Below are 576716 nucleotides of genomic sequence, written 5' to 3' on the forward strand. Positions count from 1 at the left end.
ACATTTTAAGGTCCCACCATCTTAAAACATGGTCTCAATTATGATACTTTTAACAGTTTCCCGCATTTCAACCCGGAAAGCAAGGTCCAATTCGCTCTGTCTTCGACAATCTCATCAGCAGCATTGCTTTCCCCTTTGTACTTCAGCGCTAAATCTTTCCACCCTGTTTTGGGTCTACCTGTAGGTCTCCCACCGGGGAGGTCAAGCAGTAGTGCCAAATTTCCGACGTAGTCAGATAGCATCCTTTCCTCCTCTTTCTCCTTACATCCAATGATGCAACGAAAAAAAACTTGAGATGGGTCAAGGACAGATCTGTTCACTTCAGATAATATTCGAGTAGATTGTATATTAATTTGTAAACGATTGTTTTTATTTTCTTGTGAACGGTGCAAACAATAGAGATAATTACGTTAGAATCAAACAAGAAGAATATTAACAAAATTAATTAATATATAATTAGCGAGTTGAAAATTCGTGATTTGAAAGAATTTAAGTCAATTGGGTGTCTATTTACTCGTTATTTTTGTTATAATATCTCTCATTCAGACTCAATCATCAGAATCTTCATAAACTGAATTTCTTTCCTATATCTCCTTGGGGCAGATGATGTGACTTTATCTTTTGCTGTTTAAGAAGTATCAATTACACTGTATATTCAGGGGGTTTCATTCTCCTCATAGTATCTGCGCACTGGTTTCGCAGAATCACCCAGATCATGACTTTTTGGACCCCGCACTGAGTATGCGGGACTGTCGTAATCACCCTGACTTCCCGGAACTCTTTCTCAAATGTCCAATCTCCGCCCGACAAAGAACCCTGTAGAGGTGTGAGGGATTACCGCGGTAAATACTAATACAACCAAACGCGCGGCTCACTCCTAGGATGCTCGTCATGCGTACAAGAAATGCACCGCCTCACGGAGCACATTCTTGTAGGGCTTAGCCGACCAAAAACCGTTATACCCAGGAGCCCTCTTCTTCGATGTCGCAAAAGCATTCGACAAAGTCTGGCACAACGGTTTGATTTTCAAACTATTCAACATGGGCGTGCCGGACAGTCTCGTGCTCATCATACGGGACTTCTTGTCGAACCGCTTTTATCGATATCGAGTAGAGGGAACCCATTTCTCACCGCAACCACTTACGGCTGGATTCCCGCAAGGCTCCGTTCTCTCTCCGCTCCTATTTAATTTATTTATTGACGATATTCCCCGGCCGCCGCCGACCCAGCTAGCCTTATTTGCTGACGACACAACTGCTTACTACTCAAGTAGAAACAAGTACCTATTCGCGAGTAAACTCCAGAGCGCAGCGCTGACCCTCGGACAGTGGTTCCGAAAATTGCGCATAGACACCAACCCAGCGAAAAGCACAGCGGTGTTATTTTAAAGGGGAAACTCACCGCTTATTTCCTCCCGCATTAGGAGGAGAAATATAACACGCTCGATCACCCTCTTCAGCCAACCTATAGGTACCCCGGGCCAGGAAGGTCAAGTACCTGGGAGTCACCCTGGATGCATCCATGACATTCCGCCCGCATATAAAAAGAGTCAGCGACCGTGTCGCATTTATTCTCGACAGACTCTATCCCATGATCTGTAAGCGGAGTAAAATGTCCCTTTGGAACAAGGTGACACTTTACAAAACTTGCATAAGGCCCATCATAAGGCACGCGAGTGGTGTTCGCTCACGCGGCCCGTACCCACATAAACACCCTCCAATCCCTATAATCACGCTTTTGCAGGTTAGCCGTCGGGGCTCCGTGGTTCGTGAGGAACGTTGACCTACACGACGACCTGGGCCTCGAATCAGTTCGGAAATACATGAAGTCAGCGTCGGAACGGTACTTCGATAAGGCTATGCGTCATGATAATCGTCTTATCGTTGCCGCCGCTGACTACTCCCCGAATCCTGATCATGCAGGAGCCTTACTGGTGGTGGGACCTCTTGTGAGTCCGCACGGGTAGGTACCACCACACTGCCTATTTCTGCCGTGAAACAGTAATGCGTTTCGGTTTGAAGGGTGGGGCAGCCGTTATAATAATACTGAAACCTTAGAACTTATATCTCAAGGTGGGTGGCGCATTTACGTTGTAGATGTCTATGGGCTCCAGTAACCACTTATCACCAGGTGGGCTGTGAGCTCGTCCACCCAACTAAGCAATAAAAAAAAGCCAGTCACCGTCGACGCCCTAGCCACGTCCTTACGGATCCATCAGATCCAAATAACCTTTGCATCAGACGTCTTCAGCTCTAACACTAGGAGCAGGCTTAGGGACCCCAGTAATCGTACTCGTCGAACTCGACAAAGAGGTCGATGTGCAAGCTAACCCATTCATCAGCCCGCTGAGTTTCTCGGCGGATCTTCTCAGCGGGTCGCGATTCCGATCCGGTAGTAGGTTCATTCGCGAAATAATTGCTCTTGAGTTGTTAGGTCTCCTTCGGAGGCGCTCGGGCAGTTGTTAGCAAATCCCACCCCTCCTGGACGAGCCTTTGCTCGCCCACCTGTCCTGGTGAAATTGGAAAGACCTCCGGGCCACCAGTAATCTTTCAATCATAAAAAAAGGATGCTCGCACCGCAGATTCAGCGAGGCAAATCGACGATCTGACGTCGGCAGTCACGGCCAGAAACATCATGTCTTGTCTAAACGCGATACATCGCCATTCTGTCCTTCATTGCTCTTGATGTCGATACCGCTTTAATCGCTTCTCCGAATTTGAAAATATCCTTCAATCGGAGCTGTATTCTCTAGTATTAAATAACAATTTGTTACAAGTCGTTCTAATTCAGGCGCGGATGCGATTATAAAAGAATTTCGTTATTTCCTTATGGAATTATGAAGTAACTAGTTGCACCCGTCCGCTTCGCTGGGCATTTTAAAATTAACATTAATATATTTTCTCACCTCCACAAAGATTTTCATCATTAACGCCCCCGCAACTGGTGTAGGGAGTCCAACGCTCATATAAATATTAGCTTATCCATTAAGAGCATGTATTTTTTACATGGATACCGAGTTTCAAGTTAATCAGTAGTGATAACGGAACATCCGTAATAACCACTGTAGATTTATATATTAGTACTAGCTGACCCGGCAAACATTGTTTTGCCATATATGAAATTTCTAGGGAATTTCTAGTGTAGAAAAAAAAAACTAACTTATTGTAAGTGTGTAAGGATGTGGTAAATGAGTGAAAAAGGTATGTAGTGCTGTGAACGATGAGGGAATATATAATAAAAATAACAAAACCTCATTATAACAAAAAAAATGTCCAAATAAAATAAAAATATGTTAGAGGGGGACAATCCTAATCACTTAGGGGTATGAAAAATAGATAGTAGCCGATTCTCAGGCTTACTGAATATGCATAAAAAATTTCATGAGAATCGGTCAAGCGGTTTTGGAGGAGTATGGGAACGAACATTGTGACACGAGAATTTTATATATTAGATAGACATTGCTAAATCTGTATGTTTTCCTCACACAACCTTATCTCTGCTATTTGACATCTCTGCTAGTTTGTCATAACATAGGTGGCAGAATTGTAACTACTTTTACGGTTTCATTTTACTTTTTTTCCGACATATCGAATACTTTATATTTTTCGTGGTGACGTTAGTTGATAACGTTGTGAAAACTTGCAAAAAAAATTATGTTTTACAGCGCCATCTGTTGATGCAACAGAACATTACGTCCATATGAAATTTTTGGTCAGTTGCTTTTTACTAGTAAAATACATAGATTTCTAAAATAAAAAAAATACAGAAAAGAACAGAGAGATGGCGGTAAAAGAAAAATCATAATATTGATGCTTTATATAAATAAATAGAGAAGAAGATACGTTATAAATTAGTTTTTGAACAATAATTGAAAATTTACCGTATACACCAGGATTTCGATTCGTTTTATGTATGACATTTTCCTTTTTTTTTAAGAAAACAATAAATGAGTATTTATTTTCAAGAAAACACTTTATTTAGAAACAAAAAAAAAGTTTTACCACCGTTTTATCTTTGCCTATTTAAATATATAAAATAACCAGAAGTACACCTGGTTTCAAATTTGATACTAATCTTGGCCGAAAAACTTACTTAGTTGTTACTTTGTGTACTTACTTACTTACTACTTAGTTGTTTTTTTTTATTTACGTAGGTTAACATTATCTTAGCTTTCAGTGAGAAAACAAAAAACTTATAGGAACTGAATGAAATAATGGTCCGTTTCGTAACGTAGGGAAGTCCGTTTCTACACAGGGAAGCTGTTGTGATGGGTTTGATGGGACTGTCCTAATCCCATAAATACGCTCCCAATTCGCATAATTACTGGTGGTAGGACCTCTTGAGAGTCCGCGCGGGCAGGTACCACCACCCTGCCTATTTCTGCCGTGAATCAGTAATGCGTTTCGGCTTGAAGGGTGGGATAGCCGTTGTCACTATACCTATTAACACCAGGTGGGCTGGAAGCTCGTCAACACATCTAAGCTATAATAAAAACATTCCCGTAATATTTATATTGGTCATTTTGAGATGATAGCGTAGGGGAAGTTTTAAACGCGTACAAACATGATAATTCTTCTTTTAGTTTATCATTCAAAGTTTTTTCTTTTATTGTGAATATTTCTATTTATTTAAAAAAAAGAAAATATTTGAGAAAAAACAAAAAAAAAAAAAAGCCCGCTGAGTTTGTTTCGCCGGTTCTTCTCAGGACTGTGGCTTTTTTTGGAACCGGTGGTAGAGTTAACATTGTTATTTGTATTTTGACATTCAACAAGTGTGTCATACTGACATCTAAGTTGAAATAAATGATTTTGAATTTGAATTTGAATTAATTGGGGAGTAGCAGCGGAGTGGTCGAGTGACAAATAGTCTGGTGTCGGAAGCCGCGGGGCAGCAGACGACTGACAAATATGTTTACCCTTTGCCAGCCCTGTATACGGGATGATGTGAAGTAAAAATAAGGTCATGATAAAAAAAAAATATGTGTGGTGGCGTGCGACACCGGATAAGAACATTAAGAACGAAGTTCCTAAATATAAAAATATTAATTTTAACTTTTATTCGAGGTATAAAGAAAATAATTATTCGCGTATACATTTTATTTTATATTATGATATTTTTATTGAAATATGAATTGAATGAAAATAATCGCAAGGGTTAACCGCTTCGCAGTGCAATGGAGTAGTTTTTTTTTTTTTTTTTTATGATTGAACGATTACTGGTGGCCCGGAGGCCTTTCCAGTTTCACCAGGACACGTGGGCGAGCAAAGGCTCAGCCAGGAGAGGTGGGATTTGCTAACAGCTACCCGAGCGCCTCCGAAGGAGACCTAACAGCTCAAGAGTAGCTGCTTCGCGAATGAATCTACTACCGGATCGGAATCGCGACCCGCTGAGAAGATCCGGCGAGAAACTCAGCGAGCTGATTCATAGGTTAGGTTGCACGGCGAACTCTTTGTCGAGTTCGACGAGTACGGTTACCGAGGTCCCTAAGCCTGCTCCTAGTGTTAGAGCTGAAGGCGTCTAATGCAAAGGTTATTGGATCTGATGGATCCGTAAGGACGTGTCTAGGGCGTCGACGGTGACTGGCTCCTGCGTGATCAGGATTAGGGGAGTAGTCAGCGGCGGCAACGATAAGGCGATTATCATGACGCATAGCCTTATCGAAGTATCGTTCCGACGCTGACTTCATGTATTTCTGGATAGATTCGAGGCCCAGGTCGTCGTGTAGGTCAACGTTCCTCACAAACCACGGAGCTCCGACGGCTAACCTGCAAAAGCGGGATTGTAAAGATTGGAGGGTGTCTATGTGTGTGCGGACCGCGTGAGCGAACACCACACTCGCGTAAGTCATGACGGGCCTAATGCAAGTTTTGTAAAGTGTCACCTTGTTCCGAAGGGACATTTTACTCCGCTTACAGATCATGGGGTAGAGTCTACCGAGAATAAACGCGGCACGGTCACGGACTGATTTTATATGCGGGCGGAATGTCATCGATGCATCCAGGGTAACGCCCAGGTACTTGACCTTCCTGGCCCAGGGTATGGGTTATCTAAAGAGAGTAATCGGGGGTGTCAGATTCCTCCTCCTAATCCGGGAGGAAATCCGTGTGGAGCTTCCCCTCTGAAATAGCACCGCAGTACTTTTCGCTGGTTTGATGTCTATGCGCCATTTTCGGAACCACTGTCCTAGGGCTAGGGCTGCGCTCTGAAGCTTCTTCGCGATTAGGGACTTGTTTCTACTGGAATAGTAAACAGTCGTATCGTCGGCGAATAAAGCTAAATGGGTCGGCGGCGACCAGGGAATATCGTTAACGAATAAGCTAAATAGGAGGGGTGAGAGGACAGAGCCTTGCGGGACTCCAGCTGTGAGAGATCGTGGGGAGGAGCGGGTTCCCTCGACTCGATATCGAAAAGAGCGGTTCGACAAGAAGTCCCGTATGATGAGCACGAGACTATCCGGCACGCCCATGTTGAATAGTTTGAAAATCAAACCATTGTGCCAGACTTTGTCGAACGCTTTTGCGACGTCGAAGAAGAGAGCTCCCGTGTATAACGGTTTTGGTCGATTAAGCCCCACAAGAATGTGCTCCGTGAGGCGGTGCACCTCTTGAACGCATGAGTGATTTGTACGGAATCCGAATTGTTCATCGATGAGAATGCCCTTGGATGAGACGAAGTCTCTAAGGCGTTTGTAGAGCAGACGCTCATACAGTTTGCCTAGAGACATGAGGAGGCTAATCGGGCGGTAGCTCGTCGGATGATTTTTTGGTTTACCGGGTTTATGTATGCCGATAACGTCCGCTTCTTTCCACACCGCGGGAAAGATACAGTTCGCCATAGCGGCATTGAAAATAGATGCCAACATCACGATGAGTTGGACGGGTAGAAGTTTAATAACGCGGTTGGATATACCGTCGGAACCGGGAGCCTTGTGAGGACGTAGGTCTTTGATCAAGTCTTTAACTTCCATCGGGGTGACGGGTGGTAACGCATCCGAGGGTGGCAAGGAGACTCTGCGTTCTACCTCACTGTCTACTAATTCTACATGAACAGGGTCCACGGATTGAGTGCTGGGCGTGCACTGGATTTGCAATGTATCGGCCAGCAGCTCTGCTTTTTCGTCATCATCGAACGCCGCGAGTCGGCCTGAGGGGCCTACGAGGGGGGGCATAGTTACTACCGTATCCGATTTGAGAGTACGAGCTAAGCGGTAGTAAGACCTTTGGGAGGGCGCGAGTCCTTCTAAGAAATCAGACCATCTGGCATCTCGGACTTCGGTGATGCGAGACTTTACGTCGCGTTGTAAGGCACGCATTCGAATACGATTTCCGCGGTAGGATACCTGTCGTGGGCGCGTATCGAGGCGTTCTTAGCTCTAAGGAGCTCCCTAATATCGTCGGGCAACCCGAAGCGGTAAAGGAAGTCCTCCGCTACAACTTGTTTCGATGACCTATCTAATGTCGAGGTGATGTGTGACGTTAAGATGTCTATGGCTTCAGCGGTATCCTGAGGAGACGGGGTAGAGTCCGAGCTAAACGGGAGCGATGGTGGATCAGATTCAGCCAGGCTAATGCCCAGTGTGTGCCAATCCACCACAGTCCTCGCGACAGGAACGGAATCGGGAGCGCGTCCGAGCTTCATAACGACGGGACGGTGGTCTGAATCTAACTCTGAAACGACTTCGATCGAATGTAAGCGCAGAGTTACGTTTTTTAATAACGCTATGTCGAGTATATCCGGGCGATGTGCGATATTTAGCGGGTAGTGAGTCGGGGTTAGCGGAGCGACGATATCGAAGGCGAGATCATCGACTAACGCGTCAAGCCGCCTGCCATTCGGGGTTGTGGTGTGTGAGTTCCACCTGATGTGTTTACAATTTAGGTCGCCCGCCAGAATGACAGAGCTCCCCATGCCGAGCAGCGCCTCGATATCACTTAGAACGATCTTATCCGGTGGAAGATAAACGGACGCGATAACGATCGGCGCGTGTCCCGTCAGTGAGATTCGGCACACTGATGCTTCGATATTAGCGAGCGCGGGAGGATCGAGCGGGACGCAATGCAGGGCTCTTCTATAGTAAATGACGGTACCACCACCACGAGCAGAGAGCCTGTCGTTCCTGACCATGTTATAGTTCGCGATTTTAGGGTCACGGCGCGCGGGCTTAAGTAGGGTCTCCTGCACTAAAAAGATATCAATTTGATGGTCACGCAAAAAGTCAGAAACCTGATCACGTTGATTTGCGAGACCGTAAGCGTTAAAAAATCCTATCGTTACGGATAGGGGCTTTACTCTACTTATATACGCCATTGATTACCGGCGGAGTGAGGGGAGGACGTACGTATTTAATGACGCGTATACGTCGGCGTATTCTTGCACAACGGCGATAAAGTGTTGTGCGGTGGAGGCAGCGCGAATGGCGTCGCCCAAAGCGTTAACGCGCTCAAAGTTGATCGACTGAAAGAAGTCGATCGCTAAAGCGAGATTGTCGGACGCGGTCGGAGGGCAAGTCGCGGGAGAGGGACGAGTCGCGGGGGCGGGACGAATCGCGGAGGAGGGAGTTGTAGCCGTGTTCATGTACGGCAGCGGTTTCGCCCAGGCCGAGACACTGGGCACCGGCGCCGGAACGTACGCTGGCTTAGCCTGCGACACAGAGGGTGCCGAGGCATTGATGTCTGGGCCGGAAGCTCGGAGGCGGTTTTGGCGGGCGACGCGGCGATTTATTTTAGGGGCTCGGGGGCAACCACGGTAATTCGCGGGGTGACCCTGTGTTCGACACAGGACGCAGCTAGGCGGTTCCGTCGCGGTTTTTTGGTCGCGAGCGCAGAGGGCCGTGGCGTGATCGCCCAAACACTTAACACATCGGGGGCGCACGTGACAGTTACGGGAAGAGTGCCCGTACAATTGACAGTTATGGCACTGGCTAGGAGTGCCTTTTTTATGGGGGGCTTCGACGGCGATACCGGAGAGCCTACAGACGGTCTGTGTGTTGAAGATTTTCTTACCCTCGGGGGTAGGCTGGAGGGTGACTAGAACCATATTATATGGCTCCCTACCGCGACCGGTGTGCATACGGTGCACAGAACTCACTGGAAAGCCCTGTTCTAACAGATCGGCCTTGACGAGCTCTACATCTAACTCTTTAGGGATTCCGCGTATTACAACACGGAGTTCGCGCTCCTCCTGGAGCGTATAAGTATGGAAACTTATACGTTCCTTACGGAGGTAAGAAGAGAGGGCCCTATGGTCGTCGGGTGTTTGAACCTTAATTTGAATGCCGTTCGCGAGGTTACGGGCATTCGTGAAATTTATATTTTTGGCCTTAAGGGCCAGGCAAACTCGATCCCAAGCTGCCTTATCCTGAAGGATAACCGGGGGAGGGGTCTGGGTTTTAATTTGTGCCACCGGACGTGGCGACGGAGTGGTACGGGCTGGGGGCGCAACGGGAGTCTGAGGGCGGGGGCGCGACGCGTTCACGGCTTTGCTAATTTTAGCGGCCGCGGGAGCTCGAGACTCCGCGGCACGCTTCTTACCCTTCTGTACCAGGGTGAATCCATCCGTCGATGAGGCGGGGGCGACGTCGACCTCCATGTCCGAGTCAGAGTCGGAGCACGAGGAGGCGGGTGCAGGCGACCTACGAGCAAGTGTAGGTGTTTTAGAGGGCGCGACGGAGGCTGCGGATGATCGCTCAGCTGAAACGATGGTCACGGCGGACGACGCAGCAGCTTTACTCGCCAGTATAGGCAACACGGGAGCGGCAGGCACGACAGAGGCTGCGGTGCTCAATGCAGAAGCTTTGCACGCAGGTACAGGCGACGCAGGAGCAGCGAGCGCGGCGGAGTCCTCGAGAGGGCTCGCAGTGTGATTGGCCTTGAAGGCCAGAAACTCTGAGGCGAGCTGTGGGTGGCGAAGTCGGAGGAATTCCGCGAATACAGCGTCCATGATCGCTGAGTACCCAGGTGGGGCGGCCCCGGGTCTTGAAAACACTCGCCTTGCGGCGAGGCCCCAACTTCTCGGACCTGAGCGGTTCTATTGAACACAGGTGGCAATGCGGCGCGATTACTACAGGACAAAGAAAAAGCACAACAAAACAGAAATTACAAAAAGAAACAAAACAAATAAATACTTGCAGGAAAACACTTTGTCGGCAAATGTTCCACGAACACAAAAATAACTAAAACAAAACAAATAAAAGCTTCCAGGAAACACACTTGGTCGGCAGATGAATCACGAACACAGGCCGCGCGAACAATGGCCGGGCTAACAAAAGCCGGGCGAACAAAGACCGGGCGATCGAGTGGTCGATGAGCACGTCCGCACGTGACGGGTGCCTCTATCGGAATGCAATGGAGTAGTCTCGCCTTGGGGAAAACCTCTATCAACTGTGTAACATCTCGTCACCGCGATTCAGGAATTGTTGAATTTACGTGCAGTGACATCTATTGATAATAAACTAAATAGAAAAAAATATTACGTTACGAACGTTTTTCCCGGTTAGGGTACCCCTCCGCATCGTCCCATAAGGAACTTTGTTCCTAAAAAAATGTTTTACTAATTTATTGCACGCAATGAAATACAATTTAAAGACATTTAAATGCGGGGTGAACGAAATCGCGGCTGTTCCGAGAGCGTCTTTGCGTTACATTGCGGCTTCAGAAAACTAGTGTGCATTTTTGATTTGAAGTGTTTTATTTTATTTTATTAAGGCGATGCAGTATGATATTTATTATCGTTTCCTATACCGAAACAATCTCTGAACACCCTATGGAGTACGGTCTTTATCGAATTATGTGAGGATGCAAATATCAGTGAATCTTGTTTGACCGGGCAGGTGAACCTAGAAATTTTGTTCATTAGGACGAGGCTAGTAATTTTATTTTAGTAATTTGAGAATATCCTTGATATACCTGAATTGTTGTAGTAAATACATAGGTATCTTACTACTAGACAGTGTTGTATTAGACAAAATAAACATAACTATAATACACATTAGAGAATCATAAACATTAAAATAGCAACATAGTGCAGGTTTGGCAGCGATAGGCAGCGGCTTGGCTCTGCCCCTGGCATTGCTGAAGTCCATGGGCGACGGTAACCACTCACCATCAGGTGGGCCGTATGCTCGTCTGCCTACAAGGGCAATAAAAAAAAAAAAAAAAAAAAAAGGTTTTACTAATTAATAACTCTCACGCGCTTAATTTGGTGATGAGCGAATCAGAGGCTAGTTGAACATATCGTCCAACATAAGGTTAGTGATTATTGATGCTCATGGAAAATAGTAACGCCTGAGACAGATCTGGGCTGCTACTCGCCGGCTAGAAATTATTTGAAGTCATATTTCAAGATCTGAAACATCACGAGGGGAACTCATTCCGGAAATCCATTTCTGGAACTTGGTTAAAAAGTACTTCAAACGTACTATGGACGGGCGCAGTAGTATCAGGGAGGGTCGATAGTCTCTGTTTTGACGGTGAATGATGTGATGGTACATTGAAAATTATAGGTTCACCTTAAATTATCTTAGATCACTTATTAAAGTTTTTAAAGGCAGGTTTTCTTTAAGTCTGGTTCTTGTCCAGCGGGGTGTCCGAGACACCAGCGGCACCGCCTAGGGACGTCGTAGAGTATTGACTATCGCTTCGATGACTCGTCGGCTGAGTGTCCTAAAGGTGGCGCCACGAGTTTGGTTGTGGTATTGACTGCAGCAATCTGTCTGGGTTCGGCGGAGGCGGCAGTCGGTTATCGGGTTAGAGAGTGCTACGGGAGTCCTTGGGTAGACATGGCCCTAAAAACATCCTTGGGTCCGTGGTCTGCCCCAACCTCTCCAGACCGTTGAATCCCACGTATGAGGTTCCCCGTATGAGGTTCGGGCCCATGCCCAAAAAATATTTTCCTTTAAGTATCAACAAACAACTGTAAAGTTCTCAACTAATCTCCAAAATCACGCGCAAAGTCCATTAACAAATAACCTAATTAGTTTCGTGTTATATAATATATGCATTTCTTTGGCTGAGGTCAACAGCTCACCTGGTGTACAATGAGTGAATGTCATTCACCTTGAAACATGAGATCGTAGCCACAAACTTATTGTACAAAGGCTCTATGGTCCTTTAAACTAGAATGCATGATGGCTTCACGATAGAAATAAGCAAGATGGTTGTATCTATTCGTGCGGGCACACAAATCAACTTACCACCAGTAAATGTCGCTTTTCGATCGCAATACGCAGGAATTATACTCATATAATATTGCTGATTATTCTCCAGTGAATCGCTCGGTCATCTAATACCTACGGAACTGATGGATTGGTGATATTTTAAGCCGACATGAAAGATGCAAAAATGTTCATGATAGCCAATAAAAACTAAATGATTTTAAACTTTAAAAAGTCCACTTAAGACTCACTCATCCTTTAAAAAAAAGAAACTGTTTTTACATTATAAAACGAACAAAAAGTATAGGTATATTTCCGTGTGCGCGTATTACGCGAACTCAGTTTATTTTAAACAAAGGGATCGCAATAAAAGTGTCCGGAACTAGAGGGTCGCTTTTCATTACGATGCGTGTTCAACGTCAAACATATATGTTTGAGACCGGTCGGAATTAGGAACGAATCAATTAATTAAAACACCTTAGGTCCTTTGGGCATCCCATTTGACATTAATGATAATAATTTGTTATTTTTAGGCAGACAACATCTAATAGGCTAATGTGATCAAAGGAAGCATCATCTAAATCACAAATTATTTTTAATCCAATAGGCTTTTAAAGGCGCTTTGAAATAGTTATATATCACCGATCTTAATACAGCTTCACAATGAGAACGATTGGCAAAGAAACCGAGGATAGGTTTTGTCTTTTACGATATTAGTATCGCAATCAACCTATAAGGCCCGAGATTTAAGTCGCAATTGAGTTGTATAACGGTTTTCTCTTAGATTCGCAGTAAAAATAACACTTTTGTTGTATTTAACCCTAGTTATAGCTCTTTAAGTTACAAATTCCCCATTAAACCCTGTATAGTTCTTATACTGCAACCAACCAACCACCTAATTTCTGATCTAATTCTCGGTTTCTATTTTTAAATAATTTATTTTTCATTATTAAATCAAGTGTTTGGATTCAGTAAGCTATAAATTGATCGATGGCTATGAACTAATGATGATAAAGTAGCTTTGCATCATCGTCCTGTCGAAAAGTAGATCTCTTAATAATTTAATTTAAGTAACACAAAATCGTATGCGATCATGATTTTGTTAATTTTACAATCCCTAATCCCGATCCATAGAGCTCACCATGTTTGATATTGGTACTTTGATTCTTATATGTCTAGGACACATTATTAGTTATCTTACATCAGCATAGGACTTTTTGTTGACCTTAAAGATCACCCCTGATATTATCGAAGGATAGCTGTGTCGTTTCTTATTTTCATGTTTGCATGAGAACCTGGAGGTATGTGGCAAAATTGATCTCTTGCACTCTGCATAGATGACATAATTGTTATTTCAGGCAGATTTCAGGAAAGTCTTCGAAGTTTTGTCTCATGGACTTGCCTATACGTTTGGTGAAAGTTGAGAACATATTGAGGTAACTGTCAGTACGTAGGCAAAATTATAAGTTTCTTTAAATTATGCATTTCCATCTTTCATAATACATCCCTGTTATAATTCTCCACACACTCCCTTCAGCGTCTAGAAGTGTCCTTTACCTTCCTCAAGTCCTGACTTCAAAAACTCGCGGTGCTTACTGCAAATTAATCTGCTACCTATCAAACAGAACTAGGATACCTTATCTCTATAGTTATTAAGTTAAAAATCGCTCAAATCTCTAAAATCATGAATTTTTTTTATGCGCATGCGTACAAGCAACGGCGGCCATTTGCAGCATAACACACACAAGCGTAAAATCGTGTACATGTTTCACGCACACTTTGAGCTAAATGTATCAAATTTTCTGCGAGTATGTATGTATTTGTTGGTGCTCTTGTGTGTTTGTTCACGTTGGATGCTGAGTAAAGTCCCGTTCATACTGTTGCCTGATCGAGTACAATGTATTGTTTGTTTAATTCCGAATGCTCTCTGCAGATTAAAAGGCTTTGATAAAGTCAGCGTTCATAATGGGATCTCATGTAGTTTGCATGCAGCGACTGCAGGTTATTATTGGGTTGATTGACGTCGATTCGCGAATTGTTCATTTCGTTATTCACGTTCGCTGTGTTCAAGCGAGGGTTAATTGGGATAGCTGATTGTGTTCTATTATTTGATCGACATGTTGACGTCACGAAAAGAATGCTCATAATTTGTTAAAATTATTTTTGAAGGCAGGGTCACATTTCTCATTAAAAAATAAACAACTTTCCTTTTCACAAACACAAGATTTTGTGATTTAAAAAATTATCGTTTCTTTTTTGCGCGCACAAAAAAATATGTCGAGGAACCTTTGAGAATAGCCGACCCTTCGTGATTAAAACTTCGGGATCACAAAATTTGCACGTGCGTAACTAAATTGTTAGTTAAACAAAAAAAGGTGTAAACGAATCCGAGCGTCAGCGCCCAAATTGGGGCTTTTAAACATTTACAAGGAAAATCTTCGATATGAACACGGCTGTAGTGACCTGACCTGGCTTCGCGGGAGCAGAGATTCAGTAACAAGCGTGCCGCCAACGCGTGTACCCGTGGCCGGAATCCACAAAAGCATCCGTCTCACTCCGGCCTATACAAAACGCAGGCTGTGCGAGAGTAAAGTAAGACTGCTACCGGTGGATTGCCGGGTTAAAGAATCTTAGAGTGATCTTCTAATTAACATACCTTTTAGGTTATGCGGCTCGTGCATTTTGAAATTTGGCAGGTTAGTGCAAATTTTTATGGATGATAATCGTAAATGTTTAGTTGAAAATTAATTCGGAAAGATATAATCAAACTTTTTATCACCTCTATAAACAAATAACAATCTTATGTATGCAAAAATAGACCAAGAACATTGTTACCCTTTTAAATAAATTATAAAATACGATAAAAATGCAATTAAAATTGAGCTAAATTTAAAAACTGGTTAGTGTAAATACAGCTAAACGTTTTTTCAGTCTTCGATTCAGTATAGTTAGACTCGAATTCATCTATGGGAACAGTTGTTGATTTTTTTTTTATGTTTGCAAATCTACATGGCTGGAGATAAAATTATGCTGTAATTTCATCTCGTCTCCAGCATCGTACAATCTTCCATTAAGTTTACGAATGCTAATAACATCTTTGATCTCGCTTCTGTTACAGCTGGTTTTTATTTCTTTGTGGAAATTTAGATCACTTTTTTTCGTTCTTAAATTTTTTCTTTTTCCTTACTTTTCTACTTAGGAATAATAAATAGTGCGGTGCTTTAATGTGTTTCAAGAAAAAGCTCTTTTTTTGTATACGTTTTTGTTTTGGTCCATGACAATATTATATTAATTGTAAAATATCTTTTACTGCTTATAGAATTACTATACATATACCGAAAGTTTGTGTCAAATTATATTGACATCTGAAGTAATCAGAAGTACACACTTAATAAAATATTTAGAATATATTTGTGAGCTAAGTCACGGCTCATTTGAACTTAAGTTGTTACCGGAGCTTAAGTTGTTAAGATGTTACCGGAGCCGATTATCATTACCGCGTAAACGTCATCACTCATCTTGAGACATGCCTAAGTCTCAGTTTTATAGTCAGTTTATCCCACTCTTCAAACTGGAACACATGACTTCTCACCGCACCTAATTTCTCAAAACGGCAGAGAGGATTCGCGTTGAATATGCGCTTCGTTAACCACCTTATATCAGGTGGGTTATAAGATCGCTTATACATCTATGAAATCTCTATATATAAAAATGAATTGCTGTTCGTTAGTCTCGCTAAAACTCGAGAACGGCTGAACCGATTTGGCTAATTTTGGCCTTGAATTATTTGTAAAAGTCCAGAGAAGGTTTAAAAGGTAGATAAATATGAAAATGCTCGGAACTAAATAAAAATCCCCCGTCGGAAGGACTCCTTTTGTTTGTTTTAAATTTATTTTATATAAAAGTTTAGGTCTTTTATTTATCGATTGAGGTACTACGAAGTCTGCCGGCTCAGCTAGTAACAAATAAAAACCTATTAAGCTGCCTGAGTGTTGAAATTCAATCAAAGATACCTGATGATCGAAATCTATGGAGATTAGGATTGCAACCTCGGATAATTGGATGCCATTCTGCTTATTTAGGCCGTAAAGTAATCATTCGATCTGCTTTGAAAGTTGGGAACAATTATTGATACATCAATTTATATTTTAATGACGGCAAGGGAACATGCATACGTCTATAACTTCCAGTTAACACTAAACATCAAATAGACCGCTAACTTATTGTCAGTTGTTTTTTTGTTTTTTTTTATTAATCGCAATACTAAAATGATTAACTTAATACGTTTATTTTTAGTAGAGGTCCCGCAGTAGTCGAAATTCGACTATAATTAATTGGAATTGTAAGTTTGTACACTATTATGATTGTATTTTATACTTCTATAATCACAAATTTCGCCAAGACTACACTATAAAAAATATTAACAAAGACAAACAATATTTAATCTATTCTCAATTTGACAGCAGATGTCAAGAACAAAAGTTTGACAATAAATAGTATGCATGCGTGTGTGCGTCAAATACATGGTATGTAGTGTGTGTAATGTTTTCTTTATTGATTTCCTTTTATGCATTATTTAAAAAAAAAAATTAACATTTTGTACTTCTTTTCTATATTCTCTATAAGTGTGGAAAATTTCATAATCCTCCGTCCGCGCAATTTTCGTAAAAAGGGATACAAAGTTTTTGCTTCACGTAATAATATATAGATATGTATCTTACAAGAGATTACTTGCATTTCTAACGTTAAAGGAAAATATACGTATTTCATTTAAAATAATGAGTGCTTTTTTATTTGTCACATATTTTGTGTCAAAAGGAAACGCGAGGAAAACTCTAAATTCACTTTAATTACGTCACCATCCTCGTGTAAAGCTCAAATTATTATGCTTCGTAATTACGGTTGTTACACAAGGAGACTTTCAAGCTAACGAGTGAGCTTTAGAAATTGCTTTCAACTGCTTTTCTTTAACAAAACTGAATTATAAATTAAATAATTTAACTATATTTTACCTACGTGCCGTAATTGTGTTAATTATTTAATTATTTTTCATTTTATATTCTGGGTAGTTTTGTATTTAACCGACTTCAAAGAAGAAGAGTTTCTCAATTCCACTGTATGTTTTTTTTATGTTTGTTACCTCATAACTTTTGACTGGGTGAATCGATTTTGATGATTCTTTTTTTATTAGAAAGCTGACGCTTCCCGTGTGGTCCCATTTCAATTTAGTCCAGTTCTGATAATAGTATGCATGAGAAAACCATATAACTCTTAAATTTGCATTAAGTACGTGCGCAACAAATAGATGAATAACTCAATATCACGTCAACCGATTCCGATGATTATTGTTTTTAGTGTATATTAATTTGTTTTGGAATATTTTGTTGTTTCTATTTGAAGTCAGCTTTTGTTAAATTTTTTACTAAATTATTTTGATTAAACTAGTTTGATAAAATACAATGGTATAATTGTGTATTTTCTGAGTATCCTGTTGACAGTTTCATTATCACCTTAAGAATAAACAAATTAACAAAAACGGTTTTAAATTAGAAAACATTTAATTTTCTTCAGATTTCTAAATAATAATCTCTCTCATAAATTATCGCTCACGTCGAACGTAATAAAGAAGGTATTTCATCATCTGCCCTATCGTGTTACTTATGATTACGAAACATCACAACGGATTCCCAGAAATATGTATAAAGACTCATCTCTTAGAACAGATCGTGTTACAACATCCCTTTACGTGTAACAAAAGTGAATCCTTTCTCTATTGTATGCCTATTTTTGAGGATACCAAACTATAGATTATCTCACCTGTATGCTCCCACGGATTGTAGGGCGGTTCACATTACGCGATGGAACAATTTTAACTCTATCATAAATTTTCAAGATAAACATTTGAGAATATACCGTATGTATTTATTGGAACAAAGTTCCTTATGAGACGATGTGGAGAGGTACCCTAACGGGGAAAAAACGTCCGTAACGTAAGATTTTTATTTAGTTTTTTATTTTTATTTTAGAGGTACGACTTAACTTTGTAATAACGTACAAAAATAACATATTATATTTTTTTTATCATTTATTGACCGCGATCTCAGAGCGTTCGTTTGCGCAATACACTAACTCTTATGAAAGCAACCGTGAATGAAGTGTACCACAATAATTTCGCACGTTACCAGATGACCGTGAGTTGTTGTGAAACCTCCAGTTTTAGTTTCTTTATACCTCAAATAGAACTTAAAATTAATATTTTTATAATAAGGAACTTCTTTTCTATCCGGTGTCCCACGACACCACACATTTTTTTTCTCTCTACAACATCTACAACTTTTTTTCTCTCTACGACATCTACAACGTAAATACGCCACCCACCTTGAGATATAAATTCTAAGGTCTCAATATAGTTACAACGGGTGCCCCACCTTTCAAACCGAAACGCATTACTGCTTCACGGCAGAAATAGGCGGGATGGTGGCACCTACCCGTGCGGACAAGAGATCCTACCACCAGTAGGTTAACACAAAATGCATAAGAGCGGGAATCCGAAGAAAACTAAAATATTTATATTAACAGTATTTTAATCTATAGACGGGTGAATGAACCCACTCCCATCTAGTGCTTAGTGGCTACCAAAACTCATTCAAAATTGTGAATGCCGCCTTCCACCTCGAGACATGAGCACTTTGTAAAGTAAAACGGCCGTCTCACCGTGCATACCAAAAAAGCTTTATTCCTTCGCGGCAGAAATACGTAGATGCGGGCTTACAATCCATCCCTACTGAATTCTGAATATAAATACGGTCTATGATATAAATTAATTTTCACTTTGATGTATGCATCGGAATAAATTTGATACGATTATATTGTTGCGACGAAACAAATTACGCACAACTACAACAATGTTGATTTTTTTTAAGTAATTGAAAATTTTATTTACTCTGTGACGGTAGCTGTCATAGACTAGGAGAGATCCGGTAAGGCCTAAATTCCGCTAATGACATTTGCAAGGTAAGTTTTTGTGTTAATGTTTTTTTCATTCATTTCGTCGCCTTTATCATTGCGTGGTTCACGGAAGTCAATAGTTCTAGGGGTATAGCTATACCGCTGCCTACCGCGTAAGTCATTTGTGAAAACATTTTAAATAATATTTTTTTAGAAAAAACGAGATGTTTTAAATCACCGGTGGTATAGTCGATTCACTCGCTACGGGTACCCGGGAATCCAACACAACATAATTTCATGTGAAACATTTAATTTCGCTGAAAACGTTTATATTGTATATACTGCATTAAGCATTACGCAAATTAAAATATACGTTTCACTAAGCTTTGCAATTATCGTAGCTCGTAGAACGTATACGACGTAGCAGTGTGCTACGCTATCGTGCCTACGACGAAATGCACGAATTAAATATTATTAAATTCATTATTTTCTCATGTTTATTTTAGAAAACGTCGGCTTTTATTTATGAATATTGTCTTCTATCGTTTACGACATTTTTGTTTCACAATCTAAGGGAACGAAATCACTAGTTATATTAAGATTATAAAAAAGATCCAACTTTGGCCTCCTTTACAAAAAAATTTAGGCCACGGGCTTTGTGCAATCATAAATGGACCTCAAAAAATTGAAAGCCTCAAACTTGTTACGTTATTACTTTTATTTAATTTTTTTTTACTTACTTTCGTGTATATTATATGTATGTACTAGTAAAACCCGGTCTACATTTTGCTGGGCATATTGTTATACACACATAAATTTTTAGAAACTACTCAAGCGCTATCTATCGTTCATTGATCATACTATATTGTAGCCTTGGTACTATTCTGACTTATAAGCTTATTACATTGTGAATTTTTATCAAAATCCGTCCACTAGATTTTACATGTAATAATAAAAAAACATCGATTCATCCTCACAAGCTTTTGCATTAAAATATTAGTATAAGTCACTGAAATTATTTTATATTTTTATAAAGTTTATGTTTTACAATTTCTCTCTCTTTGTGTTATTGAAATGCATATGTGAAAAGATATGAATAAGTAAGGAGACCAGTAGAGAAATGCAGAATTCAATAGTACGTGACTGTTATGTACTTACCGATTTTCCATCCGTCAATTCAAATAAATCGAACTCACACAAAAAGCTCATAGTATTAAAACAAATTTCGACAACTTCATGTCGCGTCCCTGTCTACGATCTAATACAATTTATTAGACTGAAGAAATCCAATTTTAAAAACATTATTAAGTACCATTACTCCAAAAATCGCATTATCATTTTTTTAAATAATATATCGAGTATTCACAGGCTTGGGATAGGCATAATTTAATTCTGTCGTGCCCGTTCCGATATTCATAATTTCATTTGCGTTAAGGTCGCGAATCTCTTCGTGTTCTGAGTTACAATTCGAAATGGGACAGCCCTAACTGTATGATTATTGGAACGATTTTACTGGTGGTATAGCGAATAGTAATACTTTTTTTTCGGGTAGAGGCGAACTTCATACATAGTGTCCGCGGTAGGAGCTCAGTATAGTAACCCTGGCTGTCTCAGTGGTATAGTAATTATTGCCCCTGACCGCTGGACCCGATGGTCGTAGGTTCGATTCCCACATCGGGAAAATATTTGATAAACAAGTTTGTTACATGTATTTTCTATTGCGCTTGTAGGCAGATGGACATACGGTCCATCTGATGGTGAGTGATTACCGTCGCCGATGGACGTCAACAATGCCACGGGCAGAGTTAACCTGCTGTCTACCGTAAAGTAATCTCCACAAGCTTCGTTTTAAGAATGACTTATGAGTCTCTGGTTCCTATGAAGTCGTCGTGGCCTAAAGAATAAGACATCCAGTGCATTAGTCTCTAGCGATGCATCGGTGTTCGAATCTCATAGGCAGGTACCAATTTTTCTAAAGAAATACGTACTTAACAAATGTTCACGATTGGCTTCCATAGTGCTAGAAGAAAGTCGTGTAGTAAAAATCAAACCCACAAAATTATAATTTGCGTAATTACTGGCAGTAAGACGTCTTGTGAGTCCGCACGGGTAGGTACTACCACCCCGCCTATTTTTGCCGTGAAGCAGTAATGCGTTTCGGTTTGAAGGGTGGGGTAGCCGTTGTATTGAACTGAGACCTTAAAACCCATGTCTCAAGGTGGGTAGTGGCATTTATATACAGATTGTAAGTTTACGTGTGATTAAGCCATTCAAGCAATAAAAAAATTGACAAATAATATAAAATAGATTATCTTGACAGTGTGCATAACCCTTATGAATAGCCCCACCCACATTAACGAATGAGGTCAAAATACATGTAATACATTTCAATGACCCTAACACAGAAATAATCTGAAACAGTGATCGCGATTATTTTAGAATACAATTATGAACACATTGTCAAAATGTTCTTGTTATGATAATTATAAATTACTGTTCCGTTTTAATCTTGCTTTTATAATTTTATAATTTTCAACCATTTGTATTTGAAAGTATTAAGTAGCAGTAATATTAGGTAAACCGTATTCTGGACAGTTCTCGTGGTAAGGCATTATTAAAATCCTGTTCGTTGGTATACGAATATCGTGATACATAGAGTCTCATTTCAAAATATAAATGAATAGTTTATAGTCGTAATTATATCTATCCGTAAATTCGGTTAAAACAGAAAAAAATATGCAAAATCAGATCGGGTCTTGTTTATTCATAAAAGTAACTTAAACTGTGAAATTGAGTTAATCCTTATTTCATTATTAAGGTGTTACAATGAAAGTTTGAAATGAGAAATGTCAAATTTTGAAACCAATGGGCAATATTTATTTCTCTCTCGGCAGTATATTGCCTCTGTCCTTTCAAATCACGGCCGTAAATAATTAGACCCATCAAACTATCCCCGATTCAAGCAGTCGCCTTTATTATTTAAGCCCAGCTCTTGTTAGCGAATGCATAATTGATCCCCGCAGCTCACAAGTGGTAGACCTGTCTGGGGTTCGCCAATTGCCGATTTCAAACAGTCAAACGAATGTCGACCTTAATTCTGAAGTGGCAAGGCTTTTGTTTTTGCAAGTAGAATTTGGCAGGAGTCCAGGCTAGACAAATAGGCGACATTCCGAAGGGATTGACGCGAAAAAGAAAAAAAGGGTATTTTTTTCATAGCGTCTGGGTTCTCTCCAATTCTACCCGTCCGTTGAACTTAGGTTCTTTTTTTTGTTACGACATAAATGATTGGGACTGTTTCAATTTGTACTTTGTTTACTGTAATACGTCACAGGGCTTAGGGTCTTCGTCTGTTTGGAACTAGGATTACATTGTACTTCTTTTCCATGTTTGTTACAAAGTAATATAACAAATACAACAGGAAAAAATGTAAGAAGTATTTAGAGTATATTAAACAAACAATATAATAGAGATTTAGGCTTCTTATCTGATGGTGTGTGAAAGCATTGATGTTGTCACGTCTATGGGCTCCAATAACCCCTTAACACCAGGTGGGCCATGAGCTCGTTTACTGGTCTACAACAAACAACTAAATAAACCACAGCAATAAAAAATAAGATTATTAAGAAAACACGAAAAATAAAAAATAAAAAAAGGAAGGGGTTGAGTTGGAATTTCGTGTATAAGATAGATTATATCTATTCTATTGAATTTTTTATTTGATATTCTTATTTTATTGCTTTGTTAGTAACGCATAAATAACTTTTTTTTTCTTTTTTTATAATAGACAAAATAGTTTTCTTTTGATTGTTGATTAACTTTGAATTTCATAGTTCGATTTTATAAGCTTACCTTATCTTCCGGTTAGGCGTCCTTCCAGCAAACGCTCCAAGCATAAAATACACTTACATATCTATATGTATTATGTACAACAAAAACCTTCACCAACACTCTTTGTAGAGCCAATTAAAATGAGAATAGATTTATTGCTAGTACCTCTAATAGTTCTAACAGATTATTTCAAATAATTTATATGTTTCGCGAACAAAAAATCTTTATTATTAAAACTAAATATTTTCTGAGATATTATATTTCAGCTTCTGAAACATGAAGCTAGAAAAACTCTGTTATATTTCTATTTTAAATTACAAGTGAAATCTTAATTGGCTATTTGTTCTATAAATCTGTGTAAATTGGAAGTAAACAATTCAAATTTCTTTGTTTTTCTATTTAGAAAGAAAAAAAAGAAATAAACCGTAAAAAGATCGGTACAAAGTTTCAACTCAATCTAATAAAAGGCGCGTGAACGTCTAAGACAGGAACAAACAAAGCCACAAATATTCAATTTTGTACTTTAGATGAGTTGGTATGGATATTGAGCCAACAGCCCAATATTCAAAATCAAATCAACATGTTTTCTTGTCATGAACGTTTTATCTCAGCTTTGGTTGAAAATTATATCTATTAGTGATAAGAGAGCCGGTTATAAATTTTAATGCTGTTTTATTCATGGTTTAATAATAAACGTACTAAGTACTAAGGCCGCACAGAAAATCCCAGATTTGTCCCCATTCTACCCCTAACCCCTATTCGCCCAAAATTTATGGTAATTAAAAAAACCTATCCAAGCGACAGTTGAACTCAATAGACTCTATCTGCTGTTCGGATAACTTACAAATCGTACCCAAGGAAGGCACAAATCACTCAGCCCCATAGAATATTCGGACCTCTAATTAGCGGCGAAGCCTCCATTGTGTATTCAAGCTAACCAATGAACCTGCCAAGATTTATGTTGGACGCCTGATACATCCGTAATTAGGACCGGTAGTTTCTTCGGTGCACGCGATCAGCTTGAAGCAAGCGGTGGTATATAGTAGAGTAGATAGATCTATTAATTAAAATCCGTGACCAAAAGTTTTCGAGGTTTTTCAAAGCAGAGCTTTCGTTTTCAAAGATAACAACTAATTTAACTGGTTCAAGAGGGTATTTTGAACTCACCTTTTTGGTAGCACCAATTTACGTAGTTCGGCTGAGAAGCAGTGTACAATAAAATTGAGATTCTGATTTCCCGGCTCAAGTGACTATGTAAATGTTGTGATGTATTTATTCAAATCATGTTAATGTATTTATCCATGAATAGCAAAAATGGTTTTTGTAATCAGTGCCATTGAGTAGAGTTTCAGTTAGAGGTAAGCTACAGACGTTAATACATTGTATTTATCGATTCTCAATCTCCGATTCTGTTATCGGTTTTTTATCTATATATTAATACGTGAAGCAAAAACTTTGTATCCCTTTTTACGAAAATTGCGCGGACGGAGGAGTATGAAATTTTCCACACTTATAGAAGATATAGAGGAGAAGTGCACAATGCTAATATTTTTTTTAAATAATGCATAAAAGATACATTAAATCCACAAACAAAACATTACACACACTACATACCATGTATTTGATGCACACACGCATGCATAGGTACTATTTATTGTCAAACTTTTGTTCTTGGCGTCTGTTTTCAAATTGAGAATAGATTAAATATTGTTTGTCTTTGTTAATATTTTTATAGTGTAGTCTTGGCGAAATTTGTGATTATAGAAGTGTAAAATAGAATCATAATAGTGTACAAACTTACAATTCCAATTAATTATAGTCGAATTTCGACTACTGCGGGACCTCTACTTTAAATACATATAGGCAAAGAGAATACAGCCGAGTACCGTTTTCTTCGCTGTTTGTTAACCGTTTTTAGGTTTTGTTTTGTTTAACTTAACTAAAGAACGAGCTCTAGTAATAATAAAATAATCAAAACTTAAAGCATCTAGTACATTTTTAATTATTCCTATAAAACTCTGAAATTATTTTTGGTCGAACAAATACAAATAATGGTTAGTCTTTCAAATGGTAACTGAATTTGTTATTTTAAAAAGCGGGAGCCAACTATGCCCCTTACCCTCAATATTAGGTTAAGCCGAAGGCTTTTTAATAAAAAATCATACCATTTCAATTTATCTCTTAACCTAGTACAAACAAACATTTTAAATATATAAGTAGTCAAGTTTGGATGTTACGACCCTTAAATAATAGCAAGTTTTTTCTCTCAATAGTGACTCTTCTTTTTCTCCACCTTATCCCACTAGGTGGGGTCGGCACAGCTATTTTTTCTCTTCCATTCTCTTCTATCAGCCGTCATCTCAACACTCACTCTTCTCTCTCTCAGATCGTCATTCACACACTCCATACATGTCTTCTTCGGTCGACTTCTTCCCCTTCTACCTTGCACTACCATTTCCATACATCTCCTAGTCACATGCATCTTCTCTCTACGCATCACATGTCCATACCACGCTAACCGTCTGACCCAAAAACGTCTGGAAGCTTATTGTGAATAACTAGATGTACTTTTTTGGGCCGACAACTGTAGGCTAAAGTTGCTAAATACTCCTATATAGCGGTCAGTTAGGTCAGATAAGATTAAGGTTAAAAGATAAGGAAGTTAGGATAAAGGTTGACAGCACTGTTTGTTTGCCAAGTAAAATATCCTCCAGTAGCCCAAAAGTTTTACTGTAAATACCTAATTTCTCTTTTTGTTCGAATCGTATTTATTGTACTCAGCTATGATCCATAGGCGAAAAATTAAGTAAATATCTGAAAACCAACAAACTAAAAATATACATAGATATAATCGACCATGACCCATAAAGCGGTAAAAAGAACAGGATTCAATGAATAAAGAAAATATTCGAATGTATATTTTTGTATTTAGTCTCTTGTTTACAGTAAAAAACTTCTCAGTGAGCAAAGCAATTATGAAAATTCTCAAGGATAAAGCTCCCCCCGCACCGATAAATCTTAGTGACGAGTTTTTAAAAGAACGTCAGAGCGTTGATAAACGGCTGGGCTGCAGAGACGGCCGGGTAAGGCCTTTTGCAGACTAATCGCAAACACGTTGCGGTTGTGGCGTTCGTATCTTTAAGTTTCTTTAGTTTTTGCAAACATGAAGTAGGTATCACAAATGCACTTTTTATATTCGTTGACTACTGAAACCTTGAAGAACGTTTTAATAAAGTCCATCAACGCATTTAAATTTCAATTGCATTTATTTTCCTAATAGATCTTCATTAGTTCATTAGTTCCTTCATTAAATCCATTAAGCGTGTTTTATTGACAAAATTATTCCTTTATTTGGTTAGATGGATAGACGAGCTCACGGCCCGCCTGATTGTTATGTAATGGTTACCGGAGCCCATAAACAAGAACAGCGCAAATGCTCCCACCACTCACCTAGAGACTTGAGTTCTAAGTTTCACAGTACAACGGCTATCCTACTATTCAAACCGAAATGTATTACTGCTTCACGATAAAAGTAGGTGGGGTGGTGGTACCTACTGGTGTGGGATCACAAGACGTACTAACACTACCAGTTGTGCAAATTATAACTTTTGTGGATTTGATTTTCGTTAAAAGATATTATTGCTTGACCGTAGTATTCATTCGTGGGCGTTTGTTAAGAACGTACATATTCCATTAAAATTTGGTACGTGTCTGTGAGATTCAAACACCGCACCAGTAGCATCGTTTGATACGAATTAACCGGGCGCCTTATTCATCATACTACGATGACTTTTTACATAATTATTAGCATTATAAAAAAATTGCATGTTATCGAAAGAAAAAAACCATATGTGATTTCAAAAATCTCGAACTATCGCCCAAGGATATCATGAAAACGCAAAACTTCTGCCTAACGTCTATAACCGAGCAGTCGCCATAACCTTCCTTCTGTTTACGCCCTAATCAAGTTTTCCTGGATAAGAGAGTCCCGGCTTAATTTTACTCCTAGCTTGTTTTACGACTTTGAAATTTATGGAGTGGAACATTCATAACTTTATGCGAATGTGAAGGGAATCCCTGTCTTATTTCGTTTAGGTAATGGAAGATTTATGTTTCGTTTATATTTCATTAATTTCAAGATGTACTTGATTTTTTAAGCATCTTAAATTCTTCGATCTTAAGTATCAATTAAGTATCAAAGTAAGATCAAAGTATCAAAGTAAGATCTTAAGTATCAAATCAGTTGACTAGTACCGTCGATCTTCATGATCAATTATACCCTAAATGGGATATATATATAATTATACCTTAGAACTTATATCTCAAGGTGTGTGGCGCATTTACATTGTAGATGTCTATGGGTTCCAGTAACCACTTAACACCAGGTGGGCTGTGAGCTCGTCCACACACATAGGCAATAAAAAAATAAAAAAAAGACAATGCACAGTGTGAACTGGCGGGTCTAACGCTATGGCCATAAACCTCAATGCTTTGAAAAGAACTTCCTTATCGAGCGAATGATTATAGTTGAGCAACAAAGCTATTTAATTAAATTCGTTCCTTGCTGAAAGCTTTTTCACTTCTAATTGTACACAAAATACTATATGAGAATTTTAACTCTTTGGTTGTTATCTACTCTTATATGTATTTGATATTAATAGCTTTCAAGCTTTAACAAGCAAGACTCTCAAGTGTAAATACACTGTCGTCTAGCTTAGCTGTGATTGGATCTCTTCATGTTATTATAACAAAATAGGCCTATTTTAGTATACCAAATTTCAGTCTTCATTTAATATTCAAAGGGAATTAATTCGTATTAAGATTATCTTTATCAGAAAAAAAAAATCATCTACAATTAAATACTGGTAGAAATTCTGGAAAATTCTATCCGAACCGAAGAATATCTCTGCACATAAAAGTTTAAATTGCTGATAGTGGTGTTTGAATTTGAAATTGCGCTCAGAAATTTCAGTAGCCAGGAAGCGAACGGCTTTGTTACACAATTGCTTGATGTCGAAAGGTCCTTGTTATTTGCTTTAAAAGTAACATAAAATATTATAGACTAGCTGACCCGGCAGATTTCGTAGTACCTCAATCAATAAACCTAAACTTTTGTATGAAACTTAAAACAAACAAAAGGAATTCCTCCGACGGGGGGGGGGGACACATCAAAGGAAAAACAAAATTGTTATTTTTATTTAATTCCGAGAATTTTCATAGTTATTTACCTTTTAAACTACTGTGAGGTTTATAAATAATTTATTCGTAGCTTTTAATCCTTTTCTGGACTTCTACGAATAATTCAAGACCAAAATTAGCCAAATCGGTCAAGCCGTTCTCGAGCTCTAGCGAGACTAACAGCAATTCATTTTTATATAATATATAATATAGTTTTTGTCAATGAAGATGTGTAGATGAAACTAAAATAGCGGATACCAATATGTATACGGATGTATATCTATGTACGGCTGATGAGAAGGAATGTGCAAGTATAATTTCAAGTGGCCATTGAATAATCAAATCGGCTTTTGGTATCAAAACGGTGGGTTTGACTCATTTGCACGCTCACTATTTTAAACTCGAAACTAAATTATAGCTTTATTTGTCTCATTATACCAATGAGAATATATCAAAAATTAAGCAGAGCAAAATCTCTAATAAAAAATTAATTATGTAGCATCTGTATTCCTTTTTGAGTGTCATGTAAGAACAGATGAACCGATATGGCGATTTGCGTTCGTAATTGTCGGCACAAGGTGTAAGAATGAAATTTTTCTTTTGGAAAGTACACGGTAAAGTTTTGGACTAGTAATAGATAAATTAAGTAACAAAGTAAATAAGACTTATGTCTTATTTAATTGATCCAATGAAAATAGTCTTATTAAAATACTTTCTATTAATTTAACTTGTATCTACTTATTATTTAAGTATCTACTTATCTACTTATTATTTATTATTTCCTAGTTTGGAGCCAGATGACCACGTTCGTTTTTTTCCTCATTGTTATTTGAATATTTATCCATATAGCGAAATTTTAAACTAAATTTTCACTAGCTTCAAGACGTCCTATTAACTTAAGGGTGTGCTATTAAAGACTGATGACATTGTTATACTTTTATTCCTTTGGCCAGACTCAACTACTTAAAAAAGTATTGAATTTTTTTGTTTTTTTTTTTATGACTAACTACTTATATAATGATTTTATTGTTTCTAGGAACTGCTGTGATGTGAGCTGAGTATCGATCGCCAAGATTGAGACATGTGATCGTTGAAACTAAAAAGTGACGTCACGATGTGCTCCTGGGCCGTGGCAGTCCTCATCGTCCTCTTCGCCGTGGGTGAGTTCATTTTAATCAGTGTCCCCTAGTCCATAAGCACTAATAGGGTGTGCATATTTGGGGTTGTTATGACCTTATGCGGGCATACTGGCTTACTGATGGTAGGACCTAGGATGGTAGGCACAAAAATAAATATCCGTATTTCTAGTTAGTGTAAGTAAGAACAATGCAAAATATTTTAACACCATTATTACTGGTTGTAGGACCTCTTGTGAGTCCGTACGGGTAGGTACCACCACCCTACCTATTTCTGCCGTGAAGCAGTAATGCGTTTCGTTTTGAAGGGCTGGGTAGCCGTTGTAACTGGGACTTTAGAATTTAAATCTCAAGTCGGGTGGCTCATTTACGTTGCAGATGTCTATGGGCCCCAGTAACACTTAACACCAGGTGTGCTGTGAACTAGTCCACCCATCTAAGCAGTAAAAAAAAAATACCAGTGAAACCCATCGTAGAATTTAATCCGTTGTTTTAAATCGAATCCTCTTTGGGGATAAACAGATAATAAATAAACTGACTGTAATCTGTTACGTTTTCAATGCACGCGTAGACGAATCATTCAGAAATGTAATCGCAATTCGGGTCATTGTTGGTTTAGGTTATTCGTTAAAAGCTGCGAACCATAAGCTTTCGCAAGCTTTGTGGACGTTCGTGAACGTATTTGATATTTGTATATAATTTGGCTTAAGGTGAGATTGGTAATCGGTTTCAACGTGACTTATCCAAAGTCGTCATCTCCTATTGGGTGAGACAGCAGATGTAGTCAGATTCACCACAGTTTTAACAAAGACGTCCCTATCAATGGCTTCCATGATGAAGGCATACCCACGAAATAAAAAATTAAAAGCGCAAAATTCACAAATTTTATTTAATTCCTTATGATGATTCCTTACATTTTGCAGCGAAGCAACCATGTATTTCAAGGATTTTTTTATTAGTCTTTAAATTATAATCTAGAAGTCGACACCAAGAATAAGAAAATACACGCGAATCGGTCGGTAACAATCCAAGAAAATGTTTAAATGATAAAGCTCGGCATTCATTTTTTGGCGTTAGACAGCGGCTTGGCTCTGTCCATAATATTGCTAATGTCTCTGAGCAGTGGTAACCACTCACTCACTCACTCAATTGTAAATACTATGAAAATATTTGGGAGGTTTTATAAATAAACTAGCTGGGTACAGCTACGCTTCACTGGGCATTTAAAATTAATATTATTATTTCTCACCCCCACAAAGATTCTCATCATTAACGCCCCCGCACTGGCACTGGTACTGATCTAGGAAGTCCAACACTCATATAAATATTAGCCTATCCATTAAGTACATGTATTTTCTATATGATACCAAGTTTCAAGTCAATCGGATGCATAGTTCAGTAGTTATAACGAAACATCCGTAAAACTACTGCAGATATCGCACATACGATGCGCTAACGTCACTTATGAAAATTATGTAATTTTTCAGGAGAAACGTTGAAAAATCCAACATCTTATTATATATAGTTCTGCTAGACTAAAGAAATAAAAACGATAATACCTACTTAAACTAAAACTTCAAAATTCATTAGTAAAAGTAAACATCTCACTGATAGCTATTAAAAAATGTATTGTCTCATACTCAGTTCAGTTTTAACAAAAACTGCATAAGTGACTTTATAGCACCGTATGTGCGATAATATATTAGTATAGATGATAGGGACCAGGGAGAGATGGTGGGACATCGTAAGATACCTCAAATCTGCTCCTTCCCAGAGTGAAAGTGAAACGGTTAAGAAGAATAAAATAATATAAGTGCACAATTTTATTTACCTCGAGATGCCGCACAATTCTTTTTTCCTATCATCCGTCTATGACACTAGTGAGTTCAACTTACTCGTATGTATGTACGGTTCATACAGCCCCACCTCTTTCTGTAGCGATAGGTCAATCCAACGTCCCGATTTAAATTCTTATTCCAGTGCAGTTGACTTTTAGATTTGCTCAATTATGCGTTCGGCGTGAAATTCACATCATACTCAGCCACAATAGTGTGGCTACCCTAACCTACAGATATAAACCTATGTTTTATAAATGAAATTTCGTTAGGGCTGTCAATAAAAATAAACACGAGTTTTCACGTAACATTAAAGAAATATTAGAGCCTTATACATCAGAAAATGTTTGCCACCGTCCACAAAAAATGAAATGGAATTCTCAATATTTGCATTATGGGTGTCCTAACCTTCCATCAGGCAGAATTTGGTATATGGTGCTTGCTGGCTTACAATGATCCTTTTCACGATAAATATGAATGCTTATGTAGAAACGGAACGGAGCGGTATGGATGGATGACAGATATGGCGCATGACTGAGTGAGAGAGATAGCGGATCTCGTGTTAGCAAGTAAGAAAGACGGCGAATGAATGCTGAACACATAGTTTTATTTTTTAAGTGGGAGGGGTTTATTTGCCGGACGCGACAGCAGCAGACGCGGTCTGACTCTGAAGACGTAAGATGTTTATATTTTAATTACATAGATTAAAAAGGACGTAATAAAAATGGCCCAACCTGAATAGAAAACCCCACATTTATATTTATTTATGTCCGAATGTAGTCTTCAAGGTTTCGTCCGCCATCGCTGGCCCATAAAAAAATGCACATTCCGTAATTACGTAAAGCTTCTCACACACGTCTGTCAAGCAGAGAGCAATTTACATTTTAATTGACAGTCCGTCGCACGAGCTTTGAAAAATCACCTCAGAGCCTTTGAGCTCAGCGTAGATTGCACTCAAAGCCGACCGGATCTAAATATCCATTATATGAGGCCTTAAAAAAATACTTTGACGAAATTTTAATTAAAACAATATTTTAATTTTAATTTCAAGATCTATACGGAACTTTTGTTGAATGGTATTAAGACATTTTAACATATTGGTCCTTGTCACGGTGTTAAGTCACTTGTGTTGCTCGATTTGGTGATTTTTTTTATAATTTATTTATTTTTATTTATTTATTTATTTATTAAGTTGCACCAACAAAGTGATCATCGATACAAAACATTGAACAATTGACAAAGTTCATGGCAGATGTCACCTCAATTATAGGTGCAATCGACAGTGCATTAACAACAAAAATAAATAAAACTACATAACTAAGATTTGATTACGAATACATTTGATTGATAGCTTAAGATCAATTTATATTTAATTGGGAAATGATCCGCGACAGATTTTTCTACAATAATAAGTATACACAACAACAACCTCATATAAAATCTTTTCTTGTGAGAGCATCATCGGAATGAGTTTTAATATGACGCAGCTTCTGAAGAGCGTGCGATAAAATCTCATTTTCCGTTTACACGCCCACACCTTATTGTCTACCTGGAAAATGTATACGCTTTTTTTCCTTCTCGCTAAATAGCAATTAAATCATATTTGAAAAGTTTCCAAAGGCTTATTTCTGAGTACTTATATTTTTATACGTGTCATTATGTAAAAATCAAATCTGCAAAATTATAATTTGCGTAATTACTAGTGGTAGGACCTCTTGTGAGTCAGTACGGGTCAATACCACCATCCTGCTTATTTCGACCGTGAAGCAGTAGTGCGTTTCGGTTTGAAGGGTGGGGCAGCCGTTGTAACTATACTGAACCTTAGAACTTATATCTCAAGGTGGGCATCTAGATCGTAGATGTTTATGGGTTTCGGTAACCACTTAACACCAGGCGAGTTGCGAGCCCGTCATTCCATATAAGCAATAAATAAAAAAATCATACAAAAATGCTACTATGCCGATGACGTATAATAACCATTTATTATTATTATTAAATATTTATTTTCAGTAAAGAAACCATACATTTTGTTAGCAAGAATTACTTATAACCTGAGTTAGTATCTAAAAAACACACATTACTATCTGACTATTGAGTCTTTCTCAAGTGCCTGCTGCAAAGGCTATTAATTAGCATCTTACTCGATATGGTGTTCAGAAGATATGATATTGTTTGAACTCGTCTCATTTATATATTTCGCACCGGCTTGGCTCTGCCCCTGGCATTGCTGAAGTCTATGGGTGATGGTAACCACTCACCATCAGGTGGGCCGTGTGCTCGTCTGCCTACAAGGGCAATAAAAAAAATACATATGTAAAGAAAAACTTTTATTATTTAAAACTCTGTAGTTTTTAGAAAGGATTTTTCTTTAGTCTGTCATTGATTAAAAAGAAAGTAATTTTTTGTATAGCTATTTACTATAAATTTTTTTATATTCATTTTAAAAGAGATTAATTGCTTTAAATGTCCTTTTCTTATTATATAACAGAAAACGCAATTAAGTTTTTTTTTGTTTATTCATTCTGTAGTATCATTATAATATGTATTATTACTGAATTAGAACAATTATAAGTTCAGGCTAGAGTTCCCAATTACGACTTAGACGTCATGTCTTAATTCTATATTCACGTTTTGATTACTACGAGCCCTTGTAACACTTAGCATCAAGTGGACAGTAAGCGCGTTCAATGGTTACGCAATATCTAACTAAAATATCTATATTTCAATAGTAAACATGATCATATCTAATATTTAAACAGAATTAATAATGAATAGAATAAGAATAAGACAGATAAAAAGACCAAATATTTGGACCTGGCGCACGAGGTGACCGATATGTGGAGGGTGGTATCTACAGAAATAATCCCGGTAGTTGTATAGGTGAATAGTTTGGTCCCTAAAAGCCTCTCAAAACATCTCGAGAGGCTTGGTCTCAACAAAAAGTCAGTGGTGGCCCAAATGCAAAAAGCAGTCTTGCTCGACAATGCCCGTATAGTTCGCCGGTTTCTCACCCAATGGTCCCTAACGCTCCGGCCGATTGTTGCCCACCTCTTCGGAGCGTGTCCTGCCGTCTTCCCAGGCGAGGCAGTGTTTAATACATAACTATATAATAGAATAAATAATAAAAAATAAATTTTAAGGAAATATTATAATAAAATGATAATTTTATTATTTCGACGGAGACACAAGTTGCTCAGAATGGATCATCGTGTCAAAATTGCCTTTGAACATAAATCGATGGAAGCTTTCCTAGAAATAGTAGCATGTGAACTTTAGGGAAGGTTCGCGTGTATTCCAAAGCGCGGGGTGAAGGTTTGCGACGCCGAAGTTGAACGGAAGCTGTGAAACATGACAAACTATAAATAAGTAGCTATTTTAAATGAAAATCAAAGTGAAATTTAGCACGGCATAGCTTAGCAGTCTTCCTTTTTTTGTTTAATTTTTTTTTGGAACGAAGTTCCTTATGCGACGATGCGGAGGGGTACCCTAACCGGGAAAAAACGTCCGTAACGTAAGATTTTTTATTATTTATGTATAGTCTACGTGATGACGGTTATTATTATTATTCATATAAATAGCTATTTCTTTGTATATTATTATTATATATTTTTTATAAATCATTGTGAATAAAATAAAGTTGATAACTTTGTTAAGTAGTTTTTATTTATTTTTATCAACAAAAAAATCTTAATAAAAAATGTATACCCGAATAATTATTTTCTTTATACCTCGAATAGAACTTAAAATTAATATTTTTATAATAAGGAACTTCGTTCCTATCCGGTGTCCCACGACACCACACATCTTTTTTTTTATTTATAGCTTAGATGTGTAGACGAGCTCACAGCCCACCTGGTCTTAAGTGGTCGCTGGAGCCCATAGACATCTACAACGTAAATGCGCCGCCTACCTTGAGATATAAGTTCTAAGGTCTCAAGTATAGTTACAACGGCTGCCCCACCCTTCAAACCCAAACGCATTACAGCTTCACGGCAGAAATAGGCGGGGTGGTGGTACCTACCCGTGCGGACTCACAAGAGGACCTACCACCAGTAAGCAAATCTTGTTCATGTCTGTAGGTAGATAGAAGCATAAATTGGGATTGGGGATAAATTTATATGTGCATAGGCTCCGTGAATCATTTTTACAACAGATAAAATGAGTTTACCCGTCTATTTCCAACAAAAAGAAAACCATTACATAATTCGCTCATATTAAGGACGTGGCGTAAAATTAATGTTTAGTTTAAGTAACACAATAAACTCCTGCAGTGGTCTTAATATTGCAACATTAAAATAATACAGCGTCGGAATGACCTCAATACATAAAGCCCTCTTGAATAAATTCCGGGAAGGTTCAACGCAAATCGATGCTGCTCCAATCGAAAATCAACCTTAAAGAACTAGGACATAAGGAAACCAATTGTATGTTCGGTATTCCTGTTTGACTTGCACACAAAACGCATTAGCATATAAACAAGAAGCAACTTTGTGTCTTTCGTTTAATGAAACCTTTCGAGAATTTGAGGTCGTTTATTAAAATTCGCGTCTTGGTAAAGCCTCAAACGCGTGAAATATGAAACTTTTTTTTTTGCCTAGATTGGTGGATGATCTCACAGCCCACCTGGTGTTAAGTGGTTACTGGAGTCCATAGACATCTACGGCGTAAATGCGCCACTACCTTGAGATATAAGTTCTAAGGTCTCAAGTACAGTTAAAGCGGCTGCTTCACCCTTCACACCGAAACGTATTACTGCGGTGGTGGTACCTACCCGCGCGGACTCACAAGAGGTCCTACTCGTACCACTAGCAAGAAATACTTATCAGAATACAGCGTGAAATACTTATCTTTATTAAGCAGAAAAAATGCAGGAGATTTAGGGTCATCGCGCAAATATCGGCTCGGTAGCTCACCAGCAATGCCTCATTGAACGGATAATAAATAGCCATTACGATACTGAATGGATTTTTTTTTGCTATGTAGAGCTTCATAGGTAAAATATTAAAAATCTCGAGTTAAGGCTATTTCGAATAATTGCCGCATGGTGCATGCCTTAAAATGATGTTAGACTTTAAAAGATTTTCACAATTTATATATTAATACGTGAAGCAAAAACTTCGTACCCCTTTTTACGAAAATTGCGCGGACGGAGGAGTATTAAATTTCCTACAATTATACAGAATATTGAGAAGGAGTGCAGAATGCTAATGTTTTTTTTAAATAATGCTTAAAAATACATTAAATCAATTAAAATAACATTACACACACTACCATGTATTTTACACAACACATACATATAAATGTACTCTTTGCTTATTGTTAATAGTCAAACTGTTGTTATTGTTAGTCTATGGTCATATTAAGAATAGATTAATATTTTTTAGACTCTTTTTGGCGGGAACGCGAGGAGTGAAGTTGTGTGATTTGTTTTATTTTGTCTATTTAGTGTTTCTTCAGGTTTAAATGCGTAATAACGGTGGTTTATTAACTGATTAATAAATGTGGGAAAATGAATCAAAGCCGCTGGACGTATCTTCTCGGGATCCTCCAAAAAGTCTACTCAAAAAATCTCAGTAAATGACCAACCACCATTTTACTGACATTATACTCCATCCCATATCATCTCATCTCATTTCATTTCATTCCATTTCTTTTTTATTTCATTTCATTTTATGTCATGTTTCATATTAATTAACTTGATTTCATTTTATAATATCATTTTTCGTTTATAAAAAATATAGAAAATATTAGGCTGTATGGTATGATACCTTTGCCTTTCCAGTTGAAAAAATAAAACTACTACTACTACTTAATATCTTTTGTCTTTATTATTACTTATCTATAGTGTAGTTTTGGCGAAATCTGTGATTATGTTAGAAGTATATTAGTGTTTGACAATAAAACCATGCTAACGATTAAACTTAGAATTTCAATTAGTTATAATCGTACTTCGACTAGGCACTGCGGGACCACTAGTGTTTAATCAATGTCTTTATCTAGAATATTTTTCGACTTGATGGATAGTTTAGAAGAATGGAAATTTAGTACTTGCTTAAATTGTCTACTGTATTCGATCGTAACTTTAAAAAATAACTAATTAATCTCGCTTAATAAAGAATTAATCCGCTTTGTGCAAATTTTAATTGGGAGCTAATACACGAGTGAAAGCGCTTAAAGAATTAACTTGATTTGCGAGGGAACTTGGCGTGGCACCACACATAATTATATCCAACACAAGAGTAATCTTCTGAAATCCGCTTAAGGTTTTATTATAAATAATTAATAATTCTGGTTCGAATATTAATTAGCAGATACTATATTGCGAATCTTGCCACTTCTCTCTGGCGACTCTTATTCAATTCTCTAAGCTCAGACGCATTCTTTCCTACCGAAATCCACCAATTTCCATGTAACTTTATTGGTGGTCAAACATTTTTAGATCCGCATGAGTGATTACAACAGTCTCAAATATTTTTGTCGAGAATTATTAATTTTATGCAATCCGGCTTGTAGAGTGAGATGGCCGATTTAAAACTATTGCGACTACAGCTCGACGTGTTGGTCAATGCAGTGTCCACCTACTCTATAGAAATCACCATACGAAGTCGAAATCTCAATTGTGTCAGAAAGTGGCTGTCCCATCGTTTAAAAAAATAGTGGAATAGCTTTATAGTGGTACCTACCGGACCTTAATATCACTCGTAGTACACGGATCAGCTAAACGATTATGAGCCGTATGTACGCAGAGAAATCGGCACTGCAGAGTTGTCGAGCACACGGCTCAATGTGTACGTGCGTGCGTGCGTGCGTGCGTGCGCGTGTGTGTGTGTGTGTGTGAGTGTGTATCAAAGACAGGAATGCACCAGTGCGCTAAATTCAAGGGAACTTCATGCTGAGGATTTCGGAGTTTCTGCTACAAAATCATCTCTCAAAAAAAAACGATGTACTTTCTTTGGATCACACATTCACAACTCTGTAATATCATATGCTATACTAATATCTAAATCTACAGTAGTTTTTACGAATGTTCCTTTATAACTACTGGACCGTGCATCCGATTGACTTGAAACTTGGTATCCATTTATACTAATATATAAATCTACAGTGGTTTTTACGGATGTTCCGTTATAACTACTGGACCATGCATCCGATTGACTTGAAACTTGGTATCCGTGTAGAAAATACATGTACTTAATGGATAGGTTTATATTTATATGAGTGTTGGACTCCCTAATAATAATTACCATAAATAATAATGTTAATTTTAAATGCACATCGAAGCGGGCGAGTACGGCTAGTCTTCAATAAGCTTCGAGCTAAATATAAAAGTGTTGAATGTGTTACATGTGTTAAATTCAAATTTCAAACTTATCGATTCGAAAACATAGTCGAACTTTCCTTGGGCTGTACACGTTGCTAATATATATGCAAATTATGTATCTAAAGTGACTTCCGCGGACCTTTTATGTAAATTTCATAATATTAAGCGTAGTATAAATCCTCGTGGATTCAGCGTATGCTATTTATTATATTGGTTTAGTTTGTTACGATGAACAAAATTATGAAAGTTCATGATAACTTAGATCAAACGCAGCTTAACAAAAGATCGGTATGATTCAAAATCGTCCCTTTTAGTTTTAGTTCTTTGGAACATAGTCTCCCTATCCCCTCCGACAATATAAGATTATTTTTTTATTGCTTAAATGGGTGGACGGTATCACAGCCCACCTGGTGTTAAGTGTTTACTGGAGCCCATACACATCTACGACGTAAATGCGCCATCCACCTTAAGATATGAGTTCTAAGGTTTCAGTATAGTTACAACGGCTGCCCCACCCTTCAAGCCGAAACGCATTACTGCTTCACTTCACTTCACGGCAGAAATAGGCGGGGTGGTGGTATCTACCATTCGTGCGGACTCACAAGAGGTCCTACCACCAGTAAAAATACTTGAAATATCGCTACTATTCACGCTGAGTATTTTTTGTAAATTACGTAGAAAAAAGACGTTAAGTGCACCTCATTTCGTAGCGATCTTATCCAAGTATACTTGTAAGGTTCACACATTGGAAATCAGCGAAATTGTCTTAAAAGAAAAAAGTCACAAATATATCAGCCCGTACACGCCCTCCGTAGAAACCCGTTAGCGACACCACGTCCGCGCTGTCACCATATTTTCCCGCTCAAAATGATAAATGACACTCGAAATATACCGGTTACTCGGTTTTTTTTTCTGTGAGATTCACGCGAAAGTCTTTTAGTCATAAAAATAAAAGATTATGTCTCCATTCGTTCTTGTCGGCGCCTTCCTTCCGTGTCGGTTTTCATTGCGAATCTGCTTTTATGGTTATCACGTTATAGATTAATTAATAGAGACGCAGGTACGTGCTTTGGGTTGTTTGATTTGTTTTTTCGGGACGCGAATACAACATTGCTACGTTTAATGAGAATTTATACGTATACAAATGTTTACGGACTAGTAAATTTATTACAAGTTTTCACACATGATTACAATGTTTTTATGACTAACTATGGACATTAGCTAAAATATTGTTACAACAAAATTTATATTCTACATACATTGTCGCGAAGTTTACATGAACGCCAATAAACAATCCAATTGAGATTTCGATCTCATATCTCAAGCTGAGTGGCGACATTTACTTTTTTTTTCTACCTAAGCTGGCGGTCTAGAGAGACCATATCAGCGTCACCGGTCTAAGATATTCACGTTAGGATGTCAACGGACTTCGGTGACATGGTGGGCTTTTTCTCCCATCTATGCCATAAAAAAACAATATTTACTATCGAGAGTGCTCGGAGGAATTATTTGAGATGATAACTTATTTTTTCATGATTGAAGTATTACTGGTGGCACGGAGGCCTTTTCAGTTTCACCAGTAACCACTTAACGTCAGGTGGGCTGTGAGCTCGTCCACCCATATAAGCAATAAAAAAAATAAAAAAACTTTGGCCGCGTTTCAATATGTATATATATAATTTTTGCCATCATTTGGCTTTTCTATAAATTTCTCTCCACAAACTTTCTTGATACGTCTTTAACGTGGTTAGACAGGAGATGGTACTCGTGTTGTCATAATGATAAAGTAATTATCCTGATAATGACGAAACTAATGGACAGCCAATTTAAGTGACTGATGGTGTATATAAATGATGACTACATTTTTATTTTACAACGAAACCTGAATATCATTTATAGCTTGTACTTACCTTTTTATTGAGTTTTGATGTAAAGAGATATCAGATTAAATTGGAAAAGGTTTGTAAAGTCAATCAAAAAACAACTTTAATTTCTTTTTCGGCATTGAAATCGCTGCTTCTTCATACAAATAAAACAATCCATAATTCTTCATGTAAATTAAGATAGTAAATTATTTATTGACGACCTTTCTGTACATACACAAAAAATGCGTTTTATATATTAGTGAGGCACTAGTTTATAAGTCAAAATATCGCGGAATCGTTTTTTTTTTAGAACAATGGATATTCAACACAAAAAAGCTACGAAATGAAAAATCATTTTCAATTCATTCGAATTCGACCCGAACCGAACTTTGTTTTAAAAGGTACAGTCAACAAAACATTCGACATATACGTCATTGAGTTTTTAAAAACCGAACGTAAAAGTGTTGAAAAACAATGGCAAAAACATTCTCGGTCCTCTAACCGCGTTGCGTAATTCGAAACTTTTGTGCTTCAGTGTACTTTTTTTTTTTTTAAATTACACTACACAATACAACGAGCGTTGGTTATTGTTCTGAATATAAGCTGTTTATTTAATTGTTCACAATCCTATGTTACTCCTTAAGAATTTCTCTACTATTTAATTAAAATCGTACTACCTTGCACAATAATATGGCTCCTACGATACAACTGTACAAGTTGCTACTTATTTTGTATTTACTTGCATATTTTTAGTATTTATTTGGGATGATATGGACATGTGATAAGACGAAATGAAAATGAGGTTGGTAAGAGAGCGTTAACTATGAATGTGGAAGGATATAGAGGAAAAGGTAGACTTAAGAAGAAATGGATGGATTGTGTGGAAGACGATATGGGTAAGAGGGGAGTGAGCGAAGAAATGGTATATGATAGAAGAGTATGGAAGGAGAAAATATGTTGCGCCGACCCCAGGTGACTGGGAGAAGGGCAGGATAATGATGATAATGATGATTTGTATTTAATCGTATGTAAGTCTATCTTATATTGTATTTATTTTTCACATGTGTATATAAGTATATATTTTTATGTAAGTTTATTAAGATATAGCACCGTTCAGTTTGCTTATTCCTCTCCCTGCAAGGTTGCTGGAAGAGATCGCTTTCAACGATAAGACCGCCAATATATGTCACCGTCTATTATTTGCTTCATATTCTTACTCTGTACATGCGGACTCACCAATGCTTAAGGTAGGTAGTAAAAGAAGATAATTAAGAAAATAATATAAGATTATAATCTAGTATAACGAACGTATGATTGTGAAATAGCAAGCCCATGAGTAGACCGAAAATCTCTTAATACTATTCCTATATTAGACCATATCTTCTCTCCGCTAAGTTTTCAATATAATTGTTTTGAAAAATTCATGAAATCAAAGTGACCTTTTGTAGTAAAGCCTTTACAAGAAGCAGAACAAACTTTTAATTATGTTATAAACGGGGTTGCATTCCCGAGGGCGCTACTGCGACTTTTGATTAACATAAAGTTTCTTGGTCGCATGTTTCAGTCTAACTTTTATTTAGATTTTGTTCTAAATAAAAATAAAAAACTATAATATTTTTTATAAATCTATATATTAATATGTGACGGAGGAGTATGAAATTTCCCACACTTATAGAGAATATAGAGAAGGAGTGCAGAATGTTCATCTTTTTTTTAATTATGCGTAAAAAATACATTTAATCAATGAAAAAAACATTACACACACAACTATATATTTGACACAACACACATATATATCTATACTTAGTCTGGCCATAAATACTGTTACAATTAAAAATATAAAAAAATTAAACAAAGTATCAAAAGCTTATTCGAAGTGGTCTCCATTGGCTGCAATACAGTCCTTTAAACGTTGAGGCCAGTTATCAATAGAAGCACGCACTCTTTCCATGGGAAAAATTTTCACTGCCAATCGTACGGATTGTTTTAGGGACTCCAAATTATCATGGCGTTTAGATCAAGCCGTACTCTCTAAAACTGACCATAAATCATAATCCAGCGGATTAAGATCGGGACTAGACGACGGCCAGTCTTCAGCTCTGATGAAGTCCGAAACGTTCGCTTCCAACCAAGACTGCGTAGACCGAGCTTTATGACCTGACGCCGAGTCTTGCTGGAAGGACCATTCTTGATTATTGAACATGGTGTTGTTAAGGGGCTTTACTACCAATGGTAGTGTATCAAGAATGGTATCTTGATACACTTGTGCCGATGTTTTGATACCTTTTTCACAAAAGTATGGCTCAGTCACTCCTTCATAGCCAACACCCCACCAAACCATCACTGAAGTCGGATAGTGCCCACGTTGCACTCTATCGACTAATTGGAAAGCTTCCTTAGACCTTTGAGCATAAAAACGGTCATTTTGTTTGTTAAAATGTTGCTCAATTGTAAAAAAATTCTCATCCGTAAACAACATTTTTCTATGTCCCTTTGCGTACCGCTTCAGTAGTTGTTTCGATTTTACCACCCTATTCTCTTTTCAATTATCAGTTAAGAAATGACCAGTACGTCTCTTATAGGCTGCAAGTCCATATCTTCTTCAGTCGACCTCTTCCCCCTCTACCTTATACTGCCATTTCCATACATCTCCTAGTCACATACATCTTCTCTCTACGCATCACATGTCCATACCACGCTAACCGTCTGCTCTTTAATTTGTTGATTACCGGGGCTACTTACACACTTCCTCTGATATATACAATATACAGAATGCCTAGAATATACAATACCACCAAATAAATGACAGCTAGCGTTCGCAGTACGCTGGTACTTAGTGAACGTTGCTTCCTATTCTCTAAATTTAGCCGCCTTTGACGTCGCCTACGCGAAAAGATGGAGATTTTATTCTAGATCACGCAGCTAACTTTTTAATACATCTACTTTATATTAAAATGTGACTCACACATTCCTCTTCCCCTAAAAGGGAAGATATATAAGACTTTAATAAGGCCTGCCGTCTTGTATAGATCAGCTTGTTGGACCTCTAAAGTGGCGGATGAAAGGCGATTGCATACAGCAGATATGCGAATGTTGCGATGGATGTGTGGAATAACGAGAATGGATAGAATACGGAATGAATATGTTAGAGGAAGTCTGAAAGTGGTACCTGTGACAGAGAAGCTGAGAAGTGTGCGTTTGGGATGGTATAGACATGTGCACGAAATGAAAAAGAGGTTGGTAAGAAAATGTTAACTATGAATGTGGAAGGATATAGAGGAAGAGGTAGATCTAAGAAGAAATGGATGGATTGCGTGAAAGATGATATGGGTAAGAGGGGAGTGACCGAAGAAATAGTATATGATAGAAGAGTATGGAAGGAGAAAACATGTTGCGCTGACCCCAGGTAACTGGGAAAAGGGCAGGATAATGATGACTTTATATTAAAATGTCATTTTACATGTCAATTTACTGGTGATAGGACCTCTTGTAAGTCCACGCGGGTAGGTACCATCACCTTGCCTATTTCTGCCGTGAAGCAGTAATGCGTTTCGGTATGAAGGGTGGGGCAGCCGTTACTCGAGACCTTAGAACTTATATCTCAGGGTGGGTGGCACATTTGCGTTGTGGATGTTTATGGGCTCCAGTAACCACTTAACACCAGGCGGGCTGTGAGCTCGTCCATCTATCTAAGCAATAAAAAATAATTAAAAAGTTAAAAAATAATACATACAGCTTACAACGCTATGATAATTCAAATTATCATCATAAATATCATCATAGTTATTGTCGACACATACTGCTACTTTCATTAAATCCATGCACGTTAGAATACATAAAACCATATAATTACATTTGAGTAGGTATCCAAATAATAATTTTTCATTCAACAGCACGATATAACAAACGATAAATTTGTTTGTTGAATACAAATGAAATTCAGCCGACATCGCGAACTGAGTTTTCGTAACAAAGGGACATTGTCCACTATTGTACGTATAGAAACGCGGGCTTAACGAATGGGTGTTCTGTAATGTCATTTTGAAAAACATGAAAACTGACTTAAATAGACATGATATTGAACTGAATTTAAGCTTTAGAGTTTGGCGAGTAAACTAACACCGGTCACCGTCCGCGAATTAGCCCATAGACACAGCCCGCTGAGTTTCTCGCCGGATCTTCTCAGTGGGTCGCGTTTCCGATCCGGTGGTAGATTCTGCGAAGCACTGCTCTTGCTAGGGTCAGTGTTAGCAACACTCCGGCTTGAGCCCCGTGAGCTTACCCACAAACGTTAGGGTGAAGCTGAAATAGCCTCTCAAGGCTATCAGCATAGGTACGAAAAAAAAAAGAATAAACTAATCTATTGACACAGCCCATTGAGTTTCTTGCCGGATCTTCTCAATGGTTTGAGTTTCCGATCCGGTGGTATATTTTTTTTTTATTGCTTAGATGACTGGACGAGCTCACAGCCCACCTGGTGGTTAAGTGATTACCGGAGCCCATACACGTCTACAACGTAAATGCGCCACCCACCTTGAGATACAAGTTTTAAGGTCTCAGTATAGTTACAACGGTTGCCACACCCTTCAAACCGAAATGCATTACTGCTTCACTGCCAAAATAGGCGGGGTGGTAGTACCTACCCGTGCGGACTCACAAGAGGTCCTACTACCAGTACTTCTACGAAGCACTGCTCTTGCTAGGGCTAGTGTTAGCAACGCCTCCAGGTTGGAGCCCCGAGAGCTCATCTACTTGTTAGGTTTTGCTGGCATAGCCTCTCAAGGCTATCAGCTTAGGTAGGAAAAAAAACTGAATTTCGAATAGCAGCAAAATCAGCGTTGCGTCGTTTAGGACTGTTGAGGAGTTTTGGTGTCCGTTCAGTGTGTTTCTATTGAGAGATGCGTTTATACCAGCGCTCGAATTTCATGGATAGGTAAAGAAACAGGTACTTAAAACGCGCTTACGAATAACTACCGCTATAAAAAAAATTATAATGATGGGCAAAGTGGACGGAAAGAGACGTGCTGGGCGAAGAAAGAAGTCATGGCTCCGGAATATCCGAGAGTGGACCGGTATTGCCTTCGTCGAACAGCTGTTCCGACTGGCCGCTGATAGAGATGAATACACGAAGCCAACGGCCAACCTTCAGGATTGAAGAGGCACTGGAAGAAGAAGAAGAATAAAAAAAACATCACAGCATCATACTCGCAAAAGTTAGAAATCTTATACCTTTAAACGAGCAAATATTGTATATATATAATCTGAATCTCGGAAACGGCTCCAACGGTTTTCATAAAATTTAGTATACACTCCTGTATTTCGGGGGCGATAAATCGATCTAGCTACGATTTATTTTCAGAAAATGTTGTTTTATTCGTGTTTTCCTTTATCGATAATCAACTTTATGACTCTTCCCGACATATTCTATTGGTGAATAATAATACTATTTTTACTGCTTTAAAGACAACAAGATGGCGTTACAAAAAAAAAGCCATCTAGTTTACGTGATTGATATATTTCGTAACTATCGTTTAAAATTTGGAAGAGCCTAAACAACAAATAATTGAAGAATCCGCTGTTTTGCACATAAAGTTTTATGAGTGCTTGATATCATTACATCAACAACTGCTTGAAGATGTCACTAGAAAGAAAAATAGCTCCAAATACGTCTTTGATATTCAAAACAACGACTTACGTCTTTCTACAAAGAACATTTACTATTGTTTGAAGTGTTTGAATTTCGAGTACTGTAATTTATGTTGGTTCGTAGGTTGGTGGAATGCACTAACAGAGGTTTTTTTGTGAGAAAAATATTTATGTCCTAAAGTGGCGTCGGATGACAAAAATTTTAGTGGTTAGGAAGCGCGCGGCGTTCGTTGGTTTGGTAACAGCACTGACTTCGTTCGCCTCAGGTCATCGGTCCGAGGCCCCCTCACCTCTCGTTGAACCCCGCGCACTCCCTCTTACAAATCTTGTTAATTTAAAACTAAGCTAAAACTTTTGTTAACTTGTCCTAACAAAACAAATTCACCATACAAACAAACATACACCAAATATACTAATCACAGCTCCAAATTTATATTTAACGCATCGCTAACAAGTACAATTTGGCTATGACATAATTTTTCGAACTGAAATTTCAGTTTCCGCCTTAGAAAAGCTTTCCTTTGTTTTTAAATTAAAATCAGGGTTTAATTTTACGTAAATAGGTTTTAATCTTATTTCAAGCTAGCGACCCGCCCTCGCTTCGCTTCGGAACCTGTAATTTATTATTGATTTCTCCACTATTTAATGGATGTTATTATACATATAAACTTCTTCTTCAATCACTCTATCTATTAAAAAAACCGCATCAAAATCCGTTGCGTAGTTTTGAAGATTTAAGCATAAACAGGGATATAGGGACAGAGAAAGCGACTTTGTTTTATACTATGTAGTGATTAATCATCACATAAATGCCGTAACCCGATCGAGGTGTGAGGTTAAAGTTTTAATTGCATATCAGATGTCGAGCAGCATCCAACCGGAATCCATGACTTCTTCTCTGAAAAATAGCCAGGAATGCGTTACTTGCCAATAGACTCACAATATGCCCTAACACTTACAATTCCTGGAAATACATATATTCGTACGTATTTTCATAATAAGCTTAACCCTTGTTACCACAATACTCGTTTGTTTTTTAAGAGCACGCAGCACGAATATCATTTCATACCTTAAGATATAAATTTGGAGTCAATTGAAGTCTATTTCTTTGGATCCGAGACTACCACAACTAAAACACCTGTAAGAATCTTTTGGCGATTTAGTAACTGACTACCATATCTATGTACACAGTCTTCAACCTATACTAAGTCGAAAAATAAAAGGAGTAATGACAGATGACATTGCCAAAAAAAAGGATGAAGAAAATTTATATGTAAAGGACTTTCATAAAAACTGATTGATATTTAAAATAAAAGACAATATATAGATGAGCATGTTTCGTTAATGAGACCCTATATGAAAGGTCTTTATTGGTCACCCCAACGTGATCTGAGCCCGCAACATTTTAATGTTGTTTAATGAAACTTAGAGTGTGTTTCTATTGTCAGTGCCAATAGAAACGGGGTACTTTACACACGTGAACATTTATACCACAAACCACGAACCACGACTATGAGAAGTCTGCTCCTCCAGATCCAACTGATAAAAGGTCAAGTGTCAACTTTACAACACTCCAAAAGCTCTTTAAAAGTTTTAGAACATTTGCCTTCATTACAATTAAAATTTCAATCGTCCCAAGCTAAGATATTCTTGCATATTTTGTGTACCACTGGTATGGGTATCACTAGTATCCAAAATACCTAATAAATGTATCTGGTATCATACCAGAACCACCTATGAGTCGAAATTAAGTCTACGCAAACAAAATAGAACACATTTGTTACTTTGACCATGTACCTGAAGATAGCTGGCCGTTGTAATGACCACGGTAACCCTTTGGCATCCGGTGTATAGTGAAATAAAACATCTAACAGACAAACAAGATCATCTCTTCAGTTTTCGGTTAATCATTAAGCCTCCTTCAAAAGGGCCTTGAGATTTTAAAAGCCACAATGATTTATATTTTTTATTGTGCAATATTCTACTCTAAACTGAAACTTGGAACTCATGTCTTAAGGTGGATGACAGCATTTACGTTTTTGTTGTCTATGGACTCTGGTGACTAAACACCAAATGAGATGTAAACTCGTCCTATTATTTAAAGAATAAAAAAACCGAAAGCAACTTTCATACGAGGCTTGAAAAGAATTTGATTTTTTAGTGCCGCATCTCTATAGCATGACCTCAAAATCAATACCTTTCGCTCCTTTGATGAGCGTTGGCTATTTAAATCACCTTTCTGATCAACAAAGAAGGTACTTGCGCTTTCAAGTGTGTCGGGTCTTTGTACCTTAAAGCTTCTTAAATTAGAGTTTTCGAGAATGACAAAACTCAACATAGCGTAAATAATAGTTTAGAACGTGTAACACTCACAGCAAGTATGTATGTAGTTGTATTTACTTCGTATGTGTGTTCGTTGTATGTATCACGGAACAATGACCAATGGAGCAGTCCTCAAACATTTATATTTTATAGGTTTTTCTTTGCTCTATAGAATTTAAAAAAAAAAACAGAATTAAGTACGTTGTGGTTATCTGTAGATGAAGCCAACATAGATCGGTCCATTGTGACATTTGAATAACCCCAAATTCAGATTTGGTTCCCGATCATTTTCAATGTATTTGGCTAATTTAATGTAATTTTAAAGCTTCTATATCTATATCTAGATTTTACGGTACTAACATAGGGCCTTTAACTGTGGAACTTTTCGCCTGAATTTGAGAAAAGGAAAGAAAATTTAAATCAAATGCTAGTTGAAGATGTAGCGGACTAAACTTAAAGTCGATAGTGTGGGATTGCATAATATCATCATAATACGGGATGACGTTAATCACAAATCACGCTTAACCGGAAAGCTGCAACGTATTCCGGTTTAAACCAGTTTAACTCCGGTTTGAAATTCAAATCGCGTGCCGTACGCCCAAAACCGCTTGTCTGCCTGTCATTTTAACAATGTTATCAACGCTCAACTCTATCTGTATAATTAGCTGTATACATGGAACTGTTTGAATTTGGAACGAAATCTTGGAGACATAAGGTCCGGTTTCCACAATATCGACTATTTTAAATGTAATTGCCCTTTAGTTTCCAGATTTGCTCATGAAAGACACTGGACAAATATCACCGATATCCAATACAAGTATTTCTCGTTGTTGTTTAATTTATTGCTTAGATGGGTGGACGAGCTCACAGCCCACTTGGTGTTAAGTGGTCACTGGAGCCCATAGACACCTACAACGTAAATGCGCCACCCACCTTGAGATATAAGTTCTAAGGTCTCAAGTATAGTTACAACGGCTGCCCCGCCCTTCAAACCGAAACCCATTACTGCTTCACGGCAGAAATAGGCAGGGTGTTGGTACCTACCCGTGCGGACTCACATTAGGTCCTACCACTAGTAATAAATTTCCTCATAAATTCGATATATCTTTTGAATCTAGGTGGTGAAGGCCAGGAGCACGGGCCAGTGTTCCTGATGGAGCCTCCATCGAAACTGCTGTTCTCGAACACTACCGGAGCAAGGGTCTCGTGCGCTGCCCACGGCTTTCCATCACCGCAGATAGCTTGGCAGCTGCCTGATGGCACTCAGATGGACGACGTGCCAGGTTTAAGGTCAGTCGTGATATTTAAATCTATACAATCTATACTAATATATAAATCTACAGTGGTTTTTACGGATGTTCCGTTATAATTACTTAACCATGCATCCGATTGACTTGAAACTTGATATACATGTAGAAAATATATGTACTTAATGGATAGGCTAATATTTATATGGGTGTTGGACTCCCCACACCAGTTGCGGGGGCGTTAATGTTGAGAATCTTTGTGGGGGTGAGAAATAATAATGTTAGTTTTAAATGCCCAGCGAAGCGGACGGATACATCTAGTAATTTTATAAGAATTTCAAAATGGAAATTAATAGACTATTAATCATCACCTGGATATTGAAATTTAATTTCCTTTGTGACAGCTATCTCGATTTTATGTTTCTATATTTTCCGCTATTGCTAGTATCTGCGTTCATTAAAATGAAGAACATACAACTTGATCTTTATAAGGCCTGTTTCAAATCTATCAACAGTACAGCTGAAGTAAATGTAATTTGATTTCTAGTTTTTTTTTGTCAACATTCTTACAACCTTTGCAGATCTAAGATTCGATGAATACACAATTTTAGTTATTTATATAAATATTTTTGCAACTATAATTATAGAGTTAACTTTTTTGTGTAAGTACGAAGTTGGGCACCTTTATAGAATTTAAATTGTTTATTAAGTCAATATTCACAAAAAAAAAAAAATATGGTTTTGATTTTATTACTAAATAATATTTACATGAATGTTGCATTAAATCTTATACACATATCAGTAAATTAAAATAAATTAAGGGTTAAACTTAAAAATAGAATCAATCTGTTTTCTCAAACGTGTCAAAAGAAGTGTAACGTTTTTTTATTTTTTTTATTACTTAGATGGGTGGATGAGCTCACAGCCCACCTGGTGTTAAGTGATTACTGGAGCCCATAGACATCTACAACGTAAATGCGCCGCCCACCTTGAGATATAAGTTCTAAGGTCTCAGTAAAGTTACAACGGCTGCCCCGCCCTCCAAACCGAAACGCATTACTGCTTCACGGCAGAAATAGGCAGGGTGGTGGTAATCATTGCGAAAATATAGTTTTTTGATTTAGTCATAAGCTTCACTTTGAATTATCACTATACGTGTTTCAAAATAAGTAAACATTCAGAATTTTGTAATTCTATATGATAAATTAGTTATTACAGTATTATGCACAATACAAATAAATGGTGAATCGGATCTCTGAATACCAATGTGTTTAATTTAAATATGGCGCTAACGCATATACAAACACACTTTTGTATTTGATAAAAAAAATATATTGCTTCGGTGGATGGATGAGCTCACGGCCTAACTGGTGTTAGGTAGTTATCAGGGCCCATGGACATCAAATCAAACCCACAAAATTGTAATTTGCGTAAATACTGGTGGTAGGACATCTTGTGAGTCGGCACGGGTAAGTACCCTAGCCCTGCCTATTTTTGCCGTGAAGCAGTAATGATTTGAAGGGTGGGGCTGCCAAAATCTGAGACCTTACAACTCATGTCTCGAGGTGGGTGGCGACATTAACGTTGTTAAATAGCTACAGAGGCCCGTGTTTTAACACCATATATATCGTGGGACAGTATCTCCAGTTATAGCATTTTATTTTATATTAATTTGCGTGTGAGCTCCAAAATTGTTCACAGGAAAAGCTTACATAATAATTTTATTTCTGCAAACCGTACTAAACAAAGAAATAACAAAATATATTTTCTGCTGTCATCTTTATTATACGTACGTACGAGTAAATGTATTCCCAAACACGTATCACACATGTCACAGTTTTATTATGTAAAGGATGGATCAACACCTGATACCGTAAATTCAGAATATTCCAGAGAATTTTGTTTGTTCCATTACGAAGAATCGTCAAAGGCGTGAATTTCTCAACACGAATTGTTTTCTGCGAATCTGTTTGCGTGTTATATATCTATAATTGTTTATAAGCGCGCAAACTAGATGAATTTTTTTTCCTACTATACATTATATTGGTGAACGAGTTCTCGACCCATCTAATGTTAAGTGAAGCCTATAGACCATTCCATGAGAACATGACCTAGTAAACCCGTGATCTCTCATCGTAATAAGCATTCGTGGATAGAATTTGAAATATACAGAAGCAAAAAACAAACGGAGCTCAACAATCTATAATATGTATGTTTGGATGTTTGTTAGTGAATCACACAACAACTTTTTTTTTATAGAAAAACATTTTAAATCTAGGCAAGATTTAAAATGTTTTTCTATGAAAAAAAAGGTTTATAGTCTGGGTTAAAGCATATGTGGTGGTGCAAGACTGGCGGTGAGACGTCTTGTAAGTCCGCACGGGTAGATACCATGCCCTGCCTAATTCTGCCATGAAGCAGTAATGTGTTTCGGTTTGAAGGGTAGGGCAGCCCCTGTACTGTAAAAACTGAGAGCTTAGAACTCATATCTCAAGCTAGATGCCATTTACGTTGTTGTCTATGGGTTCCGGTAACTACTTAACACCAGATGGGCCGTGAGCTCATCCACGTCTCGTCCCGCCTAAGCAATACAAAAAATAAATATTTACTGCGTATTACCTTAGAGTATTGGATATCGGATACCTCAAAATGTTTGTACCTAGCCTCTGTATTTGAATACGGATATTGCGTCGAGTAAACCAGGCGTGTCAGGTTTTAAGACTATGAAGACATCCATATTTCATGAAACTATATGTAAAATAATACCAAGAATCATCGAGTAATTCTGATAGGATGATTTTAAAAATAAGAAGAGTAGTAAGAAGATTGTAAATTTCTTGCGCTCGAGCTAGTAATGTGCAGTGACTATGCATAAGTGGTCCAGACAACCATGGGTTCGGTTGTCCGTATATATTAGTACTTTTGGGTAAGATATTTGATATTAGGCTTCTAAGCGACGATTGTTTTAAGGATTTTTTTTATTGCCCTTGTATGCAGACGAGCACCCGGCCCACCTGATGGTCAGTGGTTACTGTCAGTGGTTACTGTCGCCCGTGGACTTCAGCAATGCCAGGGGCAAATCCAAGTCGCTGCGTACCGCAATTCCAGGTCATAGTTTATGTAATATCGTAAAAAACGAATCAAATTTCATCGTACCTTAGTTCTCACTGACTTGGTGGTGAAGTAGTTAGCGATCGTGTCTGTTGTGCTAAGGGCCGTGGTTTCAATTCAATCGGACAAACATTCGTATTATTATGAACAGGTTTGTTTGCTCTATGTCTGGGTTTTCATTATCTATAAATGTATATGTATATTTAAATGTATATAGTATGTATCTTATAACACACCTTATAACACAGAAAATCCTAATTTGGGACCGGATGACCGTGCGTGATTTGTTCCGGGTTATTTTGTTAATTAGGCTTGACGAACTGATCGAAATACTCTTTAATATTTTATATGGCGTTAATCCTGGCCCGGCTCGGCTTTGTCAATTAAAGTAATGCCCTTCGCAATCCACAAAAGAATTTTAAAATGTAATAACGTCTTTAAATGAATTTATTTAATTTGAATAAATTAGTTTTTTTCTGTAACGCGAAGCGGAGTTTTTCGTTTTTACAAAAGTTAATTAGACCTTCGGCCGTTTCTTGTTATTTTTTGAGTGAAATTATCAAGAGTATGGTTATTATAAAGGTTTGTTCTCTTCTCTTCGAACCAGCAGGTCATTACAAAGTCATTATAAAACCAAGAGACTGGTCGATAGATTTATGGCCATTAGAAAAGGTGGGAATATATTGCTATCTTTTTCATTTCTCTACCGCTATAAACTAGGTGAGCCGTAAGTTAAACCGTCTAGATTTAAAAAATACTGCTTCTCATGAATTTGGAAGTCAAAATATTAAAAATATAAATCACATAGATATGCACATATACCAATATTTACTAAACTATTTAATTGTCCAAAGATAATCGTGTAATGCTTTATCATAAATTTTATCACAAATAGGAAGTACCTACTCTAAAAACGCATAAAATGGTTTTATTTTTATTTAGACAGGAAAATTTAAGAGCGTTTTATTTTTAGAACTGTCTGGAAGTCTTCAATTATAATATAAATATATATTAATTAAATTTTCAAGCAAAATAAAGATGCTTTTATTATTGTAGATGAATTCAAAATAACCACAAACTAATTTCCAAGTTTAAGTTCTTGGTGTCCAAAGACATCAAAATCTCTCTATTCTAGTCCACCTATTTTTCGATAGATTTATTTTCCTTGGATTTTCCTCTTTACCTTTTTCGATAGATTGTGTTCTATTTTTGAGTAATTGCATACATGTATATGAATGTATAGAATAATAGAGACATCAGGCTTGAATATGAGTATGTTAAAACAATGGCCGGTGCGTTTACAAAATCAAAATTTATATTAAGAATTTCGTAAACATTTTCTTTGGCATTTTACTTTCGTCGAGCCATTCCTCATCAGGCTCGTATTTTAGCTCTTTCTAAAACAAATTAAGTTTCTTTTGAACGTTTAATAGAAGCGCCGACTTCATTTTTTGGCGGTTTTTTTTTTGTGAACGTGAAAGAAGAATTGACTTTCCGATGTTTGGTTTCTCCGTTTTTTAATGACGTAGTCTGGAATTTTTTTTGTTGTTTTATTTCACTACTTTACAAAACAGATCAGTGAACACTAGCTTTGCTGATGATGAAAATTTTACGGCTTCCCATATTTGGTGTACTATACCGCTAAATAAGAAATAACCTGTAGTACTGGTAATAATTGGTTTTCTTTTTGACTGTATTTTTTTGTAAAAGCATTTCGTATTTAAGAATCGAATAAAAATAAGAATTCATTTCGGGCTTTTTTTTTGTAAAATTTAAGTAATGAAAAGAATAATTTAAGAAGCTCCATAATGTAACAGAAATGAACTTTGAAAATGGGTGTTAAGTTCTTACTGAAGTCTATAGATATCATGCGGTGATTGATCTCCCCCACTGCCTTGAGATGTGAGGTTTGAGTCTGAAATGTTTTGTATAAATGTGATTGCGTTGAGACAAAAGTGCTGGCTTATACGTAGTATATTCAGACACTAGTAATTGCGAAAATTTATATTTATTTTTAGTCAACGATCCTCAATTATGTTACGAAATCCGTCCCTGTGTCACCTTACTTAATTATAATGATGGAGAGGCGTATTGTAAACTTGTACAGCTTACAACATATCAGGGCTACATTAATAATTTTAAACTAGAGACCAGACGCCAATAACAATGTTAATAAATTACTAGTAAAATACCAACCATTAGTCTTATGAACGCCCTTCTGAATACGATTTATATATTTAAGTTGTAGCAACAGATATTTGTCTTAATTTCAAATTTAATTTCAATTTACTGGTGGTAGGACCTCTTGTGAGTCCGCACGGGTAGGTACCACGGCCATGCCTATTTTTGCCGTGAAGCAGTAATGCGTTTCGGTTTGAAGGGTGGGGCAGCCGTTGTAACTATACTGAGACTTTGGAACTTAAGGTGGGTGGCGCGTTTACGTTGTAGATGTCTATGGGATCCATTAACTACTTAACACCAGGTGGGCTGTGAGATCGTTCACCCATCCAAGCAATAAATAAATAAATGTTATGCCCAGCATGTAAAGTAAGCAATACCATTCGCCCATGATTTTGCTATTCGGAGTTACGGATAATTTCCCTCACCCCGAACTCCGAATAAGTTCGGAGCGAGAAACTTCAACTAAATCACTCACCGTTCCAAGGTGCGCCAACAAGGCTTCCTATAATTGGTCTGTACAATCCAATTATCGCTGACACATGACGTCATACCCTTTCTAGATGTTTCTATACGTTTATATGTATGGAACTAGGGAACCTGATCAAAGCATTTTCTCGGAAAACTAGACCAGATCGATAGCGCTCTCTATATTTGGCTTTTGCTGACCTGTGTTTTACTGGTTTGTGTGCCGACTGCATACAGATATTTAGGTCTCAGTCGCAAGGCAAATTTTTCATACTTTTGCTCTTTGAAATATCTACAAAAAGGACCAGTTGCTTATTGCAAAAACAAATGTTTCATGTTTTCATTTATCACGGACTAAAGTCACAGTATGCTAATTTAATTGATATTACTTGTATTAGGTCAATAGCTTTGTGTCGGGTCACGATTTTGATAGGATAGACTGCTCCATTACCATATTTTGCAACGCATTATTTCACTATACTAAAGTAATAACAAGATGACAGTAGAACATAATTACGGCTATTTTTAGAAGCTATGCAATCGCGGACACCTCTTGTTATCTACCGCACTCATATTACCACCGGTCGTAAAGGTATCATTATTTATTGCTCAATTACTAACAAAATTTAAGTTTTCGATGGAACTTTCTCATGTCTCATATCGCAGGTCTTGGGAACCGCTGTTTATCGAGACCAATCAACGATTGCCTGAACACGATGCCTTCAATTGGGTTGGGGGTGGAACGGTCAATGGCCCTGTGCGGAGAGTTCAAATTCATCGCGTGCTATCGTATTCAAAGCCATCCGAGGTTATCATAAACATCTCTTGAGGTTACATTCGATTAAGATACGATTGCTAGGGCACTAGGGAGCTGAATGGGAGATTAGTCGAAAGTGGGATAATATTATGCGGGTGCGATGTGAGCACTCGATTCATAGTCTCGGGATCTGCCTTTCGGAGGCGCTGTCGTGCCTTCGTTGCCTCCTTCTTTACCGACGACCAATGATAGTGGACGATGCTGAAATTCTGCGGGTGCATTATTTTGGAGATAACAGGGCCTGATAAGGACCGCTCTTCTTTTTGTGGAAACCCGTTGTTGTCAAACCGTAGGCCGGGATAGGATTCTCACTCGAACCCTAAAATCCTAAGTGCATTCAGTCCTGTCCGTATGGCGCCTAGCGAGGAATGTCGGTCTTCTATGGACTCTTGTCACCATTTTACATGACTTGTACTTTTACTTTACTTGACTTGCCGTTGTAACTATACTTGAGACCTTAGAACTTATATCTCAAAGTGGGTGGCACATTTACGTTGTAGATGTCTATGGGCTCCAGTAACCACTTAACACCAGGTGGGCTGTGAGCTCATCCACCCATATAAGCAATAAAAATCAACTACGCAAAAAACTGCACAAATTGAAAACCTTAGTCAAGTAAGCCCTTAATAAATAGTAAAGGGGCTTAGGTCAGCAGGAATTCAATAATGCGTCACTTTACACAAACAGCTTGTATTTATTTCCACTTTTCTTACAGAGTAATTTACAATGATCGTGCTTACACTTTCAACTCTCTGTCGAGAATGAATGCTACCTCGGTGTGCTTGAATATATATTGTCTGATCGCCCCACCACAACGGAGTGGTGGTGCGATCGACGTCACTAGACGAGTGAAGTCAACCGAATCAATTGAACAATTATTTAAAATTATTATTAAGTTAAAATAAATTCAGTTAATTATATCTGAGATACTATTATCTATTTCCAGAAGTAATTAGATTAGTTTTAAACATCTTTATCGAGATTTAATAGAATACGATCAACATCATCGGATATGCGTAGCAACTAAGCCTACACGACAGCAGACTTTATTATAATTTATGTGATATTTATGTGAACTTGTATTATGTATTTATAAATACCTAACAGCTCGGCCATCCTACTATAAGCGAGTCCCGTCGCTTTTTTTGTTTTGCTACGTGAGATTTAAATAATAAAAACATAATCCGTGAAATTCCTCTTACAATTAATTTCAACAATAGTATTTGTTTCATAATGTTAACAAAAAAATGTATATTTTATATAAATAATTACCTTAAAACACGCAGTATCAAATCATATATAATATTAGTTTTACTTACAAGTTCAGAATTATTAGCTTAGACTGAGTGAAAACACATCTATGATATTAATTTTCTGTTTCGCGTTCCTCGTCTATCTCGGAATCGTTTTTATCGGAACAGTCTGATTCAAAATTTCTTTCAAAATTCATCCATGGTTGTATTTTATCAATGGCTACGATAGCTTCGTATCGTCGGCCGTGCTTACGAGTCAGAGGTGTGTCTTCAATTAAAAACCTATCATTGTTGAGCATTTTTACTACACGATAAGGACCTTGATATTTTATAACCAATTTCTGTGATTTACCATCGTGAGGCATTTGCCTTGCCACTCGTACTAGGTCTCCCTCTTTATATTGGGTTGGTCTTTTCCTATGTTTGTTATAATTGTCTGCGTCTCTTACTTGTTGTTTTTTTATTTTTTCTCCTGCTTCCTGTCTCACCTCATCCAACTCGTCTACCGGAATCCTATTAAGTGTTTCATTAATGACTTCGCTCAACTTACCTTCGGTCCTGCTGATAATGTTGAAACCGAATAGTAATTCGGAGGGACTTTTTTGTGTTGTCTTGTGTTTTGTAGTGTTGATTCCAACTTGTATGTCTAAAATGTGTTCATCCCAGGACCTATCGTCACTACCGTGATTAGACGTAGACAGCGCATCTAAAATTGTCCTATTGAATCGTTCAACTTGTCCGTTGGACCTAGGAGTAGCAACGGCATTTTGAATATGTTTTATACCGTATGATCCAATGAAGTCCTGGAATGTCTTACTTGTGAAGCTAGTGCCCCTATCTGTAATTAATCTAGTTGGGACTCCAAAATAGCTTACATGCCTCTTCATTACTTGTACTGAGGTAAAAGACTTCGTGTTCCGAACCGGGTTTATATTCACATATTTTGTGAATCCGTCAACGATTACCAATAAGTAGCAGTTACCTGTCTTGCTCTTGACGAAGGGTCCGAGGTGATCCACATGAACGGTGTGGAAGGGTATAGTTACCTTTTCAATAGGATGTAACTCGCCTTCATGCTTTCCACCTGGAGCTTTATGGTGCGCACATTCTAGACATGATGTGACATACTTTTTTACAAATCTGCGCATTTTTGGAAACCAATAATGATCTCTTATGCGTTGAAGGGTTTTTTCGAATCCCCAATGACCAAGGTCATCATGATTCATTTTTAGAACCTGCCACCTTACACCTTGAGGTACTAGCCATTTCATCTCTTCTCCTACGATACGATAAACTTTATCGTTTTTGAGTTTATAATTTTTGTGTATGTCTATGGCTTCCGTAACGACCGGGTCCGCTAAGCTTTGTTTAATCCTCCTTACCTCTTCATCAGCAGCTTGCACAGTCGCAATCCAATCATGGTCATGAATCGGTGCCTGTACTTGTTCTTTTACAGGCAAGACATCCAAAATGTGCGCTCCATCTTCGTCATTACCTACAGTATTCCTGCTAAGTGCGTCTACATGGGCCATCCGTGCGCCAGGACGGTACTCTATCGTGCAGTCGTATTCCTGTAGTTGAACCCACCAGCGTGATATACGAGGTATCAAATCTCTCTTGACTAACGTAGACCTAAGTGCATTGCAGTCAGTCAAAATCTTAAATGGTATACCTAAAAGATATACTCTGAATCGATTCAAAGATGCGATCACCGCGAGGGTTTCTAATTCATATGAATGCATCTTACGTTCGTCACTTGTGGTTTTCCGGCTAAAATACGAGACTGGCTGTATCACTCCATTTGAGTTTCGCTGAAGAAGAATACCTGCAAGACCTTCTTTGCAAGCGTCGGTATGCAGTTCTATTTCCGCCCTAGGGTCATACAGAGCAAGTATGGGTCTGCTTGTAAGTAACTCCTTTATCCTTTCGAATGCTTGTTCTTGCTCCTCGTTCCAGGCCCATCCCGCATCCTTTTTTAATAAGTCTGTTAGGGGAGCAGTGATGATAGCGTATCCCTGTATAAATCGTCTAAAGAAACCGGACAGTCCAAGAAATTGGCGTACCTCGTGTTGATTCGTGGGTCGTGGAAACTTGGAGACTGCTTCACCTTTTCGACTCCCAGGTCGAATACCACCAGCGCTGACTTCAAATCCGAGGAAGTCTACAGTGTCGAGGAAGAAATGGCACTTACTTAACTTTAAAGTCAACCCACCTTCTTTCAGTAGTTGTAGTACTTCCTCTAATCTCAGCAACCCTTCCTCGAAGTCTTTTGACGGGATTAGGATATCATCCATGTATACAATGGCATATTTAATTTTAGCTTCCTTCAATATTTTGTTTATCGTCCTTTGAAATACTGAAGGTGCATTAACAAGACCGAAAGGCATGCGGTTAAACTCAAACTGACCATCAGGTGTTACGAAAGCCGTCTTGGGTCGAGACTCTTCCGATATGGGGATCTGATAGTAGCCAGATGCCAAATCCAAAGAAGTAAATAAAGTGTTACCCGCCAGCAAGTCCAGCTGATCTTCCACTCGTGGCATCGGGTAATGATCCTTTTTGGTTTTTCTGTTCAGAGCTCTGTAGTCGACACATAAGCGTTTATCACCTGTTTTCTTCTGCACCATGATGATAGGACTCGCATAGGGTGATGACGACTCCTTTATTATATTGCTGTCTAACATTTCCTGGATCATGCTACTCACCAACAGTCTTTCGGTGTACGACATACGGTACGGGCGATACACAATAGGTTCGTCATCTATTAATTCTATGGTCATCTCAGTAATCGTTGTAAACCCTAAATCATGCAAGCTATTTGAGAAACGGTCACCATACCTTTCCAGCACACCCTTTAGTTGTTGCCGCTGATTCGTATCTAATTTCGGGTTACAATTTACGGAAATGTTCATTACAGAATCGTCAAATACGACGCTAAAGGAGTTTTTTATCTCGTCGACTGGAACTTGCTTTCGTTCCAAGGATCGCGTGAGCAGTGTACCCTTAGTAATACTCAATGCTTTTAACGCAATATTATAAATCAGAATTGCACCATGACCGTTCTTGATGTTGTAGCAGCCAGGAAGTAAATAATACTCGGCGCCTTCGGGGCCGTGAAGCGTACCTTTAACATCCACCTCACAGTTTATCAACTGTGCGTCTGTAAAGACTTGTACTGCCTGTGTTGCGGAACAGGGAATTTTATAGTCTTGTGAGGCTACTAGGTTTATTTTATTTGGAGGCATTCTATGAATATTGATAGAATCCGGAGTTTTAATAATAAGAATGTCTGGTTTCTCCGTAAACGAGTGCCCGAGGAGAACGGGATGTACCAACACATAATCATCCACGACGTATAAATTAATTGTTTCTGCTACACCTTGAACCTCTACAGTGGCAATGACTATTCCTAATGGTTTTACCATGCTGGCTCCTATACCTCTAAGCGTCGGTAAATTATCTCGATTAATCATTGTTAAACCTAAAGATCTTGCGTCACTTGTTCTTATAAGTGAACATTGGCTGCCCAGATCCACATGGCACGTAATCACAGACCCGTTCACCTTAATATCCATGACATACTTATTTATTCCAGTATTTTCGCACGTTACCTCCGATACCTGTTTATGCTTTGGATCATTAGCTGATGTTAAATCTTTACCGGTTTCAATTGAAAACCTTCCCGTATTTTTGTAGCAGTTAGATGTGAGATGACCGACTTTATTACATGTAGTACATTTGGCAAGGGGCTTTTCACACTTAGTACTACGGTGACCTATCTCGTTGCAATTGTGGCATTTCACCGATTCCACTGTTTTTCCACATCTGAAACTAGGATGACCAATTTCGTTGCAACTAAAGCACCTAATTGTAGGGTTATTTGTTCTCGAAGAATCCGCTCGATTGGTATTGATTCCGAACCTACCTCTGCGTATGATATCTTGATTATCTCTGCTCTGTCCTATTTTAACAGTTTTGAAATATTTAAGCACCTGTTTGGGGTCACGGAATTGAGCTGCTTGAGCTCCAACTTTTACTGCGCGATCTTCTACCCCATACAGAAGACAATCTACGGCTCTAGATGCAGAAGAACTGCAAGTATTCCGCCTCCTCCTCCTTGGCTCACTAGACTCGTCTCTAGTCCGCGATTGTCTGCTTCTAATGAGTGGCCGAGATAGTGACTCTTCCGCATCACTCGATATCGACCGACGTCGTGACTGTGCTTTAGCTCGCGACACCCCTTTCTTGAAATATTGCCGTTTACGTACATTGAGTGAAGTTCCATGATCCTCATCGGTTGTGTTCCTTTCTTGGTCCGTGTTCTCACTTATTTTTCGATATCGTAACCTCAACCCACCACCTTGGGATTTCTTTCTTTTACATAACCCCTCATCCTGGGTTATGTATTTTGAAATCGACCCTCCACCTAGGGTGTCATTCGTTACGCTCAACCCTCCACCTAGGGTATTTGAGCCTGACCTTCCACCATATTTTGAAATCGACCCTCCACCTAGGGTGTCATTCATTCCGCTCAACCCTCCACCTAGGGTATTTGAGCCTGACCTTCCACCATATTTTGAAATCGACCCTCCACCTAGGGTGTCATTCATTCCGCTCAACCCTCCACCTAGGGTATCCTCACTCGAGCCTGACCCTCCACCTAGGGTATTTCCATCGTCTCTTTCCATCTCTCCTGAAACTTTCGGTTACCACTATTAGAGCTGCGTCACCACTAGAGTTGTGTCAATTGTGATTTATTACCATACTAATATTGAGACAGTGATAAAATCTAGCGGCCCACCCTTGCTCCGCATGATGATTAAAGTGTGGCGTACATAAACATATAAATCTTCACAATTAATCACTGTATATTGGCGGAAACCACAATTGTTCAGTAGTTTTTACCATGAACAAAAAAAACCTTGTTCTATAATATGTAATAACAGTGTAAGTATCAATGGCCACTGTATATAATGGTAGACTACCGACTCCTGCTTTTATTGCGTGAAAATAAATTAACTATCCGTCCCCCATCAAATCAAATGCATAAAAAAATCTGATTTAATTTTATACCATTTTTATGGTAAATTTTACCTTTAGATCGTTTTTATTCATACTCCGCAAAATAGGAGAGAAAAAATTTAATAAAATAACAGTAATCAGTAATAATTTTCTCCTAAAACTAGGAGCCCATAATCAAATAAAACATGGAATCTACATCAAACTATGGTAGCATGGTAATAATCCACTCCTTCAAAATGAATTATGAAATTTTCAATCATTTGGTCAGGATACTAAATTGCCTTATTTAATGTACACGATAATTAAAGGAAAAGAAAAAAAAATCACATAACATTATAACAAATAGTTCAAATAGTATTTCGTTACTTACGTTTTTCCGGGTTTGTAGGCGTGACAAGAAAATAAGCAATTTTCTCGTTGATCCCACTTCTGACCTAAAGGGGCTTAGGTCAGCAGGAATTCAATAATGCGTCACTTTACACAAACAGCTTGTATTTATTTCCACTTTTCTTACAGAGTAATTTACAATGATCGTGCTTACACTTTCAACTCTCTGTCGAGAATGAATGCTACCTCGGTGTGCTTGAATATATATTGTCTGATCGCCCCACCACAACGGAGTGGTGGTGCGATCGACGTCACTAGACGAGTGAAGTCAACCGAGTCAATTGAACAATTATTTAAAATTATTATTAAGTTAAAATAAATTCAGTTAATTATATCTGAGATACTATTATCTATTTCCAGAAGTAATTAGATTAGTTTTAAACATCTTTATCGAGATTTAATAGAATACGATCAACATCATCGGATATGCGTAGCAACTAAGCCTACACGACAGCAGACTTTATTATAATTTATGTGATATTTATGTGAACTTGTATTATGTATTTATAAATACCTAACAATAGCTTAGTACGCCGAAATCATGGAATCATGTCAGAGTTCACTGTTGTTGATTCATACGCCAAGTTCACTTTGACTTGATAAGGCTTCATCTGTAACTCGAAACACTAACTACAATCTTGAATAACTTATCAATAATTCACGTTAAGATATCATTTTGATGCGTACATCTGTTTGAGTGAAAACATAACAGCTGGTGAGTGAAGAACAAGCTAGAATCAACAAACCTTGAAAGTAAATGAAATCTAATTTAATTTTCGAGTTTGCGAGACCTATCCTTAATAATACGCGTGGCGGAAAAGGATTTTTGTTGTTTGTCATTAAGGTAGAAAATACTAAGAAGGCTATTTATATCTACATTATAAACACTTTTATTGAAGATGTTTTCCAACGATTTTCACAGATAAATCGCTAATTAAGTTAGTTTAAATTAAGAACCCATAAAACAAAAGTGATTATTTACTTCGGTGTTATTTACACGTTTTTCGGTCAAATTAGAGAGTTAATAATTACGGCAACTTGATGAGCGCTGCTTGTCTTGGTTTCAGGAATGTTCAATCCAGTTAAGACTAGAAAAGCGTTTTGTTTTTGTAAATAGATTTCCTTTGTTTTCAATGGCAGAAATAGGCTAGACGATGGTACAACTCCATGCGAAATCATCGTAAAGATGTATTTTTTATTTCTTTGATGGGTGGACGAGCTCACAGCCCTCCAGTCCTAGTGTTAAGTGGCTACCGGAGCCCATACACATCGACAATGCAAATGCGCCACCTTGAGATATAAGTTCTAAAGTCTCAGTATAGTTACAACGGCTGCCCCACCCTTCAAACCGAAACGCATTACTGCTTCACGGCAGAAATAGGCGGGGTGGTGGTACCTACCCGTGCGGACTCACAAGAGGTCCTACCACCAGTGAATATAATAATATGCATAGTTGCGAATCGCAGATTTGAAAAGTAGGACAGTCATTTTACAATTTTCGGCATCAGGTCTCTAGGTGAGTAGTAACAGTAATAATTACGTCGTAATGTCAATATGACTCGAAATAATAGAATGTTCTCGAAACGCTTCGAACCGCCAGACCTGGAAGCGCATTGCCTAGTGGGCGGTCGTTGGGAGCATGGGCGACCTAACAGGTCCTTCTATACGTACAGCGTCAGCGCAACCACGACCACTCTGACAGGAATGTCCGACTGAGAAGGAGAATGTCAATAGGCCCGATAACATCAAGTCGAACTTCAGCTTATCCACTAATATATTGAAGACGAAAGCTATTTTCGGGAGGGTCCACGATATTCAGAGGCAGCTTTAAGCATACGAGTACAAACTTATTATACGCGTCAATAGAAAATGAGTGTTATTAATATAGTTAGACTAACGTACGTGATTCTTTTTAATACTCTTTTATTAGCTTCAGACGTTTGTATGTTTGTAACGAAATCTTTGAACATGATTTTGACCCCCTTCAAAATGTCGGATTAATTTGAAATTTGGTATACTTATTAAAGACCGATGACAATTAAATAATAATAAAAAAATTGAAAAAAATAATAGAAAAAATTGGAATTCAACTAAAAAATGAAAAATAAATAATAGTTTTAAAAAAAATAACAAAATACGCTTTTATAGAAAATCTTTTTCAGGATATTATCAAAATAACCCTTCTACTCATATCTGTTTATAAAATATTTATAACTACTGATACCATGCACCCCACGCTTTTTTTACAATAAAAACATTTTTTTTTATACTATTTTATTAAAATTTATTTTCTGTTTTTTAGTTGGATTTTCTATAAAAGCGTATTTTTTTAACTATTATTTATTATTAAATGATTCCGATGCGGTCTCAATGCGTAAACAAACAATTAACAGGACCGCCGTTTTTAACGTAATTATTATGGGAATTGCAGCCGCAGACTTATTAAATTCACCGCACTCTAATTAAGCTCCCGAAAGCTAGCGGAACGTGAATTTTTACGTTTCAACTGAAAAAAGGCTTTCACGGCTTTAGCGGGGCGCTTGTTAATTTTAGAATTTATATTATGTCATATAAAATAGAGCAACGCTCTAGGAAATTATATTTGATCTTGGGCGGTTGCTATTGATTGATTTTGATCTCACGGATAAGAAAGACATCCGGTGTGTTCGTGAAGTTTTGTTTGGGTTAATTTCTTACAAAAAAAAAAAATTCAGTACAATATATTTTTTTATTGCTTAGATGGGTGGATGAGCTCACAGCCCACCTGGTGTTAAGTTGTTACTGGAGCCCATAGACATCTACAACGTAAATGCGCCACCCACCTCAAGATATAAGTTCTAAGGTCTCAGTATAGTTACAACGGCTGCCCCTTCGAACCGAAACGCATTACTGCTTCACGGCGGAAATAGGCGGGGTGGTGGTACCTACCCGTGCGGACTCCCCAGAGGTCCTACCACCTGTGATTACGCAAATTATAATTTTGCGGGTTTGATTTTCATTACACGATGTTATTCCTTCACCGTGGAAGTCAATCGTGAACATTTGATGAGTACGTATTTCATTAGAAAAATTGGTACCCGCCTGCGGGATTCGAACACCGGTGCATCGCTACATACGAATGCACCGGACGTCTTATCCTTTAGGCCACGACGACTTCCTATCCTCCTCCCCGACAAATCGGCAATTTCCTACTTTAACCCCTAATATTAAATATTTTCAACATCATTAAAATACATTTTTACTAATATGCCTAATTTGGAGTAAAGTGAGCGTTTTTATCTATTTTCATTATCATCATTCATTTATCTACTTTATTATTGTTTTGTGGAGTTTTCATTAAATTCGAGAACAGTTTTGAATGATCTTATTTTCCGAACTTGAATTCATTTGCTCGGCTACATGTTGTTGGATGCGAGAGATTATGTTTTGGTTTGTTTTATAGTATTTTGAATGTGTAGTCGAAACATCCATTACGAGATGGAAATTGAAAACATTTTTTGTTATTTTAATATTGTTCTGTGATTTAATAATTGAAATTATATTCTGTTCCGTAATTAATTAACATTCAAGGTCTGATTCTTATCAAACAGAGCAAAATTTAAATAAGAGAAAAAATCATCTATATCAAAGCTATTTAGACCGAAGTCCGTAGCATCTTAGGGACTGAGGAGCACAATGTTTAAGAATGGTCGTCGTAGTGCTTTGTTTACCTAATCTTTGGTAGCCTAAGGGACTATTACGATTATGCGCGGACGGGAGTTGTAGAATGATCTAGACTAGAAACATATTTGATAAAGAAGTACCTTTTTTGCCAAATAATAAATTGAGCATTTTTTTTCATTGTGGCATGTATTAGAGGAACCTTTCAAAATGTGCATTGAGACGTGGTGTATATTTTTGAAGAGTTTCATCAGCTATGGGGTAACTAAAATGCCTTAGATATAATCATTTTGAAATAATAAAGGCATCAAACAATAGCAACGTTTCTTAAAACGGTTAATTTTAAAAAGACAATCTCATTTTCAATGTAATTATTGAGGACTTTTTTTTTCTTTACGCGAAGGGGGTTTTCGCACAGTTTCGGGTCGATAATATTTACGTAACGACGTGCCTATGTTTATAACTGGCATCAACAGTTAGCATGATCTGGATAATTTGCTAATTTATTTCGTAATCAGCAAGAAACCGCTATATAAGTATTAAAATTTTTACATGTACATTTAGGTACCCAAGCTCTTAAGCTTCAATTTTTTGATCAGCGTATTTGGGAAGTCCAGTCAATCAAGCTCCGTAGCAATGCCGTCGAGACGTGAAGTCTAAGTTTTAATTGAATCGGAATAACTGGCTACTCGCATTCTCCTCGACAGTAACTCGAACCAAATATCGGATTGCTTGTGAGCATGACTGAACAGTTGCATACACAATTTGTGTATACCGTGTAATGTCAGGTATCCGACGTAGCCTCGAGGTGGTATTGTTCCACAATAATGTCTTGTTTTGTTTCTACTATATGAATATTCACGAGCAGGTTTATCTGTGCCGGCGGCTGTGTAGTTTTAGTGGTGATTTACGAAAATGATCCTTACGTATTGTGCTGCATTCGTAGTAATGTACTGTTTTAGTCGTTACCATAAAGACTATATTGCTGTTCTCTTCGGCTTCGCTAATCCTTGCTAGCAGTTGTGTTTTTTGTTTAAATTATACATACAGTCCAATATATTATATACCAGCTATATTCTGAGGAATTTCTGCTGATCAATAACTACATTTAGCTTAGTATTTCATGTATTTTGAAGACGTCATGGCATAAAGTATGTGACGTCCGCTATATTCGTATAGACATTATATACTTTTTCTTATTCTTTATTTTGATTTTGATTGAAGGGTGGGGCAGCCGTCGTTACTATACTTGAGACCTTAGAACTTGTATCTCAAGGTGGGTGGCGCATTTACGTTGTGGATGTCTATGGGCTCCAGTAACCACTTAACATCAGGTGGGCTGTGAGCTCGTCCACCCATCTAAGCAATAAAAAAAAAAAAAAAAAAAAAAATGATTTGCATCCTTATTCTTTATAATCTATATTTTTTTTGTGTAGTCATGTAAGTGTACACACATGCGTTATCATATTAAAAAAGAGCAAACCCTGAGTTACCGAGTCCTCTCAATGGTGAAACTGCAATCGGTGGTGAATTTACGACGATCTCAAAGTACCTGTGAAGGAATTATTGAATAAAAATCCCTCTGATTTTGATTTATTCATTGAGTACCATATGGCCCAACCATAATATCAGTTCTCAGTATTTTCGCAGATTTTCTAATTTAACTTTAATTTCCTGAGTAACTATACTGAGACCTTAGAACTTATATCTCAAGGTGGGTGGCGCATTTACGTTGTAGATGTCTATGGGCTCCAGTAACCACTTAACACCAGGTGGGCTGTGAGCTCGTCCACCAATCTAAGCAATAAAAAAAAAAAAAAAAAAAAAAAAAAAATCCCTGATTTTTCTTAAATAAAATAAAATATTGTGGACTACTAAGATGGACACAATTGTGCTCTCTATATCACTCCTCTCTTATCCTCTCTCTCTCGCTCTCCTTTTTATCATCACATCTCCCGCAACCGGATTAGAGTATATCCGTACTATCTGGAACCGCAGCGCTTATCGACAGTGCGTGTCCAGAGATAATTTCTGTCACATAACTATCCAGCCTTACAATGAACTTCCTTCCACGGTCTTTTCCGAGCGCTACGACACGTCTTTCTTCAAGGGAGGCTTGTGGAGAATACTCAATAGTAGACAGCAACTTCGCTGTGTGCTGACATTGCTGACGTCCATGAGCAACGGTAACCATTTACCATCATGTGGGCCGTATGCTCGGCTGCTTACGCAGGCAATAAATGGAGATTGCCATAAAATTATAATGTCTTTAAGTTCTATATCATGAAGCCGTTTTGTCAATAAACCTTCTCAGGTTTCGAGTTCTGTTTTCTTTGGACTCTGGGTGCTGTATAACATTAGAAGAGTCGTGTGTTAGTTCAAAATGAATTTAGAAATGGTAGTAGGTTTACTGGTGGTAGGACCTTTTGTGAGTCCGCACAGGTAGGCACCACCACCCCGCTTATTTCTGCCGTGAAGCAGTAATGCGTTTCGGTTTGAAGGGTGGGGCAGCCGCTATAACTATACTGAGACCTTAGAACTTATATCTCAAGGTGGGTATCGTATTTACGTTGTAGATGTTTATGGGCTCCAGTAACCACTTAACACCAGGTGGGCTGTGAGCTCGTCCACCCATCGAAGCAATAAAAAAATATTCAAAATGAATGTAGGAGAGAGTATGCACTTTTTGGGGGAATAGCTAAAATGACCTTATTATTTTCTCGGTGAGACTTAAACCAACTGTAAGAGAGCTATACATTATTGAGCAGTCTGATTAATTATGCTACAAAATTAATTACCTATCCAAGTTTCGAGACGGCAGCCTCTCAATTTTGCCGAAGGGTTATTTATATTAATAAAGTGAACGGTTTTATTCGATATTCGTTTTTTTTGGTTCTTTTTATTTCTCTCTATTAAACTAGATTGGCGGATAAGATCATGACCAATCTGATTGATGTTGAACTGTTATTGAAATTCATAAATATCACAACACGAATTAGGATTAGGTTTCAATTCTATTAAAAAACTGCACCTTCTTTTCGGAACAGTCGAGTGTTTCACGCCAGAAATAGGGATGATGATGTTTGTTGTTTGCTTTGTTTCTAGTGGATCTACACGTAGGTAACGTGTAGATCCACTAGAAACAAAGCAAATTAAAATGCTTAGACGTTTGGCTGTCACCAAGAACTAATCAATGAAAAGAATTTTAATAGGAATATCGAAATATTAATTTTGAATTGTTATAGAATTTTGAATTATATGAATAATAACACCTTAGACTCTTCGTGGTAACCATGTGTGGCGGGTAGCCATCATACAACGCAAGATATTTGACAGATGCTTGAATCTCGCTTACGACATTTTCAAGATAAGTTCGCATATATACAAGTTCCGAACAACAACATTTGGACCGTCGGTCTACCGAGCAATATCACCCGCTCGGTGGAAGATCTTCCCTTTGTCGTCTATACCTACAACTTGTGACCTGCGACGAGATGTGAACACGCAACCTTCTGATTCATCATCAGCGCATCAAGAACTTCGGCTACCACAATCCCCGCATTCTCGCAGATAAAAGCAAGTCATCGACAGTCGTCCCACAGCAAGCTAGCATCGCAGCCTCAACAGGACCATCGCAGCCGACTCACCGCGCTTCCTGGTCCTACGGAACGCACCTACACTGCTTCATCACGCAGCATTCAAGCTCAGTCTCAACTCACCGCAGACTTCGAGCAGCAATGGCGACAATCACGCAGCATTTCAAGCTCAGTTTCGACTCACCGCAAACTTCGAGCATCACTGGCACTTGCAAGCTAATCTCAGCACGGACAACGCTAACTAAATGACACGACCTCCGGTCTCGGAGGGGAGTGATGTGGCGGGTAGCCATCATACAACGCAAGATATTTGACAGATGCTTGAATCTCGCTTACGACATTTTCAAGATAAGTTCGCATATACCTATACAAGTTCCGAACAACAACATTTGGACCGTCAGTCTACCGAGTAAATATCACCCGCTCGGTGGAAGATCTTCCCTTTCGTCGTTAAGCCTTCCCCAAACATGGTAACCGACATAGCTCAAAGGATTGCGACGTTGAAGTGGCAGCGGGCAGGGCATATTACTCGTAGAACTGATGGCCGTTAGGGCCAGAAAGTTCTTGAGTGGCGACCGCGTACCGGAAGACGTAGCGTGGGTAGGTCTCCCAAGATGGACCGACGATCCATTGAGATTCGCGGGGCTCCGCTGGATGCAGGCAGCACAGGATGGCGAGTCTTTGTGGCGAGGCTGGGCGGAGGCCTATGTTCAACAGTGGACGTCTGTGGGCTGCTAAGAAGAAGAAGAAGCTTGTTCGTGGCTACAAAAACTGTAAAGGAAATAATGAAACAACAACAAAAAACTTGAGAAAATCTTTTCTTTTAAATTGTTCCTACAACTTTATTGAAACCGATGAAAACACAATTATAGTCGTGATATTTAATAATAATTGTGACAATTTTGATACGATCCGCATACTTCATAGTATAGTTGGCGACATCGAGTCGATGCATTATGATGTGAGCATAAAACGCGTCAAAAAGGATCGAGTCGGTCTCTCAATCCATCCATAGCTTGCTTAATTCGTTTATGTCTAGCCAGCCCAAACACGAGTTAAAGAGAACGCTCAACTCGAGTTGAGTTGACCGCAGCTCGAATTAACTAGAGTTGATCTACCGCTACCTATGATTGCTTTGCGGCCGGAATAAGAATAAATAGAATATAATGCGTCTGTCTCTGTTGTTCAGAATGTATGCTACACCTTTCTAATATGTCATTTTTAGGTTTACTTATTTTGTATTTTTATCGCTGAAGTGATGACATACTTTTCTATTTTAATATGTTCCTTATATATTCTTATTTATCCTTGTCGATAACCCCATTCTCACGGATCGTTTGGAACCTCTGGGTCTGCGGAGGGACTTCGGTTCCCTCTGTATTTTGTACCGTGTATTCCATGGGGAGTGCTCTGAGGAATTGCTTGAGATGATACCACCATCTCGTTTTTACCATCGCACTGCCCGCCACCGGAGTAAAGTTCATCCATACTACCTGGAGCCATTGCGTTCATCTACAGTACGCTTCCAGAGATCTTTTTTGCCACGTACCATCCGGCTTTGGAATGAGCTCCCCTCCACGGTGTTTCCCGAGCGACATGTCCTTCTTCAAACGAGGCTTGTGGAGAGTACTTAACGATAGACAGCGGCTTGGCTCTGCCCCTGGCATTGCTGAGGTCCATGGGCGACGGTAACCACCCACCATTAGGTGGGCCGTATGCTCGTCTGCCTACACGGGCAATAAAAAAAATTACTTTTGCTACATTTGAATAGTGTGCTGTCGATAATTTTTGGATAATTTAAGTAGCACTAAAAACATTTTACAGTAAATTAGATAGATTTAATCGTAAAAGTATGTACTTTTGAATTATATCTACGACAAAGAAATCCCATTGGATATTTTAATTGTAGTCTTTGTCAAATCTGAAGATGGCTTTCTTAATAAATCCAGAGAGTTCAATTTGTCAATCCATCTTGATCGAACCTACATTAAATGGCTACCACTGCCTATTTTAATAATTCACTAAATATCACTTTAACCAAATTGGTTCCGCTACTGCGGGGACAAGAAGACTTATTGAAATATTGATTTCTTAGTTTATCTAGTATATTTTGTTCCCATATTTGTTATTTCTATTTGTTTGACTAAGTCTCAGCTAAATTCGAAGCTAATTTACTTGTATCCTTGACTAATATTTTTTTCATTTTGGCTTTGTGAAGTGCTCTGAGAGTAAATAAATTTAGATGATCTGTCGTCGTTATGCCACCACCCAATAATACCAAATAAGAATCATATCTATACAGTACTTATTATTGATTATCATGAGTGACGATGACACTAACTAGTAGGCGATTGGGTTCAGATCCAACTCAAAAAATAATACGTAGGATAAATGAAACATGACATATAGTAGATAAATATAACACTTATGTATATATTACTAGTGACTACTAACTATATTAAACTTATATAAATATATAGTATTATTAGAAATCAGAAGTGAAAGAGGTTTTTTAAAAATAAGAAAATGACACTCTAAGGATGATTCATTAGAACGAAAAACAATCACGACAATTAGGAATTAATTAATCACGACACCACAATAATTAGCACTAGATTACACGTCCGTTGCATCCGAGCACCCGCAGCCAAGTGACCGACGATCTAAACCGGCCGGCTAGCCTGGCGCGATGACGTGACTCTCGCCCCACCACCTGACGTCACTGAGTAGAGGGGCCGGGTAGTGACAAATTCTCTAACAGTATATAACATTTTTGAAGTCGTCGTGGCCTAAAGGATAAGACGTCCGGTTCATTCGTATCTAGCGATGCATCGCTACGGCTTTCGAATTCCGCAGGCAAGTACATATTTTTCTAATGAAGTACATACTTAACAAATGTGCACGATTGACTTCGACGGTGAAGGAATAAGATCGTGTAATAAAAATCAAAAATTAAAGCCCGCAAAATTATAATTTGCGCAATTACTGGTGGTAGGACGTCTTGTGCCGCACGGCTGGTACACCACCCTGCCCGTTTCTGCCGTGAAGCAGAAATGCGTTTTAGTTTGAAGGGTGGAGCACCCGTTGTACTGTAAAACTGAGACCTTAAAACTCATGTCTCGAGGTGGGTGGCGGCATTTACGTTGTAGATGTCTATGGGCTCCGGTAACCATTTAACACTAGGTGAGGCGTGATCTCGTCCACCCATTGAAAAAAAAAATGAAATTAAAAAAAAACACTTATGTAGAGCAGAGGAGCTTGCGATAGCTCATCGAATAAGTCTGGGCTTAGCGAGAGGCAGATAAAATTTAAACAAGGATAAATAAAATACAGAGAGAACTTGTATCAAGAGCTCCATGAAAATTGAATATAATTAAATAAATCCAGTCCAAAAATCTGTGTAAGAGTCTCATCAAAGCGTTACTCTCCTAAAGTATAGGTCGCGACGTGCTAGCGATGACGGCCCGACATCCTTTGAGCAATGACCCGGGATAATTTACCAAGAGACTGTCCGTGGTCCAATTTGTAAGCGGTGTTTCGAAAAAGAAAGACCAAAAAAAAACGCTCTTTACGTGTCGAGCTCGAGTTGTAATTGAAAAAAAAAACTACGAATTCTTCGTGTTTTAATTTTCCAAAAGACACTGGCGAGAGTCGCTCAATATTAACCGTAAAGAAACGAAATTCTAAGATATATAAGTAGACAATGTAATAAGATATTTGTATCAGCTATTGACAAAACCTTGTTGAAAACTACTACACTGCATTTAGCGCAAATCAGTCCAGTGTGGAACGTATTCACTAAACAGAGTCGATTCTCTTATGACTCGAACCACACGTAAAGCCGTAGAAAACGCAGCGTAGGATATGATTCTAACGATAATTATTGTTTTTATTTACGTGACACTGGGAGATTTCTGCGTGGATTCGTTTTGATACAAAATAAGTTTGACTTATAGCTTGGCTTATATGTAGCTTCGAGGTGAGATAAAATATCTCTGAATGTGCCTATAGAGAGACTTGGTATAAAAATGATTTGGCTTTGTGTGACTGATGGGAGATATACGGTGTGTCTATTTATTTATATTGTCACCATCATATTTCTCTTTAGTTATCACTTTGTTATCATTATTCATAGTTTTTTAAGTGGTTCAGTTCGATTTTGTTACGGCGATCAAGGGAAGTGTTCTATAATTTCTCTAAAAATAGTAGGCTTACATTTATTTTATCTTTATGTAGACCGGTTACCTCAATATGAGTTTGAAACCAAATGCCAGAGAGGGATCGTCGAAAATGACCTTGCAAATAACTTTACAGTATCCTCGCGATAGGAATAATCAGTAGGGTTTATTTTGTGTATTTTATTTAGCGTATCTTAGTGGCAGACGTTATATTATTACATGAGGGATGATGTAGTAGAATAAAGGAATACTTCCTCAAGTGTTTCACAATTCATTTTATTTTTTGTCCATACTATGAAGCATTTAAAATGTGACGTTTTCTTGACAACCATCTTACATTTACGTCATAAGTACACAGATTAAACTAAACTATTCCGAAACATACATATACACGTATTATTGTCAGTTGAATTTCAGCAGCTACACAAGACCGTGACGTCATTGTCGCCGCTAACCTTTAGTCATGAGATAAAATGATATAGAAACCGCTTTTTCGCTCTTCAGACAAAAATGTGGGACCGTTTCACTACAAAGTAAATATATAATAATAGTGATAAGTGAAATGAAAAAAAATATATCGAGAAGCTTGTTGTTCAGGCTGGGTCAATGGTAAAAGATCTCGTGGACGAATCCCTATGCGCTGGACTGATCAGATGGAAATACTTACCAAAACCCCATTCAACGAGTGCGTGCGCCAAGCCTTAGTTCGCGAACTATAGAAAACAGGTGTCAAGGCTTTAATATACAAGGATTTCACATGACCACGATTGCTCTGACAAGAGTAACCGATTATGATGATGATTTCCTCATGAATTCGATATATTTTTTGCATCTAGGTGGCGAGGGCCAGGAGCACGGGCCGCTGTTCCTGATGGAGCTTCCGTCAAAGCTGCTGCTGCATTGTATGATGATGAGTGTTATGTGTAAATAACCATCCAATGATTCAAATATTTTATTCGCAGGAATATGTAGTATGGTTTGGTTTGAAGCCAAATCAAAGTTGATAGATAGTTCTCTTCTAATTACGTAAAACACTATAAGGAAATTCTATAAAGTTTTGTGCATTATCAAACCAAGCGCCACAGTGTGAAGGTGCAGGGACTCGATAAAGGTGAAAATGGGAGACAAAGCCCATTTCCCGAAGCCCTTCATCCCTTCGAAATTACATTACCAGCTTTGATGGAGAAGTGAATAACAAAAATTTACGTTGAGTGCCGAAGGAGAACTCTGGTACGGATTGAGTTTCGCTGAGATTAATTAGAGGTTTGAGATTTTTTTTACTGAAATTTAAAATTCTATTAGTATTAGCTAGGTGAATGTCAACTTCGAGCACTTCTTCAAAGCAGAACGCGTTGGATTCCTGCACTTATTTGAATTCATTTTTTATTGTTTAGACTAGCTTACCCAGCAGACTTCGTATTGCCTCAGTCTATAAATAAAAGACCTAAACTTTTGTATAATGAAACTTAAAACAAACAAAAGGAATCCGTTCGACGTGTCCCCCATCAAAGGGAAAACAAAATTGTTACTATTATTTAATTCCGAACATTTTCATATTTATCTACCTTTTAAACCTTCTCTGGACTTCCACAAATGATTCAAGATCAAAATTAGAAAAATCGGTCCAGCCGTTCTCGAGTTTTAGCGAGACTAACGAACAGAAATTCATTTTTATATTGTTACTTATATGGTAGGGCGAAGACGTTTAAAAAGTTACGGAAGCTCATAGACATCAACAATGTAAACTCCGCGATCCACCTTGAGAACTAAAATGTATTAGTATTTCACGGCAGAAATAGGCACGGCGGTCTTCTGCCACCAGTAATAACATTAGGTATTGTTTTATGGGTTTTATTTTTATTACATGATGTTACTCGTTTATCGTGAAGGTAATTAACGAACACGTGCTTAACAAATATTTAATATAGTTTATTTAATTTTAAGATGTTTAATTTTTATAAACGCAATTAATTTCAGTGCTTTTTTAATTATTTTTTTTGAAACGAAATTATAATTTAATATTAAAAATAAATGAATTAATATTAAAATAAATAAAATATTCATTAGAAATTTTGATACTCGTCCACTAGAATTGAATAGCAGCATAATCGCATGAATAATAAATCATTTGTCTCTTTTAGTTTTTACCCTGAGTACGTCCCAGATGCAGGCTTACAAGGGCCCTAATAAACTTTTGTTGTTGGCTTACAATTCCATCCGCGGCCCGCCCTAGGTTTTAACGAGACAAAACTTTACGTCCTCGTTTAAATAGTAACTGCCGTTTTACGGCTTATATTAATGGAATCATTATTATTAAGTCTGAGGAAGCCACTCCTCTCTGATATTACTGGAAAGGGTAAAGGCACTTAATTAAAAAAATATATAAAATATTTCGACAAATAATTAAAGATTTTGACTTTTATAAATAAGATTATTAATCAAGTACATTTATGATAAATCTCTATATTAATACGCGAAGCAAAAATTTTGTACCCCTTTTTACAAAAATTGCGCAGACGGAGGAGTATGAAATTTTCCACACTTATAAAGAATAAAGAGAAGGAGTGCAGAATTTAAATATTTTTTTGAAGTTTGCTTAATAAATACATTAAATCAATACATAAAAACATTACATACACTATAATGTATTTGACACACACACACACACACACGCATGCGTGCTATTTGTTTATTGTCAACCTTTTCTTATTGCTTATAATCTGTGCTCAAATTAAGAATAGATTAAATATTGTTTGTCTTTATTAATATTTGTCTCTAAAGTGTAGTCTTGGTGAAATCTGTGATTATAGGAATATAAATCTTTGATAATAGAATCATAATAGTGTACAAGCCTATAATCTCAATTAATTATAGTCGAATTTCGACTACCAGTGGATCACTAGTATTAATAATAATTCATGACAATGTATTCTTGGGATATGTTCTGTAAGTTTTAACCAGAGCTACTTTTAATAAGATTAAATAGAGAACGAAGTGACAGTTTCAGACGAACGAAATGAAAATACCTAAGCATTTTTTTGCATTTTCCATTATTCATTGTAGTTGGGTGTACAACATCACAACGTGGATGTCACAACCCAGTTTGATGGACTCAAATGAAAGCAAAATAAAGTTGACTAATGCCTCATCCTAACTAATATCAATAAACAAATAGACAAATTTACAAATATTTAATGATGGTGATAAACGAGAAAAATGTTAAGACTGTAATGCATTGCAGAGAGAAAATTTTCTTTCGATATTTAAGTGAGGAATCGTCATTCCACGGACCAGATGCCACTTACACCTGTCGAGGTCATTACCGGATATGATCCATCAGGGCTCCCGCTACCGTTACTTTGGCTACGTACCGTCTTCGTTCAATCTCCGTTTTTACATTATTTCATTTACGATAGATTTTTTTAAGGGATTTTATGACCTGGTAACTAAGGCCTTTAGGTCAAGTCTTATTTTAATTTACATTTATATTTTTATGAAAAATGATAAAATGGAGCGAAATGAAACGAAATAATATGAAGATGACCAACTTGAGACATCAATCAACTGGGATGAAACCAAATGAAATGAGATGAGATGATATGGGATGAAATATAATCTCAGTAAAATGGTGATCATTTACTGAATTTTTATCAGTTGGCTTTTTGGAGGATCCCGAGAAGCTACATCCAGCGGCTTTGTTTCATTTTCCCACATTTGTGCACTTTCACAGATATTAAACAGTTAATAAACCACCGTTATTACACATTTAAATGAAGAAACACTATATAGACAAAATAAAACAAATCACACAACTTCACATCTCGCGTTCCCGCCAATAAGTTCATTTACGATTGACAAGTAGTAAGTACCACAGCTCTTGTAGCTTAGACGGAACATTAAAATAAATAATCGATACTTTATTAACAAAAAAAAAAAAAAATGTCGGTATTCGTAATCATTGCGAGTAATTAAAACAGTTTCGCAATTAAAATACACAGTATTAGGAAACCGAAAGTGCTTGAGTGAAAACAATAAGTACAACTAAAATTTTAAATAAGAATCTTAGGGCCCACCTGGCGAGTGGTTACCATCGCTCATGGACTTCAGCAATGCCAGGGGCAGAGCCAAGCCGCTGCCTACAGCTTAATACTCTACACAAGCCTCGTTTGAAGAAGGATATGTCATAGCGCTCGGGAAACACCGTGGAAAGGAGCTCATTCCAAAGCCGGATGGTACGTGGCAAAAAAGATCTCTGGAAACGCGCTGTGGATGAATGGAGTGGCTCCAGGTAAAATTAATTATAATAATAATAATATTGATAATTAATAATACATTATTATTAAAGTGTCTTGGTCATATATTGACCCCCGATTTCAGCGATGCCGTTGATATTGAACGAGTAAGGAGCCCGTTGTCGGTGAGGCCGAATATTTTGGCTCATAGGTTTGCACATTGCTCACTATAAAGTAAAAATTACTCTCTTTCGGTCCTACTGTACGACTTTTTACACTTGCAACCTTTGGGCCGGATATGGACAGCCGTCGTACAGTTCCTTCCATATTCAATATAACAACGCGTTGCCGGTGGGGCTACCCCACTTTGGTAGCGCGTCAGGGATGTTCGCAGATGCACGAGTTAATTGTTTTACACAACCATGAGTGAAATATGGACATCTCCGGTGTGCAGGATGTTGGGTGGTTATTTTTTTGGTTTTTTGTTTCTCCTACCTATTTGCTGGTAGCCTAAGAGGCTATTCGACATATGTTCGGACGGGTAGGTGAGCTCACGCGCTCAATTCGAGAGAATTTGCTAACACTAACCCTAGCAAGAGCATGACCCACTGACCCACTGAGAAGATCCGGCGAGAAACTCAGTGGGCGAGGTTGGATCTAATAGTATTTATTCTAGATATGATCGCAAGTCGTCTGAACTGCATATACGTGAATCTCTGCAGTGCTATTTCTCATGGGGTACCACGGCAGTGAGTCCGCGAAGCGAAGTCTCTATCTTCATATTTGCATGTTTAATGAAGTCATTTTGTAAATATGATATAGTTTTTTTAAGTTGTACTAACATCCATGAGTCTTCATCAGTCTGAATTCAATAGATGCTTCGTACATAAAGAACTATTTATTATAAATGCAATTGACAGGTCTTTAGATTAATCACAGCAGACACAGAGAATCCATTATTGCACATTTTATTTGCACACCCTCCTTTTTGTCGTGTGTTCGTTAAGACGTTAAGGATTTCACGAATGTTATTAAATAAAAATATACTCGCGACAAGTATTCAATAATTGGCGTTAAATTTTTTTTGTAAGATTGAATACGTGTACTTTTTTCTTGTGTGGGTAGGCGAGCAATACACACGCAAATTTTTCGCCCCTGCTAATATTAATTAGATTAAAATTATAAAAAGGATAAATTAGTGATTGTTTAATGCTGTAATTGTGTCTTAATCTTACCTATTCTCGCTGTTTAGTGTTTTACAACTTTTAGCAACAATAAAACACACTTGTTTTGGCCATAAACTTTACTTGCACACATCATGGATCTGAAACTTGTAAATAGTCTAGAAAGCCTTGAGAAGCTTTTCCAAACACGTATGAACGACTATGACCTGAAGCTGCAGAAGGCATCTACCGGAGCTGTTCCAGCACATGTCGATATTTCAACTTTATCGCGTGAGTTTAATGATTTTAAAGCTTTTGTGTGGCAAACACTTTCTCAGATGAAGACCCAGATTGAGCTTCTCAGCCTCGGGTTGGATAGGCATGAGACCATGATGAGAAGAAAAGTTCTACTTCTACATGGTTTTCCTGAAAATAAAAATGAAAAATTGCACAAATCTATTGTTGAAGTTTTCACTAGAAACATGAAACTCCCTGAAATTTGCATAGAACATATAAACAATCGTCATCGGCTCGGCAATTCTCAGGATAAAGTCAGACCTGTCCTAGTGCGTTTCTGCAGCATGGAGCATCGCAATGTTGTATGGGATAATAAAACCAATCTGAAAGGCTCTGGAATCACTGTCTCTGAATTCCTCACCAAAACGAGACACAAGATCTTCACTGCTGCCCGACAACATTTTAGCGTCGGTAACTGCTGGTCAGTGGAAGGAAAAATTGTCATTCTAATACCTGACAAAACTCGTCATAAAATTGAGTGTAAGTCCGAACTGGACGCCTTAACATCCCGATACCCTGCTGCTGCGGCCATCCATAATTCTCCACGGACCAATGATGACCGCGAGACTGCCAAATCTCAGCCAAAAGTTACCAAATCAAGTCGGCGCCGCGTTTAGGCACCTATATCGGCGCTTTTTAAAATGCTTTGCTGGACTTCCACACAGCACATCTTAAAATAAATTAATATGTAGTGTGCAATGGTAGTTTGAAACACTATGAAGGTATCTACTTTATTACGTACAAAGTTTTATTAAAAATAAAAATAAGAATTGTCATACATGCATGTGTTTTAAATTGTCGGTAGTCGGTGATAATAATATGTTTCATGTATTCTAATTTTTCTTTATATGCTTATATTTATATTGTAATTATATAGTTACTGTTTGGTTGGTTTATGTATCACGGATCAAATACTAGTTAATGTCGAGAGAAATTGTTTTCTGAATAATGTTTACATTATTTGACATCGACTTGACATTGACATTTTGCTTTCAACTAAACTGTCTTTTGCGTTTTGCTCTTGCTGTTAGTTGACAAAACATACTTTGTGATTTGCGTTTTATTCGTGTTCTTTGCCAAAAAATCTGTGTGGTGCTGTGTGGTCATAAAATTTTTTTTTTTTTTAAAACATTTCCTTTTACTATGTACTTTATAATTTATGTACTTTTTTTTTTTTTTAAATGCTAATTTCTTTTGTGTCTAGCAAGCATATAATTTAAGTTGTCTTTAATTTTTCTCTGTTCAATCTCTGCCACTAAACCAGCGAGTTGGTAAGGTAATCCACTGGGTAATTGATAAATTTTTTTTTTTTTTTTTTTTAATTTAAGTTTCACTTTGGATCTTCTGCATATACACATACATGTCTTAATTGTGCACGTCTGAAATCTATTAACATATCAATGTATGAAACTGATGATTTACTTGATCTCAATGATAGTTTCTTTTCGTGTACCTCTTCATCTGATAGTTTTGTCAGTGTGAATAGTAGCTCTTCCACAGTTCTGACCCTACATGATCGGATCGCCCAATGTTTTTCTACTTATTCCAATAATCTTAATATAGCCCACATTAATGCTCAAAGTGTTCCTAGTCATTATACTGACCTTCTGTCCTCATTTAGCAACTCTCCGCTTGACGTCATACTTATTACTGAATCTTTTTTAAAACCCTCTCTTCCTTCTTCATTTTTTTCACTCCCTGGATTCGTACTGATCAGAAATTACCGAACCGAGAAGGGGGGCGGTGGCGTGGCTATCTACCTGTGTGCTGAAATTCCATTTAAGGTTATAAATGCGTCACCCTCTCCTTATTCCGAATCCGCTGAATTTCTTTTTCTTGAGATCTCCATATTTCACTCTAAACTCCTACTTGGTGTTTTCTATAGCCCTAACCTCAATATTGATTATTTCAATTCTCTTGATTCTGTCTTGCTCGAACTCTGCTCAAATTACAATCATGTAATCATTATGGGAGACTTCAACACTTGCCTCATCAAAAACAACTACCGATCTCGTCAACTTCTATCTTTACTGTCTTCTTTTAACCCTCAGGTCTTACCATCTTCTGCTACTCATTTTTCTCCTAATTGTACTCCTTCTTTACTTGATCTCATGATAGTATCTTCTCCTGATAATGTTATCACTCATGGTCAACTCTCCGCTTCCTTTTCTTATCATGACTTGATTTATCTCTCCTATCGTGTTCGACCCCCTAAACGTAATTCACAATTTCTCCTACTTCGCAATTACAAGGGTATTGATCTGGGAGCGTTGCGACGGGATGTAAATAATACCGACTGGTCGTGTATTCTTGAACACCATAACATTAACGACATGGTCAATTCTTTTAATTATAAGGTAATCAGTTTGTTTGATCAGCATGCCCCCGTCCGTCGAGTTCGAATTAAACATAAACCTGCACCGTGGTTAACGCCGGATATTAAAACTCTGATGGCTCGCAGGGACAAAGCCAAAAGAAGATACAAACGTTGCCCCACTGAACACAGCCTGGCCATGTACAAAGCACTGCGCAACCGGTGCAACCGTTTGTGCAGAGATGCTAAAAGACTTTACTTTCACAAATCACTTGAAAATCGCAGCCCTGCTCATACTTGGAGATTCCTTAAATCTGTCGGCATTGGCAAAACTCCCGTCTCTTCTGTCAAGGATACTGACTTGTGCGCCCTCAATAAGCATTTTTCTCTCCCTCCTGTGTCACTCAGTGATTCGTCAAAGACGGCCACGTTGCTTAAGATTTCTAGTCTATCCGTACCCCGGATCCCTATATTTGACTTAAGTCCATTCTCGGTTGCTGATGTCCGTAATTCCTTTTTCTCCATCTCATCCATGGCTGTTGGAATTGATAACGTATGCTCTAAAATGATTGCCCTAATTCTTCCAACGGTAGCACCTATACTTACCCATATTTTCAATTTTTCCTTTACCTCTAGCAACTTTCCTGATTCTTGGAAACAAGCCTACGTTGTTCCTATCCCAAAAAGCCCCAATCCTATTTTGCCATCTCAGTTCCGGCCTATATCTATACTTCCTTTTCTTTCCAAAGTCCTTGAGCACATTGTCCACCGTCAGCTGTCGTCTTTTCTCCTCTCCCACAATCTTCTTAGCTCCTTCCAATCTGGTTTTCGCAAGGGCCACAGCACGGTTACAGCTCTTCTAAAAGTGACCGATGACATTCGCTGGGCCATGGAAAACAAACAACTAACTTTATTAGTGTTGTTAGATTTCAGCAGCGCTTTTAACTCTGTTGACTTCGATGTTCTGCTCGAAATACTCAAATCAAACAATATCTCCTCGTCTGCTATTAACTGGTTTGATAGTTACCTTCGGGGGCGCTCGCAATGTGTCCGTCTTGACGAGACTTTCTCGGATTGGCAGAACGTCAGTGCGGGCGTTCCCCAAGGTGGTGTTCTTTCTCCTCTTCTGTTTTCTGTGTTTATAAACTCTGTCACTAGGCTTATATCTTCTAAATTCCACCTCTACGCAGACGATCTCCAGCTATATCGCCACTTCTCAGAGCCTGAAGTTGAATCGGCTATTGCTGCGATGAACAGTGATCTGAAGTCTATCAGTGAATGGGCAAAAGCCTACGGTCTGCACATTAATCCGGGAAAATCACAGGCTATCATTATAGGGGGTAAACAATTGCGCAGTAGACTCAGCGATCCTATACTCCTCCCAATTTATTTGGATGGGACTCAAATAACTCTAACCGATTCAGTTAAAAACCTGGGTGTTATTGTAGATCGACATCTTTCGTGGAGTTCTCACGTTGCTGAGATTAGTAGGAAGGTGCACTTTGCCTTGCACTCGTTGAGATGTCTGGCTTCTTACCTCAGCATACAAAAATATCTCTCGTCCAAGCTCTCATTCTACCCATAATTGATTACGCCGATGCCTGCTACTTGGATGCCACTGAGGAGCTCTCAAACAAGCTTGAGAGGATGCATAATCTATGTATCCGTTTTATATACAATCTCAGAAAATTCGATCATGTTTCTCATTTTCGCAAAGAACTTAAATGGCTCCCTATACGCCTTCGTAGGAATACTCGAATATTATGTCTCCTATTCAATATCCTACATAAGCCCACTTCTCCCTTATATTTACGTGAGCGATTCTCTTTCATTCGTTCTCCTGATGCTCCCTGCAGGTCCAACCAACGTTCTGTTTTGTTATTCCCTTCCCACAAAACCAATTTCTATTCTCACTCCTTTACGGTGCACGCGGTCAGACTGTGGAATTCGTTGCCGGCTGACATCCGAGTTTGCAAGTCTGTTTCTGTTTTTAAATACAAGGTCAAACAATTTTATCTCTCATCAACCGAATGATCATGGTTCTATACTCTTCGCATATACGAGTGTTACTGTGTTACTTATAATATTTGCTATGTGTATGTGCTATAATTCTCATGTTGTATTTGTTATTTTAGTTATGTGTTATTTGTTCTACACACACTTATCACTTTTTATTATTATTCTCATTATCCTCTCGCAGGTCTGCTGGAAGAGATTTCTCAAAGAAATAAGCAGTGCCTTTGTACATAATTTTCCTATTACTCTGTACTGTGTCTTGTTTTCTGTGTGTACATAAATAAATAAATAAAAAAATAAATAAAATACGTTATGAAAAATAAATTGAAAAGATTAAACACCTAAAATATCTAGTATCAAAATATTAATTAATTTAGACCATTGAACGAACCTTGAATTTCTATAGAAACTCAAAAGTAGTACAAGAGTCCGACACTATCGTCTAAATAAAAACTTTATTACAATAGCTTGAAGCCTCAAATCGTTTTGACCAAAGACTGTCATTTACTCTCCGAATAGGAATGATAGAGAATACAAATGCGATAATACGAATCTCAAGTCGGAAACCTCATTTAATAACTTACAAAGTTAATCAATATGAGACCAACAAAGTGGTGGGCGCAAATCTGTGTCACACATCCAATTATATGAGTATTAGATGACAAAGCAAGCTAACATACCATTGATTAAATATCTGCTGACGCAAATCAATAAGCATTTGATATTGAGGGATTAAGCGTATGTTATGTATGTGATTATGTATAACGGTAGGCAGCGGCTTGGCTCTGCCCCTGGCATTGCTGAAGTCCATGGGCGACGGTAACCACTCACCATCAGGTGGACCGTACGCTCGTCTGCCTACAAAGGCAATAAAAAATAATAATAATAGTATCTTTAGGTTTGGCAGTTGGTCTGAATTGGTTTCTTTCTGCTAGCTATTCTGACAATTATTAGTCCTTTATGTATGAAAAGAAACGAAAAAAATATATGGAAATATACAATGAAGGATATTCAAATATCGACAAATAACACATACGTCGTCCATGACCACAGAGATTGTGAAAAAATAACGCCATATTTAATCTTAAAAGTAGTTTCTTGTCTATGATTTGCGAAAATATTATATCAAAGGATTTTTTTTGTATATTTTCACGGGGGCCAGCTTACGGCAAACATGATATCGACATCAGAATATCCCATTAAAGTTGACATGCTTTCAACAGATATTTTCATATTTATCAATAATAAATAAATATTATTATAACAAGCCAGCAGGACTGATGTAAAAAGGCAATTTGGTAAAAATATGTCATTGAAGTTAGAACTGGGTGTACTAATATCCTTTGCAATATTGAACCGTTTCCCTAGGGAAATAATCTTACAGTTACGAATTCAATGACGACACGATATGTTAAGGGAACAAGGTGCTTCAAGAAAATTCTAAAAGGATAAAATATTATTTTATTCTACACGAACGTTTTTGGTAATATTCGTGGTACATATATTCTGCTGTTACTATCTGAAACTTGTAGCCTCGTAAATGGTTTAATTATCTCGCCTATAGTTAATTTACAAATTACATAGAAACATGAAAGTATATATGTTTATCGTAGACTAACACGCAATAATAACTGAACAGATTTTGTTTGAAAATTCGAAGCTAGATTGAAAACTTTTCTAAATTCATAGGGTTCTATTTACCTTGGTAAATGACCTGATGTTTTACGTATCAATAGAGCTACAAAAGGATTGGTAGTTTATGGAACAGAGAGCGAAATATGCAACTTTTTATCCCGAGAAAATGCAACGCATTTCATAATATAAAAATTACGAATGAAGCGCAGGTAAATCCCACGTTTCGCTGTATACAGATAAACCTTCTATAACACGGTAGATACGTTTTTACAAAGTCCCGTGTTATGCAAAATCTTGTTATATGACACTTTTTTTTTTCTCCCTATTCTAGTAACCTAGAGGGGTTATCCTAGATTCCCCGAGCTAGTAGGTGAGCTCACGGGCCTCAAACTGGGAGTGTTGCTAACAAGAGCAGTGCTTCACAGAACCTACCACCGGATCGAAAATACGACCCACTGAGAAGATCTGGCGAGAAACTCAGTGGGCTGTGTCTATGAGTTCATATGACACTAGAAGCCAGTACAAAACTGAATGAAACATCCTAACTATGCCTGTATCTATTTTTTTACCTAACATAAAAAATAAGCAGTAAAACTTCGATTATTACCATATATTGTGTGTGTTCACAGTGCATAATGTAATTCTAAATGATGATAAACAAAAAGTTCTAGAAGTATCGAGCGAAGAGAGTTTCAGGGAATTTTTCTTTTCGTGTTAGAGTGTAACCGGGTTATGGGAGCGTTACCTGTGTGTAAATAATCAATTAATGCTTGTTCCGCATTCAAGGCCTCCGCTAAAATTTTTACCTACGTCAGCAGTACCGAATACACAGACACTCGATCCGAGAACAAGATACCGAAAGCCAATTAACTTGAACAAAGATACACCGGTCGGGCACCGAAATCGGAACCCTCTTAGTAGTCAGAATCGCTATCTTTTTTCTTCTACCTATGCTGATAGCCTTGAGAGGCTATTTCAGCTTCACCTTAACATGTAGGTGAGCTCACGGGGCTCAAACCGGAAGTGTTGCTAACACTGGTCCTAGCAAGAGCAGTGCTTCGCAGAATCTACTACCGGAGCTAACTATCACTGTAGCTACAAATGCACATCACCTATTATTTATATATTTTTTTTAACTTCCCTTTTCCTTCCGGTGCGGAAAATAATTGTCTCGTTAATTTAAACATGGAACGTCGTTTTACGTCCATTAATGTACAAATATTCATTGCTAGGGCGACAATATTCATCTATAATGCAAAGATTAATTTTAATTTTATTATTGCACTGGATGGATCGATAAACTTACGATTTACCTAGTATTTCATCATTATCGGAATCCTTAGGTAGTGTAACGTGGATATTACCTACTTACCTGGCAATATCAGGTCTTCAACTATCATAATCCTAAACATCCTATCCTGCCTATTTCTGTCGTGAAGCAGTAATGCGTTTCGGTTTGAAGGGCGGGGCATCCGTTGTGCTGTAAAAACTGAAACCTTAGAGGTAACCGCTTAGTATCAGGTGGGCCGTAAGCACGTCCACCATCTAAGCAATAAAAATAAAATCGATTTAAATTTCGAATCAATTTAGGTTTTGAATGAAGACAGACTAACTTACGGCCGTAATAGCTTGAATCTGGGCGTATTTCTGTCGCCCAAGAATTATACGCTTCAGTTTGAAAAGTCAAAACACCGTTATGTAATACAATAGAGACTTTGATAGAGAACTCGCCCAAAGTAATTGTGTTTTTTGTTATTGCAACTAAAGTTATTCTGTTTTTTTTGGTGGACGAGCTGACGGTCCGTTTAGATCACTTAGTGGTGGTTCCTGGAGCTCTTAGACATCAACAACATAAATACGCTCCATACGTCTTGGGAAATTTGTTCTAAGCGTCATTTTTACAGTACAACGGCTGTTTCACCCTCTAACCGAAACGCTTAGCGGCAGTGATGCACGAGTGATGCAACGCTAGTCGCTTTATCTTCCATCTCCTAATTCTGCCTATTACAAATGATGTCATATACCTCTTGGTCTATACGGTTCTAATAAAAACATCCTAATATTAAAATCGGTATTCGGACACGGCTGCAGTAAGTGTCTTGGTAGTATGTATGCATGTAGACTGCTACTTACATCAGACCACGGAATTGGTACTTTTGAACTCAAACCTTTACAAATAGAATATTATGTATATTATAGATAACAAAAATATATATTTTATGCTATATCAACATAATATGTTCCCTTATTAGAATCCTAAATTTAGAGATAAAAGAAATAATTATAGCATCTGTATACAAAAATCATTAAACATTCAATATGCACGAACGTTCAGATGGAAAAGGAATAACTAAAGAAAAATGTTATAGTTGCTGATGCTCTCTGAAGTTTCACCTGCAAAATAAAATCATATTAGAACTATCCTTTCAAATAAACAATTCATGGCGACATTACCGCGCATCATTACCGGTTGGGAGCCGGGAAACTGCAAAAGGAAGTCCTTTGACATCGGGAACGGCTCTTGTAAATAAAAAATATACTTTTAATGTCTCATAGTGAGAACTTTGTCAGGGCTCTGAGGATCCTGGAGCACTTTAATGCTGTTTGCTTTACTAATTATGAGTACGACGTTTGGTTTGTGTGTTCTCTTGCATTTAATTTTCTCTAACTAAAATGCTCTCTGACGTGAAAATTTCAGGGCTCTGGTGTTTAAAGCATTAATGTTTGGCAAAAGGTTATAGATTTTTAAAATCTATGTACAAGAAGTTATAGACATAGCACAGCGAATTAGTAAGCTGAAGTGGCAATGGGCTGGCCATATTAGCCGGACAACCAATAACCGTTGGGGTCAACGCGTTCTTGGGTGGAGACCGCGAATTGGAAAACGCAGTGCAGGACGCCCTCAGGCTCGGTGGAGTGATGCTCTGTGTAGGGTGGCTGGCAGGAGCTGGATGAGAGAAACCAAGGATCATGCTCAGTGGTGAATAATTGAAGAGGCCTATGTCCAGTAGTGGACTGCTATAGGCTGATGATGATGAAAATCAATATACACTTTATGGGTGAAGATTTTTCTCTTGCTTAATCTTTGGTACCCTAAGAGGCTATACAAACGTACGGTAGGTGAGCTCTCAAGGCTCAACCTGACAGATCTTGGTAAAACTAGCCCTGACAAGAACAATGCTTCACTGAATCTACCACAGGATTGGAATCATGATCCACTGAAAAGATCTGGTGAGTAACTCAGCAGGTTGTGCCTCAATGTTAGGTTGCACGTCAAAGGCATTCGACGAGTTCGACGAGAACGGTGCTTGAAGTAACTAATAGGACTGGGAGTGGATGGGAAGGATCCGATAAGGAGGGGTAGGTAATACAAACATAGTTCTAATACCCTTACCGACGGATAATTACTAGGTACAGTTAGTGACCACCATGACAATTATTATCGACTTCTATTGCTGCAAATGTACAGACGAGCTTACAGCTTACCTTGTAATTAATGGTTACTAAAGTCTACAGACAACACAAAATGCTAACCGTTGGACATGCTGGTATTATATTCGAAGAATGCTGAATGCCCTAATAATATAGCATAATACGAAACTCCCATTGTATACATTATTTCAAATACAATCAAAGACACCCATGATAAGCTTCCAAGCCGATCATTCACAGGGATAAAATATTAAAATTGACATTCCTCTCAAATTCCCTCCCTGAAGACATCCTCTCAAACAACACGTCCCTTATTACATTTACCTTAATATAACTCTGTTCACCCTGAAATTATTCAATTTACCCCCTTATTATTCGATTCGTTTTCACCTACCAATCTCTGTAGGGGATGCGACGGATTTTAATTCCGTTTTCAAATGAGATTATTATATCTGAATTATAATTATTTTAATTCAGAAACCACTTTCGCGATGAAAGAATAACTTCATTAAATAAAAATCAAATCCGAAAATTTACATTTTTTCGTAAATACTGGTAGTATCATGCGAGCTTGATTTATTTATTCATATGCGGATATCTTAAGGTAGCTCCACCTCTCAATGGACATCTAGTAATCCCATACATATGACCACGTGAATGCCGATATTCACTTTAAAATATGAGGTGAACATCTTGTATAGCTTAATGTTTGTCCGAATCTTCAAGCGGAAATGCGCCGCGGCAGAAATAGGTAGAATTATAGTTAACGTTTGTCCGAATCTTCAAATGGAAAAGATTCATTCCGCCACGGTAGAAATAGGTAGAATTATAGTACCTACCATGCAAACTAAAATAAACCCTATCGCCAGTATACAAGTCTTGTTTTTGATAACATCATCGTCACAATGCCGGTCACGTAAAGAGCTATGAAGTGATTAGAAATGATAAAAATCTAGAGCAGGTGAAAAATATTCAACATAGAAAAGATCTTGATTCAGAGATTATACAGATTTTACTAACACAAGAGCGTATTGTGAATTTGTGTGAATTGGTTCAGTTCGGCATATTTCAGCAAAACAATTTATACCGTAATTTCAATGTAACTGAGACTTTATTGGTTTATTTCAGGTAGTGATACAATTTACGTTGTGATATTACATAAAAGCCACATGAGAAAACTAATAAAGTGTGATTTTTTTTTAGCTTTGCTCACTGAAAATATAAATTTTAGTGTTAATGTCTATGATAATAAAATGGAAATCGTAGAAACAGAAGCGGATTAATTAAAAGAAACATAAAAAGAAGAAACATAAATAGTCCATACAACAACTCATACCAAAGCTCTATGCAGCACAATAAGAGATTGCATGCTGTACTGACCCCTCAAAATGTGGGATAAGGTCAAGAAGAACATAATTTATTAGATACGAGGCCGTCTTATCTTTATTAGAAGAGTAAAGGCTGACGGTAAAAAATGGTTAAAGCGGTGAGCTCTGAAGTCCATAGGAGATGGAAATACCTGGAGCTCATCGATACCTCCCATTGAATGAGGGCCTCACTGATATTACAGAAACTAAAAAACAGTCACACAAAACTTAAAAGTCGCATTATACGATTGATGCAAAATTTCTCAGGACTTCACAATTATTTTAATAAACTGTATAATCTTAGAGTTTTCTAGAAGATTTAAACCGATAATCTAATTTCGAATGCCTGTTTCTCTTTCCTCGAATCCGATTTATAAAGAATGAACAGTGGAGTGGATTATATTGTGTTCTTCTTCCGCCGACGCAGAAGTTATTAAGGCAATTACGGGACCGTACTAGGCTTCGTATTTCATATTAAAAAGTTGTATTAAAATTAAAAGTTTCTTGTGCTAAAAACTGTTATACGCCGGAATTTCTGGGTGCGGTTTTTATAGGGTACGAGAATTTTATAATGTTTTTCTGGTTCATTTCATTCCATTATACAAGGTGGGTGGCGCGTCTACGTTGTAGATGTCTATGGGCTCCAGTAACCACTTAACGCCAGATGGGCTGTGAGCTCGTCCACCCATCTAAGCAATAAAAAATAAATAAATAAAATCTGAATTTTGATTTTGCTCCAGAAGCAATGAAGCCTGACTGGCTTTCTTGATATATAATTAAATATAAATTTACGGTTTAATCTTGAATTTTTTACTATCATTTTATTGTTATTTTTGACATTTAGATTACTTGACTCTGATGATAATAAAAAAGGATAAAATGTCGCAACCAACACGTGATATGGGAGGCCCACTGAGTTTCTCGCCGGATCTACTCAGTGGGTCGCGTTTCCGATCCGGTGGTAGATTCTGCGAAGCACTGCTCTTGCTAGGGCCAGTGTTAGCAACACGCCCGGTTTGAGCCCCGTGAGCTGTTGATTCATTAGGCATTATAATTTGACTGAGTAAACTAATTTGTCTCGTTTTTATTTATTTATTTATTGCTTAGATGGATGGACGAGCTCACAGCCCACCTGGTGTTAAGTGGTTACTGGAGCCTATAGACATCTACGACGTAAATGCGCCACCCACCTCGAGATATAAGTTCTAAGGTCTCAGTATAGTTACAACGGCTATCCCACCCTTCGAACCGAAACGCATTACTGCTTCACAGCGGAAATAGGCGGGGTAGTGGTACCTACCCGTGCGGACTCACAAGAGGTCCTACCACCAGTGAGAACGACATTACCCAACGACGTCCGTTATAAGAAGACTAAGCATTATAAGCCTGCTTTGCTGTCTCTATATCGACGCTTGAAAGGCAAACGTCACTAAGCGACAATAACTGCTTTGTACATAAATGATAGGCAATAACCACATTCGATGCGCAAAAAATATATATTTCTAGGTCTATTAAAATCATTTCAATCCAATACAGCTAGATTTGTTAAAATAGATTTTTTTTCAGGTATTTCAACTTTAAATTAGTCTACTGTAAAGTTCACGAATTGTCGCTTAGTCACGTTTGCCTTTCAAGCGTCGATATAACTAGTCAGGTCATAAGTATTGTCACACAGTAAAAACTTTTCTTTTAGAATGCTGGCCACAAAAAAGTTTATTGAATTCGAATTTCGAATTGTTCATGAAAATAAAAATGTATACTTTTAGAATTTTACTCATTTTTAAATATGGAGTGGACGCTTAAAGAAGACCGTGTTGCAGTTATTGCGTTGCATCGTTGCGGTTACGCGCAAATTCAAATTTTTAACATACTGAAAAATTTGAATATAACCAAAAGATTCGTTTATCGTACCATCAAACGATACAATGAAGACTCTAGTGTAGATGACAGGTCAAGAAGTGGTCGCCCTCGGTCTGTTAGGACTCCAGCAGTGATAAAAGCTGTGAAGGCGTGAATTCAAAGAAATCCCAAACGTAAGCAGAAACTGTTGGCCCTTCAGATGGGGTTAAGCAGAACCACGGTGAAAAGGGTGTTAAATGAAGACTTAGGGCTTCGGGCATATCGAAGAAAAACAGGACATCGTTTGAATGCTCGTCTAATGGACCTGAGACTGAAGAGATGCCGCGCTTTGTTGAAGCGGTACGCGGGAAAAAAATATCGGGAAATTCTTTTTTCGGATGAAAAAATTTTTACCGTAGAAGAGAGCTACAACAAACAAAATGATAAGGTGTACGCACACAGTGGTGAAGAAGCGAGCAACCGTATTCCGCGTGTCCAACGAGGTCATTTTCCATCCTCGCTCATGGTATGGTTGGGAGTTTCTTATTGGGGCTTAACAGAGGTACATTTTTGTGAGAAAGGTGTAAAAACGAATGCAGTTGTGTATCAAAATACAGTCCTGACGAACCTTGTGGAACCTGTTTCTCATACCATGTTCAATAACAGGCACTGGGTATCCCAACAAGATTCGGCGCCAGCTCATAGAGCGAGGAGCACACAAGACTGGCTGGCGGCGCGTGAAATCGACTTCATCCGGCACGAAGACTGGCCCTCCTCCAGTCCAGATTTGAATCCGTTAGATTACAAGATATGGCAACACTTGGAGGAAAAGGCGTGCTCAAAGCCTCATCCCAATTTGGAGTCACTCAAGACATCCTTGATTAAGGCAGCCGCCGATATTGACATGGACCTCGTTCGTGCTGCGATAGACGACTGGCCGCGCAGATTGAAGGCCTGTATTCAAAATCACGGAGGTCATTTTGAATAAACTTTATTGTCATAAGAATCTATGTTTTGTTAAGTTCATTTTGGTGTATGAATGGTTACATAATGAATAAACTTGTTTCAATTATTTTACATTAAACATGTGACAGAATTTATGACCTGACTAGGTATATATTTAGGTAAAATTAATTTTAATTATATCTAGGACTCGTGAAATTCAAAGAGAATACTTTCTAAATTATAAAATTTTCTTGATTCCTTAATACTTTACTCAACATTATTAGATTATACTTCTAATAAACATTATTTCATTTCACCAACGCGACCGAACTGTGTAATACTAATACTGGGGTTAGGGTAAAAAAATACAATTAACTAATGAAGTAAAAATAAACTATCGCCACCCTCACAGTTCAATCGCATTTTCAGATAATTTTGGTAGACGTCTAACAGAAGCCACTAAGCTAGTGTAATTTCGACTCATCGTTGCTTTCCAAGAAAATTATTGAAGAAAAAAGTAATAATAGCCTTAACCTTTCAGTCGCGAAGCAATTATTATGCGATTTATTCGTTTGTATTACGATTGAATTGAATTGAACTTCCCGGCTTTTTTCTTGGTGAAAAATCATCAAATTACGTAATTGAAAATTAACGGCATTTTCTTACGTTTATTCCGAGTTCTTTTCGATTTGCCAATGAGACGTCCGGCGGTGAACGTAGGCAATGAACACAAGGTAAAATTGAGTACGATTTAAAAAAATGTTGAAGTGAGTAATGTAAGAAAATTGCAAGAATGAATTTTATTTCGTTAATATTTTAAAATATTGTTTTTTTTTATGATTAAGAGTTTACTGGTGGCCCTGAGGCCTTTCCAGTTTCACAAGGACAGGTTGGCGAACAAGGGGTCAGCCAGATGGGGCGGGATTTGCTAACAGCTACCCGAACGCCTCGATGGAAGACCTAACAACTCAAGAGTAGCTTAAAATATTGTCAAAACTCCTACAAAAACATTGTTCCTTTTTAGTACTGTACCTCTTTTATTAAAGGTAATATAGTGAAAATACAATTAGTAGAAACATACTAAACACATTCAAGCTGAAATTGAATTAAATTAAATTTTGAATCAATTTTACTGAGTTTATCCTTAAGTAAAGGTTTGGGTTAACAATTCGACTCTAGCAGTGGAAGCTTCACCTTTATCAAGCTCATAAAAGTTTAAGGGTCAGCCCCGCTTTGATACGTCCTCTGGTAGCTATTTGTGTTCTTTAATAGTTTTCCTCGGAGGTTCTCCGAAAAGCCTTTTATCCATTTGACAGAGGAGAAAATGAGATTAGGAACTTAAATCAAGGTAACGATTGTGTTCTGTAATTAGAAAATGGTTGTATAATAAAAAATCAATAGCGGTATCTTATTTTTTCTTTGCTTCCGCAGTAATGCGTTGAAGTAATGGCTTGAAGGGTAGGGCAGCCGTTGTACTGTAAAAACTGAGCCCTTAGAACTCATGTCTCGGGGTGGGTGGCCGCATTTACCTTGTAGATGTCTATGGGCTCCGGTGACCACTTAACACCAGGTAGGTAGGTGAAACGCGAGCGCATCCACCCAAGGAATTGAAAAATTTAAAAAAGCAATGGAAGCAATTTAAAAAAAGCAATTGAAAAAAGTTAAGCACACGATGGACTGCCCACTCTTTATAAAACGCAGACTTCAGAAAGCTTAGATACCTCCTCAACAGCTTTTCTACAGATTTGTATGTCGCATCGATTTCTAACTTGTCTATGCAAATATATTCACGTCGTCACGAACGGAAACTATATTTAATTAACCCAGGCAAACTTATGGCAGGGTGATTAAAATTTATTGTCACAATACTATTTGTCATGTTTCAAATACTTCACAGTTTCTGTGATCACGCAAAACTAAAACGTTATTCGACGTTGACATTTGAATTTTGTGTGAAATACATAGATAGGTTTCATACTTCAGTGGTGAAATACCGTCCATTTTTTTACATAAAAGATATTTTTAGACATGTAGTACGTTTCGTTTCACACGGTACGAATAGTATTTTTAGGACTGGCAATTTCTTAGAGTTGAATTTACGTCTTCACAATAAGGAAAACTGTACTGTATCCGAAACGTCGGAAATCAATATAATGATAACGAAAAACGCGACATAAACCATAGAAATGTTGAGCTGTTTTTTTTTCTGGTTGCTTTTACTAAAAGTTTTTTACTGGTGAAAGGACGTGCTGTGAGTCCGCATGGGTAGGTACCACCACTCTGCCTATTTCTGCCGTGAAGCAGTCTTGCGATTCGGTGTGAAGGGTGGGGCAGCCGCTGTAACTGTACTGAGACGTTAGAAATTAAATCTCAAGGTAAAAAAAAAATATGTGGTGTCGTGGGACACCGGATAGAAACGAAGTTCCTTATTATAAAAATATTAATTTTAAGTTCTATTCGAGGTATAAAGAAAATATGTACATACATACATGTTTTATTATGATTTTTTTATTGATAATAAAAAACTACTTTACAAAGTTATCAACTTTATTTTATTTACATTGATTTATAAAAAATATATAATAAAAAAATATGTTATTTTTTGTAACTTATTACAAAGTCAAGTCGTACACTGTGTGCATTATTAATAAAAATCTTACGTTACGGACGTTTTTTCCCGGTTAGGGTACCCCTCTGCATCGTCCCATAAGAAACTTCGTTCCAAAAAGAAATTTATTTTAATTAAGATTCAAATTTGTTCACAGGCAATTCCTCGATAATGGAACGTTGGTTTTCCTGCCGTTCGCAGCAGTGAACTACAGGCAGGACGTGCACGCGACGGTATACAGGTGCAGGGCTCACAACGCGCACGGCACGATCATTTCACGGGATATGAGGACTCAGGCTGGTGAGTACATATTATGACTATAACAAAAACTATTAACTTTTCTCACCTTTTTCAACTTTTTAACGTTTCTCATTTCTCCTGTAGATGGCAGTAATATATTAACTATCCTATATTTTATTTTTAATGAAGGATTTTGTAAATTTTTAGAAACCACAAATTGATACAATTTTATTAATTTACTATAAACAAATAAATACTGGTATGCTTTATTAGTTTTTTATTTTCTGTGTTTAGTTAAACAATAATTAAATGCCTTAACTTTGACAAAATATAAGTTTAGGGGCATCCACTACAAGATGTCGCTAGTTTCCATACAAAAAAATAATCTTAAAATATCGCAGTCTCAGGGCCCGGCACGTAGTGGACATATCGTTGAGGGCGCATTTCGACCCGCCGCCGTTTTGAAGGTTCATAATTTTACTTGCCGCAGCCAAGGTGTTAAGTGATTTTGACTCTGTTAAAAAATGTCGTGCATTGTAGTAATTTTACTTTTGTTTCATTGGTTAGACGAGTGATCGATCTACCACCCGCTTTGAAATGTGAATTTTAAGTTTCAGTTCTATAGTACAAGATATTATGAATAATTTAGATATTAGCATCAACGCCATGGCCTGAACACTGTCTGCCTTGATACTTTAGTTTAAAATTTTATTTTAGTTGGAATCAAAGTATTTGTTCTTGATACTTCTACAGAGGGTGGCTCACATATCATACAACTTGAATTAAAAATTGAATTAGGGCAAGAACCAGAGTAATTAGGCTGGAAAATATGATATCATATTTCCACTGAAGCGTGAACCGGGGAGTATCCGATTCAATGCGCACCCTAAAAGCGTAAAATTTTATTCTACTTACTATCAAATTTTCCGTCTTACATTGTATCCTGACCGTCACACATTTACTGAAAGGTACAATAATTAACAAAATTCTTCAGTGCTACGTTGTAGTCGATTTTCGTAGGTAGGCTAAGTCGTAGATGATATTCGTAGCTCCGTAGCTTGTCTTACCGGATTCAGTAATAGCATTTTCCGCAGTTAATTCGCTAATATTTACTCCATTCTCACGTTCTAACGCGTTTGTTTCTTGGGTAATATTACTTTTACGATTACTGGGAACTTTATCCCCTGCCTTGTCCGTTTTATGAAAAAGCCATTTTGTTATTGATATCGTTAAAATACGGTGCGACATGGTACAGGTTTTGATCTAAAAGTAATCCGAGCCTAAAATATATGTTTGAATTATATTTAAAATGTCTGCCCCTTTACAGAAATAATAATTCACTAGACAACGAGCAATAATTGAAAAGTTTTAAGCTAATGTATATATTTGAATCAAGCCAATGCTAACGTTATTTCTAGACAAAAAGTCAAACATATTTAATTGAAAAGACTGAAAATTTCAATCATAGATAGTAAAAAAGTGGTCAATGTCCATTGGATTTTACCAAATGATTCATTAGCTTAGATTTAAAATGATAAGACATGATCAATAGAATTTAAATCTATATGAATCAATTGTTGACGATCAATCTCAGACTTAAGTAGTTCTTTAAATCTTCGGCTTCAGATAACACTATATTTGCCTTTAATAACAAATTTGTGATATAATCATCGAGACACACCTAGTTACTCTTAATCTCTTCCAGCGTAAAATTAATCTTGACACGAGAAAAGATTCTAAAAGTATCATTCGTCGGCAGTCCTTAACAATCTCGAATCACATTTATATACTAAGTTAAAGCGACGCTTCTTGCTCATTGAGATAAAAACTTTTTTTTTTATCTGTCCGCTCTTTACGCTTCGTTAGGCAATTGAATACGCGAGAGAAAACGCAGCTAACTGATATCGAAGAATAGTTTTGATGCTTCCATTCGCGTTCGTTACGTATTCAAAAGTTCTTTCATTTGAAATTATAAGTATCTTGCATAGGAATGTTCTCGAAGGATGTGATGGTTTGAAAAGTAGCGCTGTCCTTTTAATATTCCCTCTAAAATATTTTCCTTTATTTGACTTTGTGTTAAGAAATAAAATACATATACACCTACTTTCAAACCTCTTTATTCAGTCCTTTATTGTGTGGCTTGTGATGTGATGTGTACTATGTAAAAGCTTGTAATGTCGGCTTCTTCGAACCACCAGCCACTACTTCCATGATATCTATCATTACTTCTTATCTTTTCCACCCTTTCCCCTAGTATCTTTTAAGCCATATACCATCCGGCCTATTTGTGCCCGAATATATTTTCTGACCGGTAAGCTCATTCACACGTCGAGAGCAATAAAAAATAATCAAAAAACGAAAGATGACCTTTAATCCACTGGAATGTTACAAATGAGGCAGTGATATCCCTATCGCAGTAAATAAAGCGGACTAAAACACGTAAAATCTAGGGATGTCGTGATTTATATTTTCTATTTTATATAATGAATCCTAGAAGTCGGTTAATCATCATAAGGCAACACAAAAACATTTATTTGCGGCTCTCGCAGAATTTCTCGTCATATTTCAACCACATAATATATAACGTATATATAACGTATTTCTTAATTTGTTCCATAAACGCACCATTTCGGCCACTTTCGTAACTAAATTACACCTGTTTATCGTTCAGTATGACAGTTACCGTCCACTCGGGACCTATTTGTTTGACGCGAGACTTTTAGAATGTAACGTAGAAGTGTAGGGGAATTTTATTTGTTTGTTTGGATGTTTAATATTAACTAAATATTTAACTTTTCCTGATTAATAAAATATACGTTTTTTATGAACACGTGAATCATCATATGAGATGATTACGATATGAGATTTGATTTTACCTAGTACACAGACGAGCGTACGGGTCACCTGGTGGTGAGTGGTTACCATCGCCCGTGGACCTCAGCAATGCCAGAGGCAGAGCCAAGCCGCTGCCTACCTTTTCTATTTATAATAGGATTGTGTAAGGATTGTCCCATTTTAAACCGGAACGCTTTACACAAAAATACTTACATATTGATTGACTGACTCGATGGTGCAGTAGTTAAAGGCCCTGACTATTGCACCAAGGGTCGTAGGTTCGATTCCTAGATCGGGCAAACATTGTGTAATGAACAGGTTTGTCTCTTTTTCTGGGTGTTTATTATCTATATATATATATATATATGTCAGCACACGTCAGGGATGGCTGAGCGGTAGGTTCCATCATCACTCGTATTTGATTGAACTCAGTTTATAAAAAGTCAATAAAACCTTTTAAATAATAATTATTGAAACTCAACACACACAACTTTCACAATGACAGGATAAACCGACAGTTTCGTTGCACATACCGACAGACCGACTGACTGACTGACTGACTGTCAGAGACTCACTGACTGAGACGGACGGAATGACAGTCTGACACGGAATGTCACGACTCTGTCCACGTACCGCCATTTTATACTGTGGCGTTACGGAGTCTACCCTTCATTTTGTGATATTTATCAAAACAACATTTCATCATTTAAAATAATAATCAAAACCACCGTCATATTATTACTAAAAGTCGTTATCCACGACAACTGCAAGTCGTTATCCACGACATATATATATATTAAAACATATATTAAGTATGTTTATCAGTTTCCAGTAAGCACATCACCGGGGATCCTAAATTGGGGCCGGATGATCATGCGTGATTCGTTCCCAGTTATTGAATGATAAATAAATTAAATGAAAGAAAAGTGACAAAACACTTATTGGATAATTCAAAGCTAAACAAAAAAACAGTTCAATGTGTTTAGTCACGGTCTTTTTTTAATTAGTCAATATTTAATTTCGTTCACTGCAAACGTAAAAGTCTGTAAAAGTGCGGATAATGAGTCGAAATTCATTCGCTTTCAGCTTTATTTATTCACAAACGTGCTGCTTCTCGCTAACATTTAGCTATTTATAAGGAAGGCTATCCGTGAAATAGAAACAGGACTATATACTTAATGTCTATCTTTTTTTTATTGATCAGATGGATGGACGAGCTGGATAATAAGTGGTTACTGGAGCCCATAGACATCTACATGTAAATGCGCCACCCATCTTGAGATATAAGTTCTAAGGCCTCAGTATAGTTACAACGGCTGCCCCACTCTTCAAACCGAAACGGATTACTGCTTCACGGCAGAAATAGCGGGGCGGTGGTACCCACCCGTGCGGACTCACAAGAGGCCCTATCACTAGTAATTACGCAATATATAATTTTGCGGGTTTGATTTTTACTACACGATGTTATACTTTCACCGTGGAAGTCAATCGTGAACATTTGTTGAGTACGTATTTCATTTTAAAAAATTGGTACCCGCCTGAGATTCGAACACCGGTGCATCGCTCAACACGAATGCACCGGACTTCTTATCCTTTAGGCCACGATGACTTCGTAAATAACATCATGTGCATTGTAAAATAAGTAGCCTATTGGCAATATTTTAACGGCCGTCTGGTGTAGTGGTAAGTGACATGGTCACTACACAAGGGGTCGCTTGTTCGAATCCCGCCAATGGAAGATATTTGTATGATAAATATAAATGTCTTTTCCAGGGTTATGGATGTATATTAAATATATGTATGTGTATAATAAAAATCTTACATTTATATCCGTTATCTGGTACCTGTAACACAAGTTCTTTACGAACTTATCACGGGACCAGTTAACGTGGCGTGATTGTTAGTAAATATTTATTTATTTAATATTTAAATATTTAATTTCATCACGGACTGGCTTGCCAACGTAAGCTAATCCTAATATAGCTTCACCTTACACTGTATATATTTAATTTAAGGAAAGCCTCGAAAATCTTCAAGAATAAAGTAGTGTCTGAACTCGTGGAAGAGGCACAAAGGCTGTCAAGTGCTCTTCAAGTTGGGCACGTGGTCCCTAGAGCCGGGAGTTCTGTTACCGACGCCTCAAGTTTGCCCAAACAAATAGCTGTCTTGAGATTATTTTGTTTTCAGTCCCCAAAGGCACATCGATATTTCAAAGAATACAGTCCTTGAAAGAAAAAAAGAAGAAAAAAACGCTCAATTCGTTTAACCTTTGTAGCTGACTAATAGAATAATTCTTGTATTGTAGAGAGAGTTCTTTATTGAACAATCAACTGAGGAAATTCGAATACATTAAATCACAGAACACATTAAATAACACATTAATATTTTTACTTACTTATAGCGACTATCTCTAAAGAAATTAGTAATAAATCCTATATATTTATTTAGCACTTGGCTTTATCTATTAATCTCGCCAGTCTACGCTCAGGACAAGTACCATGACATGGGGTAAATTGGGATTCTGGGGTAAATTGGGACAAACCTGCGGAATATTCTCAAAGTACCTGTAGCACGGAATCTACCTAATTTTCTTCATGGTAATATTTATCAACGTATAGAAGAAAAACCAAGTTAACTATGGAAGTACTAAATATGAGTTAAGTTGGTCCCAAAAATTCATCAAATTAAATTGAAAATAGTGGTTGAAAAGTGCGTTTTAAAACAGCTTAAAGAACTTTTTAAAAAAGTAATATTATCGTTATTTTTTCAATAAGATCACAGTTTATATAAGTTTTTAATACACCTGGAAATACCAAAACAAACGGTAAGTTGCAATATTTTTATTTTAAATACAATATTTCGACAAAATAAAAAATGTATATTTTTTCCTTTCTTTTTGGGGAAAATTGGGACGTATGTGGGGTAATTTGGAACGAGACTGGAAAAATTAGGGACGAGAAAACACAAACTTGGAACGCCAAAAGACAAAATAGGGATGGCTTGTTAGGGTTGTCACTGATATCTTATAATAGATTTTTTAGCCTATACTATCACTCAATTGCGTGATGTAAAGAAGGTTAATGTGTTTATCAGTTAGTTTATGTAAGTATTATAGATAAAAGAAAAGTATATATATAATTACTTTTTTTTCGCGACATTTACCTTGTAATATCTGCCCGGTCGTATGTCCTATACAGCAATAAAAAGAAATTAAATTAAAAAGAACTCAAATGAATCAAAACTTTTGTTATTTCAGAATCTATTCACGTGTCGTTGTTGATTAAATAAAATTGTATTATTGCATTTCCAGTCCTTTTGTTTTCTATTTTTTATTCTATTTTATGATTTTGTTTCAGAGTTGTGATTTTTAAGGAAATTAAATAATAATTTTCTAAAATATAACATGGACATACTTTTTTTGATTATTGTATTGTTGATTATCATTCACGTCACATCGCTCCGGAATAGAATCCAGCTTAATTTACACTATGTTGTGTATTGTGCTTAAATTATGGATTGTATTCATCATTTCGGTCCATATAAATAATTGTATGGCATCTACCTACCTACCTATTATATATCACAGTACTGCGAGCTGACAACCCTTACAAATATCCCAATTTAACCCTTACCCGTGTCGGGTAATTGGGACGGTCATTATTTTACCGATTATTTCTTTAAAATGAATAATTAAAATAATGTAACGGTTTTTATCACCTAGGTACGTTCAAGACTCAACTTATTTCTTTAGTTGAGCGGTGACTATTTAATTGGAACTATTTTAATATTCAATCTGAAGGTCGATTTTGTCCCTATTTACCCCATTTTGCGGTAATAAGTCAGCTTGTGGAAATTATGTTATATTTTATTTTTAATCCGACAATAACACATAATTTAATGAAAATTTTGAAATATATAAATAAGGCGCCAAAGTCGTCTTTTTTTTAAGGGATTTTATGATCTGGTAACTAAGACCTTTAAGTCATGTCTTATTTTAATTTATATTCGTATTTTTATGAAAAATTATAATATGAAGTGAAATTAAATGAAATGAACATGATTAATTTCAGACATTAATTAACTGGGATGAAATTAAATGAAATGAGATGATATGGGATGAAAAATAATCTCAGTAAAATGGTGATCATACTGAGACTTTTTTAATGGACTTTTTGGAGGATCCCGAGATATTACGTCCGGGGCTTTGTTTAATTTTCCCACAGTGTGCACTTTCACAAATATTAAACAGTTAATAAACAACCGTTATTATACATTTAAGCCTGAAGAAACACTAAATAGACAAAATAAAACAAATCATACAACTTCACTGCTCGCGTTCCCGCCAAAAAGTCAGTGAGTGAAAAATGCACAGATAATATAAAAAATTAGCATATGCGTTTCTTTCCTGTTTATAATTATCTTGATGATAACGTATTAGAAAAAGTTTTTTACAATTGTAATCTTAGCTTTAGTACTACTTCAGTATTTTTTTATTTAATTCAAAACTATTTTTACGGCTTAATCTCTTGTTTTTTACTGTCATTCCATTATTTTCGATGCAACCGAAGAAAACGCTAAAGCAAATCAATAAAGACATTACGCAGACTAAGCGCACGAAAACAAAAACGGAATAACATTATTTATTTAATACAGTGTGCGAAGAGCGACAAATTAGCATAATAAACACACAGAGGTAGTATTGAGCTCGATAATGGCGATTGATTTATGTTGTTTTCTACCTATTTATCTTGTGATTAATACTTTAAATGTGGGCAGAGTAAATTTGCTTTATAGCTGTTTACAGACTCATACTTTTGTATCAAATATTTGACTGTAGCCTTGATTGACGAACTGTAAGTGAGTTTATTCTCAATAAGTTTTAAGAAAATTTTAAGCAATTACCGTAAAGTACTAAAAATGTAGGAAGCTGTAAATTGAAAGGATAAAGGTGCGCTTACACGCCCTAAAAGTATTATAGCTTTAAATATATAAGATTTAGATAGCTAATGGATATTTATTTTATATCTATTAGCAGATCTTTCGGCATAATAATATCCATATGTATTGTAGATGTCTATGGGCTCCAGTAACCACTTAACACCAGGTGGGCTGCGAGCTCGTCCACTCACATAAGCAATAAAAAAAAAAAAGTCCTTATAGTATGTATCTGTTAGATACGAGGGATACGCGAGTGAAACACTTGCCTGCTATTAACACACTGTCCTATATTTGTTGAAGTACCTCGGAGGCGTAGGCAGCACCTGGTGTTAAGTGGCAGAAATAGGCAGGGTCGTGGTACCCATCGCGCGGACTCACAAAAGGTCCTGTCACCAGTAAAAATAAGATTCTTAAAAGAAGATTTCTTAATAAGAAGATGTTGCTGACACGTGTTTGAAATTTTTCCAAACTTATTTTGTGACATACAATTCTATACCTTCATCGCAGAAGCTGTTCGTAAACGTATTTCAAGATTTATTATTTAAAAAGGCTTTGAACTAAGAAAATATTCGTGTTAAAACTAGAAATTTAAAAATGTATGGCGGCGATTTTAAATCCTTGTTGAATAACGAGGGAATCCGATCGCATTGGTTCCGCCAATATCTCAATCTGGACAACCTTATTTGTCTAGCTGCAGTAGCATTCACCGATTCGATTTATTAGCCGGTTTTGTATTAATTTGTTCGGTTTATTTTTGAACACAATTGTATGTAAATGTTAGTATTGAATATTAAAACTAAGCGTATAATAAAAAACTTTTTTCTCTGCACAAGCAAACATTATTACAGGCAGAAATACATTGTCTGTTCCATATAAAATATTTCAATATGAATAGCCATCTATTATTATACATACACATAGGGCTTGTTTCAAAAGCTCTCGAAGCCAAACAGTTAATAATATACTTTACCCAACCATAAATATTTTTAATTTGCAAATCTAAGTTGTATTTTAATATTTAAGGAATACACAACCTATCTATACATATAAATAAAATTGGAGTATCAGTTTGTAATATTGAAATAACCGCTTTTTACTACATGTCTATGAATATATAAATTATATTATTATATATATATATATATATTACATATATTAATTTTTTTTTGTCTGTCTGTCTGTTTGTTCCGATTAATCTCTGGAAGGGCTGGACCGATTTTGACGGGACTTTCACTGATAGGTAGTTGATGATATAAGGAGTAACTTAAGCTACTTTTTTAGACTAGCTTCGCCCCGTGGCGTCACCCTCGGTGTGATAATGATCGCGGGACTCGTCAATAATAAATTACAGCTTCCTAAGCGAAGCGGGGGGGGTCGCTAGTCTTAAATAAAAATCCTCAACGAATGCAGTATTTTTTTATTTTTTATTGCTTAGCTGGGTGGATGAGCTCACAGCCCACCTGGTGTTAAGTGGTTACTCGAGCCCATAGACGTATACAACGTAAATGCGCCACCCACCTTGAGATATAAGTTCTAAGGTCTCAAGTATAGTTACAACGGCTGCCCCACCCTTCAAACCGAAACGCATTACTGCTTCACAGCAGAAATAGGCAGGGCGGTGGTACCTACCCGCGCGAACTCACAACAGGTCCTACCACCAGTAATTACGCAAATTATAATTTTACGGGTTTCATTTTTATTACACGATGTTATTCCTTCACCGTGGAAGTCAATCGTGAACATTTGTTGAGTACGTATTTCATTAGAAAAATTGGTACCCGCCTGCGGGATTCGAACACCGATGCATCGCTTCAACACGAATGCACCGAACGTCTTATCCTTTAGGCCACGATGACTTTAGATGTGAGTGAAAAACCAGGGATTCTGTTAATTTTTATGACACGTCCATTTAATTTACGCCAAAAAAATATTAAAAGGGAGCTTTGAGCACATTGAAGTTATTTGTTTTCCTTGTACATAGATAGCTCAAGCTCAGGCCCACCAGATATTAAGCAGTTAACCAATGAATATCAATCACAACGCGAATTCTGTCCAGGTGTTAAGCGGTTACTGGAGCCCATAGACATCTACAACGTAAATGCGCCACACGCCTTGAGATATAGTTCTAAGGTCTCAGTATAGTCACAACGGCTGCCCCACCCTTCAAACCGAAACGCATTACTGCTTCACGGCAGAAATAGGCGGGGCGGTGGTACCTATCCGTGCGGACTCACAAGAGGTCCTACCACCAGTAATTACGCAAATTATAATTTTGCGGGTTTCATTTTTATTACACGATGTTATTCCTTTACCGTGGAAGTCAATCGTGAACATTTGTTGAGTACGTATTTCATTAGAAAAATTGGTACCCGCCTGCGGGATTCGAACACCGGTGCATCGCTTCAACACGAATGCACCGAACGTCTTATCCGTTAGGCCACGACGACCACCAAGGTGAAGGAATATTTTCGATTTTTGTTTTTCATTAATTCAATATAAGAGATGCACTCTTACTTCAATAACACACCATTTATAATTTATATTACAAACATTCGCTTCCTTAAAAAGTTCTGAGGTAACCAAACATATAAAAAAAATACAGTCCAATTGAAAACTTCCTTCTTTTTGAAGTCGGTTAAAAAAGGACACGGTCCGTACCGAGAGCTTGCTTTCAAAGCAAGTTGAAAATAAAATCTAATTGAACCAAATGTGAGTCTTTGACCTCCTGTGCCGAAAGCGCGTGTGTTGATTTACACAATTTGTAAATTCCTTACAGTAAAAACTAGCGACCCGCCCTCGCTTCGCTTCGGAAGCTGTAATTTATTATTGATTTCTCCACTATTTAATGGATGTTATTATACATATACCTAAACCTTCCTCTTCAATCACTCTATCTATTAAAACCGCATCAAAATCCGTTGCGTAAAACCATCCAGCCAAACGGTCCCAAATTATAATTTCAAAGATGTCTTACCTAGACACTTTTTATATTAGTATTTTTTTTTATTAAAACATCTGAGCAACTGATGTTAATTGAACCGTGTTAAAACGAAAAGAAATGGAATGAAGGTGACATCCATAAGTCGGAGTTAGTCATCGAATAATTGAAATATTATTAGAAGTTATTTTTTTGCAATACCATCTTGAATTTTAATTGTGTGTCTGTACGTACACTGGTTTTAAGACCTCTTGTGAGTCCGCACGGGTAGGTACAACCACCCTGCCTATTTCAGCCGTGAAGCGGTAATTGCGTTTCGGTTTGAAGGGTGAGGCAGCCGTTGTAACTATACTGAGACCTTAGAACCCGTATATCAAGTTGGGTGACGCATTTACGTTGTAGATGTCTATGGGCCCCGGTAACCACTAAAAACCAAGTGGACTGTGAGCTCGTCTACTCATCTAGGCAATAAATAATAAAAAAAACATACACTGAAAACTGATAATTTATTGTCTCGTTGATTTTTGGTTCTTTCTCAGAACTACGATTAATCTTTAAATTAAAATTGAACAGAATTCTCAGTGGTAGCTGACGACTTGGATCTACCTCTAGCATTGCTTTTTCTAGATTAATTGGATTAACAAGCTTCTAGTTCACATGTTATTAGTAATTCTCAGAACAGCTATGCGAGAATTAGATAGTGTTTTTAAAATAACTTTTCTTTTCAAATAAATATATAAGTAACATTATTGTTTCTTCTTTAAAATCTTTGAAAACCATGGGTAGAACTGTGGTAAATAGTCGTTATCTTTTGAATTATAAAGGTTCTTTGAACTTCAAGGACAAAACAATCTATGAGGTAATGAGTGGTCCGAATGCATTAATTAAAATAAAGTTGACACAACACAGACACGAAAAGTGTTACACCTCATTGCATTTCATGAAATTATAGAGAACTTTCTTAGATTTTTAAGTTTATTCTTTCGTATTTCGTAATACATTCATGCATATTAAGCACAGACTGCTTGAAATGTGAGATTGAACTTTCATAATGTGTATTGTTTCAATAATATGGTCTCCGCAAAAAGAATATAATTAATAACATTACATAACATGAGACATACAACGGATCGTTTATTTATTGTGAAAGAATTATTCACTGAAACAAAAACAGAATAAGTAAAAACGAAACAGAAATCCGCATAGAACTAAAATTGAAAGTGACCGAATTAAAAATAATAAGTAAAAGGCGAAACACGAGCTGTTTGAAGTGTGTGAAGTAGAGCGTAGGATAATCGTTCAATTACATTAGAAGACTAAAACGCCCGAGTGCTCCATCAACACCGATCGGTTTCCTTTTTTTTTTTTTTTCGTGCCGGGGCCGAACCTCCTACGAGGTCCCCGCGCCTAGGGGGCGCGCAGTGTATGTGGGACTGGTGCGCGACTACAAGACCGCGGGCCCAAGGAATTTTAGGGCCCTACCGCACTAAACGACTCCCCTGCAGGCTTACACCTCTCTGTCCGTGGTCAGAACCCGGTCAGAGTAGGGGGGTTCCCGCGGTCAACACTACAACAGACACGCGGCGCCACCCCGAGGATGCCCGACGTGTTGTCCCGTCCTCCTGGTGCCATCGCCAGGAGCGATTAATGTTAAAATTACAAAAATGAGGGACGACATAAAAGGAACTACTATAGTTGTTGCAAAGCATACATAATACACATAAATTATAGATAAGCAACTCAAGCACTCAACAAAAATGTTTACGGGCGTCGGCCACTAGATGGCTTCGCTTCAATTAGTTTCTGATAAAATTTTATTAATAAATTTTAATCTATTTGTTTATAAACAAATAAATACTTGTATGATTTATTAATTTTTTATTTTCTGTGCTTAGTTATACAATAATTAAAATTTTAACAACGTATAAGTTTAGAGGCATCCGCTACAAGATGTCGCTAGTTTCCATACAAACAAATATTTGTCTTAAATTATCGCCGTTTCAGGGCCCTGGTTGCAAAGTACGACTGCGCGCTGCCCTTAGTTGTGTGAGTGACCTATCTGTATACGCGTCAATGTAGGCGTGAGAGCACGTACGGTTAGCAAACAATATAATATATATTATGAATATGGTATATGGTATACTAGTTATACTACGAATAGATTATGGAGAAGCAAACGTCGATTTTGACAACTAAGGTCTACAGCTGACCTTCGAACTCATGTATCTGAAAATAAATTTTATTATTGCTGGGGGTGGGACGTTTTGTAAGCCGACACGGGTAGGTGGCATCGCCCCGTCTTTTGCTGCTACAAAGCAGTCTAGCTCAGAAGACGCTCTACCAGAATATAGTATTATACAATTGAGACTTCGAACCCCCGCCTCTACGTGGGTGCAGGCTTTCACTTTGTCAATGTCTAGGGGCTCCTAACACCTCAACACTAGATTAAAGCAATAAAAAAACAGACCTTTCGAAGCGTCCCATTGATTACGAAACGTAAACGCTTAAATAAGTTTCCAATTTCCTAATTCAATTAATTGCTCAACTTGATTCAAACAAAGCCTTCGGTGGAAGCTAGTTACAAAACCGGACCGGACCACGGGTCGTTACAGTTATACGAAACTTTGCTTTGTAATTAATTTTGGTTGAACGAGTGCATGCGGGGTCGTTTTTGGAGAGCTTTTACTTTTAATAGAGCTTTTGATTTTCTGATTAAGTTTCTTTAAGTTTTAATTTTAGGATATTAAAATAGCTTTGGTCTTCTTTTTGCTTTATACTGTACGCTAAATGAGGAGCACCCTGAGCAATTGCTTTTTAGTGCCTTCATAGATGCACTCTTCTAATAATAATCACGGTCGATCATGGACGACAACAGTCCCAGGGGCACAGCTCAAGATTAATTTCCAATGCAATAATGGTGATATAACGCAATAATCATTTAGTTCTTTCCATCACACCATCAGCCAGTGGTGCAATTGTCTTTTCTTCGTGAAATCATTACAATCATACATCCCCATAGAGCATTTTTGTTACGAGCTTTTATTAAGTTTCTGTAAAAAAAAAGGTTATTTACATTAAACATTAACTAGTAGGTTAAATTAGTAAGTTAAAGTTCTTGTAACCTTTTCATGGTTGAAAGAAATAAACTTAATTGAAACTTTGCAAAGAGCTGATACCAAAGTTGGAGAAAAAAATTGTTTTAATTAAGAAATAAAAATAGCAATCTAGCTATCTGAATCGAAAGGTGTGACAGCGGCTACTCCAACGCAATTGGAACTTCAATCATTTGTCTTAAGGTAGATATTTCTATTCAGGGTGTGGTATCTAATTTGACAATCTCTTACATGTGGAGCGTGGAATTGACTCTTCCTACTGTCTACCTATGATATAAATAAAAACTATCAATGTGACGAAAAATTTTTTGTAATTTTTATAGTCTATTATTTTATGTATTTTAATCATCAATCATACGAAATGGATCTCAAGTACAAACACTTGGTTGAAAAATTGGATATTCAAGAAAAACAAATAGATTACTTAGAGAGAGAAAACAAAAGGAGAAATTTAGTTTTTTTCGGGATAGAAGAAGAAGAGAGAAGTTACTTCCAGCTTTATACAAAAGTAACTTACATCATAACGATGAACATGAAGTTATCTTGTGAGAAATACGATATAGAGAACATTAAACGTATCGGTAAGAAAGGAAACAAAGTTAGGCCCGTTATAGTAACCCTTACAACACTAGGAAAAAAGATAGAGATCCTGAAGAATAAAAAATCTCTAGCAAGCACGTCATATTATATACAAGAAGAGTATCCCAAAAAAGTTTTGGAGACAAGAAAATCTTTGAAAGTTACAGTGGAAGAACTCAGACAGGAAGGAAAGGCTGCAATCATTAAATACGATAAGTTAATAATTTTAGAGGATAAACTACCAAAACAACATCAACAGTCCAAAAAGAGAATGCTCACACCGTCTCCAGTTACTCAAAATAACACAAAATATAAAAAAAATAGAGAGCAGAATAAGATAAGCAGGTCAGATATAGCTAGTTTCTTCGTTCCACAAACCGACAAGGAGAAGCCCTCTCAGGTAAGCGATTCTAGAAATCATTAGCAACGAGCCCTGCCCTCTTTGACTCTCCCAATCCGGCCAGTCACCGTGGGAGCAGTAGACTGCAACCCTCCAGCTAACTTAAAAGAAAAAAATACATCTCTCAACATTGGCACATTCAACGTTAGATCATTAAGATCAGAACATAGATATGTAGAATTGATATACTCGCTACAGAAAATAAAAATAGACGTATTAGGCTTGGCAGAAGTCAGGAGAATGGGATGCAATATTGAAGAACACGAAGATTATATCTTCTGCTACAAAGGAGAAACGCCAGGCTTGTATGGTGTGGGCTTCTTAGTTAAGAAAGAGCATAAAAACAAGATACTAAGCTTCTCAGGCCTGTCCGAACGCGTGGCTATGCTGCAGATTAAATGTAACAATACGACACTGTCAATAATACAAGCCTACGCCCCTACAGAGAGAGCACCAGAGGAGGATATCAACCTATTCTACGAAACTCTAGAAACAGCGCTAAGCCAGGCAGGCAGACATGTTCTTCTTATCGGCGACTTTAACGCTCAGGTAGGTCAGACAAGCACGAACGATAGTATAGTCATGGGAAAATTCGGATACGGAAAACGAAGCGAGAGAGGGGAAAGGCTTGTGCAATATGCCTTGGAAAACAAACTATCGATCATGAATACATTTTTTAAAGCCAGGAAAAATCGTAAATGGACATGGCTGTCTCCCGATGAAAATACTAAAAATCAAGTAGATTTTATTCTATCGAACGAACCAAAAAAGATAAGGAAGTTAGATGTTCTCAACGCCTTAGGATTTAGATCAGACCATCGCCTAGTCAGAGTTACATACATGCTGAAAAAAGAAAAGGAAAGCAGAACAACATTTAAATCACAACCTAAGCCCCTCAAAACAGAAGAAGATATTAGCTGCTATTTGCAGAACTTAAAAGAAAACATACAAGAATTGAACACACAAAACGACGAACACGACGTACAAACATACTACAATACATTAGAAAATGTTATTAATAAGAGCATGCCATCAAAAAAGAAGGAGCCAAAAGTAGATACTGTTGGAAAAATTCTCAGTAAACATACACTGGATATGCTCAGAAAACGAACAGAACTAGTACAAAAAAAACCAAAAACTGAGGAAATGAAAAAGGAATTAAGTACTTTGTATAAATCAACAAGCAAGGCCATAAAAAAAGATTACCAAAATCATAGAAATAGAATAATAGAGGAGAACCTACATAAATTTAGAAGTTCCAAGAGAGCATACAAACAGCTAACAACACACAAAAACTGGATCCAAACCCTAAAAACAAGCACCAAAGAGACCAAAACTAGAGACAGTGTAATAAATTGTGCTACAGAATTTTTTAAAGTACTATATGGCAGGAAAGTTGACATCTCTTCGAGTTCAATTGCTTATTATTCTAGTAAGGATTGCAAGTATTGTAAAATCGCTTCGGAGAAGGTTGATATAGCACCAATAAGCGGCAAGGAAATTATCAAACACATTAAAAAGATGAAGCAAGACAAAAGCCCAGGACCCGATGGTTTACAAAATGAGGCTATAAAGACTGGTTCTACTTTGTTAGTTCACCCTCTTACTTACTTGTTTAACAAAGTACTCGATACTGGGGAAGTGCCAGAACAGTGGAAAAGATCCGATATAATCTTACTGCTCAAAAAGGGAGATCCAAATGACATAGGCAACTACAGGCCTATTAGCCTCCTTTCGAGTATGTACAAGCTATTCACATCAATTTTACAAAGCAGAATGACTCCAAAAATTGATGAACACCAGCCAATCGAACAAGCAGGTTTCCGTTCGGGTTTTTCCACAATAGATCATATACATGTTATACAACAAGTTATAGAGAAATATAAAGAGTTCAATAGACCACTGTACATAGCTTTCATCGACTATGCTAAAGCCTTCGATACAATCGTACATAATTTCATATGGAAAGCCCTAGATAAATGTCACGTTCATGATAATAACATAAAAATATTAAAAAACATCTATGATGGAAGTATCAGCAGAGTCAAACTGGAAAAACGGGGAGAGGACATAAAAATCTGCCGAGGAGTAAGACAGGGTGATCCTTTGTCACCTAAGCTGTTTATAGCAGTACTACAGCTTATCTTTGAAAATGTACACTGGCCATCGAACGGAATCAAAGTAAATGGGAAGCGACTTACACATTTGAGATTTGCTGATGATATCGTTCTCTTCGCTGAAACAAACGAAAAACTCGAAAAAATGATAAATATTTTAAGCGAGGAAAGCGAAAAAGTCGGTCTCAAAATGAACCAAGACAAAACCAAAGTAATGACAAACAGTAGTACTGATAGAATCAGCTTGTATGGAAAACCGTTAGAGTACGTAAACAGCTATATATATCTCGGAAAATTAATTTCATTTAAAGACAACAACGATGAAGAAGAAGTCGAACGCCGAATCAATATAACTTGGAGAAAATTCTGGAGCTTAAAGGAAATTCTAAAAGGGTCCTTCCCTCTTCACCTGAAAAAGACTGTGATGGATACCTGTATTCTTCCGACTCTCTTATATGGGTGCCAAACATGGACTTACAACACAAAAATAAAAACAAAATTAGCGACTTGTCAGAAAGCGATGGAAAGAAGCATATTGAATATAAGAAAAATACAAAGGATAAGAAGCGAATACATTAGAGAAAAAACAAAGCTGATAGATGCTCTCAGGTACGCTCTGACACAAAAGTGGCGCTGGGCAGGACATCTTGCGAGATATACGGATAAAAGATGGACATTAGAAATTACAACATGGGAAGGACCAGCGGGCAAAAGAAGAAGAGGACGACCAAGAAGCAGATGGATCGACGAAATAATAGCAGCAACTGGAAAAGAATGGAGAAACAAAGCCAAGGATAGGGAAGAGTGGAGAAAGCTGGAGGAGGCCTATACCCGAATGGGGTTCCAAGCACAAGTTTATATTTAATTTTGTAATTTTTATTTGATAAGGTGTTTTTTTTCTTTTTTTCTTTTTTTCTATTTGTGTTTTGGAAATAAAATGGGCTTATTATTATTATTATAATCATCAATCTAAGAAAAACGACTCCAGATGAAATCAGAGTTCTGCGTTAGCTTTTATTCACTTAGACCTAATAAAACTAACCTAACTTTGTGAAGAATTTTACATGCGAAGTTTCCCAAATTCTTTTAAGCAAACCTTTTCTTGACAATCGTGAGCACAGAGAAAAGTAAAAAGTAACCAAGTCCGTAGATCCTTTCTCAATTGATGAAGATTTTTAAACGCAATAACAAATTAATTATTTAACAGATTGCTATTTAACGAATTCTTTCCACGGTTTTAATTTTAGTGAGAATATAGGTGAGCACCCTATATTTATTTGTTGTGTGCAACCATAATTTAAATATGATAAAACACTTAGTAGACAATAAGAAACTCCAACAGAACTATTCCAATAGACAAATTGAACTCTTCCCTTCTACGGCACAACGCACAAATTGGCGATACAGAATAATGACGTGGAGCCTTTTCCAATAAATCTGTAAATCCTGACAGCACTCCGGTAATAGACCCTCGGAAATTCGATAACCATTTCAGGATTAGTTACTTAATCCTGACGATTATTGTGGAATATTATATTCAAATCCCTTAAAGGTAATTAAAATTTGATATAATATGACAGATCATAATGTAAGTATAAAAAAAACTTTTCTACTGGTTATAGGAGCTCTTGTGAGTCCGCGCGGGTATGTGCCACCACCCTGCCTATTTCTGCCGTGAAGCAGTAATGCGTTTCGGTTTGAAGGGTGGGGCAGCCGTTGTAACTATACTTGAGACCTTAGAACTTATGTCTCAAGGTGGGTGGCGCATTTACGTTGTAGATGTCTATGGGCTCCAGTAACCACTTAACACCAGGTGGGCTGTGAGCTCGTCCACCCATAAAAGTAATAAAAATAAATAAAAAGACTTTATTGTTTAACATGAATTTTAAAATTGTAACGTTAAAACTTTAACCGGAATCCTTCTTGTGTAATTTTCTCATTGTTTTTCTTAGTTTTTATTGAAAAGACATTATTGTTGTGAAATACAATTGAAATATAAAATACGATATTTTTAGATTTATGTCTAACTCGCGACCCACCCTCGCTTCGCTTCGGAAACATTAAATTTTATTATTGATAGCTGAGTCCCGTGATATAACCCGCGGCTATTGTAGTACCGCGGGTAACGCCGCGAGGGGAAGCTATTCTAAATAAATAGCTTAAATTACTCCTTATATCATCAGCTACATATCAGTGAAAGTCCCGTCAAAATCAGTCCAGCCGTTCCAGAGATTAGCCGGAACAAACAGACAGACAGACAGACAGACGGACAGACAAAAACTGTAAAAAATGTTATTTTGGTGTATGTACCGTATATATAGGTATATTCATATGCATGTAGTAAAAAGCGGCTATTTCAATATTACAAATAGACGCACCAATTTTATTTATATGTATAGATAATATGGTATTTACATCTTTTAACTTATACGAATATGTAATATAAAAAAAAGCTCAAAGTGTATTACGTCAAACATTTTCCTTTTGGAAACGTTACCGATATTATTCAAATCATAAAATCAAATCACCGGCAATATATCGTATCGTATAATAGAAAAAAGTTCTCATGTCACATTAATGTACAATTGAAAAGGCAAAATATGAATCATGAGGTTAAGCTTTATATAATCTTCTATATATATAAAAATGAATTGCTGTTCGTTAGTCTCGCTAAAACTCAAGAACGGCTGGACCGATTTGGCTAATTTTAGTCTTGAATTATTTGTGGAAGTCCAGGGAAGGTTTAAAAAGTGAGAAAATATAAAAAAGCTCGGAATTATATAAAAACAAACAATTTTGTTTTTCCTTTGGTGTGTCCCCCGTCGGACGATTCCTTTGTTTGTTCTAAGTTTATTTTATACAAAAGTTTAGGTCTTTTACTTCTCGATTCAGGCACTACGAAGTCTGCCGGGTCAGTTAGTATTCAATAAAATCCATTATAGTTAATATCGAATAAAGATTTTATTATTTACTTTTCTTGCGCTGAGAGAAACGTTGTTTTAATGGAGTTGTTCTCTAAGCTTAAAGTTTTACAGCTTTTTCCATTTCAAACTTATTTAAGACACACTACGATGCCATTGATACCAATTCAATTACGAATATTTTATACGCAGTGGTGTGGCAAGATTGGCAAGTTCACGTGACGTCCACGTCAGCAGAGGCGGGAGGCCCGGCACTCCTCACCTGCACCACTCCAGGCCCGATGAAGGATCACGCGTCGGTAGCCGCCTGGTACAGAGACGACGAAGTTCTGCCATCTTCAGATCACCTTTGTAAGTTTATTGGCAATAAATTACACAGAAACAGGTGGGCCTATTTCTGCCATGAAGAAGGGTGGAGCAGTCGCTGTACTGTAAAAACTGAGATGTTGAAATTCATGTCTCAAAAGTTATTTATTTATTTATTTTTTATTGCATCGATGCGTGGACTAGCTCACAGTCCACCTGGTGTTAAGCGGTTACTGGAGCCCATGGACATCTACAACGCAAATGCCGCCACCTACCTTGAGATATAAGTTCTAAGGTCTCAAGTATAGTTAAAACGGCTGCTCCACCCTTCAAATCGAAACGCATTACTGTTTACAGCAGAAATAGGGATGGCATTTACGTTGTAGATGTTCATGGGCTCTGGTAATTATTTGACACTAGATGGGCCGTGAACTCCTCCACCCATCTAAGCAATAACAAAAAAAGGTTAATATTTTACTGTTTGGGCGTATTAAGTCCGCACGGACAGATATCAGAATCTAGTCTGTTTCTGTCACAAGAGTATAGTGAGACTGTTGCTATACAATACAACTGAGACTCTAACCTTATATTTCAAGGCGGATGACACAAAGAACAGCTGCAAATAACGCTTATTTGAAATTTTAAACGAATGCTCAATCATTTAATTAATTTCAAATGATCCAACTAATAAGTCTTTTGTAGTATTTAAATAATAGTAATAATAATAATAATTGCCCCTCATAATAACATACCGTCAACATAAATTTTCCTTACTACACGCTGCATTCACTTGTTTTAGGCCCGTGGATGTGGTTCAGACTAACCAAAGTGCTAAGAAAAGATTACCTTTCCCAAAAAAAAATATAATAATTTATTTATTTCTCTCTTAAAGGCATAGTACAAATACAAATAGAAATTAATCTTATAATTTATTTTGTAAGCCTTTGAAAGAGCTAAAGTCTGTACATACTAGGTTCAAAGACCTGTATTACTGATCTCCAAGCTCCCTCCTTCTTAAGACAGATTAGGTTAGGTTAAGTCGTGAATAGATGCTGCGTACAAGTGTTGAGAGATCATTAGGTGTTTTCATGTATACTAATATTATAAAGCTGAAGAGTTTGTTTGTTTGGACGCGCTAATCTCAGGAACTACTGGTCCGATTTGAAAAAATATTTCAGTCATAGCTATCCCATTCATTGAGGAAGGCTATATGCTATATAACATCACGCTAAGACCAATACAAGCGGAGCACCAATAAATAATGTTACAAAATCGGGGTTATTTTTACCTTTTGAGAGCTTCTGCAGCGCAGGAGCGGTTAGAGTTTCGCTAAAATAATGTATGACAGAATTGTTCCCCTATAAAAGATCTAAAAAAGGTCCGAGACAGCATATGTCTATATGTTAAGGTTGGCTCACTATAATGTTTTTTATGCTTACCAAATTTGTTCTAAAACAAAGCATTATTTATGAACTATTACACGCGACCGGAATCGCGAGCTAAAGTTAGTAATTTAATAAAGTTATTAACATAAAGTGTTATTCTAAGTATTCCGTTGATTCGTCTCGTCGATCAAGTCGTGCTTACAGCCGGTCCCACGCTGCTCGTGGATGAAGGTTGGAAGATGATAGTGCGTTCCGTCCGCTTGGAAGACTCCCGAGCCAAATATTCCTGTTCAGTTCTGGACTCGCTGACGGGAGAACGAAAACGGAGTAACCCTATCAATATTGAAGTATCTCGTGAGTATCTAGTTTTTTCACCCTCAGACACAGCCCACTGAGTTTCTCGCTGGATCTTCTCAGTGTGTCGAGTTTCCAATGCGGTGATAGATTCTGGGAAGCACGGCTCTTGCTAGGGTTCGTGTTAGCAACGCCGTCAGGTTTGAGCCCCGTGAGCTCACCTACTAGTTAAGGTTACGCTGAAATAGCCTCTCAAGGCTCTCAGCTTAGGAAGGACAAAAAAATAGTTTTATTTTGGTATACAGAAAGATAAACGCTGGACTTTTAATTGACAAAAACGCAGAGCAATAAGTTTCGTTTTTCAAAAAACACACTGGTAGAGAGCAAGCCTGTGATAATTCAAGGTAGGTAGTGCTGTCCTATGACGTGAAACAGTCGTACCTCTCAGTCTCAATGTCATTGTCATCAAACTTCAAAAAGCTGCATTCACATCGTAATGTTCACGGGCCCCGATAACACATAACGCTACGAGGACAATTAGTTGTTAGAACAGAAAATTATAATAAAATCTCTCTTGTTACCATCGCATTACGACTTATGGCCTACTCGATATCAATAAGTGGTCAGTGACGCATAACGAAAAAAAAAATTAAAAATAATAATAAAAAAGCCCTTTATTCCATGCAATAAAATTTCTTTTTAGTATATTAAAAAAATGCGACCAGGGTGACGTGCATCTTTGACATCAAAATTTCCGGATTGAAAACGCTCACCAAATTTGTGCTACTCTCACAGGCACTGCACTAGGTCCATAAACATGGTTTTTTTTTTTTGCGGCTTGCGTTGCCTTTTTACCTTTTTTGTAGTAAAATTTTAAAATGTATCGAATTTATTCATTAGATTCACCAATCTTGACAGTACGAAAAACAGATAAAAATCACACAATTTCCTAATTTGAATTTGGAATTATCTTCTTTAAAATTTAAACTTTTAATGATACCAAAACCAGCCAAATACAAATAATATAGCCAAAAAGATTTTATTACAACGTCATAAATATACTATAATGCGAAAAGATTTTTCCCAAACCTATTAATTATGTTATATGCATAGACCCCTCTCAGGTGAAGGCCTCCTCCAAAGATTTCCATTTTGTTTTGTCTCATAGAAGAAAAAGTTACTCATAGAAACAAGTAATTCCAATTCCATACAGTCAAGCCCGTATCTAGATAATAAAAGAAAAAGTTAAAAACTATCAAATTCATTTTTTTCTACAGCAGTCACCGTGTCTTCAGCTCCTCGCGCCGTTTCGCATGGTCAGTGGGAAGCCAGCGTGCGAAGGGGCGGCGACGTAGTCCTACCGTGTATGGTGCATGCGAACCCGCCACCAACGATCACGTAAGTATTTTTCTATTAGAGTAAAGAGGCAAACCAGCATAAAGTGCACTCTGTATGAAGCGGCCGAAGCGTTGAGTGGTTGGGTGGACGAGCCCACAGCCCACCTGGTGCTAATTGGTTGCTGGAGCCCATAGACATCTACAACGTAAATGCGCCACCCACCTTGAGATATAAGTTCTAAGGTCTCAGTATAGTTGTTACAACGGCTGCCCTACCCTTCAAAGCAAACGCATTTCTGCTTCACGGCAAAAATAGGCAAGGTGGTGGTACTTACCCGCGCGGACTCACAAGAGGTCCTACCACCAGTAATAAGGCAAGTAATGGCAAGGCGTTATTTATAATCTATAAAATTTGAATGGCCATGCCGTATATACACCAATCACTAGAAACCTTATCATTCAAGTATCCGTGCAAAGATCTCACTAAATTTATGAACCGAAAATAAACACGAGATAAAAACAAATTTGAAAATATTCAAACCCACAGGGCTTACGCAAAGCTGATTAATTTACTGTATTATAATGAACATACCCCGTTAAATAACACCAACGCGTACCAAAAACAATGTAATATATTAGGTTGTTTTCCTAACAAACATAACATAATGTTTGTTTTATAGAGTGTTCTATTTTTGTTAGGGGAGAAGTTTCGATTTGTGTTTTTTCTCATGTGTTAGTGTTGAGTTTCTCATATCATGTTTTGGAGTGTTCAAGGGAATATTCTTGTGTTTTTTGTTTTTCAATTAATTAGAAAAAACGGCACTTTTATAATTTTAAGTAATCAGTGCGATTTGTTTGATTAGATTTTTGTTTCGTGGGGTCATTATGTCAATGAAATTATTTAAATTATTTAAGAGAGCATTTAAGGATGGACTGCACTGGCATTATGATACCTATTAGCCCTGGTGATCATTTCATGTCAAGCCATGAGCTCATCTTCATCTATAATAATAACAAAAAACATATACATATTTCAGTGCATATTTCGAATCTGCTCTGTTCAAAGCACGAGAAAACCTAAGGATTCTTTAATAATTGCAGATGCAAAATAATTATGAATAGAATTTCACAATAGGCTTACTAAAATTGCCATGAAATTACTGAGTATCTTAATTCCAAACATTTCAATGGATATACAAAACGAATTAATTATTTATTGTAGGCTTTAGTGATAGTACGTGACATGTCTATTAATGCTTAGTTTACACAGCACACACTCAAACGCCAGACTCAAGGCATACAAGCAAATCCATGTGATGGTGGTAATTGGTCATTAAAATCAGCAATACCAGGGACAAAGGCAATCCGCTATCGCTTATACTATACCGAATCTACTCATAAGTCCTTCGCTCAAACATTGTTCTTTGTGCCGTAAAATCTCCGGTTCACTGTGCTTGATATCATCAAAAGGTCAATATATCGATTTCGAGCCTTTCTTAGATGTGCCGAGTTTAATAGTACTAACTCATTGATCCGAAGTTATCTCGTCTGTTCGACTAATTGGGTACTATCTGATAGACAGACGGGGATTTAGGTTCGGGATGTGTAAAACTGGAACGCAGCAAAACGTGACTATCAAACAAGTAATTCTAGAATCACATAGAATATTATATATGGTATATAGATTTGAATATAGAGAACATGTACTGAAATGAATGATAATTACGGCAAAGAAAAAATTCTAATAATCTAAAACCTCAAGGGGCTACTGGTTTAACTGGTAGCTGAACTTACAGAGCTCAGTCTGAGAGATTTTGCTAAGATTACGCATAGCAGTCTGTTAGCTATTTCAAAGGATAAAAAAACATCAGAGGGGAAGAAATAATTGTGGAAAAAAATATTTTTGATCTTGATCTATCTGGGCTAGATTGGCACTTTTAAATCTTTATAAATTTTCTACAGATTCGGAATGAGATTTCACTAATCCATAGAATCTGCAAGAATCTCAGGACTTGCTCTGTAATAAAGGAAAATATATCATTGCTTTCAACCTTTAGGACAATGAGAAGATGTTGTGAAAATAGAGATAATAATGAAAAATAATAGGAAGTAACTCAAAATAATTATAGAAAAGTAATAAAAAAAAGTATTTAAAAAAATCTCAAAATATTATTAAGGTATTTAAACATACTCGTATACCTGTACAACAACAACAAACAAACAAACATTGAAACAAAATTACATAATAAAATTCATCATACATTTTTGTGCTATTTTGTAATTATGTAACCTAATGTTAATTCCTTTAGAGATCGCAATACAATTTTATATTGAAATTCTTTACACGTGACAAGTTTCAATTAAACTTTATGGAATTAACAAACCACCGACAAAATCCCAAAACCGTCCCTGTTTAATGGAGCTAATGTAAGTGCGTTAGGGCCGACCAAATGTTACCCCTGAGTGTTGTTGGGGCAACCATGAAATGTGGGCATATGCGTGTTCAAGGAAAAAAACTTAAGACAGTCAATTCGATGCTACGACGGACTTTTGTTTCAAATAGGGTTGCCTCTGCAGACTCGTTTTGATTGAACTATTCTTTGGGTCTCGTGATGAAGGAACTAGGTCAAATAAATCGTTGTGTTGCTTATGTGAATTCAGTTCGCTCGTTATTGGCAGTTGTTGTTACGGTACAAACTAATTTAATTTTAAAACTATGAAGCTATGAGATTAGAACTATGAAATTAGAAACCAGGTAGGCAGCGGCTTGAGGTAGGCAGCGGCTTGGCTCTGCCCCTGGCATTTCTGAAGTCCATGGGCGACGGTAACCACTCACCATCAGGTGGGCCGTGTGCTTGTCTGCCTACAAGGGGAATAAAAAAACCAGAACTAGAATTAGCCATAAACAAAACATAAAACAGAATTAGGTTTTCAGAAAAACCTTGGTGTTCCTTAGTGATCAATATTTTTTATTTATTTCACGAATATTAACTGTATCTCTTTATATAGGCATGACGATGATCATCGTAATCATCAATTCTTCTTCTTCTTCTTCGTCGCTTCCTCATTACTGAGGGTCGTAACCACCTTGGTCTAGTTTTAGCACCAGCTTCCTCCAATGTTGCCTGCATTCGGCCTGCTTAATGGCGCCCGGGACGCTGGTGTTTGTGGCCTCCTTGACAATGACCGTCCACCTGGTTGGCAATATTCCTCGACTTATATTAATAAAATTAATCATCAATACAAACAATAAAACAATAGAAACCAATGTTGAAACAGCACGAACAAAAATAAAATATGAAAAGGCCTTAACTAAAGAAGAGGAATAAAATGAAAATCAACGATTTTTAGAATTATTTTCTCTCAGTCTATCTATTCGCGCCCATCCTCGTAAAGACTGAATGAATATTAATGTAATTTTCATTGGTAGTCCAGGCTTAATTTGTTTCATTAAAACTAGATGGTACCAAAAAAAAACCGACCGAATGGAATTGAATTTGAATCTTATAAAATATAAATTACTTATTTTAATAATAAATTATTAATCTTTTTACATAATAATACATTGAAACTTTAAGGCTATTCGTACTTTTTTTTTTGGGGTGATGGATGGACGAGCTCCCTTCCCACCTGGTGTTAGTTGGTTACCGGTACCCATATACATCTCAACGCAAATGTCGCCACCCACCTTGATATTTGAGTTCTAAGGTCTCAGTATAGTTACAACGGCTGCTCCACCCTTCAAACTGAAACGCATTACTGCTTCGCGGCAGATATAGGCATAGTGTTGACCGTGGTAAGCCCCCTACCTCATCCGGGTTCTGGCCTCGGAGGGGATCGGACGTCGGGTGTAAGAGTGCAGGGGAGTCGTTTAGTGGGTGGGGCCTAAAATCCTTGGGCCGGCAATCTGCTTTCAACATCTGCAGATCATTGAGTCTCACATACCCCGCGCGCCCCTTATGCGCGGGGACCTCGCAGGAGGTTCGGGCCCGGCCCGAAAAAAAAAAAAAGGGTGGTGCAGTGCGGAGTCACAAGAGATCCACCACCAGTAAAAAAATATTATTTGTCGCGATATAAAGTACACTTAGCACGAGCGAAGCTACCGGCGGATAGATATTATTATTCACTAACAAAGATATTAAATGCACGTGTGTATATTGTTAGTAACATAATATCTTTGTTAGTAACATAGTAATGGCATCCTTTGAGATGAAACGTCCGTGACAGAAGCCGAAACGTTTTGTGGTGCACTGTACTTGCATGGTACAGACGCGAACGAAATAATCGTACGCTTCATTTCATGAACGATCATATATTTCCCGGTAATTCGAGCACTCGTTATGGAGTTAAATGGAAACCTCGAAACCGCAGACTAATGTTAGCGGAGCTGTATGACTAGCATACTCCATTTGAAAATGCGCACACACTATACCAAAATACAATAGTAGTTAAATTAATTTATCAGTTCAAACTATGACAAAATATTCACTGGTGATAGGACCTCTTGTGAGTCCGCACGGGAAGGTACCACCATCTGGCCTATTTCTGCCGTGAAACAGTAATACGTTTCGGTTTGAAGGGTGGGGCAGCCGCTGTAACTATACTTGAGACCTTAGAACTTATATCTCAAAGTGGATAGTGCATTTACGTTGTAGATGTCTATGGGCTCCAGTAACCACTTAACACCAGGTGGGCTGTGAGCTCGTCCACTCATCTAAGCAAAAAAAATATATATGAATGACTCTTTTAAACAATTTAAATTTTTTTTTCCTACTATGCTGATTGCCTTGAGAGGCTATTTCAGCTTCACCCTAACCTTTGGAGGTGAGCTCATGGGGCTCAAACCGGAGAGTTGCTAACACTGTTCCTAGCAAGAGCATGCTTCGCAGAATCTACCACCGGATCGGAAACGCGACCCACTGAGGAGATCCGGCGAGAAACTCAGTGGGCTGTGTCTATGGGTTAGTTCGCTCGTCGAGCCCTTCGTCGCAAGCGACGGGTTCGACGAAGACGGTGACCGGCAATTTAATTGTTCACCGCTTATTTGTAATTTTATTACTCCCGCCAGTAAGTAACTTGTTAGCGATTTGCAAAAAATATCACTGATTTCATTCACTTCCTAAAAACACACTTAACTTATAACATTGTTCTGTATCTGTAAGCAACCTCATTAATATGATAACAAGTAAACAGAAAAGATCATAACTGATGCAGTGCTGCCAAACTATTTTTAGGATGAAATTTTAATGTAATTGCAATTGGTACTCAACCAGTTCTAAGTGGCAGTTGCATAGGAATCAATACCTTAAATTAAAGTATACAAATAGTTTAATTACAACACAAAAACAGAACACGTTGCAACGCTTCCAGTTACATCATTTGTAATCATCTGCAAATGTCAGTTAAAAAAAAAAAGAATAATTTTGGGGACAATGTCCGCCAGTGTAACATTGTAATAAGCAAAAACAAGTCGAAACTGTTGTGACAAATGAAGAGACATTCATTCTGTATATCACTCGGTTGGTGTGTGTTTTTACACTCTCCCATTTTCTAACTTAGGAATGACATGGATGGAATTACTTTACCAAATTACGATATTCTACTAATTGAGCTTGACACGTGCGGTCAAAGTTTCATTTGTATTATATAACAGCTGTCATAGTATCTATATATATTAATACGTGAAGCAAAAACTTTGTATCCATTTTACGGAAAATTGCGCGGACGGAGGATTATGAGACTTACCACACTTATAGAAAATATAGAGAAGGAGTGCAGAATGTTAAAATTGTTTTTATTTATGCATTAATAATACATGTGCTCTGAGGAATATACCGGCATCTCGTTTTTACCATCGCACCGCCCGCCACCGGAGTAGAGTTCATCCATACTACCTGGAGCCACTGCGGTCATCCACAGTGCGTTTCCAGAGGTCTTTTTTGCCACGTACCATCCGGCTATGGAATGAGCTCCCCTCCACGGTGTTTCCCGAGCGCTATGACATGTCCTTCTTCAAACGAGGCTTGTGGAGAGTATTAAGCGGTAGGCAGCGGCTTGGCTCTGCCCCTGGCATTGCTGAAGTCCATGGGCGACGGTAACCACTCACCATCACGTGGGCCGTATGAGTCTGCCTACAAGGGAAAAAAAAACATATCAATAAAAAAAACATTACGCACACTACCATGTAGTTGACACACACACGCATTAACTTTTTGTTTATTGTCAAACTTTTCTTATTGTTTAAAGTATGTGGTCAAATTGAGAATAGATTAATAGTGTTTGTATTTATGTATATAAATCTGTCAGTATAGAAGTTTAATGGTCTTGGACAATAGAGCCATGATAATGTACAAAGTTATAATTTCAGTTAATTATATTCGAATTTCGACTACTGCGGGACCACTAGTTGCATTACAATGGCATGCATTAGAAATCGCGGCAGATGTGGGAAATTACCAAAAAAAAGGGAAATAATAAAAATTGCTACGTAAACTACACTCAAATTACAAGTCGGGAACACAATTAACCGTAGAAGCGGAATGCTACACCGGAATTCGCCGTTTCAATTTATCTAATTAATAACCAGTCGACGCGTCAATGACCTCAGCCCAGCCCTTGGCGTACCCACTTCGCGTAACCACGTTTTATGACCACGTTTTATTCCACCATTCAATTAGTCGCAGGGCTCTCGTGTTTGTGGCCGCGAGACTTGTATATATAATAGTAAACGGTGTCATTACTTACGACAATCATCGAGCATCGAGTATTTGTTTCGCTGGTGTAATCTATACTCCTATACTAATATTATAAAGAGGAAAGATTTGTTTTTTTGTTTGTATTGAATATGCTTCGAAACTACTGAACCGATTTGAAAAATTCTTTCACTGTTTGGAAGCTACATTATTCCCGAGTAACATAGGCTGTTACAATCTTTTTTGAAAAAAATTAGAGATCCTTACTAAAACTCCGATAATGTTACCCAAGATGTAAAAAAATTACCTAACATAATAATATTCTTTACATCGCGTGCCCTGCGAAAACTATTGATGATAGAATAAAATAATGTTTTGCGACTTTGAAGAACAGATTATTACTTACATAAAGAGTTGCGACAGCATATGTCTACCTATTGTAGTTATGCCGCAATAAGTGTTCTTTTATTTTAAAAAATAAAACAACGTCAAATATCGTTGAAATTTTTGTTAAAGTCCCGAGCGGTGACGGAGCGGGCCGCTAGTAATTAATATAATAGTAATTTCGCTGAATCTCATATTCTGCTAATGCTAAAACTACATAAAAGCCTGAATTCAGTATTATAAGTTTGTACCTTACCGTATTTGGATGACGTAGGTGAAGATTCGTAATTCAGTTTAATTCAGCATAGTTAAATTTAAAAAGATTTTAAATGCGAGCTTATAAGGCTAATAATACAAGACGATTATAAAACTAACCTTGCAAATTTTCTTTCGGATACTTACTGCCGCTCTAAACAGACGAGCACACGACTCACCTCATGGTGAGTGTTTACCGTCGCTCATGGACATCAGCAATACCAAGGTTACGGCTAAGTCACTGCCTACCGTTAAATACTGTCCACAAGAAAATGGGAAAAAGTAGACAGCGCGGTAGCAAGTAAGGATGGAATATTTATTCGTCTGTCTTTTAAGCTATTGCATAGCTTTTATCGCGGGCCTTGAGCGGGGCGACCGAATCATGAAATTCCGTAACGAAAAAAACCTAAACCCCCTGACTCTGCCTACCATGTAGCTCGCGTTCAACACATTCACACGTTGTGTTTGTGAATAAGCGCGTGGCGTGACGTCACACTGCATGCGCATCATGAAAAGTCTGCCCATCTCTCTCTCGCGCGGTCTAGCTTATGAGTGTGAAGGGGACAGTTAAGGTTTTGCTTTTATTAATGTTTAATATAACGTGGTCTTGTTTTATTATTGTTTTAATATTAATTATTTTAAAATTGATAAAAAATGCTATGCAATAGCTTTACCGCGGCAGTTCCCAAGTGCCACACGTTTGTTTTTTTACTTCAATTTAAATACACTGACTTTAAACTATTAGAAACCGTATCAACTTGTATCGTATACAAAATTATCCATCCAGATTCAATACGTAAAATGGTAAATATGGAATAAATTTTAATACTTTTGCAAAACTAGTATGTATATAATAGGTAAAGTGGAGGATTAATGTAATTTCATTTTTCAATTCGCTTGACGTTTCGGCTATTTGCACAAAACGGGTTCGTAATATCCTCCCGTTCTTGTATTGTTTGTCAAAGTAAACCTTTAGTTGTAAACTCGCAAAGGCCTGTTATCCAAGTTAGACCACATTCTCTTTCAATCCAATATCAGTGTAATAAGCTAACGTAGAAGGATTATTTTTGCTTGGATAACAAAAGTGTGACGTCAATACAAGCTCAAAGTGTACACGTGTAACTTATTAGGGAAGTTAGGCTGGTTTCGAATTAACTTCATTGTAACGCGATTTCAGTCCCAAGACAAAACAAACATTATGTGATCACAGTATATATGGCATACAGATGTCTTGATTTCTATGTGACGCAGATATTGGTTCATTCAATAATTAATATAGCTTTTACTGGTTGTATAGTAAGCTCGGATGGGTAGGTAGATCTTATAATTTTGCCTATTTTTTGCAGTTATATATTGTGCAATTGAACATATATGTATATGTCGCAGAATGGGCCCATATGTTTGTTTTAGTGGGCGTAGGTAGTCGTGCCAAGAGATTACGCAGCACGAAATGATCACAGTTCCGAGACGTCTTCACTCTTGCTAAGTCAAGTAACAAATGTGTTTCGATTCCACTCGAGCGATGACGTCTCGACTTTGCCGAAGCACACCATGCGTGAGCCGATGTTTGACGAGTAGTCGCGGCTCGCATCCACTAGATGGCGCGCTTTCACTTCGTTTGTTGTATCCGGATGCGACATTTATTGAAACTTTGACATTATATCTCCGTCTGTGTAGTTATTGTTATCTCTATGACTTCGATTTTCACATAGCACCAAGCTGGCGGTAAGCTTACAAACTATTCTAAAAAAAAGTAATAGAACAATTAACAACTTGTACATAACGATACTTGTTCAACATTACTATTTACTATACTTTTTCTTGATTGCAAATTTTGCAAGAATTTTTCTATTGCTACAGATATGTTGGAAATTTTCAAATCCAAATCGGAATATGTTAATTCTTTTATTCGCTGAGCTGGGAGTGTGAGTTCTGTTAATTACTAACACTGTGGCAAGTTTTATCAGGGATCCCTAACATTTATGAGGGTGGTCCATTAGCAAAACTCACATTCGTCTTCGTTACGTGTGTTCGTAAGTTTAACCTAACGTTGCTTGCAAACAATGATTTGTGTTAGATTTAATTATAATACAAAATTAAACTAAAGTCTGACAAGCTAATGCCAACTATGAACCCTCACTGTACCTCATTACAGCACAAGTTATCATTTAAAAAAATACATTCAACAATATTCTAGTATATTCTTAATAGTTTTATAATAATAATAATATATAGCCATGATGAAGAAGCTCCGAAAAAAGCTGCCTTATTTGCAATATTTGTAGATATTTATTTTGTCACTATTTTTAAGCATTAGAAAGACGTCAATCAAATATCTTGGAGGCACTATTATAAATATATATACCGTCTTTCGTTATGAGATGTCTAAATTATATTGAAATAATGACCAACCTACTATTTAAAATATAGGACACGATTTTGGCATCGTGGAAATAGGTAAAATTAAGAATTAACAGAATGATTTTCATTCGATCGGAATTTTGGATTTTTTTTTTATGATGTGTTCTATAACAATATGAAAGCGAATAAGATTATCAACAAATACCATAGAGTCAATATTAATTTTAACAGTCCAATGTTCCATTTACGGGATTTATTATTACATTGTTTTTGTATTGCCAATAAATTTTGAAATTCTATGAATTCAGTAATCCGAAATATGTAGCAATAAATGATACTAGGTTTATTAACACGCTGTAATAGCATCTGTTTATGACCGCTTAACGCGCATAGAAGGCAATTACCCGACTAATTGTATGAACACAACGCGCAGTAAAATTTTATTAAGCCACACTTAGGTATATTTTATTGGTAATGCCTACTACTAGGGTGTGGTTTAATTTTGAGACTCAGATATAAGGTTTTTTACTTGTACTTACGCTGTAGATCACAAAGTACCGTCGTTGTGTTGTGGGAGCCTGATAGGAACGTCTGTAAGCGTGGCCCGTCCTCGCCAGAAGCAATGTGGAAGGCTTTATGCAAAATGTGGAGCAATATATCACAAGACACCCTCAAAAAAAATGCTTTTTTTTATTACTTAGATGGGTGGACGAGCTCACAGCCCACCTGATGCCGTATGGCAAGACTTGTAAAAAAATTCATAGTATGTAAAGCATACATTTTTGAAGGAAAATCAGTTTATCTAACTATAGTCTTTTTTAGCATGGATTGTTAATATTGCTTTACGCTTTTTAAAGTAGTTTGATAGTTTAATTAAACATTTATTATAATATTTTATTATAGTTTTATTTCATTTTTATACTATAATTAAGGTGGTCTTAAGCTTTTGGCCGGCACTGTAAATTAATAACTCATAATATATGCACATGTAATAATAATACGTTTATTTAATTTTACCTCGCATTCGTATGTTCCTTCACATCACTTTTTGCTTCGTTTTAGATAGGTTGTTGCACTTCATTTGAACTTTCCCGTTGACGCACTCCATTGTGCTTATATACGCCAAACGGCTACGAAATTTTGTCGAACTTTTGAAAAGTTTCCGTCTACGATTTAGTAGTTTCGATCATTAATGCTGTCTACTTTCTACTAGATGGCGTTATTGGGCTTCGAGTAATTTATAACAAATGTAACGATATGATTATACAAAATTGTCGTTTGATGTCAGCGGATGATGGAAATAACGACACACAGTATATTTAATAAACTGTTTTAATATATTTTCAATGAGTTTCATATATATTTGAAATTTTATAGGAATTAATAAATAAATAAAAAATTGATACCAAATACAAATTTTCCATACATAAGTAAGTTCAAAGAGCTTACAAATTTTAAAAATATGGAATACGAAATCTTATTATGAGTCTTTTTCACTGGAGTAGTTGATTTAAGTATCTAAAGAGACATGAAAATATTTGATATCTTACTTGCCAAATCTCAAGAATTAGTCTGTAATAAACGCCAAAATTGATTATGTGTTCATTGGCATTATGGAGACCCGAGATAACTGCTTCGCAATAAAACACACTTTTTCAGTAACGGGAAGCAACTCACTACGACAAATTCAAGTACATATTATATTTTTTTTGAAGTCGTCCTGACCTGAAGAATAAGATTTCCGGTGCATTCGTGTTGAGCGATGCACCGGTGTTCGAATCCCAGGTGGATACCAATTTTTCTAATGAAATACGTACTCAACACACACACTGTGTAGGAATAACATCGTGTAATAAAAATCATACCCTCAAAATTATAATTTGCGTAATTACTGTTGGTAGAACCTCTACTGAGTCCGCGCGGGTAGGTACCACCGCCCTGCCTATTTCTGCCGTGAAGCAGTAATGCGTTTCGGTCTGGAGGGATGGCAAGGCAGCTGTTGTAACTATACTGAGATCTTAGAACTTATGTCAAGGTGGGTGGCGCATTTACGTTGTAGGGCTAATAATTACCAACATAATTTATGATTACATTATTTAAATACAAAGAAAGGTTAATTAGAAAAGGATAACAACAGTGGTTCGAGGATCGCTTAGGCAAAAACACATTAACAAGAGTATATTTACTGCCAAGGACTGTGTCATCTCAATTTCCCGTCACAGCACCTATTACGTGGGGCAATGTCTCCATGCAAGCGATAAGCGGGTAAAATATTAGTGTGATTGAAATATCTCTTAATTTTTTATGTTTTAAGTTTTTATGTATCTAAAAATAAAGTAAGCAATATTAGAATACTATTCTTCGGGGACTTTCATTTCATAGGTAAAACGAATTGGAGCATTTAGATTTTGATGTCTATGAGCTGCTCTGATTCGAAACTAGATAAAAGGTCACTTTGCTGGTAGAAAATTGTCGTTAGGACCGAAAAGTTCTCGAGCAGCGACCGCGTACTGGAAAGCGCAACGTGGGTAGACTTCCCACGAGGTGCCATCCGGGAGTCGTGGGAATTGCGGCTACGGTGGCGAACCTTGGGGGTGCCTTTGGTCCGCAGTGGACGTCTGTGGATTGAAGTGATTTATTGTACACTATAATAAACATTAAATACAAATGTACAATATATTGATATAACTAAATAGTTAAAAGTAAACACAAATGAAAAAAAAAAGTCTGAAGTCGTCGTGGCCTAAAGGATAAGACATCCGGTGCATTCGTATCTAGCGATGCAACGGTGGTGTTCGAATCCCGCAGGCGGGTACCAATTTTTCTAATGAAATACGTACTTAAATGTTCACGATTGTCTTCCACGGTGAAGGAATAACATCGTGTAATAAAATCAAACCCGCAAAATTATAATTTGCGTAATTACTGGTGGTACGACCTCTTGTGAATCCGCACGGGTAGGTACCACCACCCCATCTATTTCTGCCGTGAAGCAGCAATGCGTTTCGGTTTAAAGGGTGGGGTAGCCCTTGTAACTATACTGAAACCTTAGAACTTATATCTCAAGGTGGGTGGCGCATTTACGTTGTAGATGTCTATCGACTCCAGTGACCACTTAACACCAGGTAGGCTGTGAGTTCGTCCACCCATCAAAAGCAATAAGAAAAGTAGACAGGCCATCATTACGTAAGGCTTGCGTGTTATTCAGTTAATGAGCCATTTTCGGTACTGTACTGATTGTTTCTCGCTTCCCGCTCGCAGCGTGTCCCCGGCTCGCTGCAGTTCAGCAATAACCGGGCCATTTGTCATGTGTCAGCCGACGCAGAGATGTCCTGTTAATGGATCTACGAGGGTACAGTCTCGCGTACTGGAAACGTGTTTACGGTTCTGATTGATCGACGTTTCAAAGGAAGGAAGGGAGCTTTTTTTAGCGAATCAAACGTTATTACATTTTGCAAGATTGGATGATATTTTTTCTTTTTTTTTTTAGTGTGTATCACACGAAACGGCTCGAAAGAGCTCTCTCGACTAGCCTGGTATACCGGAGTGAATCAAATCATGATGAATACCGCGTTTAGACACGAGTCGAAAGTTTCAATGTTATTGATTTATTACTACTTTTATATTATTTTATTATATTAAGTATTCCCTTTTTTATTATAGTATGCGATTTCAAGGACAGTACCTATGCGTTGCTTTTATGTTTAAAATTTGAGGTGGTATGCTATTTGATCACACGAAAGCAATAAACATTACAAAGTAAGCCTCTCGTCAACTCGCGCGTATTCGTTGGAACGACTAATTAAGTTTATAAATCGATATTTTTAAAACTTTTATTGACTTTTAGTGAAAGCTAAATACATATTATGGTATTCGCTGCAAAGTCTTAAACCAGCAAACTAAGCGTATGCTTTTATAGGGTAAATTACCTTTAAGTTTTTTGTGTTGTTGATTAAGCTTGATTGAATAGGCTCCACTTCTTAGCCATTATAGTTTGAACAATGTAGCTTCGTGTAAGATTTAAAAGGACTTTTCGTTTATGACAATCTGCCTTTATTTTTACAAAATCGATTTTTTTTATTGAATTAAAATTTTGTGTGTTTTTTCACAGTCTTAATCTGCAAACAGCATAATTTTGCTATTAAATGTTCGTTGTCGCGACTATTTTCTTTGTTATATAATTCAACGAAAAATAAATTTATTATTAGGAAGGAATTACTTTATATTTTTCTTATATAATAATATAATGTATTTTTATTGTTTATCACAGCCACCCGACAAAAGTCTTATTATTTATGCATATAGCTATATATTATTATTTTCAAATGAGTTATGTAAATTATAAAGTAATATAAAATGTCAACACTACACATAAAATAAACTATGATATTAATAAACGTGTGGAAAGTTCCAGAAACTCAAAGTACTTACGTACACTGCGGTTGTTAGTTAAGAAGTTTTAAGTAGTGCCGTGCCAACTGTATTATTGTCATTTCTTGTTGCCCTCGTATGTTGGTACAAGGCGTAAAATGAAGCGATAAATTATTTTTACGTAGTAAGTATCATGAGCCCGCACGAGTTGGTACTACCGTCCAATCTGAAATAAACATGCATTCGAGCTTGAAGTGTAGGACAGGCGTTGTATCAATTTGATAAATTATCTGTTATCTATAGGTTTTAACATTATATTGTGATCAAAAGGTGAAAATTAAAATAGTTGCTAAAATAACGGTGAGCCAAGAACATACAAATACACTCCACGTTACGTCGTTATTACTGAAAAAAAAGTGCGTGCGTACAAAGTACACATGTCAGAAGTGAAACTTTTTTGGCGAACTAATTTATAAGTCTTGTTTATATTTATACAAATCTAAAACTTTAGATTTCCGAGGCTTAGAGGAAGGGAAAAAGGAAGATATGTTCCCGCCAAAAGTCTGTCAAATGTCAATCTCAAACCTCATTATGTTTAGATTTCTAAATTGTAAATGACTAATATTTTGCCAATCGAATTAACTAATTTAATTGCATGCTATTTGATTAATGTTCCAAGTTCTTTTCATTTCATTTCAATTCCTATTAACATTTTTCACAAAAAAAATATAAAATATTAGGCTGTATGGTATGATACATTTGCCTTTCCAGTTGGAAAAATACAACAACTACTACTACTGACATTTGACAAGTACTTAATTTCAATAGTAGTTTGATGTCACTTCCGTTGCATACCTGCGTGACGTTTTGTAAAAATTTTACCCTCATGCGCCTAAAGAAGTTTCACTTCAATAAACCTGAAAACGTAGCAGTATTGAAGCTCCCAAAATGACACGCCCGATCTATTAGAAACAAAAGCGGTAGATTAAAAAAAAAAATATGGTTTTTTTTAAGGGACACATACATATAGCAAAATAAACTAATTAAAACGTCTCAAAGACTAAACGCTAGTCGCCTATGAAACACGCCAGCTCTCCGCCAATGGACTGGAAAATGTCGAGATGGAAACTCGTCGATAAAATTGCGAGCAAATGCTTACAGTACGCGATCTCTGAAGTGTGTTTATAGACTTTCTTCAACTTGAACGCTCCATATGAAATGTAGTTAACTTCGATTTTCCGAGCTGACGAGTGGTTTACTGAAATGTTTTAACAATCTTAATACATATTACCAGAAATGTGTGTATGTGATTTAGTTTTTTATTTATTTAATAAAGAGTGAACTACTTGACATACATATGTATGTATGTATTTCATGCATGCATACCTAAGTATGTATGTTTACCTAGATGATTTACTTTTTGCTGCTCAAATACCAATCGGGCGACGAGAGAGCAGTATCGGTTTGAAGGGTGAGGCAGCCGTTGTAGCTATACTTGAAACCTTAGAACTTATATCTCAAGGTGGGTGGCACATTTACGTTGTAGATGTGTATGGGCTACAGTAACCACTTAACACCAGGTGAGCTGAAAATTAATACTTCACTTAAACTAGGCCAAAAAGCTCGTCTACGTATACAGTGGAATTGGAACGTCCGCCCCCCACCACCGTGAAAGCTGAGGTTGAATTATTGATTGCATCCGCTACCGGCTGTCCGAAACCGGAAGGTATGATTTCGTCACGCCAGAATCAGGTCCGGACAGGATCCCAAAGAAATTTTTACAGTTTACGCGCCCAAAGGAGACGTTTGGCAAACAGTCAAGCTTTAAACCCTTTTTATTTATTGCTTAGATAGGTGGACGAGTTCACAGCCCACCTAGTGTTAAGTGGTTACTGGAGCCCATAGACATTGACGACGTAAATGCGCCACCCACCTTGAGATGTAAGTTCTAAGGTATTTTTAGTTACAACGGCTGCCCCACCCTTCAAGCCGAAACGCATTACTACTTCACGGCAGAAATAGCCCCCGTGAATAAAACAGGACGCCATTTGTATCCTTAAAAACCGCTTAAATTATATTAAGAATAGCTGACCCGGCAGACTACGTAGTGCCTCAATCGATAAATAAACGACTTAAACTTTTATATAAAATAAACTTAAAACAAACAAAAGGAACCCGTCCGACGGGGGACACATCAAACGGAAAACAAAATTGTTATTTTTGTTTAATTCCGTGCATTTTCATATTTATCTACCTTTTAAACCTTCTCTGGACTTCCACAAATAATTCAAGGCCAAAATTATCTAAATCGGTCCAGCCGTTCTCGAGTTTTAGTGAGACTAATGATCAGCAATTCCTTTTATATATATATATGTAATATGTCAGATGGTACTGGAGTAAATAACGCAAATTTGATTTATCTAAAAATAGAAAAGTTTATTGTTATTATAAAATTAAACACTAAAAACATTTAAACATTGTGAATCTATTCACCTAAAAATAGAAAAATCGACAATTAAAGGTTTTTTACTTCCAATATTTCATAAATCACTTCACGGTCAAGATCAAATTCTCTGAGTGTGTCAGTGCCAATGTCATTCTTATATATAATCTTACTCTATGGCCACGTACACAACATGCAGTCTACAAGCTTACATATATATATATATATAGATTGCCAAAATGATATTTGAGAATTTTTTAAATATATTTACGTTAGAAACGCAAAAAACCAAGAGAGATGTATGTGGCGTCATAAAAAATACTACCCCGCTTTATTTCGGAAGCCGCGCCGGAGTCATTGTACGGAATCGGCTAGCGGAACGCATAAATCACACGTTTTTACATCCTTTTGTACTGCAAATTGTACTAAGAGGCTAATGGTATACCTATGGACTGCAGGAATGGGAAAAAATCGGGTGAATTTAGTACAGAGAGCATTTCAGGGAGCATTTTATTGCTGCGCTCCAACTTGTACTAGGAAGTTCAAACCTCAAATGCAATAAAACAAAGGAAGCTTTCAACACCACAAAAGCTCGTTTTAGAAAAACACGTCATGATATTTTTACTCTTTTGCAAAAACTAGTGGCAGTAGTCGAAATTCGACTTTAATCAATTGAACTTTTATGTTTAATCATTATTATGGTTCTATTGTCAAATAATATTATACTTATATAATACCTATATAATCATAGATTTCGCCAAAACTACACTATACATAAATAATAATATTCATTTATTCTCAATTTGACCACACTTAAAACACTAACAAAAGTTTGACAATTGACAATAAACAAAGAGTATATTTATACTTATATATCTGTGTGTGTGTGTGTGTCAAATACATGGCAGTGTGTGTAATGTTTTCTTTATTGATTTAATGTATCTTTTATGCATTATTTAAAAAAAATATTATCATTGTGCACTTCTTCTCTGTATTCGCTATAAGTGTGGAAAATTTCATACTCCTCCGTCCTCGCAATTTTCGTAAAAAGGGATACAAAGTTTTTGCTTCACGTATTAATTAGGTAGATAAAATAACACATTAACAACCTATTAAGCTTTCGTTGCCTACTTCGTAAAACTTCTGTTCATGTCAGCTGAATGTCTTAAATTGTACTTCATAAAATTATCATTACAGTAATTCAGTACAGTAATTAGAGGTATTCACATGTCACACGACTAGTCTAGGAGACAATGTAGATCCAATGCAATCTGGCCTTCGATCTGACCACACACGTTTTAGTGTTTATGAACATTAGCAATGCCTTTTTTTTTTAATATCAGACGAATCGTAAACTCTACAGCCATAAAAACTTTATGGCATCAGTACTTTGATCCGTCCATTTGCTGAAAAAATTAAAATTTCCCCATCACGGTATCAATTCGAAGCTCTTATCAATAATGAATTAATCGATGGCTCGCCAGCAAACTTTTTCATCCCTGATCAAGATGGATGGTTTTATTGGCGCTTTTACTATCATCACGAGCTTAATGTGTTAAGTGAACGATCGTAAAGCTCTTGCGAAAATGATGAGCGATAATAATAGGTTTTATGGTGTTGTCAAATTTTGTTTGTATGTAGAGAGAGAGAGAGAGAGAGTATTCTTTATTGTGCACCAAAAAACAAATAAACAGTGCGATACATTAAACACAAAAAAGTACAATTGGCGGTCTTATCGCTAAGAGCGATCTCTTCCAGACAACCATCAGGTGGACAAGAATCATTTGGAAACGAACTACGCGCGGTGTACCATTCCAGTGAAATACATATACGTATATGTACACATACATATACACATACATACACACATACATATCTCCTGTACTTGTATAATAAAATGTTTAATTCTTAAAAGAAGGTAGATGGTATGCCATAGCGTATCTTAAGTACCTGGGTGATGGGAGAGATGTGCTCCGCACTAAACGCTTCACTTTCCCCCCTTTGCCTTTTCATGAGTTCTGTCTCATGCGAGGTTTGGATGCTGGTTGTTGAGCGACAGGAGGTTTTAGTCGGTTCAACTCCGACATGCCCTGCCCTCCATCCCCAGTGGAGGGCGGAAGTCCGGTGATTTCCTCCTGACAAAAAAAAAGAAAAAAAAGTACCTGCGAGATTTGACAGTAATTGTCCGTGTTAGGGATTTTTGGGAGTTTTTTTTTTCTGCTAAGAAAATAAATAAATAAATAAAAAACAAATGAATAGATTGGTACATTAAAGCAAACCACAAATTACCGACAGAAATTGATAAAAACAAAACACTAAGTCGAGTGTGGGTTACGCAATAAAGACAAGGCAACAAGTAAATCGTTGTTAAATAATTATAGTAAAATAGAAACATTTTTCAAAGATGATACAAATTATTCAACTTTAATTTAATTGTTGATGTAAATGATGGAAAAATAATGAGATGAACTTTGAAAAACTAAAGAGAACAAAATGTTGTTGAGAGAATGATTTAATAATTAATTAATGGAACGTGTCGTAAGATTTTTTGTTTAGATTTGAACAGAGCGTATCCAATAATACCAATGTCACTGTTTTCCTTATTACGTACGAGTCAAGCAAAGGGATCGAAAAGAGTTGGGGATGTAGAAGAAGTGTTTGCGTGTGTTACTTTTGTTGTAGCTGATATGAAACAGGGATCAAGGGTTCCGGAGAAGACAGACAGAATGGAAATTTTATTAAAAAAATATACAAATAAATTTAATAAGCCTTGCCCCAAAAACGTTTGCAACTCAAACACACAGTTGAGATACAATAGACGAATCTTAAATTTCTTATCTTTGAAATATACATTTTTTTTTTATTGCTTAGTTGGGTGGACGAGCTCATAGCCCACCTGGTGCTAAGTGGTTACTGGAGCCCATAGACATCTACAACGTAAATGCGCCGCCCACCTTGAGATATAAGTTCTGAGGTCTCAAGTATAGTTACAACGGCTGCCCCACCCTTCAAACCGAAACGCATTACTACTTCAAGGCAGAAATAGGCAGGATGGTGGTACCCACCTGCGCGGACTCACAAGAGGTCCTACCACCAGTATGTAAACCACCATAACGTAAAATAATGTTATGCCAACAGTGTTTTGGTTTAGCGAAATGAGATTCTCCGAATTTAACCAAAGTATTCGACTCTATTCTGTTTTATAGTCTCCTTCAAGGCTTCAGCACGCGAGACATTCTCCCGAGACACGGTCGGTCGTTTTCCATTACGGAACTGTGTATTCGTAAAGGATGAGATGTTAGCTTTTGACATAGAAAACAAATTGATGCATTTTGATTATCAAGGGAAAGTATATATTATGTACATATATTTATTCGGTATCTCAAAATACAACTAATGTATAAATAATTGATATAACAGGTTTGTAAAATGAACATTCGCGTTTATTCTATTTTTATTATAATTTAAATTACAACTTGCCATGCACGGGGCTAAAAGACTGGAACGGAAGAGAGAATTGCCAAGAGCAAATCTTAAAATTAGCAACTTACTTAATGTATAAATAAAATACAGGCTTGTATATTGAATATTTGCGTTTATTCTAATTTTATTATAATTTAAATTACAACTTGCTATGCACGAGGCTAAAATTTTCTTTTGAGAATAATATCGAGCAAGATCGAGGGACTGCTGATCAATAGCCTTTGCAGTAGGTACCTGGAAGGAGAAAAAAAAATGTAATGGTATAAAATGTATATAATGATAGTTATATGTTAGATTTTTTAAGTTACTAACATAGATTATAAGTAATTATTACTAACAAAATGTTATAGTTTTAAAAAAAAAACAAATAAAGTATTAATAATAATAATAATAATAAAAGGGTGGAACGGAAGAGAGGGTTGCCAAGCACCAAACTTAAAATTAGCAACTTAGAACTTAGGTGTTACCATTACAATATCATTCTAATGTTCATATTTTAATTGAACACTTAAGACTTAGGTGCTACCATTACAATAAAATTCTAATGTTCATATTTTGATTGAACAACTAAGAAGCTTATAAAAATAATAACTTTGTTATAAAAACATAAGCATCGGCACCGAATCGTCGACCAGCTTTAAAATCATGCTGCAGCTTGGGGGTTGTAATGCCAGTCCAATTTTCAGCTAGAACTGTCTGGCCCGATGACTCAAGCACTAGTGGTGATAGTATTCAAAGTCGCAGTGGCCTAAAAGATAAGACGCCCGGTGAATTCGTATCGGGCCATGCGACTGTACCGGTGTTCGAATGGCAAGCACCAATTTGGTGATGAAATACGTACTTAACAAAATATAATTAGCGTAATCACTGATGAAAAAAACGCAAAAAAAACAGTGAAAATATAATGGTGCTCTCAGCTGTATTATAGACATGCCCAAACTAAATGGTTGGATGGATTTGCTTAAATATTTACTATTATAATTATGAAAAAAAAAGAAGTACAAATAACATTTACTTATTACAAAAAGTATTAGTCTACTGCTGGTCTTTGTAAGTCCCAAAAACCTATATAACCTATATATATATTATAACAATACATGTATGGAAAACTACATATTTCTTTTCGATACGCTCTCAATATTGAATTTCTTCTAAACGCAATTTTCTCAAAGACAGAACTAAGTCGATACGAGCGGTTTATTTTTATTCCCAGAGCTTATTAAATATTTTCTTTTATGTGTTAGCAAGGGATCGGTCTACGTGTTATTGGCGATGCCTCTAAAAGAACAATACAGGGAATTCCTTTATGTTGACACAAATGATGCTGGTTTCGTATTTAGAGTTTGTAACAATATGTTCATAATGTGTTTTAGATACTTTTAAATTTGGTGCGTCATCGTGAAACTTAGAGTGTGTTACTCTTTTTTATTTTTTATTATTACACTAGACGGATAAGCTTCATCTGGGTGATGGAAGGCCGGCTATCCTCAACCCACGCTGGTTCTGACCCAGCGGGGTATTCCGTAGGATAGACCATTCTAACTGGCGCCATCTAGGCGGGCTTCGGATAGCCTGCCGACCGAGAGGGCTGGTGGTCGTGGCGCCGACGACCGCCAGTCCGGCGTCCCGAGGGGGAGGGTGATGGGAGAGATCTGCTCCGCACTAAGCGCTTCACTTTCCCCCTTTGCCTTTTCATGAGTTTTGTCTCATGCGAGGTTTGGACGTTGGATGTTGAGCGACAGGAGGTTTTAGTCGGTTCGACTCCAACATGCCCCGCCCTCCATCCCCAGTGAAGGGCGGAAGTCCGGCGATTTCCTCCTGACAAAAAAAAAAGAAGAAGACGGATAAGCTTAATTACTGCCCGTCTGGTATGAAATATTTACCCTCTACAACGTGAAGGTCATTACCCACTTTGTAGCATAACATCAGTCTCCATTTTATTATATAAGGGCCGTTTCACCATTGATACTGGTCACGTCATTTCGGATCCTCCCGATCCAGTAACGGTGCTTTTAGATACCTCAAACCCCAGCGTTCTTGTCGAACCCATCGCTTGTGAGGAAGTTTTCGGCGAGTAAACTAACCTATAGACACAGCCCACTGAGTTACTCGCCAGATCTTCTCAGTGGGTCACGTTTCCGATCCGGTAGTAGATTCTGCGATACACTGCTCTTGCTAATGACAGTGTTAGCAACGCCCCTAGGTTAGAGCCCCGAGAGCTCACCCACTCACTCAATTACGCTTGGCATAGCCTCTCAAGGCAACCTTAGGTAGGAAAAACAAAAAAAAAACTGGTACTCATGGCTGCTTGGTAGGAACAGAAGTAGTAAATGTGATTCCTCTTTTTACAGCACAACACGTCCTGCCACCAACACCAGCTAATACATTAATATTATAATGATACTAGGTATGTCCCGTGTTCTCATAGTAGACCGGTTACATATTATTTCGATATAGTGATTTGTTTTTGTTTAATTTACAATCACGATTGAATAAATCTGATTTAATCAGTTGTTTGATATGTCCTTTTAATTTCAGTCGTTTTTTTGTAAAGTAAACCAAATTAATCGGTTGATTTTGTTTATGCCTTTCCGATAAGTACACAAAAGTTACGAAAGTAAAATTGTGCTTCAAAAAAGGGAAATTGAGTCTAAAACGGGGATATCGTCTCTCAACTAGATAGAATACGATGGTATCTAGGCCCTGGGTTCCGTCTACTTTCCTATGTCAATTATTATGATGTATTTCTACATATATTTTATTAACTATACCATTTATACCAGTTCATCATTAGCTAATAGAGACTCACTGCTGGATTTAAGCTTCCCCTACATTTGCCGGTACAAGCGTTATAACCAGCTCCCCCAATAAAGAGGACTGCACGATTAGCGTCATGAGCTAGCCACGTACCATCCGGCTTTGGAATGAACTCCACGGTGCTTTCCGAGCGCTATGACATGTCCTTCTTCAAACGAGGCTTGCGGAGAGTACTTAATGGTAGGCAGCGGCTTGGCTCTGCCCCTGGAATTACTGACGTCCATGAGCGACGGTGACCACTTACCATCAAGTGGGCCGTAGGCTCGTCTGCCTACAAAGACAATAAAAAAAACGATAAAATAAAAAATAAGAGGTTCGAACCAAAGCGATTTAACCCAAAGGATTGCCAACCTAAAAAGGCAGTGGGCAGTGCACAATGCTCAAAGTAACGACGACTAATTTTTAAATCCTCATAACTCATAGCACACAAGTTTTACATTTAGTAATTGCGAACTTGTTTCTGTGAAAACGATTATGTCGAATAGATAAATCTTTTCCCGCTACAATCTCGTGATATGGACTGCTTCATTGGTGCCCGTAGGCCGCATCCATTGCGGAGCGCTGAGTGATGCCCCCTGGGGCTCGAGATAACGCTGACTACGATATCTCTGTATTGATCTGTGGGTTGAACATACAAATCATCGCCATACATCACGTTGCTGCGGTACTGTGATTTCTGAACGATTTAAACCTAGAACGAAATGATAATTATTTAAATCATTTCTCGGTGCTTATCCAACGAACATTCGCAAAAAAGCCTAAACCTAAGTTCATATTGCAGAGACGTCCTCCAATACTGAGGTGTGTAGTGAACATCCCAAGCAGATATCAATGTGCTTAGTGCGAGTTTTTTAACGCTCTTTTTTATTTATTGCTTAGATAGTTGGACGAGTTCACAGCCCACCTGGTGTTAAGTAGTTAATGGAGTCCATAGACATCTACAACGTAAATGCCACCAACCAACTTGAGATATAAGTTTTAAGGTCTCAGTATAGTTACAACGGCTGCCCCACCCTTCAAACCGAAACGCATTACTGCTTCACGGCAGAAATAGACGGGGTAGCGGTACCTACCCGAGCGGACTCACAAGAGGCCCTACCATCAGTAAATTGTTTTATTGTTAAGCCTAAGATAATGAAAGTACAAAAATAAAAGATAATTAATTTTCCCTTTAAAATAAACATTAAACACTGATCATATTAAGAACTCCATCAACACTGGGCGCCGGCTTAATATTTAAAAGCTCGTGACTTCACAAATAATATTCCGTTCACATCCTCAATGTTTGCGTATAGCGGCTTACAAAGCTTCCTGAAACTTTCAACTCACTCATCTGAAAACACGTTTTCACGAACCGGGCGTACTCTTTACATTTCTTTCCCCCCTTTTGTACTCAAAGCACGTCGATTCAGCTAAGTGATGTTTGAACAAACGCGAAGTGTAAGTAGGAATTTATTTAAAATGATACATTGTTTGTATGTAACTGCCCAAAACAGATTTATTAAATTATTTATTATTCATTAATATTTAGCAAATATGAACTTTTGCATGTGACTAGGAGATGTATGGAAATTGTAGTGCAAGGTAGAGGGGGAAGAGTTTGACCGAAGAAGACATGGATGGAGTGTGTGAATGACGATATGAGAGAGAGAGGAGTGAGTGTTGAGTTTACCGTTGATAGAAGAGAATGGAAGAGAAAAATCAGCTATGCCGACCCCACCTAGTGGGATAAGGTGATGAAAAAGGATAGAGAAGATCAACTTATGACTCGCCTACGCGTACCATGATCACTGTTGAACACAATATCACATCAGCTTAATTTTTTTATTGCATAGTATACAAGAAAGTGATATGCATACGGCATATTACATTTTCTTTATTACAATGTTATTGCACGATGCTATTTCTCTATCGTGTAAGTCGTTGATAACCAGCTTATGTATTTCTCTATAAAAATCGGTACATACCTGTCTAGTGAATTTAAACACCGGCATAGTAGTATTGCTGGATATCAATATATCGGTATTACTCTTTAGGACATAAGGACCTCAAAAAATAAAGTCGCATTTGCACTAGAGATAGGACTTGCTATGAACTCCTACGGGTAAATCATCATGTCTGTTAGTACAACGAAGCAGTGTATTATAGTTTTAAGGTTGGGAATGTTTTTCTACAAAAGAAAAGTTATCATTAAAATTTCCGTGAGACATCCATCCAATTTAAAACAGCGAAAACCGTATCTTCATGTGAGATCTTACGGCCAAAAGTGATAAAAAGAAACGTTCATATTAAAGAATTTTAATAAGAAACTTCTCCGGCCGCGTTTCAATTCAAACATTGGATTAATCCGGTCTTCTCTTTACGGGTAACAACTTTACCTAACTCGAGAAGTGTATTCTCTCACACTAAGACGCAAACTTTTTAGGCTTTGTAACTTGACACCGGTGGGAATAAAAACCTTTGTAATAAAGAACAGTTCAATAAAAAGTTTTCTTTGAACAAGTCTGTTTTTTACTATTCATAGAAAACTACGGCCAGTCGTAAAACGGTCACAGTTTGCTGGGAGACCTAAAGTTCATGTCCAAATCGACGTGTAGAGTAGACATTAGAGAAGTTCAGCGTTTGGTAATATGATAATTACCAAAGCATGTTGCTGATAACTTTATTTCTGTAATCTGACGAAGCATGTTGCGGATAATAACATGTACTTTTAGGTTAGGAATATTGTGTTATTTTTTTTTATAATTGAATTAATAAAATTTAAAAAAATTACCAAATCGATTGAGGCCAGAGGATTGACTGGGTACTATTGATCTAAAATTCTTGAAGTAGATGTCGTTGTACCATCGCACAGCATAATATCCGAAAACATTTTATATCTACTGACTGGAACCAGCCCCTTCATTGGTAGTAAGTTATAGAGATGCCTCTTACCATACGGCTCCGAAATTAACTCCCATCGATGATGTTTTCTGAGAGATAACTGTTTCTCAGAGTGTTAGCAGAGTCATCTAATTGATAATATTTATTTATATATATTTTATATGTATATTTTTATGTACATATATGTATTTATTTAAGTACGAGTATTTGTATCTATAAGTATTATGTATGTTATAATAATATATACACATATGTTTAGGTAATATCACTACCACACTACACCTACCAAGGTTCATCTCTGCACTGCAATGCTCGGAATTAAATAAAAATAACAATTTTGTTTTAAGTTTTTTTTATACAAAAGTTTGGGTATTTTTTTTTATCGACTGAGGCACAACGAAGTCTGCCGGGTCAGCTAGTAATAAATAAAATACTATGTAATTGCAAATTTTTTTTATTGCCCTTGTAGACAGACGAGCATAACGCCCACCTGATGGTGAGTGGTTACCGTCGCCCATGGACTTCTGCAATGCCAGGGGCAGAGCCAAGCCGCTGCCTACGACCCCAATATCCCCAAATTTAATTTTAATTTACGTCACTTTGCTTCAAACTGTGATTGAGATTTATTATGTTTTTCGAAGCTACGGCCAAACGAATCTTCTCCCAATTAATTATAATTGATTAAATTAAGTGCTCTTAACCACTCGGAAGTACTTCAATTTCAACGTAACAAATAAAGTTTCACTTTTGTAATTGTACACTCTTAAACGACGCTGTTAATTAGATCGACACTCGATACTTTAATTGCGCTTCAAGCCGCTTATAATTTATAAACAATTACAGATAACAATGGAGGTAAGTAATCATTTTACAAAACATTTAAAGATATAATTAAAACTACCTTTACAAAAAATAAGATGCCCGACGTAAACGTATCGAGCGATCCAAATGTGCAAGTAATAATCAAGCCCGTAAAAATTTTGTTAATAGTAATTACTAAGCAATTCAAACGTAAACCTCAAGCCTCAAAGTGGGTGACGGCATACAAGTGATGATGTCTATGGACTCCGGTAAGCATTAACACCAGGGGGTCATGAGTTCGTTCACCCGTTTATGTATAGAAAACGAAATTCAATTGTTACACCACTTAACCTGGAACGTGTATCAACTTAGCAACAGAAAAAGGTAGGATAATCACTCAATAGTGGTGCCTCACAACACCTCTATCTACACTCAGTATTAGGAGACTACTATTTACTCAGTAAATTTACTTTACTTCTAATCACTCTCTATCTTTAAAAATATCTTGACTCTCAGAGGTAAACTATCCAAAGAAAGATCGACTACTGTTTAATCAGTAAATTTACTTTACTTCTAATCACTCTCTATCTTTAAAAATATCTCGACTCTCAGAAGTACCTAAACTACCCAAAGGAAGACTTCGTCCAAACCAGATTTCACGATTAATAATCCAAATAAACATTAACAAAACACCACAAGATTTACTCAAAGAAGAATTGTGGGGCGCTTACAACTACAAAGGTGAGCGTTTGCTTTCTTTTTGTTTGTCGCTAATGACCGGCGGAGAGCCGTGCCGTTGCTTAGCAACCGAACCCGCGGGATTCCTACGGCTATTCAATGCAAATACGCTGTATGAAAAATATTTCGTACGTACTTTAATTCGTAAGGTTGTTTGCGCACATGTCAATATCACCGTGTTATTTTTTTAAGGGATTTTATGACCTGGTAACTAAGACCTTTAAGTCATGTTTTATCGTTTTTTATTTACCTCAAACTTATGGTAATCATTAAATAGTATTAGGACTTTTTGGCGGGAACGCGAGGAGTCAATTTGTGTGATTTGTTTTATTTTGTCTAATTAGTGTTTCTTCAGTTTAAATGTGTAATAACGCTGGTTTATTAACTGTTTAATATCTGTGAAAGTGCACAAATGTGGAAAAATGAAACAAAGCCGCTGAACGTAATTTCTCGGGATCCTCCAAAAAGCCCACTGAAAAGTTTCAGTAAATGACCACCATTTTACTGAGATTATAATTCATCCCATATCATCTCATCTCATTTCATTTCATTTCACAATATCATTATTCAAATAAAAAAAGTTTTCATTAAAATTAAAAAAAGACTTGACAAAGGTCTTAGTTACCAGGTAATAAAATCCCTTAAAAATGCTATTAGCAATTAATTCTAAGTTTATGTTGTGGTATCCTTGGACTTACGTAACTCTTTAACGTCAAGAGAAAAAGTCAATTATAATAACAAACACACTAAGAAATCATAGTAATGTGACGTTAAGAATTCGGTAGCTGAAGGAAGGAGTTCATTCAATAGTTCCCCTCTTTTTTTTTTCAAACTCCAGGAACCGGATATATGGAGTGTGCTCGAATCATAATAGTCGTTTCAGGGACAGCTATTCATACGAAATTGGTTTACTTTCTTGGGGGGAGCCGCGTATTGTAAACTAGCGACCCGCCCTCGCTTCGCTTCGGAAACTGTAATTTATTATTGATTTCTCCACTATTTAATGGATGTTATTATACATATGAATATTTCTCTTCAATCACTCTATCTATTAAAAAAAAGCGCGTGAAAATCCGTCGCGTAGTTTTAAAGATTTAAGCATACATAGGGACAGAGAAAGCGACTTTGTTTATACTATGTAGTGATGAACAAGCAACGTTCGAGGGAGACAAAATTTGCCTTAGAGACATTCGGCGAGTGGAGATTTTTTTCTATTTGTAATGCTAAGGCCAATGCCAATACTAAGCTACATCGCATTAATGGTATGCATTAAGCCGTCGTGGCTTCAAGGAAAAGGTCCCCGACGCACTTGTATCGAATGATAGTCCAAATTCGCGTAGGCATCAATTTTTTTAAAGAAAATCCATGCCTAAAACGGCATTGTGTTAACGAACAACTTTCTTCGATGTAAGAATATCATGTAATCAAATGTCGAACCCATAAAATTTAATAATTTACGTAATTACTGAGATATGCCCTTGTGAGTCCGCGCGTTGGTAGGTGCTACCACTCTGCATATTTTCTGCCGTGAAGTAGTAATGCGTTTCAGTTTGAATGGTGGGGCAGCCGTTGTAACTATATTGAGACCTTAGAACTCATATCTCAAGGTGGGTTGCGGCATTTACGTTATAAATGTCTAAGGGCTCCGGTAACCACTTAACATCAGGTGGCCTGTGAGCTCGTCCACCCGTCTATACAATAAATAAATAAAATAAAAATTGAGGTTGTGATCTCATTTCTCAAAGTTGGTGGCACTGTCCACTCTCAAACTTATTTAAATTGATTTTACTTAATTAATATTTAATTTCCTCTTTAGTACCAGATATTTAGTTCTGGTACGTTTCTGAAAAGAAAAACCTCAGCTATTTTAACGGAACAAAGATTGATCAGTCATCACACGTTAAATCTGTCGATACAGGTGGTACCGAGAGACAGGTGGTGGCGTTCTGCGGGAAATACGAGACGGTGAAGGCAACGGTCGCTACAGCAAAACACATGACGCGCTGTCAATAAGGAGAACAGAGGTAAGAGGTAACAGTGAAACAAACAGAGGTGACATTGTTAATTTATACGAAGGTAAATTAACGTATGAGAGACCTATTTCTCAATGCTCACTGTTGCTTATGGGCAGTAGAATGGTGCAGTTAAATGCAGTTAATCCTACCGATCCATTTCACACCTAATCGTGAAGAATATGATGAAAGAACCTTAGAGTGGGAGCTATTACCAAAACCAAATGGTTAATATTATTGCTGGACGAGTTGGACTCGTTAGCCATGCTATATTAAAAATGACATAATAAGATCTTCCCAAACAATTCTTGAGAACACTCCTGACAGAACATACTGTACACAGACATAATGAGAGTTCCTTCGTTCAGCCAGTGTACCCAAAATAAACATATCCTGAAATTTATTGTTATTAGTTTAGACGACCAAATGACCCCAAATGAACGTTACCAGAATTTTAAGTACCAATATGGGAAAAGCTATCAATATCTCAATGGGACTGAGATATTTACTAATAGAGGTAGAGGGGGAAGAGGCCGACCAAAGAATACATGGATGGAGTGTGTGAATGACGATATGAGAGAGAGAGAGGAGTGAGTGTTGAGATGACGGCTGATAGAAGAGAATGGAAGAAAAAAATTAGCTGTGCCGACCCCACCTAATGGGATAAAGTGGAGAAAAAAAAAGAAGATATTTACTAATAACCTTCAAATGCGTGATTGCTGAATGATGAAAGAAAACACTCTGCCACCAGAACTTTGTTCATTGTTTCAAACCATTTTTTCCCCCACCCTTTTCGCTGATAGCCTTGAGAGGCTATTTCAGCTAACCTTAACACTAGTAGGTGAATTTACGGGCTAAGCCTGAGAGAGTTTGATAACACTAACCCTAGCAAGAGCAGTGCTTCGCAAAATCTACCACCGAATCGGAATCGCGACTCACTGAGAAGATCCGGCGAGAAACTCATTGAGCAAATGAAATAGACTATGATATCATTAGCCAAGCGACTCTAAAGAAAAAATTCAATATTAAAAAAAAATTGAAAAAAAACCCATTGATTTTTAATAAATTTGAATTAAAAATAGTGTAAGAAAAAATGATTTTACTGTAAAAAAGCGTGGGGTGCATGGTATAAGTAGCTATTTATATTTATTTTATGAACAGATATGAGTAGAAGGGTTATTTTGATAATATCCTGAAAAGCACCCCAGTTAGTTTTTTTAAACTATTATTTATTTTCCGTTTTTTTGTTGAATTAAATTTTTTTAAATTTTTTTTAAATATTGAATTTTCATCGGTCCTTAATAAGTATATCCAAATTTCGAGTTAATCCAACGTTTTGAAGAAGGTCAAAATCATGTTCAAAGATTCCGTTACATACATACGTATGTATCGAAGTCTGAAGCTAATAAAAGCGTATTAAAAAAGAGGTTATTAATTTTATATTCGTTTGCAGATTGCGGACGGCGGTCGATGGGCGTGCAGAGCAGCCAACTCCCATGGCCACATCACGTTGCGACTTCATTTGGCTGTCCACGCGCATCTAACGGCTCACGCGCAACCTCACACCCAGGTCAGCACAATTAGATTGATTTTACTAGACCTCCAATGTTGTTCCAGGAATAATTCGGATAGATATTAAAAACGATGGTATAGCAACCATATTCTCTCGTTTAGGGCTTTTGACTTCCGCACCAGTCAAAGCTTTCTCCGTCCATTATTTCACAGATTAAATGAAGAGAGAAGAAAAAAGAAACAAAACTTTACCGAGCCTAACAAGTAGTTCTTTCATGATCTAAAAGTCAATTGTACTCACCTTTAGAGTAAATGTTAAATGTATTACCAGTTGCTAATTACTAAGAGCCCGTTGCTGATATAACATTTTTGACGACATGGGATAAATCAATTATGGACGTTTTCTCAATTACCAGAGTAGGTTGGAAAATAAATAAACTAAGAACATTCACTTTCAGGTGTACAAATATACATCTGAAAGTGAATGTTTGTACACGTGCAATTTTTCCCTTATACTTTTAATTTATATTCATATTAATTGATTTGGTTACAACTGCTTTGGGGAGTGCTCTGAGGAATTGTTTGAGATGATCTCTTCATCTCCTTTTTATCATCGCACCGCCCGCCATCGGAGCAGAGTTCACCCATATTATCTGGAACCGCTGCGTTCATCGACAGTGCGTTTCCATAGGTCTTTTTTGTCATGTACCATCCGGCTATGGAATGAGCTCCCCTCCTCGGTGTTTCCCGAGCGCTATGACATGTCCTTCTTCAAAAGAGGCTTGTGGAGAGTATTAAGCGGTAGGCAGCGGCTTGGCTCTGCCCCTGGCATTGCTGAAGTCCATGGGCGACGGTAACCATTCACCATCAGGTGGGCATCGTCTGTCTACAAGGGCAATAAAAAAAAAGCAACTCATCTTCTTTCTTTACTGTCAATACTTTATGCACTTAGCTATGTGATTACGTCACATAGTTCTTGGAACTCTAACTTAAGAATGGAGGCGTTGAGCAGGGAAGCATGTCAGTCGTTTGATAGATAGCTGTCGGCGACGACAACGTATGTCAGTAACATTCAGGAAGTACCACAAAAGACATTCGTTCTAAAGCGTTCGACATTAATTAATTAACACTATTTAATGAAGTTCTCAATTTCCTTTTCCTCGGTGCGTAATTGAAAAAATACATACATACCCGAACACCGTCAATTTTAGGGGTAATTTAATTCACTTATTGGAACGGTCACAGGAAATTACGATGAATGTGTTCTATAAATGGAGTATATGTAATTTTTTGCTTATTAAATGTTTGATTCAGGTAAACGTTTTCTGGAATGCCATCGCTTTAGCAAATTCTCAATTCGTCATTTGCTCAAAGAGAACTTTTCCTCTTGGTCGCGGTCTTTTTTCACAAGCGAAATTGAAAAATTAATTAGATCGCCGTCCATAAAATATGAATTTCATGTTTGTGTAGCACATTTTTTTTTCGGATATAGCTCACGGCGATAAAACTTTAAGGTTACTATAGTATTACTTAACTATCCCCGGTGACTGCTTACAAGCAAACAAATTTTAATGTTTTTTTTTTATTGCTTAGATAGTGGACGAGCTCAAAGCCCACCTGGTGTTAAGTGAATACTGGAGCCCATAGTCATCTACTATAATACATTTGAGATATAAGTTCTAAGGTATCAGTATAGTTACAACGGCTGCACCGCCCTTCAAACCGAAACGCATTACTATTTCACGGCAGAAATAGGCAGGGTGGTGGTACCTACCCGTGCTGATTCACAAGAAGCCCTATCACTAGTACTTAAGCAAATTATAATTTTGCGGATTTGATTTGATGTTATTCCTTGATCGTGGAAGTCAATCGTGAAAATTTATTAAGTTTTTTTTTTTTTTATTGCTTATATGGGTGGACGAGCTCACAGCCCACCTGGTGTTAAGTGGTTACTGGAGCCCATAGACACATACAACGTAAATGGGCCACCCACCTTGAGATATAAGTTCTAAGGTCTCAGTATAGTTACATCGGCTACCCCACCCTTCAAACCGAAACGCATTACTGCTTCACGGCAGAAATAGGCGGGGTGGTGGTACCTACCCATGCGGACTCACAAGAGGTCCTACCACCAGTGATTACGCAAATTATAATTTTGCGGGTTTTCAGTTTTATTACACGATGTTATTCCTTCACCGTGGAAGTCAATCGTGCACATTTGTTGAGTGCGTATTTCATTAGAAAAATTGGTACCCGATTCGAACATCGGTGCATCGATACACACGAATGCACCGGACGTCTTATCCTTTAGGCCACGACGACTTCAAACACAAGACACGCTTTTCCCACAACAATTATTTTATATTATACAAACAAACTATCATAGTTTAATTAAAATCCAAAATCCTGATGTGGATCTAAATTCAAAGCAAGCATTTAAGCGTCTGTCATTTGGATCAGAGATGTGGGGAGCTGTTTGAAATGAGTGCGAGTGACGTCATCGGTTGGATTTAATGCATCCTGAGGTTTCAGAGCATTGGTCTCAACATTTCAACGATAAATGCATTGAAACTTACTCGTTAACAAAATATTTACGCTTTATATATAGGGGTTAACCTGACCACCTGAATTATAATTAATCCAAGTTTTAACAAGTTTTAATGTTATAAGTGTTAACGTGGTTGATGTCTATTGGCTCCGGTATTCGCTTAAAATCAGATGGACTGTAAGTTCGACCGCCCGTATATAAGCAATAAAAAAAATTACTTCTATTTTTATTATTTAAAAAGTTATATCCAAATATCCTTACCTGAATTATAATTTAATTAATCCAAGTTTTTCTAAGGATAAATGGTCTGATAATGTAATTGGATCAGGCTTTCAGCGAAAGGGCTTTAGTTAAATTTCGCGGAGACTTAGGCAAACTTCATGATTGAATTACATGAAAACATGGTGATTTATACAATACGAATTTTAGTTCAAGTCACGAGAATTAATCTATAGGTACATATTTAGTGACTGACTGAATTCATTCGTGAAATGCCGATTAAATGGATTTCGACGCTCAGAATTATTTAAAAATAGCCTTCCTAACTACAACATTGATTAATTCTACAATCATATTAACAAAATATTTGTTAGTATGTATATTATTTAGTAAAATTTATTTGAAAGAGGTATGGAAATTAAGATGCGGTAGGCAGCGGCTTGACTCTGCCCCTGGCGTTGCTGAAGTCCATGGGCGACGGTAACCAATCACCATCAGGTGGGCCGTATGCTCATCTGCCTATAAGGGCAATAGAAAAAAAACCCAATTTTTTTTTTATTCAGTCACGGATATCAAAGCAATCTTGCATTACAGTTCGAATACGGCAGTCGTAACTGTAAAGCAATTACTACTTTCATGCAATTATTACTATAGATAACATAAAAAAAAAATCGGTCGAAAAAAAAACAGCCCTTATAGACAGAAACAAAAAACATTAAAAATAACAATGCCCAAAGCAATTCCAGACTATTCGACACAAGCTTTTCTATCAACAAGCTTTCTCCAAGGTTGAAGCATTTTTCTGATCTCCTAAAAAATATACACTCTCCACGGACCTCTGTAAATATTGTAGTTGGACCTTCGGAGGAGGGGATCTAAACTGTCTTGCGAGATTAACCTCGCTTTCTCAATTAAATATTTAACTGTTCTGTCCATACGAGAAAATCAGGTTCCCAAAATAAATTAGATATTTCAGTTGAGAATTTACTTGTTTTATTTACTCTCGTGCAAAGTGGTTTATATTTAAGGATACTTTCTTTTTAAATTTGAAGGATATTCTTCTGGATTTAGAATTCATACAGATACAGATGTACTGATACTGATACGGAGACCTTAGAACTTATATCTCAAGGTGGGTGGCGCATTTCCGTTGTAGATGTCCATAGACTCCAGTTACCACTTAACAACCAGGTGGGCTGTGAGCTCGTCGAACTAAACGAAAAAAAAAAAAAAAACAATATGTATTTCATCATCTTTCTTTTGCCCTTCTCCCAGTCACCTGGGGTTGGCGCAACATGCTTTCTCCTTCCATACTCGTCTATCATATACCATTTCTTCGCTCATTCCCATCTTAAACATATCGTCTTTCACGCAATCCATCCATTTCTTCTTAGGTTTACCTCTTCCTCTCCTCGTGTATGTGTTTTGTAATAATTCACTAATATGAAGATTGCGTATACTTTTTTTGCTTAAACGAAGCTCACTGTCTACCTTGTGGTTAATGAGCCTATAAGCATCAACAACGTAATTGCTGCTACCAAGCTTGAGACATGAGTTCTAAGTCTCGGTTTCATAGTACAATGGCTGCTCCATCCTTTAAGACGAAACGCATTACTGCTTCACTGCATAAATAGGTGGAATGGTGGTACCTATCCGTGCGGACTCACAAAACTCCCTATCATCAGTAGGATGCGGACTTACAAAACGCCCTGTTGAACGGTAATTTCCACTGGTGGTAGGACCCTTTGTGAGTCCGCACGGGTAGGTACCACCACCCCGCCTATTTCTGCCGTGAAGCAGTAATGCGTTTCGGTTTGAAGGGTGGGGCAGCCGTTGTAACTATACTGAGACCTTAGAACTTATCTCAGGGTGGGTGGCGCATTTACGTTGTGGATGTCTATGGGCTTCAGGAACCACTTAACACCAGGTGGGCTGTGAGCTCGTCCACCCATATAAGCAATAAAAATAAAATAAAAAATCCTGTAATGACTAACGTGATACAATTAAAAATAGTAACAATTGTAATAAAGAAAGGATGCAAAGTAAAATAATCAGGAGTATAGTCAATAGACGTGTGTAGTCAACGTGCTAATGTGTCAGCGCAGCAGTACATCTGTGATTAATAAAGAAGTGCACATGGGTGATTTCAATACAGTTACTGTGCAAAATACAGCACGGTCCAAAAAAACATTGGTGCCCAAAACGGCGCACAATCGGACGGCGCCATCCAAAACTACCAACAGCATTAACAATAAAAATATAATCTCGTTTCCTCAAATATAATGCTTAATCGAAGCCGCCAAAAAATATTTATTGGCTCGAATATTACGCAATTTCGTTGAACGTTAATACGAATTTGTCCTGCGCCGCGGCGCCGTCATATTAAAACGAATAACAGTGAAATAAAACGGAGAAGCGAAAAGGTCGCGGGAACCCTTCCTGATTGTTTCAGATTGGAAGGGATGAGGCAAACATTTGTAAGGGACTTCGATTGTTAGTGGACGCCCTTTTAGGCGAGCAATTGCAAATCAGATTGTTTGAAACAAGGACGAGATCTAACGAGATGTGCCATTTCATTTTTGATTCGGTCAGTGGACGCTGACTCGTCAATTGAGAAATCGAATAATCCGATATGTTTGGGCAAAAACCGTAAATCTTGATCATTTTTTGAAATTCATATTTCATACTGCCGCAATAAGGTAGACTCAGTGGTGCTCGCAGTATATAAATATTCCATGGGAATGCCATCACCGACTGAAAACCAAAGTATGAGATCAAAGTTTTTGTATCACGGCTACCCAGAGCTCTGGGTCCGAACGCATGACTGCTTCGCGATTATAATGAGCTGATTAGTGCAAAGGATATTATAATACGGAGAACCAAACTATAACACCAAAAAAAATTGATACAGGAACAAAACTGTTTCACAGATTCTCAATCGCTTTTCTTTTCTTTTTAATACAAAAGGCTATTAAATCACAACGTGGTTTAGTTTCGGTTAACTTTGGCCGATATCTGTCAAGCATCAACGCGCCTTGGGAACATGGCGTTACACCAAAATCCTCCTACGCTCTTAATCCAAGAGTTTACGAGACATAGCTTGAAGAGAGTCAGGGGACAATGCCGGGCCATAGTGAACTTGGAATCGTGACGATGGAATAGGTATTAGTAGATTAGTGGACTGGTAATTAGTGGATGAGGTTGAAAATCAGTGTCAATCGATGATGAGGAAGTTGTAGCTTTTTAATGATTTTCAAAGAGATTTTGAACCTAAAGCAACTGAAGTAAAAATCTGAGTTGAAATAAGTTACGGTTTGTGCTAGTACCCCGATGCTATCTCTTCCGAAGATTGTCACTACGAAATATTTGACGTTGCAAATACCGTGCTAATCAAAGCCCATATTCAATAAAGCCCAAATTATCTCACACTGTAGGTGATATTTAAAAAAAACAATAAAAAGACTCGTCTTCTTTTCGTAAAACTATAAATTTCACATAAAGATGTTTTTGTAAAGAGTTCAAACACAATAAACCTTACACACAGAATTGATACGTTTATTTTTGTATAGCAGCTACGAATGGGGAATCGTAAAGTAAAATAAATGTCGCTACATTCGATACCGCGACCGCAAACATTGCGCGCTACGATTGTTACAGGCTCGTACTCAGTTATTGAGGTCGAAACGAATTAACCTCAGAGTATTTGTTTGGAATCGAATAATCTACATGTAGGATCGGGGCAATAAATGAGAACGGAACATTCTTTTTTTTTTTTTCATATTGTTACGCGCTGGGGTTCGGGATAAATAAAAATTCTACCGACGTACAAATCAAAACTCTATTTAACACTTAGAACAATCACAGAACACTTTACAACTCGTAATTCACTTCATTCGCTTCGCTTCAGGTGATCCGTTCGCTGTTTCACTTCGAGTAGTTCCAATTGCTAACTAGCTTCGTGACATCTCTGCAACGCTTTTATAGAATACGATATCCCTAGAACTATCGAGAATATTCCTCACAATTCGAGTATTTTCAATACGCGTTTCCTGCATTCGACAATAGATGGCGTTGTGCTTCTCGAGCATTATTGACTTTACTGGTTCTTTTGATATTCGTCTCTGCTATTCGACGATAGATGGCATTGGTCTTAACGGCGTAATAATATGTAAATCTTTAGTACAAATTATACAATCTTTACTTTAAAGTCTTCATTTAATAATTCTTTTCTCTGACATCGCTGTCACACTTTGTTTCTTCGTGCGGTATTGTCATTTAAAGCTGTGTCCGTACGTGACTCAAAAACTGTCTCCTGTGCCGGTATACCGCGGCCAAGACCTCGGCCTTGAGAGTCCTAGAAAGGGAGCCGGTATGCGTTATCCCCTAATGACTTACATTTAATATACATTACATTACTATAATTACAATTGCACCTGGCAATCACGTACTCATGTAATTTAATACGGCGTTATTTGTCGTTGATTGGTAGTGAAAGGGGAAACGGTCGACCGAAGAAGACATGGGTGGAGTATGTGAATGACGATATGAGAGAGAGGGAGGAGTGGGTCTTGAGATGACGGCTGATAGAAGAGAATGGAATAGAAAAAAAAGCTGTGCCGATCCCACCTAGTAGGATGATGTGGAGAAAAAGAAGAGTTATTTGTCATGTTGTATAAACGCTTGGCTGATGTGCATGAGTGACAATCAATCACCCTCCATCAGATAGGCCGTATGCTCGTCTTCTTACGAAAGCAATAAAATATTTTAGCAAAATATATTAGCATGTTTTCGGTTAATAAATAAGTCCTCGACTGCGCCCCTGTACTGCGACAATATTTACGCTTGTTCTGAAATATTGATATCGTTATTATCGAAACGCGGATAAAATTAAACGTTTGTCCAATGATTAATACGAGATTTAATAAACATAGGCTTATTGTTGTAATTGATTTAATTAGTTACTCAATTAATTTTCAATACTAAAATCTGATGTAGATCTTTTTATTAGACGAAACTATTGTGTATAGCTTTATAGATAACAGGGGTAAAAATATAAAATTGACTATAAATTTACCCAAGTCATTCCTGTAAATTTTCACTTAGTAACTCAATGATTTTAAACATAAGATATTGTAATTATAAAATTTATTTACAATTTGATTTACTTAAAATACAGTCACTTGGACCTCATGTTTCTAGTATAAAAGTGTTCACTTTGAGAGATCAACGCTCTGATTTTATTTGCAATGCCAGCGACAGAGCTAAGCCATTCCCGAAGCTAACAGTAAAATCGGCCAACGTTATGTATATTCCAATTCATGTTTATCCTAATTACAATAGTCCTCTTAATGACGATACTTTTCCTCAACAGGTAGTCAATAGTGGAGGAACAGCCACAATGAATTGCACTTGGGGAGGATGGCCAGCCCCTCGACTTGAGTGGCTTCACAACGGCATTCCTCTTGGCGCTGGAGTTGCGGGTGGCAGGGTCCGGGTCCTCAACAACGGGGAGCAGCTTATTATCTCATCAGTCCATCGAGCTGATAAAGGAGTCTATCAGTGTATTGCCAGAAACGAACTGGATTCCGCACAGGCCAGTGCTGAGCTGAGGCTGGGAGGTTCGTACCAGCAATATGATATTTCCCAGATGTTGACATAAATGTGTTAAAAAACAATTGTTGAATATACTGGTGGTAGGATATATTGTAATTTGACTGGTGGTAGGACCTCTTGTGAGTCCGCGCGGGTAGGAACCATCACCACGCCTATTTCTGCCGTGAAGCAGTAATGCGTTTCAGTTTGAAGGGCGGGGCAGCCGTTGTAACTATACTGAGACCTTTGAACTTATGTCTCAAGGTGGGTGGCACATTTACGTTGTAGATGTCTATGGCCTCTAGTAACCACTTAACACCAGGTGGGCTGTGAGCTCGTCCACCCATCTAAGCAATAAAAAATAAAAAAAAGAACAAATTTTTCTGACAAATAAGGAAATGAGAGCTCACGAGCCGAACCTCAAAAAGTTGTGTACTAGTCTAGTTATTTTTTTGGGTGTCTAGCTTGCTAGAGCTATTGAAACACTAGCGTAGTGAGCACTGGAGTAGTGCTTCACAGAATCTACCGCTATATTGGAATGGCGAGCCACTGAGAGAATCCGACGAGAAACTCCTTAAGCAATCATAGCGAAGTTTGATTTAAGTAGGCAAACATTTTAATTGTTGTTCAAAACCGAACTAAAATGTATTTTACAAAAACAAATAGGTTTTCTTTGTGGGCTCTAATATATTTTTTCCAATTTTAATAATAATATAAGATAATTTAATGACAACCATAAATACTAGCAGCTTTACCGTTACGTTGCGTACATGTGTACCATAGATATATGGATCTAATGCCATATACCATAACATTCATCAGTACCATAGATACAGTGAAGCCGTTGTCTATTCCTAGAAACTCTCGAGGTCTTGTTGGTTATTTGTTTTCTGTAAGCGCGTCCTAGATCAAACACCTCAAAGTAGTGCGGTAGCTTCCTTGAGCAGGAAGGAAGCCCCACGGTAATGATGGAATCATACTAAATAATACCGTGGAGAATTGGCCATAGAACATGCGGTGCAATACAAGTAACACAGATAAAGTCTCCCGGTTAGAGCCCCGTGAGCTCACCTACACGTTAAGGAGAATCTGGAATAGCCTCTCAAGCCTATCAGCATAGATGGGAAAGAAAAAAAGATAAAGTTAAAGTCTCTCGACATAAAGATTCTAAATCATATCTCGATCATCATCAATCAGCCCACATTGCTACCGTACCTGTATCATCCATCTATCAATACTCAAGAACATACTTGCTACTACGTATATGCTACGAGCAACACGTGTAAGGTCACTCAGCACATGTAAGGTCATCATAAAGATGTTATTTTTTATCCGAATCAAACATATCGAGTTGTTTCACTCTTAATAGATACGGCACCAGAACTCCAGTATACCTTCATAGAGCAAGTGCTTCGACCAGGTCAAGTTGTCACTTTGAAATGCTCAGCAGTGGGATCTCCACCTCCGCACTTCTCGTGGATGCTTGATGGTCAACCTTTAAACACCATGGCAAGGGGACACAGGTAAATCGTAAACCTTGAATCAGCTGTGAAAGTTCTTCAGAAACTTTACTGAGACTATGAGAGTAACTATACTGAGACCTTAGAACTTATATCTCAACGTAGGTAGCGCATTTAGGTTTTAGATGTCTATGGGCTCCAGTAACCACTTAACACCAGGTGGGCTGTGAGCTCGTCCACCTATCTAAGCAATAAATAAAAAAAAATTGCGAGATGTCACGTGATACCGATGTGTCTTAAAGCCATGCAGATTTCAACCTTCCTCCTGCGTACTATTTTACCGCAAATAAAGCATGAACTTTTAAGGGGTTTCGACCTTCAACGTGGACAATAATAAGAAGCCGAAATCCAATCGTAAAATACTTAAAAACAGTATGATACCTACATGTGTCAGCTTACCATACTGGGGGAACTAATTGCCTGCCCATTTATTTATCATCAATGTTTTGTTATACAGGTATAGCGTGGAACAGTTCGCAACAAAGTCTAATGATGTGATCAGCTATTTAAACATCACGTCTGTGAGATCGGAAGACGGTGGCTTATTCACGTGTCGAGCTGCTAATTCACTCGGAGAGGTCTCGCATACTTCCAGACTTAACATCTATGGTGAGTCAGTAAAATTAACCTCTTAGATTAGTTCAGAACTCTGAGGTATTTCAGATCTACTACTGAATCCACTGAAGTCGTCGTGGCCTAAAGGATAAGACGTCCGGTGCATTCATATCTAGCGATGCACCGGTGTTCGAATCCCGCAGGCGGGTACCAATTTTTCTAATGAAATACGTACTTAACAAATGTTCACGATTGACTTCCACGGTGAAGGAATAACATCGTGTAATAAAAATCAAACCCGCAAAATTATAATTTGTGTAATTACAGGTGGTAGGACCTCTTGTGAGTCCGCACGGGTAGGTACCACCACCCCACCTATTTCTGCCGTGAAGCAGTAATGCGTTTCGGTATGAAGGGTGAGGCAGCCGTTGTATTGAACTGAGACCTTAGAACTCATGTCTCAAGGTGGGTGGCGAAATTTACGTTGTAGATGTCTATGGGCTCCAGTAACCACTTAATATCAGGTGGGCTGTGAGCTCGTCCACCCATCTAAGCAATAAAAAAACAAGTATTAGTGCTAATGCTAAAACAACCCTATCGTTTGCGTGAGTTGTCTCGAAAATTATTAAAAATGAAATCGACAAAAGGAATTTTATATATTATTCAAAGGGGACAATTTTTATTCGCAATATGTAAGAACGTTTATTTAAATTAAATTGTTTAATTCCAAGGACCTCCATACGTCAGGTCGATTGGACCAATAAGAGCTGTCGCCGGTCGTGAGTTATTACTTTACTGCCCGTACTCTGGCTATCCTATCAGGTATGTTAATTTAAAACATTTGATTGTGTTGATAAAAACTTTTTTTTTTTAATTCAATTAAGTTATTTGAAAAATTTATTTTAACCAAATAAAAACGTAGGTAATTTGTGGTCAAACATTCTAAATTTATTAAAACCATCATACGGATGCCAGTGTGTCTTAAGTCATGAAAGGGAAACTTAGAATAAAATGATCATTTACTACATGTTCTTCAAAGCACAGATCCGATCATGTCTAATTTTCGGGAAGGCCTATGTTCAGTAATCTATGTCTAGGCTTCAATTTGGAACACTTGACCGTAGCAGCAAAAAAACAGCTAATATAGCTTACAGTTAAAAATCTGAATATTTTTAGCGATAAGCGGTGACCAGTATGTGCTTCTTTCTGTCAGTACTGATATCCATCACCATCAGGCTCGTCCGCCTATGGAGGCCATAAAAAAGATGTCACCAGTTAGTGTGGGATAAATAATAGAATACCAGATTAAGCCGTAAATGTATTAAGCTAGTGCATTAATGGTGAACAGAAAACAATTTTCATTTACGTACCTAGGTTCTCATACTTGTCGTTTCAATTCCATGTCGTTAAACTGTAGTATCCCTGTACTTAATCAAGATCGTAGCTTACACTAGATGCTTAGGCTGCAGATGTTTACGGGCCAAAACAATTACAACTTGAATCGGCGGACCATTTAAACTAAATATCAGCCTCCAAGGAAAAAATATAGCTAATATTTTCGGCCTTAATGGTATTTTCATTCGAATTCGATTATTGTGAATACGATATTTTATAGATTCAATTTTCTCAATATTGCGACAAGATTACGATCGTTTATTTTAATGCTCTGCTTACACTTGTTGGGGCAGACATGGATTACATGAATCAATTTATCATACATTGCGTGTTTTACAAAACTAGCTTTTCAAACATGAATTTTGTTGTTACCATACTTTATCTGTTACTATCTGACCCGGCAGATTCGTAGTGCCTCAATAGATAAACAAAAGACCTAAGCTTTTGTATAAAATAAACTTAAAACAAACAAAAGGAATCCGTCCGACGGGGGACACATCGAAGGAAAAACAAAATTGTTATTTTTATTTAATTCCGAGCATTTTCATATTTATCTACCTTTAAACATTCTTTGGACTTCCACAAATAATTCAAGATCAAAATTAGCCAAATCGGTCCAGCCATTCTCGAGTTTTGGCGAGACTTACGAACAGCAATTCATTTTTATATACTTATATATCTGTTATCTATTTACCTGTACTCAATCTCTAAAAAGATCCCACCACCCTACGTAAATACATATTTCAACTTAATACTTAAGCTGTATAATATGTATTTTCAAAGACACCAAATTCACTTTTAAATTAAGCAATCGCCTTTAATACATGTTTCTTCTTCAGCTCAGTAAAATGGGAACGAGACGGAAGCCCAGTAGAATGGGAGAGCAACATTGATGGCGGCCTGAAAGTGTCAAGAGTAGAAGCATCTCATGCAGGCGCCTATACTTGTGCCGTAACTGGACCTCACGGAGAGATAGCCAGGAGGGAGTTGCAGCTCGTTGTTAGCAGTTAGTTTTATTATCATAGTATTACTAAATTCAAGACTTAAAATAGACTTATCAAGGCTTATATAATGCACTAGCTTTTGCCCGCGACTTCGTCCGCGTGGAATAGTTACTTTGGGATAACGTTAAGTTTTACCCGCGACTTCATTTACGTAGAAGGGAAAAAAAAAACGTCCTGATCTTGAAATATTCTTTATAATTGGTCCGCTTGTATTGATCATAAAGTGATGTTATATAGCCTATAGCCTTCCTTAAAACATAGGCTATCTAAAACTGAAAGAATTTCAAATCGGACCAGTAGTTCTTGAGATTAGCGCGTTCAACCAAACACTCTTTCTTCAGCTTTATAATATTAATATCGAGTATAGATTTATTTTGAAATCATGTTCGAATCGTACATAATGGACATAAATAGATTAGAATCAAGACTGGGACAAGAGATCGCTGTGGATAAGCTGGATTTGATAGACAACCTTTAGTTCTGTGGGAATGCTTGCAGAACACATGTTAATAATTTTTGTGTCTTATATCACCGCGTCTATACGAAGTTTTGTAAAGCGTATATAATTTCATGACGGTACTCTAACAATAATGTATATTAAATTACGACAAGTCTGGTACAATTGTTTGGATCTTAATCTTAGTAACCGTTGTGTAATTTGATAGTTAAATATTAACGTAAATAAGTGATTTGATAAATTTAATTTTATGAGTTTTTTTTTTAGATCCACCTGAAATAGAACCTTTTTCATTCTCTGCGAACCTACAAGAGGGAAAACGGGCACAAGTCAGTTGCAGTGTCACTTCCGGAGACATGCCGGTTCATTTCACTTGGCTCAAAGACAATGGACCTATTCCTTCTAACTTGCAGGTCTGTGCATTTTTTTTTTCTGTAACGAAGTTCCTTATGGGACGATGCGGAGGGGTACCCTAACCGAGAAAAAACGTCCGTAACGTAAGATTTTTATCAGTAATGCACACAGTGTATGCCTTAACTTTGTTATAACGTACAAAAAATAACATATTTTTTTATCATTAATTGACCACGATCTCAGAGCGTTCGTTTGCGCAATACACTAACTCTTATGCAAACAACCGTGAATGAAGTGTACCACAATAAGTTCGCACGTTACCGAATGACCGTGGGTTGTTGCGAATCGAATATAACTTAAAATTAATATTTTTATAATAAGGAACTTCGTTCCTATCCGGGGTCCCACGACACCATACATCTTCTTTTTCCTGCCTTCGCTGATAGCCTTGAGAAGCTATTTCAGCGTAGCCTTAACTAGTAGGTGAGCTCATGAGCTTAAACCTGACGACCTTGCTAACACGAACCTTAACAAGAGCCGTGCTTCACGGAATCTACCACCGGATCGGAAACGCGACCCACTGAGAAGATCCGGCGAGAAACTCAGTGGGCTGTGGAACATTAATAAATATTCCTCGACCGGGTATCCGTAAAGTGAGATTACAAAAAAAGGTCTGTGCAATATTAAACCAAGTAACACTGTGGCTTACGGATACCCTATAACTACAGTGCGAACGAAATTGCTGTGAAACATTATCCTACACGTTTTCTTCAACAAGTGCAACAGAATTACTGAATGAACATACGCAAGATAATAATCAAATATTTGCGTGCTTAAATAAGTTTACTTACTGCATTAGCTCATTATTCTACATAAATCCCTTTCGAAGAATTATTTAGGTTCTCTCAAAACTAAGCAGTGTGTGGTACTAACTTTTTTATAAAATAAACCCCGAAACGATCATTTCCGTTTATAGTCGGGTTGAAAATTGAATTCATGGAAATATCGGCAGATTTTTAAAACACCTATGAGATTTAATAGAGAGAATGTATGAGATTTAATAGAGAGAATGAATATTCGTTCGTTCACAATTGATACTGATGATATTTTCACGATTAAAAAAACCACGAGGACAATTCTATAGGTGGAAGAGCGGGGTGCGGAGTTTTTCAGCAATCTAGTATTCAAAGAGGTGTCCGCCCGTCACAGCGGGTTGTACACTTGTGTGGCTTCTAACACTGCAGCGAAAGTTAACTATACCGCTGAACTGGTGGTCAAAGGTAACGGGTTCATGTTCGAGCACATGAGCACAGAGCACACGACCACAAGAGCACAAGGGCTGAGCACTGAGCACTTTCACGCTTGCACTGGTAGCAGGAAGGTTCGGTCATAAATCGTCGCCTTTTGACCGGCTTAAGACTTACCATAAAAAATTGGCTTCAACAAATACTCCGCAATGGGTCGCTTGTCTGATGGTGATGGACTTAATCTTTTAAGCCAGCGGTCGGAGAACCGGGGTAAATTACCCCAAATGGGGTAAAATGATATTTAGGGGGCTAAAAATGAAACTTTTGTGAGTAAAAAGTATATATTAAAGTGAAACTTCTTTAGAATCGTTAAATTTTTAGTTATTGTTTTCTTTTCAAAATTATCATGGGGTCTATAATAAGAAAGATACTAAAAAGAAGCGATTTCGTTCTTTTTTTGTTCTTGGCCATGGGGTAATATCAACTTAAACAAAAATATTTTGGGGTAATACCTAATTAAAAAAAGTTCCCCGACCGCTGTTTTAAGCCCTTTTTCCGCAGACTGCCCTTTGAAAATCATTGGCCGATAAGAAACAATTTCAGCGCGTATTAAAGCGTTTCGTAAACTATCAAAGCCTTGTCAAACTATAGACGATTTGTGATTGCCAAAGCTTTTTTCACGTCTGCTATTATTGATAAGCATTTTAAAGCATTTAAAAAAGCTGTTCCTTTTGATGTGACATGTCTTATAAATCGATGAACACCGGCTACACGCACGAAAAAGTGTCACGTTCCGCCTGAGCGTGCAAGCGAAAGCGCGGAACAAGCGATATAGACGCACGATTGGCCCAAGTGTTGGCTTGTGACACATTTATCTCTCTTCCCGCGTGACGTCAGAGCTAGCAGCTCGAATAGTTCTGCTACTGGCCTTATCACATAGAACTATTGTCCGTAAACCGACTTTACAGAGAACCAATGTTTTTTTTTGTATTCAAAGCAACGTGAAATAAGTTTTAATGTAATAATCTATAATAATCTGGTTGGATATAATTGAATACTTTGATTTGGAAAAGACACGTTGAGAAGCTATGGAAAATAAATAATAATTTTAAAAAATATATTGATAAGCTGTTTAAGTGGAAATCTCGGGGCATTTTTATCAACAATAGTTAGAATATAGTAACATAATATACAAATTAATTCTTCTATGTCGTATAGAAGAATTAATCGTTTTGATAAGCCCCTATTTAGATCTACTGCAACGTGCTTTATGGTTCAAATTATTCAAGCAACTTAGCTATAAAAATGACTTCTGTAATTTAGTTCTTACATATTTTTCTTTTGCACAGCCTCGGATAACAGATGGCTTATGGATACGGTAATTCTTATTTCCATAACGCTAATAGAATTGATTTTTAACGCAAATCTTAATAGCAATTGCGAATATATTTATTTTAAATAATTACACTTAATAATATTCTTGTACCTAATTAAGTTCTGAGTGTGAAATTACCGAAGTTTTGAGAAAAAAATCATATGGCTTCAATTCCATAATGCAATTTTGTTTTACTTGAATAAAAATGAATCCAGATCTAATCAGAGTTTATGAAGTAATGTACTGAATGTGTGAATAGCTTGTTTTATATTGCTTAGATGGGTGGCCAAGCTCATGACCCACCTGGTACTAAGTGGTTACCGGAGCCCATAAACATCGACGACTTAGACCCGTCCCCTACCTCAAGACATGAGTTCTAAGTCTACTGACTGAATGTCAGCCAGTTTTAGAGTACAACATCTGCCCCGCGCTTAAAACTGAAATACGTTACTGCTTCACAGCAGAAAAAGGCATGGTGGTGGTACCTACCTACACGTGCAGAATCACAAGATGCTCTACGGCCGATAATTACGCAAATTATATAGTTTTTTTGTCTGCCCCACTATTAATCGGAAAATATTTCGTTACTGGCTACTATGATCACCTAGAAGCGATATTAGTAGTCAGCTTCACTTGATGTAGTATGTGTAGTGATGTAGATGTAGTAAATTTGGCCTTTTTTTAACTTAACCCTGAATTTGGCCTTAGCTAATCAAGTTACGGTTGTACTTCGATCTCTTGTTTCAAGGCGTTTTTTTTCTTACCTATTCTAGTTGCCTCGACGGGTTATTCTATATTCACACAATGACCTTTTATCTGTTAGCCACGGATTCTTCTATTGCACTAGATACCCGGATATTTTAACGTATCAACCGGTATTGAACACTGCCTTCATCCTTGAAACATGAGATAGGTAGAATAGTTAAATCATTCTACAGTTCAAAATTGAACGACTGCCTTCATCCTTGAAACATGAGATAGATAGAACAGTTAAATCATTCTACAGTTCAAAATTGAACGCACGATTTTTTAGCGGTAAATCCAATTGGAATTGTGCTACCCACCGTTAAAATCCTCACATTGACGTCAAAATTAACAAATTTATATTCCTAATAAATTCAATAACTAAAATACTTTTAGATTAAAATTAAAATCTAAACGTAACTTTACACGTGTTCCCGATGTGATCTTTGAACTTCATTACCTGTCCACCGTGAAGAATTACTAACGCAATTAGCACGAGGTGTAATAAACGTAGCCGGGCATCGGGGCGAATGACCTTTCCACTAAATCGGGCAGCCCGGTCAAGTGGAACAACCGGTCAAACGGACCGTATATGGTATATTTAACACGATATCCCTGTAATGTGTTATAACCCTATTATTTGTGATTTATTATTATGAGTATAGGTAGAGTGTGTTTGGACTATGAGTCCGCGGGGACAGGTACCATCATCCTGGCGATTTCGGACACGAAGCGTACCCACGTGTTCTTTTTTGAATCTTAAATTACGTAAAAAAAGTCTAAGCTTCATAACTATGAGCTCATCCTCCTTTCTAAGCAAATAAAATAGTAGCCTATAATTGAAGAGTTAATTGAAAAAAATCATTTTTTGACTACGCCCTGTACTCTTTTGATCTGGAGTTCAATTTTGTTTTATTTACGTGTTTTCTCCTAGCAGCTAACGGAAGGTATAGAACAAACAGCACTAGGCCTACCGTTTAACTTTAGTATAATCACAATATGAAGCTTAATAATTCACTGAACTATTTTATTTATGAATTACGAAAGAGAAGTATTTTGATAGATAATAACAAGTTTGGTAAGCAATGAAGTCACCATCGTTAACACTACGATGATAATAATATTATTATAAAAATGAACACTAATAGTTAATCGGTAGGCCTTCAGTTGTTGAAGATTAAACTTATTTTGTTTTAGAAATTTGTTATTAATAATTTGATTCATTTCATATGATACTATTGTATTTATCTTTGGTTAACACCGATGAAAATACACAGAAAGGAAATCTAATTTTAATCGACTCTCCTGTTTAGGTCGTGCAAAATTTGCGCTTCTCTTAAGTGGGTCTAATAGCTAATGATCACAATACACTTGAGACTTTCGTCTCATGTCTGAAGGTCAGTGTTACCGGTAACCACTTTAAACAATTATAAATATAACAGTAACGATTTTACTTTATTTAGAGTCATGTATTTTGTTACAATAGCTTTTTTTTTTCTTCTGCGCACGCATTCAGTATCGCCAAAGTGGGTATTGGAGCCCAAGGATGAAGCTGTTTTGGCTGGCGAGTCTCTATCTCTTCACTGTCAAACGACCGGATCTCCAACGCCACAGGTCACGTGGTTAAAGCAGAGGGGTGGTAATTCATTATGTTATTATTAGTATTATTTTTACTGCTCAGAAGGGTTAACGAGTTCGCAGCCCATCTAGTTTTGAGGACACCGCAGCCCATGGACATCAACAACGTAAATACCGTCACCCACCTTGAGGTATGAGTACTGAATCTCAGATCTATAGCATAACCATGGCATAACCAGAACGCTGCTTCGTGGCAGAAATGGGTGGGGTAAGGGAACCTATCCGGATGGGCTCGGAAAACGTCAAACCATCAGCAAATTAGTCATTAGTACATTAATCTAGCTTTACTTCTATGTAATAAAATGGAAACTTTAAATTAATTTATCTGTATACTCGTACTGTATTAGAAAAGTCAATATAGTTAGTAACAGATAATACACATCTATATTCTATATATATAAAAATGAATTGCTGTTCGTTAGTCTCGCTAAAACTCGAGAACGGCTGGATCGATTTGGCTAATTTTGAACGTAAATTATTTGTAGAAGTCCAGAGAAGGTTTAAAAGGTATTTATATATGAAAACGCTCGGAATTAAATAAAAATAACAATTTTGTTTTTCCTTTAATGTGTCCCCCGTCCGACGGATTCCTATTATTTGTTTTAAGTTTATTTTATTATATAAAAGTTTAGGTCTATTATTTATCGATTGAGGCACTACGAAGTTTGCCGGGTCAGCTAGTAATAACTAGAACACTAATTGCAAATATCCCCAAATTTAATTTTAATTTACGTCACTTTGCTTCAAACTGTGATTGAGATTTATTATGTTTTTCAAAGCTACGGCCAAGCGAATCTTCTCCCAATTAATTATAATTGATTAAATTAAGTGCTCTTAACCACTCGGAAGTACTTCAATTTCAACGTAACAAATAAAGTTTCACTTTTGTAAATGTACACTCTTAAACGACGCTGTTAATTAGATTTATACCTTCATTACGCTTCAAGCCGTAGCCAAGCGCAAGCCAAGCGTCAAGCACTACGAAGTCTGCCGGGTCAGCTAGTTGTTGATAAATAACTTGTCTCCCAATACAGGGACTTCGTCAGCTGATTACGCACCTCTGGTAAACCTCGGTGGCAGATTTCAATTCTATCTGAACGGCACGTTGTGGATCGAGTCAGCCCTGGCCTACGACGAGGGAAATTATATGTGCAAATCGGAAAATGGTGTGGGCACCGCACTCACTAAAATCATTTTCGTTGCTGTCAACGGTAAGATATGTTTAATTTTTTTTATTGCTTAGATGGATGGACGAGCTCACAGCTCACCTGGTGTTAAGTGGTCACTGGAGCCCATAGACATCCACAACGTTAACGCGCTACCCACCTTGAGATATAAGTTCTAAGGTCTCAAGTATACTTATAGTTGCAACGGCTGCCCCACCCTTCAAACCGAAACGCATTACTGCTTCATGGCAGAAATAAGCAGGATGGTGGTACCTACCCGCGCGTACTCACAAGAGGTCCTACCACTAAAAAATTAAATTAAAACACCAGTAATTACAATAACTGCGATTTTTAAATGCGCTTGACGTATCAATTCAAATATCGTTGTGAAAGCCCTTAAATTGAGTAGGCAAATACTGTAAAGACAATAATATTAGTATTGTTATAATTATTTATTAATATTAGTAGAGTTTATATTCGTGTTATCACTTAAAATGAAGTCTGGCAGAAAGGCTTATCTCTCCAGGTAGGTCCCGAGCTATCTGTCCATTTAAGAAAGTTTGAATTAAAAAAAAAGGCTTTTGTTCAGGCCAGTGCCTTCAATTATTTTAGAGCAATACCAAAGATGCTAGCTTTCTAAGGCGCTAAGTATCACAGCTTAATAAGTTAATGTATTCACCATCATTCACTACCCGCTCTTCAAGCTCGCTGTACATCTCCATTAAAATATATCAGAACAATATCAAGTGTTGGAGTTTTATTACCACGAGAAACTCCCTTATGTACCACAAGCCGGTACATAAATTGGTGGCCCATGAGGGGAACTATACAAGTTAAGGAAGAAATCACGGGACTCCCCTTGGTTGTCAAGAATATCGGAATCAAGGAGCCAACTTATCCGGACTTCAGGACAGGAGTGGTCAGTGGATCAGCTAAAGGTTCACGCCGGGAGCTGAGGTCTGCAAAAAGATAAGTGCCCTTTCCTTGCCAACGTACCCTGTTACACTGTTATCATAGACAAAGGCATAATTAATTTTGAAAATTTCTCTAAATTTGCAAGGCTTCAACGAACAATTGCATACGTAAAAAGATTTATACATAACTTAAAAAATAAAAATACTAAAATTACGGGTATCTTGACTGTTGATGAATTGAATGCGTCATTTCATTATCTTTGTACGGTGGCGCAGGGCGAATCTTTTGCGGTGGAACGCGATTGCTTACTTAAAAATAAACCAATACAAACTAAAAGTAAAATACTATCTCTGTCTCCATTTCTTGACGATATAGGATTAATAAGAGTTGGTGGACGTATTAGCAATTCAGATTATGCTTACGACAAAAAACACCCTATTTTGTTGCATGCGTCACATCATTTAACGAAATTAATATTTGAAAAAGAACATTTACGTAGCATGCATGCAGGAGCACAACTACTACTAGCGACCGTCCGTGAATACGTATGGCCAGTCAATGGTAGGTACTTAGCGCGGCGCACTGTAAACAAATGTGTGCGTTGTGTGCGTTTACGTGGTAATACACTATTGCCGAAGATGGGCGATTTGCCCCAGCAGCGCATCACACCTCAGTATCCATTTATGTCTGTAGGTATAGACATGGCAGGACCCTTTTATATACTCAATCGTAAAGGTCGAGGTAGCCGTCTAATTAAGTGCTATCTCTGCTTATTTGTATGTTTGCGTTACAAATGTATCCACTTAGAGGCCGTAAGCGATTTAAGTAAAAATGCTTTTATTATGACACTTCGCCGATTTATAGCTCGACGAGGAAAGCCAGTGGAAATATTCTGCGACAATGGTCGCAATTTTGTTGCTGCTGCGAAAGAAATAGGTGATTTTATTAAATCCGCTGCAGTACCTCTGTCTGATTTTGCTAGCCAGGAAGGCATTAAATTTAATTTCTCACCTGCTTACGCTCCTCACTTCGGTGGTATATGGGAAGCTGGCGTAAAGTCCGCTAAGCACCATTTGCGCCGCGTCGTGGGAAATAGTCATTTAACATTTGAAGAATTGTCAACCTTGTTTGCGCAAGTGGAGGCTGTACTAAACAGTCGTCCCTTATGCCCTCTTCCTGCCTGTCCTAAAGACCTACTTTCCCTTACCCCAGGGCACTTTCTCATCGGGAGACCGCTGAACGCAATGCCTTCTCCTGCTTTGGAAGACCGACCAGAAACATCTCTTCAACGATATGCGCGGATTGAGCGACTCCGCCAGCATTTTTGGAAAAGATGGCAACGGGAATACATTGCTGAACTCCAACAGAGGACAAAATGGAGGACTAACTCTGGCAGACTGAAGATCGGCGATCTGGTTCTTTTACAAGAAGACAATGCTCCACCGCTATGTTGGCGTCTTGGACGAGTCGCTCGCCTTTTCCCTGGACCTGATGGAGTTTCAAGAGTTGCCGATATTACCACCACCAAGGGCTGTGTACGGAGACCGTTTACGAGGCTTTGTCCCCTTTTCATGGCTGATGAATCTGGCTGAAGAAGAAGGCTTGAAGAAACCTTTTTTGTATTTAGTTGTAACTTGTATTTAATTTTAAAATTTACCTTTGCTGGAGTATGTACTATTATCTAGCTTGAGCTTAGATTATTTACTCTATTTATTTACTTAAGTCATTGATTTTTTTCAAATTTAGTTCATTTGTTTTGTTGTACTTTGTTAAATTAAAGAGCATTTCATGTTCACTCCCGGGGCCGGAAGATGTTCAGGCCAGTGCCTTCAATTATTTTAGAGCAATACCAAAGATGCTAGCTTTCTAAGGCGCTAAGTATCACAGCTTAATAAGTTAATGTATTCACCATCATTCACTACCCGCTCTTCAAGCTCGCTGTACATCTCCATTAAAATATATCAGAACAATATCAAGTGTTGGAGTTTTATTACCACGAGAAACTCCCTTATGTACCACAAGCCGGTACAGCTTTTGACAACCCTATTCTACAGATGTTACACCGATTTTGTTATTGACTGTGTAAGGTTGTCATTTTGAACATAATACTACTTTTATTGGATATAAATATTAATAGCTTCAAAAGATAGTAGCTAGTATGTTAAGTTACACAAACCTTCTAAGTTTCTCTGATGTTTCCAGAGCCAGCCAGGTTTGAAGTGACGTCACACAATATGACGGCGCGTCGTGACGCGCCCGTGACGTTGTCTTGTGACGTCCGCGGTGACAGTCCTATACGCGTCACGTGGGCTCACAACACGAATCACTTAGATCTTAACACTTATAGGTAATATACCAAATGAATCGATAGTGTTTTTTTTTGGAGTGAACGTGATAGTCACATCTAAAATTTTAAATAAATTATGTGCCTTTCAAAACAGGAATGCTTGGCGCCGGAAAAGGGTATGATGATTGTACCTAGTTACCCTAAATGACTTATATTACTACTAAAATATTTCGACGGTAATAATGATCTCTTAGGAAAACTTCGATTTATATTAGTATTTCTAGTGTTCGTCAATTGGTCGAAATTCAAATTTAATCTGCAATTACATAATCTTTATGATTTAGATTTATTTATTATATGTTACAATTTCACTTGGCGGGAGAAAACAATTTACATTTTTTTAAATCAAAAAGTTAAACACTAGCTTGTCAATTGCTATTAACCAAAAATAAAAAAAGTAAATCGGTAAAAAAAAACAGAGGATAAAACTGAAGTCTGAATTAATAATTTAGATAGATTTTAATAATATAATTAAGAATATAAACAGAGGGTACTGAACTAATGAATAGTGAATTAATTATATAATAAAACAAATTTGTCTATTTATAATTCGAGTTCATCATAAAAACCAAAAATCATGATTAGATAAAGATAGATGAACTTTTGTAATTTTAGCCGTAAAACCTTTCACAAATCCACTTTTTGGCTATGGTCCCCAAACTTGAATACCTCACCGTATACTATCAACTTAATTTACATGCTCTTCACTAAACGCAATCTGTTTCCATTTTAGGCTAAGTATCTCCGAAGCAAAGACTGATAGTGGTTTAAGGTCGCAACTGTACATCAGCAGAACAGACAGACAGGACTCGGGAATCTACAAGTGCCAGGCCGTCAACGCGTATGGTCATAGTGACCATTACATTTATTTATCCGTCCAAGGTAACGAAATAATTGGTACACCCTCAGATTCATTCAAAAAAGAGAGTTTCTCCTCCTATTTCTTTTGGGGGGCTCACGAACGGCTCGCTTTGTATAAAGTAGCTACTGAAGCTTATCACAAGGTCAATGCCGTCACCAACCTTAGTTAACACATAGCCAGTCTCTATAGTCAGTTGCAAAAGAGGTTTGTGGAGAGTACTTAACTGTAGGCAGCGACTTGGCTCTGCCCCTGGCATTGCTGAAGTCCATAGGCGACGGTAACCACTTACCATCAGGTGGGCCGTATGCTCGTCTGCCTAGCCTACACGATAAAAAAAAATAAAAAAAATCATCCAGACTAGAACTCGTTACTGTATCGCGATTGATTCAGGCAGAATAGTACCTTATTTAAATTCTATTATTTTTAGCTCACGAATTAGAGACGTGCATCATCATGACGTGATATCCATCTTGTAGTTTAACAGATGTTGTTTTAGTTTAAGAATTGACAGCGTCTCAAGCGAGACACTCCTTAAGAATTGGGATTTGTTTTAGGTATAAATAGGACTTATGGGAAACATACTATTTTGGTAGTTTTAATAATTGCGTTTTTCTTTTTTATTGCTTAAATGGATGGACGAGCTCACAGCCCACCTGGTGTTAAGTGGTTACTGGAGCCCATAGACATCTACAACGTAAATGCGCCACCCACCTCGAGATATAAGTTCTAAGGTCTCAGTATAGTTATAACGGCGACCCCACCCTTCGAACCGAAACGCATTAGCGCGTTAACAGTGCATGGTCATAGCCCTATGATGAATTACAATTTACAGAAAAACCTGACACGCCCCATTCACTGTCCGTGATTGAGATCCTGAGTCGGGCCGTCCGTTTGTCCTGGAGTCAGGGCTTCGATGGCAACAGCCCGCTCATGGGATACACGCTTCAGTACGCCGTGCTCTCCACACAAGGCGCTATACGGGTCAACCAATGGGATTCTGCGCATAGCGTTAACGTTTCCGTCCATGGAGCTTCCCCTTCTCATGTTACGTAAGTACGATGAATGGTGGATAAATAGAAGTAAGCCACTGGCAGCCTTCGCCTCCCTTCTGTGGTAAATACGAAAAGCCCGCCAAAATACTATTAAACAACCCAAAATGTTTCGTACCCCTATACAAATTCATTAAAAACAGTGATTTCAATATAAATATGATGTGAAATGAATTGGTAAAGAAATATAAATACTGATTTGGCTTAAAGAACTTTGTTTCCAAGCCAGTAAAATTTATTTTTTAAAAAAAGCCCGCCAACGTTCAAATAGGTAAAATTTGTACCTGGATATTTTCCTCGGTACCTCAATAATGTAGATAATAACTGTCTAAAACCGAATAGACCAAGAACTATTTAGCATAATTCGGAGAACTATCTAAGTAAGCATTGCTTAAAGGTCCATGAACCATTGAAATCCTTGTGCAATTGTGCAATATCCGGCTTTGGAATGAGCTCTTCTCCACAGTATTTCTCGAGCGCTATGACATATCCTTCCTCAAACGAGGCTTGTGGAGAGTATTAAACGGTAGGCAGCGGTTTGGCTCTCCCCTAGAATTGCTGACGTCCATGGATAATGGCAATCACTCACCATCAGGTGGGCCGTACGATCGTCTGCCTACAAGGGCAATAAAAAATAAAAATAAACCTTTACAGATTTCGTTGTCACTGACTATTAAGTTCTTGCACGTCGAGATTTGAATTTTCAGCTTACTACCCTCTATTTTTGGTATAGTATTTGAAACGTTGGAAACAATGTTAACAAAATAATACAGCAATGATAGTATTAAACGCGATATAAAACCACAAAAACAGCTTACGATTTACGGAATGCGATAATCGAATAAAAAGTACTTAAATCAGAATTAAATTCTTTACCACCACAATGGCCAATTGTTGAGTTATAAAAATTCAACCACACAGAACCACAATATATTGTTACGCGCCGGGGTTCGGGATAAATAAAAAAAACTACCGAAGTACAAGTTAAAACTGTATTAGCACTCAGAACACTTAAAACGGTGAAGGAATAACATCGTGTCCCTAATAAAAACGAAACCTGCAAATTATAATTTGCGTAATTATTGGTGGTAGGAACTCTTGTGAGTCCGCGCGGGTAGGTACCACCGCCCTGCCTATTTCTGCCGTGAAGCAGTAATGCGTTTTGGGTTTGAAGGGTGGGGCAGCCGTTGTAACTATACTTGAGACCTTAGAACTTATATTTCATAGGTGGGTGGCGCATTTACGTTGTAAATGTCTCCAGTAACCACTTAACACCAGGTGGGGTGTGAGTTCGTCCACCCATATAAGCAAAAAAAAAAAAAAACACTTTAAAACTCTCAATTCATATTAATTTATATTAATAAAAATATGTCCATATGTACATACGTGGTGTCAGAGTTAGCTTTCCTTATAGATTGACGAAGAAAGGCGACATTCACTACGAAGCTCTACTCGGCAGCTTGAAGCCTCACACGGCGTACATGATTCGGATAGCAGCCATCAATCAAATAGACAGAAGCACCTTCACTGAACCAGTTGTCGTGAAAACACAAGAAGAAGGTCAGGATTTTATACGATGAATCTAAATCTGATTATTGTTAATGTAAATAGTAGGAAAAGTTAATTACTAAATCCCTAAAATATTCAATTTCTAATAAAAAATCAATTATTAGTACTTCTCGTCACAAAAAATAGACTTCCACTCTTTGATGTTAAAATATATGTATTTCTGATTTATTGCATTGATGGATGATGGAGTTTACAGCAGCAAGTGATTACCCGAGCCCATAGGCAGCACATATTAAATTCCTTTGCTCGTCTTAACACATGAGGTCGTATTCTCAATCCGGCTGCATTTATATGGAGTATACAATGCTACATAGTATAAGTATTTTACCTTTACTAATGTGAGTAGTGAAAGATTTGTCTTGTGAATAGTCCCCCGACTATCTTAAGATCCACATTAGAGTCCCTTATCAGTTCGAATATGGTATTTGTGTTTGTACCACAGGAAATATTCTTAACTTGGGGCTCCATGTAATGTGTTTTAAAATCTTAATTGAACAATTTTGATTTTCTTCTTCACGCATCTACGACTGACGAATTCTTTGGGAGGAGCTCTTTTTACTGGTGGTAGGACCTCTTATGAGTCCACACGGGTAGGTACCACCACCTTGCCTATTTCTGCCGTGAAGCAGTAATGCGTTTCGGTTTGAACGGTGGGGCAGCCGTTGTAACTATACTGAGACCTTAGAACTCATATCTCAAGGTGAGTTTACTTTGTAGATGTCTATAATCTCCGGTAACATTTTAACACCAGGTGGGTCGTGACCTCGTACACCCAAGCAATAAAAAATATATAAATAAAAAATGGACAACAGAAATCACGGGCTACGTATAAGCTCCTGTAGCTACTTTTAGGATCGTTTGGTACTTTAACTATCCTAACTATAGCACCATCAGAGCCGCCTACGAATGTCCACGTGACTCCTGGAGGTCCTGGCGAGCTGCACGTGTCGTGGCGGCCGCCTCCCCGCGAGGCGTGGCATGGAGAGCTCCTCGGATACTCGGTAACGTGCACCGAAGTGAACCCGGCTGGTCCATCAATGAGGAATGCTTCAAGGTGTGATCTTATTCAAACTATCTATCGTATACGATCTCTACAAAACTTGTTTATTTGCTAAGCCTTTAACGAAATAATGGAAACAGACTTGAAGACGTTTGCATCTGGCGCAAATTTTTAAAATGTGCAAATAAAAAGATTGTCGGAACGATACAGTAATACTTCTGAGTAGTATTTATACTCATTTCCGTGTAATGTTTTTGACAGAACCTTAACAGTTAATGGTTGGTCGGCCACTGAACTGAGTTTGTCTGCACTGCGAAAGTTCACGCGGTACGAAGTCCGGGTACGAGCTTTCAATGGAGTGGCAGCAGGACCGGCTTCTGCTCCTGTATCAGCTACTACTCTTGAGGGTGGTGAGAGATTATGATTACACAAAAAAAGATGCCTCAATTAACCTGTGTAATCCATTTATGACGTGACGCATTCATGCGTTCCTATAAAAAAACTAGTCCGTAGTAAAATGAAATGGAGATTGGAATCAATTATCATATTGGATGTGGATCTCAAAAACACAATCGACACTACTGAGGGAAATTTTATTTTCTTCTGCCCAAATTGTTTTAGTTGAAATAATTGTCGACTATACTTCTAGAATTTTTAATTCAATTTTAATTTATTTTATATATTTTAAATACCAGAAGTTATCACACATTCACCGTTATAATTACATAAATAAAATCTATACTAATATATAAATCTACAGTGCTTTTTACGGATGTTCCGTTACAACTACTGAACGATGCATCCGATTGACTTGAAACTTGGTAACTAATGGGTAGGCTAATATTTATATGAGTGTTGGACTCTCTACACCAGTTGTGGGGGCGTTAATGATGAGAATCTTTGTGGGGGTGAGAAATAATAATGTTAATTTTAAATGCCCAGCGAAACGGACGGGTACAGCTAGTAATTTATAATCATTGGATTTAGTTCATAAAAAATTCCATCTATTGGCTCTAAGTAAATATATCATTTGGAGATTTCTAATGTTTTAACTAAAACCAGATATGACCTTTTCAAATTGAAGAATGGCACGCAGAAGATGTTACGATTAATATCATTATTGCCATCGATATTTCTCTGAACAGTTCCAGAATCCCATCCCACAAGAGTTTCCTGTGCGGCTCTATCGTCATCCAGCATGAAGGTGTCTTGGAACCCTCCTCCGATCGGACAACATGGAGGTCTCATTCAGGGTTATAAGGTTATCTATGCACCGCTTTCAACGGACCATGGTAAGCTAGTAAGAAGACAAGTAAATTAAATCATTGATTTACACATTTCAATTTTAAAAAACTCCACGATATATACTAATATTTTTTATATCGTAATAATAAAATAAATAATACGGTAATAATTGACATAGCTAATAATACAATAGTAATTTTCTGAATATATTAATTTATATGTGAACATACAACGCCTCGCAAAAGCTAGGTGTGTGGCGCATTTACGCTGTAGATGTCTATGGGCTCCAGTAACCACTTAACACCAGGTGGGCTGTGAGCTCGTCCACACATCTAAACAATAAAAAAATAAAAATAAAAAATTGAACAAACTAAATATGTACTTAAATTACTATTGATGATTTTAAGCTTAAGTAATTTTATTGGCAGTGTATTTTTTTTATTTGCCTATGTAGGCATACGAGCATATGGCCCACCTGATGGTGAATGGTTACTGTCGCTCATAGACGTCAGGATTTCCAGGGCCAGAGCCAAGCCGCTGCCTACGATTAAGTACTCTCCATAAGCCTCGTTTGAAGAAGGACATGTCATAGCGCTCGAGAAACACCGTGGAGGGGAGCTCTTTCCAAAGCCGGATGGTACGTGGCAGAAAAGATCTTTGGAAACGGACTGTGGATCCGGGGAGTATCTGTGAATTTTACTGCGAGGGCGGGCGATGTGATGGTAAAAACAACCAGGATCACCTCAAAGAATCCCTCAGACACTCCTAGTGTAATAAGACTAGTTTTTTACTGGTGTTAGGACCTGTTGTGAGTCCGCGCGGGTAAGTACCACCACCCTGCCTATTTCTGCCGTGAAGCAGTAATGCGTTTCGATTTGAAGAGTGGGGCATCCGTTGTAACTATACTGAGATCTTAGAACTTATATCTCAAGGTGGATGGCGCATTTACGTCGTAGATGTCTATGGGCTCCAGTAACCACTTTACACCAAGTGGGCTGTGAGCTCATCCACCCACCTCATAAGCAATAAAAAAAAAAGAATTTCAAGAAAACTCTCGACCACAACACATAGCATAATTTTAAATTCTTAACAATTATAATAGTGACCTCTTTGTAAATTTATGAATGGAATCGAAATCCTTATTCATTATTATAGAAGATGTCGGTGAAATTAAGCGTGTGACCACAACTGACACCTATCTGCACACTCTAAGGAAATACACTAACTACTCCGTACAAGTTTTGGCTTTCACGAATGCCGGTGATGGAAAACGAAGTCCTCCTATCCACTGTATGACTGAGGAAGATGGTAAGTGGTTTAGATACGTCCAGAAATTATGTAGTTGTAGAAATATTTATTGGATGAAATAGTAGACCTTAAATACATTGCTGCAATAAAACTATGATTTGTATTTTTTTTTTATTGCTTAGATGGGTGGACGAGCTCACAGCCCACCTGGTATTAGTGGTTACTGGGGCCCATAGACATCTACAACGTAAATGCGCCACCCACCTTGAGATATAAGTTCTAAGGTCTCAGTATAGTTACAACGGCTACCCCACCCTTCAAACCGAAACGCATTACTGCTTCACCTACGCGTACCTACCCGTGCGGACTCACAAGAGGTCCTACCACCAATAATTACGCAAATTATAATTTTGCGGGTTTGATTTTTATTACACGATGTTATTCCTTCACCGTTGAAGTCAATTGTGAACGAATGCACCGGACGTCTTATCCTTTAGGCCACGACGACTTCAATTTGGGTTTGATCAGCTATATCCGTTGATTACTTAATATAAGATTGAAGCTCATCAAATCTTAATCTGTTTCACTGACAGATCAAAAATTATGTTATTTAATTTCAGTACCATCAGCACCTGAAAACATCAAAGCTCTCGCGTATTCCATTGACTCGGTTCTAGTGAGCTGGCTACCCCCGGTTCATCCAAACGGCGTTATTTCACATTACACAGTTTACTACCGAGAAGCCGGACGGTACGTTGTTTAACAGTATTTTTAATTGGTTTAGTTCAGTGATTCCCAAAGTGGTCTATATCGACCCCTAGGGGTCTATGACAACCTGCAAGGGGTCTACGTCAGCGAAAATAAATTTGGGGGTCCACGATAGTGGATCTCAACACATACATTGATAGTACCTATTTACTTACATCATACTATCTTATAATATCAACACATCATTAGCCGAGGAGATTTAAGATTAACCCTTACAAAATTGACGTCAAATGTTGATAATTTATTATTAAAGCATCAGGTTCATCCTTCTCACTAAAAATATTGACTTATTGCTTATGTTATGTTATTTATAGTTTATTTTATGTTTATTTTATGTTACGTATATTTTACATAACAGATACAAAATTTTATTTTGAGTAGTTTTAATTTAAATTCAATTAGTAAATGTATAAATTAACATGTGTTTTTACTTTAAGTTTTTAACACAAAACTTTACTACAGTTAGAAATTTACAGAAAATCAATATCAGGTAAGTAGGGGGTCTACCCAACACGGAAAAACATGGCAAGGGGTCTACGACACAAAAAAGTTTGGGGAACTCTGGTTTAGTTGAACCGTAAAGACCTTCAGTAATATAATTTTAACAGAGCGGTCCCTGCTCGGTCTACCGAACAATATCACCCGCTCGTTGGAAGATCTTCCCGCCGTCATTAAGCCTCCCAAAGTTGTAGCTATACTGAGACCTTAGAACTCATATTTTAGTGGGGCGTGGCATTTACGTTGTTGATGGCTATGGGTTCCAGTAACTACTTAACACCAGGTGGGCTGTGTGTTCGTCCACACACCTAAGCAATAAATAAATAAAAAACAACCTATGGTACCTATCGGTGAACTGGTAATAAATAAGGCAGGGAAGTTAGTAGATATCAAAGTCAAAAACGTGGCGGGCTTTATTAATATATAATGGACAACAGTGAACATTATAGCAGAATTCAATAAATAGTTATTTATCTATCAGTTATATATGCACTTTAAAAGAAGTTAAGATTAATAATGAATGCTGTTAGATATTTTCTGACCATTGGCAGGTCAGATTTTCAGGGTTTTAATGAAGTTTTTTTTACCTTGTGTCGTTGTTCAGATTGAAAAAATTTACTAACTTTAGAAAGTAATTGCAATATATATTTTTGTATTTTATTGATTTACATAGTTACAAGTGAAGCTAAAAATGAAATAATTAAGACTATTATTTATTAATTAATTCCATGGATTGATGCACTAGATCATGATCTACCAATCACTGAACCAAACCATGGTTTAACTGGTGTTGTTGTCGAAGCCCACACATATCACTGCGTATATAAATACCGCCACCTACCTTGAGGATTGAAGTCTGTGCCTTAACTGTAATTAGGCAAATTCGTTTTTTTGCATTTCTGATTTTTAAGATGGTATTCCTTAATCGTTTAAGTAATTCGTAAAATTTGTAATAAAAGTATTTCATTCATAAAATGAATACCCGCTTGCGTGATTTGAACACCCGTACAGTCGCATTCCTCGATATGAGTACACCGGGCGTCTTATCCTTTAGACCACAACGACTTCTTCATAACTGATCAGGTTTTTTTAAGGGATTTTATGACCTGGTAACTAAGACCTTTAAGTCATGTCTTATTTTAATTTAAATTCTTATTTTTATGAAAAATGATAATATGGAGTGAAATGAAACGAAATGAAGATGATTAATTTCAGACATTACTCAACTGGGATGAAATGAAATGAAATGATATGGGATGAAAAATTATCTCAGTAAAATGGTGGTCATTTACTGAGACTTTTTCAATGGACTTTTTGGAGGATCCCGAGAAGTTACGTCGAGCGGCTTTGTTTCATTTTCCCACATTTGTGCACTTTTACAGATATTTAACAGTTAACAAACCACCGTTATTACACATTTAAGTCTGAAGAAACACTAAATAGACAAAATAAAGCAAATCACACAACTTGACACCTCGCGTTCCCGCCAAAAAGTCTCAGCTGATCAGGTTTCTTCTCAATTCCACAGATTAGGCAAGCACTCCAGCTTCACTGTGTCAGCTGATAAGCAAACGGATGCAGAACTAATGCTTCAAGTGCGAAATTTAGCTGAAAATCAGCTTTACGAATTCTGGGTGTCTGCCACCACTGGTTCCGGCGAAGGAGAGTCCACTCTCGTGGTCGGCCAGGGACCTAGCTCTAGAAGTAAGTTATATTAATTTCGCTGTCGATTCGAAGCCTCGATTCTATTGCTTAATGACTGTCCTAGCCGTGAAAACATAACGAATCATGGCTTTTAAGTAAAAATTGGCAGGACGGTAGTCTCAATACTTGGGAAATTTAATATTTTCAGTATTAAAATCGTCGTGGCCTATTGGATAAGACGTCCGGTGCATTCGTATCTACCGATGTAACAGTGCTCGAATCCCGCAGGCGGGTACCAATTTTTCTAATGAAATATGTACATAACAAATGTTCACGATTGACTTCCACGGTGAAGGAATAACATCGTGTAATAAAAATAAAAATCCGCAAAAATATAATTTGCGTAATTACTGGCCTCTTGTGAGGATGAAAGAATAGTTGTGAATAGAATTTACTGGTGGTAGGACCTCTTGAGAGTCCGCGCGGGTAGGTACCACCGCCCTGCCTATTTCTGCCGTGAAGCAGTAATGCGTTTCGGTTTGAAGGGTGGGGCAACCGTTGTAACTATACTGAGACCTTAGAACCCTTATCTCAAAAGGGGTGGCGACTTTTACGTTGCAGAAGTCTATGAGCTCCAGTGACCACTTAACACCAGGTGGGTTGTGAGCTCGTCCGCCTATCTATGTAATAAAAAAAAAAACATCAGACATCTTATCTTTTAGGATACGATGAGTGATGACGTCAATATGAATGTCTCTCTGTCACAAAATTGATGTACTGTTTCTTGGAAGTAGACTAGTATGGTATTGTCTCGTTTCCAGTTCCAGCGCGCATCGCTTCGTTCGGGCGTTGGGTATCTGTGGGAGTTGGTCAGTCGCTGCTGCTTTTGTGCACGTGCGTGGGGTCGCCGACGCCGCGCTCGCGGTGGACACATGCGCGCTCGCCCGTCACGCACCACGCCTTCTACCAGGTCACGCACCGAGGACATCTGCATATACGAGGTGCATACTATGCAGTAATATTAGTCGACAACTTGTACCTAAACTCAAATGCAATTTGTTCCTTGTAAAAGCATTTTATACAGCGCAAGCTCCGTCTGAGGCTGCCTGTCCACCGGAGCAAAGCGAGGCAGTGTGGCGGAGAAACGGAGAAATATTAACCGATAAGATTGCACAAAATCTACGCTCCTTTTTAGTGGACAGGGAGTTGCGAACCAGTTTAAAAATTCATTAAAAACCGGTAAGCGGAGCGGGATAGCGGAGTGGGATAGCGGAACGAGGCAGCGGAGCGGGGACGTGAGTGCGGGCGGTGACGCAAGGCGCGCCCGCAGTGTGAACGGACTCGTCGCGTAGGTATTAAACTCCTCTCCGCATTACTTTCTCGCTCCGCAGCCTCGCTCCGCTCCGGTGGACAGACACAGTACGCAACTTCGCTCCGCCTTACTCCGTTGCTCCGCTGCGCTGCCTCGCACCGCTCCGGTGGACAGGCAGTCTTACTTTGCTTTTCGACCCGACGCACACACAGAAGTCTGACGATTATCCCCTAAATGAAAATAAAACAACAATACAAACTTAACCATAGTACCGACTTGCCATAACCATAACTAAGTTGTATTGCCATCTGAAATGTGCCAATAGTGTTCATATCTCACTCGATTACTGTGTTCAAATTTAAATGAATAATGTGGCCCGAGAATAGCCACATCTTTCTCTTCTAATGACTATTGTAAGAAACGACTGAAAGGTTCAAGATAACAAATCTGGTAATAACTTAAAACCATCTAGTTATAATCATAATTTAAAAAAAAAACACATAAATCCTCGTTCCACAGAAGTAAACGAGCAGTCCTCAGGAAACTTCACATGTACAGCGAGCAACACGATCGGAGAGGACTCCATAGTGTATGTCGTGGCAGCCATCCTTCCTCCAGCCGCGCCATCCCTGAAGCTCCAGTACACCACGACGTCCAGTATAAAGCTGCACTGGCAACTACCGAGCGAAAATACCGAACCGATATTGGGTAAGTACTGTGCTGAGCTGTTTCGGTATTATTTTTCTTACATAAGCTGATAGCCTTGAGAGGCCATTCCAACGTAACTATAACTAGTAGATGAGCTCACGGGGCTCAAACCTGACGACGTTGTTAACACTAGCCCTAGCAAGAGCAGTGCTTCGCAGAATCTACCGCCTGATCGGAAACGCGACCCACTGAGAAGCTCTGGCGAGAAACTCAGTGGGCTGTGTCTGTGGGTTAATTTACTCGCCGAGCCATTTGTCGCAAGCGACGGGTTCGACGGGAAGCTGTTTTAGTATCTATTGTTTTATTTAACTATAGGTCTATTCTAACAGTAGGCAGCGGCTTGGCTCTGCCCTTGACGTGGCTGACATCTATGAGCAACGCTAACTAATCACCAAGTGAGCTTCATGATCGTCTGCTTACAAGGACAATAAAAAAGTGTTATTGTAGTCATGCCGTCCCTTACGCACATCAATCATTAATTAATTTGGGAACCGCCATTTGTCTCCTTTTTGTTATTTGATAGTTGCTCCCATTACCAGATTTAAGAAGTTTTAATTTTATCATTTCCTAATGATTTTTTCAACTTAAATTTATAGCAGCTATTAAACTACACAGGGTCAATGTCACCATCCTATTTACTTTAATCTCCGTTTTAGAAGAGTTGAATTACAATACTCTAGACACTTCCATCTCAAATATAGGGAAAAGCGGTGACATTCATTCTGTGATCTCTACATGATCTAATATTAAAGCAATAAATAAAATATCCATAATAAACTAAGTCAGCTCCCCTGTTCTCAGGGTATCTATTAAACTACAAACAAGCATCTGAAGCCGAATGGCATACTGTGGAACTGTCGCCCGAAGCTACGTCGTACACTTTGGACATGCTGAAATGTGGCACGACGTACAACGCGAAGATACAGGCCAGAAATAAGATATCTATAGGACCCCCCAGCGAGATCCTCACGGCTACTACCAGAGGAGGACGTAAGTGGTCACTAAAAATAATATTGTTTAGTTAATTAATCAAACAGCCGTCTGGTGTAGTGGTAAGTGACATGGTCACTACACAACAGATTCGCGGGTTCGAATCCCGCCAAGGGAAGATATTTGTATGATAAATTTAATATAAAATGTATTTTCCAGGGTTATGGATGTATATTAAATATAATTATAACATGTATGTGTATAATAAAAATCTTACTTTTATTTCCGTTATCTGGTACCTGTAACACAAGTTCTTTACGAACTTAGCACGGGACCAGTTAACGTGGCGTGATTGTTAGTAAATATTTATTTATTTATATTTATTTAATTTGTATGGAGAAAGGACGCGTGAGAATTTTGATATAATTTTGAGAAATCATTTTCATATAGATCCACATAAATGTGAATAGAAATAAACCCTAATACAATCTAGAATTTAGTATGGTCATGTGGAAACAGCATAACGAAAAATAATCCTATGAGAAGTTCTATATTTTGTCACGCGCTAGTTTAAGAATCTTCTAGATTTTTAAGTCGATTCCTTTGTTTTACTTTTCCGTAGGTCCAAAGCCTCCAAAACCCGAAGACCACGTGCATATGAATTCCACAGCGATCAAAATAAATTTTTACGCTTGGCGTGACGGTGGCTGCCCCATTCTCGGCTTCAGAGTCTCTTACCGAAAAGCTGGAACAGAACATTGGATAAAGGTCGTTATGCTTAAGTGCACAAAGTATAGTATAGTTTATGTACGTTTATTTTAGGATATAGAGGAAGAGGTAGACCTAAGAAGAAATGGATGGATTGCGTGGAATACGATATGGGTAAGAGGGGAGTGAGCGAAGAAATGGTACATGGTATGGAAGGAGAAAAAATGTTGCTCCGACCCCAGGTGACTGGGAGAAGGGCAGGATAATGATGATGATATGTTTATTTTAAGAACAGTACTGTTGTGTTGATAAAACACTTGAGAATCCCATCCCGTTAATATCATTTAAAAATATTTGCAGTATATGTCTTTGTAATTCGGATTTCAATCTCGGTACTGCTCATCTACGCAGATTTTGAAATCAGTATTTACTTCAATTGTATATTTTTGTATCATAGGTATTTTAAGTACCTATGTTTTATAATAATATATGTAAATTGTTTATTCTTATTTATGTTTTTTTTTATTGCTTAGATGGGTGGACGAGCTCACAGCCAACCTGTTGTTAAGTGGTTACTGGAGCCCATGGACATCTACAACGTAAATGCGCCACCCACCTTGAAATATAAGTTCTAAGATCTCAGTATAGTTACAACGGCTGCACCACCCTTCAAACCGAAACGCATTACTGCTTCACGACAGAAATAGGCAGGGTGGTGGTACCTACCCGTGCGGACTTACAAGAGGTCCTACCACCAGTATGTGTAAAGAAGCAAAATTATTATTACTTTACATTGTGTATTTGTAGATAATATATGTATGTATGTGTATGCATGTATATATTTAAATTAATTGGTATACCGCGTGTAATTCGTTTCCAAACAATTATTTTCCACCCGATTGATGTCTAGAAGAGATCGCTCTTAGCGATAAGACCACTAATTGTATTGTTTTTTTGTATTTAATGTTTCGCATTGTTTCTTTTGTTGGTGTACAATAAAGAATACTATCTCTCTCGCTCTCTCTCTCTCATTATGCAAAAATAAAGTTAATCTGTTTTTGAAATGCTGTACCGTTCGCATCTTCAGGTCGGGGACGGATTGAGTTCAGCCGGCCATGTGATCGGCTCTCTGACGCCCGGAACATGGTACGAGGTTTGCGTGGAAGCCTACAGCGACGCTGGTCCCGAGCGTGTGACCTTACACGTCGATACACACACCTTGGCCGGAGGTGAGAATAAGCTTTTACCTTCTTTTTTTTATTGCTTAGATGGGTGGACGAGCTCACAGCCCACCTGGTGCTAAGTGGTTACTGGAGCTCTTAAACTTTTACAACGTAAATGCGCCACCCACTTTGAGACATAAGTTCTAAGGTCTCAGTATTGTCACAACGGCTGCCCCACCCTTCAAACCGAAACGCATTACTGCTTCACGGCAGAAATAGGCAGGGTGGTAGTACCTTCCCGCGCTGACTCACAAGAGGTCTTACCACCAGTAGTCCTACCTACTGTTTATCCGAGCATTTTTTATTGTTGTTATTGTTTCTGATGCTTCGAATACTAATACCGTTTTCGTGGTCACTTGAATACTGTGCTATCATCAATTCTTCTATAAAATATTATTCATTTCAAAATAATAATGTTTTTATATTGCGAAGATGATTTAATTATTATTACATTTAATGTCTTCACTCGCAATATTCGAAGAAAATGCGATAATATACTAAGAAATTAGCTATAAGTTAGGCCCACAAGAACGATAATAATAATATGGTTAGTTTCAATGAAGACTACTCGCTGGTTATGATTGGGAATGGGAATTTAAAAAAACGGTCTTAATTAAGGTCAGCTTTCGACACAATTCTAATGGGTTCCTTTAATTTTTTAATAAAAATATAAAAATAAATAATAGTTTAAAAAAACTACAAAAATACGCTTTTATAGAAAATTCAACTAAAAAATAGAAAATAAATTTTAATTAATTTGAATTAAAAATAGTGGAAGAAAAATGATTTTATTGTAAAAAAAAGCGTGGGGTGCGTGGTATCAGCAGTTATAAATATTTTATGAACAGATATGAGTAGACGGGTTATTTTGGTAATATCCTGAAAAGCAAAATCGAAATTTCTTACACTATTTTTAATTCAAATTTATTAAAATTTATTTTTTATTTTTTATTTTAATTTAAATTTTTTCAATATAATTTATTTTAAATATTGAATTGTCATCGATCCTTAATAAGTATGTCAAATTTCGAGTTAGTCCGACGTTTTGAAGGGGGTCAAAATCATGTTCAAAGATTCCGTTACATACTAACATCCATACGTCTGAAACTAATAAAAAGCATACTAAAAACTGGATTTAACAAGAACACTGGAGTGTTGTAACAATAAACAGATGATCCAAAAAGCGAGTACAAAATATTTTCAGGTCGCATACCACCACTTAAACCTTCATCACCGCTGTCGGGTAGCTCACGGCAAAGCTCGCTACGAACCGTGCTGGTGTCTTGTGTGGCCAGCGGAGTCGTCATTGTCGTGACGTTGGCAGCGATCATCTGTCTAATACATGGAAAAAAGAAGTAAGTTACAACCATACCCTCGTCAAAGTGTGATCTAAAGAGGGAGATCGTCCGTTTGATCAACCAGCTATGTCATCCTCTCTGAGGTTGTTACTCATTTGTTACCCATTTACATTGTGTAGAACAATATTCAAGATATTTGTTTTTCTTATAGCTTCGATAGTTCGCTTATCCATGGCTCATTGTGGTTAAGTGCTTATTGGAGCCAATAGACAGTAACAATGGAAATATCGACACACACCTTGAGTTAGTCACAAACTTTTCAAATCAAAACACGTTACCGCTTCACGATAGAAATTGGCGGGACTCACAAGACGTCCGACTACCGGTAAAGCCTACATATACTCTGCATATTTCTGCCATAAATTTGGTCCAACGTCCGGTCTGAATATTAAAATAATCGTTGTACAATAAAAATGAGACTTTGACCCTTACGGCTTATTAACCAAGATTCCCCAACGCAACTTCAACAATGTTTCCTCTCATTAATTTACCCTTAAAAGCTAACACTATCACTGTAACGTTTCAGATTCTTCTGCCTTTCAAGTGATCACTACATGAGGGACGATAGAAAACTGAGCGAGAGTAACGAGGCGGAAAGAGAGAAGCTAAGAGAAGGACAGAAACTATACTCGTCGTCTTCTATCAATGGAAACGAAAAGTCAAACGATGACTCTTCAGGTTTGTGGTCATAGGATAAGGCAGATTCTGTGGTCAGTTGATTTTATGGTCTTGTTTCAACGATATGATATAAGTCTTTCTTTGTTTCAACGATATGATATAAGTCTTGTATACTCTTCCAGAAGCACAGAGTTCGAAGTGACACAGTTTTGTCGTTTTTTTATTTATTATTTCTCTAGATCTTCATTCACAGTCGTTGCTACATCCCATAAGTATCGCAAATGTCGCTACCCACCTCGAGACGTTAGGTTGAAGTGTCATTTGTGATCTACCACGAGTTCCCCACTCTTCAAACTGGAATGGATGACTGCTTTGTGACACAATATGCAAGGAACTTTTTTGTACGAGCTTATATTACTCTTCACAACCAGTAACAAATTTGATCTATTGCCTCTCAATCATTATCATCATCAGCTCACAGACGTCTACTGATGAACATAAGCCTTCTCCAAGGAATGGTACAGCGACTGGTCCTTCGCAGCTTGCAACTTTTACGAGATCGTCGGTCCATCTCGTGGAAGGCTTACCCACCTTCTTATCTATTACCGTTTTAGTACAATTAAATCTCAGGTCATGATACCCGGAGATAATTTTGTTGAGACCCCTATTATTGGATCCAGTAAATAGTTGTTTGTCACTAGCATCATTCCAAATGCCTCAGTCGAATTGTACCAGATAAGTGTCATGATATCCGGAAATAATTTTGTGGAGACCCCCATTATTTGGACCCCGTAAATAGTTGTTACTAACATCATTCCAACTGTCTCAGCCGAACTGTACCAGATAAGTGTCATGATATCCGGAAATAATTTTGTGGAGACCCCTATTATTTGGATCCCGTAAATAGTTTTTACTAGCATCATTCCAACTGCCTCAGCCGAACTGTACGAGATAAGTCCGTACGCGACTTTCGGCGTGTCGGCTGCGCACTCGCTCCAGTTCCGCACGCTGGCGCGCCGAGAGGACGACGCGGCGCCCCCGCACCGCCGCCGCCACCGGGCCTGCGACCACTATCGATACGGTTTGTATGTCACACTCGTAGGATCACTGGTATTCCACCCAATTCACCATTTATTTACAACTAGCTGACCCGGTAGACTTCGTAGTGCCTCAATCGATAAATAAAAGACGTAAACTTCTGTATAAAATAAACTTAAAACTAACAAAAGGAATCCGTCCGACGGGGGACAGATCAATGGAAAAACAAAATTGTAATTTTTATTTAATTCCGAGCATCTTCATATTTATCTACCTTTGTAAACTTCTGTGGACTTCCACAAATAATTCAAGACTAAAATTAGCCAAATCGGTCCAGCCGCTCTCGACTTTTAGCGAGACTAACGAACAGCAATTCATTTTTATATATATAGATGTTTTCACATAGATATTGATGCGTTACCTTGTTCCATTTTCAAATATAGGCTCAACGTTTCGTGGTATTTTGACAGTCAACCACTATTGGCTTTATAAAGAACACAGCTGCGTTACTAACATATGTTTAAACTAGAACATACCTCACAATTCCATCTCCACTCTCGTTCTTCAGAGAACCATATTTAGTAGTTTAGCAGAAAAACAAGCAAAATAGTGGTAGCATACAAATTGAGGACATATTTTATCATTCGTGCTCAAAATCAGAATTATGTGAAGACTAAAGACCGTTAGGTAGGCTTGAATAGGCCCAAACTCGCCCAACAGATTCCAAGAAGCCTCTTATTATCTTCGGCCTTTCAGCCCAGGGTGGGTCTTAGCCTGGCCCAGTATATCTCTCCAAACTGCTCTGTTTGGTCTGCTCAGGGCTTTCTCCTTCCAGTTCCTGACACTGATAGCTTTGAGGTCGTGCTCTACGACATCTAACCATCAAAGTTTGGGTCTGTCACGACTTCTGCGGTTTTCTGGTTTGCCATATAGTATTTGTCTTGGCATTCTGGTCACCTCCATTCGAACTACAAGTCCTGCCCATCGTAGGCGTCAAATTTTTATAGTTTTTATGATATGTATCATGATCCTTGTAAATATCATACAACTCACAGCACCGAATATCCGTCTTAGGATCTTACGCTCGAATACAAGTAGACGGTTCTTATCCTTCTTGCTGAGTACCCATGTCTCTGAGCCATAAATAAGAATGGGTCTCAGTAGGGTTTAAGGAAAGTAAGATCTTCTGGCCTGATAAAATAGTAATTATGGCGGAGCCTCCAGTTCCTATGTCAACCCTTACCGGCAGATGAATCGAGCCTCTCTAAATGCTCGACAGTGGAGGCGCGGCACCGCATGCGCGCGGCGCCCGCCGCCCCCTGGAGGGACGCGCACACCGACTCAGACGACAACAGCGATAGTGCCGCCAACACCACTACTAAGGGTAACTGTGTTGTACCAACTTATCTACATATTATACTGACTGATAACAAACATATACCCGATCCTGTAGACCGAATAGTAACAGTCGACGTCGACCAAAACACGTCATTAAGGATCCTCCCGATCCATTAACGGTGCTTTTAGGTACCACAAGCACCGGTCACCGTCCTCGTCGAATCCGTCGACGAAGGGCTCGGCGAGCGAATTAACCCATAGACACAGTCCACTGAGTTTCTCGCCGGATCTTCTCAGTGGGTCGCATTTCCGATTCAGTGCTAGATTCTGCGAAGCACTGCTCTTGCTAGGATCAGTGTTAGAATCACTCCGGTTTGAGCCCCGTGAGCTCAACTACTAGTTAAGGTTACGCTGAAATAGCCTCTCAAGGCTATCAGATAAGGTAGGAAAAAAAAAACAAACATACCGTGTAACTGGAACGCATAAATAGCTCCTGATAGAAATAGGTAAGACTAGCCTAAAGCTCAAAGGAATCAAATGTAGAAAAAGTTAGACCTAGAAATAAAGTGAGGATGTGAAGTAATTCAATAACCAGACAGAATAGTTTTATTATTTATTTATTTTTTAAAAGCGTGTTAACTCATGAACGGTGTTCACCGATAATACTGGGGCTACCACCTAGTCGGTTCTATGAAACTATTCAAGCCTTCTTGGATAAGGAAATAATATAATAGTACCATAGCGCTCAGGAAACACTATGAAACCCCTTGGGTATTCCTCCAATATTCACACCAAAATTGGGTAGCACATTTGGATGCGAAGGTTCTAAGTAGTAGGCTTGAGCTCTACTCAGGTGGTGGGGGGGTGCTATTGTAAAAATGATAAATCCATTGGATATTACAAATTTTAGAGAACAACAGTATCGGTGGTAAGCCCAAAGCTGTTATTACTGGTGGTAGGACCTCTTGTGAGCTGCACGGGTAGATACCAACGCCCTGCCTATTTCTGCCGTGAAGCAGTAATGCGTTTCGGTTTAAAGGGCGGGGCAGCCGTTGTAACTACATTGAGACCTTAGAACTTGTCTCAAGGTGGGTGGCGCATTTACGTTGTAGATTTCTATGGGCTCCAGTAACCACTTCACACCAGGTGGGCTGTGAGCTCGTCCACCCATCTAAGCAATAAAAAAAATAAAAAAAGGTTCCAAACAATCTTGCTGTCCTGAAGATAGTTTCTAGTACTTTCTCTATCATATTGGTTACACTCGATCATCCCACAGAAGCCCGTTACCCAAAAGATAATGAGGGGTTCATATTGTAGGCATTTGGTAGGCAGCGGCTTGGCTCTGCCCCTGGCATTGCTGAAGTCCATGGGCGACGGTAACCACTCACCAGGTAGGGCCATATGCTCGTCTGCCTACAAGGGCAATAAAAAAAAATTGTTTTGTGTTATTGCCAGGGTCGGGCACATCGCCGTGTGGCAGCGCTTACGGCAGCGGCAGACGGAGCGCCCGCACCACCAGCAGGTAGAACTCAGGTACCTCCCCCGCTCATCCTGAACGCGCCACTGCGCTCACGACCCGCTCGCACGGCTTACGAGAGCGCTAGACGCCTACCCACATGAGCTTCCACATTCGAATCAGTACGCGACTTCTTTTGGTTGTAATCTGTTTTTTTTTTCTTTTTCTTTTTTTTATTACTTAGATGGGTGGACGAGTTCACAGCCCACCTAGTGTCAAGTGATCACCGGAACTCATAAGCATCCACAACGTAAATGCGCCACCCACTCCGAGACAAAGTTCTAAGGTCTCACTATAGTTACAACGGCTACCCCACCCTTCATACTGAAACGCATTGCTGCTTCACGGCAGAAATAGGCAGGGTGGGGGGTACCTACCCGCACGGACACACAAGAGGTCATATCACCAGTAATTAGAGGCAAATTAATTAGCACGCTTTATCTTTTGCTTATTAAAAGCTTGGTAGGTAGTTTTAAATACTCGATGATCATAGCGAAATAACTAACATATTTGCGACGACTTTACACCCTAAGTACATTACATTTGTTATTGTTCTTATTTTTTAGCGGAGGTCCAAATGGGAGCGACGGTCATTCAGACAGTTTTGCCCCCGTCCCCGCTGATATATCTTCTTTAATCGACAAGTGAGTTGATCAATGTGGTTTGTTGACGTAGAGGGAAGTGGTTACGTGAGTGTTCCACTATTGAGTCTGAAGACGAATGGTTTTTTTTTCGGAGTAAGCATTCACTGAGATGGAACAGGACTCTATCGATTAAAAATTGTGTTGGGTGGACATAAGTTAACATATTTCGTAGGCTATGGATCCCAGCAGCTGTTAACCGCCACAACCTCGATTGCCAGCTGTAATACTTATAAATACAAAAATTTGCATTGAGTTCGCCAGGAATTAAAACCTGTATCTTAAAGAATATGACTATTATATGACTTTACAAAATATGTAGATACCTAGGTAGGCATATTAAAAAAATGAATTTAGATCTTTGGGTAATGAGTGCACGTACGTTTCAGATACCAACAGAGAAAAGAACAAGAACGACGAGAATGTACAATACACGTGTAGCACGAAATAATAATTTTGACTTTCTAAAACGGACTTAAAGTGTTTAAATATGAATTTAAACATCTTGAAATTACCAGATCGCACTTCTTTTTTTTTATGATTGAAGGATTACTCGTGGCCCGCAGGCCTTTCCAGTTTGACCAGGACAGGTGGGCGAGCAAAGGCTCAGCCAGGAGAGATCGCACTTCTCTGGTTGATTACAATATTATGTAATTTTGAAACATGTCTATTAATTTGACTGCATTTAATTTGTTATCATTTCAACGTCGATATTAATTTTAATGTGAAACCAGTTGTCAAACGGCACTTATTCTCAAACGTAATTTATAAAAAAAATATTGATCTATGTAACGAGAAAGCTGCTTTATAAGGATTGTAATTATGAAGTTGGTAAAACTGTAAATAGCATTAAACTTTTAATATTATAAACATTTAATAATAAACCGATTCGATTTGAATTGAATGTTAGCTGTGAGATTTTTGTTACAAGGAAGAAAAAAATTGTTCTAAATAGGTACAGTTTATCCATAGTATATAATATTACCGTGCGTAAAGTGGCTAACTAGAGTTTAAATAGTATTTCAACGTCCAACGTCCTTTGACAAAACTTTTGTTAAATTTTCAATATGTGCCAATAAATCGTTACTAACTCTTTTCTTAATATAGATTAATACTTATAATTATAATATTCTAAATCTCACAGCAGTAAAAAGGTACTAAAATAATAATTAATGCTTCTGGTCCTGGTTATATGGCGAACGGTTATATACTTGCTTAAATTATATTTTTTAAATTATATATTAAAATACATACTTTTATTTCAATAGTTCAAAAGGTCACGACCAGAAGCTTAGATTAGTATAGTTAATAATGTAAACTGTAATGGCTGTTCCAAACTGCAAAAGATACATATCAATATATAGACTGCCAGTATTAATTAAGTGATGAAGTCATTAAATATTATTATAAAGAAAATGTTAAAGATTACAGTTATGTACTTAAATTATATACTATTGTATAAACACTTTCTATTTACATGTTGTGTAATGATAATATTAATTTAATTAAGGAGAAAGAAGGAAATAAAGATGTGTGTTGTGAAACAAAGTTTTCTCATTTAAATTACCTATTAACTGTTTTATAGTTGTATCTAATTGATGAACATGATTATCAATGTGGTCGAATTTCGAGAAATTATAGAGTCAGGTTGCGAACACTTTAAAATTATTCAATGGAATTTCAAGGACAGCTGTTAAAATATTCGCTGGCCGTTTGGCTCTGAGCATGGCCCTAGGTTGTCAAGATACGTGTGACGCAGCGTTCATCATTTTGTGGCCTTCCGTACTGAGAAATCAAATGAGTAAGATTGACCTTGAGCTGCGTCCGCCTTCCAGGCTGATCGTGGGATGCTTAAGGGTATAAGTCTGATAATAAAACCTATTTGGGACTTAACTGTCACAAATGACTGTCCTTAAAATATCGCCAGAATCAAGAGGCTGGATCTTTGCTCGATCTCGGTAAAGGTACTATTTTTTTTTTTTTTTTTTTTTTTTCCTACCTAAGCTGAGAGCCTTGAGAGGCTATGTCAGCGTAACCCTAACTTTTGTAGGTGAGCTCACGGGGCTCAAACCTGATAAAAGCTTTCAGTAGATTTATATCAAATCGACTATTCATTCGTTTTTTAACATTTTGACAGCCTTGTGTCAGATGTTCGAATTGTACATTGTTGTTAATCTATGGACTGCCCATAAGCCCATCTCTAAAAAACTACTTGATTTGCCCTAAAATGAAGTAGTCTCTCGTCAGTTTTTTAGTGAATTAATTAATAATGTTGTACATTGGGCAACTAAATTTCAAATTTGCCAATGAATTAATACAATAAACCAAATACCTATTTCACTAACACTTATATCTGCGGTTTGTTGAGAAGCGTTATAAACATGTGTACTACTCATTGTTTTGATCCCATTAAACTATATTGATTTATCTTAAGCCAGTGACCTGTTTTTCGTCTTTGTAAAGTGTAATCCTTAAATAATTAATACTATAAAGAGCAACAGCTTGGATGCAAGGGGATGGTTCACATGGTTTCATATCGTTTTGGAAAACGAATAATGTGTTGTTCTAAAATAATGCATTCGAAAGTTTATATATCGTGATTTTAATTGAAAAAGTATAAAAACATACTAGTAATTATAATAGTATGTGTTTGTCGCGATGATGACGCCGATAGAGGAGAAGAAAGATGAAAAGGTATGTAATGTTTGTGAGAAATGAATTTTTAATTATGAATTAGGATCTTGTTGAAATAAATAGTTAGTCTTTAACCAAATGTACGAATTGATTTATTTAAATTTCTGAGGTAGATAGTTATACCAAACAATATATGTATTGATTTCATATATTTACAATTACTTTATTTAAAAATGAAGAGTTTACAAATAGTTCCCTACCACAAAATAATTGAAATTATATTATGTGTGACTAGATTATGAAACAACATAAGATCCCAAGAATGTTTACCAAAATTGTAAACTGTCATACTATTGTGAATTGTTCATTCTTTACATAGTTGAATATTTTTTAATTGATAAGCAAATTGTGAGATGCTTTGAACTTATATACGAACCATCATTAATTAAATTCAATTTTGAAATCTTTCTGATTTGATGCTATATATTTTATCAAGCTCATTGTGAATCAATTACTATTATCTTATACTTTCTACTATTATTATCTATTACTACTCTTACTAATATATTACTATTATTTAATACTAATATCACAGCTGCTCTACAATATAATGTCAGCAATAATAGTTTATATAATTAGATCATACTTAGCTATTTTCTTAGTTTTTGTATCGCAGATATAATTCAGAGCACATTTCCTCTAAGTAATTTAATTTTATTAGATCTGATCTGATTTCAAATGCTTTGCAATAGTAAGAGTTACGGATGACAGTCATCTTTGGTGTAAAAAAATTATAATTGATAAAATTTTCGTTTAGATTATTAATAATAAAAAAAATCTATGAATCTTTAAGTTTAAATAAAACAAAACTAAAGGAAATTCATAATCATCATTATCCTGCCCTTCTCCCAGTCACCTGGGGTCGGCGGAACATGTTTTCTCCTTCCATACTCTTCTATCATATACAATTTCTTCGCTCACACCCCATATCTTACCCATATCGTCTTTCACACAATCTATCCATTTCTTCTTAGGTCTACCTCTTCCTCTATATCCTTCCACATTCATAGTTAACACTCTCTTACCAACCTCATTTTCATTTCGTCTCATCACATGTCCATACTATCCCAAACTCGCACTCCTCAGCTTCTCTGTCACAGGTGCCACTTTCAGACTTCCTCTAACATTCCTTCCGTAGGGGGTTGATTGCTTCCCGCTTCCGTAGGTTTAACCCGCGATTCCCTACAAGTGACCCCTGGGTGGTGCAAAACGGGAGCCGAATACATAATCGGTGGTAGGACTTGTCCGACTGGCCGGCGACCACCCTCCAACTAGAGTCCGCCGCCAAATAGCCTAGCTGTGTTCCGGCGTGTGGGTTGGAGAGCCAGTGTTATTCCTTCCCTTTCCTCTTCCTTGTTGGGGGTGAATCTTGGCGATACCTGGAACATGCGGAGCAGACGTGCGTGTGAGCTCGCGGGACGTGATTGTTTGACGGGGGTATAGGGAGACCCAGTGAAACGGTGTTCGCCGCCGCCCGCCGGTCAGTTGGGGACCTGAACCCGGGTGTCACTACTAAACTCCGCCCCGGGAAGCTGTCCCGCCAACCGGTGTAAAATCCTGTCGTGCGGTCGTCGTGCCGGAGTCGGAGACCGGAGTGGATCCCGGCGATCGCACGCAGGGTGGACTGGGGGCCCTTCCATGCCCTGCGTCAGTCGCTCACGCAACCCGTGGTCGAGCACGTACTGTGCTCCGCGCTTTATTCAGGTATTGCCACGATTTCGCCTCGAACATCCTACCCCACCCAATCCCACTCTCCAAATAAAAAAAATAAAAAATAAAAATGATAGTTCGAAAAAGGAAAAGGGTTTTGTCGGCGATTCCCCATTCCACATTTAATGTGGGTTTCAGCAATGTAAGGGGTCTACATAGCAACCTCGACGCCGTACACCACCATCTTGAGACGGCGCAGCCTGCCCTCCTTTTTCTGACGGAGACGCAGATATCTGCTCCGGATGATACTTCGTACCTTGAATACCCCGGATACGTATTGGAGCACAACTTCCTGCTTGCTAACTTGAAAACTTAATTTACAAATTCACAAATTAAATATTTACTTAAGATCTTAACTGTTAATTTAGAACAAAAATTTCAAGAAAGTGAATTAAGTTCCGTTCTACTGATATCAAAATACATTCAATTAAATTTACATTAAATCTATGTATTAAAATGTTATTTTAAAAATTTTACAACAGTGGTCAATTAATTTCTAGATACGCACAGGAATGGTGCAGGTGTCGGATGGGAAGTCCCGTCCACGGCCTGCACGGCTTTTACTTACCATGGATGCGGTGACCATCCAGAGAGAGGCACCTGTGCCCATATTACCACCAAAGGACAAAAATGTGCCTCACGCTAGGGTAAGAAGGATATGCTAATTTTATAATTTATTTTACTAGGCAAGTGAATAAGCTGAATGACTCGTAAGTGGCTATTAAAGTTAATCGATATTGCAATATGAAAGCACCATGAGACAATAGTAATAATAGTCATAAATAACTGGGAACAAATTGCACCGTCATCCAAATCCCAAATTAGGATTCCCGATGTTAAGGGTACTGGAGATTGACATACATACTTATATATGTTTAGCTATATACATATATAGATAATAAATACCCAGATAAAAACCACACAAACTTGTTCATCACATGAATGTTTGCCCAATGTCGGAATTGAACCCACAACCCTAGTTCAATAGCTAGGGGTGCTATCTACTGCATCACCGAGTCAGTCAGTCAGTCAGTTGAATTTTAAATGTGACTAATTATGCCGCCTTTCCATTCCATGTGGTATCTTTCTTGGATCTTTGACATATGAAATAATCAATCTGACCAGCAATCAGATTATTATATATTTGTAGTACAATAAAACAAGAAAATATATACCAATCTCTAGAGAGGGAAAAATAACACAAAGAATTATTTTAAAACATAGACTTAGTACTGTTGCATCTCTTTATAGTGTGGCCTATGCAAAGTTTGGAAGATCAGTCACTGATGATGACAAGATGCCCTTCTTTACAAATATATCGATCACACAAATTTGATATTAAGAAAATGTAAATTAGATCTAAATTTTATTATAAACTTGATCCATGAACGTTGACAAACCTTTTGTTGACTACTATATTTATATATTTAAATTAAATTAAAATTCAGTAATAGTCATCTGCAAACCGTATATTACAACATAAATTATTACATATGGTCACAGTCACAACAAATATTGCTGCAGAACTTTGAAAATCTCAATTGTTTTTATAGGAGCGGATGGTACAAATTACCAGGCAGAAAGTTGGTGGTCTTGGCCTCAGCATCAAGGGAGGTTCAGAACATAAACTGCCAATATTAATCTCAAAGATATACAAGGACCAAGCTGCTGATCAGACAGGACAACTTTTTGTTGGAGATGCTGTAATTAAAGGTAATTTAATTTAACAAGTACTTATACCATATTTTTTTTATGCTTAGATGGGTGAACGAACTCACAGCCCACCTGGTGCTAAGTGGTCACTGGAGTCCATAGACATCTACAACGTACATGCGCCACCCATCTTGAGATATAAGTTTTAAGTCCTCAGCATTAACCATGCTGAGGACTTAAAACGGCTGCCCCGCCCTTCAAACCAAAACGCATTACTGCTTCAGCGCAGAATAAAATTAACTATATGGAAACAATATTTTTAATAAATAAATCATCTGGTATATTTGTAGTCCAACCACTGTATATGACTGACAATAATCTATAAATATTTCATGCTTGAATTAAAAAAATAATGAGATTTTTTCTTGATCACATACATGAAACAATGACAAAAATAGTCACAAGAGATGTACAAAATTATTGGAATGTCCTTATTGTAATTGCCATCAATATCTACGTTGAACTATTTAAATAGAGGTCAATTGACTTGTTTTACTTGCAATTCTCGAACCGGCAATGATATAGGAATGATGTATTGTCTATTAATATTATGAACATCTTAGGATGTTAAAGGTCAGACTAATTAGCCTCATTATGATAAATAATTCACATTCAGATTCACTATCGGTATTCCTAGACTATAATTGCTTAATTCATAAATAAGAATAGAAAGGAAAAATTTATTAAGATATATTTGCATTACAAATAAAAAATAAAAAATGTGTGGTGTCATGGGACACCGGATAGGAACGAAGTTCCTTATTATAAAAATATTAATTTTAAGTTCTATTCGAGGTATAAAGAAAATAATTATTCGGGTATACATTTTTTATTATGATTTTTTTATTGATAAAAATATATAAAAAAACTACTTTACAAAATTATCCACTTAATTTTTTTCTCAATGATTTATAAAAAAATATATAATAATAACCGTCATCACGTAGACTATACACTAAACACTGTATAGACTGTATAGACACTAGAGACTGTACATAAATAATAAAAATCTTACGTTACGGACGTTTTTTCCCGGTTAGGGTACCCCTCTGCATCGTCCCAGAAGGAACTTCGTTCCAACAACTCTTGTAAGGCAGTTTAGTTCTTAGTGGCCTGGTTGATGCTGTATGATTACTAGAACTCATAGATTTAAATTCTCACCTGTATAACTACCGTCCCACCTGTTAAATGGTGACTGTTTCATGACAAATAGTGGCACTTGCAAACTTAAAATATGCACCTCTTTCAACAACGACATTAAAGTTGGTTTTGATATCATACATCAGAATGATCGAAAACAGCCTGCTCAGAGTTGTTCTGGAAATGTTTCTGCATACTATATATATTATTTTTTGTTTCAGTTAATGGTGAATACATAACAGCCTGCAAACACGACGATGCTGTGAATATACTGAGGAACGCCGGTGATATCGTTGTACTAACTGTGAAGCATTATAGGGCTGCCACACCTTTCTTACAGAAGCAAGGTAAGGTATTTTTAATTGCTGTAGAAAACACACGACAATGATGCTGATCAGAGATATTGACAAAGTAAAAGCTTGTCAATGTACTTTTGTGCCTTACTCAAGATATCCAAGCGTGGTATTCATATATTATAATGCTTGGTTTCTAACTCAATCTGCTATACCTCAAATCCGATATCGAGGTATATGAATATATATTATAATAGGTTTTCAAACATTACCACATTCAGGTTGGTTAGTAATATGGATTCTAATAATGCTCTACATTACTCTGTTTAGTGCTTTGTTTGATACTAGACATACTAAACATACCTATGTTGGACTAACTTGTCTTCTATATTGGATTCTAATATTCAAAAGTCGCCATAGAACAATAATTATAAAAAATATATATTTGCAGTCCAGTATCAAGCTTCATGTATATAAATTATAGATGAATATGGAATACTCAGTTTATAACAATTTTATTGTAATGTTACAGCTGACGGAGCATCAGATACGGACAGCAGCACCGGCGACGATCACCCATCGCTTCACAACAAGGTCGATGCGAATTGCAACTCGGAGAAGAGTTCAGAACACACCAATGGTGGTTGGCAGGTTCTTGGCGCTTATGTTTCTTAACGACGCCGAATTGAAGTGCTCACATATTAGAAAATTTATTTATTGAGTTGTGAGAATGTATGAATATTTAAAAAAAAAAATTTAATGCCTTTCTAGGCAGACGATCTTAAGGCCTACCTGATGGTGAGTGGTTACCGTCGCCCATGGTCGTCAGCAATGCTAGAGACAGAGCAAAGCTGCTGCCTACAAACTTACTGTCTTTACTGTACACTTGACCTTACTCTGAAGCTGGTCGCCGGCTCGCTGGGTCGGCTGTTGCCGAACGTCGGGGGTCCCGACATGGTGGTGCGCCGCCTCTACACGGGGGTGGTGCGGTCAATGGCACTGTACGGGGCTCCCGTATGGTGCCACGCCCTGACCCGTGACAACGTCGCAGCGTTGCGACGTCCGCAGCGCGCGATTGCGGTCAGGGCGGTTCGTGGGTACCGCACCGTCTCGTTCGAGGCGGCGTGCGTGCTCGCTGGGACGCCTCCCTGAGACCTGGAAGCGGAGGCGCTTGCTGCGGATTACGCGTGGCGATGTGATCTCCGCTCCAGGGGGGAGCCGCGTCCCGGCGCGGCGGAAGTTCGAGCGCGGAAGCTTCAATCTCGGCGTGCCGTGCTCGAGGCGTGGTCTCGCCGCCTGGCGGACCCCGCCTACGGGCGACGGACCGTCGAGGCGATCCGCCCGGTCCTCTCGGACTGGGTGAATCGCGACCGAGGACGTCTCACCTTCCGAGCGACGCAGGTGCTCACGGGACACGGCTGTTTCGGTCGCTACCTGCACCTCGTCGCCCGGAGGGAGCCGACGCCGAAGTGTCACCATTGCAGTGGCTGCAACGAGGACACGGCGGAGCACACGCTCGCGTGCTGCCCCGCTTTCGCGGAGCAGCGCCGCGTCCTCGTTGCAAAAATAGGACCGGACTTGTCGCTTCCGACCGTCGTGGCTTCGATGCTCGGCAGCGATGAGTCCTGGCAGGCGATGCTCGACTTTTGCGAGTCCACCATCTCGCAGAAGGAGGCGGCGGAACGGGAGAGGGAGAACTCTTCCTCCCTCTCGGCGCCGTGCCGCCGCCGTCGAGCCGGGGGTCGGAGGAGGGCGTTTGTCCAGCTCCGGCCCCTATGAGGAGGCAGTCTCCTCCCGGTGATGGTCACGGGGCGACCTAAGGGGGTTGAGACTGCGCCGCACGCTACCGTCACTCTAGCGCGCTGGCACCAGGAGGACGGGACGGCGCGTCGGCGGCTGCGGACTGCGATGCGGTTCGCATTTTCGTCGTCGCTGTCGTCGCCGAACATACTGTGGAAGAGCAACCCGGTCGGCGGTGTATCGCGTTCCGACCCGGCAGGCTGGTTCTGGCCCAGCGGGGTATCCCGGAACACCAGCGGCATCGCCCGGGCGGCCTGAAGGGCCACCGTACCGCGGAGACTGACGTCGTTGGTCGTCGACTATCGCCTCGACGACCCGTCGGTCGGGCGTCCTCGGGGTGGCGCCGCGTGTCTGGTTGTAGTGTTGACCGCGGGAACCCCCCTACTCTGACCGGGTTTTGACCCCGGACGGAGATCGGACGCCGGGTGTAAGAGTGCAGGGGAGTCGTTTAGTGGGTGGGCCCTAAATTCCTTGGGCCCGCGGTCTGCTCTCAACACCTGCAGATCGTTGAGTCTCACATACCCCGCGCGCCCCCTTGGCGCGGGGACCTCGTAGGAGGTTCGGCCCTCGGCCCGAAAAAAAAAAAAAAAAAAACTGAAGCTGGTGTTGAATTGTTATTGATTCACACCAATCCAAGAATGAATATTGAATGTTTAAGCCGTTTCATATTTCGTAAAGTCGCAACGTGGAGAATGAAGAAAAGGGCGAATGTCAATCTTAGATGTCGTTTCTTGCATTATTATCAAAATGATAATATAAAATATTTTAATTTCTATAGATTTGTGCCGGACTAATACTAGGAATCATTGTACGCCCTGCATAAGCAGATTTTTTTGTAAATCCAAAAAATATATAACAATAGAAGTTAGTCAATGCTCAATAATTTGAATGTTTCTAGAGCGCTTGGCCTGATGAAGAGTCTAGTAGACCGGGAAGTGCCACAGGGTCGGTGAGAGGCTCCCGGCCTCCCTCGGTCGCTTCGGATCGACACGATGTCACCATTAAGGAATGGGTCGACGTCGTATCAGGTTGTCTTAATAATATCACTAATATAACTATAATATAATAAAATTTTATTACCGGTGGTAGGACCTCTTCTGAGTTCGCATGGGTAGGCACCACCACCCCGCCTATTTCTGCCGTGAAGCAGTAATGCGTCTCGGTTCGGAGGGCGGGGCAACCGTTGTAACCATACTGAGACCTTAGAACTCATATCTCAAGGTGGGTGGCGCATTTGCGTCGTAGATGTCTGGGCTTCAGTAACCACTTAACACCAAGTGGGCTGTGAGATCGCCCACCCATCTAAGCATTAAAAAAATACACTAATTATATACTTCTAAAAATTGAAGAGTTCTAAAGAGTGGGTAGCGGTTTGGCAATCTCAGATGTTGCTCATGTCTGGTGCCGTTTTCGGGTAGTATTTCGAAGTAAGCTGCTACTTTCATTAGCCAGAAATTAAATTTGATACCTCTTTTTTCCAGTGCCATTAATGATGGGATACGTAACGCGATACGTCCTTGGAACGGATAAATTGAGACCTGGAGCTTTTGAGGTTAGCTATCTTAAACTTATAATTTTTAACTACCGTTGCGAGCTCGCTTTGGTGGGTTCCACGACATCAGCTAGTTCTGTTGTGAAGGAACCCATTATGGTATTTTAGTGCAAGTGAAGGCTTTGATTTTATATCGACAAAACTAAGGATGATAATTATTCATCGCGACCAGAGAGGCAGCACACGTTCGCACGCAAACGCACACGCATGCACGTAACGACACGCACGCACTATTGATGCAACCATAGTGTACCTTGGCACTATGGTTGCATCAATAGTGCGTGCGTGTATATAAATTTGTATTGTGGTACAAATATGCCCGGACTAAAATCAGAGTCGCAGGTGCTGATTTTTCTAAATACTCAGGTGTGATCACGCACGACTTCCCTCAAGAAGTTGTCGTGGCCTAAGGGATAAGGCGTCCGGTGCATTCGTGCTGAGCGATGCACCGATGTTCGAATCCCGCAGGCGGGTACCAATTTTTCTAATGAATTACGTACTCAACAAATGTTCACGATTGACTTCCAGGTTGAAGGAATAACATCGTGTAATAAAAATCAAACCCGCAAAATTATAATTTGCGTAATTACTGGTGGTAGGACCTCTTGAGAGTCCGCACGGGTAGGTACCACCACCCTGCCTATTTCTGCCGTGAAGCAGTAATGCGTTTCGGTTTGAAGGGTGGGGCAGCCGTTGTAACTATACTGAGATCTTAGAACTTATATCTCAAGGTGGGTGGCGCATTAATGTTGTAGATGTCCATGGGCTCCAGTAACTTAACACCAGGTGGGCTGTGAGCTCGTCCACCCATCTAAGCATTAAAAAAAAAGATGCAATAACGTATCTTAGGTTTGTTTGTGGTACGCTTGGAAAGCTTTAGAGGTAGAGGAAAAGGTAGATCTAAGAAAAAATGATGGGATTGCGTGAGAGACGATATTTGTAAGAGGGGGGTGTGCGAAGAAATTGTATATGACAGAAATGTGGAAGGAGAAAACATGATGCGTCTACCCCAGGTGACTGGCAGAAGGGCAGGAGAATGAAGAATGATGATACTGTAGTGTCTATCGACTCCTGTAACCAGCTATAAGTCAGGTCGCAGATCAACGTTATTTGAACTTATGGAGGAGTGAAAGGCTTAAGCGATATTTTTGCCACTTACGGAGAGCCATTTAAAGTATAAAATTAGCAAGAATATCATAACAAAAAAACTTCTTTGGCTATTTGAATGGATCAAACTTAATTGAAATTTAATTAAAATCGCCAAGTTGTTGAGGTAAATACCAAATAAAACGGACCGATAATTAGAAAGATAAATGTCACTTAAACGAAATAGCCTTTCACTCCTCGATATATATATTATTTTTACTGGTGATAGGACCCCTTATGAGTCAGTACGGGTAGGTACCACCATCCTGCCTATTTCTGCCGTGAAGCAGTAATGCGTTTTGGTTTGAAGGGTGGGACAGCCGCTGTAACTATACTGAGACCTTAGAACTTATATCTTAAGGTGGGTAGCGCATTTACTCTGTAGATGTCTATGGGCTCCAGTAACCACCTAACACCAGGTGGGCTGTGAGCTCGTCCACCCATTTAAGCAATAAAAAAAAAAAAATATATATATATAAAAAAGTTATTGTCACTGTTTGTGTACAGTTTTCAATCTTTACTGTTATTTCAGGTCCGAGGAGCTCGTCCGCATTTAACCACCGGAGTGATACACGTGGACGATCCCGTGGCGCTGTCTCACTGGCTGAAGAGCATTTCCGATAATATCGTGGGACTCACGAACTTACAGGTACATTTATAACACTAATACGCGTGATAGTTGTGACGAGATATACGTGTGATTTAAGTCAGTGGCAACACTCAAACTACGATTCATACTATGGAGATGGAACTTTTGCCTACGTTTGCCGCTAGGGGCGCTGTTCCAACTGCATACAAATTTGATTTAACTTTTACACTGCCGAGAACGTTAAAAAACTAGCACACAGAACTCCATAAGATTCGTTCATAAAGTACCACAAATATAAATGCTGTGGCAACCCTATTAGATAGGGATAAGATGCAGTAGCGGACTTTTTGGCGGGAACGCGAGGAGTGAAGTTGTGTGATTTGTTTTTTTTTTGTCTATTTAGTGTTCCTTTAGGTTTAAATGCGTAATAACGGTGGTTCATTAACTGTTTAATATCTGTGAAAGTGCACAAATGTGGGAAAGTGAAACAAAGTCACAGGACGTAGCTTCTCGGGATCCTCCAAAAAGTCCACAGAAAAAATGTCAGTAAATGACCACCATTTTACTGAGATTATATTTCATGCCATATCATCTCATTTCATTTAATTTCATCCCAGTTGATCAATGTCTCAAATTAATCATCTTCATTTCATTTCACTCCATATTATATATTTTTTTCATCTTTCATAAAAATAAGAATATAAATTAAAATAAGATATGGCTTAAAAGTCTTAGTTTCCAGGTCATAAAATTCCTTGAAAATATGCGGTAGCGGATATATAATTTTTTTTGTAATTCGACAGATGAAACTTTTTAACCGCCACCTGGCGGCCGGAGAGCGGATCGAGTACATGGGCTGGGTGCACGAGGGCGTGGTCACGGCCGCGCAGCCCTGGCAGTCCTATCGACCCAAGTTCTTGGTACTGAAAGGAACTGATGTCATGCTTTTCGATGTACCACCGGTTAGTTGCATTTCAATTTGACTACTGAGTTTATTTATTTTAATTTATTGCGTAGATGTGGTCCCACCTGGTGTTAAGTAGTTACCAGAGCCCATAGACATCTGCAAAGTAAATGCTGTCAGCGACCTTGAGGTATGAGTTCTTTGGTTCTACGGTCTCAGTATAGTTACAACGGCTGCCCCACCCTTCAAACCGAAACGAATTACTGCTTCACGCCAGAAATAGGCATGGTAGTGGTACCTACCCGTGCGGACTCACAAGAGGTCCTACCACCGCGTTAAATGTGGGAATGCTTTTTTTTTATAAAGCGTTTTTTCCAATACCTGCATATTTGAAATATTATCAAGGGAAGCCTCCGCGACCATGCTTTTTTTTATGACCATTAATCACGAAAACTAAATTCACAGATGAACATGACCGAGCTAGCGAAATGCCCAGAAAGCCTCAAAGTTTACCAGACCATGTTCAGGACTGTAAAAGAGAGCGAGACGGTGGACTGGAGGCAGCACTGCTTCTTGGTGCAGAGTAGCAGCGCCGGGGTCGGGACCCCAGGCCCGAGGTACTTCAGTGCGGAGACCAGACAGGAACTGCTGAGGGTCGAGGCCGCCTGGACAGCTAACATCGTTAATTCTGTTATAAGACTAGGGGTGAGTACTCGGTGTTACTGTGGCCATACAGTGTTTTCTCATAATTAACGGACAAAATTTTTTGTTGTTGAATTTGATATGATACGCGCTGGGGTTCGAGAAATTTCGATTACTGACTGACTGCGTGCCATCCCTGCAATTCTTTTATAGTCGATGCCACTTCCCTGGAATTATCGAGAAAATTCCACACATCTCTAGTATTGTTTCCGATATCTGGCAATAGATGGCGTTGTACTCCTCGATCGCTCTACGAGCGATTCTTTCTGGCGTAACAATACCTACATTTTCTTCAAAGAGTATTCAAATAACAGGCACTATTATAATATCATTATTATACATTACATTATCATAAATTATATATCACATTACTGATATTGTGGCTATTCTGAAGGTCTATATTCGACAATTTAGTTTTTAGTATTATTTTAGAGGTTAAAAAATATTAGTTGACTTAGTCAAAAGAAGATAGTATGTTTCTATTTCGCTCGTTTCATGAACATTTTCTTTTTCTAGAATCATTGAAATACCCTTAGTTTAAATCTGAAATGTCTGTTAACTTGTATGATTACGAACAGAAAGCATAACTCGAAGTGTTGATGTCAAACATGTGAATTAGAGAAATACTCCAATAGCAATTAAAGAGTTTTTTTTTATTCGTTTGCACAGCAAGTACTCTGTTTTCGTGGATGATATTAATTATAGCAAAGTCAGACAAATAAATAATAGTTAAACTAATAATAATGATATATTTTTAATAAATTTATTTTCTGTTTTTTAGTTGGATTTTCTATAAAAGCGTATTTTAAATCGTCAATAAGTATGCCAAATTACGAGTTAATCCGACGTTTTGAAAGGGATCAAAATGATGTTCAAAGATTCCGTTACATACTAACATACATAATTCGACGCTTGAAAGGCAAACGTGACTAAGCGACAATGCGTGAACTTTACAGTAGACTAATTTAAAGTTGAAATACCCAAAAACAAAATTTATTTTAACGAATCTAGCTGTAGGATTGAAATGATTTTAATAGACCTAGAAATATATATTTTTTTGCGCATTGAATATGGTTATTGCCTATCATTTATGTATAAAGCAGTTATTGTCGCTTAGTCACGTTTGCCTTTCAAGCGTCGATTATGTTTGAAGCTAATAAAAGCGTATTAAAAATCACTCAAAATTTTCTCGTGCCGTGAACCTAATAATTTGGAAAGTCGTTCAAGAGCTCTGGCTCCTCGCAGCCGCACGAGCGGCCGTCTCCTCCAGCTGCTTCTTGTAGTGTGGATATGGACGTAAACATTCCTGAAAATCTTCCGCTGTGAACCTGAAATGGTTCAAGAAATTGATTCCCTGTGATGTCCAATCACCGTCTTTGTCTAATTCGTCGATTACGACAAAGGGCTGCGCAAGTAAATTAACCCACAGATACAGCCCACTGAGTTTCTCACCGGATTTTCTCAGTGGGTCGCGTTTCCGATCCGGTGGTAGATTCTGCGAAGCACTGCTCTTGCTAGGCTTAGTGCTAGCAACGTCGTCAGGTTACAGCCCCGTGAGCTCACGGGGTGTCAGCGAATCTATTGGGTTATTCGGAAAGTAATTTCGTTATTTTTTTTTAATTGATTACATACATCGAGCTTCGAAAATAATCCCAGGCCTTTCAAGTGATCATTCATTGTTTTCACCTAAAAGTTGTATATATTCAGGGATACTCATTGAAATTTCCAGTAATAATAATTAACGATGCGTACTTGTATATTTCAGTTATCTCTAGGGCTATTATTGTCGCCTTCCTTAATATACCGGGTCGTAGTATAGCTCCCTCGCCGAAGTACGAACCGTCCCTTAAATGGGCCATCTGAAAACAAATTAATATTCGTCCGTTTGTTTGTTTATCCGCAGGGCAACCGCTCGCTCAACTTGCTTGTTTGAGTTGAAACCTTATAAGCTTTGTTAATGGTATATATGGAAGGTTTTATGATTGTGTCACGAATAATAATAATAATAATAATGACATTAATGTGGTGTTGATAGAGAACTAGTGTTGAGCTAACAACGTCATGAGAAATTACATATAAAAGACACACTATTAAATGTGTGGTCTATCTAATCGTAGGAAGAACAGATGAAACGCGAAACAAAGATAACTGCTAGAATGCTAATAATCTCTGGTACAACTTATTACCGGAGCACTCCGGAAAATGATTTTGATAAATTCAGTAGTTGCTGCTCTTGGCACATAGATGTCGCTGTACAATATTTTTTTTTAAATGTATTGTGCTATCACCTCTTTGTCCTTCGAGTCTAATACTGTAAGGGTACCAGAAGAGATCAAATAAAACGATCTTCCGGGCTGACCGTACTTCACCACCATCTGAAAACATTGTAAAAGATCATAATAACATGGACCGTAATGGAGTAGCAAATGTTGCCTTCATCAGGAGTTACCACTACCCCGTTTATTGATGTCACTAAGCAGTAAAACGTTTTAGCTAGCTATAAGGATGGGAGAACGGTTATAGAATTTGGATTAAGATCCCATGTCGGAAGGCGGGTGGTGACATTCACGTTATAATCGCCACCTTTCCCATGATCATCTCTCGTTAATGTAAAAAAAACTTATTTCTATTACGTGTAAATTGGGATCCTTGCTACTTCTATTGTAAGCAGCTCGACAGGCGAGCATGCAGGTCATCTTATGAGAAAACGTTAACGCCGTCCTTGTGTTAAGACGTGGTCAATTTAATTAGAAAGTTTTTTTTTGTTTAATTTTTTACCTGAACTCGAATGAAATTAATAACCCAAAATAGTTAGGTTTACTTTTACGGCATATAAACATTATGAGGAAATCCGTAGAAGAACCGAAGTTACTGACAGCCCGTAGGATTAGCACGCTGAAGTGGCAGTGGGCAGGCCACATAGCGCAAAGATCGGACGGCCGATGGGGTGGAAAGATCCTCGAGTGGAGACCACGTACTGGCAAGCGCAGTGTGGGACGGCCACCTACGAGATGGACCGACGACCTGGTAAGAACCGCTGGATCACGTTGGATGCAGGTGGCAACGGACCGGCCGCACTGGAGATCACTTGGAGAGGCCTATGTTCAGCAGTGGACAATGGACAGGCTGAGATGATGATGATGATGATATAAACATTTCCACGACCCTGTACATGGCTAATGTGAGTGGCAGGTTCGTGTCCCTCATGATACATCCTAAATACTCTTTGATCTTTTGGGGAAAAGAGATGGAAGCTCATTCCAGATTCTAAAGAATAAAGATCTTTCAGAACGCACCGTATGTTGTTTTTCGAAGAGAAAATAATGAGGTTTGCCCTCGTGTCAGCTTAAAGGACTGAGATTCAGTCTTTACGAGTAGTACAACGGGTACGTATAAGTAATTCAGACATTAACTTGGTCTAAGACTAGCTACGCGATTGCCGGTGTAATAATTCTTCAAATTTCGACAAAAAGAGTCTTACAGAGTATAGGCAGTTTTTAGAACGAAGTTCCTTGCGGCAGGCTTGGAGGAGATAGGGATTTTACTGCGCGACCGAACTGAAAAAAATGTGTTAGTAAAACCGTAAGAAAAAGTCCGTGGAATAAAACCGTTAAATGAGACGTGCGCAGGCGCGACAGTTGTATACACAAGCGAGTAGTGTATATTACCTTTCTCTTTCTTCTTCTTCTTTCTTTTCGTTCTCTCATCCCTTCTCTCTCTATTTTGTAATTATTTCTATTTCTATGTAATTTTATGTTGTCAAACAAAAATAATGAGACATATTTTGTTAGTTTAATTGATAATTTGAATTACGATTTTTTATTATTTTACGTAATTTATTATTTCCTAAAATACTGAATTTCCTAAATACTTTTATGTACTTAAATAAAAACTAATTTAAGCAAAATTTAAGAGAAAAATCAAGAAAACCTACATAAAATTGAGCACGTTTTTTTTTTTGCAAATAGTGTCGATTCTACATTGGCCGAAGGAACTTCGTTCCTACCTGGTGTCCCACGACACCACATCTTTTTTTAATTTACCTGTCCCGGCATATAGAACTTCCGTTTCAAGCTAAATATCATGCTGTTAATCAAAGCGACAGGCATATCCCGGAACAGCGGTACATTATTCATCAACGTCTTGCAACTGTACATGTTTATGTCCTGCTTTATTTGTTCGTTGATTGTATCCAAAATGTGTCGTTCATTAAAATAATGTCCGTTGTATTTATAATTAATGAAGTGATCGATCTTCCTCTGTAGACAAGTCGGGAGCTTCTTTAGGTTCATGTAGTCCCGTAGCTCCTTGTATCTACCGTAAAATACGTTCACCTCAAATTGCTGGTACATAGTCAGCCGGAGCAGCTTCATGAAGGCGTACGTAAGGAAAATCAGACCGGTCAAACTTATCGCTGTGGTCTGGATCATTCTAAGTAGCGAGTGGCCTTCGAGGGGCGTGTAATACCCTGCGCCCACGCACAAACTGCAGACGTAGAAGAGATTGATCGTGTACTTCTGAAACATCGGAATGCCGGCGTTGACCGCAAATCTGTTCATCCAGCGCTGCAAGTAGTCGTCCATTGCGTACAGATTAACGCAGAAAGCTGGCATTTGATAATGTATATAGGCCATCCAGTGGAAAAACATTACGAGCTGCACCACAACAGAAAGGAATTCTTTCGTTATGTACGACAAGCCTAGTTGATTCAAAAGGTTCACGCTTTGATAGTCCAGAGAAACGAGCCGGAATAGCTTGAAAATGAGGAATATTGTGTGCGACGGATAACGGCAATCGTGGAATGGCTGGATCATTTGTAACGGCAGGCATCCGATGAAGTCAAAAATGAAATTGGTCTTCAAATATTGTTTGATGATCAACTTCGGTTCTAGAATGATCTTTTTGTGTCCTTCGTCTAGGTAGCCGGTGATAAAGCATATTATAACATTAATAAATGCGATCGCATCGGCGTATAAGATGAAATAATCGTAGGGATCCGGACCTGTAATGTGAATTGTAACAAAACTAAACAATGTAGACAATATGCAAGTTTAATTAAAGAACAGACAACATTAAATTGTTTCTATTCTTTAATTGAACTTGACGTCTGAACCTGACCTCTTGACCTGACTCTGTCCTCATGACCTTTGGGGTAACATTTCCATAAATAATTATTTTGTTTATTATTACAGTATATGAGGCATCAAATGCCAAAATCTCAATAAAAAAATGTATAATAGTGTTTAACAATAGAACCATAATAATGTTTTAACTTATAATTTCAATTAATTATAGTCGAATTTCGACTACTGCGAGACCACTAGTATAATTAATAATTGGAAAAACAGACTTGTTGATCACACGAATAGCTACCTAAAAAACAACTCTGTAGGATGTTTCCGAAACACAAAAGAATGCTTACAGCTATGAAATACCTGCATCGGCATATACCCCATGGCGGCGAATGTAATTAACACAAAGTAAAAGTCCCAATAAAACTTGATAGTGCTGTAGGGATGCCAAATTAACCAGTTATTTAAGGCGACCTGCCGATCCCATTCAAGCCTCAATGCCATCTGGCTTCTGATGAACTGGGCACTGCCGTGATGCCATTCGACCGGCAGTGTTAGATTCCGATATTTGTAAATCTAAAACGGAAAGATGTGTCAACTATATACCTAATGGCATGCAACATTACTGGTGGTAGGACACATGTGAGTCCACGCGGGAAGTTACCACCACCCTGCCTATTTCTGCCGTGAAGCAGTAATGCGTTTCTGTTCGAAAGGTGGGGCAGCCGTTGTAACTATACTTGAGACCTTAGAACTTATATCTCTCACGGTGGGTGGCGCATTTACGTTGTAGATATCTATGGGCTCCGGTAACCACTTAACATCAAGTGGACTATGAGCTCGTCCAGCCATCTAAGCAACAAAAAAAACATATTGGGAGTTTCTAAAATTATGATATTGATCGCTCAGACCCTCTAACCCTAGATAGGTATGTTATGTTTTTTTTCCTACTTATTCGCTGGTAGCCTAAGGGGCTATTCCAGCTACACCGGACGGGTAGGTGAGCTCATGGGCTCAACCTAAAATAATTTGCTAACACTAGTCCTAGCAAGAACAGTGTTGCGCGGAATTTACCACCGGAACGGAATAGCGACTTACAGAGAAGATTCGGCGAGAAACTCAGTGGACTGTATCTATGGGTTAATTCCGGTGACAAGACGATGACCGGGGTTATGATAACTGATGTACATTTAACACCCAAAATAACTGAAGCTCCCCGAGAGTTTTATGATAAGACAATTCACATCACATTTTAATTCCTTGCTTTATATTATAATATATGTCGGCGTTAAGCCAGGATTTACACACATAACTTCTTTTACAATGAAAATACAATACAATTCTATAAAACTTTAACATTACTTGTTTACAACAAAAAGCCACGCCTGAGTTATTCAGTGGTTTTTACACAATTAGCCATTTTGTGTTGGTTATAGCAACTACAACTTCTTTTAAACAAACAAATGTAATTACTGCGAAACAATTCACAAAACATAGCTTAATATTCAAAATACATATTTTAGTGATTTTACATGACTCACATTTAATTTATTTTACATGAATTACTTTTAAGTAATATTAACTAACATTGTTATTATCCAGCCTAATAATAGATGGCCCCAACAACATCATTGCATAACAATTACAATACTTAATTAAATTATTAGTACTGTTAATTATAATATAAATTATTATTAATATTTATGCTTTATTCATATTTAATCATTTATACAGTCATTTGTGTTTTTAAACAATAATATAAACATTAAACATATTCTGAACATTTTCACATCAAAACAGTGTCTGCTAATTATTAAATATGGTAGAATAACAGTTTTGTTGCTAATAATAAATAAATATTAACATATAATAAACTAATCTATATATTATTATGTTAATTATTGCCAACAGTGGCGTTTGCGCCCATACGGCCATACTGATTCCAGCGCGTCCCTTGCGCTGTTTTAGCATTTCACATAACAGTAAACAAGGCATATCCCCTACTGGGATCTGCCCAACACACAAGGCACCATTCACCCTTACGAGATCTAGCTAACACACAAGAGGATTACCCAACGGGATTTACCAAACACACAAAGCATCACCCATACGGGTCTAGTTAACTCGCAAGCCATCACCCTTACAGGATCTAGCCAACTTACCAGGCATCACCCTTACGGGATCTAGCCAACACACTCGGCATCACCCATTCGGGATCTAGCCAACTCACAAGGCATCACCCACTTGGGATCTAGCCAACCCACAAGGCATCACCCTCTCGGGATCTAGCCAACCCAAAAGGCATCACCCATTCGGGATCTAGCCAACTCATAAGGCATCACCCATTCGGGATCTAGCCAACTCATAAGGCATCACCCACTTGGGATCTAGCCAACCCACAAGGCATCACCCTCTCGGGATCTAGCCAACCCAAAAGGCATCACCCATTCGGGATCTAGCCAACTCATAAGGCATCACCCATTCGGGATCTAGCCAACTCATAAGGCATCACCCATTCGGGATCTAGCCAACTCATAAGGCATCACCCATACGGGATCTAGCCAACTCATAAGGCATCACCCATACGGGATCTAGCCAACTCATAAGGCATCACCCATACGGGATCTAGCCAACTCATAAGGCATCACCCATACGGGATCTAGCCAACTCATAAGGCATCACCCATACGGGATCTAGCCAACAAGACCAGGTTTAAGGATTCGCATGGTGGCCCGCCAGCGTTTTAGGAAGGATAATTGGATAGGAAAATAAAAGTAGATACCATAACAAATTATAAATCATTTTACAGCAGAACAAATCTCTCTGCCCATACGGTCAATTTGTCAGTTATCAGAATCCTCTGACATTAAGAGGATAGATTTACCTATATCAAACCGTTACCATTACCAAACCTTTACCTTTACCAAAACACATTAGATGACAGAGACCGCTCGTCCATCCATTTTTTACCAGCTGATTCAACTTCCCCTAATTCATCATTCAGCGGACCATTTTCAATTTGCTTTATTTTAATGACTGGTAGGGAACATCATCCTTCTAATGCCTCTGCATTTTTGTTTTATTGTTGTGCTGCAGCTTTTAATCAACTGTAATTCTTAAAGCTGCCTGTCAGATCTTATTAATTGATATTTTACAAACATGTGACATTTATGACCCATCAATAGTTCAGCATGCCTGTTGACCATGCTCGCTCTCTTTGCAATAATGTGGTACTGAATTTCATATTGTTCACAAGTTTTTGAAACTCCTGAATTATCTTTTATCTTGGTGAATTTTTAAAAGTGACAGGTTTCCCAAAATGGAACTAAGATTTTAAAAACAGAAATCACATAGAGATCTGTGCCATCCTTTTTCTTGACTAATAATAAAGCAGCACCCCCACTAGAAACCTAGGGTGCAGAGAGTTAATCACTCATCCAAAAATAAATAATTATGAAAGGAAAAGTAATAATATGGAGCTGCTGAACAGGGATGAGCTGTCTCTTATTATGGCATATTATTAAAAGTTTATTTTTATTTTTATTGTAATATGCTTGAACTCCTCACAATAAACAGGAGACATACAGTATGTACAGCGTTGTACTATCCTATCCAAATTAATTATTTCAAATCCAACTTTTATCTGCCTGATCACCATCTATGAGACATGATTTGCAAAAGTTACATGATGATTGAATAATGACTCCAAACTTGAGCGTTCACTGGATAGAAACTTATAAAAATAGATATGTTCTCCTCAAAGAGTGCAACACTGAGAAGTTATTTTTAAAAGATTAAAACCTATTAGGATGTCAGCAAGACTGTCAGTATTACCATATGATTATGATTACCATATGAAATTCTATAATAGTTCTAGTATTTTTCTCCATTAAAAGTCACAATGCTTTGTTTTGAAATCAGTTGACCCCTTATGCTCAAAAACTTTACATGAAGTTGTTTAGCTTACTAAATTAGATCTGAAATCAGTATTTTTACCATCTCAGCGTCAGTAGCTTTTCCAAAACATCCACGGTCTAGAACTCATTTTAAATATCCACAACTTTACTGAATGCATGGATCAGTTCGTCCCTCACTTGCTCCAATGCGGTTCAATACAAAGACCAGATATCGGCTTATGTCTTGCTTGCTCTTTTGAACTCGATGTTCATGCGATGAAACAATTAGCTTCATGATAGTTTCGTCCACATTTCCGCATCGGTCTTGATGTCACGCCCTCATCGGAGTTGAACGGCGGCAAATAAAAGTTATAATGCCACTACAAGGGTACAGCATTTGCAGCTATCATCACTTTTCGCCTTTTTAATACAGGTTGAGAGACCCATCACTTGTTCAACAGTGGGCTACTTCATTCGGAGGCTTACGATTAATTTTGGGGCTGTGATCCCACTTCTGATGTCGGCGTTAAGCCAGGATTTACACACATAACTTCTTTTACAATGAAAATACAATACAATTCTATAAAACTTTAACATTACTTGTTTACAACAAAAAGCCACGCCTGAGTTATTCAGTGGTTTTTACACAATTAGCCATTTTGTGTTGGTTATAGCAACTACAACTTCTTTTAAACAAACAAATGTAATTACTGCGAAACAATTCACAAAACATAGCTTAATATTCAAAATACATATTTTAGTGATTTTACATGACTCACATTTAATTTATTTTACATGAATTACTTTTAAGTAATATTAACTAACATTGTTATTATCCAGCCTAATAATAGATGGCCCCAACAACATCATTGCATAACAATTACAATACTTAATTAAATTATTAGTACTGTTAATTATAATATAAATTATTATTAATATTTATGCTTTATTCATATTTAATCATTTATACAGTCATTTGTGTTTTTAAACAATAATATAAACATTAAACATATTCTGAACATTTTCACATCAAAACAGTGTCTGCTAATTATTAAATATGGTAGAATAACAGTTTTGTTGCTAATAATAAATAAATATTAACATATAATAAACTAATCTATATATTATTATGTTAATTATTGCCAACAGTGGCGTTTGCGCCCATATATACTATGGCAACAATTTAATTCCTTATTCTATACTTTTCCACTTTATTTGTTTTTTTAAAGAATGTTTTACATACTTCAATCATTTTCTTTGTAATATTTTTAGTTTGTAATCACGCAGAATCGCGAAATCGAATCGCTCATCTCAAAAAACTAAAATTTTTCTACAAGTGTACGATCTTTATATTTTAAAAAATTATATCCGAATCAATTTGATTTCAAAACACAATATTATTTATTATAGTAAAGTCTACTGTAATCTTGATTATATTTCTGCATTATAATGCACGCTACATAAATTGATTATATTACTGCTTCGATCAATAATAGTACTAGATTACGGATCAGGAACAAAAATAAGACGCTCCAGTGGCCACGTTTGCAGACACGAAAACATCTTCATTTCTTAGAAAAAGTTTAATAATGTTAACGACTTCAGTTTATTATAAACCTTAATACTTAAACATAAAGTTTAATTACCATTGCAAAATATATGTATTTAGGTCCTTTCGTCAGAAAAAGAATATTATGGAATAAATTTAAAATGTCACTTGAACATAAAAAGTCTTCAGTACAAAAATATTTATTCTAAAATGATACTTAAAGCCTAATTTATAAGGTTAAAAATATTTGTTTAAAATTTCGTGCTTATTGTATTGTGGAACTAGATGTAGTTCTTGGTATTACATTTCAATGCTCAGAACACAGTAAGTATTGAAAGACATAGAGTTGCAGAATATACATATTTGTTTTAGGTTTGTTTTGTATGGTCGCAACTATTTTTGACCGATTCAAAAAAGTAGTAGATAATATTTTACATTGCCGCTATTGCAATAAATAGGTGATAAAAAATAAAATTGAATAAAGTAAAAAAAATATGAAAGGAAACACGAAACATGTTTTCCACGTATTCTTTATACAGAAGTAATTAAAACAATAATGTAGGTTTAATTACCTTTAAACAGATTCAGTTTGTTATGAAGCTGTCTTTTAGAAGTCATTTTTATATGAGCGGGTTCTTTTTACAAATATAATGTAATCTTATATCAATGAATTTTTCTATAATCAGTTTAATTTAGGCTTATTTTATGGCTGTGTTCGTTTCCCCCAGAAAACAAATCCTTTTCAGCATATACGCTTAAAATATTTACACATACATATAAAGTTTTTTTAATACTTTTTTGCATTGATTTGCCACCACCATTGAACAATTCTAGAATTTTTATAAGAGTTCTATATTTCTTCTCCTCTTTCTTTCGCGACAATATATATCCATTGTGCACAGCGACAAGGGGCTACTAGGAAATCTACAAACAAAAATAACATTATAAAATAACAAAACTACTCTATGCATTCCCTGTCCAAGAATAGGTGATGTTTGTTACAATAGTTGGTGCCTTGTCGCAAACATTGGCCAAACAATTACAATATTCGTAAATTGTGTTTTATTTACAATATAATTGTGTTTATTATTTTATGAAAAACACTTAATAATATAAATTTACCAAAAAAAGATATTCCTTCCAAAACCTTGGTGTTACGGTGGTTTTTTACTCAGTTTTTGAACGCGCATTGCAGCGTTTTGACATCTTAGTGTTGGCTATGATTGGACCATACTAATTTGAAATAAGACCACAAATTTATTTGTGGTCTTATTTTTCGGGCCGCTTTTGAAGCGCTAATCGCGAATCTAGTAGTATTATTGATCGAAGTATTACTGCATTACAATGCATGCGAGATAAGGTGAACACGGGGCCGTTACAGGGTTTATTAATAAAAAATAATAATTTCTTGTTTACCTGACGCTTCAGAAATCCAGCAGTCGGATACAGGTTGAGATAATGTGGAGGCTTTGGAAGCATGCAAGCATGCTTTAAACTTGAATCAAACATCTTTTACTTTAAATCGCCGTGATTTTTCTATATGAATACTTCACTTCGACTAAAATTCTTCTTTCAAAAGCTTGACTTTGACATCAAGTAATTGACGCACTATTAGCAAAGGGTAAAATACTGACAGTGCACAGAGTATTTTTTCTTTCATCGACATAATGATAATGTTTCGATACAATAATTCTACGGTACAATATTTTTCCAAAGTGAAGGAATAACATCGTGTAATGAAAATCAAACCCGCAAAATTATAATTTGCATAGTTACTGGTGGTAGGACCTCTTGTGAGTCCCCACGAGTAGGTACCACCACCCTGCCTATTTCTGCCGTGAAGCAGTAATGCGTTTCGGTTTGAAGGGTGGGGCAGCCGTTATAACTATACTGAGACCTTAGAACTTATATCTCAAGGTGGGTGGCGCATTTACGTTGTAGATGTCAATGGGCTCCAGTACCCACTTAAAACCAGGTCGACTGTGAGCTCGTCCAACCATCTAAGCAATAAAAAATAAATAAATAAAAACCTACTTAAGGAAATCAAGATGATATTTAATCATATTATTGTATTTCCGAATTTGACGAGCAGATTTAAAATTGGGTTTGAAATTAGTGTTTTTTTTTTCATTGTAAGCAGACTTGCATACGGCCCAACTGATGCAGGATCAAGTGTGACGTAGGGCTGCGAAATCCCTTAAATATCGGTCTTTGCATTGTTTCAGAAAAAGACATTCACGGTTGTGCATTCAGGACGTGCTGCCGGGCTGACATTGGATTGGTCGGCGGGGTTCTCGCTCACCGAGGGCACACCCGGAGCGTCTCCCGTCTGGTCGTATAGGTGAGGAAAATGGACCAGCCTAATTAGCCCCCGCAATATGGGTCTAATCGAACAAGGGTGTATATCGCGGCTTTTCCGATTTAGTCCCTACAGACTATTCATTTAGGAGTAAAACCAGTTGAAGTCGTGGCCCAATAGATAAGACGGCCGATGTAATCTTGTCGAGCGATGCGACTCTGTCGGTTTTCAAATACCTCAGACAGTTACTTATTGATTAGTCTAATAAAATACGTATTTAGCACATGTTCGAAAATTACTTCCACGATGAAGAAGCAATATCGTGTAGTATAAAAATCAAACCCGAAATAACAGACCTCAAGTGTCGAGGATTGTGATATCACCCAGTGAACAGAGAACCCGTTCATTCATCTATTATACGTATAAAAAAAGCTTTGACCCAGTTGGGCAGTAGGTGCTAAAGAAACTCTTGTTTCGTATATCAGATATTAGGACCACGCACTTCACCACACCGGTAATTGCGACGCATTGTTCTGTTTCGCTACTTTACTTACCAACCTATGCTTTAGATACGTAAATGTAATAATAATAATAACTGGGAACAAATCACGCACGGTCATCCGGTCCTAATCTAGGATTCCCTGTGGTATGGGTACCAGAGACTGACTGATTTATATACGTTTCTCCTCAAAGAGAGGACGGTTAGCGTGGTATGGACATGCGATGCGTAGAGAGAAGATGCATGTGACTGGGAGATGTATACAAATGGTAGTGCAAGGTAGAGGTCAACATGGATGGAGTGTGTGAATGACGATATGAGAGAGAGAGGAGTGACTGTTGAGATGACGGCTGAGTGAAGAGAATGGAAGAGAAAAATCAGCTGTGCCAAACCCACCTAGTGGGATAGGGTGGAGAAAAAAAAGAAGAAACGTTTCTCTTTCTTGCGTCGATGCTCCTCAATGCTGAGGGTTGTGGCCTCATGAGGCTTTCTTGAAAAAATACACATGATGGGGTCCCGCGCCCTTCCATGGTAGTGTTTTTGGAAGAGATTTAGTTCTTTAAGAGCTCTGAAGCTTAATCGGATCCTGCTAATTAACCGCCGCCAGACATTCGGCGTTGAATGTTTTACGGTAGAAAGGTCGAACTCCAATTCAACCCTCCTCTTTTCGCATCCGGGCTTGGAACCGGCATTGGCAGAGTTTGACGTTTAAATATCTACAAATTATATATAGATAATAAACACCCAGACAAAGGGCAAACAAACCTCAACATCACACAATGTTTGCCCGATGTGGTAATCGAACCCACGACCTACGGCGCAATAATCAAGAGCGCTGACTTACTGCACCGATGTGTCAGTCGGTGTTCAATAACGCCTCAGAGTCATATATTGCAGCTATTTAAGTCACCATTAATCCCATATGAATTGATTTAACAATTAGCTTGTAAGAAGGCCGCACCAAATAAACAAATGCAGATTGTTTTATGGCAACGAACTTTGTACAGGTTTTCGCAATTAAGAGGTTCGAGTGACGATGGAAAATCTAAATTGAAACTCCACTTCCAAGACGCCGAAACGAAGGTCATTGAAACAAAAGTAAGTGCATCTGTACCGAAGCTAATTCACACACACATAAATTTTCTTTTGCTTTTTTTTATTGCTTAGATGGGTGGACGAGCTCACAGCCCACCTGGTGTTAAGTGGTTACTGGAGCCTATAGACATCTACGACGTAAATGCGCCACCCACCTTGAGAGATAAGTTCTAAGGTCTCAAGTATAGTTACAACGGTTGTCCCACCCTTCAAACCGAAACGCATTACTGCTTTACGGCAGAAATAGGCAGGGTGGTGGTACCTACCCGCGCGGACTCACCAGAGGTCCTACCACCATTAATTACGCAAATTATAATTTTGCAGGTTTGATTTTTATTACACGATGTTATTCCTTCACCGTGGAAGTCAATTGTGAACATTTGTTGAGTACGTATTTCATTAGAAAAATTGGTACCCGCCTGCGGGATTCGTACACCGGTGCATCGCTCGCTACGAATGCATCGGGCGTCTTATCCTTTAGACCACGACGACTTAACATCAGGTGGGCTTTGAGCTCGTCCACACAACTAAGCAATAAATAAAAGTTTACTTTTGCTTTCGGTTCGTATTGGTCACAGTTTTGTAAGCATACTCACGGCAGCCATTTTTCTTTTCTCCAGGAATTAGAATGTCAAATACTGCAGAGTCTATTGTTCTGCATGCACGCCTTCCTGACCGCAAAGGTGGCTTCCGTAGACCCGGCCTTCCTCGCGTCCATACAGCAGTCTAATTAAATATTAAACCCCAACGACTATAAACATTCGCTTATGTTAACATTAGTGTGAAAATCTCACTGACTATGCAAAATGATGTTCGTTGTTTTTGTCCGGCAAGATACCATCGACTGACGATAGATGGCGCTAGGGCATTTTAAATAATTAAGTATTTCGGAATTATTTTGTTAGTAATGAAAACTAGGATGTCAAGAGACACGTGTTAACGAAAACTAGGATCTGAAGAGAAGCGCTAACGATACGAAATATTGGTGAAGCGAAATGTACGTGCTAACTCTCTGATTGTCAATTTAATAGCGAAAACTGGTTGATAACGAATTAATTAACGTCTTCTAAACACGATCGGTGATTTTAAAATGAGAAGAACTACAGTTATATGTTTAATGTTTTTGGAAGTGGAACAATTATTGGTTATTTCACTGATTCCTAGACTTCTTGATGCGATTTCAGTTATACTCTCATATGCTATTTTAAGCAGATTAATTAACAAATCGCACCTTTAAAATTGCAAGTCGCCTTAATCCAATATTGTTTTTTTTTTTTTTTGTAAAATGTAATAAATAAAAATATTTTATCGATTTTAATACTCTATGGTAAGTACGCGCTTGATTTAAAAGAGACGGAAAGAGTACTTTGTCCTTTTCTAGACTAAAAGAGGCTGCTTTTATAAAGTCATAGAAGACATGTTTATAAGAAATATTTTTTTTAGTTAAATCAATTCTAATTGCGCGAAATATTAATTTTTTGTCACTGGTTTCGCGATAACGCCATTTTTTTTGTTATAATTTTTTTTAAGCCCTTGTTAGTTCTCTTGCATTGGCGACAGATGGCGCGGATAGAGGTCGGAGGAAGGAACTAGGAACATTAAAGTTTTAACAACGTTTTGTTTTAATTATACAATATTTTCTATTTGATATTTCCCTTAAAATATTGTCCGTTCGCTTCGTATCTCAGGTGTGACCACGTGAAACATTTAGGTAATGTTTTAAACGATTTGTTGAAAATAGATGATATTATTATAATTTGTAAGTATTACTCCTCCACTATCACTAGTAAAATATATGTTATTTTTTAAGTAAACAAACAAAAGTGTCAATTCATTGGTAACTTTTGAAGTCCGTTCAAAATAGTATATATATATATATATACATATAATAAATCAAATAAAACTCTTCCATATACCTTAAGAATATTTTATTTATATTAAGCATTCGAAGTGATCTTTATTTACAATCTCTAATAGTGTAGGAAAATCTAAAACAGTATATAATTATGTATAAATAGGAGTAGATTTGAATAATTAAACTTTGTTACATGAATACTTGTTTGAAAAATTAGCTTAGCGTAACAGCTGTCTTCAGTAAGTACATAAAGCTTGCAATAAGCTCTAAACACGGACAGCGGTACAATAAAAGTTTGTATTTCTAAAGCTGAACAAATAAATTTGTAGACTCGATTTCTTTAATACCGATAAATTATCAGTTTATTTTGTGTATGAGAAGCATATTTATGACAAAATATAGTAATAAAAAAAAATTGTTGTCTGTAAAGTCGTATTATGGAAAATAGTTACGTGATAACGTCAGCTCTGACGTCACGCGAGAAGAGATAAATGTGTCACAAGCCACGCTTGGACCGATCGTGCGTCTCTATCGCTTGTTCCGCGCTCTCGCTTGCACGCTCAGGCTAAGGCGGAACGTGACACTTTTTCGTGCGTGCAACCTGTGTTCAGGGATTTATAAGACGTTATCACGTCAATTTTTTTTACGAATATCAGTTCATATTCGGAGTAGTTTGTCAGCTCGGCTACAAAGAGCGTTATTCACGCTAAATGTTTGTTTATGTGATGACTCCGCTAAATGTATATTGATAGACTGGCCTAAAAACTATTAAGAGACTAAACAGCGAAATTAAAGACTTGTATTTCTTGAAATGTTGCGAAAAACCCCAAGGACTATCGAAAAATTTTGGTACTGGATACAAAAAAATACAATAATTAAATAATAAAAATATAAATAGTGCTTTAAATATGTCTTGGAAAATAATCCCATTAACTTGAGCTGATAGGTTGTGTCAGTTCAGAAAGAAGTCCATTATTGTCCGGCCGCTGAGATATAGCGAATAATCTAACACCAAAATTACAAATTTTATCACAGACTTGGTGCAACCCTGATTGATGCGCCGAGGGTCGTGCGCTCGATTCCCGCGTCATTGCAAACATTGATGGACCGGTTTGTTTGCTCTTTGTCTGGGTGTTGTTCACCTATATATGTATATATTTAACATCTTTCTCATATTTCGTATTCTCATCTCATATTGAAACTCATATCTCAAGGTGGGTGGCGGCATTTACGTTGTAGATGTCTATGGGCTCCGGTAACCACTTAACACCAGGCGGGCTGTGACCTCGTCCACTCACCTAAGCAATAAAACATATATAAGTATGTTTGTCAGTCTCTGGTACCCATAACACGGGGAATCCTAAACTATGACCGGATGATAGTGCGTGATTTGTTACCAATTATTATCACACTTATCACGTTCATGATTTGTTAGTCGAGTAAATCAATCCAAAGCTACATCGTCTGTTAGATCGTGAGCCGCCATCCACGCATTCTTTTATCGGCCGGACAGTTCAACGACCCTGGATATTAATAGTGCGACAGAATTGATTCTCATCGACTTATCGGTGTACTGAGTGATTGTTGCGAGCGACTTTTCGCAGCAACGCTGTGGAAGTATAAATAATCGCCATCTCGACAATCTTTGTCAAAATGATTGTTATTGCTCTAGTAATAGAATTCAGATTACAATGATTCATTTACTAACACATATTATTATTATTATTAGAGCACTCAATACGTCACGTTAGAAAGCATGATCGGCTATCTCTTTCTAGATACGTGTTTAATATTGATTCGTTAGCAAAAATGCACGATTTCAAGTTAAACGTTTTTAAGACATTACAACGTAACATTTTATCAACATGTTCAATTCAAGTATCAATTATTTTAAAAGTACATATTACTATTGTAGCGTTGTTATGTACATATATAATAAAGTATATACGATAAATTAATAATACTAAATCTTAGTAGATTTTTATATAGTGAAAGTAGGGTTGTTATTCTTTTTGTTCAAAAAATACTTTTTTTAATGATGGGCATTTTTAAGAACTTTTCATTATGTTGCCCTTATTCATTTAAAATAATTTAAATGAGTAAAATATATATATAAATCAACGAATTTGTCAATTTGAAAATACTATATTAGTATTTATTTTTAGACGGTGTGCGAGCTATGTAATAAATAAATCAATTCGGCTTATAAGTGAGCTTAGATTTGTATCCAATCGAATATAGATATGTGGGCCTCAGTTTTGCAATTTTAGAGTGCCCAAAACCTGTACAAATACTTCCAAATCCTGTTAAAAATACTAATAGTACATAATTACCGCTGAAGGTTAAGTAAATTTTTATTGTGAATAATAAAACATTGTTTTGCAGTCGGTACGTGACAAGCAAAAATACCCAAAAAATATATTATTAAATGTATAATAGGATCCAAAATGTCTTCTTATTGGTCATTTGTGTATTATTATTATTACTTTAAATTTCCAATTGTTTGGAACTTTTAAGTATGTTATTAATATTAATGCTTGCTTAAGAATTGTAATGAGTTGTTATACAGTGTCCGACAAAAATCCTGTTAGGATAATATTCAAAATGAAAGCACAGTTTGTTACGAAAGATGATTTATTTGTATCAAATAAAAAATGGATTAAGTTCATAGCGGTGATCGAAAACCGATCGAGTCAGGGCTGTTGATCCGTGTGGGGTCGTGGGCCTGTGTGAGTAGCCTCAAATATTAGGAGACGTTTATTAAAAAAAGGCGCATAGACGCGTTTGAGATGCGGCGCTGGCGGCGCATGTTGCGCATCCCTTGGACGGCTTTCCGGACAAAGGCTTCCATCCTCAACGAGCTAAAAGTTGACCAGAGGCTATCCACCAAATGCCTATATAGAGTGCTCCAATATTTTGGTCATATAGCAAGAAAACCCTCTGACAACCTGGAGAGACTCATAGTGACGGGTAAAGTGGATGGAAGACGATCCAGAGGTCAAAGCCGAAGAAGATGGAGTGTATCCGAGTGTCTGGACATGACACTGAGCCACGCGCTTCACTGTGCCACTGACCGATATAAGTGGCTACAAATTACAAAAAAAAGGTCACAGGCAGGCGCATCACGATGCTCAGCAATGAGCGGTCGACTGAAAGAGGATGATTAAAAAAAATACAATAAATGAATTTACATTTTTTACTTAAAATGTTAATTTAAATGGGTTTTTGTCGCTCATTGTATAACGAAAGATTTTATGATGCATATAGTTCCATAGAGCGTTTAAAACGGAAAAAAAAGAAAACATTTGTAATTATTTAATAGATTTTATTATAATAAATAAATAGATAAAATATTTTAAAAAGGAAAACTGTTAACGTTTGCGCTTGCTTCATATCATTATATTTAAGTGAAATATTTTAAATGTTACAATAACATTTCGAGATTATATCATTAATATTTTTATTACGTAATATGATGTACTGAGATGGGAAAAAGCAAATGAATTTGTCTAATGCTAATTTGCAGAATGTTTTCAATCGTTACTTAATTAACATATTGTGTGCTCGGTTTCCCATAGCTCAAGCAAATCGATATTGCCTCTGAGCCAAAAGAAAGCTTTTACATTCGTCCCAGTATCGACGTTGCTCGAGATATTATTTCGTGTGAACTGATGAAAATAATAAAACAAGAGATGATTGATTTAAAAAAAAAAAAAAAAATTTTATTTTAGTTTTACACAAGTTACACATTAGTGTAATATTGTAGCATCGAAATGCGTACCCTAATTCGATGGGTTCAAATCAATCGGTGGAAATTCAAGATAAATTTCCGATGATTTTGTTTAAATAATTTAGGCATTTTTCTATAATGGTATTTGAAAATTTCATTAAGATTGATTCATTTTATTTAATCCTACATATTGACAACGTCAGCTACACAGAGGTTTATCACCGTCGATGTGAATGTAGCGACAGAGGATTTTTGAAAGTACCTAGAAAATCTGTACTATAATTCTGGCAAACGTTGATATAGGTATCAAGGTATTCGCTCAAACATCGAAATTTGATTCAATTCGCTGACACCGCGATAGTTAAATTACCTTATGTGTAACATTATATTTAGTTTTCTTATTTTGAAAATATGAAAGAAGAAAAAAATACTATATCCAAAGAAACGACCCTATAACTCGTCAATAGATTCTAAACATGAAAAGCAAAATAAATAAAATGATAAGATAAAATTGTACTTAGCGTTATTGTCTTTGCCTATATATTATAATTACAGCTATAATTTTTTTTTCTAGAGCATTTTCCTTTTTTATCATATTCAAAAAAAATCGTAGTAATTTCTAAAATGATAATAATATTATTTCGTTCTTGGAAGTTGTTTGATTTGTTTAGAGACACAACCATAGATCTACGAAATTCATAAAAAAGAAAACCAAATTTGTTTTGAAAACTGCTTGAATTTAAAGATAGAACAGTACTTTTAAGTAGTAACATGTTTAAACCTCATTTCTGCAAGTTAAAGAGGCTATTATTCGTAATTATATATCGGAGCTTTATAACTCTTGATTAGAAGACTGTCTTTCTTAATCGTTTGATGTAACAAAACTTTCAACAAATAAAACCTTAGAAAATATAGCCAGGTCCTTATTTTAAAATTATAAAAATGTTCGGTAGCAACAAACATGGCCGACATCGATCAGCTGTTTGAATATTGAATGATTATATCACTCTAAGGTGAGATTATTCATAATAACACACATATTTTTTGCTTTGACCATCAGTTTTATGATCTAACTGACATCGGTCCTTGAGAATGGTGGTCTTGGTTTGGAACATCCCAGCAGGACTTTAAGTGGAATGATACTATTTATCTTTTTTTGGAAGTAGTAATGGTAATATTACAGAGGCTATCCTATTGTTTAAATATAATTACCTTATTTAGAAATAAATATTATTAATTATAAAGTATACTTTTTTTCATCTCGTTAAAGCTGTGTGTGTTGTGAGAACGTAATCAAATTCGTATCTTAGCAAAATTTACAAATCTAGATATTTTAAATAACGAAATATAGTGCAATTTATTTGACAGTTTATGTTAATGAAAATAACAAAAAAATATGACTTTACTTAACTTCTATTTGTATAAGAAAACGTATTTACACAGTTAAAATTTATTAAATCTCTAATATATGAACTAAATATGACAATATATTCGACGTGTGTCTCATTTCCAAATTGAAATGTCGTACCACGGCCAAGTATATAATATAAATAAAACATGTCTTCGCTTTAAAAGACAATTCCGGAACTATTACAATGTTTGGCTATTTTAGTAAGTTTAATAGTGGTAGCGTTTACTTGCTCACTTATATTTCTATTGATGCCCAAGTGCTTACGAGCTTTTTCGTCGTAAGTTTTCAATGGATACACGACAATACTTTTCTTGATAATGGTACTTAACAAATTAATTAAAATACCGTTGAATTAGTTAATTTTAGCGAAATTATTATAAAGACTGATTATAAATTGATGTTGTGTCTTTTGTTTTTGTACGATCATCGATTCTTGGTTTAAAAAGGAATTTGTAGTTGAAAATCTCGTACATAATTGATTGTAGGAAGAATTTTGAAATGGTCAGTTTGTTCAAGTTGGTTTTTCCTACGTAATCGTTGGCAACCTAAGGGGCTTATCCACCTACGCGCGGTCTGGTAGATGAGCTCACGGGCTCAATATAAGAGAATTGCTAACACTGGCCCTAGCAAGAGCAGTGCTTCGCTGAATCTACCACCGGTTCGGAATCGCGACCCACTGAGAAGATTCGGCGAGAAACTCAGCGGGTTGTGTCTATGGAAATGTAAGTCGACGTCGCCCAAAACACGTCATCTCGGATCCTCCCGATCCACTAACGGTGCTTTTAGGTACTTCAAGTACCGGTCACCGTTCTTGTCGAACCCGTCGCTTGCGACGAAGGGCTCGACGAGTAAATTAACTCTCAGACACAGCCCACTGAGTTTCTCGCCGGATCTTCTCAGTGGGTCGCGTTTCCGATCCGGTGGTAGATTCTGCGAAGCACGGCTCTTGCTAGGGTTCGTGTTAGCAACGTCATCAGGTTTGAGCCCGTGAGCTCACCTACAAACGTTAGGGTTACGCTGAAATAGCCCCTAAGGCTATCAGCTTAGGTAGGAAAAAAAAATAAAAAAGGAAATGTAATTCAAAATCTCATTCATAATTATGATTGCGCGAACGTTTCAATTTTTTGTTTGTTTAGGTCGCTAGTTTAATTCAGTAAATTCATTACGTCAGGATATCCATCTAATTATCGTTATACAACGTTTTATGTATTCCGTAAGATTTTGAATGTCGAAAAGAGCTGAACAAAGAATGTACAAAATCGATCAATAAATTCATTCCTATAGTTGTTGATTCCTTTAAAATATTGAACCGAGTAAGTTTCTTATAATTTAAATAGTATTTTATGTAAAATCGGTCTTTAGAACAGGCATTTGATTTTAAGTTGTGTAAAGATTTGTGTGAAAACGTATGCGACGTGTTTATTGATTGATTACAATTTTTTTTAGTAAGTATGTATTTTGCTAGCAAAGGTGCGGGTTAGGAAGAAAAAAAAACTACTAAAACCATTGTCTAAAATTAATATCCCTACAGAACCCAGTTGTTGTTAAAACGCCATTCATAATTAGTCGGCTTACGTCATATACTGCAGTCCATAAAACCCGCGCGCCGAACTCATTTTTCTATAATTTGAAACATCACTTATGAAAGTAATCGTGTCATAATAATAATTCAAACTACGTATATAATCTACATTTCTTCTTCACATATTTTTGGAAGCCATAAGCTAGTTCTGGATACTCGAATTGAATTAATTAAAACAGATCACATATTGACTGAACCGATATCAGTATTGGTACAAAATATGTTTATATTAACATATTTTTTTAATTATTATTGTAAAGTAATCAATCAAATGTGGTTTTAACGATATTACCTACATCATTAATTTTCTAAGACTTGTATATTAAATTTTGATTTGCTACTTTTAACTATATAATTATAGCATTATTAAACATTGTTGTTTGTATGTATTTCAATGACGTTGCGCTTGTGCAGATTAAGGGCGGTATATTTAGGTGTATATCATATCGACGCTTGAAAGGCAAACGTGACTAAGCGACAAGGCGTGAACTTTACAGTAGACTAATTTAAAGTTGAAATACCTGGAAAAAAAATGTTTAACGAATCTAGCTGTAGTAGAATCTATCTAGTAGCTGTAGGATTGAAATGTTTTGAATAGACCTAGAATTTTTTTATTTTTTTTGCGCATCGAATATTGTTATTGCCTATCATTTATGAACAAAGCAGTTATTGTCGCTTAGTCACGTTTGCCTTTCAAGCGTCGATATCATATGTGTGCGAGCGAAAGCGACACAAACTGAGAATTATCACAAACTATAGTTCTTTCTCTGCACGAGTAGTAAAACGACAATTTAGTCCCAAAATAGTTTTCAGTTCGGCATTATTGAGTATTATTTCGAAAATTCAACAATATTATTCCAATATTCAAATACAATAATTAAATAATTTCAGTTCAAAAGTTGACAGAAACTCCGGCAGAAAATAATTTATCGAATACCGGTATCTGTTACCATTCGCGAGTCCTCGACATATTTATTTATATCTTTACGGTTGAATTTCGCGTTCTATATCCGATTAGTTTTACATTTTTCAACGGTCACATATTTGAATCTTTGGAAATTATAAACGTGAAAGTTAACCAACCTCCTCTATGTAAACATAGTAAATATAATGAAAACTTTTAATTCCAATTTACGCCTATCATAAAACTAGAAAACTAGAAACTAGAAGTTCACGACTATCATAAAACCGTTTTTTATGCTGTCGTGCAAATTAGACGAAACACGCCTGAGCGCAAGTTCACAGTGTGACGTCATTTGTGGCCAAAAAACTAGCTAAATACTACATAGGACATCATGCGCTGTGATTATTTGTTTTCCCTGCCTAGTATTTGGTAACCTAAAGGGGTACTCCTACTACGAGCGAACTGGTACGTGACGTGGTTCACGGGGCTTAACGTGGAAGGTATGATTCAATGTTAGAATTCTTTTATTACATATTTTAGACAATTAAAACATAATACATTAATTCCACAAAAATCGGTTTAATTTAATTTAATTAAAATTCCTCATTAAACACTTTTAGATCGTTTTCTTACTGATGTCCGTCCGGTTGCCTATTGCCTGAAATGTCGACATTACAGTACTTCATAGTATTAGATTATATTTCTGTCAAATCAGGCGGGTCCATTCATAACACCTAATTAACTCACCTAATTTGGATTCGTTACCCACAGTTCTATCCACAGTGTTTTTTTAGCGCAAATCGCTGAAGGAGTTCACTTCCGATCTGACGTAAAGTGGTCACCAGGGCCCATAGATCACAAGTCAAATCCCATCAACCCACCTAGCCGACATGACGTCGAAATCTGTGTACTGTACAACAACTATATAGGTGTAAATTTGAACTATGAATTATTATCTACTATGTTCCCTCTTTATAGAAAGACATTTTAATTTTGATTTTGAAACGAATAATATCTTATGCGGTTGTGTTATTTTTACATAATATTTGTGTAAATCCTACTTAATAGGATTTGCTACAACTGAGTGTGAAATATAGGAACAATTTGAAGTTTGTTCATTGACTTTATTAAAAGTTCAGTTAAAAGCTATATTTAATATGGGACCACCCCGCTTGTATACCTTTCGCAAAATAGATATACTTCACCGTCATTAGATTTAGTAAGCCATTTACGGGAATAATGTAAAAGGAATAGTATTAGAAATTGTTTGCTGTATGAGTTTTCGTAAAAATTTGAGAATGTAATCAATATGCCGGACTGTAGTGGTTAAACTAGTTATATAAACCTACTGTTGATTATTGTAACATCTATTGTATTCATTAGTAAAATATTAATTCAATTATTTATTGTTTTTCATTATACCGGTTTTTTTACCCTTTTTTTTTTTTATTGCTTAGATGGGTGTACGAGCTCACAGCTCACCTGGTGTTAAGTGGTTACTGGAGCCCATAGACATCTACAACGTACATGCGCCACCCACCTTGAGATATAAGTTCTAAGATCTCAGTATAGTTACAACGGCTGCCCCACCCTTCAAACCGAAACGCATTACTGCTTCACGGCAGAAATAGGCAGGGCGGTGGTACCTACCCGCGCGGACTCACAAGAGGTCCTACCACCAGTAAAAAGTATAAAACCAGTAACTTCTTTTCTTTTCAGCACTTACATTACCAAAACTACGACCAGCATCCTCACTCTAGTACAAAAACCACACAGTGCCTATCTGTATACGATATATTATTATGTATTTCAATTCAGTAACAAATAGAGCAATAGGGATTTCTTTTATTACTTCTATAAGTAAACGAGCATTCGGCCCACCTAACCGTCGCTCATGGACATCAGCAATGCCAAAGAGCACAGCCAAATCGTTACCTACCGCAAAATATTCATAGCGAGCCTCGTTTGAAGAAGGACATGTCATACCACAATTGGGTACCACAATGGAGGTGAGTTCATTCAAACAAGTGTATGGGACTAGAAAATGATATGTTAGCGTATATTTCTGGGCTAGTTCATACCGCCGTTTTGCCTTTTGATTATTAAGGTTCTAAAAGAGTACCTAAATGAGCTAACGACCTTGGTATTTGGCAGGTTTGCCGAAACCCAAATATTATTATGTAGCCTTATAACATCAATGTCTATGTCTGGATTTTGTTAAATAACAGTTTGATTACTTAGAAATAGGCAGGCGGTACTACCTGAATGCTCACAAAGCTCTAACACAAGTAAGTCGTGAGCTTGGCACATGTAAAATATATAAATAGCCATTTGAGACCTTATATAGTTGAGTCCCGAGTCGTATCCACTACGATTTACCTAATAATAAATCCATTGCTAAGATGATGATGGATGTCAAATCGGAGTAATTAATGAAAAAAAATATACTTTTAATCGTTTTATTAAAGCTTCTGGTACAATGTAAAGCCACACAATAGTACAATAAGCAAATCACATAAAAATATATAATAATATTACACCAAATTTCTAATATTGTAAGACAAGAACACGTTTCGTCTATTAAAACTATTCCAACGAACTAATTAAAATTAATTACATAAATAGCTGTGATTATTTTAAAGTAAAATAGCTTTTGTTTTTAAACACAAATTACTACAATTAAATCTTACAAATTACTTTTTGTGGAACTCTTATTTTTAACACATACAATTTCACAAAACATATACTTAGACTTTTTTGGCTAACAAGGTATAAAATATTCTAAACATTCACACAAGAGAATAGTAAGCAATCTACTCACTAAATATTTATTTAACGACAATGGCGTAACAGCCAAATAAAACTTTCACGTTAATAGTACAATATTTTGACTATAAAAAGAGTTATATTTCTAAAACAGTGATATAGTGATATTTGTATTATTTTAATTTTTAATTGTATTGTGCGTTTCTATTACTTCGCTACGTTTTGGTTATAATTGAAATATACTGTAATCAACCGACTTAATAATAAAAAAAACCAGAATGGCAACAATAACATAATGTAGATTTAGTAATCTAATCATAGCAAATGATTATTTAAGACATTACAAGCTAAATACTCTGTACATGGAAATAGGTTGCTATCGTAACGACACGAAGGTTACCATCATCTGCACCCATCTCTTCACTACACTATACTATTCCTGATAATATGAAACAATTAATTGTTCTACCTCTTTTCCATTGAATTCTGCCTATTAGTACCAGTCCTCAGTCGGGAAGGTGCCCTATACTTCAATAGACTCGTAACTAGAATTCGTTTACTCCATCCATCATCAGTGTGCTTAGTGCGAGTTTTTTAACTTCTCGATCGCGTTAAAGTTAACTCAAATTTGTATGGAGTTGGAACAACGCCACTAGCGCAAATACAGCAGCTAGATACAAATTTGAGTTAAATTTAACATGATCGAGAAGTTAAAAAAATTAAAAAATCGATAAATCTAGAATAAAAAAACTCGAACTAAGCACACTGAGCGACATATCTAAGTCATTGCCAGCTGTGTTGGTTGGACGAGAGTTGTAGAAAATTATAATAAAGTTTTGATTTCCCATCTTCAAATTTTGTTGGACAGGTAGCAGTAGTTCGTTCGTACACTATTTCTGAACGTCCTACAAATGTTATTGATTTTAGTTTTGTTTTATATTTCGTAGACTGATAGATTATGTAGCAATGAATTAACATGATTCAGTAACTGTTAATTCCTCAGGTCGTTCAACAGACGAGAACCTACGTTACACTATGTGTAATTTTCTTTAAAAAAAAACCTATTTAGTAATGAGTACTTTAGTAATTTACAACGTTGAATTCATAACATTGATAGTAAAAAAATTCAAAATTAAACCTTTTTCGTAACCGTACATTTTAGAAAAACAATTCAATATATGTAGTTGTATGTAAAATGCGGATTGAACCAAGCAAACTTATTAAAGGTTTCATCACTAATTGTTTTATTTTTATGTAGCTATTTATTTTCTATTATAATCTAAGTACAAAAAATGAGCTTACAATTTCTATTAGACGCCTTACATTTCTAAGTTTTTCAATAGTATTATTATCTTAGCTTCGAACAGCACTACAATTGACCAAATTAGTTTAGTCAACTGGTTATTAATAATTAGATATTTATTGTAAAAAAATTAGAACACACCTTCCTGTTAAAGTGAAACTATCATTGTTTGCAATATAATTTATAAGATGGACTGAACCGTTTTTAAATGATTGAGTTAAATCCGATATTTTAATTTTCACATATCGAAATATGACATAATTATAATTTTATTTTCAAATAAATTTATAGGCATATTGTAGCACATTCCAATCGCGTCATTAAAATGAAAAAAAAAACATGTCTGTTTTTTTTTAAGCCAAATTTATCTTTGTGTATGTTTCGCGCGCTTTTTTCATCACTTACTGATTTGTTAAACTATTTAAAAATGTACCGGTAAAATGGGGCGATTAGGAACAAATTCCAACTTTATGACCAATTTTAAGGTAGTTGTTGATGTATATCGAGGGGTGAAAGGCTATTTGGTTTAAGCGACATTTTTGCAACTTTACAGGAGAGCCATTTAAAGTTTAAAATTTTGGAAAAAAAATCATAACAAAAAAACTTCTTCAGCAATTTGAATGGAGTAAACTTAATTGAAATTCAATTAAAAACATCAAGTTGTTGATGCTAATACCGAATAAAACGGACCTTTAATTACAAAGATAAACGTCGCTTAATACAAATTGCCTTAAGCCCTTATTTTTCAGAGTATGGAATAAAGATTTAAGTGACTTCATAACCACAATTGGCTACAGGGGAAAAAAAATAAGCGACGCTGCAATATATTTTCAGAGTAAGCCAAAAAGCATGAAGTGACTTAGCCCAAAATTAATAGTAGCAAGCTATTTATCTCAACTACCAATTTAGATTAAAATGACTGACAGGCGAATTTACTTATGTGACATATAATATTGAAAATTTACCGTTTGATGTTACATTTTTTTACGTCTAATACTATCAGTGGCTGTTAAAACAACCTAAATATATCGCAATCACTTAAAATCTCAGGTGCTTATATTGAATAAATAAAGAAATACACAAAACACAACAACAGTTAAAGTATTTATTTAGAAAAATAATTAAGTAGATCAGTCTCAATGTTGGAACATCAATTATATTTATTTATTTTTTAGTCTTAATCAACAACATCAGTTAAACTATTAATATTTTGTATAATAATCAAGTAAAATCAGTCTGACTGTAGGAAAATCATCTATAATTATAATAATATAATAAATAATTATAGTTGATTTTCCTACATTCAGAGTGATTTTACTTGATTAATATACAACATATTAATTAACAACATCAGTTAACGTATTCATATTTCGTATAATAATCAAGTAAAATCAATCTGAGTGTAGGAAAATCAACTATAATTAATTCATTATACATGATTTTCCTACATTCAGACTGATTTTACTTGATTATTATCACATCAGTTAAAGTATTAATACGTATTAGTATTTTGTACATTATAAAGTATTATTACTTTTACTGATGTGATATTAATCAAGTAAATTCAGTCTGAATGTAGGAAAATCAACTATAATTAGGTATTATTTATTCAATATTACTTGAGATCGGCTGTCATAAAACTTACTAAGACTATAATTAATCACAACCAATATTGTTTAATTATAACTTAAACTAATAAAAACAAAATAAAAAATATCAAATCAATAAACAAAACTTGTAGTAATTATAAAATACAGCCAATGCTTGATAATAATCATAATGCAATAAGAAAGAACGTATTTAATAATCATTTTCTTCGACTGTATCTTCTACATCAGTATCCAGTAGAACATCTTTGGAATTGCAGTGTTGTAGATTTATGTATTCTTTATGAAATATCTTGGGTATAACCCCAGTGTCACACAATTTCTTTAGGTCCATGTATTTGGCTTTGGTAATCGGCAAACTTGTATTATATCTACGATTGATAGCTCTAGGTTTCGCAATAATTTGTATAATCTCTTCGGATGCGTTATCTTTCATTGAAAATTTTACTTTCATTTGATTTGGATGAGATTTTTTAAATGTTGCTGTACGGATTTTACTAATTTTACCTACAAGGTTACCCTTAAAATATTTTTCAGACATATCATCAAAATTTAAGAAATCCTCGTGTGTCAGATTTTCAACATTATAAGGTGCTGGTTCTTTTCTTGCTAGCTGGCTTATTGTAGCCCATTGCGAAGGGGCCCATACAGTAATATTTCTTACGGATTGTTCGATTGTAGAGTGTATGCTGTCTACCGACATTTCCGTGTGGCCAGGGAGAAGGTAATTCATTTGAATTGCTTGTAAATTGTTCGATTGCAACAAAGCATTATGTATTGTTGCAAGGACTATTTTATTTTTGTTTTGTCCAGGGCAAGAATCTGAATACAAGATCAAAGATGTAATGGTACCTCGAGAATCCACATTCTCTATGTATTTCTGTATAATAGTAGCAATTTCATTTGCGCCCCTCTTTGCTTCAGATTCTCCCCAGATAAAACAAAAACCATTCCTTGTGATGCTTTCATAAAAACATAAATTATAAACAGCATACTTTCTAGAATAAAATAGTAACATGTTATTGCCATGAGGCGTATTGAGAACTTTCTGGAGGTCAAAAGATGTGCACAGAATGGAAGGATTTTCTTTACCTAACTGTCGATGACATTCTAACCGCTTCTTTGATGCCTTCTTTTCCTCTAAATGATCTTGAAATTTGGCACAATCCTCTGGCTTCTGTCCTTCAAAACGTAGGCATTTTATGCATTTATCCTTCTTAGGCACATGAAACCCAATGTTAAAATCAGTAGTGAATATTTGACGGAATACTTTTTCACTTACAACATCGACTCCTTTACTAATGAGGTCTTCTTTATAACAGCGGTATAAATTTTTTATATTTTTAAATTCAACAGGCAGATATAGTTTTGTGCTATCCTTTCGGCAGTAGTGCGATGGTATTGCAGGTAACCTTTTGATAAAAGATTTTACTGATTCTTTGATTGCGTTAGATGTTTTGTTGGGGGGAATGCATTTTCCTCTTCCATCTTCTTTCGCCATACCAAGTTCCTGTGTTGTTAATGTATAATAAATGTATCTTTGAGTGACATCAAGAGTATTCATGAGGAACTTTAAACAAACTTGTCGCCGACCCTCTCCATCATTTATGAAATAACAGAATGTGCTATTCCTGTAATTAGAGTCTTTGGATCTCTTCCTTTTTATGGATTGCTTAGAGGACATAGATATTATCCACTGCTTTTTTCTTTCCGGAGATAATTCCCAAAAATGTTTAAATATGGCACTCCTTTTTTCTGAGGTTATTTCTTGACAGTTGTAGGGACAGTTTTTTTTTAAGCAAGGATTCGGTTTCATATTTCTTTCTTTCACAATTGAACCATCTGCCTTAACATATTGAACGCCTTTTGATCTAGCATCCTTTCGTACCTTTTTCTTATTTGTTCTTTTCTTTTTTAATCCTGCATCTCCCACTTTTCCATCTTTTATGCTTGTTTTCTTTTTCTTCGTTGGTACTTGATCATCTTGATCACTTGAAGAGTCGTCTGTTTCTCTCCACGACGTTGAGTCCCAGGCAAAATCGTCATCTTCACTTAAAAAATCAACGTAGCTTTTTTTCACTCCAACCCGTTTGTTTTTTTTCCGTATTGGATTATCATCCGCTGTTTGAATTAGTTGTACATTGTCATCCAAATTATCATCTTCTAAAGATTTTCTCAATATATCCATATCTTTTTCAGGTATGATATCGGTAATAGTTGGTTGAAGGCTGTCGTTACTAATGGTTCTTTCTATTTCCGTTACTTCAGGTTTGTCTATTTCTTCTTGATACTAAAAGAAAATTTAAATGTTATTGACATAAATAGTCAGCATTAAATGTTGCATCGTACTAAGTATTATTGTAAATGCGAAAATTTATGAGGGTAGCCAGATAAATGGATGTTTGTTGCTCTTTTATGTAAAAACGATTGATAAGATTTTGTTAAAGCTTAACAAAATCAAAATAACACGCAGTATACTTTTTATTACGTTACTAACTAATTTAAAAAAAAAAGCAATTTTACCTCTCGTTCCACTTCAATCGTTACTTCGTTAATATTTACATCACGGTCATTCAAATCATCAGGTATATTTTCATCTGTCATGTTTGTCTGAAATAAGTAAAATAAATAATACTTTATAATTATGTTAGTGTACTTATAATAAATGGCTACTATTACAAGCATGACAAATATAAAAAAATACACCTACCACCTCATCCACAGTATTGGCATAAAAGTTCGATTCATAATTTAAATCGATTCGGTCACCAAACAAGGTTTCAGGTTGTTGATCTATGTTGTTGGAATTAATAATACTTAAATCGTTGACTTGTTTATGATAAGAGGTACTTCCTAATATTGTTACTGTAGATTTGCTAGTGTCGCTTTCATCAATTACGGAAGACTTATCATCCTTGTTCGAAATACTGATTCGTTTGATTTTATGTTTGTAGAATTTCTGTCTTTCCGTCTCCATATTTATCTGAAATAGTAAATATAGTAATTATAAGGGAAATACATAGGATGAACCTTTTAAAGTGGAGTCTTCACATTATATCCAATAGTTAACGGTAAATAGTAGTACCTATAATACAATACATTAAAACGTACTTAAGAAACATAGTTCATAAATAAACTGTGCAAATCGTTTCGTTCATAAATAAATTTAGATAACTAAAACAGTAATTTGCATGTTGCACATGGGTAATTTTATTGTCATAAACAAACGTAGTGTACCTACTATAATTAAAATGCATCTAAAGATACGAGTATTAAATAATTATATAAGTACTTACAACAATATCCATAATCATTATCACGTTATATATATAGCACATAAATGGAGAAAGATAACTTAAGATTGCCATTATTCTCTTAAAATAATGAGTTAACTACCTACTTAATAGAAGAAGTAACATAATCAAAGACTAATAAAAATAATAAAAACAAATAACTTTATTACATTTCATCTCAATTGAAAATTTTACGTAAATAATGAAATTAAAGTACTTACGATTCGATTTCAAAGACAGACGTTTTACGTAAACACTGGCGGCGACTGCGCGTCATGTCACTCCTCGATGCACTCTGGAGTACGACTGAAGCGCCTGCGCGCGGCAGTCCGGTTGAAAGATCACGATTTTTAACTCCCGGGAGATGAAATAAATATGGTATCATGCGACATGAATGAAATGTATCATATTAAAATTTTATGATTGAAAGACCGACCCGTATTTTTATTTATACCGACAAAATGTTTCATATTGCATTACTTCATTTTATTGTCTGTATTAAGCGACATGCATTTAATAAAATAATAGGACAAAAAGGTTTTAACGGCTAAGCAAAATATCTGAAACAAAAGAACTACTTGATTTAAGTAGCACCCTGCATGGAAAATAGATGCAGCTGAAAGAGCTTAAGCGACACTCCATGTCGTATTTGGGTGACGGACAAATGGTTTAAGAGACATCACACCATGTAATTGGTAGAAGTCAAAATGATTTAAGTTACTGCTTAATAAAAAATTGAAACAGGAAACACGCTTTAACTCTTATTGGATTATTTTTCTGAGAAAAGGTAACTGGTTTATGTCTCGTCTCTTAATATCATTGTATGGTTTAAGTACATTACTAAAAAAAAAATTCAAAATCAACGTTGGATAATACACTGCCACTTTGGAAACTACCCAAAAATAGTATTGTTTCAAACGCCAAAAAAGTGCTCTGATTTTAATAAATCCGGCATCATTCGACGGAGAAAAATTCGCTGATTCCGTATATGTATATAACTCAATATCACCCTAGATGTCGCTTAAACCAAATAGCCTTTCACCCCTCGATATAATGCTATATCAGGATCAAAATGATTGAGTCTTGGGGGCATCTTTGTTGTCCAATTTAAAAATATGCCAGTAGCATTCCAGTTTAAGCAAAAAAAGCAAAAATAGGTGTAATCCCTATTTACCCGGAAATTGCGGTTAATTGGGACGAAATGAGAAATTTGCTAGGGTGGGCACTACTTGGTTTTAATTTATTTATTTTATTTAGTTGCACCAACAAAGTGATCATAAATAAAAAACATTGAAAAACTGACACTCTGAACAAATATTAAATATTTTATTTTTATTTTATTTATACTTATTGTACACAAAAAGAAAATACAATAAAAACAGATTTAAAGAATGTCTAAATACCATGTACAAAGGCGAGCTTAACTCATTCATGAGTTTTCTTCCAGCAAACCATTATCAGAGAGAAATACGATGTATAAGAGGGGAATAATGTACAATATAAGAGCTATTAAAGCATGATTTTTAAACTAAGCATTAAAAAAAAAATCTAATATTAAATGAAAAATACATATAAATAAAAATACATAAAACAATAACTTAAATACGATTAAAGTGACAGGAAATGTTTCTTCATTTGACTCTTAAAAACTTCTAGAGAGGAACTAGCACGAATAGGTTGAGGGAGAGAATTCCATAATCGCACTGCTTGTATTGTGAAAGAGCCACTATAGCGACTAGAGCTGTGTATGGGAGTTTTTAAAAGAAGAGAAGTAGCTTGTCGACTAACTTTGCCGTCAGGAATCAGATATTCAAAGCGTTCACGGAGATAGATAGGGGCATCAGGATTGTGAAGAATAGAATAGAGAAAAGAGAGAATGTGGCAATCTCGACGTCGCCTAATCGGCAGCCACCCCAGCTCAGCCCGGAAATCAGAGACATGGTCATACTTCCCATTATTTTATTATGTATTACTTAGACATTTTTGTCCACCTTGAGATTTCATTGTTCTTATTACATGTCTGTGCAAAATCGACTTACTTATATTAAATTGCTTAGCTATTTCAACTAAAGATTTATTCCCAATTAGGCAATTTCCCAATTGCTGTTTTTAATATTAAGGGATAATATCTCTTATAAGGCTTTGCACTACTTGATACGTACACGCGAGGCATATCTAAAAATAGAAAACAATACGTAACTGATAATATAAATATTTACCAAACAATAAAATAACACATTGATAATTTTGAATAAAAGTTCTAAACAAAAACATCATGAATAAACCAGATTTTTACCAACAAATTTAAAAAATATTGTTATAACTACATAGACAACCCTAGAAACCTGTACCTATTTATACTTAGTTCGTTTCCATTTCACGTATTCTCATCCCAATTGACCCCTTTTTCGTTGTTATTTGTACCTAAGACGTCCCCAATATCCCCAAAAACAACAGATTTTTAAATGTATTTTTATTTTATCAAATACATTAAGGCCAATAACAACTGAGACTTACCTTTAATATACATGATGGTTCAAACACTAAATAACGTTTATAAATCACAGTCGTCTTCTATTATTATCAAATAAATAAAAGACAGCAAAGTTTCTAGCACTAAAATAATTACCACCACAGAAAGTTAATTTGAAACGCGATTTTTTATAAGTTAGAAGCTATTATCATGCATATTCAAAGTTGTTTTGTAAACTTTCAACGTTCTACTATTAAACTACAAAAAATGAGTGTCGAAAGATTTTCCCGGGTTTTTTCCCGATTCGCCTCTCAATCCCTAATCGCCCCATTTTACGGTATCACATGTATCCTAGCTACATCCTTGCTACTTGCATGTCAATATACCAATAATGTTTAAAGTTTATAGAAAAATACACTTACTGTACTATTAATTTATGGCTGACTCAATCGCAACCGCTGACAGCGACATTGACAAGAAAAATATAATGCATATAGGAACGCTAACTGTGAGCGCTCATGAACCTACTTCAGACTACATACACAGAGTTTCATTAATATTGAAAATTATTAGGCTTACACACAGGACTTTTTTTTATTCCTGTTAAAATTTGTCTGTCTGGCAGCCTACCTCATCATAAGTCGGTCGTTGAAATCTCCAATACATCTATTACGTTCTGAGAATATTTAAATAAAAACTGAAAACCCATTTATAAAAGATAAACCAACTCATAGGTATAATATGTGTATTTTTATACTAGCAGGAATATTAGTTCAAATATTAATGGCGTTATTGGTGTCTTAAGATATTATTTTAAGCCAATGTGTTTTCCTTTAATACTGCATTGGAAAATAAATGAGATGGTTGGAGAAACTACGAAATACTCGAAAAATGTGTAATACATATCACGCGAAATAAAATCAAGGAATGTCGCTTATATCACAAGTCACGTAACCTAAGAATCCGATTTCAATATATATTTTTATGTTCTCTTTAACATCTTAAAAACTAACAACGAACTACAGCTACACATTAAAATTTGTAAATCTAAACTTTGGAAAAATACAAACATTCCTAAAATTATTACAGTATTATTCAACGAAGATATAAATATTTTTAGTAATACCGTATAGTACATTATTATCAGATTTATTGTCATATTATAACATTTTTGAGATATATTTTAAGTTATTTTTCTGTATTTGTTATTTTTCTTTAAAATCTGCTATATTCCAATTTATTCATCTAAAAATATTGCAAATATTTTCAATTAATTCAAGATTTGCGAACACTCAATGTATCTGATACATTTTTAAAAACGATCATAAAAATAATATAATATTTTTAAAACGAACTATTGAAATCTGATCACTCTCCAATGTGACAATCTCTAAGTAAATGAAAAACTTGTAATTTCTTGAAACTACAAACTACCTGTGCTTCACCTATCGCACTACGAGAGAAACCTTCTCTAAAGTGCTAATTATAATTTTACCAAGTCTTGCTAGGGCCGATGCTAGCAAAGTCAGTCGCAGGGCTTCAACAAAAACACGAGGGATAAGTTTGTATATAAATTGACTAATTTTAGGATCTTTTGTGAATTCACGAAAGAGATTCACGATTTATATTAAAATATAATGTAACGGCCATTTAACAGGATTTACTAGCATTTTTTGGGATGTTCTATTATTGTTTCACTTAGGTGACGCTTGGTTTCGAAGTCAAACTTTAAGGCTATTCCCACTTAAAACACGACAGCGTGGAAATTAAAGTAATATCATACAAGTTCCAAAAGAGCAAGAGCAAGCTCCGTAGACGTCACATATCTTGGATGAAAACTTTACGACAGAGTTGCAAGAAGACTATCTTCTCCCTACTTCCTACTCCCGTTACTTCACTTTAATGTAATGAAAAGTTAATATAACAAAGAACCTATGAAAACAGCTATCGCAAACATCGCCTGATTAGAAATTATCTTACAACATTTCATATACAAATTTTCAGAATAATATTAGAAATGCTTATGTTTAAAAGAATTCCAAATCATTAATCCATCCTTTTCGAAAATACAAAAATATTCTTCAACGTTTTTGTATCTGAAAAATAAGGTATCTACGTATATCACAAAATATAACCGATTAAAGATAATTCTGATTTCTCCTATTGTTCAAATAATATTTGTTTATGAAAAAAAGCCTTACAAGCTTATAGCCAATCATCTTATAGCCAAACATTCATAATTGTGTGATCCATAATTTTCGATAAATGTTTCAAATTTAGTTTCCTCATTAACCGTACATTTATCTAAATTTACCTATAATATTTAGTCTGATCCGACTCAGTGGATTGCTGTGAACACGACACTTTCCCTAATATCATTTTACAAAAACAGCAATTACAACTACCACAGTATACATGAATATTAAATTACATATATTTTACATACTACGTCGTTTTTTTTATTATTAAAAAACATGCGCCGTCTACGCATGTTCAGTATAAAGCCCGATACCAATGCATTTTTGTTCATTTATATGTATAAAATTTATAATTTTAAATGTAATTTCAGTGATACATATAGAAAACTAAAAGCTAACAGTTAGAAGGAAGAATCGGAGGAATAGTTCGAGGTTCATAAACAAACATATTTAAAATGTGTCTATATGAATGATAATATATGAATAAAATATATTTGAGGGTATAGATCAATAGTTAAAAAATATATATGAAAAAATTATAAAAAGAAAAAATCTCCTTAAAGTTATGTACATAACAAAACTAGTTCCCAGAAAGAGGTCAAATACGAATTTGTCTTAATAACAAGCGAAATTCTACCCACTAAATACTTTTCTATTATAAAATTAGCCTACCTTAGTTTATTTAAAATTTGTTTTGAAACTTAGATGAATGTGTAGTGGAAACTTTATTGGCTTTAATATTTAACTTGCGTAATGTAAAATATAAATATACCTAAACTTTGAATAAATACTTATTGGATTGTTTTTTTTTTGCACTTACTACCAAAACTTTGAAGGCGATATTTATTACTAATTTAAAAAAAAACACACACAATTGAACGTGGTTTAAGCTTTCTGAATTATTTTATCCACCACTTATTAACTTTGAATAACGTATTTATCTTAATAATGTTTTCATTTATTTAATTTAAGACTAATAGAAAGCTCGAGTGAAAGAGACTCATAAGAAGTCGACAACCATTCTTTCATTTATTTCACTAAGTACATAATATAGGTATTTTACATAGATAAATATAGGTATATTTTTTCATAAAACATTGAGCATATCTCCACTACAACTTTGCGTTAAAAATTTAGTTCTAGATTTTACTCTCGTGAAATTAAATTTCCAACATTAAACTGAGTTTTTTTTTTGTTGTACCTAGATCAAAAATTCACACCTACATCTATGAACTACACAATAACCTTAGTCTCTATTAAAGCTATTCCGCTAATTTCATCATTTTTACTGAAAACAAACGACTTCTAAGAGGACATTTTAGTTAGACTACATACGAAAACCAAAACTTAAATTTAACAATAACTTTAAAGTTGTCACGGTTTTTTGAAGTGAAACTTCTTTAGGCGCGTTGAGAGTAAAATATAACTATATAACTATATAACAAGATTATTGTCTTAGTTTACTTTGAATTATTGTCTTATGAAGAATTATTGTATTTTTTGTAAAAAATTCTATCCTAAGCACTTGTAAAGGAATATTATAGCATTTTTTTAATAACTACGAAAGCACTTTTATCTAATACTACAGACATCAAACATCAAATTAATATTTACTTACTAAACACAACTACGATCTAACGCTTAGAGAACACAACGAAAAGCAACAGGTCGTGTAAACATCTAAAAATTGTCTAAAGCTTTCCCAACCCTACTTCAGTTCGTCTAAGGTCTTCTATTCAAAGTACATGTAATTTTAATTAGGTTTTTTTTTTCTAAATAATTTATTTTCAGATTATTTACAATAAACTACATATTTTTATATATTGGAACTTTGATATTTTTTTATTTATTCGTCAATGATTTTGTATCAGTGTTTTACGATCTTATAGTTGTGTGATATGTTATGAATAATATGTGAATATGTGATTCTTTTTATTTATTTATTATAAATATGTATGAACTAAATACCTACATTTATTTACGGCTATCTCTAAGTTTTAATTGATAAAATAATTATTGTCGTTATTTGTTCGATTTATTGTCTCGATTACATTATAACTACTTTTATTATTGTCATAATTAACGTTGCGAGTCTTCTAAATGTATATATATATATGTAAATTCAAGATCTTCATCATAGTACCAAATATATGTATGGGATCAACACCTTGATATAATGACGTTTCCCTCCATTTTGGAATTTCGCACAGATTATATATCGACGCTTGAAAGGCAAACATGACTAAGCGACAAAAGTAGGTAAAATGAGTTAGATACACCATTGGAATCGTCTGATTTTTCTGCGTCGTTTAGTATAGGTTTCATCACTCTGTGACGTGTTTTATGTCGCTTAGATATGGTGTGATTTTCATAAAAATGCAGAGTTTTTTCCTACCAAACGACAAAAAAAAAGTTATTTTAGAGACATCCTGCAGTTAGGACATTTTAATAATAAGGTATTATTCACTTAGTCAGTTATTCATGTTTTTAAATTTTCATTTGTTTGTATTTATTTATTTTTACTTGTTATGAAATTATTCTTTGAAACCACTTAGTAGATTGTACCTATACAAAGTAGTCGTAATTGGTACAGCTATACAATTTAACCTGAAACAAAATGGAATACTATTGAATCTTAGATAGTTTTACTTGTTTAATATAATATCCCTTTCCATCCGTAAATATTTTTACATGACAACATTTCTAATAACTACGTCACCTAGATAATTTTACTTGATTAATTGCAATGGTTACTTTTGGCGCTTAGTTATGTTTACCCGTAAACAAAATATATTTTTTTATCGCTAAGGAACTGCGCAACTTTAAATACGTCGCGTGGGTATGCGCAACTAGTCGCGTACCACGTTTTGGCGGGCTGGTAAAATGTGACATTCGTAAGCTGGGCGTCGCTTAGTAAAGTCGTTTGTCACATTATTTTGCATTTTGTTCCCATGAGGGAGATGTGAACCACCAAATAAGACCAAAGAAACGACTATAGATTCCGTAAAATGATTTATCAAAAGTTTACAGAGTCGTCGTGGCCTATAGGATAAGGCGTCCGGTGCATTCGTATGTAGCGATGCAACGGTGTTCGAATCCCGCAGGCGGGTACCAATTTTTGGAATGAAATACGTACTTAACAAATGTTCACGATTGACTTCCCCGATCATTGTTCTCGTCGAACCCGTCGCTGGCGACGAAGGGTTCCGCGAGTAAATTAACCCACAGACACAGACCACTGAGTTTCTCGACGGATCTTCTCAGTGGGTTGCGTTTCCGATCCGGTGGTAGATTCTGTGAAGCACTGCTCTTGCGAGGGCCAGTGCTAGCAACATCGTCAGGTTTGAGTCCGGTGAGCTCACCTACTAGTTAAAGTTATGCAGATACATCTTGTGAGTCTGCACGGGTAGGTACCATCACCCTACCTATTTCTGCCGTGAAGCAGTAATGGGTTTCAGTTTGAAGGGTGGGGCAGCCGTTGTAACTATACTGAAAACTTAAAACTCATATCTCAAGGTGGGTGGTGGCATTTACGTTGTAGATGTCTATGGGCTCCAGTAACTACTTAACACCAGCTAGGCTGTGAGCTCGTCCACCCAACTGAGCACTAAAAATGAAAAAAATACCAGCGGTACCTTCGCATTACTATAGTCAAAATACGAGCAAAGTTTACCTTTCTGAAGAAATTAGAAATATCTCCAACTTATATACAAACTATACAAAAAGCACAACACAATATTGTAAGCGAGAGAATTTTTCGTATAAATATCGTAAATGTCGTAAATATTCTTAGATAATTTCAACATCGGATTTCATGTACCTATAAAAGTCAAATGTCAAAAGCGTCTTTCTTCACTACGAAAAAAATGAAAAATCTCGAAAAACAAAGAGAAAAGCAATAACATGAAACAGAAAAAGAAGAAAGCTATACCCGTTTTAGAGCCCACAAAAATATAGACGGAGAGGATCCGTCATCTCATATGCTAGTTTCGGAAAAAGTACTCAATACGCCTTTTGCACAATCTATGCTTTTGTATTATGCTCGTAGTAGGAAACTAGCCGTATATAATTTTTGTGTTTATGAAACGGAACTCGTAATGTTTTTGGTTACTACTGGGATGAGAGTATTGGCAAGCGTGGTGCCAATGAGATTGCAACTATTTTACATAAATATATTCAGTCCATTGATGCTAAAAGAAACGTTACGCGATTACTTCTCTATTGCGACTGTTGTCCAGGCCAAAACCATACGGTATTAGCAATGTTGCATTATTCAAATAAACTTTCTTTTGACGGGACACACTTACATGTCGATACCGTGCCATTGTAGAGAATCGATCAAAAAATACCACTGTTTACGCATCATCACAATGGTTTACAGTATTTTCAACAGCTAGGCAAGATTCATCGCCTTTTCAGGTGGAAAGACTGAGCTATGAAGATTTTTATAAATGGGATAGTATTAGCGATAAGTACTTCAAAGGCAACCAAACCGGGAAAATAGGCAAGATCCGTGTTATGACTTTCAAAAAATACAAGCAAAGCGTTAAATACAAAACATCTATGAATGCTTCTGCATTATCTTTTGATGTCGAAGTTCAGCCTAAAATCAAGTTATCACTAACATCTTGTTATAGGTCTCAACTACCCATATCAAAAGCCAAATATGATGATTTGCTCAAACTTTGCACTGAAAAAGTCATTCCTAATTGTCTTAAACAAGAGTTTCTGAGCATTCCACGTGCACGACATTATACGATTGTGATTGATTAACAAAAAATAACAAGATCTCATGTCGCATATCTATCGTATGCCTTTGGAGACTGATTATATTAGGTACAATAGTGTTGTTAAGTTTGGTTATGTTCAATAGCAGAATACAATTTATTATTGTTTTTGATTTACTCTGAAAACTAGAGCTTTTATGAGTTTTAATAATTCTCTATTGTTTTTAAGACTGATGAGGCAATAACTAGATTTTGGTATTATATTGGAATACACTACAATGTGTTATGGTTTATTTATTTAATATTGGCAAAATATTGTATAAAATATAATAGCAATAGCGTGATTTTGTTGCAAAAAAATATATCCCTATTGTTTTTTACAATAAATGTTTATTCATAAACGTCTCGCTCTTTTGGTTTCGTTCTTTTGCATGATTTACTATAGTATTTATTACATTTTAGTTCAATTCTTTACACTTTCTACATGCATAAAATAATGGAATAGTATTTAGATACATTTACTCGATTTGTTGTGAACTATGGGATCACTTTAGTCCAATATACCCAAAACGAAACTGTAAGCTGTGCGAATTTGTCTAACTTTACATGTTACTGAAAATCTTTCAACGATAGCTCATATTGTTTTACATGTTACTCCAAATCTTTCAATGCTGGCTTAGATAATTTTACTTGTGACGAGAAACCTTTTATATAAAATTCAGATAATTTTACCTGTTTATCAAATTATGGACAATATATATAAGCGACAATAACTGCTATATACACAAATGATAGGCAATAGCCTTTAAGTATATTCGATGGGCAAAAAAAAACTATATCTAGGTCTATTAAAATAATTTCAATCCTACAGTTAGATTCGTCAAAATAATTTTTTTTTCAGATATTTCAACTTTAAATTGCTCTACTGTAAAGTTCACGCATTGTCGCTTAGTCATGTTTGCCTTTCAAGCGTCGATATAAATTTGTCAAAAAAAAAAGTCTTGTAAATAATCTATACGTCTTCAGACTTGGCATTGTCGTCGTTATAAAGACTAATATGTTTCTGTATCCACGGTTATCATTACTTTTATTATTGTCATAATTAACGTTTCGAGTCTTATATGTGTCTGTATATACATATTATATATTTAAATTCAAGATCTTGATCATAGTATCATATATAAGGGATCAACACCGTAATTTAGTGACGTTTCCCTCCATTTTGGAATTTCGCACAGATTACATATAAATTTGTCAAAAAAAAAAGGCTTGTATATAATCTAAACGTCTTCAGACTTGGCGTTGTCGTCGTTATAAAGACTAATATGTTTCTGTATCCAGGGTATATATTTGGAGACGTACGCGTAGACTCCCGGGAGGCGGGGGTGCGCGCATTTGATGCCCCAAGACACGATGCCGCCGACGTACCAGCGCGAGGAGTCGTCGGGGTCCTTACAGAGCAGCGGCCCGCCGGAATCGCCCTGTGATGATTATAAAAACATTAATTTTTTAATACGTTTTTATTAGCTTCAGACGTATGTATGTAAGGGATTCTTTGAACATGATTTTGACCCTCTTCAAAACGTCGGATTAACTCGAAATTTGGAAGGATCGATGACAATACAATATTATGCACCCCACGCTTTTTTTAAATATAAAATCATTTCATTTTTTTCTTACACTATTTTTAATTCAAATTTATTAAAATTTATTTTCTATTTTTTAGTTGGATTTTCTATAAAAGCGTATTTTGTTAGGTTTTTTAAACTATTAGTTGTTAGTATAGATGGATTAGCCGAACTTAATAATAAAATCTGCTTCGAAGTAATAAAAGGTACTGATTTGAAGGGGCAGTCGTTATACAAAAAAAAACACTTCATATCGCAAGGGTTGCGTTAATCATTTTACGTTATCTGTGTGTCAACTCTTAATAGCAGGTTAGTTGTGAGTTGGAAGGACTGTCTCAGTGGCGTAACTGCAGAGTGGCAGGGCCGATAAAATCTATGGGCGCAATATCAAAATGTCAAAATCTCCGATGAGGTCACTAGACCGGTGCCTAACTAGCCTTAAGCCTAAGTAGAATTTTTAACAAAATTTAGTAAAAATTATTAAAAAATAAATTATTGGATAATTGCAGACAATATTAGAAAAAATCGAGTTAACACTGCAGTGATTTATTGAAAAAAGAAGGAAGTCCTTTTTTCGATTAGAACGAAGTTCATTTAACTATATCTTTTTAGTTAGAGTTAACTAATTAAATATATGAATAAAGTTGATATTGCAGATAAATTTCTGGAATAATAGTTAAACAATTATTTCATTAAATTATTATTTCTTATAAATATAAAAACTACTACTATAAAATCCATTCAAAATTGACGCCAAGCTGAAACGATGGATAAAAGTTTCGAATCCCCAAGATGACGGGAAGGTCCTCTAAAATTACCGAAAAAAGGTGTTTTTTATTGTGACGCTTGATTCAGTCTAGATCTTCAGCCCGCAAGCAGAACGCACGATAAAGAATTCTGCCCCAATGAAATTAATATAACGTGACTGTTTTCATTGCGGCCCCATCGAATGAATTTGCAAGCCTCAGATGGTATAGCGGCGCCACTGGACGATCTCGAGCTGTTTTATACCTGACAAGCATCTTTTCCTCCCTCCGGGTACCCGGCGCAGATCATCCCCTCGGTGACGTTGAGGTCCCGATGCTCTAGCCACTGGTTACAGAGGTCGCGATGCAGCACGGGCACTTCCACTTCATTAACTGCCGGCTCGTATTCCGACACTGCAATAGAATCGAATTAAGTGCCAAAAAGTTTTGCCTTTTTACCAACAAGTCCATTGGAAAGTTTTGAGAAAATCGTTTGAGATGATTGCCTTTTATCGTACAGCTCAATACTGGAGCAGAAGTCAGCTATATTATTTATAATGTCTTTCTAGTTATTGTTCTGGCTACGTACTATATAAGTCTGAAATCTTCCATGGCATTTCCCGATCGTTCTGACAACACATTCTATAGTCGAGGTATGAATTTTTTTCTAGGCAATGAACCGCTGCTTGGATATGCCGCCATAGCCGCCTTGGCTATAGTCTACCACCGGATCGGAAACGCGATCCACTGAGAAGATCCGGCGAGAAACTCAGTGGGCTGTGTTTATGGGTTAATTTACTCGAACGATGACCGGTCCGCGAAGCACTGCTTTTGCTAGAGCTATTATAGTATTAGGAATGTCACCAAGTTAGAGTTAGTAAGCTCACCTACTAGTTCTGTGAATCTACCAATGGAACTGTTACGGCAAATTTTAATAAAAACATCTTCATCAAATCATTACATTTTCAATACAATTGACCGGAATAATACCGACTGAATTAAAAGTTCCACTCACTGTCCTTATCGTCTCGTTTCCCCCACCCGATGACGGTGCAGAGCGTGCCGGCGGGCAGCGGCCGGTCGGCGGGCGGCAGGCACACCGGCGACAGCTGCTCGTGGTAGCGCACCCTCACCGCCAACTGAACCATGTGAACCATTGCCACATACAATCAACATAATTAAGTAATATAGGTCGTTGTGGCCTAAAGGATAAGACGTCCGGTGCAGTCGTGTTGAGCGATGCACCGGTGTTCGAATCCCGCAGGCGGGATATGAATAAAAGTTAAATATGTAATAACAGATCGTTTAAATTTAATGTTAGGATAATATGCATTGCAAGTATATGAAAACAGCCTTAGAGCACCATTTGATGTCGTCGTGATCTAATAAGACATATCGAACTTATATCTCAAGGTGAGTGGCGCATTTACGTCGTAGATGTCTAATGGGCTCCAGTAACCACTTAACACCAGGTGGGCTGTGAGCTCGTCGACCCATCTAGCAACAACAAAAAAAGGTCCTACGACCAGTAAATTATAATTTTGCGGGTTTGGTTTTTATTACACAATGTTATTCTTTCACCGTGGAAGTCAATCGTGAACATTTGTTAAGTACCTACGTATTTAATTAGAGAAATTGGTATCCGCCTGCGGGATTCAAACACCGGTGCATCGCTAGATATTAATGCATCGGACGTCTTATCCTTTAGGTCACGACGACTTCAGCAGTGATTGATAATCGAGGTAAGCCGTTGAGTTCGTCTATTCGATACAACAAGACATGTAAGTCCTAGTTATGCAAGTGCCGGAAAGAAGAGTGATAAAGGCATATTGCCTTTGTAATTGAGACTTTGACGTGAGTGGCATTCAGGCTAACCTAGATATATATGGCCTTACAAGCAGTTTTATCTTCAGCCATGAGCTCCTTTGCTGGCCTAAGTGGCTAAGCTATTATGCCAGTACGAGTAATGCCATCTATCGTCAAATAGCAAAACCGGACATCGCAACTACGAGAGCATAACTTTGGACAACAATATGTTTTTGTTTCGTTTTGTTTAGCTGGGTGGACGTGCTCACGGCCCACCTGGTGTTAAGTGGTTACCGAAACCCATAGACATCTACAACGTAAATGCCGCCATATGAGTTCTAAGGTCTCAGTTTTAACAGTACACCTCAATACACCTCGACACCTCGGTACACTCGACCGCCAAGTCTCACCTGAAACAGTGCAATGTCGTTATCATGAGCGACCCCGACGTTGTACTGCGGATGTGGCACCACCCGACGCACCTTCACCTTCTGACCGTAGTAGGCATGAGAGCGTCGTCTAGTTATACCCAGCTGGATGGTCCATCCATTCACGTCTGAGTGACTGGAATATTAAAATATGTAAATATCATGATCGAATTCGTTATGTTACCGTGATATAATATTCAAAAACATTTAGTAAGATTGCTTTTTTTTTTAGTTGTACGTTTACAGATAAGCAGACAATCCAACTGATGGGTTGAGTTGAATGCCCTTGATTAAATTGATTAAGCCTCATTAAAAGAAGAACAACTCAATACTCAAGAAGATCCTAAAAAATATTTTCAGTGATAGTTTTGTAATGGTCTAGTGTCAAATTTTGTACAGCTTGCCCTATTATCAATACTTACTTGCCAACGCAATGAGAGGCAGTAAGTATCCACTGATCAGCAATGAGTACACCAGCACAGTAGAAAACCTCCTCCGGCCCTCCGAGAATCGCGGCCAGAAAGGGCCAGTCTCCAGGAGAGGCTTCTACTCCTCCTACTATGCGTTTGGTTCCACCCCCGACCGTACGACGCTTGCCACATTCTGTTGATCAAAATAAAAGCAACATAATATTATTTTTACGCCGGTAAGAGTAACGCCATCTATCGCCGAATAGTCGAACGAATATCGAAGGATCTATTAGCACCTAGAACGCTCGAGAAGTACAACGCCATCTATTGTCAGATAGCGGAAACACACAATACTAGACTTTTGTGGAATATTCTCGACGATTCTAGGGAATTTATCTCGACTGTAAAAGCGTTGCAGAGATGGTACGCAATTCGTCAGTAACCGAAACTACCGAATTGAGAGTTTTAAAGCGTTTGTGAAGTGTTTTATAATACAGTGTTAACTTGTAATTCGGTAGAATTTTTATTTATCCCGAACCCCGGCGCGTAACATTATTATTCTGATTTCACCCAGTAAACGGTAGACATAACTATACGGTTGTCTTGGATTAAGAATAAAACTATGTATACATGAATCAATAAAACCGATATTTTTTTAGTTTTTCCTTAAGATATTAACCACAATCAAATCCGGAGCCAGCTACAATGATTAGTTTAACTAAGCACTCCACCAAGGTAATGAAGGAGGAATATATTTTGGTAATGTTGAAACAATGTCTTTTTATTTTGTCGTTTATTTGCCACACCACAACTGAGGCCGTCAGCACAAAAGTGGCCTATTCTACATTTTTTCATATTCGTGGTTCTATTATATTGCAATTTATTTAAAACATAATAAATTTTAATGATTTATGAAAGCCGGCCTATCCCTAGTTTCGCACATAGATAGCAGATGGCTTTGTCAACATTGTTTTTGCGCGTTTTGTTTTTGCCTATGAGGCAGTGTAAAAGTAAATTCAGACTTCATTTTCTCCATACTTACTATAGTAAGGTCAGGTAAGCTTAGGCCACTTTTGCGCTGACGGCCTCAATTATAAATATTTGTATATTTCAAAAGACAAAGTGAATTCAGAGTTCGCGAAATCTCCTACAGTCAATCAGTTACTTCGAAAGCACTACAGGCTGAATACAGCCGATTTCCGAACACGTAGAAGACTAACTCACAATTGCAGTGGATAAAGTTTACATTTCAAATTCCTTTAGACTTACGCCGTTAATATGTATGCTCTTTGGTTTCGACGAAACGTACACATAACTAATACTATTTTTACGTAGTTTAGCTTTTCTACTTTTACATTTCTGATTCACAACGAATAACCCGTTGGTCGTTCGTGACCACGAAAACTGTAAAGGTTTGGAAAAATCCGGTCCTATCTTTGCGACCAGTGTGCTTAGTGCGAGTTTTTTAACGTTCTCGATAGCGTAAAAGTTAAGTCAAATTTGTATGGAGTTGGAACGTTTGCCTATGTTTGCGGCTAGAGGCACTGTTCCAGCTAAATACAAATTTCAGGTAACTTTTACGCTATCGAGAACGTTAAAAAACTCGCACTAAGCACACTGGACACGGCGCTGCTCCTTCCAAGCGGGGCAGACAGTGAGCGTATGCTCCGCCGTGTCCAGATCGTGTCCACAATGGTGGCACCTCGTCGTCGGCTCAGCCCCTATCCGGTGCAGGTACTTCCCGAAGCATCCGTGCCTGGTCAGCACCTGCACCAGACGGAAGGTGAGGCACCATCCGCAACGATTCACCCAGTCATCAAAGATCGGGTAAACCACCTTGACGGTCCGTAAATCCCACGTGCCTGCGGCTCATTTTTGGAGAGACGCGCCACGCCCAGAGCACGAAGCTTGCTGCCACACCGATAATCCGGGCATCGAGGCGTCGCATATGCGAAACCGGAACCATTCGGCCGCGGCCTCCACATCGAAAGGATGTGGGCGCATGGGCGTTCACACCGCCACCATAGAGGCTTCCAACAGTAGCTCCTTCTTCAGGAGCTTTAATGCCCACCTAAGGTATGACCGGGACGCGCGCACTATTTATTTAAAATATTATTGGTTACTGGCTCAAGTTGTTTTATATACCGTCAGAAAGTCACCAAATTTCTCCCACGAAATTACACGCTCCGATAGGAAGTAAAGTAAAGATGTAGGTGTTATGTATTTTCACAAGACGTAAGCGTCGAAAGGGTAAATTGTACGAAAAACTCAAATGTCACCGAAATTCTAATAAAGAGCAACCATAAGTTACATAAACAATAAATAAAACTCACTGAAAAAATGTTTTTTTTTGCTCAACTTTTCTTTAATCTAACAATACTTTTTGTCTGAGCAGTAGAAAGGTTACTCTCTCCGTGAGAAGCCAAAAGAATTACCGCGGCACGAGAGCAAATAAAAAAATTAATCTGCGTCTCGAAGTAATCTCCTTTTGAAATTAAATTTTAATTAGTACGCCTCTCAGTGAGGCCCCGAAACATAAATACGGCATGTATAGATTTAGTAGAAAAGAAGATTTAAAAAATTCTTAAAAGATGAAGTATCCTTTGATGAGGGTTGTCTCGGACACTTTTCTTTTTGACGTAACTACACAAAGAAAAATAGGCTTAAGTGGAGGAGACCACGAGTGTACGAACAGAACCGACTAAGATTTTATACATAACATGTATACTCGTAAAATTTGAAGTGAAAATTACTGACGAGTTTCACCGTAGATCTAACCGTCAAAAATAAAGACAAATCATTAATTACAAACTTTATTTAAAACTTTAAGTTACAGCCGGCAAGCGGGCTCAGGAGTCATTTCAAATCGCTATTGGAGAGATTTTTATATTTTATTGCTTTGTTGGGTAGACGAGCTTACGGTGCACCTGGTGTTGAGTGGTCACCGGAGCCCATAGTCATCTTCTACAACGTAAATGCGCCACCCACCTTGAAATAAATTCTAAGGTTTCAAGTATAGTTACAATGGCTGCCCCACCCTTCAAACCGAAACGCATTACTGCTTCACGGCAGAAATAGGCAGGGTGGTGGTACCTACACCCGGGGAATCACAAGACGTCCTACCACCAGTAATTACGCAAATTATAAGTTTTGCTGGCTTGATAATTGTTACACGATGCTATGCCTTCGCCATGGAAGTATTCGTAAACATTGGTTATACGGGATTTGAACATCGGCACAATCGCATTGCTTGATACGAACGTACCGGGACACGGCGCTTTCGGCTATCCTTTACGCTACGACGACTTCCATATGCTTAAATAATGATTAATAGATCCACAAATTAGCTGATAATTTGAGAGTTATAAGCGAGTGTAAAGAAGCAAGGGAAATGGCAGTAGGAATGCAAAATAAGTTGATGACACCGTTTTTTTTTTTTTTTTTTTTTCGGGCCGGAGGCCGAACCTCCTACGAGGTCCCCGCGCCTAGGGGGCGCGCGAGGTATGTGGGACTCAACGATCTGCAGGTGGGCTTAAGTAATCCATCTACCAGACTTTGATCTCGTATATCAAGGAATAAAGTATCACTTTTGGATTATATTATTAATTTCAAAGACGCGTGTAAGCTGGTGTTGTGGAGATGGAGTCAATCGTTACCATAGATTTTACCAACAAAAAAATTCAACCCACGATCTACGGATACAAGGATGATCAATTTAGCGCTTTCTTTCAATCTAATTCCGTGAGGCCTTACACCCGTATCTTTAGTCGTTTACACGAGCTTAACTCGACTCGACTCAACCTCCAACGCGCGTTTTGGTATGATTAGTCGTAAAAATAAACTCCACTCAAACGTCCTTGGAAAAATTTCCTAACCGGAGTGAAGTGACCGATCCGTCAAGTTAAGGTACGTCGCGACGTACCTTGAACGTTCCTCAAGGCTGGTTTTCTATCGATGTCCAAATAGTATGTGGACCGCAAATGGAAATATATGATATTGTTGTGCAATGGCCTGGATCTGTGCATGATTCGCGCATATTTTGATAATTTAAGTTTGATAATATTTATTAATAAAGTAAATAGTTCGAGGTTAGACATTTGAAACTCTTTATTTTATTTACCTACATAAGAGTCATATTTTGCTTACTACCTGATAAATAAAGTCAATGCGATTATAAGTTTTATTTATATAATAATAAACTGGTGGTTGTGGAAAAGCACTTCAACAACACGATGCAACCAAAATCACATAAAAGCGGCGAATAAAAATACAAAGCCGGATCCGAAATCTAAAATAATGATAGGTTAGAAAATAAATAATACACTTTCAGATTTACCGCACGCACACATATATACGAATAACTCAGCAACCAAAACATCAAACAAGTTCATCTAGTGTCAAACAGACGGCGGCAGCTTGACTTTGACATTAAACAATGACCATAGACTACAGAACTCTATGGGTTTGATGCTAGCTTGATCAAATTTTCATCATTATTACCTCACTCGAGGACAGTTGAGGAATATTCTAATGGTCGACTAAAAATACCAAATTCGAGTAAGTTTGGAGGGAATTCTCGAGCATCATCGGATGAGTTAAGAGTGGAGGACTATTTTACGAAACGTCTAAAGATACGGGCATTAGAGTGTGTAATATTTTGTCTCACGAGATTTGGATTTTTTTAATGACGATTTATGACGAAACATTTATTTATTTATTTTTATTTTTATTTATACTTATTGTACACAAAAAGAAAATACAATTAGAACAGATTTTAAAAAAATTCTAAATGCTATGTACAACTTAACTCATTCATGCGAGCTTAACTCATTCATGAGTTTTCTTCCAGCAAACCATTAGTAGAGAGAAATACGATGTACAAGAGGGGAATAGTGTACAATATAAAAGGTATTAAAGCATGATTTTTAAACAAGCTTTAAAAAAAAACATAATAAATGAAAAATACATATAAATAAACATACATAAAACAATAACTTAAATACAATTAAAGTGACAGGAAATATTTCTTAATTTGTGTGAAACATGTAGATTTTGTTAAATAAAAAAAAAAAATCTTAATAATGTTAACAGTGAAAAAGTAAGTTGTTAGTCAAAAAATTTCAGATTACAATCAGGTTAAGAACAAAGAGTAATTAGAAGAAAAGGCTTCGCCCAACAATTTGTTCAACTGGTTTATTCACTACACCTCAAGTCGTCAGAATCTAAATTAAAATTTACATCAACCCTTTTAATCTGAACAAATATTTTTTAGGATAAGGCACGAGCGATAGCGACAACATAATACATATTATATGTTCAATGAAAACGTGCAAGTATAAAGTGATAAACAAATTCTGTGATGAGCATCTACAAGAGTTTCTTTTTTTATTTTAAAAGTGGTATGCATTCGTAAAGACCTTCAATTAACTATCCTATGATTTGAGGGGTCTTTAAATTAATTAATTAGTTCAGAGAATATAAACATCAAGGGTCGATCTGGATATGGCTAATTCAATTTTCTTAGCTAAATAAAATTACCTTGTTGATGCGTAGAAAGCCAAACCATCAAACCCTTTCAGTTCTGCAGTTTTGTTATAGTTCACGAAGTATTGACATTGGTATTTTACATCGGCTGTAATGACGTTATAATTTTAGTACCTACAAAACACCTACCACGTCTTATAATTATTATTGATAATAATGTTATATAAGTAATAATGTTACAATTTTAGTACCTACAAAACACCTACCACGTCTTATAATTATTATTAATTTTTAGAGCATAATCGTCACATCTTATGTCTTGCACTGCATTATATTACACTGTACAACAAAAACATAATTAAAAGTTTACGCTGACGTCACGCGACTAATGAAGAACAGATTGTAATCGAACAGCGCGCGTCTCTTAAGATTCAGACGTGGAGATAAGAAAATATGGTTTAACGCCACATTAAATGATAGATTCTACAACGCAATTTATATATCAGGAAGTAATTTAATAATTTCGTAAAAAAACTCTTCCTTTATTCATCTTCGAACATTGGAAATAAATGAGTCGTCTATTATCAAAGGTGGCAATCTGTGCATTTGGACAAAAAAAGGTTATTGATATGTCAATACAGATTGATTTGAATATAATCGTCTCCTTCAAAGAATACGGTTCAAAACCTGCATTAAATAAAGGTTAATACTTAACCTGTTATTTATCTAAGATGTCGTTCAGAAGAGTTTTGTGACTACCAATGGAATACAAAGTCAATAATTCGTTTTTCTGATTTACCAATAATTTTCCAAAAGTGACATTGCCGGCTTTGATAATAGTCGACTCAAATATAAGAAAGGAAGTGTTTTGAAGCAAACTGAAGCTTTTGCGAAAGCCTATTAAAAACTAAATACACGATTGATAGAGGAAGACAATATCCATAACCGTCACCTAAGAAAATCTTGGGGGATGAAGTTACCTACCCTTATAGATTATACAGCTCACTAAGACTGCAATTTTTTCTGTCGGTACCTATATTTTAAATTTAGTAGACCATCTCACACGATTATAATTTTCCTCACTTTTCTATGACGCCTTTAGGTGGGATTGCATTAAAGTACAAGGCTTTGCAATCGGTCCTGAAGTATCTTGAAGATCGCCAGCTGATCAGTGACCGACAGTCGTCGTGGCCTAAAGGATAAGACGTCCTGCATTTGTATCGAGCGATGCACCGGTGTTCGAATCCCGCAGGCGGGTACCAATTTTTTCTAATGAAATTCTAATGAAATATAATACGTACTTAACAAATGTTCACGATTGACTTCCACGGTGAAGGAATAACATCGTGTAATAAAAATCAAACCCGCAAAATTATAATTTGCGTAATTACTGGTGGTAGGACCTCTTGTGAGTCCGCACGGGTAGGTACCACCGCCCCACCTATTTCTGCCGTGAAGCAGTAATGCGTTTCGGTTTGAAGGGTGGGGCAGCCGTTGTGACAATACTGAGACCTTAGAACTATATCTGAAGGTGTGTGGCGCATTTACGTTGTAGATGTCTATGGGCTCCAGTAACCACTTAACACCAGGTGGGCTGTGAGCTCGTCCACTCATCTAAGCAATAAAAAAAAAAGTAACAATCACGATAATTTATGAAATTTCATATTGAAAAAAAAAAAAATTCAGCGCTCCATCCAATTTCGTACTATGACGTCATAAAACATCGACTAATAACATTCATTCAAAAACTTAATTAGAAAATTAAAATTGAATGTTCTATTAAAACCGAAATGCTACAGGCGTTATCAAATCAATACAATTCAAAGAAAATTCATCCTTCTGTTTGTTACGTAAAGCTTAAATTCCCCTGTACAATACTGCACAGTGGGCTTATTACCTGTAACGAGGAGCCATAAGTCTCCCCGATTTAATTCAATGGCTGCCATCTCTCATACAGAATGATGTTTTTACGAGGCCAAATAAAATGCGAGTCTTGTTCTATAAAAATGAAGACACTATTTTTGGGCGCAGTAATGAAAGTTTTTTTAGGATTTTTGTTCCTTTTTGGCAGTATCGAGGGAAGATTGGATTAATACTGAATATACCTTTGTGAGTGATTTAGTATTTTTGGTGTTTTTGGAATCAACTTCTTAATTAAGAAATCTGTTTAAAAATTATGGTAAAGTAAGGTTTTACAATATATATATACAATAAAATAAATACACGGTCAGTTACTCCCTTTCGAACGGGTATCCGTAATTCCCAGCGTTAAAAAAAAGGTATTACAATGGATTATAATTTTATGCACAGTGGTGTACAGTTGTATAATTAGAAACACTTCTTATGAATAAAGAAAGTATAACATCAACGGACAAATGTTCGTAAAAACTATACACATTAAATAATTAAAAATCATGCAATACTATAGCCAGTCAAATAAAATACTCGTTAAATGCGTAAAATATAAAACATAATATATCTTACTTTTAATTACAAAATGAGTTTTACACATGTAACACTTTATTTTCTGTTACCGGCCCCTTGGACGCCTAATTAGAAACACTTTAAAAAACCATCCATGGCGCATTCTTTTTTTGAAATTGCAGAATAACATTTCTTTATTGTTTTTTTTTATTATTTGGCGGCAATTCAAAATTTAGTCTGAATTTTATTTTGTTCAAAACGGGCAAAAATGAAAGCCATGATGCGTCAACGAGGCAAATAATTGTCAATTTACAATTATAGATCATAAGCGGGTGTACAGCGTATATCCATTTTAGACTGGCCAGCAAATAGTCCGGATTTAAACCCGATAGAATATCTCTGGTATATAGTTAAAAAGAAAGTCTCAAACAAACGTAACACCAGTCAAAACGAACTATATGAAGGGTTTGTTGAATCATGGAATTCAATCCCCCTAGAAAAAATAATAAAATTGATTGAATCAATGCTACGTCATTACAGTATTGTTATTGAAAATAAGGGATACGCCACTAAATATTGGTAGACTTTGGGAAGTAACTATTTCATAAATAACAATACTAATTACTAATACTTTTAAAAATATTGTTTTTTTAGACTTTTTTGTTGTTGTTTTTAATTAGATGACCAATATTGTTCATAACTTAAAACTGATTTAAATGTTTGTCCGTAATGTAAATATTGAAACTGCACTTGTGTGGTTGGATTTATAATGTTTTTCTAATAAATGATAAATCGTTGAACACATTGTTGTACTGTGAAGTATCTTACATAATGTCAAGGACTTTTGGTAGTGTTTCTAATTGTACGACCACCACTGTAATATTCCACCAGTCTTTGGACCCATAACACAGGAAATCCTAAATTAGGATCGGATGACCTTACATTACTTCTTCCCGACAAGTAAAGTACTGAGCCCAAAAAAATAAGCTAAGGTAGGATGAAATTTTAATACCACACCACTACTAAATAACTACCACAAGTTCGTAAAAATACATAAATACATACATAACACGAGATCGGGACATTACGGACGTGAGACAATATAGTTACGGAACTACAAAAAATATAAATTATAGTTGACCCGGCAGACTTCGTAGTGCCTTAAACGATAAATAAGAGACCTAATCGTTTGTATAAAATAAACTTAAAACAAACAAAAGGAGTCCATCCGACGGGGGTCACATCAAAGGAAAAACAAAATTGTTATTTTCATTTAATTCCGAGCATTTTCATATTTATCTACCTTTTAAAACTTCTCTGGACTTCCAAAAATTAATTCAAGACCAAAATTAGCGAAATCGGTCCAGCCGTTCTTGAGTTTTAGCGAGACTAACGAACAGCAATTCATTTTTATATATATAGAAGATAGAAGATAGATAGATAGAAGATATAAGAGCAAGAAATGTCGAATATCCGATAAACTGTTTGATTCTAGTTCTAAACAAGTAAAAACACTTTTAAAAGCGCATGTGAGCTCTTTGAAAAGAGTTGACTGGCTCTTGCAGAAGTTCTTTGTTCCAAGTTTTCATACGTTCTTTTGGGTCGAAACACAGCATGTAACGCAATCAATCCAATTTTACTGGTGGTAGGACCTCTTGTGAGTCCGCGCGGGTAGGTACCACCACCCTACCTATTTCTGCCGTGAAGCAGTAATGCGTTTCGGTTTGAAGGGTGGGGCAGCCGTTGTAACTATACTGAGATCTTAGAACTTATATCTCAAGGTGGGTGGCGCATTTACATTGTAGATGTCTATGGGCTCCAATAACCATGTAACACCAGGTGGGCTGTTAGCTCGTCCATTCAACTAAGCAAAAAAAAAACCACCAGTGGCCTACAAAACTTCTTATTAAAAATCTATAATTATATGTAATCATGATATTAAGTATTTCGGTTCATTAACGAATTTACATTTGCATTTTACTCCGAGAATTAAATGAAAATAATACAAAGCCTTCGTGTTACCCCCAGGATGTCAGCTACCTATCATAAAAGAGATTGCAGGTTTCAGATTGAATGCGTACCAATATTTTTTTTATGTTATTTCGTAATCGTAAAGAGTTTAGGTACTATGCATGTGGCTCTTTGCCTGTTAAAATATGTCCATATATTCGACGGCGAATCCTCTGAGACTTGTTTGAAATACCTTCATAATTTTCAATATCACATCAACTATACCGAGATAGAATATTGCCTGAAACGTCTGCGTTCATTCACAAATCATTTTTGCCGCAAACCATTTTATAATGAGGTGCGATCAATGGCCCTATACGGGGCGCCCGTGTGGGGCCAGTCCCTGGCCGTGGGGGTAGCGAAGCTGCTGCAACGGCCGCAGCGCACCATCGCGGTCAGGGTCATCCGTGGTTATCGCACCATCTCTTTCGAGGTGGCGTGTGTACTAGCTGGGTCGCCGCCTTGGGTCCTGGAGGCGGAGGCGCTCGCTGCTGACTATCAGTGGCGGGCTGACCTTCGTGCCCAGGGCGTGGCACGTCCCAGCCCCAGTGTGGTCAGAGCGCGGAGGGCCCAGTCTCAGCGGTCCGTGCTGGAGTCATGGTCCAGGCGGCTGGCCGATCCTTCGTCTGGTCGTAGGACCGTCGAGGTAATTCGCCCGGTCCTTGTGGATTGGGTGAATCGTGACAGAGGACGCTTCACTTTCCGGCTCACGCAGGTGCTCACTGGGCATGGTTGCTTCGGTGAGTTCCTGCACCGGATCGGAGCCGAACCGACGGCAGAGTGCCACCATTGTGGTTGCGACTTGGACTCAGCAGAGCACACGCTCGTCGCCTGCCCCGCATGGGAGGGGTGGCGCCGTGTCCTCGTCGCAAAAATAGGGAACGACTTGTCGTTGCCGAGTGTTGTGGCATCGATGCTCGGTGACGATGAGTCGTGGAAGGCGATGCTCGACTTCTGCGAGTGCACCATCTCGCAGAAGGAGGCGGCGGGGCGCGTGAGAGACGCACAGGGCCGTCGCCGTCGAGCGGGGGCCAGGGAGGCGGATTTCGCCCAAGCCCTGGCCCTCTAAGTGTTTCGGGTCTCCCTCACATGTCGGCCTGGCGACCGGCGAAGGGGGCCTAAGAAGACGACGTGCAAGCTGCTCTGCACGCGTTTTATGCAAGAGCATCCGGGTGATGGATGGCCGGCTATCCTCGACCCACGCTGGTTCTGACCCAGTGGGGTATTCCGTAGGATAGACTATTCTAACCGGTGCCATCTGGGCGGGCTTCGGATAGCCTGCCGACCGAGAGGACTGGTGGTCGTGGTGCCGACGACCGCCAGTCCGGTGTCCCGACGGGGAGGGTGATGGGAGAGATGTGCTCCGCACTATACGCTTCACTATCCCCCCTTTGCCTTTTCATGAGTTCTGTCTCATGCGAGGTTTGGATACTGGTTGTTGAGCTACAGGAGGTTTTAGTCGATTCAACTCCGACATGCCCCGCCATCCATCCCCAGTGGAGAGCGGAAGTCCGGCGATTTCCTCCTGACCAAAAAAAAGTCTTTAATGAGCTCCAATCCTCGATATCTGATGAGCGCAAATATACGTCTATCTATGAACGAGGCTTTCAAATAGGAATAATTCTCGTTACCTGACACTGGCAAAGTGACGAAAGTGAACAAAAATAAATGAAATTCGACTCCTCCATTCTGTTGTTTGAAATTGCCTTGAGCTCGCGTATATAATAAATGTGTTCTGTCCTCGGAGATCTTAAGTGAATAGTTGGACGACCACGCTACATACTCGACAGTCGACAGTATAAATTGCTTGAAAAATGTATGTGACACTTAACATGGCAAGATGTTAATGCACAATAAACGTAGGGTTCACCTTCAAATGTTGATTTTCGGGTATTTTTCTCTAGCCAAAAGTGAATCCTACAAGAACTTTATATGTCAGTTTTATTTGACAAACAAAGAAACTCGGTCGAAAAATTAAATTATAATAATAAACTAATTTGTAGTCGTCGTGGCCTAGAGGATAAGACGTCCGGTGCATTCGTGTGTAGCTATGCACCGGTGTTCGAATCCCGCAGGCGGGTACCTACCAACTTTTCTAATGAAATGCGTACTCAACAAATGTTCACGATTGACTTCCATGGTGAAGGAATAACATCGTGTAATAAAAATCAAACCCGCAAAATTATAATTTGCGTAATCACTGGTGGGTAGTACGTCTTCTGAGTTCGCACGGGTAGGTACCACCGCCCCGCCTATTTCTGCCGTGAAGCAGTAATGCGTTTCGGTTTGAAGGGTGGGGCAGCCGTTGTAACTATACAGAGACCTTAAAACTTATATCTCAAGGTGTGTGACGCATTTACGTTGTAGATGTCTATGGGCTCCAGTAACCACTTAACACCAGGTGGGCCGTGAGCTCGTCCATCCACCTAAGCATTAAAAAAAAATTTTTTAATGATAACAAGAAACGTGGAAAGTTTTACTAATGGACCAAACGGCTTTTCTATTAAATCAAAACAGTATTAAATTTTCTCTTAACTTTACATAGAATTTCTGTTTAGTTGAATATTTTGGTCAGTCACTTTATTTAACCGAATGCCCACAGATAACGCAGTGTTGCCGAGGTTTATTATAAAAATACTATTTAGGTAGATTTCATGATCGGATCTTTGTCGTAAAGAATCGTCATCCCCAAGACTACTTTTGTGAAATCTCATAGAACACTATATTACATAATTGTTTTGAATGATATTAGTGTTTTTATTTCATTCTGTTTCATTAATTTTACATGCCTTTTTTTTATTGCCCTTGTAGTCAGGCGAGAATACGGTCCACCTGATGGTGAGTGGTTACCGACGACCATGGACTTCAGCAATGCCAGGGGCAGAGCCACCGCTGCCTACCGAAGTTTCAGTAAATGTATCGTGATAAATACATTTCAACGGCTTAATGCGAGCCTTATTATTAACCTCATTGTACACAATTCTACGAATATGCTAATAAACACGAAAAATACACACGAGACAAAAACAATTAATTTCACTGTAAATTCATTGCTAGACGCAGGCAACATTACACCGCAATTATCTGAACTTGTTGTGAATTCTCAGAAAATCAAATTATAATATAGCGGCTTAGAATTCATTGTTTTGTTTAGCGGTTACAATGTAGAAACTTCGGTGTGCACAGCTTTGAGCGTTTGTTTTATTAAAAACAAAACTTCGAAACAAACGCGAGAGCTCTGTTAAAGGAATCAAAACAATGCTGAGGCTTATAAAAGAGATTTATATTGTACAATTGGATATTGACAAAAAAAATATGTTTGTTATGCCTGATCGCGGAGTAGGAGAAGATTATTTATCATTTTATATAGCTCTCTAATGGTTCTTTTTAATGCATATGTAGTAAGCATGTGTACGATAAGCCGGCCCATTTATACCGTGAAGCATTCATTAATACTGGTGGTAGGACCTCTTGTGAGTCCACACGGGTAGGTACCACCGCCCTACCTATTTCTGCCGTGAAGCAGTAATGCGTTTCGGTTTGAAGGGCGGGGCAGTCGTTGTAACTATACTGAGAACTTAAAACTCATGTCTCCAGGTGGGTGACGGCATTTACTTTATAAATGTCTATGGGCTCCGGTAACCACTTAACACCAGGTGAGCTGTGAGCTCGTCCTGACATCTATGCAATAAAAAAAATAAAAAATTATAATTTTGGTACAGTCGTTACAAATATAAAAAAAGACTCATGTCTCAAGATGGATGGTGGAATTCGCGACATGATATCCTAATGGCTTCGGCCACCAGCTAATATCAGATGTACTGTTAGATCGTCCTCCGATCAACAGCAGAAACAGCAAAAATAGAAATTTGTTCATACGCACGTCAAAGTTAGAAAATCAAAATTCCAAGAATCGAACATAAATCAAATGTAAGGAAAATCGTAAATCAAAATAATTAGAGTTTTAGTAAAATTTTAGCTTTTCATTTCATATTAAATTAGTTAGCCGGGGAAACTTCACCCGCGGGATACAGGTTGTGATTAAGGTAATAATAACTGGGTGCCTTTTTACTGGTTGGTGATGTTATGTGTCTATATGTATCATAGGTATTATCTATTCCAAGCTTTCGGATGTAATCTTGCACAAAACCTGAAGATGAAGTCGTCGTGGCCTAAAAAGATAAGACGTCCAGTGTATTCGTGGTGAGCGATGCACCGGTGTTCAAATCCCAAGCGGGTGCCAATTTTACTAATGAAATACGTACTCAACATATGTTCACGATTGACTTCCACAGTGAAGGAATAACATCGTGTAATAAAAATCGAATCCGCAAAATTATAATTTGCATAATTACTGGTGGTAGGACCTCTTGTGAGTCCGCACCACCCTGCCTATTTCTGCCGTGAATAAAAAAAGTGCCCATCTAAGCAATAAAAAAAAATAAACAAACTCCCCTAATTCTATCATATGCTTGTCTCAAACTACGGCAACGCACAACCTGTAGTCCTAAGCTCGTAACCTCACGATCCACTCTTGATGCTTTTAGGCACTCCAAGCATCAGTCACAGTTCTCGTCAATCTCACCGAGTGCGAGGAAGAGTTCAATGTTGCAACCTTACCCACAACCCAGTGAGTTTCTCCCTAGATCTTCTCAGTGGGATGCTAGGTATGGTGTTAGCAAGCTCTTTCAGGCTGAGCTCCGTGAGTTCGCCTAGCAAACCGGTGATGTGGAAATGCCCCTTGAGACTACCAGAGATTAGATAAAGGAAATATAAAGCTAAGAACGGCTTAAATAAAATTGCATAATAATTAGAACCACAGGAAGACCGTAAATACGTTAACCTAGACGTGAAACAATCTTAAAACCTATAGAATAGAGTTGAGATTTCGTTTGCCTCAAGATCGGTAGTGGCATCATAATTGTGGTATTTATGAGCTTATACTCTGATAATTCTTTAACTTTAGATGCACCGCACAACAATAAATAATCTATACATAAAATTCAAAGAGAAAATCAGTCAGTCAGTCATTTCTTTTTGTTCAGTATCCGGTCAAAGTTTTTATTACGTCGAGAAAAAAAATTGAATCAGTTTTTAATCCTAAGCCTTTAAAAGAAAAAAAAAAGAAAACAAATTAAATTATGTAATACATTAAATTTATTTAAGTCTTGAGTGTTTAAGATCGTAATCACGATTGAGTTTCGATCATTGGGCGATAGGCACATACTATACAAGAAACTACATTCAGACCACAAATGTCAAATTTCATAAAGATTCTCGGAGACTGCAACTTTGAGTTGGACTAGAGCCTCTTAGTTCAGAGCCTCAGAACAACAACTTTTTTTTTATATATATTAGCATTACCACGGTGGGTCCTTTTAAAGTATGTTTCATTTCAAGTCTCAGCCCTCCTCTGGGAGCGATGCCTCGTAAAATAAGTTATGTTTCGTTTGACGAGTCACCGCGCGCCCCGGGGCGTTTTGCTTCTGACTTATTAGCAAAGTTGTGTAGTGATTTCGCAAGAAATTTTTCATAAAGTTAATAAGAAAAGTTGCGATTGTGTTTAATGTGGCAATAAATAATTAACGAATTTGCGAATCGTAGAAGTGATTAAAGCATTATCATGGCTTATTATCTTGCTCATTTGTGTTCATTCGTGCGTCGGACCCACTGAGTTTCTCGCCGGATCTTTTCAGTTGGTCGCGTTTCCGATCCGTGGGTAGATTCTGCGAAGCACTGCTCGTGTTAGGGTCAGTGCTAGCAACAATCCGGTTTGAGCATCGTGAGCTCACCTATATGTTAGGGTGAAGCTGAATTAGCCTCTCAAGGCTATCAGCATAGGTAGGAAAAAATATATTCGTGCGTCGATAGCATAGATGGGTAGAAAAGGTCACCAGTTGAAAGTGAGTGCTACGATGAAATTATGATATTAAAATGATGGTCTTTTGAATAGAAATTAATCATGATTGCTTCGTGACGGAACTAATTATTATTTAGACAGTGATATCGATAAATTCCGGTTGTATCATGCTCTGCTATCACCAAATCCTTCACGCAGTATAAATAAAATTAAAACATTAAATCTAAAATGTAACGTATAAAAAGTCGGTAGATCAAATTGAAAATCAAGCTATTTTGATACAAGAAACGAGAGAAAAAGAATACAAATTAATTTCTTAAAGAACTTTGAAAGAAGACGATTTTTTTTTCGTTTAAAATGTGAATATTTTGTTTCGTTCCCAATAACGTTGATCTGATTTGATAAGACGAAAAATTACCGTAACATTTCTTGACTAAATCACAGAAACATTACTTTTTTTTTATTGCTTAGATGGGTGGACGAGCTCACAGCCCACCTGGTGTTAAGTGGTTACTGGAGCCCATAGACATCTATAACGTAAATGCGCCACCCACCTTGAGACATGAGTTCTAAGGTCTCAGTATAGTTACTTTTAAAATAACAGGACTACATACGTATATAGTGATTTACAGTTCAATAAGTAATTTCACCAGTAGCTTAGTAGGTGCTTGGCCAGTGTTCGCAAATTGCAAGAAATATATTTCCACAACTTAGTTTGATCACTATTGATTTAGGATGTTTGAATCAGACCGGTAGGTGCCACCGCTATGTCTATTTCTGCCCCGATGCCATCAAACGTTCCGACTTGAAGAGTGAGACGATATAAATATACATGTATATGTATAGCCCGTGTGGGCAGACGAGCATACGGCCCACCTGATGATGAGTGGTTACCGTCGCCCATGGACTTCAGCAATTCCAGAGGCAGAGCCAACCTGCAGCCCGCTGTTAAATATTCTTCACTAGCCTCGTTTGAAGAAGGATATTTAAAGTCATCTTAGCCTAATGGGTTCTACTCGCGATGTATTCGAATGCTTCAAATCCAGCCGACAAGTAATATTAAGCTTTTATTGTCGTAAACAATTACCAATTTATGTACGACAATAAAAGTTTGTTTTTTATTAATAAAATCCTGTGAATGCTTGTTGCTAGAATGATGTTTCTGTTACTGGCAGTACTGGTACTGGTACGTTACTGCTACGTATAATGAGTGCGCCGGGGTAAGTCCATCTTGTCCAGACATCAGCCACGGCGAGTAGCAACATTTACGATACTATGAACTCTTATTGGCTTTGAACTAGTTGGCCTATTGAAACTCAAAAAAATTTGACCAAAAAAAATAGTGGCTGTTTTTTTAATATAACCTACGCTTTCAGTGTGCTTAGTGCGAGCTTTTTAACGTTCTCGATAGCGTAAAAGTTAAGTCAAATTTGTATGGAGTTGGAACGTTTGCCTATGTTTGCGGCTAGGGGCGCTGTTCCAACTGCATACAAATTCGAATTAACTTTTACGCTATCGAGAACGTTAAAAAACTCGCACTAAACACACAGACGCCCCAAGCTAAGATTTTTCGTTTAGACCATCAAAATAACAACTTGCAGACCTCAATGGGCATCCTAATTTAATGCAAAGTAAGTGGAAAATTTCCACCGTCAGGAATTTCAAAGGTCAAAAAGACGAGTAGCAGAAAGCCGCGACGGCCCTCCGCCGCCGGCAAACCGCAGTACGTGTCTCGCAAATATTCAGATTGTATGGGCTTTAATTTCACAGGGGTCATTCGTACCCGACGAGAGTGAGGTATGCAGGAAATTGGCTCCGCGCTGACGATGAAAAATACTTACGTAATTTTGAAGGTGGATATTTTAATGAAACTGTTGCCGGAATGCGTGCTTATACACATATATTAATCTCTATTCACCTTCGAAATTGTACTGGTCAAGTAATGAATGTATGAATGAAAATGATTTTTTTTTAAGTAACTATACTTGAGACCTTAGAACGTATATCTCAAGGTGGGTGGCGCATTTACGTTGTAGATGTCTATGGGCTCCAGTAACTACTTAACAACAAGTGGGAAGTGAGCTCGTCCACTCATCTAAGCACTAAAAATAAATTCAGAAACAAGTTCATATGTGTATGTCGGCGTTAAGCCAGGATTTACACACATAACTTCTTTTACAATGAAAATACAATACAATTCTATAAAACTTTAACATTACTTGTTTACAACAAAAAGCCACGCCTGAGTTATTCAGTGGTTTTTACACAATTAGCCATTTTGTGTTGGTTATAGCAACTACAACTTCTTTTATACAAACAAATGTAATTACTGCGAAACAATTCACAAAACATAGCTTAATATTCAAAATACATATTTTAGTGATTTTACATGACTCACATTTAATTTATTTTACATGAATTACTTTTAAGTAATATTAACTAACATTGTTATTATCCAGCCTAATAATAGATGGCGCCAACAACATCATTGCAAAACAATTACAATACTTAATTAAATTATTAGTACTGTTAATTATAATATAAATTATTATTAATATTTATGCTTTATTCATATTTAATCATTTATACAGTCATTTGTGTTTTTAAACAATAATATAAACATTAAACATATTCTGAACATTTTCACATCAAAACAGTGTCTGCTAATTATTAAATATGGTAGAATAACAGTTTTGTTGCTAATAATAAATAAATGTTAATATAGAATAAACTAATCTATATATTATTATGTTAATTATTGCCAACAGTGGCGTTTGCGCCCATACGGCCATACTGATTCCAGCGCGTCCCTTGCGCTGTTTTAGCATTTCACATAACAGTAAACAAGTCATATCCCCTACTGGGATCTACCCAATACACAAGGCACCATTCACCCTTACGAGATCTAGCTAACACACAAGAGGATCACCCAACGGGATTTACCCAACACACAAAGCATCACTCATACAGGTCTAGTTAACTCGCAAGCCATCACCCTTACAGTATCTAGCCAACTTACCAGGCATCACCCTTACGGGATCTAGCCAACACACTCGGCATCACCCATTCGGGATCTAGCCAACTCACAAGGCATCACACATTTGGGATCTAGCCAACCCACAAGGCATCACCCTCTCGGGATCTAGCCAACCCAAAAGGCATCACCCATTCGGGATCTAGCCAACTCATAAGGCATCACCCATTCGGGATCTAGCCAACTCATAAGGCATCACCCATTCGGGATCTAGCCAACTCATAAGGCATCACCCATACGGGATCTAGCCAACTCATAAGGCATCACCCATACGGGATCTAGCCAACTCATAAGGCATCACCCATACGGGATCTAGCCAACAAGACCAGGTTTAAGGATTCGCATGGTGGCCCGCCAGCGTTTTAGGAAGGATAATTGGATAGGAAAATAAAAGTAGATACCATAACAAATTATAAATCATTTTACAGCAGAACAAATCTCTTTGCCCATACGGTCAATCAGAATCCTCTGACATTAAGAGGATAGATTTACCTATATCAAACCGTTACCATTACCAAACCTTTACCTTTACCAAAACACATTAGATGACAGAGACCGCTCGTCCATCCATTTTTTACCAGCTGATTCAACTTCCCCTGATTCATCATTCAGCGGACCATTTTCAATTTGCTTTATTTTAATGACTGGTAGGGAACATCATCCTTCTAATGCCTCTGCATTTTTGTTTTATTGTTGTGCTGCAGATTTTAATCAACTGTAATTCTTAAAGCTGCCTGTCAGATCTTATTAATTGATATTTTACAAACATGTGACATTTATGACCCATCAATAGTTCAGCATGCCTGTTGACCATGCTCGCTCTCTTTGCAATAATGTGGTACTGAATTTCATATTGTTCACAAGTTTTTGAAACTCCTGAATTATCTTTTATCTTGGTGAATTTTTAAAAGTGACAGGTTTCCAAAAATGGAACTAAGATTTTAAAAACAGAAATCACATAGAGATCTGTGCCATCCTTTTTCTTGACTAATAATAAAGCAGCACCCCCACTAGAAACCTAGGGTGCAGAGAGTTAATCACTCATCCAAAAATAAATAATTATGAAAGGAAAAGTAATAATATGGAGCTGCTGAACAGGGATGAGCTGTCTCTTATTATGGCATATTATTAAAAGTTTATTTTTATTTTTATTGTAATATGCTTGAACTCCTCACAATAAACAGGAGACATACAGTATGTACAGCGTTGTACTATCCTATCCAAATTAATTATTTCAAATCCAACTTTTATCTGCCTGATCACCATCTATGAGACATGATTTGCAAAAGTTACATGATGATTGAATAATGACTCCAAACTTGAGCATTCACTGGATAGAAACTTATAAAAATAGATAAGTTCTCCTCAAAGAGTGCAACACTGAGAAGTTATTTTTAAAAGATTAAAACCTATTAGGATGTCAGCAAGACTGTCAGTATTACCATATGATTATGATTACCATATGAAATTCTATAATAGTTCTAGTATTTTTCTCCATTAAAAGTCACAATGCTTTGTTTTGAAATCAGTTGACTCCTTATGCTCAAAAACTTTACATGAAGTTGTTTAGCTTACTAAACTAGATCTGCAATGATTTAAGTCTTAATTGTGGTGATACGTTTGTCATCTTGACGGCGGTAACAAGTTTTCTCGAAATGACGCAAGTGACGCAGTAACCACATTTAAAACCTTAGTGTTACTAAAAGTGCCACGAAAACTGAAGGAATCATTATGTGATTGTGATAAAACTGAGTTATGTTTAGATTATTAACATTATATTTACAGTATATTTTCAATTTGACGCTTTCGGAACGTTTTTAGAATCGATATTATTTAGGAAGCGAAATACATACCACAGCGTATTTCTCAATAACTTGGATCGAATAAATTTAAGATAAATACCTGAAATCAGTATTTTTACCATCTCAGCGTCAGTAGCTTTTCCAAAACATCCACGGTCTAGAACTCATTTTAAATATCCACAACTTTACTGAATGCATGGATCAGTTCGTCCCTCACTTGCTCCAATGCGGTTCAATACAAAGACCAGATATCGGCTTATGTCTTGCTTGCTCTTTTGAACTCGATGTTCATGCGATGAAACAATTAGCTTCATGATAGTTTCGTCCACATTTCCGCATCGGTCTTGATGTCACGCCCTCATCGGAGTTGAACGGCGGCAAATAAAAGTTATAATGCCACTACAAGGGTACAGCATTTGCAGCTATCATCACTTTTCGCCTTTTTAATACAGGTTGAGAGACCCATCACTTGTTCAACAGTGGGCTACTTCATTCGGAGGCTTACGATTAATTTTGGGGCTGTGATCCCACTTCTGATGTCGGCGTTAAGCCAGGATTTACACACATAACTTCTTTTACAATGAAAATACAATACAATTCTATAAAACTTTAACATTACTTGTTTACAACAAAAAGCCACGCCTGAGTTATTCAGTGGTTTTTACACAATTAGCCATTTTGTGTTGGTTATAGCAACTACAACTTCTTTTATACAAACAAATGTAATTACTGCGAAACAATTCACAAAACATAGCTTAATATTCAAAATACATATTTTAGTGATTTTACATGACTCACATTTAATTTATTTTACATGAATTACTTTTAAGTAATATTAACTAACATTGTTATTATCCAGCCTAATAATAGATGGCGCCAACAACATCATTGCAAAACAATTACAATACTTAATTAAATTATTAGTACTGTTAATTATAATATAAATTATTATTAATATTTATGCTTTATTCATATTTAATCATTTATACAGTCATTTGTGTTTTTAAACAATAATATAAACATTAAACATATTCTGAACATTTTCACATCAAAACAGTGTCTGCTAATTATTAAATATGGTAGAATAACAGTTTTGTTGCTAATAATAAATAAATGTTAATATAGAATAAACTAATCTATATATTATTATGTTAATTATTGCCAACAGTGGCGTTTGCGCCCATATGTACATAGAATAATTGAAATATATAATATTATTTAAAATTACCAAAACAAATATATATTATTATGACTAGCGACCCGCCCTCGCTTCGCTTCGGAAACATAAAATTTTATTATTGATAGCTGAGTCCCGCGATGTTACCCGCGGTTATTGTCGTACCGCGGGTGACGCCGCGGGACGAAGCTAGTCTAAAAAAGTCGCCTAAGTTACTCCTTATATCATCAGCTACCAATCAGTGAAAGTCTTATCAAAATCGGTCCCGCCGTTCCAGAGATTAGCCGGAACAAACAGACAGACAGACAAAAATTGCAAAAAATGTTATTTTGGTGTATGTACCGTATATATATTTATCTGCATGTAGTAAAAAGCGCTTATTTCAATATTACAAACAGACACTCCAATTTTATTTATATGTATGGATTAAAAATAATTATCAGTTGCAAACATTTAAATATTCCATCCAACTGATACTTATTTACAATCAACCATTATTATTATTATTATTTATTATAGTTCGCAAGTGAACCATGGTACAAATGTCAAGTATGGACAGTCAAAACGGTCTGTTAATGCCTTCAGGATGCTGTTAGGGCTGACCCGGATCCGGCGATTCAGGGATGTGCACCGTTCCCGCATTGTCGTATAGAAACAATCAATAGTAAAGCAAAATAACGGTCTTGGACAGCAACGGAAAACAATTATTTGGCCTGTATTAAACCTTTCAATCGACAAATTAACCGATTTTCATGCTGTTCACTTTTACAGGTGGTAGGACCTCTTGTGATTCCGCACGGTTAGGTACCACCACCCTGCCTATTTCTGCTGTAAAGCAGTAATGAGTTTCGGTTTGAAGGACGGGGCAGCCGTTGTAACTATACTGAGACCTTGGAACTTATATCTCAAGGTTGGTGGCGCATTTACGCTGTAGATGTCTATGGGCTCCAGTAACCACTTAACACCAGGCGGGCTGTGAGCTCGTCCACCTGCCTAAGCAATAAAAAAAAATATTAGCACAACCCTAAAAGTTCTTTTTGCAACATTGAATATTAGAATTTATATATCTGCTCCTGTTTAATTCTATTTTTAGAATCACTTACCGTAATGATTGCAGACAAGATGCACTCTGTTAGAGTAATGCCTGCACTCCTTCAGCTCTCTAAGCAAGCCGCCTTCACTCCTCAAGAAAGCGTGGTAGGAGAGCGCCGCCCCCGCCACGTGCACCCTGCCGGCCCGCGCGCCCACCCCGCGGGGGTTGGGCGTCGTGGCTCCTCCTAAGGCTATCGACGAACTTCTATTCACCCATCTATAAAAGATAAAAGTACATAATCTTGGAAGTCACTCTCCGAACGATTAGTCTCCTCCCAACGATTGGCAAACTATACGAATGCCTCCTTTGTAAACGCCTCTGGGATTTCATTACCGGGAAAAAAATATTAATCGATGTGCAGTTTGGGTTCCGCACCAAACACTCGTGCATCCATCAAGCGTACCGCCTCACGGAGCATATCTTAGTAGGGCTAAATAGGCGGAAACCAATCCCGACCGGAGCTCTGTTTTTCGATATCGCAAAGTCTGGCACAACGGTTTGATCTACAAACTGTACAACATGGGAGTCCCAGACAGACTCGTGCTCATCATATGAGTGTTCTTGTCGAACCGTTCGTTTCGATATCGAGTAGAGGGAACTCGTTCTCGCCCCCGTCAACTGCCTGCCGGAGTCCCGTAAGGCTCCGCGCTCTCCCCGTTATTTTTAAGTTGTATATCAACGATATACCCCGGTCTCCGGAAACCCATGTGGCGTCTTCGCCGATGGCTATCTACTACTCGTGTAGGAAGAAATCGTTATTGCATCGGCGACTCCAGACCGCAGTAGCCACCATGGGACAGTGGTTCCGGAAGTGGCGCATTGACATCAACCCCACGAAAAGCACAGCAGTGCTCTTCAAAAGGGGTCGCCCCCAAATACCACTTCGAGCAGCCCACTCCCAAATAGGCGCGTAAATACCTTCACCATTCGCCCAATCACTCTATTCGGCCAGCTCATACCGTGAGCCTTGAAGGGAATCCTAAATTTGGGCCGGCCGGATGACAGTGCGTAATTTGTACTTAGATATTAATTATTATTATTGTATGCCGACAATAAAGAAAACTCACGAGTATCCGAGCATGGAGCACAGTTTGAGCGCCGTGGTGTCGTCCAGCGCGCTGATGCAGGCGGGGAACCACGAGTGGTTGGCGGCTCGGTACACTTGCAGCTCCCCCCGCCCCACGTCTCCAGTTGCGTCGCTCAACCTCACTGGATGAGACATTATTTATCAACTTTTGTTTGTCCTATCTAAGCTGACAGCCTTGAGAGGCTATGTCAGCGTAACCGGACGAGTAGATGAGCTCACGGGGCTTAAGCCAGGAGTGTTGCTAAAACTGGCCCTAGCAAGAGCAGTGCTTCGCAAAATCTACCACCGGATCGGAAACGCGAGAAACTCAGTGGGCTGTGTCTATGGGTTAATTTACTCGTCGAGCCCTTCGTCGCAAGCGACGGGTTCGACAAAGACAGTGCCCGTGCTTGAGATACTTAAAGCACTGTTAATAGATCGGAAGAATCCGTAATGACGTGTTTAGGGCGACGTAGACTGTTTACCATTAGGTCCACAGGCTAGGGTATTTATCAACAACGGGAAAATATTTCGAAAACGTTTCATTGAATATCACATCATTCAATATAATTAAAGAACTGAACCTTTGACCTCTCTGCAAACTAAATCTTTTTGGCCAACTTTAGTGTCTAATTAAGTTTCTAAAGTAAACACTTATAATTACGTATTGGACATTAGTTTAAACCAAAATAATGTTATTGTTTTATTTCTATCGCTCAAGAGTAGCGCTCTTATCTGGGAAGCATTTTGTAGGTAGTGGCTTGGCTCTGCCCCTGGCATTGCTGAGGTCCGTGGCCGACGGTAACCACTCACCATCAGGTGGGCTCTATACTCGTCTGCCTACAAGGGCAATAAAAAAAAGCTTTAGCTTCTACGTTTACGGAGGTCTAGGAAAAATCGATAGATACTAAAATTATTTTTTACCTTAGAGTGGTAATATGGGAACAATTCCAAATTTTTCAAAACCAAACAATAACCTAACGTCACTTAATAGACTATGAGTCGATTCCGGATGTGTAAGATTTTATTTAAATTGGAAAACATTAATTTTACTGGTAGGGTGTCTTGTGAGTCCGCACGGGTAGGTACCACCGCCCTGCCTATTTCTACCGTGAAGCAGTAATGCGTTTCGGTTTTAAAGATGAGGCAGTTGTTGTAACTATACTGAGACCTTAGAACTTATATCTCAAGGTGGGTGGCGCATTTACGTTGTAGATGTCGATGGGCTCCGGTAACCACTTACCACCAGGTAGGCTGTGAGCTCGTTGACCCATCTAAGCAATAAAAAAAAACCTGATGACTTTGCCAGCACTAACCCTAGCAAGAGCAGTGCTTCGCAGAATCTACCCCACCGGATCGGAAACGCGACCCACTGAGAAGATCCGGCGAGAAACTCAGTGGGCTAGAGTATCGTAGCTTACGGCAGTTCCTCTCGTCCTGTCCCCAGGGGCAGTCGACCTTCCCGTCGCACATGTGCGCCTGCGAGATGCAGCGCTGGTTCCCGCAGTGCACGTCGCCGCTGCGCTTGCACACGCGGCAGTTGAGCTCGTCGGAGCGGTCGGCGCAGTCCACGTGCCCGTCGCAGCGCCAGTCGTGCGGGATGCAGCGCTTCACGTCGCATTGGAAGCCGGACACGCAGACTGGACCGCAACCGGTATGTAAGGTTTTGTATTTTTATTATTTTGTGGCGTCAGCCATCACAGAACAGACGATAATAGGTTGAGGGAAAACTCTTTTAGCATTATAGTATGTATGAACTTGTAATAAAATCTCTTTGGCTATATTATTTGTAACTGGCTGGTTATGGTATCATTAAAAGTTTAAATTTTAAAGAAGATAATTCCAAATTCAAATGAGATGATATGGGATGAAATATCATCTTAAGTAAAAGGTGGTCATTTACTAAGATTTTTTCAGTGGACTTTTTGGAGGATCCTGAGAAGTTACGTCCAGTGGCTTTGTTTAATTTTCCTACATTTGTGCACTTTCACAGATATTAAACAGTTAATAAACCACCATTATTAAACATTTAAACCCGAAGAAACACTAAATAGACAAAATAAAACAAATCACACAACTTCACTCCTCGCGTTCCCGCCAAAAAGTCCCCTATATATTAATAAGTGAAGCAAAAACTTTGTACCCCCTTTTTACGGAAATTGCGCGGACGGAGAATTATGAAATTTCTCCCTATAGAGAATGTGGAGAGGGAGTGCAGAATTTTTTTATTTTATTTATCATGCATAAATACATTAAATCACAAAAAAAAACATTACACACCCTACCGTGTATTTGAAACACATACGCATTTATACTCTTTTGTTTATTGTCAAACTTTTGTTATTGTCTAAAGTCTGCGGTTAAATTGAGAATAGATTAATATTGTTTGTCCTTAATATTATTTGTCGATAGTGTAGTCTGTACGAAATTTGTGATTGTAGAAGTATAATAATAGTCTATGACAATAAAACCATAATAATGTTCAAACTCTATTAATTATAGTCGAATTTCGACTACTGCGGGACCACTAGTATAACATTTCTAGACATTTCTGAAATATGCTTAAGTGAAGTTTTTAGTATTCTGTGGACCATATTGTCAATTTTTCGCGACAAAAATAGCCAAAGTGATATTACGGGCTCAGACCACAACTTGTCGTGAGTAAAGACCAGCAAGATAATCCACTAATAAACTTTACAGTAATAAGCCCATATTCTGTTACCTGGCTTAGCAGCACGGAATCTAGCCTCCTTGACCTCTCTGTTCCCAAGGCAGACATCAGTGTCGGTCGACTCCGGGAATATCTCGCACTGGAGGTAATCGGGCATCGAAAGCCCGAATACTTCAAGGAAGAATCCGCATCGTCGCATCGTTTCTGATTTATCAAATATTATAATTATTTTTACAATATCAATTAAGTGTGTTGGTATAAAAAAGTTAAAACAAAAATCTGCTACCATAATACCCTATAATACCGTCAACAAAAAAAATTTGAGCTTTTTCAAACGTGGAGTGTTTTCTAATGGTAAGCCGATATTTTTTAATATCCGTAATTATTAGGGAGCACAGAGTCTGCCTCATGTTATGTGGTTACCGTTGTCAATGGATCACTGCTAACACCCACTACCTGTTGAGAAAAACTTAACGGAATCGATTTAAATAAAAGCCACTAAGAAGCGCCCTAAATCTTTTAAGGTAGGAATAAAAATAATAATGAAATAAGTATTTTTATAGTAAAGCCAGTTTATCGAATAAAATACTCAGGAAAAATACATATCTGCACAGTTTCAAATATGCATCTTATATTCGACATTATACGGTTCATTTTCAACAGCAGCTTGATGGGCGCTGCCCATTTTATACTAAGTTGGTGTATTGCTAAGATGGCATAAGCTCGCGACCTACTGGTAGCTGAGTACATTAAGCATGCCGCCACTTAACCTTGAACATGAAAATGTGGTCGAAGTGGTAACTGTAATGTGGTAACAAAAATTCTCGAGTAGATACATCGCGGTAGAAATATGCAGGAAACGATGGTATAAGCCCACAAAATGTCCGAATCCAAAAAAAAAACGAAAATAAACCGCCAATACCAAACTTATTTCAGCTCACCTTGACATAAGCTTCTACAAGGCCGCACCATGTGTCCAAGCGGACCGCACTTAGGTACAAAGAGCGAACAAAGAAACAGAGCTGTCAACTCGTAACAACGCACGTCGACTACCGCATCATAGATCTCCAGATCCTGAAAGAAAAAAATACCATATAATTCTGCTTGTACAATGGTGCTTATTAACTACTAATGCTGGTTATTAACCAGAGATGAGGTACGAGCTTGGTGACCACAGCGGTTCCTTAGGTCGTCCCCAATACCAGATTCCTTTCATTAGTCATCTTCTCTTTCTCCCTCATGTTTACTCTTCTAATGTAACTCAAAGCTAAAGCGGCAGGTAAGAAAGTAATTCAAACGTATTGTAAGTGTAGTGATCAGTATGTAGTTTAAATGCTAACATTTAGTCTGAATTTATGCATAAATTATGGCATATTTATAATTTTTTTATTGCCCTAGTAGGCAGAAGCGCATACGGCCTAACTGACGGTGAGTGGTCGCCGATGGACTTCAGCAATGCCAGGGCCAGAGTCAAACCGCTGCCTACCGTGAAAATGAGAGCTTAAGAATTCCTACATTCGTATTTTGATAACTGAGACAGCAGGCTGTGTTCCCGCAACAGTCTTCCCGGTTTCTGCTGCGAAAATACCATATATTACGATTTACAATATATTAGGGCTGCAATTAATATTTCCCTTTAAAGGCTAACCTGTAAGGCTGTGTTCACGTTTTGGGCACTGATACATGGCGAGCGAAGGTTGGCAACGATCATTAATGACGCAAAAAGCCTTGATGAAAAAACACAAAAAACTGCCAAATTTCTACTACTATACTAGCTACTACCATAACAGTGAGTGTTAAATTAGCTCCGCAACGGGTGGCAAAAAGAGTCATTTACAAAAAAATCAACGAAACAAATTCTTCCAACTTTACTGACGTTCTTAAGTGCCAATTAACTTTAAACTGCCTCGCTCCCTTACTTATGAAGTGGCTGTTTGTACTAGGCCTTCAGCCACTTACAGGCTTACTGTTTTGTATAATAGTCAAAACAGATCTGGCAGTGCATGGAAGATAAACAATATCTATGCTGGTAATTTCGAGGGGCTATGCCAGCTTAACCGACCAAGTAGGTGAGCTCACGGGGCTTTAACCTGGTGAATTGCTAACAATAGCCATAGCAAGAGCAGTGCTTCGCAGAATCTACCACTGGATCGGAAACGCGACTTACTGGGAAGATCCGGCGAGAAACTCTGAGGGCCGAATGAAAATAATCACAACAGGCACTTTACAAAACATAATTAACAATAATACTGGCCGGTACAAAACGTCAGGTGAGATGACATAAGCGTCATACGATGTGGAGCGTTTAGTCGTATGCAAGTACTTGCCTACTCGCTACACTTTTAATACTCCCATGAATAGCCACACAATAATTCAAAGTTTCTCAAAACGCAAATGTACATTTGGGCTCCGCGAGACTTCGCAAACTGCCCAAACTTCGTCGTCCGATTTCACGTCGACTTGAAACGATAGTTAAATTAAGTTTGGTCATTCAACATATGGTCATTGCATTTCCTTGTCTACTAATCTGTTTGAGTAATGGTAGGAAGCGCTGAAGCCGTTCAATGTTAGTAGAAGTTTAGTTTACTGAACAATCGGAGGCTGTGAATGGAATTGACTCTTAATGAATTTACGTATGATCGAAGTCTCAAATGCTGTGTAAAGGCTTAATTATCAAATAGTGACCATTGTAAAAACATGGGAGTATGAAACGCTTCACGCAGCAATAGAAATGCGGCTCTACCGTGATGTCTTAGTGAAGCAGACCAACTTTCATCAGAATTTGAACTGACCTGCTATTTCGTACCATGAACAAAGTAAAAAACCTAGCCAGCGAGCGACCACGTTACCCAAGCCAGTGAGAGGTCACGTGACTACATTTCGGCATGATGTTATGATGTCATGATGATGTTCGGCTCTAAGCATACTATAAAGTTATCTTCGACATTAGAAAGGTCACTCACTGACCGGCCATGGTGGCATATTGCGGCAGAAAAAAGGGGGCTTATGTTATATATTGTACCATCAGTAAATGCCAGTTGCAGTATGCTGATATAATACTCGAAAAACGCTGTTGCCCATTCTCCAATGATTCACATTGAAGGTTCTTACTAGAGCTATGGGAAGGACGCGGTGGTCATATTGTTGATTAATTAGTTTGTGGTCGTAGCCACACTGCGAGATATGAATATCGGAATATTCGCATCGTTTGATACAGATGCACCGGGTGTCTCACACTTGCACCATACGAGCTCACAAAAACTGATTCGATTTTAAATAGTCATTTCAATAACCCAATATTTTGGCGCAAGTTAGCACGCACCTACGTGCTTTGTTCTACCAAGGCTCACCGTGATTTCTAGTTTACTGTATTTAATGTCGGCACCCCGTCGCTTCTATTGTACGCTTGACAATGATTGATAGTGGTCGCGCAGAGCTTACGCCTAATGTTTATTGATGTTGTCAATAGAAAGCGCCGATTAAACCGTTTCGGCCTGTAACTTTTGTTAATGACATTTGAAAACGTTTCAAAGGTAATCAAGTATTTAACTTTTTTTATGGCTTTGATAGGTGGAAGAGCTCACGACCAACGTACTGTGATTACCGGAGTCCATAGATATCTACAACGTTAATGCCGCCACCCACTATGAGACATGAGTTCTAAGGTCTCAATTTTTATAGTGCTAACGGCTGCCCCACTCTTCAAAACGAAATCCTGCTTCACGGCAGATATAATCAGGGTGGTGGCATCTACCTGTGCGGACTCACGACACACACTTACCACCAGTAAAACTTCTTTAGGTATTTTTGAGCTGTTACCAAACCATGTTTCTTAAAAAGGCCTGTTGGAATTGCTGTGGAGCGTATTGTGGGCAATATATATTGACGTAACACAGACAGATAACCAATGAGGTGGATCGACGAACTGGTCTGTATCGGTATCACTTCTCAAAGGTTTACTTCCTAATAAAACTTAAAATATTCCAGCATCAATTCTAATCTTTGAAAATATTTAGCTATGCGGGAATCCATCAATAATGATATTAATTACTTTATGACGAAATACGAGGCGTGATCGAGCATTCAGCTTGGGGATTACTCCCGTCCGCGTCCCTCTGTCGGAATATAAATTAATTGATTTGGAAGTCTTTTGATCTGTACATTTTCAAGTCACTTGTGTTGTTGCGTCTATAGCATTATTAGATACGAGTGCTCAACGAGGCATCGGCGAACATATTTTTACGACAAGAGGTAAACCAGGCTTGATCTTATATTTTAATGGTTGCACAGACCCATAGACACCTCAATGCATATAAGTCTGCCTTGAAACATGAGCATAAATGTTCATCTTATTTACCGCATCACAAAATCAGAAATAATGCAATACAAAATTCTAACAAAAAACAAAAACGACTTTTAGCGAATAAAATATTAGCAGTTATATTATTAGTCCACGTCAATTTAATATGGATTATTAACTAAAAAACTACTGGTCAGGTCATAATTAAATAGAATCACATTAGAAGCACCAGCTTTCAAATAAAAAAAGGATCATCAAAATCAGTTCACCTAGAAAACAGTTTTAGAGAGAACAGAGTTAAAAATCAGTCGAATTGATAGCTTTCTCGTTTTTTAAATCGGTTAAAAAGATTTTTTTTTTACTTCGTAATGGTACCGAGCTATTAGGTATAACCTTCAGTAATTAAAGCTAGAACCGAAATCTGTTAAAGGCTCAGAATCGACTGCTAAAGATTCAAAGCGGACGAAGCAAGTAAAATAGTGTAATACCTCACGTATATGATTTATTTTTATTATTCATAGTCAGTGTCTATGAAATTTCATGACACTTTAAAGCACTCGCTGTTTTGATCCCAATCAAAAATGTTCAACCGGCATGAGTTTCTACTGCCACCTTTTTTGAGCTGGAGCTGAACCTCCTTCGAGGTTCCGATGCCTAGGGATGCGTCAAGGACTGTATGACAAGGGCGTGGGACACGGCTGCCCAAGTTGATAAAAGCCCACCCACTTAACGACTCCTCTGCAATCTCAGCCAACGCCCGATCTCCGCCCGAGATAGAACCCGGGCAATGTAGAGAGATTCCGCGCTAAGTACTACCACCCAGCTTATTTTTGCCACGAAGTAGTATTGAAACCATCCCACTGCAATTATCGCCACATGTGTTCGCCGATTGTCGTAAATTTATGGTATTATGAGACATGTCTTAGAAAAGCAAAAAATCGTTGGACTAAGTTCTCTTAGCCGAAGCTTTTTATAAAAGCACTCTTCAAAATGAACGACTGCTTCGCAGAAGAAACGGTCTTGCAGGCTAGGGTATGTAATTTATAAATTTCGCGCGATTTATTTAAATTTTCTTCAAGGAACTTGTTAATATAAAATGTATTCCCCTCTAAGCTTCTTGTTTTTTTTTAAAACTAGAAGCTTAGTGGAGTACATATATTTTTTTACATTACAATTGGGTAGATATATTAGTTTTCGGAATTGCCTTCAATCATTACCTAGGCTTTTTTTTACGGCCCACTTGACATTAATTTGTTACCGGACCCCTTATTCGTCGATAACGTAAATGCTGCCCCTTTGAGAGATGACATCGGGTCCTCGCGTTCCCTTACAGGGGCGCGGTTCAGACATCGTGGTAGGGATCCCGGAGGGATCTCTGCCCGGCCGTAACCTCCCTGCCTAACAAAGCAGGGATGATGTGATTTGAGACGTGCCTTTAAATCTCGGTTTTATAGTTACTGCTTCACGGCAGAAGTAGAATATTGGTACCTACCAGAGCAGAGAAGACGCCCCACCACTGGTAAATTTTAAGCCTTATCGGACTTGCCCAAATAAGCCGATACAAACAAATATCATATGGAAATACCTGTTGTGCGTCCCTCTGCCCGAAATGTCCGATGTAATTAGGGAATACGGTGAAGTTGTAAGATATCCGGTGCTGGTGGCAGAAGCTCACAATGACCGGCAGACACACTCCGGGGGCCGGGTTCTTGTCGGCGGGAGCGTCCGTAGGTGCTGGCCACGTTACTACAGTGGAACGGTTCACAGCTTGCGAGACATACTGTGAGACAAGAAATTCAGAATATAAATATAGTATTTATCCTGTAAATTACCTGTGATTCAAAATTTCATGGAAACAAAATAAATTACTTCTCTTTAAATAGTTACGGGGAATGATTTAAGAAAAAAAAGTACTTATGACGACGCTTGCAGCTGAAAGTAAGTATTGTACTTTTTGACGAAGCATGTTGCTGATAATAACATGTACTTTTAGGTTAGGAATATTGTGTTCTTTTTTTATAATAAATGGTAATTTGTTAGTGATTAACGTATCAAGTTAGATTACTGGTAATCAAGAAAAAAACCGACAATACTTAATTCCGGTAGATTGTGCTTTAGTTCTTTAAATATTTACTTTGATTATGATGTGATATCTCTGTATACAGCTAAACGAACATCCCAGTATCACTCTTTTCATTAGAACGCTATTTTTCATTCATAATTTAAATGCGATCGATATTTTAAAGCAAAGGATTAAGGAAAACGGGAAATGCGCCAACAAATCCAAAATGACATTGTATTTCGCGTCTGAAGGCTTAGATCTTGCATGCCCTGCAGCTGTCGATAACAGTATTGTGACGGGATTATGCGCTTTCAAAGTAAATTTTACAGTAAGTTGTAGAGCTAAAACATTGTTCGAATTTCAAATTATTCTTATTAAAAGTTTGTTTCAAAGCGTACTTACTAGTTTTCTTTTACAAGAATTAAAAACTTTGGACTCGATGGGTGATTATTTCGTTTATGCTTCAATAACTCCACAGTTAATTCAATTTGTAATGAAGTAACAACTAAGGTCGGTACATTAAATATTTTTATTTATTATTAAAGTAACTCAGGCGGGCATGTGCAACGGACCACCTGATGTTTCTAACTCAGATAGTACCTTCGGAAAATTTACTTAAACGATCATTCAATTTGGAGATTTTGCAAGGAAAAAGAAGAAAGAAACAGAATGCACTTCACACCGTGTCGAGGATTATTCAGGATGAAATTCGTTATTGAATTGTTATGATTGTGCGGACTAAGAAGACCTGACGCAGTTCATCTCTCACACCATTAAATTCTAGACATTAAAGATAACGAATACCGTTGTGGACCATGGCGACTTAGTTGCTTTCTTTATTACGTCCTTGCGAATTGACGATCGGCCGAATAATCTCTTGCCTTCCACTTGGCCTTAAACAAATAGTCGCCCGATTGAGGCCTCTTCCCTGGATATGCGACCAAAGAACTTCAAAATCGGTAAATGTTACACAATTCGAGGCGGTTTTTGATACCGAGATCGTCGTTTATAATGATATTGTAGTTATAGTGATCGAGAAATACCAAAGGAACTTTAATACAGCTGGATGATCATAATTGAGAATACACTGTGGAAAATTATTAGCTCTTAGAAATTAAATGAGTAGAGAGCTATTAGAGGCCACGACCCTCAGCATTGAAGATTGTCGACGCAAGGAGGAGAGAGATAATAATAATAATAATAATATTTATTCAAGCCTCTTAAAATGCAAACACGTACAAGAATTCTTAACACTAGTATAATAATATACATGGCTTTTTTATGAGGTATACAATAACAAAATTCCCTGACTTTTATGCTAGGAAAACCTGTGTTACAAAAGTCAGTGGTTCAGTGCTAAGTCACCAGGTAAAGAAAGTTAACCAGGAAAACCACTCGGATGGCGCTTGCGATAACAGAATCAAGGTGACGGGATTCTCTCAAATAATATCTTAGACCATACCGTTTGAAGTACCAACCAAACCAAAGTACGAAACAAATCAAAGATGCACCCAAAGTGTCAGTGTAGACAAAGATACGACTGGTGCATTAAGGTAAAAATGACGGTCTATCTAAATACGAAGCTAACATTAACTAATCAAAATTAAAGCCAACTAAATAGACAAATTATCTGAATTATATAGAAGCTAAAATGCTATCCAACAAACGGGTCTTTCAATAAAAGCATTTGAAAAACAAAACGCTCCTCCCTAGATTCAAACGAACCGCTATTACTTATTTTCAGTGCTCAGTTAATTGGAGTATACTCATAAAGGAACACAATGAGGCAACAACATAATTACTGCCACTCCAACGATGCCTTACAATGCACGAGTACTTACATTGTGAATGTAATTGTTTTGTTCAATAAGAAAAGAGCTGTTTGTACGAAAGAATTTTTATGGGATAATAAGGTTGCCGATTCACGGTTTCTTTGCGATTCGGACGGTTTTATGGAAATATTATCTTGTACGTTGCGATAGAATTAATTTAGTGAGTATAGACATGAAAAATTATGTGATTTGTGGGTAGGAAATTTTCATCTTTCTTATTCCATAGACGCCGGCCACTGATGCTTTCAGAAAGAAAACTTTTAATTATTTTCTGTTAGATAGATACATTCAGCTAACACATTTACTTGAACTGTAATACAGATTGATGGTACAGCATCATGTGAGCTCACACGGTTAGATATTTAACATCCTGCGTATTTCTACCGCCAAGTAGTAAAGCGTCCGGTTTGAGCTTAGAATTCATGTATCAAAGTGGTATTCGTAGGAATGCAAATAAAACTTGGACAACATCTTTGAAAGAGTTCGGAAACATTGACGATCTACTGTTTCCTAAATTATTAGTGTATAGGAAACGATAAAGCGACAAAGCGACGATCTTAACGACAAAGATCTTCACGGAGCGAACCATATTGATCAGTAGACGCACAATCCAAACATCGTTATTCGGAATTTGTATAAATTATGTGGGCATCGGAAAATTGGTACGCTTCAAAGTCTTGCAGGATATTTAGATTCGGTAATTTTTCGCTTCAAATATCATAAGAATAGTAAGCTTTAAATATTTTTTAAGGTTTAGTTTAGTTTAGTTTAGTTTAGTTTAGTTTAGTTTAGTTTAGTTTAGTTTAGTTTAGTGTAGGGTTTGAATTTTTTAGTGTAGGGCTTAGTTTAGTTTAGTGTAGGGTTCGAATTAGATTCGCATCTTTATTATGGACTTAACTTACCTGTACTGCGGGATTGGCTCGGAAGTAGGCGAATAGAGCGCCAGTTATGGCTAACAGTGCTACAGCGTTGAGTGCCACTTGCATCAGTCTGAACTTGTGCGGGGAGCCTTCGTTGCTGGCTCCGCGTATGTCCCGCAGCATCTGCACACGTCCAAAGGAATTCAATTGACTATCGTTGTACAATAATAGTTATTAACAGCCGAAATAAGAATGGTAATTATAAAATCTGTTTAGAAAACTTTTAAAACTTCTTTTACAGTTTAATTTTCAGCTTTTTATTGACAATTGGACTGACAGTCAGTGGTGCTGTAGTTAGCGTCCCTGACGGTTGCGCCGAGGGTCGTGGGTTCGATTCCCATATCGGGCCAACATTATTTGATGAACAGGTTTATTTACTCTTTGTCTGTGGGTGTCTATTTTTTTTATTGCTTAGGTTGTTGGACGAGCTCAAAGCCCAGCTGATGTTAAGTGGTTACTGGAGCCCATGGACATCTACAACGTAAATGCGCCACCTACCTTGAGATATAAGTTCTAAGATCTCAGTATAGTTACAACGGCTGCTCCACCCTTCAAAACCCCACCCTTTGAACGTATATAAGTATACGAGGGCTGCGCTAAAAGTATCGGGAATGGAATATTTCCACTGTTCCTGTCATATTAAAATCTTTTTAATTGAAAACTCCTTGGTTTTAAAAATCGAATACCATTTATTTATTTAAAAAAAGATTCTCGGTCTTGTCACGAGGTTTTGTCAAACTTGTTTAGTCGTTGAGAAAATGGAATTGACTCGAGAAAATTCAAGAGCGATGATTTATTATGACTTTCGAAGTGGTTTAACACAAAAACAGTGTGTTGACCGGATGATTTCTGCATTTGGTGATGAAGCCCTATCCAAAACCACAATTTATCGCTGGTTTGCTGAGTTTCAACGTGGACGTGTCAAGCACAGTGATGATCCCCGTCAAGGTCGTCCAAAAACTGCAGTCACCCAAGAAAAAGTTGATGCTGTGCGGAAGCTGATTGAGGAAGATCGACATGTGACATACCGCGAAATTCAGGCAACTTTAGAAATTGGCATGAGTCAAATACAAATAATCTTGCATGAACAATTAGGTGTAAAAAAGTTGTTTTCCCGATGAATACCGCATTCGCTCTGTGAGAAGCGGCTCGCGTTACTTGGTGCGTCAGAACTCTCGAAAGATTCCACGCAGGATCCTCAAATGCTGTATACAACATTGTATCAGGTGACGAATCCTGGATATACGCGTACGAACCCGAAACAAAAAACCAGTCACGAGTTTGGGTGTTCGAAAATGAGTTAAAGCCAACAAAAATTGTTCGTTCACGGAGTGTTGCAAAAAAAATGGTGGCCACGTTTGTCTCCAAAACCGGCCATGTTACGACTATTCCTCTTGAGGGACAAAGAACGGTTAATGCAGAATGGTATGCTAGCATTTGTTTGCCACAGGTCGTTTCTGAACTCCGTAAAGAGAACTGCAACCGCCGCATCATCCTCCATCACGACAATGCGAGTTCTCACACCGCGCACAGAACCGAAGAGTTTTTAGAGCAAGAAAACATAGAATTATTAGACCATCCGCCGTACAGCCCCGACCTAAGCCCTAATGATTTCTATACTTTCCCTAAAATAAAGAATAAATTGCGTGGACGGAGATTTTCATCACCTGAAGAAGCTGTGGACGCCTATAAAACGGCCATTTTGGAGACCCCAACTTCCGAATGAAATGGTTGCTTCAATGATTGGTTCCATCGTATGGAAAAATGTGTCAAATTTCGCGGAGAATACTTCGAAAAGCAATAAATATATTTTTAAATAGTAATGTTGTGTCACTTCGTTAATTCCCGAAATTTTTAGTGCCGCCTATGTAATCATCATTCTCTGGTACCCATAGCACAGAGAAGCCTAAATTGAGGCCGGATGACCGTGCGTGACAAGTTCCCAGTTATTTAAGTAAAAAAAAAAAATTAAATAAGTAAAGTTTAAATTGTAAAGGCTTTACGACGTTTCAAATACTTTTTAGTTTTCGTTTTGACTAAGACGTTAGTTATATTATGTCGACATTTGAAATTTGAAAATTTTGCTACCTACATTATTCCTTTAACCTCGCAGTTTTCATTATACATATTCGATTGCTTCACATTGTCCGTAATAGCCAACATCTGTGACCGTGACGTCACATCAAAGTACTAATACTGAAACTTACACACTATCTATTGTGCGTTAGTGGAAAATTTTAAGAAACCGCGCTGAACATGTCTTCACTATCTGTACTGTAAAAGTGTCCTTGTACTCTTTATCCTTATTGTCGTGTTTCTTCTAACAGCTGTGTGTACAAAATATATTTAATAAATAAATAAATATAATCAAACATTGATTCTGATATATTAGAGAAACCGAAATTATTAGGTTATAATAATTTATTACAAGTGATTGAGACATCAGCACGCACCTAATAATTGAATTGACAAAAATTCTAAAGTATATTAAATTTATTACGTAAACTTATCTTACATCGCATTATCTGCAACATACAAATTTAATTTTATCATCGAAAAATAAGTCACAGAAGTAAGAAACTACAACGGTTTTACAAAACACCAAAGCAATATGGTCGCTCAAAGTTTTTCTCTAGACGTTTCTCTTTTCTCGCAAGATGACCAAGTGTGTTTACTATTTGCTTTGAAAAGTCTACGTTTGAGACGGCAAAACAATCTTGGAGAACACACGAAGCAATCTTGGCTTGTGTAAGCATTATTATCCGCGCTGTTTGTCGGCTGAAATACATGACTTCAAAGTATTTTTTTTTATCTCTGAGATTTTTTGTATCGGAAATATCAACTTAGGCTAATTCGCGAGGCGGAACAGCTAGCTAGTAGCTAACAATCTCGATTACTGTTCAATACGTTTGACGTATTTAATAATAATCTAAATACAATAGATTAGATAGTAATTATTCAATTTAATGGGGCCGAAACATGGACGCTCACAAATCCAATTATGACCAAAATGCAACTCACTCAATGAGCCATGGAACGGGCTATGTTAGGCATTTCTCTACGGGATAGAGTGCGCAATACCGATATCCGCCGAAGAACTGGTTTGACTGATATAGCCAAAGTGATTGCTCTGAAAAAGTAGAAGTGGGCCGGCCACATATGCCGTCGCACTGACAATCAGTGGGGCACAAAAGTACTGGAGTGGAGACTTCATACTGGACGTTGTAACGTGAGCAGACAGCCAATGAGGCCTTTCAAAGGTAATTAAGTTTTAACTTTTGATGCACAAAACAAATTACAATCATTACAGTACATATTAGCTAAATCGTACAAGTAGTACCTAGATCTAATCTGGATTGCAATCTAAATAATATGTGCACTCAGCAAAACCATATTAATGTGCATTGCTTTGATGGATGGACGAGCTCACCCACGTACTGTTAAGTGATTACCGGAGTCCATAGACATTTACAACGTAGGTAAATGTCGCAACCCAGCTTGAGACATGAATTCTAAGGTCTCAATTTTTACAGTGCAACGGCTACCTCACACTTCAAACCGAAATGTATTATTGCTTCACGGTGGAAATAGTCATGGTATCTACCCACCCATGCGGACTCACAACACGCCCCAGTAAAACTTCTTTTAGTATTTCTGAGCTGTTGCTAAACCGTGTTTGTAAGCAATCGGTTTCTTAGAGAGACATGTTGGAATTGCTGTGGAGCATATTATTGGCAATATATAGGTATATTGACGTAACGCAGGCAGATGACCAGTGAGGTGGGTCGATGACCTGGCCAAAGTGGTTGGTAGGGACTGGATGTGAAAGGCAAGAGACCGAAGAGAATGGGATGCATTCGAAGAGTCCTACACTCGGCATTGGGTGGACACGTGTTGAAGAAGAGATACAACTTAATTGAGACTTCGAAATCATATGAAGATGGCTGACGTTACTCTTGTTGTGATGTATGCACATATATGAACAACAGTTACCACTTATCACTATACTTAATACTTCTTCGGTTTCCGCGAATCGCAAATTTAATTAAAATATTTTTACGGTTTAATCTCACGTTTTTATTATTATTATTTTATTTGTGTCTTTTCGAATACTTTACGGTTTTTGTGGTCACGGATGCGCATGATGGGCGTCCGTGAAAACCGTAAAAGTAGTTTTAAATATATTGAACACCAATTAATCGGTACGTGAGCTAGTCCACATGTAATGCAAAAATATATTCATCTTCCTCTTGATGCATTATAACACTTATATCCTTATATCAACACTTTCATTTTGTTCAAAAGATTTAATCAATCTATTTTTCAAGCGAGCGTAACAGAAACAGCACTGTTAAACAATAAATTGCGTTTACTTAACTGCGTTACTTTAACTCTGGGAATTTTCTGTATTCATCTCCGATATTGAATTATAGTTTAGAGTACAGCTTTTAAATTTAATTGGAAACGTCGCTTTAAAATGGCAATAGGGTTGCCATTTAATTTTACAAAAAAAACCTATCGGATACGTAAACGGAAAAAATCAGAAAAACAAATTTTGATTTGAATTTCCCTAAAAACAAATTTCCGAGTGCTTTTGGAACATGCTAACTATTTTTAGAATTATATTTTTTTAGAATAGGCTTTTGAAATAAAAGCAACGGACAATTTGTTGCATTTAACGTATCACGGTGATGATTAGAAATAAACTATTTTTACATAATTTATTTATAATACAAAGTATATACATATAAATAAAGGCCATGCTACTACGACTATAAATGGTGCTTGTCATTTCCTAGTCTTTGAAATATTTATAGCCAATTATCATACACAATATGTATAACAGCAAAATAACAGAGATATGAACAGAGGTATGCCAGAATATTCTTAAAATCTTTGTTCAAAAAAAAAACACGCAGGTAGAATCACAGAATAGTGTCACACCTTGGCTTGTGGAGAAAATAAACGACAGCTAAAAACGAAAAACTGAGCATAGTTCAACCGATTGTTCCCTTGTGATTCTATTCATCGGAAAACAATTTAAAGTTCTCCATGTACAATAAGAGCATTCTTTCAATTTGCAGTGCTGGAATTTTAATTAAGAAACTAAAAAAACCAAGTCATTTTTCACTCACCCGATGGTGCAAGGACATGTTGCTTCCATTTTGAAATCTAACTATGGTCTGTAGTGACGCTGGTGTTGACATACTCTTGGTAATTGAAGAGTTACCAGCCTCCTTCTCTTGCTGCTCTTTCAGCAATAGTCCCCTCGCTATCTTTGCGTTCAAACTCTTGTTCACGTGCTGGTGGGGTAGCAAGGGAGCTTCCATTGTCTTTGTGGTGTACGATGGTGACGACGTTTGACTAAACGAGTCCGAAGACACATTCGAGTCTTGTCTAACGCTGATGTTTGACCCCGAACTTGGCGATCTTTTGATCGACTGGCTGTTTTGAGGAGGGGGTGCTGGTGTAAAGGGCGTATCTGGTATTTTTTGAGGCGGTTTTTTGGTGATTGTCGGCTGAGGATTTTTGTTACAGTCCAAACGTGGCAGCATCGGAACCGTTGCCTTGCGATTCCCGTTGGGGTCGGCCGACGGAGAGGTTGCTGCCGGTCTGGGTGGTGTCGGAGGTGGGATTCGTTTAGGTGGTTGTGGAGAAGACCGTCGTGGTGGAGCTGGAGGGGGGACAGGCAGTGGCGCGGGCGTGACCGGCGCGGTGCGTTGCGGGACGGGCGGTGGTTGCGGCGGAATAACCGGCTGGATCTGTGGCGGTGGCTGGAGCTATAAAACCGTGAAAAAATTTAAGCTTTATTCTGTAAAAAAGGTTTTTCTTATTGCTTAGGTGGGTGGACGAGCTCACAGCCCACCTGGTGCTAAGCGGTTGCCGGAACCCATAGCCATTTACAACGTAAATGCGCCACCCACCTTGAGATATAAGTTCTAAGGTCTCAGTATAGTTACAGCGGCTACCCCACCCTTCAAACCGAAACGCATTACTGCTTCACGGCAAAATAGGCAGGGTGGTGGCACCTATCTGTGCGGACTGACAAGGCGTCTTCCACCAGTAATCAATCGTGAACATTTGTTAAGTACGTATTTCATTAGAAAAATTGGTACCCGCCTGCGGGATTCGAACACCGGTGCATCGCTAGATACAAATGCCCCGGACGTCTTATCCTTTAGGCCACCTGTTGGCCAAGAAATTCAATTTATTTTTACCTTTAACCCATAAAGCTAAATCTCAAATTTGAAGCTAGTTTGATGATTAATTTCAAGGCATTATTTAGTTCATTTTAAAGTTACCTACCTTTGGTATAATTGGACGAGGGGGCGCCAGCCTTGATGGTGGACAGTATGGTAAGGCATCAGAAGGGCAGTAAACGAAGCCTGTCTGTCGTTGCGGTTGTGCCGGAGCGCAGGCTGCGGTCGAATGACGTCGCGGAGTGCCACTGGAAGGCCGGAGTAGTTCTAGAAGCTTCTCACCGGGTGTCGCTGCTAGACTGCCGGCACGGCCGCAACTATATGACAAAGATAATCTATATATATAAAAATGAATTGCTGTTCGTTAGTCTCGCTAAAACTCGAGAACGGCTGGACCGATTTGGCTAATTTTGGTCTTGAATTATTTGTGGGAGTCCAGAGAAGGTTTAAAAGGTAGATAAATATGAAAATGCTCGGAATTAAATAAAAACAACAATTTTGTTTTTACTTTGATGTGTCCCCCGTCGGACGGATTCCTTTTATTTTTTTTAAGTTTATTTTATACAAAAGTTTAGGTCTTATAATTATTATAGGCACTACGAAGTCTGCCGGGTCAGCTAGTTATTAATACAAAACAAACATGTAGGCAGAATTGAAAATATAAGAAGAAACTCGAAGAGGAATACTTAAATAGATACTCTGATAATTAATTAACAGTAAGAATAGTGAACATTACAATTGTTTGTCCAACAACTGAAATCTATGCACTTATTGATGTACCTTTCACTATAGCTGGATAAAAACTAAATTGGCAAAATTGACTTGAAATTGAAATTAACTTCCACGGTGAAGGAATAATATCGTGTAATTAAAATCAAACCCGCAAAATTATAATTTGCGTAATAACTGATGGTAGGACCTCTTGTGAGTCCGCGCGGGTAGGTACCACCACTCTGCCTATTTCTGCCGTGAAGCAGTAATGCGTTTCGGTTTGAAGGGTGGGGCAGCTGTTGTAACTATACTTGAGACCTTAGAACTTATATCTCAAGGTGGGTGGCGCATTTACGTTGTAGATGTCTATGGGCTCCAGTAACCACTTAACACCAGGTAGACTGTGAGCTCGTCCACCCAACTAAACAATAACCTATATTACATTAAATAGATAAGGGATGTAAATTACACTTTCCAAAAAATCCTGCCGCCTATTAAAGTACTAGCCTCGAAAAGCACTTTGGTTCATCAAAATAAGCGATTCCATTAGCGGGAACAACGCGCAGGTAAGCAAGCGGTCAGACACCAATAATCGCGTCGTGGCCCATTAAGCGTTCCAGTTCATGAATTGAACGAACGCATTTTACACGTGTTGACCGGTCGGACCATAAAAGGTAGTGTTTTTTTAATGATTGGCGAGATTCAGGATGAGAGGGGAGATGAAGGCACGGGGGGAGATGAAGGCACGGAGGCTTGGATGGCCCGGGCATGTAGTGCGTATGGAGCAAGATCGGACTGTGAAACGGGTGTACGCGGGTGTACCGGAGGGACGCCGCCCCGTAGGGAGGTCCAAGTACCGCTGGTCTGACGCTGTGGAAGGAAATTTACGTGAGCTCCAAGTGTCGGACTGATAAGGTGTGGCGCAGCGCCGGGATGAATGGCAAAGTTTATTGTCGGAGGCCAAGACCTACTTCGGGGTCATAGTGCCAGCCCAGTAGCAGTAGTAGTGGAGATTCGGGATTATATCTTTATTTGCTGGTTACTCTTCATTGGTGCTATCAATCATACTTTCTAGTATAAGAGGTCAAAAAACTGCTATTTCCTGGCCTCAATTGGACTTTAATCGCGTGATTCAAAGGAGACCGCCTTTGATAATGCAGCAGGATGAAGTTTAGAAATCCGCTTAGTTAGAGGACGTATTCGGCTGTGATTAACATCAAATCCATAAGGATGTAGCGTTTTTTTCTAATTCAAACCGTCCGCCGACCGATATAAGGTAGAAGTTTCAAAAGCTTTACTCCCTTTTGTCATCGCCGCGGCCATTCGTATTTAACGATGCAACGGTATTCGAATCCCGCAAGCAAGTAACAGTTTTTCTATTAAGATACGTACATAATAAATGTCCACAATTGACTTCCACGGCTAAGGATCGTGTAATAAAAATCAAACCCGCAAAATTATAATTTGCATAATAACTTCTGGTGACAGGATGTCTTGTGAGTTTGCACTGGTAGGTGCCGCCACCCTGCCTATTTTTACTGTGAAGCAGTAATGCGTTTCAGTTTGAAGAATGGGGCAGCCGAAGACCTTAGAGCTCATATCTCAAGATAGATGGCAGCGTTTACGTTGTAGATGTCTATGGGCATCGGTAACCATTTAATACCAGGTGAGCTCGTCCACCCATCAAACCAATAAAATAAGTAAATAAGCGCATGAAACAGGTAGAAATACCTATCATGATCAATCCAATACGCGGGCGGTCTTACAATGCGCCATACCAGCAATTATACATCATAACGCATCTCTATTGCTCGCATTATAAACATCTGCTTTCCATATGATCGGTTGCGTAATGCCATCACAAACGTTTTGTAATTAAAAAATATGTACAATCTTTTTACTTAAGAATCTCAAAGACAGAAATAACAAATATAGCACTACGAGATCACCCATCCATTTTATACCTTTAAACGAGCAATTCTTGTATATTAATATATAATTATATAATCTGAATCTCGGAAACAGCTCCAACGATTTTCATAAAATTTAGTATACAGGGGATTTCGGGGGCGATAGATCGATCTAGCTACGATTTATTTTCAGAAAATGTTGTTTTATTCGTGTTTTCAATAATCAACTCTTCCCGACATCTATTGGCGAATAATAATACTATTTTTCTTAATTGAGGGCAACTAACCGCTTTAAAGACACAACAAGATGGCGTTATAAAAAAAAAATCGTCTAGTCCCATTTTACTTACGGTGAACTTCTAAGCTCATACAATTTTAAGCCTTTGATTTTTTGCTGTCGTGATAAAAAGAATCGTTTGAGTACGGAATCCTACAAAGAAAATCCACTTCAAAGAAATCAAAGTAAATGAAGGACTTTAATTAAAAGTATTAGTCTGAAATAAATTGTTATCGAAACGTACTGAAATCCGATCGAAATTCGGGATTATTTAAGTTGAATTATTTCGAAATCATTTTGCGAACAGGTTGAGCATGGGGAGCATCGAACTCTGAAATGTCACCCCTGAGACTTAATGTTTGAGCGAAAATTTTATCAAGTGAATTTTATAAAAAACGAGTTTTATTTATTTGAGAAAACAATTCGTTGTAAATAATATTTTAAGGATTCATTCAGGTTTGAGATGTATTTCTCGAAAAATTATAGCAGAATTAAAAAATTTCACCTTTATTTCCATTTATCAAATAAGCATAAAAATATTTGTTAACGTGAACGACCGATAAACCAACCTAAATAAACTTTTCCTAACACCAAATAAAATTACATAATACTAGCTTAATTAAAATTATAATTCATAAATTCTAATTACTACACCTAATAATCTATTACCGTTAATAATCGCTTTTAATAAATCTAAACTAATTTACAATTTTATTTTTTATTTTTTAACACTAATTTACAATATAATATTTTATTTATTACGCGATTAATAATTTAATATAACTATTCAGATTAAACACGTTTGTCTGGTAGTACCAATATATGACGAAAGCTTCAGACTAAAACTAGTAATTCCTTCGCGGCAGATAAGCAGACTTACATTGTGCCTCACAAGGTCTGGAGACAATGATTAAATAGAAATAAAGGAGTTTATGATTAGGAGCCAATATACTCGTATATATACCTAGTCAGGTCATAAATTCTGTCACATGTTTAATGTAAAATAATTGAAACAAGTTTATTCATTATGTAACCATTCATATACCAAAATGAACTTAACAAAACATAGATTCTCATGACACTAAAGTTTATTCAAAATGACCTCCGTGATTTTGAATACAGGCCTTCAATCTGCGCGGCCAGTCGTCTATCGCAGCACGAACGAGGTCCATGTCAATATCGGCGGCTGCCTTAATCAAGGATGTCTTGAGTGACTCCAAATTGGGATGAGGCTTTGAGCACGCCTTTTCCTCCAAGTGTTGCCATATCTTGTAATCTAACGGATTCAAATCTGGACTGGAGGAGGGCCAGTCTTCGTGCCGGATGAAGTCGATTTCACGCGCCGCCAGCCAGTCTTGTGTGCTCTTCGCTCTATGAGCTGGCGCCGAATCTTGTTGGAATACCCAGTGCCTGTTATTGAATATGGTATGAGAAACAGGTTCCACAAGGTTCGTCAGGACTGTATTTTGATACACAACTGCATTCGTTTTTACACCTTTCTCACAAAAATGTACCTCTGTTAAGCCCCAATAAGAAACTCCCAACCATACCATGAGCGAGAACGGAAAATGACCTCATTGGACACGCGGAATACGGTTGCTCGCTTCTTCACTACTGTGTGCGTACACCTTATCATTTTGTTTGTTGTAGCTCTCTTCTACGGTAAAAATTTTTTCATCCGAAAAAAGAATTTCCCGATATTTTTTTCCCGCGTACCGCTTCAACAAAGCGCAGCATCTCTTCAGTCTCAGGTCCATTAGACGAGCATTCAAACGATGTCCTGTTTTTCTTCGATATGCCCGAAGCCCTAAGTCTTCATTTAACACCCTTTTCACCGTGGTTCTGCTTAACCCCATCTGAAGGGCCAACAGTTTCTGTTTACGTTTGGGATTTCTTTGAATTCGCGCCTTCACAGCTTTTATCACTGCTGGAGTCCTAACAGACCGAGGGCGACCACTTCTTGACCTGTCATCTACACTAGAGTCTTCATTGTACGTTTGATGGTACGATAAACGAATCTTTTGGTTATATTAAAATTTTTCAGTATTTTTAAAAATTTGAATTGTCGCGTAACCGCAACGATGCAACGCAATAACTGCAACACGGTCTTCTTTAAGCGTCCACTCCATATTTAAAAAATGAGTGAAATTCCAAAAGTATACATTTTTATTTTCATGAACAATTCGAAATTCGAATTCAATAAACTTTTTTGTGGCCAGCATTCTAAAAGAAAAGTTTTTACTGTGTGACAATACTTATGACCTGACTAGTTATATATATTTAATGGAGGCAGACAATGCCCCGACTTTTAGGACTAGTTTACATTCCTTACAAAGTAACTAAGGTCGTCGTTATTAGCGCTCGGTCGATACAAGCTTTTGTCTTTTGAAGTGGTATTACATGATACGATAACGGACTTGTAGGTGTCTAAGCCAGCCTTAAAGAATATTGTGAATATATTTTTTAGCGGTAATACCTTCTCTGTATATCTTTATAACTACGTTTGATTAGGGCATAGTAATCTTATCACCTGTTAAATGACAGTAATAAATTGTCATAAACGAATTATTATGACGTCTCGCGATGAAAATCACAATTATAGCTAACTCAACGTTGAATGTTTCTTTAAATAATCCTCCATTTTTTCTAAAATATTTTTATTGTTATTTACTTCTGTCTATTTAACTGTCATCTATCTCTAGACATTTATTAGTAGTTTTGAATCGTTGTAGTCGTGGTCCGTTGTGGAGTCCAATATTTTACGGTAAGTTTTATCTCTATAGATTACTTCATTTTTAACTTCTCTAATAGCAACGTCGTGGTCAATTATTCCCTACCATGGTGCATGTGCATCCTAAATGTTTTAATTTAAAATCTAAAACATGGTCTTTATTATTGTTTCCACAGGGAAAGAAGTTGTAATGGGTCCTTTGTAAAGTATTTTGTAAAACTAGCTAGGCCCGTCCGAGGTTTTCTGTGGTTTTGTCTGATAATAAAATGCATTTATTATCTAAATCGGATTATTTAAATTGGATTTGTTCACAACTTCAAAGTTTATTTTTCTTTGACTGAGCCTATATTTTCGAAAATATAATAGGCTTGGTTATTCTTCATGGCATTAGCTATCTGCCAGTAAAAATACTGTTAAAATTGGTCGTGACTGTTTCGGAGATTAGCCAGAATAATCCTAGACAGACAAACAATATCTTTGTTCCCTAGTAAACGTGGTTTATTAGTAAAAAGCTACTCTAAGTTGATTCTCGTAAGCAACATAACAGTAAAAAGCTATTATTCAATTGATATAAGAGAGACATTTTTTTTATTATAAAAGAAAAATGTTTTTTATTGCTGAGATGGATTGACGAGCTCATGGTCCAACTGGTATTAAGTGGTTGCCGGAGCCCATAGGCATGAACAACGTATATGCCACCCACCCCCTTTGAGACATGAGTTCTAAAGTCTTAGTTTTCACAGTACAGCGGCTGCCTCACCTTTCAAACCGAAACGCTACACAAAAAAATAAGCAAGGTAGTGGTACCTATCCGTGTGGGCTCACAAGAAGTCCTACCACCTGTAAAAATGACACTAGTAGTAGTAGCTCCCAGCTCATATCGGAACGCATGAGCGCTTCACGGCACAATAGATTTGTATGGTTTCTAGTACATATATTATGCCTAGCTCACAATATGTCTCATGATCAGTAATTAGCTACGCAAACATTCAGATCAGGTCAGGTTACATGTAAACACTGAAATAATTACCCTCTGTGTATTAATTTTTTAGGAAGCAAGCACTTTTTCTTATAAGGTTCCGATTTTAACGGCCGTCTGGTGTAGTGGTAAGTGACATGGTCACTACACAAGGGGGTCGCGGGTTCGAATCCCGCCAAGGGAAGATATCTGTATGATAAATATAAATGTCTTTTCCAGGGTTATGGATGTATATTAAATATATGTATGTGTATAATAATAAATCTTACATTTATTTCCGTTATCTGGTACCTGTAACACAAGATCTTTACGAACTTATCACGGGACCAGTTAACGTGGCGTGATTGTTAGTAAATATTTATTTATTATTATTATTATTATTTGTATTTTAATTCCAAAGTTCGTTATTTTCTTTCTTTCTTTCTTTATATTGCTTTCTTATCTTGAAAAACTAACTTGAGTGGCTAATTATTTGGAGTTTATAATTAAAAAGAAAAAGTACATATCCAGGGCAGATCCTCTGTATTGTTTTACAGTAGTCGGGTAAAACAAAAACACAAATTTGCCTAGCAACCTCAAGATGCCCTCCGACAAAATGTAGGTCGTGAATATATCTAATTAATCATCCAAAATTTTATTACATTTGTGACAAAAAGCCCTTCATCCTTCAGTTTTGAAGTGACAGGTTCTGTGGAATGAATTTAGGGTCACGTCGACGTAACGGCTCTCTCGGGGCTCATAACTTCACCGAGGGTTAAATGAAGGGTTTTCTCATTTAGTATACTTGTACTAAAAATACATTACACCGTATACGAGAACACAAGTGCGAGGGATGTAATTTGTCTTATTAAAGGTTTTTTTATTTATTAAATGGATGGATGAACAAACTGATAGGTAGCGTCATGGACATAATGATGTCTAAGGACTCCGGTGACCACTCAACACCACATTAACCGTGAGCTCGGACATTCAGTTTATTATTTTTTCATAATAACAATTGACATCAACCTTTTTTTTTTAAATTGAAAAACCATTTCTAGGCTAGCTGATTACTGTAAATATTTTTTTTAAGAAAAAACAATCTTTAATTACCAATATTTTTAACGAAATATGCTAAGCCTTTAGTTTTTCCTCAAATGATGTCATCATTGGCTATAGATTCAAATGTCAGTATTATGTTCTTATTAATAAACTTTTTTTTTATCAATTGCACAATTTCAACAGTTATAATTAGGTGAAGACTGTATGTTACAATTAGGTGAAGATTGTATGCTTCGTCCGGAGTCTAGCTCATGTTATGTACGAGCGGGCTCACGGTGGACCCCACGAGCATCTCCACAACGTAACTCCCTTGCACGTCAAAACCACCGGATGGTAAGGGGTTGCTAAGGGAGCTCCTAAATACTCCTGCTATGGTGTGATAGTCGGTCCAGCGGGAATGGTATGGGAACGCTCATAACGAGTGGGGAACTTAGCTGTCCACCACTCCTCCGTCGTCTTCCTACGCCGAGAATTTCTTCTGGTTACCCACCTTTTGTCCCGCCCCAGTAGGGGGCCCACTACCTCATTTAAGGAGTGTCCGTTCCCTCCCCATCTTGGTCCAGTATGGGTGAGTGCCAGTAATGGTGTGTGTCCCCCACCTCACCACCGCTTCATTAAATGCATGCTCTGAGTGGCAGAGAGTTCACCCTCGGGCAGAGGAGTTAGTCCCGGAACCCGTTCCGTGCCCCCGTAAAGGGGTACGATGACCCCGTTGACGTTTACGCGCAGAGCTATTCAATTTTTTAAGCCCATATCGCTCTATCTGTTTCAGCTACGAAGCAGTAATTCCTTCGCCGTTATACAAAGCATTCGAGTCTTTGACCTCATGTTCCAAGCCCACTCACTCCCGCGTCACATCTCGGCAGGAGTCCCGCGAGGATCCGCTTTCTCTCCGCTACTTTCCAGCTTATACATTAACGACATACCCCGGTCGCCAGCGATCCAGGTAGCTATATTCGCCGATGATACGGCTATCTACTACTCGAGTAGGAATATGTCGTTCATGCTTAGTAAACTCCAGATCGCGACCACCAATTAAGGACAGTGGTTCCGGGAGTGGCGCACGACATGAACCCCACGAAAAGCACAGCCAAACTCTTTAAAAGGGGTCACTCTCTCGACACCATTGCTAGTATCTCGTCACCAATTAGGCACGATAACTCCATTCCCGCCATCAAAACACTACTACGTTCTGTCATGATCTATGCAAGTGTAATGTTTGCTCACGCGGCCTGTATACACAATATTAACTCTCTTCAGGTCATCCAATCTCACTTCTGCGATAGCCTTCGGAGCATCGTGGTATATGAGGAATGTAAATCTTCACGACGACCTAAATCTAAAACCTATACGCAAGTATCTTAGAGAAGTGTCTGAACGCTCCTTTGAAAAAGCAGCGTGGCACGATAGCCCTTTTATCGTGTCCACTGCTAACTACATATCACACCCAGGTGACGGGGCAAAACATGTTTTGTCGGATCCCCCAGATCCACTCTCTGTGCTTTTAGGCTCTTCAAGCACCGGTCACCGTCCTCGTCGAACTCGTCAACTCCGACGTAGAGTTCGATGTGCGAACTAGCCCATAGACACAGCCCATTGAGTTTCTCGCCTGATGATTAGGGCGTCGCGATACCGATCCTCTTGCTAGGGCTAGGGTTAGCAATTCTCTCAGGTTGAGCCCGTTACCTCACCTACGGTCCGCGCGAGGTTGGAATAGCCCCATTAGGCTACCAACGATTAGGTAGAGCGAAAAAATGTTCCAAAGTGGGTGGCGATATTTATGTCCATGGACTCCTGTAATGATTAGATCCATCAATTTAAGCAATAACAAAACGTCAACCACTTAAAACATTTAACACGATGTCGGGAATTCGTCTACCAATCAGGAGCGATAAGGAAACATCAGTAGACTTACAAAATCGACAATCTAAATTGTACAGGAACACGTGTGACGGCCGTTGAACTCCACGGTTGCTATGAGTTACATCCACACAGTAAGATTTCTGTTCATTAGACAGGATAACAACAAATAAATCATCTCAAGGAAGGTCGTCCTATAATCCGTGTAAATTGAACGTTTGATCAAGTTGATGACATTACGAGATTACGTGAAGAAAGTTTTCTAATGCTATACTTTATATTAGCTCGTTGATTTTAGGTCCACATAACTGATTGTTTTTGCCCAAAACAAATCAATGTGAATGAATTACTTGCGAATAAGATTCCGAAAGAAACATAACAGTTAAATCTAAGCTGGGATCCCATCAGCTATTATTGATGATTACGAAAAATATGTCAATATTGTAAGATATATATTTTATAAATTTTATTCTACATAATGGAAATACTCCTTCGTGGAAATCCGCTTCGTATAACTACAGCTCTATAACATTTATTTACTGCGTTGGATATTGTGAGCGCGGTTTTTTTCCCTTCCTTTTTGTTGAGAGGCTATTTCAGCTTCGCCTTAACGGGTAGATGAGCTCACGGGGCTCAAACCGGAAGTGTTGATAACACTGGCCTTAATAAGAGCAGTGCTTCGCAGAATCTACCACCGGATCGGAAAGGCGATCCACTGAGAAGATCCGGCGACAAACTCAGTGGGTTAAAGAGCGCGATCTTGCTGTCTTCAACTTAGACAACAAATAAGTCGCTAATTAAAATCAGCAGTACAAAGGGTATAGCCAAACAAGTGAAAAGGATTCTTTTCGAAGCTAGTTTGAAGAAGACTAAGGTATTCATTCGTATATCCGACTCACGCGATGGGGCAACGTAATGCCGCTTTTTTATTGCTTAGATGGGTGGACGAGCTCACAGCCCACCTTGTGTTAAGTGGTTACCGGAGCCCATAGACATCTACAACGTAAATGCGCCACCCACCTTGAGATATAAGTTCTAAGGTCTCAGTATACTTACAACGGCTGCCCCACCCTTCAAACCGAAACGCATTACTGCTTCACGGCAGAAATAGGCAGGGTGGTGACACCTACCCGTGCGGACACACAATAGGTCCTACCACTAGTAACAGCTGTCGCCTGAAACATGTCTTATGGGATCCCCCAGATCTGCTCTCAGTGCTTTTAGGCTCTTCAAGCACCGGCCACTGTCCTCTTCGAACTTGTCGATTACGATGAGCAGTTTTTTTATAAAGGCGGTGTAAAAAATACATCCAATTTAATCCATGATTGACATTCGGTTTTGTTATAACAAGTTTAGATACGCGCCATTTCTCTTGAGCAAAAATAGATAGGAATGTGCTCAAACCACCGAAAATCAATATATTTGGTAATAATAACAAAACCAGCGAGGAATGCGACTTTGACCGCGTCAACTATTAATTAAAGTGTTTGCGAATGCATTTAAATGACTAATTTAACATAATTATAGCGCGATTAAAAATTACAGTATCTAGTACGTACTTTTGTCTAATAATCGAATCTAAAAATATTCGAAATAAATACAATAGTTTTTATGTGCAGAAATCCGAAATGACCAAGGTATAATTATTTTTGTTTATTTGGTATGTGTGGATGGTATTCAAATGTGTTCGTGTGATGGTGAAGCCGCTGGGTCAGCTTGTACTAAATCTATATATATATACGTGAAGCAAAAACTTAGTACTACTCTTTACGAAAATTGCACGGAGGTAGGAGTATGAAATTTCCCACACTTACAGAGAATATAGAGAAGGAGTGCCAAATTTTAATATTTTTTTAAAAAATGCATAAAAAATACATTAAATCAATAATAAAAAAAATCGGTTGTCTGTAAAGTCGGCTTACTGACGGTCGTTGAACGTGACAACGTCATAAGAAAATACTGATGGAATGGTTTCATTTTTCAATTATCGCAATTATCGTTGCTATAAACAATTGACACCACATTCACTTTTCACTGAACTTCATACTTGACGAAAACATGTAAATGTATTATTGTATAGCAGCTGTCCACGCGGATGTATCGCTCACTCAAGTAGGAGAGAGACAGATGTCGAACGCTGCCGAACGCGGAGGCCGATTGTGCCTCTTTCTCGCTCGTTGCGCGCTCTCGATTGCACTTCAACCCTTAAATGGAACGCCTCAGAGCGAGGTAACGCCGCATGAGTCATGTTTTTTCGTGCGTGCAGCCGGCTCCATCGAATAATAAGACGTTGTCACGTCAAAAAACATTACACACACTACCATGTATTTGACACACACACGGATGCGTAGTTTTTGTTTATTGTCAAACTTTTCTTATTGCTTATAGTCTGTGGTCAGATTGAGAATAGATTAAATATTATTAGTCTTTATTAATATTTACCTAAAGTGTAGTCTTGGCGAAATCTGTGATTAAAGAAATATAATAGTCTTTGACAATAGAACCATAATAGTGTACAGACTTATAATTTTAATTAACTACAGACGAATATCGACTACCTGGGGACCGCTAGTAGATATAATTTTAACAGTTTTATTTGCTTTGTCCTACAGCTGTACATCCATTAGGGATGTCCCTTTGTCGACAGCGACGACAGGTGCGAGACTGTTCATGTAGTTATTATAGTATTTAAACAGTCCACCCCTTGTGTTCAAGCACTTTGAGTTCAGAATTTGAATACCATTCTGGATTTTACGACTAAATGTAGATTTAGATATGGAAATTTTAGCTTTTCGAAGTAACTAGAGATTTTCGACGTGAACTCTTTAAGTGTGAATTTCATTTGTGTTTATTATTGTGTGGTTATGAGCTACAATATAAAATTTGAAAGTTATAGAATGCCATTTCCAATTTGAAATAGGTTTTGTGGATTAAATGTCTAGACCAGTATTAGATAGGATGAAATTAAGGTCAAAATCAATAAAAAACCAAAACGAACATTTTAATTAAAAAATCAAAAACTTGTTAAAGTGTATTGTAATACATAATATGTTGTGTATGTTGTATTCAATGAATTTAGGAGTTACTAGAAAAACAAGATTAACGGAAAGTAAATAATTTTTTTCTCAAATTCAAGAAAAATAAATTGCCTTATGGAACAAACAATGGCTCTCAACAATCACCAAAACTTTAAACATTTTCAAAAAGCTTTATCTGAAAAGCAGACAAAGTCAGTGCTTTAAAAATAAATCAAAATAAAACTTTTAGATAAATTTAAAAACAAATAATAAAACTCATATAATAAAAGTTGATGTCAGGTAATAAAGCGACTAATATCTGCGAACGATACTGGCTTGTTCCGGGCCAATTGGTTGAGCGTGGCGTGTTTATAAGGAACGATACGAGTTATCGCACGATCGTTTTTAAACTTATCATAATACTTTCCGAATTTTTATAATTACCGTATGTTACACTAACCTCCTTGAGCTGCTTCTACGTTATCCTATCGTTTGCAGTACTACCCTTCGTTAATTTTTTCCGCTACCCATTGTCCCCCTTTGCCACCTTATGCTGGTGATGTTAGGGCGAATCGAAAGCCCGCACTAGTCAACATCCTAGTTGTTTCTGCCGTGAAGGAATTATGCATTCCAGTACGAAAGACGATATTTTTTTATTACTTAGGTGGGTGTACGAGCTCACGGCCTACCTGGTGATAAGTGGTTACCGGAGTCCATAGACATATATAACGTAAATGACGCTGCCTACCTTGAGATATAAGTTCTAAGGTCAGGCTCACGGCAGAAATAGGCAGGGCGGTGGTACCTACCCGAGCGGACTCACAAGAGGTCCTACCACTAGTAAGCTCATAAGAGATCCTACCACCAGTAACCAGATAAAGACAACCAAAACCTAATCTTTGAAGTTAAGCCACGGTATGCACGTTTTAGTGTCTATGAATTCCACTAAGCGCTGAAGATCAGGTGGGCTCTCAGGCCAAAGCATTTATTAGTTAGTCCACGCCAGTTACGTGTAAAAATGTTAAGTGTAAAAAGGAAAAAAATATGGTTAAACCGCAAAAGCTGTTTTATTCGCGAAATTACTGAGAGTAGGTTCGTAGAATACCATTAAAGTTTTAAGAAAGATTGATGAACTGTATATGGCAGTAATCGTAGAAGTAGTAGCAGTAAATAAATTAAAAAACAAGTTAAAAACAACTTAAAAAAAGCCTTTTACAGTAATTCTAAAAAAAGTAACATTTACAGATGTTACACTGTCTTCCGAAATTGACATAGTATGTTATGAGACTAAATGAAATTTTAAGGTTTACTTTTTCTAGTACCATATTCATCGAATGTCTATAATCTTCTCGAGAGAATCAGACGTTTGTTTCTATTAGCTGGTGCGAAAATCGAAACCATAACAACGAATGTAAAAAATCGTACCAATAAAATGAGTGCCAAATAATCGCATCGTGTAATACGCTTGGGCATCGAAAATTCTGAAGCTAAAGTTAACACAGTGGTGCGACTAAGTTGACTGAAGTCGGAAACTACACAGATTAATGAGGATCAAAGTATATAAAGCCGATATGTAAGGATCACGCCAAAGTAGAATGTGTTTGAGGTTGACTGATACCTTTGACCTCTCCGCAACTTTATTCTGTATTCATATTAACTAGTGCCTAATTAAGTTTTTATTTATTGTTTATATGGACGAGCTCACAGCCCACCTGGTGTTAAGTGGTTACTGGAGCCCATAGACATCTACAACGTGCGCCACACACCTTGAGATATAAGTTCTAAGATCTCAAGTATAGTTACAACGGCTGCCTCACCCTTCAAACCGAAATGCATTACTGGTTCACGGCAGAAATAGGCAGGGTAGTGGTACCTACTGGTGGTAGGACCTCTTGTGAGTCTGCACGGGTCCGCATTCTAGCCTCTAAATTAAATACTTAAAATTACGTATTGGACATTAGTTTAAACCAAAATAATGTTATTGTTTTGTTTCTATCGCTAAGGAGTTCTTATTTGGACAGCATTTTGTAGTTAGCTGCTTGGCTCTGCCCCTGGCATTACTGTAGTCCATGAGCAACGGCAACTACTCACCATCAGGTGGGCGATATGCTCGGCTGTCTACAAGGGCTACAAAAAATATACCAAAAAAATATTTACCATGCAGTATTGCAATAGAAAAATTGTATCTGATAGCTTCAAGTACAATCGTACTTCAGCTTAAGGATTTTATAATAATTTTAAATACAAGTTACACATAATATATGATGTACTATCGCTTTTTTCAAAGTTATTCATTTTCAAATCGCACCAAATCGGAAACTATGACGTCTTCAAAATAAAAACAAAAATATCTATAAACATAATAAAGAAATTAGCTATTTAAAATTATTGGTTCACTAAAAACTGCGACTTAAAGTCGAATTCCCTAGAATTCATTTTGAAAAATCATTGGATCTACTGAAATAGGATTACGTCCCACTCGTAGCTTATCCGCTCAATTACGTCAGGAAGAGATAACACAATATTATATTTCCTTTAACGGCCGTTTTCAATAACCTATCTATCCCTAGTTTCGGTTACTAAAGATAGACAAATCTATATTTTTGTCCTTACTTACGTTCCAATAACCTATCGACGGGCAGCAGTTCCTATCGGATTTATCTATCCATCGTCGGGAGGACGGATAACCTGCTAAAGATAGAACGCTCATACAAATCGTGCTTACTTCCGTTTCAATATGAGTTTTAAGTAACTCTCCGGTAGGCGGCGCTATCTCTAGTATGGGCATTCGCTTATCTGTCAAAATCGGCCGGTTACATGTTTATCTTTCGAAAGTAAATCGCTATAATTTAATAATTGTTTCTCTTCATATTGGCATATTATAGCAGTGATGATAGTGATATGGAATTATTTCAAATGATAATGGATTGTGATGCAGATAGTGATAGTGAGGCCGATATCATATGGTTAGGAAAATAAAGATCGTCTGAATTACATGGCGAAGATCAATAATTACGAATTTGACTATAGATTTCTGAGCAAAGGTGTTGTGAATGAATTGATTAATTTAATGAGACCATATTTGAGTGTAACGTCAAAAAGGTAAGATAAATTTTAACCATAAAAGTACTCGTTATTACAACTTATATTTGTTTATAGCAATAGCAAAATTATACCTAATTTTTGTTGTGTTACAAAATCACACTCAACAGGAATTCTATAATACTGCTGGATTCCCATGGTGCCCTAAATGACATTCATATACTAATACAATAACCTGGTAGGCTATTTACCTTCATTCTTATTACACACTAATACCTCTACATTTTATATTTGTGTTACAGATTCAAATATAGGAGAGGAATTTAGAAATAGAAAAAGAGTATTTTGAATGTGTAATTTGTGTGCAATGCATCATTGATGTTTCAAAATGTTGTTGCTTGATGGCCTGGGTCTACTCATGATACAACTATAATTAACCATTCCGATTGAAAAGGTATTTCTTATTTATATTACCTTATTTATATTATTATTATTATATATTATTATATTTTTATTTATTTATATTATATATTTAGGTGTTTATATGAATTTAATATGACACTATTATAATAAATTATCTACATATCAAGAGAACATTGATAACAAGGTGGACTTGGAAATTGCTATTTGCTTGCCGATAGAGGCTATCCCCACAACCCTATCTTTTAACGTGATTAATTAACCCACATACTCAATCGGAATGATTTAAAATGAATCACATATTAAAACAAGAAATACTATAGAGAGGTAATCTTTTTTTTTAGTTAAGAGCTTGTTATACTGTATTGTAAAATAATTTAAGCGAATAATGTATAATTTTCAGATGCATTGGTGTTTGTAAAAGAAGACTCCCTGTATATCATTGAAAAGTAGATTAAAACTAGAAAATATGCAAGCTGTTATTATAGCTGCCATGCTGCATAATATCGTCAGAAGTATGAATTTAGAAGAATTAGAATCAGAAATTTCAGTCGCAGATACATTACAGGAAAATAATATAATTGTTCATAACAATTTTTCAAAACTTACATCTGAAATACAACTATGTACTTATAAATAATTGCTTCCAAAGATAATTTATAAAATAAACTCCAAAGATAATTTGACTATTTTTTATTTTCCAAAATGATAATTACATGGTAGTTAGTACATGCAAGATATTTAATTTAGAATTTGTACATATACTTAAAAAACTATCTAACATAAAATTATTATTGCCTACTTAATTTATGAAATTTAATATTCCTTTTAAGTAATTTTTAATTTTTTATATTATCTAAATCTAACTTAACTTTTGCTACCCTTTTCTTTATTTTCCAAGTCAAGTCTCTTTTTTGCTATTAGATATTCTGCTAATGCATTGTCCCTATGCTAGCCTTGCATTTCTTTTCTTCCACCTTGTTTCCGCTTGGCTGTAAAAGTGTTAAAAATATTATATGTGACCTACAACAATGTGCATGCTTTATCCAAAATTTCATCTGCAATCCTTACCACCTCCAGCCTGTAACAAAGAGCATAATTATTTCAAATACTACGGCAACCTGAAGAAAAAATCATGTTTATCAATGTGTTATTAGAGACAAACAATCAACTAATTATACTAACCTTACTAAGGTTGTTTCTTATGTTGCCGTAGCGTTCTTTAAGTTTTCCCATTTTAGTCGAAGCTGCGATGGAGTTCGTGGGAAACGACGAATCGACGAATTAAAATCATTTACAAGGGTTTGCCAAGCCTGCTCCTTCAATTTATTGTTTGTGGCATTTGTTGCCTTATTATTGAAATGTTTTTTCGCCGCCACAAGTTCTGCTAGAGTCATCGTCTCATCTTTTGTCATGGGTGCTGCCTTTCTTGACTGAAAAAGATATATTTTCTAAACTTGAACTCAAAGTTTTCAAAGTAAAATTATTATTATCAATGTAGTTCATAGATACTTACAGAATTCATTTTATTTCACTGTAGCTCTTTAATTACACACTTAGAATTATAAACGAAAGTTTTAAAGCGTTTTGGAGGTAAGTCATCATCTAATATAGTAGGTAAACAATAGAAAAACAAACAAAAGAAACTGATCACTGCTTATTGGCAAACGGACTGTCAAAACGTTTCGTTTCATAATTTCGACTAGGATAAAAATAGCAATACGTCCAATTTAAAAAAATCTACATATGTTTTTATTACTTTTTGTTATAAACAAATGTGTTTATGATAGTCTACAATATGCTGGTTAAATTATAGTTATAATTTAGAATAAAATAAAATAAGTCTTGATCCTGATGTTGTTTCGTATTTGTAGTAGAACGAAACGTATCAAGAGGCTCGGATAAATCGGAGGGAAGAAGCTATCTACTGTTGGTTAAAGAGAGATAGCACTTATCCGTGATTGTGAAACGCAAACTAAGGATAGATACGCTCTTGCTGATATTCGGAGATAGCTATCTATCCGAAAACTCAGATACGTTATTGAAAACGGCCGTAAGACACGTTGTAACCTTTCGTCGAAGGCGTGTATATATTTCTAAATTAATTAGACGCTCTTCGTTGCGAGATTATAAATCTATACTAATATTATAAAGCTGAAGAGTTTGTTTGTTTGAACGCGCTAATCTCAGGAACTACTGGTCCGATTAGAAAAATTATTTCAGTGTTAGATAGCCTATATATCGAGGAAGGCTTTAGGCTATATAACATCACGCTAACACCAATACAAGCGGAGCACCAATAAAGAATGTTTCAAAATCGTTGAGAGCTTCCACTGCGTGCGCTGCGGAAACGATTCAAGCTTCGCTAAAGTAATGTATAAGAGAGAGAATTGTTCCCCTTTAAAAGTCCTAAAAAAGTCCGCGACAGCATATGTCTATATGTTAAGGTCGGCTCACTAAAACGTTTTTTATGTTAAACAAATTTGTTCTAAAATAAAGCATTATTTGTGAACGTGGATGAAATCGCGGGTAAAAACTAGTACATAATATTATAATTAAAATACTAATAACGTACCGTCCTTTGACAGAGTCGACATCGTCTGCAGATCCCTCGGGCTGAAGTTGCATGCCGCCCTGTGCCCATGTCACTGTCAGCCAATCTGCAATAAAGTGGGAAACTATAGATTTTGTGAAAATTATCTTTTTAGGGGTCGTCCAAAAAAGCACTGAATTGACATCGACGAGCACGAGACGAGGACCAATGGCTTTCAGATTGATAAAGGTCTAGTGGAAACTGAAGATAATGAAGGACCCTGGTAGTAGAATATCACTCTAAAGTACTAGACTGATATTTTTCTCACTGAGGAAGAAGTGTGTAATCAGTAAACTTATCTAAGGACACGCCAGTGAATTCACTGTTGTCCACGCTCGAGTCAAATTATTAGATGGTTTGTGGAGTGATATTATGTACTTTTAGTCCGAAAATAATAATTAGCTTAAATTTGAAAATTTATAAAAAAGGCGCCAAATTCGTGAACGAGTGAAAAAGGCACAGATAATATAAAAAATATGAGGATATGCGTTTCGTTTCACGCTATGAAAATCTTGAATTACTGTTCTGCTCGAAACTTAAATTATAGTTTAAATGCTTTGGATAAAAAACTAAGATTTCTCTCGTATTGGTATTCAATGTTTTTTTTTATTGCCTTAGAGTAATTGCCAAAGTGGTAGTAATAATGAAACGTGTAGTTACGCCAATCGTATATATGAAAATAATGATGTCTTTCAGAACCACTGTTTGGACATGTGATTGGCCCATTTGGTGTTGATATAATAAATTGGTTTCCTATCAGCTACGATTACATGAATACTGTGTTAATGTTTGCGGTAACTAAAATCGAAGCCCGTAATTCCCAGACGTGCCGTTTATTACGACAAGAAATTTCCTATACATTCAGCCGCGTCGTGGAATCTCCGAGAGCGAGCCGATATGAAAGTGGCGATTTCCCAAAGGAAGGAAACGGGCCGACATAGATTCGATTCGCTCGTAACATATGTTTTCGGAAAGCCCTTTTTTATGGGAACACAAAAAAAAACGATACTTGCGTATTCTAAACTTTATGTGTTTATTTAAATAAGATTTTACGACGAGAGAATGAGAAGTTACGATTTCAAAATCTTCTATTTTTATTTTTATCACATACATTGATGAAATCACAATCCACGTTGTGCCTCTTACCATGAAACGTGAGCTTAAGTTTCTATTACATATAATAATATATATGCTTCGCAGTAAAAATAGGCAAGTCCTTTTTCTACTATAAACTTATGATCAATTATTTAAAGACAACTCTAAAAACCTTAAAACACCAATTATTTTTATTATATTTTTATTGCTTAGATGGGTGGACGAGCTCACAGCCCACCTGGTGTTAAGTGGTTACTGGAGCCCATAGACATCTACAAAGTAAACGCGCCATTCACCTTGAGATATAAGTTCTAAATCTCAGTATAGTTACAAAATAAAGAAATGGGTACATCTCTAATATGCTATTCCGATGTTTCAACACGGAAAAGCTCCGTTTTACTCTGGCTTTTTTTAACATGAAACAGAATTAACTTCAGTCCTGTAGTTAATGTACATCCCATCGCCTTCCATTATTTTACCTCTGTCTACCCCGGCCAAAGCTTGAAGATACACCTAGTTTTCCTCAAAGCTCTTACAGACGACCCGGGTATCACGCCTGCCTCCCTCAGATATGCCTCATCCTTTGATAAATTATATTCCAGCACGTATATTACATTACGTTTCGTTCTGAATAGAAAAACAGATATGATGTTCGTGACGTGGCTTTGTTAAGTAGTTTCATAACTTACACGTGAAAATCGTATATATTTTTAGGGTATCACATGTAATATTAAATGGTATTCGGTGTTACTGATATTCATTTTCGTAAATATCACAATTCCTTTCAAAAAGTTTGCTAGCTCCTTGGCTCTGCTCATCCTATCGATCCCAAGAAGTAACTAACGCAAAGAAAATACTAAACACGACCGTAGCCGCTTGGCTTTGCCCCTGACATTGCTGAAGTCCATGGGCGACGGTAACCACTCACCATCAGGTGGGCCGTATGCTCGTCTGCCTACACGGGCAATAAAAAATACATATATATAATCACGAACAGCTTCCATGATTTGTTTAAACGTAATAACTTGCGGTAGAGCCTATTGTTTGGCGGATTGTAGCCTGAATCCGTCTTACAGCGATGTCCTTGAAACCAAAATTTGAAAAATGCTACTTTACAAAGTTATCAACTTTATTTTATTCACAATTATTTATAAAAAATATATAATAATAATATACAAAGAAACAGCTATTTATATGAATAACCATTATCACGTAGACTATACATTAGACACTGTATGGCCATCATACTACGACTATACATAAATAATAAAAATCTTACGTTACGGACGTTTTTTCCCGGTAAGGATACTCCTCCGCATCGTCCCATAAGGAATGTCGTTCCAAAAATAAAAAAAACCTACCGTTAGACACGAGTCTCGGTTTTACACTAGGTACAACGGCTACCCCATCCTTCAAATCGAGACGCATTACTGCTTCACCGCATAAATAGGCAGGGTGGTACCTACCCGTGCGGGCTCACAAAACGCCCTACCATCTTCTCTGATAATCACAAAGTTAAGAGATACCAACTCCACTCGAATTCATTCTATGGTGAATGTTGTTTCCGGAAAGACTCACACTGCATTCTACTATATTACCCGGAGCCTGATATTAAATAACAAAAGTGGGACGTGAACTATTATTACAATCGCGGTATTTTTATTCAATAAATCGAAACGTCACTAGTTATGTATTTACAACTCTATTATATGTATTAGATCATCTTTCTTTCATTATTTAGGTTTTTGTGTCGATTTATTTCTTTATTGGTGCGTAGGTCGCAGCACGTTTAGCCATTGGTACACTTATTGCTTGCTGGTCCTTCAGAAAATATATCTGACATAATACCCTAAAGGTGCGATGTGCAGCGTTAGATCAAAAAAAGAAGATTGGCCGATTATGCATTATTATTTGAATCTGGATATCATTATCCAACCAAATATAAAAGCCATATTAATATGGGAAATTAAACGGAAATTAAAGTTATTCAATCTACAGGTTTTGGACGCGCCGTGCCGCATGTTCGGGATACCGCGACCACTTCATTTCCTACGATCTCATCACAAAGGTAGAGCCTAACCTGTACTCAGCATTGAATTTATGCAAAATTCTATGTCGGCCCGTTGAATATATTACACGGAGAGCCACTTTCAGCCATCTTTGATTAAACTGGGATCCTTGTAGATTATTTGACCTATTTACACCACCAACCCAAGTCTAAATATAAATAAAAAGCAATCTGAGAACACATTTTTGGTACAATTTAAGATAATACCTGTAAAACCTTCTGAACCTTCTTATTACCTTCAGATAATAACTGCACCTTTGGATGGATAGGAATCTTTCAAGTGTCCTATCATGTGCAACGATCCATGAAGGTCACACCCAGCAGCATTCAATCGTGCTATCTATCTCCACTGGTTAGCAAAAGCTGTATACACAAATGTAACGCAGCTCAAATGATTTCAGAGATAAACATAGTCAGTGACGCATCATCCACGTGCTTTAAAAAAAACTCTGCACACTTTTATGCGAAATTCCGAACGCGTGCTGCCGTCTTCAAGATAAATGTCGATCCAAGAACGTTGTTCTACTCGAATCAACAGGGACACAACAAAAGCCTTTAGTTCCCTCAACATTATCATTATAATCGCGCGATTATCCATTTTCCTCTGTAGTAACGTCAGACATGCTACAGTCATGCGAATGGGATGTTGTTATGCGTAAAGAAACCAGCCGAGAGCTGTGTATATGTATATCGATACTTTTGTTTCGCCTACCTAAACTAATGGTCTTGAAAGACCATTTCAGCGTAGCCTTAACTAGTATGTGTGCTCACGGAGCTCAAACCTGACGTCGTTGCTAACACTAACCTTAGCAAGAGCAGTGCTTCGCAGAATCTACCACCTCGACATTAGATAGGTCATCGAAACAAGTTGTAGCGGAGGACTTCCTTTACCGCTTCGGGTTGCCCGACGATATTAGGGAGCTCCTTAGAGCTAAGAACGCCTCGATACGCGCCTACGACAGGTATCCAACCGCGGAAAATCGTATTCGAATGCGTGCCTTACAACGCGACGTAAAGTCTCGCATCGCCGAAGTCCGAGATGCCAGATGGTCTGATTTCTTAGAAGGACTCGCGCCCTCCCAAAGGTCTTACTACCGCTTAGCTCGTACTCTCAAATCGGATACGGTAGTAACTATGCCCCCCCTCGTAGGCCCCTCAGGCCGACTCGCGGCGTTCGATGATGACGAAAAAGCAGAGCTGCTGGCTGATACATTGCAAACCCAGTGCACGCCCAGCACTCAATCCGTGGACCCTGTTCATGTAGAATTAGTAGACAGTGAGGTAGAACGCAGAGTCTCCTTGCCACCCTCGGATGCGTTACCACCCGTCACCCCGATGGAAGTTAAAGACTTGATCAAAGACCTACGTCCTCGCAAGGCTCCCGGTTCCGACGGTATATCCAACCGCGTTATTAAACTTCTACCCGTCCAACTCATCGTGATGTTGGCATCTATTTTCAATGCCGCTATGGCGAACTGTATCTTTCCCGCGGTGTGGAAAGAAGCGGACGTTATCGGCATACATAAACCCGGTAAACCAAAAAATCATCCGACGAGCTACCGCCCGATTAGCCTCCTCATGTCTCTAGGCAAACTGTATGAGCGTCTGCTCTACAAACGCCTCAGAGACTTCGTCTCATCCAAGGGCATTCTCATCGATGAACAATTCGGATTCCGTACAAATCACTCATGCGTTCAACAGGTGCACCGCCTCACGGAGCACATTCTTGTGGGGCTTAATCGACCAAAACCGTTATACACGGGAGCTCTCTTCTTCGACGTCGCAAAAGCGTTCGACAAAGTCTGGCACAATGGTTTGATTTTCAAACTATTCAACATGGGCGTGCCGGATAGTCTCGTGCTCATCATACGGGACTTCTTGTCGAACCGCTCTTTTCGATATCGAGTCGAGGGAACCCGCTCCTCCCCACGATCTCTCACAGCTGGAGTCCCGCAAGGCTCTGTCCTCTCACCCCTCCTATTTAGCTTATTCGTTAACGATATTCCCCGGTCGCCGCCGACCCATTTAGCTTTATTCGCCGACGATACGACTGTTTACTATTCCAGTAGAAACAAGTCCCTAATCGCGAAGAAGCTTCAGAGCGCAGCCCTAGCCCTAGGCCAGTGGTTCCGAAAATGGCGCATAGACATCAACCCAGCGAAAAGTACTGCGGTGCTATTTCAGAGGGGAAGCTCCACACGGATTTCCTCCCGGATTAGGAGGAGGAATCTCACACCCCCAATTACTCTCTTTAGACAACCCATACCCTGGGCCAGGAAGGTCAAGTACCTGGGCGTTACCCTGGATGCATCGATGACATTCCGCCCGCATATAAAATCAGTCCGTGACCGTGCCGCGTTTATTCTCGGTAGACTCTACCCCATGATCTGTAAGCGGAGTAAAATGTCCCTTCGGAACAAGGTGACACTTTACAAAACTTGCATTAGGCCCGTCATGACTTACGCGAGTGTGGTGTTCGCTCACGCGGCCCGCACACACATAGACACCCTCCAATCTTTACAATCCCGCTTTTGCAGGTTAGCCGTCGGAACTCCGTGGTTCGTGAGGAACGTTGACCTACACGACGACCTGGGCCTCGAATCTATCCAGAAATACATGAAGTCAGCGTCGGAACGGTACTTCGATAAGGCTATGCGTCATGATAATCGCCTTATCGTTGCCGCCGCTGACTACTCCCCGAATCCTGATCACGCAGGAGCCAGTCACCGTCGACGCCCTAGACACGTCCTTACGGATCCATCAGATCCAATAACCTTTGCATTAGACGCCTTCAGTTCTAACACTAGGAGCAGGCTTAGGGACCTCGGTAACCGTACTCGTCGAACTCGACAAAGAGTTCGCCGTGCAACCTAACCCATGAATCAGCTCGCTGAGTTTCTCGCCGGATCTTCTCAGCGGGTCGCGATTCCGATCCGGTAGTAGATTCATTCGCGAAGCAGCTACTCTTGAGCTGTTAGGTCTCCTTCGGAGGCGCTCGGGTAGCTGTTAGCAAATCCCACCTCTCCTGGCTGAGCCTTTGCTCGCCCACGTGTCCTGGTGAAACTGGAAAGGCCTCCGGGCCACCAGTAACCTTTGAATCATAAAAAAAAAAAAAAGAATCTACCACCGGGTCGGAAATCGGAAACGCGACCCGCGGAGAAGATCTGGCGAGAAACTCAGTGGGTTATGTCTGTGGGTTAATTTACTCGCCGATCCCTTCGTCGCAAGCGACGGGTTCAACGACAGCGATGGCTGGTGCTTGGAGTACCTAAAAGTGGATCGGGAGGATCCAAAATGAAGTGTTTTGGGCGACGTCTACTGTTTATCATTTGGTCCGTAAGATCGGAAATGATATCAATACAACTACGACTACGACACAAATAAATCACAAAGATACTCAAAATGCAATGTTAAACAGCCGTTGACACTTGTTTAAAAAAAATGACTTTTTTCGGATTCTATGGTAAACTAAATTTTCGGTCTGGACTTCGTTACGCATCAATGCGTTCACATATCGATAATTCGACAAAGTTAAAACTTTATACAGTAACTGTTTGCCATTTAAGGAAGGTTCTGGAATCTGGTTCGAGATCTGGATTTCCATGATTTTGACAAAAAATTGTTTCATCAATAGTAAAAATAAATCGTGGCAAGCATGACGTTATTTTATTTACTATTATTATTCTATATTAGTCATACTAGTTACTATTTAGTTATTAGTTACGCCAGATTTGAAAACATATAAACGAATTTATAACTTGCATTTTAATTTGGATGGCACGCAATATATTTTTTGTGATATCGTTATATTATTGAGTCACATTAGTAGGTAGTATTTTTAATAAATCCGTAAACGAAATTTGTTGGTGTTAGATCGCGTTTACCATCATCCATATTGTTGTACCTTGTTACAGAGAATATTTCATGTCGAATTTGTGGAATGTGTACCGCTAATGTGCGCCGACTAATCTCCTATATGAGAATCATTTCGTTATGTTAAGTGTTAAACTGTGTTACGTTATTAGCACAATATTGTATGGCAATTAACTGTTATGTAATACTATTTGTTGCTTTGTATGAGATTGTCCTGAAGATTTTAGGAAGGTTTGCTGCCTCACCGCACCAAGATAGTTTTTGGTTCCAAACTGGGCTGTGCTAATTTTTTTGATAACATATAGTATGCATTTTTATATCAGATTAAAAAGGCAAGCATTGTCGAAATCCACTTATTATTAAGTAATTACCGAAAACCGTAATATGAATATAATTTAACCTATCTAAGAGCTATGTGGGTGAAGTAAATTAATTAAATGGCTTTCTCTAGTTGTGTTTTTGAGCGGAAATAGGTGAGACTTAAATCGGCTAATCTACATTACTTGTCACCAGAACAAAACAAAGCGTTTTGAGTACTAAGTCGGAATAATAAATATTTATTTATGTTTTTTTTTTATCTTATTACATAATTACATAAATGATCCTTTAACAAAATCCTACTTTCGATCGACATAAAAGAAATTGAAAATCCATAAAAATCTTTTCGCTTTAGATAAAATGCCTTCATAAAAGAGCATTAAACAGTTTCTAACGGTCACAGCGTTTGGGCTTCACAACACAATCAAGCTCGCGTTAATGGCTCGACCACAATTTCATTGAAATGGTTTTTGTATAAGCTTTCGTTTCGATGAAATAAAAACAGGTGACTTTCTCAGCGGCCCGTAGATTCCGCGAAAAAGTAGGGATTTTTTTTCCAAAATAGTCCGGAAGATCAGTGTAATAAATATGAAATCGTAAAATTATAGATTAGCAGATGGAAGAGGGTATTGTGAGCCCGCACGGGTAGGTACGGCCATCCTGCTTATTTTTACAACAAAGCAGTTTTGCGTTCAGCTTTATGGGATGGGACAGGCGTTACACAAGCTACACTTCAATTTTACGTCTCAAGGTAAGTGACGGTATTAACATTGTGATGTCTATGGGCCCCGGTAGCAACTTAGGACTCTATCTAACTATGCAATAAAAGGCTTAATAAATCAAATAGAGTTTTTGATGAAAATTTGCCGAATTGCAGTAAAATGATGATGCACTGTGGGAGGTAACCAAGATACCAAGAACACAAGATATTTGACAGATGCCTAAATCTGGCTGACGATATTTTCAAAATATATTGCATATATACAAGTTCCGAACAACAACATTCGGACCGTCGGTCTACCGAGCAGTATCACCCGCTCGGTGGAAGATCTTCCACGACATGAGGAGAATGAATGCGTATTATTGGAGTGGAGAGGTCTGGCCAAACGGCTCAAATAACGATCTTCTATCCCCCGGTTCCTGGAGAAACATGATTTAATGTGAACAAGGACATCGCTAGATCTATTATATCTGGGGTCAAGATCCTTTCTGTGTAGCTAAGTAACTGTATTAAGTGATTGGGTATTTTCTCTTATTTGAACGCTAATTCTTTTTCAATAATATTAACGAAAATCTTAAAGGACTACATATCACTCCTGAGTCATTAAAATTAATTAAATAAAATGACGAAAATGTCGCACCACGTCAAAATCCACCAAATGACTTTCTATTCTGAAAACATGTATTCTAGTCTAAGAGCCCGTCTGGTCAAATACCTGTATGTATTTGACCAGACCTGAATTTTTGTACATTGAGACCCCTATACCTACCATGCATGAGGTGGGGACTCACTAAGCTCAAAGTGGTGGACGCGCCGAGCGCTCAGGTAAGACAGGTATCGATTTTTGACGAATTTTAAATAAATTAGACAAGGTCAGCTGTTTTAAAAAAAAAAAAAAAAAAGATTACTAGCTGACCCGGCAGACTTCGTAGTGCCTCAATCGATAAATAAAAGACCTAAACTTTTGTATAAAATAAAATTAAAACAAACAAAAGGAATCCTTCCGACGGAGGACACGTCAAAGGAAAAACAAAATTATTATTTTTATTAATTCCGAGCATTTTCATATTTATCTACCTTTTAAACCTTCCCTGAACTTCCACAAATAATTCAAGACCAAAATTAGCCAAATCGGTCCAGCCGTTCTCGAGTTTTAGCGAGACTAACGAACAGCAATTCATTTTTATATATATAGATTACTATCGGAAATTAAGAATGGCAGACCATTATCGCACGTTTTACTTTGTGGCAGACAATTTTGAAAATACTAAAAAAATAAAATTTTATGTTTTGCCCACCTCTATATCTACCTACTAACATTTATACAAAAATCTGTCCCAAGTCTTAATTCTTTGAATAAAGAATAATCTCGTAAATTCTCAGAAAACCAAGCAAGCTCTTCACTTTACTTTGATGTGAACGGAGCATTAAACTTACAAGTTGCGACACGTCAAGCTGCGAGGGAAGAGAGGGGATCCATTTGTCAGCCTCTTAATTACGCTTGTTTTGGTACGAAACTTAAACATTATATTACAACTCAGATGGACCGATGGAGTTCTCGAGCTGGGTGTGTTTGTCTTTGCGAAACTGAAACATTAAACTTAGATGTTGACAGTCGATGTCTGAGTGGATGTAAAATAAGTATTACTTTTTTCCAACTTGAAGATTTTTGTTTGCAAAAGGCTCGTGTGCTTAGGGCATGTCTGGCGCTATTACTGAAGCTCATAAAAAACTCACCGCTGCTCATACTCAGACTATTTCCCAGTATTGTGAGTCTCAGTAGATAAATACCACCAATATATTTCTGTTATCAATGATGTGAGACCGTAAACACGTTCTCCTAAAGTGTGATAACTTACTGGTGGTAGGACCTCTTGTGAGTCCGCACGGGTAGGTACCACCCTGCCTATTTCTGCCGTGAAGCAGTAATGCGTTTCGGTTCGAAGGGTGCGGCAGCCGTTGTAACTATACTGAGACCTTAGAACTTATATTTCAAGGTGGGTGGCACATTTACGTTTTGAATGTCTATGGGCTCCAGTAACCACTTAACAACTATGCGGACTGTGAGCCCGTCCACCCATCTAATCAATAAAAAAAAAGACAAAAAGGTCCATTGCAGATGTAGGGGAATGATACCCCGCCCGGCTTAGCTTACTATGCAGTTATTGTGCATATAGTAATGAGCAGCATACGTTAGTCAGTCAGTGGTCAACGTGCAGCGATCCACCGCGGTCGCTGACGCGAATAAACATGTAATTATAAGTAATGTTTTATTGACCGCTCTGATGAGGTTTATGGAGGACAACACGCAACAAACAACCAACGCACAGGCCTCCTCCTTCATCTCCCTATAAGCCTCACACAGGCGATGATCAAAGGGATAAAACGAAAAAAGTGACTTCGATACCACGAAAAGTACCGGACTGTAGGGTATTACTGTGCAGGGTACGCTGTGTTTACACTTGATTGAAACCGAAACGAAAAGAGGATTATACAGTCAAGAGACCAAACAAAAATGTGAAAAGCGATCCCTGATACATTCAAATGCGTATCTGTTTTTATTTTCATTCCCAAATCCTTTCGTGTCCTCCGAAAGGGACACCCATTTAATTTTTTATACAAGTCGCGATGCTAATTTCATGACTTCAATTAAACATTTATGGCCGGTGAGCATTGTTTTTGTGATCGACTGAACCCTTCGATGTTCAATGTAATTTAGCTACACATTTATCACTGTAATGAACTTTGAAAAGTAGTGTGGTCTGCAGTGGATTTTCGATAATCCTGGTTTTATAGAAGGTTTTCGAGGTAATCTATGATATATCTTTCAAAATTTTTTTCCATATATATCGATTACATATATACGATTTGCATATAAATCGATTTGAATGTTTGAAAGTACTTCGTGATACGACAGGACAAAATTATTTTCAAACACAAGTAATTTGTTTTGTTACTGTTAACTTTTAGCAGATCGTAATTTATAAAAGATTTTCATATTGCCAACAGAAAACAATGGTAGTCGAACATGTCGCCACTTCACTTATTTGGCAATAATTTAAAGAACAAACAAGAATATGATCTTTCTAAAACATATTATCGTTCTAAGAGATCCACGTGTAAGTACCATAGTATATATTATAATATACTGTATACTTAATATAATATACGTTACGTTTTTAGGTGAAATTACCTTTCGTTATTAGGACAAAATCCTTCTATGGCAAAATAATGTCGAATTCTTCTTCCTATAGTTAATAGTGTTACGCCGGTAAGAGTAACACCATCTATCGCCGAATAGCCGAACGAATATCGAAGGATCTAATAACATCTTGAACGCTCGAGAACTACAACGCCATCTTTTGTCAAATAGCGGAAACACACTTCGAAGGTACTGGACTTGTGAGGAATGCGCTCGACGATTCTAGGGAAGTCGTATCGACTTTAAAAGCGTTGCAAAGATGGCTCGCAGTAAATTAGTAATCGGAACTACTCGAAGCGAAACAGCGCACGTATCACCTGAAGCGAAGCAGAAGAAGTGAATTAGAAATTTTAAAGTGTTCTGTGAGTACTCTAAGTGCTAATACAATTTTAATTTGTACTTTCGTGGAACTTTTTATTTAGCCCGAACCCCATCGCGTAACAATAGGTTACAAAAAAATAACAGGCTACACGAATTTCTAAAAGTATTCGAAGCTCTAAAACAGATCCCAGTTTCGCTGTTTGTTAAACACTACAATATTGAGTTGGGGGGCTTTATTTCAAGTATCACTCAACGCTTTGAATAAATGGAGTCGAATTTTGTGAAGATAAATTTGTCCAAACAATATTGGTTATTTCTGCGGCACATCAATTGTGTATTTTGATCTGATTTTACTATTATTTTTTGGGCGAGCCTAGATAAGGTTTCAGCTTACATGCTAAATGTTGCCTATAGACACCACAATTTGCACGAGGAATATTAACTGCGTTGGATCTACGGCTACCTTATCCTTCCAAACCAGAATACCATATTATTACGACTATGTCACAGCAGAAACAATGGTACGATACCAGCTTATTAGCTTAGAGTTTATAGTGACTGATATTTATAGCTTAGTTAAATCGACAAGCTCAAACCTCATCTTTTTTTTTTTTTTTATTGCTTAGATGGATGGACGAGCTCACAGCCCACCTGGTGTTAAGTGGTTACTGGAGCCCATAGACATCTACAACGTAAATGCGCCACCCACCTCGAGATATAAGTTCTAAGGTCTCAGTATAGTTACAACGGCTACCCCACCCTTCGAACCGAAACGCATTACTGCTTCACGGCGGAAATAGGCGGGGTGGTGGTACCTACCATTGGTAAGTTCTTAACATACCGCATCGACATCAGGAATGCTTTCTACTTTAATGGACGAGGCGAAAATTCCGGAAGCCTCACATAAGACACCTATTTTTCAGACCGTAGCGCCTTGAAAAGCTTTTAATATATTTACTTTTAAAAGTCAGTTATCGCTCTGTCACGCCTCAGCTTAGTTCCCACTCGTCGCCCTCACCGCGAGGGTGCAAACAATTTCCAAACAAATATTCTTTTCTGTGATATTTCGGTACACGAAATAAATTTGCATTCGATTAAATAGTATTATCATATGTTTTTTTAACAAATCAGCATAGCAGCTCTTTCTTTCTTATTTCTTATCTTAATATACATATATAATTCTTCTATCTATCTATATGTTGGTGAGCTCCTCCTAAACGGCTGGACCGTTTTTGATATAAAAAAAACATGTGTGCAATTCAAACGTGGTAGAAGTTAAACCTTCAAAAATGTTGGCTTCAAGATAACGAGATGAATGTAAAATTTCCGGAAGAGGATAATTGTAGGTTTTAGTAACGTTCATAGTGATTGATACAAAGCTTTATAATTATTTTACATTTTATTCGTATTTAATACAAAAAAAATATTCAGAATGTATTAAGTACGAATATTAGGTATGAAGCAGAGCACAAAGAGAACCACGAATATAAGAAACACTGTATAATGCTTCCTAGCTCATTTTCTCCCACGTTGTCTTATGCGTCTGTCTCTTTTTATTGTCCCTTTTTCGTTTCATCGACTTTCGAATAACAAACAACTTAGTTAAAAAATTTAGTGGGCTCAAGTGAATTCTATTCACAATTTGCTCCGCTGGAAAATGTTTTACTAATTGTTATCTATATATTAATACATGAAGCAAAAACTTTGTATCCCTTTTTACGAAAATTGTGCGGACGGAGATGAAGAATACAGAGAAGAAGTGCACAATGCTAATATTTTTTTTAAATAATGCATAAAAGATACATTAATTCAATAAAGAAAACATTACACATACTACATACCCTGTATTTGACGCACACACGCATGCATACTATTTATTGTCAAACTTTTGTTCTTGACGTCTGTGGTCAAATTGAGAATAGATTAAATATTGTTTGTCTTTGTTAATATTTTTTATAGTGTAGTCTTGGCGAAATTTGTGATTATAGAAGTATAAAATACAATCATAATAGTGTACAAACTTACAATTCCAATTAATTATAGTCGAATTTCGACTACCTACTGCGGGACCTCTAGTTTTTATAAAGAGTTTAAAATTTTCGGATTTAAGGGGCGTATACAGGCGAACATCTGTCGGGTCCGCTGGTTATTGTATAAAACATAAACACGGGGACTTTCGTCCAGATGTTCGTTTTAATTAAGTTTAATGTTTGCTTACCACAGGTGCGTGAGTTACAGCTACGAATTTCCACTTCACTTAAACAAAGCTTAGTAAACTTGACAAATTTTTAGAGACATGGATTATATTATAAGGCTCTCGTGATAATTCTCTTCTGGGTTTTTCATCATTATTTGGGGTAATTTCAATGTGGCAAGCTTCAGTCTGGCTTAAATTACAATACAAAGCACTGTATTTGACATCATGTCTTTTTTTGTTATTGCGAAGTTAGGTGTTAGGTTTTCAGTACAACGGCTACCGCACCCTTCAAGGCTAAATACATTACAGCTTAGCAAATAGGTAGGGTGGTGGTACCTTTTTTTATTGCCCTTGTAGGCAGACGAGCATACGACCTACCTGATGGTAAGTGGTTACCGTCGCCCATGGACTTCAGCAATGCTAGGAGCAGAGCCAAGCCACTGCCTACCCGTGCGTTCACACAAGACGCCCTACCACCAGTAAATGTGTCAAGGTCGGTGGTGGCATTTACGTGATGCCTACGATCTTTGGTTCTGCCAGGTAGGCTATGAGTTCATTTTTTTTTTTTTATTGCTTAGATGAATGGACGAGCTCACAGCCCACCTGATGTTAAGTGGTTACTGGAGCCCATAGACATCTACAACGTAAATGCGCCACCCACCTCGAGATATAAGTTCTAAGGTCTCAGTATAGTTACAACGGCTACCCCACCGTTCGAACCGAAACGCATTACTGCTTCACGGCAGAAATAGGCGGGGTGGTGGTACCTACCCGTGTGGACTTCCAAGAGGTCCTACCACCACTCATTCATGTTCAATGTGATAAAAAAGCGATGTGTTTGTTTAAAATAAATGAATATTTATAAAACAGTCGACGACAATATGCCGGTTCATTTCAGTAATCTATAAAAATAATTTATTAAATAACGTTATCTAAATAGTACCGCCCATAAAAGATGGAACATTCTTCAGTCGAAATTGAAAATATAATTGTACTCAGTAGCTAAACAACGGCATGTATTTACTTTATCAGAAAGCATTTTTTTTTTTTAATGTAACGAAATTCAGAGCGATGGTCTTTGTTGAAGATTAATCTTTTGTAGCTTTATAAATCAGAAAGATCGAGATTTTTTCAGTGAACGAAACATTTTAAATTAAAGTCTGCCTTGAGATTTCTATTTATCTTCATTATGGCCGTCAGGTTTCCTTTCGAGGTATGGCCACTAAGCTTGCTATTAAGGGACATCAAACGCTGCAAGGAGCAATTTATTAAACAACTAGCTGACCCGGCAGACTTCGTAGTGCCTCAATTGAAAAATAAAAGACCTAAACTTTGGTATAAAATAAACTTAAAACAAAAAAAAAAGGAATCCGTCCGACGTGGGACACATCAGAGGGAAAACAAAATTGTTATTTTTATTTAATTCCGAGCATTTTCATATTTATCTACCTTTTAAACCTTCTCTGAACTAATACAAATAATTCAAGACCAAAATTAGCCAAATCGGTCCAGCCGTTCTCGAGTTTTAACGAGACTAACGAACAGCAATTCATTTTAATATATATAGATACGTTAACACTGGAGTTCCTCTGAACTATACCCGGAGAGACTTAGTGAAACTAGTTAGTATGTAACCCTTGCATTCTAGAGCTATTGATATAGCTGCTCTTCATCCTTCAATAGTGGTTGTATCCTCAATTATTTGCAGTTCCAATACTGAATTCCCAACGTCTGTCTTCAAATCAAATAGGTCTCTCTCATTCTCCATCATTCTGTCAATTTCTGCTATACAGCAAACATGCATGGTTTGAAAACTACGATTACTCATTCTTCTTCTTCTATATCGTTCCCTCATTGCTGAGGATCGCGACCACATGTGACGTTCTTCATTGATGACTACATACTCATTAGTGATAGTACAATTAAAAATCTGTTTAGTTGGAACCAGCTATTGAAAACTTACTGCTATCAGGCGAAAGTAATCGTCTTCCGATTTGGAGCCTCGACATTCCGTATGACAAAAAATTACGTGATTAAAAAAAATTAATAATTTGGTATATTTCTATTCATTAATATAATTAATTAATAAATTTTGGGCATAGAACAAAGCTGGTAGAAGGCTCACAGGTCATCGCGTTAGGAATCAATTGCCACAATTTTTTTTTCTTACGAAATAATATTGAGCGTGACTTTTCTAATACCATTTTGCAATAGGCATTTTGAATCTTAATAAATTTAAATCGCTGATTTAGTAGCCCCAACATTAAGATTTCGTCACAACACAATCTGGTGAGCTCTTAAAGAATTCTGAAATTAGGAAATGTTCACGAGAAAGCAACCAATCCTTAATGTCAATTACTAATGGTTGATTAAATTGAAATTTTATTGACTTAACAGAATTTAATTTCGTTGAATCCAGAATATCTTGAGAAGGGTTTGATGGAGTTTAAATTATATATTAATTTACTCGAGAAACTTCTAACGATGTGGATAAAATGTTGATTGATAAATATTGCGTTTTTTTTTCATTATTTAACATCTAGTAGAAACTGCTCGATTCTGCTTATATACATCCACAGATTCGGTAGAATCTGGCGCCAAGTTCCGTTCAAAAATCCCGTTGTAAACGGAGCGCCAGACTACCGACTGTGTTTACTGTGAGCAGAACAGTTTTTTGAGATTGCGAAATTTTATTTAATTCTACGGTACTTCTGGTTCCTAAATTGTATATTATATCAATCACTCACAACTTTATTTTACTGATATTAACTAGTTATATCAATTACAACAATTAATCTACTTGAAATTATTAATTTTATCACCACAAACTATGGCTCGCTCAAAAATTTCGATCCTGACTTTTTTCGATGTAAAAAGTGACATGCCACAGACTATAAATATTCGAGAATCTACGGCCGCCAGGGTGCGCTGGAATTATTCCTATTTGTAATGGATTTTATGACCTGGTAACTGAGACCTTTAAGTCATGTCTTATTTTAATTTATATTCATATTTTTATGAAAAATGATATTATGGAGTGAAATGAAATGAAGATGATTAATTTGAGACATGAATCAAATGGGATGAAATGAAATGAGATGAGATGATATGGAATGAAATATAATCTCAGTAAAATGGTGGTGGTCATTTATTAAGATCTCAGTGGACTTTTTGGAGGAAACCGAGAAGTTACGTACAGCGGCTTTGTTTCATTTTCCCACATTTGTGCACTTTCACAGATATTAAACAGTTAATAAACCACTATTATTACACATTTAAACCCGAAGAAACACTAAATAGACAAATTAAAACAAATCACACAACTTCGCACCTCGCGTTCCCGCCAAAAAGTCATTATTCCTACATAAACTGTAGCTTCAAGGGGATAGTTTGCAGTTCTTATTGAACGGTTTATACATTAAATAACGTTAATGTTGTTACTGTTAGTATTTTAGTTTAAGTACTGCCGAAGCAAGTACTGTTGTTACTGTTGGAGAAACAATTTTGTTTTGTAATGTAATACCGAAATACTTTACGAGATGGCGTTACAAAAAATCCCTTCCCAAAACTATAAAACCGTTGTGATTGTCTACGAATAATAAATAATATAATAACTAATATTTATTCGTAGGTGATTGTTTAAGATGCTATGAATATTTCGGTTTTGATTTCATCAAAATAACTTGAACTTTACTACTGAATTCCGAAGAAAATTCTAATTAAGGCTGAGTTAAGTTCAGCTTTTTATTTAAGCCTCTTACTGTAGTTTTTAAATTACATTTATGCGGATTGATGTTTCAAGGCTTTCAGATTTTAATTTTAAATTCTGAAATAATTAAGAACAGCGTCATCTACCCTTCACATTTGAAACAAAATTTAATTCGGTTTAAATTTGTAAAAGTTGATGTTGATTATTATTACACTGTAACGCAGCGTTCCGTTTCGCGGGGCAACAGCAGCCAAAGGGAATGTGACTCAGGTCCGTGCCGCGACGACCCACCCCGCGCTACCCGCGCCCGCGCATCTGTTGCATCATTCGCACCCCCAATTGGCCCCAATTAGTGCGCGCCAGACTTTGAAGCGGAATACACGCGTCCCCGGTCGATACCGGAACTGACAACCCAAGAGTCTCATGCCAGTCGGGCACCTAACATTAAACTGGCAGCCCAAGCGCGGGCCCTTTAACTAGTATTTCGGAGTGAATCTACGTAATTACGACACGTACTCGTCGTCAGTCACGGCGTCAATTCGATTTTCAAGACGTTGAAGAAGAAATTGGTTCAACCGCGGGACCGACGCCAACATTTACCGCAAACAACATGGCGTCATTACAAGAAAGTCAAATGGCAGCATTCGAACGCCTACTCGACCGAGTTTTTGAGCATAAAACTCAACTCGAATCATCAGCAACACCGACGTCGGAGCCGACATCGCCGCCTTCCTCGACGCCCGCTCACCATTCTGGGAACTTCGCGTCATGCACGGCGCGGTTCAGCGGAGCGCCCGGCGACTCACTCGACGGTTTCCTTGACGCGGTCGAATCATACAAAGATTGTGCTGACGTAGGACACGCCATCGCGTTACGAGGACTCTCGATGTTACTAGCCGGAAGTGCAGCCGTGTGGTGGCAAGGCGTTAAAGCTAGCATCACTTCCTGGGACGACGCTTTATCATCGTTACGAAGCGCTTTCGATGATTGCAGACCGCCCCATCGAGTCTACTTAGAGCTCTTCAAAATGTCGCAAGGACAAAGAGAGAAGACGGGAGATCTTCGTTGCCAGAGCACGAGCCCTACTAGCTCGACTCCCACCTGGTGACCTTAGTGAGAAAGTTCAAATTGATATGCTTTACGGCCTTCTACACCGTCGTGTTCGTAAAAGATTAAGAAGAGACGAAATAACTTCATACGACACGTTATAAAGAAAACGCGCCATATCGAGGACTCCATCTACGAGACCAGTCCGCCTGAATTTATTCATCATCCTCAGCGAGCGACACCACGTTCATCGGGTAGTACCGTAGGCGAAGTTCCCGCCAGTGCTTCGACTTCGCAGCATACATACGCGCGGATGACGCCGCGGAAAATATTCAACTCGGGCGCCGCTGCAGCGCTGGCGGCCCGCCACGCGACGACAGCGCTGCGCCGAGCACCGTTCGAGTCCCCGCGCCTCGCTACACGAACACTGATAATGTATCATCTACGTCGATTGTTAAAAGACTGTTCTGTGTTTATTGCAAAAAGTACGGACATATTCGTGATGAGTGTTTAAAATTAGCGTCAAAAACGAAATTCGACAACGAAAATACGCAAGCTGTATCCTCGTGTTACGGGTGTGGTACCAAAGGTGTTACTCGGTCTCAGTGTACAAAGTGTAACGCAAGTTATTACGCCGTCGACGCTGCACGGACCCGATCAGTCACATCCGATTTACCTATTGGTAAAGTAAATACACAGCTGTCAAGTTCAGTGAACTCTATTCATCGCGACAGCTCGTTGCATACAGCTTGCACTTCAAACACCGTAAAGTCGTCCATTTATATTAATAATCGTAAACAATGTTTTGTTGATAATGAAAATAATTATTATCCTACCGATTTTAAGGCGATTCTTCCTCCGCGCTTTTTCGGTACTGATAACAAGGTTAGACTTCAAAATTATTCTAGACTTAATCATAATATAAACAATAATATTAGTTCTAGGAATAGGCCCCTGACGCGTTACTCGAGTGGTACCGAACCAAAACATAGTTATTCCGAGGTACCAAGTGGCCGCGATAGGGTGGGTGACCATGATGAACGAAAATAGGGTGACCATGGAAAACGTCGGACATTTTTCGACGATTAATTCTAATGTGAAAAGTGTTGCCCAGAGTAACAGCCTGGCCACGGGACATTCGCCGATACGAATATTCGCGCGGTGCGAACGGCGAAGCGTCTAGCGACTTAAATAAGCGCATAGAAATGTACCTAACAAGCCACGCGCACCGGCGACCGGCGAAGCGACCGGCGAAATGTACCGAGCGAATCGCGCGATGCGGCGGGCCAGCAAAACAAATGCATGAATACGGACGGCGCGAGCCACGGAGTCGAGCGGTAGTCGCGGCGAATAGTACAGTGATTAAATGAGTTTAGTTGTTTTCGCCGCGAAAAATTAACGCCGAAATTTTTATATTTTTTATTTATTTTTTATTTTATATTTTTAAAGTCGTCGTGGCCTAACGGACGTCCGGTGCAATCGTGTTGAGCGATGCACCGGTGTTCGAATATCAGGCGGGTACCAATTTTTGTAATGAAATACGTACTCAACAAATGTTCACGATTGATTTCCACGGTGAAGGAATAACATCGTGTAATAAAAATGAAATCCTCAAAATTATAATTTGCGTAATTACTGGTGGTAGGACCTCTTGTGAGTCCACACGGGTGGGTACTACCACCCTGCCTATTTCTGCCGTGAAGTAGTAATGCGTTTCGGTTTGAAGGGTGAGGCAGCCATTATAACTATACTTGAGACCTTAGAACTTATATCTCAAGGTGGGTGGCGCATTTACGTTGTGGATGTCTATGGGCTCCAGTAACCACTTAACACAAGGTGGGCTGTGAGCTCGTCCACCCATCTAAGCAATAAAAAAAAATTAGCTGTAATACTAGCTAGACCAGCTATTTGAAAGTCTAGCCACCCAAAGTATTTCTCGTACTTCTTGTGGAATTCTCCATCTATAGGTATACTCCGATTCTTATTCAAATCATGTACTTCACAATCTTTTCCAAATAATAGGTCCTGAACCAAAAAACTATTAATTTGTAAGCAATATCGAGATAATTTCGATATAGACATTTCGCTGTCGGACTTCCTTACTAGTCGCGGCGGCGAACGTGAGTACCCGTGGCCTGCAAACGGTGCTGCGCGAATGGTCGCCTCGTCCACCGCTTCGCTGTTCGCACCGCCGATCCCCGTGGCCAGGCCGTAACTCTACTGAGCACCAGGTTAGGTTAAGATCAATTTTAAGTGTTCAAATTTTAGGTATACGAGGTAATGCTTTGTTGGATACGGGAGCTAAGAGTAGCGTTGCCGGTGCGTTGCTTTATGAATTGCTGTTAAAGCATAACCATCCGTGTGAGGAAACCAGGCGTCGGGTGAGGCTTGCAGACGGTTCCGCGCGCACCCGCCGAGTTTTGCTCACTACTCTAGAAGTAAGGATAAGTCCCGAAAGGTCAGAAACCCTTGAATTTACTGTTTTTCCAGATGCTCAAAATAATGAAACTTTGCTTGGCATGGATTTTTTGGTGGCGGCAGGTATTGTGCTTGACTTTGCTTCATCCACTTGGCATTTTTCGGGAAAACGGGTTACCTATCCAATTGAATATGAGTGCCCTAAGCCATGCATGTTTGCTTCTACTGCTGACTTCCTGCGTGATGATAAGGGTTCTATGCTTGGCTCCGATGAACGGCAGCAGCTATCACATTTATTGCAGCAGAATGGAGACATCTTTAGGGTGGGGGGAGCCCCAACCCTTTACGCCGAGCACCACATTGATACCGGTGATCATCCGCCTATATCGGTACCGCCGTATAGGCTCACTCCTGTGCTTCAACAGCGAGGAGAGGTTCTCGCAATCGATTTGTTCGGGCCACTGCCAGAAGGAGAGCAGGGGGAGCGATGGGTACTCCTGGTAGAGGATGTAGCTACAAGATGGGTAGAACTCTACGCACTTGTTGATGCCACCGCCGTGGCTTGCTCCCGAGTCCTACTGGAAGAGTATTTCCTTCGTTATGGCTTGCTTATGCGTCTAGGGGTGTAACACGTAAGTTCATGCCACGACGGGATGGCCCGTATCGCGTAGTAAAAATAGTTAGTCCTACAACGTACTTCATAGCAGACTTGTCAAACAATGTCATCGGCAAGTATCACACCGCGGATTTAACCCACTCTCCGTCAAATTCAAGTACGGATCCAATTATGCCAAAGAGGCAAAGAGGAAGGCCGCCGCGTCTTCAGACTAACAGTCCCAAGTTGGACTCGGGACGCGTTCCCAACTTGGAGGGGGAGTATGTAACGCAACGTTCCGTTTCGCGGGGCAACAGCAGCCAAAGAGAATGTGACTCAGGTCCGTGCCGCGACGACCCACCCCGCGCTACCCGCGCCCACGCATCTGTTGCATCATTCGCACCCCCAATTAGTGCGCGCCAGACTTTGAAGCGGAATACACGCGTCCCCGGTCGATACCGGAACTGACAACCCGAGAGTCTCATGCCAGTCGGGCACCTAACATTAAAACACTAATTAATTGAGCGTTTCATTAGCTTTTAAGCTGAGTGACTACAGTCAAAACCGTTTACTGCGACATCGTTTAGAACAACATGCCGGTTATAATAACCTAGAACAAAGGTCCCGGCTGAATGCCATATGACCGCCTTATTAAAAATATTGCTTTCTACGACATTGGTAATAACGACATACCTCATAAAACGACCACATTTAACTAATATTTCGGAGAATTAGATCTGTTAGAACGACCGGCTAAGCTGTATTGTAAACAATTTGAATAGGTACCCACATTTGTCTTCAATGACTATTAAAATCAGGAAAGAAAACAATAGGATTTCGTTTAGTGTAGGGTTTTTTTTTTCTTAGAAACAAAACATGTGCATGTAGTAGAGAGTACAGTTGTGCACGAGCTACGGAAGATATTGTACGAGATGTTCAAGAGGAAGATGACTAACAGGAAGACTCTGAAGAACAATTTACTGTGCCAACTTTGAATGATGGTATCAATGCTGTTAGTGTATTAAGAAAGATTGTTCTTTTTAATGAACAGTTCAAAATCCACAGCAATTATGACGATACGTTAATTAAAATCCAACGTGAATTACAAAATACCTATGCACAGCAGAAGTGCTCCAAACACACCAAAATTACAGATTTTATGCTCACAGAAAAATAATATGCATTGTACTTATGTTTAATAAACAAAATGCACATAGTTGAATAAATATATTTTTCCAATAATTCCCTATCGATTTGTTTGTACTTGCACGATACACATTAAACATCACCGGTTGTTACGACTATCGGTTTTTACGACTGAATATGAGCAGTCCCTTCGGTGTCGTTATAACAGATTTTGACTGTATTTATAATTTATTTTTATTAAGTAATAAATGAGCAAAAAATAATACTTAACAAAAAGATATGAAATCCGAACAAAAACAGTTTCACTGTAAAAAATTGCGCCAAGTCCACGTTTATAAAACTCATCTCAATAACATTTGCACTTTACAAAAAAAAGAAGACTTCAATAGCTTTCATTCTCTACAAAAATATGTGAAATACAAAAAAATACCAAGAAACCGTCATAAAGATGAAAAAATTAAAAAAAAATTGTTGAAAATTTAAAAATAAAAAAATAAAAATTTTATCGTACTTGGCGCGCGTCATTGAGTACCCCAAAATTTTTCGGAAGAATTTCAACCCGAGAAAAAAACCATTTTGCTTTAATATACAGTGAAAGCTGAAAAAGTTACCCAGGTTGTCTTTTTCGCTCTTGTTAGCGTTTTATGAGAAATTGAGACAGAACTACGGTAATTTTCAACAGCTCTCACTATATACCTATGGGCTATTATATGCCAAATCGACCACTTTTGCGTTCGACCCCTTTAGATTCAGCTGAAACTTTATTATTCTTTTCTACCCTTTGAAAAACATCTTTGAGAATTTTTTCAAATGTTTTGAAGCCAACGTGTACATACGTATCGACTCGTAAGTAGCTTGTATTTGTATAAGCGAACACGAGAGGGTGTTTAGTTCAAATCATAAAAGATGAGTGGGAAATGAAAAAAATTCAAATAACATACGTATGAGATGTCGATCTTACTTAACTTTTGTAAAACTTATTATGAAATAATAATTCATTAATTACATTTATGCATTTCATAGGTTGACCAACTTATAAATTTCTAAACATTGAAAGGATGTTCATTTATCCTGAAAATTTTGGGGTACTCAATGACGCGCGCCAAGTACGATAAAATTTTTATTTTTTTATTTTTAAATTTTCAACAATTTTTTTTTAATTTTTTCATCTTTATGACGGTTTCTTGGTATTTTTTTGTATTTCACATATTTTTGTAGAGAATGAAAGCTATTGAAGTCTTCTTTTTTTTGTAAAGTGCAAATGTTATTGAGATGAGTTTTATAAACGTGGACTTGGCGCAATTTTTTACAGTGAAACTGTTTTTGTTCGGATAGGGAAACACAACACAACTAGACTCGTATTACTGTATTCATCATCTAGCAAACAGAGAATCTCAGCAAAGAAAATATTATTTTCAAATTTTTTATGATTGGGCAGACAATAGCATGGTCCTTCGACCTTTAGGAACTTTTATGTCATTCCCCTATCCTCTACTCTTTATCAAGCATCTCCCATATGAATTCTACTATTTATTTGGAAATAAGAATTGGAATTGGAAGTAATTTGGGGCCAGGTCTGCTTTGTCATCGGATATTCATATAGATCTTTTAGTCTGAATAACCCCTGCCCCAGATCTCTCTCAACCCCGAGGTGTTACTCCATTACATGGTAAATTTTATTTAAATGCTATCGATAAAATAGGTTCTAAAAGCGTCAATGATCGATTCGAGGCTTCCACCAAGAATGAAAGATATCATGACATTGTGGTACAATTAAACACTATTTTGTTCAATGGCATAATTACAATTACAAACTACTTATAGTCTAATTAGAATATCGGTTTATCTACCCTAATCCAAAACACTTACACAAACTTTAATTATATCAATTCACTTCAAAGGTGGTTCAGCACGAGTTACTCTGAACGTTGTAAATGCGTTAACAAGATTATCCTAAAATTATTACCGCACGACAGTTGCGGGGTAAGGTATTAGTAAACCCAATAATTTGAAACTATCAAAGATGATGATTTATTAATGGTATGCAGCGAATTGATTAATTAACTTTTAACGCAAAAGTATTACAAATTTTTGCTCGTAATTTATGGTAGGACATCTAGAACGTTTCTACGGAGACCATTAAAACATTCACAGCAACAAGATTAAGATGAAATATGAACAGTTTACTGGTGGTAGAGCCTCTTGTGAGTATATGCATAATATAGATTTACAAACAAACCTAAGAAGCGGCGAAATAAATATAGAATTGGTAAGAACAGAACGTATGAAAAGAGTGGAACGGAGCGTTAAGATCTGAGTGAGAGAAAACAGTAAGAAAGGGAAAAGAAAATGACAGACAGAATGACAGAGAAAAAGAAGATGGGGAAGATTGTAAAATGAGCAAGGCGTAAAAAAGGTGCCAATTAATTGTTAATTATTATAATAAAGAAGATATTGGAAAAGAAAAGTGAAAGTGCAACAGCGGCTAATTTTATTTTATGCGCCACAATCCCAATTTCTCAATGCTTGGCTTCTGGATATACTAAAGCACATGATAAGTGAGTTCGGACGGATTGGACTAACGACTAGCTCTGCGACGAAGCAACTCTACGCTTCAGTTTTTAAAGTTAAAATAGCTTTTTATTTTATTATAAAGACGAACTCACGTTTCAAATTTAATGACTTTATTGATACCGCGGTGATAATGACCTCTACGAGCCACTTAATATCAATAAGGCCACAAGCTCCACCAGCCGCATATTCAAATATTCCAAATATTCAAATATTCTAATATTCAAATATTCCAAATATTCAAATATTCCAAATATTCCAAATATTCAAATATTCCAAATATTCAAATATTCCAAATTTTCAAATATTCCAAATATTCAAACATTCCAAATATTCAAATATTCAGACATTCGTTTCAATAGTGCAATCATCCGAAAACCATTAAACAGGATTCACTCATCATAGTATATATAGCCGCCGAAAAATTACCTCGAGTTAATTTGGCTTCATCGTTCATTACAACAATTTTCACGCTAAATTTAACTCTACATCGTTCCAACAAATTAGCAACCCAATAAATTACTCTAAAGTTTAATAATAGCACACGTACCTTTGAAAGAGGCCATGTCTTAGAGCGTGTGCAGTGATCATTTATTACTCTTGTAATGATAGGGCCTTCAATTTCACGCCATTCACCTCTCCCCGGGCTCACTGCCTCTCCCGGGCCTATCAGCCGCGCCGCTGCCTATTAACGCCTCCGTGCTTCGGTGAGTTTCACCTGCAATAAATTTAAAACCTGTGAACGATATATTGCTAGGCAAAAATTTACATTCACGTTTTACTTAGCTTATGAAAAGAACCAAAATTTTTGTTTTGTTTTTCAGGTGTTTTACTGGTGGTAGGACCTCTTCTGAGTCCGCACGGGTAGGTACCACCGCCCTGCCTATTTCTGCCGTGAAGCAGCAATGTGTTTCGGTCTGAAGGGTGGGGCAGCCGTTGTAACTATACTGAGACCTTAGAACTCTTATCGCAAGGTGGGTAGCGGCATTTACGCTGTAGACGTCTATATGCTCCGGTCACTACTTAACACCAGGTAAAAAAAAGGTGAGACCACGGCTCCTTGCAACGATTCGTGAATGCTAGCAGCTGTAACCCATCAGCTTCATCGTGATATTCTCCGATTGGTTTCGACTTTCAGCAAACAGGACGTGCCGTATTGATGACTTTAAAGTCGAGGACAATGCAAATCTGGTCTGTCCAGTCAACAGAACTTCTCCACAGCCTTTTAATCTTTATTTTCCCAGTGACGAGTAATTTAAGAGATTTGTAATGAACGGCTGACTAGATCTCAAGTTATTGTGACAATAACTAGATATTCCTTCAACTTCTGACTCCAGACAATGAGCAAGATAATACACGACATCACGCACCGCACTTGAACTAAGCCAATTATAGTGGTTTTCCAATAGAAAACATGAAAAGCATTCATAAAAATTCGTTTGAGTGAATCAGAAGTTCGCAGATTGAGCTCGTAAATTGACAATAAAACTTTTATATACGGTTTCTTCGAGTGATTTAGACTGCTTTATGACAAAAGTAATGCGTTTATGGATATGATTTAATGAAAAAACTCTTAACTAGATAAAAAGAAATCATATCAGCTACATAATCCATCGAAAATGGCGTCACAGATTGATAGAAGAGAAGCTAAAATCGTTGTAGGGAAAATATACCAGTAATACGAATGTACCAGTCTGAGCATAGTTGAATAAAAAAATAAACCACTACTTTACTGCGTATGAATTTAGCTTATAGATAGCGCAACCTTGCAAATTATGCTCATTTTTAGAGCGTAGCAATAATTTTGGTAGGATCTTATTTTTTAATCTTATTGAAATTTTAAAATTCATTGCCCCGTTAGCTGTTCCAACCAAAAATATCAATGATATTACGTTCATGAAAAAGACGAAGTTTGATGCTAACAAAATAATATATTTTCACTTCTGAAATATTATTTGGCCGTCAGTCCCGGGAGCGACAAGTTCATTTCCTATTCTAACAGCAAGGTCCGCTCAAATGTGTATAAGAAAATGTTAAATGACGAAATAAGGTCTCGGCATCTCTCGTTTTGCAGATAGAATTACATTGACAGACTTATGATATTTTGTTGCGGAATACTATCGAAACGATTGACAAAGGTCAATCAGAAAAACTTTATTTCTCTATTTACTAGAGCTCGTAATTGAAATTAGACCATAGTCATTGCCACCTGAAGGTTTAGATTTATAAATTTGTATTCTTGTTTACATTTTAGAAAATAGTCTCCGGGTTTTAATTTTTTTTCAGTGGCATTAAAGCTTGCCATTCACTATTAATAAAAATAAAAAAATCGATTGACAAACCGAGGAGAGATTGGAAGTTAAATGTTTTGTCTGCTGGACAGTTGAAGACATACTAATAAACTGGTATGTATTCTGTTGAATGTCTTCGAAAATTCAAAATTTTAATCCAAAATTTCCATTAGTAACATGCAGGTTTGACCCGCAATTTCAAATTAAGCCTTACTCTCTGTAGTAGAAGTGTGAAAATCCGGCGTTTAACACCTGGTATGTATGATTTCCTTCCGGACGAGGTCGGGTCGTGAGTTGACCCCACTCGGGAGGAGCAATCACGTGTAAGTCCGCACTTATTTAGGCGGAACGAACCATTCGTAGCGGTCAGGGTTGTCGTGTTACATTCGTATTTTTACTTTGTATCAGAATTTCTTAGAGAACTACGCCATCGACGTAGCCTTCAATACTTCACATTTAAAAGTCGATATTTCACTTTTCGAAAAGAGATAAGACGTCCGGTGCATTCGTGTTGAGCGATGCACCGGTGTTGGAATCCCAGGTTTGAAGGGTGGGGCAGCCGTTGTAACTATACTGAGATCTTGGAACTTATATCTCAAGGTGGGCGGCGCATTTACGTTGTAGATGTCCATGGGCTCCAGTAACCACTTAACACCACGTGGGCTGTGAGCTCGTCCACCCATCTAAGCAATAAAAAAAAGTGGAAAGAAGTAGTTAAGATCTGGAAAAACATGGTCGCACAGCGTTTAGGTAATCAAAAAAACATCATTTAATACAACGTTTGTCAAGTAGTTTTCCTTTGCTTATTTACCATACTAAAATTCATTCAGAGATATTCAGAGGTTGTGCAATTGCAACTGCTATGAAGTTCCCATATAACCTCCCCATTGTCAGAAGTGGTGGTCCAGCACTTTTTGAGAGTATGAGGGCGATTTAGTCAAATTCTCAAAAATATTGCAACAACATTTGTCCTCAGAGCAAACAATATTGAAAATTCAAGATGATTGATGAATCTGACATTACGATTTTCATAGATGCAAAGGAAAAGAAAGGTAGGTAAGGAAAGGTAAGAACTCATGTGCTAAGAACAGAAAAGAATACTCTTCATTATAACAATTTCAAGATCCACAGAGCATTATAATAATGGCTCGATAGCAGCCTCCGTCGGCGCGAAACAGGGTTGCGATTCTTTGGTAACTTATAAAAGCTATCGGAAATAGCTTTTTAGAGAAGTCATTTAAAAAGAAAATTATAATTTCATTAAAGTAGATGAGTAACTAGATGAACTTAGACTACTTGCTGAATAATGGTTAACACGAGACCCATAGAGTTTTAAAGAATTCCACTGGTGATGGAGAGATCGCCAGTGACGCGGAAGTCTTTCAAGCATCAACATAACGAGAGGACAAGCTCGGGCTCAGACAGAAGAGGGGAAATTGCTATGGGGGCGTCCACGTGAGACATTTTTGAGAATTTTTCGAACCCCTCCCCTCTCGGTGAGATTTCGTAAAATTTTCCTTAACTGCCTCTCCCCTCACCTAACCTCTGGCGAGATTCTTCAAAATTTATTTTTTAGCTAACGTGTTGAGAAAAAAAAACACAAAATTACTTTTATTGTAGACTAGTAAAGACTAGTATTTGTGCATATTACCGTAATTTAAAATCTTAATTATAAAATTAAATAATAACAAAATTTTTGAAAAGATCTAATCATAATCTAATTCAATCCATGGAGACTCGTGCAAGGCCTCAAGAGTAACTAATGGAATCAATATATCCAAGTGATTTTCAATAAAATCGTCTTCTCTTTCAACTTCGCTCTGAATTAGCCACTCTAAGCTGTTGTACGTGCATAATGGGCCGCATGTCGATATTTTAAGACATTTTGCGAATTACGTGATATTTGCTAATTAAGACCTCCTCCCCCTAAGTGAGATTTGGAAAGATTTAGCTTGACCCCCTCCCCCCATAGAACACCTCAAGTAATTATTATACACCCCCTAACAACTCCTCGGGTGTCTCCTAAAGGGGCTAAAGTACATCTAACACCGGATTGAAATCGTGCTCCTAGAAAAGGCTTTAGCAAGCTGATGACATGGCTTTTGTCCTACGTCAAACTCTTTAACGAGTACGATGACTTGGGCTTTGGCTGCTGCTAGGCTTTGAATTAACTCTGACCAAGAGCATCGACATTAAGTAGACAGATCCATTCACCACATATAAGTAGTAGATGAACGCACAGCGCCACCCAAAAGACACCCGATAAAATAATCAATACAGAGACTGACCATCGAGGCGATCAAAATGAAAGTCTCAATTTTCTATTCAAGTCTTGCAACCCTTACGGGTTAGATCCACTACATTTCGATTTTGTTTACGTGTTCCGTGATTGATTCTTGCCCTGCTTAGCTCTGAATTCGTTCTGATGGATGGTTTCACTTCCTGATTGTTGGAAATTTTTGAAGTAATGTATGGAACTTTCTTAGAGCAGTAGCGGTAGGTAGCGGCTTGACTCTGCCCCTGGCATTGCCGAAGTCCATGGGCGACGGTAACCACTCACCATCACGGCCGTATGTTCGTCTGCCTACAAGGGCAATAAAAAAAAGAGCTTAAGCAAGACTCTTTGGTTTCTGTGTGCTGTACTTTCTCACGAGTATTAGACATTATTAAGAAAATCTAATATATAAAATTCTCGTGTCACAATGTTCGTTTCCATACTCCTCCAAAACGGCTCGACCGATTTTCGTGAATCTTAGCGTGCATATCGGTCAGGGTTGAGAATCAAACAACATCTATTTTTCATACCCCTAAATGTTAAGGGTGGTCCACCCCAAAATTTTATTTGTTATTTTTTAGACAAACATTTTTGTTTTTATTTTTTTATGATACAACATACAAAAATACATACAACCCTAAATTTTCATCCCTCTACGATCAACCCTTATTTTTTATTTGCTAATTAATAACTTAAAATTTTTTTGCGAGAATTTTGTTTTTATTTTATCATGACGTAGAAAAAAAAAATCATATTACTCTGAAATTTTCACCCCTCTACGATCAACCCCTATTTTTATTTGTTAATTATAAACTTTCTTTTTTTTGGCAAGATTTTCATTTTTATTTTTATTTTGTCATGAATTAAAATAAAAAATCTGATGTTACTCTCAACTTTTCATCCCTCTATGATCAACCCCTATTTTTTATTTGTTAATTATAAACTTTAATTGTTTTTGGCAAGTTTTTTATTTTGTTTTGTCATGACTTAAAATAAAAAAAATCATATCACTCTCAATTTTCACTCTTATACGATCAACCCCTATTTTTCCATCCCGATTAATATTTATTTTATTCTATGCACAGATCCGCAATAAGGTTGCAAGATGGCAATCAAATATTATAATTGTAGTACGATAAATTCTTATTCAGAGTTTATAATTTCAAGTTCCTTTAATTATGATTTTTTTTAAATTGAATTTGATCTCCCGCCCTCGCCGGTTGACTACTGATCAACTATCAATCGATCAGCTATCCCCGCCAGGTGTCACCACTCATCCAGCAAACATCACGTAGTAGGGATGAGGACGAAGCCGGTCTCCTGTCTTACTTACTCACTATACATCATAGATTATACACTTAATATATTTGAGAGCTATACAATACTATATGTAACCATGTAAATATATGTAACCATGTTTTTTTGGTTTTATTTGTGTATCAATAGTATGTTCAGTAGGTCTGAGAATCGGCTACTATCTACTATTCATACCCCTAAGTGAAAAGAGTTGTCCACCCCAAACATTTATTTTTTATTTTAATTTTTTGGATATTTTTTTTGTTTGTAATGAGGTATTATGTGGTTAAATGAGGTTTTTTTTCTACAGTAGAATTTCCCTAGAAATCTTATTTAAGGCAACACAACGTTTGCTGGGTCAGCTAGTATGTATATATATTTGCCTTCAAGTATTTTTTGTTACATACAAGCCCACGGTTCACCCGCTTTGAAGTAGCTACCTATAGGTGCCACAATGTGAATACCATCAGCACTTTGGGACGTGTAGTAAGTACCAACCAAATCAGATCAGCGCCACAGTATTGATTAACTCGCAACTATTAGACATTGCTGACCTTTTCCAAGCCTCGTTTTTTTTTGTTACTTTATTGTCTAATTTTCTATTATTCTTTATTTTCTAATTTATTTATTAATCGATACTCGAGTTCAAACATTTGATAAATTCGAACTTCGATACCCTCAGATATGAAGTTCTCTCCATTCATCTGTAAGGCGTTTATGGTGTGTTGTTTGAGGGCTTTGTTCATCGCTTAACGTCAGGTGAGCATATCTACCCAGCAACAGCAATAAGTATAATAATAAGTAATAATGAAACCATCAGAAAGAAAGAAAAAGACTTAAGTGACATTTATGTGTGTAAGGACATTTCAACTCTTAAAAACGATGTTATAACAGAGTTACATAACAGAGAATCTGTTATAACGATATGCTGGTATTTAGGTATAAGTGAATAATAATAATGAGTGCAGCCACTCAGCACAAGCTCGCTTAGTTGCTGCACGTATGGACACCTACATATCGATGGGTGTATACTGCGTACATATGAATTTGCAATTGAATATAAAACATTAAGTAAAATATAAATCGCCATTATACTAATTCAAATTCCATAAAATGAAAGAAACTGGTGGTAGGACCTTTTGTGAATCCGCGCGGGTAGGTACCACCACCCTGCCTATTTCTGCCGTGAAGCAGTAATGCGTTTCGGTTTGAAGGGCGGGGCAGCCGTTGTAACTATACTAAAACCTTAGAACTTATATCTCAGGGCGGGTGGCGCATTTACGTTGTAGATGTCTATGGGCTCCAGTAACTACTTAACACCAGGTGGGCTGTGAGCTCGTCCACTCATCTAAGCCATAAAAAAAAAGAAAAAAAAAACCACAATATTATCACGAAAAAATACTTCGAATAAATATCCCCCAATCTGTGTACAGAGGTTATAAATTTGATTTACGACATCAATCGGCTAAAGGAACCAGGTGGTTCGGGCATCCATGATGAATTTGAAATTCCATGAATAAACAGGCCCTTTGATATCTTTATTTTATGGGTTTTGACTGGGTAACGCTTTACCAATTAGCCTACCGCCACCTCCTCTGAACGTTTTTTGGAACGAAGTTCCTAATGGGACGATGCGAAGGGGTACTCTAACCGGGAAAAAACGTAAGATTTTTATTAGTAATGCACATAGTGTACGATTTAACTTTGTAATGACGTACACATTAGTAATGCACACAGTGTACGACTTAACTTTGAAATAACGTACAAAAAATAACATAGTTTTTTATCATTCATTGACCACGATCTCAGAGCGTTCGTTTGCGCAATACACTAACTCTTATGCAAACAACCGTGAATGAAGTGTACCACAATAAGTTCGCACGTTACCGAATGACCGTGGGTTGTTGCGAAACCTCCAGTTTTATTTTCTTGATACCTCGAATAGAACTTAAAAAATATATTTTTATAATAAGGAACTTCGTTCCTATCTGGTATCCCACGACACCACATATCTTTTTTATTGTTAGATGACTCACGGCGCATCTGGTATTAAGCGGGTCCTTGGTATAGAAAAACGTGAAAATCGCCGCCCACCCTGCGACATGGAATCGAAGTCTTAATGGCATTGGAATAAATCCAACTCTACTCATCATCATTCTCCTGACCTTCATCCGGGGTCGGTGCTACATGTTTTCTCTTTCCATACTCCTCTATCATATACGATTTCTTCGCTTACTCACTCTTACAAATGTCGTCTTTTCACGGAATTCATCCATTTTTTCTTACGTCTATCTCTTACTCTATAAATCCATCCCTTTCTTTAATTTACAGCCAACCAACGCGCGTTGCCGTTTTAAGCAACAATACAAAACTCGTCAAAAAAGTTTTAGCACGTAAAATTATTTTTTTGTTTCAAAACTAATTGCGACGAGATTGAACTTTTAAATCGGTAAAGCTGGAAGAAAATTGCCATTTCAGCTCCAGATAACTTTAATTGCTTTTTCTATCGGCTGTAAAAAAGGTACGGACTGAAAGCTCAAAGTAGATTATGTATTCTTTATACTTTTTTTATGATCGGTTTAGACTTAAATATTTACTGTTGCGATTTTCGGTAGCATATCATTTTAATTTTTTTTTTTCAAACGGTCTGAAAGTGAAGGAAGGGTCACCGTGGCTCATAGAATCCAATAGTGCCAAGGACAAATGGAAGATGTCTACAGCTGCCGAGGGCTCGCCTCAAATTATACTTGAAGAAGTGCAGTGGACTGTAAAAGTGCATACATAATTCTTCATAATAAGATATTACTATTTCTGTAGTATAATTTTATTTGAGATCGGATTGCACTATTGTATTATTATATACTTCGGCTGTGCTATCAAGCACTGGAGGATGTGGTGAAAAGATCAGACGACGATGCGCCATCACCAGGTCGGCAGTGGAACAGCTAAGAAAGATTGGGAAGGATAGGAGGATTACCAAGAAGACTTAGGTCAGATTGATAAAATGTATTGTTTTTCGAATCTTTCTCTATGAAGCCGAAAACCTGGTCTCTAAGATTGCAGGATCGTCGTAAAATCGATGCAATGGAGATGTGGTGCTGGAGATGCCTCCTAAAGATCCCGTGGATGATATTCCGCACCAATACATCCATCCACAAGGAAATCAGTATCAAAGACCGACTTTCGTCAATTATACATGTCGACGCACCACTCTAATTATATGGAAAAATTAATTAATCAATCAAGATTAATTCCTAATTTAACATGCGGCGTAATTATTGATTGTAATTATCACACGTGTAGTAAAAATATTTCAGACTGATTGTTAATTTAAGCAAAATGCAATGTTATGGTTTGCTGTCACTTGGGCAGCAAACGATAACGTTGCATTTACCATTCGTCTTCAGAGGAATGTTTAATCATTTGCTAAATTCATTTTTTGATTTTTAAGCGACGTCTACTTGTTTAACACGATGTTTGGTTAAGATTAATGTTTTAAGGAGCTCTGCCAGATTTTGTAATGCGCGGAAACGATACCACGTGATTACGTTTGTAAGGATAGATTCAACTTTAGATTTAGTTAGTGACCTAAATTAGTTGTTTAAATTAATTTGTGATTTAACTATCAAGTTTGGAAAATTTAGAGTGAGTTTGCGTTTTAATAATTTGTGAATTTGAAGTAATTTCCGTCTTGACAAGAGGGAGCCACCGAACTATCAAGTTTGGGAAATTTAGTGAGTTTGCGTTTTAATAATTTGTCAATTTGAAGTAATTTCCGACTTGACAAGAGGGAGCCACCGTTTTTGTTTTCGGGGTGGCGGCTTGTAATCAAGACGGAAAGACTTGCTTTCTGTGCTGCGCCTCGGCTGCGACCAGACGCCCTGTGAGTACATACTGTTGTATTATTTTAAGGTTATTTTTAAGTGTGTATATCAGTGCTAGGCGAAGTGTTGTAATTAAATAGTGTTAAACTATAATTTGGTGTTTCGTTTGCAATGAGTGAGCCTTGTGATGGAGTTGGTGGCGTCAGTTTATCTGACGTCACCTTTTCCAAAAATTCTCCGGAGGTCGGTGCGCCGTCATACAACTACGGGTTTTAAAGTTATTTGGTCACATCTCCAGAAAAGAGGACTCGATGGAGAGACTGGTAGTCCAAGGCCGAGTGGAAGGCAAGAGATAACGCAGGCAATAAAGAAGGCAACTGAGTCCACCATGATCAAATGTACTCGAAACGCTTTCAACCGCCAGACTCGGAAACACATCGTCAGAAGGGCGGTCCTCGGAAGCGACCTAATGGGTGCTTTTTTTGTGTTGTGTTAAGTGGTTACCCACCTGATGTTAAGTGGTTTCTGGAGCCCATGGACATCTGCAACGTAAATGCACCACCCACCTTGAGATATCAGTTCTAAGGTCTCAGTATAATTACAACGGTTGCCCCACCCTTCAAACCGAAACGCATTATTGCTTCACGGCAGAAATAAGCAGGGTGGTAGTACCCACCCGCGCGGACTCACAAGAGGTCCTACAACCAGTGATTACGCAAATTATAATTTTGCGGGTTTGGTTAAGTACGTATTTCATTAGAAAGATTGGTACCAGCCTGCGGGATTTGAACACCGGTGCATCGCTCGATACGAATGCACCGGACGTCTTATCCTTTAGGCCACGACCACTTCAAAACAATGAAAACAAAAAACAGTGAAAATAGTTCGAAGTTCGATACATCGGGTGTTTTGTAAAGTGAAACTTCTTTAGGTACGTTGAGAGTAAAATTTAATTCGCGACAGATTCGTTACGGCTAGAGAGAAAATATACAATTTAGGAAGAACGAGAGTGAGAAACTAGACAGCGTCTCGCGAACCATTCGGTTGTGGAGAGAGAGAAAGGACAAAGCGAGCTAGGTCGTTTCTCTTACACACAGCATTCTCTATTACAAGAGAAAATTGGTTGAAGGATGAAAAATGAAGAAAACCACAATACTACAAAATAGCACCAAGTTGCACGCGCATCATTCTTTTAATAAAAAAATCCAAGGCAGATTTCAACTTTATTTCAACCTATTTCAGACCCAGAATATGAACCTAATACTCTGAAGATTTAAAACGTACTAAGTTTCAACACTACCTAATATTTCTAGCATCGTGCAGCGAGACGCTAAGAACGATATTTATTGACTAACTTAAGAACATTAAATTGGAGTCCAACAGCTTTCTGAACTTGACCCAATTGGTAGGGGGTGAGTGTTCTTCCTTCTCACTCTATCTAAAGCGATTAGATAAAGATACATCGGTCTCGTATTGTCACCACGCGAGGCCTGAGCTACATTGATCGTGGAGACAAGCAAATTGTCTAACGTTTTCTGAATATTTATCTTACTTGGAAATAGAGTTATCTGAAGGGCATTTTTCTTCTTGACACAGGTGAACTAAGTAATATATTATAAAGCGTTTTCCGTACGATAAAGTACTTAGGAATTCTGTTTTGCCGTCGACTAACTTATTAAGTAACTTCCGACTTACTTCCGCTCTAACAAATTGTTATAAACCACTTCAATCCTAGTTATATGACTTTTATTATACGATATTATTCCTTTATCGTTCAATTTGTTTCGTGATATGTACTCCTTCCAAAAATGTACAATGGTTTTATATCGGTTCGCTTGCCTTTAGAAATTACGAAAAATCTGTGTCAAAGCCCCTTGGTATCGGGGGACTGAATATCTAATTCGTGTCTCGTATGTGTGCTTTTAGAGTATATAACACAAGAGAACATTACATATCGTAAAAACAACTAATTAAGATTTCCCGTGTTCTTTTTTATTGCTTGTATGGGTGGACGAGCTCACAGCCCACCTGATAGTAAGTGGTTACTGGAGCCCATAGACATCTACAATGTAAATGCGCCACCCACCTTGAGATATAAGTTCTAAGGTCTCAGTATAATTACAACGGCTTCCCCACCCTTCAAACCGAAAGGCATTACTGCTTCACGGCAGAAATAGGCGGGGTGGTGATACCTACCCGTGCGGACTCACAAGAGGTCCTACCACCAGTTTTCTGATATACTCGTAGTATATATATCGGTGTCTGATTCCGAAAATATTTATATACATATATAGACAACAAATGTCCAAATAAAGAGCAATCGAATCAGTTCATCACATGAACATTTGCCCGATGTGTTTATTTTAATTTACTAATAATAATGCCCAAAATGAGGGAGTTTTTTTTTCCTACTTAAGCTGATAGCCTTCAGAGGCTATTTCATCGTAACCTTAACAGTAGGTGAGCTCACGGGGCTCAAACCTGATGACGTTGCTAACACGAACCCTAGCAAGAGCCGTGCTTCGCAGAATCTACCACCGAATCGTATACGCGACCCACTGAGATGATCCAGCAAGAAACTCAGTGGGTTGTATCTGTGTTAATTTACTCCTCGAGCCCTTCGTCGCAAGCGACGGGTTCGACGAGAACGATGAACGGTGCTTGAGGTACCTAAAAGTACCGTTAGTGGATCGGGAGGATCCGAAATGAGGTGGCAAAATGAGGGAGAACCACGCGACCTTACCTAATAGGCAAGACCAGTGTACACGGCACTAGCAGGATCGCCATTTAATGTCGGCATTACGGGATAGTATCAATGAGACAACTGTCATTGACGAATGTCAGTTTATTACTGCCGTACATACACTACATGGGAATCGAACCCGCGACCCTCGGCGCAAAAACACTAATACTTTATTTTTTTAATTCTTCAAATTAATTTTAAGAAGCAGTTTTGTGATCCGCTTCGTCCATTATAATGTATGAGAAGACGACGCAGCGTAAACCTTCCGAAACGAAACAACAGAGCACTTGAACGCTGTACCGTTGAAGGATTCCTGAAGGATTCCGTTGAAACTTCATCGTGAACAAGCGTAATCAATGGCCCTTGTAAATTAATTGGTTCAAATTTTATCAAGGTTAATGTTTTCTTAAGATTCGGATTTCTCTTGATACAACCATTGTATACATAAACAAAATTCAATGAGTTCGATAAATCTTATTACTAAGAGTTCTCTTCTGGACAGCCATTAAATGGACAAGAACTATAGGTAGAGCAGGTTTCCCGTCTATTTTGCTACATATCCGACCCAGCTGGCGGGGCAACGCAAAACCGGCGTCGCCTGAAACATGTCCTGACGGATCCCCCAGGATCCACTCTCGGTGCTTTTGGGCTCCTCAACCACCGATCACCATCCTCGTCAAGCTCGTCTAAGGGTTCGATGAGCGAACTAACCCATAGACACAACCCACTGAGCTTCTCGCCGGATCTTCTCAGTAGGTCGCGACTCAGGTCCAGCGGTAGATTCTACGAATCGCAGCTCTTGCTACGGTCAGTGTTAGCAAATCCTCTCAGGTTAAGCCCCGTAAGCTCACCGTAGCTGGAATAGCCCCTTACTTACCAGCGAATAGGTAAGGATAAGGGTCAGTATTGAAGGATGGCATTCACTTTTCGTGGCCATATGTTCCAGTCCTCCAGTCCCCAGACAGCTGGCCTCTCCCGTCTGTTTTTTAAAGAGTGAACGATTGAAAATATTAAAATATCAATAATAAACCCTTATAAATATTTTGTATCCCTGTTTATTTTGCGATCCGTCGTTCTAAAGTTAATTTATTCCTCGTGGAGGAAGCTTTATACTTTATTACACGATCAGTTTCCGAGGCATTCCGCCCTGAGGGGCAGGATATTAGTATTCTCAACCCGAGTAAATGAGAAGTTAAAAAATCCTTTTTTTTATTTTATTAAAATTAACCCGACAACGCCCGAAGGGAGGTATTGATGGAATATCTTCCCTCGATATTATAATGATCCTTTGATTTTATTACAATGCCATATAGAGGGATAATATCAGGAAAATTATTTTTATATCATTCTCAAACGACAACTCAACTCAACAATTTGCGTAAGTACTAGGGATAAGGATTTTTATGAGCAAACAAGAATGTACATATATTATAATAGATATATATAATATTATAAAATATATAAGATACAGCAGCGGATCAGACATGCTTATCCTTTACAGTATAATCGATAGCAAATGACGAATGAATGACTAAGACCTTTGTGAATTAGCGATTTTTCGAATACGTCTCATTTTTTTTTGTTAGTGATACGATAGGTGGATGATTTCACCGCCCAACCTGGGTTAAGTGGTAACCGGATCCCATACACATTAACAACGATAATGTCACAGCCCATCTTGAGACATGAGTTCTAAGTCTCAGTTTTTACTGTACAGCGTCTGCCGCCCGACCCTTCGAAACGAAACGCATTACTGCTTCGCAGCAGAAATGAGCAGGCACCTATCCGTGCGGGTTCACACGACGCCATAACGCCAGTAGAAATATTTTCGTGGTCATCTGGGTTTGTAAAATGAATTGATAAATGACTATGTGAAAATTTTTACGATGAACTTGGTTTTAATCACGATTTGAAATGCTTAAATGAAAGCTGAATGAATGAATGAAAGCTTTGCAAAGTACTGTATGTACGGCAAAGCGTATTGTGAGATTTGACCAATGGAGGAAATGATCTTTTAGTAAATATACTACCCTCTGGTAAAAGCAGTGGGTGCAGATATATTAAATGACCTCTAAGAGAGAATAGGGAGAAGGAATAGAATGAAAAACGTCTCCAAATTTTTTTCATAAACTTTGCTTGTATTATTATTGTACTATAAATAAATAACACATTTTGTAAAACTGAATGCTCGGACAATAGATAATGACAATAAAGGATCCACCGTTGAATTAAGTCAAATTTATTGGTATTTCGAACGGGAAATATAATTTACGTGCTAAGAATTTAATCCTATTTTGGTTTCAACAGGTTGTTCTACGAATAAATAATTATTTATTCGTAGAATTCGTAGAATAGAAATTCGAATAAATAATTATTTATTCGTAGAATTCGTAGAATAGAAATTCGAATAAATAATTATTTATTCGTAGAATTCGTAGAATAGAAATTCCAATAAATAATTATTTATTCGTAGAAGTTGTTAGCTATTTATTTTATACTACACCGGGAAATTCCGTCTGTACTACACCGTGATTGTTGACAGATTTGTGCTGTAATGCTTATGTTCCGGTCATCAAATCATGATGATGCTATGCCAGAAATATTCCATGAAAATCACAAGCTGTAGAAAGGCGGGCTTGTTCGAATTATTGACACGCAAACGCTGACTAACAAATATGTAAAAACAAATTTTAATGATAATTTTTGTTACCTATAGAAATGTTGTATTACAATTTAGTATAGACGAGTGATGATCAGTAATTAGTATGCGACATGAAGTGCTTCGGAATCTGGGAAGAGTATTTTATACAAGTAAATATGCAAGTATATATACAATATACAATATACAAGTAGATATGGTAGCAGTAATGCGTTTCGGTTTGAAGGGTAGGGCAGCCGTTGTAACTATACTGATACTTTAGAACTCATATAAGTATAGGCGGGTACCAATTTTTCTAATGAAATACGTACTTAACAAATGCTTACGATTGACTTCCACAGGGAAAAAATAACATCGTGTAATAAAAAACAAACCCGCAAAATTATAATTTGCGTAATTACTGGTGGTAGGACCTCTTGCGAGTCCGCGCAGGTGGGTACCGCCATCCTACCTATTTTTGCCGTGAAGCAGTAATACGTTTCGGTTTGAAGGTTGGGGAAGCCGTTATAACTATACTTGAGAGACCTTAGAACTTATTTTTTTATTTTTTTTTATTGCCTTTGTAGGCAGACGAGCGTACGGCCCACCTGATGGTAAGTGGTTACCGTCGCCCATGGACTTCAGCAATACCAGGAGCAGAGCCAAGCCGCTGCCTACTGCTTAATACTCTCCACAAGCCTCGTTTGAAGAAGGACATGTCATAGCGTTCGGGAAACACCGTGGAGGGGAGCTCATTCCATAGCCGGATGGTACGTGGCAAAAAAGACCTCTGGAAACGCACTGTGGATGACCGCAGTGGCTCCAGGTAGTATGGATGAACTCTACTCCGGGTGCGGGCGGTGCGATGGTAAAAAACGAGACGTTGGTATCAACCAACCATTATATCTCAAGGTGGGTGGCGCATTTACATCGTAGATGTCTGTGGGCTCCAGTAACCACTTAACACCAGGTGGGCTGTGAGCTCGTCCACCCATCTAAGCAATAAAAAAAAATGTGAATACGTATGAATTGTGGGACAATTTCCAGAATAAAATAACGATTTAATGATATCAAATGCAACCCGCAAACTTTAGAATTTTGCGTGATTATTAATAGGAGGTCGTATTTTTGGGACGCATGGTTTTTGGTATCATCATCCTACCTGGGTTCTCATGCGACACAAATGTGTATTCTTGCACCAAGGATAGAAGTTGATTATTATCAAGCATTAGGAATGTGAGCTTCGATAACCATCTAAAATCAGGACCAAACTCTCATCCATTGAAAAAACATAATTAGAAGCCACAAGATTTATCATACCTGGGCAACACCATACAGAAAGTTTGATAGAGCTAAAAATATTAAGGCCTAAAATATTTTTAAATGATACATCAACTTGTCGTTACTACGTTATTTCTTAATTCATTTTCGTTGGTAGCTGCTGTGTTTTACGCATACAGCAGATGTAACGAATAGCTCTAATGTATATAAGAATAGAGCTTACTGTTCCAAATGATACAAAATAATTATTTAAAGTCGATCACAGTAAGCTGTTGACTCGCTAACATTGCGAGCTTCTACTCTATAATTTGCCTATTCATCTCTGTATAATTATTCCATCGAATCAATTTCCATATAAGCTAACGTTAGCACTTGGATTATCTGGTTAAGTGTTGTCGAGTTCGCTCCTACCCACGCCCTCTGTTGGTCAAATAAAATTCGTCTGGTTATGCTAGAATCGATCTAGAACAATTAGGACTATACACGACTTTCTACACTAAACATAACGACAAACAAGATCTTATTAAAAATACTTTATTATTTAATTCGCATAATAATTCTAGATGTAGAAAATTAATAAATGGAAATAGAATAACGCTAGATTAGGCAATAAAAGTATTTGAATTATCTCAAGGACTGCAGAAAACCTAAGAACATTTTGTTAAAATTGCCGTTACAAGAGCTAGTAGACAACTTGAGACATCATTCGAGCTAAGAGATCAATATCTCAATTACCTTCAATCGACACCTCCTACTCTTCGCTTGGAGACCAGAAGACAAAATTGAATCGTTGCTAGTCGAAAAGAGATAATTCATTTCAAAATGAAATAAAACTTATATCATGAGTAAACAAGCTCACAGCCCCTTTGGTGTTAAGTGGTTGTCAGGATCTCAGGAATACGACAAAGTCTTTTAAGACATGAGTTTGAGGTCGTAATTGTATTACACATGTTGGTCGACTTTCAAGCCTAAACATATGTTGGCTTCGCGGCAGAAATGGTAAAAGTAATAGTACCTACCCGTGCGGACACACAATAGTAAGTTGTTTTATATTATCTTAAGTTTTAGGGGCTGGGAAAATATGGAAAGACCTGGCGATGCCCTTAACATTGCTGAAGCCTATGAGAAATGATGATCAGTTCCTTTCAGGTTCTATATAATCCTATAACGTTTGTCTTCGAAAGCATTAAAAAAATCCAATACCTCAGCCGATCAACAAATTCAATATATTTTCCTTTGGTTGTGGAAATCCTTTCTCACTAATCCATCATAGTTGGGATTAAAAGTTAGAAAATTCTTTGAAAAATCGAAATAAGCTGGGATTTATCACAGACTATATTTCTACAATATTATATCTCAAGAATTTAATTTTTCTCCAGTTCCCAGTACCTAGCTTTAGATATGCTTGCGTTCCATTGGCCATTTCCAATATATTGCCTTCGTAGCTTCCTTTTTTTTATGATTGAAGGATTACTGGTGGCCCGGAGGCCTTTCCAGTTTCACCAGGACAGGTGGGCGAGCAAAGGCTCAGCCAGGACGGGTGGGATTTGCTAACAGCTACCCGAGCGCCTCCGAAGGAGACCTAACAGCTCAAGAGCAGCTGCTTTGCGAATGAATCTACTACCGGATCGGAATCGCGACCCGCTGAGAAGATCCGGCGAGAAACTCAGCGAGCTGATTCATGGGTTAGGTTGCACGGCGAACTCTTTGTCGAGTTCGACGAGTACGGTTACCGGGGTAAATAGCTCCCTAGTATTTCTATATATATAGCGATTACAGGTTCAATAGGTACTCCATTGCAATAATCAAAGTAGTCCTAAGAGGACTGTTTAAGATGTTCTAATAAGTATTTCCAATTTCCTTTGCTTTGCCGCATACAAAGAGCTCTAGACACAGCCCAGAACTTTAAGCTTTAGTTCCCATTCTCTAAGTTTTTTTACGCAATCCACTAACTCTTTTTATTCATAATATGGTTTATATACGATTATTAAGTCATCGTCTAGCTTAGGGTCAAAGCCAGTTAATTCAAAAAAAAATATTTTATTCCCACACAGTACTAATTTATAAAGCATTGTGAATTCTCTCTTTCTAGTCGTTACTCTATGGTCCATACTTTTGAGATTAACAGAGGCAGTGCACGGTCCGTCTGCCTAGACTAGATAAGGATCTAGGGCCGTTTGTATCAGACTTAATGTTCTAGTTTCTTAAGGATCATGATCACGGAATCCTCAGCATACCCAACAGTAATCTAATGTTTCATTCATGTCAGTGATTCAACAACAAGCCACCACAAAAACCCCGCCTTTTGGGAATCTTTATCATTCTACTCCTAAGTATGTTATTGATCTATCTGCTCAGATTTTTTTTATACCATGATCCTTATAAACAGTAAGTGGTCACACTAATGCTGGAGCTTCCAAGCTACTCTGTGTAATACTATAATGCCAATACTAGTTTGAAGACCATCGCATACCATCGCACCGCTCGCCGCCGGAGTAGAGTTCATCCATACTACCTGGAGCCGCTGCGTTCATCCACAGTGCGTTTCCAGAGATCATTTTTGCCACGTACCATACGGCTTTGGAATGAGCTTCCCTCCACGGTTTTTTGCGACCTCTATGACATGTCTTTCTTCAAACGAGGCTTGTGAAGAGTACTTAACGGTAGGCAGCGGCTTGGCTCTGCCCGTGGCATTGCTGAAGTCCATGGGCAACGGTAACTACTCACCATCCGGTGGGCCGTATGAAGATCTTGCAAGTTGCATTCGAACTCTGCTGCTTGGCGACGTCCTTGACGATATCCTTTTTTTTTATTGCATAGGTGGTGGACATCCTTCCTTTTAGAGGTGATTGTTTTTGATTGATTTATAAATTAATTCCTAAAAAACAAAAAATTCGTATAAAATTGTCTTTTTTATTTTTTTTATGAATTAGATCTGCCCTCCGAGAAGAACTGTCTTACTTTACTTATTTAAAAAGATGAATTGAAATATACACGAAGAACCATTGTGAGTTGCATCTTCGAATACGTTTTTTAATTCTAGAAATTTCTAAATGAGATTATTTATCAGGGCTATTTATTTCACTCCAATTTGTATAATATGTTATGTGATGAATTTATTTCGAATCTTAAAAAATGTATATCTACTTTTTTTATAATTCATGAACACATTTTTAATGTCAATTTACGACAATCTATTCATATGACAACCAATAATCATAATAATATGAATTTCCATTTTCAGTCAATATAAATATAAACATATACATATGTATGTACACATTCTGCGGTCTGGCTATCCGTATTACCGCATTTCTTAAAATATTCAGTCAAGATTTTCAAACCAAGTAAAAGCTAACGTGGCGAAGAAATAATAAAAAAACATTACTAGTGACCAAATAGTTTGTTACAAAATTAAAAGTCTACAAAAAAATCTGCAATCCATCTACAATCGGCGACACTGTCTGATCAGTACATAAATATATGTTTCTACTAACCGCTTTATAAGCATACATTGTTTTTAATACATAATCATCACGAGGTAGATCTGAAAGGAATATTCTAGTAACTACAACATCGAATTACGACTGAAAAACTAACCTGTACCAAGTCTCGCTGTCCACTCGACTTATAAAACGAATTTTGCTATGAACGTTAAAAACTTAATATGTTTTTTTTAAACACGGTCTATCACACGTACTGTTATAAAGTTCGGTCGTTAGGTAGCGCGGTTTAGCGGCATCGGGCGCGCGGCCCGGCCGCTTTCGGCTTTTTGAGGCTCGGGACGCGGACGACACGTCCGTAGCGCCGCGCGTAGGCGTACGTCTGGCTACGAGCCGCGCCGTAGAGGGTTGCCAGACGAACTTGCCAATTCTAACGAAAACCGATCGTAATACAAAATTTAATTAAAAATAGTTTTATGGCTTAATTATAATCGTTTTATTACTCTCGACATTCCAATACTTCACATTGTTCATGATCGCGAGATTGAACCGTTAAAGTGGTTTATTTTTGTCAGTAAAAACGAAAACTGGGGTAAATAGACAGTTCTGACTAAAAGTGAACATATAAAATTTAATTGAAACTACTTTTATGGCTTAATCTCCCGTGAATTGTCATTGTTTTCTTACTCTCGACGGTTCAAATATTTCATATAGTTCGTAGTTGCAAGATTGAACTGTAAAAGTGGTTTTAGTTGTGTTAGCAAAAACGAAAACTGAGGCAGCAAAAATAGCCAATAAATACAATTTCATTTAATATCTTATACAGACGAGATTAAATGCGAAAAAAGAAAAATCATTAACTGTGGCATGTTAAAAAATATCCGTGTTAGAAAGTGAAAAAAACAAATGAAAACAAATGAATGAAAACAACAATATCCTTGCGTTCCTATTAAACAATTTAAGCGCTCTACATTAAATACGACGTTTTCTTTTACAAATTCACGATCTTCTCATGGACAGACATGAATACTCGTGAACACTGCTATTCTATATCATACATCTTAGAATACTAAAAATAGTTACTAGTTAGGCATATTATTGCGTGGTATCAACTCGCTTGCCGTGTCAAGAATAGTATATTAACGAAAAAAAGAGTAGAAGACATTCTTTATGCCATACCAATACCAAAACAGTGTTTATTAATAAAAAGATTCACGCGTATTGTTTATCTTTTAACAATAAGGTTCCCGAAAATATGTATTGGCACCAACATAAAATATGTTAAAGATAATAAATACATATAGACAGATAGACTCCACTAACCTAAACTCGAAATTTAATCGGATAAAGGGAAATTTGTTGTGTTTTCTGAAAAATAAAAATACATTTTCGCTAAAAAATTATAGTACTCTAACATAATAATCAATATAAATTGAGTTACAAATCTATCAGTTCCAAACAAATTTTCGAAAAAAAAAAAAATTCATTTTACGACAATTTCCTTGATATTCCCGCAAAAATGTGAAAGCACGCTTGTACCTGGCATCCCCACCCCCGTATCCCCATGCACCCCCTTCCACACCTTGCGCTTATTAAAAAATAAGAAAGGATTTTTGTACCTCATATATCTAAATTATCATAAATAAATATAATAAACAATTAGTATCATTCTTAATAAACGTTCAGTTGATACCAAAAGTTTTATGTAACTGAAGTGATTTTATTCATGACTGCTATAGTTAAAAGCTATGTTTAAAAGTATTTTAATTTTAATATAAATTTAACAAAAAATATATATTATGTTTTGATAAATACTATTTTAATATTCCGAAAACTAAGTTGAAAATTCGATCTGAAAATAACTAAAATTTGCTCGGAGCGCAATATTTGATATTAGAATTTTCACCATACTATTTATTAGATTTTCTGTAGTAAAGTATCGTGTACTGAAAAGTGTGTAAAAAAATTAGAAAATCTTTACTAATACTATGCGGTGACAAAATATATAAATATGCAGAGAAATGGTTGTTCATAATTATCTGATAATTCGTGTTTGATAACACTTGAATAACTACTAGCAATCTCTAATAATCAAGCCTATAATAATATATAAATATATCCACTTAAGTATAAAATTGATAAATTCACCAATATTTTAACTAAATTTTGTACAGTTACTCGTCTTGTATAAAGAATTTATCGGATTACAATTTCGTTAACCTCTAAGGTTAATTAAAGAGACCTTTATAACGAAATCCTATTAAAGATTTAACCTTTAAACGTGTACATACAAAATCCTACCTCGGGGTTTGATATTTTAGGAAGGCCGCCATTTTTGCCCACTTGGCCCGCTTGGGCTTAAAGCTAAGTAGTACGAGAAGAAAAATAGATATAAAAGATATAAAAATTATTTGGGACTAATCCGTTACCCGTATCTCCATTTACCTATATACAGATATGTACATATGTATAGATAATTATCAGCCAAACAAAGGACAGACAAACCTATTTGTACGAATGCTTGCCCAAAGTAGGAATTAAAATAACGATCTTCAGCCCAGCAGAAGCGGTTATTAACTATCGCCTCGATGATCTAGAGTAACAATATCTTGAGACGCGAGTTATTAATTTCAGTTCCATATGATAGTTTTTTGTACTGAAGCTGAGACTTAGAGCTCGTGTGGTGGGTGGCGGCATTTACGTTGTAGATGTGCTCCGATGACCACTTAACCCCAGGTAAGTGTGACCTCGTCCACTTATCTTATCAATAAAAAAAAGAATTAGGCAGAACCGTGATACCAGTCTGCTTGAGCTCAAATCTTGCCTATTATAATAGCTGAAATATGCAATATTACTTGTGGTACCTTAATTTGGACTAAGAAGAAAATGTATTGCTTTTTAAAGGGTGAAACAGCTGTAATACTGCGCAGTTGAAACTTTCATCTCATATCGTCTCCAGTGTTTGTAGTGACATTAATATTGTGATATTTATTGGCTGCGGTAAACACTTAACATCAGATTAGCTGAAAACTCATTGGCCCATCAATTCAATAGTTATAATAAGGAAAATTACATTTTAAGTACATTATAACCTTAGTACTTTAGCATTGAAAGAAGTTTTATCTTCGTGTTCTGCATTACTGTTTTAGGCGTTTTATCTATTGCAGTATGTAAATATTTTACGTGTATTATAATTAACAAACTATGACTGTCAAACTTACAGCTATTTATTTATCTTAAAGGTATTTTTATTATCAATCGAACCAGTACGATTAATAGTGCTTGTAATGAACCGTTAATCAAAAGATAATTGTGTCCCAAATGAAAAATTACTATCTAATCTTGTGATAAGTATAGGCTTTATTACTTTCTTCTGAAGATCAGTAATCAGTATTAAGTGATCTTTATCAAAAAATTATGACACTGACTGTGACGTATTTTTTATTAAACTATCGAATCTTTGGTATGCTTCGCTCTGCCTTGACTCGGCTATGCTCTTAGCATGACATTCATGAGTGACGACGTCCACTCAACATCTTATAGGCTGTTATCTTGTCTGATGAGTGACACTAAAAAAACTATTTATAACAATTTTTAGAACGATGCATGTGCCACCTCAGTCTGCTATTACTATGTCAACAACCTTACCTGATCTACTAACGAGCCCTCCACATAAATTACGTACATACGCGTATGTAGAATTGGGACAATCTGTCAACTGTTACATCTTTACTCTTCTTTTCTAAAATCTTCTTTATTATAATAAATAAAAATTAATTGACACCTTTTTTACGCCTTGCTCATTTTAACCGTCTTCGCCATCTTTCTTTTCTTTGTAATTCTGTCTATAGTTTTCTATCCCTTTCTTATCGTGTTCTCTCATTCACATCTTAACGCTCCGTCCCAAACTCTTTTCATACGTTCTATTCTTACCCACCCTACATGTGTATCTTAAACAATAGCACTAATAGGTACACACAGATGCGTATTAATACCGGGTACAGACAGACAGAACAAGCTATTATCTGTTAACGCGCCAGTGAGGAATTGTCGTGAGCGTGACGTCGAACTAAAAACAAGTTTCCAATATACAACGATTTATAAACGATTTCTTTAATTACGAAACATGATAATATATTTGTTTGTTTAGTGACATATTAAGTATCATAATATATTAAGGTATATTATATTATAGTATTGTCAGTTAGAAAGTAAGACATTCATGATTATGAAGGCGGCCAAAATTGAATCAGTAGTTGTATTAAAAAAAAAGTGTGGTGTCATGGGACACCGGATAGGAACGAAGTTCCTTATTATAAAAATATTAATTTTAAGTTCTATTCAAGGTATAAAGAAAATAAAACCGGAGGTTTCGCAACAACTCACGGTCATTCGGTAACGTGCAAACTTATTGTGGTACACTTCCTTCACGGTCGTTTGCTTAAGAGTTAGTGTATTGCGCAAACGAACGCTCTGAGATCGTGCGTGGTCAATGAATGATAAAAAAATATGTTATTTTTTGTACGTTATTACAAAATTAAGTCGTACACTATATTATTGTGCATTACTAATAAAAATCTGACGTTACGGACGTTTTTTTCCCGTAAGGAAGTCCTATAAGGAACTTCGTTCCAAAAAGAGCTAAGAACTATGAACTCAGAAACACTAGAACAGGTTTGTAAGTCTAGTAAAACAAAATTCTCAAAACTTTCGAATCAGCGTAAAATCATACAAACGAAGTCTTCGAGGTTAAGCTAAGCTAAGCTAGCATGAAGTACTGAATCACTGTTTAGAAATCCCTTTTTTGCCTAATTCTAAGAACAATCACGCTTTCCCGTTGGTTAAGGCGAAGGATAAGATAGATTTAATTCAATTCGGATTTCACGTCTCTAAGTATGGTTGCTTCAGGTAATATTGATGCATCCACGAGTCCTTAGATAATATTAATCGACTAAAAACGGATAGGCCGTAATTTTTTTTTATTGCCTAAATGGGTGGACAAGCTCACAGGCCACCTGGTGTTAAGTGGCTACTGGAGCCCATAAACATCCACAACGTAAATGCGCCACCCACCTTGAGATATATATTAGGTTCTAAGGTTTCAAGTATAGTTAGTTACAACGGCTGCCCCACCCTTCAAACCGAAACACATAATTTGCCCATAAATTACCAGTTAAAATAAAATCCGAAAATCACGTGATAAATCATAGAACGGACAGGCACTGCGGACGCGTCTAACATATACAATGCTGAACATTATACCTACCGCCTCGACGCTCTGTAGTCTAGATAATATTGGTTTTCGTAATCATTAAAGGAAGTTTATTAACTACACGAGAACGTGAAACGGTTTCTATTATCACATATTTTATTGGCAGTTCGATTAGTTGGTCAAATGGTTAGTGACTTATCCACCACCACACCACAAGGTTACCACAAGGTTCAATTTCGATACTCGGGTGGAGTGGGTATCTTTTTTATTGTTATTGCCCACAAGGAGTGGTGGGACTGTAAGTACGTCTGTGACTGCGACCAACACAGATTTGTTGTGACTACTCCACAATTATGTATATAAATTTTTGTGAAGACTCAAACTAAGACAGTCTAACCTTGGACCTTGGACAGATTTTTTTCACCTACCCTAAGAAGTGGAAATGTACTCTCTGGAGAGTGAGTATTTTTTTTATTGCCCTTATAGGGCATACAAGCATACCTGATGCAGGGACGTCTTAAACTAGGATGGGGCCCGTGGGCACACAAGAATTTGAGGCCCTTTTGGAAAGTAAAAAAAGCGAATTTTAATAACATTTTTTACTGAGTATGACCATTTATTGTAGGTAATCAAATACAGTATGATATAATATGTCGTTAATGATATTAGAATGCTGCTTGTTTTTTGGTTACGATTTCGATAACGGTTTCTTTCGGGATTTCTGATGAGCAAAATCTTCTATTAGAGGCATAGTATATGCCTTGTAAATACCTTCCGATTACTGATTTGTGAAAAAAGTGTAATGTGCCCGACAAAAATGTTTTGAGAATAAACGTGTGAGAGAAATTGTCGGTCTTTCGGGCCCCCCTGAGAATGGGGGCCCTGGGCACGGGCCCCGTGTGCCCTTATGGTTAAAACGGTATTGACCTGATGACGAGTGGTTACCGTTGCCCATGGACTTCAGCAATGACAGAGGCAGAGCCCAGCCCGCTGCCTACCGTTAAGTATTTATTTATTTATTCCATTCAATACAAAGTCAGGCTTACAGTTTTCACCAAAACGCCGGACTCGTTAACACAAAAACATTATTGAAATTATTAAGTACTATTATATTATTATGCTAAAAATAAAATTATTTTGGAATAAAGTATTCCCCAACTATCGGCAAATACGTCAAGGACACAGCCACTTTTAGTTTATTAGACCAGCCCATGAAATTAATAAATACATAAACGATATAAGTAATGTAGATAATATGTCTAATATTCATTAAGTATTACGTAGGTCATATTAAATGATCCAGTAAAATTAAACACGCCTAACAGCTGATCGTAGCCGGCGTCAAAATAAACAATATCTACAACTCTACGCCCACGCGTAAATCCGTACTACGACGTAGCGGGCCTACGCCCACGTTTGTAGATACCGCTACGACGCCACGTGTAGAGTATTCGAATGTTTTGTTACGATGGGCACACATTATTGAACGTTTTGTTTATTAGTATAGATAAGCAATTTAATAAAAAAACACATCTTAATACTTACCGTTCACCTTCTAACTTGAACCTACGATTCCTTTGCAGCGGAACTCCAATTTGTGGAGGAGTCACGACACAAATAATCATTAAAAAAACCAGATTTATGACGCTCTTTTATTTAAACAATAAGGTATTACTACATATGGTCTTCCTCCTCCTATAATCATTCGCTCATTACCGAGCATCGTGTGCCCGCCTAAGACAATATCTTGTAATCATATCCATATTTTCGGGCTCCAAGCTTTTGTTTTAGCCTTGGATCGTTTCTTCATCCACTTTACCCGTCGCTGTGAGTCTATCTATGTTGTCAGAGGGCTTTCTTCCTATGTAATCAAATACTGGAGCACTCTATGTAGGATATGGTGGATACCTTCTGATCAACTTTTAGCTCGTTGACCATGGAAGTGTTCTTACATAGCGTCTTACCAACATCCAAAATATTTATGGAAAGCATCCAAGCTTAACATTGGCAACATTAATTATTAAACATTAGCAACATTAACTATTAAAGTGAAACTTTTATTACATCGTCTCAAACTTTTTCATCTGTGTGTTGCATGTCGCGTGACGGTCGGCCGCGGATTAGGGATCAAGTGAAAGGCGTCAGAGAAGCCAAGGCCAATATGGCGGCGCCTATAGTTCGCAGCAGCTGACCGTGTAGTGTATAGAGTCTATACACTACACTGGCACAAATGAGTAATAGTCTATAGTATAGACTATTTCGTATGTTTTTGTAAGTGTTTAATGTAAATGTTGTTTGTCAGAGTTAAATGTCTATAATGTGAAAAAACCATTTCACTTTTACCATAAAACCACACAATCCTTTTTATTAACATTATTATTGTTGAAATTTGATTTTATACGTGTAACATAAAATATTTGAATGTCACTATAAAAATGGTACTTGCTATTTTTACAGACATCGCGGGCTTAGGGCGGATTTTTGAAATAATTAGCACACTAAAACCAGATGTGCCCACATCTGCTAACTTACGTCCCGAAAAATTTATAAATCTGAACATATTGCTGGTACAAAAAGTGTTTTATATTATTAGTACATATAACAGAGACTTCAGTGTCCAGAGAAATTCAATTTCAATTTCGAAATTTGAATGTTCACGATTGAGAATCGAAGGTTATCAGCTTTAGGGTTGCAATGTTCGGAAACTATTTTCATTTTAGGGGAAATTTACTTATTTGTACATATATTTTACAACTACTTAACCCAAGTCAAATAATATGAGTTTAGTTTTAATTATTACACATCGTCTATTAGTTTAAGATAAAAGAAAAATAGCCCTCTTAAACCTAAGTCGTCAATAAAATAACATTGCAGACACATTGCCAATTGCGAACATATGACGTCACAAAAACTCAGCACGCGTATCAATTTTTAATCAACTTCTGTTTCAAACTAATTATTGCTAATGTAGACAGAAAATCTTAACGTTTGCCGGGGTCAAAAACCACATTTTAAATATTGATGCCTGTAATATTAACGATCCTACCAATTAATCTTTCGATTTGTTTTAATGATGATACTGACCAATACGTACGTATTTCAAAACCTTTAAGCTACTGCATTAATATGATTACGTTTAAAGTAATTATATAAGACTAGCTGACCCGGCAGACTTCGTAGTGCCTCAATCGATAAATAAAAGACCTAAGCTTTTGTATAAAATAAACTTAAAACAAACAAAAAAGATCCGTCCGACGGGGGACACGTGAAAGGAAAAACAAAATTGTTATTTTTGTAATTCTGAGTGTTTTCATATTTATCTTCCACAAATAATTTAAGACCAAAATTAGCCAAATCGGTCCAGCCGTTCTCGAGTTTTAGCAAGACTTACGAACAGCAATTCATTTTTATATATATACCTAGATAAGAAGAACAACGCAACACCGCTCTTATAATACCCCATTAACACACCTCTTCCGGTGCGTTTTACTTTCCCTGATATCCACGGGCTTTCACAATTGGTATAAATAATTCTACATGATAAATCTTAGGTGACGGATCTCATCTAAGTTACATTGAAAAATAATGTTGCGAGGTGGGACTTAGGGTTAATAAAAAAACTCTCACCGAAATACTAATTAAGGCAGTTTTCAGTATGACAATTTACTTATTCGCTTCGCTTTAGGTGATCCGTCCGCCGTTTGACTTAGAACTATTTTTTTTTTTTTTTTTTTTTTTTTTATGATTGAAAGTTTACTGGTGGCCCGAAGGCCTTTCCAGTTTCACCAGGACAGGTGGGCGAGCAAAGGCTCAGCCAAGAGGGGTGGGATTTGGTAACAACTGCCCGAGCGCCTCCGAAGGAGACCTAACAACTCAAGAGCAATTGTTTCGCGAATGAATCTACTACCGGATCGGAATCGCGACCCGCTGAGAAGATCCGGCGAGAAACTCAGCGGGCTGATGCATGGGTTAGGTTGCACGTCGACCTCTTTGTCGAGTTCGACGAGTACGGTTACCGGGGTCCCTAAGCCTGCCCCTAGTATTAGAGCTGAAGGCATCTAATGCAAAGGTTATTGGATCTGATGGATCCGTAAGGACGTGTCTGGGGCGTCGACGGTGACTGGCTCCTGCATGATCAGGATTCGGAGAGTAGTCAGCAGCGGCAACGATAAGGCGATTATCATGACGCATAGCCTTATCGAAGTATCGTTCCGACGCTGACTTCATGTATTTCCGAATTGATTCGAGGCCCAGGTCGTCGTGTAGGTCAACGTTCCTCACGAACCACGGAGCGCCGACAGCTAACCTGCAAAAGCGGGATTGTAGGGATTGGAGGGTGTCTATGTGTGTGCGGGCCGCGTGAGCGAACACCACACTCGCGTAAGTCATGACGGGCCTTATGCAAGTTTTGTAAAGTGTCACCTTGTTCCGAAGGGACATTTTACTCCGCTTACAGATCATGGGGTAGAGTCTACCGAGAATAAACGCGGCACGGTCACGGACTGATTTTATATGCGGGCGGAATGTCATCGATGCATCCAGGGTAACGCCCAGGTACTTGACCTTCCTGGCCCAGGGTATGGGTTGTCTAAAGAGAGTAATCGGGGGTGTGAGATTCCTCCTCCTAATCCGGGAGGAAATCCGTGTGGAGCTTCCCCTCTGAAATAGCACCGCAGTACTTTTCGCTGGGTTGATGTCTATGCGCCATTTTCGGAACCACTGTCCTAGGGCTAGGGCTGCGCTCTGAAGCTTCTTCGCGATTAGGGACTTATTTCTACTAGAATAGTAAACAGTCGTGTCGTCGGCGAATAAAGCTAAATGGGTCGGCGGCGACCGGGGAATATCGTTGACGAATAAGCTAAATAGGAGGGGTGAGAGGACAGAGCCTTGCGGGACTCCAGCTGTGAGAGGTCGTGGGGAGGAGCGGGTTCCCTCGACTCGATATCGAAAAGAGCGGTTCGACAAGAAGTCCCGTATGATGAGCACGAGACTATCCGGCACGCCCATGTTGAATAGTTTGAAAATCAAACCATTGTGCCAGACTTTGTCGAACGCTTTTGCGACGTCGAAGAAGAGAGCTCCCGTGTATAACGGTTTTGGTCGATTAAGCCCCACAAGAATGTGCTCCGTGAGGCGGTGCACCTGTTGAACGCATGAGTGATTTGTACGGAATCCGAATTGTTCATCGATGAGAATGCCCTTGGATGAGACGAAATCTCTGAGGCGCTTGTAGAGCAGACGCTCATACAGCTTGCCTAGAGACATGAGGAGGCTAATCGGGCGGTAGCTCGTCGGATGATTTTTTGGTTTACCGGGTTTATGTATGCCGATAACGTCCGCTTCTTTCCACACCGCGGGAAAGATACAGTTCGCCATAGCGGCATTGAAAATAGATGCCAACATCACGATGAGTTGGACGGGTAGAAGTTTAATAACGCGGTTAGATATACCGTCGGAACCGGGAGCCTTGCGAGGACGTAGGTCTTTGATCAAGTCTTTAACTTCCATCGGGGTGACGGGTGGTAACGCATCCGAGGGTGGCAAGGAGGCTCTGCGTTCTACCTCACTGTCTACTAATTCTACATGAACAGGGTCCACGGATTGAGTGCTGGGCGTGCACTGGGTTTGCAATGTATCGGCCAGCAGCTCTGCTTTTTCGTCATCATCAAAGGCCGCGAGTCGGCCTGAGGGGCCTACGAGGGGGGGAACTAACTATTTTTATGTCGCTTGTGTCACACTTTTATAGGCGGGTCGACTATATCCAGAGCATTCAAGTGATTCCCCCGTAGTTGCGATATACGTTTTTGCTATTTGACAATAGATGGCGTTGGTCGCACTGTCATAATAGCTTAACTAATTCTGCCCTGCCCATTTCTGCAGTGAAGTAGTAAGGCGTTTCGATTTGAAGGGTGGAGCAGCCGTTGTAACTATACTAAGACCTTAGAACTCATATCTCAAGGTGAGTGGTGACATTTACGTTCTAGATTTCTATGGGCTTCGGTAACCACTTAACGCAAGGTGGACTGTGAGCACGTTTACCCATCTATGAAATAAAAAATAAGGCTTTATTACTGTTTTTTCCGGGACTTGTGTCCGTTTCGCGGTGTACTAGGACTCACGACCTACAACTAGTATATCGGATTTAGGAAGTTTAGACGTAGGGAGTTAGTGATTGAGATCGTAGCCACATATTAACAAGGCCCATAGGTACTTGAACTTGTTGTTACAATCTAAGTCTAATTTTTATTAAGAAAGAAAAATTAAATAAAATAAATCCAAAAACAACTCACTTCGACTACTGACAACCCCAGACGGAACATAAAGCACGAAATGAGAAAGCACATTAAGATCGTGAGATAGCGCGCTGTCTCGCTCTAATGGATTGAATCTTCTTGCGAATGGTTTTTCTTTAGTCTTTGTGACCTCGTCTTTATTATGTTTACTTTAGGAAGCAGTAGAACGGGTTTGATTGAGCTGCGAGAGGTTTTTTCATTAGTATTTAATCAATTCTTAAAGTGGACGTCGCTAGTTCGAGACTAGAATTATACAACTATGGTTTCGGTGCAGGCCCGATGGTTTTTATGATAATTTTCTATCAGGCTGTAAGTTAAGAGATACATGTATGCAAGCTCATAATAACTGTACCCTCACGTATATTTTTCTACTACACTCCCGAAATAACTCAATTTCTTACGTACTATTTTATAGGTACTTATGTAAGTAGGTACTACACGTTTTTGATTCGAAGGATTTTTTATCGCCCTTGTAGGCAAACGAGCATATGGTCCACATGATGGTGAGTGGTTACCGTTGTACAAAGCCGTCGGCAATGCCAAGAGCACAGTGAAGCCGCTACCACATCGCTTTTTGGCCTTATTTCTAAGTTTTGAACGCAAAGGAATTCATTTCATTACGATCTCCTGATCCTTTATGAATGCAATAAAATTTTACTCTTACATACTGTTACGCCGCCGTTAGAACAACGCCATCTATCATCGAATAGCAGAAACAAATATCAAAAGAACTAGTAAAATCGAGAACGCTCGAGAAGTACAACGCCATCTATAGTCAAATGGCGGAAACACCTATCGAAACTACTCGACCTGTGAGAAATGTTCTCGACAATTCTAGGGATGTCGTATCGACTATAAAAGCGTTGCAGAGATGGCACGAAAGTAGTTAATAATCGAAACTACTCGAAGCATAACAGCGAGCGGATCATCTGAAGCGAAGCGGAAGAAGCGAATTACGAATTGTAAAATGCTCTGCAAGTGTTCTAAGTGCTAAATAGAGTTTTTATTTTGCACTACTACACTAATTTTTATTTAACCCGAACCCCAGCGCGTAACAATACCAAAGCAGTATGTCATGACTCCGTTGCCCGTCTGAAATTAAAAACAAAGTAGCAATGCCTGTAGATAATACACATTAGCGCGTATAGAATCCTTGCACTCCATTATAAAGCTTAGCTTAGCAGATTAGAATTCAAGAAATTCTCTTGTTTGTTACGAATGGGAAATTAAAATCACTTAACCTTGCTTAATCCGGCTTCCCACCCGCATGTTATTCTCAAATGAATTCATTTTGATATAAAACGCCTGTGGCCCAGAACACGCTACCCTTGTATAGTAAAGAGATAACACGTGTAATACATGATAATGGCGTTAAATAAAAGAAATCCAACACTTTTCGTTCAAATAACATTTACCTATGGCGGCCACGAAACATTTTCCTGAAACACGCATATCATTATCGAGTGGGAGATCGAAATCCAACCTTATTTCCAAAAGCATTACGATTTTTTGCTAGCAGGAAATAAGTTTGTAATTTGCGTTAATGTGGAGTTTGTTGTACGGAAAAATCGGCTCTACAGCTATGGTATTACGATCGATGTATATTTTTTGTGGTACAGAAATTGTGTGCATTTAGTTGAGTATAAAGCCGTTGTGACTGAGTGCCTTATTACGGGCACGTCATGTGATGTTGCTTATCGATTTTATTGTTATTACGAGAACAAAATGTTCGGAATACGGATTACAAATGTTTTAAAATTCAAACTAGGGTAAGATTTTCAATTCATACTAATGAAATTGTATATATAAAATATCTTCAGTGGCACAGGGTAAATAATAACCGCTTGTTTTCGAGTCATATTTACGTAGTTTTACACTTGTGTGTGGATACTATTAAATACTATTAATGCACGAGTGATACCGTTATCCGAGTACACTATTTTCAAAGCCAATGAAAATCGATCGAGATGTGAATTATTCGTCATGTGAGCTTTTGTTGAGTGCGTAATACTGACCGTAATACTGTGCTGAAATACTGAAAGACACGAAGAACATATTAAGGCAGACAGCGGCGACGGACAGTAAGTACTTATTATTATTTTCATTGACGATATCAACCTTAGTGTACCTATACTTATTTTTTTATTGCTTAGATGGGTAGACGAGCTCACAGCCCATGGTGTTAAGTGGTTACTGGAGCCCATAGACATCTACAACGTAAATGCGACACCCACCTTGAGTTATAAATTCTAAGGTCCTCAGTATAGTTACAACGGCTACCCCAGCCTTCAAACCAAAACTCATTACTGCTTCACGGCAGAAATAGGCGCGGTGGTGGTACATACCCGTGCGGACTCACAAGAGGTCCTAACACCAGTAAAAATTCATTCATATACTCGAATCTATATCTAAAATACTACAAATCGACAAATAATAGACGTGGGTTGGGGTTAATGAAATTACTATCGAAAGTAAACCGCAATATTAAAAGATTATAATTCTTTTTTTTTTGTATAAACTATATTTTGTTTTCGCAGCGCCGCTTCCATCAAGAGCTCTTTTCCAATATCGTAACGAGAACACAATAAAGGTAAACGTTCCGCAATAAAACCTGAGTTATTGTTGCGGGATGACGTAACAAAATATCGCCATACAATAATTCAACGAGTCTGAGTTCCGTAGGAATTAATACACGTGGTTTAGAAAAACTTACTGGTGGTTAGATGTTGACAGTCGATGTCTGAGTGGATGTAAAATAAGTATTACTTTTTCCCAACTTTATAATTTTTGTTTGCAAAAGGCTCGTGTGCTTAGGGCATGTCTGGCGCTATTACTGGAGCTCATAAACAGCACACCGCTACTAATACTCAGACTGTTTTCTAGTATTGTGAGTCTCAATGGATAAATACCACCAATTTCTGTTATCAATGATGTGAGACCGTTATCACGTTCTCCTACAGTGAGATAACTTACTGGTGGTAGGACCTATTGTGAGTCCGCACGGGTAGGTACCACCGCCCCGCCTATTTCTGCCGTGAAGCAGTAATGCGTTTCGGTTTGAAGGGTGGGGCAGCCGTTGTAACTATACTGAGACCTTAGAACTTATATCTCAAGGTGTGTGGCGAATTTACGTTGTAGAAGTCTATGGGTTCCAGTAACCACTTGACACCAGGTGGGCTGTGAGCTCGTCCACACATCTAGGCAATAAATAAAATAAAATACGTTTTTAAGAATTAATCTAAACTACCCACAAATACTATGTAAAAAAATTGTTTGAATTTTCTGAGTTTTTTCGCGAGTCTTAAATCACCAAATGATGGTTTCAAGATCGTATTGGCTCTGTGAACAGTAACTCTGACGACTACAGGTCTGAAAGTTCAATTTCCAGTACGAGATAGTTTCTTCATTAATTGAAATTTCGGCTATATTTTTTCTGATCAAAATTTTCAGATGCCCGTAATATTACACAATATTATATTTTTATTGTTTAGAAGGCTACACGAATTTATGGTCCATTTGGTCCAAATTGTGGTCAGCACAGACGTCGTAAAATGAATGCCAATTCCCACCTTGAGACCAGAGGTGAAAATCTAAATTTTTTTGTAGCAGAATGATGTAAGACACTAATACTACACTTGTGCGGGCTTACAATATGTCCAACCAACAAAGAATTACGGAGGAGCAAAATGATTAACGAATGTACTAACATTATCCCGAAATGAAAAGCTGTATAAGTAATCATTAGGATCCTGTGGCCTGATTTAAAAAAGAAGTCACATTAAAATTCAACAGTAGCGGTTTGGCTCTGCCCCTAGCATTGCTGAAGTTCATGGGCGACGGTACCTCCTCACCATCAGGTGGTTCGTATTCTCGTGTGCCTACAAGGGCAATAAAAAAGAAGTTAAAGTCATTGAACCCTAAAGTCGCTGTTGACAGGCGCACCGATAGGCCGTATGTTCGATAGTGGAATGGCTACAATCTTTATTGCTGAACATGACTCGTTCGATCCACTTTACCGAAGAAAAATCATTTTGATACCGCCCGAGAAACGACGACAGAAATTCTGCACGAGACGTCGCCATTTCTCTTTTCGCTGGACAAATGTTATGCATCTCCTCTTATTGATGTTTGGTATAGTTCATTTTCGTGAGCGTCAAAATAGAAAAAAATATATATAAATAAATATTTACCAAAAATTACGCCACGGTAACTGGTCCCGTGATAAATTCGTAAAGAACTTGTGTTACAGGTACCAGATAACGGAAATAAATGTAAGATTTTTATTATACACATATTTAATATACATTCATACATCCATAGCCCTGGAAAAGACATTTTACATTTATCATACAAATATCTTCCCTTCGCGGGATTCGAACACGCGACCCCCTTGTGTAGTGACCATGTCACTTACCACTACACCAGACGGCCGTTAAATTGTTTCAATGTTCATTCACTGAAATAATAAAATCTTCAATAATAAATTCCTTCAATAGGTATTTAAAAATGTTTTAAGCTTCTACGAAATATCAGGTATAAAATTTGCGGAGGGATACTCAGCAAATTTTATACCTAAAATTAAATGAGAGTTTGTTTGCCCCTCATGTATTATACATTTTCACAGTTCATTCCGTTCAGCTATGGATTCGCCTTTCACATGTCAATCAAAAGTTCCAGAAAATCAAACTTATTTTATAGGTATGTTGAAAAAATATAAACTATTCTATTAGCTATCGACATTTTTAATGTTTATATATTTACTATATTAATATATGTTATTTATTAGTACCCTCAGACAGCCCACTGAGTTTCTCGCCGGATCTTCACAGTGGGTCGCATTTCCGATCCGGTGGTAGATTCTGCGAAGCACGGCTCTTGCTAACGTTCGTCTTAGCAACGACGTCATGTTTGAGCCCCGTAAGCTCACCTACTAGTTAAGGCTACGCTGAAATAGCCTCTCAAGGCTATCAGCTCAGGTAGGAAAAAAAACTCCCTCATTTTGCGCATTATTATTAGTAAATTAAAATAAACATATGATATGATATATACAAAAAAAAAATATATGAGTAGGTAGTATACGAATTTGCGTTTCCGTAGTCACGGACGATTAAGCCGTAAAATGAGTTCTAATTCTATTAATTTAATGTCTAATTTAAAATGTTTTAGTGTACAAAATGCATAATCTGCCTTTTACTTTTTTACATTAGAAACAATATTATACATACAAGTGGTTTTTATTGGTGGTAGGACCTATTTTGAGAATTTACGCGGGTAGGTACTACCGCCCTACCTATTTCTGCCGTGAAGCAGTAATGCGTTTCGGTTTGAAGGGTAGGGCAGCCGTGGTATCTATACTGATATCTTAGAACTTATATCTGAAGGTGAGTGGCGCATTTGCGTTGTAGATGTCTATGGACTCCAGTAACCACTTAATACCAGGTGGGCTGTGAGCTCGTCCACACATCTAAGCAATAAAAAAAGATATGTATAAAAATTACGCGGAAAACGCGCAGAATGGCACGGCAGTACCTACTTATAAGACAATGCCTTGATCGGCTAATTAATATCATAAGATACGTACTTAGTCTTTTTCCGTTTTAAACCAGAATTATTTACATAGTAACAAGAGCCAGTGAACTTATGCTCGGCAGCTTTTAAGCAATGTGTAGTTCTCTGATTGAAGTTGTTCACCCCTTTAATACCGTTAAGCTAATTAACAAAAAAAATAACAACATAATAATATAATAAAATATATTAAAATTTAATAAAGGCAACAAATTTCCGCGCTAATTAGCGTATTCGGTTAATTAACGGCTGCAGCGGCCGGCTCCTGACAATACTTGCTCTGCTTAACTTGAGTTTAATGAGCAAACTTAACAGGACTGTTTTAGTACTTTTTGATGTTTAGCCTAAAGGCTAAATTATTAAAGCATGTTTAATATAGATAGACAATTGTTAACGAATTATTGCTATTAACGAGCAGACGACGCAGCCGCTGTTAAGCAGCTATTGAATTCAATAGACATCATAATGTGAGTATCGTCAACAACATTCAAATTTCGGGATAAAATTTTACCTATAATAACAATTTTCCTACTCTTTAAAGTGGAATGCATGACTTACAAAACGCATCACCAATACGAGGGCATCTTAAGCATTAAGCCTTATTTCAACAAGATTACTTGCTGTATATCTACCTATATACACGCGAGACCACAGGATTTAATTGTCAAGGCGACCTATAAGTGCCGAGTTACAGAGGTAAATTATGTTACGTGCTAATATCGGATGTATACCTATATACCTTCAAGCGTGGAGTGTTTTTAACTCAACAAGTTTCTCGTCGGATCTTCTCGGCGGGTCGCTATTTCGATCCGGTGATAAATTCAACGAAGCACTTACTCTTGCTACGGCAGATGTTAGCCAGAATGACCCCTACTGGCTACTGGCAGATAGGTAGGCAAAAAAAAACAAAAAAGGGCAATCAGGCCAAATTAAAAAAACGATAAAACTGTAGTGATACAGTATTTTTTAAACTCATTAACCTAATAGCGGTGTTTAATTTTTCAACCCGTGTCCAGCACGCTCACAAATGGAAACATAATATCTTTATTACTCTGTGGTTTTCTAAAACAGCATTCAGTGTCGTATTTTTTATAATCTTCTTAATACTTACATTATTAATGTTGCCATAGATGATATTACAATATCAATAAAACCACATAAAGTCCCATGAGGATAACACAATCAATTACCGAGAACAACTGTGGACCTATTAAAACTTAATCCGGTCAGCCGACGATACAATGCTCGGAGTTCAGAAAATACTTTTTACAACAAACGACTTCTATACATGTATTAAATACATAACATATCTGGATACTACTTAGAAGTAATCCACTTATATGTCCAATATAATGATCAGCAAGAAAAAAGAGGTTAATTCACACGCTAGAAGTGAAATCATCAGATATACATATTATTTCTCGTTCACTTGGTCGTAATCCTGCATACATGTGTATTGTATACGTTTTTCTTTTTAGTGTCGCGTTTCCGTTTGATCAGTCTTTATTTAAACTTCTTTGAAGCATTGTGATTTCACAATGTTTCAAAGAAGTTCTTACTTTAAAAGACACTATTGTCTTTTCAGAGTAAGAAGCTTATCATAAGATTTAAGTCTTGAATCATCAGATTTATATAGTTATAAATATATTCTACAAAGCGAAATATTCTACTGCATGATCTATTGGTGTTGATTCAGAAAAGTATTCTAAAGTTGTATGTAGCACGGCTAAAGGTCTATGCAGTCTGCTGTGAAAAAATCCCACAAAGCCAAAAAAGGGTCTACATTGCATTAAATATATGAATCAACGTAAGGCCATTATGCTTTACGCAAAAAGTTGAATCAACTACAGCAATCTTTTTTTATGTTGCGCTATAAGGGTTCACAAGCGAAACAGAAGCCCGTCAGTCCGGAAGCCCGTAACTCCACTGAGACCTTAGAACTTATAACTCAAGGTGGGTGGCGCATTTACGTCGTAGATGCCTATGGGCTCCAGTAACCACTTAACACCAGGTGGGCTGTGAGCTCGTCCACCCATCAAAGCAATAAAAAAAAGTCACTTCATAAATGCCGCCACTCTGAGGAGATCAAAGTGTCAATTGAGACCTCCTCATCCTGCATGCAGGAGCTTGCTTGTCTATCATCTCACGACAAAAATAGGCAAGATTTTGGTACCTACTGGAGATCGGTTTCAATAGTTCAATTAATTTTATTTTATCGAGATTCCACTAACGAAATCGGACCCGATATCGCATCGTATATCATAAAGAATACAATGCAGTGCATTTTATTTGAACGAGAGCCGATTCCAATGTGGAACTTCGCGAACTACTCCATGACTCTATTCATAGTCTGGACCGGAATCAAAAGATTTAACAATGGCCGTACGAATACGACTTTTAGTAAAAGTTTAATTTATTTAGTATTAAACTCCGGTTTTCGCTAAGTTCGATTTATTTACGTATATAGTTAACGCCGCTAAGTGTCTAAGTCCTCCCATAGGCTCGATTTCTACGTCAGACAAATATTGATAAGATGAAAAGGTTTGGGGACCCTTGTGACTGGAATCGAAATGAGAAATGTAAAAATCGCGGTAAGGATAACAGTGTGTAAAAAACACGTTTAGGTATTAACAGTTCAAGAAGTCAAAATTTACATTTACAAAATTTTAATTACAAAATTAACAAAATTACAAAATAATTTACAAAATTAAAATTTACATTTATAGTTCACAATTTATCGTTTGACGAAGCGTGTTGCGGATAATAATATGTTTTTTTTTTAAAGGGATTTTATGACCTGGTAACTGAGACCTTTAAGTCATGTCTTATTTTAATGTATATTCATATTTTTATGAAAAATGATATTATGGAGTGAAATGAAATGAAGATGATTAATTTGAGACATTAATCAACTGCGATAAAATAAATGAGATGATATGAGATGAAATATAATCTCAGTAAAATTGTGGTCTTTTACTAAGATTTTTTCAGTGGACTTTTTGGAGGATCCCGAGAAGCTACGTCCAGCGGCTTTGTTTCATTTTCCCACGTTTGTGCACTTTCACAGATATTAAACAGTTAACAAACCACCATTATTACACATTTAAACCAGAAGAAACACTAAATAGACAAAATAAAACAAATCGCACAACTTCACTCCTCGCGTTCCCGCCAAAAAGTCTAATATGTACTTTTAGGTTATTAAACTACCTTGCATTTTGATTTAATAAAAAAAAAATCGTTTAACACTAGTAAATACTATGGACTAATGCTTTCTCTGTTTTATTACACCACGTTCACATTGCTCGTTCTAATACTCACACCTATTTGAGTTATTCGGATTGTAGTTCCTGATGTAAGCGCTTGTTCGACATTACATTCGTCACACCCACCGGTTCCCGCCCGCGTTCGAACCTTCCTAAACATTCTAGAAAACACTCGAAATGTTTTTCCAGTGAACTTTGCGCCGTTCTGTGTCGTTTGTCTATTAAATGGCGTTATAACTGCTATTCGACTAGAGAAAGCTCTCTCGATAATTCGGTGCGACTGCTACTATTTTTTTTTAATTGTTATTGCGTAGAGGAGTGCGTATAGTAGTACACAAATTTTGCGTAGTAAAATCGTAATAAAAATCAATTTTTATTACGATGTTAATCCTTCATCCATGTAATTCGTGAGCATATGTCAAATACATATGTATTTAAATTTTATCCTTTAGACAACGACATTGACATGTTATTATAAGGAGGAATTATCTTAGCATAATATTGATATTAGTCAGTGGTAATCTGCTATAGATGTAAAAGTTTGTATATATTATTTTTATTGCATAGAAGGGTGAACGAGCTCACAGCCCACCTGGTGTGAAGTGGTTACCGGAGCCCATAGACATCTACAACGTAAATGCCACCACCCACCTTGAGATATGAGTTCTAAGCTTTCAGTATAGTTAGAACGGCTTCCCCGCCCTTCAAACCGAAACGCATTACTGCTTCACGGCGGAAATAGGCAGGGTGGTGGTACCTACTCGTACGGACTGACAAGAGGTCTTACCACCAGTAAAAGCAAAAAAATTAGGGTGTTTATTACTCAATTTCGCAAAAATAACGAATTTAATTTTTTTATATTTATTTCAATTTTGTTTTTTTGTATTTTGAATAAAAAAAATGCACGTGTAAAATCGCGAGGCAATATTGTTTATATAAAACCAAGCCACAAGATCTTCTCCCTGAGTGAGTTGACGAAAAAATACGACACATTTCATACGAATTTTCACTAGGTCTTTTGTACGTTGTGTAAGTTTGAGAAGACTTACGAAAGCACACAATAGGAGACAATAACCTGCATTGCCGAAACTTCGGCGTAATGTTTTAGGAGTTTCGCCGCTTTGTTCGAACACAATGTAGCCACCACACAATTATGGCACAAAAATACAATGGAGACGGCTTACAAACATTCAGAACAATTAAAGTTTGTACCTCGCACTCCGCAAGTCTTTGAAGTTGAGTGTATTTCTTAATCTACACGGGTGAACTTTTAACTGAACTTGAATGACTAATTGTAAATATAAAAAGGTGAGAAATACCGAAAAATAAGAGATTCTTCGATTTTCCAAGAGTTTCATACGTGAACACCGGGACCGTAAGGCATTTGAAACCCCGCAAATAATGTCATGATCAAAAAAGTAATATCATAATAATTACCACGAAAAAGAATTCAAAATAAAAGTATGTTGGTTTTCCCGGGGCTTCCTTTTTTTTTTTTTTTTATTGCGTAGATGGGTGGACGAGCTCACAGCCCACCTGATGTTAAGTGGTTACTGGAGCCCATAGACATCTACAACGTAGACGCGCCACCCACCTTGAGATACAAGTTCTAAAATCTCAGTATAGTTACAACGGCTACCCCACCCTTCAAACCGAAACGCATTATTGCTTCACGGCAGAAATAAGCAGGGCGGTGGTACCTATCCGCACGGACTCACAAGAGGTCCTACCACCAGTTGTTTGAGTTTGTGTATGTTTTGTATTCGGGTTCATCATTTAATTTATTTTTTGGTCTTTTCTGCTTAATTTCATTGTTGCTTATACCACCTTGTAAGTCTGTGCTCAAATACTTATCCTTAAATCCCGCAACAAGCCAAAGAGGAACATGGGTGACTGAAAGCACGGGGGTTGTGCTTCCCGCTGGGGTTTAATGCTTCCCGCTTCCATAGGCTTAACCCGCGATACCCTACAAGTGACCCCCGGGTGGTGCTAAACGGGAGTCGAACACATAATTTGTTGTAGGACCTAGTCCGACTGGCCTAGACCAATCTCCAACTAGAGCTCGCCGCCAAATAGCCTAGCCGCGTTCCGGCGTGTAGGCTGGAGAGACAGTTTTACTCCTTTCCGCCTCCTTGTTGGGGGTGAGTCTTGGTGATGCTTGGAGCATGCAAAGCAATCGTGCTCGCGAGTCCACAGGGCACGCTTAGGCTGATGGGGGTATAAGGAGACCCAGTGAAACGGTCTCCGCCGCCGCCCGCCAGTCTATACGGGTCCTAAACCCAGATGTCACCAATAAACTTCAGTCAGTCAGTTGTCCCGACAACCGGTGTAAAGTCCTACCGTGCGGTCGTCGTGCCGGCGTCGGAAACTGGAATGCCATTTCGTACCCAGCTTCAGCTCCTTGCGTAAGCCCTGGTCGAGTGTTAATGTGCCCTGCGCTTTATTCAGATACTGCCTTGATCTCACCTCTAGCATCCCACCTCTCCGAATCCTTGCACTCTAGGCAAAAAGGAAAAATATGAAAGTCGTAAAACGGAAAAAGGTTTTTTTAGCGGACCCCCATTCCACATTTAATGCGGATTTCAGCAATTTTAGAGGCCTACATAGCAACCGTGACGCCATACATCACCACCTTGAGACGGCGCAGCCTGCTCTCTTTTCCTGATAAAGACGCAGATATCTGCCCCGGATGATATTTCGTACCACGAATAGCCCGGCTACACGTTGGAGCATACCTTCCTGTATAAAGCCTACTTAAGGTCTGCTTTCGTTGCCTTCGGAGCCTCCAGCAACGGTACCTGTCCCTCTTGCGGCTGCGCGTAGATCACAGAGGTCGTACCCGAATCTACGCCTGTCTGTACAGGTTCCACAGCAGTGATGCAGGTTCAGCTCTGATTGAGCACATGCAAGAAGGGACTAACCGCGTGCTTGAGCAGTACCCATCTGTGGAGGTGGTGGTTCTTGGAGAGTTTAACGCTCATCGTCAAGAGTGGTTGGAGTCCAGGACCACTGATCTCCCGGGTCGGGTTGCTTGTCTTGGCCTATGCCATCTCCCAGCTGGTGACACAGCCCACCCGTGTCCTAGATATATCACGAGCCTTCTCTGATGGACCTTCTGCGGACCCCCAATCCAGCCGGATACAGTGTGGTGGTCGACGCTCTGCTAGGATCATCTGATCACTGCCTTATCCATACTGTCATATCACTTTCTCGTCATGCGACGACCAGGTGTCGAAGAGTTTAGCGGTATAAGGCAGCAGATTGAGATGGATAATGTGAATTTTACGCATCCTATCCATGAGGGCGGCTCTGCTTTTCCTCTGGGGATTCTAACATTTGTGCAGAATGACTTCATGAGGTGGTGCTTCAGGGGATGGAACTGTTCATTCCTTCTCCTGACGTACCCGACAGGGGTCGCAGCAAAATCTGATATAACAATCCCGATAGGAATGATGCACACCTCAAGTAGTCCGCAAACGCGGCATGGGATGGTGGTCGCTTCCAGGTCTTACAAAAAGGTTATTGCCAAGGCAAAGTTAAAGCACTTTGGTGTTGGCGAGCGACTAAAGAGCTATCCCTCTGGGAGCCGTGCCTTTTGGTCACTCGCCAAAGCTGCAGAAGAAAACTTTTGCAGGTCTGGTCTCCTACCACTGCGCAAGTCCGATGACAGTCTGGCCCATAGTATGAAAGAGAAGGCTGATCTTTTGGTCATATTCTTTGCTTCAAACTCGTCTATTGATGACGGGAGTGCCAAGCCACCGAACATCTCCCGGTGTCTTTTATATAATATTACTATTATATTCTTTATTTCTCATAAGGAATGCATCATACAGGACTCTCTGCGCTACCCTTGGTTGACTGGTAGAGAATGGCTTAAGTCCACTACTGTACTTTTATGCATAAAGTTGAATAAATAAATAAATAAAATAATTCAGCTTAGGAGATCGTCTCCGAAAGTGAGTGAATTAAAAACCCTTTTCTGAAAGATGTTCAAAAAGCGGTAGATGAGCAGAGCGAGAAAGAAGTGATCCGAAGGCCCTAACATTGTAGATATCATACAAAGGAGACCTCACAGAGACATTCACGTCTTAATGGATTGAATTCGGGTCTAGGGTAGTATTATATGAAGCAGTAGTTTTAATGCTATATGACTTAGTATTCGATATTATTTAGTATCTAGTATTTATTAACTTTAATCATATTGCACAGTTTTTTGATGACCTAGGTCTCTCTATTATTTTAGAACAGTTACTCAGACAAATTCTACCGGTAAAATGGAAGAAATAAGTAAGTATTCCTTTAAAAGGGACTATGACTGATGAAGACATGATTTTCGAATTAAAATTTCAAGTGAACTCGAATGCATAAAATACAAGAAACTGTTATATCCGGGATCTAGTACCGTAGATATGCAGACCCTACCATATTCCTGCTGCATCAGCTTTGCCATAACCTTATCCGTACCACACCTCATTACCATTCCCACTCACTCAATCAGTTCGTCCACATCCTTCGCCGCGCTGGCGCCTATCATTTTTTTAATTAAATCCAGTGCAAATTATAATTTAGTTTTTTTTTAAAAGGAATTCATGGGACCCCGTATAACAGAACGAATCGTATACAAAATAGAATGGTTTGACAAATAGCCCAGAGTCAAACCAACAGAGCATCTGCATCTGACATTAATACAAAGTGTAAGGAGAATAATGTTCGCGTTGTCTTTTACAGGCGGTAACGATGTAAAATTTTCACGTCCGTTAGTTACCATGATACATCCATGAATATCAGAGTAGTAACTACTATCAAGCATTTTCAAAAAAAAAAACAATACATTAGGATGAATTTTAATCGGAAAACTTCAAATTTATATATTATAATTTTATTCTCAAGCTCGATGTCAATAATTCATGAATAAAAGCAACCAAACCTACTTAAAGTACTTGTTACTCTGTGGCTTAGACCAGTGTATTCAATTCAGTGAATCCTTAGCTTTAGGGTTTTCATTACTTATATAACTAAAAGTTTTCATGTGTTTATTTCAATTCCTATTCCAATTTTTCTTAATCTACCAATAATAAATATCAAGTAATATATACACGGCTGTAAATTCTCTGAGAAATCAGCACAGCATACAAAACTGAAGGTTTGCTTGCACATTAGTTCGTGTTTTATGTAATACATTCTTGTGTCATTTGAACTATTGAGTAAAATATTCCTACAGTTTTAGGCCTACACTGCTAATAATATTCCGGCTATTCATTTTGGGGTGTACGGGTAGGCAGGCTGTTACTAATTTTCCTTGACTCATCCATGACATAAATAATGGTACTTTTACAAAAAATTGCTTAGATGGGTGGACGAGCTCACAGCCGACGTAGTGTGAAGTGGTTAATTAATAATGAAATAGCCATAGAAAATATTTGGTTTAACCCTATTCAAAGTCACAATAAAAGAGTTAACAACAATACGTTTTAGAAAAAGTACTTTTGGTAGTTCCCTTTTCACGTGTATAATGGACTCGGCTCTGTGTGGGATTTGACTTGAATATGTCGTTTATAAAAATGCTTTACTAACTTTAAGAGCATGTCATTTGATAAATTCCACACCAATAGTTCACGAACATTTATTTCAACTTAGTTGTCATATAATATTATGTCGGTAGTTCCGATCTGGTCAAAATAGCTGGTAGAGACTGGATGTGAAAGACAAGAGACCGAAGGGAATGGAGTCCATGGAAGAGAGCTACTCAGCATTGGGTGGACGCGGATTGAAGAAGAGAGAGAAAAGACTTCCCAATATCGCCACGGTCCTGAAGAAAATAGACAAAACAAACTCATCGGCGAGGTATTTATTTTTATAAATTAAGTATTCTGTAATTTATATAATATTTTGACACCATAATAAAAAAGTTTAAATCAAAATATATAACAGTAATAGAACTGAAATGCACGAGAAAGACTGTTTCATACCCGCCAATTATAATCTAGTAATTTACTATTATCTAGTAATTAATCTGTAACTAGTCAATGTACATGTAAGTATTAGAGAAAGATTAGTTGCTTATTGCATTAACAAATAGTAATTGAATATTTATGGCATATGCGTAAGATGTAGAGAACCCAACGTATCAATAAAGAACGCAATATATTTGTGCACCACCATGTTTTTTTTAGCAAAAACAGACTAAAAATTTTGTGTGATTCCGCTAATATTTCCTTTTTTCATAAGATTGAAAATTCTGGGCTCCAAGTGTTTGCGACGAATCCTTTAACAGTGTTTGCATTAGGAATTAGCGTACTATTCGGATAGCACTGTAGTGTGCACACCATTTTCTTTCGTTCCGTTTCAAAAAGATATTATGTATACGTTTAAAATTTATTCCCTCTCATGTCCTTTTAGGATATTCTGAGTTTTGAATGTTGTCATAGGATTCTCGAGAGCGCGTCCTGGCGAATTACGAAATGAGTGATTCTTCAGAAATTGAATGTTTTTGTAACAGTTCTTGAGTTCAATGTAGTTTTTTTTTTTATTGCCTAGATGTGTGGACGAGCTCACAGCCCACCTGGTGTTAAGTGGTTACTGGAGCCCATAGACATCTACAACGTAAATGCGCCACCCACCTTGAGATATAAGTTCTAAGATCTCACTATAGTTACAACGGCTGCCCCACCCTTCAAACCGAAACGCATTACTGCTTCACGGCAGAAATAGACGGGGCGGTGGTACCTACTCGTGCGGACTCACAAGAGGTCCTACCACCAGTAAAGAAAGTAAAGTAGTAAAGTAGTAAAGTTTGTCTCTTTGTTGGCGTTGACGGTGTCAGAGGTTCCTGTTGACTATCGTGAAGAAAGATTAGCTGTATTTTAAGGAATCTTTAGGAATAATAAATAGACTTAGAATTTTATAGTATCACAATAATCGCTTGCTTAAGATATGAGGTCGAAGATCTAATAGTTCTATATAAAGACTGGTTCTACTTTTAAAGCCAGAATTAATAAGGAATGGATGGACAATCCATAAGAAAGGGCATACTGGTATGGACCGCACTACCCCAACGTAGAGGCGGCATACCACCGTGTGAGTTCCGTCTCGAATGGGGATCGGACGTCGGGCGAGAGAGTTCAAAAGGAGTAGTTTGGTTTTTTTTGCTTGCTTAGATGGGTTGACGAGCTCACACCTGGTGTTAAGTGGTTACTGGAGCCCATGGGATAGAGCACATCTACAACGTAAATGCGCCACCCACCTTGAGACATAAGTTCTAAGGTATCAGGTATACTTACAACGGCTGCCCCAACCTTCAAACCGAAACGCATTACTGCATCACGGCAGAAATAAGCAGGGTGATGGTACCTACCCGTGCGGACTCACAAGAGGACCTACTACCAGTGGGTAGGACCTTAAAAACATTCTTGAACCCCCGTCTGCTCTCAACATCTGCAGGTCGTCAAGTCTCATATACCCCACGCGTCCCCTAGGCACGAACTACTCGTATGAAATTCGTAAGTAGTTCCCCCCTACGTTGTGATGTGTTCGAGTGTGTATGCTTACCGGAGGGTGAGCATTTAACACCAGGGTGGTCGAGAGCAGCGATCCTTGCGACGGCGGCGGTCTCCACTGTCGTTAGTCGCATTCGGAGATTAGGTCTTGAGGTGGCCCTCCGCAAGTCCGAAGCGGTGTGCTTTCACCCAGTCCGGAGGGGACCTCCTCCGGGAGCGAATCTCATAGTCGGCGGAGTATCGATCGCTGTCCAGCCGAAGCTCAAATATTTGGGCCTTGTGCTGGACAGTCGATGGCGCTTCGACCACCACTTTGGTGAGTTAGTCCCGAAGCTGCTGGGGATGGCGGGTGCACTAGCCCGTCTTCTCCCCAATGTCGGTGGTTGCAGCGCCGGCGTCCGGCGTCTGTACCTGGGGGTCGTCCGCAGTATGGCTTTTTTACGGCGCTCCCGTGTGGTCGCCCGCACTCTCTGCGCGCAATGCAGCTTTGCTGCTACGAGCGCAGCGGGTGCTCGCGGTGAGGGTAATCAGGGGGTACCGTACGATCTCCCGGGAGGTCACCTGCGCCCTCGCCGGTTCCCTTCCTTGGGATCTCGAGGCTGAGGTAGCAGCTGCGGTATACCGGCGCAGAACACAGTCCCTGAGTCGGGGACGGACGCCCGGCCCGTCGGCTGTCGATCGGTGGAGGCGTGCTGCGCGTCATCTGGCGTACGCCAAGTGGAGGGAGCGGTTGCTGGAGGAGCTTGGCCAAACTTCAGTCACTCGCCGACGCACCCTCGAGGCCCTGGTGCCTGTGCTGGAGGCATGGTCAGATAGACGACACGGCATTCTCTCCTTCCACCTAACGCAGGTCCTCTCGGGGCATGGTTGCTTCGGGAGGTACCTGTGGAAGGTCTGCAGGAGAGAGCCACATCCGGGTTGCCACCAGTGTGGGCATCCGGACGATGACGCTCAGCACGCACTCGAAGCGTGCCCGCGTTGGGAGCGCTCGCGGCGAGACCTCATCGCGGTGCTGGGGAGAGACCTCTCCTTGCGGGCTGTCATCGCCCGCATGCTAGAGGACCAGAATTCTTGGGAGGCCATGACCAGGTTTTGCGACCTGGTCATGGCGTTCCGTGAGGCTGAGGAGCGCGAAAGGGAGTGGGATCCCTCTTCGGCTTCTCAGCGAAGAAGGCGGAGTGGGCGGCGCGGGCGCGAAGCTCCCGTTCATCTCCCGTAGGGGCTGTCAGGTGCCGGGTGCGGGGGTGCCCGGTACTTGGCTGTTGGTCCGGTGGTGAGGCGGCGCAAGGTGGCTCCTGTGCACCGCTCACGGTGTGTCTCCGAGACGACGTCCTGCGGGATTTTCCCGAGGATGGAGTGCCGTCCTATTAATAGGATGGGTACCGGCGACGGCGAGCCTTCGGCGCGCACTGTGCGGTACCGTGGGTTTCGTGGAGTCGGAGTGGTGGGGCTCGATGGGGTTTAGTCGGTAGTCGTTCTGCGGGGCAAGTGCTTCGCGCGCCTTTTTCAAGGCGTAGTCTCCTGTGAGAAATTGGGGGAGGTGAAGGACCTCGGCCCTTCTCTTCTCCCCTTCTTCCTCTCAGGAGGCGCCGGAGTCCGACATAACCCGGTCCGTTACCCCTCTCGACCGGGTATCCGTAAATGGATTCCCCAGCGTTAAAAAAAAAAAAAAAAGGGTGGTCGAGAGTAAATTTATTTATCAATAAAAAACATTTATTTCGGATACTTGCAATTAGTTTTAGTGCAGACAGGGCAACCTACTGGCCTAGCAAAAATATTCTGGAGCAATTTAATAAGCGGATGTCTATCATTAATCAATAAGCAGATGTTTATCATTTTACTGGTGGTAGAACCTCTTGTGAGTCCGCACGGGTAGGTACCACCACCTCGCCTATTTCTGCCGTGAAGCAGTAATGCGTTTCGGTTTGAAGGGTGGGGCAGCCGCTGTAACTATACTTGAGACCTTAGAACTTATATCACAAGGTAGGTGGCGCATTTACGTCATAGATGTCTATGGGTTCCAGTAGCCACTTAACACCAGGTGGGCTGTGAGGTCGTACATCCAAATAAGCAATAAAAAAAAAATTGCAATTAGTTTTAGTGCAGACAACTGGTACTTAGCTTCATCAGGGCAGAGATGTTTATCATTATCGTTTGATACTATAAATGATACCAGAAAACTGTTTCCATGAACAAAACAGAATTCTATAAAGCAATTAAATAAAAAGCAAAGTTAGATTACGGATTCTTTTTTCTCGTTTCGGAAATGAAATTCGGAAATTATTGGCATAATACAAAGTGGTCGGGGTTTTAATTAAAGAAAGGCTCGGGGCCGTCACCTGGAACGATCGCCGACTAATTACCAAAAACAGATTAAGTTAGAATGCAGTTTTTTTTTAAAGTGTTCAGTATAAATTTGATTGATGATCAATTCTTTGTTATACAGTGCTGTTTTAATATTCGAATACCATATTTTTTTTTATATATCGCTTTATTTTTACAGAAGTTCTAAATAGCAAATATTCTATGCTGATTACAGCAGATTAAGTTAAACAAATTGCAGTTTTTTTTTTTAAGTTTTCAGTATATAAATCTGATCCATGATCAATTCGTTGTTATACTGTAGGTATGTGCTGTTTTATAATTCGAATACCATAATTTTGTTTATCTATCGCTGTAGTTTTACAAGAGTTCTAAATAGAAAATATTCTATACTGATATAAATAAACAAAATACACCACATTGGTAATGGAGAGCTTAGAACAAAAATACTAACGGATACCTTTGCCCCAATTTTGGCTTAGAAAAACACCTTTGAAATTAAAGTTAATTTACTGTTATCTCGCAGTCTTTTCAAATAAACTTTATTTATTATTAAAAAAAACATAATATTCCTAACCTAAAGGTACATGTTATTATCCGCAACATGCTTCGTCAAAATGAGTATGTGAGTATTCAGATGAGTATGTGTTGCATACTTGAAAATATATACATATACATATATTATATGAAATCGCAACAGCCCTGAAGACTCTCTACTGTGTTTATTAACTTTTTACGAATCGGTTCCTCTCCCTCCAGTGCTCTTCATGTCTGAGAGTCGCGACTACCACTATCTATGACTTTCTTTTGAAAAAAGAAAGAAAAGAAAGTCCCTTTTTAAAATAATAGTATCAGTCAGAATGTTAATATTCTAAATTCTTTAATAATGAAGTCTCTATCGGAGGTCGCAGACAGTAGAAAGCGAATGTTAGCAGTAGACACGAGTTTGAAGTATGGAATTCCATGGTGTAACAGATGTCTCGTGTAGTCTTCGAATCAGAACGTATTACTACGAGCATTAGAAATTATCATTATAAGATATAATTACATAACAAAGCACGTGAATAGTGAACTAAGGCATTGTGCTGTCTTAATTCAAGAGAAAAAATATCGAGAGGTTTTTCTGAGACGTAAATGGAACCCGAATTTCGATTGATTAATATTTTTGTTGAATGCCCATGATACAAAATATTTTTGACCTGATTGCGATGTAATAATTTATAATGATTTAAATTAATAGACGAGCTCTCGAGCCCTTTAATTCAAGATGTCTGGAGGAGTTCGTAGAAATCACAAAATGGCTAGGTTCAAGATGCTATTACGCAAAGCCATCGATTTCTTCAAGTCAAAACGAATGCCTAAATTCTTCGAGTTAGACATAGGTGAGGCCCCCGAATACTTACAATGCTCTCTGCAACCGGTAACGATACTTATTTTTGGCAGAATGAGCCGATATCTTTATTATTTCTTGAATTCAGAACTTTTTTTTTCGGACCGGGGGCCGAACCTCCTACGAGGTCCCCACGCTTAGGGGACGCGCAGGGTATGTGGGACTCAACGGTCTGCAAGGTGTTGGAAGCAGACCGCGGGCCCAAGGAATTTTAGGGCCCACCCACTAAACGACTCCCCTGCACTCTTACACCCGACGTCCGATCCCCTCCGAGGCCAGAACCCGGATAAGGTAGGGGGTTACCGCGGTTAACACTGCAACCAGACAGCGCAGCTCACCCCAAGGGCGTTTCAGAGCCTTCGTTTCGCCTCGAAGGCTCCATCAGCCGTCTCGGTACGGCAGCCCGTCAAGCCGCCCAGACAGTGCCGCTGGTGTCCCGGAATACCCCGCTGGACCAGAACCAGCCTGCCGAGTCGGGACGCCATACACCGCCAACCGGTTTCTAAAGATACTCCTTGGCAGCGGGCTAGAGTGCTGGTAGCGCGCCGCGCGGCCTCTACCCCCTCAGGTCGCCTCTTGACATTCACCGGGGGAAGTTTCAGGACCCTGCAAATGTGTTTCGATTCCAATCGGGCGATTACATCTCGACTCTGCCAAAGCACACCACCCGAACTGAGCCCACATTTGACAAGTAGTTGCGGCTCGCATTCAATAGGTCGCACGCTTTCGCTTCGTTTGTCCTCTCCGGATGCGACATATTTATTACTTGTTCATTTTCCCTCAAAGTTGGGAGAATGAGCTGACCGCAAACACGAGGTTGAGTGACTATCAAAGTTTATAGACATCACTGCCAATGTCAATGCCACTACCAACCGTGAATTAAAGGGTATCCGGGTAGTAAGCCGGAAGAATAAGAAGAATAGAAGAATAATAAAAACGACTAACCTATGGAACCCAAAATATTTTCTTACAATAGTTGTGAGATGCACAACATTAGGTAAAGTCGTAACCAAAATCATATGAATGTTCCAAATATTTATAATATATCCTACTGACGGAAGCCTCAGTAGATATCCTCTCATTTTTAAACATCTCAAATGATTACCACTAACCAACACGAGACGTTGAAAAGAAAAGGAATTTCTCTTTCTACATTTATTACGGCTTCTGCTGCCCTAAATTATTTTTTTAATGGCGGTCGAAATAAATTAATCGGATTACATTGAGTACCCGACGAGGTAGTTAGTTATAATGGAGAATATAATAAAGTGCCCTTCAGATACATTCTTTGTACTGAACATTCCTAAGCCCTCAATTATGAAGCATTTCAAGGTTTTAATAACATAATGGCATTGAGTAGTCTCCAATAGACATCACGAAATGAATACCGAATTCCAGTCGCATTGAGCTGTAAAATCTCAATTGTATCGTAACAATTGGCTTGTATCTATATCTATATATATGATGTCCAGAGAAGGTTTAAAAGGTAAATAAATATGAAAATGCTGAGAATTAAATAAAAACAACAATTTTGTTTTTCCTTTGATGTGTACCCCGTCGGACGGATTCCTTTTGTTTGTTTTAAGTTTATTTTATACAAAAGTTTCGGTCTTTTATTTATCGATTGAGGCACCACGAAGTCTGCCGGGTCAGCTAATTTTGTAATAAATTTTGCTTGTGTATTTCTGCCAAAGGCTTAAGCGTAGTACCATGAAGGATAAGATGCCCGATGCACTAGAAACGTGTGCAGCGAAAATATCGGTGTTCAAATCCCTCAGACAGGTACCACTTGTTCTAATGAAATATGTACTTAACACATGATCATGTTCAACGTGCCTTGGAGGTAGATTGGTTAAGAGAAATGCGGGCAAAAACCTTGACCCCATCTACCTCGTTTGAGTTTGGTCTTAAGAAAAGTCTGGACGCAAGTTGTTACGTGACAGGTACTTTAGTCGATCCTACTTCAGAATTATCCGCCTACCAACGCTTACAGTAAAGAGCAATCCGGCGATATAAAAAAAATCGGGAAATGTGTATGAGCGAATAAATGTATTTCTATACTAATATTATAAAGAGGAAAGATTTGTTTGTTTGTTTGTTTCGAATAGGCTCCGAAACTACTGGACCGATTTGAAAAATTCTTTTTCCATTAGAAGTCGACATTGTCCCTGATGAACATAGGCTACTTTTTTTAATTTTTTTTTAGTTTATTTTTTTGGTTTCATGTGTGTTTTAATGTTTCCGAGGCGAAGCGAGGGCGGGTCGCTAGTCTATTTATAAGTGTATAAGAGACTAATAATTCAAGACAGCGAATTTTATAGATTTAGAAACATTTTGGCATGTTATAACAAAATGCTATATTACTATAAATTATTCAACAACACGCTAAAGCTTCAAAGAGCTTGAGAACTTCGTCTCTAATTGCAATAAGCTCCTTTACTATCTACGGTGGAACTGAAAGGTGATTTAGCGAGTACAAGCATACACGTGTACCTACTGCCACAAGCTTTGATGCCACGTGAAACGTATTGATATTTTACTTCATTATAACGATTTTTACACGCTTTACTTTGCCTATTTTTATACATAACGTTCTTGTAAAGGGCACGTTCTTGAAGACAGATAATAAATTACTATCTTGATTTTTCTATTTTTAGTCATCTTTATTTATTTTACAAATATTCTTGAAACTACTATCGTATATATTACGAGTATATGACTAATAACTTACCTGAAATATCAATAACAATTGAATAAAGTATCCATATATTAATACGTGAAGCAAAAACTTTGTATCCCTTTTTACGAAAATTGCGCGGACGGAGGAGTATGAAATTTTCCACACTTATAGAGAATATAGAGAAGAAGTGCACAAAACTAATATTTTTTTTAAAAGAATGCATAAAAGATACATTAAATCAATAAAGAAAACATTACACACACTACATACCATGTATTTGACGCACACACGCATGCATCCTATTTATTGTCAAACTTTTGTTCTTGGCGTCTGTTGTCAAATTGAGAATAGATTAAATATTGTTTGTCTTTGTTAATATTTTTATAGTGTAGTCTTGGCGAAATTTGTGATTATAGAAGTATAAAATACAATCACAATAGTGTACAAACTTACAATTCCAACTAATTATAGTCGAATTTCGACTACTGTGGGACCACTAGTCAACATAAATGAACAAATTACGACTAAATGAACATCATGACACACTAGATTAACCGAATGGAAGGATGTCGCTTAGAAGAGAGGCCTGGGTAGCAACGTTTAAAAAAAATGATATAGGGACTACTATAGAGTATCAGGCTCTTTTCAGCCTCAAGCGAAAATGCTAGCTACACTATCAGAATGATTTCTTTGAAAGATCCTAGTTTAAGATTTCTACATTTCAAGATTTCCACATAAATTCTCAATTTATAACGTTTTATCTCGTGAAAAGGCAATCACTTAGACTTGGGGAGGAAAGGTAATATCTTGAACTTTGAATTGTTTTTAATCAAATAAGCGAGAAGAGATAAAACAGATTTGAATATTTTTCGTTTAAGGGGACGCTGTCTAATGTAAAAATTCAGTAAAGATTTAGAAAAACAAAACTGTTTCATCATTTTGCGCCATAGTCCTATTTTCTTATCCGTATTTTATGCTAGACGATTTTAACGATAGTATTTTACTCAGAACAATATTGTCCAGGCAATAAAAGATTAAGGACCAAAAATTTTTTAACTTGAGTTGAAATTGAAAATAAATTTTAGCCGACATTTTCCTTTCTTTTTAAGCTTAGCCCAGTCCTATAAAAAACAAGTTTCAGTAATTTAAATATCTCTTTTACTGTGACTCCCATTTATAAATACGTTTTGCAGGTCGCATTAAAAATTTGCCACATCACTATTGCCACAGCTTTCCTATTGCCACAGCTTTCCTATGATTCATCCAATCGATTTCGGCCATGGCGACCACTTTGACTCATATCCGTCGATTTGGCGCTCGTGCGCTCGAAGATGGATTATATAGCCTATCTTCGCGGCAAAACTCCTTGAACATTGATTATTGATAGATGAGTCCCGTGATGTTACCCGCGGTTATTGTCGAAAACCGGGTGACGCCGCGGGGCGAAGCTAGTCTAAAAAAAGTAGCCTAAGTTACTCCTTATATCATCAGTTACCTATCTGTGAAAGTCTCGTTAAAATCGTTCTATCCAGAGGCCAGTTCTATCTAGCCGTTCCAGAGATTAGCCGGAACAAACAGCCAAACAGACAGACAAAAATTGTAAAAAATGTTATTTTGGTGTATGTACCGTATCTATTTTCATATGCATGTAGTAAAAAGCGGTTATTTTAATATTACAAACAGACACTCCAATTTTATTTATATGTATAGATGTATAGATTATCTGTCTATAATAATACTAAACTCACCTACCCCCTGCCTTAGAATACCACCAAATAAAATTGCGTCCTAAAAGTTATGTATTGATAACGCATTTTTTTAAATTCTACCAAATTCTACCGTGACTCTACCTATTTGTACCGCGATTACTCACAGAATAAAAATTAATCATTCTACTATTTACCTTGCACTCATATTGCACCTAGAAGTCGTCGTGGCCTAAAGGATAAGACGTCTGGTACATTCGTGTTGAAGCGATGCACCGGTGTTCGAATCCCGCAGGCGGGTACCAATTTTTCTATTGAAATACGTACTCAACAAATGTTCACGATTGACTTCCACGGTGAAGGAATAACATCGTGGAATAAAAATCAAACCCGCAAAATTATAATTTGCGTAATTACTGGTGGTAGGACCACTTGTGAGTCCGCGCGGATAGGTACCACCGCCTTGCCTATTTCTGCCGTGAAGCAGTAATGCGTTTCGGTTTGAAGGGTGGGGCAGCCGTTGTAACTATACTGAGACTTTAGAACTTGTATCTCAAGGTGGGTGGCGCATTTACGTTGTAGATGTTTATGGGCTCCAGTAACTACTTAACACCAGGTGGGCTGTAAGCTCGTCCACCCATCTAAGCAATAAAAAAAAAAAAACCTCCTCTCTTACCTTCCTTACTTTAATTGCTCCTAATTTTTCCGTATTTTTTTTATACTGAATGGGAAAATTGCAAACTTGCAACGGTTACCATATCTTCTCAACGTCTATTGAAAAAATATACTTGCATGCCGACCTAAGGGTAGGGATTTTGCACTACTTCGGTCCATCTTATATCGAAATTCACTTTATGGTATCCATAAGTTCCCATGATGCCTTACTAACCCTACGGCTGCCGATAATTAATAATCAAAACGTTTCAAAATATTCAAATAGTTGTCGTAATACAATAACACTATTCTGCTAGATTTGAGATAACCGTGCTAGATAATTGTTTCGATCCCATTATTAAGAGGATTCGGGGAACGATCGTCAGGCGAACCAACTGACGGCCCGTAATTGATACACAGTTCAAATATAATCAGATGATCAGACGATCTGGAACGCTATCAGTTTACCGATGCTGAACTAGTTGAACTGATTATTGCTGGTGGTAGGACCTCTTGTGAGTACGCGCAGGTAGGTACCACCACCCCGCCTATTTCTGCGTGAATCAGTAATGCGTTTCGGTCTAAAGGGTGGGGCAGGCGTTGTAACTATACTGAGACCTTAGAACTTATATCTCAAGGTGGGTAGCGCATTTACATTGTAGATGTCTATGGGATCTGTGGCGGGTAGCCATCATACAACGCAAGATAATTGACAGATGCCTGAATCTCGCTTACGACATTTTCAAGTTAAAGCGCATATATACAAGTTCCGAATAACAACATTAGGACCGTCGGTCTACCGAGTAATATCACCCGCTCGGTGGAAGATCTTTCCTTTCTTCGTTAAAACTCCCCAAACTGGTGACCCCGACGTGATGTGAACACGCAACCTTCTGATTCATCATCAGCGCATCAAGAACTCTGCTACCACAATCCCCGCATTCTCACAGATAAAAGCACGTCATTGACAGTCGTCCCACAGCAAGCCAGCATCGCAGCCTCAACAGGACCATCGCAGCCGACTCACCGCGCTTCCTGGTCCTACGGCACGCAACTTCACTGCCTCATCACGCCGCTACAGTTCATCGCAGCCCACGACCGGATCATCAACGCTTGGGGTCACACATCTCCGGCGTGGCAGCTCTGCATCACATGGACTACGCACGACACGCACGCAGCATTCAAGCTCAGCCTCGACTCACCGCAGGATTCGAGCAGCACTGGCCCTTGCAAGCTAATCTCAGCACGGACAACGATATCTAAAAATGACACGACCTCCGGTCTCGGAGGGGAGTGATGTGGCGGGTAGCCATCATACAACGCAAGATAATTGACAGATGCCTGAATCTCGCTTACGACATTTTCAAGTTAAAGCGCATATATACAAGTTCCGAATAACAACATTAGGACCGTCGGTCTACCGAGTAATATCACCCGCTCGGTGGAAGATCTTTCCTTTCTTCGTTAAAACTCCCCAAAGGATCTAGTAACCAATGAACACCAGGTGGGCTGTGAGCTCGTCCACCTATCTAAGCAATAGAAAAAAGATCAGGTTCCTTCTCCGAATCCTAATTCAATGCTAAATCCCTGGTACTCACTGAACCTATCATGGGATAGAAATCTTTGATTGTCGAATTTGACAGAGAAAGTACCATGTAATGGTGATACAGTGGTTAAGTTACGAAATAAACCAAAAACCAACCTAATACCCTGTTTTTACATAGGACGCAGTGAAAAGCCGATACGTAGTTATTATAAAGCTATAATTGTTAGGTATTGAAAAGCATAAATAAATAATAATTGGAAAAAACATGCTTTTGTGAAGCAAAAAGCAGAAAAAATATTTCTGAGTTAAGAAAATATTAGGGTGAACAATTTTATCATAAGAAAAAGCTTTGGAAGTATAATCTATTATTTTCTACTTATGATGAGTTCAGTTAGCTACGAAAGAGTGTATTTTTTTAGTATTTTTAAACTACTATCTGTTTTAGCTTTTTACAAAGGCAAAAGTTGGCGAATTAATGTTTGGCGGATACGGAAAAACTTCGTTCAAAAATTTAAAAGTTAAAAGTAAACTTTTTGTGGGTACAATGGACTGTGCATCGCTGATGAACTACATCGGGGTCCGGTCGTCGGGGCGCCGTTATCGAGCACACGGCCCGTCGGACCAGAAACCATGCGTAATTCAACCGACAAGAATCCTTTTATATTCGTTTTATATACACATATGTAGCTCAATTATCGTTCAATTGTTATCTAAATACTGTTACGCGCTGGGGCTTGGGGTAAATAAAATTTCACCAAATAAATAAATAAATAAATAAATATTTACTAACAATCACGCCACGTTAACTGGTCCCGTGATAAGTTCGTAAAGAACTTGTGTTACAGGTACCAGATAGCGGATATAAATGTAAGATTTTTATTATACACATACATATATTTAATAGACATCCATAACCCTGGAAAAGACATTTATATTTATCATACAAATATCTTCCCTTGGCGGGATTCGAACCCGCGACCCCCTTGTGTAGTGACCATGTCACTTACCACTACACCAGACGGCCGACCAAAGTACAACTTAAAACTGTATTCAACACTTAGAACACTTAAAACACTCAACAAACACTTTAAAACTCTCAATTCGCTTGTTCCACTTCGCTTCAGGTGATCCGTTCGCTTCGAGTAGTACCGATTACTAACTGACTGTAATCTGACGAAAATATTCGCTATAGAAATAGGACAGTCTGGAATCAATGAGCTATAATAGAAATAAACTTAGATAAGACAGAGATGATTGAAAAATTCACCGAGGCAATAAAAGAACCAGACCCGTATCTAGTATTTAATTGCCAAACAGTGCGAATCCTTTGATGTTTTCCTAATTCTCGACAGCTATTCCACTAGAGCGAGCTAAAATTCACGTGAAAACTTCCAAATTCGCTTCATCATTCCAGTAATTAATGCTCGGAGGAAAGTTAATATTTAGTTTTTGCGTTGTTGATGTTTTGGCCGTTATTAGGATGGTATTCAATTACCTTAGTTTTTGCGTAGTTTTTTTTTAAGTTATACTTCTTTAGGCGCGTTATGAAAAACAGAAATGAAGTTGCCCACTAAATCGCTCATTACAATAGGACCGAGGTAGCTTGGCATTCCGATAGAGGCACCCGTCACGTGCGGACGTGCTCATCGACCACTCGATTGCCCGGCCTTTGTTCGCCCGGCTTTTGTTCGTGGTACATCTGCCGACCAAGTGTTTTTCCTGGAAGTTTTTATTTGTTTTGTTTCCTTTTGTTATTTCTGTGTTCGTGGTACATCTGCCGACAAACTGTCTTCCTGGAAGTGTTTAATTGTTTTGTTTCTTTTTGTTATTTCCGTTTTGTTGTGTTTTTTCTTTGTCCTGTAGTAATCGTGCCGCATCGCCACCTGTGTTCAATAGAACCGCTCAGGTCCGAGAAGTTGGGGCCTCGCCGCAAGGCGAGTGTTTTCTAAGACCCAGGGTAGCCCCACCTGGGCACGTAGCCATCATGGACGCTGTATTTGCGGAATTTCTCCGGCTTCGCTACCCAAAGCTCACTTCCGAGTTTCAGGCCTTCAAGGCCGATCACACTGCGAGCCCTCTCGTGGACTCCGCCGAGCTTGCTGCTCCTGCGTCGCCTGTACCTGCGTGCAAAGCTTCTGCATCGAGCACCGCAGCCGCCGTCGTGCCTGCCGTTCCCGCGTCGCCTATACTGGCGAGTAAAACTGCTGCGTCGTCCGCCATGGTCACCGTTCCAGCAGCGCGATCATCCGCGGCCTCCGTCGCGCCCTCCAAAACACCTACTCGTAGGTCACCTGCGCCCGCCTCCTCGTCCTCCGACTCTGACTCGGAGATGGAGGTCGACCTCGCCCCCGCCTCATCGACGGATGGATTCACCCTGGTGCAAAAGGGTAAGAAGCGTGCCGCGGAGTCTCGAGCTCCCGCGGCCGCTAAAATTAGCAAAGCCGCGAACGCGTCGCGCCCCCGCCCTCAGACTCCCGTTGCGCCTCCAGCTCGTGCCACTCCGTCGCCGCGTCCGGTGGCACAAAATAAAACCCAGACCCCTCCCCCGGTAATCCTTCAAGAGAAGGCAGCTTGGGAACGAGTTTCCCTGGCCCTTAAGGCCAAAAATATTAATTTCACGAATGCCCGTAACCTCGCGAACGGCATTCAAATTAAGGTTCGAACACCCGACGACCATAGGGCCCTCTCTTCTTACCTCCGTAAGGAGCGTATAAGTTTCCACACGTATACGCTCCAGGAGGAGCGCGAACTCCGTGTCGTTATACGTGGCATCCCTAAAGAGTTGGATGCCGAGCTCGTTAAGGCCGACCTTCTCGAACAAGGCCTACCGGCTAACTCCGTACACCGCATGCACACAGGCCGCGGAAGGGAGCCATATAATATGGTTCTCGTCGCCCTCCAGCCTACCCCCGAGGGTAAGCAAATATTCAACATCCGAACGGTCTGTAGCCTTTCCGGAATCGCAGTCGAAACCCCACACAAGAAAGGCACACCTAGCCAGTGCCATAACTGCCAATTATACGGACATTCTTCCCGTAACTGTCACGCGCGCCCCCGATGCGTCAAGTGCTTAGGCGATCACGCCACGGCCTTATGCACTCGCGATCAAAAAACCGCGACGGAACCGCCTAGCTGCGTCCTGTGTCGAACACAGGGTCACCCCGCAAATTACTGCGGATGCCCCCGAGCCCCTAAAATAAATCGACGCGTCGCCCGCCAAAACCGCCTCCGAGCTTCCGGTCCAGACATCAAAGCCTCGGCACCCTCTGTGTCGCAGGCTAAGCCAGCGTTCGTTCCGGCGCCGGTGCCCAGTGCCTCGGCCTGGGCGAAACCGCTGCCGTACACGAACACGGCTACAACTCCCTCCTCCGCGATTCGTCCCGCCCCCGCGACTCGTCCCTCTCCCGCGACTTGCCCTCCGACCGCGTCCGACAATCTCGCTTTAGCGATCGACTTCTTTCAGTCGATCAACTTTGAGCGCGTTAACGCTTTGGGCGACGCCATTCGCGCTGCCTCTACTGCACAACACTTTATCGCCGTTGTGCCGACGTATACGCGTCATTAAATACGTACGTCCTCCCCTCACTCCGCCGATAATCAATGGCGTATATAAGTAGAATAAAGCCCCTATCCGTAACGATAGGATTTTTTAACGCTTACGGTCTCGCAAATCAACGTGATCAGGTTTCTGACTTTTTGCGTGACCATCAAATTGATATATTTTTAGTGCAGGAGACCCTACTTAAGCCCGCGCGCCGTGACCCTAAAATCGCGAACTATAACATGGTCAGGAACGACAGGCTCTCTGCTCGTGGTGGTGGCACCGTCATTTACTATAGAAGAGCCCTGCATTGCGTCCCGCTCGATCCTCCCGCGCTCGCTAAAATCGAAGCATCAGTGTGCCGAATCTCACTGACGGGACACGCGCCGATCGTTATCGCGTCCGTTTATCTTCCACCGGATAAGATCGTTCTAAGCAGTGATATCGAGGTGCTGCTCGGCATGGGAAGCTCTGTCATTCTGGCGGGCGACCTAAATTGTAAACACATCAGGTGGAACTCACACACCACAACCCCGAATGGCAGGCGGCTTGACGCGTTAGTTGATGATCTCGCCTTCGATATCGTCGCTCCGCTAACCCCGACTCACTACCCGCTAAATATCGCGCATCGCCCGGATATACTCGACATAGCGTTATTAAAAAACGTAACTCTGCGCTTACACTCGATCGAAGTAGTTTCAGAGTTAGATTCAGACCACCGTCCCGTCGTTATGAAGCTCGGTCGCGCTCCCGATTCCGTTCCCGTCACGAGGACTGTGGTGGATTGGCACACGCTGGACGTCAGCCTGGCTGAATCTGATCCACCATCGCTCCCGTTTAGCCCGGACTCTACCCCGTCTCCTCAGGATACCGCTGAAGCCATAGACATCTTAACGTCACACATCACCTCGACATTAGATAGGTCATCGAAACAAGTTGTAGCGGAGGACTTCCTTCACCGCTTCAAATTGTCCTACGATATTAGGGAGCTCCTAAGAGCTAAGAACGCCTCAATACGCGCCTACGGCAGGTATCCTACCGCGGAAAATCGTATTCGAATGCGTGCCCTACAACGCGACGTAAAGTCTCGCATCGCCGAAGTCCGAGATGGTCTGATTTCTTAGAAGGACTCGCGCCCTCCCAAAGGTCTTACTACCGCTTAGCTCGTACTCTCAAATCGGATACGGTAGTAACTATGCCCCCCCTCGTAGGCCCCTCAGGCCGACTCGCGGCGTTCGATGATGACGAAAAAGCAGAGCTGCTGGCCGATACATTGCAAACCCAGTGTACGCCCAGCACTCAATCCGTGGACCCTGTTCATGTAGAATTAGTAGACAGTGAGGTAGAACGCAGAGCCTCCTTGCCACCCTCGGATGCGTTACCACCCGTCACCCCGATGGAAGTTAAAGACTTGATCAAAGACCTACGTCCTCGCAAGGCTCCCGGTTCCGACGGTATATCCAACCGCGTTATTAAACTTCTACCCGTCCAACTCATCGTGATGTTGGCATCTATTTTCAATGCCGCTATGGCGAACTGTATCTTTCCCGCGGTGTGGAAAGAAGCGGACGTTATCGGCATACATAAACCCGGTAAACCAAAAAATCATCCGACGAGCTACCGCCCGATCAGCCTCCTCATGTCTCTAGGAAAACTTATGAGCGTCTGCTCTACAAACGCCTCAGAGACTTCGTCTCATCCAAGGGCATTCTCATCGATGAACAGTTCGGATTCCGTACAAATCACTCATGCGTTCAACAGGTGCACCGCCTCACGGAGCACATTCTTGTGGCGCTTAATCGACCAAAACCGTTATACACGGGAGCTCTCTTCTTCGACGTCGCAAAAGCGTTCGACAAAGTCTGGCACAACGGTTTGATTTTCAAACTATTCAACATGGGTGTGCCGGATAGTCTCGTGCTCATCATACGGGACTTCTTGTCGAACCGCTCTTTTCGATATCGAGTCGAGGGAACCCGCTCCTCCCCACGACCTCTCACAGCTGGAGTCCCGCAAGGCTCTGTCCTCTCACCCCTCCTATTTAGCTTATTCGTTAACGATATTCCCCGGTCGCCGCCGACCCATTTAGCTTTATTCGCCGACGACACGACTGTTTACTATTCCAGTAGAAACAAGTCCCTAATCGCGAAGAAGCTTCAGAGCGCAGCCCTAGCCCTAGGACAGTGGTTCCGAAAATGGCGCATAGACATCAACCCAGCGAAAAGTACTGCGGTGCTATTTCAGAGGGGAAGCTCCACACGGATTTCCTCCCGTATTAGGAGGAGGAATCTCACACCCCCGATTACTCTCTTTAGTCAATCCATACCCTGGGCCAGGAAGGTCAAGTACCTGGGCGTTACCCTGGATGCATCGATGACATTCCGCCCGCATATAAAATCAGTCCGTGACCGTGCCGCGTTTATTCTCGGTAGACTCTACCCCATGATCTGTAAGCGGAGTAAAATGTCCCTTCGGAACAAGGTGACACTTTACAAAACTTGCATAAGGCCCGTCATGACTTACGCGAGTGTGGTGTTCGCTCACGCGGCCCGCACACACATAGACACCCTTCAATCTCTACAATCCCGCTTTTGCAGGTTAGCCGTCGGAGCTCCGTGGTTCGTGAGGAACGTTGACCTACACGACGACCTGGGCCTCGAATCTATACAGAAATACATGAAGTCAGCGTCGGAACGGTACTTCGATAAGGCTATGCGTCATGATAATCGCCTTATCGTTGCCGCCGCTGACTACTCCCCGAATCCTGATCATGCAGGAGCCAGTCACCGTCGACGCCCTAGACACGTCCTTACGGATCCATCAGATCCAATAACCTTTGCACTAGACGCCTTCAGCTCTAGGAGCAGGCTTAGGGACCTCGGTAACCGTACTCGTCGAACTCGACAAAGAGTTCGCCGTGCAAGCTAACCCATGAATCAGCTCGCTGAGTTTCTCGCCGGATCTTCTCAGCGGGTCGCGATTCCGATCCGGTAGTAGATTCATTCGCGAAACAATTGCTCTTGAGTTGTTAGGTCTCCTTCGGAGGCGCTCGGGCAGTTGTTAGCAAATCCCACCCCTCTTGGCTGAGCCTTTGCTCGCCCACCTGTCCTGGTGAAACTGGAAAGGCCTCCGGGCCACCAGTAATCCTTCAATCATAAAAAAAAAAAAAAAGGTAGCTTGGCGAGTCTGAACATAGCCGCAGGTGAACTTTCGCGCATGTACGCTCGTAAAAAGAGTGTTATTAGCATTATTTTTTTTAATCAAAATACGAATTAAAATTTCCATATACAGGGACCAAGTACAAATAAAATGAATATCAAAACACTATGAGACAGAAAGCTATAAAAATAACGTAATAATTTAAAGAGAGATAATAAAAGAATAATAAATTATGACAGAAAGCGTTAAAAATAACGTAATTAAATTAATTCGAAAGTAAATCCGAACACTGCCTTCAGTTGCGATCCGCTGTACTGTGCGTTGCTACACACCAGTTGCGTTAGCAACTCTAAATAAAACTGTCAACAACTTTTACGCCATCTTCTTTTTCTTTTAAAAAAAATATCAAAAATTATGTTTGTCGGCCGACGATTTAAAACACTATTATGCTTTGGTGCCATCTTTGTTAACGAATAGTATAAATGCCAAGGGACACTTCATACTAAAACAAATTTAAACACAAACAATCTTAAAACTAAACAAAAAAACTGAGCCCTAAACAAAAACAGTATAATAATAACAAATCAATGAAAATTTTTGTAGCCGCCCGTACTCAAGACAGAGATAGCGACACGAACACGACACTAATGCTAGCGTGTGAGTGAGACACATTACCGCGTACCGAGAATTACCGAATTTATACGATGTCAAGAAAAGGGATGTCCAATATGCGTGTTTGAGGATGTTGTTTAATCGAATTATTTTTCAAATTGATTAAAATTTAAATAAAAAAATATATTTATATTCCATTTTGTAGGAGGTTTAAAATATTCACAAACAGTCTCTATTGTAGTAGTTGTTTATAAATAACTGATATTCAACTAAATCATGTCTTTCAACCAAGAAAATAAAGTATAACTTCTTACGCGCGTACATACACGCGTACAGGCACCTTTTTTTTATATATATTTTTTTATTGCGTTACAGATAACCCCTCTTATGGAGGTAGTCTGATGCAATATAGTAATTTACGTTGTGGTCAGCCAAACTGCAATTGAATAGTTCTTATTCCAATGTAGTGAACGTTGACATGTCCGGACTGTACTGGATAAATTTTATTAAAAATTATGCTCAATACTTATTTGTATAATGTTCCCCAATGAAAGAAACAATAACAACCAAACAACAGGACTACCACGCCCGTTCTGTAAAAAATAACAATTGAAAAACAGATAAATGGATTTATTGTGGCGAGCTTTATTAACCCACTAGCGACCCGCCCTCGCTTCGCTTCGGAAACATTAAAACACACATGAAACCAAAAAAAATAAATAAATAAAAATGAAAAAAAAGTAGCCTATGTTCATCAGGGACGATGTCGGCTTCTAATGAAAAAAGAATTTTTCAAATCGGTCGAGTAGTTTCGGAGCCTATTCGAAACAAACAAACAAACAAATCTTTCCTCTTTATAATATTAGTATAGATGTCTATGTCAGCAGCGGGCGTACATAATTTTGCTGATGAAGATAATCAACTGAAGTTCTTACTCTAAAATATACATACGTATGCCCAAGTACAGCAAAAAACTACCGCACCGTGTTAATGAGCCTTCAAAATTAACCCTACTCGCATTTGCAAAATCTTAAAGCCTTAATTGTCCAATAATCAAATTTTTTTGGAATAAAATTTGGAAGTTTGAAATTTCGTTCTACGTGGAAATTCGCTTAGAATTTCTCCAATTCAATTTCTATTTTACGAGTACTGTGAAGCCTTAACCACAGCAAAAGGACGAATTAAGCAAATTACGCGAGCCCGTAAACAAAATACGAGTGAGAACGATTTAAATTCAAGTGACACCGCACTATCCGACGCCGGTCCCAAAGAGCAGTTTCAGGAGACCTTTACAAATTGGTTGCTTTACGTTTGGTTTAAGTTGCGAACTTCTTCTATTATTTTTTTTTATCTTACCTGAGAATGTAAGGGCCGCAAACGTGACGGCTAATAAATACTTTTTATTAGGATTCACACAGACCAGCTCGGACAGGAGAGCAAATTTTTATTAACGTTGGAAACAGAGTTTTGAGTAATTGTTGTAAAGTTTATTTTTGCATATTTTTTTTTATTGCTTAAATGGGTGGACGAGCTCACAGCCCACCTGGTGTTAAGTGGTTACTGGAGCCCATAAACATCTACAACGTAAATGCGCCACCCACCTTGAGATATAAGTTCTAAAGGTCTCAGTATAGTTACAACGGCTGCCCCACCCTTCAAACCGAAACGCATTACTGCTTCACGGCAGAAATAGGCAGGGTAGTGGTACCTACCCGTGCGGACTCACAAGAGGTCCTACTACCAGTAATTACGCAAATTATAAATTTGCGGGTTTGATTTTTATTACACAATGCTATTCCTTCACCGTGGAAGTTAATCGTGAAAATTTGTTGAGTACGTATTTCATTATACAAATTGGTACCCGCCTGCGGGATTCGAACACCCGTGCATCGTTACATACGAATGCATCGAACGTCTTATCCTTTGGGCCACGACGACTTCAAACGTAAATTGGCACAAATGATCCTTTGAGATATAAGGTGTCATAAAAAAAAAACGGTTTAATCTCGCAAAACTCCTTATTATGGATTTACAGTAAGTAAATCAATCCATGTATGCAATATGGCAAAATCAATTGCCATACTACATGGATGCATATGACTGAGCATCACTTGGAAATGGCTGATTTTAATAAAACTACACTAGTAAATGCAAAATCATTTATCTTTTATTTACTTAGCGCATTCGCTCTTATATTGGGTCTCTAAAATGGAAAACTCCATGTCCTTGACCCGTTGCTACTAATTTACAAGGCGGCTGTCAGTGTAAGACAAGACAACACACACACGACACACACAAACGCACACACCTTGTACTTAGATCCCAATTAAAACATAACAATCACGCCACGTTAACTGGTCCCGTGCTAAGTTCGTAAAGAACTTGTGTTACAGGTACCAGATAACGGAAATAAACGTAAGATTTTTATTATACACATAAATATATTTAATATTTTAATATACATCCATAACCCTGGAAAAGACATTTATATTTATCATACAAATATCTTCCCTTGGCGGGATTCGAACCGGCGACCCCCTTGTGTAGTGACCATGTCACTTACCACTACACCAGACGGCCGTTCCCGAAACATGCTTCACTCAACAAAAAGTTAAGCTGATGGTATAGATAACGTGGCTGACATGATAATATACTCGTACATAAATGCACTATAGATTAGCTTATTAAATCACTTCAGTTGATGGACGAACAAGCTTACAAACGCCCCACATAGTGCGCAATATTGGCCATAGAAGCGAATGCGGCTATCCATTTTGAGAATGAGGTCAAATTCTCGGTTGTATAATATAACGACTGCCCCAAACTCGGAATACAGGACTACTTCGCCGCAGAATTAAGCAGGACGGTAGAATGTAGAACCTACAAGCGAGGCCTTACTATGCGCTTTATCATCAGACAAAAACCGGATGACGATCGAGAGATCGAGGGTGCTATTATTATAGGCCATGATACAGCCACGTTATTTGATTATGTGGCTTCTAATTTATCTTTTTGCAACCACAAAGTGTATATCACAAGCTTGGACAATACCACTCAAAAACGTCTTCGGCTGTGATGTATTGCTATAACCTTAATATATATAAACTAGCGACCCGCCCTCGCTTCGCTTCGGAAACATTAAAACACACATGAAACCAAAAAAAAAAAAGAAAAAAGTAGCCTATGTTCATCAGGGACAATGTCGGCTTCTAATGGAAAAAGAATTTTTCAAATCGGTCCAGTAGTTTCGGAGCCTATTCGAAACAAACAAACAAACAAATCTTTCCTCTTTATCCTCTTTATAATATTATTATTAAGTATAGATTAGGATGTGCTTCTCGTTCTGCAAGTGACTCCTGAGACCGGGCATTTGCTGTCTGAGCCCTCTGAGAGCTCAGACCGATTTCCCTATCAGTAAAGTTCTCAAACTCAAGCGATAGTGCATGCGCCTTGCGATATAAATTCACGTTGTTTGTCCGCGATAAACACCTAAGCTACTACTGAACTGATTTTAACTTTCTTTTTTTAAATATGTGTTTTGTTCCAACTTAGGTCATAGGATGGTTTTTATTTCGATTAATGGTCGCAATATTTATTAATTAAAAATAAAATTATTTCTTATGTTGATTATTGTCATTAATTGCAAGTTTCATAAGTCTGAAACAGATGACGCCTTAAATCAGTTTTTACAGACAATTGTAATACTGTCTGACATTAATATCTCATAGATGGCGCTGTGTTAAAAATACCAACGTTTCACGTAAGCTACAATTTAATTGCATAAACACTACGTGTTGCTGAAGCTAAAGTACAAGTGAAATTTATTTCGTAGTAAACGCAATACGGTGAAGTCCAATTGTTAATTTTTGGTAATAGCATAGCCGGCCACGTGCTATTTACAAACAAAAACCTACCTACAGCAACGTGTGGCCGGGTCTGCTAACACATTAATATAAGATGGAGATACTTCAATGAATCCAGACTGTCAGTGAGTAAATACCATTAACCACAAGATCCCAACATTAGAAAACATTAGCCCTCGAGTAAAGGCGGACCAGAAAGAAAATAATGCGTAGTTTTTCCCTTAAAATATTTATCTTGTCCCGACCTGGAGTTAGGGCGGCGAGGGTAAATGAAGGACAGATTGTGTATATAGATATACAGTGTTAATTAACTTAGAGAATGGCGCAATAAGATGCTGTGCTTGAATTTTTCTATGTCAACAGAAAGAATCGTTTCGATACTAATCTTGTTTTTTTAGAGTTTACTCCTTAGTTGATTTTAAAGATCCCGGAACAACAATTTGATAGGAATTTTAGTCGAGCCTTCTAAAGCAAATCATCAAATTTAAATCTAATCACATAGCACTTAACCATTAGCTGTATTGTATTCAATTTTCTCGCTCCTTAGCCTAATGCGCTTACATAATTCAATGACTATCGCACTGAAATAGTAAGCTTCAGTTACTGGTGGTAGGACCTCTTGTGAGTCCGCACGGGTAGATACCACCACCCTGCCTATTTCTGCCGTGAAGCAGTAATCCGATTCGGTTTGAAAGGTGGGGCAGCCGTTGTAACTATACTTGAGACCTTAGACTTATATCTCAAGGTGGGTGGGTGGCGCATTTACGTCGTAGATGTCTATGGGCTCCAGGGACCACTTAACACCAGGTGGGCTGTGAGCCCGTCCACCCATCTAAGCAATAAAAAAAGAGCTCGTTTGAGTTGATCCGCACATTTTTATATCGTTAAGCGTTTTTAAGCAATATTCAATAAGCTACACTGTCTACCACGAGACATAACATTAATTGCCTTCATACAATATAAGTAAAGCTTGGATAGCGTTTCAAAGTCTGAGCCAAGACTAGCTAAATAGTATATTTTTAATATCAAAACGATGAATAATAATTGCACGGCTTGGGCTAGTTTTTTGTTCAAGTGCCTTTAAAACAAATGATTATCATCATGCTGTCAGAACTTCCTGTAATAATTCTTTATTCTGTACACTACAATATGCATCAAAAATAAGCATACATCAGGCCGAAATGAAAGATGGCACCTAGCCATCGATTTCGCATGCCTTTCAACGAGTATTCAGTGCAGGATATAGATGATCTAGGTGCGTGAGCATCAAGTCAGTCAAGGTAGAGTCAATGAGTAATAATCTGTTACGCCGGTAAGAGTAACGCCATTTATCGCCGAATAGTCGAACGAATATCGAAGGATCTAGTAGCAACTAGAACGCTCGAGAAGTACAACGCCATCTATTGTCAAATAGCGGAAACACAGTACTCGGCTTTTGTGGAATCGTTCTCGACAATTCTAGGGATTTCGTCTCGACTATAAAAGCGTTGCAGAGATGGCACGCAGTTCGTCAGTAATCGGAACTACTCGAAGCGAAACAGCGAACGGATCACCTGAAGCGAAGCGGAAGAAGCGGATTGAGAATTTTAAAGTGTTTGTGAGTGCTTTAAGTGTTCTAAGTGCTAATAGAGTGTTAACTTGTAATTCGGTAGAATTTTTATTTATCCCGAACCCCGGCGCGTAACAAATTTTAAGCTTATAAAAGGAACTAAATCGAGCTTAAAATAGGCCCTATTTTAATTAAATTACGGAATAAAAGACAGAACAGTATTCAGTAGAAACATTTATTGCCACAACAAGTAATATTTGATTTTTTCCCTTCTACGAAATTTAGTGTACCGAATGTGAATACTATTTCGATGTAGTGAGATAAATTGTCCGTTCGAAATGAGAATTTTCAGTACGAGCGACGGGGAAATCGAGAAATATCGCGTATCGGAATTTCAAACGGAGAATTGCCAATACGCGGCCTCGACAAGCGCTTATACAAAAGTTCGTATGGAAAATAACGGTTCGTTTTCTAGGACGAAGCCCTTATTAATATTCAAAAAATATTGTAATCGCTAAGTTTCCCGTGTCATTTTCCAATTCTATGACTTAAACGATTTACGGACTCGGAAATCATTTCGAACACAATTTTAACATTACTAGACGATGACCGAGCTTTGCTCGTTTTTTTTTTATAACGCCATCTTGTTGTGTCTTTAAAGTGGTTAGTTGCCCTCAATTAAGAAAAATAGTATTATTATTCGCCAATAGATGTCGGGAAGAGTTGATTATTGAAAATAAATCGTAGCTAGATCGATTTATCGCCCCCGAATTCCCCTGTATACTAAATTTTATGAAAATCGTTGGACCCGTTTCCGAGATTCAGATTATAATATATTAATATACAAGAATTGCTCGTTTAAAGGTATAAGATAAAAAAACAATCCTATCAAGTATTTACACCACAAAAAATAAATTGACTCATAATTTTTTATTTCATAGATGCTTGAACGAACTCACGTCCCTTCTGGTGTTAAGTGATTATCAGAGCACGTATAAATCACAACGTGATTGCTGCCATCAGTTCTAAGTCTTACTTGTATAGCATAACCACTGTCTCATTTTTCAAATCTGAATGCATTTACCTTCAAATAATGGGCAGCATGATTACTGCCCACAGACACTGCCCATTGAGTTTCTCGCCGGATCTTCTCAGTGGGTCACGTTCCAATCCGGTGGTAGATTCTGCGAAGCACTGCTCTTGCTAAGGCCAGTGTTAGCACCACTCCGATTTGAGCCCCGTTAGTTCACCTACTAGTTAAGGTTACGCTGAAATAGTCTCTCAGGGCTATCAGCTGAGGTGGAAAAAAAAAAAGATTACTATCATGGCTGCTCAGAAGACGCCCTACCACCCATAATTACGGAAATTGTAATTTTTGAGGATTTGGTCTAATTCTACAATGTAATCTATGATGAGTACATAACAAATTTACGGCCTTCATACGTATTTAGAGGCTCTTCTTAAACGCTAATGTCGCGTGTAATGTTCTCCATTAGCCATTATGGCTTCCGTGATTTTCTGAAAGCGTTGTGACTAAATAATCAACAGTCACAATATGCTGTTTGTTTACAGGATTTGTAACTATCAATCAGTAAGACAGACGAACAATATTTTTTAGATGCTGGAATTTGTTGTGTTGTATTTCTCTAACGAGTTTTGCAAGAAAGAAACGATGAAATTTTTCTGTAGCTTTAGTGAATATACGAACTCTCAGCAGTAACGAGGTCCGAAGCCCGTAAACACAACATAAATGCCTCTGCGAATCCTGAACTTATGACCAAGTATCAGTTAGTACACACTCGATTCTTTAAACCAAAATACATGATTGGTTCGGGGCACAACAAACCTGAACGGTGCGTTCTTGTACCCTTACTACTACCCAATAGTAGTTTGGCCATATGAATTTAATTTTATTAGTAGTATTAAGGTCTTATGAAAAAATAGAGAAGCCAGCGTCGGAAAGATTTAACCATGCAAGAATTATCATTGAGTGAATGTGATGTAAACTTGGTGTATCATTTTCTCCTCCTTCTAACTTGGATTTTTTGTTAGTGGTTACAATCCGGTAAGACAAACTGTTTTATTTTATTACTACCCCTGTAATATAAAATAAATTAGGTACGTATATGTGACTAATCAAATAAATTAAACAAATTAATTTAAGTACCTATCTCCCGGCCACATTATCAATCCTCAAATCCTCCTTTGGTTTTGAACTGAAAAAATCACTAAATAGGTTTAGTGACTTTTTCAGTTCAGTTCACTTTTTCAAACCCTAATTTGCGACCTTCTAACTACGGCTTAGATTCTAACGTTGATTAACGTAACAACAAAAGGTGTTTGTAATCTATTTAATTAAATGGGATTTATGGAAAATGTGGCGGATAGCCAACGTGACCTTCACACGTCAATTATTGTGTGACATTCATGCTGTGTACGATTGCACGACTATAGTAAGGTATGTATATGATCTGTACAACGCGTCGGGCTATTTCTGTCCACGGATGAACCTACGACCTAAATCCTAAAGGTCTCGGGAATATGCTGAATGCAATTTGCGGAGGACCAGTTGATATACTGAACACTGGGAGAGGTCTACGCTCAGCGATGGACGTGTATCGTATATTGATTCCACATTTCAGAACGCCCTCCACACTGCCAAAGACAGAAACAGATGGAGAAAGATCGTGCAAGCGAAAGTGTACCGAAGGATGGTCACGATCCTCAACATCGAGGAATACGACGCAAGGATGAGGAGGAGATTAGATTAACCTTCTTAAGACAGTCTGCAACCTCTTTAAAAACGTTTGTCCACGACCTCCAAACGCTTCAGACACTAAAAGGAAAAACGTCTTGTGCAAATACAATAATTCCCGAAACAGTGTTTCTCGTGAAGGCCTAAACAAGCAAAAGGGTGAGAGAGCCCTAAATAAATAAATGATGACTTCGTCAGGATTAAGTGAATATAGTTGATGCTTGCGTTTGTGAAACTTAAATTTTAGGAGCTTCAGCGTTTTGTTGTTTTTATTATAAAAGGCATGCTTACGTTATCAAAAATAGGGCAGGTGGGCGAACACTAAAAATTATTTGTTAAGCATGTTTATATTTATGGATAGAATGTTATCTCTTTTTTTTCCGGACCGGGGGCCGAACCTCCTGCGAGGTTCCCGCTCGGGGTATGTGGGACTCAACGATCTGGAAGGTGTTGGGAGCAGACCGCGGGCCCAAGGAATTTTAGGGCCCTACCCACTAAACGACTCCCCTGCACCGACGTCCGATCTCCGTCCGGGGTCAAAACCCGGTCAGAGTAGGGGGTAGTTATTGTTATCTCTGTTTTAGCTTCGGGAACGGTTAACGCACTGTAAAAATACTACTGATCATATTTTCGCCATATAGATTGGCTTTCCAACCTAGACTGAAATAACCCATAAGCTACCAGCGAATAGGTAAGGGAAAAAAGTTTTTAAAAGTGCTTTTATTAAACTGCAAACGACATATCAATTGCTTGAACCATCTCAAACTGAAACGGAGTCTTACGTTCAATATCAGCATAACCGCTATTCGTTTCAATACTATAAAAACTTCAATCTCATACCTCAATGGGATATCGATAAGCTACCACTTAACTAGGTGAGCCGTGTGCATATCTGATTCCTCTTACCATAGAAGTCTCTCTGTAGACCCAGAAGTACCACACGCCAATTAACGGCTTGACAAACTGTAATGTTATTAAACGTTATCATCTGTTCAAAACCAACCGAAAAGTTATTTGGAAGATTTTTTTTTAAACTATTTTTCGCTCTGGGATTTTTGGAAAGATCACGCCCTCTGTAAATGCAAATGAGAGGAAACAAGTTTGAGTTTGAGATTATAGAGCTGTTACCATTTGTTTTATGATTTAATAGATTAATCAAATTAATTCGCATCGGTCCTTGTACCTTAATTTTTTTTCTTCTAAATAATAAAAACACAATTTTATTATAATAACTTGAAAAATTTTTAGGTGTGCATACATTTTCAGGAACGAAATTAACATAGATTGGTTTGAACTCACCGAAAACTCGATTACATTTTATCATCGAGAACCATCAGTATAACAATCAGAGAACGAAAATTTTCCACCAACGCCGGAGACAAATAGAGCCCATTTTTATTTTCTTATGGAAATTAAACTGGCCCCAAGCCCGGTTAATATTGTTTCTGCTTACGAGACGACCCGCTTCTGAGATAGCCGGCTTATTTGACACTTTCAACGGTGCTCCTTCATAGATTTACTTTGGCAACGTCGAAATTTGTTTTCTGCTTTTTGTTGTTTATTAATTTTCGGGTAATCTTTATGTTATTTTTGCCTCCAATTTTCTACTTTTAGTTTTCTTACAGATTAAGTCGAACTCACTCCTCAAACCACAATATCGACGCGTCTTAAATAAATGTAATAGAAGTCCCAATTAATCTGCACAAATACTTTTTTACTCTTTGGACGCATATTCATACAGACTTCATTTATTGGATAGACAGGTGAACGAGTTCACGGAACACTTGGTATTAAGTAGTTAACCGGAGCCCATAATGCCGACACACGCTTTGAAACACGAGGTTTAAGTCTTGTCATTCATCATCATTAACCGCCTCTTTTGGTCCACTGCAAGACATAGTCCTCTCCCAAGGTACACCAGGCAGCCCTACCTTGAAGTCTTAATCCTTCTCCCACTCTTTAAACCACAAGGTACTACTGCTGCGTAACAGCAATAGGCAGGGTGGTGTACCCTAGTAGTAGTATGTTGTGGTTATTAAGTTCAGTATTTATAGCACTTAGTCAAATAAAATATGAAATAAAATTAAAGAATTGGTTATTTAATCTTAAAATATACAAAGCCAAAATCGTTTTATAGGTAAACGTTATATTTAAAAAATTAAAAATGTTGTAAAAGTAAAATTTGTGCCGAAAGAAATAAATAAATATACAATTACGCTTTAAAGCCCCAGGGCTCTACTTACATTTACAGGCAGATATGTATATACATCTTTCTATATAGTTATTAAATAGATAACACATCTTAATATTCTAAATGAGCCGTGAAACGTATACTACCAATAAAATAAAAACAACTAAAAACCGTCTTTATTAAAAATCTAAATTATAGTCCTTAGGACAAACCGGTTTAATATATACCCCTGTAGTAAAAAATAAGCTACATAATATATGACTAATCAAATAAATTAAACAAATATTAAGTACCTACCCCTCGGCCACAATATCAATCCTCAAATCCGCAACATTGGGCTTTGGTTTTGAACTGAAAAAGTCACTAAATAGGATTTGCGACCTTCTAATTATGGCTTAAATTGTAACGTTTGTTAACGTAACAACAAAAGGTGTTTGCAATCTATTTAATTAGATGGGATTTACGGAAAATGTGGCGGGTAGCCATCATACAAACGCAAGATATTTGACAGGTGACTGAATCTCGCTTACGACATTTTCAAGATAAACCACGTTAACTGGTCCCGTGATAAGTTCGTAAAGAGCTTGTGTTACAGGTACCAGATAACGGAAATAAATGTAAGATTTTTATTATACACATACATATATTTAATATACATCCATAACCCTGGAAAAGACATTTATATTTATCATACAAATATCTCCCCTTGGCGGGATTCGAACCCGCGACCCCCTTGTGTAGTGACCATGTCACTTACCACTACACCAGACGGCCGTTAAACTTGTTTCAAAACAAGTTCCGAACAACATTTGGACCGTCGGTCTACCGAGCAATATCACCCGCTCGATGGAAGATCCTCCCTCCGTCGTTAAGCCCTCCACAGAAAGATTTTAAGTCGGTCAGTAGTCGTAATTACGGTTTTAATAAATACTATTATTTTGGAATATTGATCTCCTTAGCACTTCTGATTACTTATATATCGGAAACATCAACCGGATTTTCTTTTTGCCAACACAGCTGTCATGCGGATTCTTGTGGTGTTTGTCTTTTCCTTGAAGTCACTCCAACAAAAAGTCATGACAAACTGTAATCATAAATTTTCTTTAAGGTTTGAAGCTTGGCTGCCTCTAATATCGCAAGGCTTTATTAAGGTTAAACCACAATAAATTATCAACAAGTTGCTAATCGTGAGGTTTTTGTGTCGACACGCAATTTTACACGCCTACAGGTAATACATATTAACGTTGAACCCACTAAAACTCCCGGTCACTCAGCAGCTCACGTCCAAGCCTCAAAGGAGACAGAACTCTCCATACCACCCTACTCCACAGGATACCAGACCGCCAGTCGATTGCGTCACGGCCACCGGACCTTGCCGATTTTGACGGGACTTTCACTGATAAGTAGCTGATGATATAAGAAGTAACTTAAGAGTAACTACTTTTTTTAGACCAGCTTCGCCCCGCGGCGTCACCCGCGGTACGACAATAACCGCGGGTAACATCGCAGGACTCAGCTATCAATAATAAAATTTAATGTTACCGAAGCGAAGCGAGGGCGGGTCGCTAGTAGTAAAATAAAATTTAAAAAAAACAGCTCCAGCAGTCGACTGGTGCTAGAAATATACCTACAACTAGAACATAAGCTGTAAACACTCTAAACAGCCTAACTCTAAACAGCTTAAGTCACAAATCACTTTTCGTATTAGCAGCAACCTCTGGATCTGCGGAGGGACTTCGGTTCCCTCTGTATTTTGTACCGTATGTTCCATGGGGAGTGCTCTGAGGAATTGTTCGAGATGATACCGGCATCTCGTTTTTACCATCGCACCGCCCGCCACCGGAGTAGAGTTCATCCATACTACCTGGAGCCACTGCGGTCATCAACAGTGCGTTTCCAGAGGTCTTTTTTGTACGGTAGGCCGTATGCTCGTCTGCCTACAAAGGCAATAAAAAAATAAAAAAAAAAGTCAGTTCTATACATACACACATACGTACACAGATACCAATGCAAGCTGACATTCGTAATAAGACTTCTATAAACAAGTATTAAAGGATCCTCAGGGTGGCGGCGACAATTGAGACACTTTACATCCACACGAAATAATATATTCTCTTTAGTGCACGTTACGGCGGGTAGAATACGAATGCAACAGTTTTTTTTTTTTTTTTTTCCTACCTAAGCTGAGAGCCTTGAGAGGCTATGTCAGCGTAACCCTAACTTTTGTAGGTGAGCTCACGGGGCTCAAACCTGATGACGTTGCTAACACGAACCCTAGCAAGAGCCGTGCTTCGCAGAATCTACCACCGGATCGGAAACGCGACCCACTGAGAAGATCCGGCGAGAAACTCAGTGAGCTGTGTCTGGGAGTTAATTTACTCGTCGAGCCCTTCGTCGCAAGCGACGGGTTCGACGAGAACGGTGACCGGTGCTTGAAGTACCTAGAAGCACCGTTAGTGGATCGGGAGGATCCGAGATGACGTGTTTTGGGCGACGTCGACTGCTTTCCATTCTGTCCGCAGGATCGGGAATGTAGTTACCGGCGGCCACGATGAGAGGGTTCTCGTGTCGTGCCGCTTTATCGAAGTGGCGCATTGACGCCGACTGCATATACTTACTGGTGGACTCTAGGTTACAGTCTTTGTCTGTCTGTGTGTCCGTTTGTTCCGGCTAACCTCTGGAACGGCTGAACCGATTTTGATGAGATTTTCTCATGACTGATACGTAGCTGATGATATAAGGAGTAACTTAGGCTACTTTTTTTAGATTAGCTTCGCTTTTACTGTCGTACCGCGGGTAACATCACGGGACTCAGCTATCAATAATAAAATTTAATACTTCCGAAGTGAAGCGAGGGCGGGTCGTTATTAATAATATATAATTTGTACAAATGATAAGACACAGCCAGACAAAACTGGTAGACTGGTTTTAAAGTTACCAGTAGCCACTTAATAGAAAGTGGGCAGTGATTACGTCTGCCAGCGTAGCCAGCAAATCACACCCTTGACTATTTCAGGGTTCCGCTATGATCGAAGCTTTTTTTAAATTGCTTAGATGTGTAGACGAGCTCACAGCCCACCTGGTGTTAAATGGTTACTGAAGCCCATAGACATCTACAACGTAAATGCGCCAACCACCTTAAGATATAAGTTGTAAGATCTCAGTATAGTTACAGCGGCTGCCCCACCCTTCAAACCGAAACAAATTACAGTTTTAAGGCCGAAGTAGGCAGGGTGGTGGTAACTGTACTTGAGACCTTAGAACTTGTATCTCAAGGTGGGTGGCGCATTTACGCTGTGGATGTCTATGGGCTCCAGTAACCACTTCACACTATGTGGGCTGTGAGCTCGTCCACCCATCTAAGCAATAAAAAAATAAAAAAAACCTACCCGTGCTGACTTACAAGAGGTCCTACCACCAGTAATTACGAAAATTACAATTTTGCAGGTTTGATTTTTATTACACGATGCTATTCCTTCAACGTGGAAGTCAATCGTGAACACTTGCTAAGTACGTATTTCATTATATAAATTGGTACCCGCCTGCGGGATTCAAACATCGGTGCATCGCGAGATACGAATGCACCGGATGTCTTATCCTTTAGGCCACGACCACTTCACTAATAACTAATCTAATAATAAATCACATAGGAACCATCACCCTGTAGGTGGTCGCTGTCGTGTGTACACGTGTCTCGATAATCCACAGTAAACCAGTGAGCCGATTGTTTCTATGAAACGGTTTTTCCTGTTATAAAAATTCCATATATCCTCAAAATCAAGAGCTAAGCGTTATTGATATTCGCGATTCCAGTAGTTTATCGCTTATGGACGAAATAAGGCGAGCACATATAATTTTAATACACATTTGTTAGGTATTTATAAGTACACAATACAAGTCACGAGGATAATACATAAACTATAATAAAGTCTGCTGTCGTGTAGACTTAGTTGCTACGCATATCCGATGACTTTTTTTTTTTTTTTTTTTAATGTATGCTGATAGCCTTGAGAGGCTATTTCAGCTTCACCCTAACGTGTGTAGGTGAGCTCACGGGGCTCAAACCGGAGAGTTGCTAACACTGACCCTAGCAAGAGCAGTGCTTCGCAGAATCTACCACCGGATCGGAAACGCGACCCACTGAGAAGATCCGGCGAGAAACTCAGTGGGCTGTGTCTAGGGGTTAATTCGCTCGTCGAGCCCTTCGTCGCAAGCGACGGGTTCGACGAGGACGGTGACCGGTGCTTGTGGTGCCTAAAAGCATAATGGATCGGGAGGATCCGTAATGACGTGCTTTGGGCGACGTCGACTGTTTACCATTCGGTCTACAGGATCGGGTATGTAGTTTCCAGCGGCCACGACAAGAGGGTTCTCATGTCGTGCCACCTTCTCGAAATGGCGCAATGATGCCGACTGTAGATACTTACTGACAGAGTCGAGCTCCAGGTCGTCGTGGAGATCCACGTTCCTCAGGAACCATGGTGCTCCGACGGCTATCCTGCAGAATCGGGATTGAATAACCTGGAGGGGCTTCAAGTTGGTGCGGGCTGCGTGAGCGAACACTACGCTTGCATACGTCATAACGGGGCGTATGCAAGTTTTGTAGAGAGTTACCTTATTACGGAGGGACAGTTTGCTTCGCTTGCAAAGCATAGGGTAGAGACGTCCTAATATGAAGGCGGCACGGTCGCGTACCGTTTTAATATGTGGACGGAATGTCATCCCTCTGTCGAGGGTGACGCCTAGGTATTTGACCTGCGAGGCCCACGGTATGGGCTGGCCAAAGAGAGTGACGGGGCTAACGGCGGAGGTGTTTGCGCGCCTATTAGGGAGTGGGATGCTCGAAGTGGTATTCGGAGGGCGACCCCTTTTGAAGAGCACCGCTGTGCTTTTCGTGGGGTTGATGTCGATGCGCCACTTCCGGAACCACTGTCCCATGGTGGCTACTGCGATCTGGAGTCGCCGATGAAGCAGCGACATCTTCCTACACGAGTAGTAGATAGCCGTGTCATCGGCGAAGAGCGCTAGATGGGTCTCCGGAGACCGGGGTATATCATTGATATACAAACTAAATAATAACGGGGAGAGCGCGGAGCCTTGCGGGACTCCGGCAGTCAGTTGACGGGGACGAGAACGAGTTCCCTCTACTCGATATCGAAACGAACGGTTCGACAAGAAGTCTCGTATGATAAGCACAAGTCTGTCTGGCACTCCCATGTTGTACAGTTTGTAAATTAAACCGTTGTGCCAGACTTTGTCGAACGCCTTCGCGATGTCGAAGAAGAGGGCGCCGGTCGGGATTTGTTTACGCCTATTTAGTCCTATCAGGATGTGCTCCGTGAGGCGGTGCACTTGTTGTACGCACGAGTGTTTAGAGCGGAATCCGAACTGTTCGTCTATGAGAATTTTGTTCGCGGTAACAAAATCCCAGAGGCGTTTCCTAAGGAGCCGTTCGTAAATTTTTCCTATCGTCGGGAGGAGACTAATCGGACGGTAACTAGATGTTTCGTTTGTCGGTTTGCCCGGCTTATGTATACCGATAACGTCCGCTTCTTTCCACACCGCGGGAAAGATGCAGTGCGTCATAGCGGCATTTAAAATTGTAGCCAACATTGCTATCAGTTGGACTGGCAAGAGTTTTAGCGCGCGGTTGCGAATGCCGTCGGAGCCGGATGCCTTCCTAGGTTGGAGATTGTGGATCGCGTCTCTAACTTCGTCAGTGGTAATGGGGGGTAACGCGTCCGAGGGCGGCAGGGAAGCTCTGCGCTCGACCTCCCTGTCGACTAACTCGGTGTGTTCGGGGTCCGCGTGTTGAGTGCTGGTGGTGCACTGCTCTTGCAGTGCATCGGCCAGCAGCTCAGCCTTGTCTTCGTCATCGAATGCCGGTGGTTGGCCTGAAGGGCGTACGAGGGGAGGCATAGTAGCGGTAGTTTCGGATTTGAGAGTCCTAGCTAGTCGCCAGTATGCTTGGTGGGAATCCGATGACGTTGTCGATTGTATTATATTAAATCTCAATAATATGTAAAGTATCTGACTGAATCGCGCATATGCTTAAAACTAATCTAATTATTTCTGGAAATAGATAATACTCGTAGTACCTCGGATACAACTAACTGAATTTATTTTAATAATAATTTTAAATAACAAGTAAAAAGCGGAAATAAATACAAGTTAGTGTAAAGTGACCTATTATTTAATTCCCGCTGTCCTAAGCCCATTGCACGTATTAGTGTATTACAATTATTAGTTTTTATGACATCTACATAGCTTAGTATGGATATGTGATGCGTAAAGAGAAAATTCATGTGACTAGGAGATGTATGGAAATGGTAGTGCAAGGTAGAGGGGGAAGAGGTCGACGGAAGAAGACATGGATGGAGTGTGTGAATGACGATATGAGAGAGAGAGGATTGAGTGCTGAGATGCCAGCTGATAGATAAAAATGGAATAGAAAAATTCGCTGTGCCGACCCCATTTAGTGATAAGGTGGAGAAAAAGAAGAATATGATATATGTCTTGTGATATCTATAAAGATATTTAAATAAATATATTTCTTTATATTATTTTTTATAATATTTAAATTTATTTAAATAAATAAACATGCATTGGGGTGTCGAGAGGCCGGGCGGAATATTGTTAATGCGTGAACTCATTACCACAGGAATTCATGGTCGAGATTGAACTTTAGGTACCATTGAAACACGTAAGCTGTAGTGATAACTTTTCACTAATTTAACTACGAGTATATAGCCGTTTAAAATACTTAAACAATTAGTGACTACAATAAGTAATAATGATTTAGAGCTAACGTGATCATATCACAGTGTTCGACTGATGTGAACAATTGAACATAGATAATAACACTTACTAGAGGTCCCGCAGTAGTCGAAATTCGACTATAATTAATTGGAATTGTAAGTTTGTACACTATTATGATTGTATTTTGTACTTCTATAATCACAAATTTCGCCAAGGCTACTCTATAAAAAAATATTAATAAAGACAAACAATATTTAATCTATTCTCAATTTGACAACAGACGTCAAGATCAAAAGTTTGACAATAAATAAATAGTATGAATGCGTGTGTGCGTCAAATACATGGTATGTAGTGTGTGTAATGTTTTCTTTATTGATTTAAAGTATCTTTTATGCATTATTTTAAAAAAAATATTAGTATTGTGCACTTCTTCTCTATACTCTCTATAAGTGAGGAAAATCTCATACTCCTCCGTCCGCGCAATTTTCGTAAAAAGGGATACAAAGTTTTTGCTTCACGTATTAATATATAGATTACGTATGACAAGTGAATGATAGGACTTGACATTCGCCCACCATGACAAGCTCAACAACTCCTTTCGGTCTTACGTGCTCTTAAATAAAACTAAGAGGAGAGGGCGCTATAGTGCCACAGTTAGCATCGGCTCCGTTAAAAACATTCATATAAAAATATTTAAAAAGTATATATCATCAAAATAAAGAGATATTGTGGAAGGAAATTTGATAAATAACGTCATATATTGAAGATACCAACAAAGACACTATCCGAAGAAAGTAAAACGACCAAAAGTTACTAGTGACTTGTGAACCTTTTTGTGTGAACTGTTCGCGTTTATAATCAAGTACAAGACTTTTTGGACGGTCTTTGTTCATTATTTGGTGCTAAAGAGTGTTTAAGAATGAATAAAAGTGATAATAAATACATCTTAGTGAAAACATAACCTCTTTTATAATAAGAAGCACCGTTTTTTTCAAAATCATCTAAAATACTCTGACCCTAGCAACGCCATCTGCTAAAACAAGCACGTACTACTTCAAAGTCCGACAAAGCTACTTGGGTTCTGAAACAGCTTACAATCACATCGATCTAACGTTCCGCTCGAAATAAATATCAAGACTTGCCACTAGAAGGCGACACATACATGTAAACAAATTACTACTGATAAACCACAATAACAATCATGGATGAAATTATGAAAGCTCTAAAAGTAATCCAACTGGAATTAGACGATCACAAAAAAGCTATTAGAGAAAGTGGTGAAAACGTGACACAACAAGTTACACAAAATATAAATAAAATATTAGAGGAAAAATTTTTTGCCCTAGAAGAGAAACATGAAAAATTAAAAGAAATAGTAGATAATCAGGAGAAAAGAATCAGCTTTCTAGAAAAGCAAGCCAGACAAAGAAATATAGTTTTCTTCGGCATCGAAGAACTGGAATCTTCATATGATATCCTAGGAAAAAATATGCTTAAATGGTTAGAACAACATTTCTCAGTCAAACTAACCTATAGCGACCTACAAGAAGTTAAAAGACTAGGAAAGAAAAACGATAGACCACGTCCAGTAGTGGTATCTTTCTTAAACCTGGACATGAAGATCAAAATCTTTAAACAAAAAAGAGCACTGCAAGACACAGGTTACTATATGAAAGAAGACTACCCTAAACAAGTCTTAGAAAAGAGGAAACAACTACAAGAACAGTTAAAAATAGAGAGAGAAAAAGGAAACATGGCTTTCCTAAAATATGATAAACTGGTCGTACCTAAACAAACATCTAAAAGAAAGCTTTCTCCTTCACCAACAAAACCTACCGAGGACACGCCAAAGGAAATAAACACACAAACAAAAAAGAAGAACAAACCACAATCACAGCACGATCCCATGGCGAGAAGAACACACAGTACCTCAGAAAGAGTAATTAAGCCGGGCATGCTAAACTTCTTAACAAATAAAAACACTACAATTGATAAAGAAATCTCCAAAAACAAGGCATAGCAATTAGCTGCTCCTCTCCACACAGATCCAACAAAGAAATATTCAAATACAAAAAACATAACAAATCCCCCAACCCGGTTGGTCACCGTGGAGGATTATGACCACAACCCTCCAAAGAAAATCACAATCCCTACGAACACAAACACTAAACAAAATCATCAACTAAAAATATTAACATACAATGTTAAGACTCTATCTTCATATGAACGTTTATTGGAATTAGAAAAATGCTTAAGTACTATAAAATATGACATTATGGGAATCTCAGAAGTAAGACGTCAAGGTTGTGAAATTAAAGAACATGAGAACTTTATACTCTGCTACAAGGGACAAACAGCAGGACAATATGGGGTGGGCTTTATAATAAACAAGACAATAAAAAACAATATCGAGAGCTTCATTGGTATATCAGAGCGCTTAGCTATACTCAACTTAAACATAGGAGACCATAAGATATCCATTCTGCAAGTCTACTTCCCTACGACAGAAGCAAAAGAAACTGAAATTGAAGAATTATATGAGTCAATTGAGAAAGCACTAACAACTACACACACACATATCATACTTATGGGCGATTTCAACGCTAAGGTAGGAGCCCCTAAAGAAAACGAAGATTTAGTCGTGAAAAAACATGGACACGGCACAAGAAATAGCAGAGGCCAGAAACTTGTGAACTTTGCGCTCGAACACAAGTTGACAATAATAAATACCTGTTTTAAGAAACACCCAAACCGAAAATGGACTTGGATTTCGCCGAATGGGCTTCACAAAAACGAGATTGACTACATTCTCACAAACCAACCAAAATTATTTGAGAACCTCGAAGTTCTGAACCTGAACTACCCATCTGATCATCGTGCAATAAGAGGATCAGTAAAGCTCTCTAAACATAAACTAAGCAGAGCCCGATTTACAAATAAACAAGAATACCAACTTAGAAGCCTAAAGGAAATAGAAAAATATAAGGACAACCTTAAACTAAAACTATCTGAGGCAGCTATCTACCAAACAAACGAAACGATAAATACTTGTTATGATAAAATTAGCAATGCTATTTCTGAAAGCCTAAAAATTTCAAAAATAAACAAGAGAAATTATAAATATAAAATACTACAAGAAAGAACTGAAAGATTGCTACAAAGAAGAAAAGTACTACAGTCAACCAAAAATAAAACTCGTTCCATGAGAAACGAACTCTCTGCCTTACAAAATAGTCAACAAATATATAAAAAAGATTATTTAAAATACAAACAAGACACTATACTGAGACACCTACAGCTTTGCGGTAGCACGAAGAAACCATTTAAGGAGCTTCGAACAAATAAGTGCTGGATAAAAGGATTGAAAAATGTGGACAAAGAAATATACAAACGAAAAGATATTGTCAATACTGCTACAGAGTTTTATAGAAATCTATACAGTAGCAACAATAACAATATAACAACGCCAAATAACAGCAAAGTAGACCAATCTAAAAAATATACAGAGATAAATGAAAACGAAATCATAGAAACAATAAAAAAACTGAAACTTGAAAAAAGCCCAGGCTCCGACAAAATTACAAACGAAGCACTGAAAGCTGCTCAATTAATTCTGGCTGCACCGTTAGCGAAACTCTTTAACTCGATACTACAACACTCTGTAACTCCCACTCAGTGGTCGGAAGCAAACATCATATTGTTATATAAAAAAGGAGACCCTAAAAATATTGGCAACTATAGACCAATCAGCCTACTTCCTAGCCTATACAAATTGTTCTCTACAGTTATTAAAACTCGAATAAGTAAAACACTAGAAACAAAACAACCAGTAGAACAAGCGGGTTTTAGAAAAGGCTTTTCAACAATTGACCACATCCATACAATAGAGTTAATAATAGAAAAATATCAAGAACACCAGAGAACTCTATATATAACTTTTATTGACTACCAAAAAGCTTTCGACACCGTTTCGCACAACAGCATATGGGAAAGTTTGGCAGAGCAAGGAGTTGAAGAAGTATATATAAAGACTATCCAAAATATATACAATAACAATAAAGGAAGGATCAAACTCGAGTCCATTGGCCCACGGTTTCCCATTCAAAGAGGAGTAAGACAGGGGGACCCCCTTTCCCCAATACTATTTATATCAATCCTGGAAAACATCATTGGCAAGCTGGACTTTCACAAAATAGGACTTTGTATAAAAGGAGAATATTTAAGTCATCTTAGGTTCGCAGACGACCTAGCACTTCTGTCAGAGACGGCCGGCCAGATGCAATACATGATAGAGACTCTACACCAAGCCAGTATCAAGGTGGGGCTCGAGATGAACCTTACTAAAACCAAGATAATGACCAACAACAGATGGAAAAATCCTATAAAAATCAATGGAGAGCCACTAGAATATGTAGAGAAATACATATACTTGGGAAAACTGTTAAGTTTTGCCAAAAACAGCGACATACTAGAAATGGAAAGAAGGGTTCAATCGACATGGAATAAATTTTGGAACCTAAAGGAAATTTTCAAAAGTAATATGCCCACAGACATCAAAACAAAAGTTATGAACTCAAGTCTATTACCATGCCTGACGTATGGGTGCCAGACGTGGAAGTTCTCCTCTAAAGCCACAAATAAAATCAGGACCTGTCAAAGGGGGATGGAGAGGAGTATGCTCAAAATAAGGAAGATGGATAAGGTAAGGCATACTAAGATAAGAAGAACCACTAACGCGACCGACGCCCTGACTTATGCACTAAAACTAAAATGGAAATGGGCTGGCCATGTCGCGAGATATACAGACCAGAGATGGACTGCGAAAGTTACATCTTGGAGCGGCCCAACGGGCAAGAAAAGTCGAGGGAGACCACTAACCAGATGGGAAGACGATCTTAGACGAATAGCTGGCCCAAACTGGATAGACGTAGCACAGGATAGAGACGCTTGGGCATCTTTGGAGGAGGCCTTTACCCGATCCGGGGTTCTTGCTAACTAAATTTTACTGATTTATTACAAAACTCTTTTACATTCTAAATATTACATACATTTATATTTATTATATCTTTTTTTTTTTTTTTTTTAAACTTTGTAAAGCAAGAAATAAAGGGCTTATTATTATTATTATTATTATTATTATATAGCCGTTTAAAATACTTAAACAATTAGTGACTACAATAAGTAATAATGATTTAGAGCTAACGTGATCATATCACAGTGTTCGACTGATGTGAACAATTGAACATAGATAATAACACTTACTAGAGGTCCCGCAGTAGTCGAAATTCGACTATAATTAATTGGAATTGTAAGTTTGTACACTATTATGATTGTATTTTGTACTTCTATAATCACAAATTTCGCCAAGGCTACTCTATAAAAAAATATTAATAAAGACAAACAATATTTAATCTATTCTCAATTTGACAACAGACGTCAAGATCAAAAGTTTGACAATAAATAAATAGTATGAATGCGTGTGTGCGTCAAATACATGGTATGTAGTGTGTGTAATGTTTTCTTTATTGATTTAAAGTATCTTTTATGCATTATTTTAAAAAAAAAATTAGTATTGTGCACTTCTTCTCTATACTCTCTATAAGTGAGGAAAATCTCATACTCCTCCGTCCGCGCAATTTTCGTAAAAAGGGATACAAAGTTTTTGCTTCACGTATTAATATATAGATTACGTATGACAAGTGAATGATAGGACTTGACATTCGCCCACCATGACAAGCTCAACAACTCCTTTCGGTCTTACGTGCTCTTAAATAAAACTATCATTTCCACTAATGCAAAACGATCAATCGTTATCAAAATTAAAGAATAATATATCACTACATAGTATAAAACAAAGTCGCTTTCTCTGTCCCTATATCTATGTATGCTTAAATCTTCAAAACTACGCAACGGATTTTGTTGCGGTTTTTTTTAATAGATAGAATGATTAAAGGGGAAGGTTTATATGTATAATAACATCCATTTAATAGTGGAGAAATCAATTATAAATTACAGTTTCCGAAGCGAAGCGAGGGCGGGTCGCTAGTATAATTATAAAAAAAGAAACTTCTTCTGAAAAACATTACTACATAAATAATTAATTAACCCTCAAAATTAATTGATTTTCATTGATTTAAATATGCCAAACGCCGTTATATGTAACCATATTCGTCTTTTCGGATACTTTTCGAATAAACAGAAAGTTAATGGTCCAATAAGAATGTTTAATTCGCGCTTTTGTGTGAATTAATGAGCCTAATCCCGCCTCCGAGATCAAAAGGATTCGTTTCAATATTTGCACTGAATTATCCGCCAGGTGGAACGGTACGTATTGGATATTTCGATAGATACTGAGTTGTATTTGAATTCGCATTATTTACGCACCTATGTAAATAAATGATACTTAAATTACTCTGGAGTTCGTGATTTATGTTGACACAAGCGGCCTGCTCCGGCTCCGCTCGGGTCTTTAACAAAAATTTCAACGATTTTTGACGTTGTTTTATTTTTTAAAATAAAATAACACTTACTGCGTCATAGCTATAATAATTTTTTTTATTTTTATTTTATTGCTTAGATGGATGGACGAGCTCACAGCCCACCTGGTGTTATGTGGTTACTGGAGCCCATAGACATCTACAACGTAAATGCGCCACCCACCTCGAGATATAAGTTCTAAGGTCTCAGTATAGTTACAACGGCTATCCCACCCTTCGAACCGAAACGCATTACTGCTTCACGGCGGAAATAGGCGGGGTGGTGATACCTACCCGTGCGGACTCCCGAGAGGTCCTACCACCAGTGATTACACAAATTATAATTTTGCGGGTTAGGTTTTTATTACACGATGTTATTCCTTCACCGTGGAAGTCAATCGTGAACATTTGTTGAGTACGTATTTCATTAGAAAAATTGGTACCCGCCTGCGGGATTCGAACATCGTTGCATCGCCACATACGAATGCACCGGACGTCTTATCCTTTAGGCCACGACGACTTCTAAATAATAGTTAGACATATGCTGTCGTGACACTTTTTGTAAATAATAACGTGTTCTACAAAGTCGTAGTACATTATTTTATTCTATCATCAATAATTTTCGCAGGGCACGCGATGTAAAGAATATTTTAGGTAATTTTTTTACACCTTGGGTTACATTATTGGAGTTTTAGTAAAGATCCTTAATTTTTACTATCCATAATTTTTTTCAAAAAAGATTACCTATAGCCTATGTCACCCGGGGATAGCGTAGCTTTCCAACAGTGAAAGAATTTTTTAAATCGGTTCAGTAGTTTCGGAGCCTATTCAATACAAACAAACAAACAAATCTTTCCTCTTTATAATTATATATAATATATAATATAATAATATAATAATAATAATAATATAATAATAATAATAATATATAATATAATAATATTAGTATAGATTATTCATTGGTTTTGGCAAATCTGTACGATTAATAGTAACCGAAGGCTTTGTAAGCCATTGCGTGTTCAGAGATAAACTTCGTTATGGCATTGGCATTGGCGATGACATTGTTACGAGTCGAAATAGAATCAGGGCATGGTCAGGTAGGTGCGATGATGGGGTGCTATCTAGGCAACTATACATGTATTTATGCATTCTCTTTCTTTCTCAGTCGTTGCCTTTTTAGTGATAATCATTACTCTTTTGTTTGTTTACCCAACGTATCTGTCATTGCCTTTGGTGAAGACGATTTCCACTTCGATATACTGAAATTTCATCTCCTATATATAATATATATGAGAATAACCCGAATCTGTTTGATATTGAGATAGGGCTTCTAGGGAGAGGCGAGACGTCCCACGTCTAGCCTTTTCTTTTTTTTTTCGGGCCGGGAGCCGAACCTCCTACGAAGTCCCCGCGCCTAGGAGCGCGCGCGGTATGTGGGACTGGTCCGCGACTGCAAAATCGGGGGCCCAAAGATACTACGTTCCGGCGTACGTTAGAGATACGAAGATACTGTGTACGTTACGGCCCAAAGTACGGACGTACTACAACAGATATTACGTTCGTGATGCCTATTAAACTATTTTCTAAATTCTAGCCTTCATTTTAAATGAGCAGTTTTTGTTTCATTTGAGAGAATATCGTGTGAATCTCGCTGAGTGAACATCTGTTTCAGCGTTACCCTAGCGTTTAGGTGAGCTCTCGGGGCTCAAGCCGGAGGTGTTGCTAACACTGGGCCTAGCAAGAGCAGTGCTTCGCAGAATCTATCACCGGATCGGAAACACGACCCACTGAGAAGATCCGTCGAGAAACTCAGTGGACTGGGTAGGTACCATCACCCCAAGTATTACTGCCGTGAAGCAGTAATGCGTTTCGATTTGAACTGGTTTGAACTGGTTGTACTATTAAAACTGAGACCTTACAAATCATTTCTCGAGGCGGGTGACGTCATTTACGTTGTAGATGGCTATGGGCTCCGGTTACCACTTAGCACCAGGTGGGTCGTGAGCTCGACCAACCATCTAAGCTATAAGAAAATAAGACTAGTCCCCAAAATTATAATGTAGCTTGAGAGTTCCTGTTTAATTGAAGTCCTTGAGATTATCACAGCTTTAAAATCGAGTAGGAATACACTTGATAACCCATCAGAAAAAAGTAGTCATCAATTATCAACATTCACGTAAAGCAGGGCTGTCTAAACTTAAGTAGTTTGCGGGCTAATTATATTCACTACAAAAGCTTGAGGGCCGCAACCAAAAATATTTTCAGTTTTGAAGCAAAAAAAATACAGGGTAATATGTAAATACTATTAATAAATAATAGTAAAAGATAGCTTCATTTTTAAATATGTCATGGGAATGGAATGTTACAAGTATAAAGATAAATTATACCAAATATTGATTATAATATGTTTTGACAAAGAATTCTATTATCCAAATTATTTATATCCAAAACAATTTTCTGATTAAAATATGCATTGCGGGCCGCATGGAAACAAGCCGCATGCGAGCCACGGACCGTTGTCCGACAGCACTGATCGAAAGTATTCGAACTGAAAGTTCCAGTTAAATCAAGAAGTCGTCGTGGCCTAAAGGATAAGACGTCCGGTGCATTCGGATCTAGCGATGCACCGATGTTCGAATCCCGCCGGCGGGTACCAATTTTTCTAATGAAATACGTACTTAACAAATGTTCACGATTGACTTCCACGGTGAAGGAATAACATCGTGTAATAAAAATCAAATCCGCAAAATTATGATTTGCGTAATTACTGGTGGTAGAACCTCTTGTGAGTCCACACGGTTAGGTACCACCACCCTGCCTATTTCTGCCGTGAAGCAGTAATGCGTTTCGGTTTGAAGAGTGGGGCAGCCGTTGTAACTATACTGATACCTTAGAACATGGGCTCCAGTAACAACTTAACACCAGATGAGCTGTGTGTGTTTCTAATGCGATTTCTCTTGAATATTTCTTGCATGGCCCCGTTTTTTTAAAACATGACCCGCGATTATTACGCGAATTCCTTGATACGAAGATACAGTAAATGGAATATAACTGAATACATGCCATTTACACAGAATTAAAATGAAAACTCGCGTACGATAATCCGATACCGGCGACGCGTGCTAATGAATGCGAGAGCGACTAATTAAAGCACATCATAGGATCCTTTCACTGAGCTTACGTGGGGAGCATAACACGAAAATGCAGAGACACAAACTTATATGCGACATCAAAACTAATTTTGCAAATTAAAACTCAACCGAAAAACCTCAAACCGAAACGCATTACTGCTTCACGGCAGAAATAGGCAGGGTGGTGGTACCTACCCGTGCGGACTCGCAAGAGGTTCCACCACCAGTAAAAAAGAAGAAAATTTCTGAAGGTTGTTAATACATAATACATATAATGTATACGGTCGATCCGAATTGAAACTTTATCCGTTACGAGATGAGCTCAGATGTTTAAATCAGGAAATATTGTCGTCGCGGGTGTTGCTAATGATGAGCTGTGAGCCACGGGGGGAGCTCACTGCGGAACCCGATATCGACGGAATAACGTGTCGTATTTTACAGAGAAAATGTTAAGATTATGTGGGAATTAACGGACACGTGCTAGGATAAGTTTTTTTTTTCTTTTGGACTACGTATAGAATATCTTATACCGATGCTGTTGAGACGTCTCTTGAAATAAAATTTTAATGGTTAATTGGCTCAGTTCTGATCATCTCATCGTTTTATTTTTCATGAAAAGATATAATACAATACGAAATCTTTTAACAATTCTACCTTTCGAAATCAATCACACCGAAAACCTTTTAAAGAGCCCTTAAATTTTATGTAACCTTTAATGATCGCAATAAAATACCTCAATAATTCATGTTATTGTTTTCGTCGGGCGAAACATTAAAGGGCCCTTGTTTTTTTGTCTTGGGGCATTTTCTTAAGTTGTTGCGGTCAATAAAAATATGAGAGGCACCAAGCTTTGTACGTGATTGGAATACAGTACTGAGGAAGCGGGCCATAAGAACAGCGTTACGGAATATAGGCATTAAAACATATAATTCATCATATGATCTAAATGTAATAAGCAAGCATTGATCAAATAGCTTTTGATAATATTTTCCACAGCCAACCACCAACAATAATTCGTGAATACAGCTAAACTTTCGGTACACATAAGCCGGGCAAACCAAAAAACGAAACCGCTAGTTACCGTCCGATTAGTCTCCTCCCAGTGATAGGCAAAATTTACGAACGACTTCTTCGGAAACGCCTCTTGGACTTCATTACCGCGAACAAAATATTAATAGACGAGCAGTTTGGGTTCCGTGCCCAACACTCGTGCATACAACAAGAGCACCACCTCACGGAGCACATCTTAATAGGGCTAAATAGGCGTAAACAAATCCCGACCGGAGCCCTCTTCTTCGATATCGCGAAGGCATTCGACAAAGTCTGGCACAACGGGTTGATTTACAAACTGTACAATATGGGAGTGCCAGACAGACTTGTGCTCATCATACGAGACTTCTTGTCGGTGCTCTTCAATAGGGGTCGCCCTCCGAATATCCGTTCGAGCAGCCCACTCCCTAATAAGCGCGTTAACACCTCCGCCGTTAGCTCCATCATTTTCTTTAGCCAGCCCATACCGTGCGCCTCGAAGATCAAATATCTAGGCGTCACCCTCGACAGAGGGACAACATTCCGTCCCCATATCAAAACGGTACGCGACCGTGTCGCCTTCATATTAGGACGTCTCTATCCTATACTTTGCAAGCGAAGCAAATTGTCCCTCCGTAACAAGATGACACTCTACAAAACTTGCATACGCCCCGTCATGACATATGCAAGCGTAGTGTTCGCTCACGCGGCCCGCACTAGCTTGAAACCCGTTAAGGTTATTCAATCCCGATTTTACAAGATAGCCGTCGGAGCACCATGGTTCCTGAGGAAAGTGGATCTCCATGATGACCTGGAACTCGACTCAGTCAGTAAGTATCTACAGTCGGCATCATTGCGCCACTTTGAGAAGGCGGCACGACATGAGAACCCACTTGTCGTGGCCGCTGGAAACTACATACCCGATCCTGTAGACCGAATGGTAAACAGTCGACGTCGCCCAAAGCACGTCATTACGGATCCTCCTGGTCCATTAACTTAAATTCCTCATCAAACTTACTCTAATCTCACTTAATTTGATAGCAGCATAATTTGATATCTATTTTCGCAAAATGAAAATCACATTTTCTTTCCTCTTAACATTTTATGTAACAAAATAATTAAACATCAAACAAACGCCACCTCGACTTTAACTCAATTCTCTCAGAAACAACAGATTATAATCTTTTCACTTTCAAATTTCTTGTTTACGTTTTGTATATCCGCGTTGTGGCTCCAAACAAAAGGTCCAACCTTCCATTAGTCCCTTGAATTCGGTACGAAGTAATATTTCATTTTACAACGAATCACATTCGTTCTTGCTGTTTTCGTAAATATTTTTCCTTAGGTAAATATCGGACAACGTTTCGTTTGAAAAGCCTTATTTTCCTCGCGCTTGAATGATAGCCATTTTTCCAACTCAATTGAGACACAAGTTTATATATACGAGAAGTTTCTTGGGATTTTTATTTCAATGATAAGTAGGAGATTGTCATAAATATTTAAAACTAGCTGACCCGGTAGACTTCGTAGTGCCTCAATCGATAAACAAAAGACCTAAACTTTTGTATAAAATAAACTTAAAACAAACCAAAGGAATGCGTCCGACGGGGGACACATCAAAGGAAAAACAAAATTATTATTTTTATTTAATTCCGATCATTTTCATATTGATCTACCTTTTAAACCTTCTCTGGACTTCCACAAATAATTCAAGACCAAAATTAGCCAAATCGGTCCAGCCGCTCTCGAGTTTTAGCGAGACTAACGAACAGCAATTTATTTTTATATATATAGATAGATAATACGATACTCTTTGCGTCATTTGTATATAATATACATTCAAGGTTCGCAATGTGCTATTCTTCTTCCATGACAAAAATCGAAAAGCGTTCGGAGAAATTTCATAACTCTGCTTCTTCACTCGCAAATACAGTTACAAAAAACTATCTCGCAAATTCTTTCACAAACTCCGTCACTATTAAAAAATACAATACAATTTCGAACGAATTCATAAAACACGGTCCCCTGTGCCTTATAATAGCGGTATAATAATGGCTTTTTTTCTTATAATCGCTTAAAGGAAAAATTTTAGAAGAATATACAGTCTATTGACTGGAGGCAACGGCTGTGAAATGAGACATTCGTGAGGTGACGTTTTCTTTGAAGAACCTTCACACTTGTATTATAATTTATTTTACTTTTAAATTTCGGTATATTCTCCTGTTGGTAAATTCACATTACATTACATTACATTACATTACATTACATCATTACAAATAAACATTTTTATGAATATTTATAATGAGAATATGACATCAACCGATCATTTAATTTAAAAAAATGTTTTAAGCACTTCTAGTACAAAATAAAGTATTCAATTTTAATTGTTAATTTTAAAGCGTTTGTTTTTTATTGTTATTTAACAATTTACAGTTTAAACAAAGAGCTATTTAACAGTTTCTATTTGCAAATAGCAGCGCGGCTAATCTCATAAACATAGATAAGAGATCGTACTTTATTTTTCTAAAAAAAATGTCAAATTTAATGGAATTTAATTCTACCACGCTATTTAAATAAATAAATAATAAATAAATAAATATTTACTAACAATCACGCCACGTTAACTGGTCCCGTGATAAGTTCGTAAAGAACTTGTGTTACAGGTACCAGATAACGGAAATAAATGTAAGATTTTTATTATACACATACATATATTTAAGATACATCCATAACCCTGGAAAAGACATTTATATTTATCATACAAATATCTTCCCTTGGCGGGATTCGAACCCGCGACCCCCTTGTGTAGTGACCATGTCACTTACCACTACACCAGACGGCCGTTGAGGCCAAATTACTCACTCGTATACGTTGAGCTAACTAAATCTCACATTAATATACAATAACTGACCTACATGCTAACATACATCGATATAATATAATATCGATGCTAACATACGTTATAATTGGTTAAGTTTCACCTGAAAATGTTTCGAAAATGTTTTATTTACGAATAGTTTTAAAACTTTTGGACTATCTCCATTATAAACAGTATTGTTTAATAAAACTGTTTACCATGCTTTTCACATTGAATGATCTATGTTCTAAGAAAGGAACCCTAAAGAGAATGTCTATTTATTTACTTACCCATAGCCTTCACTTTACCCGCAATCGTGGCTTGCAATAATACTCGTATATAATATATAATAAGTCATTGTAAAAACCCATAAAATACTAGGTTGGATTTAATTTATTTAAAATATAAATCTCTTTTATTCGAACATAAAAAAATATTGATTAATTCAGCATGTTTTTTTTGGACATAAAAAAAATGCCGAACAGCCAATAGACAAAGTATAATAGCGGTCGTATTACTAAAATCTATATATTCCAGACACACACCAGATCGACTAGATCACAGACAAACTAGAAAGACGTCGAAAAGTAACTGTGAAATCGAGATCTCTTACTTTTTTTTTTACCATTTGTTGCTTGTTCAGTAGACGAACCGCCAAATAAATCTTCGATTACAGAACAATATATGACAACAACAGATGTCACCTAAAGTCTGATCTGAATTTTTATCAGATAATGACCGTGAACCGATCAATAAACCAAACTTATTACCGATACCGCGTTTAGCGTGTAAATCTAAATGTATCCGACAAGTGTACAGTACCCGCAAGAAATAGTCCCTTTTAATGTTCGTCATACGACACAAGAAGCTTCCGAAAGGCCACAAAAACCCTCTAGCCCTCATCAAGCCCTCGAATAGGTTTTTACGTGTAGGGCTACTGTGACACTTCATGTTTTTCGATATGAAAACCAGGTACGCAATCAGATTAAGCTCTACAAGATGTTTAATTGTTTGAAATCACCAGTCGATGTCAAAATTATTATAGAAGTGAAAATTCTTTGGACGCATTGAGAGTAAAATGTAGCTCGCGACAGATTCGTTACGGCTAGAGAGAAAATATACAATTTTATAAGAGCGAGAGTGAAAAAATTGCCAGAGCGTCCGCGAACCACTCAACTGTGGTGAGAGGGAAAGGACAAAGCGAGCTAGGACGTTTTTCTTATACACAGCATTCCCTATTACAATTTAAAGTGATTTAAAGGTGAAATATGAAGAAACCCACATTACTACACACCGAAAAAGAAGTTTCTCTTCTTTCCCGTGCACCAAATTGCACGAGCGCTACTATTTTACTACTGTTTTTGGTTGAAAATTATATTCAATGTAGCATCTTTTTAGCTATTCATGAGTACATATGATTGAAAATATATTTGCAATGTCACCTCGCGACAATTGACTGCTACCTTCTCCAAAGTCTTCGGTCGTTACTATAGGATACTATTGTACTATAGGCTTATTTTTCGTCAGCATCAAACGACTGTACCAGCACCAAAAACCGTGTCTTTTATATTTTATCTCTATTCACAGCCGCGGAAACTGTTACGTAGGAAATTTAACATCTAGGAAATATATTTCAATTTAAGACTTCAATTTTCACAGTAGCATTTTTGTCGCAAAGCTTATAATTTGTTTTTGTACTTTCAAAGTCAGCTGCTTATGAATATAAAATACTACACATAAGCCTTATAGATAATCGTCGTTATTGGTACCTACACAATATCGTATTCTAACTACGGCTCTGGAAATTTCGTGGTAAGTAACGCAAGAGGTTGACTTTAAAAAATGGTCTAGTCAAGTTCACGTCAAGATATCGCATTCCAGACATTTATCAAAATTGATATTGCCACCTAACGATTTGGTATTCAGAAGGTCCTTGAAATCGGGGGTCATTGTACCAATCATTTGGAACCGTGTTTACATGTTTAGGATCTGAGGAAATGCATATGCCATCACCCATCATCAAATACGAGGTGAAAAACGTAATTGAACAATCTAAGCATTTGGTATCGGGGCATAGGGCATAATTATAGGCATATCCCAGATAATACACATAAATTATAATAGTTATACATAAGCAACTCAAGCACTCAACGAAAATGTTTACGGGCATCGGCCACTAGATGGCTTCGCTTCGATTAGTTTCTCATTGCTCCTGTAGATGACAGTAACATATAAACTATCCTATACTTTATTTTTAATGAAGGAATTTGTAAATTTTCAGCAACCTCATAAAATTTAATCAATTTTTCTATAACAAATAAAGACTTGAATGATATATTATATTTTTATTTTCGGTGTTTAGTTATACAATAATTAAATGCCTTAACTTTAACTACATATAAGTTTAGGGGCATCCGCTACAAGATGTCGACAATTACCATACCATAAAACAATATTTGTCTTAAAGTATCGCAGTTTCAGGGCAGTGGTATAGATTTTTCAAGCAGGCACCACGACCCTGCCCTAACACTGAACACTTATGAGCCACCTACCTAAGAGGTCTAGTTTTAATAGTAAATTTTGAATTCAAAGGCATATAAGATTAGCGTTCTCTTTTACAAATTGACTCAAACAAACGATCTAGCAGATAATAAAGAAATTCGATAAGTAAACTACTCTCGCACAATTACTTTTAAAACCACTGCTAATCTGGAACCTGCGAGGCAGACAAATACATGCGTGGCATAAATATCAGCGTCCAACCCACGCAAGACAGCGTACACAGCGTAGGTAGGCAGCGGCTTGGCTCTGCCCCTGTGATTGCTGGCGTCCATGACCGACGGTGACTACTTTCCGTCAGGTGGGCCGTATGCTCGTCTGCCTACAAAGGCAATAAAAAAAAGATGTGTGGTGTCGTGGGACACCGGATAGGAACGAAGTTCCTTATTATAAAAAAAATAATTTTAAGTTCTATTCGAGGTATAAAGAAAATAAAACTGGAGGTTTCGCAACAACCCACGGTCATTCGGTAACGTGCGAACTTATTGTGTTACACTTCATTCACAGTTGTTTGCATAAGAGTTAGTGTATTGCGCAAACGAACGATCTGAGATCGTGGTTAATTAATGATAAAAAAATATGTTATTTTTTGTACGTTATTACAAAGTTAAGTCGTACACTATATTATTGTGCATTACTAATAAAAATCTTACGTTACGGACGTTCTTTCCCGGTTAGGGTACCCCTCCGCTTCGTCCCATAAGGAACTTCGTTCCAAAACCACTTCTTATTAAATCAAATCAAATCAAATCAAAAAAATTTTATTCAACATAAATGAAAGTACATACTTGTTGAACGTCAAAAGAACTACCGCCAATTCACAAGAACTAGCCTCCGTCCTGAGAAGAATTGGCAAGAAACTCAGCGGGCATGTCTTTTTTTTTCTTTTTCTTTTTAAATATGAAATTATTATTTATTTATTTTTTAATATTAGATTATTATTTTTTTAAATATGAATTTTTTACAATGAGTATTATAACGTAACAATTACTACGATATTGAAATGCCCGGAGCGAGCAACTCATTCCCACTTTGTGCAATCTTCTAGATAATCATTGACTTTATAGTAAGCTTTATTGCACAGATGTTCTTTAATAGTTTTCTTAAACCTATGTATATGTAGGTATGGAACATCTTGTGGGATTTTGTTGTACAGGCGCACAGACAAACACCCGAATGAGTTTCGTATCTTATGTAACCTACTCATCGGCACAACAAGCTTGTGTTTGTTCCTAGTATTTCTATTATGTATGTCCGACTTTTTAGGAAACTCCTCAATATGTTTACGAACATACATCAAATTTTCAAAAATGTACTGGGATGGCATAGTGAGAACTTTAATTTCTTTAAATTTCTCCCTCAGGGATTCCCTTGAGTGCATGTTATAAATAGCACGTATAGCTCTTTTCTGCAGAATAAATATCATTTCTACATCGGCCGCATTGCCCCATAGCAAAATGCCATAGGACATGACACTGTGGAAGTAACTAAAGTAAACTAAACGAGCCGTGTCCGCGTTTGTTAACATTCTATTTTTTTTTACTGCATATGCTGCAGAGCTGAGCTTACTCGCCAATTTATGAATATGAGGTCCCCATTGCAGTTTGGAGTCCACTGTTATACCAAGAAATACGGTTGACTCAACAAGCTCCAATGTATCCTCAAAAACAATTACATCACTATCCACTTGTCTCACATTTAAAGATGGTTTAATACATTTTAAAGTAAATTTAATACATTTAGTTTTCTTACTATTCAATAATAGGTTATTGATACGGAACCAATGAACCACACACGAAATCGCATCATTCACTTCGTCATAGACTTGTAATAGTCGTTTAATTTTAAATAATAAAAATGTATCATCTGCGAATAATACGACCTCGTGTCGGGACTCAATAAAACTAGGTAAATCGTTTATATATATTAGAAATAAAAAAGGACCCAAAATGGAACCCTGAGGTACACCCATTTTCAACAAGGTGCCTGAAGATCTATTACCTTTCACATCTACTGTTTGTATCCTTCCTGATAAATAGGAAGTAATAAGTTCCAATGCACCATCCCTAATACCATAGTGATGTAGTTTCCTCACCAATGTTTCATGTTCAACACAGTCAAATGCTTTGGACAAGTCACAGAAAATTCCAAGACAATCATGCGATTCCTCCCAAGATTTAAAAATATTTTTGACTAGATAAGCACCTGCATCAGTTGTAGAGCGACCCCTGGTAAACCCGAATTGTTTATTATGAAGCAGGTTATTTGAATTAAAATGTTCTAAAAGTTGTGTCAAAATAATTTTTTCAACGATTTTACTCAACGTAGGGAGTACTGAAATAGGTCTATAGTTAGAGGGGTCATCAGTACTACCGGATTTAAAAAGAGGAATCACTTTACTATGTTTCAATAAGTCAGGAAATACACCACACCTAATACAATCATTAAAAATACTAGCAAGATGAGGAGCAATAATGTCTATTACAGACTTCAAAACCTTTACTAATATTCCCCACAAGTCAGCTGTATTTTTTACATTAAGGCTATTAAAACTTTTTATTATATTGCTTGAATTAATTTCCTTAAATTTAAAAATTTCATTACATTTGTTGACATGTTTATGCAATAATATTTCAGCTGCTGTGGGGAATGAATTTAGAGAAGTGGTAGTTTACCACTGCCAACATCATGCTATATTTATAAATCAAAATGAATTATTGATGTGTATACTGCAATCTACCGTATGAAATAAGAGCTATCAAGCCCAGTACTAAATAGGAGGACGTTATCTTTTTAATAATAATTAATCGATTCTAAGAAACGAAATACCTAATATCAAGGTCAAAATCAATATATGTGTGGATATTCCATTTCCTTTCCTGCTAACTAACTATATTCATATTTCTTTCTAACCTGAAGACAAGGTAAGTAATACCTACACTTTAGTAAGTATTCAGCAGACATTAATTCAGGAGCAGTCGTCGGCTGAGCTTCTAAACTTTTTCAATAAGCGTCCCCGGGAAACTTGAGGCCCGGGGACACAGGTCCCGGGTTGATGCGGGGTCCGACTTGCGACGAGGTAACCTTATTTTAGTTTAGTTATCTATTTAATTACGAGCTTTGATGCAAACTCCCTCTGGTTAGATCGGTTTTTTTTTCCTGCCTGGCTGAGAGCCTTGAGAGGCTATTTCAGCGTAACCTTAACTAGTAGGAGAACTCACAGGGCTCAAACCTGACGACGTTGCTAACATGAACCCTAGCAAGAGCCGTGCTTCGCAGAATCTACCACCGGATCGGAAACGCGACCCACTGAGAAGATCCGGCGAGAAACTCAGTGGGCTGTGTCTGAGGGTTAATTTGCTCGTCGAGCCCTGAGATACCTAAAAGCACCGTTAGTGGATCGGGAGGATCCGAAACGACGTGTGTTTGATCGTAGGGGCAACGTCATTAATCCATTTAGTTTGTGACCGTTGTGTACTCCTCGTTACTATATATATTCATACAAAATTAAAAGTATCAAATTTTTTTTTTTTGTTTATCACAAAGTATGTTTCATTTTTGATCATAATGATCATATTCATTATTTTTTTTGCTTGGGTGGACGAGCTCACGGCCCACCTGGTATTCAGTGGCTGCCGTAGCGCATAGACATCTACAACGTAAATGCCGCAGTTTTGAGACATGAGTTCTAACGTCGTAGTTTTTACAGTACAATGGCTGCCCCGCCCTTCAAACCGAAACGTATTACTGTTTCACGGCAGAGATAAGCAGGGTGGTGGTACCTACCCGTGCGGACTCACAAGACGTCCTACCACCAGTAATCACAGATTCATAAAATAATCAGGAGAGCCAATTTCCTACTTAATTGTGAATCGCTACCTATTGTTTTCATGTTTTTATTTTTTTGCGTAGAAAAGTGAACGAGCTCACGGCTCATCTGATGTTAAATAGCCCGGAGCCCGTAGACATCACAACGTGAATGCCGCCACCCACCTTGAGACTTGGGATCTATGTCTCAATTACAGTATTATCATCATCATTATCCTGCCATTCTCCTAGTTACCTGAGGTCGGCGCAACATGTTTTCTTCTTCCATACTCTTCTATCATATACCATTTCTTCGCTCACTCCCTTCTTACCCATATCGTCCTTCACGCAATCCATTCATTTCTTCTTAGGTCTACCTCTTCCTCTATATCCTTCCACATTCATAGTTAACACTCTCTTACCAACCTCATTTTCATTTCGTCTCATCACATGTCCATACCATCCCAAACGTGCACTTCTCAGCTTCTCTGTCACAGGTGCCACTTTCAGACTTCCTCCAACATATTCATTCCGTATTCTATCCATTCTCGTTACTCCACACATCCATCGCAACATACAGTAATTACACAGTATCTCCTCCTCCTCGAGTCGTGTTCCTCATGTCTGAGGGTCGTGACCACCATCACCCATGAGCTTCAATCTTTAAGATCTTTTTCCACTTTCCCCTGTCCACGGCGTCATGCAGCGCGCTGTACACTGTACTGTCCAAAGCGGTGCGGATCTGATCGGACCAACGAGTCTGGCTGCGGCCTCTAGATCTGTTGCCTTCAACTTTCACTGTGATCATAAGTTTTTCCAGGTTATCGCCGTCTTTCCTCGCAATGTGACCAAAATATTCGAGGATCCGCTTCAGACATACAGTAGACAGTCTGATTTTGATGCCCAGTTGCTTCAATATCGACACGTTAGTCCGGAAGGCTGTCCACACAGTATCTACAGATTTGAAATTAAACCGCTGCAAGTGAGACCACAAGTTTATAAAGCCTAACAAATAGGAGCTCGTTACGACGTTCTCGTCGTAGCTACACGGACGCACAGATTTCTGAGATCCCATAACAATCATATTGTGATTTTTCGTCGGCTTCGACTTTAGAATGTACTCTGATGAAACTGATTTATATGATCGGAAGATGTTCAAATTACAGTGTGTGGGGAAATTTGATTTGAATAGGTTTCTACATCGCGAAGGGCGGGACGTTTTAGGTTTCGATAAATATTACGTGGAAATTCGAAGATTACGTGACTAAAATTCATAGCGTTCTTTGATTGTGAGAAATCGAATCTAATTAGATATCAGTGAAAACATATATTTTTGGTGGTATATTTCAATATCAATCATTATAATTACTAATTTAAGTCCAAAAGCATGTATTTAACGCACCATTACTGTCAAATATGAATACCTACAGTATAAAAGGTCGTATATACTGGCTAAATCAAGAACAATAATATTCAAAATCGAAAACATCTAGAATATGGCTGATGGAATTGAGGTCAAAGAATAAGATGTACATATTAGTGAAGGCACAGTATACCAAACCGTATTTCGTATATCTAAGACATAATTATTGTCGCTTACAACGAATTGAATCTTTTTTATATCATTTTATATTGTAGGTATATGAAACAGTACGTATAATAAAGACCTAAGAAAGATCTATTCAATACAAACCTTTTGATCCTATATCCGTAACAAAAGCCAATAATACGCTACGGCTTGTACCCATACACAACAAATGCTACAAACCGCTTCCCGCAATTGATAGCTATGTACATTGTATATACCATGCGCTCCGTCCTCGTGTACAGAGGGATAAACATGAAAATATTCCACTGCATTTTCTCCCACTGTGACGATTGTTTGTGTACTTTGCTTTCGATAGAAAATGTAAAGATGTAAGATAGTTTAGATAAATAGACAATTTGATAACGTTTTTTTTTCCTACCTACCTAGAATAGGTAGGAAAAGGTAGGTAGTGACCTCGAGGGGTTATACTAGATTCGCCAATAGACTCTAACCTTGACGTTGCTTATACTAGCCTTAACAAGAGCAGTGTTTCGCACAATCTACCACCGGATCGGAAACGCGACCCACTGAGAAGATTCGGCGAGTAACTCAGTGGGCTGTGTCTATGGGTTAATTTACTCGTCGAGCCCTTCGTCGCAAGCGAAGGGTTCGGCGAGGACGGTGACCGGGCGTAATTACTGTAATTGCGACATAGATCAAGTCTCAAGGTGGGTGGCGGCATTCACGTTGTGATGTCAACGGGTTCTAGGCTATTTAACCCCAGATGAGCCGTGAGCTCGTTCACTTGTCTACGCAAAAAAAATAAAAATATTAAAACAATACCGATTCACAATTCAGTAGGAAATTTGCTCTCCTGAGTTTTGTATGAATATGTGATTACTGTTGGAATTAATGGATTCCAGTTTCACCAGGACAGATGGGCGAGCAAAGGCTCAGCCAGGAGGGGTGGGATTCGCTAGTAGTTGCCCGAGCGCCTCTGAAAAAGACCTAACAACTCAAGAGCAACTGCTTCGCGAATGAATTTACTACCGGATCGGAATCGCCACCCGCTGAGAAGATTCGGCGAAAAACTCAGCGGGCTGATGCATGGGTTAGGTTGCACGTCGAACTCTTTGCCGAGTGCGACGAGTACGGTTACCAGGATCCCTAAGACAGCTCCTAGTGTTAGAGCTGAAGGCGTCTAATGCAAGAGATATTGGATCTGATGGATCCGTAAGGACGTGTCTAGGGCGACGACGGTGGCTTGCTCGTGCTTGATCAGGATGTATCTAAACTGTTAAATATATTCGAATACTTTTGCGCTTACTGTGTTTTTTTTTTTTTATTGCTTAGATGGGTGGATGAGCTCACAGCCCACCTGGTGTTAAGTGGTAACTGGAGCCCATAGACATCCACAACGTAAATGCGCCACCCACCTTGAGATACAAGTTCTAAGGTCTCATTTATAGTAACGACGGCTGCCCCACCCTTCAAACCGAAACGCATTACTGCTTCACGGCAGAAATAGGCAGGGTGGTGGTACCCACCCGCGCGGACTCACAAGAGGTCCTACCACCAGTAATTACGCAAATTACAATTTTGCGGGTTTGATTTTTATTACACGATGTTATTCCTTCACCGTGGAAGTCAATCGTGAACATTTGTTGAGTACGTATTTCATTTGAAAAATTGGTACCCGCCTGCGGGATTCGAACACCGGTGCATCGCTTCAACACGAATGCACCGGACGTCTTATCCGTTAGGCCACGACGACGTGTTTGCTTATGGTGTTATTATTATAATGTTATACTATACAATCATACTATACTATAAAATCAGTTATACTATACAATCATACTATACTATAAAATCATACTATACTATCAACATTTTCTATACATATTTTATTTTTATTATATTTTAATTGTTCTCATATTAAGAGACAGATAATGTAATGTAACTGGGAGTCCGCACGGGTAGGTACCACCATCCCGCCTATTTCTGCCGTGAAGCAGTAATGCGTTTCGGTTCGTAGGGTGGGGTAGCCGTTGTAACTATACTGAGACCTTAGAACTTATATCTCGAGGTGGGTGGCGCGTTTACGTTGTAGATCTCTATGGGCTCCAGTAACCACTTAACACCAGGTGGGCTGTGAGCTCGTCCACCCACTTAAGCAATAAAAAAAAAAATAGTGTCTCTTTTCTAGAGGCGATCTGAAATCCATCTAGTTAAAGCCCCGATTTCCCATTACTTTCTACAATTATTGTTAAAATCTTTATAAAAAAAATATTTTTTTTAATTTAAAACTTTTTACCATCTTTATGTTTCGAAAGTAACTGAAACGAAAAAGCGACAGTAAAAAGAGACAGACACATAGATTCACAAGATTTAACGTGGGCGAAAATGAGATAGGAAGCTTATAATCGTATCGTAACACAGTGGTTCTTATAATCGTGGTTCTCTTTGTGCTCTGCTTCATACCTAATGAATGAATCTATGTTAATATATACGCATAAAATGTAAAATAATTATCAAACTTTGCATCACTATGATCATTACTAAAACCTACAATTATTGTCTTCCCGACATTTTACATTTGTCTTATTATCTTGAAGTCAACATTTTTGAAGGTTTCGCCTATGCCACGTGTGAATTGCACACATGTTTTTTTTTAATTTATCTATATATATAAAAGAAAGTCGTGTTAGTTACACTATTTATAACTCAAGAACGGCTGAACTGATTTGGCTGAAAATTGGTGAGGAGGTAGCTTAGGATCAGGAAAAGAACATAGGATACTTTTTATCACGTTTCTGTGGGATGTGACATAAAATGTGGTATAATAAAACGCAACAGATATGGAATAACAAAACGCAACTGACAGCTAAACTTAATGTAGTTTATGGTTAATTATAGTAGAATTTTGAAGTTGACCGGTTGATGTGTTTATTTCGAGTTTCGATTAGCTTATGGTGCCGAGATACGTAATATTAAGAAAGCCATGCCGCGACCAACACAATCAAATCTTTCCCGACGAAACCGTAATGCAACTAGGATTCGAAACTTTACGAGTGAAAAGACTGAAGAAGAACAAGAAAATATAATAATAATTACTAAAATAAATGGGCAATAAAGAATCATTAAAATACTTGCTTTTTTAATTTACATTAATTATCCAAATAAAAAATTTACCTTGATCAAAAGTCTGCTCATTTATTGCCTCTAAGGCGGAACAAAGTTCGCCGGGGTCGCTAGTTTATTAATAAAGTACGTTTCATTATAATCCTATCTTGCTTGTCGTGAGACAAATAAACGAATACTATGATATAACGCTATTTGATTAACCAAAACAAAACAAGGATGCAACTGTCATAAAGTTTTACAACAAATGGCACAAGCCGCTAGCCGCATTAGCCAATATGTAGGTAGATAGAGTTGCGGTCTCGTGTAGAGTAGAGTAAACACGAGAATGTTTCGTAGCGACCGTCCGATACGCGACGCTATATTGTGCACTGCGAATGACTAACAATAAAGGATGTGGCATTTATTGATAATTGATATTGATAATTAACAACTTTTCAAGCAAGAAGTTGGTGTCTCATTCGAAAAAATTACGTCGGGGTCACCAGTTCGGGGGCTTAACGAAGGAGGGCAGATCTTCCACCGAGCGGGTGATATTGCTCGATAGACCGACGGTCCGAATGTTGTTGTTCGGAACTTGTATATAGGTATGCAAGCTTGTCTTGAAAATGTCGTAAGCGAGATTCAGGCATCTGTCAAATATTTTGCGTTTGTATGTTGGTTACCCGCCACAAAAAAAACGTATTACTTCGGCCTTACAAAGCATCCTTATCGGAAGTTATTAGCATTATTACGAGTAAAACACCCTTACAGCTTATCGGAAGTTGCACCCACCCTTTTCGAGTATTACATACTTCCCATTTGCTTATAAAATAATTTCATAAATAATTTTAAGGTTAATCTGATGTATTATAATCACTGAATATGACATTAAAAAATGCTGATACACACTTACTGAGCTGATAAATGCCTGTTAAAAATGAAAAAAACGCTTGAAAAAGGAAACCATACTTAATTTTTTTATAATGTTTTTTTTTTATGATGATCCATACTGTTTGCAGAAGATCAAACCGAAAAAAATTACAACACCCAATTTACCACATCCAACTCACCACATCGGCTGACTCCGGGGTCGCTTGTGAGAAATGGAATCGATAGAATGCTCAGAATGCTGGAAATGAAAGCGGTCGGTAATATTGGCTAAATTAACCGCTTCTGGATACTTCGGATGTGTTCGATAGTGGAGCTCCGCATCGGCTTTGTACTTTATCGCCCTGACTAAACTGACTACCACTAACTGTCTGACTCGGTGGTGCAGTAGTTAACGGTCCTGACTATTGCGCTGAGGGTCGTGGGTTCGATTCCCACATCGGGTAAACGTTGTGTGATGAACAGGTTTGTTTGCTCTTTGTTTAGGTGTTCATTATCTATTAATGTATATACCTATATTTAAACACACACACACACACATATATATATATATAAGTAGGTTTATCGGTCTCTGGTACGTATAACATAGGTAATCCTAAGTTAGGGTGTATGGCCACTGGTGATATGTATACAAACAAAACTTTTCAGTAATCATGAAGAATATTTTTCATCGAGTCAATGTCATCGAACTTTTTGCTTTTTTTTTTTTTGCAACTACATATGGCACATGCAGTGTGCTTAGTGCGAGTATTTTAACGCTCTCGATAGCGTAAAAGTTAACTTAAATTTGTTTGTAGTTTGAACAGCGCCTCTAGCGGCAAACGTTCTAACTGCATACAAATTTGAGTTAACTTTTACGCTATCGAGAACGTTAAAAACTCGCACTAAGCACACAGATCCCGTCTGACACGGTGCTATAACCAGCTATTCTACGGGAACGCGCAGCTGTATCACATCAACCATCTTGTGCAGTCTCAGTTCACCGTATAACCATTGAAAATAGTACACCTACTATTTAATTACCATCTGTGTTTTTCTAAAGCATAATACCGAGCACAGTAAAAAATATCGTCAAGGAATGAACTTTCAAATATTTTTTGAGGAGAGTAAATCCTATACTTGATATTACCTTTAAGGCATATCCTTCATCAAAGGCTCGTGGAGAAAACTTAACGGTAGGCAGCGGCTTGGCTCTACCCCTGGTATTGCTGAAGTCCATGGGCGACGGTAACCACTGGAAAGGACTGGCTTCGGTTAATAAAACTTAATATTAAACACACGACGAGGAAGAAGGTGAATAGAGACAAGGTATAGTTGAAATAACTCCATTGAGCGCCTTGTCGTTCAGGGCAAAGTAGAAGCACCAGACCGCGTAGAAGGTTGGCCATGCGATGGACCGACCAAGTCAACCGGCAGTTTTTTATTTTTATTGCTTGGATGGGTGGACGAGCTCACAGCCCACCTGGTGTTAAGTGGTTACTGGAGACCATAGACATCTACAGTGTAAATGCGCTACCCACCTTGAGATATAAGTTATAAGGTCTCAGTATAGTTACAACGGCTGCCCCACTCTTCAAACCGAAACGCATTACTACTTCACGGCAGAAATAGGCAGGGTGGTGGTACCTACCCGTGCGGACTCACAAGAAGTCCTACCACCAGTAATAAATATACATATGTGGGTGTCAGCTCTCTGGCGTGACTGGAGTCCTCAACGATTGTAATTGAAAATAGATTAGGCAATGGCGTTAAAGTAAATCAATCACCTCTTTCTTATAACACTGAAAACTGCATTTAATTTCGTTTAAATTTATTCTTGTATTGATCCGGTACAGTTTAGTACCTTTTTTTTATTGCTAGATGAGTGGACGAGCTCACAGCCCACCTGGTGTTAAGTGGTTACTGGAGCCCATAGACATTTACGACGTAAATGCGCCACCCACCTTGAGATATAAATTCTAAGGTCTCAAGTATAGTTACAACGGCTGCCCCACCCTTCAAGCCAAAACGCATTACTGCTTCACGGCAGAAATAGGCAGGGTGGTGGTACCCACCCGCGTGGACTCACAAGAGGTCCAGAACCAGACCAGAAATTTAATTCATGTTGTTCATTCAACCTTAAATCATGTTGTGTGTATGCTGGAATACTCGTATAAAAAATACACGTACTGCCGTCTATTAAAATGTAAAATACTGTGCTGTACAAAAGGTTATTAAATTTCGAAATATTTTTCGTAGACAGCTCTAGCGGAAGTAATTTATCGAACACGTTAATTTAAAATTAACATTAATTTACAAAAAATAAATGACCAAGCTAGTATTTTTAAGACTCTTATTGCCTTTACCCTTGCCCGTGCGATCGGCGCGGCCTATCCTCTTTTTCCATTACCATCAATATTGTGCTGCATAGGGATTTGGCGTGAGTTTTACGACGGACCGCCTGCCTGACGTCGAGCCCCCCTTGGGAATAGCAATAGCAGTTAATATAAAACTATGCTAATTAATCAGACAATTTATGACACTACCATTCAAGACAAATTTAGTCTCATTCTCTTTAGGCTTGCGAATATCATGGAAATGTTATGGCCAATGCAACGACAATACCAGAGCAATTTACCATAATTAAAAAGGCAACAGCCCTAGGGGTACTTTGCTCGTCCGAGCGTAACTGGAATAACCCCTTAGACTACTAGAGATTAGACGGGGGGAAAAAAAGATGTGTGGTGTCTTGGGACACGGTGACACGTGGGAACGAAGTTTCTTATTATAAAAATACTAGATGTACTCGCCCGCTTTGCTGGGCATTTAAAATTAACATTAATATTTATTGTCATTATTTTTAGGGAGTCCAACACTCATATAAATATTAGCCCCTATCCATGAAGTACATGCATTTTCTACATGTTCAGTAGATAAAACGAAACATCCGAAAAACCACTGTAGCTTTACATATTAGTATAGATTAATTTTAAGTTCTATTCGAGGTATAAAGAAAATAATTATTCGGGTACACATTTCTTATTATGATTTTTGGATTGATAAAAAAAACTACTTTACAAAGTTATCAACTTTATTTTATTCACAATGATTTATAAAAAATATATAATAATAATATACAAAGAAACAGCTATTTATATGAATAATAAAAATGAATAGAATTAGTTGCTATTGATTTTAGGTATTAATCGTGTCACGCATCACGCAACACATTTTTTTTTTATCATGATGTAAGCATATAAAACAACGTACCAGACAACGTTTTACGGTATATTGTTTTTATAGAAAAAACACTAAAGTAAATAACAATAGGCCGATTTTATAGAGGTACGATAGCGGTGCCTGGAAACCATTTTACTTTATTTCTTTTTAGCAAACAGCTTTACGCAGAAAAAAATACCGTTTACTAGCGACCGTTTAATATTATAATATCGTGTTCGTTATTAAATTTTGAAACAATGCTTTAATTTCTTATTAGATAGATTTGTTAATTATTTAATCTTTGCTACGGCTATTTTTTTATTTTTTTTATTGCTTAGATGGATGGACGAGCTCACAGCCCACCTGGTGTTAAGTGGTTACTGGAGCCCATAGACATCTACAACGTAAATGCGCCACCCACCTCGAGATATAAGTTCTAAGGTCTCAGTATAGTCACAACGGCTGCCCCACCCTTCAAACCGAAACGCATTACTGCTTCACGGCAGAAATAGGCGGGGCGGTGGTACCTACCTGTGCGGACTCACAAGAGGTCCTACCACCAGTAATTACGCAAATTATAATTTTGCGGGTTTGATTTTTATTACACGATGTTATTCCTTCACCGTGGAAGTCAATCGTGAACATTTGTTGAGTACGTATTTCATTAGAAAAATTGGTACCCGCCTGCGGGATTCGAACACCGGTGCATCGCTTCAACACGAATGCACCGGACGTCTTATCCGTTAGGCCACGACGACCACAAATACGATACGATATAAAACGCACAATCTACTCGTACCAAACGACGCAGCTATCTCGATGTAAACACGTTTTCATGAACAATAGTATTATCTTCGTAATACTATTGTTCATGAAAACGTGTTTATTCTGTCTTTATGTTGTATGTTCCTAGCACGAGTCTTAGAGATAGCCCGGTCAGGGTCCTCGTCGAGTGAATTAACCCATAGACACAGCCGACTGAGTTTCTCGCCGGATCTTCTCATTGGGTCGCGTTTCCGATCCGGTGGTAGATTCTGCGAAGCACGCCTCTTGCTTGGGTTCGTGTTAGCAACATCCTCAGGTTGGAGCCCCGTGAGCTCACCTACTAGCCCGACGACGCTGACATGGTCTCTCTAGACCATCAGCCATCATAGGTAGGAAAAAAAAAGTTAAAGTAATCTTCTATTCTTGTGAAATTCGATTTTAATTATTGTATTTTGTAAGTCTTCTCCTGGTCCTTATCTCACATCATAAGGGGTAGGCGTAACATTTTCTATCAGGAGATGACGTGTTTAGGGCGATGTCGACTGTTTACCATTTGATCCGGAGTATCGGCTATGTAGTTACCGGCCACCACGATGAGAGGGTTCTCGTGTCGTGCCGCTTTATCGAATAACTCATTTAAGATATAACTCATTTACATTTTATAAAGACAATGCAAGCGTGTAATAGATCCAAATGAATAGAAACATTAATCGATCGCTGCACCATTTCGGGTTTGCTAAAGTCTGATGGTCACTAGAAAAGTAGAAGGAAAACGTCCTAGAGGCCGGAGCCCCAAACGTTGGTCCGACCAGATCTCCGAGCAAACCAGCGGACCACTTAGCGCTGCACTACACCAGGCAACTGACCGGAACCGATGGAGGCTGACAGTCGACAAGCTAAAACGGAGTCACGATCCTCAGCAATGAGGGAGCGATGGAGAAGAAGAAAAGCTAATCGAAGCTACTGAAATTGCGGACGAGCTTTAGCAAAATAACGCAAGTCTGGATAAATAAGTTCAATCTTCCTTTGTAAAAGTTCAATTCCATTTAACAACGCGATCCATCATTGCGCACAAACAGTATTCCAATCGATGATCATTCATATGGTAAGCAATTCTGATAGGTAAACTTTTTTATGGGAAATTTCCATGCGAATTCATTTAAAGAAAAGTAAACATTGGATGTTTTATATTTTTTATGAATGTGTTTTTTTTTTAAAACAATGCTTTTGCATTGTGCTGAATAAACATAATCTTTATTAGGCTGCGTGGCACAATTGTTTTTACATAGATATAAATCATTTATTTGTAATTCTTATTAAAGATTTTTTTTATTGCTTATTAGGATGAACGAGCTCACGGCCTACCTGATATTAATGACTGCTTTACGGCAAAAATAGTCAGAATAGCGGTACAAGCATATATATGTGCGGGCTTACTTACAACAATACAATTACAGTATACAACGTATCAGTTAATCCCTTATTTTTTAGGAATAAAGGATTACTGGTGGCCCGGAAGCCTTTCCAGTTTCACCAGGACAGGTGGGCGAGCAAAGGCTCAGCCAGGAGGGGTGGGATTTGCTGACAGCTGCCCGAGCGCCTCCGAAGGAGACCTAACAACTCAAGAGCAGCTGTTTTGCGAATGAATCTACTACCGGATAGGAATCGCGACCCCCTGAAAAGATCTGGCGAGAAACTCAGCGGGGCTGATGCATGGGTCAGATTACACCTTATTTTCAGGTATACGTCCCCAAGGGGAAGATGAGTGATACTATCTCACAGCGATACTCACAAAGTAGCTAGATTCTTTTTTAATTCCGTTTAAATTATTACTTTTGAATACGGGTAAGATTCGTTTTACACTTGAACATAACTTTGTTATTAAAGTGTTTATGTATGCACCATTATCAAACTTTATTATTCAAGAACTTGAGAAAAAGGTACACAATAGGTAGCACCGGTCACTAATGCATTCGGTCTTTAAAAACTCATTAGAATGCAAGAGAAAATGTCAAAGGCGCATCCAAGAACTCGGAGAAAACAAGATGAAAGCACTCATAACTACAGTTATTGCTACCGAACTGGAATCCTTTTATTAACAATAAATACAGACTGGCTACAATTAGTATTATAAAAAACACGTGTGGCACTCGGGGACTGCCGCAGTAAAGCTATAGCATAGCATTTTTTATCAACTTAATGTCGCCAGCCCCGATGAAAAGTTTAGTTGAGTTCTAAATTTTATTGTCCCATCATTTAAATTAGAAAGTACCTACAACGGCATCGTGACAAAATAGATAGGATTGTAATGTGTAGCCGTACGGGCTCACTTTTTTTCCTACCTAAGCAGATAGCCTTGAGAGGCTAAGTCAGCGTAACCCTAACGGCTAGATGAGCTCCAGGGGCTCAAACCAGGAGGCGTTGCGAACACTGACCCGTTTTTTTTTAACTCTGGGGAATCCGTTTACTTATACCCGGTCGAGAGGGGTAGCAGACCGGGTTATGTCGGACTCCGGCGCCTCCAGAGAAGAAGAGGGAGAACAGGAAGACCAAAGTCCTCCTCTTCTTCCAATTCTTACCGGGAGACTACGCCTTGAGAAAGGCGCGCGAGGCGCTGCGCAGCGTCAACCACGCAGGACCCACCCCGCAATACCGACTACCGACAAACCCCAGCGAGCTCCACCACTCCGACTCCACGAAACGGTGGTACGGTGCCGCACAGTGCGCGCCGAAGGCTCGCCATCGCCGGTACCCGTCCTGACAATAGGACGGGATTCCATCCCCGGGAAGATCCCGTAGGACGTCGTCTCGAGAGACACACCGTGAGCGGCGCCCAGGAGCCACCTTGCGCCGCCTCACCACGGAACCTACAGCAGAGCACCAGGTGCTAACACTGACCCTAGCAAAAGCAGTGCTTCGCAGAATCTACCACCGTATCCGAAACGCGACCCACTGAGAAGACCCGGCGAGAAACTCAGTGGACTGTGTCTATATTATGTTAGTTTACCCGCCGAGCGGGCTCACAATTTGCAAATAAAGGTTTTAAGTTAGGTAATACTTAATTATATGTTAAAATAGAATATGAAATTTCGTTATTAATAGTAAGTGAGTAATTACTCAGCGGTTTACGAGTGCGGAAACTTCAATATCGATGGTCCGTGGTTGAAGCTAGTTCCAGATAGCTGATCACCTCGGTGGCCGGTCTGCAGTCCGTCAAGGCAGATCACCAGAGTTTAGGAAATGGGTTGATCATGAATGCGAACATTTTACCTTCAGGCTGATGCAAACCGAGCTGGCGGTTTATTCCGTTTTGAAACCGAACTATTTCGTGTCCAAGAGGAAACGCTCGTAGCACCTGTTTGTTAGACATCGTTGGTGTTGATGCCTTCAGCTCTAACACTAGGAGCAGGCTTAGGGACCCCGGTAACCGTACTCGGCAAAGAGTTGGACGCTAACCTAACCCATGCATCATCCCGCTGAGTTTCTCGCCGGATCTTCTCAGCGGGTCGCGATTCCTTTCCGGTAGTAGATTCATTCGCGAAGCAGCTGCTCTTGAGTTGTTAGGTTTCCTTCGAAGGCGCTCGGGCAGCTGTTAGCAAAGCTCACCCCTCCTGGCTGAGCCTTTACTCGCCCACCTGTCTTGGTAAAACTGGAAAGGCCTCCGGGCCACTAGTGATGCTTCAATCATAAAAAAAACGACATCAACCACGTAAAGGCCGCTGCCTTTATTGGGACATGAGTTCTAAGTCTCAGTCTTTACAATACAACTGCTGCCCCACTCACCCGTGCGGACTTATAAGACGCCCTGCCACAAGTAATTACGTAAATTAAAAGTTTTGAGGGTTTGATTTTTATCATACGATGTCATTCCTGCACCTTCCTTCAGTCATAAATACGTTCGTAGTCTTAATAAAATTATTTTAAAGGGATAACATTAATGTACCAAAAAATACTTGTAAAATAAGATGAAATCGAAAGTAAAGAAATCTAACCTGTTTTATGCTAAAATAAATACAATGCATAAATGAATACCTATCAATCGTATTCATAATCTCTTTAACATAATAATACTAGCTGACCCGGCAAACATTGTTTTGCCATATATACGATTTCTAGGGAATTTCTAGTGTAGAAAAAAAAACTAACTTATTGTAAGTGTGTAAGGATGTGGTAAATGAGTGAAAGAGGTATGTAGTGCTGTGAACGATGAGGGATGAATATATAATAAAAATAACAAAACCTCATTCAACCACATAATACCTCATTATAACATAACAAAAATGTCCAAATAAATAAATAAATAAATGTTAGGGGTGGACAACCCTAATCACTTAGGGTTATAAAAAATAGATAGTAGCCGATTCTCAGGCTTACTGAATATGCATAAAAAAATTCATGAGAATCGGTCAAGCGGTTTCGAACGAACATTGTGACACGAGAATTTTATATATTAGTTAATAATATAATAAATACTCAATACTTACGAAAAAGAAATTACTTTAAACGTCTGAAACTGGAATTTTGATGACTGATGAACATAGTTAATCTCCATAAACTTAATAAAGCCATAAAACTGACGAATGACATAATAATATTATGTGAATAACTATTGACGTTTGATTTTTTGGCGGGAACGCGAGAAACGAACTCATGTAAAATATTTTATTCATTTTGTTCTTTCAGACTTAACGTAATAACGGCATAACTATATTGGTGGTAGGACCTCTTGTGAGTCCGCACGGGTAGGTACCATAGCCCTACTTTTTCTGCCGTGAAGCAGTAATGCGTTTCGGTTTGAGGGGTGGGGCAGCCGATGTAACCATACTGAGACCTTAGAACTTATATCTCAAGGTGGGTGGTGCATTTACGTTGTAGATATCTATGAGCTCCAGTAACCACTTAACACCAGGTCGGTTGTGAGCTCGTCCACCCATCTAAGCAATAAAAATACCCTTTAACATAGCCATTACATATGCTAACCGCTTATTAACCGTAATCGTAATCTGTTAAAGTACACAAGTAGGGGAAACTGAAATCAAAAAAATCTGAACGTGGCTTCTCAGTTTCAACCAAAAACTTTATTTTATTAAGTGCATAATTTTACCATCAATTTACTGAGAAATAGAGCATTTCATCTCATCCAACATTGACTTGGTATGCTTTTATAGATTATACACTTAATATTTGAGTACGCTTTTGTCTCACCTCGTTTCATTCCATTTCATTTTATTCAATTTCATTCCACTGTTTCTCATCAATAAATTTAATTTCAATCGTTTCATTTCACTTTTGTTACAAAAAAGTCTCGATCCATGTGCTATGTTCCCTTTGCTTACCCATTTAGATGATTCAAGCTTTTTTTTTAATGTATTTTAATGACATTAATTAATTATCGTTTTGTCTTCAATAAATACTCATTGTCTCTGAACTGTTTGTTGTTTAAAATTGGTCCAGTGATAAGAGTTAAAACAAACATATGTGTATTATCTATGAAACAAACAGCCACCAAGGTCAAAATATCAAATAAATTAAATTTGTCTGTAGATGGAAATATTTTATGTATCAGTTTAATGAAACAAATAAAACGCGTGAAACGTTTTGTGATATTTATTTCGATATGTCTTTAAAAAAAATACTACTGGGGTAAGTAAAGCAAAACATATATAAAAACTAATTAGAATGCGTTAAATATAATTACAGGTAATTATAAAATTAAAAATTTAAGTTTTCATACCTTCCTTTATCTGTCCGTCACGCTTGTTTTTTATGTTATTACACTAAATAATTAACAATACAATTAATAGTATGAATTTAATATTTGGTCATATCACAACTCTGTTTAAAGGAACAAATTTCAAATATAATTTGTACATGAAATTGGCTGCTCTCATTTATTTATTTATCAAATCAATATAAAATTTCAGCACTGTATTCCTAAGAAACAGATACATACGATTATCTTCAGTTTCAATAAGAACTGACAAAAAATACAGATTTGATGATAGTGAAGATTTTTTATTTAAGACCAAAGGAAAGATTCTTACAGCAGCTGTCTTCAGTTCTGTGCTTATTGGAGCTGCTGTTAATGGTAATAATTACATTTACTAGTAGTAAATACAGGCTTATATGGACTTACGAAAACTAAAAATCCCCTCTTTTAATTATATATTGTGTAGGTGTATAATATCCAATACATACTAAATTATGTCACAAATGTTGTATAGAAAGTAATTTTCTGAAAAAGCTTACTTATTTCTGATATATATTTTTTTATTTTTTATTGCTTACATGGGTGGACGAGCTCACAGCCCACCTGGTGTTAAGTGGTTACTGGAGCCCATAGACATCCACAACGTAAATGCGCCACCCACCTTGAGATACAAGTTCTAAAGTTTCCCATATAGTTACAACGGCTGCCCCACCCTTCAAACCGAAACGCATTACTGCTTCACGGCAGAAATAGGCAGGGTGGTGGTACCCACCCGCGCGGACTCACAAGAGGTCCTACCACCAGTAATTACGCAAATTATAATTTTGCGGGTTTCATTTTTATTACACGATGTTATTCCTTCACCGTGGAAGATAATCGTGAACATTTGTTGAGTACGTATTTCATTAGAAAAATTGGTACCCGCCTGCGGGATTCGAACGCCGGTGCATCGCTCAACACGAATGCACCGGACGTCTTATCCGTTAGGCCACGACGACTTCATATAATTTTATTTTCACTAAATCATTGTCTGGAAGAAATTACTGTTAACAATAAGACCACCCATTTTACAACTAAACAAAAGTCACAGGCATGTCAATTACCATTTACCTTATAAAAGCTATGGATAGATATGATATAGAACAAGCTCATAGACCTCCTGGTTTTGAGGTTACTGGAGCCCGTAAAGACCATGAATAGAATACTGGCAATCATTTTGAAACATGAGGTTGATGCCCAAAGGATCTTTTGCAAAAATAGGTAAGATAATGGGACCTACTCAAACACACTTATCAGCCCTGCCAGTGGCTTCTGTTATTGACAGACAACAATATTATCCTCCTTTATTTGTCTCTGAGAGACAGGTGTCTTTACTAATAAAAAACGTTTCTTATTTCAGAACAGATAAAAGATAAAAATGTCAAATCACAATCTAATGATGTTGTTATTGAAGCTGGAGAGAAATTACCTGATCTTCCAACATATACAGCAGAAGAAGTCAGCAAACACGGGGACAAGTCAGTATTTCATTTACTTATTAGACTGAACATTGTAGAATCCAAATGTTTCTATATTTATTGGGGGTAGGACCTCTTTTGAGTCTGAGTAGCTAGGTACCACCACCCTGCCTATTTCTGCCGTGAAGCAGTAATACTTTTCGGTTTGAAGGGTAGGGCAGCCGTTGTAACTATACTGAGATCTTAGAACTTATATCTCAAGGTGGGTGGCGCACTTAGGTTGTAGATGTCTATGGACTCCAGTAACCACTTAACACCAGGTGGAATGTGAGCTCGTCAACCCATCTAAGCAAAAAAAAAAACTTTAGACCTTAGTACGTATATCTCAAGGTGGGTGGCGCATTTTCGTCGCAGATATCTATGGGCTCCAGTAACCACTTAACATCAGGTGGGCTGTGAGCTCGTCCACCCATCCAAGCAATAAAAATATTCGCTTATTTAACTTACATCCCAGTATAATAAGTTACCACACCGGGAATGACACCATCTACCTAGCATGTGTCGAAAGTAGGTCTAGAGTGTATTGTAATTCATATGCCAACAAATTAAAAGTATGACTGCTTTGTGGCAGTCTCTATCTATGCAGACTAAACTAATAAAAAGCTAGCTTTCAATCTTTATGAGGATTGAGGAAAGTGTATGACTTATTTTGTTTGTTATCCTGGCTATAGTATTATAAGTCTGGGCTAGATTCCCTCTCTGAGTTAACATGTTTGTTGCAGATACATATTATATTTGGGGATCGAAGGTCTCATCTCATTAAGGCAGTTAGATCTGAAACATTTTTAAACATTTTTAAAAAATAACACTTGGTTACAGAAATAGTTTTTGGGTGACATACAAACACGGTGTTTATGATGTAACGAAATTCCTTCCGTCCCATCCTGGAGGGGAACAGATCATGAACGCAGGGGGACTCAGTATAGAGCCATTTTGGAATGTGTATGGGATGCATAAAACTCCAGAGATTTATAAATTACTTGAATCGTACAGGATTGGTATGTTTAATTTTTTTCTTTTTAATACTATAATAGTAAATTAGGAATAGAAAAAAAAACATAAAGCATCCAAGATAAATTATCCTGCCAAAATAGGTTTTAGTTTTATTCGTTGATTAAAATATCTAAATAATATATTTTTCAAATTCAATTTATAAATATTTTTTTTTATTGTTGCTCTCAGTGTTTTGTTGTGAAAATAAATAATATTACTATTTTGTTCTCAAATCATATTTATACACTTTTATAATTTTTAAATATTGTTTTTTTTTGTATTTGAAAAGTCTCATTTATGAATGGGCTAGAATATGAATTGAATAAACATTCATTTAGGTTTTAGCGCAGTCAATTATAGTTTATCTGTTTCGTTTATTCTTAGAGCTATTAGGTATTGCCAATTTCAGAATAACTGTCTTAATATTTTAATATTGTTGTAATATTGTCTAAGCTGATCATGATCTATAATGATGCCACAAGTATCATACAATAGTAGTAGCCATAAGTAACTATACTTGAGACCTTAGAACTTATATCTCAAGGTGGGTGGCGCATTTACGTTGTAGGTGTCCATGGGCTCAAGTAACCACTTAACACCAGGTGGGATGTGAGCTCGTCCACCCATCTAAGCAATAAAAAAAAAAATATTGAGTAACTATACTGAGATCTCAGAACTCGTATCTCTAGGCGGCATTTACGTTGTAGATGTCTATGGGCTCCGGTAACCACTTAACATGAGGTGGGCGTTAGCTCTTCCACCAATCTAAGCCATAACAAAAAAATAAAAATAAAAACACCATTAAAATTTTCCAATTAAAGCAATCACAATTGTTCTGCACCAGGCAACCTCCATGACGACGATGTAATAGATCACTCAGATGATGAATTGTGGGTCAAAGAGCCAGTTAGGGATAACAGGCTCATAGTTAAAACCGCCAAGCCATTCAATGCTGAAATACCTGCAAAATATCAAATTGAATTCTTCGATACTCCCAAGTATGTAATCGATAAAATATGTTTATTTTGCTTTCTTTTTTTTTTGGTAACACTTTATCCGTATTGTTGTTGGAGTCTTCTGTCCTTATCTGCCTATTTCTGTCGCGAAGCGGTAATATATTTATGTTTCAAATGTAATTTAGCTGAAATAAACTCACAGAGATTCCGACTTCTGATTGGACCTGAACTGGTGGTAGGACCTCTTGTGAGCCCGCACGGGTAGGTACCACCACCCTGCCTATTTCTGCCGTGAAGCAGTAATGCGTTTCGGTTTGAAGGGTGGGGCAGCCGCTGTAACTATACTGAGACCTCAGAACTTATGTCTCAAGGTGGGTGGCGCATTTACGTTGTAGAGGTCTATGGGCTCCAGTAGCCACTTAACACCGGGTGCGCTGTGAGCTCGTCCACCCCTCTAAGCAATAAATAAATAAAAATAATATCAATTTAAACCCGAATTCGTTAGCTCTTCTATAGCTAAAATTGTTAAAGCTATTGTAGAATTAAAAATGTATATTGCAGATTATATTTTTAATTAACATGACGTCACGCCACACGATTAAATTCCGTTTTTCCAGCGAGTTATTTTACGTGCGCCAACACATGCCTGTTCCAGAGCTGGACGCGGACGATCACCGTTTGAAGGTCACCGTCAAGGGATCTAAGATTCGTACCGAAGAGTTCAGCCTCCGCGACTTGGATAAGTTCCGGAGGGTTACCACCAGGGCGGCTCTGATGTGTGCCGGGAATCGACGCAGTGAGATGAATGAGGTATACTTCAATACCTGTACTTAGATACTTAGATACCCAAGCTAGGCTGTTACTGGTGGCAGGACATCGTGTGTGTCCGCCCGGGTAGGTACCAACACCCTGCCTATTTCTGCCGTCAAGCAGTAATGCGAAGGGTGGGGCAGCCGTTGTAACTATACTTGAGGCCCTTAGAACTTATGTCTCAAGGTTGGTGGCGTATTTACGTCGTAGATGTCTATGGGCTCCAGTAACCACTTAACACCGGGTGGGCTGTGAGTTCGTCCAGCCATGTAAGCAATAAAAAATGCCTTGTCGCCGAGTATATCTCCTGCCACAAAACACAACTGACACTGCGACTTTATCTATATTACTGGCCACGTTCACGTTGTGTATGGGATTTGGTTATCACGAAACCCTGGTCATTGATATGATTACTTTTTAATGCGTAAACACGTAAATGAGCTCACGGCCCACCTGATGTTAAGTGGTTATCGAAGTCCATAAACGTCTCAATTTGAGTATCGTCATCTCATCATCAAGTCTGAAGTCACAACTGGCTAGTGGCTGCCTCACCGTTCAGACCGAAACCCATTACTGCTTCACGGCAGAAATAGGCAGGGCGGTGGTACCTACCCGCGCGGACTCACAAGAGGTCCTACCACCAGTAATTACGCAAATTATAAATTTGCGGGTTTGATTTTTATTGCACGATGTTATTCCTTGATCGACACAGCCCACTGAGTTTCTCGCCGGATCTTCTCAGTGGGTCGCGTTTCCGATCCGGTGGTAGATTCTGCAAAGCACGGCTCTTGCTAGGGTTCGTGTTAGCAACGTCATCAGGTTTGAGCCCCGTGAGCTCACCTACTAGTTAAGGTTACGCTGATATAGCCTCAAGGCTCTCAGCTTAGGTAGGCCACAGGGTGTTATTTCTTCACCGTGGAAGGCAACCATGAACAATCACCTTAAGCACGTTTAATATGTTTTGACTGATCTGAACTGAACAGTCCTGCTTTAGGCATCAATAAATTCTGTTTGTTGATTAATGTTGCTTTATTCCAAAGCAAGTGAAACCGGTGAAAGGTATAGGCTGGATGGGCGGGGCGATCAGCAACGCGGTGTGGGGCGGAGTGTACCTCAGAGACGTCCTTTTGTACAGCGGCGTGGACCCGGAAGACACCAAAGGGAAACACGTTATTGTAAGTTTTCATCTAACTTTATTAGTGACTAACGACCCGCCCTCGCTTCGCTTCGGGAACATTAAATTTTATTATTGATAGTTGAGTCCCGCGATGTTGCCCGCGGTTATTGTCCTATCGCGGGTGAAGCCGCGAGACGAAGCTAGTCTAAAAAAAAATTAGCCTAAGTTACTGCTTATATCATCAGCTACCTGTCAGTGAAAGTCCCGTCAAAATCGGTCTAGCCGTTCCAGAGATTAGCCGGAACAAACAGACAGACAAAAATTGTAAAAAATGTTATTTTGGTGTATGTACCATATATATATTCATATTATTCATGTAATAAAAAGCGGTTATTTCAATATTACAAACAGACACTCCAATTTTATTTATATATATAGATAGGTTTATTCCGACTTTTTTTTTTCGTTTGAAACGTTTCGTTTCCGGAGTAGACATCCATCCATACTACCTAGAGCCACTGCGTTCACCCACAGTGCGTTTTCAGAGATCTTTTTTGCCACGTAACATACGGCTTTAGAATGAGCTCCCCTCCACGGTGTTTCCCGAGCGCTGTGACTTGTTCTTCTTTAAACTGGGTTTGCGGAGAGTACTTAACGGTAGGCAGCGGCTTGGCTCTGCCCCTGGCATTGCTGAAGTCCATGGGCGACGGTAACCACTCACCATCAGGTGGGCCGTATGCTCGTCTGTTCGCTTTTTTACACGGTCAATAAATAAAAAAAGCAAAAAAAAAATTAATCGAGTTGTGTCAGTGCTCATGAACACCGATCATTGGACGGACATTAGTAACATTAAAAAGAGTTTTCTGCTAACAAACTCCTCTTGCGCAATGTACGAATAACGGCCAGCTGACGAGCGAGGTCAACGACCTCGTGTATTGTAGTCTGTGTCCTGTCAGAGTACATGAATACTTATAATATTATTATCTAGTTTTCTGATCGACTGAGTTCGAAAATTGAAAACATTAAGTCAATATCCATGATTCAATATTTTAACTGAATATATTATTAATATATTCAGTTAAAATACTAACTAATAAAATAAAACAGTGTAACTTTTGTCCATCAATGGAAAATACTATATTTCACATTTGACTTCATGCGCACATAAAAGTATGTGTAAAACACTTTGAACCTTAAAACCTGTTGCATAACTACGAAAATCGCTAAACTCATGAATGTGTTCTTCAAATACCCACTCTGACTTCAAAATAATTTCGACAGTTCACAGGCGCAGACATAGACGCGACCGGCGTTAATTTCAGCACGTCGATACCGCTGGACATGGCGATGAACCCCAGCAGCGGCATCCTGCTCGCCACCACCATGAACGGCCACCCCCTGCCCCCCGACCACGGCCGCCCTCTGCGCGTGGTGGTGCCCGGGGCGCCCGCCGTGCGGAGCGTCAAGTGGCTGCGTACGTATCCGCCATCTGTTAAACGTATTGGATAATATGCAGCCAACACACGACCCTAAAATCAGTTGCGATATGGGGACAGTGGTGGGGACTCCTACTATCGACTCGTGCAGCTCGCAACACGCCTTAACATTAATAAAAATCAGTTCCCAATTTTTATGAGCATAGATAGATAAGCATCACTGCCGGTCTGGTTTTAAACAATGATGAAACGATGATCACGGACATCACAGCGAATGACGGCGCCCAGGAATAAGCTCAGGCTGTCTCACTTAAAAAACACATCACCCCTTGAGGCATTAGGGCATACGTGCTCATACCCTCTAAGCTAGAACTGGCTCAGAACACCCTACATAGATCTGATATAGTTGAATGTTCCAAACAGAATCCATCACCGTCTCCGAAGACGAGAGTCCCTCGCACTGGCACCAGAAAGACTACAGAGCCTTCAACCCGTCCAAGACGTGGGAGACGGCGGACTTCGCCACCGCGCCGCCCGTGTACAGCCTGCCCGTCACCTCCGCGATCTGCGACCCCGCCGACGGTGACGTTGTCAGTGTCAAGAACGGAGCTGTTCAAGTTCGAGGTGAGGACATGGACAATAACACTGTCGACGTACGATGCGGGTGACGCGGCTAAGGATATCGTGAGCATGTTTGTATGAATACTTAATATAGTAAAATAATATAGCTAACTGACACCTGCGACTTCGGTCATGTGCTTAATTTAGTAGGAACGAGATGGTTTTTCGAGATAAAAATAGGTAATTTGCGTCAATATTCTATACTACGTAGTAGTATGTATTATTGTAAAAAAAATATGTCTATCCATTTTTTCGTTTCGAGGTAAAATAAGGACAAACAAACACATTTTCATATGTATAATTTTGTGCTTGGGTTGTAACTTTTTTTATTGCTTAGATGGATGGACGAGCTCACAGTCCACCTGGTGTTAAGTGGTTACTGGAGCCCATAGACATCTACAACGTAAATGCGCCACCCACTTTGTTATATAAGTTCTAAGGTCTCAGTATATTTACAACGGCTACCCCACCCTTTAAACCGAAACGCATTACTGCCTCACGGCAGAATTTAGGCGGGGCGGTGGTACCTACCCGCGCGGACTCACAAGAGGTCCTTTTTTTTTTTCGGGTAGAGGGCCGAACCTCCTACGAGGTCCCCGCGCAAAAGGGGCGCGCGGGGTATGTGAGACTCAACGGTCTGCATGGTGTTGTGAGCAGACCGCGGGCCCAAGGATTTTAGGACCCACCCACTAAACGACTCCCCTGCACTCTTACACCCGACGTCCGATCCCGTCCGAGGTCAGAACCCGGATGAGGTAAGGGGGCTACCGCGGTCAACACTACAACGAGACGGCGCGGCTCACCCCAAGGACGCCCAGCCGACGGAGCCTTCGAGGCGAATCGAAGGCTCTGAAACGTCGGCCGTCTCGGTACGGCAGCCCGTCGGGCCGCCCAGAAGGTGCCGCTGGTGTCCCGGAATACCCCGCTGGACCAGAACCAGCCTGCCGGGTCGGGACGCGATACACCGTCGACCGGTCGCTCTATTCACTCCACGGCAGTGTGCTAGAGTGCTGGTAGCGCGCCGCGCGGCCTCACCCCCTCAGGTCGCCCCTTGACCTTCACCGGGGGGAGGCCGCTACCTACAGGTCACAAGAGGTCGTACCACCAGTAAATTTTTTCAAATAAATTTCAAATAAATAAAGTCGAATTTCGATTACTGGGGGACTAGTACAAGTGTAATTGAACTCTGCAGGCTACGCGTACTCCGGCGGCGGGGCGAAGATCGTCCGCGTGGACGTGTCGGCGGACGGCGGACGCAGCTGGTGGGAGGCGCACGAGCTGCAGGCCGACGCCGCGCCGCCGCAGACGCACTACGGCTGGACCCTGTGGACGGCCAGCGTGTCCGTCGCGACCCAACAGAAGGAGGTAGGACGAAATTAAATTATTAGATCCTCACATATGAAATTTCAACCAGTACATCCTACCGGTAATGACCAGTGGTTGGAGTAGGTAGACTGATTTTATATACTTGCATCAAGATATCATAATATGGACATGCCGTTTTATCCATAATGATTAATTTTTTTTATTGAAAAAAAATATATTTTTAATCTTCATCGGATACAATTTCTATATTTATGAGATAAAGTAACAAAAAGCCCTGTCTATGTTTTGTCTCATACTGACAAGCATCATTTCTAATTCAACAGAAAGGGACAAAATACGGTGTAACAATTTCAAGGTGTTTTTGTATAAAATAAAATACTGATTTCTTTCACCATTAGCTGGCACTGGAAGCGTAGATTAATATTATTAATACGTTTTTCACCTTAAACACAGATTCATGCTAATTTCAAAATTCACACAAAATATCACAATAAATATGAAGTTCCGGTATTTTGGCATATCCATATTATCCTCTACGTTTGACGTCAACGACCTTAAATCAATCTATCTAGTCCGACCTCTAGTAATGACTTACGGAGCCGGAACGTGGTCACTCACAGTACGGTTAGCCCGTCAGCTCAAGGTCGCTCAGCGAGCCATGGGAAGAGCCGTGCTCGGAGTTTCTCTGAAGGATAAAATCCGGAATGAGGTTGTTCGACAGAGAACTAAAGTCATCGACATAGCTCAAAGAGTCAGCAAGCTGAAGTGGCAGTGGTCTGGCCATATATGGCGTAGGACTGACGATCGCTGGAGCAGACGGGCTCTCGAGTGGAGACCGCGCAGCGGAAGATGTAACGTGGGACGCCCCCTGGCCAGCTGGTGCGATGACAAGAAGTGGACGCTGGTCGGCAAGAAGTGGATGAGGAGAACTGTAGATCGGGCTCAGTGGTGTGGATTGGGAGAGGCCTATGTCCAGCAGTGGACGACGGTGGGCTGTTGATGATGATGATGATGATGATATGAAATTAGCGTTTTGTACGGGAGGAATATAAAGTCAATTTTCACATACACATAATTAATCCTTCAAGCTGTTTCTGCGGCACTGGTGCCACGGTAAAACTCGTGCTCGCAAATATACCGATATTTCGTGTTTTTCATTGTGCGGTAATAAGCAACGCCAAAGAGAAAAATAATGAGGAATAAACAAATTTTCAAAACTCAAGACGTTCGGGCTAAATAAATTTATAAATTTAAATTTGGAATTCTTAACCAAAGAGGAGATATTTCAGATCAAAGTGGTACGACAAAACGCTAATTGTTTGATTTCGGAACGTCAAAAGTGTCAACAAGATCTTAAAGTTGCCGGTTCACAAAACTTTGAATTGTGTATTTATTATAAAGTGTCACTTTATCACCGTTGACATTTCTTTGACATGTTTAGTGATTTAATATTATTGTTTTCAGGTGGAACTATGGGCTAAAGCTACTGACAGCAATTTCAATACGCAGCCAGAACGATTCAACGACATTTGGAACATAAGAGGAATACTCAGCAACGCCTACCACAGAATCAAAATTAAACTTGTACATTAATTAAAATGTTAGAGAAAGGCGATCAAAGGACAATGCCCAAAAGTGGGCCAACTTTATATCAAAACTATTTGTACTTGAAAAACTATGCCTTATTTTTTCACGTTGTTTAGTTTATGTATCAACATTACTGTCAACCTGGCATTGTTTTCCAAAAAAATAAATTACTTATTTGATAACATCCCAAAACTATCCATGCCATAGTTTTTAAATTCGCCAATAGGCAAAGGGCTTAGCCCATACAGCCTTATAGCAAACCTATATGCTGACAAACGAAAGAGTTGTTTGTGACTTGAACAACAAATTTAAAAAAAAAAGCTAATTCTTATAATTCACAGGCTTCTTAGTTTATTTTTGTTCAATTCAATATTTATATATTGTAATAATAATTATTACTTAAAACCATGAATTATTTAATATTTTTAGATATTAATGATTCCATTAGTAAAAATATCAATGGCCTACCATTACTCTATTCTTATTATATATGATCAGAGAGTTTTGGCAGCAACCCGAGTGAAGCGTCACTTGAATTTTTATTTTAATGTTTTTTTAATAGTTTATTGTGTAATTTGTATTATTTGTATTTGTAATATTGTGTATAAAAGGTCTGCGTAAACTCATGCTCAGTCAATGTGGTATTCGTCGAGTTGATGTCAAAACTCCCAAAAAGCAATAAAAAGAGATACACCGGCTTTTTATTAACATAAAAAATATATAACTTCGACAGACTAGGCTGTATAGGCTACGCTCTTTGCCTGCTTATTGGTGAATTTAAAAACAACAACAACAATATCGTTGCCGGCTTCCGGATTTTCATTTCATTTTATTATTATTATGAGGATATAATAATAATAAAATTTACGTAAGGGCTTATTTCTAGCAACATTAACCACAATTAACTTATTTAATACTGTAAATAATTATGAGAGCGATTATTGATTTCGAAGAAAACAATTAATAACTTAATTTTAGCTGCAGAAAAAAACAGATTTCTCTTAAACCTGGGTGAGAATATAAAAATCGTTTTCTGAATATGAAACGATATTTCTTTGTCTATCAAATTAAGTTAAAACCATCATGACAGGACAACTTTTTTAGGGGCCCAAACGCCCATAGAAAATGGGCATTGTCCTTTACAATCAACGTTACATACTCTTTATCTAATCTCTGTTAATTAATTTATTGTTACGAATTTCTAAAAAGGGAACCGGGTTTATTTTAAAAGTATAGTTTAAAAAATAAATATAAAACACGTGTGGCACTCGGGGATTGCCGCGGTAAAGCTATTTATTGCATAGCATTTTTTATCAACTTATGCAATTATAATTAGACAATAATAATTTAATATTAAAACGATAGTAAAATAAGACCACGCTGTATTTATAAACATTAACGAAAGCAAAACATTAACTGTCCCCTTCACACTCATTAGCTAGATCGCGCGAGAGAGAGATGGGCAGACTTTTCATGATGCGCATGCAGTGCGACGTCACGCCACGCGCTTATTCACAAACACTGCACAAGCGCAACGTGTGAATGTGTTGAACGCGTGCTACATGGTGGGCGAAGTGGGAGGTGTTAGGTTTTATTTTCGTTACAGATTTTTTTGATTCAGTCGCCGCGCTCGAAGCCCGCGATAAAAGCTATGCAATAGCTTAAAAAACACGTATAAGCGCAGTTCGTGTCACGTCATTTGGGGCTAAAATGAACATCACGCTAACAAAGGATCCTACGCTCAATGAACAACGATTGCCCACGTGTGACATCACGCCTTATGGTTGTGATTTAACTTGACGTGATTTTATTGTTATTTATTCGTTTTCATGTACTAATTTACAATAATAGTGACCGGTTTACTTTATATAATAATGAAACAATGCGTTCCGGTTTACTATAGTGTAATAAATGTTTTAAATAAACAAATGTTGTATTTTATTGGTTGCAAGCTAAGATTATCTCCTGTTTACCGGGAATAGGAATATTGAAGTCGTGGCCTAAAGGTTAAGACGTTTTCTTTTTTGAAGTGAAACTTCTTTAGGCGCATGAGGGTAAATTTTTTACAGAACGTCACTCAGGTATGCAACGGAAGTGACATCAAACTACTATTGAAATTAAGTACTTGTCAAATGTCAGTAGTAGTAGTTGTTGTATTTTTCCAACTGGAAAGGCCATACAGCCTATCATAGCATACAGCCTAATATTTTATAATTTTTTTGTGAAAAATGTTAATAGGGATTGAAATGAAATGAAAAGAATTTGGAACATTAATCAAATAGCATGAAATTAAATTAGTCAATTCAATTGGCAAAATATTAGTCATTTACAATTTAGAAATCTAAACATAATGTGACTGTCAACACTGAGGTTTGAGATTGACATTTGACAGACTTTTGGCGTGAACATATCTTCTTTTTTCCCTTCCTCTAAGTCTCGGAAATTTAAAGTTTTAGATTTGTATAAATATAAGCAAGACTTATAAATTAGTTCGCCAAAAAGTTTCACTTTTGACATGTGTACTTTGTACGCACGCACTTTTTTTTTTATTGCCCTTGTAGGCAGACGAGCATGCGGCCCACCTGATGGTGAGTGGTTACCGTCGCCCATGGACTTCAGCAATGCTAGGGGCAGAGCCAAGCCGCTGCCTACCGTACGTCCGGTGCATTCGTATCTAGCGATGCAACGGTGTTCGAATCCCGAATTTTTTTAATGAAATGCGTACTAACGAATGTTGACTGACGATTTACTTCCACGGTGAAGGAATAACGTAATAATCAAACCTGCAAAATTATAAGTTGCTAATTACTGGTGGTAGGACGTCGTCGGCACGGATAGGTACCACCAGTTCGCCTATCTCTGCCGTGAAGCAGTAATGCGTTTTGGTTTAAAGGGTGGGGCAGCCGTTGTAACTACACTGAAACCTTAGAACTCATACCTCAAGGTGGGTGGCGGCATTTACGTTGTAGATGTCTCCGGTACCCACTTAACACCAGGTGGGACGTGAGCTTGTCCGTTCGTTGCTTAGTTAAGCAATAAGAAAATCATACGAGACGAGAACAAATTCGCCCAAGCCCCTAATATATTCAGCTGACACGCGGGAATTGCTTCATGAAATACTATATATAAATCAAACTTGCTTTATGAAATACTGTGACAGAGGTCGGGAGTTTTTATCAACTACAGTCTGGTCTAGTTACAGACGAATGATTTCAATATTTTTACCCCACGATTTAAATTCATTTTATATAATACCACATTCTGTTTTTGACAATTTGAAGACAAAAAACTCACTATTTCTTATTTATTGGAACGAAGTTCCTTATGGGACGATGTGGAGGGGTACCCTAACCGGGAAAAACGTCCGTAATGTAAGATTTTTATTAGTAATGCACACAGTCGTACGACTTAACTTTGTAATAACGTACAAAAATAACATTTTTTTATCATTCATTGTCCATGATCTCAAAGCGTTCGTTTGCGCAATACACTAACTCTTATGCAAACAATCGTGAATGAAGTGTACCACAATAAGTTCGCACGTTACCGGAATGACCCACACCGTGGGTTGTTGCGAAACCTCCAGTTTTATTTTCTTTATATCTCAAATAAAACTTAATCAAACTATCTCAAATAAATCTCAAATAAAATTAATATTTTTATAATAAGGAACTTCGTCCCTATCCGGTGTCCCACGACACTACACATTTTTTTTTACTAAAACCAATGTTGGTAATAACTCCTAAAAATTATAATTAAATCAGTTGTCACACAGATTATAAGATAATACTGTACTGTTTTGGTTATGTCTATTTTAAGACAGATTACCTATACTTTAAGTACCTACTCGAAAATATTAGTGTTGATTTTATTGATATACAACATCAATTTTTTTATATGCTCTTATTTCTCTATGCAGTTAAAAAATACCTTCTTCTTCTTCTTGCTTCGGTTTCCTCAATACTGAGGGTCGTGACCACCTCCATATAAAAATACCATCGCGTTATAAAATCAAGCCTGAACAGGTAGACATCAATTATCCTACTAATTCCTTAAGTTACCTGCATCTTCATACAAATCGATTGGACAAAACCATCTCCTAAATTTAATATTTAAGGCAAAAGAAAAATATGTTTCACAGCTAAATCACGAGCGGCGACACCGAAATAACCCACCGTGGGAAGTGTACGTGACACGCCTTGAAAAAATCCAAAGCGATAATAATTAATCTGAGTTCGTTTTGTTGTAACAAGTTCACGTAAACGGTTTACCGACCTTTTGCGTAACTTCACGGATAAGATTTTATTGTTTTGGGGTTCCACGTTAGATCTGTCAATAATTTCATAAACATAATTTTTATTTAGTAGTTAGCCTTCTTCTTCGTTGACACGGATGATTTCTACTCCAGTTGAATTATCCTTCATGGCAAAGAAATTTTAGATCATAGGCGAAACCCTAGGACAGTGTTTCGGCATGTAGCGCATAAAAGCAAAAAGCACAAAATGTGCCTTTTAAAATCAGAAGCTGGTATAGAAACGCCTCCCTTTTGAAACTCCGAAGCACCACTTCCCATTTCATATTCGACCAACTCATACCCTAAGCAGTAAGTTTAGACACCTGGGAATAATATTCTGGATAATTTCATGACCTTCTGTCCTCACTTAAATTAAACGCGTGAAAGGCTGCCCATGCAATGAACCGACCAGATCAAGTCGGCGGTTGGCGGCTGTTTGCATGAGTGTACCAGGCTCACCACAAGCCGGGAGGAGTGGCGATTGCTCGTGAGGCGCATAACATCTGCCCATAGCAATGATGCTAAATGACGACCACGACCGCTCTGACAAGAGTGCGTATCACTCTCAAAGGATCTTCACTTAAATTCGGTCTGCGATGCTCTACGATCGACCTCGGTAGGCTCCAATCCATGAACTGGAAGCTTTAAAAGTAGAAAATTAACTGTATTTTCGTAAAAAGATGATACCAGAAAACTCGAATGCAAGATAGCCTTATCCTTACCTATACGAGTGCGATATTCGCGCTCGCATCAAATTAGACTCCCTCAATATAAAACAAACCTACTTTCTTGAGTTAAGTATCTGTCGCAGCACCGTGGTTCCTATGTACATATGTGAGAAATATACATCTTCACAACGATTTTTAGTCTCAAACCAGTCCGACAATAAATAGCATCCGTTCGCTTTTTCATTATAACAACAGTTGACACACGTGGTTTCCCGGTCCACTAATGGTGCTTTTAGGTACCTCAAGCACCGGACCTCGCCAAACCTGTCGCTTGCGACGAAGGACTCGACGAGTAAATTAACCCATAGACACAGCCACCTGAGTTTCTCGCCGCATCTTCTCAGTGGGTCGCGATTCCGATCCGGTGGTAGATTGTACGAAGCACTGCTCTTGCTAGGGACAGTGTTGGCAACACTTGGAAGAGGTTAACTACAGGCTAGGGTAAAGCTGAAATAGCCGCTCAAGGCTATTAGCTTATATAGGAAAAAAACACGTGGCTTACGTCAGAAGACTATTAACGGTGTTATTTACCGAAACATACTACCACTACTACTGCGCTGGCGCTGTGACCCCGAAGTGGGTCTTGGCCTCCGACAATAAGCTTTGCCATTCATCCCGGCGCTGCGCAACACCCTGTCAGTCCGACACTTGCAGCTCACGTAAATTTCCTTCCACAGCGTCAGAACAGCGGTACTTGGGAGACAGCCCACTGAGTTTCTCGTCGAAGCTTCTCAGAGGGTCACGATTCCGATCCAATGGTAGAATCAATGAAGCACTGCTCTTTCTAGGGCTGATGTTAGCAAAGTCGCCAGGCTGAGCCTCCTGAGCTCGCCTAGCGTCCGGTGAAGCTAGCATAGTTTCTCTAGCCTACTAGCAATTGATAAGCAAAGAAAAATATAAATGAATATTGTCTCTTTCCTGACTACCATGGAGCACGTGATAGCCTCGCGACAAAAACCGGGAAGTTATTATAGTATTACCAACCTGGGTGGGCTCAGAGCTACAGCTTATCACCATTAAATTAATTCATTTCATTATAAAAAGTTGTTAGTTAACTCATTGATATGCTGCATGGAAAATTTTCGGTCAGATTTTATTTTTCCTGAATTAAGGAGAGTGCACAATATTTAAGGAATCGTATTATTTGTTAGTTAGCATCTTAATTGCCTCATGATTTTTTTTCAAACAAGTAAATTTTGAACAGGTTTTGATTCGTTTAAATTCGTTATAATTCTTTGCATACCTACATGTAGGTACTTATTACACGACAACTGCTTTTAACGTTATGAGTGCAACCATTTGGTTGGTTTTTTTTCTTCTTCTTTTTTTCTACATAAGCTAATGGTCTTGAGAGACCATACTAGCGTAACCGGACGAGTAGGTGAGCTCACGGGGCTCAAACCTGACGTTATTGCTAACACGAACCCTAGGAAGAGCCGTGCTTCGCAGAATCTACCACCGGAAAAGCGACCCACTGAGAAGATCCGGCGAGAAAGTCAGTGAGCCGGTTGGTTTTAATGCCGCTATAGTCCACCGCGGCCCACAGAAGATCATCAGCAATCGGGGTCATACATCCCTAGCAGCCTAGACACGTGGAATACTCACTCGAACTCAAAATCTATTCTGCAGACTTTCAACAGCACTTCTTTGGCTTACGCAACATCGATTCACCGACCAAAAACGCTCGCTTCATAAAAGATCATCCTTTTCTCATTCTCCATAAAAGTTGGCGGTGAAATTATAACGATTTGAAAGCGTATGTTAAGGCTTTCACGAATAAGAAAGCATTTTGAGTAGATTTAAAAGAACTTAGTTATTTTGGTGAAACTTTGAAACTAAACAAGAATATCTCGAATATCTAACTCGATGGTGAAGTAATTAGCGCCCATGACTGTTGCACCGAGGGTCGTGGGTTTGATTCCCAAATCCGGCAAACATTCGTGTGATGAACAGGTTTGTTTCCTCTTCGTCTGGGTGTTTATTATATATTTAAACATATACAAGTATGTTTGTCAGTCTCTCGTATCCATAACACAGGGAATCTTAAATTGGGGCCGGATAACCGTGCGTGATTTATTCCCAGTTATTAATTAATATAAATTACCTATTATATTAAATTTAAAGTCTAAAACCGTTCCCGATTGAAAATCACCGAAAGCCCCTTCCAAAAAAATTATTAAATAAGCCTGCAATAATTGAATTGTGAGATTAATTAATTGTCACTGACAAAAAATACGTTTGAGAATTTATCCTTTATTCAAGAAAATCTAACTAAGTTATTAAAAAAAATGTCGAATTAAATTCTGTTTATCGACTGTAAAACAGACTTTATGTATCGTGACGCAAATGTGTTTAAGGGTATCTGTAATTTATGAGATCAAATTCTTAGACTTATCGTATCGTGTTAACGTAACAATTTACCAATGCTTACTCGTACCTACCTATTAGATTAATAATAATTTCAATATAAACAGGCCGGCTGTTAAATAAGATATCACAAATAATATAATGTCAAACAAATTTATCTCAGTTTATCATATTCCTGCTCTGAAGCGAGCACCGCAAACATGTTCGCTTTGAAACGGTTTCAAAGCTGCCGTTTTAAATTTATACCGAAAATAATCGCGACACAAATTCATAGTCACAGTGTTCTACTTAAATATACAAATGAAGACCATTTAAAACTTAACATCAAAGGAAATGATCTCAAGTTTCCCTTCGTTTGGCTTCGAGACAACTGTCAGTGCGACCAGTGCTTCCACAGAACCGCGAAGAGCAGGATCCTGGATTGGACAAAATTCGACATCAACATCAAGCCAGCAAACGTGGCCCAAGGCGAAAACTCGCTCCAAGTGACCTGGAGTGATGGGCATAAATCAAGTTACGAGTTCGACTGGCTAAAATTCAGGAGCTTCACCCCTGAAAACCAAAAAACATACAAGGACACGATCTTCAGACCGAAAAGGATAACTTGGCATGGTGATGATTTTGAAAACATTTTTAGCAAACACGATTACAATGATGTTGTAAAGTCTGACGAGGCTCTATACAATTGGTTACACCAACTATCCATTTACGGCGTGGCTCTCATACAGAATACGCCTGCTTCAGAGACAGCTGTGGATAAAATCGTTGACAAGATCGGCTTTACGAAACGAACGCATTATGGGATCAAATTCATAGTCCAGCACGTAGTCAACACTAGCAACGTCGCATACCTGTCCAGCAATTTACAAATGCATACTGATCTACCTTACTACGAATACTGCCCCGGTGTAAACTTATTACACTGTCTAGTTCAAACGGCGAGCAGGGGTGGTGAGAATTTGCTGGTTGATTGTCATTACGTAGCAAATTACATGAAAGAAAACCACCCGGATGAGTATAAAATTTTAACTGACACCGAGGTTGAATGGAACGATATTGGCGTGGAGGATGGAAACGAATTCTACAAACTGAACCGAAGCCCTGTTATCAGCCTTGACAAGCACGGAGAAATAACGAAAATAAATTTCTCTGTAGCTCAGAGGAGCAGCAACCTTCCCGCTCCTTATGAGTCTGTCATACCTTGGTACAGATCTTATGCGCTCTTCCATAACCTTGGTCAAAAGTTCGCAGCGAAATACAAGACGCAGGATGGAGATATTTTGGTCTTCGACAACCGAAGACTCCTGCATTCGAGAAGTGCTTACGAAGACAATTCAAACAACGTAAGAAAATTAATAGGTGCCTATGTTGATTGGGACGAAATATATTCAAGACTGCGATGTTTAACAGTTAAATTAAAATATGTCGATGGAATTTTTCAATCAAATAATAGAGGATAAAATGTTATGTTATGTAACATAGAATAAGATTGTACTATTATAAATATTATTGCTAAAACAAATATACTCTTTTTTTGCTATAAACAATAGTACTTTGATTCCGATTATGTTCTATTTTATTCATAATGATAGATAATATACTTTAGCTATAGCTGTAGGCTGCTCGGACTTGATAGTTCTTTAACGTGCATTAATTTTCTGTGAATAAATGTGACAAATATTTCTATACTGTATCAGGCAAGTAATATATCGTTGCTGACCTCATAAATTATGCTAAGTACACAATTTATTCATCAGGTTATTAGATATGTAAACATTACAATTGTTATTTGACCCTGTTTCAAAATTAAAAAATGGAACGCATTTCTGTAAAATGGAAATAGTTGCAACTCTGGTGTTGTTGATGTCCATGAGGTACGTGAACCACATGCCATCTCTACAATGTTGCTATGGCTGGGCTATCTTCTTCCGTTTTATTTTATTGCTTAGATGGGTGGACGAGCTCACAGCCCACCTGGTATTAGTGGTTACTGGAGCCCATAGACATCTACGACGTAAATGCGCCACCCACCTTGAGATATAAGTTCCAAGTTTTCAAGTACCTATAGTTACAACGGCTGCCCTACCTTTCAAACCGAAACGCCTTACTGCTTCACGACAAAAATAGGCAGGGTGGTGGTACCTACACGTGCGGACTCACAAGAGGTCCCACCACCAGTAATAACACAAATTATAATTTTGCAGGTTCCATTTTTATTACACAATATTATTCCTTCACCTTGGAACTCAAAAAATTGGTACCGGCCTGGGATTCGAACACTGGTACATCGCTCAACACGAATGCACTGGACGTCTTATCCTTTAGGCCACGCTAACTTTTTATTCCCTACCGATTCGCTGGTAGCCTAAGGGGCTATTCCAGTTATCAACTGGCGCTCTCGTTTCTAACTCCAACCATTGGTCCCCAGGATCGGGAATGTAGTTACCGGCGGCCATGATGAAGAGGGTTCTCGTGTCGTGCCGCTTTTTCGAAATGGCGCACTGATGTGTGATTTGAAGGGGTTTCAAATTAGTGCGGGCCGCGTGAGCGACCACTACGCTTACATAGGTCATGACCGGGCGTGTGCAAGTTTTGTAGAGTGTCACCTTAATGCGAAGGTACAATTTACTTCGCTTGCAGATCATCGAATAGAGGCTTCCTAGTATGAACGCGGGTCAGTCACGTACCAACTTAATTTGGAGGCGGAATGTGATTCCTCTGTCGAAGGTGACGCCTAGGTATTTGACCTTCGAGGCTCACGATATGGGCTGGCCGAATAGTGATGGGGCGAATGATAAAAGTGTTTACGCGCCTATCTGGGAGTGGACTGCTCGAAGTGGTATTTGGAGGGCGACCCCTTTTAAAGAGCACCGCTGGGCTTTTCTTGGGGTTGATGCCATAACCACTTTCCCATGGTGGTTGCTGCGGTCTGGAGTCGCCGATGCAATAACGACTTCTTCGTACACGAGTAGTAGATAGCCGTGTCATCGCCGAAGAGCGCTTGATGGATCTCCGGAGACCGGGGTATATCGTTGATATACAAACTAAACAGTAACAGAGAGAGCGCGGTGCCTTGCGGGACTCTGGCTGTTATATGACCGGGACGAGAACGATTTCCCTCAACTCGATATCGGATCGATGCACACGACATAAATCAAATGACACCGATACCCATCGGGCACGGGCAGAAAATACGCCCAACTACCAGGTTTACATTACATGCAGTGCATCTGTGCATTAGTGCATTAGTGTTATCTCGTCTCGTATTTATTACTTTCCATACGCCCACCTTTTTAGAACTGCTATCTGTGGTTCAATATAATTAAATGCAATCTCTATGTTTAACTATGCGATAAGTAAAAATAGATAACATAATTATCAACATTGGAGGTATGGCATATACAGTAAAACGTTTAAAATCGTAATGGTTTCTAATTTAACATTGAAAAAAAGGCAGATTTATTCTAAAACTAGCGACCCGCCCTCGCTTCGCTTCGGAAACATTAAATTTTATTATTGATAGCTGAGTCCCGCGATTTTACCCGCGGTTATTGTCGTACCGCAGGTGACGCCGCGGGGCGAAGCTAGTCTAAAAAAAGTAACCTAAGTTACTCCTTGTATTATCAGGTACCTGTTAGTGAAAGTCTCGTCAAAATCGATCCAGCCGTTCCAGAGATTAGCCGCAACAAACGATAGACAGACAGACAAACAGACAAAAATTGTAAAAAGTGTTGTTTTAGTGTATGTACCGTATATATTCATATGTATGTAGTAATGTAGCATGTAGTAGCGGTTATTTCAATATTACAAACAGACACACCAATTTTATTTATATGTATAGATTAATTACCTTTAATTATTGATATATAAATATAAAACTATAGATTTATATTAAAAAATACAGATAGAGACGGCAAGAAAAACCAATAATAAACCACAGATAAATTCGTAAGCGATTTTTCAAAAATTAGATTCGTTACGTTTCAAGAATTAATTACATCGAAAACTAATTAATTATATTTAGAAAAACTGTTAAATTTATAAAAATAAGAAACTTATCAATCTCGTTCCACATTTTTACCAGTTTTAGTGAGTAAAAAAAGAGCCGAATTAAACCTTATTAGTTAAAAAAAAAACAATGTTTATCAATGGAAATGAAATATACGTGATTTTAAAAAACATATCTTCCCAAGAGATCTTCTATCTACTTATTTATCTCTGCAACAGTGTCAAATTGATAGCTCATTACTCAATTAAACTTGAAAATTAGTAAATGTTAAAACATAAACAAGATACGTTTAATAATCTAATTAACTTGTTGCAAACAATGTTTGGTAAGAAAATGTATGTCGATAAATTAAGTATTACGTAAAGGGAAATTTATCAGATCTTAATCCTATCTAATGTTTGATATACATATTATAATACCTACTCGTAATAGCCACAGGCTAATAATTAAATACACGCAGGTACACGCAGGACATTTATATTAATTCAAATTGATCATTAGTGTCAAGTGAACATTGAAAGTTCTATTTACAAACAATTAATAAACAAAAAGTAGTCAAAAACAAAACAGTAAAATTTTTTTAAATCTACAAAATTTAGGTCATATATATTCTATATAGGTATCAATGTTGTGATTTCTTATTGTTAACCTTCTTAATGGTATTATGGTTTCAGCTTCCTTCTGCTTGAAGTCTACTTCTACCAATGGAAATTCTTCTAAATCTGGGTTTGTTGAAATATTCACTACAGTTGACTCATTAGTGTGTATGAAAATTGTGAAACTTCTATTTTCAGGCAAATTAACAAACCTATGTGCCATAGAGGACAGTTTTAAACAAAAAGCACGCAAATTCTGTTCACAATTAATCAAATATGCATCTGAAGTGTCATCAAATGTGAAGTTCTTTTCAAAATCAAATACGAATTTTATCAAGGGCTTGTATTCTTCGTCGGTTGTCGCAAATTCAATTCGTTGCATTGAATCTGATTTGAGACATTCAGCAATGCTTTTGAGACACATATCGATGTATCTATTTACTTCTGGATGAAAACAGTGGTAAACCACAAAGTTGTATTTCCTTCGCATTTCAAATATATTTTCATGGTATATTCGTGTGTAGAACAGTATGCTGTGAAAGGCTACTGCTAGAAATTCTAGTGTAACATCCACGAAACACGGGTCCATATTTTAAACATTTTCAGCATCCAATAACTGTTGTATTCTACTTATTTACATATTTTTAATTATAGCATTTTTTTGATAGCCAGTGAAAGTTAGTTTATAAGATATGTTCCTTGGTTAAATTGCCTTTTATTATGTCTTTTAATATTTTCAATTTAACAGTGTTTTGAATAACTGGAGTAAATATTATGACTACAAAGTACAAACTTTTCTATATAGGACATAATTACTATGACATCAAACCAAAATAATCTCGATACAAATTGTTTGACAATGTCACTGTCATCATATAGTAGTAGTAGTAGTTTTTTTTCCAATTGAAAAGGCAATGGTCTCATACCAAACAGCTTAATCTTTTATAATATTTTTTATACGAAAAATTATATTATGAGATGTAATGAGATAAAATATAATCTCAGTAAAATGGTGGTAATTTACTGAGACTTTTTCAGTGGATCTTTTGGAGGATCCCGAGAATTTACGTTCAGCGGCTTTGTTTCATTTTCCCACATTTGTGCACTTTCATATATACTAAACAGTTAATAAATCACCGTTATTACACATTTAAGCCCGAAGAAACACTAAATAGACAAAATAAAACAAATCACACAACTTCAATCCTCGCGTTCCCGCCTAACTATCGATAGTAGTTAGGTATAGTAGGTAAGGAAAACCGTCTCATATGGGAGAAGCTTGAAAAAGTGTCCCATTTTCAACACTAAATAACAGTTCAAAAATCCTCCAGAATGGCGTTAGCATAGGCACAGGGTATGATATTAATTGAGCAGTTGTTAACTGATTGAAGTATGCTGAGTAAGAAAATTTAATATATTTAACTACACTAGTTACAGTGCTAGACTACAGTAGTTACAGTGTAATATACAAGACCTTACATGTTTACGTAGTCCAAATTAATTTTGTCAATATAACCTAAAATTATTGCTGTGGTAAAACATGGAGACATCGATTGCATTTTCATATTAGCTTTAAATAAAATACTTTTTTTTGTAGTGCTTACAGTTCTTTCGTCCTTTTTTATTTCTCTATTTTATTCTAATAGCTATCAGCGCTTTTTTTTAAAATTACCCGGATGCTACTGTAGCGCCACCCTTATTTAGGAGATTTTAACGGACACTTTTTCACACACAGAGACTTTTCTCTTTACTTTTATTTTCATTATATTTTCTGATTCTTTTCTATCTTTTCAGTCTATTCAAATTTAAATGTGCCATTATGGTGGTTATTCTGTGGTTTTGTTGGTGGTTTATTCACTAATTAGTATCTGTGAAAGTATACAAATGTATCAAATTTAAACAAAGCCGCTAGTCGTAGTTCCTCTGAAAAAGCTCTCTGAAAAAGTTTCAGTAAATGACCAGTGTTTTTCCGAGACTATATTTCACCCCATATTAATTTGTTTCATTTAATTTCATCTCGATCAATTAATAACTTTCTTTTTATTTATTGCTTAGATGGATGGACGAGCTCAAGGTCTATCTGATGTTAAATGGTTACCGGAGCCCGTACACGCTTACAACGTAAATTGCCGCCACCCAATACCACCCACCTTGAAACATGAGTTTTAAGATGTTTTTCAAATACAATTTCACTCAATAGATGTGTAACTAGCTTGTAAAACAGATTAAATAACTAGCAAAATCTACATGTTTGTGAGATATAAAATATGTTTTGATTAAATATTTGATATCTTTATTATGTACCACAAAAACAGCCGCGGCTAGTGAATATAATTCACACTGAAAAATTAGGAAGGGTAGTTCGAGAAGTTTCGAGGTTACTATTTATACCTAACGAGTATGTATTATTTTTTTAACTAATACATTTTTGTGGTTCCACTTCGCAGTTGCCTACCACCCCATAGCAACAACACAGTTCGATGACACGGCGTTAAGTGCCCCAAAGAAAATTCTATAGTAACACCTATCAAGCATTATCTTGGGTATCATAAAGTCCCAAACGGTGGACATGCTTTATAGAGTATCTACATTATTTTTTTTATTGCTTAGTTGGGTCAACGAGCTCACAGCCCACCTGGTGTTAAGTGGTTACTGGAGCCCATAGACATCCACAACATAAATGCGCCACCCACCTTGAGATATAAGTTCTAAGGTCTCAAGTATAGTTACAACGGCTGCCCCACCCTTCAAACCGAAAGGCATTACTGCTTCACGGCAGAAATAGGCAGGGTGGTAGTACCCACCCGCGCGGACTCACAAGAGGTCCTACCACCACCTACATACATAAATACATACAAAAAAATAATAGGTCCTAGTAGTATAAGCAAAACTTTAAATAAGTGTAAAACACTATACATTCAACACATTTATTAAATACTAACTAGATAATATTTTACTACTTCAATTATCCGGGATAGCTTCCAAGCCCTGTAACAGAAAAGTGCAGATTAATAACTTTTGATGTTTTCAACATTAAGATGCTTACTATAATTTTTTTTAAAAACATATTTTTCTTTATATATACCTAATGTAATTGTAATGGGCACAGTCAAACTCCCTATCATTAAGATGCTCTATTTAAGTTTCCTTAATTCAAATGGTGGTAATCGGGCCTATGATCTGTACAGTCTAAGTGGCAATGGCTAAGCCAAGCTACAGTCTATCTAGAAGTACACTGAGTATCTCGGTTTGGGTGATTCATATTAAATTAGATTACTGGATTTCTTTTGTTTTATATCTGATATACAAGGGTACGTATATTTTTAAATGTTTTCTCGTTGGCACGAAAGGCTGTCGTCGTGGCCTAAAGGATAAGACGTCCGGTGCAATCGTATCTAGCCATGTAACGGTGTTCGAATCCCGCAGGCGGTTACCAATCTTTCTAATGAAATATGTACTTAACAAATGTTCACGAGTGACCCCTACGGCGAAGGAATAACATCGTGTAATAAAAATCAAACCCGCAAAATTATAATTTGCGTAATTACTGGTGGTAGGACCTTTTGTGAGTCTGCACGAGTAGGTATCACCACTCAGACTATTTCTGCCGTAATGCGTTTCGGTTTGAAGGGCGGGGTAGCCGGTAACTATACTGAGACTTTAGAACTTATATCTCAAGGTGGGAGGCGCATTTACGTTGTTGATGTCAATGGTCTCCAGTGACCACTTAACACCAGGTAGGCTGTGAGCTTGTCCACCCATCTAAGCAATAAAAAAAAAAATTGCCATCAGAGTAAAAGTGGCCTAACCCACAATTTTTTATATTCGTGCTTATATATCGCAATTTATTTAAAACATAATAAATTTTGTTGCAAGAACGGTTTATCCCTAGTTTCACACATAGATAACAGATGGCTTTGTAAATATTATTTCTGCGTGAATTATTTTTGGCTACTAAGTATGTAAATGCAAATTCATACGCCTTTTACGGTGATGGCCTCATATGCAGGTTATAAATAATAAAAATCGGGCTGTGGGTCAATTGAGCAATTTCAGTTGCTTTACAGCTGCAATACACCAGGCATTCTATCCTTTACTGCACATATTCTTCAAAGATAATGCTTTCTAAACCTGATACTAGAGACAGCATGATGCTGCATATGTCCCAGTAACATTTATGAGTCTATTTACCAAACATTTCAATTCTGGATCTTAGTTAAGCAACCTCTACAACACCAATACTATCCAGAGCTGATAAGATGGTGTTGGTGCCATAAATCCGCTAAGCATAAAGATATGAATACTTTAACAATCTATGGATTCAACATGTGGTCACCAGGTCCATTTTATTGTTGAGAGAATAATTTGGAGAATGGCAGTGCACTTCCAACCCTCGTGTAGGTTTAAGATAGTACCAGTACTTAATGCCTAATGTCTACCATAAATGTATATAGTGTTCACTATAATGTATGTTGCATTCATAGTTGATGAGTCAAACTTATTTCTGAAGTTGAGTCTTGATACTCTTAAGGCTATTTTTTGTTAAATTATAAACAGTTGCTCATCCAGTAAATTATAACCCTACCAAAATATAAATCTAATCTTATTGATCAAACAAAAGTTTAATAATTATTTGAGAATTGAAAAATTAGCTGTATCTAAATTTTACACAGTAGTAGAGAATAAAGTTAAAACAGACATTAACAGTGGCAGACATTAATATAACATAAAATAAAGTTGATATTGTATTATGCATATTATCTATTGTTTTTTTGTTCATATTATTGATGGTACTTGGTTAGCCCACTTAGTTTCTCGCTGGATCTTCTCAATGGGTCGCTTTTCCGATTCGGTGGTAGATTCTGCGAAGCACTGCTCTCCCTAGGGCCAGTGCAACACTCCGGTTTGAGCCCCGTGAGCTCACCTACATGTTAAGGCGAAGCTGATATAGCCTCTCAAGGCTATCAGCATAGGTAGGGGAAAAAAAAGATGGTACTTGATGAATTTGTACCATCCTACTGAGTTTCTACCTCTTAGGCTACCTTCAAATAGATAGGAACAAAAAAGGAATTTATAATAATTGCTTACTTACATTCACTTCATAAGGATTACCAGTAAGCCTCATATCCCTCTGGTACAACGCACGACTCCATCTATCAGTAAGCGAGCGTCTATAATGCTGAAACATGCAAATTTTAATTAAGGAAATAATAATTTGAATATGAACGATATGAGTTGTCATAGCAAAATCCTCATGTAGGGTAGTCGTTATACTTTATGACTGAGAATTAGAAATCCCATCTCAAGGTGGTTGGCGTCATTTACGTTAATTACTATGGGTTACAGTAACCACTTAACACTAGATGGGCAATGAGCTCATCCGTTCATCTAAGCAATAAAAGGCTGTGTTCATAAAAACAATCGAAAATTTAGAAGATATGCCTAGCAGTAACAAGCTAAAGAATATAACTACTATTGGATTTGATAGAAAGGGAATTATTGTTATTTTTACTAAGACTAATAAAACTTTAATCTGAAGAAATATATTTTTGTATCTATGACAATAAAACTAGTCTGTGGTTTCGTTAAACTGTGATTTCTAGCAAATGTTATCTAACTGTTTAAATTTTTTGCACTTACATTGCCTAAAGTCAGATTATGTATATGATAAAGACCCCAGCCCGGTAGACCAACAGCAGCAGTTATAATGAAAAAACTCGGAAGAATTTCGTACCACATTATTCTAAATTCTCGTATCCCGAGTTACACAAGTGTTTTCGTTCGGAAAATAACAGTGACAGCAGTGACAAGAAAAACTGATTTACCAGCCGTCACTTGCAAATTATACCAAATGCCAGACCAAATTGTCAAGACAGCAGATCAGGGTGAGAGGTCATGCCAATTTCATTGAAATGTAATATAGTATCCTCGGTTTTTTTAAGCTCTACATTTTGTCTATACATTTAACCGCATTGAGCAAGCCTTTTATTGTATGTGTGGAGAACCACACTCAGCAGCACAGATCAGTAATATTAGGAATTTAGCAGTAGGATGACTGGAAGAATATATTCTTTCTGTTCAATATATTTACCTTACGAATTTTGTCAGTCTCGGTCCAATGTCAGAGCTTAAAAACGTAAAAGACAGAGCTACTTACGTAGGTATTAATAATGTTGATTTTTGCTATGTGACTACTAGCAAACAGATTAAGTAAATTCCAAAAATCTTAAAATTATAAAACTTTTACAACAACGCATCTGATTATACAAAGATTATACTCCAATTAATCTATCTACATGCTGTACGATATTAAAATCCGTGCAGTAGTTCCAGAAATGTGTGCGAAAAAGAGAGAAAATTATTAAAAATAAACGGTGCGCGTGAATGAAGTGAAACTTCTTTTCGATGTGTAGTATTGTGGTTTTTTCATTTTTTATCCTTAAATCAGATTGATCTTGTAATAGGGAATGCTGTGTTTAGGAGATGCGACGTCTTCAACATTTATATTATTGATACTAGCTGGCCCGGCAAACGCTGCTTTACCATATAAATGATTTCTCGGAAAGATAAATAACCTATGTACCGACTGCAACGCCATCTGCCGGGCGGATTTGTAAATCTAAACCATTCTCGAATCCTGAAGGTAGACAAAAAAATTCTTTAAAATAGGTCCAGTCGTTTAGGAGGAGTTCAATCAAGCACACCGTGACACGAGAATTTTGCTAACGCTTACGCTAGCCTCTAAGCATCGATATATTACCATTATATTAATATATCGATGCCTCTAAGTTATAATGTGGGCATGCGTTGGAGTGCCACGCATTCACTCTCGCTGTCTCTTTCTATTCCATCGTAGCGTTAAACGTTTAGTAACGCAACCTTGTTGGAAGTCGCATTAGAAGTTTCACTTCAACAATAGCTCATTTACATTCTATAGTATTGCTGGCTGTATTCTTTTATTCAACGTACACACGCCGAGATAAATTGTATTGTTAAATATATTAATAACGAATATTTTGACCGTTCCACTTCGCCCAAAATTATTCTAACGGCGTTGCATGTTTTGAAAACGCTCCATCTGATCGTATTTATTTCCCTCTCTAAAACCGTTGGGGCCATTTCAACGAGGCGCGGACGTTATAAGTGAGTTCACGAGGCTCAACTTGAGAGAACTAACTAACACTAGCCCTACCAAGAGGAGCAGTGCTGCTTTAGAATCGCGACCCATTGAGAATATTTAGCAATAAACTAAGTGGGCTGTATCTATGGGCTTGGTTGCACCACAACTAAGGTTGAACCACAGCTTAGTATAATAGTTACTTACTACGTAACCTTGAACTCTTGAAAGTCAAGAGTGATGACCGAGGCCGTTTTCCAATTACAGCACAAGAGCGCATTATGCGGCGTAATTGGAAAACTAATACAGAATTACAGAGCATAATGCGACTCAGTGACGCACAATGCCGAAATAAGCTGAAGCTTAATTGAGCATTATGCCGCATAATGCGCTCTTGTGCTGTAATTGGAAAACTACCCGAGGCAAGGTCGTGAAAACTAATAAAGGGTTAAGAGAACTTTTAGTATATATATTATAAATTATGTAACGCTATGTATTCAACCAATATTTTATAAAGTAATGGAATCAAACACTATAATTTTCACCGAAATCGATTACATTAAACAGAACTCACATTGCCTAGAAAATAATTATGACACCACCACAGTCCCCAACCCGGCAATCCAATTGAAGCTGTAATAATTGCAACTGTTGGTAGTATTTCATACCACATTTTTTTCCAGAAGAATAAATAATACTACGACAAATGATACATATATAATTAACTATTTTATACAAATTAAAGGAGCTGTCAAGAGTGACCAATATTTATTGTCATGTAATATTTTCTTTTTTTTTCTAGTTTAAACCTCCTTAATCTATAAAAAGGTTTATTAACTACAATCGACCTAACAGGAGAGAATCCTATTCGTTCCTTTGTACTGATATTTTTATTTCTTATTTCACGTGTTACTTTGAACTACATTTCTTAATTTCAGTTTTATTCATTACGCTATTAGCTTATTTCCTATTCAGTCATTGATGATGTACGCTAGGTAAACTAGATACTATAATTATTGCGGGGTAGGGATTCCGAACTCAAGTTTTCAGTGTTAAATTTCTGGACCAGTCGCAATATTATCAGTTCCAAAAAAATTCGGTATCGTTTATTATTCATGTTTTTAGTCGGAAATAGTAGTAGTAGTACCACCTAGTAGTACTTCCTAATATGTATGAAATAAATACACTATCAACGGTTGCCCGCTCGATACCTACCTTGCCCCGGCTAATTTTCTAAAGAGATGTTAATATTTTGCAATGTGCTACAATACATTTTTTGAAACATAGGTAGTAATTTTTTTTAATTTTTCATGACTCGCAACATTAGGTATCGGGTCATCAAAAATGGCAGACGTACCGATCGACTGTGATTTCCCCGTTTGGGGATTATTACCAAAAAAAGAAACGGGAGTCGTATCGTTTCTGAATAAATATCCTGTTTACGATGGCAGAGATACGATAATAGCTATTTTCGATTCTGGCGTCGATCCGGCGGCCGAAGGACTTAAGGTAACAATTATGTCTTGTCACGATTTGTTTGGTTGTGGTTTTTTAGTTTTTTTACTATTATTTTTTCAAATTATATTGAATGCCTTTGATGTCTTAGGTGACTAGTACTGGTGAAACGAAGGTCATAGAAAGGTTTGACTGCAGCGGATGCGGAGATGTCGACACAAGCAAAACTGTTAAGGCAGTAGATGGGTACATCACTGGTGTTACTGGACGTAAACTAAAGGTAGGAAAAATAGTTTAATACGACCCACGTTTTAATGAAAAATCTAGAAATAATATGCTATTTTTTTTATAATCATCTTTGAACTTCATTGACTTTAGAACTGTCATAAAACAGCTGTTTTTGAATGGACAACTTTAACTTTTAAAATAGAAAAAGTTCAATTGACAACACAGAAAAAAATATTATATTATGGGCTATACTTTGCCGTTTATGATAGTTTGAAATCATAAAAAATACATAAACAAGGTTGAAGCAATGAAGATCATATTTGTGCATAATCATCCATACAAGTTTTTGTGTGGTATGACAAATATTAAATTCTAGTTTAGGATGGAAATATTAGATGTATAACAGTAACTAACAGTTTAATTCTTCTCCAAAACGTAATTGTAACTAATAATTTTCTTGTTTTACTTCTTTGAAAAATATCAATAATTTCAGATACCAGAAACATGGAACAATCCGAATGGGGATTGGCGTGTAGGTGTTCTCCATCCATACAGCATTTACCCGACAAAAGTCAAGGAGAGGATCCAAGAGCACAGAAAAGAGCATCTTTGGAATGTTGGACACAAACCAGCACTGGCAGAGACCACCAAACAATTTCAGGATTATGAAAGTGAGCTTTGTAAGTCCAATTTCTTATTAACAACAAATCTTTGAAGGTGCTGTAAAGTGTGACTCAGAAGCCTACGTTTTTTTTATTGCCAGTGTATTGCACAAGCATACAGCCCACTTGATAGTGAGTGGTTACTGTTGCTCATAGATGTCAGCAATACCAGGGGCAAGCCAAAAGCAGCGGCCTACCGTTGAATTTCCGTTTTGTCATATCTCTAGGTACCTATGCAGTGCATAGGTCTGAGTTATCAGTAGTGTGCATAGTATGCACACTACTGATAACTCAGACGGGGAAAGGTAGTTTATTCGGTTTTCTAAAAAAATATACTTCTGGTCCAACATAACTGGTATTAATTACATGTTAACTTACAATCTATATACTGTTTACAGTACAGAGCTCCTAGATGAGCAATGCCTACTTTGCCATTATACCATATGATTGTATTGAATATTTACTTAGATGAACCTTCACATATTTATGCAGTTACAAATGGCCTTTTATCGCTCTAGTATGTTTTTTGGGTCTTGTTTTACATTCATGCCATACACAAAATACACTACAGTAATTATTTAATTTTCAGCATCAAAGAGTCCAACATTGACTCAAGAGGAGAAACTAATGAAGGAAGAACTGGAAGCAAGAGTTGAAGTACTTCAAAATGTTGAAAAGAAATACTCTGACCCAGGTCCTACATATGACTGTGTATTATACCACGATGGAGAGACGTGGAGGTTAGTAATTTGTATATTTTTTTGTTTTCACTAATTGTAGACATAATAAAAACTATTTTTACTTTCATTACATATTTTTCTATGTTTCAAATACTTTACACTGGTCACGGACAACCAAGATGGTTTTAGATTTTAATGTTGTGCTAACTACTGTTTATTCTTCTACCTAATAGGGTATGCAGTGATCATGACACTTGCACCAGTGCTGTAATATTGGGACTCATTAAATGTAAAAATCGTAATAAGAATCTCCTAAATAATAGTGTTTATAATGTAGATAACCACAAAAGCTAACACAATTTGTAAACCTAAAATTACTAGTTGTACATTACTTAAAACCTCATCACAATCTTTATATCTATTCATTTTTACTATTTTAGTCTATTCTATTTTGTCTATTTTGTGTGACTACAAATATGCACTGCTGTCCATTTGTTAACTATATAATGTAACAGCTGCATATGGTGCCCTGTTCTTGCATCCCTACCATCCATATCTGAAGTAGTAATTACAACACTATTGAGATAGCATAGTATTTAAAGATATTTTTAGAAAAACTTTAAGGCAATAATGAAATGATAAAATGTTTCAATATGAATACATCTTACATATTTACAGAGCATGCATAGATACATCAGAAAGTGGTGATTTATCAACTGGGCCCAATCTGGGAGAGTACAGTGTAACCCATGAGCACACTCATTTGACACCAATTGACGAGATGACCATAAGCATTAATGTCCACGATGAAGGCAATACACTTGAAGTGGTTGGAATGTGCTGTAAGTCTGGTTTAATTATTCGCAGTTCGCAGCTTAAAACTTAAGATTTAAAGCAGCTTTCCATATATAAGACGTATGAATCACTTACTATAATCACTATCTGGATTAATAATCACTATCAATAGTGAAAGCATAAAACACTGAACTACGTTAAAAATATTCTTAAAATTATCTAATATAACATGTTAATATTGGCTTAAAAGAATGGATTGGTGTATGTGACAAATTGTGGGGAGACCTAGGTCCAGCAGTAGATGTCTTCAAGCTGATGAAGATTCAGAACCAATGCATTCTATTGTTCCAAAGTAGGACAAATTGTGGCTGGATAGTATTTTTTGGTAGATGTTTTCAAAAGGAGATAGTCAATTATTGACATGCGTTCCTCGACATTTAAAACTGGCTTTTAAATATACCAATTCCAATTTTAGCTTCTCATGGTACACATGTAGCAGCGATAGCAGCAGGATATGTTTCCGAGGAGCCTGAACGTAATGGAGTATCACCTGGTGCTAAAATCATATCTCTAACAATTGGTGACAGTAGATTAGGTTCCATGGAAACTGGTACAGCCCTCGTTAGAGCGTGTATAAAGGTCATGGAATTATCTAAGAAGTTGAAGATAGATGTCATTAATATGAGTTATGGAGAGCATGCCCATTGGTCTAATGCGGGGTATGTTTTAACTTTTGCTATATCTTTAATTTATAAAAACTTGATTGTCGCTGAAAAAATTTAGTTGAATATCATATGAAATGGATGAAATGAACAAAAGAGTGAGCTTGATCTATGTAAGTAATTATTCCTTTTGTGATCCAACCAAGGTTTTTAATTTACTTCTTAGACAGCTGAACGAGCTCACGGCCCACTTGGTGTTAAGCAGCTAAACTAACTAAACTTCAACGACAAAAATGCCGAAACCCCACCTTTAGACATCTAAGCCTCAGAAGCATCAGCTAGAATTTTATTTTTGTTGTTGCTGTGAAAGATAAGAAGTTAAACTGCCTTTGATAAATAAAGAAGCAGATCTTATCTCTTTACTTACACTTATGTGATTAATGCAAAACTGGCAAGACTATTGTTCTATTATTTATTATTTGTTGTTATATTATTATTATTAAATATTTAATATTTCATTCAGAGTGAATGAAAATATGCAACTTTGATAACATAACAAAATTTTCATATTTTATTAAAATAATGTATATTTTTTAGTCGAGTGGGTGAAATAATATTGGAAGTGGTGAATCGTTATGGAGTATCGTGGGTTGTGTCAGCTGGAAACCACGGACCGGCTTTATGCACTGTGGGAGCTCCCCCTGATATAGCACAATCTGTACTTATTGGTTTGTATATTTGTCATCTAAATACCATACTTAATTTGTCACGTCTTTATTACTGTTCCCATCACTACGTTGTCGAAAGGTAGTGACAGTATTACGTCGCTTAAAAGCGTTATTGTTCAATTGAACTAAACGTTAAAGTGTGAGTGAGCGACGTCCGCTATGAGGCTATTTTCTCTTGCAAATCCAGCCGCCAAGAGTGACGCATCGGTTTCATATTTCTGTTATATACCGTCTTTAATTTGTCACATAAGGACTAGTAAATATCTCAAAAGCAATAAAGACAGTCCATGCTCATTTACCACAACGCAACAGTTATTGATATTGTGTGACTTTTTTTTCCTAGCTAATCTGATAGGCTTGAGACTATTTCAGCGTAACCTTAATTAGTAGGTAAGCTCACGGGGCTCGAACCGGAGTGATGCTAACACTGACACTAGCAAGAGCAGTGCTTCGCAGAATCTACCACCGGATCGGAAACACGACCCACTGAGAAGATCCGGCGAGAAACTCAGTGGGCATTGTATTGTAGGGGAATCACACCCCGCCCCGCTTAGCTGCTTACTATGCAGTTATAGTAATGAGCAGCATACGTTAGTCAGTCAGTGGTTAACGTGCAGCGATCCACCGCGGTCACTGACGCGAATAAACATGTAATTATAAGTAATGTTTTATTGACCGCTCTGATGAGGTTTATGGAGGACAACACGCAACAAACAACCAACGCACACGCCTAATCCGTCATCGCCCAATAAACCTCACACTGGTGACCCCGTGTCATTCCCCTGCAGTATCATTCTGATGAAGCTCATATACCGCATTTTTCAGGTGTGGGTGCGTACGTGTCTCCGGAGATGATGGCGGCGGCGTACTCCATGCGGCAGCGCGTGTGCGGCGGCGCCTTCAGCTGGAGCTCGCGCGGGCCCGCCGCCGACGGCGCCCTGGGGCTCTCCGTGGCCGCTCCAGGAGGTGCCGTCGCAGCAGTCGCCAGGTACCGCGAATACTACCACTATTAATAATACTTATGTTACTACTATTGAAGTCAATGTGGCTAAATGGAAATTCGAGAATTCAGGTGTTCAAATTTTATACTAATATTTCACATTCACGAATTACTTTCGAACATCGTGTAATAAAAATTAACCCATCAATATTATAATTAGTCTACTTATTATACAATTGAGGTATAGACTTCAAGGCTCAAGGTGGGTGGCGGTATTCACTTTGCGATGTCTATGGGCCCCGAAAGAAAAGGCTTAAAACCAAGAGGAACGTGAAGCTAGTCCCCCGTTTATGCAGTAAAAATAAAAATAAAACAATAATAATATTATAAACGTTAATTTTAGATGAGATTACAATTTAATGACATTAATAGTTTATAAAATTATTCATTGGTTCTGTTTCATGTTATTCACAGATCGGTGGTAATAAATATTGACAAATCGAATAGTCTAGAACTCGTTTCTCGAACAAAATTTGGCTATTTATACCTAAATAAGATTATAAGCTGAAGATTTTTGTTTGATCTGGACCTGCCTACCTATCTGTCTCTCGATGAAAGAAAGAGAAAGATAAATGGAAACTAACCTCTTGGTTTTCATCATTTTCTCATCTAATGTTTATGTTATTGTTGTTCTTTCTAGATTCACATTAAGAAACTGTCAACTAATGAACGGCACTTCAATGGCGGCTCCTCATGTTGCTGGGGCTGTAGGTACGATATCATACAAATCATTATCGAAATCACCACGATTTATTATATCACAAAATGTTATGACCGATAAATCACCTTATTTTGTACTTGATTGATAATCTTTGAAGTCACTGCCAACATCTTAGGCAGCGGTTGGCAACGGCTTGGCTCTGCCCCTGGTATTGCTGAAGTCTGTGGGCGACGTTAACCACTCACCGTGGGGCCGTATGTTCGTCCGCCTACAAGGGTAATAACAATAAAAAAAACTTGCTTGGGTTCAGTAGGTATAACCGAATCTATCGCTCGTATACTTTGTTTTAGAATATAATTTTACAACTGTATATCTCCAATGGCAACCCTAAAACCAATGCTAATCCAATCATTGACTGCTAGGTAGAAGGGAAACTATTTTTTTCTAAAACGGTGAATAAAAGTTTTGAAGAATGACCAAATTCTGTTATGATGTGTTTCTAGAAACACAATTTATGCGGTTATCATTTATTTTCACAGCCACACTCATATCTGGTTTAAAGGCAAGGAAGTTACCGTATTCGCCGTATTCTATAAAGAGAGGGCTGGAGAATTCTGCAACCGTACTGAGTCACGTCGAGCCTTGGGCTCAGGGATGCGGCCTTCTTAATGTTGAAAAGGTATGAATAATCATTCAGTGTTTGTAGTGTAATTAGTGTTTTTATTTCAATTACTGGGAGGTTCATTGTCTAGCAAGTCGTTAAGTGGATATGTGAGCTGCAAAATATCAAAAAGCCAATGCTTCAAAAGCAAAGAACCTGTCTTGGAACTTGAGGTGAAAGTCCCCTTAGCGTTATTTAGTTTATAATGGTACGTGCTGGGGCTCGGGGTAAATAAAAAATTACCGGAGTACAACTTAAAACTGTATTTATTTATTTATTTATTAGACTTGATGTAAAATTTACATTGGCGGACTTAATGTCTAAGGCATTCTCTACCAGTCGACCAAAGGTAGAGCAGAGTAAATAATAATAAAGTAAATAATTTCTCATTTAGAATGCTCACAGAACACTTTAAAATTTTTAACTTCTTCCGCTCCCCTTCAGGTTATCCGTTCGCTGTTTCACTTCGAGTAGCTCTGATTACTATCTGATTGCGTGCCATTTCTGCAACGCTTTTATAGTCGATACGACACCCCTAGAATCGTCGAGAACATTCCTCACAAGTCGAGTACTTTCGATGTGTTTCCGCTATCTGACAATAGATGGGGTTACACTTTTCGGGAGTTCTAGATACTACTAGATACTTCGATATTCGTTCGGCTATTCGGCGATAGATGTCGTTACTTTTACCGGCGTAACAATAACATGGCCGTTCTATGTTTGAGATTTATGTTCGAATAAGGCCACGATACATATAATAGAGGTGACAAAAAAGCAGATGTATGTAGAATAGGGATCGCAGCTAATAAAATGAAACATCCACCGTTCCAAAATCTTCTGTTATAATAATAATTTAAATTTAATTAACACTTTTATTAGGTATGTCTTGCTAATTTCTTAAGCGTATTCGCCATCTTCCTTTTCTCTGTCATTCTCTTCTCCCTTTCTTACCGTTTTCTCTCACTCACATCTTAACGCTCCATTCCACGATATTTTCATACGTTCCTTTCTCACCACAATCCTACATTTATATAGGTATTTCATATTTATCGCAGGCCTTCGATCTGCTCTCGACGTACTACGATCAGCCCGAACGCGACGTGACATTCAATATACAGTGCTGTTCGTACAACGGCAAAGGAATAATACTGAGACCGAAATTAGACGATCCGCCCAGAGACATCGGCCTCACCATCGAACCGCACTTCCTGCAGGACCACAAGGATATGGAGGGTGAGTTTCTACATCAATTATTAGAATAACTTATGCTCTTTTAGATATATAAGTATACTGAGACTTTAGAACTTGTATCTCAAGGTGGATGGCGCATTTACGCTGTAGATGTCGAAGGGCTCCAGTAACCACTTAATATCAGGTGGGCTGTGAGCTCGTCCACCCATCTAAGCAATAAAAAAAGGTACAGAATTTAGGTGAACATACAGCATGAGACGTATTTGTTGTTCCCAGACCGAGCCGTGATCGGTCGTCAGATCTCGTTCGGCGTCCGCCTGGCGCTGACGTGCGGCGCCAGCTGGGTGTCCGCGCCCGCACACCTCGACATGATGAACGCCACCCGAACCCTCACGCTGCGGGTCCAGACCTCCAGCCTGCCGCCCGGACCGCACTTCGCCAGGTAAGGTTCAACTATGTTCGTAATGTAAATCCAAAAAAATACCACGGGGAATGAATGCCCTGAGGAAATACGGTAGGCAACGGTTTGGCTTTGCCCCTGGCATTGCTAACGTTCATGAGGCACGGTAACCACTTACCATTAGGTGGGCCGTATGTTCGTCTGCCTACAAAGGCTATAAAAAAGTCCCGTCACGTCACTACTCGACCTATGATACTAGATCTAAGATAAAAAAGTTGCTAAAATCACTTCCTTGTTCCCAGCATCGACGCATACGACGTGTCTTGTATCGAGAAAGGTCCGGTCTTCAGAATACCTGTGACAGTATTACAACCGCAGCCCCTACCGGATTGTTCTTCGCCCACCGTCATTGACGAGAAGGACGTGCTCTTCAAGTCTTCCACTATCAAGAGACATTTCCTAATAGGTAAATCGTTATTGATATTAAATCTATACTGCTAGTTAGCCATGCCATGTCAGCGAGTTGATTGCAGTTAGGGACACAAAGGTTGAGGATGGTAGCCAATCAAATGGGGCCCTCAAGTAAAGGACATTTTCATCCAAGTTCAGCTCAGTGGTGATTAGTGCTACGGACAGGGACCGATGAAGGTAGATCGTCCAATCTATTTATCCTCTGTTATGAGGGACTAATGGCAGAGAATGACACCATATAGGAAAAAAGGTTGAGAATGACACCATATGGGACAAAAGGTTGACTGAAGGTTGAATGTGTTCTCAAAATCCAAACTGGTTGTAGGACCTCATGTGAGTCCGTACGGGTAGGTACCGCCACTACCACCGCCTCGACTATTTTTGCCGCGAAGCAGTAATGCGTTTCGGTTTGAAGGGTGGGGCAGCCGTTGTAACTATACTTGAGATATTAGAACTTATAACAAAAGGTGGGTGGCTCATTTACATTGTAGATATCTATGGGCTTCAGTAACCACTTATCACCAGGTGGGCTATGAGCTGTGTTCACCAACCTAAGCAATAAAAAAAAACTAAAAAAAACAAAGACATTCTCTTGCTATCCCTCATTTCGGGACTCAGTCTGCCCAATACCATCAGTAAAAAGATATCGTCTTATTAAAGTACCACCGGAAGCAACGTGGGGCGTTTTGAAGATGGCAACAGAAGACAAAGAGATCGTTGGCCGGTTCCTGGTCCACGTCATGCAGCTGTTGCCGCGCAAGAGCTGCAAGAGTCAGGAGACGCAGAAGATGCTCAGCGTCAGCAACGAAGTACCCACGCTTCTGCCGTTCGGAGTTGTTGTGAGTGATAGAATTATTGCTCACGTATTACGTTTTGAAATACACAAGTCTCGGAGATATTTAATTTCGAGGTAACGGAAGTAATGGTGAAATGATTCACTCTGGCTTGTTTTAATAATGGATTAATAATTTATAAACGATTTATGTCGGATTATTGATTCTAAAAATATAAATTACATTGCAATTGAGTTACATAATATACTTGGTAAGTGTTGTTTTATGATTAATAAACCGTAGAAATGACAAATCAGGATAATTATTACTGAGAGATCTAAGTTAAATGTTCATCCAAGACCTTATCTTATATTGAAAAATCTCACACAATTGACTAGTATGATGGGAATCGGAGAATGCTACATATCTTTACTGTTCATCACATTAGTGAAGTGGGAATGCAACCCACCACCCTTGGCCTAGCAGTCAGGGCTGCTAGCTACTGCGCCATCAACTAATAATAATAATAATTGCATTTATTTACTCCACAATACAAATACAAATAAATTTTCTATTAATGTGACATAAAAATTCTAATTCTAAACAATATTACAAACTCAGTTGCTTTCTAACATACATTTCAGGGCGGCGTCACAATAGAAATAGCAATAGCAAAATACTGGGCCAACATCGGTGATCTGAGCCTGGACTACACGGTGGAGTTCCACGGTCTGAAGCCGGACTTCGGTCAGCGGCTGGTGATGTCGGCCAGCGAGGGCGTCCGATCCGTCACGCTGTCTGCGCACCGCCTGCTGGAAGTACAGCCGAATGCCGTGCTCAAATACTCTGAGCCGGTGGTCAGGTGAGCTGTAATACATAATATCGTCGTTGTGAGGGGACTTTTTGGCGAGAACCCGAGGAGTGAAGTTGTGTGATTTGTTTTATTTTGCCTAATTAGTGTGTTCATGACGATAGTGAAGAAGAAACCACGCATGACAGTTAATTTTAATAGTTTTATTTAGTTACTTGTAAAATACATTATAATAACAAATGTTGACGCGTGTCACGCTGCTGGTCGACGAATACCAATCTTAGGTCGCGGGCGCATCCTCTTCCCGCTGCCTTCCCCCGTCCCCTCTCTGGCCCTGAACGTCGTGAATAAGTGTTTCTTCAGGTTTAAATGTGTAATAACGGTTGCTTATTAACTGTTTAATATCTGTGAAAGTGTCCAAATGTGGGAAAATGAAATAAAGCCGCTGGACGTAACTTCTCGGGATCCTCCAAAAAGTCAACTGAAAAAATCATAGTAAATGACCACCATTTTACTGAGATTATATTTCATCCTATATCATCTCATTTCATTTAATTTCATCCCAGTTGATTAATGTCTCAAATTAATCATCTTCATTTCATTTCACTCCATATTATCATTTTTATAAATTAAGAATATAAATTAAAATAAAAGATGACTTAAAGGTCTTAGTAACCAGGTCATAAAATCCCTTAAAAAAAAAAATTGTCGTTGTGAAACCAAAATCTGCTATGTGCACTTTTTGCGATTTTTACTTTTTGACCTTTTTGTATAGTTTAGTTTTTTTATATACCGTATAAAAAACTGTTATGTGTCTATAGCTTTAATATTTATCTATAGCTTTCATTTGATATAGTTCTTAAAAATTCACTTTCATATCAAATTTTATACGAAAATGTTTTACTCGTTAATTCAAAATAGAGTTTTTGCACATAGCAGATTTTGGTTAGACAGCGCCATTTCTAAATTGTCATTTTCTAAACAAATTATTTGAACGTAATGAGAATTAATTTGCTAAGTGGATTTATTCGAAAATTCATAAACTCAGGTGTAACTATTGTATATTTTAGTTAAAAATTCAACCCACCAATCTTGTGTAACAAATGATTGATTTACGACTTAAATTAGTCTAATAGGAAACTGGATCTCAGTAATATAGCCAAACAAAGAATTGGTTTTAATTAGTGGTCTTAAATAAAGAGTTTGCACAGTATTTTCTTTTTGAATCTTTCTGAATTTTATTTTCTATTGAAATCATAAGAGTTTAATTTTCAAATCACAAAATCAACTCTATAAATTCCGCTTGTTTCACGTCATTCAGGCACTTCATACATTTTGGCCCCAAGTGACATCATATCCAATGAAGTTCCGTCAAGCACAATTTGGAAATGTTTCCATGGTGACTGCAGAAGTGAGGGCTGTCTATTTACAAAGTATATAATGTATCTCCCTGTTACAGACCCACAGAATCGAAATTGACTCCGTTGACGTCTCGTGATGTCATTCCGCCAAGCAGACAGATCTACCAGCTGATAAACACATACAATTTCCATCTTGCCAAGGCTACTGAGGTAAGTTCTAGTTGTGCCAACATAATGTATCATAAATCCAACTTAAAGCAGATTAATAAATTAAATAAATTAATAGAAACTTAAAGCAGGAACCCGTTGAGATTCTGGGCTTTGACAATTTACGTAGAAGAGCTCTACGCTCGGCGGAAGATAGCAGCAAATGGTTTAGAATGATCTAGAATAGGCTCTTGTTGTGAAGAAGAAAGCTCAGTAAAAGCTATTGCATCATGAATACAACGAGGTTCTGAATTCCACCCAACCCTGATTAGTCGCTCACGAAAACCAGAACTTCCAGATGCAAAAACCTTAAGCAGGAGATATCGCTAACAATGGAGAACATTGCGAAGGGGAATTGTCTAATGCAGTAATGTTTTGTTGCCAGGTGTCTCCCACGGTGTCGCTGCTGTGCGACATGCTGTACGAGTCGGAGTTCGAGTCGCAGATGTGGATGCTGTACAACAGCTGCAAGCAGCTCATGGCCGTCGGGGACGCTTATCCGTCCAAGGTAACCACTGTGCTCCTTCGATTCCACATAAAAATATATAATAATATATTGTGATTTATTTTTGAAATTTGCGTGAGCTCCAACTGTCGGATTGGCAAGATGTTGCGGAGTGCCAGTATGAATGGCGACGTATATTGTCGGAGGCCAAGACCCACTTCGGGGTCATAGCGCCAGCGCAGTAGCAGTAGTAGTAATGATTTATTTGAAGCAGATTAGTTAAAACGCGCTTTATATTAATGAATGTAAATTTTTTTTGACGTCTTGTAAATCGAAGAACACAGGTTGCACGCACGTAAAAGTGGCACGTTCCGCCTTAGCCTTAGCGTGCAAGCGAGAGCGCGAAACAAGCGGTTAGAGATACACGATCGGCCCAAGCGTTGGCTCGTGACACATTTAACTCTCTTCTCGTGTGACGTCAGAGCTAGCAGCTCGAATAGTTGTGCTACTGACGTTATCACGTAAAACTATCGACCTTACAGACAAACGTTTTTTTACAGTATAATGTGAAGTTGGAAAAGGGCGATTACGTGTTGCGTCTGAACGTCCGTCACGAGAACAAGTCGTTGTTGGAGAAGCTGCAGGAGTTGCCCGTGGTGCTGCAGCAGCGGCTCCAACAGCCCATCACCATGGACTCCTACTGCTCCAGGATCCAGGTACCTACTGCTCCTATCCACCTACTGCTATACAACACGTCAGATCCTTTGGATGCAAACGAGGACGAAGCAATGACTCATTTGGCGTCGTATAATCGGAGCCCATACCTGAATCGAAAATTAAATAAGCATTTTCTACGGTTTTTTGCACATAATAATATTTTCACAGTTTAATCTTTAAAAACTTTAAAATAAAACAGTCGACCGTGAAAACTGTAAAGTAATGGTAACATCGGAAATAACGTAATCAAAATTTTTATTTTAAACTAGCTGACCCGACAGATTTCGTAGTGCCTCAATCGATAAATAAATATATATAATAAAAGTATAAATATATAAAAATATATAATAAAGATAAATAAAATACCTAAACTTTTGTATAAAATAAACTTAAAACAAACAAAAGGAATCCGTCCGACGGGGGACACATCTAAGGGAAACCGAAATTGTGATTTTTATTTAATTCCGAGCATTTTCTTAATTATCTACCTTTTAAACTTTCTCTGGACTTCCACAAATAATTCAAGACCAAAGTTAGCCAAATCTAAAACTCGAGACTAACGAATAGCAATTCATTTATATATATATAGATTATGTCAAATCTGGAAGTCTCAATTGTAATTATGTCAGTCAAATCGTCCTTCGAGACGCGACTGCTCACAGCACGCATGCGTGATGCAGGCGCCGGATGATTATAAGTGTCCGTCTCCTCGCAGGCGCTGACGGCCGGCAAGAAGTTCAGCACGGCGGCCCTGCCCAGCGGCAACCTCATGCCCGTCTACTTCACAGCCGTGCCTTCCGACAAGTAAGCTTGTGCTAATACAATATTATCGCTCGTCGCACCCCTGTTTGAACTCAATAGTGGTGCGAGTTAAGCTTCGGCGGCGTTTGTCTGTAATCTATAACAATGGGCTCGTAGGGTTGACTCGCGGGAAAATACAACATACCGAGAAAGCAATAAGTTTTAACAAAAGAGTGTGTAATCATAATGTTGCATGTTTATATATTTTTATTTTTTTATTACACTTGATGTACAAGCGGATTTAATGCCTAAGACATTCTCTGCCAGTCAACCAAAGGTAGTGCAGAGTAAATAGTGGTAGTTGTAATGAAATTTATTCTAATAAACCATGAAAACAAAATGTATTTCTTTAAATAGGAACTTAATTAATTGTGAATTTGCATAAGACATAAGAGTAATATACTGTAGGTACACAGTAAAATTTTCAAATAATAAATTTAATTAAAGAAACTAAATAAAAAAATATTTCTTTGGTTACAAAACAACACTTTTTATTTTAATAATAATCTTAATTTAAAAAATATTGCAATTTGTCAATTGAATTATCAAAACAATCTTATTAGTTAATTATTTTATGTTATTCTAACTTTTTTCTTTTATAAATTTCTTGATTCATAAATTCAAGTCACATCTCATGAGTAGAGTTTAGATCAGACCGACGGCTGATTGTCAAATTAGCACAAGTCCACCCTGCCTATTTCTGCCACGAAGCTGTAATGTGTTCCGGTCTGAATAGTGGGTTGTACTACCGAACTGGGAGTTAGAACTCATGTCTTGAGATGGTTGGCGGCATTTACGTGGTTCATATCTGTTGATGTATGGGCTCTGAGGTAACCACTTACACATCTACGCAAGAAATATAATTCTCAAAGCAAACAACGCCAACTACATCGAGATGAGGTTGGAGTTTTTTGTTATTGCTTAGGTTGGTGGACGAGCTCATGGCCCACCTGATGTTTAGTGGTCATCAGGGCCCATAGACACCTACAACGTAAATGTGGCCACCTACCTAGAGACATGAGTTCTGAGGTCTCAGTTTTTACAGTACACCAGTTGCCCCACCAGTCAAATCGAAATGCACTACTGCTTCACAGCACAAATAGGCAGGGTGGTGGTACCCACCAGTACCGACTCACAATACGTCCTACCACCAGTCTCAGGAGTATTAATTGTTTTGGACAACGGCTGCCCCAACCCTCAAATCGGAACTGACTACCCTCTCAAAAAACATATCTTGTTAAGATTCTGATATGGACAACCACCAGCACATTATTTCCCAACCCTAAATTTCGGAATCATCGAAAGGCTCCAATTTCTGGCTTTTCACCCCTAAAATGTATGTCTGAGTTCACAAAACATTTGCGCTTTAACTAACGCCCAGCCTTGTACCACTATTGAATTCATACAGTAAATAATCATTAAAGTATCCACACATCGTTTCTTACATTCATTCTTTGTTGTGAATTCCTTTAGTTTGTAATATATATATATTTTTAAATTACACAGAGCAAAGATAAAACTTTTTTTTTAATTGTCAAAATGTTTTTTTTTAATTGTTCTTTTCTTAATATATCAATCAATAGTAAAGTTCATAAAATTGATAAGTAAAAGCACACTTTTGATCTTTGAAAAGTGAAAAAAAAGATTTGTTTTTTTTTAAGCATCGTGATTAAATCACAAATATTTTTGTGTCGAATTTCAAACTAGGAATGTTTTAATTATAAAATGTATGGTAATGGTATGTATTGGTAAGGTGTATAGATTTATTTTTATTTTGTCAGGTCTATCCAAAGAACGGTTACAAATAGGTACAAAATTTGAAGCATAACTGTTTGCTTTTGTCTTAAAAATTAAGCTAAATCGCTGTATACTTGTTTTGTTTATATTCTTGTTGAATTTGAGTCGCATGTTTTGGGGAAGAGAACAACATTGTTTTTCATTCGATTCATACATTCATTTTATTTTGTTTATAGAATTCAAAGGCAGATATTGTTTCTAAAAATTTTCAACATGGCTCTCAAGATTAGCTTATGCCAACCTTATAGTAAGCCATCACTGGATATCGATTGGAGAGGCTTATGTTTAGCAGTGGACATCTCTAGGCTGAGTTGATGATGATGATAAGTTTATTTAAAATTGAATGGATCTTAATAATATTAAATTAAAGATATAGTTTTGTTAAATAATAATTAAACAGCTTTAGTGACTTATTTAATTGTAAATCAGTCGTGTTGTCTATCTTTTAACGTTATCTTTATTCAATAGTAAAACAACTTTCTATCTAGTCCTTCAGTAAATTCACTCAAATGAAGGATGCTGATTGGAAATATGGAGGGTAGATGTAAGGAGCACCATCTTGCATATAGAACAAGTTGAGAAAGTGTTCACTTTTTTTATTGCTTAGATGGGTGGACAGCGACAGAGCTCACAGCCCACCTAGTGTTAAGTGGTTACTGGAGCCCATAGACAACTATGCCGTAAATGCGCCACCCACCTTGAGATATCAGTTCTAAGGTCACAGTGTAGTTCCCACGGATGCCCCGCCCTTCAAACCGAAACGCATTACTGCTTCCCGGCAGAAATAGGTAGGGCGGTGGTACCTACCCGTGCGGACTCACAAGAGGTCTAACCACCTACAAACAGAAAGATGTGGAAATCATATGAATATAGCAGTTTTAAACAGAGTGAAACGTGCTGGATTGAACTGAACGTCAAGTTTCATACTACAGTGCCACCTTGATTAGCTACCTTTCAGCGGACACTTTTTAATACCCTGAGATGATGCTCCTTTCTTCTATCCTCCATCATTGAAAAGTAATATACGTAAACCACAGATTATATACCTACCCAAAAGGGGTGTACAGAAAATATACATAGATAAGAATGGCAGTGGCAAAATATTACATAATGACCATGCCCCCTGTCGAATTAAAAACATAATTGAGTGATGTCATTTGTGACGTAAAATGTAAGATGGCAGCCTCGAGCGCCTTAATGCGGTTTAAAAAAAAAAAAAGTATTAATACCTACCGAAAGTTTTATGATCGACGTTAAAAGATAAACGAAACGATTATGATCTCGAATATTCGGCAGAGATTTGGAATACCATCGAAATGTCATCTTTACAGAATAAGCCGTTTGAATTTGACCGTCGGTCACACGTTCTCCGGTACGATATCGTTCGCTAAAGACGAGCTCGGTCGGAAAGTGGACACGTACGCGCTTCAGTACTTGGCCTGCGAGCCGCCCAAACGTAACGCCAACTCGAAGGATAAGGAGAAGGGGAAGGCCCACGACGATTATATGGACGCCGTCAAGGAGTTCACGGTTGGCTGGATTGCTAAACTAGGTATGGTATATTGTTTTACTAGCGACCCGCCCTCGCTTCGCTTCGGAAACTGTAATTTATTATTGATTTCTCCACTATTTAATGGATGTTATTATACATATAAGGCTTCCTCTCCAATCAGTCTATCTATTAAAAAAACCGCATCAAAATCCGTTGCGTAGTTTTAAAGATTTAAGCATACATAGGGACAGATATAGGGACTTTGTTTTATACTATGTAGTGATTAGTACAAAACTAAAGGTTGATTTTATTTGATTGAAAAAAAAAAAAAACTGGCTTAGTTGGGTGGACCAGCTCACAGCCCACCCGGTGTTAAATGGTTACTAGATCCCATAGACATCTACTACGTAAATGCGCCACCCACCTTGAGATATAAGTTCTAAGGTCTCAAGTATAGTTACAACGGCTGCCCCACCCTTAAAACCGAAACGCATTACTGGTTCACGGCATACGTAGGCAGGGTGGTGGACTGCGTTAACGTATCAATTAATTCTGGCGTACTAGGTCATTTGTGGTCACTGGATCCTATAGGAATCTTAATACGAGTGGCATCACCCAAAAAGATGATTGCACAAATATAACGCGTCCGAAAAGAAAATGTTTTATCAATCTTTATAATGAAAACACAACTTCACTAAAACGACTGGTATTTGTAGTACATGTTTGTATAAGTTCGTTGTTTTTCAAGATTGATCTTAGTACATCCCGCATGACAGCGTATTAAATTTTACTATAATGTGATTGTGTTAAGTTTGGTTTATTTGTCACATCCAACAGAAGGCGATAAACTAGAACAAGTTTACGAAGAGCTGGTAGAGAAATTTCCGGGTTACTTGGGAGCTCACGTCGCTTACTTGCACGCTATCGATTCCCCCACCGACCCTAAGAAGTGAGTATGCAATGAGCTAAAACTAAAAAAAAAACAAATAAAATAGCATTTTTTTTTGTATAAAATTATGTATAATTAAATTGCCTTAAAAGACAAGAAGTCAGGCCGTTTGATGTGTCAATAAAAAATGTACTTTACATTGCGTACCTTTGATTTCAGATTACCGCATTCAAACGAAGAGCTGGATGTGACGACGGCGTGGTGCGAACAACTCATTGCGATCTCAGATAAGGTGATGACCCCTAACTCGTGCATCTGGATAGCGTTGCTTTATTGAATACTAGCTAACCCGGCAGACTTCGTAGTGCCTCAATTGATAAATACTCGACAAACAAAAGGAATCCGTCCGACGGGGGACACATTAAAAGAAAAACAAAATTGTTATTTTTATTTAATTCTGAGCATTTTCATATTTATCTACTTTTTAAACCTTCTCTGGACTTCCACAAATAATTCAAGACCAAAATTAGCCAAATCGGTCGAGCCGTTCTCGAGTTTTAGCGAGACTAACGAACAGCAATTCATTTTTATATATATAGATATAGATTAACGTACACATACGAAAGAGGGTAGTTCGTTTAAAATATATTCATTGTTTTTTTTTTTTCAGGTAATAAAGGCAATAGACCAAGAGAAGCTGTTAGCGTATTTAGGAATCAAGAACGATACACGAACCGACGCACAGAAAATTAAACAGTAAGTGACTCGGTGTTGATTTTTCTTATTTCTATATAGCTTTTTTTTCTATACCCAATCGCTGGCAGGCTAGAGAGCTATTCCAGCTATTCACTTGAAGTCCATTCGTATTGTCCAAGGCCACAATATAATATAACCACCACCACACCACAATAATCCACCTAGAAACACTAGTGTCGGCTGTCTCAACCCTTGAAACTGGAGCGTACTGCTGTTTCGCGACATAAATAAGAAGAATGGTGGTACCTACGGTTGAATTAGGAGGATTTGTAAGACATCCTACCAGATGCCAGTCAATATTAGTTAGCGATCTTAGTACGCTTGGTCGCTTTGTGCAACGTCCGCTGGATACAGAGGGCTTGCTAAATCGACATTAAATAAGCACCTTTATTGTCAATAACATACGGCACAGTCTCGTCTGAAAAAGCAAACTTATTACCAAACTATTAAATATGACGGACGTTTTTAAAATGATGACGTCAGCGTCGCTGACATCATTCTCAAGTGTACAACAATAACCACAGAGAGCTCCACACCGTTTGGTTGCTGGGTTCAGAATGTGTTGACAAAAGTATTTCATGTTTATAGTAGAACAGTGTGGGTAGTTTGGTCCTGAATTTTCCTAAATACTGGTGGTGGTGGTGGTTTACTGGTGGTAGGACCTCTTGTGAGTCCGCACGGGTTGGTATCACTACCCTGCCTATTTCTGCCGTGAAGCAGTAATGCGTTTCGGTTTGAAGGTAGGGGCAGCCGTTCTACTTTAAAAACTGAGACATAACTCATATCTCAAGGTGGATGGCGGAACTTACGTTGTATTTGAAGAAACAATTAACTTTATAAGTAATTTTTTATTTTTTCATTGGTTATATGGGTGGAAGGGCTCACAGCCCACCTGGTGTTAAGTGGTTACTGGAGCTCATAAACATCTACAACGTAAATGCGCCACCCACCTTGAGGGCAGGGTTGCCCCGATAAATATAATTTGTCTTAACAAGTAGGTACCGTTCGCAGAGTGTTTTTATTACTTTGACTTTTTGTCTTTAGGGATCAAGAGAAACAACGCGGCTATTTAATAGACGCGCTCTGTAGGAAGGGCACGGCGCTCTGCAGACTGTACGCGCTGGCCGAAAGCAAATCGGCCAAGGAGAAGATCGCGACAGCGCTCCAAGCGAACATGACCGACCTCCTCAAGTACACCGATCTCACTGAAGCCAAAGTGAGTCGCTTACCTCACTATTGCACTTCCACTGGACAAGACAGCGGCTTGGGTCTGCTCCTGGCATTGCTGAAGTCCATGGGCGACGGTAACCACTCACCATCAGGTGGGCTGTACGCTCGTTTGCCTACAAGGGCAATAAAAAAGAAAAGAAGGACAATATACATTATTTCAGTTTACATAATGTGAATCACGTTGCATTTTACACGTGTAGTGGAAGTCTGTCTGTATTGCAGATTGATGATTCCTTTGAAATTGTTAGGATTTTCCACGCTAGCAAATTTACAATACATCCTACAATTTTTTAAATTGTGGGAGAGGATCAGCAGTCGATAGAGATCAGCAGCAGGTTATAACTCGATTAAAGTAGACGTAATGTTTTTGAAGTGAAACTTCTTGGCGCGTTAAAACTAAAATTTAATTCGCGACAGATTCGTTACGTCTAGAGAGAAAAGATACAATTTAGGAAGAGCGAGAGTGAGAAAACAAACAAAGCGTCTTGCGAACCATGCGACCGTGGAGAGTGGGAAAGGACAAAGGGAGCTAGGTCGTTTCTCTTATACACATTCTGTGTACGGGCGTCGGCTGATAGATGGCTGGTTATTCTCTGCTCATTGCTCTTGTAGACGGAAGTAACCAAAAGAAGTTTCACTTCTTTCACGTGCATCAAGTTGCACGTGCACCATTTTTTTTATATGAGTTCTCTGATCAATTACAAGTACGCTTCCTTACTTTACCCGCCTTGACTGCAACATAAACAAACATTATCTATAAACATCTATAGCTCGGGCCTATTTCAATTATTAAAATTTAATTTTATTAATAATACAAAAAAAATCCTCTCTAGGCAATAAACTATGGCGTCTGGCATTGCTTCACGTTCAAACACTGGGGGCGAGCGATTAAGCTTCTCACGAAGATCCAAGAGGACCGTCCCTCCAGGGAAGTCGAGGAGCGTCTAATAGAAGCGTACCGGCAGCTGGGCTGGAACCACATGGCCAGTTACACGGAGGCCACGCTGCCTATTAAATATCCACTAGCGTATCGACCTTTTTAGGAGAAGACCGGAAAACTCGGTAGGTTAGTTCGTGTTCTGTTACCAGATTACTCAAACCAGATAGAACTGGCTAGAACCAGATTTTACAAATAAATATTGCACTTGTACTGAAGAATAATTTAGTCGGTTGTTTGTCAGATTTCATTGAAACTATCTTTGCAGGGAAGTTTCCAGAATTTTCCAGATCTTTTGTCTTACTTTCTTTCTACTTATTTTCTGAAATTTCTAGATACTATGAGCGATATATGTTCAAGAATAATCAAGGCTACTTTCCTGTTAGCACTGCATCGCTGACATGCTTTTAATACCTCTATTGTCTCATAGTACACGTAATGCCATCTATTGATTTAGTTTAGAACTAAACAGGAAACTACGACTGCCGCTTCTATACATAATATTACGGTTTTACATAACAATAAAACCGATATTATGTGCCGAGAAGGAAAACATACAGCATTGTATTATGAAGAAGCAGTGTGTACTTAGCTTAAATTCCTTGTCTATGTCCAACCATAGACAGTCAATTTAGTTCCATCTTTAGCCGCTAGGTGCTGCCAGCAAGTATAAAGGAAGCGCAGCCATCTTTGATCTTCATAGTCTTCACCAGGAAGAACTTCCTGCAATGCTGTATGTTTTCCTTCTCGGCACATAATATCGGTTTTATTGTTATGTAAAACCGTAATATTGATGTGCCTTTGGAAAACATACAGCATTGTATTATGAAGACGTGTTTGTTATCTGCTGGTGAAATTATTAAGCACAACGCTATGATGAAATAGGTAAAGCCATAATAAAATTATGAAGCGCAATGATAATGTTCATAATTTATATAATTATTAAATCGAAAAAACACAGTTGTTAACTTCCATGTTAATTCAATAATTAAAAAATATTTATAAATTTGTAATAAACATTTCATCTTGTATATACAAGAAAATGTATAAATTGTATAAATGATGTATATACATCATGTAGGAGTAAATGTTTTGAAAAAAAGAATCGTGAGGATCTTTAGGAAGCTCTATTATTCGGCAATAATTATTGTAAACGTTTGGATGATTTGCAATTGCCTCTAGAAAGTATTTCGTCCATTGGTTCATTATCAATCCATCTCAGAGGGTACTGCTGATCTACAACTTCTTGTAGATGCGTTGATGCCATTACCTCGTAAGGTTGAACGAAGACCAGTTTCCAATTACAGTACGGGATGGCGCTTTTGTGACATGTGTTGTTAGTTAGAAAAAAGTCCTTACGAATCTTACTGGGCATGTCTTTAGTTTCATGTTTAGAAAGCACTTATGCAGATTATTGACGAAAATGGATTTCAATTTTGGACTCAAAGTCTGGTATCAGAAAGATGCTTTTCTCTGTTATCAAAGAAACTGTCTTTAGAAATGTTGAGCAAAATAAGGTCATTAACTCTGCGTCCAGTAGCCAGCGACATGGTTGTTGGTGTCCTTCAAGCTACATTGAGGCGTGATCTGGTGGCTGGGTTTGAAGAAAACCAATTTAGAACTATTCTCGGATCTCATGTGAATGGGACTACACTTAGTAAAATTGTAATAAGTAGTTGAATTTTGTTTAGCTATTCCGATAGCTTTTTTAGAATAGCCATTTTTATTAGAGAGCTTGAGAATATTTGCTGTCCTACATGTATTTCGCCCACAGAAAGTCGACAGCGCTGCTTTATGATGCAGAAGGATTGTTTTATAGGCAAAATTTTCTTTTTGGAAAAGAATAAAGAATTTGGCAAACATCTGCAGACTTAGGATCAATTTTAACACTGTAGCACCATATGCACCATCTTCTAGTTGCTGGTAAGTATGCTGACAAAGTGGATTGACACCAGCTAATTTTCAATAAATCTTCTCCTGTGTAGACCAGTCTATTATTTGTACAACCTCCCCCCCCCCTTTAAGCTTTCAGGGTTAATGTTTAACCTGTGGAGGAGGAAGGTTTTGGATTTCGTGCGAGTTATCTAGCGTTCGGGATCTGAGGGCTTGGAAGCCCAAATGCTTTCGTTCAGTCTGGGAACACTACCAGGTAGGTTCCCTAGACACTGTTGAAGTGAATCAGTACTCTGGGGAGAAGGTTGAGAGGAGGAATTCTCCATGCTAGTTGCATCCTCTACGGTATGCTGAAGGTCCAATCTTGGTCGGCGAATGGGTTTATATCCGGATGACCCCACTTTCGAAAAACTTTTGTGGTCACTTGTGGTAAAAAGTGCCATTTCGCAGGTTGATTTCCTCGTGATAGCCTGTCGGCTACGATGTTGTATCTCCCCGAGAGATTATAAGCTGACAGTTATCTTGAACTTATCGCTTAGGTTTAAAAATCGAAAGGTCAACGCTAGTGAAATACTTTCAGATTCATTTTGATTGTCACTACCATTGCAAATAGCTCTTTTGGGGGTGAGCAGTTTCTGTTGTTGAGCTGACCATAGACAGGACGTTAATATTTTGTCTAATTGTAACCCCTACCCATGTCCGAAGCTTCCGTTGCTAGGAAATGGTTGGTTTTGTGTCTCGGCAATGTTTGACATGTGGCTCCGCGTCAGCACTGCATTTGTAACCCCTACACATGTCCGAAGCTTCCGTTGCCAGGAAATGGTTGGTTTTGTGCATCGGAAATGTCTGACATGTGGCTCCGCGTCAGCACTGCATTTGTAACTCCTACACATGTCCGAAGCTTCCGTTGCCAGGAAATGGTTGGTTTTGTGCATCGGCAATGTCTGACATGTGGCTCCGCGTCAGCCCTGCATTTAATTGTTAACACATGCAGGATGGCCTGTTTTTTACGGGGGTGTTTTTTCTTGAAACTTCGCAAGAAAATTTGCAAGTTAGCATAGATTGATGTAATTCCGTCAGAGTTTGAGCTAGGATGTTGTTGAGTGTCCACTTTATTTCTCGCAATTTTCCATCGAATCCCTAGACATGTCATCTCTTGAACCAGTGTACTAATTGTTTTTTTTTTTTTTTTTGTAAGGCTGACTTGGCAGCCCAAATAATCCAAGAGCTTTACAGCTTATGTGGCCTGAAGACTCAACTTGGACTTCTTTTGATGGACCAGGTGGGATTTGCGTAGGTGGGATAACACTCAACATCGCTTTGCACGCAATGTCTCCGCGACTGAGCATGCTATGCAAGCAAAAAAGGTGTATTTGTCTTCATGGATCAAGAAAAAGTCGCGTAGGTAGGTTAACATTTGACTTCCCTATGTACGTAAGGTCTTCGCGACCGAGCATGCTATGGGAGCAAAAACGTTTATTTGTCTTGATGAAACAAGATCAAGTCGTGTAGGTAAGCTAGCACTTCGATTTTGCACGCAATGCCTCCGCGACCGAGCATGCTATGGAAGCAAAAAGGTGTATTTGTCTTCAAGGACCAAGAGAAAGTCGCGTAGGTACGTTAACATTTGACTTCCCTATGTACGCAAGGTCTCCGCGACCGAGCATGCTATGGGAACAAAAACGTTTATTTGTCTTGGTGAAACAAGATTAAGTCGTGTAGGTAAGCTAGCACTCGACTTTGCACGCAATATCTCCGCGACCGAGCGACCGAGCACCCTATATAATGGAAATTGACATGCCAGCCCAGATAATCCAAAAGCTTCACAGCTTCTGCAGCCTGAAGTTTCAACTTGGATTTGTTTTGGTCGACCAAAAGGAAGTCGTCTAGGTAGACTAGCACTCGAGTTCCTTTTGCACGCAAGGTCTCTGCGACCCAGCATGTTATGGAAGCAAAAAAGGTTAATCCAAAAGCTTCACAGCTTCTGCAGCCTGAAGTTTCAACTTGGATTTGTCTTGGTCGACCAAAAGGAAGTCGTCTAGGTAGACACTAGCACTCGAGTTCCCTTTGCACGCAAGGTCTCTGCGACCCGCATGTTATAGAACCAAAAAGGTGTGGCTCTGAAGCCAGACCGAAGGGTAGGCATGTCATTTCATAATAACTCATAAGAAGGTACCGATTCCTTCCTGAAGGTGCTGATACTGGTACCTTGGTACTGATCCTCAAGAAGTATCGACGAAATTTTGCGACTGATACTAGAAAAATATTCCTGAGAAATGTTCAATTCTATCATCCAGTCCCCTGGGTGGAGAAAGTTTGGTACCGAGGTGTCCGAAAACAGCTCTCGAAGATCGAAAATTGGACGCATTGATCCGTCGCTTTTCTTCCGCAGAAAAAGGTAGTTTTTTTGTTTTTTTTTTTTTGTTTTTACGGTATTTGGTAACCATACATGGTTTACAATTTATTACAATTTTGGTGGCACTCAGTGCCTCCCGTCGGTGTCTTCAATTGCCCCCCTCTGGATTGTGCCAGATGTTACGGACTATGATTGTTTATAATGTTTGGCTTGCCTTTTGTACGAGGTCGTGACAAATAGGATTGTAGCCCTCCGAGGGACTGAATAGATTTCAATTTAGTATTATCAAACAAAAATTCCTCAATGAGTGGTGCGTTGGCAACAGGATACTTTATTAGAGACCACGGAAATTAAACTTTGACGTCTTATTTCTATCCATACGGCCCTTTTTTCCGTATACAATTTAAAACGCTTTTACGGGTAACTTGTACGACGGAGACGATTTGCCAAAGTTTTCAGTAATTATGTTACAAAGATTATTAGTTTAAATCTGTTGTGTTTTTGTCAAAATTTCCGTATTGACGAGATCAATTTGTTTACAACAATTTTCGTTACATTCAATTGTTACACACAGTTGATGCATTATTAGATTTACAACGTCACTGACCTGGTGGGATAACGAGCCGATTCGAAGATCGACCGTTACCTTTGAATCCTGTCGTTTCTTACGCAGAGACTCCTTTTTCTCTTTTTCGCTTTACGAGCTGTTCGAACGTGAGGCGTCTCCATCGCGTCTCGCCTGGACGTTTTCCCTCTCGGAAATTATGGAGCTTGACTCAACATCCCCTCCAACAGATGACGCGTGATTCATGGCGTCCGATGATAGGATTGGTAAATAATACTCGTAATGATTGCAAAATAACACTCATAGAAACACAAAATAAATATTTTTTGCAATTAGTAAGAAGTCGAATAAATATTTGTGGATTTGCGACTTCACAGTACGAAAGTACACAACGCTATGAAGATCAAAGATGGCTGCGCTTCCTTTATACTTGCTGGCAGCACCTAGCGGCTAAAGATGGAACTAAATTGACTGTCTATGGTTGGACATAGACAAGGAATTTAAGCTAAGTACACACTGCTTCTTCATAATACAATGCTGTATGTTTTCCAAAGGCACATCAATTTATGCTATTTAGTCAATAATTTATTTGTCCTTAAGAACACGGGCTGATCTATATAGGTATAAAAAAAAAAACCAATCTTAAGATGAAATTGTAAAAATGTTTTAGTTAATTATCGATTTTTGTATGATCTGTGTTTTTATAGTGAGAGTTACAAAGACTCGTTTCAATTTTAGCTTAAGTTCTCCAATATAAATGCAAACGTTAGATGTTTTATTTTTATTTTATTGTAATGTTCATCGAAAAGTTAAGTGATACAACATAAAGCTTGTTATATACAATAGAAAGTAAAACAGTTGTACGTTTTAATTTACATAATATTTATGTATATGTATATAATATATTATTTCACTACACAGGGAGGATGAAAAATCGCTATTCAAATATTAATATCGATTAATTTTTCTGCAACACTTATTACAATTCATTTTAATTAAATTACGTTGTTTCACTCTGATTTCATTTGTTAACAAAACGTGCATACATGTCCTTACCATGTGACACATGGAACATATTTCCATAGATAAAAATTTAGTTGTAATAAATTTGACATTTTGACGCGAATCTATGTGTTTGTCTAATAGAATAGAAGATTATGAACATCGCTGATAAACGAAATCAAAATTTAAATCTGTTAAGGTATTAGTAAATTATAGTCATTAAACTTGTTAATTACATGCTAGCGAGAAAGCGCACTATTTTATAGATAAATACACTATTTTATATATAATGACGTCAACGTTCAAAAGTGACCATTCGTGTTGCGAAAAGGGATACAACACCCTCTTATATCTCGGAAAACTATTAGCAAATTTAATGTTTCTCACTGAGTAATTTGGTTTTAGAAAATATTTAAGTCCGCTATTTATATCTGATGCTTGCTTCTGGTTACTGCTTATATTTTATCAAATAATTTTTCGTGATTAAACTAAAACTTGTGTTGTGTGAAAAACACAAATCGAATGGACAGAAACATGAAGCATAAGCGTATTTTCACTGTGGCTTATGTCCACTACCAAATTAATTTGAGAAGCAAGCAAATGACATTGACAGCTTAAAAAAATGACACCTGTCAGGTTTTCCTGAATGAAATGTTTTTAGATTTAACGATCAATGTGACGTCGTTGCCAAAATCTGTTTTTTTACTTTTATAGAGAAGGAATCGTTCGTGTTTTTAATGTTATAGTGGATCCACGCTATTAACGTGGATATTAGCTAGTCGATTTTACCTTAAAAGACTGTTAAATCGGCAGAAATTTAAACCATTCGAACTGTTGGCTACTATAAAATTTTATTGGTTCAATTAATTTTTCAAAATCGATTCGGCTACCCTAAACCTGTCACTAGGTAGTAAGTAGTCAAGTTTGACATCCATCAATGGTGATGTCTTTGTTAGGCACCGTTCATTGCGTGTTCATGAAATCACTAAATCTATAAGTGTTTTATGCTTAGGAAGTGAATGTTTATCTCCGTTGCGCTAATGTTGTAAATTAGTGTAATTTTGCTGTGAAGTTTTCGTAAATAAGCATTTATTACCAAGATGATTTTTAATTTATGACGAATTTAGTAACATTTCACTGCCTCTTAGCAGACTTATTTTATTTGATGACGATACATATTAATAGATTTGACTTCTCAATAAATTTTATGTCTTAATAATAAAAGTTTAAATTCTATAATAATATGTGTATTAAATATTATAATTATACTTTGTAAATGTGCTCTAGAAAAACGATTCAAAATTGAGCTTACATAAACAAAAACCTGTGGGTTTAAAGGTATTCACGTGAGCTCACCATTGGCAGTTTGTTATATGTTGCTGTTGACAATGTCAATTGTCTTGACTGAAATTTCCGTTTATCGCTAATTATCGCAAGAGCACTACGTAGAAACGACATGATTGATGAATACATTTGTGAAGGGATTGTTGACTACTTGGTGTTTCCGAATGTATTCTAGAAATCGATAGATAAACTAATATGTCTATACAATTATGAATTTATTAAATACATTAAAAAAAAATTTTGTTTTTTTATTTATTTTGTTGATTGTTTTTTAATCGGTACAAATTAGTAATGTTGTATCGTTCAAGGATTTTAGCACAACAAAAATATTCACTACTACTTAATTTCCACAAAGACTGATGTGGTTCTGAAAAGACATATGGGCATTAGACGATTTCTCCAAGATTACCATTTTTGACCTGGAAATATTTATGGTTGTTGCCGCTGGCGTTAATTTACAGCATTTCTGTAATAAATTTCGTGCGTTTCGGTTTGAAGGGTGGGTCAGCCGTTGTAACTGTTCTGAGACCTTAGAACTCATATGTCAAGGTGGGTAGCGGCATTTACGTTGTAGATGTCTATGGACTCCGGTAACAACTTAATACCAGGTGGGCTGTGAGCTCGTACACCCATCTATCTAATAAAAAAAGAAAATTGCATCGTACTATAAATAAATAAATATAAATAAATATTTACTAACAATCACGCCACGTTAACTGGTCCCGTGGTAAGTTCGTAAAGAACTTGTGTTACAGGTACCAGATAACGGAAATAAATGTAAGATTTTTATTATACACATACATATATTTAAGATACATCCATAACCCTGGAAAAGACATTTATATTTATCATACAAATATCCTCCCTTGGCGGGATTCGAACCCCCGACCCCCTTGTGTAGTGACCATGTCACTTACCACTGCACCAGACGGCCGTTAAAACAAATGAAAAATTTTCATTAATATTTTTCTAACCTCCTCATTGCATCTTACTGCATTGGGAAGTTTAAATACTGGAAGCTTCGTGATTAAGTCGAGTTGATATCTAACGCAAACTTTGTATAGTAAAGTAAAGATATACTTAATATTTTGGTTTATGTTCGAATTGTGAATGGCATTTAACCGCTTTCAGCTTTGTGTTGCAGCAATAAAAGTAAGTAAGGGCCTAATTAGGCTTTATTGGTGGTAAGGATAGTTGAAAGCTCGTTCGAGTATGTTGCATTATCCTGCATATATCTGCTGCGAAGCGGTCATGACGATATATCGATCGCCCAAACAACATCCCTCACTGGTATCTTGCCAAATAAAATCTCGCACTGGTTTCTTACTAGTACAGTACTATACAGTTTTTTAATGCCTCAGCTATCTAAGGCATAATTTAATGCCCCAGGTATCTAAAGCATAATTTATGGCCTCAGGTATCTAAGGCATAATTTAATGCCTCGTATCTAAGGCATAATTTAATGCCTTAGGTATCTGAGGCATAATTTATGGCCTCAGGTATCTAAGGCATAATTTAATGCCTCAGGTATCTAAGGCATAATTTAATGCCTCAGGTATCTAAGGCATAATTTAATGCCTCAGGTATCTAAGGCATAATTTAATGCCTCAGGTATCTAAGGCATAATTTAATGCCTCAGGTATCTAAGGCATAATTTAATGCCTTAGGTATCTGAGGCATAATTTAATGCCTCCGGTATCTAAGGTATTAAAATACGTTAAGGGTAGAGAGATCTGGAAATGCTTCCGTCTAACATTAAAGAATTCAGTCTAACACGACCTTCAACAATAAAGATAATAACAAAGAAGAAAAAGATCGGACTGTTAAAGGCCTACGGCTAATTTAGTTAAAAAACCTTATTGAAATTATTTAGGACAACCGTCTTGGATAAGAGGATGAAGGAGACTGACTCACTGGTGTGAGCCCGATGTAGCTGTGTTATGAAGAATACTCAGGTAGCAGGAAAGAGTTTACCAAGCAAACCAGAAGGAGTGCAACGTGAATATACAAAGAACGATATCAATTTTTCCATTTAGATCAGGGGCTCCCAAACTAATTTTGTCTACTGCCCACTTTGAGAATAAATTATTTTTTAGCACCCCCATTTTTTCACACACTAAAAACCACTATAGCGAGAGCTCAGTTGGTGTCTAAGAGTCCTCCTAGATGAAATTACAAATAGTCTCCTAAGCTTCTTCACAACGCTCCTAAATTTTTCTGGACCTGTTACGCCCCCCTTTAGGCCTGCAGCGCCCTCAAGGGGGCGTTATCGCCCACTTTGGGAAAGACTGATTTAGTTACATAAGTATGAAAACTGATAGTATATTTAGCAATACATTTGATATGGAATATAATTGCAAGCTTCCATAATATTATATCGTTCAAAGCGGAGACAATAAGCACTCTCTCCACCCTCCGGAATGAATTCGTTAAATATTTTATATGGAAATGTATTCAATTATTAAAAGCTACGTCAGGATCTTATACATACAGTATGATGATTGATATTGCGTGAGGTTAATGCGGGTAGGTGGTTTCAATGAAAGGAAACGTCAAAATGTCGTTTATTTTTAAATTTTAGTAGAAACAAGAATACAGTAGATGATGATACAGTAGATTTTTTTTGAGAACGCCATCTTGTTGTGTCTTTAAAGCGGTTAGTTGCCCTCAATTAAGAAAAATAGTATTATTATTCGCCAATAGATGTCGGGAAGAGTTGATTATTGAAAACACTAATAAAACAACGTTTTCTGAAAATAAATCGTAGCTAGATCGATTTATCGCCCCCGAAATCCCCTGTATACAAAATTTTATGAAAATCGTTGGAGCCGTTTCCGAGATTCAGATTATATATATTAATATACAAGAATTGCTCGTTTAAAGGTATAAGAATTAGAAAATTTTAGAAAATGCTTCTTTTAAATGTAGGCTATGTTCGAAAACCGTTCGAAAAAAGGTTTCACATTGCTCGTGTTTTGGGATACTGTTTTATTACATTCTTCAAACTGGCTTTCAAATGCTGAATTGTAAATTGACGTATTTATTAAAAAGGCCTGCGTTAGATAAGCGATTACCGTAGTTCATGAACAGAAATACTAATTCCCATGGAACATATATTTGGTGAGATTCAGAGGTTCCAAATTATTATTATATAGGTATATATATATTTTTTTCTTTTCTTGTAGGCGTACGATCATATGGCCCGTCTGATGGTGAGTGGTTACCGTCGCCAATGGACTTCAGTAATTCCCGGGGCAGTGCCAAGCCGCTGTCTACCGGGAAAAACATTCGGGAACCAAGACTATCCGAATAATAATTGAAGTATTTTGGAGCCTCAGCCCAGAGAAGGTTCTGCGGTTCGGTATATTGTCAATTAGTCTATAATTTGTCTTGGTATTGGCTATCGTACCTGGGTTTGGGGGCGGGAATAAAGTTTCAATGCTGTCCATACAAGCTTTATACTTTTCTTGATAATGACCACTTATTTTTAAAAAAACACGTTTCTTTCTCTCTAACAATGTTTAAGCTTTCTGTAACACTTTAATAATTCTCGGAATTCGTTGGAAGGGCACAAAGGTGATCCTTGAAAGAAATTAAATTTATTAGGTTAAGATCGGTTCAAGGCAATCAATGTTTTCTTTGGTTTAATTTCAGGCTACTGTTGAGCATGAATGTTTGAGATACCTAATTGAAAATGAAAATGCTTGCTTTTTACTTAAAGAAGAGGTTTGTTTTTGGTAAAATAGCTATTGGTGAAATAGTAAAATGAATGGATTGTTGTTTGATGGATTATTAATAATATTCCGAAACTGGGTGTTAGGAGACCGCTTCCGAAAACGAAGACAGGCAATAGTACTAATGACACCTTTGATGAAGGCACGGAAAAAAAATAGATCTTGATTAAAAAAATATATCATATTTAAAAAAAGTTTTAGTAGCATTGTTTGGGCTCCATCTCTGTTAGTACAGCTTAGTGAAACCATAGTTTCACTACACAAGGGGGTCGCGGGTTCGAATCCCGCCAAGGAAAGATATTTGTATGATAAATATAAATGTCTTTTCCAGGGTTATGGATGTATATTAAATATATGTATGTGTATAATAAAAAATCTTACATTTATTTCCGTTATCTGGTACCTGTAACACAAGTTCTTTTAGCACGGGACCAGTTAACGTGGCGTGATTGTTAGTAAACATTTATTTAAAAAAAAAAAAAAAAAAATTGTATTGGAGCATTTGTGGGCAACTTCATTTCTGTTAATTTTGTGTCACGGTGCGCGCGCATCGTAAAATTTCACTCTCATCAATTTTTCATAACGCGCCAAAAGAAGTATAACTTCAAAAATACATTACTTTATTAAAAAAAACCAGCAATGAAACACAAAATCAAAAACAGCTGATGATCGGATCAACGAACGCAAGGACGCGGCGCGGACCCGCGCGATCGCACAAATACTTATTTACAACAACATTTGTCTAAATAACTCCATCATCAAAGGTGTCATTAGTACTAACGTCTGTCTTCGTTTTCGGAAGCGGTCTCCTAATACCCAGTATTGAAGGATTCTTAACAATTTCAACCCCACCTGCACGTGCCGGACGGCGGCGGCGACCAACAGGTTGCCGTGGTGCACCCTGCTAGAGAATGAACGGCGATCGAGCATTGGCGGTATAACCATACACACCCGTCAGGACAACCTGTACGGAAGAGGCGTCAGAAACCTTGGTAATCAAATACCCCCTAAAATGCTGGTGCAGAAGGCAACGGGAAACCACTGCACTAATTTCCCACGAGAGTCATAAGTAGGTCGTATCCGACTGATGCATGACCACGACCACTCTGTCAAGAGTGTACGAATAGGGAGAAGAAGAAGAACAATTTGGACATCAAATTTTATCCAGACAATAACACCTTTAGAGCTTCAGTGTGCTTAGTGCGGGTTTCTTGACGTTCTCGATAGCGTAAAAGTTAACCCAATTTTGTATGCAGTTAGAACAGCGCCCCTAGCGGCAAACGTACGCAAACGATCCCATTCCATACAAATATGAGCAAACTTTTACGCTATCGAGAACGTTAAAAAACTCGCACTAAGCACACAGAACAGCTTTCAATTCTACAAAAAAAAAAACTTTAATTCGGATTCGTAATTTAGTGCCTATACCTATACTAATACGTGAAGCAAAGACTTTGTATCCCTTTTTACGAAAATTGCGCGGAGGAGTATGAAATTTTCCACACTTATAGAGAATATAGAGAAGAAGTGCACAATGCTAATATTTTTTTAAAATAATGCATAAAAGATACATTAAATCAATAAAGAAAACATTACACACACTATATACCATGCATTTGACGCACACACGCATGCATACTATTTATTGTCAAACTTTTGTTATTGATGTCTGTTGTCAAATTGAGATTAAATATTGTTTGTCTTTGATAATATTTTTTATAGTGTAGTCTTGGCGAAATTTGTGATTATAGAAGTATAAAATACAATCATAATAGTGTACAAACTTAAAATTCCAATTAATTTAAGTATAGTCGAATTTCGACTACTGCGGGACCTCTAGTATAGTTAAATACATAAAAGCATCGCGTTAAGCCGTCGTGCGCCGTGAACAAGCGCTTTAGTATGCAAAATGGAAGTTATGCAAGTGATGCAAATTCGGGTATAAGCCTGCGTTTCAGTGGATCGTTTCAAGCTTGACGCGCACTAACTAATTATATTATTGGATGATTGAGAATTTACGTGATACTGAGTCTCATGCGGCTGGAATACATAGCATGAAATAGATAACAGGTAGGCAAGAACTTTCGAAGAAATTCGAAGAACAAGTAAATTAATTAAATTGCTATGTATCTGTTCCCTCGAAGTACTCCGGATCGATCTAGATAAATACATTTTTAGCACTAGGAACTGTTTTTGATGTGAAACATTTATAGCCGCACTTAAAGCTGATTGCTGTCGTGGCGACGCGTCGACACACCGTGTACACTCTACTATTGGTAGGGGTACTACATGGTGGTGGGGTAGCTTTCCTTATTTTACTCCTCCACTTCGCTCTGTCTTCGACATCCTCGTTAGCAGCGTTGCATTCCCTTTTATCTGTCAACACTACATTCTTCCACCTTGTCTTGGGTCTACCTCTTGGTCTCCGACCGGGGAGGTCTAGCAGTAGTGGCAAATTTCCGACTTATAATAGTCAGGTGGTTTCCTTTTTACCGTACACGCGGTATTTTATTTTTATTTTTTTTTATTGCCTTTGTAGGCAGGCAGACGAGCATACGTTGTACGAGTGGTTACCGTCGCCCATGGACTTCAGCAATGCCAAGGGCAAAGCCAAGCCGCTGCCTGAAACCATCGCTATACCACCGATATACTATATTTATACACATCATATAGTGACTGCGTCTTAATATTAATATTTTATTTTTCATTATGCCACATACATTTTCTGTCGTAAACCATCATTTTATACGTCTATACCTTAACAAAATAATATCAATGTTTCACATTTGCCGGCTTTCTATCGATGGCTCATTTCTCTTTTTTTATCTTTTCTTATTCTGTACAGTAAGGCGCCATTAGAATGTTCACTCATGTCTCTGCTCTGACTCTATAAGTCTGATCTTAACTTTTAGCAAAATTTACACAGTTAAAATTTTAACTCAATCGGTTTCATGTTGCCAAAATGCAGGAGAAACTGATCTCTTATTCATTCCGTTGATAGGTACGTGAATTAATATTAATGCGAACCTGCTTTTACAAATTAATATAAGGTAAACTACTTTACATTAAGTATTGAAAATGAAGGCAGCTACAAATACGGACATCAACAGTGTCACCACTTAAACGTGCAATTAACGGAGTGAATAAATAAATGTAACTCGATACCCCCAAGAAATGACGAGAATATTTTTAATTAATTACAAAATGGCAACCGTGCGTCGTTCCGAGTTGAAACACCGGTACTTATATAATCAACTGTGGACGAGTGGTAAAAGTTATAAGCGAAAACGATTTTTAATGTCATAAATTGATCCAAACTCATGATCTTATTCATTCAGTGATTGCTCGAGAAGGTTAATGGAGCCCACACTGAGCCATGAAGTTCAAATGTTAACCGTGAAAATGACAGGGTTTCTTAAAAATCGGAATTGCTAAAGATGTTTGTGGAATTAGCAGGATAATGGTACTCGTGTGTACCTCACAAAAACACCACTTCTAGTAATCATAATAAATAAATATATATAATCTCGGACGTGTACACTACATTTAACATTGTACATAAAAAGCAGTATGCTTAGAAATCTAACAAGGAAGGACATGAACACGTATCCTACTTATGGATTTTTTGTTTATAACATTAGATATAGTGATAATCAGCATACTAATAAACAAATATAAGATGGAATTATTCCAGTAAAATATTTAATATTGAAAATGGCCATGACAATTAACTAACGTAGGAAAACGAATAATAAAATTTAATTTTAATTTCTTTAATTATTAAGAAAATCAATATTGCGTAATAATGTATTTTTCGTGTATTCAGTAATATTCCTTCTAATGGTTAGGCGTATTGTAAGTCCGTACGAGTAAATCCTTGTTGTTTCTGTCTGTTGAAGCAAAATCGAAACAAACGGTGTACCGAAGCATCTGAGATTGCGATCTCTTGACTCAAGGTGAGCTGCAGTATTTATGATGTAATTCTCTATGGCCTCTCTTTAACAACAGTTAACCGGTGGTCGGACCTCTTGTGAGTCTGCACGGGTATGCACCACCACCCTGCCTATTTCTGCCGTGAAGCAGTAATGCGTTTCGGCTTGTAGGGTGGGGCAGCCGTTGGAACTATACTGATGGGCTCCAGTAACCACTGAACACCAGCTGGGCTGTGAGCTCATCCACCCATCTAATCAATAAAAAAAAGAATTGGTTCCTGACGTCAATAATGGTATTAAAAATCGCACTATCGTATCCCATGACTTATACCACAGTTAACAGTACTCGCCGTGGCTCGGAGACACAGAGCCATTCAAATGTCCCCTCTTCGATTTAATTAAACTATTTAATTGATTTCGTTAAAGTGAAGCTGACCGCATTCACTCCGCAACTGATCTTCCGGTCTAATTTTAAAATAAATTACTATCTCTGATTAAATCTCTCCCCACACTTTAAATGATTTTTTTTGTTCTTTAAAGATAATACAAGGGATTTACGTGTAGGAAAATGAAGTAAATCATTGTTTTAGTAACTTATTTTTATTTATTTATTTATTTATGTACACACAGAAAACAAGACACAGTACAGAGTAATAGGAAAATTATGTACAAAGGCACTTATCTATATATATCTATACATTAACTTGTTATCGATAACGTTTATATACCTACAATATTTATATTCGTTCCCTAATTCAGTCGTCAATCAGTTTTAAAGAATCGTTGTGGGGAAACCATCAATAACACAGGGTACACGTTCGGTTAGATCGCTTCCTCCATCGAAACTCGAGTTGGAAGTGAAGAGTTTGATTATGGTATTGGCCTTGCCCTGCCCCTTATCGATCAGGCTACCACCAGATCAACGCCGAGGCTGGAGGCCGGCTTGTCCGTAATTGCTGTCGTAATCAAGAAGAAAAGAATAGAAATTAGGGATGATGCTCCGAATTAATAGGATCAGCAGACACAAAATCAGTGGTAAAACGAATTTCATTATTTAACATAACGTGTAGACATAAGAATGCTTTAGTACTGTTTGATCAAAAGTATTTCTTTTTTATGATTGAGGGTTTACTGGTGGTAGGACGTCTTGTGAGTCCGCAAGGGTATTTACGACCACCCGGCCTATTTTTGCCGAGGAGCAGTAATGCGTTTCGGTTTGAAGGGCGGGGCAGCCGTTGTAAGTATGCTGAGAACTTAGAACTCATATCCCAAGGTGGGTGGCGGCATTTACTTTGAAATTACAGTAACCATTTAACACCAGGTGGGCTGTGAGCTCGTCCATCCATCTAAGCAATAAAAGAAAAGTGAGTAAAAATATAAATTATAATGGAATAGAAATTTACGATAAAATTACATACATACATACATATTCATTTGATTAATTTGTATTTTGTTCGGGGAGAATCTGCAGCGCCATTGTCTACCCTACCCGTGCGGACTCACGAGAGGTCCTACAACCAGTAAACCCACAAGAGGTCCTACCACCAGTAATATTTTGTAATTCGTGTAAAATTATATTAATCTGTACTTGTAAACATTGGTACTGTATTATTTTGTCACGTATTCTTATTTAAATTGTATGGTGTTGATAACTATTTGGGTTGTCGTTTGTGCGTCTCATTGAGGTAGAATTTTTCATTTACTTTATGTGTCCAGTTTTAAATATGCTTCATTAGTTTTTACTTTTTTGTTGTAACAAAATAAATAAATACGAAATCGATTTAATTCAAGTTACATAGCATCACTATTTAGTTATTTTATAAAAAAAACACGTGTGGCACTCGGAGACTGCCGCGGTAAAGCTATTGCATAATAGCATTTTTTATCAACTTATGCAATTGTAATTAGATAATAATAATTTAATATTAAAACAATAATAAAATAAGACCACGCTATATTTATAAACATTAACAAAAGCAAAACATTAACTGTCCCCTTCCCAAAGCTAGAGCGCGCAAGAGAGAGATGGGCAGACTTTTCATGATGCGCATGCAGTGTGACGTCACGCCGCGCGCTTATTCACAAACACTACACAAGCGCAACGTGTGAATGTGCTTATCGCGAGCTACATGGTAGGCAGAGTGCGGGGTGTTAAGTTTTATTTTCGTTACGGAATTTCTTGATTCGGTCGCCGCGCTCAAAGCCCGCGATATAAGCTATGCAATAGCTTAAAAAAAAGACTGATAGTGTTACAAAAACATAACGAAGCGTTTGTCTGAGCATAAAGATTATCGTAACAAAGCGTTACTAATTACCAGTCATTATTATAACAGGACCATTTCTCGCTGTAATGTAATCCGAACTCGATAAAGTATAACATTACTCCCTTGCCGTCGCTTCGATAAACTTGTAATGATGCTCTCATCTAAACGGCTCCCAAACTTCGGCCTTAAAATTTTTGGTCACGTCTTAAACATTAAAAATTATATCAATGAAAATTGTAATCATTTTACGGGACTGTCTATCTGATGTTAGGCTGACACGATAGACATTCCCTTGGAAAATACGAATGCCCAATATTTTATCGTTAAACGAGCAATTCTTGTAAATAAGTATATATATATAATCTGAATCTCGGAAACAGCTCCAACGATTTTTATAAAATTTAGTATACAGGGAATTTTGAGGGGCGATAAATCGATCTAGCTACGATTAATTTTCAGAAAATGTCGTTTTATTCGTGCTTTTAATAATAAATTTTATCGATTTGAGACTATTCCCGAGATCTATTGGCGAATAATAATACTATTTTTCTTAATAGAGAGCAACTAGCTGCTTTAAAGACCCAATAACACTAAAGCTACTTCAGCAGATGGCGTTGTTAAGCAACCCGAAGCCAATGAGTATTTGGTTTAAGATTAGACCAAGAATATGAATTGTTTATTTATATTATTTGTGTCTTTTTAACTCACGTGTTCACCTAAAAATGCCTTAACGATCTTGGAATATTTGTTCATTTTATTAATATGTAATTCGTATTGAAATATAATTTCTAAAAAACACAATTTATCAACAACAAAAAAAACCTGCAAACCTCGGTCATCATCTAGTGAAACATTATGCGACCTAAAACATTATCCAGTTTAGAAACCTTATGAAAATTGTGTCGGATTATCTTGTTTTGTATCAATTTCAAATTCTCACGCTCGGTGTCTGACGTTGTCACTGTCGTCTGATGAGGGTTCGGGGTCATTTCATTCGTGAATGCTTTTCTTTCTAAAGAGCAGACTATTTCAGTATCAACAATTGTTATTCGATAGTTGGGGAATTAAAACAATTTAAATTGTGCTTAATAATTTGACACACAATTGGTCCAGTAATTTGACAAACGGTATTTATTTTTATGAATCAAATATCAAAAAAGCTTCGTCGTTGAAGATAATATAATTTTTGTAAATATGTATAACGATTTGAAACATAGTTGAAATTTTGTAAGTTGAAGTTTAAGTTTATAAAATTTAAACCATGAAGCGTGCCAGTGCTTAATAACCTACGAATAAATAATAAGTTTTATTTAATCGTAGTTAATAACAAAAAAAAAATCCAATTGATTCTAAATTATTTTAATGACATTCACGTAATAATTACGTAGGTGTAAGTGTACTTACTACTCTTTACGTGCGCACGAAATAAAAGTGTAAAAACTACACTTATTAAATGACACTTTTCAAACAAGGCTTTATTAATTATTTATATAATAAATTATTTAAATGATAATGTCTAATTAGAATACCTTTTATTATTGCTTGAATTGAATTGAACAATATTAATAGATACTGTTGTATTATCTTGTTGATAATCAATTCTCATTGACAGCTTGAATATACATAATAATATATTAGATTATGCTTTGTCTATTTAAATATAGAATATATATAATATATAATGACGTGCGCATGATTTTCTATATTGTTTTCAACATTTGAATACCGCTGACCGCCGAGTTGTGACCAATTAATTAGTATCGGTTTTATGAGCAGCGCTAATCCTGGAGGGAGCATCGCCGCTGTCATTAGCTACGGACCGGGATAAGGGCTAACGGCCGGGAGAAAACTCCTTCGAAGAATGGAACGATATGGGGCTATACTCTAATTAAATTTATTTTCGGCTTTTTTCCAGTGATCAATTTATTCAAGTAACTTTAAATCGTTAATGGCTTATTTTCGTTTGCCTGTTTCTGCAGTTATATAATAAAAATGAGAATTCAATTTCACGTCTTAACACGTTGGCTGCGGTCAGTAAAATCATAATGCTTCATCTGGTGCGGTGGCGGGTCGATGCGCCCCATATTTCCACCAGTGAATGGTAGGTGTTTCTCGACCCACCAGCACTAGGGTAGATTAAAATGCTATAACTTTGTGTAAGCATACTGTATACAATTTGTAGTATATAGTTGTCGGTGTCGAACTATAACAAACACCTGAAATAATCGGTCCGCACCAGCTGAAAGTACCGCGGCAGGCCAAGATGGGCCTGTTCCGCAATAAAGGGGTTAAGGTGAACGGCGGGCATCATGATGAAACATTTGCAGGCACCAGTAACTTTTCAACATCAGGTGACCTCGGGGCTCTTTCATCGACCTAGATAGAAAAAAAAAGATGTGTGGTGTCGTGGGACACCGGATAGGAACGAAGTTCCTTATTATAAAAATATTAATTTTGAGTTCTATTCGAGGTATAAAGAAAATAAAACTGGAGGCTTCGCAACAACCCACGGTTATTCGGTAACGCGCGAACCTATTGAGGTACACTTCATTCACGGTTGTTTGCATAAAAGTTAGTGTATTGCGCAAACGAACGCGCTGAGATCGTTCTCAATGAATGATAAAAAAAATTGTTATTTTTTGTACGTTATTACAAAGCTAAGTCGTACATTGTGTGCCTTACTAATTTGTACGTTATTACAAAGTTAAGTCGTACACTATGTGCATCACTAATAAAAATCTTACGTTACGGACGTTTTTTCCCGGTTAGGGTACCCCTCCGCATCGTCCCATAAGGAACTTCTTTCCAAAAAATACGCTAAAACAAACTCATCTTGAAAACGTATATTCCTGGTTTATGTTTTGGTACATGTATGGTTAGCTTGTTGAAAAATTCCGCCCCCAAGATCCCACTGGTAATCACAAATATCGTACAATTTAAATACGCGAAATGTTTAAGTAGGTAGTATATACGGAGCAGTTGACTGAAGTCTTGATGCTGTGCAGGAATTTGTTAAGTAATTATCGGCGTTATTTAAAGTTTTCGCTATGCTTAAAAATCTGGTTTTACTGGTGGTAGGACCTCTTGGGAGTCCGCGCGGATGGGTACCACCGCCCTGCCTATTTCTACCGTGAAGCAGTAATGCGTTTCGGCTTGAAGGATGGGGCAGCCGTTGTAACTATACTGAGACCTCAGAACTTGTATCTCAAGGTGGGTGGCGCATTTACGTTGTGGATGTCTATGGGCTCCAGTAACCACTTAACACTAGGTGGGCTGTGAGCTCGTCCACCCACCTAAGCAACAAAAAAAAAAAAACGCACATAAAATGAAAATATTAAGAAGCGCATTCATGCTCACAAATGAATACTGTTTTATTTTTAAATTTTGGTAGCATCACCGGCTCCGTTTTCAGGAATCATTGATATTGTTAGGTCGGAGAATTTATGCGTTGCAATATTTTATTAAGTAAGACCAGCTGAAGGCCTAAAACCAATACATCTTTAAGCTCCTACAGTGAAGAAAACTTGGATAAGACACTATCAAACAACACAGATTTTTTTGAAATACAAATTCATCCACTTTTGCGTAATAACACGTAAACAAATGCTTACAATCCGCAGATAGCATTCCAAGTGATATTAAAACTCATAACTTTTCTCAAATCACTCTGGCGTTACCTAATCCATGTAAAAATGGCGTCACAGAATTTTCTCGATATCCAGGTTCATTGTGTTTTCAAGTTCATTAAATTTTATTTGCACTACATTAGAAAGTGTTCAAACGTAACTTTCAATTTGATTAGCGCAATTTACATGTATCTGTGAGGATTTACGACACCAGAACTTTGTGGTAGTTCGTTCATTATGTCATTGTCACTGTCGACGGTTTAAAGGGAGGGTACATGCGGCGCGGATTTCAAAAAAGCAAATATATTATTGCCATTCAAATACTGGTTGGACTCTATAGATTTGCATATAAGTTTAAAATGTATCCGAAAATTATTATTTTATTTATTATTTTGACGTCGATAGCTGTATTTTGTGAGGGGTCTGAAGAAATAGAGGCGCGTGGAAAGAAAAAGAAGATAGCGTTGTTCGGTAAGTTACTTTTTAATAATCACTACATAGTATAAAACAAAGTCGCTTTCTCTGTCCCTATATCTGTCTGTACCTGTGTATCCTTAAATCTTTAAAACTACGCAACGGATTTTGATGCGGTCTTTTTTAATAGATAGAGTGATTGAAGAGGAAGGTTTATATGTACAATAACATCCATTAAATAGTGGAAAAATCAATAATAAATTACAGTTTCCGAAGCGAAGCGAGGGTGGCTAGTCTATAATAGATAGGTAGATACGCATGTGGTCTCACCTATGTTCAATTGTTAATTTTCTAGAGTCCTGGCTTCTCGTTCAAATTGTTTTCCTACGGTCCTAGCAGGATCGATCCAATTGGTTTTAGAGGTTGATCCTGATAGGGAAACGTTTTGGCTGATCAAATAACCCCAATACGAGTTTCAAGTACAGCTCTTATTTTAAAATAGCTGTTTTTTTTGTTACTGTCTTTTTTGGACGTAGTAGATTTTGATATCATGAGAGGTGATATTTATTTATTTATTAGACTTCGTGTAAAATTTACATAGGCGGACTTAATGCCTAAGGCATTTAACCAAAGGTAGTGCAGAGTAAATAATGGTAGGTGCAATGGAATTTATAATACATTACAAATACATATACAAAACACATATAAGCATAAATATATATACAAATATACACAAATACATATCGACGCTTGAAAGGCAAACATGACTAAGCGACAATGCGTGAACTTTACAGTAGACTAATTTGAAGTTGAAATACCTGAAAAAAATTATATTTTAACGAATCTAGCTGTAGGATTGAAATCATTTTAATAGACCTAGAAATATTTTTTTTTTGCGCATCGAATATGGTTATTGCCTATCATTTATGTACAAAGCAGTTATTGTCGCTTAGTCACGTTTCCCTTTCAGGCGATATACACATATGCATACATACATATTTTTATTTAGTCTAAGTCTTTTAGTTTAGTTTTGTTTCTAGGTCCTTGGGGATGTTTCTTCATCTTTGAAGGAAAATAAATACTGTCCCCTCACATTAGGTAATGATGCCATCATTAAACGACCTTTTTGTTTCCAGTTTACTTTGCTGATATAGTAATAAAGAAGATATTCGTTCTGAAGCTGATCTACGCTTTCGTCTTCTGGGTCGTGCTCCACAAAGCGGGGTACTTCCTCTCCTGGTTCGCTAGCTACATCAAAGAGCAGAAACACGAGTATCACGATCATCATGACCACCACGAGTACGCTCATCACGACTATGGACCTAATTACGGACCTTATAGGAAGCAGGGTGATGGTTATAGATTACGATAGAGTTGTGTAGTTTGATGCATGAGTTGAACTGTATTTTAGATGTGTAATTCTGTTAAATTCGTTCATTACGCCTTGACTTGAATCGTCTGTGGAAAAATGAAATAAATAAAGTACGTATTAAAAAGTAGAACATTGCGGATTTAGCGCTGGGTCAGCGCGAGTTTGCTTAATAGAATTACACTTCAGATAAGAGATTGTGATTTTTAGCGATATAATGTTTATTAAATTATTGAAATATATGTTAAGTATTTATTGTATTTGATTGTTGATATTGGGTAATCACTATAATAACTATGAACCAGGTTATTATCCTGATCCATCACGTGATTTTAATACCCGTCCAGAAACACTGATAGTCGCGCGGTTCCGAAACTGGGCCAATTCAAAATAGTGGGAACAGCCATTATTCCTGTTCGGAGTGTTTACAAAATCTCATGAATAATATAACTTGAATGTCCTCACTCATGATGAGCCATGACATGCCATCAAAGTCTCGGTCGTATGTTATTTTATAACAGATGTCCTATTGCTTTCATTACTGAAACAGACAGAACAGACCAGACCAGACCAAGACCTGTCTGTACAGGTAACAATTCGCCCAACCACCAGTTAAAAGTTGCCAGTGTTTCTGTATACAAGAACAACATATTTTCTTTATCATTGCATTATTATCTCAGCCTAATATGAGTCGTGACTATGAGATGAAACATAAAATACTCATATAGCCTAGTCAGCCTATTTCCAAGTCATACTTAACTCATTTCTCAACCGACCTAACCGGAATCAAATCGACTAAAAATACGCGTCATATAAGAAGACATGAATTTTCACTAATACCTTGTACACCGCATCTGCTTACAATACGTATAAAGAAGTAAGTTGGAACGTATACTAGGAACTTTGTTTGTTTAACAGCTTTTATTGTGGCATTGTAACCTTATCGCTGAGTTGGCAACGAATTTACGTACAGAATTTTACGATGCTTTAAAACATTTAAAAGTCCCTTTTACATTCAGAACGCGCATGTAAATTGCGATCAGAGTAAATTTGAATAATTTTGTTTCTTTTTTTTTATGAAATGGTTCTTGGAGCACGCCAAGCGCTTCCACATATCACGTCAGCGTGATTAACTGACGACTTAATCAATAGAAAACAAATCTTCAATACGTCCAGAAAAGAGAGGGTAGTTAAAATTAAATCTCAACACAAAAGAATCACGTTACGGTTCATGACGTCACCGCGTCGTAATCGAAAACATTTCCAGCCTTAGGCCTAGGCCGCACTACGGTTTTTTCCCGGGAGCGGTTAACCGCTATAACCGCGAAACCGCTTAAGACGCACACACTACAATTATTAACCGCGAATTCGCCCGCGATTTTCACAGTTTGAAGATGGATAAATTTCAAAAGAGCAGTATGTAGTGTTGTTCTGGTACTAAGAAATAGAAAAAAAGACAACGTAAATTTCACATATATTGGGTCCATCCACCTACTAGCCCTAGATGGTTTCTTTCATAAGAAATATCAACATTTTAGAAAACACCCAGAGAAATTTTTCAATTACTATCGGATGTCAGTAGCCAGTCTCATGGAAACAAAATTTCGCAAATGTATTTGACATTTCAAAAAACCTCCCGCGGTTACGCATAGTGCGTGCACGGATACCTAGTTCTATGGATAAAAAAATTTGTTGCGGTTTTTTTCCGCGACAATTTTGTAACATTTCGCGGTTTTAAAATCAGTCGCAGGAAAGACCCGCAAGTGCGGCAGCGTGTATTCGTTTTCGTGTTTCTTAAACTCACACGGTTAATAACCGCTGCGGTTTCACCGTAGTGCGGCCTAGGCCTAAAACGCTATTGCCAAAAGAAGAAAAATAAAACCAGCCTAATGCTTCAAAATCTCTAGTTTATATCAGAATAAGTACAGTCGAAATAACAATAATCAGAATCAATATTCCGATAACGCTGAAACATTTCTACGTATTGAGCTCGCACGGGTTGCAAAACTGACCGACTATTTCCGCTGCAAAGCAATTTCCGTGTTAAAGGTCAGGATAGCCGTTATTTCGAGTAGCCTATCCTAGTTTTTGGAATATTCCTAAGTTTGCATAGCTTCGGTTTTTTGAGTGCTTTTAAGCGTTTCTATGAGTCCACAGACTCCACCCATCTAAGCAATAAAAAAAAAAGACAAAGATAACAGGCAAAACTTTATTAAGCAATAAAAAGTTTGTATTTTTAACGAAAATAAATTAGCATGCTCGTTTTTCATTATAAATCCTAATTAAGGATAATATTTTCACCCAGCCAGCGTTGTTTTTTTTTTGTTTTTTTTTAATTGCTTAGATTAGTGGACGAGCTCATAGCCCACCTGGCCCACCTGGGCCCACCCAGGGCCGTGGTACCTACCCGCGTGGACTCACAAGAGGTCCTACCACCAGTGAATATTCCTATGAAGGTGGGTTCACCTTATTCACCTTAAGACATTATATTATAGTTATTGGATCTCCCGGATCTAATTAACCCATAGATGTAACCCACTGAGTATGTCTCCGAATCTTCTCAATGGGCCAAGATTCTGATTCGGTGGTAGATTCAGCGAACCACTGCTCTTACTAGAACCAAGGAGAGTTGGTATCTCTCAGATTGAGTCCGTAAGCTCACCTGCCAAGTGAGGAGCTAGAATAGCTCCTAAGGTTACCGGAGATGAGGTATGAAAAAAAAAAAAAGAAAAAATAATAATAATAATAATAATAATAATAATGGTAGCAGCGATTGCATTTTATAACAGCTTACGTTTGAAATCAGGACGAATAACGGTGTATTTGTAGAAATAGGCATAGTGGTATAACGTGTACCTTACTGTTCCGGAGTGTTTTATTATTTGTAGCTTTATGTGTTTTTGCTGTCGACGATTTGCTACCAGAAGGTTCTTGGTTACTTTGGTTTGCTCGACGGTCACCAGACAACCTTGAAATATTGATTGTGGTGGGCAAGGCAGAAGGGAAAAGACCCGCCGGCCGGGCGTTGATCGGATCAGAAAACTGCGCTCACTGGACTCTCTGTTGCGAACAGCCTGAGAGAAGCCGAAAACCGAAGCAAATGGAAGCTGATGGTACAAAGAGCCACAAAGGGCTTTCAGGGACACGACCTTCAGCAATGAAGTATTCGACTAAGGAGAAGAAGAAGTGTTCTTTTTCTCAGTCAGACACTCTTGTTAAAGTGGTTGTGGTTTGGCTGACGATGTACATGCAGAAGTATTTGGTAGGTCGCCCGTGTTTTCGAGGATTGCCTTACTGGCAACTTCCAGATCTGAGGGTTTGAAGCGTTTCGAAACTCAATTTCGTATGTATTATAATTTAAATCCAGGTTCTTAACTGACAAAAAACAAGACGGAAGTTTTTATTATTGCTTGCTCACGGCCCACCTGGTGTTACGTGGTAACTTGCGCCCATAGACATATACAACGTAAGCGCCGTCACCCACGAGCCATGAGTTAAAAGGTCTCAGTTTTAACAGTACAACGGCTGCCTCACCCATTACTGCTTGACGACAGAAATAGGCGGGGCAGTGGTACCTACCCTTGCCGGCTCACAAGACGTCCAGTAATCAAAGTCGAGATTTAACATGAAAACAATAAATCTGCGTACTGATTCGCAACGTGAACTTTAATGCAGCCGTGTCAATAAAAAAACCCTGGCGCGATGTGGATTCCCAATGTGCTGCTATGCGAATCGTTTTTCATCGGATCAACTCCGTATAATTTGTGAGGCTGCAATACGTGGTGCGGTCTCGTTTATTGCTCTTTGACGGATTTTCAATACTGCAGGCCCGGTGTACGGATTGAGCGAGAGTTTCTGCTTGAAATCGATTCGCTGTTGAGGTGGTAGGACTTCTTGTGAGTCCGCGCGGGTAGCTACCACCGCCCTGCTTATTTCGGCCGTGAAGCAGTCATGCGTTTCGGTTTGAAGGGTGGGGCAGTCGTTGTAACTATATTTTATGTCTATGGGCTCCAGTAACCACTTAACATCAGGTGGGCTGTGAGCTCGTCCACCCATTCAAGCAATAAATAAAAAGATATTGTTTTGTTAAATAAGCACACGGGGCTCACTTGGTTTCAAGAGGTTACTATAGCCCAAGAATATTATGATGTAGATAAACTGACCTGACCCGACCTGACCTCTGGGAAGCTGTCAACATTAACACTGGCAGTCTAAAGTTTTCGCGCCAGTACTAGGTAGTATTGCGATATACTCTTTAAGCAATTGGCTTATCGATAATATTTTCTGAATAAAAACCGCCTATCGCGAGCCGTGCAATATGATGTGTGTCACCTTAAAATTTTCTAGAAAAAAATTAAGCAAAAGCCATTAAATCTCTTTCTATTTGAATTCCTCGATACAATCCTGTTACTGCAGTGAAAATCCAGTTCGATGCTACAGTTGTCAGCGTTAAATTATACATTATCGCGACAGACCCACGCTACAATAGCGCCATTGATTTTGCCGGTGGCTCCATAAATAGCTGAACGTTTCAAAAACCATGGACAATAACTTTCGTAGAACAATAACTCGAAGTGGGCCATGTGCTATGTTCTGTTTAAGACTTTAATACTACATTACTAGAAATTTAGAAAAACAATAACATTCACTCTATTTCCCTAACAGGGTTAAGGAAATTTAGTGCGTTCGTAAATAAAGCAGTATTTGTTGGCGCCGTTGCGATGAGATGCTGGATTGGTGCAAGGCTTATCTAAATAAAAGTGGACTATATTTATAACTGGTATATTTAATCGGATTAAAGTTTGTACAGTTTTACGGGACCAACAATGATTATGCATTTTTCTTTGATGCACGTCGTTTTATTTTGAAAGTCCACGCCTCTCCCCCGTATCCGCCGCGGTGAGGAAAATAGGGTTGCTAAATTTCCAACAGTATTATTAAGCTTTAAAGTCCTCGTTAGGCTCAAAATATCAGTGGCTTGATACCTTCGAACACAAAATGAGAGCTGATGATGGTTTTGAATTTGAAGATGCATAAGTCAAGACTGTAGGAATATAAATAGATGACTTCAACCGGGACCAGAAACGAGCGAATTAACCCACAGAGACAGCCCACTGAATTTCTCACCGGATTTCCTCAGTGGGTCGCGCTTCCGATCCGGTGGTAGATTCTGCGAAGCACTGCTCTTGCTAGGGCTAGTGTTAGCATCACTCCGTCTTGAGACCCGTGAGCTTACCAACACGTTAGGGCGAAGCTGATATAGCCTCTCAAGGCTATATCAGACAAGGCCTGAAAGTAGGAAAAAAAAGACCAGAAACAAACCGTTAGCAAAAAAAAATTTGCTGCTTTTGTTTATTATGTTAATTATTCTTTTTTTATTACTTCTCTTCAATATGGAAACACATTAAATTTACATACCGGGCTACTGATACCTACTTTACATACTGATAATTAAATTCTCCATTTCATTAATTTTCATTGTGTTTTTGACAGTAATGTGAATTACGCGGGCGAAATGTGACGTCATTTTATGCGGATAAAATAGAGGTGCATTTTGGGGGTTTCATTAGAACTCCAATGTTAAAAGAAAACTCTAGGCTACCTTAATAAAGTTACGGTTTTTCCACGTCGTTCGTTTTTACTGGTGGTAGGAGCTCTTGTGAGTCCGCACGAGTAGGTACCACCGCCCTGTCTATTTCTGCCGTAAAGCAGCAATGCGTTTCGGTTCGAAGGGTGGGGCAGCCGTTTTAACTATACTTGAGACCTTAGAACTTATATCTCAAGGTGGGTGGCGCATTTACGTTGTAGATGTCTATAGGCTTCAGTAACCACTTAACACCAGGTGAGCTGTGAGCTTGTCCACCCATATAAGCAATAAAAAAAATAGTTTTCGTGACAAATAGACTGCGTCATATCCACTAGAAATCATTTTACACTTCGAGTCATTAAGGATCAATAACTGCTAATCATGAATACTGTAGATAGCACAGGTAAGCATTGCGTGAAATATAAACATGAAAACTGTATTAGTTCTGTTTTTGAAGAATGAGCCCGTTACGAAAATAAAACAATACGTATAGTCAACTCAATATAAATTCTCCTATTGTTTGTTTGGTTCCTAAAGTTCCGGGGTCAAGCATTTTTCTCTCGGAAATCCTCGAAACAATGCTATTTCCATAATACGAGTATTTCCCAATAAAAAGGCTTTGCTAAAGCCCTGGTACGTACCGGTACACACAGGTTATAGTTCGCTAAAGCGGGTGCTCGCCGTGCTCATAATCCATTAAAACTTCTCCAATATTTAGTTGCCAATTAATTAACAAATTTAATTGAATCACTTCATGTATTCTAGTCCCTAACTTGATGATTGTTTTCACATACAGGTAACATATAGGTTTATACATTATAATATGTTTTGAAGAAAAAGTAAAAGTGTATTTTTTTCAATGAGTCTGCGTGAAACATTTATTTCTGCAAAAAGTCTTGGATTGTGTAATAATAAAATTCGCTGCCATACTCCTCAATTTAACTTTTGCAATATTTAAAGGTTCAAACGCGTCCCCAAAATTTAATACAGTTTTTGTTTTATTTCATACATCAGAATCGTTCCAACCTAAGGTTAGTAAATAAATATTACTTCTCCCCAAGTCCCCACATGACTATGGGCCATATAATCTTGGCGAACTAGGAGGACCTTTGGCCATTTTATATAAATTAAGGCTATCCATAAACTTGCGGTATGACAAAGAAGAATGTGGACAGATAATAAGATAAAGGTGTTAGGGACTTGGTACCCGTGCTGGAATCATGGTCCAGACGGCTGGCTGATCCTTCGGCTGGTCGTAGGACCGTCGAGGCGATTCGCCCGGTCTTTGTGGATTGGGTGAATCGTGACAGAGGACGCCTCACTTTCCGGCTCACGCAGGTGCTCACTGGGCATGGTTGTTTCGGTGAGTTCCTGCACCGGAACCGACTTGGGCACGGCAGAGCATACGCTCGTCGCCTGCCCCGCATGGGAGGGGTGGCGCCGTGTCCTCGTCGCAAAAATAGGAAACGACTTGTCGTTGCCGAGTGTTGTGGCATCGATGCTCGGCGACAATGAGTCGTGGAAGGCGATGCTCGACTCGAGATGGTGCGCTCGCAGAAGGAGGCGACGGGGCGCGTGAGAGACGCACAATCCCGCCGCCGTCGAGCGGGGGCCAGGGAGGCGGATGTCGCCCAAGCCCTGGCCCTCTAAGTGTTTCGGGTCTCCCTCACATGTCGGTCTGGGGACCGGCGAGGGGGGCCTAAGAAGACGACGTGCAAACTGCTCTGCACGCGTTTTCAAGAGCATCCGGGTGATGGAAGGCCGGCTATCCTCGACCCACGCTGGTTCTGGTCCAGCGGCGTATTCCGTAGGATAGCTCACTCTAACTGGCGCTATCTAGGCGGGCTTCGGATCGCCTGCCGACCGAGAGGGCTGGTGGTCGTGGTGCCGACGACCGCCAGCCCGGCGTACCGAGGGGGAGGGTGATGGGAGAGATGTGCTCCGCACTAAACGCTTCACTTTCCCCCTTTGCCTTTTCATGAGTTCTGTCTCATGCGAGGTTTGGACGCTAGTTGTTGAGCGACAAGAGGTTTTAGTCAGTTCGACTCTGATATGCCCCGCCCCTCATCCCCAGTGGAGGGCGAAAATCCGGCGATTTCCTCCTGGCCAAAAAAAAACTTGCTGCTTACCAACAAAACCCAAATGGGGAGTCTGTTCTGAGAGCCTCGCATGGCTGTATGATAACATACAGGATGTGTTTAAATTGTTTCCAGAAACGGAAACTGACAGTAGTGCTAGTGATTCCTGAAATGGAAGCTCTGATTGGTATTTGCGCTTAGTATTGCTAAGAAATGTTGTGAAGGAATGCTGTTTTTCGTTTTCTAGTAGCCGATTCTCGTTACGGTTCCGGTTCCCGTCTCTACACCCTGTATAGTACACAGGTATAAAGGCTCAAATGGCTGAGTACTCGTATGGCCTGACGTGTGGGTCGTTCGCTTGACTCTCGCGTCACATCATAAATTCACATACGACGGTACCGCGATTAAATAAACTTTATGTCTGTTATAAAATGACATGGATTTATTTATTGCAAAGAATCCATAATAAATTTAGATGTGCTACGGATAGCTCGTGGAAACCTTTGCAATTTTATTACATATATGTCTGCGTTGTCTACTATTGGGCAATGGAGGGGGACTCTTTTTCAATACTTAGCCAAAAGACAATTTTCGAGCAATAAGAAGGGTCACAGCATGAACTAATAGGAAAAAGAATCAAAAGACATCGCATCGGAAGAACGATAAGAACATTAACCCCAAACCACTCTCTTCGGCCAGTACCTATATGGGCTAGGTTTTAATTGCCGTGTAGGCAGACGAACATACGGCCCACCTGATGGTGAGTAGTTACCGTCGCTCATGGACGTCAGCAATGCCAGGGGCAGAGCCAAGCCGCTGCCTACAAAGTATCTGAGAGCTAACTTGCGTAACTCCACGATTTTACATCCTCACATAAAATCTATTTGCAATAGCGTCACGTTGGCGGACTCTATGGCTTATGAGCGAAGTAAGCTAACCCCTTGTAATAAGGTGACCGGTGTAGCGATGGGATACGACAACTCACTTATTGCGGCCACCACTAACTACACTCTCGACTTACACAGCAGTCAGCAACCGTCACCAGCACTAACATAAGCAGAAAAATCAGAGGTTATCTACCTACCGAGCTTGACGAAATATTTGAGGTGACACTTAACCCAAAAGGCTTAGTTTGCTGAAGTTCTTGCGGGTTCCTCTCAGCGGGTCGCCATTCCGATCCGATGGTAGATGAAGCAGCTGCCTTTAAACAGCCTTTGGAGGTATTCGGGCAGTTGCTATCAGACTCTACCTCTCCTCGATAGTCCGTGTCCGCCCACCACACTGGTGAATCTGAAAAAACCTCAAGGCAGACACGTAATTGACACCCTAAAAGAATCGAAAACGCATCGCCACAAGTTTGTTACTTAAACCGAATTTTCTCACTGATGAGGTCGGAATGGTCGTTGGTTTTTTAACAGGAGGTTTTACTTGAGCTCCGGCCCACCCAGCAGTTGCATCCAAAGCACGAGCAGAATCCGGCATTTCCTCTTGTACCTATTTCTTAAACAGCTCACTTTAATTGGGAGGCAAACAAATGATCACAGTCACGAAACAGTAGAACGCCTGTATTTTTAATTCAGAGATGGCTGATCGAGGTCACGGCGATCTTAAGCGATTATCGGAGTCCACAGACATCACCACCGAGGCGTGTAGTCGAAATCGTAACTGTATTGTATAATAGATGTCACACTCTTCAAACATGTTTCGGTTTCCTGAAAAAAAAATGTTATTCCCCTCATTATCCCTTTTTATTCTTTCGTTTCAAGGTAGGGTGTACGTTGGAGTGTCTATTACAGCTCAACCGAGTCCGTGAGATATAATGAAGGATTCAATGTCAAAATTATTAACGTGCAAACTAATACTGGTGCAAGGACCTCTTGTGAGTCCACACGGGTAGGTACCACCACCCTGCCTATTTCTGCCGTGAAGCAGTAATGCGTTTCGGTTTGAAGGGTGGGGCAGCCGTTGTAACTACACTGAGACCTTAGAACTTATATCTCAAGGTGGGTGGCGCATTTACGTTGTAGATGTCTATGGGCTACAGTAACCACTTGACACCAGATGGGCTGTGAGCTCGTCCACTCACCTAAGCAATAAAAAAAAAAATAATAATAGTTACAATATATTCTTTGAGGATCGTCTTAATTTAACGATGATTGCCCGTAGGTTTTGTTACCGGGGGGAGAAAAGCGTTATCTCCTCGTTATAACTGTCATAACGTTACTATAACGCCCACACAAATAGGATTATTTTTAAAAAGGATAAGCAGGATCATAAAATACGCGTTGTCTTTTTAGATACGCTATAAGCGGTTAAAGTAGTCATTCGTTAATATTATACGATATATATATATATAACATAGTATATATATAACATAGTTATATAACATAGTTCATATTCTGAGGCTTTTTTTTTCAGAATAGGTACATCTGCGATCTGAGAGTGTTTACAGAATCGAAATTTAATTAATAAATAACTGGAAACAAATCTCGCACGGTTATCCGGCCCTTAATTAGGTTTCCCAATGCTATGATTACCATAGAATGATAAACAATTATTATAGGCTATTAAATATACACGTATATAGATAATAAACACCCAGACAAAGAGAAAACAAATCTGTTCATCACACGAGTTTTACGAGGCGGGAATCGAACCTAGGACCCTAGGTGCAATAGTCAGAACCCCTAATTACTGCACCACCGAGGCACTCAGAAACTGGGTAAGTGAGCTATTTCGATTCTGCTTATCATTACGGATTCTTTGACGTCATCGGTAAGTAAAATATCAGGTGCAGTGGATTTATTAAGTGTTAATTTGTATGAAGCCCAAATAAATCAAATAAAAAAAAAATTATTCAACATATTTATGTCATTTGAAAGTACATACTTGTTGAGCCTCAAAAAGAACTACCGCCAATTCACAAAAATTAGCCTCCGTCCTGAGAAGAACTGGTAAGAAACTCAGCGGGCATGTCCTTTTTTTTTAAACCTTAGATTCTTTTTTTTTAAATATTACATTTTTTTTTTTATATTCCTTTTTACAATGAGCATTATAACGTAACAATTATTACAATATTGAAATGCCCGGAGCGAGCAACTCATTCCCACTTTGTGCAATCTTCTAGTGCAATAGTGAACTTCATGTCCCCATACTATAAGCAAGGCCTGTCTTTTGCTGTGCCCGCAAAGTTAGAATCCATTAGTGCCATAGGTATTTAGTCTTACAGAGGCAAGAAAAAAAAAACGCAAAACTGCTTGGAAAACCTCTTTGAATTCAGAGCTAAAGTATTAAATTCTTACGACTTCACAAATCGATACTTCGGAATCGAAATCGTTTGATAAAGTTTCATACAGACAGTTCTTATCTTTCGCGTAGACAGTTTCGAAATGCAACGGAAGATAGTTACCCGTTTATTTATTTCATTCCGAGATCGTTGAGAAGTTTTAAAATTGGAAATCTCTTTTCACTTTGAAAGTCTATAAAAGAAATGGTGGTAATCGATTTTCACTGTCTGAATGCGCACTAGCATAATGGCTGGTGGCGTATATTTGGATTAGTATCCACTTATGGCACATATATTAACCCATAGACACAGCCCACTGAGTTTTTTTTTATTGCTTAGAAAGGTGGACGTGCTTACAGCCCGCCTGGTGTTAAGTGGTTACTGGAGCCCATAGACATCCACAACGTAAATGCGCCACTCATCTTGAGATATAAGTTCTAAGGTCTCAAGTATAGTTACAACGGCTGTCCCACCATTCAAACCGAAACGCATTACTGCTTCACGGCAGAAATAGGCAGGGCGGTGGTACCCACCCGCGCGGACTCACAAGAGGTCCTACCACCAGTAACAAGTTTCTCGCCGGATCTTCTCAGTGGGTCGCGTTTCCGATCCGGTGGTAGATTCTGCAAAGCACTGCTCTTGCTAGAGCCGGTGTTAGCAACGCCTCCTGGTTTGAGCCCCGAGAGCTCACCTAAACGATAGCGTAACGCTGATATAGCCTGTCAAGGCTATCAGTATAGATAGGAAAAAAAAAACGGCAAGTACTAAATAACTTAACCAAATAACTAAAATAGTATGAATTGGAAACATAAAATGAAATAGTATAAATTAAAATTTTCCTACCGGAAAAAAATGCGCACATAACTAGAATGCTCCGCGAATATTATTAATCTTGAGTAAAGAGGTTAATATAATGGTTACTACTGCTTATAACGAGCATAAATTATTCACTCGTTCCCTCGTTGCTGCGCGTTGGGAGAGGCTGCTATTAAGCTATGAGCGATCAGTTGCTATCGAACAAAAATTTTAAATCTACGAATAAAATATCGCAACGTAAGCATGATTCTCAAAAATCGGAAGGTTGTTTATTGGTTTCGAAAGCAAATGAACGTTTCTGTCTCATGATGACCGGTCAGCGTCACAAAGGAACATCACTTATACCAGAAATACTAATTATTTACAACATAATATGAAATCTGAAAGAAGCTAATTTGCATATCAGTTTTGGCGCTGATCAAACATACTACATATTTTTATATTCAGTACTAAAGCTGTGTGTGGCACGATTTCGCGTATCAACACAATCGTAACCACTGCATTTATCCATACAGCGTCATTATAATTAAAATTACTTTTACGTTTTTAATATCGCATTAATTACTTTCATATACTTTACAGTTTTGGTCAACACGGAGCACTAAAGTGTTATTCGTCGATATTTGACCGGTTTAATAACGCCATAATTTCTATTTTTACATTGTGTTGCAAATTATTTTCCATGCTGAGTTTTCACCACTATTCTGAGCTCTCTTCAACAGCTGTTTCACTGGTCTTGTTAATGTGAAACACTTTAACTATTGCATCTTTTGCGATCGATTGCTATTGAGGTAATGAAATGGCACTGAATCGAATAATTTTTTTTATTAAATTCTCTGCTGTGCTGGCTCATTTCGTCCATTGCTAAGTAATGTACTTGATTCAGTTAAAGCGAAACGCAAAAACGATATTTTACGTTTAAAATTTTCATAATTTAAATGGGTTTCCTCTTGAGCATTATTTGAGCTATGGATTTAAATTTTTGCTCGGTAAATAATTATTTTGGTAATACAGAGAATATGCACTAATTAAAATTGTGAATAGTGTTTGTATTGGTTGGTCAGTGGTTGCTACAACATAATTGTTCCTTATAGTCCTATTTATCCTTATTAAGAGTATTTATGTAAATGAAACTTTGGCCCTTCATTACATTTAAATTTCCCGCGCATACGCTACGACTATCATATATTAATAGTATTATCTATGGTGGACGCTATGTTTATTCTATAATTGGAATTGCTCTCTGGCTTTGAACATTCAAAAAGTTAACGTGCTTTCTTAAAAAATTAAAAAAACTTGCAGATTTAAAAAAAGGTCTAAATATTAAAGCAACAGTTTTCAATGTTGCTTCTCTTTGCAGGTTCGAAAATAATTATAATAATTGTAAGTGTAGAGATAAGTTAATAATAAAATAATAATAATAAATAACTCTTTGCAGAGCAACTTGGTTTTTTGTTTCATTAACAACACATTACATTTATTTTAAAAACAAATATTGTAATGTATATATTATTAGAAAAACAGCAATCCCTGATGTTTTCCTTAGCTCGTTAGTGGTAAAACTGCATTCAGAATACGAAATTTAAAAAAAAACATGCTAAAAATATAGTACTTCACATATTTCATCAAAAAAGGGCTACGTTCTTCTGAAGCAACAAAGACATTCCATGTCCATGAATATTCAAAGGTAGCGAAAGACGTTACGGTGAAATTTTACAGAAATGTCAAAAAAATTTAAATAAAACACACACGTGAAAGTGCAAACAATGAGAAACAGCAGTAATTTATACAGTAATTAGTCGCAGTCAAAGGGAAACGTCTTGTAGGCGATTTGTTTGACTCCTGAAAACAATGGATGACTTTCTTCAGAATATGATTTACGGGTACAGCGTTTTCGTACATAAAGTAGTTTATTTATTTACGAGCGCTCAGTCAAGACGCATCTCTGTCCGACTTTTTAACCTGTGACAACTAGGATCTTACAGAGCACTAGAATTGATAGTAAAATAAGATCTGAAATATGAATTTCATTGAAAGATTCTAAGAAAAAAAGAATTAAAAAAAAAGTTAAAAAATTTTAGAAGTGTATTTATGAATTTCATTGAAAGATTATAAGAAAAGAAAGAAAAAAGAAATAAAGGAAAAAGTTAAAAATTTTTAGAAGTGCATTTCGAAATATTAGATACGATTTTTGATAAATATGTGGAAGAGGATCGCAGTATTGTTGATGTTGGCTGTGTGTTGCTATTGTTTGGAGAATAATGAAATGGCCAAAGAAGAATCTAGAGCCAAGAAAAAGAGGAGTCCCATTAGGCTCATAGGTAAGAGCTTATTGCTATTAAATTCATAGTAAATTTAGTATTTAGAGGGTTAGAAGGATTCTTTGTCACTTCTTGAAGTTAAAATGAAATGTGTCAAATATGCTTCTTTCTTCCCGTGAGCATTTGTGAACGCTCATTGCGTAACTTATGTACACTATTTAAAATTTAGAAAAACTGAGCACAAATAATCGTATCTAGGATTTTCTATGGGCATTCGTGATATTAACATCTTTAAACTAAAACACCAATTAGGAACCTCAAAATTTTTACTACGATTTTATTAGCTTGACGTAATGTGTCTATCATCCATACATGCAACAGGATTTTTCAACGTAATTTTTATCAACTTCAATTAATTTGAAAATACTTTATTAAACTACTTTAGTCCAATATCCAGATTGGTTTATAAAGCTAAGTCATTTATAATATTTTATTTTAATTTTACAAGCTCTCACACTTGCAATCGATAGGATGACGGTAAATTTTATTCTTAACTAGCTGACCCCACAGACTTCGTAGTGCCTCAATCGATAAATAAAAAAACCTAAGCTTTCGTATAAAATAAACTTAAAATTAACAAAAGTAATCCGTCCGACGGGGGACACATAAAAGGAAAAACAAAATTGTTATTTTTATTTAATTCCAAGCATTTTCATATTTATCTACCTTTTAAACCTTCTCTGGACTTTCACAAATATTTCAAGTCCACAATTAGCCAAATCGGTCGAGCCGTTCTCCAGTTTTAGCGAGACTAACGAACAGCAATTCATTTTTATATATAATATAGATTATCGTCATGAAAAGTTTCTTAAAGTTGAAAATTTTCGAATAAAATATTTTTCATCAAATATTGTATCTGTAGCACAGCTGTTGTTTATAAAAAGTAAAGTTCTAGAAATATAGCAAAAAATCGGCGTACAACCAGAAATGTAATATTTTTTCCCAACACGCAATACAAAACACTTAAAAATGTACTGACATGGTAAATCAATAAATTGGTTAACAAGCAATATTCGCGGTCTTGGATGATAGTATAGAACGTCCACCAATAATAAGTAGAAATTTCTATTCTTTTTCTCCACCTTATCCCACTAGGTGGGGTCGGCACAGCTAATTTTTCTTTTCCATTCTCTTCTATCAGCCGTTATCTCAACACTCACTCCTCTCTCTCTCATATCGTCATTCACACACTCCATCCATGTCTTCTTCGGTCGACCTCTTCCCCCTCTACCTTGCACTACCATTTCCATACATCTCCTAGAAGTAGAAATTTGATTTTATTAAAAGTTCAATTATTTAAGTTAGGTTAGTGGTAGCTTATTCATGGTTCATGTTTTATTCCAATACGATAATGTGTATACATAGCCTATATGCGCTGCTGGCTATTTAATAGATAAACTCTTTTCATTCCAGCACTGATACTCCTGTTCATCTTCTCGAAAGTGGCAATCTTCAAAGTGGCATCGTTCTTCATGTTCATGGCGTTCTTCCAGAAGATATTCTACATGGTCGGGTTGGTCCTAAGCTATTTCATGAGGAACCAGCCCTTGCCTATTCCGCCCATGCCGCAGCCGGCCTATGGGGTACCCCAAGACTACAATACGGTCGGGTACAATTATGGGCCTCCCGAACAAGAACCTTTTCCAGAGAACGGGTTGCCCAGCATCGCCGAATTCCGAAAGTCGTTGAGCAATTGGTCCGGTAAATCATAACCAATATTTAATTGGAAAACAGATATACCAGTTCAGCCGCGCTGTTTCCCTTAAATTTTTAATTCCAATATGGATATAATATCTTGTGTTGTTCATTTTACTGGTGGTAGGACCTCTTGTGAGTCCGCGCGGGTAGGTACCACTACCCTGCCTATTTCTGCCGTGAAGCAGTAATGCGTTTCGGTTTGAAGGGTGGAGCAGACGTTGTAACTATACTTGAGACCTTAGAGATTATATCTCAAGGTAGGTGGCGCAGTTACGTCTATGGGCTCCAGTAACCACTTAACACCAGGTGGGCTGTGAGCTCGTCCACCCATCTAAGCAATAAAAAAAACACACACACACAGGAAAAAATATTAATGTATTAGAGCTTAAGTTTTAAATAATTTCCTCGGTGCTGTAAGTCAGGTTAGTCAAGGAATATTAGGATGAAAATGAAGATGAAATGAGCATGACTTTATTGTGCGTACATTGTTATAGTTTTGTTTTAATAGAATTATAAAACAATCAAACTTGAGTTTTGATCAAACTTGAATCGAATTTGAGTTGTTATTAAGCATGAATGATATTTATTCAAGAACGGCAAGATTTATTGGTGGCTAACTTTTTAGTCGAGAATGAAATATACAGTGATTATTATTGCTAACTAGCGCTGCTGGTATAAGTCTGGCTACTGCAACCCATAGGTAAAAATATTTTTATCCCATACCAAAGCCAGTATAAGTTAAACTTCTTAATCTATTCAGCTCAGAGAATATGGTCTCCGAGAACTGGGTGTCTTTTACCTGCACAGCAGCTATATGCAGAGGAGTTTCTACTTCTTCCTAACAGTACTTGTTACCTGATTAGGAGATGGGTATTGTCTCTTGCTGGCTAGTAGTTAGGCTTTCACCTTCGCAAATTACCCTACTATTGGGATCAATGCTGAGAAATTTTCCAGTGTGCGACTCATTGAATCATTTCTGTAGGGCTTTGGTATATAATCCAAGGGCTAAGGTTGAGCGTTGTCGTTCAATTAGTCACGTTTATTTAAACTAAGATATCATATTCGAATCGGCCTAAATTTATTGGACACCTGTATGTTCCGTAGACCTAATTTATTTATTTTTGTAGATTTAATAATTTATTATTTTACTTTTCAATAAAATTATACTTTTAACGTGTTTCGTTTTATTAATACGCTTTTATTAGCTTCAGACGTATCTATGTTAGTATGTAACGGAATCTTTGAACACATGATTTTGACCCCCTTCAAAACGTTGGATTAACTCGAAAATTGGTATACTTATTAAGGACCGATGACACTTCAATATTTAAAAAAAAAATGAAAACATTGAAATTCAACTTAGAAATTAAAAATAAATAATAAATAGTTTAAAAAAAACTAACAAAATACGCTTTTATAGAAAATCCAACTAAAAAAATAGCGTGGGGTTCTTTTCAGGATATTATCAAAATGACCCTTCTACTCATATCTGTAGATCAAATATTTATAACTACTGATACCATGCACCCCACGCTTTTTTAAAATAAAATCTTTTTTTCCTACACTATTTTTAATTTAAATTTATTTTCAATTTTTTAGTTGAATTTTCTATAAAAGCGTATTTTGTTAGTTTTTTTAAAGTATTATTTATTTTTAACTAGCTTTCCGCTTGTGATTTTCGCCTTTACGAATTACATTTTGTATCGCGTGGGCGGAGACCCGTGCTCTGATGTGGAATGAGAAAAATTCACAGGAGTATTATGATATCCGAAATAACCTAAACAAATGCCAAGTTGAAGGGGCAGCAAATAGGGTGGGTATATTTCTCGTAGATCTGTCCTACCACTTGGTCACTGTGGACAGAAAATTTACGAATGGCGACCACGTAACTGGAGGTGTGTGTGGATCTATCTTCCTTAAAGTAGACTGACAGTGGTCTCGAATCCACTAGATTAGGTGTCTGTAATATAAATGTTTTTGTGCTTTAAGTGTCAATGTAGTTTCAGTGGGCGGTCAAGTTTCCGCGTGGTTCCTACGAGCGAAGACGTCGTTAGAGGCTCGGCCCCCAAAAAAAGGTGGTAGTTTACCCATTAATTTCGTATTTACGATGACCACGATAGATAGCCACTTACTTAGGTAATGAGCTATGGATGGTCTTTACATACATTTATAATGAACTCCTTCATGATCGATTTTTCTAGCTGTTCATTTATTATTCGATGAGGAGAGGGATTAGTGGCCCTCCAAATCTACTTTGACTTCCTCAGGATTGAGCTTCTATTGCATTAATAGAACAGTTATCTCATGCTTTACATTGGCAAAATCATTGCCTTAGGCGTTGGAGCCATTTTTTTATTATAAAAAAACGGAAACCTCTGATTACTTCAGTACTCCTTTCTAACTTCGTTTGAGGTAGGACATATCAGAACAAAAGAAATAATACAGTGGAGAGCAAAAAATGTTTATCAAATCGCACTGTGGACTACTGCAGACGTTCTGAAATCTGCTTCGGTAGCGAATGGCGCTATGGTAAAAACAAGATAGTGGGATCATCTCAAAACAATTTGTCAAACCCATGTATTCGTACTAGCTATTTTTGAGCTGGCAATACGAAATCAATAGATACGTTGACAAAATTTGAAGGATCTTTTGGATAACGTCTGAGTTCCCCGAATCGAGTGATGTGATTGATCTGGCTTCGAAATTGTTCGTAACAAGTGCTCAGGACTGATCAATATCGTGCAATAAAAATCAAATTTTTTTTATTGCTAAGATGTGTGGACGAGCTCACAGCCCACCTGGTGTTAAGTTGTTCCTGGAGCCGATAGACATCTACAACGTAAATGCGCGACCCTCCTTGAGATATAAGTTCCAAGGTCTCAAGTATAGTTATAACCCCACCCTTTAAACCGAAACGCATTGCTGCTTCACAGAAATAGGCAGAGCGGTGGTACCTACCCGCGCGGACTCACAAGAGGTCCTACCACCAGTAAACAGTCCGCACAATTTACGTATTTGCACACAGAGTTAAGTCGTTTTCCGTCCGAATAAGTAGTATATTGATTAGTAGCAGAAAACGTTACAGAGCAATTTAAATTCTAACGTTCGTCGAAAACCCTTAACTGTAATTAGTGTAATAAAATGAATAGTTCGTTCCGTTCACTGCTGTAATGACCCTACAATTGTTGTATTTCGCGAACAGTTTTCCCTTGTTCCTATTTACCCTGATAGGGGCGATCGTCCACTGAAAGTGTCCGTGAAAGAGGCACATTGTAATTGTTTACTGAAATGTTTGTGTAAATAGAATAGCGTATTTTTGTTGTTTTGCTACCTGAATTCAAGCCCAAATCAACTTTTTTTTTCCTACCTAAGTTGATAGCCTTGAGAGGCTATATCAGCGGAACCTTAACTAGTAGGTGACCTCATGGGGCTCAAACCTGACGACGTTGCTAACACAAACCCTAGCAAGAGCCGTGCTTCGCAGAATCTACCACCGGATCGGAAACGCAACCCACTGAGAAGATCCGGCGAGAAACTCAGTGGGCTGTGTCTGGGTGCCCAAATCAACCAAACCCAAACATTAATATCAAGAATTCAATGTCTGTAAAGCAAAGGCTCGATAGATTATAACTTCCTAATTACTATATTTTTCTACCATTAGGTCGACTTATGCCTCTATCAATTGTTGAGAAATATATAATTCATATTAAATTAACTTCAAAGTTGTCTCCATATTTATATTTTACTTAGCATAGGCAAGGCGGTGATATCTTAGAAGTAGAATTGGTCAAAAGTACTCCCAGATTTAAAAAAAGAGGGCTATTAAATTCTATTTCACGAACAAATGCATAGTTGTTGCATGCATAGTTGTTGCATGCATAGTTGTTGCATGTTGATATGTAGTATAGATATTTGTTTTTTTTTATTGCTTAGATGGGTGGACGAGCTCATAGCCAATCTGGTGTTAAGTGGTTACTGGAGCCCACAGACATCTACAACGTAAATGCGCCCCCCATCTTGAGATATAAGTTATAAGGTCTCAAGTATAGTTACAACGGCTGCCCCACCCTTCAAGCCGAAACGCATTACTGCTTCATGGGGTGGTGGTACCTACCCGCGCGGACTCACAAGTGGTCCTACCACCTACCAGTAAATGTATATGTTTTTATGTCTATAAAAAAAAACGAAAAGCAAACTAAAGCGTTATTATCGATCATTTAGTGTGCCACACGCCTTAACCCCACAATAAATCCACTAGAGTCCGCACGCGTGTCGGTTCACCGTCGGGTCCCCTCAAACTACAACCGACACTGGTTTTTAATGAACTTTGGCGGTACTCTCAAATTATTTTCGGTTTAATTTAAATGCTATGTTATTTGTAGCGTATTTCATGGATACTGTTTCGGTTGTTGGTCAGAATATTCCTTTTTATTTATTATTGCTTAGATGGGTGGACGAGCTCACAGCCCACCTGGTGTTAAGTGGTTACTGGAGCCCATAGACATCCACAACGTAAATACGCCACCCACCTTGAGATACAAGTTTTAAGGTCTCAAGTATAGTTAGGTACAACGGCTGCCCCACCCTTCAAGCCGAAACGCATTACTGCTTCACGGCAGAAATAGGCAGGGTGGTGGTACCCACCCGCGCGGACTCACAAGAGGTCCTACCACCAGTCATTACGCAAATTATAATTTTGCGGGTTTCATTTTTATTACACGATGTTATTCCTTCACCGTGGAAGTCAATCGTGAACATTTGTTGAGTACCTACGTATTTCATTAGAAAAATTGGTACCCGCCTGCGGGATTCGATCACCGGTGCATCGCTTCAAGACGAATGCACCGGACGTCTTATCCGTTAGGCCACGACGACTAACAACCGTGGTCCGTGAACAGCACCTATCTATAAAAAAGTCCTGCCCCAAAGTCGGTGTTTAAACGAAATGACTTAAATTGAAGAATAGGATTCGCGGATGTAAGTCTGCGCACAGTTTGAAGTCGTCGTGGCCTAAAGGATAAAAAGTCCGGTGCATTCGTATCTAACGATGCACCGGTGTTCGAATCCCGCAGGCGGGTACCAATTATTCTAATGAGATACGTACTCAACAAACGTTCACGATTGACTTCCACGGTGAAGGAATAACATCGTGTAATAAAAATCGAACCCGCAAAATTATAATTTGCGTAATCACTGGTGGTAGGACCTCTTGGGAGTCCGCACGGGTAGATACCACCACTCCGCCTATTTCCGCCGTGAAGCAGTAATGCGTTTCGGTTCGAAGGGTGGGGTAGCCGTTGTAACTATACTGAGACCTCAGAACTTATATCTCAAGGTGGGTGGCACGTTTACGTTGTAGATGTCTATGGGCTCCAGTAGCCACTTAACATCAGGTGGGCTGTGAGCTCGTTCATCCATCTAAGCAATAAAAAAATTAAAAAAATAAAGTTCTCTATCTATATCTACCACTAAGCAATGACTATTTGATTGTAAACTCAAGGCTAATCTTTTTTTTTTTTTTTATAACAACTAAGATCAATCTCAATCAACAATCTTATTTATAGGTTGGCAAAGCCAGTACATTTTTATCTAAATAGTGCTATTTTACTTCGATAAATGTAAGATTTTGACGATTCATTAACTAAGTGAAGATAAAAGGCGTGATTATCATTTGTTATTTCCCCTTTCGAAAACTAATTTCTGGAAGAGTTTCGTGTTCAAAGTGAAAGTGTTTTTGTTGGTAGATTCAAAGGCTCATTTGATCGCATAAATTTTAAGGCCATTTGGAATTAAAAGTCCGCTACATTTAAAAAGGACTGAATATCAAACGTAATGGACATTCACCAGCCAAACCATTTAACTAAATCTACTACAAATTGCTTCAAGATTTTTCTAATGCTATCAGCAATTACATTTAGTACTCCCCTAAGTATTATTCGCGATAGTTAAGTTTCCTGATGAACGTAGTTAAGCTCACTTGTTTACTTAAAAGCAAAAAACTTGCTTCAGTGCAATCTGCATTACTATTGTGTGGTAGGGTAGCCAAGATTTTCTAAAACTTGAAAATATTTTTGTATTGTTTCCCTTTGATATTTACGTAATACATTCACTTTACATAAAATTGTTTTAAACATGAGCTATGCAAAACTTTCAGTGTAACCCGTGCTCGACTCGGCACCTTATTTCGTAGAATGAAACATTAAGATATCTGCAAACTTGTGTTTATGGGTTTATATTTATTTAACAGTATAACGGATTGACTTTATTCTTTATTTTTTGAGATAAAGAGTACACAGGTTTTTATATATACCAGAAAGGTAGCATATGTTTTAATATTTGAATTAACATGGCTATTGAAATCGCAGGGCACAGGCAAAAGCAATTAAATACAATTGAAGTGGCCATCGATGTTTTTTTTTTCGGGCCATGGGCCCAACCTCTTACGAGGTCCCCGCGCCTAGGGGGTGCGCGAGGTATGTGGGACTGTGGGACTGGTCCGCGACTGCGAGACCGCGGGCCCAAGGATGTAATCGATTATTTCTAAATTAAGGCTTTTTTTAAATTATAACTTCTTTATACTCGGGTCAGTATAATGGCTGAATCGATTCCGACGCAAATTTCGTAGGCATCGGTTTTCAATTATCAGTTCAGGATCCATTTTTATCTCGGAGGTATTTAGAGTTCCCGCGAAAAAAAAAAAAAACTAGTACTGATTACTGTAGAAGCCCAACTAAGTTACCTGCCTGTTTTCGTAGTTGAGACTCGATTTCATTAGCAGGTGAAGGATTTTTTAGAGAATAAGGCAGGCTTGTCAATATCCTCTTCAATATATTGTAAATAAATTGTTACCAAGCTATTTGTGAACATGCTTCTTATTACATACGGATTTTGGCAAACAAAAAAAACAGTATAACCTGGTATTGTGTATAATTATGTGTATGGACCAAAAGAAAAAAATAGAAACAAAAAAAAAATCGCATTAATAATATCTAGTCCAAACATTTGGAACTTTCAGTGTATCTTCTATTTTTAATAATAAGAGCAAAAATAATAATTAAATGAATTCAAAATTTGAGCGGTACATAAATATTATACAGTTGCAAAACATTTTACCAGCAAAAACAACAAAACATTATGAATTATTGTTCACTGTCTAAAAACTTCACAACGCACACTCATTATCAAGAACATTGTGATTATGTAAATTAAAATATTATCCTCGAACATCGTTAAATGTAGTTAGCTGATAAACTAATTACAAATGATACTATAAATCAGGCACACGGTGTAGCGCCAACCGCTTAGCAAAATAAAGCTTACGATGTAAATACTGGGGATTATAATGCGTACGGGCAAGCTGCGTGGATAAATGTCGTTCAATTGAATACAACATTTTTTTAGAGATTACTCCTAAAGAATTGATTTAATTCAAAGCCCTCGTCGGTTCTATAGTTTGATGGACAGTAAAATTAAGTTTTACCAAAAAGTCTTTTTTTTTAAACAGATACACATCACACCTTTAGAATTATAGAGAACAATTTAGAAATTTTTGGATTACGATTTTAATTTAAAAATGGACCTAGAGCGACCCTTTTCGGCGATTCTTAATAATCAAATGACCAAAAGTAGCTTATAAAGAAACAAACTTATCCATCGGTCTCGTTCACGCGATGCCCTTCCTCTATGTCTTTTCGGTTTGAAGACTTTATTCGATGTTTTCCCTAAAACAAATATTTTTTGGTTGGGATTCTATAATTCTAAAGGTGCGACATTGTCGCTTTTATAGCTGTTATTGTCTCTCAAGTTAGATCGTGACATTTACGATGTGATGTTTCTGAGGTTCGGTAACTTAATTATTTTTAGATTACTTCTTGTTGTATCAATAAAAATATATTTTGTCTTATAAGCAAACTTCTTGTCTAATTACGATGAAACTTATTTTACGCAACGTTACGTTACAGTTACTTTCGTGCACCCTATGATGGAAGTTCTTATCATAGTAGTAGTAGTTTCAAGTAATCGAAGTGCAGACACCGAATTCCAACTTGTAGCGAACTTAGTTTAGTCTATGTCGAATCATCACACAACAAACATGTTGCAAGCTGTCGTGTCTTTTATCATTATGACCTTACATAACATACATGCTTTATATATGATCACAGACTCAATAAACCGTTTTTTTATGCGCATTGATGCTTTATGATAATTGATAGTTTATGGTCATACAATCTTCACTTCACAACTTCATCAACAACCATTCAACTTCTCAACTCAACACCACTTTTATATCAAGATATTTCCCAATAACACATCTTAAAATTAGATAATAGCCATACAAAAACACAAAATTGCAAATTAAAACAGTGTAACAGCGATTTTTCCGCTGAGCAGTTTCGAAAGATACATAACTTAAAATTAACCTGAAGAATGTGTATGGTATCCATATTTTTGAACGAAGCCTACACATATAACTTAAACACCCAGGACGCCTGAAACTGTTGTACTATTAGAACGCAAATTGATGTTGCAGTTCTCAATTTTTGTATGTTCGTAATTTCTTACAAAACTCTAGCGAACTTTACAAAGCAGCGATCCGTATGTTTCCAGGGCCTCGTAAACAGCTCGAAGTGTACTCGAACTTCTCATCGCGCAGTTAAGTTTAACCGGGATTTACTTAGCAATCGAGTTTTACGAGTTTTATAACTTGTACCTCCTTTATTACCGTATTATTGATTTATGACACTACTCTGAATTTCGAGTATGCGCTTTATTTCACAGCAAAAATATCTCGATCCGGTAGTAGATTCATTCCAAATAAAAATTAAATCGCGATTTCTATATTTTTTTTGCTTAGATGGGTAAACGAGTTCACGGTCCATTTGGTGTTTAGTGATTATCACAGCCCATAAACAAGGCAAATTCCCCCACCCATTTTCAAACATCAGTTCTAAGTTTCAGTTTTATAGTACAACGGTCATGTGATGAGACGCAATGAAAATGAGGTTGGTAAGAGAGTGTTAACGATGATGTGGAAGGATATAGAGAAAGAGGTAAACCTAAGAAGAAATGGATGGATTGCCTGAAAGACGATATGTGTAAGAGAGGAGTGAGCGAAGAAATTGTATATAATAGAGGAGTATGGAACGAGAAAACATATTGCGCCGATCCCAGGTGACTGAGAAAAGGGTAGGAGAATGAATGGCTGCCACGCCATTCAAACCGAAACGTATTATTGCTCCGTACCGTCAGTTAGTATTTCGTGGCAGACGCCGCGAATCTAGACCGCTTAAAGATTGAAAGAGATCTTAAGCTACTACATTAGTAAGATCGTTCTTACAAACTGTATTATTACATGATGCAATAAAAATATCAAACGATATTTTGCAAGAAAAACGACGAGTTCAGGGACCCATAAGACAGAAAAGTTTTTTTTTAAATAAATGTCACTAACACCTTAGGCGTTGATTTTACCAATGTCACAGAAAAAAAAAAGCAACCGGTACTTAGAGAAAGAAAAAATAATAATCGACAACAAATAATTTTTATCAGTTTTTTCATACTCGAATCTGAAATTTTAAGAACAGGACAAACAAAAATGTTCGTCTAAAAAATATATTATTAGTAGATAAGAATGTACATAAAATATTTACATGTTTAGAATATACTAAAGTTAATGGAAAACTAATATTAATAGGCCGGGGAATGTCTTATGGGAGGATATCATAAAGAGGGGACACGATATTGGGGCAGTCGAAAAAAAGGTGCTCGGGGTACCCTATCTAATCCACACTCACAAAGATCTCGGACTCTAATTTTTGCAAGAAAAACTGGGGAGCAAACATGGCCAAGTCTAAGACGGATAATAGCTGAGACAAAGAAAATATTTAATGTGTTCTTAGTTGCATTCGTCTTAGAATAACGCGGAGTCTTGGGAGATCGCCAGAGTGCTAATTATACAAGTAATTTGGGAGTCTCACTAAGTGATCTCAATATAATCTTATCTCATTTGTCAGGCTCTGTCAAAATGTATGCGGGAAGTCAGAAGCACTTATAATAATCATGTAGTGTATTGTGTGAAATTTTGTTGTACTAATTCTTTCTTTTTTCCTACCTAAACTGATGGTCTTGAGATACCATTTCAGACCTAACGACGTTGCTAAGAGTAGCCCCAGCAAGAGTAGTGCTTCGCAGAATCTATCACCAGATCGGAAGCGCGAACCACTGAGAAGATCCGGCGAGAAACTCAGTGGGCTGTGTCTATGGGGTAATTTACTCGCCGAGCCCTTCGTCGCAAGCGACGGGTTCGACGAGAACTATGACTTACTCATTAAATTATTTTTGTGGCATATTGTTGGAATTGATTAAAGTCTCATTAATATGTAAATGCTCGAACAAGCTCGCCATTACCGAACCCGTTGACGCCATAAACTAAATTTTATCATGCCACTTGAGGCATGAGGCTAATTGACGTTCTAATTTAAAAAAATCTGTACTACCCTCAAGAATGCTCAGTTGAATAATCAAACTTAGTATCTTCTTCTATCTTATATTAACCAGTAACCACTTAAAACCAAATGGACTGTGAGCTCGTCCACATATATAGGCAAAAAAAAATATCTTCATAAAATATTCCAGTAAAATTTCACGTTCTCCTAAAAAGCAATTTAAGAGGATCATGAAGCAACAGAACTACAGAAACTATATTGGTTCTAGTAGATAAAAATATTACCAAGAGAATACAAAGGATATGATATTGTTTTGATCGATACATTGAGTGACGGACGAAGCGAGGTCGCGCTACGTTTTGACGTGTCCACTTACAGTGACAAATTATGTAACGTAGCTGACTGGATATATTACGAGTACGCGACGATAAGTGATCCATTAAGAATTTTAGTAATGGCGTTAGTGAGGCTCGTGCAGAAGTCACTAAAAAACCGTAACCTATTCCTTAAATTTAATAAAATTTTTAGTGTCAGTCTAATATAGTGCAACTTCATCATAAAAAAGGGTGTTTTTTTAATTTTTTTATTGCTTAGATGGTCATCCAGCTCATATAGCAAACAGTCCACCTGCTGTTAAGTGGTTTCTGGAGCTCATAGACATCTACGACGTAAATGCGTCATCCACCTTGAGATACGAGTTCTAAGGTCTCAGTATAGTTACAACGGCTGCTCCGCCCTTCAAACCGCTGCTTCACATCAGAAATAGGCAGGGTGGTGGTACCTACCCGCGCGGACTCACAAGAGGTCCTACCACCAGTAAAAAAGTGTTTAATTGCAGAATGAGCAGGAGCATTCTCTAAATATTATACTTAGCTTATGTCATGAAGCAGTTGCGTTGCGACTTTATAGATGTCTCCAGTAAGAGCAGAAAAACATTATAAACTGATGTTTAACATCACATTGATGAAGTATGTCAAACACAGTCACTCTTTTTACCAAACCGTAATATTTTACGCTTTTCTGAGTATTGCTTATGGATAACAATTGTTATCGACAGACTTGGATCAGGGGTTAAATTGAGTAAATTTGTGAAAATGAAAAATGATATTCTTCTGTTTGTTTTTTTCATTAATATTGTGGCTATATTTCAGACGCGTGTTCTCACGACCTACTCCCAAGATGAATGAAGTATGTACCTAGCATCGTGTCATAAAAATCCAGCCTATAGAAGTAACAGAACTTCACAATCGCTGCTGGATACGTTGTACCGTAATTTCGATTCAATAGATTCACAATGTACACGGCTCTTAGTAATCACGGTGAAAGTAAAGGAAAAATACTCGTATGATCAGTCCATGAAGTTCTTATATTGATTTCTTCGTCTGAACATAAATTCTGACGATATGTACTTAGTCTGGCCATAAATACTGTTACAATTAAAAATAAACAAAATATTACATTTGAATTAGGAACCTGTCATTTTTATATGATTGCTCATTGTGTTTTCTCATTTTGGCGCCAATACATTGTACAATATTTTGCGATATTAAAATGGAGTGGGGTGACAAAGAGAACCGAATCGCTGTGATTGCATTACACAAAGTAGGTATGGAGCCAAATGCAATTTTTAAAACTCCATACGCTTGGTATTAGTAAAATGTTTGGGTACCGGGCTATTAATAGGTGCAATGAAACCTCCTCTGTTTGTGACAGAAAAAGATCTGGCCGTCCACGTAGTGTTCGTACGAAAAAGGTGGTCAAAGCAGTAAGGGAAAGAATTCGAAGAAACCCTGTCCGAAAGCAAAAGATTTTATCTCGGGAGATGAAGATAGCACCTAGAACCATGTCGCGTATTTTAAAAGATGACTTAGGACTTGCAGCCTATAAGAGACGTACTGGTCATTTCTTAACTGATAATTTAAAAGAGAATAGGGTGGTAAAATCGAAACAACTAGCTAGAAGCGGTACGCAAAGGAAGGTCATAGAAAGTTTTTGTTTACGGATGAGAAATTTTTTACAATTGAGTAACATTTTAACAAACAAAATGACCGTATTTATGCTCAAAGCTCTAAGGAAGCTTCCCAATTAGTCGACAGAGTGCAACGTGGGCACTATCCGACTTCAGTGATGGTTTGGTGGGGTATTAGCTATGAAGGAGTAACTGAACCATACTTTTGTGAAAAAGGTATCAAAACATCGGCACAAGTGTATCAAGATACCATTCTTGAGAAGGTAGTGAAGGCCCTTAACAACACCATGTTCAATAATCAAGAATGGTCCTTCCAGCAAGACTCGGCGCCAGGTCATAAAGCTAGGTTTACGCAGTCTTGGTGGGAAACGAACGTTTCGGACTTCATCAGAGCTGAAGACTGGCCGTCGTCTAGTCCCGATCTTAATCCGCTAGATTATGATTTATGGTCAGTTTTAGAGAGTACGGCTTGCTCTAAACGCCATGATAATTTGGAGTCCCTAAAACAATCCGTACGATTGCCAGTGAAAAATTTTCCCATGGAAGGAGTGCGTGCTTCTATTGATAACTGGCCTCAACGTTTAAAGGACTGTATTGCAGCCAATGGAGACCACTTCGAATAAGCTTTTTATACTTTAAATTGTTTTATATTTATGCATTAAATTAATACACTGTAAAAGTAATAAATGTTATTTGCAATAGAATTTTTTTCCTTTGTAACAGTATTTATGGCCAGACTAAGTATTTTGACGAATTGCTGCACGAGTCTATCAAGCTTTCCGGTTTGTTTAGCGGCCTTTATTTTATAAGACTACGACCTCATATCTCAAGATGGGAGGTGGCCGTCACTTTAATATGTCTATGGGCTCCGGTACCAGATAACAGCAGGTCGACATGCATTTCTTCGTTCATTTATGCAAAATAAAATACCCATATTACGAGTATGTATACTCTTCTTCTTTTTCTCCACCTTATCCCACTATGTGGGGTCGGCACAGCTAATTTTTCTCTTCCATTCTCTTCTATCAGCCGTCATCTCAACACTCACTCCTCTCTCTCTCATATCGTCATTCACACACTCCATCCATGTCTTCTTCGGTCGACCTCTTCCCCCTCTACCTTGCACTACCATTTCCATACATCTCCTAGTCACATGCATCTTCTCTCTACGTATCACATGTCCATACCACGCTAACCGTCTGCTCCTTAATTTGTTGTTTACCGGGGCCACTTTCAAACTTCCTCTGATATACTCATTCTCTGTGTGTATTAAATATTAATTTATTTGTTAATAACGCCTTTTATGTATATACGCTGATCATTAAAATACAATACTCATTAAACCGCTCATATTCGATAATAGTGATGTGTAAAATGTTCGGTCGATTTTTATCGATGGAAGTTTTTCAGTCTTAGTTTTTTTAAGGCGGTATTTTTGTATGGAAGATTTAACACGGTATATGGCGAGTGAAGAATTCACAAAGGTATGATGAGCTCGTCCACCCATCTAAGCAAATAAAAATAAAAAATAAAAAAAAAGTAATGCGTATTATCAATGGGTGAGTTGTTATTCTGTTAGCATTGTACCAGTATATTAGGATCGCCAACCGACATTAAGTGGTCGTAGGGTGTATTGCGACTCCGGAAGGGTAGGTAGTACCGTTCTAGATTTATAGATTGCAGTAATGACTTCAGACCTGCCAGACCGTTAACTCGACTCAAAATTTAACTTTAATAAAAATAAAACTAATAATAATCTTTATTATAAAACAGAATTAAAATAAATAAAAAATATATGTCCGAATATTCATAAGGCTAAAATCATGAAATTATCGTGTTGTCATCGATCGATACGTGTATAAATCTTTGAAGTTAATTGGATGTTTTGAATTTTGTAGAAAATTAGGTTGAATCATTTCGTTGCCTAGACGGATAGATTATTAGACGGATGAAGACAGATCAAGCTGATAAAAGCATGTTAAAAACAACTTCGACTTATTTAAGCTACCGCTACCTTTGTTAGCCTGTTAATGTTTTATTTTGGTCTGGTTCTCTGTTTAACTAACTCAGCAGTTTCTATTAAGAATTAAAAGGATTCTGGCAAACAGGAGTACCTATTCTACTCTGTGGAAGATTTTTAAGTGATTGTTTCGCAGCAGAAATAAATTTGATGGTGAAACTTAGTCTTGCGAACTCACAATAGGTCGCATCACTAGTAAACGAATTGAAATAACAATAAACTATGAATCTTTACAAACAAAATTTGAAATATTTGAAACTATCGATAAAATCTCTTTCGCACCTCTACGAGCGTATTAGTCGTCTCGTAAAGAATGTGTTCAATGAATACAGCTTTTACGATACTTTTACGAACACCAAATTAAAATAATTTATCATAAAGTAAATCAGTTGCTAATTAAAAATAACGCTGTTCGTAAATTAATATATGGTAAAGCCAATGATAATATTCTGTAATAAAAGTATTTATTTATTTAATATATTATATTTTGTACACACAGCTTTTAGAAGAAACACGACAATAAGAAACAGAGTACAAGGGCACAACTTATTTCATGTTGAAATCTCTTCCAGTAGGCCCGCAGAAGGAAAGAAGAATTAGGAACACAAACCTAGTGCATACAGTAAACATTACACATAATAATATAAACATATTACAAGATACAAAACAATTTTTGATATCCACCAAAAGTTTTCTGTGATAACTTGTAAATTTTTTCAGTGCCTTTGTACGCAGACCAATGTACCACCTACCGACCCACCTGATGGTGAGTGGTTACTCTAGCCCATGGACGTCAGCAATGGCAAAAACTTAGAGGAACATTCAATATCAGAGAATATTTTCCTTTTTGAATACTATGGTTTTCGGCGATATTTTGGATAGATTGATTTCAAAAAAACTATCCTATTTAACTATGTATGACATTATAATGGAATAACCGCCACCGGAGTAGAGTTCATCCATACTACCTGGAGCCACTGCGGTCATCCACAGTGCGTTTCCAGAGATCTTTTCTGCCACGTACCATCCGGCTATGGAATGAGCTCCCCTCCACGGTGTTTCCCGAGCGCTATGACATGTCTTTCTTCAAACGAGGCTTGTGGAGAGTATTAAGCAGTAGGCAGCGGCTTGGCTCTGCCCCTGGCATTTCTAATGTCCATGGGCGACGGTAACCACTCACCATCAGGTGGGCCGTATGCTCGTCTGCCCACAAGGGCAATAAAAAAAAAAAAGAATAACGTAAATTTTATGCAAACTCTTACTGTATTCTTACTTCGGAACATTCGAATTACGATATTATTGCGTACTTTCAAAATTTCTCTGTTGAATGAGACGTGTTTCTTCTACGTAACAAAGTACTATATACAAATATTACGCTACTCTCTATTTCGAAGTTATGTGAAAATTGTTATGCCTCTTTCTTTAGACGTAAGAATTTATGAAACAGCGAAAACTTTCATGGAACACACGGGGATGCATTCAGGCCTATTGGAAAATTTAGAAAGATTACAATGCTAAAATATTTGCCTATCTTTCAAATATGGAGACGTTTTTTGAAACTGGAGAGGCCTCGGGACCACTAGTAATCCCTCTTTTATTAAAAAAAAGGTTAACGACAAGAAGAACTTCCACCGGGGTGCAAGCGGGTGATATTGCTCGCTAGACCGACGGTCCGAAAGTTGTTGTTCGAAACTTGCATATATGTAAGCTTATCCTGAAAATATCGTAAGTGATATTCAGGCATCTGTCAAATACCTTGTATTGTGTGATGGCTACCCGCCATACAAACACCAGCCAACAATCTTCTCGAAGGTACTTTTGAAGTCGTTGTGGCCTAAAGGATTAGACGTCCGGTGCATTCGTGTTGAGCGATGCAACGGTGTTCGAATCCCAGGCGGGTACCAATTTTTGTAATGAAATACGTACTCAACAAATGTTCACGATTCACTTCCACGCTGAAGGAATAGCCTCGTGTAATAAAAATCAAACCCGCAAAGTTACAATTTGCGTAATTACTGGTGGTAGGACCTCTTGTGAGTCCGCGCGGGTAGGTACCACCGCCCTGCCTATTTCTGCCGTGAAGCAGTAATGCGTTTCGGTTTGAAGGGTGGGGCAGCCTTTGTAACTATACTTAAGACCTTAGAACTTATATCTCAAGGTGGGTGGCGGCATTTACGTTATAAATGTATATGGGCTCCAGTAACCACTTAACACCAGGTGGGCTGTGAGCTCATCCACCCATGTAAGCAATAAAAAAAAATGACGGTAGGCAGCGGCTTGGCTCTGTCCCTGGGATTGCTGACGTCCATGAGCGATGGTGACCACTTACCATCAGGTGGGCCGTACGATCGTTTGCCTACAAAGGCAAAAAATATATATATGTCGCATCCGGGTCAATAGTTCGGAATATCAACGATACACAAACGTCAAAGTGACAGAATGGCCGTGTCGTGGTTGACGACTTTTAGTAATATTAAGACGGTGGTTTTGATTATTATTTTAAATGATGAAATGTTGTTTTGATAAATATCACAAAATGAAGGGTAGACTCCGTAACGCCAGTTATAAAATGGCGGTACGTGGACAGAGTCGTAGCATTCGTGTCAGACAGTGATTCCGTCCGTTTCAGTCAGTCAGTCAGTCAGTCGGTCTGTCGGTATGTGCAACGAAACTGTCGGTTTATCCTGTCATTGTGAAAGTTGTGTGTGTTGAGTTTCAATAATTATTATTCAAAAGGTTTTATTGACTTTTTATAAACTGAGTTCAATCAAATACGAGTGATGACGAAACTACCGCTTAGCCTACCCTGGCGCGCTGCCGACGACATCAGAAGTGAGATCAGGACTCTACTCTCACTGGCGTGACGTGTTTGAACATGTTCGAAGTACAGCAAAAAAAAAACATGATGCAGATCAGAATACTAGTAGTGGTACGCCACAAGAGCGTGAATGCAGCATACGTAAGTCGTGTAATAACGTCTCTATTACCTCGATGGAAGATCTGAGCCACGAAGAAATCGTCACATCTTACGTTCATGTTGCCCAGTTGACTCTCGATTTATCACATGGCATTTACTAGCGGAAATACGACACGTAACAAGCTGTTGCAAGAAATTAAGGCAAGTGCAAGTCTCAAGTGAAACTTCGATCGCAATAATGGATCTGTCATGACGAGTGGGTAGTTCCGACACGAATAGTTTTTAAGCCAATGACTACTGCTAGAGTTACATGGCACTAGTGCAGTAAACCAAGATATGAGACGGTGAATTGTCGCTGAAACTTTAGAATCTACTAGATTCAATACCAATAACACTACACGTTCGATGACTTCGGGCTCCAGCAAGCAAACAAGAAAGCAAGCAAGTTTCCGTGGGGAAGAAAAATTGACACATACACAATAAAATGGCGGTACGTGGACAGAGTCGTAGCATTCGTGTCAGACAGTGATTCCGTCCGTTTCAGTCAGTCAGTCAGTCAGTCGGTCTGTCGGTATGTGCAACGAAACTGTCGGTTTATCCTGTCATTGTGAAAGTTGTGTGTGTTGAGTTTCAATAATTATTATTCAAAAGGTTTTATTGACTTTTTATAAACTGAGTTCAATCAAATACGAGTGATGACGGAAGCTACCGCTCAGCCATCCCTGGTGCCGCCGACGACATATATAATAACGACAAATAATTTACTAGAATGATAGTTTCATATACATTAAAGTATCTCGGAAAATTTAGTCCCCACTAAACAATTTCCAAACTCCGACCCTGCTTCTCTACTTATCACTTCATTATCACGTACTCCCGTCAAACGCATCGATTCAACATTTCAGACCATGACTTACAAGTGAGCTGTTGACAAGAAAACACAAAAAGTTATCTACGTAAATAAAAATCGAACAGATTTCCAAGTTTAAAAGATTGAAACAAGATTAATATCGTACAAAATGAAAATCTTATACATTATATTGCTGTTTGTTTGTACTGTCGAGGGAACTCTTGACGAAGAAAAAGGAGAAGTCGAAGCAAGAGGAAAAGCAAAATACGCCTTATTGAGTGAGTCTTGACGATTGGTTTTAATTGTGGTAATCATGGAGACGAGGCGAAACTCATCCGATATAAGCCATTTCGACGAAAGAAAACGGAATCGTCGTAACTTGAAAAATGGAACTTTACACCAGAGCCATAAAACTATTTCAAAAATTAATATGTAACTCATATTATAATTATAGAAATAGAAAGTTGAGAATTGGTATATAATTTATATATACATACATATAATCTAAAGCCTATTAGATTATAAAATATGTATTATTGAATTTGAAATAATTTTATGACTTGTGTAAAATTGGGTTTTTAAAATGATGACAATTACGCTTTCTTCCGTCGATATATACATACATACATATGTGCTATATACATAGTCATATATACATATACACATAAATATACTTACATACATAAATAATGTGTATATGTGTAGTTCTTAGATAGAGTTTTAATATTGATAATTTTTATTCGTTACTAGCTGACCCGGCAGACTTCGTAGTGCCTCAATCGATAAATAAAAGACCTAAACTATTTTATAAAATAAACTTAAAACAAACAAAAGGAATCCGACCGACGGGGGACACATCAAATGAAAAACAAAATTGTTATTTTTATTTAATTCCGAGCTTTTTCATATTTATCTACCTTTTAAACCTTCTCTGGACTTCCACAAATAATTCAAGACCAAAATTAGCCAAATCGGTCCAGCCGTTCTCGAGTTTTAGCGAGACTAACGAACAGCAATTCATTTTTATATATATAGATTCGTTATAAAGCAAGAGTTAAGGGACTTACTCGTAGTTACTTACTCTTTACAAAACCCCGCATGAATTGAAACACAAAAGGCGTATTCCTTTCCGAAACGGTTACGAGACATTTTTAATTTATACGATTTTTCTGAATGGTCCTTTCAGCGAAACCGGGTATTACATGAAAGTACCCGGTTCGGTTAAATCCCGGCCGGTTTAAAACGAGCGTCCTGTTTTCGACGCGCTTGAGGGCTTTTTATCTGGAATGCACTTAAAAGGCGCGGACGTTGAGAGAAGCATAAAATTAACGTTTTGAAACATTTATTTATTTGAGAATGTGGAAATGAGATGAAATTAAGGGGAGCCGTTAAATGTTTTAAGATCAAAGAAGTTTATGTTTAATTTAAGTTTCGTTCGGAGTTGTAAAGGATTGTTAAATGTTTAATTAGTCTGTAATTTTTAATTGCTTTTACGTGGCTTGGAGAGGGAAGCGAATCTTCTTATGTTTATTCGCGTGACGAAGTTGTTTGATTCGAATATTAGGCTTTTTATAGGCAGCATTTTTTACTGGTGGTAGGACCTCTTGTAAGTCCGCACGGGTAGGTACCACCGCCCTGTCTATTTCTGCCGTGAAGCAGTAATGCATTTCAGTTTGAAGGGCGCGGCAGCCGTTGTAACTATACTCAATCAAACTTATATCTCAAGGTGGGTGGCGCATTTACGTTGTAGATGTCCATGGGCTCCATAACCACTTAACACCAGGTAGGCTGTGAGCTCGTCCACTCATCTAAGAAATAAATAAAAAAAGCAGTTAAATCAAAGTTGTCCTAAGTGTCCACGCCATATGAATAAGTATAATAGTATCGTATCGAAGTATCGAAAAAGTATCAAAGAACATTCGTGAACCTTGAAAATATAGAGTTAATTGAAAAAAGATAATTCTTTTAAAAGTTTTTCAAAGGACCTCGTTTACATTTACGAAGAAAAAAATTCAATTACTTATTTCAATGATTAATTTTTTATTTGTATAATTTTTTCGCAGTTTTAGGCAAAGGGTTGCCATTAATTTGAGTGTGGTCCGCCATTTTGAATTAATTAATAAATTCATTACTAAGCAATTCCGAATCGTGAAATACGATAAATAGCTGAAAAGCTATGAGAAACATACGAATATAACTCATTTCTTATTGATAGCGAGTTTTTTTTACAAAAGCAATCCGTAAAAAATGTTTTTCTTTTGTTGCAGTCAACTTAGCAATAGTACTCGCCGCTAAAGTCGGATTATTCAAGATATGTTTGGGCATTGCCCTCGTATTGGGCACTATAAAGTTGCTGGTGTTTATGGCGTGGGCCCTAGCGATATTTAAATACGTGCCCGACCCGTACATCTATTACGAGACGAGTAAATACAGACCGAATCATAATCTGTTCGATTACAAATTTGGACAAAACGATCATTTTAAATACGGATATTTAGATCGGTTTGAGAATCACGTTGACCGACCTAGTAGCATGTTGGAAACGGTTTTGAGCTATTTTAGGCATCAGTGAAGTTCGGTAGGTTCCTAATTAATATATTAATTGTAAATGTACTTTAATATTTTTTTTGGTCTAAGCTCTCCTTGGGATTAAATAGATAAGGATTTTTTTTTTTATGTTACTTAATTGTAAGTAACCATTGATAGGACTGTTGGCTAGTTTGTCTAGCACGAAAAATATAAATTCGCGTAATCTCAGAACTATGATGCTAATAAAGCGTCAATTTTCTCACTTTTAACTCCGATTAATGCTTAACATCGGAGGAGGCTAGCTCGTTTATCCATTTGTGTATTAAATAAATGTACTACAGAAAACAGCCGTCTGGCGTAGTGGTAACTGACATGGTCACTACACAAGGGGGTCGCGGGTTCGATTCGTTATCTGGTATCTGTAAAACAAGTTCTTTACGAACTTAGCACGGGACCAGTTAACGTGGCGTGATTTTTAAAAAAAAAAAGAAAAAGTAAGAAAAAAATAATTATTGAGATTGAAAGGTTAATAATTATTATTAACACTTAATATTTTCAGCATCTTTTCGTGTTTGTATCTATGAATTTGTTTGTTATCAATCGGTCATATTTTATATATAATTAACACATTGTATAATTTATTATTGCAATCATGGGAATCGCTGAATACTTTCTGATATAAACTACATTATGAGAAAGGCATATAATTTTCATGACTCAATTATATAAGATTTTTTTTTATTGCTTAGATACGAGCCCACCTTGTGTTAAATGGATACTGGAACCCATAGACATCTAACATCTAAGGACATGTGAGTCGACTATTATCAAAGCCGGCAATGTGACTTTTGGACAATTATTGGTAAACCAGAAAAACGAATTATTGACTTAGTCTTCCATTGACAGTCACAAAACTCTTCTGAACGACATCTTAGATAAATAACAGGTTAAGTATTAACCTTTATTTAATGCAGGTTTTGAACCGTATTCTTTGAAGGAGACGATTATATTCAAATCAATCTGTATTGACATATCAATAATTTTTTTTTGTCCAAATGCACAGATTGCCACCTTTGATAATAGACGACTCATGTGAACTCCTATTTATGTTTTCTAAATCAAATGTTATATTAAATTTCATTCTTATTTCGTCCGCAGTTCATTTCTTCTACGTGGCGGCAACGAAGCTATTCGTTTTGAAGGTGGTCTACGGGATATTGTTTTACGTTTTGCTATCAAAACTATGGCACTTCGGACTTTGGTTCATACACTATTTGAAAGAGAAGAAACATCATCATGTCGAGTACATTGAGCATGACCACGAGCCGTTTCATGGGCATTACGACCATGGACCGAGCCAATACGACCCTGTACCGTATGCTTACGATAAATACGCCGTTGTCAATTCTGGGTACACCAAAACGAATGGACACGAAAAATACGGTTCGTTGGGTATTTACAAGAACGGTGTCTATGATTCTGATGGATCTTACTCTGTTAAAAGTCGATGAAAAATAATTAATTTCCTTAATTTATTTAATTTATTTGTACCTTAATAATTTGTGATAGTTATAATTTAAGTTCACAGAATAGTGTTAACGAATCAACGTCGCGTCATACATTGATGGCTGTGATTGGCCAATGATGACGTCATATCGCACGAACCAATCACAGATCAGGAAACGCAATAGTAGCACCAATTGTCAAAATAAAAAATTATGACACGAAGAAAAAAGATGGACGCGCATGTCAATTCTATTTTGTAAAATATATAAATATAATATAATGAGTATTTGAAGAAGTAAACGCATTTATTCACGTTCTTGGCCACCTCAAGATACCTCTAAGAAATAGACGCAATAAAGAGCATGTTTTGAATATATATACAATTTTTTCTTTACCTATTCGCTGGTAGCCTAAGAGGCTATTCTAGCTAGGTGCGGACGGTTAAGTGAGCTCACGAGCTCAACCTTTTAATGTCTATGAGCTAAAGTAACCACTGTAATAAATTAATGAAAGAATAATTAGAACTTATATCCCAAATTGGGTGGCGCATTTACGTTGTAGATGTCTATGGGCTCTAGTAACCACTTAACATCAGGTGGGCTGGGAGCTCGTCCACCCATCTAATACATAAAAAAAAAGATGCGTGGTGTCGTGGGACACCGAATAAGAACTAAGTTTCTTATTATAAAATTATTAATTTTAAGTTCTATTCGAGGTATAAAGAAAATAAAACTGGAGGTTTCGCAACAACCCACGGTCATTCGGTAAAGTGCGAACTTATTGTGGTACACTTCATTCACGGTTGTTTGCATAAGAGTTAGTGTATTGCGCAAACGAACGCTCTGAGATCGTTGTCAATGTATGATAAAAAAATATGTTATTTTTTGTACGTTATTACAAAGTTGTCTTACACTGTGTGCATTACTAATAAAAATCTTACGTTACGGACGTTTTTTCCCGGTTAGGGTACCCCTCCGCATCGTCCCATAAGCAACTTCGTTCCAAAAATAATATTATAATTTATTTGGAAATGTTGAAGCACCTTAATGGGGTTAAACCGGGAAAAGGATTATCGGCACTATAGCAACTATTTCGATACGAATGCGTAGCTATTATATATACAATGGTAGATGTAAAATCCATTCTGGATAGGATTTGTCTAATACCCATTCACTAAGAGGCCTTATATCATAAATACAGAATCTAGGTATATAGGTTGTAAGTCTATCAGAGGATTACCTATTCTTGGGAATCTTGTGATATTTCGATTTTGTGAAAAGAAATGTAGTATCTAGTCTCCATGCTATTTATTATTATTATTATCATATTATCCTTACAAATATTGGAGGTCGAAGCATTTGACACTCTGACTAGTTATTATTAAATGAGTCCGGGATGAGACCAATTATTGTGCATGCTAGAAAGGCCCCTTGTGCCATTAGGAAAAAAATTATGCTATTTTAATATTATAATGTAAATATTTGCTCGTGAATCATTGCAGGCGTCAGTAGGTATGCTTATTAAATCCTTACGAAATAAGATTTAAGGTTTTAGGCGATATTTATATTAATACTAATATGAAATAGATGAGTTAATGTTGCCATATATAATTATTTTTGTGTTTATCGACCAACAGCCGAGTACCGGGCACCCCCGCACCCGGCACCCGACAGCCCCTACGGGAGATGAACGGGAGCTTCGCGCCCGTGCCGCCCACTCCGCCTTCTTCGCTGTGAAGCCGAAGAGGGATCCCACTCCCTTTCGCGCTCCTCAGCCTCACGGAACGCCATGACCAGGTCGCAAAACCTGGTCATGGCCTCCCAAGAATTCTGGTCCTCTAGTATGCGGGCGATGACAGCCCGCAAGGAGAGGTCTCTCCCCAGCACCGCGATGAGGTCTCGCCGCGAGCGCTCCCAACGCGGGCACGCTTCGAGTGCGTGCTGAGCGTCATCGTCCGGATGCCCGCACTGGTGGCAACCCGGATGTGGCTCTCTCCTGCAGACCTTCCACAGGTACCTCCCGAAGCAACCATGCCCCGAGAGGACCTGCGTTAAGTGGAAGGAGAGCACGCCGTGTCGTCTATCTGACCATGCCTCCAGCACGGGCACCAGGGCCTCGAGGGTGCGTCGGCGAGTGACTGAAGTTTGGCCAAGCTCCTCCAGCAACCGCTCCCTCCACTTGGCGTACGCCAGATGACGCGCAGCACGCCTCCACCGACCGACAGCCGACGGGCCGGGCGTCTGTCCCCGACTCAGGGACTGTGTTCTGCGCCGGTATACCGCAGCTGCTACCTCAGCCTCGAGATCCCAAGGAAGGGAACCGGCGAGGGCGCAGGCGACCTCCCGGGAGATCGTACGGTACCCCCTGATGACTCTCACCGCGAGCACCCGCTGCGCTCGTAGCAGCAAAGCTGCATTGCGCGCAGAGAGTGCGGGCAACCACACGGGAGCGCCGTACAAAGCCATACTGCGCACGACCCCCAGGTACAGACGCCGGACGCCGGCGCTGCAACCACCGACGTTGGGGAGAAGACGGGCTAGTGCGCCCGCCATCCCCAGCAGCTTCGGGACTAACTCACCAAAGTGGTGGTCGAAGCGCCATCGACTGTCCAGCACAAGGCCCAAATATTTGAGCTTCGGCTGGACAGCGATCGATACTCCGCCGACTATGAGATTCGCTCCCGGAGGAGGTCCCCTCCGGACTGGGTGAAAGCACACCGCTTCGGACTTGCGGAGGGCCACCTCAAGACCTAATCTCCGAATGCGACTAACGACGGTGGAGACCGCCGCCGTCGCAAGGATCGCTGCGGCTCTGTACTCAGCTCCGCGGGCCGTCACCAGCGTGTCGTCGGCATAGCACACTACGTCGACGCCACGCAGGCTAGCACCGCGCAGGACCCAGTCGAAACCGATGTCCCACAGGAGTGGTCCCAGTACCGACCCTTGCGGGACCCCGCACGACACCGCTTTCCGTCCCCACCCCCTCCTCTCGGGGAAGACTACATTTCGCCCTGAAAGGTAATCCTCTATCAGGGTGCGGAGACTAGGGGGGACGCGGTGAAACCGGAGCGATTCCACGATCGTGCTCCAAGGGATCGTGTTGAAGGCGTTGGCGATATCAATCGACACAGCCAACAACACGCCCCCCTCGGAGCACGCACGATCGGAGAGGTGGCGGACGCGCAAGACCACGTCCATGGTGGAGCGACCTCTCCGGAAACCATATTGGTTAGGAGCCAGGTCAGGCCCAACGCTTTCGAGGTGCTGGACGAGGCGACTGGCGACGATGCGCTCGAGGAGCTTACCAGCCTCGTCCAGCACGACGATTGGGCGGTACCCGCTTGGCTCGTCACGTGGCCGGCCTTCCTTAGGAATAAGGACAAGCCGACCAGTCTTCCATGGCTCTGGGAACCTGCCCTCACGGAGGCACCTGCTGAATAGCCCTTGGAGGGCAGGCCCCAAGCCGTCACCTGTCAAGGCGAGCGCCCACGCTTGGGACGAGATCCCATCGGGACCGGGTGCCGTGCGCTTAGCCCGCATCCTCTGCACAGCCAAATCCAACTCTACCTGGGAGACGTCCTCAAGCTCTTCGCTATCAGCAATCCGCGCCATTGTCATCACAGGGGGGACGAAGGCCGTCCCGGATAAATCGGGAAACAGACCCCCGACTACCCGCTGCAATGTTTCCGGCGGCAGGGTGCTGGTTGCGGGAGGAGCCCAACGGCGAAGCGCATTACGCGCCAGCCTGTAGGGCCGCCCCCACGGGTCACGGTCCAGCGAGGCCAGTAGGTCGTTCCAGGCGGCCTCCTTCGCCTCCCCGATAGCCAAGCGCAGGGTTCTTATCGCCGTCCTGTACACTTCGTACAGGCGGTCCTCCTCGTCGGGGTCCCGGCGCGTTCTTCGTCGTCGATATCGCTGGTATGTGCGACGACTAATATCGCATAGCCGGCGCTGGCTGGCGATCTCCTCGGTCCACCAATGAACTTGGCGCTTAGGAGCGAGAGCTCTCACGCGAGGCATAGCAGCGTCACACACCCGTGACATTGCCTCGCGCAGACGCTCCACCCCCTCGCACACGTCTGCTGGCTCGCCAAGCGAGTCAAGACGCCACGCCTGCACTATGGCCGCCTCACGCAACCGCTCGATGTTGAGACGCTTCTGGGCCCAACGAAGACCCCTAGCGCTGCCACTGATGGGCAAGGAAAAGCCCCGAACAGAACCCACCGGGGTCGCGGCGACACTGAATCGGATGTAACGGTGGTCGGAGAGGGTCTCCTCGCCAACCATCACCGCCCAACCGCGTACGCGATATGCGACGTCAGGCGTGGCGAATGTAACGTCCACCACGGACCCGCCCAAACGTCGCACGCATGTGAGTTCCGTACCGCGATTGAGGATGAGGAGACCGCTTCCGACCAGCCACTCCTCCACCGCTCTACCTCTGGGGCACGTCCTAGAGGAACCCCAAGACAATGACTTGGCATTTAGGTCACCTAGAACGAGAATCCGTCGGAAGTGCGACCTTCCAACGACGCGGCTGAGCTCGCTGAGGAAAACCTCAAACTCGGCGAGCGTCCTGTTTGGGGAAAAGTACACTCCCAACACGAATATCTCGGCCCAGAGGACGGCAACGAAGCCGCGACCTCTTTCAACAACGGCAAACGTAGGCGGAGCACCCACACAACAACGCCGGATGATTGCCACTCGGCCCTCCAAATCGGCCGCCCAATCGGGGCTCGAAGGGACCCGATACGGCTCGGCGACCACCGCAAGATGGGTCAACCCCTCCGCCATGCTCTGGAACAAAAGGTCCTGAGCTCTGGCGCAATGGTTGAGATTCCCCTGCAGGAATCGAAGGACACCTGTCATAGCAGGACGCCATTCGATGTCTCCATAGCCGTACCGGGCTGCCTCCGTGCATTTTCAAGTGCAGCGGAAGTCCCTCTTCTAAGTCTCGGTCTCGGGGACTTGGCACAAGCCTTGCTCCCGGAGACATGGTCCGCCGGTCTGCCGGCAGCGGTACACACAGCGCAGTGTGGTGCAAGAGAGCAGCCGGCCGCTACGTGGCCGGTCTGGCCGCACCGATAACAATCCCGGCTGCGGTCGACCGACGAAGGACATCGGGCGCTCACGTGCCCTAGCTCATGGCATCGGAAGCACTGTAGCTTCTTAGCCTCTAACAAACAAGCGCGGAGCACGCTCCAACTAACCCTCAGTTTTGGAACGGCGAGAACCTTCATCGTGGCAACGACGGGCAACCGGACCAATACTTGACCCATCCCGCCTGGGCCAGACTTGATGTCTCCGATCTTCACCGCATCAGGAGCGCATTCGCCAATCCGGGCAAGCTCCGCGGTAAGTTCCTCCGGCATCAGGGAGTCGTCCAGTCCGCTGATGCGGATGGCTGCAGTCGTTACTGGCCTGGTCACTATGACCCCTTCTGCGGGCAGAACCTCACGAAGCTTTTGGGCCAGGAGATCGGCCTTGGCGCTCTGGTCTGCACCTTCCACTACCAGCACCTTAGACCCAGTCACTGCAGACCGGATGCGCTGGATGGGTATTCCAAGGGCCCCAGGATCTACCTTGGCCCTCGCTTCGGCGAGTACAGTGCGGTACGTGAGTCCTCTTTCCACGGCCTCTGGTTGCAGCTTGAGGACAACGGCCTGAGTGCGTGG

At 38.1% G+C, this 576716-nt stretch overlaps 15 protein-coding genes, 3 long non-coding RNA genes and 1 pseudogene across 31 annotated transcripts in view; 11 read left to right on the top strand and 8 right to left on the bottom strand.

Moving 5' to 3' along the window:
- Positions 1–14649: 14649 nt before the first annotated feature.
- On the top strand, positions 14650–334571 carry Dscam3 (Down syndrome cell adhesion molecule 3). Of its 7 annotated transcripts, none has more exons than XR_016323179.1 (40): positions 14650–14847; positions 29142–29265; positions 49349–49520; positions 96153–96295; positions 116269–116427; positions 117972–118121; positions 119339–119459; positions 148545–148650; positions 150092–150208; positions 158289–158535; positions 159879–160032; positions 160487–160638; positions 161316–161406; positions 162819–162985; positions 163708–163853; positions 164939–165074; positions 168677–168799; positions 169833–170009; positions 173082–173226; positions 173960–174108; positions 174921–175137; positions 176552–176697; positions 177592–177760; positions 177968–178116; positions 178852–178998; positions 180107–180259; positions 180820–180949; positions 182994–183169; positions 183931–184110; positions 184941–185129; positions 185931–186119; positions 186682–186827; positions 187855–187996; positions 189195–189345; positions 189875–190026; positions 190904–191047; positions 192254–192388; positions 193798–193875; positions 194425–194502; positions 334264–334280. XR_016323179.1 is itself a non-coding variant. In XM_089727911.1 (40 exons), the coding sequence occupies exons 2-40, from the start codon at positions 29220–29222 to the stop codon at positions 334445–334447; spliced, it is 5715 nt and encodes a 1904-aa protein (XP_089584037.1). In that variant the 5' UTR covers positions 14650–14847; positions 29142–29219; the 3' UTR covers positions 334448–334571. The 7 variants fall into 7 exon arrangements, 5 of the variants coding, with proteins under 5 accessions (XP_089584037.1, XP_089584034.1, XP_089584036.1 ...); XR_016323178.1 differs by lacking the exon at positions 334264–334280 and adding an exon at positions 194889–194949; XM_089727911.1 differs by having other exon boundaries at positions 192284–192388; positions 193798–193864; positions 334264–334571.
- Positions 196668–234036, top strand: Syn2 (Syntrophin-like 2). The gene is made up of 13 exons (XM_028174105.2): positions 196668–197193; positions 199404–199550; positions 200457–200616; positions 201978–202103; positions 202582–202700; positions 204748–204877; positions 205331–205401; positions 207080–207196; positions 207940–208098; positions 208506–208745; positions 221485–221600; positions 223065–223155; positions 223773–234036. The coding sequence occupies exons 1-13, from the start codon at positions 197158–197160 to the stop codon at positions 223884–223886; spliced, it is 1626 nt and encodes a 541-aa protein (XP_028029906.1). The 5' UTR covers positions 196668–197157; the 3' UTR covers positions 223887–234036.
- On the bottom strand, positions 209965–221015 carry LOC114242827 (potassium/sodium hyperpolarization-activated cyclic nucleotide-gated channel 1). The gene is made up of 6 exons (XM_028174106.2): positions 220676–221015; positions 214165–214390; positions 212786–213744; positions 211031–211117; positions 210495–210601; positions 209965–210070 (listed from the first exon to the last, which is right to left on the bottom strand). The coding sequence occupies exons 1-6, from the start codon at positions 220766–220768 to the stop codon at positions 209965–209967; spliced, it is 1578 nt and encodes a 525-aa protein (XP_028029907.2). The 5' UTR covers positions 220769–221015.
- Positions 219444–220531, bottom strand: LOC149503024 (uncharacterized). The gene is made up of 2 exons (XR_016323181.1): positions 220382–220531; positions 219444–220183 (listed from the first exon to the last, which is right to left on the bottom strand). It is a non-coding gene; the product is annotated as an uncharacterized LOC149503024 (long non-coding RNA).
- On the bottom strand, positions 235082–242909 carry LOC149503025 (uncharacterized). The gene is made up of 4 exons (XM_089727903.1): positions 241825–242909; positions 241021–241293; positions 240834–240920; positions 235082–240600 (listed from the first exon to the last, which is right to left on the bottom strand). The coding sequence occupies exons 2-4, from the start codon at positions 241285–241287 to the stop codon at positions 238504–238506; spliced, it is 2451 nt and encodes an 816-aa protein (XP_089584029.1). The 5' UTR covers positions 241288–241293; positions 241825–242909; the 3' UTR covers positions 235082–238503.
- Corin (corin serine peptidase) lies at positions 247545–361971 on the bottom strand. The gene is made up of 17 exons (XM_089727913.1): positions 361765–361971; positions 342367–342534; positions 316518–316602; positions 298061–298271; positions 296890–297534; positions 291737–291877; positions 288526–288720; positions 283582–283714; positions 282692–282844; positions 281391–281609; positions 279971–280112; positions 278914–279119; positions 256032–256212; positions 255592–255745; positions 254391–254514; positions 253641–253789; positions 247545–252482 (listed from the first exon to the last, which is right to left on the bottom strand). Exons 2-17 carry the CDS (start codon positions 342380–342382, stop codon positions 252282–252284), a joined length of 2955 nt encoding a protein of 984 aa, XP_089584039.1. The 5' UTR covers positions 342383–342534; positions 361765–361971; the 3' UTR covers positions 247545–252281.
- Positions 313041–314623, top strand: LOC149503026 (uncharacterized). The gene is made up of 3 exons (XR_016323175.1): positions 313041–313582; positions 313825–313976; positions 314346–314623. It is a non-coding gene; the product is annotated as an uncharacterized LOC149503026 (long non-coding RNA).
- On the bottom strand, positions 314621–315999 carry LOC149503027 (uncharacterized). 2 transcript variants are annotated; one of them, XR_016323177.1, is made up of 3 exons: positions 315459–315999; positions 315128–315375; positions 314621–315023 (listed from the first exon to the last, which is right to left on the bottom strand). It is a non-coding gene; the product is annotated as an uncharacterized LOC149503027 (long non-coding RNA). The 2 variants fall into 2 exon arrangements; XR_016323176.1 differs by having other exon boundaries at positions 315128–315999.
- On the top strand, positions 334586–336038 carry LOC149503028 (activity-regulated cytoskeleton associated protein 2 pseudogene; annotated as a pseudogene). The gene has a single exon (XR_016323180.1). The product of XR_016323180.1 is annotated as an activity-regulated cytoskeleton associated protein 2 pseudogene (transcript).
- Positions 361972–424799: 62828 nt separating the features above from the next.
- Positions 424800–427306, top strand: LOC149503029 (uncharacterized). The gene has a single exon (XM_089727904.1). It carries the CDS (start codon positions 425368–425370, stop codon positions 426184–426186), a length of 819 nt encoding a protein of 272 aa, XP_089584030.1. The 5' UTR covers positions 424800–425367; the 3' UTR covers positions 426187–427306.
- A 31591-nt stretch (positions 427307–458897) lies between these two features.
- shop (sulfite oxidase) lies at positions 458898–471529 on the top strand. Of its 3 annotated transcripts, none has more exons than XM_028180451.2 (11): positions 458898–459170; positions 459452–459615; positions 460637–460754; positions 461574–461752; positions 462592–462745; positions 463321–463513; positions 464554–464688; positions 465912–466104; positions 466490–466690; positions 467880–468052; positions 469478–471529. In XM_028180451.2, the coding sequence occupies exons 1-11, from the start codon at positions 459085–459087 to the stop codon at positions 469604–469606; spliced, it is 1725 nt and encodes a 574-aa protein (XP_028036252.2). In that variant the 5' UTR covers positions 458898–459084; the 3' UTR covers positions 469607–471529. The 3 variants fall into 3 exon arrangements, with proteins under 3 accessions (XP_028036252.2, XP_028036253.2, XP_089584031.1); XM_028180452.2 differs by having other exon boundaries at positions 464557–464688; XM_089727905.1 differs by lacking the exon at positions 461574–461752 and having other exon boundaries at positions 462569–462745.
- Positions 471530–477004: 5475 nt separating this feature from the next.
- On the top strand, positions 477005–478503 carry LOC114247484 (gamma-butyrobetaine dioxygenase). Its single transcript, XM_028180471.2, has one exon. The coding sequence runs from the start codon at positions 477190–477192 to the stop codon at positions 478447–478449; it is 1260 nt and encodes a 419-aa protein (XP_028036272.2). The 5' UTR covers positions 477005–477189; the 3' UTR covers positions 478450–478503.
- Positions 478504–480932: 2429 nt separating this feature from the next.
- On the bottom strand, positions 480933–482387 carry LOC114247449 (mitotic spindle assembly checkpoint protein MAD2B-like). The gene has a single exon (XM_028180426.2). The coding sequence runs from the start codon at positions 482181–482183 to the stop codon at positions 481599–481601; it is 585 nt and encodes a 194-aa protein (XP_028036227.2). The 5' UTR covers positions 482184–482387; the 3' UTR covers positions 480933–481598.
- A 2120-nt stretch (positions 482388–484507) lies between these two features.
- On the bottom strand, positions 484508–487375 carry LOC114247435 (NADH dehydrogenase (ubiquinone) MWFE subunit). The gene is made up of 3 exons (XM_028180408.2): positions 487235–487375; positions 486687–486773; positions 484508–484582 (listed from the first exon to the last, which is right to left on the bottom strand). The coding sequence occupies exons 1-3, from the start codon at positions 487331–487333 to the stop codon at positions 484556–484558; spliced, it is 213 nt and encodes a 70-aa protein (XP_028036209.1). The 5' UTR covers positions 487334–487375; the 3' UTR covers positions 484508–484555.
- On the top strand, positions 487302–510739 carry TppII (Tripeptidyl-peptidase II). 4 transcript variants are annotated; one of them, XM_089727906.1, is made up of 27 exons: positions 487302–487479; positions 490039–490220; positions 490318–490446; positions 490888–491074; positions 491646–491796; positions 492415–492578; positions 493007–493250; positions 493791–493921; positions 494747–494909; positions 495562–495632; positions 496122–496261; positions 497299–497476; positions 497711–497876; positions 498137–498300; positions 498966–499144; positions 499723–499940; positions 501349–501460; positions 501843–501965; positions 502463–502618; positions 503335–503423; positions 505202–505228; positions 506549–506769; positions 507547–507658; positions 507818–507890; positions 508269–508354; positions 509399–509570; positions 510418–510739. In XM_089727906.1, exons 1-27 carry the CDS (start codon positions 487302–487304, stop codon positions 510625–510627), a joined length of 4026 nt encoding a protein of 1341 aa, XP_089584032.1. In that variant the 3' UTR covers positions 510628–510739. The 4 variants fall into 4 exon arrangements, with proteins under 4 accessions (XP_089584032.1, XP_089584033.1, XP_028036207.2 ...); XM_089727907.1 differs by having other exon boundaries at positions 490888–491065; XM_028180406.2 differs by lacking the exon at positions 505202–505228.
- A 20321-nt stretch (positions 510740–531060) lies between these two features.
- LOC114247432 (uncharacterized) lies at positions 531061–533356 on the top strand. The gene is made up of 2 exons (XM_028180404.2): positions 531061–531708; positions 532788–533356. Exons 1-2 carry the CDS (start codon positions 531513–531515, stop codon positions 533021–533023), a joined length of 432 nt encoding a protein of 143 aa, XP_028036205.2. The 5' UTR covers positions 531061–531512; the 3' UTR covers positions 533024–533356.
- Positions 533357–546942: 13586 nt separating this feature from the next.
- LOC149503030 (uncharacterized) lies at positions 546943–549008 on the top strand. The gene is made up of 2 exons (XM_089727471.1): positions 546943–547108; positions 548522–549008. The coding sequence occupies exons 1-2, from the start codon at positions 546988–546990 to the stop codon at positions 548818–548820; spliced, it is 420 nt and encodes a 139-aa protein (XP_089583597.1). The 5' UTR covers positions 546943–546987; the 3' UTR covers positions 548821–549008.
- Positions 549009–567084: 18076 nt separating this feature from the next.
- On the top strand, positions 567085–571384 carry LOC149503031 (uncharacterized). The gene is made up of 2 exons (XM_089727472.1): positions 567085–567285; positions 570695–571384. The coding sequence occupies exons 1-2, from the start codon at positions 567177–567179 to the stop codon at positions 571045–571047; spliced, it is 462 nt and encodes a 153-aa protein (XP_089583598.1). The 5' UTR covers positions 567085–567176; the 3' UTR covers positions 571048–571384.
- A 4522-nt stretch (positions 571385–575906) lies between these two features.
- The window catches only part of LOC149503032 (uncharacterized), a 1956-nt gene continuing 1146 nt past the window's right edge, over positions 575907–576716 (bottom strand). The window contains exon 1 of the mRNA XM_089727514.1: positions 575907–576716. This exon is cut by the window's right edge and continues 1146 nt beyond it. Coding sequence (XP_089583640.1) covers positions 575907–576716 — 810 coding nt within the window.

The sequence above is a fragment of the Bombyx mandarina genome, chromosome 05 (assembly GCF_030267445.1).
Source record: "Bombyx mandarina strain Sakado chromosome 05, ASM3026744v2".
Classification (NCBI taxonomy): Eukaryota; Metazoa; Arthropoda; class Insecta; order Lepidoptera; family Bombycidae; genus Bombyx; species Bombyx mandarina.

What these genes read in the sequence shown, in the direction of transcription:
- LOC114247449 (XM_028180426.2), bottom strand. Translation starts at nt 482,183, where the DNA reads ATGGACCCGTGTTTCGTGGATGTTACACTAGAATTTCTAGCAGTAGCC.
- LOC114242827 (XM_028174106.2), bottom strand. Translation starts at nt 220,768, where the DNA reads ATGTTTGATTCAAGTTTAAAGCATGCTTGCATGCTTCCAAAGCCTCCA. An exon ending in CTGGATTTCTGAAGCGTCAG is followed by an intron (nt 214,391 to 220,675) that starts GTAAACAAGAAA and finishes TTTCCGTTTTAG; the next exon opens with ATTTACAAATATCGGAATCT. An exon ending in GATGCAGGTATTTCATAGCT is followed by an intron (nt 213,745 to 214,164) that starts GTAAGCATTCTT and finishes TTCACATTACAG; the next exon opens with GTCCGGATCCCTACGATTAT.
- LOC114247484 (XM_028180471.2), top strand. Translation starts at nt 477,190, where the DNA reads ATGTTCGCTTTGAAACGGTTTCAAAGCTGCCGTTTTAAATTTATACCG.
- Corin (XM_089727913.1), bottom strand. An exon ending in CTCGTCCAATTATACCAAAG is followed by an intron (nt 297,535 to 298,060) that starts GTAGGTAACTTT and finishes ACGGTTTTATAG; the next exon opens with CTCCAGCCACCGCCACAGAT. An exon ending in GAGGAAAAGATGCTTGTCAG is followed by an intron (nt 252,483 to 253,640) that starts GTATAAAACAGC and finishes TAATCATCACAG; the next exon opens with GGCGATTCCGGCGGGCCGCT.
- Dscam3 (XM_089727908.1), top strand. Translation starts at nt 29,220, where the DNA reads ATGTGCTCCTGGGCCGTGGCAGTCCTCATCGTCCTCTTCGCCGTGG. An exon ending in TACTACCGAGAAGCCGGACG is followed by an intron (nt 180,950 to 182,993) that starts GTACGTTGTTTA and finishes TCAATTCCACAG; the next exon opens with ATTAGGCAAGCACTCCAGCT. An exon ending in AGCGCCCGCACCACCAGCAG is followed by an intron (nt 193,865 to 194,424) that starts GTAGAACTCAGG and finishes CTTATTTTTTAG; the next exon opens with CGGAGGTCCAAATGGGAGCG.
- LOC149503029 (XM_089727904.1), top strand. Translation starts at nt 425,368, where the DNA reads ATGGATGAAATTATGAAAGCTCTAAAAGTAATCCAACTGGAATTAGAC.
- TppII (XM_089727906.1), top strand. Translation starts at nt 487,302, where the DNA reads ATGAAAAAACTCGGAAGAATTTCGTACCACATTATTCTAAATTCTCGT. An exon ending in GCCGTCGCAGCAGTCGCCAG is followed by an intron (nt 494,910 to 495,561) that starts GTACCGCGAATA and finishes TGTTCTTTCTAG; the next exon opens with ATTCACATTAAGAAACTGTC. An exon ending in GGGACGCTTATCCGTCCAAG is followed by an intron (nt 501,966 to 502,462) that starts GTAACCACTGTG and finishes GTTTTTTTACAG; the next exon opens with TATAATGTGAAGTTGGAAAA.
- Syn2 (XM_028174105.2), top strand. Translation starts at nt 197,158, where the DNA reads ATGATGACGCCGATAGAGGAGAAGAAAGATGAAAAG. An exon ending in AAAATGTGCCTCACGCTAGG is followed by an intron (nt 199,551 to 200,456) that starts GTAAGAAGGATA and finishes TTGTTTTTATAG; the next exon opens with GAGCGGATGGTACAAATTAC. An exon ending in TGCTTTTCGATGTACCACCG is followed by an intron (nt 208,099 to 208,505) that starts GTTAGTTGCATT and finishes CTAAATTCACAG; the next exon opens with ATGAACATGACCGAGCTAGC.
- LOC149503031 (XM_089727472.1), top strand. Translation starts at nt 567,177, where the DNA reads ATGAAAATCTTATACATTATATTGCTGTTTGTTTGTACTGTCGAGGGA. An exon ending in AGCAAAATACGCCTTATTGA is followed by an intron (nt 567,286 to 570,694) that starts GTGAGTCTTGAC and finishes TTTCGTCCGCAG; the next exon opens with TTCATTTCTTCTACGTGGCG.
- LOC114247435 (XM_028180408.2), bottom strand. Translation starts at nt 487,333, where the DNA reads ATGTGGTACGAAATTCTTCCGAGTTTTTTCATTATAACTGCTGCTGTT. An exon ending in ATAATCTGACTTTAGGCAAT is followed by an intron (nt 486,774 to 487,234) that starts GTAAGTGCAAAA and finishes TGCATGTTTCAG; the next exon opens with CATTATAGACGCTCGCTTAC. An exon ending in GTAATCCTTATGAAGTGAAT is followed by an intron (nt 484,583 to 486,686) that starts GTAAGTAAGCAA and finishes TTTCTGTTACAG; the next exon opens with GGCTTGGAAGCTATCCCGGA.
- LOC149503030 (XM_089727471.1), top strand. Translation starts at nt 546,988, where the DNA reads ATGTGGAAGAGGATCGCAGTATTGTTGATGTTGGCTGTGTGTTGCTAT. An exon ending in GAGTCCCATTAGGCTCATAG is followed by an intron (nt 547,109 to 548,521) that starts GTAAGAGCTTAT and finishes TTTTCATTCCAG; the next exon opens with CACTGATACTCCTGTTCATC.
- LOC114247432 (XM_028180404.2), top strand. Translation starts at nt 531,513, where the DNA reads ATGCGGCGCGGATTTCAAAAAAGCAAATATATTATTGCCATTCAAATA. An exon ending in AAAGAAGATAGCGTTGTTCG is followed by an intron (nt 531,709 to 532,787) that starts GTAAGTTACTTT and finishes TTTTGTTTCCAG; the next exon opens with TTTACTTTGCTGATATAGTA.
- LOC149503025 (XM_089727903.1), bottom strand. Translation starts at nt 241,287, where the DNA reads ATGGAGACGGAAAGACAGAAATTCTACAAACATAAAATCAAACGAATC. An exon ending in CCAATACTGTGGATGAGGTG is followed by an intron (nt 240,921 to 241,020) that starts GTAGGTGTATTT and finishes TACTTATTTCAG; the next exon opens with ACAAACATGACAGATGAAAA. An exon ending in CGATTGAAGTGGAACGAGAG is followed by an intron (nt 240,601 to 240,833) that starts GTAAAATTGCTT and finishes ATTTTCTTTTAG; the next exon opens with TATCAAGAAGAAATAGACAA.
- shop (XM_028180451.2), top strand. Translation starts at nt 459,085, where the DNA reads ATGTATCAGTTTAATGAAACAAATAAAACGCGTGAAACGTTTTGTGAT. An exon ending in TATTGGAGCTGCTGTTAATG is followed by an intron (nt 459,616 to 460,636) that starts GTAATAATTACA and finishes TTCTTATTTCAG; the next exon opens with AACAGATAAAAGATAAAAAT. An exon ending in GACGCAGTGAGATGAATGAG is followed by an intron (nt 463,514 to 464,553) that starts GTATACTTCAAT and finishes TTTATTCCAAAG; the next exon opens with CAAGTGAAACCGGTGAAAGG.